Source organism: Panthera tigris, chromosome E2 (assembly GCF_018350195.1).
Source record: "Panthera tigris isolate Pti1 chromosome E2, P.tigris_Pti1_mat1.1, whole genome shotgun sequence".
In the NCBI taxonomy this organism is placed as follows: domain Eukaryota; kingdom Metazoa; phylum Chordata; class Mammalia; order Carnivora; family Felidae; genus Panthera; species Panthera tigris.
In genome coordinates this window covers 34,776,295-35,353,010 of record NC_056674.1, presented here as the reverse complement: position 1 = coordinate 35,353,010, position 576,716 = coordinate 34,776,295, and the positions used below count along the sequence as shown (strand labels likewise).

The 576,716-nt window shown below is 43.1% G+C and overlaps 9 protein-coding genes, 4 long non-coding RNA genes, 3 other non-coding genes and 1 pseudogene across 44 annotated transcripts; 12 read left to right on the top strand and 5 right to left on the bottom strand.

Moving 5' to 3' along the window:
• Positions 1–81,366: 81,366 nt before the first annotated feature.
• On the top strand, positions 81,367–104,563 carry GOT2 (glutamic-oxaloacetic transaminase 2). 2 transcript variants are annotated; one of them, XM_042969333.1, is made up of 10 exons: positions 81,367–81,560; positions 92,745–92,901; positions 94,536–94,664; positions 95,658–95,717; positions 96,527–96,688; positions 96,913–97,017; positions 98,114–98,264; positions 98,706–98,871; positions 102,600–102,750; positions 103,344–104,563. In XM_042969333.1, exons 1-10 carry the CDS (start codon positions 81,472–81,474, stop codon positions 103,464–103,466), a joined length of 1,293 nt encoding a protein of 430 aa, XP_042825267.1. In that variant the 5' UTR covers positions 81,367–81,471; the 3' UTR covers positions 103,467–104,563. The 2 variants fall into 2 exon arrangements, with proteins under 2 accessions (XP_042825267.1, XP_042825268.1); XM_042969334.1 differs by lacking the exon at positions 81,367–81,560 and adding an exon at positions 81,948–82,370.
• Positions 104,564–109,416: 4,853 nt separating this feature from the next.
• SLC38A7 (solute carrier family 38 member 7) lies at positions 109,417–122,097 on the top strand. 6 transcript variants are annotated; one of them, XR_006211831.1, is made up of 13 exons: positions 109,417–109,496; positions 110,070–110,203; positions 110,478–110,574; positions 111,354–111,757; positions 112,403–112,601; positions 112,838–112,982; positions 113,986–114,084; positions 114,663–114,720; positions 114,938–115,052; positions 116,409–116,556; positions 116,966–117,165; positions 117,495–118,073; positions 120,134–120,178. XR_006211831.1 is itself a non-coding variant. In XM_042969244.1 (12 exons), exons 3-12 carry the CDS (start codon positions 111,488–111,490, stop codon positions 120,234–120,236), a joined length of 1,392 nt encoding a protein of 463 aa, XP_042825178.1. In that variant the 5' UTR covers positions 109,517–110,203; positions 110,478–110,574; positions 111,354–111,487; the 3' UTR covers positions 120,237–122,097. The 6 variants fall into 6 exon arrangements, 2 of the variants coding, with proteins under 2 accessions (XP_042825178.1, XP_042825177.1); XR_006211830.1 differs by lacking the exon at positions 109,417–109,496 and having other exon boundaries at positions 109,517–110,203; XR_006211832.1 differs by lacking the exons at positions 109,417–109,496; positions 120,134–120,178 and having other exon boundaries at positions 109,517–110,203; positions 117,495–117,904; positions 118,019–118,073.
• Positions 122,098–140,239: 18,142 nt separating this feature from the next.
• On the bottom strand, positions 140,240–156,830 carry LOC107180384. 2 transcript variants are annotated; one of them, XR_006211933.1, is made up of 4 exons: positions 156,484–156,830; positions 153,779–154,049; positions 150,213–150,400; positions 140,240–140,494 (listed from the first exon to the last, which is right to left on the bottom strand). It is a non-coding gene; the product is annotated as an uncharacterized LOC107180384 (long non-coding RNA). The 2 variants fall into 2 exon arrangements; XR_001511149.2 differs by lacking the exon at positions 153,779–154,049.
• On the top strand, positions 140,787–145,299 carry LOC122234162. Its single transcript, XR_006211934.1, has 3 exons — positions 140,787–141,041; positions 141,260–141,341; positions 145,042–145,299. It is a non-coding gene; the product is annotated as an uncharacterized LOC122234162 (long non-coding RNA).
• CNOT1 (CCR4-NOT transcription complex subunit 1) lies at positions 156,412–258,183 on the top strand. 8 transcript variants are annotated; one of them, XM_042969608.1, is made up of 49 exons: positions 156,412–156,513; positions 182,327–182,602; positions 200,776–200,883; positions 201,699–201,797; positions 202,168–202,236; positions 202,324–202,378; positions 203,093–203,296; positions 204,367–204,535; positions 207,464–207,590; positions 207,738–207,848; positions 210,775–210,945; positions 211,364–211,491; positions 214,105–214,345; positions 215,890–216,009; positions 216,776–216,898; positions 217,109–217,260; positions 223,317–223,467; positions 224,661–224,862; positions 225,842–225,988; positions 227,383–227,507; positions 227,943–228,229; positions 229,264–229,342; positions 231,279–231,509; positions 231,823–231,963; positions 232,892–233,071; positions 234,608–234,724; positions 235,061–235,171; positions 235,491–235,568; positions 235,754–235,931; positions 236,787–236,917; positions 239,016–239,312; positions 239,985–240,125; positions 240,220–240,324; positions 241,076–241,195; positions 242,355–242,546; positions 243,333–243,475; positions 243,925–244,033; positions 244,136–244,305; positions 244,942–245,194; positions 247,405–247,653; positions 248,831–248,994; positions 249,189–249,306; positions 250,731–250,832; positions 253,629–253,802; positions 254,602–254,751; positions 255,694–255,874; positions 256,482–256,614; positions 257,553–257,687; positions 257,841–258,183. In XM_042969608.1, exons 2-49 carry the CDS (start codon positions 182,501–182,503, stop codon positions 257,917–257,919), a joined length of 7,152 nt encoding a protein of 2,383 aa, XP_042825542.1. In that variant the 5' UTR covers positions 156,412–156,513; positions 182,327–182,500; the 3' UTR covers positions 257,920–258,183. The 8 variants fall into 8 exon arrangements, with proteins under 8 accessions (XP_042825542.1, XP_042825543.1, XP_007090294.1 ...); XM_007090232.3 differs by lacking the exon at positions 156,412–156,513 and adding an exon at positions 156,985–157,069 and having other exon boundaries at positions 225,845–225,988; positions 244,942–245,173; XM_015541135.2 differs by lacking the exon at positions 156,412–156,513 and adding an exon at positions 156,985–157,069 and having other exon boundaries at positions 225,845–225,988.
• LOC122234443 lies at positions 174,945–175,051 on the top strand. Its single transcript, XR_006212231.1, has one exon. It is a non-coding gene; the product is annotated as a U6 spliceosomal RNA (small nuclear RNA).
• On the top strand, positions 223,769–223,904 carry LOC122234409. The gene has a single exon (XR_006212204.1). It is a non-coding gene; the product is annotated as a small nucleolar RNA SNORA50 (small nucleolar RNA).
• On the top strand, positions 233,725–233,862 carry LOC122234408. Its single transcript, XR_006212203.1, has one exon. It is a non-coding gene; the product is annotated as a small nucleolar RNA SNORA46 (small nucleolar RNA).
• A 187-nt stretch (positions 258,184–258,370) lies between the features above and the next one.
• On the bottom strand, positions 258,371–263,668 carry SETD6 (SET domain containing 6, protein lysine methyltransferase). The gene is made up of 9 exons (XM_042969611.1): positions 263,588–263,668; positions 263,255–263,353; positions 263,037–263,181; positions 262,817–262,958; positions 262,487–262,681; positions 262,236–262,356; positions 260,618–260,798; positions 260,301–260,443; positions 258,371–260,149 (listed from the first exon to the last, which is right to left on the bottom strand). The coding sequence occupies exons 1-9, from the start codon at positions 263,612–263,614 to the stop codon at positions 259,844–259,846; spliced, it is 1,359 nt and encodes a 452-aa protein (XP_042825545.1). The 5' UTR covers positions 263,615–263,668; the 3' UTR covers positions 258,371–259,843.
• Positions 263,669–264,829: 1,161 nt separating this feature from the next.
• NDRG4 (NDRG family member 4) lies at positions 264,830–344,639 on the bottom strand. 6 transcript variants are annotated; one of them, XM_042968756.1, is made up of 17 exons: positions 308,241–308,355; positions 294,410–294,555; positions 287,898–287,992; positions 283,120–283,164; positions 275,491–275,596; positions 275,149–275,269; positions 275,002–275,064; positions 274,826–274,886; positions 272,064–272,150; positions 271,928–271,984; positions 271,511–271,614; positions 270,575–270,631; positions 270,446–270,497; positions 269,668–269,715; positions 269,439–269,474; positions 269,279–269,330; positions 264,830–266,961 (listed from the first exon to the last, which is right to left on the bottom strand). In XM_042968756.1, exons 3-17 carry the CDS (start codon positions 287,967–287,969, stop codon positions 266,807–266,809), a joined length of 1,116 nt encoding a protein of 371 aa, XP_042824690.1. In that variant the 5' UTR covers positions 287,970–287,992; positions 294,410–294,555; positions 308,241–308,355; the 3' UTR covers positions 264,830–266,806. The 6 variants fall into 6 exon arrangements, with proteins under 6 accessions (XP_042824690.1, XP_042824688.1, XP_042824687.1 ...); XM_042968754.1 differs by lacking the exons at positions 294,410–294,555; positions 308,241–308,355 and adding an exon at positions 344,516–344,639; XM_042968753.1 differs by lacking the exons at positions 294,410–294,555; positions 308,241–308,355 and adding an exon at positions 309,101–309,171.
• Positions 344,640–351,931: 7,292 nt separating this feature from the next.
• Positions 351,932–352,487, top strand: LOC122234349. Its single transcript, XR_006212119.1, has 3 exons — positions 351,932–352,016; positions 352,219–352,329; positions 352,428–352,487. It is a non-coding gene; the product is annotated as an uncharacterized LOC122234349 (long non-coding RNA).
• Positions 352,488–362,719: 10,232 nt separating this feature from the next.
• On the bottom strand, positions 362,720–455,067 carry GINS3 (GINS complex subunit 3). Of its 5 annotated transcripts, XM_042970743.1 has the most exons (9): positions 454,551–455,067; positions 420,354–420,445; positions 418,438–418,643; positions 417,620–417,869; positions 413,481–413,553; positions 373,504–373,593; positions 370,558–371,024; positions 366,076–366,309; positions 362,720–364,189 (listed from the first exon to the last, which is right to left on the bottom strand). In XM_042970743.1, exons 7-9 carry the CDS (start codon positions 370,741–370,743, stop codon positions 363,959–363,961), a joined length of 651 nt encoding a protein of 216 aa, XP_042826677.1. In that variant the 5' UTR covers positions 370,744–371,024; positions 373,504–373,593; positions 413,481–413,553; positions 417,620–417,869; positions 418,438–418,643; positions 420,354–420,445; positions 454,551–455,067; the 3' UTR covers positions 362,720–363,958. The 5 variants fall into 5 exon arrangements, with proteins under 5 accessions (XP_042826677.1, XP_042826676.1, XP_042826679.1 ...); XM_042970742.1 differs by having other exon boundaries at positions 417,620–418,643; XM_042970745.1 differs by lacking the exons at positions 417,620–417,869; positions 418,438–418,643.
• Positions 378,631–378,731, top strand: LOC122234460 (annotated as a pseudogene).
• Positions 455,068–455,944: 877 nt separating the features above from the next.
• Positions 455,945–469,711, top strand: PRSS54 (serine protease 54). Its single transcript, XM_007090223.3, is given in 6 exon segments — positions 455,945–455,983; positions 455,985–456,033; positions 459,229–459,400; positions 464,947–465,205; positions 465,796–465,927; positions 468,930–469,711. Coding segments are annotated over 6 exon segments (1,188 nt in total). The 5' UTR covers positions 455,945–455,947; the 3' UTR covers positions 469,470–469,711.
• A 156-nt stretch (positions 469,712–469,867) lies between these two features.
• CCDC113 (coiled-coil domain containing 113) lies at positions 469,868–497,455 on the bottom strand. 2 transcript variants are annotated; one of them, XM_007090222.3, is made up of 9 exons: positions 497,256–497,454; positions 495,574–495,700; positions 494,438–494,599; positions 490,835–490,990; positions 489,971–490,051; positions 487,340–487,495; positions 482,486–482,593; positions 470,964–471,119; positions 469,868–470,014 (listed from the first exon to the last, which is right to left on the bottom strand). In XM_007090222.3, exons 1-9 carry the CDS (start codon positions 497,354–497,356, stop codon positions 469,928–469,930), a joined length of 1,134 nt encoding a protein of 377 aa, XP_007090284.1. In that variant the 5' UTR covers positions 497,357–497,454; the 3' UTR covers positions 469,868–469,927. The 2 variants fall into 2 exon arrangements, with proteins under 2 accessions (XP_007090284.1, XP_042826670.1); XM_042970736.1 differs by lacking the exon at positions 469,868–470,014 and adding an exon at positions 470,149–470,235 and having other exon boundaries at positions 497,256–497,455.
• A 48-nt stretch (positions 497,456–497,503) lies between these two features.
• On the top strand, positions 497,504–516,163 carry LOC122234395. 2 transcript variants are annotated; one of them, XR_006212187.1, is made up of 5 exons: positions 497,504–497,592; positions 509,356–509,451; positions 512,894–513,004; positions 514,557–514,647; positions 515,527–516,163. It is a non-coding gene; the product is annotated as an uncharacterized LOC122234395 (long non-coding RNA). The 2 variants fall into 2 exon arrangements; XR_006212188.1 differs by having other exon boundaries at positions 514,543–514,647.
• An 18,967-nt stretch (positions 516,164–535,130) lies between these two features.
• CSNK2A2 (casein kinase 2 alpha 2) lies at positions 535,131–575,851 on the top strand. 4 transcript variants are annotated; one of them, XM_042970738.1, is made up of 12 exons: positions 535,131–535,269; positions 536,076–536,187; positions 544,991–545,092; positions 547,898–547,948; positions 557,814–557,873; positions 562,951–563,034; positions 563,828–563,938; positions 564,199–564,300; positions 564,821–564,921; positions 565,725–565,873; positions 567,529–567,622; positions 573,326–575,851. In XM_042970738.1, the coding sequence occupies exons 1-11, from the start codon at positions 535,166–535,168 to the stop codon at positions 567,603–567,605; spliced, it is 1,053 nt and encodes a 350-aa protein (XP_042826672.1). In that variant the 5' UTR covers positions 535,131–535,165; the 3' UTR covers positions 567,606–567,622; positions 573,326–575,851. The 4 variants fall into 4 exon arrangements, with proteins under 4 accessions (XP_042826672.1, XP_042826674.1, XP_042826675.1 ...); XM_042970740.1 differs by lacking the exon at positions 573,326–575,851 and adding an exon at positions 568,780–571,774; XM_042970741.1 differs by lacking the exon at positions 544,991–545,092.
• Positions 575,852–576,716: the final 865 nt, after the last annotated feature.

Genomic DNA, 576,716 nt, shown 5'->3' with positions numbered 1-576,716 from the left:
AAAGGTCTTTGAAGGGGTAGGAAATACAGATCTAGACACAGAAGTCTAATCCATTTTCCAAGGCTCCACACAGACACTGCCCTTATGTAAAACTTTCTTAGATCTCCCCTTGACAATCTCAGCACTCTCGTCTGACTTTTAGAACCAGCTCTTTCACTTCCAAAAAAAGAGCAAGGCCAAGCCTGGTAGAAGAGTTTTGATTTCACTGCTTCCTGCAATCTCAGTTTATTAAAACCTTTTCCATGAGCTCGGGAGATATTTTTAATCAGAAATCTTCTTTTCTGAGATTCAGACACCTGAGTTCCAGATCTGTCTTTGACATTCACTTAAAGTGTGACTTTTCCTCCTCTGGATATGTGAAACAAATCCCCTTCCAGATATTATGGTCCACGTCCACGGTCCTGAGGGCAACATGGGCTTTTACCACACTAGCGCATCACAGGGCATATATCCCAATAATGAGTTTATTTCGAGATTCATAATCAGTACACTTTAACAAAGTATTTTTCTAAGTAGTCCCCTGAGCAAGACACCAACAGTCTCTCTGTCTCAGTGTCTCTCTATAAAGTGGACATGATAGAACATGATGAGGTTGAAATGTGAACAGCATTTCTCCAAACAAACCAGCTACCCAGTGATGTCAAATTATCTACACCAACTGTTTGAAGACACTCCTAAGAAGTCAATTAAGGCAATGTTCAGAGACAGAAATTCTAAAAATAGTGACACTTTGCTAGAGAAGATATCTTTAGCAAAAAAAATAAAAAATAAAAACGAGGAATGCTTGTCACATCTGTGAATGTTGGCATGTATTTCAAGCTTTTGCATATTTAGTAATTGTTTTTTAGGATTACTGCTGTTGTAGATTATTAAAAGGAGTGTAAGCATTTAAACAAGGGGCAAAATGATGTCAGCATTATATTCCACAATTGCTAAAAGTTCTAGTATTTTGGAGGTCCTTTAAAAAAAACACTGGAGAGTTACTTATGACTGCCCCCAGGCTTATTCTATTTTTCTACCAACACTCCAAAACACTCCCTCACTATAATCCAGAGTCACAGTGAGTACAGATATAAAGCCAAAATTTACATCTCAGACTTTGATCACTAAGTAAATTTTTCATCATTCAATTCTCTGTTAAATATTGCACCATTAATTATATTCTGAAGTGTCATAGTTCACTAGTTTTTTTTTTTTTGAGGGACAGTGAAAACTCCTATATTTGAAAAGAAGAAAAGGAAAGAAATATTTGTGCATATTTGTGTATGACTCTAAATAACTGGAATCACCTGAGAATATTCCAGATGCTATTATAACTCTAGAAGAAATAATTATGCCTAAAACAATCCAGGTTCAATCACACAAACACACACTCTTAATATATCTAAATCAATGAAGCAAATGGATGAAGAGGAAGGAGGGTAGACTTTAAAATGGAGCAGACCTTGGGGCGCCTGGGTGGCTCAGTCGGTTGAGCAGCCGGCTTCGGCTCAGGTCATGATCTCACAGTCCTTGAGTTCGAGCCCCGCATCGGGCTCTGGGCTGACCGCTCAGAGCCTGGAGCCTGCTTCCGATTCTGTGTTTCCCTCTCTCTGACCCTCCCCTGTTCATGCTCTGTCTCTCTCTGTCTCAAAAATAAATAAACGTTAAAAAAAAAAATTTAAAAATGGAGCAGACCTTAACTGGAATTCTGACCTGCCACCCACTTAATATGACTAAAAGTCCTGTTTCTAGCATAATGCTGCCTACATTTAAATCTTTATTCTGTTATTTGTAAGCTATTCTGCTATTTATGACTTTGGACAAATTATTCTACCTCTCTCTGTCTTCTAGCACCCCATCATAAAATAGGGGCAAAAATAGTGCCTATCTCACAAGGCTATTCTGAGACTCAAGATACAACATATGCAAAGAGCTTGGGAGGGAGGGGGTGCCTCACATATAATTAGAACTCAATTAAATACTAGTTAGTATAATCATTATTTTTGTCACCATTATTATTAACTAGTTACATGACCCTATGCAAGTTACTACTCTCCCTATGCCTCAGTTTTTCCCTCTCTAAAATAGGTATAATGATATTGCTATAAGAATTAAATGAGGGGCACCTGGGTGGCTCAGTCAGTTGGGCATCCAACTTTGGCTCAGGTCATGATCTCGCAGTTTGTGGGTTCGAGCCCCGTGTCAGGCTCTGTGCTAACAGCTCAGAGCCAGGATCCTGCTTCGGATTCTGTGTCTCCTCTCTCTGCCACTCCCCCGCTCACACTGGGGGTCTCTCTCTCTCTCTCTCTGTCTCTGTCTCTGTCTCTCTCTGTCTCTCTCAAAAATAAATAAACATTAAAAAAATTAGGAATTAAATGAGACAGTGGATGGGAAGTCATTTGGGACAATATCCAGATAAGGAGGCCCTAGTTCAGTCATGAGGTAAAATGTTAACTGAGTGTCCCAAGTTTAATGGTCACTAGTCAAGAAATGCCACACACTTTGAAGCAGCCAAAGGTGGTAAGGCCTGGGGTGGTAGCCAGTTTTATTTATTGTCAAGGTCAGCACATTCATCAACTCTCCTCATTAAAATTTGCCAATTAATGAGTAGTGGCATACTCCTTAGCAAAGGTCAGCAGCAACCTAAGCAAACTTATCAAAAATTCAAAGAGGTACAGAGTTTGGGAAAAGTTCATTCTTCCCTTAATTAACGGATCTAATTACAATCCTGACATAACAAAATGCAAAATGCGCTCTTCAAAAGACACCGAGTCAAAGGTTTAACAGCCCAGATAACCTTCTCCTTTGGTACAGGCTGACCCAAATGTAAGGGAGGGAGGAGGAGGAAATCTTAGCATACAGTCAACAGGGTTGATGAAACGGCTTTTCAAGAAAGTTAAAGCTTAGTAGCACATCAGAATCCCCAGAGCAACAAAGGAATTGGAAGGAAATAAAAATGCTCTACATCCTAGGATGTGGGCGAACATAGAGTTAAGGTTTTCACTAATCTCTCTTCTTAGCAGACGTCAAAGCATTTATTTGGTGACCTTTCCTGACTAGTTATGAACAGCACTTTTAGCAGCCCAGAAAGTCTGGGTCTGTAATTGTTGCCTCATTTAGATAAAATCTAAAGTACAATAAGATAGAATGGATATGCTGTACTTACTAAATTGTTTCTGAAAGAGCAGGTCCAGAATTTTAAACCAGCTGCCATTAACCAATGGCCTAGAGGAAAGGGAGCCTGACCTCCAGCTCATCCACTCAGAGAACCACAGTCCTAGAGGGTAAGCTCGGTCTGTCACAAGACAGGCGATCAGCTTCATAGGACACTTCAAAAACTGGCAACTTCAAGTTGCAAATCTTTGCATGAAGATGGATAGGAGCCATAAGTTTTAGTGCTTCTCAACAGTTTCAAGGGTGTTGAAAACGTTTAGACAGGAAGAGGGTTTTCCACTCATAGTGACTCAAAAAAAACTCTTCAGGAGTTTTTGAGTGAGAAGCACACATCATAGAATATTTAGTAATCTGGAAGGAGACACTGATGCCAAAGAGGAGAAATGTGACTTGTCTAAGCTCAACAGAAAGATGATAGTAGAGAAGTCTGCAGCCCACCCTTGGCAGGGTCAGATGTGGTATTTCCACTCATTTAATCTTTTCTTTATCCAACAAATATTTATTAAGCATCTTTCATCTGTTGGGTCTTGCTTGGTCACCACGATATGGTTGAGTATCCAAAGCAGACGTGACCTTATCCCTCATGAAGCTCGTATGCTAGTAGAGGAAGACAGACAATGAACCAATAAGTTGGAGTGCCTGGGTGGCTCAATCAGTTGAGCCAGGTCATGATCTCGTGGTCTGTGAGTTCGAGCCCCACGTCGGGCTCTGTGCTGAGAGCTCAGAGCCTGGAGCCTGTTTCAGATTCTATGTCTCCCTCTCTCTCTCTGCCCCTCCCTCACTCATGCTCTGTCTCTCTCTCTCTCTCTCTGTCAAGAATAAATACATAAAAAAATTTTTTAATAAACCAATAAGTAAATAAGCAAGAAAAATGCTTCTAGTACTAGAGGGACAGAGAATTAAAATAGAGGGACATGAGAGTGACTGGGTGGCTATTTGGTTGAAATGGCCAGAGAAGCTCTCGCTCAGAGGGGACATTTCAGCTAAGACCTGAGTAACACAGAGGCCCATCTAAGTAAAGACGAAAGACAAGAGGATAAAAGCAGGAGAGAATAATTGTTACAAAGGCCCAAGAGTGCTTAAAAACATCAAGAAGACCAACGTGTCTAGAACCAAGAGAATGAGGAGGAGAGTGGTATTAGATGACACAGGGCAGCAGGCCATGGGTAGGTATATAGAACTTTGCATGTCCATGATAGGGTGTGTGAATTTTGTTACAAGTGCAATAGAATCCACTGGAAGGTTTTAAGCAGAGAAATGCTCTGAACTCCCTTAAAAAAGATCATCCCAGTATACATGTACAGACTGAATTAAGGGGGCAGGGGGCAATGCAGGGTCCAGCAAAAAGGTTACAGAAGGTGACGAGGTAAGGGATGGGGGGGGGGGGGCGGGTGGTGTCAGTGGATACGGAGGCAGGGTCAATGGAACTTGCGTAGGAATTCATTAAAGGTGGGAAGAGGTGAGACAAGAGAGGAGAGGAGCACCACTGGTGCGTTTGAGGCAAGAGCAATGGCTAGAGTGGTGATTGATGGTTGTTATTGGGTGAGTAAAACAGGCCATGGGAAAGAAGGAAAGGGCATGTGAAGATTAGAAATAGTTCTTTTTGGCTAAGTGAAATTAGTCACAGAAAGACAAATATATGATTTCACTCATACGAGGACTTTAAGATACAAAACAGATGAACATAAGAGAAGGGAAGCAAAAATAATATAAAAACAGGGAGGGGGACAAAACATAAGAGACTCTTAAATATAGAGAACAGAGGGTTACTGGAGGGGTTGGGGGGGGATGGGCTAAATGGGTAAGGGGCATTAAGGAATATACTCCTGAAATTATTGTTGCACTATATGCTAACTTGGATGTAAATTTTAAAAAAATAAATTAAATTTTAAAAAATTTTTAAAAGGAAATAGTTCTTTTTGGGGGCACCTCAGTGGCTCAGTCAGTTAAGCATCCCACTTCAGCTCAGGTCATGATCTCGCAGTTGGTGAGTTCAAGCCCCACATCGAGCTCTGTGCTGACAGCTCAGAGCCTAGAGCCTGCTTTGGATTCTGTGTCTCCCTTTCTCTCTACCCCTTGCGCTCTCTCTCTCTCTCTCTCTTCTGTGTCTCCCTCTCTCTCTACCCCTTGCTCGCTCACTCTCTCTCTCAAAAATAAACATTAAAAAAAAAGAAAGAAAGAAATAGTTCTTTTTGGCCAAATTTGAAATGCCTATTGGACACCCATGTGAGATATCGACTTGATAACTAGATACAGAAATATACAAACCTGGGATTCTGGGAAGATGTTTAGGATTGAGGCATTAAATTGGCCGACCTTCCTTAGAAATGCTACTAAAAGTCACAAGACTGGATGAGGTCACCCAGGCAAAAGGGGGACTTTTTCCAAAGGAGCAGTCTACCCGGCTCCTTTCCAGGAGGAGCTCTGGGCTTCCCTCTCTCACAGCAGCTCTTTGAGGGTCCTTGAAAACAACAAAGGAAGGGAGGCAACTCTCAGCATCCTTGGACGCATCATGTTTGGAGCTGGTGCCTCTTCCCTGTAATCAAAAGGCCCTCAGAGGTGAGATACGAAGACGCACACTTTCTGTGATGTGCTGCAGAGTGAACCCTGGTCCCTCACTCAAGTCCTTCATAAAGAAAAAGAAAAAAAATCAATCCGCTTGCACAAAACTGTTGAGTTTTACTTACTGTGCACATAAGGAGGAAAAAAGCAGCAGCAGCAGCAGCCGCAGCGATCAGAGGCACTCTCCTCTGAGAGCCTGGTGTGAGGCTGCCCCCTCGTGTCCACCAACGCTTATCAGCTACTCAGCAACCCAAAATCAATTTCTTAAAGCTGCAGCACACACGGATGCCTTTATCTCCTTTTAACTTTGTTTCTTAAATAAGCGCCATGTCCTAGAAATCAATCCCATGAGTCCCCATTACAGGAACATATATAAGGAAATGAGAAAGCTCCACATGACTTTAACTATGGAAACATCAAAAGATGGGCTTTTTAAAAACACATCTTTCCCTATTGAACAAGGCATAATTCTCAAGTAATGATATTGATGGCTTAACAGATACAGATGCCTGATGATCCTTTAAGATACCACTAGAGGTGACACGGGGTCTGATTAAATAATGGCTAGATTTGGGTTCCTCTGAAAGCAGAGCCTGAGACAAGAGTTGAGTGCAGATGATTTCAGAGGCAGGAGTATGGAAGGGTGAGAATAAAATAGAGAAGGAGGGAAAAAGAGGGATGGATTATTGAGCTATTTACTTCTGAGTCAACTAGAGCTCAACACCACTGGGGAACTTCTGAGAGCCCCTACTGAAAGCACCTCAGAGTTGTCCACCTGATGGGCAGAAGTCTGGTGCATATTTCAACCAACCCTCACTCCCCATTGGTGAAGGGATTGCTCTCTTGCATCCCTTGGCTGACCCTATAAGAAGGTGACTGTCCCTCACAGGCTTTAGAAAAACTCCTAAGGCTTAAGAAGGGATAGGGACAGGCACAGGAACTGCCAACTTCAGCTGAGCTGAAAAAGATGAGTTGAGGGAAGAAAATGAAAACATGAATTTGAAAAGATACATGCACCCCTATTTCTATTGCAACAATAACTTTAATAGCCAAGATATGAAAGCAACCCAAGTGTCCATTAATAGAGGAGTGGATAAAGATGTGGTATATATACATACAATGGAATATTACACTGCCATAAAAAAGTAAGATCTTGCCATTTGTGACAACATGGATGGACCTAGAGGGTGTAATGCTAAGTGAAATAAGTCAGTCAGAGAAAGACAAATGCCATTCGATTTTACTCATATGTGGAATCTAAAAGACAAAACAAATAAGTAAAAAGCAGAAATAGGGGTGCCTGTGTTACTTAGTTAAGCGTCCGACTTCAGCTCAGGTCATGATCTCACAGTTCATGAGTTCAAGCCCTGCATTGGGTTCTCTGCTGTCACCACAGAGTCCACTTCACATCATCTGTCTCCCTCTCTCTCTGCTCCTCCCCAACACATGCACACACTCTCTCCCTCTTTCAAAAATAAACATTAAAAAAAATTTTTTAAGCAGTAGACCCATAAATACAGAAAACAAACTGATGGTTGCCAGAGGGAAGGGGTATGGGGAGGATGGGCAAAATGAGTGAAAGGGATCAGGAGGTACAGGCTTCCAGTTATAAAATGAAAAAGTCACAAGAATAAAAGGCAGTACATGAATATAGTCAATGATATTATAATAGCAATGTATGGTGACAGACGGTAACTACATCTGTGATGAGCACAGCATAAGGTATAGAGAAGTTGAATCACTATGTTGCACACCTGAAATTAACATAACATTGTGTGTCAAATATACTCAAATAAAAAAAAAAATTAATGAGTTGAGGGGATGTGGCCTGGGCACGACAGGGATCTGTGTCATCTAGGAAGAATCTCATCCTGAATAATTTAGAGAAGGCTTGTTCTATAGAGGACAGGGTACCACATTCACCATTTGTTAGCTGTGTGAACTTTGGCAAACTTCTTTTCCCTCCAAACCTCAATTTCCTCATCCACAAAGTAATCATGATAGTAATAATTAAGTGCTCTTCGAAATAATAAATGTGTTAACACGTGAGGTGCTCGATGCAAGGAGAAAAACACATTAAGTTGCTACAGTATCATTAATAAAATAATAATTAAAAGAGTGATATCTCAATTTGCCTTCTAGGTCTCCAATTTTGGTACACATTTATTGACCCCATTTAGGTCCTGCTTTTCCTTAGTAGCTTTGGTTTATTCAGACACGAGCTAGTTGCCTCGGCTTGTTTCCTTTCTCCTTCTTCCCGCTTCCTTCCTAGCAAATACTTACTGAACCCTAATTGTGCTTCCAACATTGTGCTCACCTTACTCTATAATTTTGTTTTGTTTCTCAGACTATATGCAGCATTCTTATCTGAAGTAATGGAAATTCACTGTTTGCATAAATACTGCCTGAAAATAACCCATGTCCCACACCATACAAATACTTTAAAGTTTTGCCAGGCCACACAGGAAATAGAACAAATAGACTGAAATTCGCATCTAAATGAGCATTGTTCCTCTGAAAGTAGTTACCTTGCAAAGTTTCACCACCCACCCCTCTCCCTCCTCCACTCTGTGCATGCATTTAGGGAACAATACAGAGTTGGCATATTATTTATAATGTATTAGAGGACAAAAAAATAATTTTTGTTTTGTTTTTAGGCATGTGCAACAATACAGACAAGTACATAACACTAATGCCCACATTTTATTCTTCTTTTACAACCCCACCCCCAACCTAACCTAGTAACCTTCATGGAGTAAGTATGTGTTAGCTATTTATTCATCCATTTATCAAATATTTTAAGCACTCACTATAAGCTAATTGATGTATTAAGAGCTGAGGAAGGACACAAAGGTAATTAAAATATGATTTATGATCTCCAGACCACTATGATCTAACAGAGAAGATGATATTAAATGTCTCTACAAAAGGACCTAAGAAGAGTTTTATGGATGAAGTTGAATTGAAAAGTGAGTAGGATTTAATAGACAAAAAATATGAAAGAAAGAATGTACCGCTTATAGCATAAATAACACAAGCTAAAGCACAGAGTCAAGAAATATTTCTACACATCCTAGAATAAGAATATGCAGTATAATAAAAACGTATAGTATTTATCAGCAAATAACAGAAGAATACATTGGAAAAAACTCAGACCAACTAAATAGCTAAATATTGTGGATAGGGATCTGCTTATCATCGAGTACAACTGCCAGGGCATTGCTAGAGGAAGATTTACACTTTATTACTTACCAGAGGAAGTTTGCTTTGTCGTAGAGGAGACATTGTCCAGAACAGTGATTTCTAACATTTAGACCACAAGTTCATAAGGAGAGCTGTCTAGACAGTAACATAGTATGTGAATCTTTACTCATAAAATGTAGTCCATAGATTAAATGAATGTTTTGCACACACTTTAACAATTAAGATGAGATTTTTAATAAACAAAACAATTCACTTAAAAGTTAATTTTTTTTCAATTGGTGGAGATATAATACCACCATGTTAGCACTAAAAAGAGATCTAGAGACAGCCAAACAAACAAAAAAAAAGATCTCCCCAGACAAGTAATTGGGGACAAGGGAACTAATGCCTCAAAGTTCCTTTTTATTCAACTTTAACGATAACCACTGTTCTTGGAGAATAAATGGAAGGAATATGAATTGGAAGCTGGGGGACCAGTTAGGTGACTATAACAGTGATTTAGGTAAGAGATAATGAATGTCTGACAATGATACCAGAAAGGGTAAAGAGGAAGCAGATTGAGAGAATATACATTAGTAAAATTTTAAAAGGACTATATGAACAGGATCAATTGAATGAGAAAATGAGTTATAAGTTGAGAGTATCTCCTAAATTTCTAATGTGGACAAGTGAGTGAACTGCATATTTTTCCTGCATGTGTTTGCATGTCCGCATGTATTGAGAGGTAAGGAGTAGTTGCAAATGATGAGTTCAGGTTTCTTGAATTGAGGAGTATTTGGAATATCCAAAAGAAACCAATTTAGTACAATTGACCATCAACAGGTCCTACTGACAGCTGTGATATTTTAGATTCAAGCAGGACCTTTCTAGCACTTGTAAAAACAAAGTTTGAATTTTTAGAAAAGGGAGAGTTGTTTCCCTCCATAAATCTGAGTAAAAAGTTCTCACTATGTCAATTCACTGAGTTTTACTACCAACTCACTCTCGTCTCCTCGAGGTAGGCACTGTGTCTTACTCATCTCTGTACCATTAGAAGCTAGAATTTGTACCTGGCCTGAAGGAAGCATCCAGGATATATTTGTTAAATTAACTAATTAATTAAGGTTTGACTAAATATCTGCCTTATTCCCCAGAGCCTACAGGACTACTGGAAAGGAATTCAAGCCTGTAAATTGAGCTCCTTGGGAACAAGGAAGGAGGAAGAAAGAGCTAGAAAAACTATCTTTTCAATCTCAAAAAAGCAGGTGACGTCTCCAGAAGACAGCCAGTTGTTTCCACCTACACACATTACCTGCCCACTTTACCTCTCATATCGAGTCTTAGACCAAAGATGAGTACTTGCTTTGAAGAGGGAGAAGGAAAGAGAGAAAAACTACCATAGCTCCCACTAGCTTTTGAACTTATTAGTTCCAGGCATTTATGAGATCTAATTTTATATTCTTTTACTAGTCTTCCACCATTCTCTGTTTTAATTTAGCCAAGCTTGAAGGGTATTCACTCCTTGAAACCAAATGGTTATTGAATTTAGCACACAGTGGGTGCTTATTTAAAGCCAATAAAAACAAAGGAAGAATGGAAGGAAATGAGGACAGAAAGATCCTTCACAAAGGCTGGCTTTCATTTATGAAACTTTGTAAGCCCAATGAATGTTGGCGTTTTTTCCCCCAAAGCACTCAAGTATTCCACAGAGAAGTTCACTTGGTTCCAAACCTGAAGACCAGCAACAACATTTGAAAAGGTAAAGATGGCCCAAATTTGGGACTGGTGACACATCTGTTCCTAAAGGGTGACCCAGTCACTGGGGAATTAAATCTGATATGAGAAAATGTAAAGGACATGAGCTGGCTACTCAATTCTAGCCACAGCCTAGTGATGTTTGGGGGACGTAGAAAAGAAAGATAGTAGAGAGCAAAAACTGAATGCTGAATTAGGTATATAAGGATTTGAAATGAGCCTGCAGAATGAGTAGATTCATATAGTCCATGGAATAGATCACTTGGAACACTCTACTAAGACAATGGTATAACCCCAGAGATATCTAAACATGAGGTTAAAACTCACTTCCCATTTTTACTTCCATTAGTAAAAAATGAAGCTTGAGAATTTGAAAAATATCCATCACCAAAGAATTCTCTGGAGGAGTTGGAAAATCACCTGCCTCCAGCTGGTACTTTGCTCTGTTAATGATTTGTATGTATGTGAACAAAAGGTTCAGTGCTCCTATTCATTACCTAAAAAATGATTAATCTCCTTCTCCACCATAGAATTAAGAAATCAAGAGGTAGATCACCTTAAGCCTTCTCTGTATCACAGATAGCAGTAATAAGTATCATTCCTTGTACATTCACCACTTTTTCTGCTACCATTCTGTACATCCACACATTACAATGAGACGAGATGAAATTTACATTCATCTTGTTTTTGCTCAAATCCTGGAGGTAGAAATGGTAGGGCACAAACTTTATAAGGCAGTGCACATGTGTGGGTAACCATACCCTTCATTTCACCATCAGAATGGCCCCTTCTCCCTACCTTCTCCTATATTATTCCCTGAACATACATTTCACCTATATTTGCCATGGAATCTTCAAAGTGTCTACAGCCTTTTTTTAAAATACCATTAGGCTATCTATCTTGCCTGTGGGTGGGGTCTTAACTTTAATAGCCACCAGTCTTGCAATTCACTCTCCTATTTATGACCTCTACTCTAAACTGTAATGTGGGTTTTCCCTATTTTCATTGCCCTGCGCAATATCTCAGCAAATATAACATTGCTCTTGGAGCACTAATATTTCAATTGCCAACATGAAGGGCTCTCTGGAAAGTTTACCTCACGTTATGTAAGTTGAATAGAATTTAAAACAAATAGGACATTCAATAATATAATTTCTGGGGTGCCTGGGTGGCTCAGTCGGTTAGGCGTCCGACTTCGGCTCAGGTCATGATCTCACGGTTTGTGAGTTCAGACCCCGCATCGGGCTCTGTGCTGACAGCTCAGAGCCTGGAGCCTGCTTTGGATTCTGTGTGTGTCTCTCTCTCTGCCCCTCCCCTGCTCATGCTCTGTCTCTCTCTATCTTTCAATAATGAATAAACGACAAAAATTTTTTAAAAAATAAAAATTAAAAAATAATATAATTTCTGTTGCTCCGAACATTGTTTATGTAAGTCATTGTGTTCAGGACTTATTACATTCAGCACTTGTAATGACTTAGATGGAGATGTAAAAGGAATTCAACCTTGCAAAGGACATGAAAATAGGAAGAAAAAAACTATTGAGTAAAGTACAATAAGCAACTATCTATTAACTATTATTAAGGTGCTTTCTACTTAAATCACACCATTTTATCATAAAACACACATATAGCATAGCTATGGTTATTATCATAGCTGTTTCATAGAGGAAGTATTAAGCCTTATGATATCTAAGGCACAGGTGAAAATCCATTGCCACTGAGGGAAGGGAACAGAAAAAAATCTACTCCTGGAGAAGAAGCAGAAACATATGTTGGACAAAGACCATTAGGGATCACCTCTAGCTGCAGGGGAGACAGAATTCCTCAAAGACTCCATCCCCAAGACCCAGGACAGAGTGCTCATCTAATACTAAGGCTTACATAGAACAACAGAAAATGTGACCCTTCCTCTGCTCCCACCACCAGGCTAACAAGCATCAAGTAATAATAGTAATCTATTACTGGAGAGAGACAACAGAAAAGACCTAAAGCTGATGGTTGAGCACATATTAAGAAAAACCCTCTGACAAATCAGCCACTATCTTAAATACAAAGAAAAGCTAGAGGAATGTGAAACCTATGATGAGGATGTTACAGGTTGAATTGTTTCCCCCTAAAAATATAAGTCAGAATCCTAAGCCTCAGTACTTCAGAATATACCTTTGTTTGGAGATAGAGCTTTGTTTTAACAGAGCTAGTCAAGTTAAAATCAGGTCCTTAGAGTGAACCCTAATCCAATATGACTAGTGTTCTTATAAAAGGAGAAATCTGGGCACAGAGACAGACATTCATAAAGAAGAAGATGTGATGTGGCACATTAGAGAAGATGGCCATGTACAAGCCGAAGAGAAAGGTCTGAGGCAGAACCTCCCCTCACAGCCCTCAGGAGGAACCAACACTTACAACACCAGGACTTCTAGCCTCCAGACTTGTGAGACAATAAATTTCTTGCTCAAGCCATGCAGTTTGTGGTACATTGTTATGGTAGCCCTAGCAAATAGAAGGTAACCACAGAAAAAAATAAATCCTAAACCCAACTTAACTCCTGACTAGACTGAATCAATCACTTTACTAAAGATCTAGCAAAAGAAAAGGTAGGTCAATCTCCAAATATGAAAAGTCTTTCCTTAAGTTTCTACAAGTCCTAAAAATGTCTGGCTTTCAGCCAAAAACTACTAGGCATACAAAAAAAAAAAGGATGGAAGGAAAAAAAACACTATCAAGAGACAAAATAATCAGAATCAGACTCATATATGACACTGATGTTAAAACTAAAAGGAAATTTTAAATAATTACAATTAATATGTTAAAAGCTATAGTGGGAAAAGTGGATAGCATGCAAGATCATGATTTCAACAGAAAGACAGAAATTATAAGAAAGAGTTAGATGGAAATGTTAGAAATGAGGATCACAGAAATAGAGATGAAGAATGCCTTCAACAAGCTAATCACTAAATGTGATATAACTAAAGAAAAATGTCAGTGAATTTCAATTAGGTCAATACAAAGAGGAAAAATAGGACTGGAGTACTCAAGAGCTGTGGAACAAAAAATCCCAAATGATGTAATAATACTGTCAATGAAATCCCAGAAAAATATTCCACTTCTTTTCTAGGAGAAGAAAGAAAGAATAGGAAGAAAAAAATACTCAAAGAATTAATGATAAAGAATATCCCAAAATTAATGATGGACACCTCTGGTTTGGCAGAATATATACTAAGCCAAGCACCAAGCATATCTATATATACATATCATATTCAAACTTCTGAAAAGGAAAGACATAGAGCAAATATTAGAAGGCAGATACAAGGGAAAGACACATTACATAGGGAGGACCAAAAATGAGAATTAGAGCAAACTTCCTGTCAAAAAACAATGTAAGACAGAAGACAATAGAGCAAGATTTTTAAAGGTACTTAGGGAAAACCACCAACCCAGAATTCTATATCCAGTGAAAATATCTTTCAAAAATGAAGGAAAAATAAAGGCTTTCCAAGGGGGAAAAAAAATTATTATCAGCAGATTTGCACAATAAGAAATTTTAAAGAAAGTTACTCAAGCAAAAAGAATATGACACCAGACATAAACTTGGATCTACACAAAGAAATGAAGAGTCCTGGATACTGAATGAATAAAAGGAAATATAAGATTTTTTTTATTTAATTGCTCTAAATGAACACCAACTGCTTAAAGCAAAAATAATAGCAATATATAATAGCATGTCAAAGTAACGTTTGACAACAATAATACAAAGAATGGAAAGAAGGTTTGGGAATATAATACTGAAAGATTTTATACTACACATGAAGCAGTATAATATTACTTAAAAGTGGATTCTGATTAATTAAAGACATTGCACTAGTCTTTTCATTCTGCCAAAACAAAATACCACATAGACCTGTTGGCTTAAACAACAGAAACGTATTTCTCACAGTTCTAGAAGCTCTGAAGTCCAAGATCAAGGTGCTGCCCAATTTGATTTCTGGTGAGGACTCTCTTCCCAGAGTAGATAGTTGCTGTGTTCTCACATGGCAGAGAGAGAAAAATGAGCTCTCTAGTGTCTCTTATTATAAAGACACTAATCTTATCAGATCAGTGCCTCACCCTCTTGGCCTCACCTAACCCTAATTGCCTCCCAAAGGATCCATCTGAGGCTTCAAGATAACAATAGGAGGGAAGGAGAGCACTCAGTCCATAGCATGTACACTGTAGACTCTAGAGCAGTCACTTAAAATTATTTTTAAAGGTATAAACAATACACTAATAGTGTAGACAATTGGAAACAAAAAAATAATTAACCCAAAAGAAGCCAGAAAAGTAAAAGACAAAGAAACAATGAACAGATAGAATAGAAAACTAGCAATATGGTAGATTTTAATCCAACCACATAAGTAACTACATTAAAGCAAACAGTCTAAACTTACTAATTATAAAACAAACCATAATTTGGGATTAAAAATCAAAAACCAATAATATGCCATGTATAAGAAACCAACTACACATATAAAGATACAGGCAGATTAAATATTTTAAAAAGGATAAAATATATATCATGAAATAATAATCAAAAGAAAGCTTGAGTTTCTATATAAAGATTATACCCTTCAAAACAAAAGATACTCCCAGATATTAAAAGGCCACATAATTGTAAAAGAATCAATTCTGCAAGAAGACCTCACAATGCTGAATGTGTATGCACTTAACACAGCTTCGAAACACATGAAGGAAAATATGACAGAACTAGAAGACAAAAGGAGAAAACTCCACTATTTATAATTGTGCATTTCAATACTCTAGTCTCAGTAATTAAAAGAATAGGTAGACAGCAAATTAATAAATATATAGAAGACCTGCACAACACAATCAACCAACATGATATAATTGACACTTATAGAACACTCCACCCAACCACAGTAGATACACATTCCTTTTAAGTATACATAAAACATTCACAAAGATAAATCATATTCTAGGCCACAAAACAGTATATACTAACAAATTTTAAAGGGTTGATATTATATAAAATATTTTTTCTAACCATAATGTAATGAAAGGCAAATCACTACCAGAAAGATGTTTGGAAAATTCTCCAATGTTGAGAAAATAACACAATCCTAAATAATTTGTGGGTCAAAGAAAAAATTAGAATATATTTTGAGCTAAGTTAAAATTAAAATGCAATACCAATATTTGTGAGATACAGCTAAAGAAATACTCAGAAGAAAATCTATACCATAGAACACCCATATTCCCAAAAACAAACAAATAAAAAAGTCTCAAATCAATGACTTCAGCTTCCATCTAGCAAGAAAGAAAGAAAGGAAGGAAGGAAGGAAGGAAGAAAGAAAGGAAATAAAATTCCAAGCAAACAGAAGAAAGGAAATAACAGAGATTAGGTCAAAATTCAAAACTGTTTTTAATTTTTTAATGTTTATTTGTTTATTTATGAGAGAAAGGGAGAGAGGGTGTGCAAGCAGGGAAGGGGCAGGACAGAAAGAGAGAGAACTTCTCTGTCAGCGCAGACCCAGACATGGGGTGTGATCTCATAACTGTGAGACCATGACCTGAGCCAAAATCAACAGCCAGATGCTCAACTGGCTGTGCCACCTTCAAAAAAAATTTTTTACCACTCCAATTCAACACTGTACTGAAAATCCCAGCCAATGTAATAAGACAAGAAAAATTAATAAGAATACAGACTGGAAAGGACAAAATAGAATTCTTTTTCACAGATGACAAAGCTGTTTACATAGATAAGTCCAAGAATTTGTAAAATAAAAAAAAATTAATAGAATAAGTGAATTTATCAGGGTTACATGATACAAAGTCAACATATAAATATTGATTGCATTACTGTATTTTAGCAGTACTGAACATTTAATTTTGCAAAAAAAATCATTTACAATCACAGAAAAGACACTTAAAGATAAAATTTATTAACTAAATATATGCTTAAAAATACAAACCATTGATTAAATAAATCAAAAATATCTGGATAAATGGATACATACACCATGTAAACAGATTGGAAGATTCAATATTGTTAAGAAGTCATCTTTCCCAAACAGATGTATAGATTCAACACAATAAAAATCCAATGAGAAACTTTTATAAAAGCTGATTCTTTAAATTGGATGTAAATACAAAGGTATCAGAATAGCCACAACAATTTTTGAAAATAAGAACAAAGTGGGACTCATATTACTTGGTTTCAAGATCACTGTAAAGCTACAATAGTCAAGACAATGTGATACTGAAGAAAAAGAATAGATACATAGATCAATGGAAAAGAATAAAAAGCCGAGAAATATATTTTGCATATGTAGTCAATTGCTTTTAGACAAAGGTGCAAAGGTAAGTCAATGGAGAAATCATAGTCATTACAACAATTGGTTGATATAAAAAATAGGTATCAATACAAAAAAAAGAACCTAGATCCATTCATTGCTCCTTATACAAAAATTAACTCAAATTGGATCATAGGCCTTAATATAAAGTACAAAACTATAAAATGTCTAGAAAACATAGAAGAAAAATCTTTGTGACCTAGGGTTAAGCAAAGATTTCTTAGATATGATACCAAATGCCCGATCCACAAAAGAACAAATCAATAAATTTTATTTTATCAAAGTTAAGAACTTCTGCTCTTCAACAAGATTAAGGGAGTAAAAAGACCCATAGGCTGGGAGAAAATATTTTCAAATCACATATCTGACAGAGAACTTGTATTCAGAATTCACAAAGAATCTTCCAAATGTAATAAGAAAACAAACAGAACATGAAAAGAAATGGGAAAAAGATTTTAGCAGACACTTCAGCAAAGAAAATGCACAGACCAAATAAAAATCACGTGCAAATATTCTTAACATTATTGATCATTAAATGCAAATCAAAACCATAATGAGATACTACCCTACACCCATTAGAACGGCTAAAAAATAAAAAAAAAAATTTTAAAAACTAACAATACCAAGAGTTGGTAAGAATGTATAGCAACTAGAACTGTCATATATTGCTGGCAAAAATTTCAAATGGGACTGCCAGTTTGGAAAACAGTTCAGCAGTTTCTTATAGAGATAGAGATAGAAATAGAGATGGAGAGATACATAGATATGCTATCAGACAACACAGCAATCCCACTTACAGTTATTTACATAAGTGAAATGAAAACCTATGTTCACACAAAAACCTGTACACATTTGCATCAGTTTTCATCATCTCTGCCCAACCCAAATGTCCCTCGACTGAGGAATGGCTGAACAAACTCATATTCCACACAATGACACACTGCTCAGCAATTTTTTAAAAAGAACTGATACATGCAATAATGTGGATTTATCTGAAATGCATTATGCTAAGGGAAAGAAGCCAGAGTCAGATTATTACATACTATAAGATTCCATTTATTTAATATTCTTACAAAAACATTGTAGGGACAGAAAACAGATGAATTGTTGCCAATAGAGAAAGGGATTGACAAAAAGGAGCACAAGGGAATTGGGGGAGGGGGTGATTAAACTGTTTTATATCTTGGTTGTAGTAGTGGTTACAACTATATACATTTGTCAACACAGAACTGTAATACTATAAAAAGTGGATTTTACTGTATGTAAATAGTAACATTTTTTAATGGAAAATGTTATTGTCATGTAGTAACAAATGATTAAAACAAACCACAGAAATTTTTAAACTCTTGAAATTATAAAGAAAATATCTACAATACATAGAGTACTTACTAGCTGGAAAATCCTCTACAAAATTCTCTCTAATCCTTACAGGAACCCTTCAAATATTTACCATTACCCCTACTACCAGATTAAGAAACTGATCTTCAAAAAAATAGAAGGACCCCCTAGTAAGTTACAGAGCAAAACCCCAAATCCAAATCTTGGTTCAAAATCCAAAATAATTTATTGCATCCAAAAGAAAATGTGCCTCCACTTTCATTATCAAAAGATCAGCTCATATTAACTTCAATTAAGACCTAAAAGTTTTACTTAGCTATAGGCTCATATTGAGCCAACCTTGTGCTGTTGGATAGTAAGCTAGATAAATGAAGTTCTGCACCACTTAGACATCTAGAATACAATGCCCACATCTGGGGGAGTGAAGTACATCCTAAGAGTGATACCTACTATAGAAAATGATTGAGGGGCGCCTGGGTGGCTCGGTCGGTTGAGCGTCCGACTTCGGCTCAGGTCATCATCTCACAGTCCGTGAGTTCGAGCCCCGCGTCAGGCTCTGTGCTGACAGCTCAGAGCCTGGAGCCTGCTTCACATTCTGTGTCTCCCTCTCTCTCTGCCCCTCCCCTGTTCATGCTCTGTCTCCCTCTGTCTCAAAAATAAATAAACGTTAAAAAAAATTTAAAAAAAATGATTGAAAAGAAACAAAACGTTTGAACTTGTTGAAAAGAAATATGTCACAGATGATAGTCTCTCTGTTTTCCTTAGTTTTCTATAGTTTCAGAAACCATAACAAGGATAAGTGGGTGGTGGTTTTAAGAAGCATATTTTGCACTCATGTTGCAATTGCATAATTTTCTCATAAACATGCAATATAGAACAAATTGAGAACAAGGTGACAGTCCCATTTCTCAAGGTATTCAAGAAACGACTGCAAAGGGGCACCTGGGCAGCTCAGTCAGTTAAGCATCTGACTCTTGATTTTGGATCAAGTCATGATCTCATGATTTATGGGATCAAGCCCTGCATCAGTCTCTGCACTGACAGCATGGAGCCTGCTTGGGATTCTATCTACCTCTCTCTTTGCCCACCCCTGCTCTCTCCCTCTCTTTCTCAGAAGAAAGAAGAAAAGAAAGAAAGAGAAAGAAAGAAAGAAGAAAGAAAAAGAAAGAGAGAGGGAGAGGGAGAGGGAGAGGGAGAGGGAGAGGGAGAGGAAGAGGGAGAGGGAGAGGGAGAGGGAGAGGGAGAGGGAGAGGGAGAGGGAGAGGGAGAGGGAGAGGGAGAAAGAAAGAAAGAAAGAAAGAAAGAAAGAAAGAGAAAGAGAAAGAAAGAAAGAAAGAAAGAAAGAAAGAAAGAAAGAAAGAAAGAAAGAAAGAAAGAAAGAAAGAAAGAAAGAAAAACAGACAGACAGACTGCATGGCCAAAAACCAAACATGCTGGGGAGAAGCCAGATGTCTAAGTTTCAGAAAAGATAGAGCCAGATGACCTCAAGTTTACCTTCCAATTCTAATTTCACTGTTCTTTGGGTAAGTCTCTATACCAGGTTCTAATGTTACTGAGTTTGTGGTGAAACATATTAGTACTTTTTAGAATTCACTCTAAACATATTTTCTCTTAGTAATATTAGAAGATAATTTTAATTCTTATTTAGAAAAAAAAAGAGAACTGTATCTAAACAACTTCAAGCAGGAGCCATGTATCCATCTGTAATCTATTTCCAAGAAAAGTGAGTCCTACCGTCTCTCAAAAATACTCTCCAGCAGGTTCTAATCATGATGTTCCAAATTTCTTTCCTAGGGTAACCTGAAATGCATCGTGATGTTTCTCATGCATGTGCCTGCTCCTTTGAATTCAGACGGCTAAAAGAGACTGAAATAGTAGTTCTGAGAACTAAAGCATGACCCCCCAAAAGTTACCCAGACCTTCTCATCACCAAAGCCTATCAATGTAGAATGAAAGAATTGCCATTGGGTCACATGTCAGAAATCAGGCCAATCAAGTCAACATCAGCGCTTGATAAGAAAATCAGAATTCTATGAAAATCTAAGGCCAGGGCCAGCATAAGCTGATGGAGAAGTAAGGTCCTAGGGATCTAGGGAGAAAGAAGAGGCAAAAAAGAAAGAGCCTTAGTAGGCACTGTACTACTATGAGCACTGTTTCTGTTAAACCTTAGAACAAGCATATGAAGTAGGTAATCACATCTCTATTTGACAGATGGCTACTGAGGCCTAAAAGATCAATTAACAATCCTAAAGCCACACAGGTGATAAACAATAGTCACATTTTACCAAGGTCTGCCTGATCCTAAAGCCCAGGCCTCTAGTATGTCAGCTGTTAACTCAGGGTGATTTTGCTTCCCTCTCCCCCACCCAGAGGACATTTAACAATGACTGGAGAAATTTTTGGTTGTCACAACTGGAGGCAGAGAGAATGCTGCTTACATCTAGTGCATGGAGGCACGGGATGCCACTAAACATCCTTCAAGGGGCAGGACAGCCTCCCACAAAAGAGAATTATCCAGCACAGAATGTCAACAGTATCAAGCTTAAGCAATCCTGCGTTAGGCCATGGGAGCCATGGCAGAAAAGTTTCAGGCACTTCATTGAGGCCTCTTTCCATAATCTTGGTCTTGGCGTCATGCCTTCCCCACTATTAAAGACATAACCTGGGATCACCATGTGTCTGATTTCTGCCCTTTGGAAAATAGGAGGTTGGGGTGTTACAGAGGACATTTTTTAAAAACACAGGATAACTGCTGAATTGAAAGAGAGATTTTGGAAAGTCTGACCCCAGTTCAAGGAGACAATACACAGAGCCCATAACTGCAGCATCAAGCAGCATGAAGCCCTGAGTCCCTGGGGCAGGGCAGGCATGGGGATGGGAATTATGTCCCCATTATCCACAAAGTGAACATTTTCCTAACAATAATGCAGTGATTTCAGAAGCAATTTTAAAAATAAGAATCTCTCCCCCAAACTCTGGAGCTTTTCTGATTTTTGTCAGCAACAAAGAATCCAGCTTCCAAAAGCAGGCTGCATCTCTGAATATTAAAACTCCCACCTTGGGAAATTTTTTAAGCCTTCAGACAAACCCCTTTTAAAGTTATAAATGAAAGTCACTCAACAGACTATAGTGCTCATGGGCCCCTTTTATCTACTGAAGAAAGACAACACAGTGAAAACTTAGGAGCCGGAGACCAAATTACTGACCTTGAATCACCTTCCACACCACATCTGGCCCAACCAAGATAGGGGATTAAAAGCTTTAACTAGTAGCAACAGCAAATGATGTAATTTGATGATATAAAGAAATCCATCAAGGGAGAATAAACGGCTAGATGGTATTATTCATAGAGTTTAGAGTTTTAAAAGAGGCTAAATTTGCCTTCAGCTAAGTCCTTTCACACTAAAAATCAACCATTCCACTTTCCCCTCCTGCCCAGAGAACAAGCAATTCCATGACCAAAGAACTGGTCCACTGGAGCTTGGACTGTCTTAATGGGTTTATTATTTATCTGCCTAGAGCTGCATGGGTGAGCCCCTACATCACTCCCCCCCCCCAGCTTTATTGCTCTGATTTCCCTTTTTTATGATGGTTACTATTATGCCACACTGATACCTATTCATCCACATCTTCAGTATGAGTTCCTATGTTCCTCCACCCCAGCTGCATTTCCTATGCAAGCCAACTATGAAACTTTCTGAACTGCAACCAAATCCAAGCTTCAAGGGTCTAATGCCCAAAACTTTGCCACAGCAAAAATGCACCACAGCACTTCGTGGCATTTTCCCTGGGATTCACAAATTGCTATCTTTATGCTCAAATCTCCTTCTCTCTGCCTTACTTTCTCCCTGACCACCAGCATTAATTATCCTTTCTCAGGCACTCATGATATACCGGGCACTATACTAGGTGTTTTACAAATACAGTTTTACTCAGTCCTTGCAGCAACCCATGAGATAAGTGTCATTATCTCTTTGTTACAGGTGAAAAAACTAAGGCTGGAGAGTTTTAGTAACTTGCAAAAGGTAACACAAAAAGTAAGTGGCAGGTTTATCCCTAAGGCTATCTGACTCAAAAAAACGTTTTTACTACAGCATACAAGATTTGTGAGTGAAAACACTAAAAAATGTTAATGTTATTTATTGCTAAAATATAAGGTGATGGTTAATTTTATGTCTTTCTTAATTATTGTCTATATTTTTTCAGTATTTAAAATTGGGCATAGAAGATACAGTAACAGAGACTGGATTCACTCTTAGATCTAAAAAAACAAATGAAATATATGAACCAAAAGTTCTCAAGACACTGGACGCTAGGAAACAAAGGTAGTGGTCCCTGACAGATGAGAAACAATTAAGGTTTGCCTCAGTGCACTCTCTTAAGAGTGTCCAGTCCTTGGCACATGGCAAGGAAACCATGCAGCACATGACAGACTTGCTGAGCTGAAAACACAAATCTAAGAGTTCAGTGAAACCAAAATGCCTGCAGTTCCCAGCATAAAGTACCAGTGAGGAAGGCAGTATACAGAAGGAGAACTCCAGACATCTTTAGAGGGTACTCTTCAAGTATATACTGAACACTGATCAGTGCATATGTGTGAGGAAACTACCTGGATCATGTAAAAAAAACATCTAAAAAATATTAAAGTATCCAGGTTCAAAAAGAGCTGGGAGTACTACCTATTCTTACCAACCAGACTAGAAAACCACATGACTCAAAGGTCATGGGGTAAAGTACAGAGTCTTGCCTCATAATGGAAAATAATTATCCCTGGACAGTTCTGCTCAAGTTCCACCTAATATTTCCTAAAAGCAATACCCAAAAGCATCAAACTACTTCCAAGTAACTTGAATGTGTCCCAGAACAAAGCTCAAAAATATTTATAAGGATACAAAAATATCAATCCCTTGGTAAGGTAAAAATCACAATATCTGGCATCCAATCAGAAAACTAAAAGACAGGAGCACCTGGTGGCTCAGTTGGTTGAGTGTCCGACTTTGGCTCAGGTCATGAACTTCGTGTTGGGCTCTGTGTTGACAGCTCAGACCCTGGAGCCTGTTTCAGATTCTGTGTCTCCCTCTCTCTCTGCCCCTCCCCACTCACATTCTGTGTGTATGTCTCTCAAAAATAAACAAATATTAAAAATAAAAATTAAAAAAAATTAACATACATGTCAGAATGGCTAAAATTAACAATACAGGAAACAACAAATTCTGGCAAGGATGTGGAAAAAGGGAAACCACCTTACACTGTTGGTAGGAATGCAAACTTGTGCAACCACTCCAGAAAACAGTATGGAAATTCCTCAAAAAGTTAAAAATAGGGGCGCCTGGGTGGCTCAGTCAGTTGAGCGGCCGACTTCGGCTCAGGTCATGATCTTGCGGTCTGTGAGTTCGAGCCCCACGTCAGGCTCTGTACTGACAGCCTGGAGCCTGTTTCGGATTCTGTGTCTCCCTCTCTCTGACCCTCCCCCGTTCATGCTCTGTCTCTCTCTGTCTCAAAAATAAACGTTAAAAAAAATTAAAAATTAAAAATTAAAAAATTAAAAAATTTTTAAAAAGTTAAAAATAGAACTACCCTATAATCCAGCCACTGCACTACTAGGTATTAACCCAAGAATACAAAAATACAGATTTTAAAAGGCACATACACCCCAATATTTATAGTAGCACTATAAACAATAACCAAAGTATGGAAAGAGCCCAAATGCCCATCGATGGATGAATGGATAAAGAAGATGTGGTGTATACACACACACACACACACACACACACACACACACACACACAATGGAGTATTACTCAGCAATCAAAAAGAATGAAATCTTGCCATTTGCAACTACGTGGATGGAACTGGAGGGTATTATGCTAAGTGAAATTAGTCAGTCAGAGAAAGACAAATATCATATGACTTCACTCATATGAGGATTTTAAGAGACAAGGCAGAAATGGTGTGAAAACAGGAAGGGGGACAAAACATAAGAGACTCATAAATATGGAGAACAAACAGAGGGTTGCTGGAGGGAGTGTGGGGGGGGATGGGCTAGGAGGGTAAGGGGCATTGGGGAATCTACTCCTGAAATCATTGTTATGCTCTATGCTAACTAACTTGGATGTAAATTAAAAAATAAAAATAAAAGTAAAAAGATACAGCACATTAAGGGGTGCCTGGATGGCTCAGTCGGGTAAGCGTCCAACTTTGGCTCATGTCATGATCTCACAGCTCGTGGGTTCAGGCCCCACGTTGGGCTCTGTGCTGACAGTCGAGAGCCTGGAGCCTGCATTGGATTCTATGCCTCCCTCACTCTCTGCTCCTTCCCCACTTGTGCTCTGTCTCTCTCAAAAATAAATAAATATTTAAAAACATGTTTTTTTAAGACATAGCATATTAAATATTCAATATATACCACTGAGGGGAAAAAAGAATCCAATATAATTAAAAGAGCAGCCATGATATATGGAACAATTTCAAACAGCCTATATGAGTAGATAGGGTCCTAAAATGAAGAGATAGGGATAAAAAATATTTGAAGAAAATTTTCCAAATGTGATGAAAACTATAAACATACATATCAAAGATCAAATGAATCCCAAGCACAAGAAATAAAAAAGAAAACTATACAAAGGCACACCATAATCAAATTGTTCACACAAGTAGTAAAGGGAAAACCTTCAATTCAGCCAGAAGAAAAAAAGACATGTAGAAAAAAACAAAGATAATAATGACAGATTTTTTGCTGGAAACAATACAAGAGAGAAAATGGAGCAATTCATAAAGTACTGGGGGGAAAAAAACATTGTCATAATAGAATTCTATACCTAGCAAAAATATCTTCCTAAATGAAAGAAAAGCAACATGGATGAGCCTTGCAAACATTATGCTAAGTAAAAGAAGCCAGTGACAAAAGTCCACATATATTAGTTTATTCTATGAAATGTCCAAAACAGGCAAAACTTTACAGACAGTAAATTAATGGGGGCTTAGAGCTGGGGCATGGAGACAGAAGGGAGTAATAAGTAAAGGAATAGGATTTTTTTTTAGGTAATAAAAATATTCTAAAATCAACTGTGGTAATGGTTGCACAACTCTGAATGAAACAAAAACCACTGAATTGTACGCTTTAATTGGTACATGTATGTGAATTTCATCTCAATAAGCTGTTTATAAAATGAAAGGAGAAATTTTAAATTTTTCAGGAATACAAAAGCTAAAAAAGTCATCACCTGCAGACCCATACAACATGTTAAAAGAAGTCCTTTAGGTTGAAGGAAAATGATACTACAATTTGGATACTACATTTAGAAATATGAATCTACACAAAGGAATATAAAGAACACCAGAAATGGTAACTGCAAAAGTAATGATTTGTTCTTATTATTTATATAAATCTATCTAAAAGATAAGTGACTACTGAAACAAAATTATTAACAATGTATTATAGATTTATTATACTTACATATACATAAAGTGTATGATAATAAAAATATAAATTCTGGGAGTGGAGAATGGAAATGTACTACTGTAAGGTTCTTACCTTATACTTGAAGTGATGTAATATCATTTGACAGTAAATTGTTTTGGTTTAAGAGAAGCCAAGATGGCGGAATAGCACGGAAGTTTTTTTGCATCTCACATCCATGAAATACAGCCAGATCAACACTAAATTATCCTACACACCTAGAAAACTAATTTGAGGATTAACACAACAATCTGCACAACCTGAACTACAGAACTCAGCAGGTACATGCTGCAAAGAGGTGAACAGGGGGAAAGAGAAGCCTCCGAGGGCAGGGAGCTGTTTTTGCTTGCAGAGAAAGAACAGAGACAGGGAGAGAGTACAGGAAAAGCACCCACACACGCACAAAGCACCTGGAGAAAAAGTGGAAAAGTGGAAACAGCTGCAGGGACTGAACTAAAAAGGGAGAAAGAAGAAAGGAGAGGGTTTAAATTCCATGAAGACTCTATAAACAGGGGAAGTGCAGAATCTGAAACTCTGCAGCTCCATACCTAGTGGTGCTCTGGTGGGAAGGGCAAATCCCCAGGAGCAGAGAGGGAGGGGTCCTCAGCCCACATGGGGAGAGGCAGTTCGCCTGCTGGGAGGACATTTGGTAGAGGTTGTGTGGCCCCTCCACAGGCAAAGGTCTCAGCAGACCCCAAAGAACAAACACATTTGCTGGTGCTGGAACAAGGTTGTTAAGGGTGAAACCTGGTGCCAGATGTGTGTTGTGATTTTCCATAATCCCTGAAACACTGCTGCTACACGATTGTGTGAACATTCTCTGGGGTGTGCTGGCACCCAGCTGCAGTCTCTGGGCATCAGCAGCAGCATGGTCCCACGAACATTCCTGGGTGCGGCAGCCACCAGGCTGTTGCTTGGTGACACCCTCCCCCAGAAGGTCTGAGCAGGTCAAAGCTGCAGTCTCAGAAGTGAGGGATTGGGAAACGCAGTCACATCTGAGGTAAAACTCAGGAAGGAGGGGCTGCCTGGCAACCTGACAGCTTGGTCACAGACAGTAAAAGCGGGGAGTGGACGGAAGCCAGAGACAAAGGATGGGTGTGCAAACGCTGATCCAGGAGGACAGAGTTCTGATACTAGAGACTGGGTAGTTGGATGACACCATTTTCAACACTCCCACACATGCGCATACACACCTACAAGCACCACAGTACTCTACCCCAAAAAGCTAAGCAGCACCATCCAGTGGATAACAGAGCTGTTACACTAAGCCCCACCCAAATGGGCCAACCTGGCTCTTCAAGAACACCACAAGTCTCTCCACCTGCTTAGTTTACAGACTACAAACTGTTTCACAGTTTGACTTCTAGGAGAAAACGATGTAATTTCAATCGTATTTCAGTCTGCTTGCAGGTCCATATATTCAATTTTCTTTTTTTTGTTGTTCCTTTTCTTTTTCTTGAATACAGAAATAGAAAAAATTTATTTTTATTTTCAATTATTATTAAAAATATTTCTTTAATTTTTTCTATGATTCTTTTTACTTTTTTGTAAATTTTTCAAATCTATATTACTTCCATCATTTCATTTTATCCTATTTCAATTTATTCATTTTTTTTGAATTTTCAAAAGTTTTCTTTTTTCTTTGATTTTTTCTTTTTTCTTTTTTTTGTTTTATTTTTCTCTAACCAACAAGCTCCTTTCAACAACCAGACGAAAACACACCTAGGATCTAGCATCATTTATTTAATAATCTGTGTGTGTGTATATGTTGCTTTTAATTTTTTAATTTTAATTTTTTTACCTTATTAATTCCTATTTTTCCTTCAAAATGATGAAACAAAAGAATTCACCCCAAAAGAAAGAGCAGGAAGAAATGACAGCCAGGGACTTAACCAACACAGATACAAGCAAGATGTCTGAACCAGAATTTAGAATCACGATAATAAGAATACTAGCTGGAGTTGAAAATAGATTAGAATACTTTTCTGTGGAGATACAAGAAGTAAAAGCTAGTCAGGATTAAATAAAAAATGCTATAACTGAGCTGCAATCTCATTGGATGCCATGGCGGCAAGGATGGATGAGGCAGAGCAATGAACCAGTGATACAGAGGACAAACTTATGGAATATAATGAAGCAGGAAAAAAAGAGGGAGACTAAGGCAAAAGAGCACAATTTAAGAATTAGAGAAATCAGTGATTCATTAAAAAGGAACAACATCAGAATCATAGGGGTTCCAAGATGAAGAAAGAGAGAAAGGGGTAGAAGGGTTATGTGAACAAATCACAGTGGAAAACTTTCCTAACCTGGGGAAAGACAAACATCAAAATCCAGGAAGCACAGAGGACTCCCATTAGATTCAATAAAAACCAGGGTGCTGAGTGGCTCAGTCAGTTAAGCGTCCGACTTCAGCTCAGGTCATGATCTTGCAGTCTGTGAGTTCAAGCCCCGTGTCGGGCCCTGTGCTGACAGCTCAGAGCCTAGAGACTGCTTCAGATTCTGTGTATCCCTCTCTCTCTGTCCCTCCCCAGCTCATGCTCTGTCTCTCTCACTCTCAAAAATGAATAAATGTTAAAAAAAAAAAAAGAAAAAATTTAGATTCAATAAAAACCAACCATCAACAAGGCATATCATAGTCAAATTCACAAAATACTCAGGCAAGGAAAGAATCATGAATGCAGCAAGGGAAAAGAAGTCCTTAACCTACAATAGAAGACAGATCAGGTTTGCAGCAGACCTATCCACAGAAATTTGGCAGGCCAGAAAGGAGTGGCAGGATATAGTCAATGTGCTGAATCGGAAATATGCAGCCAAGAATTCTTTATCCAGCAAAGCTGTCATTCAAAATAGAAGGAGAGATTAAAAGATTCCCAGACAAACAAAAATTAAAGGAGTTCATGACCACTAAACCAGCCCTGCAAGAAATTTTAAGGGGAACCCACTGAGAGCAGAAAAAACAAAAAAAATACATATATATATATATATGTGTGTGTGTGTATATATATATATATATATATATATATATATATATATATATATATATCAAAAGCAACAAAGACTAGAAAGGACCAGAGAACCAGAATAAATTCATATCTTTCAGTACTCACTCTAAACTCACTCTAATCAATGGACTAAATGCTCCAATCAAAACACATAGGGTAACAGAATGGATAAGAAAATAAGATCTATCTATATGCTGTTTACAAGATACCCACTTTAGACCCAAAGACACCTTCAGATTGAAAGTAAGGGGATGGAGAACCATCTATCATGCTAATGTCATGAAAAGAAAGCCAGTGTAGCCATACTTATATGAGACAATCTAGACTTCAAAATAAAGACTATAACAAGAGATGAAGAAGGGCATTATATGATAATTAAGAGGTCTATTCACCAAGAGGACCTAACAACTGTAAACATTTATGCTCCAAACGTGAGAGCACCCAAATATATAAATCATTCATAAACATAAAGAAACTCATTGGTAATAATACCATAATAGTAGGGGACTTCAACACCCCACTTACAGCAAAGGACAGATCATCTAAACAGAAAATCAACAAGGAAACAATGGCTTTGAATGACACAATGGGCCAGATGGACTTAACAAATATATTCAGAACATTTCATTGTAAAGCAGCGGAATATACATTCTTCTCCAGTGCACATGGAACATTCTCCAGAATAGACCACATACTGGAACACAAATCAGCCCTCAACAAATACAAAAAGATCAAGATCATACTGTACATATTTTCGGATCACAATGCTACAAAACTCAAAATCAACCACGAGAAAAATTTGGAAAGGAAACAAATATTTGAAGACTAAAGAACATCCTACTAGAGAATGAATGGGCTAGCCAAGAAGTTAAAGAGAAAATTAAAAAGTATATGGAAGCCAATGAAAATGGTAACACTGCAGCCCAAAACCTCTAGGATGCAGCAAAGGCGGTCATAAAAGAAAAACACATAGCAATCCAGGCCTTCCTAAGGAAGGAAGAAAGGTCTCAGATACACAACCTAACCTTACATCTTACGAGCTGGAAAAAGAACAGCAAATAAAACCCAAAAACAGCAGAAGACAGGAAATAATAAAGATTAGAGCAGAAATCAATGCTATCAAAACCAAAAAACAAACAAACAAACAAACAGAACAGACCAATGAAGCCAGAAGCTCGTTCTTCGAAAGAATTAACAAAATTGCTAAACCCCTAGTCAGTTTGATCAAAAAGAAAAAGGAAGGACCCAAATAAAATCAAGAATGAAAGAGGAGAGACCACAACCAACACAGCAGAAATAGAAACAATAATAAGAGAATATTATGAACAATTCTATACCAATAAAATGGGCAATCTGGAAGAAATGGACAAATTCCTAGGAACATATAAACTACCAAAACTAAAACAGGAAAAAATAGAAAATTTGAATAGACCCATCACCAGTAAAGAAATTGAATTAGTAATCAAAAATCTTCCAAAAAACAAGAGTCCAGGCCCAGATGGCTTTCCTGGGGAATTCTACCAAACATTTTTTTTTTTTTAATTTTTTTTCAACGTTTTTTATTTATTTTTGGGACAGAGAGAGACAGAGCATGAACGGGGGAGGGGCAGAGAGAGAGGGAGACACAGAATCGGAAACAGGCTCCAGGCTCCGAGCCATCAGCCCAGAGCCTGACGCGGGGCTCGAACTCACGAACCGCGAGATCGTGACCTGGCTGAAGTCGGACGCTTAACCGACTGCGCCACCCAGGCGCCCCTCTACCAAACATTTAAGGAAGAGTTAATACCTATTCTCTTGAAGCTGTCCCAAAAAATAGAAATGGAAGGAAAACTTCCAAACTCTTTCTATGAAGCCAGCATTATCTTGATTCCAAAACCAGACATAGTCCCCACTAAAAAGGAGAACTATAGACCAATTTCCCTGATGAACATGGATGCAAAAATCCTCAACAAGATATTAGCCAACCAGATCCAACAATACATTAAAAAAATTATTTGCCACGACAGAGTGGGATTTATACCTGGGATGCAGGGCTGGTTCAATATCCGCAAAACAATCAATGGGATTCATCACATCAATAAAAGAAAGGACAAGAACCATATGATCCTCTCAATAGATGCAGAGAAAGCATTTGACAAAATACAGCACACTTTCTTGATAAAAACCCTCAAGACAGTAGGGATAGAAGGAACATACCTCGAGATGATAAAAGCCATATACGAGCAACCCAACGCTAATATCATCCTCAATGGGGAAAAACTGAGAGCATTCCCTCTAAGGTCAGGAACAACACAGGGATGTCCACTCTCATCATTGTTACTCAACATAGTATTGGAAGTCTTAGCCTCTGCAATCAGACAACACAAAGAGATAAAAGCATCCAAATCGGCCAGGAGGAGGTCACACTTTCACTCTTCGCAGATGACATGATACACTATATGGAAAACCCAACAAAAGATTCCACTAAAAACCTGCTAGAACTAATCCCTGAATTCAGCAAAATTGCAGGATATAAAATCAATGCACAGAAATCGGTTGCATTCCTATACACCAACAATGAAGCAACAGAAGGAGAAATCAAGGAATCTATCCCATTTACAATTGCACCAAAAACCATAAAATACTTGGAAATAAATCTAACCAAAGAGTTGAAAAATCTATACACTGAAAACTATAGAAACTTATGAAAGAAACTGAAGTAGACACAAAAAAAGGGAAAATATTCCATGCTCCTGGATAAGAAGAACAAATATTGTTAAAATGTCAATACTGCCCAAAGCAATCTACATACTCAATGCGATCCCTACCAAAGTAACAACAGCATTCTCACAGAGCTAGAACAAACAATCCTAAAATTTGTATGGAACCAGAAAAGACCCCGAATAGCCAAAGCAATCTTGAAAAAGAAAACCAAAACAGGAGGCATCACAATCCCAGACTTCAAGCTATACTACAAAGCCGTAATAATCAAGACAGTATGGTACTGGCACAAGAACAGACACTCAAATCAATGGAATAGAATACAGAACCCAGAAATGGACCCACAAACGTATGGCCAACTCATCTTTGACAAAGCAGGAAAGAACACCCAATGGAATAAAGACAGTCTCTTCAGCAAGTGGTGCCGGGAAAACTGGACAGTGACATGCAGAAGAATGAACCGGGACCACTTTCTTACACCATACACAAAAATAAACTCAAAATGGAGGAAAGACCTCAATGTAAGACAAGAAGCCATCACAATCCTTGAGGAGAAAGCAGGCAAAAACCTCTTTGATCGTGCCCTCAGCAATTTCTTACTCAACACATCTCTGGAGGCAAGGGAAATAAAAGCACAAATGAACTACTGGGACCTCATCACAATAAAAAGCTTCTGCACAGTGAAGGAAACAATCAGCAAAATAAAAGGCAACCGATGGAATGGGAGAAGATATTTGCAAACGACATATCAGATAAAGGGTTAGTATCCAAAATCTATAAAAACCTTATCAACCTCAACACCCAAAAAACAAAGAATCCAGTGAAGAAATGGACAAAAGACATGAACAGACACTTTTCCAAAGAAGACATCCAGATGGCCAACCGACACATGAAAACATGCTCAACATCACTCATCATCAGGGAAGTACAAATCAAAACCACAATGAGATACCACCTCACACCTCTCAGAATGACTAACATCGACAACTCAGGCAACAACAGACATTGGTGAGGATGCGGAGAAAAAGGATCTCTTTTGCACTGAAGGTGGGAATGCAAACTGGTGTAGCCACTCTGGAAAACAGTATGGAGGTTCCTCAAAAAATTAAAAAGAGAACTACCCTATGACCCAGAAATTGCATTACTACGTATTTATCCAGTGAATACAGGTGTGCTATTTCAAAGGGGCTCATGCACCCCAATGTTTATAGCAGCACTAGCGACAATAGCCAAAGTATGGAAAGAGCCCAAATGTCCATAGATGAATGAATGGATAAAGAAGATGTGGTATATATATATATACAATGGAGTATTACTCAGCAATCAAAAAGAATGAAATCTTGCCATTTGCAACTATGTGGATGGAACTAGAGGGTATTATGCTAAGCAAAATTAGTCAGAGAAAGACAAATATCATATGACTTCACTCATATGAGTACTTTAAGATACAAAACAGATGAACATAAGGAAAGGGGAACAAAAATAATATAAAAACAGGGAGGGGGACAAAACAGAAGAGACTCATAAATATGGAGAACAAACAGAGGGTTACTGGAGGGGTTGTGGGAGGGGGGATGGGCTAAATGGGTAAGGGGCATTAAGGAATCTACTCCTGAAATTATTGTTGCACTATATACTAACTTGGATGTAAATTAAAAAATAAATTAAATAAATCATTTTGGATTAAGATGTATACAATAAACAATAAAGTAATCACTAAAATGACACAGTGTGATAGATAATAAGTCAAAAAGGAGATAAAAATAGAAGCATAAAAAAATAATCCAAAAGAAGGCAAAAAAAGAAAGAAAACAAAGAACAGATAAGACCAAAAATAATTAGAAAAGGGACACCTGGGTGGCTCAGTCAGTTAAACATCTGTCTCTTGATTTCAGCTCAGATCATGGTTTCCTGGTTGTGACACAGAGGTCAGCGTAAGATGGGGCTCTATACTGAGTGTGGATTCTCTCTCTTAAGATTCTCTCTCTCTGTCTCTCTCCCTCTGCCACTCTCCACAACTCACATGCTCTCTCTCTCTCTCTCTAAATATTAAAAAAAATAATAAAAAATAAAAATAAATTAGCACAATGACAGGGTTAACCCCAACCAAATAAGTAATCACATTAAGTGAAAATGCTCCAAATACTCCAATTCAAGGAAGATATTCCCAACCAGAAATAGACAAACAGATCAGTAGAACAGAAGAGAGTCTAGAAGTAGACCAACAGATAAATGGAAAAATCATTTTTTTTACAAAAATACTAAGGTAAATCAATGAAGAAAATAGTCTTTCAGACAAGATCAGGCACATTCAGGGTGGTATGACCACAGACAAGAAAACAGTCTTTCAACAAATGAAGATGGAACTACTGTATATCCACATGCAAACAAAACAAAAATAATTTTGATCCATATCTCATACTATATACAATAAATTAACTCATTTTGACCTAAATATGAAACTTAAACTTACAGAAGACAACATAAGAGAAAATCTTTGTGTGACCTTGGTTTAGACGAATATTTGTTAGATACCAAAAGTACAGTCCATTAAAAAAATGATAAATTGAACTTCATGTAAATTGAAAACTCTTATTCTTCAAAAGTCACTATTAAGAGAATTAAAATGCAAATCACAAACTCAGGAAAAAATGTGCAAAGCATATATCTGATAAAGGATTTGTTTCCAGAATATATTTTTTAAAAACTCTCAGGCATCAAAAATTTTTTAAAACCCAATTTTTTTTAATGGGCAAAAGCTTTAAGCAAACTCTTCAGCAAAAAAGATACACGAATGGCAAATGAGCACATGAAAAGATGTCTAACATCATCAATCATTAAGGAAATGCACATTAAAACCACAATTATACATATCTACACGCTTTGATTTAAGGGCTTAAATTTAAAAGACTAACCATACCAAGTGTTGGCAAGGATATCGAAGAACTGAAACTCTCATACACTACTGGCCAGAATGTAAAATGGTACAATCACTTTGAAAACAGTTTGTGGTATATCCACACATGAGAATACGACAGAATAAAAAGAAAGGGATATTGATATATGCAACATGAATGAATGCCAAAGTAATCAGGTCCTGCAAAAGAAGGTAGACTAAAAAAATTTTAATGAAAAAGTTTAAAACCCATACTGTACAATTCTATTTATATAAATTCAAGAAAATGCAAACTAATATAGTGCAGGAAGCAGATCATTAGTTGCAGGGGTGGGAGGTGGGGGGCAGGATGAAGAGGGACAAGAAGAATTATAAAGGGAAATGAGAAAAACTGGGGTTATGACTGATTTTGTTCACTACCTTCATTGTGGTATTGGGTTCATAGGTATATACAGATGTCAAAATTTATATTAAATTACATACTTTAAACATGTGCCACTTATTACTACATGCAATAATTTATATAATATAAAATTTTTAATTTAATTAATAATCTATATAATTATGCCTCAATAAAATTGGGCACATGATTATTTTATAGTCATAAAGACTTAAAACATATCTTAATAAATCCAAAGAAATATCTAAAGTAGAAGGAATTTCTGGGGCACCTGGGTGGCTCAGTTGGTTAAGCATCCGACTTCGGCCCAGGTCATGATTTCACCATTCTGAGTTGGAGCCCCACATTGGGCTCTGTGCTTATAGCTCAGAGCCTGGAGCCTGCTTCGGATTCTGTGTCTCCTTCTTTCTCTGCCCCTTGTTCTCTCTCTCTCTCTCTCTCAAAAAATAAATTTAAAAAAAAAAAACATTAAAAATCAAGTAGAAGGAATTTCAGGGGCACCTGGCTGGCTCAGTCAGTGAAGCATGAGACTCAATCTCAGGCCCCACAGTGGGTGCAGAAATTACTTAAAAAATAAACCAAAGTATTTTAAAAAAATAAAGTAGAAGGAATTTCAGCTTGCTATGTTAGAGGGAGATATTTTAGAGGAAGTGGAATCTTCAGCTCCTGTAAGTTACTAAAATTTCAGCATGGCTAAAATACCTTACAGGCCGGACCACAGCTGGTGGTAATTACTTATTTATCTTGTGAATACTAACAGGAGTAAAGCTAAAATGAAAATCTACAAGAGATGTCTGGGTGGCTCAGCTGGTTAAGCTTCCAACTCTTGGTTTTGGCTCAGCTCATGATCTCACAGTTCATGAGTTCGAGCCCCACATTGGGATCTGCTCTGATGGCACAGAGTCTGCTTGGGATCCTCTCTCTCTGCCCCTCCCCTGCTTGTGCTCTCTCTCACCCTCTCTCTCAAAATAAATAAATAAGCTTTAAAAAAAATCACAAAAAGAAAAGAAAGTCTACAGAATTTCAAGAGGTTTATTTCAATCATCCATACAAGGACTCTTCTCTTAAGACCATAAAACATGGGGCGCCTGGGTGGCTCGGTCGGTTAAGCGTCCGACTTCGGCTCAGGTCATGATCTCACGGTCCGTGGGTTCGAGCCCCGCGTCGGGCTCTGTGCTGACAGCTCAGAGCCTGGAGCCTGCTTCAGATCCTGTGTCTCCCTCTCTCTGTGACCCTCCCCCGTTCATGCTCTGTCCCTCTCTGTCTCAAAAATAAATAAACGTTTAAAAAAAATTTTTTTTTTAAAAAAGACCATAAAACATAAGGCAAGGCTCCTTCAACACCAACTCACATACCTCAAACAACAACAACAACAACAAAACTGATTTCAATAGTTTCTTTGAATGTTTCTTTTCAATCACCAAGAGATTCCATCACAATCATGAGAATTCCCACAAATTATTTCAATAGGTATTGGAGTCTACTTAAAAGCTGCCATCCCAGTGAAACCTCCTGTAATCAATTTCACTCATCTTTCAGCACTTCAAGACTGTCTTCTTGGGGCGCCTGGGTGGCTCAGTCGGTTGAGCAGCCGACTTCAGCTCAGGTCATGATCTCGCGGTCTGTGAATTCGAGCCCCACGTTGGGCTCTGTGCTGACAGCTCAGAGCCTGGAGCCTGTTTCAGATTCTGTGTCTCCCGCTGTCTCTGTCCCTCCCCTGCTCATGCTCTGTCTCTCTCTCTCTCTCTCTGTCAAAAATAAATAAACATAAAAAATAAAAAAAAAAAAGACTGTCTTCTTAGCACTCAGGTTTGTAAACCAAACCACAATAACTACCAAAGATCTCTATGGCTGAATCCCTCTCTATGGCCAACTAATTGTGCACGTCACAAGAGAAACTATATGGACAGTGGGCATGGATCCATGCAAACCCTCCCCAAGACTATAGAAAAGAAGTAGACATTTAGAAATTCTACATTCTTGTTTCAAAAGTTGAGATTCTCTGGGTGGCTCAGTCGGTTAAACATCCAACTCTTAACTTCAGCTCAGGTCATGATCTCATACTTTGTGAGATCAAGCTCATGTTGGGCTCTGTGCTGACAGCTGGATCCTGGAGCCTGCTTCAGATTCAGATTCTCCCTCTCTCTCTCTCTGCCCCTCCCCCTGCTCGCATTCTGTCTCTCTCTCTCTCTCTCAAAAATAAATGAACATTAAACATTTTTTTAAATAAAAAAAGAAGTTGATATTCTCTTTTTTGGGGGGTGGGAGGGCAGGTGCAGGAGAAACATAAGTAACTGGTTATACTGATATCCTTTGGGAATAGAGTCCAGGAGTAAAGATCAGAAACGGAGCTTTAACTTATTACTATATACCTTATAGTATTTTTTTAATTGTCTAACTCTTTATGTGTACAATTCTTTTAAGTCTGCAGGGGATATCTGGGTGTTGGATTTAAGATCTATTTGTATTCATTTTTATAATCCTTTATATTAAATCTTTTTTTAGATGCACTTAGGTGGCTCAGTCAGTTAAGTGTCCAACTTCAGCTCAGGTCATGATGATCTCACCACCAGTAAGTTCAAGCCCCACATCAGTCTCTGCACTGACAGCTCAGAACCTGGAGTCAGCTTCAGATTCTGTGTCTCCCTCTCTCTCTACCCCTCCCCTGCTCGCACTCTCTCTCTCTCTCTCTCAAAAATAAATAAACATTTTTTAATGTAACAAATAAATCTTTTTTAATGTTTATTTACTTTGACAGAGAGAGCACATGGGGGAGGGGCAGAGAGAGAGGGAGAGAATCCCAAACAGGCTCCATGTTGTCAGCGCAGAGTCTGATGCAGGACTCGATCTCTTGAACCATAAGATCATGACCTAAGTCAAAATCAAGAGTCAGACCCTCAACCAACTGAGCCACCCAGGAGCCCCTTAAATCTTTTAATAAGTGTAATTTTTAATAATTTTCATTTTCCATTGTCACTGGGTCCATTCAGAACCACAAGAGAGCATAGAAATCTTTTACTCCAAGACCTTCCTTTTACACATAGAAAACCTGATGCTCAGAATAAAGAACCAGGTTCCTCAAGTCTCCACCCAGTAACTGGTATGGCAAATTCAGGATCTAAGGCCTCCTAACTTTCAATACATCCTACCAAATTTCCTTTCTGCACTTACATATTAATATTCCATAATAAACTTTTTAAAATTCTAAGAAAACCAATATTCTGGATGCCACACCTTAAAAGAAAAGGTACCAAAGTGGAAAACTCAAAGAAGTAATTGTGGGAATTTAAGAAGGCAGTTAATTAGGGATTGGAAGTTTTCTTGTGACCCCTCAATTTCTTTAAAGCAACATCATGAGGAAGGGGTGAGGAACGTGTTCTGTATGGCTCTAGAAGGAAAAACTAGGTCCCATAAAAGGAAGTCCAAGAGGACAAATGCCTGTAATCCAACTACCTGCAATGGAGTGGGGTGTGTGTGTGTGTGTGTGTGTGTGTGTGCACATGCACGCACAGTGATTTGGAGACTAACATGCCAGTTATGCTGGAGAAAGAGAGATAACCTCAATGTACACCAAAGTCTTTTCCCCTGAGGGCCTAGGCCAGGGTTCTACACACTGGGCGTTCCTAGGCACAGGCCACTGTATTGGATCATTCTTTCCCATGCCTCCTTTCATCTGGAAGACACTGCTTCATCCCCTACAAATCTCCCTATGGAATAAATGAGTTACAGTTGGCTTCACAGAAATAGAACCTTAAATCAGCAGCAATGATTACTGGGCAGTTGAACAAAGTAAAGTCACTGGGCCCCACAAACAGCCAAGGACCAGAACTTCCCAACAGAACTAGGCAAAGCTCAGAAAATGACGAGGCCTCTTTGGTGCATCCCAATCTTTCCATTCCATGACACTATCAATCTCACTGGGTTTTGGTATTTTTATTTTTCGTCTGTTTTCTTGGATTTTTTGCCCTCAGTTCAAAGTATCCCGGGGGTTCAAACAGCAACAAAGCAGCTAAAATGATCTTAGCCAACGGGTTCTGGGTCCTTAATGCAATGTTAAACAAGTACAGCCTCTAAACTTCCTTAGGGCAAGATTCACCCTTCCATGAGGAATAAAGTAAGAGGTGAAAGTGACCAGAATAAGAATTGGGCTGAACACTGAGTATGATCCCAAAAAAGGCTATTTTACCTCATTGGTAAGTTTTCTTATTTATATATATAATGGTAAAACATATACAGCATATATCTGAAAACCATGAGCATTGGCCAAAGTATCTGAACTTTGGTAAAGTGACCTGCCTTTTGAGTCCCAAGTTCACCAAGTGTAAAATGGGAACAATAATAAATTTCTGCTAATCATCTTCATATTGAGCCAGCTGCAGATACCCTTACTTAAATCATACAAAAATTCCTCAAACTCAGCATGTCTAAAGCATAGTCTTCCTTCTGTGAGCCTACACAATCTTCCAAAGTTCTCTGTTCCTCACTACATCACCACATACATAGTTATAAATCTGAGTCATACTAAATCTATCACCTTTCTTTTTCCTTACACATCCACAATAGTCCAGTTACCAAGCCCTGCCTTTTTTAAAATATTTTTTAATGTTTATTTTTGAAGGAAAGAGCGAGAAAGACAGAGTGTGAGCAGGGGAGAAGCAGAGAGAGAGGGAGACACAGAATCGGAAGCAGGCTCAAGTCTCTTAGCTGTCAGCACAGAGCCGGATGTGGGGCTTGAACCCATGAACCATGAGATCACGGCCTGAGCCAAAGTTGGATGCTCAACCGACTGAGCCACCCAGGTGCCCCGCAAGCCCTGCCTTTTAAAAGTGAGTATTATATGGGGTGCCTGGTTGGCTCAGTCAGTGGAGCACATGACTCTTGATCTTGGAGTTGTGGGTTCAAACCCACAATTCTACATTGGGTGTAGAGATTGCTTAAAAATAAAATCTTTAGGGGTGTCTGGGTGGCTCAGTCAGCTAAGTGTCTGACTCTTGATTTCAGCTCAGGTAATGATCTCACAGTCATGAGATAGAACCCTGCATCAGGCTCTGTGCTGGATGTGGAGCCTGCTTAAGATTTTCTCTCCCCCCTCCCCCTGCCCCTCTCTCTCTCTCTCTGTCTCAAAATAATAATAATAATAATAATAAAATAAATTATTTAAATAAATAAATAAATAAATAAATAAATAAATAAATATTATGCAGTTATTAAAAATAAGATTGAGGGGCACCTGGGTGGCTCAGTCAGTTGAGCGCCCGACTTCGGCTCAGGTCATGATCTCACAGTCTGTGAGTTTGAGCCCCGCATCGGGCTCTGTGCTGACAGCTCAGAGCCTGGAGCCTGTTTCGGATTCTGTGTCTCCCTCTCTTTCTGACCCTCCCCCGTTCATGCTCTGTCTCTCTCTGTCTCAAAAATAAATAAAGGTTAAAAAAAATTTTTTTTAAATAAGATTGAAAAATATTTTATGCCTTAGAATGATGCTCTAAAAGTATGTATACACATATACACACAGAGGATAAGGTAGGAGAGAGAAAAGAAGGGAGGAAGATAGAAAAAAAACCACCAATTGTTTTTAATAATCACCCAAAGGATGTTGGGAATGAAGTTGTTTTTATTTTTCTCTTTTTGCTTATTGGTACTATATAAATGTTCTACGACTATTTCAAAGGAGAAATTTGTTTTTAATTATGAGAATTAGCTAAGGAAGAGATTCCTTTGAAGAGAATACCATAACAACAAACCCTGTTGTTTCAAGACCAAATGAAGAGGCAGTGGTTAGGACACAGGCTCAGAGCCACACATCCTGGCCTGAACCCTAGCACGGCCACTTCTCATTATAGAATCTTAGATGAACTACTTATCCTCTGACTCTCAGTTTCTGCTTCTGTAAAATGGCAAAAATATCAATACTACGTGCATAGGGTCAATGTGACAAGTAAATGAATTAACACGTGTAAGAATCCCTTAAACAGAACCCATAATACAGCAACGATTTGTTAAAATGTTGCTGTTATCAGTAGTAATACTAGCACAACTGTCTTCATCATCATCATCATCATCATCATCATCATCCTCTCCATCCTAATCTAGGCCCTCAATTTCTCTCATTTGGACTGTTTCAACAACTTTCAAATTACTCTCCTGCGTCTAGTTTTGCAACATCGTAAATTCATCCCCGGTTAGTAGTAGCCAGATTGACCTTGCTAAGGACAACTCTAACCATGCCACGTTAAAAAAAAAATTTTAACGTTTATTCATTTTTGAGAGACAGAGACAGAGCGTGAGCAGGGGAGGGGCAGAGAGAGAGAGAGAGATGCAGAATCCGAAGCAGGCTCCAGGCTCTGAGGTTTCAGCACAGACCCTGATGCGGGGCTTGAACTCACAAGCCGTGAGATCACGACCTGAGCCGAAGTCGGCTGCTTAACCAACTGAGCCACCCAGGCACCCCTAACCATGTCACATTCTTTATAGAAAATATCTTATCTTAATGTGATATAGAATTACTTACCAGTTCTGCTCTGGCCCCGTCCACTCTCTTTTCCTCACCTCCAAAATATTTTACTTTGTACTTTATGGTGTGATCACTCCAAACTGCTTCCCACAAACTCTGGTGAATCACCAAATTTCCCACATACCTTCTGGCTTTGCTGATGCTATTTTCTTTATGTGGACTGTGCCACCGTTTTTTTTTCCCCTCAGATGGTTTTTACACATTCATTTGAGTTCAACATAGGTGCCATGTTCAAGAGTTTTCACTGAAGCCCCATATAATATTATTCCCTTTTTTTTTTTTTGCATAATATCAAGTGCTCTACTATGAAATGTTCTGATTGTATGATTATTTTACACACCAAACTATGGGAATTTCAAGGGCAAGAACTATGCTTATTTCTTTTTAATGTTCATTTTATTTTTGAGAGAGCCCGCGAGCAGGGGAGAGGTAGAGAGAGAAGGGGACAGAGGATCCAAAGCAGGCTCTGCACTGACAGCAGCAAGCCCGATGAGGGGTTCAAAGTCACAAACCGTGAGATTATGACCTGAGCTAAAGTCAGAGGCTCAAAAAACTGAGCCACCCAGGTACCCCAAGGACCATGTTTATTTCCAACAAATCTTTGTATACCCAAATTCTAGCTTCATACACACATTCAAACATTTGTTTAACTGAACATATCTGTGTAACAATTTCAAAAGGATTGTGGAATTAATTGAAATGGCGATTCCCTTCTTGATTTCTTCCTTTAATAAAAAGAAACAACAGCAAGAAAAATAAAATACACTAAGCACCTACAATGTGCCAACTCTGAACTAGGTACTATGGAATTAGTAATGACACCATAATATGAAAACAGTGATAAGATTCTTAGAAAATAATTATAGTGTGAAGTGACATTTGATAAAGTCCAAAGACAAGATACAAGTAGATGGTTAAAGGAATTTGCAAAGGGATAATATTCTTCGTTAAATTCAATACACCAGGATCTGTGAGACTGGACCTTTGAGGGCTTAGAGCTCCAAATGATTTCTCCCAGAGAGAAAAGCAATTGTATGGACAGTGCTCTGTGTTTTGCCCTTCTGCTTGGATTCTTTCTGTTTATTCCATAATAGCATCCAGGAGTCTCCTGCTCAGTAAGAATTCCACAGTGGCAACCAAACATGTCCTCTTTGTTGTGAGTAGAGTAAGGATGTGCTGGTAGGTTCAAAAACAATGTCAATAACCACCAAAATGGGGAAGAGATAAAGTATAATAGCAGAAATAGATGGTCAAATATCCAAAGTTAATATTTGTGGGTATCCAAACATTAATAAAACCATAAACACACACATAGAGTGTACTTTAAGCAGTTATCATAGTGCCTGAGGAAGAGGAAGCCTTGGCAATGAGTACTTATAGCTTCATCACAACAAGCCAGTGAGGTAGGGGCATTCTACAGACAAGGAAACTGAGGCTCAGAATGTTCAAAAGAACTGCTCAAAGTCACAAGGTCAGTTGTGGAGACAACATTCAAACCACTGTCTATTAGACTGCAGTCTGTGTTCTTTTCATTACACTAAGCTGTCTGTTCAGCCTGAATTCCCCTGCACATGCAATAGATTTCTCTCCTGATCAATATTACCTATTACCTTAAGCTATGCCTGGTCATTATTGATTCAAGTGTAGCTTTAAAATGCTCACCTCCCATTGGCAGAGGCCAGCCTTGCTTCAGAGGGGAAGATGATCCAAAATAAATCCATATGCTCTGTGTTTCGGTCTATTTTGTGTCTGGCCCGATTTCCTGCTGCCCAAGCCTGAATTAGTCCCATAAGCATCCTCACGTGACCACTCCAGGATGGAAGGGAAGAAACACAACACTGGGTGTTGTATATACAGGTTGAATATATACACATTCACTGAAATAACCAAAAGGGGGTATGGAAATTGGGAGATAATATTCAAAGGCCTATTCTAGCATTCCTTTACCCATTGTGTAAGATAGAAAACTGTAAAGGCATCTGAACCAGGATTTAAAGCTTTGGAACTGAGAAATCTGTTCTCTGATATGTAAAAGGGGTTATTATAAGGAGTCAAAATAACAAGCATAACTTTCCCAGTCTGATGAGGGAGCGTGGCAAAGTACAGGCTAACAGCACTCCCCACACCCCGGTGGGAGATGTGCAATATTCCTCGAACACTCCTGGCTACGCAAGAACAAAGGAAAAGGGTTTAAGTGCTTCCCATGGTGATGTGGGAAACTAAGGCAGATGAAAAATTAAATTCCCTTACTATCTATAGCCTTTCAAAGGGCCTGAAGCCAGCAGAGTGACCTCCGTCTAGGAGCTCAGCTACCTCGATGATGACACTTTGCTAGGGGCAAAAGGGAATCTTGGCTTAACATTATCCTGACCCCAGGATCCTGTAAGTCTACTTTAACAGATGAAAGTTCCTTTGGAAACTTCCTTTATCTCAACTCCCCCAAGATATATGCTTGCAATCATACTCCAAGCTTATGGCCCCCAGATAAACATCTGGAGGGTCTCATGACTGAGGTTTTACTAAACAGTAATAAATGGCATTTTCCTAATAGCAGCTGGACCCTCAAGGTCCTGGAAATCTTGCTTCCAAAATACCTTAGAGACTTACTCTATCCCTGACCTTCTCCCAACCTAAGGGTATATAATCAATTACTCATCACAACCCCAGGGCAGCTCTTCCTGCCCACAGATCCTGTCCCCATGCTTTAATAAATCACATTTTTGCACCAAAGACATTTTTATTCCGTTGGCTCTGAACCCCCCCAACATAACCCCAAAACGTCATTAAGCCCATTGTAAGATAGGTTGAAAACTGTTACTATTGTATTAGTAGTATATAGAATAAGTATTGTTTTAGCATATGAAAACAGGTAATAACAGATTGATCTGGGAAGTCCTTAATGGATTGTTTGAGCTCTTGGAAACCAGCTCCTACATGGGTCCTTTCCTTTCAGCATGGGATGTGTACCGACAACTTAGACAAATAATCAGGGGCTTGACAAAGCACATGCAGAGAGACATAGTGCAATCTCCCACTCCTCCTGGAGGGGCTACCAATCTTTTGATGAATGATGACAGTAAGCTTCGGTAATGAGGCAGAGCAACAGGAGGCGCTCCACATTAAATATTCAAATCCCAGCTGCCGTTCCCAAAGCCCCAGAATCCGCATACCCAGATCGGAAGCAAATGAAAAACAAGAGAGCAAGTAATAAGTTAACAACCCACTTCAGAAATGACTGCATTCGTTCTATTGAGCAGCTACTTAAATTGTGATGGTTCCTGCTCATTTGCCACTGTGTAATTCTAATCAGGATGAAAGTCCTTAATCATAGCAACATTACAGAAGCTTCTATCCTGAACCTGTTAAGACTCTTACAAAAGTAAATAGCACGTGCTTGCTGGCCGCTGCAAAGGGAACTGAGTTACCAGTTCACAGCTCTATCCCAGGCTCATTCCTGATGCTGCCAGGCCACATCTCTTTCCTTTGTATTGGGTTTACCCGACTACAACTTAGCCTTTCATCTACCCATGCCCTATGCCTAAAGGTCATAAATGTCCTCCCTGATGCTCTGACTCAGGTCAGCACATGTATCCTGACTCCCTGTTGTACTGGTCACTTAACTTGTCTCTATTTCGTTTTTCTTATATGTAAAGCAGTTGGTCAAGGCACAGTGCCCCATCAAGCACTTAATGCCCTGATTCAAGGCAGTACCTTTTATGAAGTTTATGAGAGAATATCAGGGGGGAAATACATGGATAGGAGATCTACAAGGCTAATGGAGCAGGCCATAAAAGTGACTGGGCTCTGTTTAGGTTTGATTGAGAGGAACAAAGAGAAGAGGAGAAAATCATAATACTGATCGACACTATCTTGCAAAATTAACTAACAGGAAAAGTGTCACGTTCCCTCATTATAAACAATGACTCACTTTTGGTCCAATTCATGCAAGTCCACGTTGGCCCTCATCAGGTCTACAGCATTGTTTGAAGTCAATTCAGTAGCCCAAAATTTAAACAACTATATAGTTCTCAAGTCTGCCCCATTTCTATTCTTTAAGTCACTATGGCTAGATATTCTATACCCACCTTTGACTCCTTCCTCAACCACCAAGCCCTTCAATATCTCTACTACCCCAAACCTCTGCTCCAACCCAGTGGTCAATAAAAAGCTCTAGACCTACATCCCCTCTCAACTAGCTCACTGAGAAAGCACTCAAAGCTTTGTTCACCCTGCCTTCAGTATATACATTTCAGGGTATCAAGTGTACCTCTGTGATTTTTAATCTTTTTAAAATAAAACTCTTATTCCAAAACAATAAAAGTCTCCCCAGTTTCCACAAAATAAAAGCCCAAATATCTCAACCAGGCCTTCAAGTATTTTCACAATCTGACCCCAAACGTCCTGCCTCCATCAGCTCTTTCTGTCTCCTTCCTTGAATTCTAGAGTCTACTTAGGCTAAACTGAATGCTGCTCCCAGTATATGCTTCTGCTTCCCCTCCTCGAACATGTGTTCATGATGTTTCCCGCCAGCAAGAAATCTCTAATCCACCAATCTGTTCATGTCTAAATCATCCTTAGTCATCTAGGTCCAATGACACCTTTTCTGATAGGTGAGATCTTTCTCTTCCTTCACCTCCACTGCCCTCTCTCGTAGTATTTATTACAGTGGAATGACTCCACACACTGAGTTCTTCACCGTTCCATGCAACTTCCTCTCATGACGCAACAACAAATCAATCTCCAAGGAGTCTAAACCCTGACTTGGCCATTTATTAGACATTTGACCTGGAGTTATTTACTTAACCTCTACCAGCCTCCATTTGCTTGCTTATAAAATGCGGATAAAAAAAGATTCCTACTTCATGGGGTTAGCTGGAGGATTTAGTGAGGTAATACACATTAGGTACTTAGCCCGCTGTCTGACATAAAAGGGCTCACTAAATTTTAGCTGTGGTTCTTATTTATTTGTATCCTTAGAAAATACTCTCAAAAGAGGACTGCCATCAATTCCTTCCCTCTCTGGGAGTGTGTGCTACTTCACCCATCAAATCTACTACCTCTCCTCTTGAGTCACAGTTGGCAGTATGACTTTCCTTATCAATGAAATGCAGCAGAAACGATGCCATGTCTGGTCCTCTCCTTTAAGAATCCTGGCAGCTTCTGCTTTCTCCCTGGTGAAGCCAGTCACCTGGGATAAGGAAACTTTGACTAGACTACTGAAGGATGAGACACCACAAAAAAAAGAGAAAGGCCACGTGGAAGAACACCAAGGCACCAGACATATGACTGAGGCAATACTGGACCTTAAGCCTAACATGCAGCTAAATAGATCTGCATGAGAGACCCTCAAAGCAAAACCACCAGATGAACTTTCCAACTGAGCCCCAGCAAACCATGGCCAACCCATGGGTTTATGGGAGATTATAAATTATTATATAGATAACTAAAACAATATCCATTCATTTTCTCTTCTACTAGACAATGAGCTCCTTAAAGGCAAGGACCATATCAAATTTATATCTATATTTCCGGTTCCTAGAGAGACAGAAATCTGAATAAATTCATATTTCAATACACCAATAGAGTAAGTAAGTGGCTAAGGCAGAGTGTTTGAACATAAAGCTGTTGAATGAATTCTTTCCTATCTCTTTATGAGGATACTGTACATGCAGAATCAAAGCCTGGGGTGGGAAAACATTAATACAAGCTGACAACCTAAGCGAGGGGACCCCACCTTTGAAAGCTTTATGCTTAACATCCTGGTTAAACAGGTCTCTTCCAAAACAGCTTGGCTTCCAATTAACTGCTAAGACAGAGGCAACCTGGGTAACCAGAGGAAGGGAAGTGGGAAACTTGGATTTAGTGCACCAGGTTGAAACTGCAGAGAGAAACAGATGGGAGATAAAATGCTCCCTGAAGTTTACATTTTCCTAACCATTCATTCAGTGATTGCTGCTCACCACCTGTCTTAGCTCTGGCAAGAGTTGTAAGTATTAAAAGAGCCTCCTTCTGTGACTACTTTAGAATGACACCAATGCACAAGGTTATACCTTGTCTAGCAGAGCCTAGCTCTGTCCCTTTAAGCTACTTGTGGCCCATCCTCACATCATAAGGCCTAAAAAGAAGTCATCTCAGTATGGAAACCAATTTGACAATAAATTTCATATATTAAATAAATAAATACATACATAGAAGTCATCTCTCTCAAAAAAAAAAAAGGGGGGGGGGTGCTGACTGGCTTAGTCAGTAGAGCATGCAACTCTTGATCTCCGGGTCATGAGTTCAGCCTCACTTTGGGTATCGAGCTTACTTAAAAAAAAAAAAAAAAGTCATCTCTTTTTCAAAAAAGCTTTGTCCTAAATCGTCACTCTCTTGCTTTGCTTTTACACCTCTTTTCTGATACAAAATCTTGCATATGTCCTATGACTCTAACTGGGTACCAGCAGTTCATAACCAAAGCTCTCTTCACTAATCACGGTATTTTACATTCTCCTGACTTTTCCTACTGCTGGGTAGTGAGGAAAAAGTAAAAATTCTCATTTAATTGGCCTGGCCACAATATCCTGTGTAAACCTTTGTAATCTCTACAATCCTTAAGCATACATATGAGATATCAAATGAGGCCCATATCTCATCTCCTGGTCAACGTTTTACATGGATCCTTTGGAAATGGGGTAGAAAGGATAACAAAGAAGATATGCCCCTCCTAATCTGAGTCGATGCTAATGAAACCTAATGTCAAATGTTCTCATCAGCTTCCACTCTTCATTTTTCATCACATAAAAAGTCACATCTTCCCCAATAATTTTTAATTCCCAAGCTACTTACATTCTCACTGCCACTCCTCCCTGCCATTCCCTGCATCTACTGAACTCTTGTTCCTATTCTTACTTATGCCATATGTTCATTTACTAAGCCTCAGATATCTTTATTACATCATCAAATATCTCTTGTGTCTTTCATAAGAGAATGTAACAAAACAAAGTTAGTACTGTCAGGACAAAAAGATCAAGTGGGGGTGACAGAAAATTTGATAGGCAATTAAATGTTGTGTAAGTTCTAGAGAAAAAGTAGAATGTCTCTAAGCACCTCATTCTGAGGGTGAGCTGGGAGGTCAGAAAAAGATTCTCAAGCAGAGGAAAACTAGAAGCAAGTGATACCTATATACTTGTACTCAAAGCGTAGCCCATGAAAATAGACAAATCCACAATTATAGTGAGAGATTTCAGTATCTCTCTCCTTCTCTCTCTCTCTCTCTCTCTCTGTCTCAATAACTGATAGAACAAGTAGACAGGAAATCAGCAAGGATATATCAAACTTGAACAATTATCAGCCAACTTGACCTAAGTGACATTTATAAAACACCCAATCAAACAACATCAGAATATATGTTTTTCTCAGATATATACAGAACAATTATCAAAAAAAAAATCCTATTCTGGGTCATAAATCAAGTCTCAATTATTTCAAAAGGACCCAACTCACACTTCATAGTGAAAGACTTGTTTGATCTCAGGGTTGTAAATTTGGCCTCCACATTGGGGTCCACACTGGGCGTGAAGCCTACTTAAAAAAAAATAATGAAAGACTTGAATATTTTCTCCCAAAGATCAATTTCATCATTTCTATTCAACACTGGAAGTTCTGGAAGTTCTGCATAGTGCAATCAAGCAAGAAAAAGCAATAAAGTGTCCAGTTGGAAAAGGAAGAAGAAATGGTCTTTATGCACAGAAGACATGATAACCCATGTGGAAAAACAGATGAAATCAACCAAGAAACTACTAGAATAGGTGAGTATAGCAAGGTTGTAGGATGTAAGATCAATATACAAAAAATCAGTTATGTTTCTATATACTAGCTACCATTGAAATTGAATTTTTTTAAATACCACTTAAAATGGTATTTAAAAAGATTACTTAGGGATAAACCAGAAAAAGATGATAAAAGACCCATAAACTGAAAATAATGAAATAATGTTGAGATAAATTAAAGGAAAATTAACTAAATAGAGAGCTAAACCTTGATCATTCATCAGAAAATGAGAGATTGTTAAGAATAAATTTTTCCCCAAACTCATTTATACGTTCAAAGCAATCTCATTCAAAATCCTGGCAGGTTTTTTTTCTAGAAGTTGATAAGTGATTCTAGAATTCATATGCAAATGTAAAGAACTTAAAATAACCAAAATAACTTAAAAAAAGAAGAAAGTTGGAGGACTAACCTACATAATTTTAAGAATTTTTTTAAAACTAAAGTAATCAAAATGGCATGGCATTGCCATAAAGATAGACAAATAGAATAGAGTCCAGAAAAAAAATCTATACATACATGAACAGCTGATATTTTTAAAAAGGCACATAGATAATATAATAACCTTATCGACAAATAGTTTCTATAAGAATTGGATACAAAACAAAAAAGGAAATAAAAGAAAAATAACTAGGACCCATACTACATACTATATACAAAAATTAACTCAAAATAGACCATAAATCTAAACATAATACCTAAAACTGGAAACCTTAGAAGGAAACATAAAATCTTTGTGACCATGGGTTAGGCAAAGATTATTTAGATATGGCACTAAAAATACAATCCATAAAAGAACTTCACCAAAATTTAAAACTTCTCCAAACAACTCTGTTAAGAGACTAAAAAGAAGCCAAGGGGAGCCTGGGTGGCTCGGTCGGTTGAGCGTCTGACTTCAGCTCAGGTCATGATCTCACAGACCGTGAATTCGAGCCCCGCGTCAGGCTCTGGGCTGATGGCTCAGAGCCTGGAGCCTGCTTCCGATTCTGTGTCTCCCTCTCTGTCTGCCCCTCCCCCGTTCATGCTCTGTCTCTCTCTGTCTCAAAAATAAACGTAAAAAAAAAAAAAAAATTTAAAAAGAAGCCAAAAGGGAGAGACATTTTTGCAAAGTATATCACTGATAAAAGATTATATCTAAAATATATTTTTGACTTGTGAAACTCAACAATAAAACAGTTTAATTTTTTTATTGAACAAATAACTTTCAATTCTAATATAAAAGCTAAAAGACAAAAGTATTACAAAATAACTATAGCTACAATAATTGGCAATAGATGCACAACATAAAATTTGTAAATTATTAGATCAGTAACATAAAATATGGGAGGATGAGATATTAAAGTATAGTTTTTGTTAACTTAAGTTGATATCAACTTAAAATAGATTGTTATATATATAGACATTTTATGTAAGCCTCATAGTAACCACAAATAAAAAACCTGTAATATTACACAAAAGATAAAAAGGAAGGAAACAAAACATATCACTACCAAAAAATCAGATCACAAAGGAAGAAACGAAGGTACTACAAAACAGAAAACAATTTAAAAAATGACAATAATAAGTCCTAACCTATCAATAATTATTTTAAATGTAAATGGCTTAAATTCAATCAATAGAGTGACTGAATGGATAAAAAAAACAAGATCCCACAAAATGCTACCTATAAGAGACTCACTTGAAACTTTTTTTTTTAATGTTTATCTATTTGAGAGAGAGAGAGAGAGAGACCACGAGTGGGGAAAGGGGCAGAGAGAGAACGGGACAGAGGATCTGTAGTGGGCTCCATACTGACAGCAGAGAGCCCAACACGGGGCTCAAACCCACAAAGTACAAAAATCATGACCTGAGCCAAAGTCGGATGCTTAATAGCCACCCCAGCACCCCAAGAGACTCACTTTAGTTTTAAGGACACACATGGAATGAAAGTGAAGGGATTAGAAAAGATACAAATGTTAACCAAAAGACAGATACTTATATCAGACAAAATAAACTTGAAGTCCAAAACTGTCATAAGAGTGGCACCTGGGTGGCTCAGTGAGGTAAGCATCTGATTCTTAATTTCGGCTCAGGTCATGATCCCACGGTTGGTGGGTTCCAGCCCCACATCGGGGCACTGTTAGTGCAGAGCCTGCTTGAGATTTTCTCTCTCCCTCTCTCTCTCTCTCCCTCTCTCTCTCTCTCTGCTCCTCTCCCACTCACTCTCTTTATCTCTTAAAATAAATAAATACATACATACATACATACATACATACATACATACAACAACAACAGCAAAAAAAAAAAAAAAAAACTCACAAGAAGAGCACTTGGGTGGCTCAGTCGGTTAAGCGTCCAACTTCAGCTCAGGTCATGATCTCGCAATTTGTGAGTTCGAGCCACACGTCAGGCTCTGCACTGACAGTTCAGAGCTTGGAGCCTGCTTCAGATTCTGTGTCTTCCTCTCTCTGCCCCTCTCCTGCTCATGCTCTGTCTCTCAAAAATAAATAAATGTTAAAAAAAAATTTTTTTAACTCACAAGAGACAAAGACCATCATATAATGATAAAAGGATCAATTCATGAAGAGGATATAACAATTGTAAATATATATGCACCCAACATCAAGGAACTTAAATATATAAAGCAAATATTAACAGAACTGAAGAGACAAATAACAATACACTAACAGTAGGGGACATCAATATCACACTTTCAACAATAGATAGGTCATCCATACAGAAAAGCAGTAAGGAAATAGCAAACTAAAACGACACTATAGATAAAATGGACCTAACAGATATATACAGAACATTCCATCCAACAGCAACAGAATACATACACATTCTTTTCAAGTGCACACGGAACATTCTCTGGTACAGATCTTTGTTAGGTCACAAAACAAGTCTTAACACACTTAAGAAGACTGAAATCATATCAAATATCTTTTCAACCCTAATGGTATGAAACTAGAAATCAATTAACAGAAGGAAAAGTTGTAAATTCATAAACATATGGAAACTAACACATTCCTGAACAACCAAAGGGTCAAAGAATAAATCAAAAGGGAAATCAAAAATGTCTTGAAACAAATGAAAATAGTCAGCTGGGTTGAATGTATTATATGTTATATATCTGTGACATATGTCTGTAAAGTCACTGTCAAGTCCATCCTCAGACAGAAAATTAGCAATGGTACATCTGCATTAAATAAAGCCTAACTTGATTGCCTTTCTCAGAAGGGCTATGGGAAGATAACATGCTTCTACTGCTGTTTCCATTCAGTTCCATTTGTGGAAACCAGGTTTCTTCCAGCTTTTAAATGATTACTTACTCTACAGAAGCAAAACAAAAAAACAAACAAACAAACAAAAAAACAGTAAGCTAACAACACTTTTAGCAAGAGCCCCTTTATTTTCCATAAAATTTTACTGAATAAAATCTAGCAAAATTTAAAAAAGAAAAAGAAAAGAAGAAACAAACAAAAAGGGAAACACAACATACCAAAACTTATGGGATGCAGCAAAGCAGCTCTAAGAAGGAAGTTCATAGCAATAAATACCTACATTAAGAAAAAAGAAACGTTTCAAATAAGCAACCTAACTTTACACCTCAAGGAACTAGAAAAAAGAAGAACAAACTAAACCTAAAGTTAGGAGAAGAAAGGAAATAATAAAGATCAGAGCAGAAGTAAGATAAATAGAGACTAGAAAAACAACAGAAAAGATTAATGAAACAAAAATCTGGTTGTTTTAAAGAAACAAAATTGTAAAACCACTAGCTAGACTAAGAAAAAAAGACTCAAATAAATAAAATTATAAATGAAAGAGGAGACATTACAACTGATATTATAGAAATGAAAAAACTCATAAGAGACTACTATGAACATGTACACACCAACAAACTGGACAACCTAGAAGAAATTAAATTCCTAGAAACATACAACCTACGAAAACATACAACCATACAAAACTGAATTATGAGAAATAGAAAATCCGAACACACCAATACATATGAGACTGAGTCAGTAATCAAAAATTTCTCAACAAAGAAAAGCCCAGGACCTGATGACTTCACTGGTAAACATTTAAAGAAGAATCAATGCCATGTCTTCTCAAGCTCTCCCAAAACATTAAGAGAGGGAACACTTTCAAACTCATTTTGCAAGGTCAGCATTACCCTGATACCAAAGCTAGACAAGGACACTACAAGAAAACTACAGGCCAATATCCCTAATGAACATAGATGCAGAAATCCTTAATAGCACATGAAAAGAATCATGCACCAAATCTAAATGGGATTTACCCCTGGATACAAGGATGTTTCACTATATGTAAATAAGGAAGTATGATACACCACATTAACAAAGTGAAGGATAAAAATCACATGATCATCTCAATAAACGCAGAAAAAGTATTAGACACAATTCAATATACATTCATGATAAAAATGCAACAAAGTGAGTACAAGAGGAACATACCTCAACATAATAAAGGCCATGTATGATAAGTCCACAGCTAATATCACACTAATTTATTTATTTATTTATTTTGAGAGACAGAGAAAGCATGTGTGCATTGAGGAGGGGCAGAGAGAGAGGAAGAGTGCTCTGAGCTGTCAGAGCAGATGTCAGGAACTGTGAGATCAAGACCTGAGCTGAAATCAAGAGTCAGATGCTTTAACCAACTGAGCCACCCAGGCACCATAACGTCACACTTAATAGTGAAAAGATAAGGGGCACCTGGGTGGCTCAGTTGGTTAAGCATCTGACTTTGGCTCAGGTCATGAACTCACGATTGGTGAGTCTGAGCTCCACATCCAGCTCCGTGCTGACAGCCCGGAGCCTGCTTCAGAGTCTGTGTCTCCCTCTCTCTCTGCTCCTCCCCTGCTTGCTCTCTCTCTCTCTCTCTCTCTCTCCCAAAAATAAAACAAAACATTAAAAAAAAATTTAAATAGTGAAAAGCTAAAAGCTTGTCCTCTATGATCAGAAACAAGACAAGGGTGCCCACTCCCACCACTCTTATTCAAAACAATACTGGGGTAAAAAAAATAGTACCGATGTCCCAGCCAGAGCAACTGGGCAAGAAAAAAAAATAATAAAAGGAATCTAAATCAAAAAGGAAGAAGAAAAACTGTCTCTATTTGCAGATAACATGATATTATATTATATGTTGATCCCTGAACAACGTAGGAGTTAGGGGCACCAAGCCTCCACAGGACCAAAATTCCAAGTATAACTCTTGACCCCCAAAACTTAACTACTAATAGCCTATTGTTGACCACAAGCCTTACTGATAACATAAACAGCCAATTAACACATACTTTATATGTTCTATGTATTATATACTGTATTCTTACAGTAAACTACAGAAAAGAAAATGTAATTAAGAAAATCATAAGGAATAGAAAATACATTTATGTATTTATCAAGAAACCCACATATAACTGACCCACACAGTGCAAGCCTACATTGTTCAAGGGTCGGTGTATAGGAAACACAAAGGACTCCACCAAAAACCTGCTAGAACTAATAAATTCAGTCAAGTTGCAGGATACAAAATCATATTCAAAAATCAGTTGCATTTTTACCCAGTGGTTTACAACCTGTGGGCCATATTTGAGTTATTAGCAGAAAAGAAGGAAGAACAAATGAAGCCTTGTTAAAATCTAATGGAGAAGATTCAATTCTCTAAAATCCCCAGAAGACCTAGAAGGGGGAGGAGGATTCTAATGTTGTCTTTAAAGCCCTTGTGTCATGCCCAGCATTTCTTTTTTTTTAAGTTCATCCCTTTATTTCAACGGGGAGAGACAGAGAGAGAAGGTGTGAGCAGGGGAGAAGGACAGAGAGAGGGAGAGAGAGAATCCACAGCAGACTCCACACTGTCAGCACAGAGCCCAACGAGGGGCTCCATCTCACAAACTGTGAGATCATGACCTGAGCTGAGATCGAGTCAGAGGCTTAACTGACTGAGCCACCAGGTGCTCCAATGCCCAGCATCTCTAAAATAAATGAACCTCTTCCTAGGGGACTGAGGGGTGATTTCAGCAGGCAAATAGGAACTGAATACCACAGGTAAATAAGGCTTGGGACTTTACAGTCTTTTGGGAAGGCAGATGGAGAGGGCGTAGGTGCTAAGAATGCTAAGAATTTCCTTCCACAGGCTCTCTGTGCAGGCAGCCAAGGCAAAAAGACCCCAGTATGCTCACTTCCAGGGCTCTCTAGCTCCTAGTCTCTCACAAACCAAGAGGAATCAAATCATGTGCCTGAACTCCCCATCTAATTGTGATAGAACCCAACTGCCCTCCCCACTGGATGGACACACACACACACACACACACACACACACACACACACACCTTCCAGTGATCACCTGCTTTTCTGACCCATCAGCTGCCCCACTCTGGAAAAGTAATAATAGTCATATTGGAATCTTGATCAGAAGTCAAGGTAGACATACATTCAGGCCACTATCACTGCCACGAAGGCTTACCAGAGGGAGAAACACAACAGAATAATATGTTGAGATATTTTATCTCTATGGTAAACTTTCCCAATTTTACTTCCTAGGACACAAGCAAGTAATTGGTCATATCACCATCGCCTCAGGAGAAAAACAACCCAAAGCAGAAATCAGAGAGATGTTGTAAATCCTCTTGATATTTTTTTCTAAATTTTAAGCCACAAGAAGAGGATTCAGAGGTATGAATACATTAGGAATATGTGGTGGGTAATTTTATGTGTTGATTTAACTGGACTTAGGGATGACCAGATATCTGGTAAAACAGTATTTCTGGGTGTGTCTTTGAGGGTGTTTTTGGAGGACATTAACATTTGAATCGGTAGAATGAGTAAAGCAGATTGTAATCCCCAATGGAGGTGGGCATCACCCGATCCATTGAGGGCCTAAATAGAATAAAAAGGTGAAGGAAGGGCAAATTTACTTTTGCTTAAACTTAAAAATTCATAGGGGCACCTGGGTGGCTGAGTCTGTTAAGTGTTTGACTTTGGCTCAGATCACCAACTTGAAGTTCATGAGTTCAAGCCCCACATTAGTCTTTGCACATGTGCAGAGCCTGCTTGGGATTCTCTCTCTCCCTCTCTCTCTTCCCTTCCCCCACTTGTGCTCGCTCTCTCTCGCATGCTCTCTCTCTCTCTCTCTCTCTCTCAAAATAAATAAATAAACTTAAAAAAAACTGTTAACAGTTGGCAACCAATGGAATGGGAGAAGATATTTGCAAATGACATACCAGACAAAGGGTTAGTATCCAAAATCTATAAATAATTTATCAACCTCAACACCCAAAAAACAAATAATCCAGTGAAGAAATGGGCAAAAGACATGAATAGACACTTCTCCAAAGAAGACATCCAGATGGCCAACTGACACATGAAAAAATGCTCAATATCACTTATCATCAGTGAAATACAAATCAAAACCACAATGATACCACCTCACACCTTTCAGAATGGCTAACATTAACTCAGGCAACAACAAATGTGGGCGAGGATGTGGAGAAAGAGGATCTCTTCTGCATTGCTGGTGGGAGTGGAAGCTGGTGCAGCCACTCTGGAAAACAGTACGGAGGTTCCTCAAAAAACTAAAAAGAGAACTACCCTATGACCCAGCAATTGCACTACCAGGTATTCATCCAAGGGATACAGGTATGCTGTTTCAAAGGGACACATGCACCCCATTGTTCACAGCAGCACTATCAACAATAGCCAAAGTATGGAAAGAGCCCAAATGTCCATCAATGGATGAATGGATAAAGAAGTTGTGGTGTATATATATACAATGCAGTATTACTTGGCAATCAAAAAGAATGAAATCTAGGGTCGCCTGGGTGGTTCAGTCAGTTAAGCATCTGACTTCGGCTCAGGTCATGATCTCACAGCTTGTGGGTTCAAGCCCCGCGTCAGGCTCTGTGCTGACAGCTCAGAGCCTGGAGCCTGCTTCTGATTCTGTCTCCCTCTCTCTCTGGCCCTCCCCGACTCATCCTCGCCCCCAAAAAAATAAAAATTCAAAAAAATATTTTTATAAAGAATGAAATCTTGCCATTTGCAACTACGTGGATGGAACTAGAGGATATTATGCCAAGCAAAATTAGTCAGAGAAAGACAAATGTCATATGACTTCACTCATATGAGGACTTTAAGACACAGAACAAATGAAAATAAGAGAAGGGAAGCAAAAATAATATAAAAACAGGGAGGGGAACAAAACATAAGAGACTCTTAAATATGGAGAACAAACAGGTTACTGGAAGGGTTGTAGGGGGAGTGGGCTAAATGGGTAAGGGGCAGTAAGGAATCCACTCCTGAAATCGTTGCACTATATACTAACTAATTTGGATGTAAATTCAAAAAATAAAATAAAATAAAAACTAACACTCATCTTCTCCTCCCCTCAGCCACTGGCAATCCTGGTTCTTGGGCCTTCAGGCTCAGGTCAGGATTTACACCACCTGCTCCCCCAGTTCTCCCCTCTGACTAGGACTGGGACTTACACCATTGGCTCTCCTTTGTCCTCAGGACTTTGGGCTCAGACTAAACTACATCACCTGCTTTCCTTGGCCTGCAGCTTGCAGACATCAGATTATGGGATGCCATATGCCTCCATAATAGTGTGAGCCAACCCCTCACAATGAATTTCGACAGAGGGGGAGAAGGGGGGGGGAGAGAGAGAGAGAGAGAGAGAGAGAGAGAGAGAGAGAGAGAGAGAGAAATCCTACTGCTTGTTTCTCCTAAGAACCCTAATACAGGCTACTTGCTTAGAAGTAGAAGAGAAGAAAAAGAAGCTTCCTCCTAGACTAGAAAAACTTTCTCTGGGCTGAGGAGCAAAGGAAAAAGTGAAAGGAGGTGGTCTGTGAGGCTAGAGTCACAGGAGCTGGAGGAGAAGGAGCCCTGTGTTCAGCAGTGATGCCCTAGAGGTTGGTCCTGCGTGGAGCATTCTGAGACTTCCACCACGAGGTGGCAGCATCAGCTCACAGATGCTACAACCGGCCGAGCCCTTCTCTGCAACATTCTGGAATATGCTTACAGAACACTAGAGGGTCCTGATCCCTTGCCTCCGTAAAGAAGGGCAGAAGGCTGATTCAGAAAACATTTCCTGATAGAGGGACAGTCATCTTCACACCTCCGCAGGTACACACATACTCCTACATTCATGCACTTGGAAAGTACTGCTACAAAAAGAAAGACAATGATGACAAAGGAGGAGAAGGAGAAGAAGAAGTAGAAGTAGAAAAAGAAAGAAAGAAAGAAAGAAAGAAAGAAAGAAAGAAAGAAAGAAAGAAAGAAAGAAAGAAAGAAAGAAAGAAAGAAAGAAAGAAAGAAAGAAAGAAAAAAAAAGAAACTACTATTACATACTACAGAGGTGTTGCTATTTTATTATTTTAGAGAGAGAAAGAGAGTGTGCATGTGAGTGGCAGAGAGGGCAGAGAGGGAAAGAGAGAATCTTAAGCAGTCCCCACGCTCAGTGCAGAGCCTGACACAGGATTCAATCCCACGACCTTGGGATCATGACCTGAGCCAAAATCAAGAGTCAGACACCTGGGGCCCCTGGGTGGCTTAGTTGGTTAAGTGTCTGAATTCAGCTCAGGTCATGATCTCATGGTTTGTGAGTTAGAGACCCTCGTTGAGTGCCACGTAGGGCTCTCTGCTGACAGCTCAAAGCCCGGAGCCTACTTCTGATTCTGTCTCCCCCTCTCTCTGCCCCACCCCTGCTTATGCTCTGTCTCTCAAAAATGAATAAACATTTTTTTAAAAAATTTTTTTAAAGAGTCAGACGCTCAACACTCAACAGACTGAGCCACCCAGGCATCCTCAGGTGTTGCTATTTTACACACACACACACACACACACACACACACACGCACACCCCACAAAAGATGTCCAAGCTGAGAAAAGACCCCTTAACTACCAAATCCCAAGGTTCAGAGGAATCATCTACCTGTTCCTTACTTCCTATTTTAAATACAGAAATCACTAGAGATGTAGCATATTAAACAACAGTTTCGGTGTCAGGATTTACTAGCCCCCAATGTCAACCAGGCAGTTGTACCTTGCACATCCAAGAACTGCAGGAAACCACAAACAAATAATTCACTGATGTTTATTGAGCACTTCCCCATGCCAGTCTCTGTGAAATAACTTTATCCTCTATTTTTACTTCAAGTAACTGATATTCAGTGCAGGTTAGTCACTTCTCCATTGTCCTACACTACCTATGACAGAAAAAAGATTCAAACCAAATTTGTCTGATTCCAAACCCCATTCTTTCTACTATTACAGCTTTTGCTACAATATAGGAGGGGGAACATGACAATATCCAGTTCTCTGAAAGGAATTCAGTGTCACAATAACACAATTTTTTCCTTCTACAAATAAAATCTAGTCGAAATAAACAAAGAATTTTGCCAAACACTAAGTAGGCACTTTCTTAACAAAGACAAGCCATAGGTAAATGGTATGGTACATGTGAATTCTCACAGGTATCATATAAAATGCAGTTTTCTGTAATCATAATAGCACCCACAATGCCTCATCACCATATAAACCTTTTTAAGTTATATGAAAATTGCCTCACTTGTTCTCAAAAATGTTAATATATAAAATAAAATAGCTGCATTTTTTCTTAATTTACATCCAAGTTAGCATATAGCACAACAGTGATTTCAGGAGTAGATTCCTTAATGCCCCTTACCCATTTAGCCCATCCCCCCTCCCACAACCCCTCCAGTAACCCTCAGTTTGTTCTCCATATTTAAGAGTCTCTTACGTTTTGTTCCCCTCCGTTTTTATATTATTTTTGTTTCCCTTCCCTTATGTTCATCTGTTTTGTCTCTTAAAGCCCTCATATGAGTGAAGTCATATAATTTTTGTCTTTCTCTGACTCATTTCACTTAGCATAATACCCTCCAGTTCCATCCGCGTAGTTGCAAATGGCAAGATTTCATTCTTTTTGATTGCCAAGTAATACTCCATTGTGTGTGTGTGTGTGTGTGTGTGTGTGTGTGTGTGTGTGTGTGTGTATACCATATCTTCTTTATCCATTCATCCATCGATGGACATTTGGGCTCTTTCCATACTTCGGCTGTTGTCAATAGTGCTGCTGTAAATATTGGGTGCATGTGTCCCTTTGAAACAGCATACCTGTATCCCTTGGATAAAAACCTAGTAGTACAATTGCTGGGTCATAGGGTAGTTCTCTTTTTAATTTTTTAAGGAACCTCCATACTGTTTTCCAGAGTGGCTGCACCAGCTTCCATTCCCACCAGCAGTGCAAAAGAGATCCTCTTTCTCCACATCCTCGTCAACATCTGTTGTTGCCTGAGTTGTTAATGTTAGCCATTCTGAAAGGTGTGAAGTTGTATCTCTTTGCAATTTTGATTTCTATTTCCCTGATGATGAGTGATGTTGAGCATTTTTTCATGTGTCAGTTGGCCATCTGGATGTCTTCTTTGGAGAAGTATCTATTCATGTCTTTTGTCCATTTCTTCACTGGATTGCTTTTTGGGTGTTGAGGTTGATAAGTTCTTTATAGATTTTGGATACTAACCATTTATCTGATAGGTCATTTGCAAATGTCTTCTCCCATTCCGTCGGTTGCCTTTTAGTTTTGCTGATTGTTTCCTTCGTTGTGCAGAAGCTTTTTATTTTGATGAGGTCCCAATAGTTCATTTTTACTTGGGTTTCCCTGGCCTCTGGAGACATGTTGAATAAGAAGTTGCTGCAGCCAAGGTCAAAGAGGTTTTTGCCTGCTTTCTCCTCGAGGATTTTGATGGCTTCCTGTCTTACATTTATGTCTTTCATCCATTTTGAGTTTATTTTTGTGTATGGTGTAAGAAAGTGGTCCAGGTTCATTCTTCTGCATGTTGCTATCCAGTTTTCCCAGCACCACTTGTTGACGAGAACATTGGATGTTCTCTCCTGCTTTGTCAAAGATTAGTTGCCCATACGTTTGTGGGTCCATTTCTGCGTTCTCTATTCTGTTCCATTGATCTGAGTGTCTGTTTTTGTGCCAGTAGCATATTGTCTTGATGATTATAGCTTGAATACAGCTTATAATACAGCTTGAAGTCAGGGATTATGACGCCTCCAGCTTTGGTTTTCTTTTTCAAGATTGCTTTGGCTATTCAGGGTCTTTTCTAGTTCCATACAAATTTTAGGATTGTTTGTTCTAGCTCTGTGAAGAGTGCTGGTGTTATTTTGATAGGTATTGCATTGAATATGTAGATTGCTTTGGGTAGTATTGACATTTTAACAATATTTGTTCTTCCTATCCAGGAGCATGGAATATTTTTCCTTTTTTGTGTGTGTCATCTTCAATTTATTTCATAAGCTTTTTACAGTTTTCATTGTATATATTTTTCACCTCTTTGGTTAGATTTATTCCTAGGTATTTTATGGTTTTTGGTGCAATTGTAAATGGGATAGATTCCCTGATTTCTCTTTCTGTTGCTTCATTCCTGGTGTACAGGAATGAAACCAATTTCTGTGTATTGATTTTATATCCTGTGATTTTGCTGAATTCATGAATCAGTTCTAGCAGGTTTTTGGTGGAATCTTTTGGGTTTTCCATATAGAGTATCATGTCATCTGTGAAGAGTGAAATTTGACCTCCTCCTGGCTGATTTGGATGCCTTTTATTTCTTTGTGTTGTCTAATTGCTGAGGCTAAGGCTTCCAATACTATGTTGAATAAATGGAGAGAGTGGACATCCCTGTCTTGTTCCTGACTTTAGGGGGAAAGCTCCCAGTTTTCCCCCATTGAAGATGATATTAACATTGGGTCTTTCATATATGGCTTGTATGATCTCAAGGTATGATCCTTCTATCTCTACTTTCTTGAGAGTTTTTATCAAGAAAGGATGCTGTATTGTGTCAAATGCTTTCTCTGCATCTATTGAAAGGATCATGTGGTTCTTCTTCTTTCTTTTATTGATGTGATGAATCACATTGAGTGTTTTGCAGATATTGAACCAGCTCTGCATCCCAGGTATAAATCCCACTTGGTCGTGGTGAATAATTTTTTTAATGTATTGTTAGATCCGGCTGGCTAATACCTTGTTGAGGATTTTTGCATCCATGTTCATCAAGGAAATTGGTCTATAGGTCTCCTTTTTAGTGGGGTCTCTGTCTGGTTTTGGAATCAAGATAATGCTGGCTTCATAGAAAGAGTTTGGAAGTTTTCCTTCCATTTCTATTTTTTGGAACAGCTTCAAGAGAATAGGTGTTAACTCTTCCTTAAATGTTTGGTAGAATTCCCTTAGAAAGCCATCTGGCCCTGGACTCTTGTTTTTTGGGGAGATTTTTGATTACTAATTTGATTTCTTTACTGGTGATGGGTCTGTTCAAATTTTCTATTTTTCCTGTTTTAGTTTTGGTAGTTTATATGTTTCTAGGAATTTGTCCATTTCTTCCAGATTGCCCATGTTATTGGTGTAGAATTGTTCATAATATTCTCTTATTGTTTCTGTTTCTGCTGTGTTGGTTGTGGTCTCTCCTCTTTCATTCTTGATTTTATTTGGGTCCTTTCCCTTTTCTTTTTGATCAAACTGGCTATGGGTTTAGCAATTTTGTTAATTCTTTCAAAGAACCAGCTTCTGGTTCATTGTTCTACTGTTTGTTTGTTCATTTGTTTTTGTTTCGATAGCCTTGATTTCTGCTCTAATCTGTATTATTTCCTGTCTTCTGCTGGTTTGGGGTTTTATTTGCTGTTCTTTTTCCAGCTCCTTAAGGTGTAAAGTTAGGTTGTATATCTGAGACTTTCTTCCTTCTTTAGGAAGGCCAGGATTGCTATATACTTCCCTCTTATGACCGCCTTTGCGGCGTCCCAGAGGTTTTTGGGCTGTGGTGTTATCATTTTCATTGGTTTCCAGGTACTTTTTAATTTCCTCTTTAACTTCTTGGTTAGCCCATTCATTCTTTAGTAGGATGTTCTTTAGTCTCCAAGTATTTGTTATCTTTCCAAATTTTTTCTTGTGGTTGATTTCGAGTTTCATAACATTGTGGTCTGAAAATATGCACAGTATAATCTCGATCTTTTTGTATTTGTTGAGGGCTGATTTGTGTCCCGGTATGTGATCTATTCTGGAGAACGTTCCATGTGCACTGGAGAAGAATGTATATTCCACTGCTTTAGGATGAAATGTTCTGAATATATCTGTTAAGTCCATCTGGTCCATTGTGTCATTCAAAGCCATTGTTTCCTTATTGATTTTGTTTGGATGATCTGTCCATTGCTGTAAGTGGGGAAATCAGCTACATTCTTAGTTTAAGATTAGATGTTACATAAATCTGGCCCTGAAGTCTTTTTTTATATACTACTGCCAGCCACGGGGCCATTACAGTCAACATATTGATGGGCTTAGGTTGCAGTAATAAAAGAATACAGTTTTAAACAATTGAAATGGTCATCACACTCTGTCTAGGACTTCTCCTGATGGTACTAAGGTCTTGTTACATTTATAGCAGGTTTTGTTTACCTGAAGAATGGCTATTGATGCCAACTTATTATGACATAAGATGAATTTTATTTTTTTTCTTTTTAATTTTTTTAATGTTTACTTATTTTTCAGAGAGAGATTGAGAGACAGAACATGAGCGGGTGAGGGGCAGAGAGAGAGGGAGACACAGAATCTGAACCAGGCTCCAGGCTCTGAGCTGTCAGCACAGAACCCAATACGGGGCTCGATCTCATAAACTGCGAGATCATAACCTGAGCCATAGTCAGATGCTTAACTGACTGAGCCACCCAGGCACCCCTAAGATTAGTTTTATTAATCAGAAAAGAGAGATTAGGACAGCCATGAGCTGAAGAAGAAATGACCTAACAGGGGGAGCATAGCACCTGTACTCAAACATACACAGCCTTTATTATCTGGCTCTGGTGATCAGATGCAGGCCTATGAACTGAAGGTACACAGCGTTTATCTCATTATAAAGAAAAGCATTGTCACACCAAGTGCTGTCCCACAAATGAAATAGATGGCCTGATCAGTGCACCAACAAATATTTGATGAACCAATGAGATCCATAAGCGGAAAATTCTTCCATATACCATGATATGCATAATGGTGTTGGAGGTAGGCTCTGTCTCTGCTGTCACAGGGCCTTCACTGTGAAAACAGAGCAGGAAAAAAAAGGGACTTATAACTATAAAACATGAAATGTTCCATAATAAAGACAGAGTGCAAAAAACCCCATCCAAGAGGCACCTGACCCTAACTCTGGGTAGTCAGAGAAGGATCCTCAGAGAATGGTTACCTAATTTGAAACCTTACAAATAGTGAATGGGAGTTAAATTTATAAAGAAAATAGAAGAGAGGTGTCTGGGTGGCTCAGCTCAGGTCATGATCTCACAGTTTGTGAGTTCAAGCCCTGCATGGGGGGCTTGGGATTCTCTCTCTCTCTCTCTCTCTCTCTCTCGCTCTCTCACTCTCTCGCTCTGTCCCCTCCCGCCCCCTGCTGTGCACTCTCTCAAATAAATACACTTTTTAAAAAAGTAGAAGAAAGAGAGGATTTTCCACTGAGGACAATTCTCCTTCCCATAGTTTTCTGTGACCTTCATAAACACCAAGAAAAATAGCCCATTGTTATCAGTTATCTACTGCTGTGTAACAAACCACTCCAATATTTTGTGGCTTAAAATAACAATCATTTGTTTGCTCATGATTCTGCATCTTGGCTGGACTCACCCATGTGTCTGCAGTCATTTGATAGCTCAACTACAAGGGACTGACCGACACTGCAGTGGCCAGGGTACCTAGGCTTTCCTCCACTAGCTCCTAACTTCTGGAAGGCCAGAAGGAGTTTCTTTACCCAGTGGTCTCAGGGCTGCATTCCAAGAGGGTAAATGAGGAAACAGACTCTTCTTTTTCACAGGAAGAGCTGCAAAACACTGTGGCTCTACTTTTCAATCTACCACAAGTGCGCTGAGAAGACACCAAGTGGAAGAAATTAGGCTAGACTCTGGAGAAGAGCTGGAGCTTGAATTCAGTCTAAAGGATGAGTAAGAGTTCACTGAGGAAAGCAGGAATGCACAGATTTATGTGGGCATATAGATGTCAGGGAGCACAGGTGACCTGTCTGGGGAAAGACACAGCAAGAGACGAACTATCTCAACATGCATTCGGCTGTTTATGTATGAGATGATCAATAAATATTTACTGTAGCCAATCAAGGACAAGATCACAAAGGCCTCTATGACAAATGTAGGAGTTTGCCCAGAGAAAATTTTTGATCAGGGGAGTTAGACAATGTGACTTTTCCTTCTACATCTGAAATGCCATTTCACAGACACAGCATAAAATGACATCCAAACTATTTTTTCCTATGGATCTGGTCAAGACTTTAATTATCTGTACTTTCTGTGGCTCTTTCTGTGTGAATTCTGAGTCCTTGTTCTGAGCACATCAATTTACTCAGGTTGGGGGAGAAAGAGAATATCCTCAGCAAGTACAATGACCCCATCAAACATGATAACCGACATTGAAACCAGAGGATGACTATTAAAGCAGATAGGAAGGCAGATAGCTAACACTTAAGCCAACACATGTGATCTCCCTCAAGCTGGATCTATACAGGACTTTTTTTCTATTCTTCCTCAATCAGTTAAAAGAAGACATCTTACTACTAAAAGGCTAGAGAAAGAAATAACTCAGATAACAATCCTACAACTAACCAACATTGGCAAAGCCAGGAGAGAGGCGACTGAGGTTGCCCAGGGTCATCCCCTAGTCGGGGGGGGAGGGGAGCAATGACAGGTAGCTGCTAAAGGATACAAAATTTCTTTGAGGAATGATGGAAAAGCTCAAAAATGTATTATAATGATAGTTATACAACTCTGTGAATATATTAAAAACCACTGAATTGTATACTTTATTAAGTTTTGTTTTTGTTTGTGTTTTTTGTAATCTCTGCATCCAATGTAGGGCTCAAACTGACGATTCCAAGATCAAGAGTCAGGTAGTATTCCAACTAAGCCAGCCAGGCACCCTGAATTGTACAGTTTAAAAGGGTAAATTAGGGGCACTGGGTAGCTCAGTCAGGTGAGTGTCCGACTTTTGATTCTGGCTCAGGTCACGATCTCACAGTCATGACATCAAGCCCCTCATGAGGCCCTGAGCTGACAGAGCAGGGCCCGCTTAGGATTCTCTCTCTCCCTCTCTATCTGCCCCTCCCCAGTTCATGCATGTGCTCTCTTTCTCTCTCTCTCTCTCTAAATAAATAAATAAACATTTTTTGGGTGGCTCAGTTGGTTAAGCATCCAAGTTCAGCTCAGGTCATGATCTCACTGCTTGTGAGTTCAAGCCCTGCATTGGGCTCTGTGCTGACAGCTCAGAGCCCGGAGCCCGCTTCGGATTCTGTGTCTCCCTCTCTCTCTGCCCCTTCCCCATGCTCACATGTGGGCTCTCTCTCTCTCTCTCTCTTTCTCTCTCAAATATAAAAACATTTAAATTTTTTAAAATAATAAATAAACATTTATTAATAAAGAAGAAAATAGGGGTGTCTGCGTGGCTCAGTTGATTGGGCGTCTGACTCTTGATCTCAGTTCAGGTCATGATCTTGCAGTTTATGGGATCAAGCCCTTCATCAGGCTCCCCACTGACAGCGTGGAGTCTACTTGGGATTCTCTCTCTCTCCCTCTTTCTCTGCCCCTCCCCTGCTCTCGTGCACTCTCTCTCTCAAAAAGAAAAAAAAAAAACTTCAGAAGGATGACTTAGTGATGAATCCACTCTACAGCAAATGTAGCCCCAGACGTGTGTGTACCTGTGGGGTTCCTTCCTATCTCAGCAAAATATAGTCAACCTGAGGCCCAGGGACATGTCTTCAGTCTTGCTAGTCTAGTACAAAATGCATTGAATCAACAAGTCTTTATTTTTCCACCTCCAAGAGACTCCACTTCTCCCCACAAAACAAAAACAAAAGGATAGTTTTTGCCAGCATTGAGGTTAACTGGATAATGTAAATTCCAAAATCAAAAGTTATTGGATTCTTGACCTGCATTTCTGCAGACGCTTCCCTTGAGTTAAACAAAGGGCACAATTAGGAAGCAGAAGACATTTATTATATTTGCTTTTGCCTTGAGAATATGTCTCCTCTTGATTTTGAAAACACTTTCTGACCACAAAAGTAGATCAGAGGGTGGTTCACAGCCAGCCTCCAAATGGCAGGATTTGCGTGAAAAGAGAGTTTCCACTTTAATTCAACTTAAATTTTTTGGAGCAGCATTATTATCATTCACATTATTCCTTAAATGTTTATTTATTTATTTTGAGAGAGAGAGAGAGAGAGAGAACATGTGCAAGACTTGGGGAGGAACAGAGAGAGAATCCCAAGCAGGATCTGTGGTATCAGCACAGATCCCAATGCGGGGCTCAGTCTCACAAATCGTGAGATCATGACCTGAGCCAAAATCAAGAGTCAGATGCTTAACCAACTGAGCCACCCAGGCGCACCTGTTTTGTTTTGTTTTGTTTTGTTTTAAATATATATCTATTTATTTTGAGAGAGAAAGAGAGAGAGAGAGCACATGCACAAGCACAGGAGGGGCAAAGAAAGAGATGCACAAAAATGAGCGAAGGCAATCATGATGACACATATCTTTGAGGGCTTTCACATACTACAGTCTCACATGATGCTCCTCCTAGACATGGTTAGGAAAGTTTTAATTATATTTATTTGCACATGAGAAAACTCAAGTTCAGAAACATCAGAATCATATAGTAGCCAGGACTTAGCTTTGGCAGAGATGGAGCTCTTAGTTCAGATGCCATTAATACAATGGATTAGTCTTCTGACGTTTTGCAAGTTTTGAAACTTTTCTGAGTTTCAGTCTCCTCAACTTTACAGTGATAATGATAATGCATCTCTCATAGGTTTGTGTGAAATACAGGAGAATTTATTCACCCACGCACACATATGCATAGACACACACAGGATGCCTGGCGCTTCAAAAAAGTTTAGAAATTGGTTATTAAACTGTGGCCTCTGGTTATTAAACTGTGGCCTCTGGATCAGACTACTTCAGTTGAAATTCCAGGCTTGTCATCTGCCAAAGTTCACAAATGTAAGAAGTCTGGCTTCTCATACCACGTTTCCTTAGCTACAAAATGGGGACAATAGTAGCAGCTGCCCCCACAAGTTTGTTGAGGAATTTAAAGACGATAAAGGCATATAAAGTTCATAATAAATAGTCAAAAAATGATGGAGATAAAAAGTATAGTGATAACAAAGGTAATTATCGTCTTAATTCTCAATTTGATCAGCGTCCATAACAGGTAAGGTAAAAGCAGTTTCCAATTCTAGGTCTTCTGACTTTAAATACTAACTTTAAATACTTCTTTCCATTACTAGGTAAGACCGCAAAGTCAAGAGCAAGGATATGAAATGTTTTCAGGTCCCAAGAAGTCTTTGGTGGCAGAAAATCATTGAGCAACGTTCAGGAAACGATAGATACTTCTAAAAAAGAGAGAAAGGAACACTTCTTAACTTAGTGAATGAGACCAATATTGTTGCCCTGATTCCAAAACTAGATAAAGACATGACAAAAAAAAAAGAAAACTAAAGATCAATTTCTTTTATGAATATAGATGTAAAAATCCTCAACTAAATACTAGCAAAGGGAACCCAACAGCATATAAAAATAATTATACACTATGACCAAGTGAGATTTATCCAAGGAATATAAGATAAGTACAAAAGACAAAAAACAATCAGTATAATATACCATATCAACAATATAAAAACAAAACCACATAACCATCTTAACAGATTCAGAAAAAGCATTTGACAAACTCCAACACCCTTTCATAATAAGAAAATAAATAAATACATAAATACATAAATAAATAAATAAATAAATAAATCTCAATAAACCAGGAATACAAGGGAACTTCCTCAACCTCATCAACAGCATCTTTGGAAAATCTACAGCTAGTGTCATACAACTTGATAAAAACACTGAACACTTTCCCCCTAAGATCAAGACAAGAATGTCCACTATTGCCCCTTCCATTCAATATTGTACAACATCATACCACAGCAATTATGCAAGGAAAAGCAATAAAGACATCCAGATCAGAAAGACAGAACAGAATCTTATACATATCTTATACCCAAAGAATCCACTAAGACACTATATGAGCTAATAAGCAAGTTCAGAAAGTTGCAGGATACAAGATCAATAGAAAAAAAGTAGCTGTATTTCTATACGCTAGCAATGAATAACCTAAAGATGAAATTAAGAGAATAATTTCACCTGTAATAGCATCAAAAAGAATAAAATACTTAAGAATAAATTTAATCTAATAAGAACAAGACTTATAGAAAAATACAAAACTTGTGAAAATTAAAGAAGATCTAAATAAGTGGGAAGAAATCCCACTTTGTGGGTCAGAAAACTTAATATTGTTCAGATAGCAATCCTCCCCAACAGATTCAGTGTAATCCCTACCAAAACCTCAGCTGGCTTCTTTGCAGCAATTGACAAGCTGATCCTAAAATTCATAAGGAAATTCAAGGGACCTAAATAGCCAAAACATCTTGAAGGAGGACTCACACTTCTTATTTTCAAAACTTACTACAAAGCTACAATAACAAAGACAGTGTGGTACTGGCATAAAGATAGACATCAAAGGAAGAAAATTAAGAGCCCAGAAACAAACCCATACATCTATGAACAACTGTTTTCCCACAATGATGCCAAAACCATTTAGTGGGGAAATGAGTCTTTTCAACAAATAATGCTGGGATATCTGGAGATGTAAAAGAATGGATTTGGGCCTCTACTCCCCACCATATACAAAAATTAATTTAAAATGGATCAAAGGCCTAAATGTAAGAGCTCACATCATGAAACTCTAAAAATAAAACACAGGGATAAATCTCTGTGACTTTGATTGGAAAATGGCCTCTTAGCTACAGCACCAAAAGTACAAGAAACAAAAGAAAAAACAGATTAGTTGGACTTCATCAAAATGTAAAATTTCTGTGCTTCAAAGGATACCATCAAGATTGTGAAAAAACAACCCACAGATTGAGAGGAAATCTTTGCAAATCACCTATCTGCTAAGGTGTAATATACAGAATATATAAAGGATTTGTATACTTCAATAATAAAAAGACAAACAACTTTTTAATTTTTTAATGTTTATTTATTTGAGAGACAGAGAGAGAGCACGAGCAGGGGGGGAGCAGAGAGAGAGAGAGAGACAGAGAATCCCAAGCCAGCTTCATGCTGTCAGCACAGAGCCCTATGTGGGGCTCTATCTCATGAATCATGAGATCATGACCTGAGCCGAAATCAAGAGTCAGACATTTAACCAACTAAGCCACCCAATGCCCCAAATAATCAACTTTTTAAATGGATAAAAGATACCTGCAAAGAACATACACAAATGGCCAAAAAGCACATGAAAAGATGCTTAACATCATTATCCAGGAAATGCACATCTAAACCACAATAAGACACTTCTTTACACCCACTTAGCCATAAGTTTTTCAAAAAGAAGAGTGGTGAGGATGTGGAAAAATTCAAACTTTCATACATTGCTGGTGGGGATATAAAATGGGAGGGCCACTGTGGAATAGTCTGGCAGTTACTCAAAATGTTAAACACAGAGTAACCATACGACCCAGCAATTCCACCCTTTCATGTACATCCAAGAGAAATGAGACATGTTCATACAAAAACTCATGCATGAATATTCACAACAGCATTATTTGTGATCGCCAAAATGTAGAAACAACCCAATGTCTATCAACTGACAGGTGGATAAACAAAATGTGGTATAACCACATAATGGACTATCATTTGGCCCTAAAAAGAAATGAGGTGCGAATGTAGGCTGCAAGATGAGTCCACTTTGAAAACATTAATAAGAAATGCCAGACACAAAAGACATGTATCGCAAGAAGGGATGAGGAGGATGACAATAGAGATGACTACTGAAGGCTTGGGGTTTCTATTTGGGATCATGAAAATGTTCTTGAATTAGATGGTGGTAACAGTTGTACCATCTTCTGAATAGGCTGAAAACAACTGAATTGTACACTTTAAAAGGGTTCATTTAGGTATGTGAGTGGCATGTGAAATTAGATCTCAATTTTAAAAAGAGAGACAATGAAAGCTGACATTAAGACCAGCACGGGAGGGCCTCCTCATGGCTAGAATGGGACCTCTCTGACTTTAAGCAGGTTTCTAGGGAAACTATATTGCAAGACCAGTGTGGTCTGGTCTTGTGCAAAATAGTGGTGCAAAAACTGTGTTGGTCCTGTGCCTGAGTTACAGAGCTCCTGCAACTGGTTGTGAATGTCAGAGAATATCTTCAACTTGGTTTTTATAGAAGGGTTTCTGCCATGATCACAAGGCACTCATATACTTTACTCCTCCCTTCTTCTGCATCATTACCTGTCAAGGTGTTCCTTTACATCTGGAGTAGAAAGTGCCTTTGCCTAGGTCCTTCACTCATTAATTTATTTATTTTCGTGGTACTTTCACTTGTGTGAAGTCAAATAGTTTGTATGTTAAGCTTCAATTCCCATATCATTGTTGGGAGACAGGTCTCCCTGGAATCCTCACTTTCTGCAGGTCTGGACCTTCTGAGCCAAAGATATGTGTGAGGGGTGCCTGGGTGGCTCAGTCGGTTGAGCATCTGACTCTTGATTTTGGCTTAAGTCATGTTCCCAGGGTCATGGGATCAAGTTCCACATCAGGCTCCACTCTCCCTGCCCCTCTCCCCTGCTTGCACTGTCTCTAAAATAAAATTTAAAAAAAAAATTTTTTTTAGGATGTTTGAATAGCAAACAGCCTTGGAAGTTAGAAATATGTTCCCTCCTGAGCTATTTTGTTATTACCTCCCCAGAGATGTCCCAGAGTGGTAAAGATAAGCCTTCTCCTCTCTCCCTGGGAGACTGGCTTACATTCCAAAATAATGAGTAATCTCTCTCTCTCTTCCCCTTCTCCAGAAGGGAAGATGGGCAGGTCATCAGTTTCCTAATTTTACGGTTCCTCTCCTGTGGGGCACCGCACTACATGTGCAGGTAACACCCAGCCCTCATTGCATTTCCCCGCAGAAACTGGAGCATGGGGAAATGCTGTTCTGGTTCCTGTTTTTTCTGTGAGGAATAAATCTGTGTCGCTGACCCAGCAGTCATATCTTCTGTCAGTGTATGTATATAAAATTGTGCCAGACTAATTCATAAGCTTGCAAGTCACGTACAATCTCAGATCTTTCACAATTTCTAACTTAACGTTTTGTAAAATTGGTAATTGCAATGCTTATCCCTTAAGAGTTTTAATCAAACCATGTGAATAATGCACTTAGTTAATTATTGGCCAGTCACTGTGCCTTATTTTATCCATTAATTTCTCTGCTAAAGACACAAAGTTAGGGATGCAGTAGAAAACAAGAAAGGGATTTGGTTCTCAGATTTCTGTCTGAAAATATGAGTTGGAGTTCTGGTTTCACCACTCACCAGTTTTATGAAGAAGGACAGATCACTTCTCTCTCAGACCTTTGTGTTCTCATCTGTGAAGTTAGAATAATGGGAAAGGTCAACATTTAAAAGATATTTTCCTAGAAACATTAGACTCATGAGATTATTCTGGGGGAGAAAAGGGTTCTGTGGACACAGAGGTCTGGGAAATCTTGCATCTAATAAATCTCCCCTAAAAATTTATAAGGCATATAGTAAAAAGTCAGAGAGCCCTGCAGAAAAGAAACCTGTTTGATTGAATTAAGCCAATGTTTCTAAAATGTCATTTGATGGCAGTACCCTTGTTTCCTCATGACAGCAAACTTCCATCGCATGGACTGTATTGTAGAAAATGCTAAACTACATGACCTAAGAGTCTTTCGAAGGTCAACAACCTTTTTCGTCTCTACTGTCATGCACCCACACCTGATGTTTCATTCTACAGTTTCAAGCTCAGGTGTGAGTGGCATTGTCTTCTTGTGGACAGGAACCACTTGTCACTCCTAAGTCACATGGTGTGGGCAACCAACAGATCTATATTTGCATAGAGCCACACCAGTAAAATACACACCCATCAGCAAATGCACAAAGAAGACAGCAACATTGGAAGTTTATACATGAGCTGCCCAGCATTCTTACTGCCACCAAACACACTTTGTTTTTCTACCATTCCTGGGAAGCAGGTAGGGCAAAAACTTTAGTAATCAGGTGGAGGGCAAAACTTGTTACCAAGAAGCCTTTTTCTGTCTTCTAAATAGCTAAATCCAGTAAGAATGATGGCCTGGAATCTGGAAACTTTGGATTTTAATTGTGTACACCATGAACTCACTCCTGGTTTGAAGTGAGTTATCTTCCGTATCAAATCATGTGTTTTTTCCATCTTGAAAGTGAGGGAGGGGGCTGGGTGGTGTCTGTCTTCTCATGCAGTTTGAGATTGTTGCTCCATTCTGAAGAAATGGCATCTAAAGGCAGCTTTCGGTCCAGCAATTCCACAGTTTGTCAGTCCAGCCTTCTGCAGCAGCCTTCTGGTCCCATGCAATATGCATTAGCCTCTTTAGCCTCCAACAAGCAAAGCTGGAGGTGGGAACAGCTTGAGCCCATCTGGGTCTTTTCAAAAAGGCTACATCATGCCTCTCGGGGTCTGTGCCCCACACTAATGTCACTCATACTCTTTGGGAAATGCTCTCTCCAGTGTTGGGGACAGGCTGTGTCCACCAAATCAATGGCTTGGCCTTCTGTGATTCTGACATTTTCTTTTCTTTAATGATTAAAAAATGTACAAAAATACTCGTTTAAGTTGTGTGAAGGAGTTTACTTCAACCTCCAAAAGCAATGAGAGCTATGCCTGGGCCTGGAAGTGGGACCAGACACGTGGCTTAGGTTAAGGCAAAAGAAGAGCTTCAAGTTTGAAGTTAAAGTTTGTTCTTATTTTGTGTGTGTGTGGCTCGGTCAGGGACTCAGCATGGCTAAAGCATAGCTTACTTGGGGGAACTACATGCTGTGAATGTGTAAATTGGCTCCTATTTCTCCAAACTGTGCTGAGGAGCTCAAATCCCCTTAACCACTGAGCACAGGGAATTTCTCCCCAGTGCAACCTCCAGCCTTGGCTTTGAGGTCACTGATTGCACCCTGTCCCTGCCCTGCCTACAGTCAGCTGAGCGAGGCCTTGGGCTTATCTGGATCCCCTCAGTCACCCTCTCAGGGCCGCACGCTTGCAGGGAGAGGAACAAGGAAGGCCTGGTTGGCTCTGACCTTACTGATCTGTGACCTGGAGCCACTCATGTGGCCTCTCGGAGCCTCAGACACTTTGTGTCCCTATAAAATGGAGCTGATAATCCTGCCATGAAAACCCCATCAGACCACTGGTGGAACATCTCCTGCTCCTCCCCAACTCGTGCTGTAATATCTGGGAGCATCTTGACTTTGTCTATCTACCTCTTCCTCTGGTATCTACCAGGCGTGACAAGTGCTGCTCCTTCATCCTGGTAACATCCTTCCTTAAATTTTACTCGTTCTTCTAGAGTCAGATCAAGTGTTTTCTCCTCCAAGTGACTTTTCTTGACATCACAGGCTGACTGTCTCTATTCTGCACTCCTCTGGCAGCGGCACCTATATTTACATTTGCTACTGAACTCAGAAAACCTGAAATCAGTTTCAACCTTTAATTAAGATGCTCAGAGACAGCCTTGTCTGAGGAAATCCTCAATGTCCTAGAGCTTGGAAAGCTTAACTTCCCAGCCTGCTGTCCCAGACCTGAGCTGCAGCTTCCAGCCCACCTATCCCTCCTGAAGGCTGGCTCCCCTCACAGCCATTTCTGTCCTAATGGAGTGTTGTACAACCTTTAGTCCACGGGTAGTAAGAAGCCAAGGACTGGTTTTCCCTCCGACATCTGTGAATGCCTTAACCCCCTTTACTCTACATTGAGTCCTAGTTTAGGTTCTTTGAGAATGAGCAGAGGAGGGGCAGAGAATCCCAAGCATGCTCTACTCTGGCAGCTCAGCCCAATGTGGGACAACGTGAGGATTAGGACCTGAGCTGAAACCCAGAGTGCACATGCTCAACCGACTAAGCCACAGGCACTCCAGTCCTATTTTAGCCCTAACATCTCCAAATGGTGAAACACTTCAATAAAATAACCATGATTTTGGAAAAAAAAAAAAAAAAAAAAAAAAACAGATGCTCAGAGACAGGGGGGCCTGGGTGGTTCAGTTGGTTGAGCGGCTGACTCTCGATCTCACAGTTCATGAGCTCAAGCCCCACATCAGGCTCTGCACTGACAGTGTGGAACCTGCTTGGAATTCTCTGTCTCCCTCTCTCTCAGTCCCTCCACCACTTGTGCACTCGCTCTCTCTCTCTGTCTCAAAATAAATAAATAAACTTTAAGACGCACAGATGCAACATATTCTTTTGTAACTGGCCTTTTTTGCAATGTCCTCCTCGGGTGGCTAACACTAGTCTAGACACATTACTGACTGTTGAGAGTGAAGGCACGTGGGGTGCAGGGGCCACCAAGACAGTACAAGGACCCAAGGGGTGTGTGTGCAGCACTGGCATTGTCTGCGACATGGGAGGAGGCCAGCACCTGCCTCTCTCCATGATAGGCAGATCCTGCAAGGCCTCTCAAGGGTTATGTGGAGGGGACTGGACTCTATCTTGAGGAACCTCTGGAGGATTTTAAGCAAGAGAGCGATATGATTGGCCATATGTTTTAGAGGTTTATGTTTATGTTTATGTTTTGGCCAATATTGGCCACTGGCTACTGTAGGGACAATGTATAGAAGGGGCAAGACTAGAGTCAAACAGTCCAGTGAGTGGCTTTTAGTGTGACCCACGAGAGGGCTGCATCTGGATGGCAAGAGGACAGTGGCTCCATTTCCTTCTTTATAATAAGGAGAAAGCTGGGGCTGAATCCCAGCTCTGCCCCTTCTTGGCTATGGACTTTGGGTGCCCACTTCACAGCACTCTGTGAGGGATAAATGAGACAATAAATGTTTTAGTAGTAGCAGTATTCCAGAAATGTCCTGGAGGTCAACTGGGGAGTATGGGAGGTGAGGGAGAGCCAGATCAACGATGACTCTTGAATTTCTGGCTTAAGGAAATGGGTAGATAAGTCAGAGATGACTCAACTATGAGCATGTCAGGTCTTGGGATAGGTAAGAGGGCCTATTTGGGATCTGTGGGTGGAATGTCGGGAGGCCCTCCTATCTCAGCCCTGGCTCTCACTCCCATGGGCAGGGCAGGGTGGATCCAACATAGGTAGCCAGAAAGGGTGGAAGTGATTGGAATCAACAACAGGCCAATTATCTGAAAGGCTAGGCCCTATCAGAGGTGCTCTGTAGGGCCCTAGGTAAGTCACTTCCCTGTCTGGGAACTGACTTCACACACACGTGAATCGGGGAGACATCCTCATCCAGCCCTGGTTTCCCCAGATACTGAAAGCTGGAAGTGCAGATGGTGATGTTGAAACACCTCCTCTGCATTCAGGGCCCCGCTCATGTGCCCCCTCCTCCACGCCACCTCTCCTGGCTCCCCAGCCAGCAACAACCACTCTTCACTCTGGGCTCCTAAAACTGCACACCCAGAGAACTTCCTTCCAAGCTATGTCTGGCCCCTGCCCACCCCACAGTACTGATCCACCACACGGCTCATTGTCGCAGGTGCTGCTCTGCCCCGCTCACTGCAGGTGGCCAGCATCGACCCAGGGATAGTCCGGAATCTGCAGCTCCTGCTGGCATGATCCTAGCCAACGGGGGAACTGGATGATTTTCCTTCTGGTGGAAAGTCTAAGTGTGAAGCAGAACAAAGACATACCCAAGGGCTGTATGACAGGGGAGCCATAGAAGGACACCATTAATAAAGTATTTTTCAATCATGTATTAAAATCCTTACAGTTCTCAGGTAGAGATGGGTAGGTGGGCTTTTCCAGAGTAATTTCACATACGCAGAAAAGTGTCTGCAGACACTCTGTGAGAAGGTGGCAGAAGTTTCCAGAGGGCCCACCAGCCAGAAACCAGGATATTCGGGGGGGGGGGGGGGAGGACTCAGGAGATGCTCCAGTACCCTGAGGAGGACCACAGTCCCCAGAAACTACTCCCCTCACCTCCTGCTAGGAGGAGGCCGATTGTGGCAGGGCAGTGCCTGGCCCCAGACATCCCCCAAGCTATTCTTCTGAGGCTTTGTGTTTCTCCTAAGGCAGGCTGGGCATAGAGGACAAGGGCTGTGAGGATACAAAAGAGCCTGGTCAGTCCAAAGAAAGAGCTACCTCCTCAAATGAGGTGGCCCTCTCACCCAGCACTATCCCTTCTCCATCCAAGGCCACTGAGGCAGCCCAGCATCCCCACCCTGGCCCAGCAGGTCTCCCCTGTCCTCCTCAGCAACAGGAGGCCACAGAGCTTCTTGTCCGATGGGCTTGAAAGCTGGCACACAACTACTCCCCACCACTCCCACATACGGAATACCCGCATGCAAACAGGCAGGTACATGGTCGTCTGCAAAGAAACACACCACTCACGTCACGTATGCACACAAATGCCAAACACAAAGTCTCACTCAAACACGATCACCCCCACATGCACACGCATGCCCTCCACAGACTTCAAAGATAGGCATGTCCATATACAGCTATACACACACACACACACACACACACACACACACACACACGAGCACTGCAAGTACTCTCCTTACAGATTTTATATACACAGTTGTGTACTAGATGCTCTGGGGTGCCGCTCAGGTCCCCGGCCCCTCTATCCACTGAAGCATCCACTTGCCCAGGCAAGGTCACTCAGCAGGGTGAGGCAAGAGGGAGTTTGAGAGGGGGAGTCGATGCACAGTACAAAAGGTAGGCCTCAATTCAAGACAACTCTTTGGGGCTGCTTCCTTCATCCTCCCAGGTGTTGATCAGAGTGCTCCCCAAAAGAGCCATGAGTCTGTGCAGAACTCTTCCTTTCTTTAAGGATCTTCAGTCCTCCGGACTGGGGGAGACTAGCACTTTTCTCCCTGCGGCCTGAAGGCTGACCTCTCCTACAGCCTGGGCCTGGAGCCCTGAGAGGATTCCTGGAAAGGCCACCAAGGGGCTGACTCAGGCAGGGAGCAGAACAAGGATCCTCTGAAATACCTGCAAGTCGTGCTGAAATAGGTACAAAGGAATCTATCCTTCATCTGTGCTTTTGATTCTAGTCTCAAACCCCAGCTGGCCGTGTGACCTTATGCAATACTTCCCTCTTCTGGCCTCAGTTTTTCCATATATATAGTAGGAAGTCTGGAGTTGGAGACACAAGCTTCCTGTGATACCTATAAAGGGCTGGCAAGGTACGGTCTAGATCTGTGCTACTCAAAATGTGGTCTACTGGCCAGCAGCACAGCCCTCAGCAGGGAGCTTATTAGAAAAGCAGAATCTCAGGTTCCTCCCAACACCTGCTGAATCAGAATCTGCATTTTAATCAAACCTCTGGGCAGTGCTGATGCACACTACAGTGTGAGAAGTACTGTCCTAAATAAGCTCTGAAAGCCCTTTCAGTTTCTAGAGTTCAATAAGTTTCTACACTCTATTGGAGTAGAGAATGTGGCGCTTTTGGTTAAGAGGAGTTATTGATTTGCCAGCAAAGCTTTTTGTCAATCCCTGGTGACCAGATAGCTCTCTGATTTCTACAACTGGAACGAGTCCTCTCTCCTGGGCCCTCCGCTGGCTCCCTCTCCTCCATCTGATCTTTGCCACGTTCTGCCTCCTATTAGCTCCTTTAAATGATGGCTAGTGTGGACCCTTTGCACTTTTATCTTTGCCCGTTCCTTTAGACTCCTGGCTGGAATGGAGACATGTGGCTACTACCTGGGATCACTGGTTGAGAGCCACACTATGGAGGGCAGAGTCACAAGCTGGAAGTACCTCGGTCCCTGAGGACTTTGTGAGGCAGAAATGCCATGCCAGCCCTGGACTACCTATTTCCAGATTTTTAAGTCATACAAGTAAATTTCATCTTGTCTAAGCCAATTATTTGGGGTCGCTATGACTTGTAGACAACCCCAGTTCTAACTGATACACTGGCCATTATTTCAGACCCCTTTTCCACCTCTCCCTGCATCTAATCACCAAACCCTTTTTATCTACCTCCTTGATATATCCCAGATCTGTAATCTTTTCTCAACCAATGCCACTTGCACTGAACTCAGACAATCAGAATTTCTTCCCTGGGTTACCGTGTCAACCTTCTTTCTACCTAGTCGCCCTACTTTGTAAGGTCTGTCCCTTCCCATCTGTCTTTCCTACCAGTAACTCAAATCAGCTGTTGTATGAGAAACTTAAATATATATATATTTTACAGAGACCAGTATAACAAAGATACACACCCAAAATGATGACCATTGTTAATATTACCTGTAATTTTTTATGAGACAAATATGACAAAGTTGTGTCATTCCCTCCACAAGGGCCTGATCCTGTACTGAACTGTATCCTTGGAGTATTTTTTCAAACTTTACATACATTTACAAATGAATATATGAAATGATTTTGTGAGTGTTAAAATTTTATCTAAGTGGTGCCATACTAACCTATAGTTCTGCAACTTGCTTTTTAATATTTTTACGGTTTATCGGTTTTGATACCCATAAATTGAGTTCGTTCATGTCAGTAGCTCTACAGCGCTCCATCATGTGAGTATAACAGCACATCTATTTACCTAGTGATGAGCAACTAGATTATTTCCTGCATTTTTCTTTCATAAACAATGCTTCACTAACATCCTTATATATGTACGAGGTCTCTAGGGTCTATAGCTGGAAGTATAATTGCTGGGTCTTAACAATAGTGATGGTTATGGGATGAAATGCATCCCCTCAAAATCTATGTTCCAATCCCAGGTACCTGTGAATGTGACTAATTTGCAAGTTGGGTCTTTGCAGATGTAATCACCTTAAGATGAAACCACTAAGGTGGGCCCTGATCCAATATGATCCGTGTCCTACAAGAAGAGAACCAGAGAGATACACACAGGGAGAGAACATCATGGGAAGACAGAGGCAGAGACCGAGTGATATGTCTACAAGTCAAGGAACTGCTTGCTGGCAGGGACTTGTGGCAACTGCCAGAAGCTGGGAGTGGCAGGGAACAGATTCCTGTCTCAGGGACTCCCTGCTGACACCTCGATTTGGGGTCTCTGGCCTCCAGAACTGTAAAACAATACATTTCTGTTGTTTTAAACCATACAGTTCGTGGTAATTTGTCAGAGCAGCTGTAAGAAGCAAATGTAGTGGTGGAATCAAAAGACTTGGCCTGTGGGAGCATAAGTTGAGGTCAGAGAGTGAGCAGATGAGTCTGAGACAGTTGGGGCTAGACTGGGAAGGGCCTACAATATGACCCTAGATAGGTATTTGGACTTATTCATTCAGGCAATGAGATGCCACAGAGGATAAATTACATCAGCAAGGGACACTGTTGGGGTTAGAGAAGTGTCAAAGAAACAGCCATTCTTTAGCCATTTCTGCAGGGGTTTGTTTGTTTGTTTGTTTGTTTGTTTTTAAAGAAGGTTCCACACCTAATGTGGGGCTTGAACCCACCACCCTGAGATCAAATGTGGCAAGTTCCACCACTGAGCCAACCAGGCGTCCAGAAATGGCCATTCTTTAGAGTGGACTTGTTTGAATCATTCAACTTCTGAGATCTTAGATTTATTCACTTTTTCCTTTAAAAGTGATTAATTCCCTTCCACACACAACTGCAGGATTTGACAAACACAAGTTTGTCATTAACAACCACAGGTTATCTCGTGCTTACTAAACCAAGCCCTGTTTTTAGACATAAGCGGCTAATCTCACTTAATCCTCACAAATACCCCACGAGACAGGCCTGTTATCTTCTACAAACAGAGATTTAAACACACACACACACACACACACACACACACACACACACACACTCTTGGGAAGAAGGTGAAGTGATACGCACTTAGCGAAATACTCAGTTGGATGTATGGCTGTAGGCAAACTACTTCAACTACACCAGCCTAAATTTTCTCATGTTTCAAACTGGCATAAAAGCAACTACCTCCACTGTCCGGTCCACGGTGATTAAACGAAAAAGGTATTCAAGCTCTTTGAACCTTAATATACGGTGTCGTCACCATTCTCCGGAACCACGTGGCCGGAGTCGGCTTGGAGGGGCGTGGTGCAGACTCGGGGGCCGCCCCGCCCACCCACCGCCCAGCCTTGGCCTCGCCGCTGCGCTCCGGCCGCCAGGGTGCGCTGTAACGCGGCTCAGACCGGCGGGCGGCCGCTCTAGCCGCCCCCGGGAAGTCGCTGTCCTTACCTTCAGAAGCAGCCCGCGCCTCCGTGTGTGCGCCCGTTGGCCCTCCGCTCCGTCCTGCAGCTACCCACTGCCTTCTCGCCGCCCACCATGGCCCTGCTGCACACCGGCCGCGTCCTGTCCGGGGTCGCCGCCGCTTTCCACCCGGGCCTCGCTGCCGCGGCTTCTGCCAGAGCCAGGTAAGCAGGACAGACGGAGACGGAGCTGGGGACAACAGGCCTGCCCAGCCGGGCTGCGGGCGCCCCCGGACATATCCCCCCTCCCCCCAGACGCAAGCACCACACACATGCTTTCTCTGACACCCCTTCGGCCTCACTGGGCGCTGAAAATTGAGCGCCGGCGCCTCAAAGTAACCCTCTCCTTTGCCCCCAGGACTGCAGGAGAACGTGTCAGCGCGTTCCCCGGGGTTAGGCAGTGTGGCCCTCTACGGCACCCGGACTTCCATTCAAGGGTGGGGGGTCACGAGACGCGGATTCGGCGCGGTGGGGGTGGGGCGGCGAGGGGAGAGCAAGCGGGGCTGAGGTGCCGGGCCCGGCCGGCCTGGCGCCCATTGGCTGCGCCGCCGAGGCTGCCTCGCACCGGTTGGCTGCGGCGCGGAGGGGCGCGGGTGCCCTTGATGGGCTGCCCTGGGGCACGGCGGGGCTCACCTATCGTGTCCGCCTTCGGGCCTAAGCAGGGTTGGCAGGGCCGCGGCGTACTGCCGGTCGTGGGCCTGGGAGTAGGAAGTACTCGAGAGGAAGGTACCCCGCCGAGGCCCTGGCTTTCCAGCCCAGCTTTCTTTTCTGCATCCCCTGACCTTGGCGGGCGGCATCCTCCCATCCGCGTTAGTGCCTATGTCGCCGGTGACCCCTTTGCTTGGAAAAGAACAGAGGTGTAGTTCACCTCCGTTTTGTTTGCCCTTAGGGGGTCTGATTGTAGAGAAGTCACCGTTCTTCCTCTCCACCTCGCTCTGCTCTCATTCAGTAAATACTTCGTCAGCTATGAGCCAGGTACTAGACCCGATGCTAATGATGGAGGCTGCGGTGAACACGCCTGACGGGGAAACAGGTGCCACTCAAAAAATTATAAATATGTCATTAAGCCCTGCGTGCTAAGTATTGCCATTAAAAAGCACGGAGTTTAAAGCGAATTAGTAATTCCTTCCTAGTGGAGACCTGAGCCAGGCGATTGATTCACTCAAGAAGGCGATTTGGGACCGGATCCTTAAGTACCACCTAATGAATCTAGTCTCCAGCCCACCTCCAGCTAGATATTGACTACAAGGAGCAAAGCCTTGGCCTCTTTTATGTGTCTTGGCCTTTCCTTTGATTGTATGCGCGTTGTCTTCAAGTCAGCAGAAGTGTGTCCTTACGGAGCCTCGCACTCTTGGCAGTACAATTTTGTCTGGGCTTTCACTGCTCCTTCTCTCCCAGATTTGGCTCCTCCTTGGCCCTATGTCAAGGTGTGCTCTTTAAGCCATGCTACCTAGTGAGCCAGAATTAGGGAGTGGTTATCATTCACGCAGCCAGTTTGGAAAGGGGTGCCTAAAACGATGGGCAAGAGAAAGTCTTTCAACATTGTAGTAACCTTAAAATAATTATTGTTTTATAAATTTGGCTGCGTGTCCTAAAGCTTACTTAAAGTGCTTGGTGAAAATCCCTATGGGTGTGACCTTTTAGTCATTCTTTGAGTTTGAGTGGCTGACTCATTTTTCTTTTCAGTCTTCTCACAATTAGAATGTACATTCCACGGGGGCAGAGACCTTACCTACTTTGTTCCCTGATATAAAGCCTTAAAATAGTTGAGTGCCTGTAGTTGAGGAGGTGCTGTTCAGGTTTAAGCAATGATACTTAATTGGGTAATAGAGCCTATAATGATCTGTTATTAATTCTGATTATTTAATTTTTTGTGAAATAACTGAAGGAGTATCACGAGACCCTTTGGAAAGGCAGTGTGTGGTAGTTGTATAATAACCAGTAGCTAGAAGATCAAAATTGTACTAATCTTTCCCATTTTTAACTCTGTGATCTTGAGCAAATTAATTAACTTCTCTTCTTATTTTAAAATAAGAATGTGGGGGCGCCTAGGTGGCTTAGTTGGTTAAGTGACCAACTCTTGATTGTGATCTCACAGTTGTGAGATCGAGCACCACAATTCAAAATAAAATAAGAATGTGAAGGAAAACATTTTTTTAACTATTCTTAAACTATATATTTTAAACTATTTTAATTTTTGTTTTTTTAGTTTTTTTAATATTTATTTTTGAAGGAGAGAGAGACAGACTGTTAGTGGGGGAGGGGCAGAGAGAGAGGGAGACACAGAATCCGAAGCAGGCTCCAGGCTCTGAGCTGTCAGCGCAGAGCCTGATGTGGGGCTTGAACTCACAGACCGCGAGATCATGACCTGAGGTGAAGTCGGACGCTCAACTGACTGAGCCACCCAGGTGCCCCTAAGCTATTTTAATTTTAAATTTTTTTTTAACGTTTATTTTATTTTTGAGACAGAGAGAGACAGAGCATGAACGGGGGAGGGTCAGAGAGAGGGAGACACAGAATCTGAAACAGGCTCCAGGCTCTGAGCTGTCAGCATAGAGCCCGACGTGGGGTTCGAACTCACGGACCGCTAGATCATGACCTGAGCTGAAGTCGGCCGCTTAACTGACTGAGCCACCCAGGCGCCCCTAACCTACTTTAATTTTAAAGCGCCAGGTAGGTTCCCAGGAAAATTACAAGACATTTGATTTAGAAAAGCTTATCTGAATAGTTTGTACCTAACATCTTTTGGTTTGTTAGCCAACATTGCTCAATGGCTGAGGTTTTTTGCACTTGTCCAAAGTACATTTGTAGGAATCACTTTGTAGGCCACAGGTTATCAGCATCAGTTTTGTCCCTAGCACTCTTGTTTTCAGCTAGTACTGTCCCTTGAAAACATCATGGTTCTTACATTGTGGGTATAGAGTCTTTACAGTTTTAAGGAAGGGAATGATGAAGGGCATAGAGGTTCTGAACATGATTACTAATGTAGAACTAATCAAATTGGGTATCCATGCTCCTGTATTTAGATTAAGATTCAATATGGTGTAGTTGCTTTTAGAATTCTTAAAAGATACACTCCAGAGGTGTCTGGGTGCCTCATATATACTGTTATGTGCTCAGAAAAAGAAAGATTCCACTCTTGATCAGATCCCTGCCAGAAGACTTGAGGCTTTGGTTTCTCAGAGAATCTCTGTACTCAATAAACTTTGTAAAGAACTTGATGAATAAGTGCTTTTCACATCATTTAATAAGAATGGCACCTCTGTCCTTGTGGCAGCAGTCCTGTCATTGTTGATTAAAGGCCTTAGAGACCAAGACATCTGTTTTGAAATGACAGTTGCTTCCTGCAGGTTTTCTATAATAGGTCTTTGACATTCAAAGTATTCCTTTCACTTACCAGTTAATGGCAGGGATATATACAGGCAGGTGGCTGCAAGCTTTCAGGGTCTAAACTGTGGGTAGGAAATAAAGGAAGTTTTCTTCAGGCCCAGGTCAGAAGTTGTTTCAAGGTATCTGTTTCTTACTATTGCTTAGGTACGGGAACAACTAAGCAGCCTACAACAATGAAAAAGAACAGAGGGGTTTTGAGTCCTGGCAGTAAAGCTAATGAGGGAGATGGATGGTAATGATAATGTCTCTCAAAACTGTAGGAAAACTAGTAGTAATTGAAAAGCAAGAGGCACCTGGGTAACTCAGTCAGTTAAGCATCTGACTCCTGGTTTTGGCTCGGGTCATGACCACATGGTTTGAGAGTTCAAGCCATGCATCAGGCTCCAAGGTGGCATGGAGCCTGCTTGGGATTCTCTGTCTCCTAGCTCTGCCCCTCGGGCATGTTCTCTGTCTCTCAAATAAATAAACATTTTAAACAAATAACTGAAAAGCAAGAAAGACCTGTATTTGGTCATAAAATTATGACCATTTCCTTCTTGAATTATCTACATACTTGCCTTGCCAGGCTCCATACTGGCACGGTAGAATAGAAGCATAGAAGGAATGATTTAGTAGCAATGATACCAGTGAACAGCAAGCACTCATCCTATTCCAGGCTCTGAGTGTTTTATATTTAATAACTCCTTTCATCCTTATAACAACTCTGTAAGGTGGGTACTGTTATGTGCTCATGTATAAGGAAGGTTGAGATGTAATTGGCTTGCCTGTGCGCACACAGTCTTGTAGGCAGCTGAGCTGTTATTTGAATCCGTGCAGTTTGCCGAGTACTGACATTACCCGAGGCAGGCTAATAAAAGTCTGGGAAATCCAAAAATGGAATAATCTACCCTTTGATAACAGAATTAACTATATGTCACAATTACAGCTATTAATACAGAGGCAGTTTCAACTTGTCAGGAGAGCATAAATTTAACTCTGTAATGCTGTGCTGAGCCATCCAGTGTGCCTCGTGGAGGAGTGAAATGAACGAGTGCTGACTGGCCACTGACTAGTTCAAGAGAATCATTTTCAGAAAAGAAATTCTGAATAATTCACTGAGCTTGTCAGCGTGGTGACCGTAGAGAACTTTCACTGTGCTGTGCTGAAACATTTGGTTGAGATTGGATAAGTGATTACTAAAGGAACTTGAGCTATTTCACCTGGGTAATTTGGAACCTTGCTTCCCTAGCTTTCACCTTTCCCTGCAGCACTCCCCCTGCCACCCCTCTGCCCCCAGCTCTTTTTCACCCTTAGCCTTTCTTACGCCTCTGCTGGGAACACCTTTTTCCTCGCCTTTTTCCTCCTCTCATCGGTAGCACTTAGCTCATGTGTCACCTCTTCCTGCAAGCCTTCTAAGCCTATACTATCTCCCCCTTTCCCAGGTTATTAGGTCCTCTCCTCGGTCTCTTAAAACTAATATTCTGTGCTCTGAGCCTGTCTTTATCGCTGAAGGTCATCCTCCGACCCCAGCCTGCCTACAGGTCACCCCACTGGGCTAATGTTGTAGATAGTCAGGGGTTGTTTTACTCTCACTGATATTCCCAGCTCTTAGCACATAGCACATTCTCAGTGATTGATTTAGACAATCATAAAGACTTTTCTGTAATCTGAATCTGTAAAGAGCTTTTTGCTAATTTATCCTGAAGAAAAGGGGTAATCTTTTTTTCAGAACAGTAATTTACCATGAGGTAAAACCTCAGTTTTGATACATTAATGCATCCTGCTGCTGAGAGTGTGTGTTAGAAACATAGATGGTGCTTCTTGGGTGCACTCTTAGAAATCTCACCGTAGTGGGGCACTGGGTGGCTCAGTTGGTTGAGCGTCCAACTTCAGCTCGGGTCATGATTTCATGGTTTGTGAGTTCAAGCCCCACGTCACCTCGCTACTGTCAGCCTGCGTGGGATCCTCTGCCCCTCCCCCACTTACACTCTCTCAAAAATAAATAAAATAGTTTTTAAAAAATCTCTCAGTAGCTAAAAAATAAAAATAAAAAATCTCTCTGTAGGTTTAGATGAAAGATAGCCTGGAAGTTTTATGTTTTCTATGTTTAGGATTCAGTTTGAGAAGGCCAGATCAAAAAAATTGTTAGGTGATATTTGGTCACTTGATTAAAATAGGATTTTGAGTATCTGAGAATTAATCATTGTTTACCTATTTAATTAAAATGAGAAAATATTGAATTAAACATACAACATGATTGTAAAGAACCTTAGTTCCTTCATATATGAGGAACTGTGTTTTGTTTTTGGACATAAGAATCAACATAAAGCATAAAGAAGTATTCTGGTAAAACACAGAATCTCCACTGTATAGGCATATAACACAGAAGGTAAAAAATAACCTTTTATATTATAAAGTCATTAATCACTGAACCAAGGAAGAATAAGCAGACTTTTAAAAAATGTTAACACATTTCTTAGCTTCTTTTCAGACTTAGTTTTTATGAATCAAGACAAAATTCACTTTGCAAGTTTTGTCCTTATATGCTCTTTCATATTTGGAACAAGCTGATACTCTAGTATAAAAGATTCTTAGTTTTAATCTCTGATACAGTAAATATTGGTAGTTATACCCCACATAAATAAAAGCTATTTCAGACTCTCAACAAGTTTTAAGAGGAAAAACAGATCCAAAGACCAAAATGTGTAAAGATCACAGCTTTAGAACCACATGACTTTTTCTTTGAAAGACTAAAACATACACAAAGTCATACTTCTCTTGTCACAGTTGATCTGAGTATAGTCTCAACCACTCATTAAAAATAACTTTTAGGGGCGCCTGGGTGGCTCAGTCAGTTGAGCGTCCGACTTTGGCTCAGGTCAAGATCTTGCGGTCCATGAGTTCGAGCCCCGCATTGGGCTCTGTGCTGACAACTCAGAGCCTGGAGCCTGCTTCGGATTCTGTGTCTCCCTCTCTCTGCCCCTCCCCCACTCATGCTGTGTGTGTCTCTGTCTCTGTCAAAAATAAATAAACATTAATTTTTTTTTTTTTTAATAACTTTTAGAGGCACCTGGGTAGCTCATTCGGTTAAGCGTCTGACTTTGGCTCAGGTCATGATTTCGCAGTCCATGAGTTCAAGCCCCATGTCAGACTCTGTGCTGACAGCTCAGAGCCTGGAGCCTGCTTTGGATTCTGTGTACCCCCCTCTCTCTGCCCCTCCCCCACTTATGCTCTGTCTCACTCTGTCTCTCAAAAATAAATGTTTAAGAAAAAAAATTTTTTTTTAATAACTTTTAGCCAGGATGCCTGGGTAGTTGGATCAGTTAAGCCTCCAACTCTTGATTTCCACTCAGGTCATGATCTCACAGTGATGATATCGAGCCCCATGTCTGGCTCACTGCAGAGCCTGCTTCAGATTCTCTATCCCTCTCTCTCCCCCACTCTTTCTCTCAAAATAAGTAAACTTTACAAAAATAACTTTTAGCCAAAGTAACTTCCATTTCACAGACAAAACTGAGGGGGCGGGCATTGATGCCAGTCCTGTGCAACCATTTTAGCAGACTAGTGGGTGCACATAGTTCAGCTTCTGTAGCCACACACATATCCCCTTTATACTTTCTTTTATATATTTTCTCTCTTTTTTTTAATGTTTGTTTATTTTTAAGAGAGAGAGACAGAGCATGAGTGAGGAACGGGCAGAGAGAGGGGGAGACACAGAATCTGAAGCACACTCCAGTCTCTGAGTTGTCGGCACAGAGCCAGACATGGGGCTGGCACTCAAGAACTGAGATCATGACCTGAGCTGAAGTCGAATGCTTAACCAACTGAGCCACCCAGGCACCCCTACGCTTTCTTGAAATGGCAACAACATGCTTACTAAAATGACCCAAAGCTATAGCCTTCTGGCCTATGTAAAAATAAGAAGTAAAAATATATGAAATTTAAATTATGTTCAGTAATAAATGTGTCTATATCCTCTCTTAGAAATTGTCTAAGAATCCAGTGATTAACCCTTTAACTCATAATTAAATTAGTCCACGATTTTAAGTTACTTAAAGGTCTTGGGAATTGTCTTCAAGCTAACACATTACAAAATACATTATTTTTCTTCTAAATACCCATAACTCCGGTCTAATGAGAAAAATATCAAATCCAATAGAGGGGTACCCTGCAATATGCCTGACCAGTACTCCCCAAAATTGTCAAGGTGATAAAAAAAAAGCAAGGAATGTCTGAAACTGTCATCACCAAGAGAAGCCTCAGGAGACATGACGAGTAAATGTAATATGGTATCCTGGGTGAAACTTTGTAACAGAAATAGGACATTTGGTAAAAACTAAAGAAATCTAAATAAATTGTGGACTTAATGTGTCGGTTCATTAATTGTAACAAAAGTACTCTAAAAATATAAAATGTTAGTAGTAAGAGGAAACTGTTGGGGGGCAAGTTGTGGGAACTCTGTACTAGCTGCTCAATTTTCTGTAAATCTAAAACCATTCTAAGAAATTTAACCTACTAATAAAAGTTAATAAAAAAGATACATAATTTTTTATTTTTTTAGTTTAAGTATAATTAACATACAGCATTATTATATTAGTTTCAGTTATGCAACATAAGGGTACAGCAATTCTATGCATTACTCAGTGTTCATCAATCTAAGTGGGCTCTTAATTAATCCCTTTTACCTGTTTTTACCCATACCCCACCCACCACCCCTCTGGAAACCATCAGTTCTCTATATTTGAGAGTCTGGTTTTTTGTTTGTCTCCGTTTATTTTGTTTCATAAATTCCACACATGTGTTAAATGATACAGTATTTGTCTTTCTGTGACTGGCTTATTTCACTTAGCATTATGCCCTCTAGATCCATCTGTGTTGTTGTAAATGACAAGACTTCATTCTTTTTTATAGCTGAGTCATATTCCGTTGTGTATGTATACTATAACTTCTCATTCATCTGTGGATGGGCACTTGAGCTGCTTCTATCTTAGCTATTATGATGATGCTGCAATAAACATAGGGGTGCATATATCTTTCGAATTAGTGTTTCTGTTTTCTTTGGGTAAATACTTCATAGTGGAATCACTGGAGCATATGGCAGTTCTATTTGTTGTGTTCTTTTTTAATTTTTTTTTAACGTTTATTTTTGAGACAGAGACAGAGCATGAACAGGGGAGGGTGAGAGAGAGAGGGAGACACAGAATCTGAAACAGACTCCAGGCTCTGAGCTGTCAGCACAGAGCCCGACGCGGGGGCTTGAACTCAGGAACCGCGAGATCATGACCTGAGCCGAAGTCGGACGCTTAACCGACTAAGCCACCCAGGCGCCCCTATGTGTTTGTTTTTTTAACTTTTGTTGTTCTTTTCTTCTTTAAGTACTCTCAACACCCAACATGGGGATCAAACTCACGACCCTCAGATCAAGAGTCACATACTCTACCCACTGAGCCAGCCATGTGTCCTCTATTTTTCACTTTTTGAGGTATCTCCATAGTCTTTTCCACAGTGGCTGCACCAGTTTGCATTCCCACCAACAGTGCATGAAGGTTCCTTTTCCTCCACATCCTAGCTGACGCTTATTTCTTGTGTCTTTGATTTTAGCCATTCTGACAGGTATGAGGTGAAAATATGTCAGAATAATTAGTTGAACACAAATTCAGATTTTTCATAATTTCAAACATTATATTAGGAATGCTTTGTGTATAGTATGAGTAAACCAATGTAAGTTTAGGAAAAACAAAGCGACATAGAATAAAATGTATGCTTGTGTCTAAATAAAAGACCTAGCTTTTTTTTTTTTTTTCCTAAGCCTCACACCCCACATGGAGCCCCATAAGGGGCTTGAACTCACAACCCTGAGATAAAGACTTCAGCTGAGATCAAGAGTCAGACACTTAACTGAGTAAGCCACTCAGGCACCCTAGAAGACATAGCTACTTTTATTATATCAGTTAAACTAGTCTCAAAGGTTTATCTCATTTATGTGAACTTGAATTTTTTCAACATTTCTGAGTTAGTTTCTTTATGAAAAAACTTTTGTCTAGCACATTTAAAGTAATAGGAATTCAGTCCCTATAACACAATCAGAACAGAGTGCCTTTGAGATTTTTATAATCCAATTTATCAGTACCCTCCAGAGCTGGAAAACATTTCACATTCAGACACTCAGAGGCAAAATAAAAAAGCCTTTCTGAATTACAGACACATAGAGATCTTATAGCTCTTTAGGTCTAAAACTTCAGCTCTTTAGGTCTGAAAGAGGCCGAGAATAAACACAAATAAAAACCTCACAATTCTGATTAAAAAAAAGAAACAAAATCACACAAACAATAAACCATATTATGTGTCATCTCTCACCCAACAGAGAATATATCTTTGCTGTCCATTTACAGAAATTACTGAATGGTCAGATCATAAAACCAGATTCACAGTCATTGCTGCCAATGAGGACTAGCTTATTGGCCATACATGGAACAGAAACAAAACCCCAAATCACTAGGGGGTGGAGAACAAGCCAGAGAAACAAGCCTCAGAAATTTAAAGCTCTGTTGCCTCGGAGTGCCAGGGTGGCTTAGTAGATTGAGTGTCAGGCTCTTAATTTCAGCTCAGGTCATGATCTAGAGTTCATGGGATCAAGCCCTGCATCAGGCTCTGCGCTGTGTGGAGCCTGCTTCTGATATTCTCTCTCTCTCTTTCTCTCTCTCTCTCTCTCTCTCTCTCTCTCTCTCTCTGCCCCTACTCTGCTCACTCGCATTCTCTCTAAATAAATAAACTTTTAAAAGAAAAACTTTAAAGTTCTATTGCCAAAAAAAAGGTTCTGTTGCCTCTTGAGATTACCTCAGGGCACTGAGGACAGATGTATACTTCCCTGGCAAAACAGTTCACCTGGCCCTGGTGGATGACCTCCCCCCCCCCCCACCACCACCACCACCCCAAAACTATTAAGGGATAATTTTTTTTACAAGATAATTTTTTAAGGTAAAATCGTGACTCTCATATAAATAAAGAATAATGACCATGGTCCAGGATTTTTTAACTTTGTAAGTAGTGAAGGAATCAGTAGGATGTTACAAGCAGTTCTTGTTGATTTTTAATTCCTAAATACCTCAAAATTCTGTCTTCCTCTCAAGCCCTACTGCCCCATCCTCATTCAGGCCCTCCTCTAACTCTCTGGCCATGTAATGAGCCAGTGCAGTGAGTGATCCTTCTGCTTCTACTCTGACCACTCTGCATTCAGTGCCCCACCTTGCTCGAAGATGGGCTCTAAAAAGGCAAGGCTATCCATGCCACTCCCCTTACCTGATCAATAACCCTAACCCTCCTCACACCCAAAGAAAACAAAACTTTAATGACTCCACATGTTCTCATTATATCCAAGATGAGACACACAGGAACCTGTATTTTTTTTTTTTAATGTTTTTATTTATTTTTGAGAGAGAGATCTAGTGAGGGATGGGCAGAGAGAGAGGGAGACATAGAATCCAAAGCAGGCTCCAGGCTCTGGGTTCTCAGCACAGAGTCCGATGCGGGGCTCGAACTCAAAAATTGTGAGATCACGACCTGAGCTGAAGTCGGACACTTACCCGACTGAGCCAGCCAGGTACCCCAGGAACCTGTATTTTTAACAAGTTCTCCAAAAGATACCCCTTAATAATTTTGAGAACAAGATAAAACCCAAGCCCCTTTGAGGGGACAGTATCACATAATACTCTTGCCCTTGTTTGCTTCTTTTGTGTCATCTTTTACCACTCTGTTTCTCATAGCCCTCTTTGCCTGGGGATTCAGGACAGGTGTGGGCTACTTTAAAAGCCTACACATGCACCCTGTCTTCCCCATCCACCTTCTCCTCCTTGCATTTGTGTTAAAGTCTTTGGTCTTCTGCATTCTTCTGCAAAGAAATGGATTTTCAGCAGATCTGAGAAGTCTCTGGCCATGGAAATCTAGCTACTATGACTGATTTCATTTTATTTCCCATTTCAGCTCCTGGTGGACCCATGTGGAGATGGGGCCCCCAGATCCCATCCTGGGAGTCACAGAAGCCTTTAAGAGAGACACCAACAGCAAAAAGATGAATCTGGGAGTTGGTGCCTACCGGGACGATAATGGAAAGCCTTATGTGCTTCCTAGTGTCCGGAAGGTGAGTTTGCCATTCATCTCCTGCCTTCTCAGGGTGGGTAAACTGGAGAGAGCTCCTAGAGAGTGGCAGAAAGAGCGCCACACTGGGAGTCGGGAGACCTGGGTTCTGGTTCTGGCACTAACTGCTTGAATCACTCAGGTTGTCTGCTGTGGTCTCCTTGGCTGTAAAAGTGACAGATTGGAACTGTGTGGTCTTTTTCAAGATTGAACTTACGTGATTTTCTACTGAAGCAGGCATCGTCTCGTATTTAATCCTGAGGGTGTACGTAAGGACGAAGAATTAAACATTGCCTTTTGGTGATAAGAATAGCCCTTTGTGGATGAGGGTTACTGTGGTTATTTTCCATTTCCTCTCATGTTGATTGCCTTAATAAAGCTCTCACACAGGCATGCTCTGTCCTTTCTTCCTACTGCACTGTAGAATAATTTGTTTCATTTTTGTTGTATTTTTATTAGTAGTTTTTCTATTGGTTATCATTATAACTTTAAATAATCCTCTTAGAACAGTTTTTTTGAAAGAAAGTATGAGTGTCCTTTCCCTCTGCACCTCCTCTGTTGATATGTGAATGCTTCTTTGTCACTTCTCAAAGTGGGGTGGTGATGCATTATTCCCCCATACAGTGAGTGAACGTTTCAAAAGAATACTTCCAGGTGAGGGTAAGGAACTCTCTAACCATCTGAGCTGCACACTATACAGCAGGCTGGCCCAGCCCTCATGAGCCACTGAAATAATAGAACATGGCCTGAATGAACCACTGGAAGAAGAAATTTCTTCCAAAAGTGTGGGAGTGTGGGTTAGGTGTCCTCTCTATGACTCTCTGAGTACAAAAAAAGGGCTCAATTGTGAGGAGAAGACCCATTGAAAACTGCTGGCTGCTGGGTCTCAGGTCATGCAGAAATTGCTCTGGTCTCAGCAAGTCAGTTTAAAGTACTCAGCAAGTATTAGCTATTTTGCAGGCTGCAACACCACCACAAGCTCTTGTACATCCTTCAAGTTGTTCCCCCATTCAGCTGAGATTCAGGAAGGTTACTAATTTGCTGAGACTCACACAGCTAAAGGGACAGCCACGCCTCCGTCTCCAAAGCATGAAGATATGTGGCTGTTACTGTTAACGCTTTGAAGTTCTGAGACTGGCGTATGCCTTGAAATACTACTTTTTTATGTATTTAGTTTGATTTTATCATCTCATATCTACTTATAAGTGTTTTAAGTGTTGCTCGTAAACCTTGTTCTTGTGCATTCCAAGAATGCCATTTTATATTAAATATTGACCAAGAGAACACTGTACCCATTCATATAAAAACCTAAACCATATAAAAAATATATATATGATTTTAAAAATTAGAAATATTTCTGTTCTACAATATAAAATATTAAGTATTCTACTTTTTTTATAGTTTGTATTTATTTTTGTGTTTTCAAGATTTTCTTTAGATTCCAGTTAACATGCAATGTAATATTAGTTTCAGATGTAGTACTTAACCCTTTTCCTTGGACAGTACTTCCAAAATAAAAACAAGGCTTTACTTCCTTTATATTGAATATATATGTTTAAGTTATAAAACATTAAATATTAATCACAGTAATTCCAGGTAAGGAGAAGAAACTAAGCGGGTGTATTTTCTCTTGTCTAGGCAGAGGCCCAGATTGCTGCAAAAAATTTGGACAAAGAATACCTGCCCATTGCAGGACTTGCTGAATTTTGTAAGGCATCTGCAGAACTAGCCCTGGGTGAGAACAATGAAGTGTTGAAAAGTAGCCGGGTAAGCAGAGCAGACTCTGGCATCCTACAGTCTGTGTTTAAATTTAACAGTTTAAACAAATGTGAACTAATTTAAACAAATAGAGATATATCACTTTGTGTGATGGTTGTTTGCAGTAACCACACTATTGCTAATATCTCTCCTTTAGACAGTAAGTTGGCACTTGTTAAATAAACGATTTCATACAACACCAATCCCAAAAATGCAGCAGTAGTCCTGAAAATGGAATCGTAATTTGATTGAAGATTTGACACTGCTCTGTGTATGCTTATGTTTGTCTTGTACTGAATATGCTTTAGAAACTTAAAAAATGAAAGGACAAACTACAGGACGGCTGGGTGGCTCAGTCGGTTAAGTGAGTGTCTGACTTCATCTCAGGTCATGATCTCACGGTTCGTGAGTTTGAGCCCCGCATCAGGCTCTGTGCTGACAGTGCAGAGCATGCTTGGGATTCTCTCTCTCCTTCTCCCCCTGCCCCTCCTCACTCAAAATAAATAAACTTTTAAAAAATAATAAAATGTAGCAATATTATTATAATGTATTGATTTGCTTTTCAAGGAGCTTTGATGTTCAGAGACACATTGAATTTTGTATAATTCTAGAACATTTTAATGTAGTGACCGTGGTATATGTATAAATTAGCCCTTATTCATGGGGAGCGAGTTTGGGTCCTGAAAGTTTCTCATATACCATATGATACTAATAGCAAGCCCTAAGGAATTAGCTTCTCCATCAGCAAAGGTGTTGGAAACTGAAGAGGTGGCTGTTTTGAGAACTCCAAGGAGAATCAATCTGTCTCTTAGCAAATGGGGAAATGAAACAATTAGTGCTGTTTTCTGGTTTGCAAATGCCCATTTGGAACATTGTCTTCAACTTCTGAAAAATGAAGGGCAATGACTACAGAGTACTGCCTCTGTGGGCTTGGCCTCAGTTCTGTGTCTGTGGGCCTCTAGCGAGTGTTGGACCTCCCTGACCGTGGTGTCTCTCCTTCAGTATGTCACCGTGCAGACCATTTCTGGAACCGGGGCCTTGAGGATTGGAGCCAGTTTTCTGGTGAGTCTGGAAACTCCTTCAGGAAAGAGCTGTAAGACAGTCTGTAAGCTGAGGAGGAGGGTGTTTTCCTATTGCATGTGTGTTTGCTGACTTCTTTCCACATAATTGGAAGATTTCCTATTCTCTGATAAATGGAGTCAGGGGTAAGGAATATGAAAGTACTTTAACTAATTTGGATTTAAGTTTAAAAAAAAGTACTTAAAAACTACAAGGAAGATATAATAATAATAAGGCACCTGGGTGGCTCAGTCAGTTAAGCATTTGACTCTTGGTTTTGCCTCTGGTCATGTTTTCACGGTTAGTGGGTTCGAGTCCTGCATCAGGCTCTCTGCTGATAGTGTGGAGCCTGCTTGGGATTCTCTCACCCTTCGTCTCTCTCTGCCCCTTCCCCGTGAACATGTTCTCTCTCTCTCTCTCTCTCTCTCTCCCTCTCTCTCTCTCTCTCTCTCAAATAATTAAAATTTAGAAATTATAATAACAATAAATATAATTTATTGAGCACATATCTGTTACTAGCAGCTTTTGTTTTAACTCAGTTAATCTTTATGAAGGAGGTTCATTTAATGCTATTTTACAAATGAAGAAAGTGAGGCCCAGAGAGGTCCCTAACTACACAGCCAGTTTCCTTGTCAGAGCCTGGATTCCAACCCAGGCAGTCTTGATGCTGAGTCATACCATCTCTCAGTCATTACTGTCTCTCAGTCATTGAGATAAACTGAAGAGAAAAATAGAGAAAAATGTCTTCCTCCATAAAATATGTCACTTTATTTTTCCTTCATTTTTCCATTCCCTTTCATCCCATTTTTTAGCAAAGATTTTTTAAGTTCAGCCGAGATGTTTATCTGCCCAAACCATCCTGGGGAAATCACACACCCATCTTCAGGGACGCTGGCATGCAGCTACACGGTTATCGATACTATGACCCCAAGACATGTGGCTTTGACTTCACAGGCGCTATAGAGGACATTTCGGTAAGTGTGGCTTGCCCTGAAGGGCAAGAGGGGTGAAGGAACAAGCTTCCTTGTGGAGATTTGATGCCTCACATCTCAGTCTCAATATCTGACTTAAAATACTGGGGATGAGCTAATTCTCAGAGCTCATATTATCTTCATTGATCAAAAATAGTGACCCTACAGCATTTCAGGTAAATTGTCTTGTTGAGGGCTGCAAAATCATCTGTTGGTTGTCTTTTTAGAAAATGCCACAGCAAAGTGTTCTTCTCCTGCATGCCTGTGCCCACAATCCCACGGGAGTGGACCCTCGCCCTGAGCAGTGGAAGGAAATAGCAACAGTGGTAAAGGTAAGGAGACTGAACTGACTGGTGACAGTTCTGTGTTCAGTAACTAGTCTTAGATGTTTGCCTTGGCAAAGTCTTAACAATGAGAATTAATTACCCTTGAGCCCACATTGTTAAGTTGTCAGGAAAGAACGTCTCATTTGCATAATTAGCAGTTCTTAATTGATGATACGTGAGCAGCTTGCAAATAATTTTTGTTCCTCAGCCTGGATGTGGGGAATTCTGATAAATCTTGTCATTGACCAGCCTGTACAGTGGGTACCCACTGGTCCCGGGATGTCTGTCGTTTGCCCTGGTCCTTGTTACTTGTTCATCTTTTGTACACTGTTTCATGTCCCCTCCTATCCTTGCCTGTTTGCTCAGCATTGCCATTACCATTCACAGCATCAGCTGTCAGAGAAGGCCCTAGTCAAAATTTTAATGGAGGAGGGGCACATTGGTGGCTCAGTGGGTAGACTGTGTAACTCATGATCTCAGAATCTAGAGCTTGAGCCCCACATTGGGGATAGAGTTTACTTAAAAAAAAATTCCAAGGGAGGAAAATATTTCTCTTGCCTTATGTCCGCGTTTTCACTTCTTTTGGTTTCCCTTTCTTTACATTCTGTCAAACCTAAGGTATAAATAAAATGAGATTGGGGTGGGGGAGGGGGGACAGAGAAAGAACATTCAGAGAGCACTTTGAAGATGAGATGGTTCTCATGAGGCCTTCCCATGATTTCTGGGTATAAGGTGAGGCTGCCAGAGTTACATTAGCCCCAGAAAAGGCTGATGCTGGTCCTGTGTCGACTGGACCACAATAATTACCCAGACTCCTGTGGGCCTGAAAAGAGCTTCCTGTTGGATCAAGCAGCTTTCTGAGAAGACTGAAATTAAGAGTCTCTTTTCTTAATGTCTTTTTGAGGGACCATATCCACCAAAGTAAAAACATATATAATGATAACCTTAACTCAAGGAAAATTAAACATCTCCAAATTTCCAGTTGGAGAGAAAACTGTGTTGACTCTATGTGAGGCAGACGTCGTCCCAATAAGCACAGGCAGCCATGTGGGTTGTCTTGAGAAGGACTCCCTAAAGCTTTGCTCTTCTCTTTCCTTCCCAGAAAAACAACCTCTTTGCATTCTTTGACATGGCCTACCAGGGCTTTGCCAGCGGTGATGGTAACAAGGACGCCTGGGCTGTACGCCACTTCATCGAACAGGGCATTAACGTTTGTCTCTGCCAATCCTATGCCAAGAACATGGGCTTGTACGGTAAGCGGAAGGCCCCAGTCTGTGATGTCTGTCCCAGTGAGATTGGAGAAGCGCTGGAAAAGGACACCACAGAGTGTCTGTGCCTGTCCATGCGTGTGTGTTACCCAGAGAGGAAAGACCAGTAACATGGATCTAACTGATCTTAGTCACATCATCTTTTGTGTCTCTGAATTCCTCCAGCAGAGAAAACTATTGTTTCTCTAAACAAGAAGTAACCGTTCCATGAGCCAAGAAGTTGGATATATTAAGAGACCTTTGAGTTCTCAGACTTTCTTTCTGTTGTCTCTAAAGTCACCATACTGGATGTTGAAAGGTTTTTATTTATAACATATTTTTGTGACGTTGCTGATGGAAGCATAACATGTAGCAAATTGAATCATGATTTGCTTCAGCATTTTAGATTGGAAAACTAGAAGACAGGATCCCTTTTTGTTTTCTCAGGTGAGCGTGTGGGAGCCTTCACTGTGGTCTGCAAAGATGCTGATGAAGCCAAAAGGGTGGAGTCACAGTTGAAGATCTTGATCCGTCCCATGTATTCCAACCCTCCAATCAACGGGGCCCGGATCGCCTCGACCATCCTAACCAGCCCTGACCTGCGAAAACAATGGTAAGAGCACACTGCCACTCCCCAGCCATCTGTCTGTCCCACCACTGATCTTTCAAAGCTCCTTTATAATCAGCAACTACTGACATACAAATATCACGCAGCCTCCATGTATGGAAGAGGGAGAAGGGAGAGAGGAGTGGGCATTTTTTTTTTAGCACTTTCAAATAAATACATTGGAGACAAATGATTGAGAAATGGCAGGGTTTTTTATTCCATTATCTCCATGCTAAGTAAACCTGCCTTCTCCTCAAATTGAGTTCAAATTGAAGTACCTTACATAGGAAAACTTTTTTAAGAACACCATATTTTTGGTTCTTAATCCTAGTAATAACTACCACCGAATCAGTATTTCTGCTTATTTTCAGTTTTTATTTTTCCTACCATCTGAATCTCTTGGCCCCTGTGCTCTTAGTGTTACTCGATCTCTTTAACCACAGTCCACATAAGACAGATATTTTGTATCATGACTCTGAACACATTACCTGTAAACATATATATAACTGACATGGTTGTCCAAACTTAATATTAGGCTTCATGTGTTATACTTAAAATTTTTTTAATGTTTATTTATTTTTACGAGGGAGAGAGAGCATGAGCAAGAGAGGGTCAGAGATGGGGGCACCTTGGTGGCTCAGTCGGTTGGGCATCCAACTTCGGCTCAGGTCATGATATCGCAGTTTGTGGGTTCAAGCCCTGCATCAGGCTCTGTGCTGACAGCTCAGAGCCTAGCGCCTGCTTTGGATTCTGTGTCTCCCTCTCTCTCCTTTTGTCTCTCTCTCTCTGTCTCAGAAATAAACATTAAAAAAATCAAAAAAAAGAAAAAAGGGTCAGAGAGAGAGGGAGACACAGAACCCAAAGCATGCTCCAGGCTCTGAGTTGTCAGCACAGAGCCTGGTGCGGGGCTCAAACCCACAAACTGAGATCATGACCTGAGCCAAAGTTGAACACCAAACCGAGTCACCCAGGCGCCCCTTTGTGTGTTATATTTTAATATTTTCTTTTTTTTTTTTTTTTAATATTTCCTGAATGCCAGTTGCATCCATCTACCTTGAATTTATGACCTACTCATGAGTCGTGACACACAATTTAGAAAAACTTTATCACCTACTAATGGGTCCTGACACAATTTAGAAAACCTTGCTCTAGATCAGAGGTTGGCAAACTTCTGTGGATCAAATCTCGTTTGTTCCCTGTTCTTGTAAAGTTTTATTGGAACACAGCCACACCCATTTTTGATGAATTACGTGTGGCTGCTTTTATGCCATATAGCAGAATTTAGTAGTTGTGACAGAGAGCAAATGGCCCACAAAACCTAACAAATTTGTAATTTAGCCCTTCATAAAAAGTTTTCCATGCTAACTGTACTGGAACTTTAAAAAAATAAAAAAATTTAAAAAGTAAAAAATAAAAAGTTTGCTAACCCCCTGCTGTATATAATTCAAAGTTAATTAACCAAGGGGCATCTGGGTGGCTCAGTCAGTTAAGTGTCCAACTCATGATTTCGGCCCAGGTCATGATCTCACAGTTTGTGGGTACAAGCCCCACATTGGGCTCTGTGCTGAAAGTGTGGAGCCTGCTTGGAATTGTCTTTCTCCCTCTGCCCCTTCCCTGCTCGTGTTTTCTCTCCCCACCCCACCAAATAAATAAACAAACTTAAAAAAAAAAAAAAAAGCCAAGATGCCCATGAACGATGTGATTTGTTATAACAAGTTTGTCCTGTGTAGCCAGTTAATTGGGGGAATCGATTCCTGAGTAGCTTCCTGAAGAGAAAAGCTAAATCTGTTGTCTGCTGTCTGCAAGGAACTTTATCTGCAACCCCCCAACTTTTCACATGACAGCTACTCTTTCTACCTTAAATTAATCCTGTGAAACATTGAAGTAAGTCTGGTTCAGGGTAGTTCTTTCAGTTCAGTAGTCCATGGAAGGCTTACCAAAATATTAACTACTTTTTAAATTCTACTTTTTTCCATTATAGCATTAACGTGTAAGTACATTTCAGAAAGTTTAGGAGAGGGAAAAAATTAACTGTAAATATAGTCACTATAACCCAGCTTTTTTCTTCACTATTTTTCATCATTGTAACATACTATATATTTTACTCCTATATATGCGTGTTGTAGGATTAGTTTCGATTTGTCTCTTAGAATTATACTAAGCTTTTTTTTTTAATGTGTGCACATCAGTACACATCGAAAGTCTGTAGTGTACAAAGATGACAAAGGTAGTATGCTGGATGAGTAAGACATTTCTACCTGTAGAGTTTATAATCCAGTGAGAAAGGTAAGTGTATGGCATTGATAAAAGAGACATGGAATAAAGGCAGATGAAAGGAGCAGCCATCGATTCTAGGGGGAAATGAGGGAGGACCTAATGAAGACAGCAGCATGCGGGCTGTGCCTTGAAGAGAAAAGGCGGCTTTTTTCCCCCCAAAGGAGATGAAGAGTAAATGAAAACCAGACAGATGTGCATGAAGAAAGGCACACATTACACGATGTGCATCAAAAGTCCCAAGTGGTTTTTTGTGGCAAAGACACTGAGTGGGAGGAGGATGGAGAAGGCAGCAAAGCTGGGAAGGTGGGAGCAGATAGATCATGGAGCATCTTCACTGGTATCTTGAGAAGTCAGAAGTTCATTCTGTGGGTAGCAGGGAGCACAGAAGGGCTTCACCAAAGTTACCCTGGATCTGGCCGTGGTCACACTCCCTGCCTTTAGCACCCCGGCCTCAAAGTAAATGGAGCTGGAGAGATGGAACCATAGGAAATGTAAACCCAGTGCCATCCCTAGAAGGGCCAGGGCTCCAGCTCCAGCCAGTAATCACTCTGCTAGTGCCGAGTTGCCAACTTGCCAACTTTTCCAAGGGAGGACAACTCCATGTTTTAGGAGCAAGTGCCCAATTGTAAATGTTTAACGAGTCACAAATGACTAGGACTCTCATTTGACTTTAATTGGCGATTGTGATCTGTTCTGTGTATGGCCTCATCGTAGGTGGTTAAAGAATGTGAACACATAAGAACTGGGGGTAAACTATAAATGTTTCCACAGTCGTCTAGTTGCTGAGAACAGATAAGAATTTCCTCTAGAACCATAGGAATAGAATGGGAAGAGGAGATTCTGAGGAAAGCAGTGATTATGTACAGAACCGAGTGAGCCATGTGGATCAGGACTCCTTTCAGCCACCCAGATAGAATTACATCTCTTCCTGGGGCCTTCAACACAGCACTGTTCTATGGGTTCTTACCTTCTCTTGCCTCGTTCCATAGTTGGTTGTTCCCAGGTTTGTTCCCAGTGTCAAGTTGTAAGATTTACAGGCAAGGACTATGTCTCAAGCCTCCCTTTCTCCCTACCACCTAGCACATGGCTTGGCACATTGTAGCCTCCCATTGCACTGTCTTAACTGCAAACGCAGGAGTGTTTCTTCCATCCATGTTAAAAATAAAGTCATAGTTTACTATTTAAAACACAACTTTTGCCCCCACATAAAGTATGGAGAACTTTAGCCTTTCTAGGTTTGAGTCGTTCTTTCATTTTTCTTAATAACTCAATTATGTTAATCATTTTAGCTGCCTAATCAAAGTAGTGTTCTAATAGAAAACAGAAGGCTATAACTAGCATATAACTCAGGATAGGACAAAGAATTGAGGCACACTAGGGGAATACTCATGTCAGCTGTGGCTTGTCTGTCAGTGCTTGTCCGGAATTGAGCTGCATCTTGGTGGGTTTTTGCACAGGTTGCAGGAAGTAAAAGGCATGGCTGACCGCATCATTAGCATGAGGACTCAGCTGGTCTCCAACCTCAAGAAGGAGGGCTCCTCCCACAACTGGCAGCACATCACTGACCAGATTGGCATGTTTTGTTTCACAGGACTAAAGCCTGAACAGGTGAGTGGAGTCCAGTTTCTCCTCAGCTGACCAACCGATGAGTCTTTGCAAAATGATGGAATTCCTCATAGATCACTTAGCTGTTCAGATTACTGTTAAAACAGTCATTTGAAGCCCTTTTAGGTAAAGGAAGAGTGTAGCGTTCATTTTGTTTTGTTCTTAGTCATTTACCTGTCTGTGTCCCCCATGAGGTTGCACACTGCTGAGGAGCAGAGCACGTTTTGATCATTTTTGTGACCACTGCTGCTTCTCTGAAGAGTTTCCCAAACCAAAAGGAGCCTGAATATTGATAGGAGACATAGCTGTTCCATAGCTGGATTCTGGATCTATCTTTCCTACAAATGCTGAAATGAGATTTGATTTTTTTTTTTTTTTTTTTTTGCCTGTCCACACCTCGGTATTCTTCATCCTACTTTAAGATAGCATTTTGTCCTTCTCTCCCTCTGCACTAGCCTACCAAATTCTGGGAATAGGGTTTAAATGAGAAAATAGAGTTTTCTGTTATTTTCCTGTTTTAACACTTGGCCACTGTGCCACACCTGGCTGGGCAAACCCCCCTGCCTGAGAGTGCTCCTGTACTCTTTTCTCTGCAGGTGGAGAGGCTGACCAAGGAATTCTCCATCTACATGACAAAGGATGGCCGCATCTCTGTGGCAGGAGTCACCTCGGGCAACGTGGGCTACCTTGCCCACGCCATTCACCAGGTCACCAAGTAATTTCCCTGCTGAGAAAGAACAAACAGCCTTCCTGTCTACAGCCTCTGCTGTTGTGAGATTCACACAGAGGAAGGAGGAGGGTGGGTGGCGGTGAGCAGGTCATTTCTTTTCAGAGACAGTACTTAACACTCAACCATTGTGTTTCTCAGAGAAGAACATGTAGTGAAATAGGGCAGAGGCATCTGTGGCTGGTGTCTGAAACTTTGTGGCTCAAAACCAAACTCCTGCTCATGCTTTAACTCCAGCTGTTCCAAGAGTTTACATGTACAAGAAAGCCCAAAAAAACCTGTCGATCATGCCATTGAAATGTTTCTGAAGCTTTAACTGGAACACCATATGGTGTTGGGGCACCTCTGCAGATCCAGCACGAGAGTAGCACCTACAAGAGGTGTTGTGGGAAGACCTCATTCTAACATTAGCAGTCAGTCCCGTGTCCTCCCGTGATTGAGCAAGCTTATCAACAGACCTTGTTCCAGAAATCATGTTTCATGAAAACCAGCAAGTCTGCTGCCATTGCAGCGAGGAAAATAAAAGATATTGTTTCCTGTCTTATTTAAGGGGGGGGAAAGTCCCTTCTTTTTAATACTTTCAGGCATTTTAATGTTCCTCTCTTCTCCCTTATCATTGCTGTTCTTTTCCTTATGCACAGAGATCTATAACTAGCCTAGATTTTCACCTTCTCTTGCTCAATTGATCATCAACCCCATCCTATAGGATTTACTTACTTGAAGAATGAAGAACACATTTTACCGTTCATCCCATACCCTCACCTTTCTCATCAGAGAATAGCAGAGAGTAAGTCACTGCACTTGATTTTCGTGTCCTCTTCAATGATGGTCTCCTGTCGAGGTGTCGCCTCTGCCCAGTTGGACCCCTCGCTTCATCCAGTGTGGTCGTGCAGTCTCTCATCTCGCATCATGAGCAGGCCATGCAGGGCAGACCAGGAAAGAGGATATCTGGGCTTTGGTTTTAACCTTTGTGTGCTGCCAGCTAGGCTCAGGCTTCACCCTCTGGAAAGAAAACCGCCATCTGCTCCGATCACGTAGACTTCTTGCAGCCTGGTTTCTCTGTTTAAAATAAAGATACTGTAGACCCAACCACTGTCTGCTATGTTATGTTTTTCTTTAATGGGAGGAAAGGGTGAGAGTGGCTCTGTGTCCCAGAAGTGTGCGGTCATGTTCAGCTGCCCATAAGCCAGTGGGTGTGTTAGCTGTTCCGAATGTAAACTGAAGCCATGTCTTTGTCTTGCCATTCGGCATGTCCAGTCCAGCGATGTTGAAAATGCAGGTATAATCCTTTAGATTTTGGGGACGTGTGGAATACCTCAAAGGAACCTATAGATAGAGCAGGGATGAAGAAGGGGGGTGGGTGGGCAGTGGTGACTAGGTGTCTACAGGAGCTAAGCAGGTAATATAAACAGTGAATGTAAATTAAAACTGATGTGAACTAGAGATGAGATCATGACTGGTAAGCAGCCTTCGTCTCGGTATTGACTGGCAGGGAAGTGACAGCACTGCAAGAACCAAAAGTTTAGGGTTGTGGGTCTTAAGTTTTTTTAATAAAATGAAAATCCTTGTTTTTATGGGAGGCCAATTGATGCTTAAAAGTTGGTAACTAATTCAATTTTTTTTTAATGATTTTTAAGCAAGATGCAAGCAATAGGTTGCCAGTGTGGGGCCTTTAGCCTGAAGTCATGTGCTCTGTCAGCAGACTTCTCGCCCTAGTGGCATCTGCTTAGCATCAGTCCTACCCAAGGCTATTCTGTCCCCTCTGCTTCGTGCTAGGAGCCATTCAAGATGGGACGGCTACTGGCCAGACAGACAGTGGAACAGGAGTCAGGCTCAGAGGCCATCCACGGTGTTCTGACAGTTGTTGGGAGGGGAAAGTGGGCTCTTGTTTCTCCTCACTCCCTGAGGGACACAGTGCATGGGGAGGTCACTCCTGACCCTTGGCTCCTCTGCTAATGGAAACACCACAGTGGTAAAAGGAAAAGTGAATGGACTGGATCACTGGATGTCTTTGGAAATATCTTTAAATAAAATGAACATTAATTGATCCATAAAGGAACTAACTGCCTAGGTTAGGAGAAACTGCTTTAAGTCTCCTTGTCTGGAGCTGAAAGGTTGAAGGTTGGCTGCCAAAACCTCAACCAAAAAGGGAACTTAACTGCCCTGCTGACTTGTTATTTTTAAACCCATGTATTACCAGCTCACCCTGGACTGGACTAAGTCCCGTTCCTCACTGAAAACAGAGCTGGGGGATGTGAACCTGATGCTTCTCTCCACTGTTCAGGCTGTTTGCTTCACCTTTTCCTGGTTTCTTAGAGTCTAAAATGTTAACGTTCTTCCACCTGATGGAGGAGATTGCCCACTCAGAATAGTCTTGCCTTTGTTCTGTTATAATTTAAGGTCTAATCGTCCCCCAAACTGGATTGATTTTTAAATTTTTTTTTTAACGTTTATTTATTTTTGAGACAGAGAGAGACAGAGCATGAACAGGGGAAGGGCAGAGAGAGAGGGAGACACAGAATCTGAAACAGGCCCCAGGCTCTGAGCTGTCAGCACAGAGCCCGACGCGGGGGTCGAACTCACGGACCGTGAGATCATGACCTGAGCCGAAGTCGGATGTTTAACCGACCGAGCCACCCAGGCGCCCCTGGATTGATTTTTAAATTATTGGTTCCCTGGTCTTATCTTTGGGCATTCTGACTCAGTATGTCTGAGATAAGGCTTGGGAATCTTTTTTTTTTTTTTAATAAAAACTTTCTAGGTGGTTCACATATAGCTGACCCAAGGACCAGTCCTTCGGTACTCTTAGACTGCTTCAAGCTTACATCTAAACAACCAAAGTCCAGGGGCACCTGGGTGGCGCAGTCAGTTAAGTGTCTGACATGGGCTCAGGTCATGATCTCACAGTTATGAGTTCAGTCCCCACATTGGGTGCTGCACTGACAGTGTGGAGCCTGCTTCAGATTTTCTCTCTCTCTCTCTCTCTCTCTCTCTCTCTCTCTCTTTCTCCTCTGCCCCTCCCTCACTTATGCTCTCCCTCTTAAAAATAAATAAATTTAAAAAAATTTTAAGGAATGAAGTGCTAATATATTCCTCAACATGGGTGAATCTTGAAAACAGTATGCTGAGTGAAAGAAGGCAAAATATATGTGATAAGAAAGTCACATATGTCAATCTCTCTCTGAGGTGGACGTTCTTTGGATGCATCTAAAAATCCTACATGTTCATTTTCTAAGGATCACTGTACAATTATGTCCACTTTTACCTTAAGTAATTTGTCTTTTAAAATTTGCTCTTTTCTAATTAAAAAAAAAAAGTTACAGGCACCTGCCTGGCTCAGTCAGTAGAGCATCCAACTCTTGATCTCAGGGTCATGAGTTCAAGCCCCACGTTGGGCATGGAACCTACTTTAAAAAAGGGGAGTTGCCTGGGTGGCTCAGTCAGTTAAGTGTGTCTGACTCTTGTTTCCTGCTCAGGTCATGATCTCAAGGTTTAAGTTGGAGCCCTGCATCGGGCTCTGCTCTGGCACCATAGAGCCTGCTTGGGATTCTCTGTCTCCCTCTTTCTCTGCTCCTCCCTCACTTGTCTCTCTCTCTCTCTCTCTCTCAAAATAAATATTTCTTTAAAAGTCACATATTCGACAAAAAGTCACAAGTGACTATTTTTATGAAATGGCAATACTGGGCAACTCCATAGAAGCACAGAGTAGGTTTGTAGTTTCCAAGGGCCTACAGGAAGGAGTAGAAAGTGACTACTAATGATTACAGAGTTGTTTTTTTTTTTTTTTTAATTTTTTTTTTTACCTTTTATTTATTTTGGAGAGACAGAGAGAGACAGAGCACGAGTGGGGGAGGGGCAGAGAGAGAGAGGGAGACACAGAATCGGAAGCAGGCTCCAGGCTCCGAGCCGTCAGCACAGAGCCCGACGCGGGGCTCGAACTCACGGACCGTGAGATCGTGACCTGAGCCGAAGTCGGACGCTTACCGACTGAGCCACCCAGGCGCCCCTGATTACAGAGTTTTTGAGAGAATGATGACAATGCTCTGAGACTGGGTAGGTTGCAAAATTCTGAACATAGCAAACACCACTGTATTGGACACTTTACAAGGGTGAATCTTGCGGTAAAATGCATAATGAAGCTCAATAAAGTTATTTGTTTCAAAAACTTGCAGGGGTGCCTGGCTGGCTCAGTTGGGAAAAGCATGGGAAGCTTGATCTCAGGGTTGAGTTCGAGAGCTGCCTGTTGAGTGTAGCAATTTCTTAAAAAACAGAACAAAACTTGCAAACAGCTCAGCTATCCTTCAGCAAGTGATTACACAAACTGGTACATACACACCACGAAATACTACTCAATAATAAGACATACACGACAACTTGGATGTGTCTCTGGGGAATTAAGTGCAGAAAACCAGTCCTAAGTTACAAACTGCTTGATTCCATTTTTTTAATTTAATTTTTTAAAATATTTATTCTTGAGACAGAGACAGAGTGTGAACAGGGGAGGGGCAGAGAGAGAGGGAGACACAGAATCCGAAACAGGCTCCAGGCTCTGAGCTGTCAGCACAGAGCCTGACATGGGACTCGAACCCATAAACCTCGAGATCATGACCTGAACTGTAGTCAGTCGTTTAACTGACTGAGCTACCCAGTGCCCCTGTTTTTGCTTTTTTAAGTCTATTCATTTAATTTGAGAGACAGCAGAAGCAAGGGGGGAGGGACAAGAGAGAGAGACTCTCAAGCAGGCTCTGCACTGTCAGCACGGAGCCCAACGCAGAGCTTGGTCTCACCAACCATGAGATCATGACCTGAGCCAAAACCAAGAGTCAGACCCTTAACCAACTGAGCCACCCAGGCACCCCCATATTATTTCTTATAGCTGCATATGAATCCACAGCGATCTCAATAAAAGTTTCAGTTAAAGATGACTTGGGTTATGTGGTATTTCCTGTGTTCCCTCATCAGTGAGGTCTTGATTCATGGACAGATACATGTAGTGGAGAGCATATTCTCATAAGACAGACCCAGGACATTGGAATGGCAAAGATTAAGTGACAACTTGAAAATGTTGCACACAACCAGGAACAGAAGCCAGGGCTCTGGACACCCATTCCCTCATTCCACAAATATTTTTTTTATATGAGTAACTAGATACCTCAGAAACTGTTTTAGCATCTAGGCCCTGAGGTTATGGCCATGAACAATACTCAGACCAGTCCTCTCACAGGAAAGATCACACAGCTCAAGTGGGTAAAAGTGGTCCCTCACTGTCAGTGAAAGAAACTCCAGGGTCACTGGTTGCAGGTCTGAGGCCAGGAGGGAGACACAGGAGGATAATGAGGCCAAATCGCTTTTGTCCAGTTCCTGGGCCTGGCAAAAACACCAAAGCTCCTAATGTTCTTCCTAAAAGGAAGGAGGAGTGTTTCGCTTTGGCTAAGAGACCAGGATTAAAACTAACAGGATAGGGAAGACTGGGTAGCTCGGGTCATGCTCTCACGGGTCTCGAGGGTTCCAGCCCCGTGTCAGGCTCTGTGCTGACAGCTCAGAGCCTAGAGCCTGCTTTGTATTCTGTGTCTCCCTCTCTCTCTGTCCCTCCCTGCTTGTGCTCTCTCTCTTTCAAAAACAAATAAACATTAAAAACATATATATATATATATATATATATATATATATATATATATATACACATATATACGTGTATATATACTTATATATGTATATATGTATATATGTATACACATATATACGTATATAGATACATATATATGTTTATAGATACATATATATAGATACATATAGATAGATAGATAGATAGATAGATAACAGGTTATGCATGGTGGTGTGGGAGCGGAGAGTGGCTCGCAGCAAATGTGTGGTTGAGGATTCAGAGGGCCGGTGCCATCCAAGCCTAAAGCCTGCAGAAAACTACAACTTCCAGCGTCTCCCGCGGCCCGCCTGAGCCCTGGCTGTCATGTGACCTCGGCTCACGTGTCTCTGCAGCCGGCTCGGGTGGGAAGCTCCTTAGGTAGGTGGTAGGAGGTGGAGGCGGTGGAGGGTGGAAGTGTTAAGTCTCGGACCCCAGCTGTCTAGAGCCCTGCCCACTCCGTGCAGGGCTCCGAAGCCCGGCGTCGTCGGTCCCCCGCCAGCCCTCAAGAGGACCGGCTTTGCCGAGGCGCCGTAGTTCGGACTGTTTCCACCTAGTGCTAGGCCTGAAGCGCCTTCCTAGCTTACCTCACAGCAGCCCACTCGCCTCGCTTGGGGCCTGGGGATCTTCCCCTCCGCGCCGGGTGCGCCCTAACCCACCTCCTAGTGCAGCCCTCCCTGCTTATTTCTGGGATCCAGCCCCAGACTGGACTGGGAACCCACTCCGGTTGGGATCTGAGAGGGCCTATTGCAATGGTTACAGCTCTGGCCTGAGCCTGTGGACATCATTTTTCTGGTTCTGCCGACTATCTGCTGTGACATTAGTCTAGCCTCTTTCCTTCCCTGGGCCTGTTCCTCTAACTGATCTGCTGCTCCATTATTGAGTTAACGTCAGAGCTGCTGACGCTCTGCTGACCAACGCAGAAACAGCTCACACTCTTCTCTCCACTGACAGCAGATTTTAGATAAAGTCTTGAAGAAGAAATTGGGGCCAGAGAGGGAAGTGAGGAAAATCAGATCCCAGGTCTTCGAGAAGGAGCTGTAAGAACAACACACCCTCTACCATAGCCCATCAGGCGGAAGGAGAAGGTAAGGTGGGGACAATGGAACCGGGGACTTCGCATGGAAGGACAGCCAAGAGATCTTGGACCAGTGCAGAGACCTCTGTGTCTGAGATGTGAGCAGGGTGGAGGAGGGGGTCTCACAGCTCTGGGAGCCCTGACTTTGCAGGGCTCTTTCTTGAGCTATGCTGGAAACCTGGGAGCCCAGAGCTCTCTGCCTCCACTACTCACAGCTTTGATTTTTTTTTTTTTTTTTTTTTTTTTTTTTTTTTTTTTTTGCTGTGTTACTGGTTGAGTAACAGGTTGCATAAGAGGAAGCCTGTGGCATCTGATCTTTCTGGACTTGGAGCCAGCAGAGAGATATTTCCTCTGGAGCTGTGTCCCTTGGTTGCATGCTTGGTGAGAGCACCCAAACTCTCTTTTTTTCCCTCTCATGAACGTATGGTTCCCATCTTTGTTCATCCATCACCAGGAGAAGCAATGAGAAGCATCCGACGACCTGGGGGTGGGCGGTGGCCTCATTAGCCATTCTAAACCCCTCAGTGTGCTGAGGGCATCAGAGAGACGCCTCTCTGATAGGCAATGGTTAGGTCAGTCACAAGGGAGAAGAGTGAGAGTTAGCCTTGAATTTTCAAGGGCTTTGAAAGCTACACAGAATTTAGACTCTGGGCTAGAGGGCAGTATGTTGGATTGTAATATATTGAAATACCCACACTTCTAGGTGAGGGCTGCGATTGCAAACCCTGTGGTGTGGAAACAGGCTGGGAGGCCAGATAAATTTAGACCCAAATCCTGCTCTGCCTTTTGCTAGCATGTGACCCTGGGTCAACGATATGATCTCTCTGAACCTTATGACCACTGTGATAAGGACTGAATGAGATAAGATATGTCCAAGATACTTCTGCCCAACAGGAGTGTAGCCTCTCCGTAGTGCTGATGTGTTAGTATTCCCCTCTCTTAGGTTTAGGACTTATTTACCTATGGGTCTCTAAGCCTGAAGCAAGCAGGCTTTACATCAGATATATTTCTGCCTCTGCCACCATACACTGTGACACCCAAATGCAGTGTTCTGCAGAGGCACACCTGGGTTTGAATGTCGGCCATATGACCTTGGGAATGTTGTTTCAGCGTTCTGTGCCCATCTCAGGATAACAGTAGTACCTGTGTTTCCCATCTAGGTTGAGAAGAGCCAGAGCTCACAGGCCTCCTAGGATAACAGCCCCAAACAGGCTAGTGCCGCCCTCCAGCTGCCCAGGGGATGTGGTTGTGAGGCAGAATCCACAGACCCCGTGGGAAGAGGGCTCCGAGGGCCATGGCCCAGGTCAGCATCAACAATGACCTTGGCGAGTGGGGTCTGAGCACGGACTCCGGGGAGCGGGCCCGTCTGCTGCAGAGTCCCTGCGTGGACACAGCCCCCAAGAGTGAAGGGGAGGCGTCTCTTGAGAGTCTGGGCAGAGGCACCACTTCCACAATTGGGGCCATCTTCATCGTCGTCAATGCCTGCCTGGGTGCAGGGCTGCTCAACTTCCCGGCGGCCTTCAGCACTGCAGGGGGCGTGGCAGCCGGCATCACACTGCAGATGGTGAGTGTGCTGGCTGTAAGGGCCAGAAATGCAGTTCAGGTGTTGGGTCTGAGCTCTTTACCTTGGAAGGGAGGCTTTGCCTCAAGGATAGTCAGTCAGTGACACAGGCTACCACTGCTCCCACCCTCACCTTTGGCAGACATTACTAACCTATCCCAGCACTCTTTCATCTGAGCCCAGGTGAGGCTGCAGAAGGCTTCCCAGCAGTTTGGACATCGACTGCGTATTTAATAATTTTGTAGTTTATGTTTAAAAAGTGGGCTCTTACCTTTTAGAACTACATGCTGGAATATTTACTGGTGAAATGATTTGATAGCTTGTATTTCCTTCAACATAATCCAGAGTGGCAGAGGGAAACAAGATGAGCCATGAGTTGATTATTTTTGAAGCTGAGTGATGGGTGCATGGTGGTTCATGATACCATTTTGTCCCTCTTGTGTGTATTTGAAATTTTCCACAAAACTTCTTCTGTTTTTAAAGAAAATCTCAACTCGGCAGCCTCCAGCAATCTGGTAAAGTTGCCTACAAGATGAGGCTTATTTACCAAACTGGCAGTAGGCATTGGCCTAGTAAATGCTGAGCAAGATCAGGCAGCCCTTTGTTGCCAGGCCTGTCCCACACCCTGTGGCTCTGTCCTGCTTGCAGGGCATGCTGGTCTTCATCATCAGCGGCCTCGTCATCCTGGCCTACTGCTCCCAGGCCAGCAATGAGAGGACCTACCAGGAGGTGGTGTGGGCTGTGTGTGGCAAACTGACAGGCGTGCTGTGTGAGGTGACCATTGCCATTTACACTTTCGGCACCTGCATCGCCTTCCTCATCATCATCGGGGACCAACAAGACAAGAGTGAGGTTCCCCCTCAGTACCTACTTCATCCCTCCCGCTCGGCCCTCGGGATCCTGGGTGGAGGAATGGGCACGAACACCTGCCCAAGGCCTAGCCTGGGTCCAGCCTTCTTCTGTGAATCCTCCCTCCTGGCTGCTGAGCCCATTAGACAGATGGAGGCCCTGAGGCTCAGCAGAGCAGGAGGGCCACAGCCTGCAGGAGCCTGGCATGACATTCCCTCCTTCCTCCCTGTGCAGTTATAGCCGTGATGGCAAAGGAGCCTGAGGGGGCCGGCAGCAGCTCCTGGTACACAGACCGAAAGTTCACTATCAGCGTCACTGCCTTCTTCTTCATCCTGCCCCTTTCCATCCCCAGAGAGATCGGCTTCCAGAAGTATGCCAGGTTCGGAGGCTCCACCCCAACCCAGGCCAGACAGAAGCTCTAATCACACACAGCTAAAGGCCCAGGCACTGCTGGAGAACCCCTCTCCTTCTGGGCAGCCAAAGTGGGCAAGGCAGCGTGGACCATGGCTCACAAGGCCACCAGCATAAGATTTCCTTTTGTGTCTGCATCAAGGGAGACAGTGGCCCTTTGCATAGTGAGAGATCCTGTTCCAAATGTCCTTGTCACAGAAGAGACAGGTGGTTATCAGGAGTGTGAAGGGAGCTTCCAGGCCAGGACCTTGGCTTTCCCAGGGAGGAGGGGATTTTTTATCATTTGGAATTGTAAAGCCTGGCCCCATCTTCCATGCAGCTTAGTATGAAGAGACAGGACTGGCTTCCTGGCTCAGGGTCTGAAAAGCTGTGTAATTCTGAGCCATTTCCTGTGATCCACAATTGGCAGGGTCACACTTGGCTGTCTCCAAGGTCCCCTTTAATGTTGACATCCCCGTATTTGAATCTTCAGCCCTTTTACCTCCAGCGGCTCCTACTTCTCAAAGGCCCTTGTAGCAGTCACCAAGTGAGGGCTGCACTGATGGAAGAAACACATATGCTTTGAAGCCCAGACCTCTAAGCCGAACCAGTGCATTTCCTAATGGTCAGAAATGTTAGTCTGGTCCCCTCTTGCGGTCCAGCTCCCTCCAAGCTGTGACTGGTTTCTCTAAAACCTATTTCTTTTTTTTTTTAAGTTTATTTATCTATAATAAATAATCTATACACCCAACGTGGGGCTCAAACTCATGACCCCAAGATCAGGAGTCACATGCTTTTCTGACTGAGCCAGCCAGGCGCCCCTCTAAAGCTTATTTCTCATGGATTTTTTTAATCTTTGTTTGGAATAATCTCCCAGTTTATTCAGTAGACACTGTGGTCACTAGAGCTGAGGGTAGATACCCCTGGGGTGCAATCAGAGAGAGGGCAGCTGGGGCTGGGGAAGAGGAAACTCAAACCATTCTTTCTGGCAGCTTCTTGAGCGTCGTGGGCACCTGGTACGTCACTGCCATCATTATCATCAAATATATCTGGCCAGATAAAGAGATGACCCCAGGGGACATCCTGACTAGGTGGGTAAGAACCCCAAGGAAGCCGCTACTTGGGCTCCAGGAAGTACTGGGTCAGACATCAAAAGGCCATACAGGTGCTCTTTTTAAAGCTCATTAGGTCACCAGAGCTTGACTTGTTGGTCATTGGAGAAAGGAGGCAAGAGTGAGAACCAACATCCAGTATCCAATATCCAACAGATAAGCCATTGTAAGACTTGGCCTCCAGTTATGGAGACTACCAGGGTAGAATTGCATATTTTTGCAACTTGTCCTTATCTGTAATTTCTGTATGAGGATGAATCTGTTTTCTCATTAAAAAAAAAAAAAAGTTTCTTGTTTTTGAAAGAAAAAGGAAAGCAACTCCAGTGCAGCAACCAGAAATTCTGGATTTTGGTCCCAGGAGGGTCTTCCAGAGTCTCAGTGTACTGACCTGTGAAATGGAGATGTGCCCTCTCCCTGTTTCCAGACTTAAGGGGGTTGAATGTGTAGAATAGTGGTTGGTGGAGGCCATGGTGAGATGAGTGAAGAGTAAGGACATGGGGCGGTTGGTGGCTCTGTGGGATTCACAAGCAGCAGACTCTTTGTGTGTTTGTCCACAGGCCAGCCTCCTGGGTAGCCGTGTTCAATGCTATGCCCACCATCTGCTTCGGATTTCAGGTGCCAGTTGCAAGGTTCCTATTATCCTCTTAGCTCACTCCCCACCCTGGGCAGGAACCCACATTATAGGGAGGATGGGGACATCCTGGGAGGAAAGACAGAGTCAGAGCACTGGGACTTGTCCTTTGTCCCTGGTGCCTTTGTCCCCAAACTGCCTCCCTCTGGAAACTGGGAAGGGGTCACTTCCCCACCATAACTGTGACCTTCACCCTAACAGTGCCACGTGAGCAGTGTGCCGGTCTTCAATAGCATGCGGCAACCCAAGGTGAAGACCTGGGGTGGGGTGGTGACAGCCGCCATGGTCATAGCCCTCGCTGTCTACATGGGCACGGGTGAGTGCTCCCCTCTGATGGCTGGGCTTGGAGTGCTCCCACTTTTCCTCTTTGTCTCCAAGTCCTCTGGCCAAGCTTTCCTGGGGACAGCCCAGCATTCCCAGCATATCAAACACTTCTGTAGGCATTGGCTTGAACCTGGGCTGCCTTGGGCCTCCTCCCCCCCAAATGAGACAGATGTATTCACCCATTCACTTGGCAGCTGTCAGTCAGTGCCTCGTGAGTGCCGGGAACTGTTCCCAGCACAGGGGATGCTGTGAAGATTGACAGACCTGGTCCTGCTCACCTGGAATTGACAGTCTAGCCAGAGAGTCTTACAAGAGTAAGGCAGGAGTCAGTAAGGACATCCAGACAGTGGGGAGTGCCACCACAACAGTGAGACAGGGAAGCTGTGAGTGGGACTAGGAGAGGTGGTGACAGCCTCCATGGTTCACAGGAGGCTCCTGTCTGAGGAGCCCCAGAGATGAGGAGCGAGCATCTGAAGGGCTGAGAGAAGAGTGTTCCAGACAGAGAGGTGGGAAATGCCAGGCCCCTGAGGCAGGGACAGACAGGGCTGTGCAGCTGGAGTGGGGTGATTTGGGGGTGGGGGGCAGGCAGGGAGGCCAGACGGACCAGAGTAGGTCCTGTTGGGCCTGAGGACTATGGGGAGCCCAAGAGGAAGCATTTCCAGCAGGGGCACATCTCGACAAAACATGGCTGCGGGCGCCATGCGGGGAATGGTTTGGATGACAAAGCAGAACAGGAAGACCAGGCTGTGATTCCTTCCACAGGTGTTATGGGGCCAGCATTGTTCTACCTCTGAAGACAAAGCCAGGAGCAAGAGGGGCAAATAGGCCAAGTCCCTGTCCTCCCGGGGCTCATGTTCTGGCTGGAGAGACACACAATGAATAAGTGTAAAAGGAAAACACACACACACACACACACACACACACACACACACATACACACACACACACACAGGAGAGTTCTGAGGAAAATAGAGCAGGGTGCTGTGAGTGAGCGCCCAAGGTCAGGGGTTATTGTGGATGGGCAGGGTGGACTCATTCTCTGAGGAGGGGACACCAGAGCTGTGACCTGAATAGTGAAGAGATAGGGGTGCGAAGGGCTGGACAGACAGAAGGTTAGTGCAGAAGTTCTGAAACAGGAACGTGCTGGGTGAGCTCAGGATGACAAAGGTGGCAGTGGGGAGGGGATGTGAGAAGTCAGGGACAAAGCCTCGGGTCCCAGCCTGACACCCTCTCAGCCTCCAGAGCTGCTCCAGCACCCTCCCCATCTGAGTTGCACCCTGGAGTAAATGGTCCATCCCCCTCACCCTCCCAGGATTGCCCCTGCCAGCCCTCTTGTCCCTGTCCTCAGGCATCTGTGGCTTCCTGACCTTTGGAGCTGCTGTGGACCCCGATGTGCTCCTATCCTACCCCTCGGAGGACATGGCTGTGGCTGTTGCCCGTGCCTTCATCATCCTGAGCGTGCTCACCTCCTACCCCATCCTGCACTTCTGTGGGCGGTGAGCCCCCTCCCCACCCCATGGGAGTGCTCCCTCTCACCAGGACTCCTCAGCACCCCTGAGAGCCCTTTGAACATAGTCCTTTGGCCTTTTGTGAGTCCTCTTAGAACCTGTAGTCAGATCCTTTCCTGAACACCTAGCCTCCGGCGTACCCAGACCCTTTCTTTTCAGGAGGACAATAGCATCAGTTCCCACGAGGTGAGCATGTCCTGGGCCAAGTCAGGCCCTAAGCACATCATATCCACCAACCCATCCAGTCCCCGTGGCAACCACAAGAGTACTGCTGGACCCATTGCACAGAACAGGAAACAGGATCAGCGCTTAGGGCCTTACCCCTAGTCTACGCACTCAGAGGTCTGGCTCTGTGAACCGGAGGTGGGGGCCTCTGAGACACTCTCTGTGTGGGCAGGGCGGTGATCGAGGGCCTGTGGCTGCGCTACCAGGGGATGCCCGTGGAGGAGGACGTGGGGCGGGAGCGGCGGCGACGCGTGCTCCAGACTCTGGTCTGGTTCCTGCTCACCCTGCTGCTGGCACTCTTCATCCCTGACATCGGCAAGGTCATCTCAGTCATCGGAGGCCTGGCTGCCTGCTTCATCTTTGTCTTCCCAGGTATGGACCTGTGCCCGCCCCCTGCACACCGCCCCCCGCCCTGCCCATGCAGTACCGGCTCCCAGGGTCTCCCGGCCTCAACTCCTCCCTTGCTTACCTGCCAGGAGAGTTACCACCAGCCCTTACTAATCACCCACCTCAGGCTCTGTGCTAACCCCTGCCCCTCCTAAAAAGAAGGGATAGATGTTATCTCCATTCTGTTGATGAGATGTGAGGAGGTTAAACAGACTCAACCATTGAGTAACAACTTTTCTGACCCAAGTCTGTCTAGGTGCACAGCCTACACTCTTAACCTTTCATTCGCTTCTCTGTTGCTGCCTGACTGTTAGGGATCCGGCTGGTTCAGCCCATTACAGCCCAGAGAGTGCCAGGGTCTGGCGGCAGCACCGGGATACAGAAGTCGGGAGACCCAAGTTTCAGACACAAGTCTGCCACCGGATCCCCAAGAAGTGCTCCCACCTGCCCAGCCATGAGTTCTGCCTGTACCCAGCTTATTTCTCTCTAGGAGACCAACTTGAAAGTCCTTGCCACTTTGCGAGGAGCAGGGCGGGGGGCCACATCTGCTCAGAAGTGCCCTGGGAAGGGCCCTCGGGGTGGTGGGGGCTACTGTTGAATCCCCTTCCGTGGCTGCCCCTTTGGCTCTGGGGCTCGCCTGCAGCCCGAGGAGAGCCTGTCAGACGCTGGCCTCTCCCGGGAGAGCAGATGCAAGGCCTCCGACTGCTCATGGAGTGGGGCAGAGGTGAAGAGTAAACACAGGCCTTTCTCCATTCACCGCTACCTCTTGGTAAAGGGGGAGGGTGGGCCTGAGTGAAGGAGCCCGCCTGAGCTCTCGGGGCCACGTCTTCTCTTCCAGGGCTGTGCCTCATTCAAGCCAAACTCTCGGAGATGGAAGAAGTCAAGCCAGCCAGGTAAAGCAGAGCCCGGGGCGTGTGGAGGTGCCACATGAGGGATGGGCTGGTGGGGGCGGGGGTGCTTAAAACGGGGAGAGATCAAGAGACCTGTGGACTTAAAAATAGCAGAAGAGTTTTTGGGGCGCCTGGGTGGCTCCGTCAGCTAAGTGTCAGACTTCAGCTCAGGTCATGATCTCACGGTTTGTGAGTTCGAGCCCCGCTTTGTGCTCTATGCTGGCAGCTCAGAGCCTGGAGCCTGCTTCAGATTCTGTGTCTCCCTCTCTCTCTGCCTCTCCCCCACTCATGCGCGTGCGCACTTTCTCTCAAAAATAAATAAACATTAAAAAATTTTAAAAACAAGACAAACCTCATACCTTTAAAAAAAAAAAAGGCTTGGGGCGCCTGGGTGGCTCAGTCGGTTAAGCGGCCAACTTCGGCTCAGGTCATGATCTCGCGGTCCGTGAGTTCAAGCCCCGGGTCAGGCTCTGTGCTGACAGCTCAGAGCCTGGAGTCTGTTTCAGATTCTGTGTCTCCCTCTCTCTCTGACCCTCCCCTGTTCATACTCTGTCTCTCTCGTTCTCAAAAATAAATAAACGTTAAAAAATTTAAAAAAAAAAAAAGGCATAAGAGTTGTCTAAATACCTAAGAAATGGGTGGCACATGCTAGCTGTGACAGTTTAAATGCTACTGAAGGACTTTAGAGAAAAAAGTGGAAGTTCCTCTTGCCCCTACAGCCCACTGCCCACCACATCCCTTCTCCTGAGAGCTCTCTGTCATCAGTATGGTCTTCTAGTTGTTTCTGTGTGTGCATACATGTCCAAATACATAGAGCTTCGCATACGTATGCACAAACACATGAAATTTTGTGTCTGGTTTGGTTTTTTCAAAAATGGCTTCATGCCAGACGCTTTTCTACCACTTGCTTCCTTTCACTTAACCATGTGTGTTAGAGATCACTCTACGTCAGCACAAGAAGATCCATCCACTTCTTCCCTTTTTTAAGGGCTGCGGAGTGTTCTAGTGTGTGAATGTGTGAATACTCTTATATATGTGCATCTTGACACACCTGTTTCGAGGATCTTACTAGGATCAATTCTTAGAAAGAAGTTGCTGGATCAAGGGGCATGCTCATTTTTACTTCTGCACATGGTTTCAAATTTCCCTCTAGAAAACCAGTTAGAGTCCTAGCAGTAGAGTGAGGGTACCCTGTTCTCCACACCCCTGCCAGTATTGTCTAGAACACCCTTTTTTTTTTAATTTTTTAATATTTATTTATTTTTGAGAGAGAGACAGACAGAGACAGAGTGTGAGCTGGGGAGGGGCAGAAAGAGAGGGAGACACAGAATCTGAGCAGGCTCCAGGCTCTGAGCTGTTAACACAGAGCCCTATGCAGGGCTTGAACCCATGAACCCACGCTTGACCAACTGAGCCACCAGGCGTCCCAGAACAGCCTTTTAAATTTGTGTTAGTCTAGTAGATGAAAAACACAATATTGTTTTAATATCTACATTTCCTTGAATAGTACAGAGGTTGAAAACAGCTTGTAAGCTTTTTTAAAAGAATTATATTTACATATTCTATATACTTCATTCTATAATGAAGTAATGTTCATTATAGAAAACTTTAAAAGTACAAGTGTAAGGAAGAAAATTTGAGTCATCCTTAATGTCAATACCCTGTTGTATCCTCTTACTGCCTTGTCACTATATTTGATATATATATTTGCAGATGTCTGCGCTTTTTTTTTGTAAATGGAATGGATCACACTCCATGTGACCTGCTTTTTCCTGAACACGTTTCCATCAGGAGGCATGCATTCTAATCCTGGTTCTGCCCTTAGCTTGCTGTGACCTGTCAATGAGCTCCATTAGGTCTTGGTCTTCTGACCCATGGACTGGATCTTACACTTGGCCCCACATACCTTTGTATGAAAAGTCATTTAGAAGTAGGAAGTGCTCTACTCACTAGAGAAATGCTATAAGTAATTACAATAATTAACACACACACACACACACACACACAAGTCTGCAAAGCCAAGGGTAGGTTGACTGACTAGGCCTCTCTCTCCTGCCTTACAGCTGGTGGGCGCTGGTCAGTTATGGTGTCCTCTTGGTCACCCTGGGAGCCTTCATCTTCGGCCAGACCACAGCCAACGCCGTCTTTGTGGATCTCTTGGCATAACCACTGCCTCCCAGGCAACACATGGCCTTTGCCACTGGACCCAGGAGCCCATCTCTTAGAGTTGTGGGGTCACCTTGAGTCCAGCATCATTCCCAACCGCTGGTAGGATGACATCTGAACATCCTTTTCCAAGAACAGTTCTGGAGTAAAATCAGGCCTCACACCTCTGGACGGCTCAGACCCAGCTCCTCCTGCTCTCCAGTCCTGGCAGTGCCAGGATGGAGGGAGGAGGTCTTGTATCACAGAAGAACCTTCTCTGTCCTTCAACTCTCGACTTCACCTCTGAAAAACATGGGTGAGGAGGATCAAAACATCTCAGAAAAAAGACCGCAGCCTGACTTTCCTTTGGAGAAAGTATGGGCAAAGGGCCACTCGACAGAGCACCCTGTCCTGAGCAGGACCTGTGCTCATTATCCCGGGACTCAGTGCCTGCTCCAGTTGGGCAGCCGTTTGGCCAGCCATGACTTCTCTGGGATCTGGCAATTTCCAAAGGTAGCACAAAAATCATACAGACGCACAGAGGTAGATAGAGTCATGCCTTGTCCACCCCCAGCCTGGGTCCAAAGTGAACCTGTAGACCTCTTTTCCGTGGCTAATTGACATCTCCCAAGACTTTGAGGCCTCACCCTCTTTCCCCAAAGCTGAGGGTCCAGGCATCCCTCTCCTCCTCCATCTCCAGACATCATCAAGTCTAATGTTTACAAACGGTGCCAGCCCGGCTCTGACCCAAAGGACAGGGGCCGTCCCGTGCCACCACGGTGCTGTGAGTACTCCTCAGTTAGCTTTCCCCTTGGCAGGAAGTCTGTTTATCTCACTCAGATTCCAGATGAGCCCCTCGTTTCTGTGGCACAGGGTGGGTAAGAGAGAAGGCTGGGAATCTTTCAAACCCACGCAGGTTGGGCCGGTCAGGGTCCAGGTGAGCCTCTCTGTTACCTTCTCTTTCAGTGACTGCTTCTCTCTGCCTGCCCTCTGCTTCCCCTCTCCCCTGGCAACCCCAGCAGGATAGCCCACAGAGAAGAAGAGCAGCCGAGTTGTCACTGACTGGGCAGCACTTGAGTGTAGTCACGCCGGTCTAGAAGTTTCCCTTCTGGTCCAGATCTTGTCTGCTCCCTCCCCCCAGCATTTCTTCAGCCCCTCCCCCAGTCTTCTAGCTCAGTCTCTCCTGCTCATGTAACACTGGGGCAGGAGTTGTGCCCAACCCTCTCGTGTCAGCTTCCTCAGCTCCACAGGCCCACCAGACCTGGCCTCAGTGACCCAACACCGAGGTCACATGTGGGTTGTACCCCAGGTGGGGTGAGGAGGGACACTCTTCTCCCATTCTCAATTCCCAGTTTTCCCTCCTTGGCTGTTCACTTTGACCAATGCCAGGCATTGAATCAGGCCTCCTCCACCTGGAACTCCTAGAATTTCCTTGGCCCTGCCTGCCCCAAACCTCTGTACGAGGGGTGAGAGGGACCCCCACCCCACAGCCCTCCACTCAGGGCAGTGAGACCACAGAAGCAGAGACTGGCCGCAGCCAGATGGGTTCTGCTCAGGTCCTGGAGTGGATGACTCACCTTTCTTCACATCCCTCAGCCCCTCAGCCCCTGGAGCCAGACCCCCTGTGCTGTTTTCTCTCCGCCCCCTGCACAGCACCAGGTCCTTCCAATGTCCATCCATGCTCAGTCAAGGGATGGGGGTGTAAGGGGAGTCCTCGCACAGAAACAGACCCATCAGGAAAAGGAGCTGGAATCTGGCCATGTGGCCTAAGCTCAGGAGCCCCCTGCCCTGCCCTCCCAGCCAGGGTATTTTACTGTTTCTTTTCTACTTGTGCACATTCATACCAGAGAGGATGGCTAATAAAAAGAGACTGTGCTGCTGAGCTCTGTGGCCTATGTCCAGTGCTGGGGACACAGTCCAGACCACTGACAGGAAGAAGGTAGGCTGGTGGAGAAGGGGTGGGGCAGGCACTTCTGGCTTCATCGTCTTTGACCCCTGTGTCAGGGATGAGTCCTGCTGTGTTCCCCTGACCAAGACGGGAACATGCGAGTGGTTCTTGGTACCTCCCCTCTCTTCCACATCCCATCAGGCCCTGCCTGCCAACCTGGGGATTTACCCTGGGCTCCTGTCCTTGGTTTAAGTCCTGCTTGTGTCTTCCCCGCTCCATGTGACCTCAGACTGGCCTCTGTGCTGCATGTCTCTTGCCAACCTCACATTTTGGGGTGAGCTTCCAACTCCTGAGCATCCACCCTCATCCTTTCAGAGGCATGTGTTGAACAGACCCTGGTTGTCCTGGTAGCGGAGCCAGGTACTGACTGCTCAGTGCTGGCAAGAAGGTAAACTCAGCAAAACAGACAGCGGCTCCACCCTCAGACCAAGTGGTCACACAAGTATCTATTTGCAAATTGTGATATGTGCCAAGAGGAGAACATATAGAATGTTCTATTGGGAGACCTGAAGCTTGTCTGGGGAGTCAGGGAAGGCTTCCTGGAGGAAGTGACATTTAAGCTGGCCCCTGAATGATGAGTAGGAATGAACTAAATGAAGAGAGGTGAGGAAACCTTTCCAGGCCATGGGAACTACGTGTGCACTTGGTGTTGGAAAAACATTGTCTGTGGGGTATCGCCTGGATGTGGGAGAGCAACAGGGATGAGACTAGAGCATTCTGGGGTGGTCTTCAGTGGCGCCCCTCTTGCCCACAGGGTAAAGTGTAACCAGCTCATCTTCCACCACACTCCCTCCCTCCCTCCTGGTGCGAGTGGGGACTCTCTCCAGGGAGAAAATACTTCTGAAGTGGCCTAGTACTTTTGAGGGCTGGAGGAGTGAGACAGCTTTGGGCCGCGCTTCACGGGAGGACTAGGGGACGAGAAGTTGAGGTTTGGTTTCACTTTCTCTGAACAAAGAGAAGGAAAGGTTACATCTATGCTAAAGGCCAAACACCAGATTCATCATTTGTTCGTTATATTCAAGACTTTGCTCGTGTCGTGTCGTCGCCATACCTGTAGGCACTTGATCACATCTCCCCGTTGCACTGTAAGCTCCATGGGAGCAAGGGCATATCTCCTGTTAAACAAAATTCAACCGAGTAAACTGGAAGATCTAATAGGCTTTATTAAGGAATTCATGAATCAAGCAGTATCCTGTCTAGCAAGTACAGAGATGCTCCAAGGAGTTGTGCAAAATGGAAGGTTTTTACAGGAAGGGAGTGGGACAAGGTGGTTATTAGCCAATGAAAAGAAAGCATTGCTTCAGGCAAAGTCACCCTCACTTAAAGGGAAGGGCAGGGGTCTTGGGTGGATTAGCTCATCTTCCTTTGGGGGATGGAGAGGGCCCAGGTGACAGATTGCCCCCTTGGTGCTGATCAGAAAATTCCTGACTGATCAGTTAAGACATTTCTGGGGAGGTTGAAACTGCAATTAAGTCTCATTTTGCTATCCTGGAGGCAAATGACTCCACCTTAGGCCTGTGGTTTTGTTTTTAACACTCCTTATCCATCTGGTGTCTTAGTCTGGAGCCTGGCCCATTGTAAGCAAGTGTCCTATAGTTGTGGAGCCAATGAATGAATAGCAAGGAACATTTGTTGAATTCTTCCTTTGTGCCCCAACTTCACCTGCATCATCCTCTCTTGATCCTTGCAACGGCTCTGGAGGGAGGCTAAGAAAGACTATCACATAGTTTGCTCAGGGACACATTGGTAATAAAATTGAAGTCCGACTGCACTCGTCATGCATGGATAAACAAGTGAGCAGAAGGCTTTCTCAGAGCCAGCCTAGTGCTTTCTGACCCCTGAAGGCAAGCTCAGGAGCCTAATACCCCCATGCTGGCACCAACACCAGATCTTGGAACCTTTGGATCATCCTCCGAGCCAATCCCTGTCAAGTACTGGGATGCCTGCTGACTAGTGGCTCTGGGCAAACTGCGTCTCCCCTCTGGGCTTCTGTTTTCCCGGCTCTAAAATTGTGGAGTGATAATCACTGACCTTATTTACCTCCCAGGGAAAAGGGGAGCCAATGTAAAGACAGCACAGGAAAAATGACAGAAGTGCTTTGTAGCCAGAAATCAACATTCACAGAATAAATATGAGAACTCGGTGTCTCCTCAAAAAACTGGGATTTCCCTACCGCTTCCTGTGAGTCAGGGTACTCTTCAAGCTTTAATACAACATACAAAATTTTTTTAAAGTTTAATTTATTTATTTTTGAGAGAGAGAGAAAGATCATGAGTAGGAGAGGGGCAGAGAGAGGGAGAGAGAGAATCCCAAGCAAGCTCCATGCTGAGCCCCAGCAGGGTTCTCAACCTCATGACTGTGAGATCATGACCTAAGCTGAAATCAAGAGTCAGATGCTTAACCAACTGAGCCACCCAGGCGCCCCTAATGTACATGCAAAAATTTTATCTCCTTAGGATACAAGTTCTGATTCAGTAGGTCTAGGGAGCCTGAAGTCTGTATTGTTAATGCTCCCAGTGTTGCCCATGCTCTGGAGCTTGGACCACACTTTGAGTAGCAGGAGACTGGTGGACGGAGCAAAGCCTTCTAGAAGCCTCAGATAGACCTGAGGTGGATCTCAGCAATGCTTCTTAACACTGTGGAAACCCAGAGAATCAGTTCACTTGTCTCAACCCTGCTTTTCTCCACTCTAAAGTAGGAGTGATGGTGCTCACCTTGTAGATGTAAATATTTCAAATCCAAGGACAAATGGCATAATAACATATGTGAAGTGCCTGGAAGCTGGCCAGGATTGTGTTGGTCATTTCCCTGTACTGGAAGGAAGGAGGGAAGCGCGTGAATGCAGTTTCTTCTTTTGGTCAATAGAGGTCACCTCTGTGTAGTTTCTTCTTGTGAAAGAGGAGACTTCAGGGGCGCCTGGGTGACTCAGCTCAGCTTCTGACTCTTGGTTTCGGCTCAGGTCATGATCCCAGGGTTGTGGAATCAAGTCCCATGTCAGACTCCGTGCTGAGTGTGGAGCTTGCTGGGGATTCTCTCTCCCTCTTCCTCTCCCTCTCCCTCTGCCTCTCCCTCTGCCCCTTTCCCCCAGCTTGCTCTATGTCTCTCTTAAAAAAAAAAAAAAAAGGAAAGAAAGAGGAGACTCCAGTCCTCTGAGTAATTTAGCTGCTGCCTAGTACCCCTGAGTGATGCCCCTATATTGGGGTCAGGACCGCAATAATCACACAAACCAATCGTGTAGGTAGATGTGCTAATGTAGATATTATAAATCCGGATTTGGTAATAATTCATTGCTATGATACAATGAAAAAAAAATCAATAGGTACAGAGGAAGGCCAGAGAGAGACATTGTAGCCAGGAAGAAGGCTGACACACTGTCCTGTGAAGGAACACTGTGTGTCCTGGGAGGGAATAGGCACAAGATTCACTAGGTCATTCTTCCATGAAAAAGGAAATTGATGTATCAAAGGAGGAGTTAAGACGATGGAATAGTAAAGGGACTTTGGGCTAGTCTCATCCCTCAAACACAGATCAACATCAAACCACCTTGAACACCTAGGAAATCTATCCGAGGATTAACAGAACAACTGTGTAATTTGAGGGAGAGAGCACAGCAGCTTCTGTTAACAAGCTGACCAACACACACCTAGGATCTAACTTCCTTCATCTTATTTTTTTATTTTTAATTCATTCTGTTGTTGTTCTTGTTGTTTTCTTCCTCCAAAATGACAAGATGGACAAATTCACCTTAAAAGAAAGAACAGGGGGTGGGGGGCTGCCTGAGTGGCTCAGTCAATTCAGCATCCAAATAACTCTTGATTTCAGCTCAGGCTATGATCTCATGGTTTGCGAGTTAAAGCCCCACATCTGGTTCTGCGCTAACAGTGATGAGCCTGCTTGAGATTCTCTCTCTCTGCCCCTCCCCTGCTCTCTCTCTCTCTCTCTCTCTCTCAAAATAAATAAATGAAATAACTTAAAATAGAAAGAAAGAAAGAAAGAAAGAAAGAAAGAAAGAAAGAAAGAAAGAAAGAAAGGAAGGAAGGAAGGAAAAGGCACTCGGGTGGCTCAGTCGGTCAAGTGTACAACTTTGGCTCAGGTCATGATCTTGCGGTTTGTGAGTTCAAGGCCTGCATCAGGCTCTGTGCTGACAGCTTGGAGCCTGGAGCCTGCTTCGGATTCTGGGTCTCCTTCTTTCTTTGATCTTCCCCTGTTCCCACTCTGTCTCTCTCAAAAATAAATAAACATTAAATTACAGTGGGAATGCAAGCTGGTGCAGCCACTCTGGAAAACAGTATGGAGGTTCTTCAAAAAACTAAAAATAGAACTGCCCTACGACTCAGCAATTGCACTACTAGGTATTTATCCAAGGGATACAGGTATGCTTTTCCAAAGGGACACATGCACCCCCATGTTTATAGCAGCACTATCAACAATAGCCAAAGTATGGGAAGAGCCCAAATGTCCATCAGTGGATGAATGGATAAAGAAGATGTGGTATATATGTATCCAATGGAGTATTACTCAGCAATCAAAAAGAAGGAAATCTTACTATTTGCAACTACATGGATGGAACTGGAAGGTGTTATGCTAAGTGAAATGAGTCAGAGAAAGACAAAAATCATATGACTTCACTCATATGAGGATTTTAAGAGACAAAACAGATGAACATAAGGGAAGGGAAACAAAAATAATGTAAAAACAGAGGGGGACAAAAGATAAGCGACTCGTAAATATGGAAAACAAACACAGGGTTACTGGAGGGGGTGTAGGATGGGGGATGGGCTAAATGGGTAAGGGGCATTAAGGAATCTACTCCTGAAATCATTGTTGCACTATATGCTAATTTGAATGTAAATTAAAAACAAATTACAGGACAGCTGGGTGACTTATTCAGTTAAGCGTCCAACTTTGGCTCAGGTCATGATCTTGCAGTTGGTGAGTTTAAGCCCTGTGCCAGGTTCTGTGCTGACAGCTCAGAGCCTGGAGCCTGCTTCTGATTCTGTGTCTCCCTCTCTCTCTGCCCCTCCCCTGCTCACGCTCTGTCTCTCTCTCTCTCTCAAAAATAAGTAAAAACTTTTTTTTTAATTTTTAAAAAAGTAAGAAAGTACAGGAGGGCACCTGGGTGGCTCAGTCAGTTAAGCATCCTTCCAACTCTTAATTTCAGCTCAGGTCATGATCTCACAGTTTGTGAGTTCAAGCTCTGCATCGGGCTTTGTACAGATAGTGGAGAGTCTGCTTGGGATTCTCGCTCTGCCTCTCTCTCTCTCTCTCTCTCTCTTTCTCTCTCAAAATAAATAAATACATAAAAAAGGACTAAAATCTAATCGAGTCAAAATGAAAAATGCTGTAACCAAGATGCAAACCCAAATAGAGGCCATAAAAATGAGGATGGACAAGGCAGATGAGCAAATTAGCGATATAGAAGATAAAATTATGGAAAATAATGAGCTGAAAAGTGAAACAAAGGTCAGGGATCATGAAGAGACTTAGGGAATTCAGCAATGTATTCAAACCTAATTACATGCATATCGTAGGAGTTCCAGAAAATGAAGAGAGAGAAAAAGAAGCAGAAGGTTTATGTGAGCAAATTATACTTGAAACCTTCCCCAGATCTGGGGAAGGACACAAACATCAAAATCCAACAAGCACAGAGAATTCCCATTAAATTCAACAAAAGCCAGCTATTGATTGCCAAGACATATCACAGTCAAATATATACAATGGAATATTACTCAGCCATCAAAGAGAATGAAATCTTGCAATTTGCAATGATGTGGTTGGGGCTAGAATGTATTATGCTAAGTAAAATAAGTGAATCAGGGAAATACAAACACCATATGGTTTCATTCCTATGTGGAATTTGAGAAACAAAACAGATGAATATATGCGAAGTTGGGGGAAGAGAAGGAAACAGATCATAAGAGACTCGTTTTTATAAAGTACTTTTTAGGGGCGCCTGGGTGGCTCAGTCAGTTAAGTGTCCAAATTTGGCTCAGGTCATGATCTCACAGTCCATGAGTTTGAGCCCCACATGGGGCTCTGTGCTGACAGCTCAGGGCCTGGAGCCTGCTTCAGACTCTGTGTCTCCCTCTCTCTCTGCTCCTCCTCTGCTCATGCTCTGTCTCTCTCTGTCTCAAAAATAAATAAAAACATTTAAAAAAATAAAAAATAAAGTATTTTTTAAATGTTTATTGATTTGAAAGAACATGTGCATGTGTATGTGAAAGGAGGGGCAGAGAGAGGGAGAGAGGGAATCCCAAGCAGGCTCTACACTGTCAGTGCTGAGCCCAACACGGGGCCCAGTCCCACAAACCACAAGATAATGACCTGAGCTGAAGTCAGCTGCTTAACCAACTGAGCCACCCAGGCACACCATTTTTTTTAATGTGGCATATCCATGCAATGCAGTATTATTCAGTCTTTTTTTTTTTTTTTTAACATATATTCATTTTTGAGAGACAGAGCCCAAGCAGGGGTAGGGTAGAGAGAGAGGGAGACACAGAATCTGAAGCAGGCTCCAGGCTCTGAGCTGTCAGCACAGAGCCTGACATGGGGCTTAAACTCACAAACTGCAGGATCATGACCTGAGCCAAAGTCGTATGCTTTACCGACTGAGCCACCCAGGCGCCCCAAGAGACTCTTAATGATAGAGAACAAACTATGGGTTGAAGGAAGGAGGTGGGTAGGAGATAGGCTAGATGGTGATGGGTACTAAGGAGGGCACTTGTGATGAACACTGGGTGTTATATATTAAGTGATGAATCACTGAATTCTACTTCTGAAACTAATATTGCACGTATGTTAACTAAAATTTAAATAATAAATATAACTAAAAAAAAAAAAAAAAAGAAAAACCCAGAACATCACAAATTAAGTTTGTGGACTTAAAAAAAAAAAGTCCAGCACGTAAGAAGGTTGGAAGTGGCCACTCCATCCTAACAACAAGTAAAAAAGCTGAACCAACTGAAAAGTCAACCACTCTCCTTAAATCTGTAGGATAAGTCCGATTACAGGTCCCTGAAAATTGAAGAGAGTGACAAGCAAGTAGGAACTGGAGCCAGGGTAGGGAAGCCCGAACTGTGATTGACGAACTGCTGGAGGCTCAGTGGGTACAAATCTGACAGATAAAAACCCCAGGGGACCTAGTCGTGGGAGGGGGCACACTTTTGTGCATTTTACCTCCCCGAGCTTTGCAGGTTCTCCTAGTAAATGTCAGAGAAAAACCCCCTCCAGTTTCCAGGAGGGGAAAGACGAAGCCCTTTTGAAATGTGCCACAGCATTCTGACCCTCACGAGACATGCCCTCGGGGGAAACTTAAAATTTAACCAGAGCCTAACCTGCTGGGATTTTATCAGAGCCTAACTGACGTAAGGGAAGGGAAATACCCAACTGCAGCCAGCTCTAGCCTTCCACGTGGAGGAAGGGAAACAGGTCAGTCCAGCTCCCTCTACTTGCCCTGTCCCATCCAGAGAGGACTGGGGAGAGAAATGAGAAGCATGTGTGAGGTTCACAGTCCAGGGGTACAGAATCACTGAAGACAGTGATTTCTTGTTTTTTAAAGTTTATTTATTCTGAGAGACAGAGAGAGGGGGAGGGAGCTGGAACACAGGAGGGGCGGAGAGAGAGAATCCCACTATCAGTGCAGAGTCTGACAAGGGGCTCAGATTCCTGAACGTGAGATCAGGACCTGAACCGAAAATCAAGAATCAGTCGCTCAACTGACTGAGCCACCCAAGTGCCCCTGAGGACTGTGATTTAATTATTGGACAATAGAATGCTTCCTTTCCTCCAACGCCTTGCCACCCCTTTATGAAAGCCTATTTACCACAGTTTCTTTTACCCAGGACACGATGTCCACTTATCAAGTAAAAATTATGAGATATATTAAAGGCCAAAAATACATTTTGAAGAAACAGAGCAAACATCAGATCTCTAGATTCAGATATGGCAAGAATGTCGGAATCACCAGACAAGGAACTTAAAGCAAGGATGATCAATATGCTGAAAGAGCTCTGGTGGATACAGTAAGCGGCACGCAAGAACACATGGACAATGTGAGCAGAACGATGAGCCAAAACAGAAATGCCGAAATGAAAAGCATTGCAAGAGACATGAAGAATGCCTTTGATGGACACACAAGTAGACCGAATACAGCTGAGGAAAGACTCTCTGAGTTTCAGGATATCTCAGTAGAAACCTCCAAAACTGAAAAGTAAATAGAAAGAAAAAAAAAAGAAAAAAGACGGGGCACCTGGGTGACTCAGTCCATTAAGCATCCAGCTTCCATTTGGCTAGGCTCATGATCTCGCAGTTGGTGGGTTCGAGCCCCGCATTGGGCTCTACACTGACTGCTGAGCCTGAAGCCTGCTTCAGATTCTGTGTCTCCCTCTCTCTCTGCCCCTTCCCCAGCTTGTGTGCTCTCTCTCTTTCTCTCTCTCTCCCTCTGTCTCTCTCTCTCCCTCTGTCTCTCTCTGTCTCTCTGTCTCTCTCTCTCAAAAACAGGGGCACCTGTGTGGCGCAGTCAGTTAAGTATCTGACTCTTGATCTCAGCTCAGGGCATGATCTCACAGTATGTGAGTTCAAGCCCTGCATGGGGCTCTGTGCTAATGGTGCAGAGCCTGCTTGGGATTCTGTCTCTCCTTCTCCCTGACTTTCCCCAGCTTGTGCTCGCTCTCTCTCTCTCTCTCTCTCTCAAAATAAATAAATAAATAAACTTTAAAAACATAAAGTAATTAACATTAAAAAAAATTTTTTTAATGAAAAGCAAAAGAAAAACAAAGAAAATCCAAGAACTATAGAACAACACAGAGGGAGTACCATATACATAACAGGAGTACCAGAAGAAGAGAGAAAGGAACAGAAAATATTTGGAAATATTTTGGAAAAGTAATGACAGAGAATTCCCCCTAAATTAATGTCACACACCAAACCACAGATGCAGGAAGTTCAGAGAACACCAAGCAGGATAAATGCCAAAAAATATGACACCTACGGGTGCCTGGCTGGCTCAGATGGTAAAGCACACTATTCCTGATGTCAAAGTTTTAAGTTTGAGCCCCACTTTGGAGGCTGATATGGCACCAATCATTTCATTTTCAAAATATAAAAAGTCAAAGATACTTTTTAAAAATTTTTTTTTAACATTCATTTATTTTTGAGACAGAGAGAGACAGAACACGAACGGGAGAGGGTCAGAGAGAGGGAGACACAGAATCTGGAACAGGCTCCAGGCTCTGAGCTGTCAGCACAGAGCCCGATGCAGGGCTCGAACTCACGGACCCCGAGATCATGACCTGAGCCGAAGTCAGCCGCTCAACCGACTGAGCCACCCAGGCGCCCCTCAAAGATAAATTTAAAAATCCTGAAAGAAGCCAAGGAAGGGGGGAGAGGGGAACACCTACAGAGAAGCAAAGATAAGAATTACATCTGACTTCTCAGAAACCATGCAAACAAGAAGAGAGTAGAATAAAATATTTTAAAGATTAAGAGAAAAAAAAAACCACCAACCTAGAATTTCTGTGTACCCTGTGAAATTATCCTTCAAAAAGGAAGGTGAAATAAAGACTTTCTGAGACAAAAATGGAAGGAATTTATTGCCAGTAGACTTGCCTTGAAATAAGTGTTAAAAGAAGTTCATTAGTGAGAAAGAAAATGAAAGCTAGAAGATATTACAATATAAAATAAGAAAAGAAAGCTGGGGCACCTAGGTGGCTCAGATGGTTAAGCATCTAACTCATGATCTTGGCTCAGGTCATGATCTCAGGGTTTGTGAGTTCGACCCCTGCATTGAGCTCTGCGCTGACAGTGCAGAGCCTGCTTAGGATTTGTCTCTCCATCTCTCTGCCCCTCCCCCAAACTCTTTCTCTTTCTCTCTCTTTCTCAACATAAATAAATAGAAAGTTTTTTTTTTAAGAATGCTTTGAAGAATAAGCAAAATAAAAGCTAACACTAAAAATCAGAACTATGAGAGCCAAATTAAAAAATCAAAACAAGAGGGGTACCTGGGTGGTTCAGTCAGTTAAGCCTCTGACTTTGGTTCAGGTCATGATCTTATGGTTTGTGAGTTTGAGTCCTGCATCGGGCCCTGCACTGACATCTCAGAGCCTGCTTTGGATTCTCTGTCTGCCTCCTCTCTGCCCCCCACCCCCACCCTCTGCTCTCTCTCTCTCTCTCTCAAAAATAAATAAATATTTTAAAAAATTAAACAAAAGTCAAAGACAGTTAAGAAACTCTCCCCAAAAGCTAAACAAAAAGCCAAAGAGATGGAAAAGAAGCAATAAAGAAGTTAGAGTTTCTGGGGTGCCTGGGCAGCTCAGTCCATTAAGCGTCCAACTTCGGCTCAGTTAATGATCTCACAGTTCGTGAGTTCAAGCCCACATCTGGCTCTCTGCTGTTAACCCAGAGCCTGCTTCAGATCCTCTGTACCCCTCTCTCTGCCCCTTCCCCATTCATTCTCTTTCTCCCCCCCTCTAAAAATAGATAAATAAACTTAAAAAAAAATGAAATTAGAGTTTTAACTCAGCTCCAACACCTGACTAACAGAGGTCCCAGAAATAGAGAACAGAGAAACTGGGTGGTGGGGTGGGGAACAAGGAAGGGAGATATTACCAAAGAGATAAGAAGATTTCCCAGGACTGAAAGATGTGAGTCTCCATATTTGTGACAGTAAATTGGAATTTTAAGAGCTGTACACTGGAAATAAAATCATAAAGGTTTTCTGAGATGGTGGGAGCCAGGAGAGCATACTTCTTAGCATAACTGCAAGCTGGAAGATAACACGTCAATGCCTTCATAACTTTCTTTTTTTTTTTTTTTAATAATGAGTCATTATTTTGGTTTTTAAAAAAAATTTTTTTTTAATGTTTATTTATTTTTGAGACAGAGAGAGACAGAGCATGAACAGGGGAGGGGCAGAGAGAGAGGGAGACACAGAATCTGAAATGGGCTCCAGGCTCTGAGCTGTCAGCACAGAGCCCAACGCGGGGCTCGAACTCACAGACCGCAAGATCATGACCCGAGCCGAAGTCGGACGCTTAACCGACTGAGCCACCCAGGCGCCCCAAGTCATTATTTTGAGAGAGAGAGAGAGAGTGCACAAGCAGGAGAGAGATGTGTTTTTTTTTTTTAATGTTCATTTATTTTCGAAGAGGGAGAGGCAGAGAGAGAGGGGGACAGAGGATCCAAAGCAAGCTCCACACTGATAGCAGAGTGCCCGATGCAGGGCTTGAACTCACAAACCATGAGACCATGACCTGAGCTGAAGTCAGATGCTCAATCAACTGAGCCACCCAGGCACCCTATGCCTTCATAATTTTCAGTGAACATTTTCTTTTCTTTTTTTCTTTTTTAACATGTATTCATTTTTTAAGAGACAGAGACAGAACATTAATGGGGGAGGGGCAGAGAGGGAGACACAGAATCTGAAACAGGCTCCAGGCTCTAAACTGTCAGCACAGAGCCCCATGCCGGGCTCGAACTCATGAACTACGAGATCATGACCGGAGCTGAAGTCAGATGCTTAACTGACTGAGCCACCCAGGTGCCCCTAAGTGAACATTTGCAACTTAAGTTTCACTATACAACCAAACTCTCAGTCAAGTGTGAGGCTAAAATAAAAATATTTACTCATAGGGTGCCTGGCTGGCTCAGTGGGAGAAGTATATGACTCTTTTTTTAATTATTTGTATTTGAAAGAGGGAGGAGAGGGGCAGAGAGAGACAGAGACAGAGGATCTGAAGCAGGCTCTGTGCTGACAGCAGAGAGGCTGGTGCAGGGCCCAAAAGTCAGACACTTAACCAACTGAATCTCCTCAGGGGCCTATATGACTCTTGATCTCAAGATTGTAAATTAGAGCCCCATTTTGGGTGTAGAGACTACATTTTATTTTATTTTATTTTTTTATATTTTATTTTTTGAGAGAGAGGGAGTGCATGTGTACACAGGCAGGGGAGGGGCAGAGGGAGAGGAGAGAGAATCTTAAGCAGGCTCCAAGCCCAGCATGGAGCCCGATGAGGGGCTAAATCTTAAGACCCTGAGATCAGGACCTGAGTCCAAATCAAGAGTCTGAGGCTTAACCAACTGAGCCACCCAGGAACCCCAAGACTATTTAAAAAAAAAAAAAAAAAAAAAGATTAGTACACAACTAATTATTTTTTTTAATTTTTTATTAATTTTCTTTATTTTTGAGAGGCCGAGACAGAGCGTGAGTGGGGGAGGGGCAGAGAAAGAGAGAGGGAGACACAGAATCTGAAACAGGATCCAGGCTCTGAGCTGTCAGCACAGAGCCCGACGCAGGGCTTGAACTCACGGACCGCGAGATCATGACCTGAGCCGAAGTCAGACACTAACCAACTGAGCCACCCAGGTACCCCTCACAACTAATTATTTTTTTTAAATATTTACAGATGGGGCAGCTGGGTGGCTCAGTCTGTTAAGCGTCCAACTTCAGCTCAGGTCGTGATCTCTGGGTTTGTGTGTGAGCCCTGCTCAGGCTCTGTGCTGACAGGTCGGCATTTAAGGTCAGTGTTTAAGAGTCTCTTACGATTTGCCTCCCTCCCTCTCTGTTTGTAACTATTTTTTTTTTTTTCCCCTTGCCTTCCCCCATGGTCTTCTGTTAAGTCTCTCAAGATCCACATATGGGTGAAAACGTATGATATCAGTCTTTCTCTGACTGACTTATTTCAGTTAGCATAATACTTTCCAGTTCCATCCACGTTGCTGCAAATGTTGTGATTTCACTCTTTCTCGTTGCCAAGTAGTATTCCTTTGTATATATAAACACATGTTCTTTATCCATTCATCAGTTGATGGACACTTGGGCTCTTTGCATAATTTGGCTATTGTTGAGAGTGCTGCTATAAACATTGGGGTATATGTGCCCCTATGCATCAACACTCCTGTATCCTTTGGATAAATTCCTAGCGGTGCTATCACTGGATCGTAGGGTAGTTCTACTTTTAATATTTTGAGGAACCTCCACACTGTTTTCCAGAGCAGCTGCACCAGTTTGCATTCCCACCAACAGCAAAAGAGGGTTCCCGTTTCTCCGCATCCTCGCCAGCATCTGTTGTTTCCTGAGTTGTTCATTTTAGACACTCTGACTGGCGTGAGGGGGTATCTCAGTGTGGTATAGATATTACTTAAAATAAATAAACAAAATCTTAAAAAAGGGGAAAAGGACTTCAGAGTGCAGGTGTAAGAAAGCTAAATCATTAGTCAATAGTTACTGCTTTTAGGTCTTTTTTTAATGTTTGTTTATTTACTTAAAGTTTATTTTTGAGGGAGAATGAGAGTAGGGAAGGGGCAGAGATAGAAGAGGACAGAGGATCTGATGTGGGCTCTGCACTGACAGCAGGGAGCCCAATGCTGGGCTTGAACTTACAAACCATGAGATCACAACCTGAGCCAAAATTGGATGCTCAACTGATTGAGTCACCCAGGTGCCCAAAACTTTTAGTTTGTAAATAAAGAAATAGCAGTATACACCAATAATCAATCAGCAGAAAAAGAAACCAAGGAATCTATCCCATTTACAATTGCATCAAAATCAATAAGATACACAGGAATAAACCTAGCCAAAGAGGTAAAAAAAAATCTGTACTCTGAAAATTATAGAACACTTATGAAAGAAATTGAAGAAGACACAAAGAAATGGGAAAATAGTCCATGCTCATGGATTGAAAGAACAAACATTGTTAAAATGCTTATACTCCCTAAAGTAATCTACACATCTAATGCAATCCCTATCAAAATACCACCAGCAGTTTTCACAGAGCTAGAACAAAAAATCCTAATATTTGTATGGAGCCACAAAAGACCCCAAATAGCCAAAGCAGTCCTGAAAAAGAAAAGCAAAACTGGAGGCATCATGATTCTGGACTTCAAGCTATATGACAAAGCTGTAGTCCTTAAGACAGTATGGCACTGGCACAAAAACAGACACACAGATCAATGGAATAGAATAGAAAACCCAGAAATGGACCCACAACAGTATGGTCAACTAATCTTCAACAAAGCAGGAAAGAATATCCAATGTAAAAAAGACAGTATCTTCAACAAATGGTGTTGGGAAAACTGGACAGCAACATGCAGAAGAATGAAACTGGACCCCTTCCTTCACCATACACAAAAATAAATTCAAGATGGGGGCACCAGGTTGGCTCAGTCAGTTAAGTGTCTGACTTCAGCTCAGGTCATGATCTCACAGTTCATGAGTTCAAGTCCTGCATGGGGTGAGCATGAGTCCCACTTAGGGTGAGTCTCATTTCTCTCTCTCTCTCTCTCTCTCTCTCTCTCTCTGCCCTCACTCACTTGTGCCCTCTCTTTCTCTCAAAAAAAAATTTTTTTAATGTTTGTTAATTTTGACAGAGACAGAGTATATGCATACACACACACGTTCAGACTCTCTCTCTCTCTCTCTTTCACACACACACACACACACGTGTGTGTGTGTGAGTGCAGAGGGGCAGAGAGAGAAGGAGAGAGAGAATTCCAAGCAGGATGTTTGCTTATTAGCACAGAACCTGATGAAGGGCTCAATCCCATGAACTGTGAGATTATGACGGGAGCCAAAATCAAGAGTCAGACACTTAACTGACTGAGCCACCCAGGTAACCCCCAAGTTTGATTTTTTTTTTAATGTTTATTTATATTTGAGAGAGAAGGAGAGTGAGTGGGGAAAAGGCAGAGAGAGAGAGAGACAGAGAGAGAGACAGAGAATCTCAAGCAGGCTCTGTGCTGATAGCACAGAGGGCTCTGTGGGGCTTGAACTCACAGACCGTGAGATCATGACCTGAGCCGAAACCAAGAGTCAGACACTTAACTGACTGACCCACCCAGGCGCCCCAGTTTGATTGTTTTTTAACTTACTATTTTTTGTTTTTTTTTTTAAAGAGAACACAAGCAGTGGAGAGGGGCAGAGGGAGAGAGAGAGAGAGAGAGAGAGAGAGAGAGAGAGAGAGAGAATATGAGTCTTAAGCAGGCTCCACACTCAGCAGTCTGATGTGGGGCTCCATCCCATGGCCCTCATGACCTGAGCCCAAATCAAGAGTCAGATGCTATGGAGCGTCTGGGGGGGCTCAGTTGGTTAAGTGACCGACTTCAGCTTGGGTCATGATCTCATGGTTTGTGGGTTCGAGCCCTGCATCGGGCTCTGTGCTGACAGCTCAGAGCCTGGAGCCTGCTTCCGATTCTGTGTCTCCCTCTCTCTGCACCTCCCCGATCGTACTCTGACTCTCAAAAAATAAATAAATATATTTTTTAAAAAAAGAGTCAGATGCTCAATGGACTAAGCCACCCAGGAGCCCTTAACTTAAAATTTATTTTTTTATGTTTATTTATTTTTTGAGAGGAGGGGAGGGGTAGAGAGAGAGGGAGACAAAGGATCCGAAGTAGGCTTTGTGCTGACAGCAGAGATCCCCATGCGTGGCTCGAATTCATGAACCATGAGATTATGACCTGAGCCAAGGTCAGATGCTTAACCAACTTAGACACCCAGATGCTCCAAAATTTTTTAAGTAAGGGAAGTAAAAGTGGAACATCTACTACAAGGCCATGTTTGAATTGTAGTTTTGTTGCTTATTATGAGGATTTAGGCAGTTACTGAGACTTGATTTGATTTGAGCCTTGATTTTCTTTTTTTTTTTAATTTTTTAACGTTTATTTATTTTTGAGAGACAGAGAGAGACAGAGTGCAAACAGGGGAGAGGCAGAGAAAGAGGGAGACACAGAATCTGAAGCAGGCTCAGACCCAGGAGCCATGAGATCATGACCTGAGCCGAAATCAAGAGTTGGACCCTTAATCAACTGAGCCACCCAGGTGCCCCGAGCTTTGTTTTCCTTATCCATATATTACAGTATTTGTTGCAACAGCGACTGCCTGGCCCCCTCCTCCATTCTTTGATAACAATACAATTTGTTAAATAATAGAAAATATGTATATTGGCTTCTGCTCCCAATTCCTAGTACAAAGTTCCTAAAATCTTTGTAATTTCCTAAGTAATAAGGGCACCAGGAACAACTTTTGTTCTAATATTTGTTGTTTTACCCTGGTTCTTGACATAGAGCTCCTAAATCCCTTGGCATTCCTGGGTGATAGGAGTGTGGTTTGTTCTATGAAGTGATTATTGGCAGGTTCCTGGGTAGCTTCAGCACAGGGGCTGGTGACCTGAAAGACCAAGCATGGCACTTTTAGCCCCACCCCCCATCCTCCAAGAGGGAGAGAAGGGTTGGAGATTGAGTTAATGATCAATTATGCCTGTATGATGAAGCATCCATAAAAACCCTAAAAGTATGTGGTTCAGAGAGCTTCTGGGTTGGTGAACACATCTACATGCCAGGAGGGTGGCACACCCCAAGTCCACAGAACAGAACCTCCTGCACTCAGGATCCTTCTGGACCTCATCCTATGTACTTTATCAGCTGTTCATCTGTACCTTTTATTATATTCTTTCTGATAAATTGGTAAACATGAACAAGTGTTTACCTCCCTTCTGTGAGGCATTCCAGGAAATTATCTCCCCCTGAGGAGGGAGAGGTGGGAACCCTGATGTATAGCTGGTCATCACATTCAAGTGGAAGGGAGTGACGCCCCATCCCTCCAAGAGATTAGTGACAGAATTTGTGGCCATCTTTATCTACCACATAATCTGCAAAATATACATAAATATTTAGCTCAAAGTATTGCAAGAATCATGTCAGATTTGTAAGAAGTGTTTTCTTTATTATTATATTATTATTATATTAAGGGATAAATAAGTGTTTCATTGTTTTCATTCTTTTAGAGTTCTTATTTTTAAATTTTTTTTATGTTTATTTATTTTTGAGACAGAGAGAGACAGAGCATGAATGGGGGAAGGTCAGAGAGAGAGAGGGAGACAGAATCTGAAGCAGGCTCCAGGCTCTGAGCTGTCAGCACAGAGCCAGACGCAGTGCTTGAACTCGCAGATAGTGAGATCATGACCTGAGCCAAGGTCGGAGGCTCAACCAACCGAGCCACCCAGGCGCCCCTTATTTTTTTATTTTTTAAGTAAGCTTTAGGCCCTAGCTGGGACTTGAATTCATGGCAACCCTGAGATGAAGAGTTGTGTGCTCTACCAACTGAATCAGCCAGGTGCCCGATTGTTGTTATCCTTTTAAAAGGTCACATTTGGCATCAGAGAGTACTTAAATTAGGATGGAATTTTTCACTTAATAGGGTTTGCCTCAAAAAGTGCCTGGCTGTCTCAGTCAATAGGAATAGGCAACTGTAGCTCTCATGGTGGTGAGTTCAAGTCCCAAAATGGGCATAGAGCTTACTTTAAAAAAAGGCGGGAGCCGGGGTGGGGGTGGTGGTAGGAGGTTTGCCTAAGAGTTGAACTGTTGTGGTCCAGGCAGAAGTGACAATGACAGATGGCCTAGACCCAACAAAAGCACTGGAGGTGGAGATCAATGGAAAGATTGGAATACATTTGTAGGATAAGGATTAAACTTTGACCTTGACCTCCCCCGACCCCACCCCACGACCCCCAGTGTTTTCATTTTTGTTTTTTTGTTTTTGTTTTTTTATTTTTTTAACATTTATTTATTTTTGAGACAGAGAGAGACAGAGCATGAACGGGAGTGGGGGGGGGGGGCGGCAGAGAGAGAGAGGGAGACACAGAATTGGAAGCAGGCTCCAGGCTCTGAGCCATCAGCCCAGAGCCCCACGCGGGGCTCGAACTCACGGACCGTGAGATCGTGACCTGAGCTGAAGTCGGACGCTTAACCGACAGAGCCACCCAGGCGCCCCTCGTTTTTGTTTTTTAAGTGTATTTATTTATTTTGAGAGAGAGAGCACAGGAGCAGAGGAGGGGCAGAAAGAGAGGGGGAGAGACAGAATGTGAAGCAGGCTCTCCACTGTCATCGCAGAGCCTGTCTCAGGCCTGGAACTCACCAACCTGTGAGATCATGAGATGAAATCAAGAATTGGTTGTTTACCCAACTGAGCTACCCAGGTTCTCCCCCCTCTCCCCCGTGTTAACCTTAATGATAAAATTGTCAGTTATTTTGCCAGCAAAATAGGTTTATTCAGGAACAATAGAGAACAAACAAGCTGTGGCAAAACCAGAGCCAAGTCTAGAGAACAAGGTTTTACAGAGGAAGGTGGAGAGTTGGGAGGCGCTGTTGTAACCTGAAAGTCCATTGGAGTAAACTGGGAGTTTGAAGTGTTGTGACTTCTCATTGGCTGAGTTGTGACTGTGTCTCATTGGCTGGGCTGTTGCTGGAGGAGGAGGAAATCTTTCTTCTTCCTGCTGGGGTGGTAAAGTATAGGTTTCCTCCTGTTGAGAATGCAAGGTCCGCCTCTTCGCGTTGAGGTCTGCAATTGAGGAGGTTGTGAGAGCTCCCCTTTCTGGCCTTATGACTCCATTTTAAATAAAGTTTCTTTATTCAGTTTCACACAGGTTTCCCCATCTGGAAATGAGGCTAATATGAATGATGTCAGCTGCTCTGAGATTCTGAATATAGTTCACTGTTAATCCTTTAGGAGGTCACATAGCCAAGTGGCTAACGGTGCAGGCCCAGAAATGGCACCAATCTGGGTTTGAATCTTGGCTCTGCCATTGACTGGCTGTGTGGCTCGGTTTCCCCATCTGTAAACTGGGAGTTCTCACAATAGTCCCTGCTTTACAGAGTTATGGTGAATAAAGGAGACAATGAATGTAAAGGGCTCAGAGCAGGCCCTGGCACACAGTGAGCACTCCACTGAGGTTAGACATCATCACTGTTACCATCAGGAGGGAGCTTCTTAGCATTTAGTTGTCTTTTCTGGTTGCAGGGCTTTGGAGCGGAAACAGAAGGAGCAACTACCAGCTGAACAATGACACTCTGCTAGTTTGGTTACTACCACTGCCTCACCGGCAGCAGTAAGTCCTATCTCCTTCCCGTCCTTGGCACATGTACCTCTGAGGCAGGTTGCTTTCTGCCATGTGTAGGCCAGAGGTAAGCAATGCCACCAGGCAGGCCAGTTTAGACTGATCAGGGATAATTAATACAGCAGGAAATGGAGTGACTGCCACATGGATGGAGGTGAGCCCCCGGGGCCCTGCCCTCACAGCCTGACTCTCCGGCTCTCTGCTTACAGCCTCTGGACTCCCCTCAACACCAGACTCTGAGAGGACACCTGCAAAATCTTCTACAACACAGAGGACAATGGCTTCAATGAGGTGAGTCACCCCTCTCCTCAGTGAGGGCTGTAGAGAGGGCAACTCTCTCCTCTTCAGCTGGCAGAGAGCAAAGGAAAAAGAGGAGCTCATAACCCCAATGCAGTGTCCTTACACTCTCTCTCTCTCTCTCTCTCTCTCTCTCACGCACACACACACACACACTCCCAATTCTATTTACAGCAATTCTGTGAGGCAAGCAGATAGGTGAGGCCACATTTTGTTTTAAAAAATCTTATTTTGGGGGCACCTGGGTGATTCAGTCGGTTGATCCTGAGACTTTGGGTCAAGTCATGATCTCACAGTTCATGAGTTTGAGCCCCACATCAGGCTCTGTGCTGACAGCACCCAGCCTGCTTGGGATTCTCTCTCACCCTTTTTCTCTGCCCCTCCCCTGCTTGTTCTCTGTCTCTCTCTCTCTCCTCTCCCGCTCCCTCTCAAAATAAATAAACATTTAAAAATAAATAATAAAAAATCTTATTTTGGGAGGGTGGGGAAAATGGATGAAGGTGGACAAAAAGTAAAAATTTTCAATTATAAGATGAGTAAGTTTTAGGGATATAATATACAGCATGGTGACTACAGTTAATACTGTCTTGTATATTTGAAAGCTTCCAGTGGAGTAAATCTTAAAAGTTCTCACCATAAGAAAAAAAATATTTGTTAACTATGTGAGGTAATTAGTTGTTAACTAAACTTGTGGTAATCATTCCACAATATTTATTTATTTAAAAATTGTTTAGTTTATTTTTTTAAAGTAGGCTCCACACCCATCATGGGGCTCAAACTCACAACCCCAGGATCAAGAGTCACATGTTCCTCAGACTAAGCCAGCCAGGTGCTGCTTTCTTTTTGCTTTTTATTTTTTGAGAGAGAAAGAGCACAAGCAGGGGAGGGGCAGAGAGAGAATCCCAAGCAGGATCCATGCTGTCAGTGCAGAGCTCAACCACAACCTGAGCTGATACTGAGTCAGATGCTTATCTAACTGAGCCACCCAGACACCCCTCTTTTTGCTTTTTAAATTGCAAAGGCAATATATTGTCCTTATTAAGAATTCAAACAAGGGGGGCCTGGGTGGCTCAGTTGGTTAAGCATCAGACTTTTGCTCAGGTCATGATCTTGCAGCCCATGAGTTCAAGCCCCATGTCGGGCTCTGTGCTGACAGCTCAGAGCCTGGAGTCTGTTTTAGATTGTGTGTCTCCATCTCTCTCTGCTCCTCCCCCACTCATGCTCTCTCTTTGTCTCTCAAAAATGAATAAATATTTTAAAAATATTAAAAAAAAGAATTGAAACAATACAAAAGTTTGATGTACTCCAGATTTAATTTTATTATTGTTTAGAATTTGCATTATTATGCCCATCTTGTAGACATGAAAACAAACTACCCTAAGGCTGTCCAGGCAGTAGGAAGCAGAGTGTGAACTAGAATTCAGTTTTTTGTGTCTAAGGGCAGGGTTGTTCAGGCTGTACAGCCCCTGTCATGAGGACCCTGCCCCCTATCCTGGGCTAATCAGGAAGAAACTTACAAAGACCATGACAAAACACTCAACAGGCAGGCCCTGATCCACATCAGAGATAACATTCATTCCGTTGGGTGAGATAGGACTGTCCTCAATTTCCCCTGCAGTATATACCACCACCCCACACCTGTCTCTCCCACCTAACAGGGTGTGCATATCTAAATACAAATAAGTAAGAGTCTAGAGGTAACTCTGAATTGACTCTGATTTCATTAGGAAAGTGATTCACGGGGGCACCTGGGTGGCTCAGTCTGCCGAGCATCGGACTCTCTCTCTCCCTCTCCCTCTCTCAAATAAAACACACACACACACACACACTCACACACACACACACACACAAAACATTAAAAAAAAAAAAAAGAAGAAAGAAAGTGATTTATGCAAACTACAGCACTCTGATTTTTCTTTTTTTAAGTAGGCTTTACATCCAACATGGGGTTTGAACTCACAACCCTGAGATCAAGAGTCACATGCTCTGCTGACTGAGCCAGCTGGTTCCCCAGTGCTGTATGATTTTTTTAAACAAAATAAGCAGCAGGAGATCTCACCAGGAATGGTAACAACTCAGAGGAGATGGCTGCCTCACCGCAGTGTTTCTGCCTCTGCTTCCTGTGCTGGTGCTGGGCCCTTGGGGTTCTGATTTACCATTGCAGGAACCCAAAAATCCGAAGTACCTCGCATCTTCATCTATTTTGTTTATTTTTACCTTTTATTTATTCACAATTTCATTTGACCATTGACAAAGGATTATTGTATACAGGGAGCTGTTGCAGGTCACCAAATTTTGGTTTTCAAACAAGAATTAACACTTCAGGAGCATTTACCGGGTACTCTAGCTCAGATTTCTGCCAAGAAGTTTGGCAGCCATTCAGCCTTGCAAAGTTCCTGCTGCGCATGCCCAGGTGGAAATAGGTGGCAAGTTATAAGGAGTGACAATAGGCGGGAGAAGAGGACCAGAGAGCCTTTGCCTCTGTCTGAATGAGCCAAATTTTAAAAAATAAATTGTGGGGGCACCTGGGCGGCTCAGTCAGTAAACGTCCAACTCTTAACTTCGCCTCCAGTCATGATCTCACATTCCTGGGTTCCAGCCTCGCATGGACTCTGTGCTGATGGTGCGGAGCCTGCTTGGGATTCTGTCTCCCTCTCTCTGGCCTTCCTGCTTGCTCTCTCTCTCTCTCTCTCTCTCTCTGAAAAAAAAAAAAAATAAACTTAAAAAAAAATAGGGCACCTGGGTGGCTGAGTCAGTTAAGGGTCCGACTTTGGCTGAGGTCATGGTCTCAGAGTATGTAGGTTTGAGCCCTGTGTCGGGCTCTGTGCTGTGTCTCCCTCTCTCTCTGCCCATCCCTGGCTCGCACTCTGTCTCTCAAAAATAAATAAATGTTAAAAAATGTTTAAATCATACATACATACATAAATAGTGAACTCTGGCCCCTAGATCAGAATAGAGCCCACTGGCTTGTCCGAGCTGGCTGGTACTTCGTAACCATCTTCCTGGGGAAAGGTTGTAGCGGTACCTGCAGCTTCATGCAGGTGTTCCCCAGGGGCAGCTCCAAGAGGCCGGAGGGCACAAGCTCAGGTCTCACATGCCCTACTGGAAGTTTTCATCATGTTGGGTGTCAATGTAATTAGACCTTGTGCCAGAAGTATAGTATATTGTGATTAAACCCTTAATCCTGGAAAGATCTTGGACTGATTCCTCTCTGCTGGTCCTGGAGGTTTATGGCATGATTCAGGGCATTGGCTTCAACACCCTCAACCTCTAGTCACCCTGCCGGGGGCGGGGAGGGGGGGCACGGAGGATGGCACAAGGCTACCAGGGGCATTATGCTGGCAACACACACAAGCAACCTCTTCTGAAGGTACCAGTTCCACATGGCCACCCCAGTAAGTGGTTGGTCAGTGGGGTGCGAGACAGTGAGAGCCATGCCTTGCGGTCTGGATATCGTTATTATAGGCATTGCTTTTCTCCACCTCTGCAACTAGTCCAGTCCACCATCATCTGTTGCCTGGACTATTATAATATCCTTCTAATTTGGTGATTCTGAAGTCACTGCCTCAGCCTCTCCAGTCAACTTAGTAGTCTTTAAGTTTTAGCAAGCACCTTTAGCCCATGTGATTGGTTAACTTTCTTTGCATATCTAAGTATAAGGTTATATCTATAACCTTTCTTTGTATATCTATAGATCATGCGTTGTTTCCTCGAAAGACTTGGAACAAACCCTCTTGCACAACACCAGGACACAACCTCTGAATACAGAGATAACATCCGTAGCTGGCACCACTGAGTGTGCATGTGGTCAAGGAGTGTCACCGACCACTGTGGTTCCCTTTTACTGATTAACTGCCCTGAAGTTCCTTTAAAAATCTTTGGGCCAGGCAGAAACCTCAGAGTTGATTTTTGGACAAGAGTCCACTTTCTCCCCAGGTGCCTGGCCTCCTGAATAAAGCTCCTATTCGTTGCCAATCAAAATTCTTCTCTTGAGTATTGGCTTTTTGAGCGAAGGGCCACCCAACTTGGGCTTTTTGGTTGCAAATTTCTGCTGCCACCCTTGTTTTCCTGTAGTCTCCTGTCCTTGCAATCATCTTTTACTCTCTCTTTTTTTTTAAGGTTATTTATTTATTTGGGGGGGGGGCAAGAGCAGGGGAGAGGCAGAGAGACATGGGGCTCAAACTCACGAACCGTGATATCAAGACCTGAGCTGAAGTTGAACGCTTAACCGACTGAGCCACCCAAGGACCCCTGCAACAGTCTTTTAAAACTCGTCATCCTCAGCTCAAAATCCTCTATGGCTTCTCTTCTTACTAGAGGAAAGCCGAGGTCCTCACCTTGAATAACAGGCCCCACAGTCCTATTTCTCTGTGACCTCCTGTTCTACCACCCTCCTCCTCCCTGTCCACCACCTCAGCTCTGCTTCATTTTCACCTACAGACTCAGCAGATGTCAGCCTCAGGGTCTATGTGCTTCCTGGTCCCTGGCCTGGAACCCTTTGCCACTAGATGCCTGCATGGCTTCCTCCCTCAGCTCCTCAGGTCTCTGCTCAGATCCTAGTCAGAGATCTCCTCAAACAAAAATAAGTGCCCACCTCTTTGTCACTCCAGCAACTTGTTCTGCTTCATTACTTGTCACAGCACTTTGAATGCCTAGTGTGCTTGCTTGATTTATTGTTTATATATGTATGTATGTATTTATTATTGTTTATCCCCCTGTCCCTCCCTGTTTTGTTTTTAATTTTTTTTTCATGTTTATTTATTTTTGAGGGGCACCTGGGTGGCTCAGTCAGTTAAGTGGCTGACTTTGGCTCAGGTCATGATCTCACGGTTTGTGGGTTCAAGCCCCACGTCGGGTTCTGTGCTGGCAGTGCAGAACTGCTTGGGACTCTCTCTCTGCCCCTCCCCTGCTCATGCTCTTTCTCTCTCTCCCCCTCTCAAGATAAATAAATAAAACTTTTTAAAAAAGTTAAAAAAAAAAGAAAAGAAATGGATCAGGGGTATAAAGCATAGAAAAAGTTTGTGGGATTCCAAACAAAAAGAACATCTCTATGGGATTCACTGAGTCTGGGGGGACTGGGCGTGGAATAATGGAATGGAGGGAGGGAATATCTGAGGCTCTCTACCACATAACCCCTTCCTACACTTAACACTCGCTGCCTCCAGCCTCCGAATGGTCCCATCCCTGGGGTGCCTGAGTGCATCCATGCCCCATCCTGTACTTGCAGCCAAACCAGAATTACCTGAGGCAGGGACTCACTCCGTGCCTGGGGACTGTGCAGGTGAACCCGAGGAGATCCAGCAGCCACCGGTAAAGTCACTACAGCGAGGCTGTGACCCCACAGTCAGGGAGAGACAGGCCAGAGACCACGGGGATTAAATGTAGGGCAGGATGTTTGCACACTGTTACAATCCCAGCACCAGCACCTGTACAGTGTCAGGAACACTGTAAGTACTCAAATATTTGTTGAAAGAAGCAATGGTTGAGGGAGAGGCAGCTATTCGATTGGAAGCAGAGGACATGGAAGTGAGGGCCCTAGGGTCCAGGAAGAGGATGTGGGATAGAACTGTCATCCTGGGGGAGCAGGTAGGCCCATATCTAGGAGCAGTTTTTGGCTAATTTAAAAGAGCCCCCAGGGAGTCCCAGTTCCTAGCTCTTCTCCCCTCAGCTCCCAGGTTAGGTCTCAGTACCAGAGGCAGCATGTGACGGGGCCCATTCTGCTGTAAGTTGTGGGAAAATGACCTTTGTGCCCTTTTGTCTACACGGGGGGACAGTAACCTGGCCTGCAATTTCCTGGGTGGGGAGAGGTTTGTGGAGGCCCTGAAGTAGCAGGTGAGGAATCCTGGGTCAGAGTGGAGTGCTGAGGTCCTTTGTTCTTCCGGAAATCAGCAGCCTGGGAATGAGGGGCTTCCAGTACCCCTCCAAAATGGGGGCTGCCCCCCCCCCCCCATACATTCTGCCTGGGAGAAGAACCGTCAGGTAGGCAGGGTGGGAGAGATCAAAGGCCAAAAATTTCTTCCTTCCTTTTGGAAACAAAGAAGGAGACCTTGTCCCTCGAGCTATCTAAAAAGCTATCTAAAACCCAAGGAGAGATAACTTCTTTCCAAAAGAAGTTCATTAGCATTTAAATATGCACCAATCTCTCCATCTTAAAAAAACAAAACAGAACAAAAACCTCTCCTCTCCCTTCCAGCTACATCTCCCACTCAGATCTGGCTTCTCCCCCCCTCATTCCACAGAAATGGCTCTCTCCAAGGTCACCATCAGCCCTGTCACACAGCCTGAGGCCTTGTCAATCCCTTCCTTGCTGGACTGCACCAAAACACAGAGTCTCTCAGTGCTCTGGCTTCTGTGATTCTGTGACCTCGCTTAGCCTCTACTCGTCCTCATCCTCTTGGGCTGGGCTGTCCCGAGGCTCTTCCCTCCTTAACTGTGAATGGAGGCACCTCTTCTCGGGACCTTGAGGCCTCTGCTCTCCGAAGTTTCCCCCACAGCAGCCCTTCTGCCCGAGACTTCAGTCCCCATCAGCAGTCTGTCTCCCAGCTCCTTGTCCTGCAGCCTTAGCCCAGGGGTCTCTCAATCTCTCCTCTTGGGTGATTCACAGGCACCTTGAACCCACCATTACTCCTCCATTGTTCCTGCTTTGTGGGGGTGAGTCACCTGGGGCAGACTTAACTTTTTCCTCCCTCACCTTTCATAGGTAGGTTGCCAAAGCCCCACACTTTTATCTCCCTTCCCTCTGGTGGCCTCACTTCCCTCTGATGCTCTACCCAGAGTCCCCCCCCCCCCCCCCCCCCCCCCCCCCCCCCCGCTTGGGGTAGCTTCCTGGTTAGCCTCCTATTAACTTCTCTGGCTGGGCACCCGCCCTTTCTCCTTGGTACAGTCAATGTGACCTTAAAACAATGCACATATTAGTATGTCACCTGTTCTACCCCACCCTTGAAAGGTTTCCAGAGCCCTTAAGGATAAAGGGCTGAGGAAGGCTGCTCTAGCAGGTCTCCAGCTACTTCTCTCAACTCCAGCTCTCCTGGCCTTTCAATTCCTCAAAGATGTCCACAGACGCCAGTGTCATCTCTGTAAGGCTCGGGTCTTTGTTGGGATGCAAACTCTCTCTGCCACTCTATCCAGAGAACTCCTACTCCTTCCACATCCTTAGAGAATGCTTGAATGCCTACACTGGGTTCTAGACTCCCCAAAGCTTCCTGTGCTTCCCCATTTATTAACATTTATTATACTTGTAATTCTTTGTTTGACAGTTGGCTTCTCTGCTAGCCTGCGAGCAACATCAGCCAGCACCTGAAGGGCCTGTACTCTTCTGAGCTACAATCTAGGGCATGGTGGATGTCTAAGCAATGGTTATTTGTGGAAGAAATGAAAGTTCTGCCCTTGTGATGGAGGGGCAGTCGCTGTAGAGCTGGGAGAGTTACTGGCTCATAAGTACCTGATGCTCTAGCCAGAAATACCCTCAGAGCTGGTAGCTGTGAGAGGAAACCCAAATAGGGGTCGGTTGGTCTGAGGGTTACTTTAAGGAAGAGCCTCTTTGCAGAGGCTAAAGAAAACACAGTTGCTGAGTGACCCACTTCTTTGGTCTCCTAGATAGTGAGCCACTACCTGATACTGGAACAAAAAGGCTGCTGGCTTCTGTAAAGAATATGAGATCTCATTCCTCAGAATCAAGGTGGGGCCACCCAACTCCTAACCAGTGTCTCACCAGAACCTGCACAGGGGAGGTGACTCAGGACTCAATCTGGGCTAGGTCCTCCTGGGGGTAGGGAGGGAAGCTCTTCACCCTTCAACGAGTGAAGGGTGCCAAATGGGACCCAGCCAGAAAGAACCAAGTTCCTGGCTTGAGACCCCAGGACTTGTTCTGGACTTAAAGACAGCTGTGGTTTGGGGACCTGAGAAAAGTGGATGCAGTTAGAAGCCCCATAGCTTGGAGAATATAATTAGGAAGACTGAGGTTAGGGTCATAAAGTCCCCATTCAAATACCACCTTCCCCAAGAAGCCCCCAGACATCTCCAGTGATCTCCCCTGTCTCTCTATCCAGGCCTCTATAGCATAAGAAAAAAAAAAAAAGTTAGTACTTTTTCTGCTAAAAAAAAAAAAAAAAAAGTTAATATAAAACTTCAACTCTGGAGCAGTGCTTTTCAAAGTTTAAAACATATCAGAATCACTAGGAGGGTAGCCTGGTGGGCTCTAGCCCCAGGGTGTTGGATTCTGTAGATCTGGGCTAGAGTGTAAAGGAGTGTGTTTTGGGGGGCACCTGGGTGCCTCGGTCAGCTGAGCGTCGAGAGCGTCTTGATTTCAGCTCAGGTCATGATCCCAGGGTCATGGGATTGAGCCCCTCATTGGGCTCTGCACTGAGTGTAGAGCCTGCTTAAGATTCTCTTTCTCTCTCCCTCTCCCCCTGCCCCCTGCTCATACACACACACACACACTCTCTCTCTCTCTTTCTAATGTAAGAATAATAATAAATCTTAAAAAAAGGGGGGGGGGGAGGGGGTGCCTGGGTGGCTCAGTTTGTTGAGCATCCAACTTTGGCTCAGGTCATGATCTCGCAGTTTGAGCCCCATGTCAGGCTCTGTGCTGACAGCTCAGAACCTGGACCCTGCTTTGGATTCTTTGTCTCCCTCTCTGTCTGCCCCTCCTCTGCTCACTCTCTGTCTCTCAAAAATATAAACATTAAAAAAAAAAAAAAAGAATGTGTATTTCTTACAAGTTCCATGATGGAGTTGCTGCTGCTGCTGAGGGAACTCCATTGTGAGAACCATTGCTCTACAGAAACGTACTAGCCAGATAACTGGTACTAATGATTTGACCTTTCTTTTCAAAGGGCTCAGGTGTCCTAGTGCTCCAATACCAACCTGTTCAGGCTCTGGAGATGTTCAAAAGCTTCCTGAAGAATTGTGATCTTCCTCATGTGTGGGTTAGGTTCCCCAAAGGCTGGGTCTTCCCGTACACCCAATCTGCTTCTCTTGAGGTGCCTCCCCTTCCAAGCACTCTCACTGCCCTTCTCCAAAGCTCTATGCTGCTATCGCCAAAGTAGTGAAATCTGGGAAGAGGAAAAGGGGGAAGACAAAAAAGGTCTACGTGAGGAGGATGGACAAGTAGGCTGCTCCTGGAATTCTCCAGAAGCTGCCGGGTTCCAGTGAAGGTTCTGCCTCTAATTTGCTACTTGACCTTAATAGAGACACTAAGCTCTTCTGAGTCTCTATTTTCGCATCTGCAAAGTGACAGGAAACTTTCTCTGGCTCATATCCTGACTCCTAGAGCTGATGGGAGGGATCAAATTCTTGCCAGCGATTTAGAAAAAATAAACCTTAACACAAGTTGCATTTTGAGAGGCTTTCTTACTTAAAGGTAACTTTGAAAGCCATTTTTCTACACCTCTACTTACCCCCCCTCCCCTTTTGAACAGATGTATCTATTTGTCTATTGTCTATATCGAGATAGCAGGATTAGATGTTGTATATGATCAACAGCCTATTAAAAAGAAGTGATTCTCTGGAGTTGACTCTCTTCAAGAGTTTTTTAAGGGCACCTGGGTAACTCAATGAGTTAAGCATCCTACTTCAGCTCAGGTCATGATCTTACCTTTCAGAGTTCAAGCCCCACATTGGGCTCTGTGCTGGCAGCTCAGAGCCTGGAGCCTGCTTTGGATTCTGTGTCTCCCTCTCTCTCTACCCCTTGCTCTCTCTCTCTCTCTCAAAAGTAAATAAACTTCAGGAAAAAAAAGTAAAAAAATAAAAGAGCCATTCATTCACTTATTTATTCCATATTTATAGGGCACCTACTATGAGCCCATCACCATGCTGAGGCAGATAGCTAAAAATTAAACAGCCTAAAATGCAGGTAAACATATGGCCATCCCAAAGTGATGATATCGGGAGGTGGGGCCTTTAGGAAATGATTAGGTCATGAGGGTGGAGCACTTACGAATGAGATTTGTGCCCTTATAAAAGGGATCCCAGAGAGTTCCCTTGCCTCTGCCACCATACAAGGTTACATCAAAAAGATGGCCATCTAGGAGCACCTGGCTGTATTTGGAAGAGGTTAAATTTCTGATGCACTTATGCCCTAGAGAGGGAAGTATGGAGTGCTGAAAAGGAGTTTGGAGGGCAATCCCCAATTTATTGCCCACCCCTTCTCCTGTTCAGGACACGGTTCAAGTTTACATCTCTAAGGTCTCTGAAATGATCACAGAGATAAATGTTAGGTAAAAAAAAATGTTAAGTCTACCTGAAACCATTATGACACTGTATGTTAACTAACTTGGATTTAAAAAAAAAATTTCTTTAAAGCAATTATAAATATGAAAAAAGAATGTTAAGTCTACATTGGGGCTCAGATAGTGCCCTGAGAAGTCTGTAATACAAAATGAACTATCTGCCAAGGCAGGCGCCCAGATGGGTGAAGGAAAGAGTTTGAGCTAAAAGTCCAGCATACAGACAACCACTTCAATCATTAGGTCTGTAATCAGAGAGGACACAGAAAATTAGAGCAGAGTCACAGACTTTGTCCAGCTCAGAGTTCTATCAGTAGTCCTAAGTTTCACTCATCTGCCTGGACCCCAGGCATATTTCTTAGACCTGCCCTAATTTGTGTGCAAGCATCCATTTAGATAATTCTAAAGTATCCATGAACCAGAGGCCATGCTGTGTGGCCTTTCTTGTTCCTTCCGAGCTTCTTACGTGTTCTCTCATGAAAAGAGACAGGGGACTAACAGCCTTAAATTAAGTCAGAAGCTCCTACACAGTCCTAGAACAAATTTCCTGTTAAGGATAGGATCTAGTAATTCAAATGCAAACTCAACTGGAAAACACCAAACACACAGCAGTATTTTCAGGACCTGTATCACTAATTTATAACACCCTATCAGATTATATATATATATATATATATATATATATTTTTTTTTTTTTTTGGTTTGGAAACTATCTGGTTGCTGATGGGCCATTGAACATTACAGCTGGGAGGTTACCTGGGCAGGGGTTTTTCCAAACAACGACTAAGAGCATGGTGCCTGAGAATATGAGCCCTGAAACCAGACAGGTTGGGTTTCAACACTTGCTCTGCCATTGACTAGGTATGTGACCTCCAGCGAGTGACTCAGCTTCTCTAAGCCTTGGTTTTATGATCTGTAACATGGGGTAAATAACTCAATCTGTACCTCACAGGGTCCTGAGGTGTGGATGGGATAAAGCATGTAAAGTTGTATTTTTAGAATATATTGGCTGATCAAAGAAACCTATGCACACATAAGAATTCCAGCACCCCACAGTAGGTCCTTGGCTTCTTAGAAGTCAAAAGTGCACAACCAGGGAGCCATGTAATCTTGCCCGATATCCTCAGAGTAGTGAAGAAGGAAAGAACTGGTCCAGGGAAGGGAATGACCCTCCCAAGGTTACACAGAAAGTTAGGGGTACAGCCTGGTTTAGGACTTGAGTTTCAGAACTTCTCAGTGAGTTTTTTGCAGTGTGCTTCCCTGGACACACTGCCCTCAGGGTAGAGCCACCAAAGTGATACCAAAGCATGGGTGCTTAGGGAGTCAGGAGCTTTGCTGCTAGGCAGTGGTGATGGGCTGGAAGGAGATCAGAACCTAGGGTTGGGCTGTCAGGGAGCTGCTCTGGATAGGACAGAGAATCCTAAGGTAGTCAACAGTACTGTAAATTGAATTTACTGAACCATCTGATAAATGGCACCGAAAAAGGGGAACGTGAAGTAGTAAGTCTTGTATTTCTGCTTGCTTTTTTGTTGTTGTTGTTGTTCACCCTTCTTCCAAGCACCTAAACATATATAGTTCGCACAGATCTTTTTTTTTTTTTTAATCTTTTTTTTATTTTTAGAGACAGAGAGAGACATAGCCTGAGCGAGGGAGGGGCAGAGAGAGAGGGAGACACAGAATCTGAGGCAGGCTCCAGGCTCTGAGATGTCAGCACAGAGCCCGATGTGGGGCTGGAACTCACGAGAACTCAAGAAACTGAGATCATGACCCGCCACTTAACTGACTGAACCACCCAGGTGCCCCACAGATCTAAAAGTCTCAAAGTCCTTTGTCTTCTAGGTACATTTGCCTCAACTGATTGCAACCCAATTCAGTAAGGCTTTTGTTTCCTGAGACTTAGGTTTCCTCCTCCAGGCTATTTTGGGAAACAATTAAAAGAGTTTGTAAAATTCTTCCAGAGCTTGGGATGCACAATTAATTGGGGGGTGAAGGATCAGAAGAAGAAGGCTGAGGAAAGAGGCCAGGTGAGTAATTAACAGCTGGCTGAAGTGTTCTGTTTCTAAATACGTTTTGAACCCTAGGACACGTAATTGCTGAGTGATTTAGTGAATCTTTTGTGAAGGTCTCTAGTAAAATAGTTTGGGCATGATTTCCTACTATGTTTTTCAGTAAAATGAAAAAGTACACCAGGTGAATCTCCTTTACCTTTTACAGTTGGTAAACATTCTATAAGGTCTCTCTGCTTCTAGTAGGGATGGAAGCCACCCAGAATTCTTGACAACACACAGTTGAAGGACTTTGATCTCCAGGCTATTGTGTGAATCCTGCAGGTAGTTGACTAAGTCCTCAAGGCAGGTCAGGTCCTCAGGAGTGGTATTGATGTGTTATTTCCAGGGTAGGGACTGCAGTGGGCTTTAAGAATGTCCTGGAACAGTCTCAGTATTAAGTAGCAAGTCATTTTTCTGGCAGAGACAGGCTGAAGCGGGGAAAGGCAACTCAGTTTTCTGTCAACTTATCTTATTTTAGGAGATCTATGTTTGAGGCCTGAACTAGTTGTAGAATTACAGAGTTAACCTTAGATAGTTGACCTTTATGGCTATCAGTCTCTTTTCTAAAAAAGAAAAAATGTAAATTATACAAAAAGACATGAATACATCTGCTTTGTAAACAGTTCAAATAGTGTGGTGATGTAGAGAATAAAAAGCAAAAGTTCCCTTTACCCTTCTTCATTTTACTTCCCTCCCCAGGGATAACCACTAGTGTCAGTTTGGTAGGGACGTATATCTTTCCAAGCCCCCCCCCCCATGTTTATTTATTTATTTTGAAAGAGAGAGAGAGCGAGCCCAAGCAGGTGAGGGGGAGAGGGAGAGGAGGGAGGGAATCCAACGTGGGGCTTGATCTTAGGAACCATGAGATCATGACCTGAGCAGGTATCAAGAGTCAGATGCTCAACCGACTGAGCCACCCAGACGCAGCTCCAAGCCTTTTATGCATTCAGTTATATGTAAATATAGACAGTTATTTTTTTCCTACACAGATGGTAACGTAATGATTATGCTATTGTTTTTTCTATTGTACACCTTTTTAAATTTAACAATAAATCTTGAGGGGCTCCTGGTGGCTCAGCTGGTTGAGCATCTGACTTCGGCTCAGGTGATGATCTTCGCATCATGAGTTCGACCCCCACATTAGGCTCTGTGCTGATAGCTTAGAGCCTGCTTTTGATTCTGTGTCTCACTCTTTCCCTGCCCCTGCCCCACTCATGCTCTGTCTTTCTCTAAAAAATAAACATTAAAAAAATTAAAAAAAAAAAAACAGTAAATCTTGGAATCATTTCATTGAAGTACATATAGATTTGCCTCATTCTTTTCAAAAACTAAATAGTATTCCATTGTATGAATGTAGCATACATTTATTTAACCCGTTCTCTATTGTTTCCAATTTTGAGAGGCCCCATAAACAATGTGTCAGTGAATTTTTATACACTCATATCCTTACAAATTTGCAATGTTCACCTGTGGAATAAATTCCTAGACATGGAATTACTGGGTCAGTGGGCTTATGCGCTTTCAATTTTGATAAACTTGGCTAAAATGCTATCCACAGATGTTTTAGCAATTTTATACAGCAACGCTGTATACAAAGATTTATTCCTCATCCTTGATATGTTTGAGGGGTCTTTTACCACTAAGATTATGATGTTATAAGTCTATTTCTCTGTCTCCTGATTTTTCAGCATTCATTTGTTTGTGTGTCTACCATGTGCTAGGTACTGTGCTAGGTGCTGGGAATACAGCAATAAACGAGACTGAAACAGCCCTTGCCCTAGCTTCATGTGGGGTTCCTGGATTTCATACAGTTGCTTGAAAACATAAGACAATGAATAAATGTTTGGTAAAAGAGTTGGCCTCCAACCAAGGAAAGGCAGATGTCAAAAAGTATTTTTAGGACATTATGTTAAGTGAAAGAAACCAATCACAAAAAGACAAATACTGCATGATTCCACCTATAAAAGATATCTAAAGTAGTCAAACTCTTAGAAAGTACAATGGTGGTTGTCAGGGACTGGAGGGAGGAAATTGGGAGTTGTTCAACTGGTATACAATTTCAGTTTTACAAAATGAAAAAGTTCTAGAGATCAGTTGTATGACAATGGGCATATATTTAACACTACTGTACAGAACATTAAAAAAATGGTTAAGATGATAAATTTTATGTGAAGTGTTTTTTATCACGATTTTAAAAAAGGTATTTTTAGACACAAAGGGTAGTATGAAAACAGATGGCTAGGAGACAAGCTACTGAGTCTAGCCTAGGAGGGAGTGATGAGGATAGGTATTTTTTCCAAAGCGAAAACCAACCAGTCAACACTTCCTTCCCGGTCCTTCTACTTTTGTCTGGGAATAGGTGACTATAAAGTCTTATAGTCTGCTGTAGATAAATCGCAGCAAAATATAGGTTTCTATGCTTTTTCTCCGGAGAGCCTTTCTGATAGGTATCCTTTCTGATACCCATTACAGGGAATAAGCTAAAAAGAGAACCTTAGCTTCCTATGTCTCTGTAAGAGATCTCTTCTTCAATAGGCAGAACTACATAGAAGACAAAGTTCTGATGAAAGTGAAGCAAATTAGGACCAAATAGGAGACTACATTCTCCAGCACACACTGCTCTCTTGGGACGCAGTCAGTGACGGAAAAAGACGCGATACTTTTGCGACAGGAATGGGGCGCGCGGATGAGGGACGACTACATATCCCAGAAAGCAAAGCGCCATCACTCGTTACAGTCTGGCTTGTTTCTTGCTAGTTGGCGTTCTCAGCCAAAGGAACGCGAGGGGAGGGGAACGTCGCCCCGCAGCGTACCGGACTTGACACTTGGAAAGAGAACGGAGAGTGGGGGAAAGTGCTTTACCGTAACTCAAAGTAGTTCCCGCGCAGGGAGGTGAGGGTTTGTGGGCCCCCTCCCTTATTTATTGTTTCTCGGAGGCAATCCCAGGCCCTTATTGGTGGAAGACCTCGAGGGCAGGTGGGAAGTCCATGAAGCCCCAAATCGAAGTTATCTGCGTCTCTCCATTGGTCTTCCTCTCGAGCGCAGGCGCGAGAGCGCCGACTCCAGTCCCCAGGGACGGGTGAGCGGCAATTGGCCAAAACCCGCGAAGTAGGAGTCCGGATTGGTAGTTGCTAGCAGGAGCCTGGTTTCTTCCTTGACTTCTGCAAGTGATAGTGTGTGATTGGTTTAAATCCGCGGGCACCTCACGGCGATTGGGCGGGAGCCACGGGCTGGGTACGATCATTGGCTGGTGCTGGGTCCATCCCTCCTCGGGCGGGCAGCGAATGATGAAATGGGAACGGGGAGGGGAAAGGCCGCGACGTGAGCGCGCGACCTCCGGCGCCATTTTGTAGAGAAACAAGCGGAGTTAACCGAAGAGGGGGTCGAGGAGAGCCGGAGTCGGGGACTCAGGAGTTTCCTGTGTCCAGCGCTGCCGGAGCCGCCTGAGGTGAGGTGGGCCGGGGTCAGGGGGCTGGGGCCGGCTGGCAGTGTCAGCTACGGACCGCGAGTGCCGGTGGGCGAAGGAACGGGGTGGTCCAGGGGCCATTGGGAGCGTTTCCCGGAGCTCCGCGGAGTGAGGGGCAGTCGGGACGGGGAAGTGGCGAGGCGGGAGAGGGCGGGCTCTTCCCACGACTCGCGTACTCTTTGGGCTCTGAAGAGAAAAGGCCGGGGCTGAAGGCTTCCCGGAGCGCAGGGCAGAGCGCCGGGTGAGACCCGGGGTGGTCCCCGGCCCGGGCCTGGAGGCTCTTGAGGGCGGCGGTGGCGGCAATTCGGACGGCTGGGCCTCGCTTCGCGCGGGCTGCACCCTCCTCAGCCCCCGCGAGCTCCTCAACTGCCCCTTTCTCTCGGGGCTTCCGGACGGGTGCAGTGGGCTTCGGCCCCCGAGGCCTAGTTCCAGAGGCGAGGGTGCGTGTTTGGAGTAGTTGGTAGGCTCCTGCTTCTTTCTGGTCGACCCGGAGCTGGCAGTCCCACTCCCGGTGCCCCCGGCACGTTGTCAAACCCCTGGTGTTTCGGGTGTCCGCCGGTGGGAGGGGCAGGCGGGAGCGAGCACTTCCTCATTACTTCTCGCCACAGGTTTTGTTCCACTCGCGCGCTGGGGCGCTCCGACTTTCTCCGAAGTCGGCCCTCCTTCACTGGGGCCGCTGTCTGTGCCGTAGTGGCGGCTTCTGCTCTCCCGTGGGAAGTGCCCCCCTAGTGAGCCGACGGCTCGGAGGCCTCGCGGCTGGGGAGGGATTGCCTTCCTCCAGGTTTTGCAGAGGTTGCTTAAGGCCGCACACGAAATACTTACTCAGTTACTCGTTACCAGTCCCGCTGCAGAATTCACCCACCTGGCCTCACACAGATAATTACCCCCCGCCAGGAGTAAGATTTGTACTTTACAAAAAGGAGATGCCTGATAGTGGACTTGGAAATGCTGCGTTTAAAATAAACTTGGAGAAGTAAACTTTTCCCCTCAAGCCACTCAATCTAACGTCACATTTCTTAGGACTCCAATAAAAAGCCTGTTTTCTTACTGTAAGCTGCGTAACGATCCTTAGTTTCTCTCCTTATTTCTGTGTAATTCTGTTGCCTTGGGAGATTGATTTTAACAGCCAATAATTGCGTACTTTGACGGGGATTCTGAACAATGCTCTCGTGATGATCCGTTTGGTAGGAACAGGGATACTTAGATGAAAAAAGTGAGAGGACAAGTAAAAAATTAGAAAGCAGGTCAAACAGATTAAGAACAAACCTGTTTTTGTAGAGATCTTCAGTAATCTGTTAGTAAATCTGTGACTCGGGTCGACATTCCTACCTTTCCACAGATTGACAGCATAGTGTTTTAACTATTAATAAAATATACGGTAACAGTTTAAATAATCTTGTTTTAGGACACAGCAAATCGTTACCTTGTCTAAGTAGAAAATGAGCTGATGATACATAAAGTTTTAGGCATCTAGTTGTACTTTTACTGAAATGGAAGCACGTTGATAAAACTTGTTGAGAGTTGAGACCGTTGGTCCCTTTTCAACAAGTGTGGGTCCCAAGTCCTTCATCGGAATCAAGGCACAAAGACTTGACCATTCATCACTGAAAGCATTTCCGTTTTTTGCCTAAGATTGTAACCTTAGAAGTCTTAAGGCAGGGTTTTGTGGCTTCACGGAGGAACTGAACTGAAATGCTCTTGGTTCCTAACTCAGCTGGATTAGTTTCTAGCTTAGTTTTTTCTCTCTAGTCTCTAACTTTATATTGGGCGTTTAAATCCCAGTCCCGTCACCATGGACTCTTGTCAGGCTAAGTGCTGTGGCATCCCTTGAACTTTGGGTTGTGTCATTTAAAAACCAAACTACTGTGTGAGGACAGGAGACGAGATGCTTACTGTCTCTTCAAGACATGCGTAAAGACTAATCTCATATTCATCCTTGCATGTTGGGTTTTCCAAGTAGGTTTTTGGTTAGATTCTGACTTACTTATGAAAAGCTTTCTTTTTAACCAGCCTGAATTGATGAACTTGAATTTTTATTTCATTCCATGAGGTAAGAAATGTTTGGTACTCAATGCTGTGGAAGGTAATTTGTCCATAATAATTTTAATTGAATGCTCACACATTGTTTAAGACACTAATTTTTGGTAAGATGTTTCTGCCTCTCAAATGAACAAAAATAATTGCCATTTTGAAATGCAATATTTTATGATCTTGGTATACTTTATTAAAGTACAAAACTAACTTTCAAGTCATTTAAAGATATTAGCTGAAGCACTTCTTAAATGGCCCTGTGACCAAACTGAGTTTCCTGCTGGGACCTTTCAAAATGGTATCCCACTGAGTCTTATTTTAAGACCTTATATATAGAAAAATCCTACAGTTCCTTTTCTCTTTGCTCACAATTTTTGGGAAGCATGTTTCAAAGCTAAAATGGGCTCAAAGCCTTTAGCACTCTCTATATACACACTATTTTAATGTACATTTCACTCATACATTTGTAAGGATGTAGCAAAGCAAATAAAACCAGTTCACTGAAAAGCACTGTTTGAAAAGTCAGTAATTAGAAGTGTAGACTTAATCTGAAACCCTGTGCTGAGATTTGAAGGAAATGCAGCCTTTGGAAGTGTAGAGTATAGGTTTAAGAAATGCATTTTGTCTTTAATGCTGGAAAGCTCTGCATAAACCTCCAGGATAAAATGTCTTGGTTAATGTTGTTAACAGTTGTCAGGAGGAAATTCCTAATATGTTGAATGCGGTGTTAAACAGTTTTCAAGAGAGGTTTTTTTGTGTGTAATGAATGTGTTGTTGAACTGATTACGTAAAATATAAAAAGGAATGACGTTATGTTTCGAAAGACATCATCTTACTGTTCTTAATCCTCATCAAGAGCTCAGCATTTTCCCTTTCAGGTAATTAGTTTCAAAGTTTGTCACCTTGGAGTTATAGCTCATGATTTTGAAATGTAATGTTTAAAGTTTTTATGTACACTAATCATAAGAATAGTTATCCCTTTGTTTCAGACCTTTTCTCTCTCTCTCTGTCTCTCTTCTCTACCCCCAACATAGGGCTTGAACTCATGACCCCGAGATCAAGAGTCCCATGCTCTAGCAACTGAGCCAGCCAGGCATCATCCCCTTTTGTCTTTTTTGCACTAGCTTTCTAACTAATCTCCACTATTTTTGCCCTATGGTTTGTTTATTATTTATTTATTTTTATTACATAAGTAGTATGTAAGTACATTCTGGGTGTAAATGATTCCAGGAATATTGTTAATTCTTACACCCAAATTGCCTCCTAAATCATTGGTTTGAAAATAGCCATCCTCTGCTCAAAGTCCTTCAAATCCCTTGGCCTAGAGCTGTGTAACTGTTGATCCCTCCCTACCTGTGGCATCCTATTACTGTCTTATGCTATAGTCAAAAGACTGTTACACAGCGGTTCCTGAATGTATCTTTGCCCCTTTTATCTGGAATCTCATTGTTTGTATCTACCGAAACATCCATCATTTCAGTTCAGACATAAGTATACTGTCTATAAATCTTTCCTGTGATTTTCCTAAGCAAAATTGATTTCTTCTATACCTTTTGGCCAGTTTCACTTACCTATGGCATACACTGTTTTGCTTTGTAATAAGTTTTTCTGCCTCATTTTATAGTGGGTAAGGAATCTCCGCTTTCTCACAAAAACATGTAATTGCCCTGAATTGTAATTGAAAAATGTTTCATTTGTTACACTTGGGAAGATTTATAGAGGATTTTTTTTTGGACTGTATACTTATAATCCTGTTGACATCTTTTAGATGGTTAAACTTGGAAAGCTGGTCATACAGAATTAAGGTATCATCCTTTAGGAAATTGAAGCTGAGGAAAGTAAGGTGACTTAGTTTAAGGTCAGACCAGGTTTTTCTACTCTACCCTAGTGTTCATTTTGTATTTTCACACTCGGCTTGAATTCAGTACAAGGAAAAGAAAGGCCTGTGAACTTATTCATCAAAAAAGTGAGCATCATCTATGTGGTCAGCCATTTGTTTTTTTGAAAGAATGTTTGTCATCTTACAGTTAAAATCTCTGCAGGTTGATTGGTAGTTCAGGGTTTCACTTTCATTGAGTGGATTGGAGTTTAGCACATCACACTATGTCTATTAATAATAACTCTGTAGAATCAGGAGCTCCTGGGGTGGCTCAGTTGGTTAGGCATCCGACTCTTGGTTTCTGCTAAGGTCATGATCTTATGGGTAAGTTTGAGGCCCACATTGGTCTCTGTGCTGACAGCAGAGAGCTAGCTTGGGATTCTCATCCTTACTCTCTCCCTTCCCTCTGCTTGTGTGTGCGTGCGCATGCTCTCTCTCTCACAATAGATAAACTTAAAAAAATACTAATTCTATAGAATTAAACTGTTTCTTAGGTAATTAATTATCAAGGGAAAATTTTCCTTTACTCCTAATATGTGATTTCCCCCCATTTTATTGACCTGATTGACACACAATAGTGTTTTCTTAAATTTATTTAATATTTTTATTTTTATAAAAAATTGTTTTAAATGTTTATTTTTGAGAGAGAGAGAGAGAGAGAGAGCGCATGAGTGTGGGAGGAGCAGAGAGAGAGGGAGACACAGAATCTGAAGCAGGCTCCAGGCTCAGAGCTGTCAGCACAGAGCCCGACGCGGGGCTCGAACCCACGAACCGTGAGATATGACCTGAGCTGAACTCAGACCTTAACCAGTTAAACCACCCAGGTGCCCCTTTTATTTTTTTTTTTTTAATTTTATTTTTTTTTTAATTTTATTTTTTAAAATTTACATCCAAATTAGTTAGCATACAGTGCAACAATGATTTCAGGAGTGGATTCCTTAGTGCCTCTTCCCATTTAGCCCATCCCCCCCCCCCCACAATCCCTCCAGTAACCCTCATTTTGTTCTCCATATTTGTGAGTCTCTTGTTTTGTCCCCCTCCCTGTTTTTATATTACTTTTGTTTCCCTTCCCTTATGTTTACCTGTTTTGTCTCTTAAAGCCCTCATGTGAGTGAAGTCATATGATTTTTGTCTTTCTCTGACTCATTTCACTTAGCATAATACCCTCCAGTTCCATCCACGTAGTTGCAAATGGCAAGATTTCATTCTTTTTTATTGCTGAGTAATACTCCATTGTATGTATATACCACACCTTCTTTATCCATTCATCCATCGATGGGCATTTGGGCTCTTTCCATACTTTGGCTATTGTGGATAGTGCTGCTATAAACATGGGGGTGCATGTGTCCCTTCGAAACAGCACACCTATATCTTTTGGATAAATACCTAGTAGTGCAGTTGCTGGGTCGTAGGGTAGTTCTATTGTTAGGTTTTTGAGGAACCTCCATACTGTTTTCCAGAGTGGCTGCACCAGCTTGCATTCCCACAATCATGTAAGTTTTATAGGTAGAGTGTATAGGTTTTATATGTAGAGTGTAATGACTTGATACACATATATTGTGAGATACCACCAGTGTGTATTTGGATGAGATTTTCTTAGTTGTGATTAAAGCAAATACAGATTTTTTTCCCCAGCAAGTTTTTGGAGGATGAGACACAGGATTTGAGTTTTTCTTCTCTTCAGTGTAAAAATAGAAAACTGTAGTGTGACAAACAGGTGGTCTTTTCTGTTGGAGTTATTGTGTGATTAATATTTAACCTCAGTGTAAATTAACTTGCACTTCTGTTAAGACCTCTGAAGGATGGGGAAGGACTGAGGTTTTACAATGTTCTTCAGCACTGTAAATTGAATTCTAACAAATATGTGTATTTGTTAGAACAAATATGTTCTCTTGGTGTAGTTACATTTTTAAAGTAGCTCCATGAAGGATTCTCAGTTATCTTTTAGTAATTGAGTATATTATACACTATATTGCTTTATAGTTTTGCAGTTAACTTCTGGGAAGATGCTTCTGAATATTTAGTTGATTCCAAGTCAAAAACTTGATTCCTTTCTGACTTTGGAGTAGGCATACTTTTCTAGTTCTCCACTTTATCAGTTTTTTAAAAATAGGGATTTATTGGGGGTGCCTGGCTGGCTCAGTCTGTAGAGCATGGGTCTCTTGGTCTCGGGGTCATGAGTTCAAGCCCTACATTGGGTGAAGAGCTTACTTACAAAAAAAAAAAAAAAAAGATTTATTTGCTAACACTAACAGTATTTCAAACTATGCTGATGTATGGATTGGATTAAGTTTTGTAAAATTCTGAAAATATCCACAAGAGGCTGTTAAATGTTCTTTAACATCTTTAAGATTCTATTGAATTGAGTAAAAATTGCTTGTGTAAAGTGGCATGGTTAGGAAGCAAGTTAGCTCATGTCCCATTTGTTATTATTTCATACCTATTTACTATTTGTTGACCATTATGCCTTTGGATATTTCCTTATCCCTTGTCAGCTGGGTTCTAAAAAACAAGTTTTATACTAGGCTTTTTTGACCTCAGTAATACATAATTTTGGGATGTTCATGATTGGATTATTTACACTTGGTTTTTACTCTTTAGTTTGGGTAATGGAGAGTTAAGTCTACCATGTATATGCCCACTGTTAAGAATATTCCCCTTTCCTAAAGCAGATGGCTGGCTCAGTTGGTAGAGCCTGTGACACTTGATCTTGGGGTCATGAGTTCAAGCCCCACGTTGGGTGTAGAGATTACTTAAAAAGAAAAATCTATCATCTGTATATAAAGAAATAGAAAAGTAATGTTAACAAAAAAGGGGTCCCTGGCTGGCTCAGTTGGAGGAATGTGTGACTCTTGGTCTCTCAAGGTTGTAGGTTCAAGCACCATGTTGGGTGTAGAGATAACTTAAAATCTTAAAAAAGAGGGGCACCTGAGTGGCTCAGTTGGTTAAGCGGCGGACTTCAGCTCAGGTCATGATCTCAATGTTTGTGAGTTCGAGCCCCATGTCAGGCTCTGTGCTGACAACTCGGAGCCTGCTTCAAATTCTGTGTCTCCCTCTCTGCGCCTCCCCCACTCACGCTCTCAAAAATAAATAAACGTTAAAAAAAAATCTTAAAAAAGAATTTTCCCCTTCCCTTTTCAAACAGACAAATATGCCAAAGATTACAGAAGTTGAGATCGTGTATCTAAATGTAAAATGTAGAAATTACATGAAAGTATTTAGTCACTCCTGTATCAGTAAGCCCTCAAGTTCTCTGGCAACCACAAAACATTGGTATGATATCTTGATATACTTAGTTTTGGCATATTTGTATATAGCTTTGTAGAGTTCTTCTGTGTTGAGTTTCAGTGACTAATGGTCTCTTAATGTGCTATTATTATCTACCTCGCTTCTATCCTTGCTTCTCAGTTCATCATCTAGAATAATTCTTGTATTTTAAAAGTCATATCATGTTGTCCTGTTCAGGACCATCCGTTGATTCTCCATTTGTCTTTCATAAAAGCCAGAGTCCTTTAATTACCTATAGAATTTAACTCTGCTCTATACCTACTCATGTGTTCTCCATTTCCCCCTAACTTATCACCCCTGTCCCCCCAGTTGGTTTTCTTCAACTACACTTGACCTCCTTGCTTTGCCTTACAGATGCCACGCAGTCTCTTAGGAAGCCTGTGCACCAACTGATTGATCCTTCTGCCTGGAACATTCTCTCAGATATGTGCATGGCTGAACCCCTCAGCTCCTTTTAAGTCTGCTCAAAGACTTCTTTCTCAATAAGGCTCACTCTGACCACCGTCAGAAAACTTAAATTGCATCCCTCCTGTCCTCTGGCTCACTTTTACCCTGATGTTTTTTCTTTTTCTATAGTACTTAGCATCTCCTAACATGTTTTATAATTTCTAATGATTACTATTTCTCACCTCCAGTGGGAATGCAGGCATATGTGTATGTCTCTTCACGGATGTATCTTAAATACCTGACACATAGTCAGTACTCAACAAATAGTTGGCTGAGTTAGTGCATATAGTGCATAAACTGTTTCTCTGATAAGTTGTGGTAGCCACTTCATGAAAACGATACACTATTTCTTATCATCTGATGAATTTAAGTTGTGCTTTGCTTTGTGTTAACTTTGTGGAAAGCCTTACCTGAGGTGTTCACATCTAGGGCTCACCTTATGGAAAGTGGATGCAAAAGCCATTTTCTCAGCAAGGGCACTGTTGGTGTTTGGGCAGGATAATTCTTTGTTGGTGGTGCTGTCCTTTGTGTGATGTTTATTTCATCTCTCATTCTCATTGTGTGCTAGTGGCTCTCCCACTCAAGCATTTAAGGGGCGCCTGGGTGGCTCAGTTGGTTGAACGGCCGACTTCAGCTCAGGTCATGATCTCGCGGTCTGTGGGTTCGAGCCCTGCGTCGGGCTCTGCTGACAGCTCGGAGCCTGGAGCCTGTTTCGGATTCTGTGTCTCCCTCTCTCTCTGCCCCTCCCATAATCACTCTCTGTCTCTCTGTCTCTCAGAAATAAATAAATGTTAAAAAAAAAAATTTAAGCTTTTCAGAATGTTTTAGCAGGTGCGCTTGGCTGGTTCAGTCGGTTGAATGTTGGCTGGTTTCAGTTCAGGTCATGATCCCAGGGTCCTGGGATTGAGCCCTGCTTTGGCCTCTGTATTGAGTGAGGAGCCTGTTTGAGATTCATTCACTCTCTCTGCCCCTCTCCCCTGCCTCCCCCCGCCCCAATATAAAAATTAAAAAGAAAACAAAAACTTTTGGAGATTACATTGCTTTCTAGTTTATTCCAGTAAATACCCTCTTGAGGTTCAGATTTGTTGTCAGGATTATTTTATTTAATTTAGAGCCAATTATTATTGGTGTAAATCACAAGTTACTTTAATTTCACAGTGGCACATATGAGAAGACTGCGTAAAGAGAAGGAATAACAGATTTCACTGATTATAAAACAAATTTTCAACATTTTAACATCTCTGAAATTGGGATGCATCTTGTCCTAAGAAAAATACTATCAAGTAAACTTTTTTAGTGATACATAATGTAAAGATGCTTCTACAGTTAAAGACAAACCAACGTGAAATGAGATTGTGGAAAATTATCTCCATTTCATGGGTGATGAAGGTGGAAGAACTTTGCCAAACTTGGGCTACATTTTCCTTTTTGTTAGGCCTAGTCAAATTATATTTTAGGGTCCTAGAAATTAATATTGGTATTGTATTTTTCAGAGTTCTGGAATGTTTTCAGTGCCCTCAAAGCTGATTGGTTGGGAGTGATGGTGAGGAAGAGCTATGGAATAAAACCCAAGGCATGTCTACGGGAGCCTGATATAAATGATAATACACATGAAACAATAGTGAACAGTTTGATTAAATTAAAAAATTTTAATGTTTATTTTAGAGAGAGAAAGAGAGCATAGGAAGGGGAGGGGCTGAGGGAGAGGGAGACACAGAATCCAAAGCAGGCTGCAAGCTTGGAGCTGTCAGCACAGAGCCTGATGCGGGGCTCGAACCCACAAACCGTGAGATCATGACCTGAGCCAGAGTCAGTCGGACGCTTAACTGATTGAGCCACCCATGCGCCCCTAATTTTATAGTGCATCATACATATTGAAGGGGAGAGAAGGTAGATTAGCCTGTAGATGATCTGAAGTGGCTTGGGAGGTTTTGGAGGGGCTGGGGCTTGAAGTAGACCCTGGTCTTATTACCTGATGCATTGTCCACTTTATGGAGGCATCTTGGCCTACCTTCTGGTAGTCACTAACTTTCCCCTTGAAGGTTATCAATGATCAGTTAGTTGCTATTTCTGATAATTTATAATTTCTATATAGTTTTGGTATACTGCCAGCTATACCTTTTAAAATCTTTCCCCCATGGGGGCACCTGGGTGGCTCAGTTGGTTCAGTTGGTCCAACTCTTGATTTCAGCTCATATCCCGTGGGATTGAGCCTCGTGTCTGGCTCTGTGCTGACAGTGCGGAGCTTGCTTGGGATTCTCTTTCTCCCTCTCTCTCTGCCCCTCCCCATGTGCTCTATCTCTCTCAAAATAAATAAACCTAAAAAAAAAATCTTCCCCCCCCCCCCATGATTTCTGCAGACTATAGGTATATTAGTTATCAATTACTGCATGACAAAATACCTCTGAATTTAGCTATTTAACCTTTCTTGTTCTTTATTTCTAAGGCACAGCTTGGCTAGGTGCTTCTGGCTCAGTGTCTTTCACAGAGTTCCAATGCAAGTATTAACGGGCTGCAGTCATCTCAAGGCTGAAGGGTGGAGAGATCTTACAAGCTCACTCACGTGGCATTTGTCTGGCTTCAAATTCTTGCTGTTGGTTTGGAGACATCAGTTGCTTGCCACATATGTCTTTTCCATACTCACAGCATGGCAGCTTGCTTAGAGCATAGGCTCAGAGAGAGGTAAACAAGACAAAAGTCAGTCTTTTTTCTAACGTACACTTGGAAATGACTATTTCCTTCTTTTGAAGCTACACTTAAGGTCCATCCCACTCATAAGGGGAGGGGATTACATAAGGATAGACATTTTAGGGATTGTTGGGGTTGTTTTAGAGGCTGTCTGCCACAATGGACATTTGGTGAAGGTTCATCCTTAAGGCTCTCTTTAGGGATGCTGTTTGTAGGTTTTACTTATTACCACTAAGTAGAGGACTTTGCTTGGTTTCTGATATTATGCATTCTAAGTTTTTTCCACTTCTCAGGCTACTCTTCATTTCCTTTCTTGAGTTCCTCTTTATCCACCCTGAAATACTAAGCTTCCTTAGGATTCTCTCTAGACGCTCTTATTTTCATTCTGTAGTTCTGTCCTGTCTTTTTTTTTTTTTTTTTTATATGTTGATGACTCCCAGATCTATTATTTGTAGCTCACCCTTGCTATGTTGCAGGCTATAATTCATAGTCCTGTCCAAATTCTTCATTTTCTTTCTTGCCATGTATTCTCTTAGTTGTTTCATGTCAGGAGTAAGTGGAATCCAGGTGCTTAGTGGAAATATATTTGCTCCTTTTCCTTCACTTGTCTTGCTTATTCACAGTTTCAGAGAGTCCTTGCAGTTCTCTCTTGAATGCATTCACTTTGCTTTCCCTATAATCTTTTGTTGTTGTTTATTTTTGAGAGATGAGAGAACGTGTGCTTGAGCAGGGCAGGGGTAGGGGGTGGGGAACAGAGGATCTGAAGCAGGCTCTGTGCTGACAGCAGACAGCTCGATGCGCGGCTCAAACTGAAGCTGTGAGATCATGGCCCGAGCTGAAATCAAGAGTCGGATGCTTAACCAACTGAGCCACCTAGGCGCCCCTCCCTCTTATCAAATTTCCTTGTGACCTCCTCTTTCTCAGTATTTTGCATTGTCAAGAGTAGCTTCTAAAAATGTTTACCAGATCATGCCGTCTGTTAGTATGCAAAGCAGGTTAACGTAATAAACAACCCCAAGATATCAGTGGCTTAACAGAGTAGACATTTATACTCCGATAACTTTCCTCAGATAACTTTCATTGAGTGTTCATTAGGTTGCCTTCTGTGTGGTAATTCAGGAACCCAGGCTCCTTCCATCTTGTGGCATTGTTTTTCTCTAGAGGGAGTCCTCTTTGTTTAGCTGGCAGATGGTGATAAAACCAGAGGGTCATGAGTATGAGGTTTTATGGACAAGGTCCAGAAGTGGCTGGTATCATTTTTGGCCTGCGTTTTATTGGCTAGAACTTAGAATCTTGGCCACACCTATGCAAGAGAGGCTGAGAAATGTAGTCTAGCTGTTTAGCCAGGGAGAGGAAACAGATTTGGTAAGCATCTACCTGGTCTCTCCTACTCCCTTATTCCCTAAAATATACTTAAACCAATTCATGTAGCTTCTAGGATCATCTTTATGATAAAATCTAGAAGTCTGAGATGGGTTCTATACATAAAAGAGAAGAAAGCCACAAAATGGGTCTTAGTTACCTCCAGAAGACATTTCATTTTGGCCACTGTCAGGGTTAGTGTGTGGGGATTGTATTTAGGACCGTGATTTATTACAGCAAAAGGATACAAAGCATAATCAGCAAAGGGAAAAGGCATATGAGGTGAAGTCTGAGGAAACTGGACTCATGCTTCCAAGCTGAACCTCTCCCAGTGCCTTTCCCAGTAGAGTCACATCAGACACACTTAATTCCTTCAACAAGGAATTGTGACAACACATATGTGCAAAATGTTGCCCAGCAGCGAAGCTCCTTAGAGACACAGTGCCTAGGATTGTTATAGGCACCTTCTGCCTGTCACCCATTAAAATTCCAGGTTCCTGGAGGGAAGGTAGGTGTTAAACATGAACCACATTTTTTGGTACAGTTTAGTCACAGTGGGGATTAGTTTTCCCCAAATCCAGGTTCTCACACTAGCCACGGGCCAACCTGGCATGTCTTTCTAAGGATAGCAGTCGCAGGCCTTCTATGTTAACTCTTTTCTGTTCAGTAAGTGAGGTGAATGGTCTCCATCAAAAGGGATTTTGTATAGAGAATATGCAAAATTGGAATATGCAAAATTTTGTTGGCCTAATATTTTGTCTTTGAAAATTACATTTGTATTTCAGTAGGGAAAAAAAGTTCAATTCCCTTCTTATCTCCTTTCATCTAATTTTTCAGATAGTTATTTTTGTATCATTCTGGATACTCTACATATAAGGACATATATATACACAATGCGGTTCTGAAACTTGCTTTCCTCCCAATAGATAGTATTCCTTTTTATGATTTACTTAACCATTGCACTTTTAGGGGGATATTTAGGCCTTTTTCACTTGATACGTTTTTAAAGAGTTGTTCATTTCCTGGATGAAAAAGGAATGGATTAAAGATGATTCGGCGGGGGGGGGGGGGGGGGGGGGGGATGATTCCTGAGTATTGAGTACAGAATTGGGGATTAAGTGGTCTAAAACTCTTACTATTCATCCTAAAGGTTGGAGATACTCCTATCAGGAACTGTTTGTTTTGGGACTTGGTATTAAAACACTTATTTAGACTCTTAATGATTTTGAAGGTGCAATACAAGGATTTTTGTTCATTTTTAAATCCTCTTACCTCTACTGCCCAATTCTTTAAAGTTCTGTTAAATACTGTCTTTAAAATTCTATTAGCAGTTGACATTTAAACTATTCTTCAGCTATAAACTTGGGATAATACCTTCCTCAAAGAGTTACCAGGTTTAAATAAACTAATATACATAAAATGCTTAGAACAATTCTGTTTAAGTGTTGTGATTGTACTGGGATAAGTTATCCTATTTTGTACATAGTAATTATATTTAAGAATTTAATAAGTAAACCATTTTGGATGAATGGATTGGAACTGTGTACTATAAATCTAGAATCTCTGCCTCTTGGAGGAGTATTAAAGATTGCTGTGGCCTTTTGCCTCATTGCATCTGAGAGAGCAAAATGGGTCACCAACAGCTGTACTGGAGCCATCTGAGGAAATTTGGCCAGGGGTCTCATTCTTGCTGCATTTTTGGAACCAGCAGGGTCTGACCCAGAAATGCACTCTCAGTATGTGCTGCCAGTATTTCCGTCAGTCCGTGAAGGATATAGGCTTCATTAAGTTACATTAAGTGAACTTCCTTGAATGGGTCATCCAAGATACCTCCCTTAACTGCAGATACTCAGGATACCTACCTTAATGCAACTCATTGTACATAAAATAAAAACACTTCAATTAAAAATAAGTAGGGGCACATGGGTGGCTCAGTCAGTTGAGCTTTGACTCATGATTTTGGCTCAGGTCATGAGCCCAGGGTTGTGGGATGGCATCCCACGTTGAGCTCTGTGCTGAGCTTAAAGGCTGCTTGAGATTCCCTCTCTCCCCCTTTCTGTCCCTCCCCTTGTGTGTGTGCTTACTCTCTAAAATAAAAAAAAAATTTTTTAATTTAAAAAATAAATTGGGATGAGTATTTTGAGTCAGTGATTTTGTTGGTTTTAAAGTCCTAATAGAAAATAATGAGCTCTCCCTTTTAAGGAAACCAAGGGGGAAAGTGGGGCATCTGGGAAAATTGGTATTGGTTGTTTCTGAATGCTAGAATAAGATACCTTCCCCGATTTATATGGGTCATTAGGAGTTTGCAACATTGGCCAGTATGGTAACCACTATCCACATGAGGCTATTTAAATTTATACTAAGATTAATTAAAATTAGATAAAATTAGGGGTGCCTGGGTGACTCAGACAGTTAAGCATCTGACTCTTGGTTTCAGTTCAGGTCATGGTCTCATGGTTTTGTGAGTTCAAGCCCTGCGCTGGGCTCTGTACTAACAGTGTGGAGCCTGCTTGGGATTCTCTCTCCTCCCTCTGCCCCTCCCCCACTCATGTTGTCTCTGTCTCTCTCTCTTTAATTTTATGTTTAATTTTTTAAAATTTACATCCAAATTAATTAGCATATAGTGAAACAATGATTTCAGTAGATTCCTTAATGCCCCTTACCCATTTAGCCCATCCCCCCTCCTACAACCCCTGCACTAACCTTCAGTTTGTTCTCCATATTTAAGAGTCTCTTATGTTTTGTCCCCCTCCCTGTTTTTATATTATTTTTACTTCCCTTCCCTTATGTTCATCTGTTTTGTATCCTAAAGTCCTCATATGAATGAAGTCATATGATATTTGTCTTTCTCTGACTAATTTCACTTAGCATAATACCCTCTTGTTCCATCCACATAGTTGCAAATGGCAAGATTTCATTCTTTTTGATTGCCGAGTAATACTCCATTGTATATATATACCACATCTTTATCCATTCATCCATCGATGGACATTTGGGCTCTTTCCATACTTTGGCTGTTGTTGATAGTGGCTTCTTTTTTTTTTTTTTTTTAATTTTTTTTTTTTTAACGTTTTATTTATTTTTGAGACAGAGAGAGACAGAGCATGAACGGGGGAGGGGCGCAGAGAGAGGGAGACACAGAATCGGAAGCAGGCTCCAGGCTCTGAGCCATCAGCCCAGAGCCCGATGCGGGGCTCGAACTCACGGACCACGAGATCGTGACCTGAGCCGAAGTCGGACGCTTAACCGACTGAGCCACCCAGGCGCCCCAGTGGCTTCTTTTTTTAATGTTTGTTTTTGAGAAAGAGCGTGAATGGGGGAGGGGCAGAGAGAGAGGGAGGCACAATTTGAAGCAGGCTTCAGACTCCATGGTGTCCAGTACAGAGCCTGACATAGGGCTTGAACCCACAAACCCTGAGATTTTTGACCTGAGCGGGAGTCAGACCCTTAACCCACTGAGCCACCCAGATGCCCCAGGCCTATTTGGCTTCTTAAAGTACCTGTTGATATTTAATCCTAGAGCAAGTTAGGTCATACTACCAAGATTGCTAGCATCAGTCAGTGCAGTGGGAGACCAAATTGCCTTTACAGAGATGTCTTTGGCCGAACTGGTAGAAGTTGAGGGGAGAAAAAGGAATAGATGTGAAGGGCTTTCCTTGTCACTTAGTAGAGATTGCATTAAAGTTTGGTAAACTTTCTAAAAACGTTTCCCAAAGCTATTAGTAAGTTTAGTGGTTCTCAACTTTTAAAATGCATAAGAATCGCCTGCAGAGTATGTTTAAAATACAATGTTGTTCTGTATTCTTTTTATTTTTTTAATGTTTAGTTTATTTTTGAGAGAGACACACAGAATCCAAAGCAGGCTCCAGCCTCCTAGCTGTCAGCACAGAGTCTGATGTGGGGCTCAAACCCACAAACTGTGAGATGATGACCTGAGCCGGTAACTCACTAAGCCACTCAGGTGCCCCTGTACTCTTTCCTTGAGGATTTTGATTATCTTGATGTAGGGTGGTGCTTAGGAGTCAGCGGTTTTTTATTTCTTTTTTAACGTTTATTTATTTTTGAGACAGAGAGAGACAGAGCATGAACTGGGGAGGGTCAGAGAGAGGGAGACACAGAATCTGAAACAGGCTCTCAGCACAGAGCCCGACGCAGGGCTTGAACTCACGGACCGCGAGATCATGACCTGAGCCGAAGTCGGCGGCTTAACCGACTGAGCCACCCAGGCGCCCCTATTTCTTTTTTCAATATTTATTTTTGAGAGAGAGAGAGACCAACCGAGCATGAGCGGGGGAGGGGCAGAGAGAGAGGGAGACCCAGATCTGAAGCAGGCTCCAGGCTGTGAGCTGTCAGCACAGAGCCTGATGCAGGGCTCAAACTCAAGAGCCATGAGATCATGGGGTGCCTGGGTGGCTCAGTTGGTTAAGTGTCCAACTTCAGCAGGTCATGATCCTGTGGTCCATGGGTTCAAGCCCTGCATCGGGCTCTGTTGCTGACAGTTCAGGTCCTGGAGCCTGCTTCAGATTCTGTGTCTCCCTCTCTCTCTGCTCCTTCCCCACTCACGCTGTTTCTGTCTCTCAAAGTTGAATAAATGTTTAAAAAAAAAAAAAAAAAGCCATGAGATTGTGACCTGAGCTGAAATCAAGAGTTGGACACTTAACTGACTGAGCCACCCAGGTGCCTCAGGGGTGTGTGTGTGTGTGTGTGTGTGTGTTTTAAGTAATCTCTATACCCAATGTGGGTCTGGAACATGTGACCCCAAGATCAAAAGTCATACGTTTTTCTGACTAAGACATCCAGGTGCCCTTCATCTGCCAGTTCTTATGCACATTTTTTCCCCCATAATTGTTTTAGTGTAAAAATCTGTATTTATTCCATTAAGCCCCTTGTGGTATATATATAGCACCTAAGCTATGTCCATGGCATAAAGTTAGGCTCAAGTGTTTGAATTAATAAGAGTGCCATCTTTAGCAAATGAAGATATTTATAAAGTATATTGGAATAAACTGGAAGGAGATCATTTTGGACATTTTATATAATCCTCATAAGGAACGATAATAGTTTTTCCATTAAAAGTATTTTAGGGGCACTTGGGTGGCTCATTCAGTTAAATGTCTGACTCTTGATTTCAGTTTAGGTTATAATCTTAAGGTTCATCAGTTCGGGCCCAGAGTCGGGCTCTGTGCTGGCTGGGGGGGACCTGTTTGTGATTCTCTCTCCCTCTTTCTCTGCCCCTCCCTTGCTTGCTTGCTCTTTCTCTCAAAATAAATAAAGTTAAAAAAATATTTTCAAAGCTTAATGAATTTGAGCTTGTTTCTGCAATCAGATTTATGTTGGTGTTTATGCTTCAAAGCCTACATAACATTTGAATCTTCACATTATTGACAGTCACCGTCAAAGAGAGATCTCATTTGCGTGAATAAAGTTGATACATTTAAAAACATTTTTAGAGTCATTCAAAGATTTAGAATTGAAATATTTAAATTTTTTTTTTAATGTTTGTTTATTTTTGAGACAGAGAGAGACAGAGCATGAACGGGGGAGGGTCAGAGAGAGAGGGAGACACAGAATCTGAAGCAGGCTCCAGGCTCTGAGCTGTCAGCACAGAGCCTGACGCGGGGCTCGAACTCACGGACCGTGAGATCATGACCCGAGCCGAAGTCGGATGCTTAACCGACTGAGCCACCCATGCGCCGCTATTTTTTTTTTTTTTAAAGAGTAACTTGTTTTTTTTTTTTATAACAGTTTATTTTGAGAGAGCACTGAACAGGGAAGCGGGGGGGGGGGGGGGGGGCGCAGAGAGAAAGAGAATCCCAAGTAGGCTCTGCACTGTCAGCGTGCAGCCTGAAGTGGGAGAGAGATCATGACCTGAGTCAAAATCAAGAGTCAGACACTTAACTGACTGAGCCACCCAGGCACCCCATCATCCCCATTTTTTAAAAAAAAATTATTTATTTTGAGAGAGAGAACAAGCCGGGGAGGGGCAGAGACAGAGGGGGACAGAGAATCTGAAGCGGGTTCTGTGGTGACAGCAGAAAGGTCGATGCAGGGCTTGAACTCATGAACCCTGAGATCACGACCTGAGCTGAAGTTGGATGCTTAACCTGACTCAGCCACCCAGGCGCCGTATCATCACCCCCAGTTTTATTAAAAATTTCACCTGTGCTTCCTACAGCAGCACATACACTAGACTTGATACGATACAGAGAAGATTAACATGGCCCCTGCACGAGGATGACACACAAATTCATGCAGTGTTCCATATTTTTTCCATCATGTCTCAAAGTAAAGTCTTTAAGAAAGAAAAGAAAATCACATGTACAGAGAAATTAATAGTACAGTGAACAGCCAGTAACTTCTTCCTAGATTCAGCAATTAACATCTTACCATAATTCTCTGTTATTCATATATATATATTTTTATTGGAGTACAGTTGACACACCGTTACATCAGTTTCAGGTGCACAACATAGTGATTTGACAACACCATATGTTATTCTGTGCTCGCCACAAGTGTTGCTACCATCTGTCATTATACAACATTATTGCCATACCACTGACTATATTCTCTATGATATACCTTTCATTTTTGTGATTTATTCTATAACTGGAATCCTGTACATCCACTCCCCTTCACCCATTTTTCCCATCTCTATTCATATATTTATACTGAACTGTTTTATCTCAAATACTTGAGCATGCATCTCCTGCAAATTAAGACATTCTTGCATAGCCAAAGTACACCTAAAATTATTAAGTACTTTTATAATATCCAATTAATTAAAAAACTTTGCCTCAATATCTTTTATTTATTTAAAATTTTTAAACATTTATTTATTATTGAGAAACAGAGACAGAGTATGAACATGGGAGGGGCAGAGAAGAAGGGGAGACACAGAATCTGAAGCAGGCTCCAGGCTCTGAGTTGTCAGCACAGAGCCTGACGTGGGCTCGAAACCATGAGATCATGACCTGAGCTGAAGTCAGACGCTTAGCCGACTGAGCCACCCAGGTGCCCCTGCCTCAATATCTTGTATAAGTTTTTGTTTTGTTTTTTTATTTTATTTTTTAAATTTTGCACTTGAGAGAGCACACTCACACAGTGGGGGAAGGGGAGAGGGAGGGGTGGGTGAGAATCTTAAACAGGTTCCATGCGCAGGTCTCCATCTCACAACCCTGGGATCAGGACCTGAACCAAAATCAAGATTTGGACACTGAACTAACTGAGCTATCCAGGTGCCTCTTATTAATATTTTGAGGAATTTTCATACTGTTCTCCATAGTGGTGGAATCACTTTACATTCCCACCAGCAGTTCACAAGAGTTCCCTTTTCTCCATATCCTCTCCAGCACTTATCTCTTCTTGTCGCTAGCTGTTCTTAATGGTGTGAGATGATATTTTATTCTGATTTTGATATGCTTTTCTCTGATGAGTAGTGATGTTGAGCCACCTTTGCAGATACCTGTTCGCTATTTTGATGTAATCCTTGGGAAAATGTTCAGTTCCTCTGCTTATTTTTTAATTGGATCGTTTGTACTTTTTTAATATCTTTACTGAGTTGTTTGAATTTTTATTTTTGAAGTTTATTTTGAGAGAGAGAGAGAGAAAGAGAATGCACAGCTGATAAGGGGCAGAGGGAAGGAGAGACAATCCCAAACAGGCTCTAAGCCATCAGCACAGAGCCTAGGGCAGAGATCAAACTTGGAAACTGTGAGATCGGGACCTGAGCCTAGATCAAGAGTTGGAAGGAATCCCAACCAACTGAGTTACTCAGGTGTCCCTGTATGAGTTCTTATGTTAACCCTTTATCTGGTACATGTTTTGCAAATGTTCTCTCTAATTTTGTAGGTTGCCTTTTCATTTTGTTGTTTGTTTTGTTGTGCAGAAGCTTTTAATTTTGATGTCGCATTTGTTGATTCTTTTTCTTTTGTTGTTTGTACTTTTTGGTGTGATATCCAAAAACATCATTGCCAAGATCAGCACTGAAGAGCTTATTTTGTATGTTTTCTTTGTGGTATCAGGTCTTCTGTTTAAGTCTTTAATCCATTTTGAGTTAATTTTTGTGAGTGTGTAAGATAGAGGTCCACTTCCATTTTTTTGTATGTAAGCTTTCCAGTTTTCCCAGCAGCATTTGTTGAAGAGACTGTCCTTTCCCCATTGGTTGTTCTTGTCCCCCTTATCAGATATTAGTAAGCTGTATATACAAGGGTTTAGTTCTAGGCTCTCTGTTCTTTTCATCTTTGTGTCTATTTTTATGCTATACTGTTCTAATTACTGTAGGTTTGTAGTATAGTTGAAAATCAAGAACTGTGATGCCTCTGGTTTTTTTGTTCTTTCTCATGATTGTTTGGCTCTTGAGGGTCTTTTATGGTTCCATACCAATTTTAGGACTTTTTTTTTTTTTTTTTTCCTATTTATGTGAAAAATGCCATTGGGACTTTCATAGGGTTTGTGTTGAGTCTAGGTGGCTTTGGGTGGCATGGGCAGTCTAAGAGTATTAACTCTTCTAATCCATGAACACAGTGTCCTTCCACTTGTTTGTGTCATCTTTAATTTTTTTTTCAACACTGTCTTGTAGTTTCCATTGTATACTCTAGGGCTTTCATTAAACTCCATTAGGAAATGATGATTTTTAAAAAGCGTTTCTTCTGATAATTCCATTTGAAATATAGTATTTCAGGCCTTTAAGCTTTTTTTTTTTAAGTTTGCCTATTTTATTGATTTTTTTTGTTTTAAATGTTTATTTATTTTTGAGAGAAAGACAGAGCATGAGCAGTGGAGGGGCAGAGAGAGAGAGATAGAGGGAGACACAATCTGATACAGGCTCCAGGCTGTGAGCTTTCAGCGCAGAGCCTAACGCAGGGCTCGAACTCAGGAATGGTGAGATCGTAACCTAGGCCAAAGTTGGACGCTTAACCTACTGAGCCATCCAGGTGCCCCACGGCCTTTAAACTTTTATGTTTACCAGATTTTTTTGCACTGAATTTGGATTCCTGTTATTTGCTTTGCCCAATAATGTAAAAATAGTTTAAACTTTTTTATTAAAATGTTTTTAATGTTTATCTTCAAGAGGGAGGGAAAGAGATAGAGAGAGGGACACTGTGAGTGGAGGAGGGAGGAGGGGCAGAGAGAGAGGGAGACACAGAATCTGAAGCAAGCTCCAGACTCAACAGGCTGTCAGCACAGAGCCCGATATGGGGCTTGAACCCATTAACTGTGAGATCATGACCTGAACCAAAGTAGGACACTTAACTGACTGAGCTATCCAGGCACCCTGTAAACTTAAAAAAAAAAAAAAAAAAAAAAAAAAAATGTTTATTTACTTATTTTAGAGAGAGAGTGAGTGAGTGAGTGGGGGAAAGTCAGAGAAAAGAGGGAGACATAGAATCCCAAGCAGGCTTTGCACCATCAGCGCAGATCCTGACGTGGGGCTTGAATCCATGAACTGGGAGATCATGACCTGAGCTGAAGTCAACTAACTGAGCCACCCAGGTACCCAAAGTTTAAACTTTTTAATGAAATACTCTTGCTAACAGTAAACATGAGTCAAATTTCTTTGATTTCTTTTGGTCCTAAAAAATAGGGGTACTTTGGTGGTTCAGTTGGTTGAGTGTTCAACTCTTGGTTTTGGCTCAGGTTATGATCCCAGGGTTGTGGGATAGAGCCCTGCATCAGGCTCTGTGCTGAGCATGGACCCAACTTAAGATACTTGCCCCTCCCCCCACCCCTTCAAATAAGAAATAATACACACACACCCACACACCACTCTGCATTGTCCATCAAGGATGTACAGCATCTGTGTTCAGTAATTATTTGAAATAATTTGTTTTCATTGTGTCTTATGTAATCAGTTTGACACTCAGGTTTATTTCTGTTTGTATTTGGTTGTGTTTTTTCCTCAGGAAAATTTTTTTTTAATGTTTATTTATTTTTGAGAGAGAGAGACAGAGTGAGAGCAGGGGAGGGACAGAGAGGAGGAGACACAGAAGCAGGCTCCAGGCTCCGAGCTGTCAGCACTGAGTCGCGGAGTGGGTCTTGAACTCACAAACTGAGATTGTGACCTAAGCTGAAGTCGGATGCTTAACCAGACTGAGGCGCCCCTGATTGTAGTTTTTTTCTTAATTAAATTTCAAACGTGGAAGATAATCACGTGATTCAAAAGTCAAAAACATACAAAAAGGTATACTTGCTGAGTTTTCAGTCTGATTTGTATTCCTTCTACCCTTTTCTCACTCCTTATGGGTAACCATTTTGATTAGTTTGTGGCTTATCTTTCCTGTATATTTTTTGCAAAAAGCCAACTCTATATATGTCCACATATTAGAAGCAAAAAGTAGCATATATAGAAATAACAGTTTATTTTCTTATTAAAAAAATTTTTTTTAATGTTTATTACTATTATTTTGTGTGTGAGAAAGACAGTGCGAGTGGGGTAGAGGCAGAGAGAGGGAGAGACAGAATCTGAAGCGGGCTCTAAGCTGCCAGCACAGAGCCTGACATGGGGCTCAAACTCACAAACCTGATCATGACCTGAGCTGAAGTCAGATGCCTAACTGACTGAGCCACCCAGGTGCCCCTAGAAATAAGAGTTTAAAGGCTAGAATACTATATACATTGTCCAAGATATTTATTCGGTCACCAACTCCTAGCCATTCCTTTGCTATGACAGCTATTGCTGCACTGAATAATACTGTACATGTTGTATGTATGAAGGTCTGTAGATTTCTAGAAGGACTCTTTATTTAGGACTTAAACTTTTTTTTTTTTTAAGAGAGTGAGAGCGAGCGCACAAACTGGGGAGGGGCAGAGGGGAGAGACAGAATCCCAAGCAGCTTCCCGTGCTGTCAGCACAGAGACTGATGCAGGACCTGAACTCATGAACTGTGAGATCATGACTTGAGCCCAGACCAAGAGTTGGACGCTTAACTGACTGTGCCACCTAGGCGCCCCTCGGGGTCTTTTTGTAAATGGAATTTTAAGTGAAATCCTGTCTGTAACCACTATGGTTAAGGCCTTATTTTCTCTGCATTCTCTGCACATAGGAACGTAGATGTCTTTATTTAAAAGATGCAATCTTGCTGTTCATAGTTCCGAAGCTTTTCACTCAGTGTCATGGGTATTCTTTTATGTTAACACTTAGAAGATTAACTGTAATCCACAGTGCTTGGTATTCCTTAGATTGGATGCACAAGAAACAATTTGTAGTGTTCAAGGAGGAGGAGTCAGCAAAAGAGACTGAGAAGGAGAGACGAGTGAAAGTACATTTTAGAAACAAAGTAATGTTTGGAGGGACGGGTCAGGTTTTTTTTCTTTCTTTTTTTTTTTTTTTAAAGATTTTTGCCAGCTAGGGTGATCACATGTCTTGGTTTACACCTGTTGTCTGGTTTAACTGGTTACACCCTTTACTTTCAGAAGTGTTTTGGTTTGGTTAATAAATTATGTTGTCATTCTAATCTAATATAAGGGATTGGAATCGGTCATAAATGCATTAACTTGTTCATATAATGAAGATTGGGTTTTTGAAACTTGGATTACACCAGTGTTTTATTGTATAGCAGTCTTTAGATGTTAACGTGAAAAAGTTGTACCCTTTACCATGAGGCTTTTATCAGAAGAGATGGTGTAGTCAAAGTACCAAAACCTCAGTCTTATTAGAGGAATTCTGAGAAGGTCATTCAGTATTTGTTTTGCTGTACCATATCATAAGTAAAATAAAATTTGTGCTGTCCCATGGGTAAAATAATAACTGAAACAGGCTGGGGTGCCTTGGTGGCTCAGTCACTTAGACGTCCAGCTCTTGATTCAACTCAGGCCATGATCTCACACTTGACGAGATCAAGCCCTGTGTGGTGCTCTGTTGACAGCACTTAGCCTGCTTGGGATTTTCTCTCTCCTTTTTTCTCTGCCCCTCCCCTGCTCTCTGTCTCTGTAAATAAATAAACATTAAAACACTTAAAAAAAAACAGGCTGCCATAGTATCTGTTCCATGGTAAAGTTATTCTGTTCCTTTGTATCAGCCTTTTAAAAAAAATGTTTATTATTTTGAGAGGGAAGAAGAGAGCACACAAGTAGGGGAGGGGCTGAGAGAGAGGAAGAGAGAGAATCCCAAACAGGCTCTGGGCTGTTAGGGTGGAGCCCAATGTGGGGCACCATGTGGGGCTTGAACTCACGAACTGAAGTGAATGGTGAGATCATGACCTGAGCCGAAATCAAGAGTTGGACGCTTAACAGACTGAGCCACCCAGCGCCCCTAATCTTTGTGAATTCTCTATATCTTACCTGGTGAGTTCTGATTGTAATAAAATTAAGAGCCGATTTTATAGAACATGAAGCTTTGCATAAGTTCAGCTCCTTGTATTGAAAGATTTTTGTATTTCAGCAGCAGTACTTGGTGAATGCTTAAGAAGAACGTGTGGGGGCAGCTGGGTGGTTCAGTCAGTTAAGTGTCTTGACTCTTGATTTTGCCTCAGGTCAAAATCTCAGTTTGAGATAGAGCTCTGTGTTGGGCTCTGTGCTGCCAGTGTGGAGCATGCTCAGAATTCTCTCTCCCTCTCTCCCTCCCCTGCTTGCACACTCTCTTTCACAATAAATATTAAAAGAAGCTTATGTGTTTTTTGTTTTTTGTTTTTGTCATACAGAATAGTTCCTCTGACTCAGCTTGTGGTTGGAATTAAACTGATAAGCATCCTGTGATTTTAGCTATACTGCTGCTTTGGGCTTTCCTTTCTAGATTTTCCTAATAAAATTTTCAACACTGTGAGAAGGAATTTGGGTTATGGAGTCCTTATTTGCCTTTAAGACAACCATTCAAATACCTAAAACATAGATCCTAAGGTACAACTTTAAGACCAAACCATCTGATTCTGTAGCAGTCTATAAGGAGTAAAGTTAATAAATGGGGTCTTGTAAATAGGTTGTAGATAGTGTGGGAAGAGAGACTGAAAATGTCAGATGAGTGTTCCTTTCCATCTATCCTAATTTTAAGTACGTTCCTGCTGTTCCTAAGGGTATAGTATAAATAATCATTTTGAAGTAGATAAAATAGAAATCTCAGATATTATAGGTTGTCTCGCTAAACAAACTTTTGGGGGGGGGTTTCTTTTTCTATTGGCCCTAAGTTTCAAACTTGGCATTGTCTATAAATAGTGTTTGAGACATTTTAATTTTGTTTTTCCTAAGTCCTTAGTGGTATTTCAGGTATTAAGATGGAGAGATGATGGTTGTTTAACTCCTTTTTCCCTAAAAATAAAAACTAATTTGGGGGCACCTGTGGGTGGCTCAGTCGGTTAAGTGTCCAACTTTGGGTCATGATCTCAGGTCATGATCTCACCGTTTGTGGGTTTGAGCCCCGCGTCGGGCTCTGTGCTGACAGCTCAGAGCCTGGAGCCTGCTTTGGATTCTGTGTCTCCCTCTCTGTCTCTGCCCCTCCCCTGCTCACACTCTGTCTGTCTCTGTCTCTCAAAAATAAATAAATGTAAAAAACAAAAAAACTATTTGAAAATCTGAAGTGTTTTCTTCTTTTTTTTTTTTTTTTTATAACACAGGTGCCATGTTTCAGAACAGAGTAATACCCCTGGTAAAGAAGAACTGAAGACACTGCACAGACATCAGATATAGGCTAATTACAAAGAAAGCATTAACCTGCCTCTGAGGTGACTAAAGGGGAATAATGGTGATTTTGCGCCGGGCTCGGCCGCCTGCTTCCGCCCCAACCAGCAATGAATCTTGACTCGCTCTCGCTGGCCTTGTCTCAAATCAGCTACCTGGTGGACAATTTAACCAAGAAAAACTACCGAGCCAGCCAGCAGGAAATACAGCATGTAAGTAAACTTAGAAAACAAGTACCAGTAAAGGAATGAGTATGTAGTGGAAAGAAGGTTCTCTGCAGCTTTAATACATAAAAGAGATTTATCCCAGTCCTTTTTTTGAGGAGTCACAGATTTTAATTTTTCTATACAACTTATGAAATATTTTGGCCTACTCCCCATCTTTTCTAGCTACAGTTTGAAATTGAGGTATACTTTACAAAATGTAAAACTCACCCTTTTAAAATGTGCCATTTGGTAGTTTCCAGTAATTCACAAAATTACTTAATTATCACCATCTTTGAAAATATCTTCTTCATCTTTGAAAGAAATGCTTGACACTGTGAGCAGTTGCTCTTCCATTTCCTCCTCTCTCCAGCCGCTGGCAAGCACTAATCTTTCTGCTTTTATGGATTTGCCTTTCTGGACATTTCATATAAATGCAGTCTTACCAGATGTGGCCTTTTGTGTCTGCCTTCTTTCACTTATCACAGTACTTTCAAGTTTCATCCATGTTGGAGCCAGTGTCAGTACTTCATTCCTTTTTATGAATAATAATAATACTGTGTTAATATTATTCATAATAATGAACAATAGTCAATTCTATGAATAGTCCTCATTTTGTTCATCCATCCATCGAATATATTTAAATTTGTTTCCATTTTGTGGCTTTTGAGTAGTGTTGGCTTTCAGTTTTTGGGTGGATATTTGTTTTTAATTTTTTTGTAAGTTTATATATTTTGAGAGAGAGAGAGAGAGAGAGAGACAGACAGCGTGAGTCTGGAAGGGTCAGGATGAGAGGAGAGGAGAGAGAGAATCCCAAGCAGGCTCTGCGCTGTCAGCTTGGAGGATGATGTGGGGCCCGAACTCCTGAAACCATGAGATCATGACCTGAGCCGAAACCAAGAGTTGGATGATTAACTGACTGAACCATCCAGGTGCCCCTGTTTTAAATATTTAGTATATACTAAATAATGGAATTTCTAGGTCATGTGGTAACTCTAAATATCTGAAGAACTGCCAGACTATTTTCTAGAGCACTGGACCACTTTTCAGTTCTACAAGCAATGTAGAAGGGTTCCAATTTTCCCTCCTCTTTACTAACACTATTCCCATTATAGGGAGTGTAAACAGGTATCTCATTTTGGTAATATAGATGATGTCGAACATCTTTCATGTGCTTATTTGTGTATCTTTGGAGAAATGTCATTTCAAATTCTTTGCCCCTCTCCCCCCCGCCCAGGTTTTGCCTTTGACTGCCGATTTTAAAAAGCTATTGTTTTCAAGTACAGGTTTGACTTATAGAGCATTTCATTCAATCTTTTTGAAAGTTATATAGTATACCTTTGTTTCAATGATGGTACCCCCTTCGCATCAATAAATCAAATGGCACTATACTTAGAATTGTATATATTGTTAAAATAAAACATACTAGTTGTGTGACAATAGGTAACTTCTCTGAACCTTATTTTCCTCACCTGCAAAATAAGAATAAAAATAAAATCTGCCTGACATCCTTGTTAGGATTAAATGCAATAAGTGGAGCACCTAATATGGTTCCTGTCGTAAGCATTATTTTTAAAAATGCTAATTCTCCTCTGCATAATAAATTACAGTTATTATATAAGTTAAGTAGTACACTAGTACAAGTTTGTAAATGAAGTAGGTGCCTAATTATTTGAGCTAAATCTAAGAATTAAGAATTGGATATGGAAACTTTTTTCTCTTTTGTTTTTGGAGTGTGTGTGTAGAAATCGTGGTTTGTTTGTTTTTAAAGTAGATTAATATAAGGGCACCTGTGTGGCTCAGTCAGTTAAACGTCCGACTTTAGCTCAGGTCATGATCTTGTGGTCCGTGGGTTCAAGCTCCGTGTTGGGCTCTGTGCCGACAACTCAGAGCTTGGAGCCTGCTTCAGATTCTGTGTCTCCCTCTTCTCTGCCCCTTCCACACTCTGTCTCCCTCTCAAAAATAAATAAACATCAAAAAAAAGTGAAAAAGAAAATAGTAAAATACTTCTCATCCTTTTTTATATGGTGGTGTATGATAGTGTTCTACATCTTGGTTTTTTTTTTTTTAATTTACCAGTCTCTTTTAGAAATTATTTCTTAATCCAAACATGAAAAGTTTCTTCATCCTTTTAAAAGGCTGTATAGGAAACCATCGTATTGATGAATTGTAATTTATTTCACTATTGAGGTACATATAGGTTTGGTGTGTGTGTGTGTGTGTGTGTGTGTGTGTGTGTGTGTGTATATCCATCCTATCGACAATGCTGTTATAAGATTGTTTTTTACGTGTGTGTTAGTTGATTTGTAGGATAAATTCTTAGAAATTCAAGCTTGGGCAACTCTTCTACTTAGTTTTGTTTTTTTTTCCCCTTTCATTTTTTTTATGTTTATTTATTTTTGAGACAGAAACAGAGCCTGAGTGGAAGAGGGGCAGAGAGAGAGGGAGACACAGAATCTGAAGCAGGCTCCAGGCTCTGAGCTTTCAGCACAGAGCTTGACACAGGGCTCAAACCCACGAACCATGAGATCATGACCTGAACCGAAGTCGGACGCTTAACCGACTGAACCACCCAGGCACCCCTTCTACTTAGTTTTCTAATGGAAAGCTCAGTTCTTGGAATTACTCAGTTCCTATTTGCTTTTTTTTCTTTTCATGTAGTATTTCAGTGTATGTAGTACACTGAAATACCAGCACATTTGTATGCTTACAGGACTTAATGCATTTGATGCTACTTTGATGAATTAACGGTGCTTAAGTTCATTTTTCTAATACCTTCACAGGTCCTTCTAGTACAGAACAAAATTCAAGCTTCTCAGTCTGAGTTTCAGGACCCTTTATGTCATTCTAAATCCTGAAATTCTCATCTTTGAAGAATCCAATCTAATAACACTTCATCAGTGAAGACTTAACCCCTTTTTTCTTTTATTTGGATTAATTCTTTAGGATAAATTCTGAAAGCTGTGCTGGTCTGTGACCTAAGAATTTGATGGAACTACTATTTAAGCATCTGCTGTGTACCATGTGTTATTTATTTTTTTAGTCATTTTTTAAAAGTTTACTTAGAGAAAGCTCCAATGGGAGAAGGGCATAGAGGAGAGATTCTCTTGTGATTTGATGTGGGGCTCGAACTCACAAACTGTAAGATCATGACTTGAGCTGAAGTCGGATACTAGATTGAGCCACCCAGGTGTCCCTAGTCAACTTTTTATTGAAGTAATATGTATATACAGAGCGGTTCACAAATCATAAATATGCAGATGAGGGGTGCCTGGATGGCTTAGCCGGTTAAGGGTCCCGCTCTTGATAACGGCCCAGGTCAAGATCTCATGGTTAGTGAGATCGAGCCAAGCATCTGAGATTGAGCCCTGTGTTGTGCTCTGCACTGACCGTTTGGAGCCTGCTTGAGATTCTCTCTCTGCCGCTCCCCTGCTTGCACACTCTCTCTCTTAATAAATAAACTTAAGAAAAAAAAAAGACACAGGGGTACCTCAGTGGCTAAGTTGGTTAAGCATCTAGCTTTGGCTCAGAGCGTGATTTCAAGGTTTTTGAGTTCAGGCCTCGCATTGGCCTTGCACTAGTGGTGTGAAGCCTCCTTGTGATTCTCTCTCTCTGTCTCTTTCTCTCTCTGTCCCTTCCCCACTGGTGTACTCTCTCAAAATAAGTAAATTTAAATTTTTTAAAAAATTAAAGAAAAGTAGACGAATATTCATAAAATGAATATAAATCTGCATAACCATGCAGATCAAGAAAAATGGTAACATCTCAGAAGCCTCTTTTTAAGGTACTGAACATATCATTTATGACCCAGCAGTTCACTTCTATGTATACAATAAAACAAACTCATGTGCATGTTCATCAGAAAACATGTATTGCAATAGCCATGCTGGAAATAACCCAATCGTCTGTCAGTAGCAGTGAGATTATTACATGAAACAACATTGATCTTACGGTGTTGTGTGAAAAATGGTAAGCATTATGTCAGTTCACTCGTTGTTTGTGCATACTCCGTTCTGTTACCATTTCTTCCTAGCAACTGTTCAAACACTTGTAATGGTGCAGGTATTATTTTTGATGTGATTTTATGTCAGTTTTCACCTTCTCCTCATAGTCATGCAGGGTAGGTATTACTCTCTTTACACGGAGTTTCAAAGACATTATTATTTTGCCCACTGGTACTTTCCCTGAAAATGGTGGCAAATGTGATTTGAATCCACAACATTCCTATGATGGATCTCATTCTGCATGGAAGACAAAGAAGTAGGAGATAATTAGACTGGATTGGAAGGTCTTCTAGTTCAAAGTTTGGCTGTCCCAGACAGCCCCTACTCTAAAATATCTTTCACTGTGTTCTCAGTGTGACCTTTGTAAAATGTATAGCTGTGGTCTCTTTGTTGTTTTAAAATCTTTAGTCTGTCTCTGTCCTATCCAGTTAGAAACTCAGACTCCTAGGCTTGGCCTGTGTTGCTCTTCTCTGGAAGCACGTAAGAGGTAGTTTGGAATGCAAGTTACTTACAAGGTTTCTACACCTGTAGTGGAGGGAGACCAATTGGAAACAGAATTGGGCAGAAGGAGAACTGTGGTGGAAATGTTGGCAAACTGTGTGGGAAGTTTGGGAACAGATCTCAAAGTTGTCCCACGGTGTGCCCAGATGGCCAGGCCTTTATATCCCTTATGTTATCTCTTAATATATGAGAGCTAACCTTAGGCAGAGCTGTCCCATGCAGCCGAGACAAACTCTGAGGGACCTGACTGCCAGCGTGAGTGCAACTTCCTTGAAGTAGGGAATCTGATGGTGCAGTGTGTCACTTCACCCCAGCAAGGCTCTGCCTGAACTGGTCAGCTTAATACTATACTATAATTGGTTTGATTATCTTGCCTACTCTCAAGACCTTGAGTTGTGGAACTATTCTCTAGTTTTTATCTTTATACCTATAAATGCAATCGGGATGAAAGAAGGAATAAATTATTTAGTGATTGGTTTTTTAAAGAAGATTAGATTATTTTTTAAAATTCATTTTATTGGAGCGTCTGGGTGGCTCAGTTGGTTAAGTGTCCGACTTTGGCTCAGCTCATGATCTCACGGTTTGTGGGTTTGAGCCCCATGTCAGGCTCTGTGTTGATAGCTCAGAGCCTGGATCCTGCTTTGGATTGTGTCTCCCTCTCTTTCTGCCCCTTACCCACTCACACTCTGTCTCTCTGTCTTTAAAAAGTTAATTTAAAAAATTAAAAAAACAAAATTCATTTTGTTTATTTTTTTAAGTTTATGTATTTTGAGAGAGAGACAGCAGGAGTGGGGGAAGGGCGGAGAGAGAGAGAGGGAGACGGAGGATCCCAAGCAGGCTCTGTGATGCCAGCGCAGAGTCCGACAGAATTCACCCAACTTTGAGATCTTGACCTGAGCCTAAAACAAGAGGCTGAAACTCATCCAACTGACCCACCCAGGTGCTCCTCCTCCTTTGTTTGTTTATTTATTTTGAGAGAGAGACAGTGCAAGTGGGGATATTTTCTCTTTTCTTTTTTCTTTTCTCTTTTCTTTTCTTTTGAGAGAGGGAGCAGTGGGGGTGGGCAGAGAGGAAGAATCTTAAGCAGGCTCCACGTCCATCGTGGAGCCAGACATGGGGCTCAATCTCCTGACGGTGAGATCATGACCTGAACAGAAATCAAGAGTTGGACAGTCAGCCGACTGAGCCACCCTGGTGCCCCTTAAAAGATTGTGGGGCTCAAACTCACAACCTTGAGATCAGGAGTCGCAGGCTCCACCAGAATGAGCCAGCTAGGTGCCCCACTAATTAATTTTGAAGATAAATGTTAGAATGGTTGGCCTAATGACTGAGGTTTTCACAATGTCTACAAATTTTTCTCAGACAAGTAAATTTTGTGTCTTCAATAGTATTTTTGCAGGGAGTGCCTCTCTCCCTCTGCCCCTTCCCTGCTTGCGTACGCTCTCTCAAAATTGATAAACTTAAATAGTATCTTTACAGACAGCCTCCTTCTGTTATTTCAGAATGATTAGTAATTTAGAACTGATGTGGAAGCAGCATTCTAATTTTTGGTTCTTGATTGCTTTTGGTGATTGGTAAAGGCTTATTGTATTCTTGGATGCTTAGTATATTTTACACTTGCTGTGTTGTGGCTTAGTCTGAGCAGCCTTAATAGCTTGACTAGGATTGTTTTCCCTTTGTTGTTTCTCCTGGGGACAAGCGGATAAAGGATTGTTCATTGAATTTATTAGATATATGGGTTCACTAGATGTGTAAACTAACTAGTACTACCATTTTATAGATGAGAAAACAGGATTGGAGTTTGTCTCATCAGTCAGGATGTATGATATTCTTTAAAGATTAACCCTTGTAGTTCTTTCCTTTAAATTCATCATTGTTGGGACGTGTGGGTGGCTTAGTTGGTTAAGGTTGGACTCTTGGTCCTGATTTCACACTTCATGAAATCGAACCCCATGTTGGGCTCTGTGCTGACTATGTGGGGCCTGCTTGGGATTCCATCTCCCCCTCCCTCTCTACCACTGCCCTGCTTGTGTGCTCTCTCTCTCAAAAACAAACAAAAAACCATAAAGGTAATCATTGTCGTTATGTGAAAGAAATTATATAAGTAAAATAGAAAAAAATACACTAATTTTTTTAATTTCTCAGCTTAACGTTTCTGAATATTTCACTTTTGTTTTTGGGTTAAAAATACTGATGCTATAAAAATATTTTATGCCTTCGGGTGCCTGGCTGACTCAGTTGGGGAACATGTGATTCTTGATCTTGGGGTTGTGAGTTTGAGCCCCATGTGGGGTGTAGAGATTATATAAGTAAAAATTTAAAAAAGTATTTTGTATCGTGTCCTTTAAGATCTAGAGTTTCTGTAAATATAATTTAAAAATTGTATTAAAATTTCAAGTGTACTTTTAATATGTGATATAAAATAGATTTTAAAATTTATTAAGTGAATGAAACTTACACCAAGAGTTTTATTAAAGATAATCTCAAGCGCAAGAGTAGAACAGTATAATATAATCTTCCCAAATCTATCATCCTTATTTTAAGTCATGACTAATCTTGTTTCAGGCTTTTTTTTTTTTTTTTTTTAATTTTTTTTGAGAGAGAGAGAGAGAGAGCACACGTGGGGGAGGAGCAGAAAGAGAGGGAGAGCGAGGACCCCAAGCAGGCTTCTCACTGTCAGTCCAGAGCCTGACGAGGTGATAGGTGCCACGAACTGTGGCATCATGCATGACCTGAGCTGAAATCAAGAGTTGGACACCCTACCAACTGAGCCACCTAGGCGCCCCCATTCTTCGGTTTTAAAACTTGTCTCATACATAATTTTATTTATATATTAATTTAAACCAAACCATAATGCCACTGTCATATCTTTTAAAAAAAAAAAGCATAATTTCTAAATGTAATATCCAGTTAACACTCACATTTCCTGTTTGCCTCATCTAAAAAATCTCATATAACACGTGGGTTTGAATTAGGATCCAATAAAATAAACATTTGTTCAATTGGCCCTCATTAAAGATCTTTTAAAATCTTTGGTTTTCCGGGGTGCCTGGGTGGCTTAGTCAGTTAAACATCAACTTTGGCTCAGGTCATGATCTCACAGTTCCTGAACCCACAGCATTGGGCTCTCTATTGTCAGCGCAGAGCCTGCTTCGGATTCTCTGTCCCCCTCCCCACTTCTTAAATAAATAAAAACTTTAAATCAGATTGTCTTATAGCTACCCAGTGTGAGTTTTGCTGATTATAGCTCCAGGGTGATGTTTAACATGTTCTTTTGTCTCTTGTATTTCCTGTAAATCAGTAAATTTAGAAGCTTAACAGATTAGGTTTTTTCTTCCCTTAAAACAGTTTTAAAGGTAGTAGTATATACTTTTCATCAGGAGGTTTGCAGTGTCTGGTTGCCTCTATTTTTGTGATTTTTAGTAGACTTTGTTCATTGATTAGATTCATTTGTTCAGGATTGCAAAATGATGGTACTCTTGTTATGCATTCTTGAAATAGTTCTGTAAAAAGAAACTTGCTGTTACCAACTCTATGGTTATCTGAGGTACAGTTTATAAAAGAAGGGCAAGATTAATGTTTGATTCTGTGTTTATTTGCAAGTTTTCAAAGTGACTCGTTTCCTGGCTTTTGAACATGACTGTGAATATGAGTTTTAAAAAAAAATTTTTTTAATGTTTGTTTATTTTTGAAAGACAGAGTCAGAGCACAGGCAGGGCATGAACACAGAGAGAGGGAGACACAGAATCTAAAGCAGGCTCTAGTCTCCGAGCTGTCAGCACAGAGCCTGATGTGGGGCTCAAACTCAAGAACTGCAAGATCATGACCCAAGCCGAAGTTGGACGTGTAACCAACTGAGCCATCCAGGCACCCCAAATAGGAGGGTTTTTTTAGCATTCTTAAGAACTCTTTTTTATTTGGGGGGTTGGGGGTGGGGGGAGGAAGAGCATGCAAGCGCATGTGAGTACGGGAGAGGGGCAGAGGGAGAGAATCCCAAGCAGGCTCTTTGCTGAGTGCAGAGTCCCAACGTGGGGCTTGATCTCACTACACTGGGATCATGACTTGAGCCGAAGTTGTATGCTCAACTAACTAAGCCACCCAGGCACCCCAGGAGCTCATATATTTTTAACTTTTGATGTATATGTTTTAGTATTAAAAATTTTTTTATTAACATTTTTTTTTTTCAACTTTTTTTTTTTTTTTTTTTTTGGGACAGAGAGAGACAGAGCATGAATGGGGGAGGGGCAGAGAGAGAGGGAGACACAGAATCGGAAACAGGCTCCAGGCTCCGAGCCATCAGCCCAGAGCCTGACGCGGGGCTCGAACTCACGGACCGTGAGATCGTGACCTGGCTGAAGTCGGATGCTTAACCAACTGCGCCACCCAGGCGCCCCAACATTTTTTAAATTTATTTTTGAGAGACAGAGCACGAGTGGGGGAGGGGCAGAGAGAGGGAGACCCAGAATCCGAAGCAGGCTCCATGCTTCAATCTGTCAGCACAGAGCCCAGTGCAAGCAGCTGATGATTGCTGAAGGTTGAGGTGGCTGTAGCAATTTCTTAACATTGATTGACTCTTCTTTTCATGGATGATTTCTCTGTAGCATGTGATGCTGTTTGGTAGTATTTAATTTGCAGTAGAATGTGTTTCAAAATTGTGGAGTCAGTCCTCTCAAGCCCTGCCTGCCACTGCTTTACTAAGTTGGTAAGTTGATAGTTGATAAACAAACTTCGTTGTCATTACAACAATCTTCACAGCATCTTCACCAGGAGTAAATTCCATCTCAAGTAACCACTTTGCTCATTTAAAAGAATCAACTCTTCATCTGTTAAAGTTTTTTTTTCTTAGAGAGAGAGAGAGCGAGCAAGCGAGCAAGCTGGGGAAGGGCAGAGGGGGAGAGAATCTTTTTTTTTTTTTTTTAAATGTTTTTTTTAATCTTTGTTTATTGAGAGAGAGAGAGAGACAGTGCAGGCAGGGGAGGGACAGAGAGAAGGAGGGAGACACAGAATCTGAAGCAGGCTACAGACTCTGAGCTGTCAGCATAGAGCCTGACACAGGGCTCGAACCCACGAACAGTGAGATCATGACCTGAGCTGAAATCAAGAGTTGAACACCTAACTGACTGAGCCACCCAGCCGCCCCTCATCTGTTAAAATTTTATCATGAGATTACAGTAATTCAGTTATATCTTCAGGCCGCACTTCCAGTTCTGGTTCTTGTGCTGTTTCTAGCACATCTGTAGTTACTTCTTCCACTGAAGTCTTGAACCCCTTAAAGTCATCTCCACGGACTGGAATCAACTTCTGTAACTCTTGTTACTTTTGATATTTTGACCTTTTCCCCATGATCACGAATGCTCTTCTTGGATGGCATCTAGAATGCTAATTCCCTTCCAGAAGGTTTTCAGTTTACTTTGCCCAGATCCATCATCAAGGATTATCATTATCTGTGGTGGCTGTAGCTTAACAAAATGTACTTCTTAAATAGTAAGACTTGAAAATCTGAAGGACTTCTGGGGCACTTGGGTGGCTCGGTCAGTTAAGCATTGGACTTCGGCTCAGGCCATGAACTTGCTTTCGTGAGTTTGAGCCCTGCATCAGGCTCTGTGCTGACAGCTCAGAGCCTGGAGCCTGTTTGGATTCTTTGTCTCCCTCTTTCTCTGCCCTTCCCCTGCTCGCACTCTGTCTGTCTCTCTCTCAAAAATAAAGATTAAAAAAAAAAAAAAAAGTCTAATAAAGGACTCTTTGATCCATGGGGCTGCGGAATGGATGTTGTGTTAGCAGACCTGAAAACAACAATAATCTCCTTGTATATCTCCACCAGAGCTCTTGGGTGACCAGGTGCATTGTCAGTGATCAGTAATCTTTTGAAAGGAGTCTTTCTTTCTGAACATTAGGTCTCAACAGTGGTTTTAAAATACTCAGCAAATCATGTTGTAAACAGATGTACTGTCCTGTAGGCTTTGTTCCATTTTTAGAGCACAGGAGGGTCAATTTAGCATAATTTGTAAGGACCCTAGGAGTTTTGGAATGGTCAGTGAGTGTTGGGTTCACCTTAAAAGTCGCCTGCTGCATTTGGCCTTAAGAGAGTCAGCTTGTCTTTTGAAGCTTTGAAGTCAGGCATTGACTTCTCTCTAGCTGTGGAAGTCCTAAATGGCGTTTTCTTCTTCTTTTTAATGTTTGTTTATTTTTGAGAGAGAGATAGAGGGAGGGAGGGAAAACACAAGTGGGGGAGGGGCAGAGATAGAGGGAGACACAGAATCCGAAGCAGGCTTCAGGCTCTGAGCTGTCAGCACAGAGCCCGACACGGGACTCAAACCCATGGACGGCGAGAACATGACGGCAAGATCATGACATGAGCTAAAGTCAGGACATTTCACCAACTGAGCCACCATGTGTCCCTGGCGTTTTCTTCTAATATTCTGTTTCATCTACATTGAAAAGTCTTTTGCTTAATGTAGCTGCCTTCGTTATCTGGCCAGATCTTCTGGATGACTTGCTGCAGCTTCTACATCAGCCTTTGCTTCACCTTGTGCTTTTATATTAGGGAGATGGCTTCTTTCCTTAAACTCCATGAACCAACCTCTGCTAACTTACCGCTTTTTTTCTGCAGCTTCCTCGCCTCTCTCAGGCTTTATAGAATTGAAGAAAAGTTGGGGCCTTGATCTGAATTAGGCTTTGGCTTAAGGGAATATTATGGCTGGTTTGATCTTCTGTCCAGGCCATGACAACTTCTTCTTTACCAGCAAGAAGATTCTTCTGCTTTCTTATCATTCATGTGTTCACTGGAGTAACACTTGTAATGTCCTACAAGAAACTTCCTTTTTTAGTATTTACAACTTGGCTAACTTACGCACAAGAGGACTGGCTTTTGGCCTGTTTGGACTTTGAATGTGCCTTCCTTAACTAACCTTAATCATATCTATCTTTTGATTTCAAGTGAGATATGTTTGACTCTTCCTTTCATTTGAACACTTAGGAGGACATTGTAGGATTATTAATTGGTCTAATTTCAATATTGTTTTATCTCAGGTAACAGGAGGGAAAGAAGGTGGGGGAGCAGCTGGTTGCTGTAGTAGTCAGAACACATACATTTGTTATGTTTGCTGCCTTCTATGGATGTAGTGCTTGGTGCCCCCAAACAATTACAGTAGTAACATCACTGATCACAGATCATCATAAGAAATACAATAATGGGAAAATTTGAAATATTGTGAGAATTACCAAAATGTGACACAGAAACAAGAATGAGCAAATGTTATTGGAAAAATAGCTTTGATACACAGTTGCAATAAACCTTCAATCTGAAAAACAAAAAAATATATCTTAAAATTGCTGTAGTGCAATAAAATGAAGTATGGCTATGTATCTTAGTAGAGATGTACCATCAAATTAACATTTTAAAGTTATTTAGAATAGTTCTTGATATAGTTACACCACCAACTGGGTATAGTATTGGATTCATTGTTTTCATATTACTTTCAATATTTAAGGAATATCTTTTACTTAATTAAAGTTTGCTTGGTAATGATGTAAAGTTTTTGTTCCCAAAGTTAAATATGTAAAACAACTTTTATTTAAAGAGCAATTTAATCTTACTAGAAATATATTATATATTGAAATGGATTCAGTTCTTGCTGCCTGTCCTTTTACTACAGTTTCTACATTCCCCCCAAATCTTCTATTTTCATTCATTTCTGTTTTGGCTGTAGATCATGGTCAGATTTGTTTCATTTAGAACTTGGGTGCTATTAATGGAGTTCTTTCATGCTTGAGAATGTTCTCATTTTTATTTAAAGTCCAGTTATAACTAATATGAAATTATTTCTTTAAGTTTATTATTTATTTTGAGAGAGAGTGTAAGTGGGGGAGGAGCAGAGAGAGGAATGAGAGAATGCCAAGCAGGCTCTGCACACTCAGCACAGAGCCTGACTCAGGACTCGAACCCATGAACTGTGAGACCATGACCTGAGCCAAAATCAAGAGTTGGATGCTCAACCGACTGAGCCACTTAGGTGCCCCTAAATATGAGATTCTTGAGTCAAGATTACCCCTGGTTTTATAAATATTGCTCCCCATTATTTTTTCCGCAACATGTAATGCCAAAGGTTCCCTGTCTTTCCTTGTTTCTCTCCTTCCTCATGCATTTTATTTTAGATAACTAACTTCCTACCAATATCTACTCCTAACCTCAGTATCCCTGTGAATTTTCTTTTAGAGTTCATTAACTTTATGTATATGCTGTAGCATTGGTTATTCTGCATCAGCCTTTCTTGTGCTGTGGTATACCTTTCAGTCTTCCCATTCAGATCTTTATTTGTTTCATGGATATTTTTGTTGCTTTCTTTGATTTTTTTTTTTTCCCATGTGGATTGTACTAGATTTTATGTGGATTGAAATAGATTGTTAGGTGATTACCTTTTCTGAAGGTTTTGCTTTTAAGACATTTTTGCTTTAAGACATAATTTGCTTTTAAGACATTTTTTTTATCTATATATATTTTTATCTAAACATTTGTTTATTTTTGAGAGAGAGAGAGAGAGCATGAGCAGGGGAAGGGCAGAGAGAGAGAGGGAGAGACAGGTCCGAAGCATGTTCCAGGCTCTGAGCTGTCCGCACAGAGCCCTGGGCTCGAACTCATGAACCGTTAAGATCGTGACCTGAGACTTTTGACCTGAGTCAAAAGTCGGATGCTTAGCTGACTGAGCCACCCAGGTGCCCTTGCTTGTTTTTAAATTTTTATTTTTATTTTTATTTTGAGGGAGAAAGAACAGGCAGGGGAGGGGCAGTGAGAGAGGAAAAGAGAGAATCCTAAGCAGCCTTAATTTTCTTAAATATGCAAGCTTGCTTTCATTTCCTTCTGTTCTCCTGTCTTTGAGCCAGTCTTTTGCCTTTTTCAGGACTTTTCCCCTTCAAAAATTAAAGCAGTTCTTAGAATTTCTTTGGTAGTATGAAATACTGTTTACTGAACTCTTCTGTATATTTGGGCAAGTCCTTTCAAATGTATGTTCTCCAACTGTCTTGTTTGTTTCTTTGGTCTGTTTATTTTACAGTTTCTTCCAGATAGGTGTCATGCTGAGTCTCTGGATTTTTGCTCATATTTGAATTAACCCAATTATTTACTCACTTGTAAACAATCTTGGGGATGCTTGAGGGCTGGGAAGTATGTTGGGGGTAGTCTGCCATTTGTTTTCAAATTCAGTAATGGTTGCCACTGCCACAGCCTCCTCTTTATTCTGCTTCACCAGCATTCTCCTTTGGCTAGATGGTTTGCTCTAGACATTGAAAGTAGCATCTTGAATTTGGTTGTTTCCTCAGCTCTAGCTCCTTTGTCATTCTGCAGTATGTTGATCTGGGTTTCTAAATGGATAGTCTCTTTTCTTTCATGGCTCAGCTGGCCCCTGGTTCCTCAATTGAACAAACAAAGGATATAGGTTTTGGAACATTTATCAGTCCCAAACATTTTTACTTGTGGATTTATCAGTCCCTAATAGAAATCTACATTTGGCCTGTCATTTGAGGTGCTAAAAATGAGCTGTCTTCCATATCTCTCTGGATCAGTTCTTTCAAGAGTATGTTTTATTGAAAATGGAAATTAGGAAGTTTTTTGTTATTCGGAAAAAAGTGCTCATAGTTCCACCATCTTTGAGTTAGGACTTTGAAAGTTTTGTCCTTAAAATTAATGATTTTCATTAGAATTAACCCTGATTACTTGCTGCATGTTTTTTTCTTGTTCTTTTCAATACATTAAACTGTTTCAAATACATGCACTATTTTTTTAATAAAGTAACCCAAAGTATATTACAGATAATAACCTGTATATATAATTTTAAGAATTAAAATTGTTTAACAAGTGTAAGAAACACAAAGAGGCTCCATTATTTGTATAAAACATATTACAATGTAAAAACTGTAATTGTTATATAGAGAGTTACTGCCTTCAGTTTAAATTTAAAAAATCTGGTACTTAATAACTGTAGAATCTTGGGCATATTTTGGACCTTTGAGGTCATTTGTAGGTTAGGTTTTGTATATTTATATAAATCTTTTTGATCTTGTGTGAAAATCTGTATCCATATATAAATATATAAAATCTGTTTGTACAACAGCTATGGTTGAAGACACAATTCATCAGATAATTGCTGCTTTATCAGTATTCCACCAAAAGAAGAATAAGTATTAGTAAAGAAGGATTTTTGTTGTTTTGGACTATGAAAGTTACTTGACTACCTTGTAAGATTACTCATAGCATTTGTGGACAACCTTCATTAGTCATTTTCTTATACTTACAATGAGCTAAAATAAATGGGGCTCTTTCTGTATAAGATGTATTATTTCATGTAATTACCCTTCATACAATTATGTCTTTAATCCTCCTCCATATGTTCTCTAGGGCAGATAGTGCCCCATTTCTCTGACCATTTCACATGATTTTCTGGATCTCTACCATCATAAATGCATTATTTGTTAATGTTCCTCTTAATACGTGACTTCTAAATGAGAATATGTTGTTCTAGCCGCAGATCAGATCATTATAGAAGTATTATGGCATGCCTTTGGTATAGTTAATTTATTTTTAATGTAGCCTACAGATTTTATCAGATTGTAATGTAGTTACTTAACTAAAACTTTGAATTATTTTATTGGCCCCACTCGTGTACAGTGGGTGGAATGGTTTGATTTCTTTTTTTTTTTTAAGGGAGGGGGTGAGAGGGAGACAGAGGGAGGGAAATCTGGGGAGGGGCAGGGAGAGGAGAGAGAGAACCCCAAGCAGGGATCCCAGCACTGTCAATGCAGAGCCCGACACAGGGCTCAATCTCACGAACTGTGAGATCATGATCTGAGCCAAAAATCAAGAGTCAGACACTTAACCAACCGATTGGGTCAGCCAGGTGCCCCGGAAGGTTTGAATTTTAAGTAAAAATGCATAGGACTTGGTCTTGGGGGATCAATAAAATCTTGCCATAACATCTTTGTAATCCAAGATCATGTCTTTACAATACCACTTTATGTTTTTTATTAAAGCCTTTTAAAGAAACTTTACTTTTTTAACATGAAATTTATTGTCAAATTCGTTTCCCTATGAAAGAATTTTTAGAGAGCATGAGTGAAGGAGAGGGGCAGAGGGAGAGGCAGAGAGAGAATCTTAGGCAGGCTCCATGCTCTGTGATCATGACCTGAGCTGATGTCAGGAGTCGGGATGCTCAACTGACTGAGCCACTGAGGTGCCCCAAAATATCACTTCAGGTTTTAGAAGAAAAAAGTGGCTTCTAATGAAGGGCACCATGGTATCACAGAGTGAATATTCCATACACCTAGCAGCTATAAAAACATACCTTCTGATCCTACTACTCTCCAGCAAGTTATGTGTGACATTTGTCCCTTTTTGTTGCAACCTTGATTTTCTTAAAAAACAAATCTGTATTTGTAATGACATGATATTGTTTGTCTATATATACTGAGGGTGGTTGTTAAGATTGAATGGCTGTAATAGAAGCTATAAAATTGTATTGTAGAAATAAATGTAAATGGTTAGAAGGGAGCTTCGTAAAATTCTGCTTATTCTAGTTAAAACAAAAAGTTAAATTTGTTTTTTTGGGTTTTGTTGGCTGTGATGACAGTCTAGTGGAATGTCTTCCATCTTTTAGATTGATGTAACAGTACCAGATAAGTCACTAGGTTCAAGAATCATGATCTAGTCTCCTGACTCCCTCTGGCTTTTTTTTTTCTTTTTTGTTATTAAATGCATTTGCATATAGTTTACGTTTTGCCTCAAATGCTCTTTCCTCCAGCTCTATGTGTGGTTTTTGTCACTTCAATATTTTAAGTCTGTTTATATGTTAAATCTTTAGAGAAGGCCTTTCTTTCTCAGGCACCACTCGCCCCTCCTATCAATATCACAACACCTTGTTTTGTTTTTTATATGACAGTTTATCAGAAAAATTTCATAACTTTTTCCCCCTGTGCAAATGTACTCCATGAGAGCTACAGAACCTGCTGGTCTCGTCTCCTGCTGTATTTGCTGTACCTTGAATAGTATCTAGCATGTATTCAGATTTTTGTTAAACCAGATATTCTTGTTCCTCTGAGCAAGAGCTCCATTTGGTTGGAGCATAGATAGATTTATTTCTAGTTAATTTGAATTGGCCCTTTAAGATAATGTTTTCAGCATTCCAGGGGATAGTAAAAAATAATCTCTGCCTTTATAGGACTTAAGGAACTGTAAGAACCCACAAACCCAGTACATTGTGAGTAGGGCCACAATAACTTTTAGACATGGAGAAGTTCTTGATTATCTGATTTTATTGATTTTATCTTGAAGATGTATGTGGGACAGTGTAAAAATTGGTCTTATTTAGCTTCCTGTATTTTCTGACTGGGGAAAACAAACTGAAATAAGTTAACTCAGCCAGCTACCACATAATTATGATACAGTACAAAGAGCATAGGATTTGGAGTTGGAGTATGAATCCAGATTTCTCAACTCATCGACTATGTAACTTGACGCTCAAGTTGTCTAAGTGTTCAACTCTTCATCTATAAAATTACAGTAAATTTTGGCAGAGTTGTTGAAGATTAAACCAAGGAAGCTCAGTACTGTACTTAGCCTAAAGTGCAAGTGTTATTTATAATATTTTTAAAAAGCATTTAATAAGAGAATCATTACTCACTCTGTACTTAAAATGCACTAAGTTCTTTTCTAGACTAGATGCAAAGAGGTGAGTATAACTGCACAAATTCCCTGTTCTCGTACAACTTAAAGTCTAGTGGGGACATAGAAAATAAACATAAATTATCAGGTGATTTTAAGTGCTATAGTGAAAAGTAATTCAGGGTGAAGGGGAGATTGTGGGGCAGGTCATGTAGTTATGAAAGGAACTGATAGAACAGGCCGTGTTAGCATTCTGAAGCTTTCTAATTAGAATAGCAGTAACATTGGTAAATTTGAGAAACAGCACAAAACTAATAGAGCCCAGGGGCAGCATCTAAATAAAGTACTGAAGTCAGACTGTTTTTTTTAGGGCCTTGCCTTGTAGGTTATTGTAATGAGTTACAGTTGTCTTAAATTTCAGGTTACGTATTTAGGGTACAAATAATGCACAGAAAAAGTGATACTCTTATAGCTCCAGTTTGTTACAAAATTGTTGCCTTACAACTTCAAAAAAAACCAACCACTTAATATTCTTACTACATGTCATTTATGTTACTTGGTGTTTTGGTTTAGATGTTGACCAAAGTGCACACAGTTTTATATACATGGACTGGTTAGTTTCTTGTTTTTTTTTTTTTTTCCCTGCCAGTGACTGTAGGAAACATTAAAAAAACCTTTAATTATAAAATATGGGTACCTCTATTTCATTAATTCCAATAACTCTTATTCAACATGAAAAATTAATATTGAGATTTGCCTAGAGACTTTTTTAATCCTCTTAAAAATATTTATTCATTTTTGGGAGAGAGAGCGTGAGTGGGGGAGGATCAGAGAGAGAGGAAGGACAGAGGATCCGAAGTGGGCTCTGCACGGACAGCAGTGAACCCAATGCAGGGCTCGAACTGATGAACTGTGAGATCATGACCTGAGCTGAAGTCAGACATTCAACCCCCTGAGCCACTCAGGCACCCCAAGTTTTTCAATCCTCCTTAATGTTGACTATAAATTCATATTTTTGGTCTTTTTAGATTGTGAATCGGCACGGTCCTGAGGCAGACAGGCATTTATTACGCTGCCTATTTTCGCATGTGGATTTCAGTGGCGATGGTAAAAGCAGTGGCAAAGATTTTCATCAGGTATTGGGGCTTACAGAGCTTATGTTTACTTAGATCTAATTGTTCAGCAAATTGCATTTTGGGCATAGTGTGTGTATTAAGTGACATACACAAATCATCCAGAGGTAATCTCAGCTGAATGGCTAAAAGGTATTGGGACTTGTCCTTTTTTTTCCCTTTCCTTCTCCTTCCTGACTACAGAGCTTTACAACTACCTAGTTCAGGCTTAGAGTGCTGGGGATCAGGCCTGCCTGAAGGAAGTAGGAATGAGGGGGGGAATACTGCTTGACAAGTAAGTAAGGCAGAGAGAGAGGCTCTTTTTCTTAAAACAAAAAAAACAAAAACTTTTTTTTAATGTTTATTCATTTTTGAGAGAGAGGAGCACGAGCAGGGGAGGGGCAGAGAGAGGGAGACACAATTAGAAGCAGGCTCCAGGCTCTGAGCTGTTAGCATGGAGCTCAACTCGGCGCTCATGATCTGTGAGATCACATCCTGAGCTGAAGTTGGACAAGTAACTGACTGAGCCACCCAGGTGCCCCAGGACTGTCTTTTTCTAGATTGAGTTTCTTTGGCTTGATTTTCAATCTGGTAATAGTCTGTCATGATGTTATTCCTTATAGATACCTTGTCGTTGGACTCTATTTTGTAGAAATGTTGGTTTAACACTTGCTGCTAACAGACTCTACGAGTTTAAATGTGATTTTAAAGAGCTGATTTGATAATGTAGAAACAATATCCAATATTGGATTACACTTCACTGTTCTGAGCATCTCTGCATCTGTTTGTGAAGAAGATGAATGTTAATGCTAATGAAAATTCACTTTCTATTTTTAAAGACTCAGTTTCTGATTCAGGAGTGTGCGTCGCTGATTACAAAGCCAAATTTTATCTCGACGCTGTCCTATGCCATTGATAATCCATTGCACTATCAGAAGGTTGGTATTGCTTTTATCTTTAGTAGTCCTAAGGATGTGACTTTCTGAAAAGACCTTAAATCTTGATATTATAAAGACACGTTGTAATTTAAAAATCTCAGTAGTTACTTTAGGGTTTTTTAGTTTTCTAACAAAATCAAGATGGTTCGTTTGATCATAAATAGAACCTTAACTAAAACCAGATCATGCAAAGGCTTGTTTGTCAGTCTAGGACTTGGTGTATTCTTTCTAGCAACACTACAGAATTATGTCAGTCCTGTGTAGCACCATATTTGGGTGAATACATGCTTTTATAAACTTACTGAAAATCCTAAGTTTGTCTTGTTTTTTAAGTTCTTCTTGTTTTGAAATAAAGTTTGGTTTGTTTCAGAGTTTAAAGCCTGCACCCCACTTATTTGCCCAGCTGAGTAAAGTTCTCAAATTAAGCAAAGTACAAGAGGTATGTGATTTAAAAAGAGATACATGCAAAATTGGAATTAAAAACAGCCAGTCGACTCTTTGATCAATCTAACCCTTCTTGTTTCAGGTAATTTTTGGCCTTGCCCTCTTGAATTCTTCCAGTTCTGATCTTAGAGGTTTTGGTAAGTTCTTTTTTCTTAGAGATCCTGTAGTGAAGTTATTTCTTTAAAATCCATGAGTTTTTGAATCTTGAGGCACCATAGTTTAGATTTAGAGAGTAAGATAATCTAAGATTATTTTCTTTTGGCCTCTCTTATGAATGTGTGTATGCATAGTAAAACCTAATATAATATAAAACTTACCTTCATAAACATTTAAAAATTTTTTAAATTTTTTTAAATTAAAAAAATGTTTATTTTGAGAGAGAATATGAGTGGGGGAGAGGGTGGAGACAGTGAATCCCAAGCAGTCTCCATGCTGTCAGTGCAGAGGCCGACGTGGGGCTCCCATCTCAGACTGCAAGATCACAACCTGGGCTGATATGAAGAGTTGGGTGCTTAACTGACTGAGCCACCCAGGCACCCCCTTCTTCATAACCATTTTTAAATGTATAGTTCAGTAATACTTATATTCACATTGTTGTGTAATAGATGTCTGGAATTCTTTGTTTTGCAAAACTGATACACTATACCCACCGAATAGCTCACCATTTCCCCCTCCTACCAGCCCCCAGCAGTTGGTCTCTTATTTTATACTTGCCACCTAGAACTGTGAAAATATTAGAGGGTGAAGGGTGAGTTGGTGAATAAGAGTGATGGTCATCTGTGTTCTGATGTGGCTCTTTACCCATTGTGGTGTTAAAGTAACTTGTGATTTTTGGTTTACCTGACTTTTAGCTGCCCAGTTTATCAAACAGAAGCTTCCTGATCTTCTGCGTTCTTACATTGACGCAGACGTCAGTGGAAATCAAGAAGGTGGCTTCCAAGATATAGCAATAGAGGTCCTACATCTCCTCCTCTCCCATCTCCTCTTTGGGCAGAAGGGAGCCTTTGGAGTTGGACAGGAACAAATAGACGCTTTTCTTAAGACGCTGCGCAGAGGTAAAGGAGTGTCTGTTGCCTACAAAAGATGATTTCGTGACAAGGATTTTAGAATATAAGTGAAGACCATGATTTATCTATAAGTTGGTAATTTTTTAAGGAAGTAAATTGTAATTTTAAATATGAAAGTTAAAGCCTCATAGGAAAGGTATAAAATGAACATAACTGTAGTAATATTGTTATGTAGATACAGTCTCGGTTAAGACTTGGTATATTTCCATGTAGTCTTTTTTCTCCCTTAGGGTGATGGAGACTACACTGTGGTGCCATGTTCTTTTTACTTAAGAAAATTGGTCATTCTTGATATACCCACTTTGCCTATCTGGCTATTTGAAATGCTATGCTAAGAGAACTCTTGGCTTCTATTGTTGCCATTCTTCTTTTCTCCGATCTTTCTTTTAGAGATATAAGTAGTCTTTTTGAAACAAATCTTTTTTTTTTAATATTTTTTTAAAAGCTGATTTATTTATTTTTGAGAGAAGGGGTGGCAGAGACAGAATCCCAAGCAGGCTCAACGCTACCAACATGAAGCCTGATGTGGGGCTCAAACTCCGTGAGATCACCACTTTTAACTGACTGAGCCACCCAGGCATCCCTAAAACAAGTCTTGATGATAAACTAACCACTGTCCATTTCCACTGTTACTTTGCTTTCTGATGTTTAAATACCTGAATTTTAAACTGCATTAACTTTCTCAGTGATGAGTTTTCTTATCAATGAAACAAATAGACAATGATATTTCAATGGTCTCTGATGCTTTCTTTGTATGAGAAGTGATAGTTAATCTTGTGAAATTTTAAAGTAATATTTAGGATGTGAATTGGCCACCAGATATTGGGATCCTAGCATAAAAACTTAACAAATATACTTGAGCAATTTTTGTGATGAGCAAACATTCAAATTTTGGAGTCGGTGTTAAAGTTGTAACTTGGGCTAGCTGGATTGGAAAAAACTGAATAACCTTTGAACATGAACTTGTGGAAGATTCAGATTTGGGGGCTTTTAAAGACAGTAAATGAGAATAGTTTGTTTCTCATCAGTTTAGCAATTACAATCTTTTCCTCCTTCAGATTTTCCTCAGGAACGCTGTCCCGTGGTGCTTGCACCACTTTTATACCCTGAAAAACGGGACATTCTAATGGACAGGATCCTGCCTGATTCCGGAGGGGTAGCTAAAACCATGATGGAGAGTTCCTTGGCTGATTTCATGCAGGAAGTAGGCTATGGCTTTTGTGCAAGGTTGGTAGTAAGATACACTAAACTTCTGTTTACTCTTGTGCCAAATATGATGTAATTATTTAAGGCAAGTTGCTAACATTACTTAATGTGCTATTATCTTTGCCTCTTAAGAATTTTACTTCCAAATTTAATCTTCCACATATAGGCATACCTCGTTTTGCTGTGCTTCACTTTGTTGTGCTTTGCAGATACTGCACTTTTTACAAATTGAAGGTTTGTGGCAACCCTGTGTTGAGGAAGTCTGTTGGCACTATTTTTCCAATAACGTGCTTACTTTGTGTCTCTGTCACATTTTGATAATTTCTCACAGTATTTCAAAGTGTTTCATACTGTATTTATTATGGTTATCTATAACTCAACCAAAAGCTCAGGTGATGATTAGCAATTTTCAGTAAAAAGTATTTTTTTAATTAAGGTATGTACATTTTGTTTAGACCTAATGCTGTTGCACACTTGATAGACTACAGTATAGTGTAAACATACATGCTGGGAAATCAAAAAATTCATTTGGCTTTATTGCAGTGGTCTGGAATTGAATCTACAAAATCTCCGAGATATGCCTCTACTAGTTTTGGTGACAGCTGTAAATATCATGGTGGCTAAATTTCTATCTCTTTCTCTATCTCTAGTTTCCCAAATTTAGAAATCATAGGTTCCTAGCCTGGTTGCTAGGATAGACATTTTTAGCTTTTGGGGGAGAGAGATCATTGAGGCAAGTGTTTATGGAAATTGTATCATTTCCTACCTCATGAGTTTAACTTTCTCTTCCCTCCCTGAACCTTCAAATCCCCACTGTACCTTCCTTTTCTACAACCTTCCTTTTCTCCCTGTTTTATAGCCTCCTCTTGAATGTTTTTCTCACTTGTGAAGGGCCCCAAAGGAGATAGTTTCACCCTTTTGGTAGCACTCAGGACTTGATAAAGTGGATTGTCATTATTTTCCTGAGAGGAATTAAAGATATTAATATGCTTTGCTTTTACTTTAAATGTAGCTTTTAATTTTTTTTTTTTAATGTTTGTTTATTTTTGAGAGCGAGAGAGTATGAACAGGGGTGGGGCAGAGACAGCAGGGGAGGGACACAGGATCTGAAGCAGGCTCTTTGCTAATAGCAGTGAGCCTTGTGCAGGGTTTGAACTCATGAACCGTGAGATCATGCCCTGAAACCAAAGTTGGATGCTCAACTGACTGAGCCACCCTTGTGCCCCAGCTTTTAATGTTTTAAAAACTCTTCATACAAACCAAACCTACATTTATTTTTGAAAATGTGTTTGTGGGTATGTGTATGTGCCTGGCATAAAACTTTTTTAGTTAAACTTCAAGGTGTAAAGTAGCAAAGTTAGGGTACATTTTCAAGGCCATGTTCATACCAGAATAATCAAACTCACCTTGAGTATCAGTATTTTATTTTATTTTAAAACTTTATTTAAGTAATCTCTACACCTAACATGGAGCTCAAACTCATGACCCTGAGATTAATAAGAATCCTGTGCTTTCCTGAATGAGCCAGCTAGGTCCCCTGTGTTATTAGTATTTTATATTTATGTATGTATGTATTTCTAGAAGTTTGTTTATTTCGGGAGAGACAGTACAAGTTGGGGAGGGAGAAAGAGAATCCAGGCAGGCTCTGCACCGTCAGCACAGAGCCTGATGTGTGGGACTCGAACCCACAAACCATGAGGTCATGATCTAAGCCAAAACCAAGAGTTGGGCACTTAACCAACTGAGCCACCCAGGCAGCCCCTCCCCCACACCGAGTATCAGCATTTTTAAAAAATTTTTTTAACGATTATTTATTTTTTGAGAGACAGAGAGCATTAGCAGGGGAGGGGTAGAGAGAGAGGGAGTCACAGATTCCAAAGCGGGCTCCAGGCTCCGTGCTGTCAGCACAGAGTCCGACGTGGGGCTCGAACCCATGAACTGCGAGACCATGACCTGAGCCGATGTTGGACGCTTAACCCACTGAGCCCACCAAGCCCACCCAGGCACCGCTCGAGTATCAGTATTTTATTTATTTTTTTATTTAAAAAAAAATTTTTTTTAACGTTTATTTATTTTTGAGACAGAGCATGAATGGGGGGAGGGTCAGAGAGAGAGGGAGACACAGAATCCGAAGCAGGCTCCAGGCTCCGAGCTGCCAGCACAGAGCCCGACGCGGGGGTTGAATTCATGGACCGCGAGATCACGACCTGAGCCAAAGTCGGCCTCCCAACCGACTGAGCCACCCAGGCGCCCCTCGAGTATCAGTATTTTAAAGAGTAACTTGATTCATGTTGAAGATGGAAGAAGTTAATTTTATTTGTCTTTGTGAAAAATAATCATTACTCTTGGCTCATACTTTATTCCACTGATTTTTTTTTTTTTATGTTTATTTTGAGAGAGAGCTTGCGAGCAGGAATGTGGCAGAGAGAAAGAGGGAGAGAGAATCTCAAGCAGGCTCCACATTGTCAGTGCACAGTTGGACATGCGGCTCCATTTCATGAATGTGAGATCATGACCTGAGCCAAAATCACAAGTCAGACGCTTAAATGACTGAGCCACCAAGGCGCCCCTCTTCCACTGATCTTTTAAACTTCTGCCATTTTCCTTTTTCTCTCTAGGTTTACTGAGAAATAGTTGATATCCATCACTGTACAAGTTTAAGCATATAGCCTGATGGTTTTGATTTACATACGTTACGAAATGGTTGCCATGATAGATTCAGCTCATATCTACCTTGTAATATAGATACAGCAAAAAGGAAAGAAAGCTTTCCCATTTTCTTAGTTACATAGGTGGTTTTTATATTCCTAGCTATATAAAAGTAACATGGAACCAAGCTGGTATTAGTAAAAGTCTAAGGATTTCACTTAAGGATTATTTTATATTAGCATTTCTTATCTTTGGTATGAAGGGTGGAAACATTTTTCTGAAGTTTATTTTCTGTTTCAGTATTGAAGAATGTCGCAATATAATCATGCAGTTTGGTGTCCGGGAGGTTACAGCTGCCCAGGTTGCCAGGGTTTTGGGAATGATGGCTCGAACTCATTCAGGATTGACAGATGGAATTCCATTACAGGTAAGTGTAGAAGTCAACTATTATACAATTTGAATTAATATCCTGCCCTCTTTATTTATTAAATTACAGTATGATTGATTGTTCTACCAACCAGAGCTGAACACATTAAGTAGTTGGTTTTGTTTAATTCAAATTTTACTTGTACAGAGTATCTCTGCTCCTGGCAGTGGGATCTGGAGTGATGGAAAAGATAAAAGTGACGGAGCACAGGCACACACGTGGAATGTAGAAGTCTTGATTGATGTTCTCAAAGAACTGGTGAGTACATGTAATCATGATTTTATACTCATTATGTTAATATGATGTAGCCCAAAGAAAGCAAACTGTAACAAATAAAATTCTGCTGAATAAGCCATAGTGTTTTGGTGTTCCTGACTTCATTGGCTCCAAAGTAATGAAGTGTCCAAGATGATTATGTACTGGAGATAGTTTATAATCAAATACCAGTTTTGTTCATTAGGAGTTGTTGCTGCGCAGTTCTCAGTGATACTACTGAGGTGATTTGGTAGAGTCCTGGTGTGGTTAGTTTGGAGGGACAGCTTTATTTCATAGTAATAATTGTATAAAGAATTACCAAGAAAGGAGGCCTTCTGAAAATTTTCTGGGAAGTGCAACAGAAATCTTGCTATCTTTTTTTGTGGTGGGTAAGGATAATAAAAATCCGTACTTCCCTTAACGACTTTCACTTCTAGAATATCCACAAACTAAATAATTGGCCCCCAGATAAAGTACTTCTCCTAAAATATTAAAATGCTTAAATAAAATATGTAGGAATGAAACTTGGAAATTTTGAAAGGGAGTGATGAAATTTAGTCATTGGGAGAATAGTGCAGTCAAGGTGTAATATCTTTAGTCTCATTCATAAAATGTCAAGGAACAAAATATAACATTAAAGACTACATATACATACTTATAACATTCTTTGTGTCAGGTCATTTAGCTATCCTAAGCCTCCGTTTTAATTTTCCATGTTTGTAACTTATAGATAGAGTTGGGTTACGGTTGTCTGTATTACCTTACTATTAACATTATGGATCTTTAAATTTTTCTTAGTAGTAGGTGGAGTCACAGTGTTCAGACCTATTTTCCTTTAGTAATAGGATAAAATAATACTTGATCATGGCAGAAAATTTGGAAAATGAAAAGCAAAATACAGCCATAGTTTCATCATGTACAGATACACTAGTTACTGTTGCTTTTATTCTGTGGTTGTTATGCAAAAGTGAAGAACATGCCCTTTTCACTCAGTAGTTTCATTATTGTACTTTATTACCCTATTGAAAATATATTGCCCTACTGAAAATAATTTCTCTTTAAAAATTGCAGACAAGGACAGTATTTTCATGTTATCTGAACCTATTTTCTGTTTTCAGAGACTGTAAAAGGCTATAAAATGGAGTGCCTACACTGTGGGTTTGAACACTTGAGTTAGTAACCTGTTTTCTTCCTTCTTCTTTTTTCTTTTCATATATTAGGGTTTTTTGTACTTTAAAAAAAATGTACATTAAATTTTTTTTTTAATTTAACATTTATTTTTGAGAGAGCGAGCATGAGTAGGGCGGGGGTGGGGGGGGAGAAACAGGCTCCGTGCTTTTAGCATAAACCCGATGTGGGGCTTGACCTCAAAAACTATGAGATCATGACCTGAGTCGAAGTTGGATGCTTAACCAACTGAACCACCCAGGTGCCCATTCTGTACATTTTTTGTAGACAGGAGCAGGAAACCATTTCAGATACATTTTGGGTCAATGATTTTTTTTCTCCATTGCTCACCAACGAGTGGAAGAAACCACAGGGGATTCTTACAGTTTTACCAAACTAGCCTGTGGATTTACCAAATTCATCTCTATGATAAGGCTATTTAATAGTACATTAATGGTTCTGTTCTGTCACAGTCATTGAAGCAAATTTTAGAAAGAAAAACAATCTTATTTTCTCAGTGCTCTTGTTGGCTTGGATTGAGTACTTAATTTGAAGTTTGTGTTTGTACCGTTGCTTTTTTCTTAAGTGTATTTATTTAGAGAGAGAGAATAAGTTAGTTGGGAGAGAGGCAGAGAGAGAGGAGAGAGACAATCCCAAGTAGTTTCCGTGCTGTTGGTGCAGAGCCCCACGCAAGGCTTGATAACCACGAACTTTGAGATCATGACCTGAGCTGAAGTCAAGATTCGGACCCTCAAATGATTGAGCCCCCCAGGCGTCCCTGTACTGTTACTTTTATAACAAGCAAGCATTAATGTCTTCATGACTTGAAAGGGGTCACCTTGGAGCAAAACTAAACTGACCATGATGCTTTGAAGAGTTTTAAATACAAAGCCTCTTTCTTCTTAAGCATAAAAATAAACTTAGTACTTTGTGCAGAGTGGTAAATTATCTTCCATAAACTAGTTAACTTTGCTTTGTGTTTTCTTAAGGAGTCTCATACTGATTTTTTTTGAGTACCTTTTCATAGAACGTTTTTTCAATGGAATTTTCAATCATTTTGACATAAAGAATTTAAACCACTTTTCCTGATAACAATTGGTATACTTTCTGGGGAGATCTTTAGTTAATTAAGAATGGTGTTTGGGGAGGGGCACCTGGGTAGCTCAGTTGGGTAAGCATCCAACTCTTCATCTTGGCTCATGCCATGATCTCATAGTTTGTGAGCTTGAGTCACGTGGGCTCTGTGTGGATGGCATGGAACCTTGCTTGGGTTTCTCTCTCCCTCACTCTCTGCCCTTCCCAAGCTGGCCCTGTCTCTCTCTGTGTCTCAAAAGATAAACTTAAAAATTCCTTTTTAAAAATAATGGTATTTGGGATAATTGATTTACCTTTGCTACTTTGTTCCAAGTTAGTAGAATCTTGGCTTAAAACCGAGTCATTGATTTAAGAGTTTTGCCAGACTGGGATGGGAGTGTTAGTTGAACTAAGTATGGGAAGAGAGAGTTCCCTTTTACATACTCCCATAGTCAGAAATATGTCATGAGCTGAAAGGTTGGAGTGCCTCACTAGAAAAGCTGGTTTATTTTGAATATGAAGTATTTACTTTTCTAAGTCTCTAGAAATGCCAGATAATGATTATTTTGAGTTTATAATTAGAACATTTTAATTTAATTTCAGATTTAATTTGGCTCTTTGGATAAAGCATAAAAATGTTTACAGTTTTTGTTCATTCTTTCGATTTTGAAATGTTTTTCTGTTTTAGAACCCGAGTTTGAATTTCAAGGAAGTAACTTACGAACTGGACCATCCTGGATTTCAAATTCGTGATAGTAAAGGACTTCATAATGTGGTTTATGGCATTCAGAGGGGTCTAGGAATGGAAGTGTTCCCAGTCGACCTCATATATAGACCTTGGAAACATGCAGAAGGCCAGGTGAGCTGATGGTGTGTAGCTTTGGAAGAGGAAGCACATAATGACTTATTCCTTATGTAGTGCCATCTGTCCATTGATTAAAACATTCTTTTAAAATAGAATTTGTTTTGTGTAGTTCAGAATAGCAGAGACTGTCAGTTTTGGAATGATTATTATCTTGGTTTATTGTAGTTTAGTACTAATCAAACTAAGTGAAGCAAACCATTTCCCCAACTATTTGTCTCCAACACCATTTTATCTCATACCTTTCATCTGTTTGAATTGTCTGTGGCTTCAAAAGAGCAGAAAGTTAATGTTTTAAAGGGAAATTGTCATTCTAGTAACCTTAAGATTGAGATTAGCTGAATGAAAATGTTTCAGATTTTCATAGCATTTGCAGTCATTTATGGTGGTAAGGACTTTTTTCCTCTTGTTCCAGCTCTCTTTTATTCAGCATTCCCTTATAAATCCAGAGATCTTCTGTTTTGCTGACTATCCCTGTCATACGGTTGCCACCGATATTCTGAAAGCACCACCAGAGGATGACAATCGAGAAATTGCCACATGGTAAACACTCTCCTCTAGCGTTTCTTGAAAGGATAACTTGTGCTTTTTTGCAGTAGAAAATTAATAGGGAGCAACTACATAGTTAAAAGGTTTTACTGAAACAGTATTTTTAGTGAGCCGACTTTAAATTTTTAGATGGGTGTTAATGGATAAAAATCTAATTTTAGTCCCATTGTCACTAGATAGTTACATTTTTTCCTCTCTAAGGTCTGCCACTGGGTATTCTCTGAAACTGTCAAATATTGGAAAAGAGGTTTGTACTTCTCCTTTAGATTAGATCCTTTTCTTCTGCCTACAGATTTACTTGCTTTCTTTCCTTTGTAAGTAGCTCAAGATGGCCAAACCATCCATTCTAATCCTTTCAGCTAAATTACCTAGTTTATTTGAGTTCCAATTCCTAATTTCTGAGGGAGAATCAGACTTTGGCCCAGTACATTTCTCCTGGAACTCAAGTCACTCCTCTCTAGGAATATGAGGTAAGGATGGTGAAAGTACTTCCATTACTGTTGAAATACACACACACACACACACACACACACACACACACACACACACTACACACTACACACTACACACTACACATACTCTCTCCCTCTCTCCCTCTCTCCCTCTCCCCCCCTCCCCCCCCCTTCTCTCAAACACTCTAACACACTCTAACACACTTACTCAACAGAGGGGACATGGGCTTGATTGCTCCCTAAAGGTACTACTTTATGTTTCTTATCTCTTCTTCCTAACTCAAGTTTTCTGAGATCCTTTTCTGACACGGAACAGATGATTCTCTGCATTTTGGGGGCTATGGGTGGGTTTTTTAGGGCAGTTTAAAGCCCTTTTGATATTTCCAGTTCTTCTAAAGTCAAGAAGAGATGATAAACTTTTCCTGTGAAGATTTAGTTAACATCTGGGTTTTCTGACCATATAGTCTCCTGTAGCAAGTACTTAATAAGCTCTTTATTGTAGCACAGTATAAATACAGATGTAGCTCTCTCAGAAAACATTTCGTGAAATAGGCAGTGGGTGAGGTTGGTCTGTGGATGCAGTTTGCTGATCCCTCTTCTGAAAGATTGACCCCAAGCAGTAGTTTGTTCTAAAATGTGTCCTTGGGGCGCCTGGATGGCTCAGTTGGTTGAGCATACAACCTTGATTTTGGCTTGGATCATGATCTCATGGTTTGTGAGTTTGAGCCCTGTATCGGGCTCTGTGCTGAATGCACGGAGCCTGGTTGGGATTCTCTCTTTGTCTCAAAAATAATGAATCTTAAAAAAAAAAGAAAGTGTATCCTTTTCCCAGGTGCTAGCAAAATTGTATCTGTAGGCTTGATTTTTTTTTTTTTTGTTAAGTCTAATGTATATAGCAGTGTTTATTTTGTGAAACTAAAATGTCATATTAAATTTAACAGCTCCTTAACATAGCTGTACATTCAAGTCTGTCTCAAAATTGTCTTTTAACAGTTTGTATGAGTAAGAGTCCAGACAGGGTTCATATAGTTTATTCTGTAAGTCTTCCTTTTCTCACTCTTCTTTTTTAAAATAATAACTTTTAGGGGTGACTGGGATGCTTAGTTGAGTGTCTGACTTTGGCTCAGGACATGATCTCATGGTTTGTGAGTTCGAGCCCTGCTTTGGGCTTGCTGGTGTCAGTGCTGAGGCTGTGTTTGGATCCTCTGCCTCCCCGTACTCTCTCTCAGAAATAAACTTTAGAAATAAATAAAACTTTTGCCATTGATTGATGAAGTAATCGGATCATTTCTCCTTTAGAATACCCCATAGTATGGGGTATATGTTTCCTGATGGCATTTAGTTTGATCTCTGTCTCCATAGTTTTCATGCACTATGGGTAGAGTAAAATTTTGATGTTTGATTAAAGTCAACCACTTTCATGGGACACCTGGGTGGCTCAGTCGGTTAAGCAGCCGACTTCGGCTCAGGTCACGATCTCATGGTCCGTGAGTTCGAGCTCCGCGTCGGGCTCTGTGCTGACAGCTCAGAGCCTGGAGCCTGCTTCGGATTCCTTGTCTCCCTCTCTCTCTGCTCCTCCCCCATTCATGCTCTGTCTCTCTCTGTCTCAAAAATAAATAAATGTTTAAAAAAAAAAAATAAAGTCAACCACTTTCAGCTTCTTGGGGCAAGAATAATGCATATGGGATGTGTGGACCTCTGAACTTGGGTGATATCAGGGGGCACTGAAGTTATACCTTTTCATTATCAAAGTAAGTGTCCAGCTGTATTTTTGTGTAAAATTTTTCAGTGTATAAATTAGGTCAATGTTTGTATTTTCCATTTTTGAGCATTTCTAAACTCTGTGATGTTGTTTGCTTCTATTTTACACGCTAATCACAAAAATCTTCAATGATACCTCCTTGATAAGAAGGATCCATGATTATGTCAGTGGTCTGTAGTGTTGCCTCTCCACTTACTGTCAACTTGGAGTATCTCTGAAATTAGTGTGATATACTAGTATATAATTTTAATATGAACACTATTTAAATATTTTTCAAATATTAATAGATGACCCCTCAGTTTTGTCATGATAGTTGGTATGACTTATTTGGAAAATGGATTTTTGTATACTTATGTTTTCATTGACAGAGTATCTTACTTCCATTCTTGTTAGGAAGAGCTTGGATTTGATTGAATCTCTTCTGAGGCTTGCAGAGGTGGGGCAATATGAGCAAGTTAAACAGCTCTTCAGCTTCCCTATTAAACACTGTCCAGACATGCTGGTATTGGCCTTACTACAGATCAACACCTCTTGGCACACCTTGCGCCATGAGCTCATCTCCACTCTGATGCCAATTTTCCTCGGAAACCATCCTAACTCTGCTATTATTTTGCACTATGCGTGGCATGGGCAGGTAAGACATGAATATTTCTTTGTCTTAATATTTGACATTCTGTGGAAGATGTTCAAACTAAATTGTCAATCTTGAATATGACACTTTGGAAAAGTTGCACTTTCATGAAGCCTATTTTATCTTTTAGCATCATGTGGGTGTTAAAGTATAAAACTTTAAAGAATAAGAAGGCAGTTAAAAAATCAATATCATGAAAGCTCCACACTACTAGGGCACCACTATGATTTGGTAACAGTAATGAGCTTAATTATTTATCGTGGAAGCAGAAGGTACTCCTGTCACTTTTTAACTGTAAATGGGAGAAGATCACAGGTCAATTTGACATCTTCTATTTTATCCAAATTCAGCATCTAAATTTTATTTTAGTTTCTGCTGCAATGACTTTTAAGTCCTGTGCTGCTTTCCTTCCCTAATTTGTAACATGTAAATATTTTCTTGTCCATTGCACCTCCCCCTGCTCCCACTAGCCTGTATTTTTAATAATAACAAATGGAGAAGCTTAGGCGGGTAGAAAAGCAGTCATCAACTACTTTACATCAAGTTTCTTTTCTGGCTGGTTGTTTTTTTGTTTTTGTTTTTTTTCCTTTAACCATTTTTATTCTCAGTGTAGTTTACATTATACATAAGTGCTTTTAAAACATTAAACTCTTATTTATAAATGAAAAATGTTAGCTTTAGTTCCATGCTGTCAGTCAGCCCTCCATTTCTAGGGACTCAACTTACATGGTAAACTTAGAGTTGACAGAATGTTTAGCAGCCATTTACAAGGTTTGCTGCCCAGACCTTTTTAGGTCTTTCTCACCACATCTATAAGGTGCAAAGGGCAGGTAGAAAGGAGCTGCGTCTCCTCACTTCTTGTTGAATACTTGTTTCACCTGAACCTGCTGTTGCCTCAAGACAGTTACTGGAAAGTGATTTAGATACAGTGCTAGCAATTGCCTTGCCATTGCTTCCATGAGATTCGATTGCTAAACTACGACTGTTGGTTTCATTCAGCTGCAAAACTTTAGATCAGTTCTCAAAGCTAGGATGTTTTCTGGACAAAAAGGAAATTGAATAATCACCAAAAAAAAAAAAAAAAAGGAACATTCTTATTTGTTAAAATAGGTAGATTTAGAATGTACAAGTACCATTCCCAGAAATACTGATTGAACACTACACTGTGCAGCATGAGAAATGATTACCTTAAACTACTTTTTTAAATCTATAGACTAGTAATTTATAACTTAGTAAGGAATTAAACAAATTTCATGTGCCCTCATGTTCACACCATAATCTGTTTGAAAATGTATTGGCCTATGTTTTATAGGAGAAGTACATTTATTGAATGACTATATGACCCAAGGTTTAGGAACAGGCTTTCATTTGGAAGATGTGGAAATAACTTGACTTTCCTATAAAGAATGTCACTGCAGTCACTGCTTGAGGCTTGAACTGATGCACCTCAATTTTTTGTAAATATAACAAGTAAAATTAGCTGGGCATTCATGTTAGTGCCTGTGAAAACGTTTAGCATTATTGATATGTAACCCCTGTTTTCTTAGGGACAGTCTCCCTCAATCCGCCAACTTATCATGCATGCAATGGCAGAATGGTACATGCGAGGGGAGCAGTATGACCAGGCCAAATTGTCTCGAATACTTGATGTGGCCCAGGACTTGAAGGTGAGCTCGGAGGGACAGGCTGACATTTTTATTTATTAATGAAAAAACAGACTTTTTATGTTATCTAGATACCTTAGGGATAATCAAATATAACTAGCTCTTAGGTAGCTTATGTTGAGCTTTATAGTTTTGCTTTGTAAGTAGACAGGGATTGGAACAGTGGTTTTGGAAACGTAAGAAATGTTTTCATTGTTTACATTTGACTGAATTTTGTTTGGTCTTCTATGGTAGTTGCAAGGCTATTTTAAAGCAAGTGATAACTGGCCTCAGATGTAGATCTGTGAGATATAATTTGTGGAGAAACTGGTTGGGTTTTACACCTTTTGCAGATTTCATTAACATTAATGGAATCTTTTCACAAATAGTCTCTGATTCTTGATGTCTTTGACCAGTAGGTGCATAGTACTGATATTGCAGTTGTGCTTAGGTTAGAATAAGCCCAACTTTAGATTTTTAAAAACGGAGTAAGGATACTTTTTCATGCATCGTATGCTCTGATTTAGGCTTAGTTATTTTAAGAAACACAGGGTAAAGTTATTTTGGAGGTCAAGTCATATGCCCACCTTTGAAATGTGATCTTATTTTAAGTAAGAACTAAATCAGCACTGAATTGTAGTAAGCTTTAAAAAAAATATGACCAAGAAAATATTAGCAATGTTTTGTTTAGACTTGTTTGTGAAAATAAAAGCAGGAAACAAAATAGGACAGAGTGATAGAAAGATACTTAATTGCTTGACTTACAGTTTCTGATATTCTTTTGCTTTAGGCCTTGTCAATGCTGCTAAATGGTACTCCATTTGCCTTTGTTATTGACCTTGCTGCACTTGCTTCGCGTCGTGAATACCTCAAACTTGACAAGTGGCTCACAGATAAAATTCGAGAGCATGGAGTAAGCAGGATTTGTCCCATTTGTTACTTCTCTTAAATTTTGATGCCTAAAATAGCTAAATAAACAACCTTTTTAAATGGCAGTGGAATGTTATATTGTGGATTTTAGTCATACTGTCTTTAATAGTCTTTAATCTGAAAGCAGTTTATCTTAAATCTGAAAGCAATTAAGATCAATATCTGATACACCAAGAAACTTTATATTTTCCAGGAGCCTTTTATCCAGGCATGTATGACTTTTTTAAAGAGACGGTGCCCTTCTATTTTGGGTGGACTTGCCCCAGAGAAAGATCAGCCCAAAAGTGCTCAACTTCCTCCAGAAACTCTGGCAACAATGTTGGCCTGTTTACAAGCTTGTGCAGGGTAAGAAGAGCATGCTTAAATATGACTGTTTAGTACTGGAATTAGATTATGAATAACTTGTTTTGGAAAATAAGGGTTGAATGAGTGTAAGTGACAGCAGTTTAGATAATCCAGTGGTTTTAAGTTTAGAGTACAATACTCAAAATACATATTCTTTCCATTTGAATGGATTTTTTTTTTTTTTTTTTTTTTTGTATATGATGTGAGGTGGGGTCCAGTTTCATTGTTTTGCATAGGAAGTTCAGTCATCCCAATACCATTTGAAGAGACTGGTCTTTCTTTTAAATGGTCTTTTGGAAAATAAGTTGCCCATAATGTATGGGTTTTATTTCTGGATTCTTTGTTCTGTATATGTCTATCCTTATGCCAGTACCATAGGTTTTCAGTGAGATTTGAAATTGGGAAATACGAGTCCTCCAACTTTGTTCTTTTTTTAGTATTGTTTTGGCTGTTCTGGGTCCCTTGCATTCCCATGTGAATTTTAGGATCAGCTTGTTGATTTTTGCGAAGTTATGAAGAAGCCCACTGGGATAATGTTGAATCTTTACATCATTTTGGGGGAATATTGCCATCTTAAAATACTAAGTATTTCGATTCATGAATCTGAGATGGTTTTAGGTCTTTAATTCCTTTCAGGAATGTTTTCATTTTCAGTGTTTAAGTCTTACACTTGTTTTATTGTATTTATTGTTAAATATTTTGTACAAGGCATGTCATATGCAAATAGAATTTTATTTCTTCCTTTTCCATCTTTTTCTTGCTTATTTTCTCTAGTGTAAACCTCAGTCTAATGTTGAATAGAAATGGCAAGAGCAGACATTCTTGTCTTGTTCTTGAATTTATAAGGAAAGTATTCCTTATTCACCATCAAGTGTGATGTTAGCTGTGGGTTTCCGTAGATACCATTCCAGTTGAGGTTTCCTTACCTTTACTTCTAGTTAGTAGCCTGTTTTATCATTAAGGTGTTTTGTCAGATACTTTGGTCTACCTTTCTTGAGAAGATCTTGTTTTTGTTTTTTATTCTGTTGTAGTATATTAATAGAAATTTGGATGTTAAAAAATACTGCATTCCTGGGATAAATTTCACTTCAGTCTTTGTGTATGTATACTTTTTATATGCTGCTGAATTCAATTTGCTAGTATTTGGTGAGCATTTTTGTATCTATATTCCTAAGGGATATTGTTTTGTAGTTTTCTTGTGTTGTTTTTGTCTGGTTTTGATTATCAGGGTAATCTTGGATTCATACAATGAATTGGTAAAGTGTTCTTAACTCTTAATTTTTGTGAGAAAGATTGGTAACAGTTCTTTAGATGTTTCATAGAATTTAGCAGTGAATCCATCTGGTGTTAGGCTTTTTCTTGTGGTAGTTTTTAATTACTAATTCAATATCTTGTTATGTATCTCTGCATATTTTCTTTTTTTTCCCCCCTTGGATCAATGTTAGCAGTTTATGAATTTGTCCATTTCACCTAGGTTATCTCACTTGTTGGCATACCGTTCTTACATACTATATCTTTATCATCTTCATTTCTCTAAGGTTGGTAGTAATAGTCCTGTCTTTCACTTCCTGGTTTTAGTATTTGAATCTCTTCTCCCTTTTCCCCCACCCATTTCTTGTCATTTTGGATAAACGTATGTCAAGTTTGTTGACCTTTTCAGAGAAGCAACTTTTTGTTTTGTTTTTCTCTTGTTTTTCTACTTTCCATTTCATTTATTCCAACTGTCAACTTTATTATTTTCCTTCCTTATTTTGAATTTGGTTTGAACATTTTAAACCTGATTAAGGTGGAAAGTTTGGTTTTTCATTTGAGATTGTTCCTGTTTAATTGGGGTGTTTATGGCTTTGAATTTCCACCTATGAAATGCTTTAAGTTTGGTATTGTGTGTTTTCATTTTCACCTGAAAGTATTTTGTAATTTCCTGCGACCCATAAGAATAGGTTGTTTAATTTTTACGTGTTTGGGAATTACCTGGCTTTATTTTGTTACTGATTTTTTTTTTTTAAGTTATTTTGAGAGATAGAGAACAAGGGGGGGGGGGCAGAGAGAGAGATGGAGACACAGAATCTGAAGTAGGCTCCAGGCTCTGAGATGTCCGCACAGAACCCTATGCGGGGCTTGAACTTGTGAACCTTGAGATCATGACCTGAGCCAAGTTGGACCCTTAGTGAGCCACCCAGACACCCCTCAGATTTTATTTTTAAGTAATCTCTTTACCCAATGTGGGGCTCTAACTCACAACCCTGAGATCAGGAGTCTCATGCTTTACCAACTGACCAGTGAGGTGCCCTTGTAGTAGTCTTTTTTTGTCATGTTTGGCCGCTGAAGTTTCTGGGTAGCCTTGTGGTCAGCTAAGTCAATTACTTGACAACTTGTTAACCTTAATTTTCTTCTTAGAGCCTAAATGTCAACTTCAAGTGAGAGCTTGGTTCTTTTTAGGTCTTTCAGGGGAATATTACAGATTTAGGTATTGGCAGCACTCTACACATGTGTGAGGACTTCTTGGTTCCCTGGGAAAATGAGTGTTTTTCACAGTTCTATCCATGGGAATTTTATTCCCAAATTTTCCTTTTAAGCTTTTTGGGTAACCTATTGTTTGCTCAGACTGTTAACTTCTATCCCAGGGAGCCAGAAAATTAAAACAATTACCTTTAAATATTTCCTTCAGATACCTCAAGAGGAAAACGCTATTTGCATTTGGCCAGCTATTAAGTCAGATAAAGATAATCTTGCCATTGTGGTCTCACAGGGAATCCTCTGGTGAAATAATGGCAATTCTCTAAGAATGAGGCTTTGCAGATGCCTCAAGCCACTTCCGAGCCCTCTCCTATGGCTGTCAGGCTGCTGGTTTTCTCTGAGATTGTAAACTATTAGTTCTCAAGGCAGCTGTGCAGCTTGAGGGGGCTGGGAATAAAGTAATTTAAGATTGCAGAAAGCTTTTATTACCAAGGTTTAGTTTTCTTTCTAGAGTAAAAATTCCTGCATTGTTGTAAGCTGTTAGTCTCCAGTGTTTTGATAAAGTTGATTGTGACAATTTTTGCCACTTTTTTAAGTTACTTTTATAGGGGAGAGAATATATGGAGGTCTTTACTACACCGTTTTTTGCTTATGTACTATGTATTTTTTTTGTAAGTTCTGAAGTATAATAAACAGGTGTGAGTCTATTCTGCAGCTTCAACTGTAACATTTTTGAAGCTGTCTTTCTTTGTCTTCCTCTCCAGTCCTGTTTTCTTCCGTCTCCCACACAGATCTTGAATTTTATTTTGCCTTGCCTTATTTTTAAAAAATTTACACATGTATATCCCTAACTCAGTGTACTCAATCAAGGAATATTTTGCTTCCTTAGAGTCATAAGACAGTGTTATTGATTGTTACAACCAGAGACAAGTGTGCTGTTGGCACCTCCTGGGTAAAGGCCAGGGATGCTGGTAAACATTTTACAGTGCACAATAGAAACAACACAACAAAGTCCAAAGTGCTAATAGTACAACATTTGAGAAACCCTGCTAAGTTCTTAATGTTCTAAAATTTAAAGTCTAGAGTTTTGACTCTTACATTTATATATTTTAATCTACCTGAAATTAAATAATCATAAATTGAATACTGTAAATTTAAGGGCATATTGAAATTGGATAAAATGGTTTTTTGTGTGTGTGTGTGTAGGGAGGTAGTTTACCTGACTTGGATTTCAGTTTCTTTTGTTGATTAAAAGTACCTGTTTTCTTGAAGAATTTAATGAAATAATTCATGTAAAGTTTTTAGAATCGTTACTGATAAAAAAATAAATGCCAAAGAAGGAAAGTTCTTCCAATTAATAAATAAGTAATTATGATGGAGTTACAAAATTTAGTGGATGCTGAAAGTAGTGAGTGAATGTTTCAGGAGCAGGGCAGTCAGCTAGTTATAGAGTGTCTCCCCACAAATTAACAAAGGGAAAAGTAGTAATGTTTTATTGAGAAAACTGGCAAATGCCACATTAATTCTTTGATCAAAGTGATCACCAGCTCTCTGTATAATATGCCTCATAATAAAACATGAAGGGCACCTGGCTAGCTCATTCAGTAGAGCATGCGACTCTTGATTTCAAGTTTGTTAGTTTGAACCCCATGTTGGGCATAGAATTACTTGAAAAAATAATGCACTGAGAAGAATACGATGTAACTACTGTGGTAGTCCTGCCATAAATGTATCTAAAATATCAGACAAACTCAAAGTAAGGGACGTTGTATAAAATACATATTTAAAAAAAAAATCAACTTGAAGAAGGCAAATAACAGCTGATGAATTTTTTCCAGTTTAAAGAAATTAGGGTTGCCTGGGTGGCTCAGTCGGTTAAGTGTTCGACTTCGGCTCAGGTAATGATCTCACAGTTTGTGAGTTTGAGCCCTGCATTGGGGTTGCTGTTGTCAGCTCGGAGCCTGGTGTCTGCTTCAGATTCTGTGTTTCCCTCTCTCTCTGCCTCTCCCATGCTTGCATGCATGCATGCATGCACGCACGCTCGCTCATGCGCGTGCACACTCGCACTCGCGCGCTCTCTCTCTCTCTCTCTCTCTCTCTCTAACATAAACATTAAAAAAATGAAAGAAACTAAAGAGGTGACAGCTCAGTGCAGTGTATTGGATCATGATTCAAGGGTAAAGTACCAGTGAAGTACATAATTGGAACAACTCATATAATTTTTTTTACATTTTTTTTTTAATCTTTACTTTTTCAGAGAGCGAGAGACAAGAGTGTGAGTGGGGGAGGGGCACAGAGAGAGGGAGACACAGTATCCGAAGCGGGCTCCAGGCTCTGAGCTGTCAGCACAGAGCCGGACGTGGGGCTCGAACTCACGAACTGTGAGATCATGACCTGAGCTGAAGTTGGATGCCTAACCGACTATGCCACCCAGGCACCCCAACAATTGATATAATTGTAACATGGCCTGTTTAATTTTATCTGCGTTAAATTTTCTTATTTTTATTATTTCACGTGGTTGTGTAAGAAAATGTCCTTGTTCTTAGGAAATACATAGTGAAGTATTTAGGAATAAAAGATATGTGATGTATCTAACCTTAAAAACTTCATGGAGGAGACAGTAGAAAGAATGGCTAAACAAATAGGGCAAAATGTAACTAACTAGTGGGTGAAGCATTTATGGGAGTTTCTTATAATATTAGTTAGCCTCTTCTAAGTTTGAAATTGTGTGAAATATAAGAAAGTTTTTCCAGAATAATATGGAATATTTTAATTAACCATATTTTATCAATCTAATATACCCAGCTTTTAATATTTTAAAATCTGAAAGGATTCATGTCATTAGCTATCTCTGAATTTGAAATCTTAACTATTGGCATCAAGAAGTAAAAGTAGTCACATTTAGAAAAAGAAAACATAAAACTACATTAAATGGGTTGCCTGGGTTGACTCCATTAAGTCTCTAACTCTTGGTTTTGGCTCAGGTTATGATCTCATGGTTTCTGAGTTGGAGCCCCTTTGTAGGGCCCCACCCCAGTGCAAGGGGCTTGATTAGGACTCTCTCCTCCTCTTTCTGCCCTTCCCACGCACACATGTATGCTTTCTCTCTCAAAAAATAAACTTAAAAAAAAAAAAACATTTAAAAGTTATTAGTTGCACTGTACACAAGGTTTAGTTTCAGAGGTATATATTAGATATCTTTGGGGCACCTGGGTGGCTTAGTTGGTTAAGTGTCCAAATCTTGATTTGACCTCAGGTCATGATCCCAAGGTCATCAGATCAAGTCCCACATCAGGTTCCATGATGAGCATGGAGCCTGCTTAGGATTCTCTCTCCTCCCCCCCCTCCATCCCTCTTCCCCACTTGTGCATGTGCACTCTATCTCTAAAATAGAATTAAAAAAAAAAAAAGTAATTAAAGATCTCCAAGAGAGAGCTGTGCTCAGAAAATCCTAGTGATTAGTGATGGATACAAAGACGTGGGGTGTGGTGGAAATGTAGCCATATGTTCTAGCAGGTTTTCTTTATTAGAAAATCAGGTTTGTTTATATAGGTGTTCCAAGGAGTAGCAAGTGATATTTTTCACTCTTCTGTCTTTAGGAGTGTTTCTCAGGAGTTATCAGAAACCATCCTCACCATGGTAGCCAATTGCAGTAATGTTATGAATAAAGCCAGACAGCCACCACCTGGAGTTATGCCAAAAGGACGTCCTCCTAGTGCTAGCAGCTTAGATGCCATTTCTCCTGTTCAGGTAAGTGAATGCTACAACTGGTATGTCTGCATTTGTTCATAGACTTGGAATAGAATAAACTTCTACATCATTAGTAATCTACTCAAAGGAAAATTTGTCTGACTTTATTACCTTTTAGACACCTGCATGTCTAGCATCCACTGTTACATTTTAAAGGAGATCTATAAATAGGCAACGTAGTTGAGGATAGACTTTAATCATTAAATAGAACCTGTCTCTGAGAGGAAAGAGACCAGACAGCTTCTTTAGGTAAATGGTAAGGGCTTCTTTTTAAAATAAGAATAACTTAGACTTGAGAAATAAGCACTGCCTTTGAACCTGATGTGTCTTGTTTGTAGCTTCACGGGCCAAGCAACAGTGCTAGAGCATAAGGACTTGTTATAACTGGGGCTCTTCAGCTCTCAACTGAACTGCTCTTTTAAAAACAAGGTACATTTAAGTTACTCCCTGACACCAACCACCCCCCTTCTCTCTGGGAGCAACATACTCCACTTCTGTTTTCATCTGCATTGATTGGCAGATTGGGGTTTAAGAAAAAAAGAATGTTTAGTAATTCTTCAATGGCCGCTTTATAAAAGGCATTTATGTACCATTTCTGTAGTCATAAAGGTCTGAAATAATGCCACGAACCAAGGAGCTCGGAAGTGCAGTTTTTAGATACTTTAAAAGATGTTGTGGTGAATAGCATACCTTGTTTTTTGTTTGCTTTAAATTAGAGCTGATCTCCTCCAGCCCTTAAGATCCTCAAATTTTGAGTAGATTTATTTGTTTTGAGTGGAAGATTTATTTCTAATTGCTAAGCTTTTATTGTGTTGGAAGTTAAATAATGTAGTTGGAGAGATTGTTTCTGTTGTGAAGGGGCTTGTTGGAAATTTTAAAGACCTAATGTAACAGTTGTCCTGTGTGTTTAGTGCTATGGCTGCAGGGCAGTTCGTCTTAAACATTAACTCTTTAAGTTCCTTATCCCTCACATTATGGCTCTGGTACTTCGGCGGAGGCTAATAACTCTTTAAACCTTCTCTATGATATAGTAAGAACAATGTCTGGCACACTTGACTTGATGTCGGGATTTAGTTATGATTGCTTGGGGTTTTGTAATTTATTAAGCATATGAAGAGCTAAAGATTTCTTGTGTCATAAATCTGCATGTGCTTGAAGTATGTTTAATACATTTTTATAATGTTTTTCTTTAGATTGACCCTCTTGGTGGAATGGCATCTCTTAGTATAGGTGGTTCAGCTGCCCCTCACACCCAGAGTATGCAGGGTTTTCCTCCAAATTTGGGTTCTGCATTCAGTACCCCTCAGTCACCAGCAAAAGCATTTCCACCCCTTTCAACCCCAAACCAGACAACTGCATTCAGTGGTATTGGAGGACTTTCATCACAGCTTCCAGGTAAGTGGGGTGGCGGATGGAAGTGCAGATCATTTGTAAGTTTCATTGTGCTTTAGTGTGTAGTAAGGTGTTTGGAGTCATTGTGATAAAATGAAAGCTGTTTAAATTGTGAAGGTTACTTCAACCTTCACAGCTGGGAAGAAAAAACTATACTATTACAATATTAATTCATTCACATTGTAAGGATCCTGTATTACCAAATGATAGTATAAACAGTAACAAGTGTGCTAATCACATATTCTGCAAGCTTTATAAATTACAGTTAGTATAATAAAAAAAATCTTTTATGTATGAGATTCAGGTATATGTTCTGCTTCATTCTACCTCACCTACCTTGACAGTGATGGTAAATCCCTTTTCAGTTTTTTCCAGATTATTTTAGCTTTGAACTTTTCTGTTGAAGTAATGGTCACATCCCACCCCCACCCCTCACCCCCACCTCTGTAATTTGTTTGTCTTAAGGTATCTGCATTTTGACTCTGTAACCTAATTAACACTGCTGTTATGTGGTTCTAGCCCTGATTGTTGATTTAAGTCAGAGTTACTTCGGTAAAAGCTTCTTAGCAAAGTCCTAACTTAAGTTCTGTTTGCTAGAGTTGAGGAATAGGGAAGGCCTCCTGGCTCATGTTAACTGGAATATAGTAGCAAGAAATTGATTTTCAGTCATCGGGAGAAGCAAGCCAGTTCCCCTTTACTTTTACTACCTTATGTATCATACCACATATGAGAATGTACAGTTAAGGATTTGTGTATTAATATCTTATTAAGAATATAAATACATGAATAATTCTAAAAGCTGAAGAAATTCTGGCATTGTCCATTTTTATCTCTTTATTCGTTCAGTTTCTCTGTAAAATTAAATAGACATTGTGAGGGAATTAAGAAAGACCCGGACTTTTAAAATAAGAACCTGTATCTCTGATGTAAATTCAAGAATATGAATAATGATAAGACTTCTGGCTGCCTTCCTTCTTTCTAGTAGGTGGTCTTGGCACAGGCAGCCTGACTGGTATAGGAACTGGGGCTCTTGGACTCCCTGCAGTGAATAACGACCCTTTTGTACAGAGGAAACTGGGCACCTCTGGACTGAACCAGCCTACATTCCAGCAGAGTAAGATGAAACCTTGTAAGTGGTAGTGTTGTCTGTGATTGTGAAGTATGACTGATGCACATAAAGCTTTTTAGATTTCCAATTTGTTCTTCCTAGATTTATGGACAGCCCAGAGTTATGTGGACAAAAACGTTGACTTCTTTTAATATATTGTTAGTAGGGCCATATGTTGATGTGCCTTCTATATCAGTGGGAATTAATTTATGAACTTGATTTATTAAAATAAGAAACTGAGGTATCACTCCACCTTTGATCGGATTGCTAGAACAGTATGATGGTTAATAAGAAGTAGCATCCTTTAGGATCATTAGTCTACAAGTAAGAAATACAGTAAAAAGAAGACTTAGCAGTTTAAATATATGTATATAAATATTATATTTATTATAAATATGTGTTGGTGGTGTGGTGGTCTTCGTTTTTGGTTTTGTTTTTTTAAACAAATCAAGAGCAGCCATGAGAATTTCAGATTCTTCTTTCAGGTTGGTAGTTTATAAAGCAGTTTATTTTAAGATTAAAGCTTTATGATCTATATAGCATTATATATAATAAATATCACCATATATATGATGTAACTTGGAAAACAGCTTTTAAAGTTTTACCTCCTTAGTAAGGTAATTTTCAAAGTCAGAAGTCTTCTTTGTAAATACATAAGTATCATTTACTTATAAATACCCATCTCATTGGGACTAAATAGGCATTGTACAGGATTTGAAATTATACCAGTTGACTTGAAAATGTTAGTGTGAAAGGCTTGTCTGAATGTTAATGTTTTGTAGCATGCTTTGTGTTTATATCAGTGTGTCATGCACATGCATTGATAATTCCTAGATGTCATTTTTTAAACAATAAAACATTTTAAAAATGTTTATTTTTTTGAGAGAGTTGGGAGAGAGCGAATGCAAATGGGGGAGGGGGAGAGAGAGAGGGGGAGAGAAAGAATCCCGAGGAGGCTTTGTGTTGTAAGCGCACAGCCCCACATGGGGCTCGATCACATGAACTTGGGATATAGTGACCTGAGCTAAAACCAAGAAGTCGAATGCTTAACCGATTGAGCCACCAAGGTGCCCCAGATGTCACTTTTATTAAAAAGTAGTAAAAGACTTGTTAACGTCAAGTGAGGTGGTATTAAGGGTAAGTGCATTGTGAATTTGAATGTAGTGGACTTTCACAGGTTGATAAAGCCTGATGAAGAAAATACTAAGGTAGAACTAGAGTTGTAAGGCAATTTTGTTAAAATCTTTTTTATGTAGTTAAAATACTTGAATACTGAACCTTGGCCACTTAATAATTTCTTCAATTTTCTCCCTTAAAATGAAAACTATATTATTCTCTTTGGCTTTCTGTGTGTCTCATGGGGAAGTGGGGAAAGAGCTTAAATGCCCAGTGGGTTGCCTTTCTGTTTGTTACAGCGGACTTGTCTCAGGTGTGGCCAGAGGCAAATCAGCACTTTAGTAAAGAGATAGATGATGAAGCAAACAGCTATTTTCAGAGAATATATAATCATCCACCACATCCAACTATGTCTGTTGATGAGGTGAGTGTCTAGGATGTTCCTATACGTTATGGTTTATGTAAATCTTAAATAAATGCCCTTTTCAAAGAGTTTGGAAATTCAGCTGATCGTGTTATGATATGTCTGTGTACCATTTCAGATCTTAACATTCATCTCAAGCTCAAGTGTTTTGTTAAATGCTTTGCCTGACGGTTCTTTTTGAAAATATTTTAAGTATATTTATTTTTTCTACACCTGACACAGGGCTATAACCCCCCTGTGGGGGAGGTCATGACCCCCAAATCAAGAGTCGCATGCTCTTCCAACTGAGGCAGACAGGCGCCCTCCTCCCCTGCTTTAAAAAAAAGATTTTATTTTTAAATTATATTATTCTTTTTAACAATTCTTTGAGAACTCTTTGAAGAATGCTTTTCATAATAGTTTCCTTTATGAATGTTTTTGTCTTGTTTTTCCTAGGTATTAGAAATGTTACAGAGGTTTAAAGACTCTACCATAAAGAGGGAACGAGAAGTATTTAACTGTATGTTGAGGAACTTATTTGAAGAATATCGGTTTTTCCCCCAATACCCTGATAAAGAGTTACATATAACTGCCTGCTTGTTTGGTGGGATAATCGAAAAAGGACTGGTCACTTACATGGCACTAGGTCTGGCCCTGCGATATGTTCTTGAAGCCTTACGCAAGCCTTTTGGATCCAAAATGTATTATTTTGGGATTGCTGCACTAGATAGATTTAAAAATAGGTGAGTGAATAGGTTTCCTATGAAGCATCTCTTTTTTAGTGTAAGAAATAATAACTATCATATACAACCTAGTTCTTGCCATGCCCCATCATTATATATATCTTAACAGTATAAAGTTGAAGAGGAAGAAGTGAAAACAATTCATTACAGTTATGAAATAAATGGTAGGAAAAGTATAAACTGAAATACTTTTTTGTTGATTATTGAGGGCTAAGTCATTGTTTTATATTACAGTTCTTTGAATTTGACAAAATTTATACAGTTATGTAACTACTGTCACAATCAAGATACTGAATATTTGTATCACTCCCAAGCAATTCTCTTGTTTTGCCTTTGTACAAGTTCACCTTCCCCCATCTTTGACCCCTGGCAGTCACTAATCTGCTTTCTCTCTAGTTTTTCCGGTACACGGTGTGTGTGAGTCTAACTTGTTACAATTACTACCCATCTTTTGAAATTAATCTGTATTACTGCATGTTTCAGTACTTGTTCCTTGTCATAGCTGGATGCTATTCCATTGTATGGATTAACTCTGAATTGTTTCTCCATTTTTTGGTTAACATTTGGAGTTGTTCTGGGTAGCAGTTTTAGTGGCTCATTGTAATTGTAACTGAAAATAGGACCTTTAAAAAAGATACTGTTTCCTTTTTCTTTTTTTTTTTTTTAAGTTTATTTATTTATTTTGAGAGAGAGAGAGAGAGAGGATCTGAAGTGGGCTCTGCACTGACCACAGTGAATCCAAAGTGGGGCTTGAACTCCCGAACCCTGAGATCATGACCTGAACCAAAGTCAGATGCTTAATTGACTGAGCTACACAGGTGCCCCATAGATACTGTTTTCTGATGTAAAAAGAGTGAAATTCATCAATATTTCTCTCTACTTCTGTGTTCTTTGGCATTCTCTTCAAATAAGGTGTTTCCAAGGTAGAATGAGGACAGTGGCTTAGACTAGCATTTGGAAAAAAATTTGTTAATTGTGCTGCTTCTGTTCTTACATGAAAAGAATGAATGAATGAATGAATATTTTATTGGCAGATTGAAGGACTATCCCCAGTATTGTCAGCACTTGGCTTCTATCAGTCACTTTATGCAATTTCCACATCATTTACAGGAGGTAAGTGTGTCTGATACCTCAAATCTGTCTAATTGTTGGAGAGTTTATTTTAATTTGATTTTGGGTTTGCTGGGACTGGCATTGAGATTTCTTAATGATTGGCATGTTATAAGCATACATATTTTTGGTGCTCATTAGGCAGCTTGATAGGTCATGAAAAAAAATGTCATTCTCGGATTATCTTTTCTAAGCAGTGGTTTTGCTTCATTTAATGAAAGGCTTTTATCAGGTACTTAAGCCTGATAATGCTGTTGAAGTATAGACATCTTTTACTATTATTAAGAATTCCTGCCTGATTCTATAAAGTATTTGGAGTGGGAATCTTGGATAAAAATAAATAAAGATGTTCCTTTGATCTAAATGTTAATGTGAGCCAGAGCTGTTTCATATAAGACTAAGACAAGTGTTTCTTGAAACTACAGCCTGCTTGTGGCACCTGGCTGCTTCATTCAGTAGAGCATGTGACTCTTGCTCTCTGGATTGTGAGTTCAAGCTCCATGTTAGGTGTAGAGATTGCTTTAAAAAAAAAAAAAAAAAATACAGCCTTCTTAACTACCTGCTTAGAGTCCTTTCATATACTTGTTTAAAAGGAGAGAGGTAGTCCTTGAGGAAATGGACCTAGAGATTATAGTTTTAAGCCATTTTACATGATTTGTCAACTATTGTTTTAGTAAGTGATTTTAGGTTAATTGGCTAATATTATTCATACCTTTGTCTTGGCTTTAGTCAAAGTCTACTCCCAGAGAACAAGAAAATTGATTAATTTTTATTGTTATTTTACATGAAGCTGAAAAATGGCTTTATAACATCATATTTTAAGGAATCAGATCAGAATTTGAACCTACTTTTAATTTTTGTTAGAATTTAGTCCAGTGTTTTCTACCTCGTGCTGCTGGGTTTGTTTGTAGGAGGCCAGGGTTTTTGTGTTGGCTTAACCTAGGAGACCTATGGAGTGACAGGTGTGAGTGTTACTTATTCATCTGAGGGGGATGGGAGAATATGCCAGTATTGTAATACTGAAAACTATACAGGAAAGCAGAGTTTTGTAAAGCTAAGATGAGAAGTCAGAGGCTTACCACAGTAAAATGTGTTTGGAATTCAGAGGTGGGAATATAGACCTTAGGTAAGTGGAGACCAGGAGAGGGGCATGGGCATGATCACAGAAAACAGTGGTCCCCACCACCCCTTGTAACAAGACAGCGAGAGAGAGAGAGAGAGAGAGAGAGGTAATTGTTTTCATTTGTGTACTTTAAGACGCTATACTTTATTCAGAGACTGTCTTACTTGAAAATCTCCTTTTTTGAATAAAGTTATCATATACCTAGATAGTAGTTTTTGTTTTGTTCAGGCATGGACCGCTGGAAATAGGATCAGGATCCCTATGTCAGTTTGCTAATTTGTATGGAGAAAGGTCAAATGGTCTGAAATGGAAAAAAAAGTTTGCTGTCTTACTTATTACCTTCTAGAACTGACTTGCCTTTCTACAGTGTGTTTGTTTTGTAGTGATAGCTTTGCTGAGAGATAATTCACATTACCATGTATTTTTTAGGCCTTAGATTTCTCATCAGTGTTCATTAAAAGAGATCAGTTTATTGTACAAATTTAAAAATGTTAAGGTTTATATATATTAAGGGATTTACGGAGGTATATATGCAAGCATTGGTGGGTGTTTTGAACGTTGTTTTGCTAGACTAGTTCTCATAAATTTTTTAAGACACATTAATATTTTACTTCCTAAAGAGCCCCTGGTATCCACTTACATATATTACGTATAGAAATATGGACCAAAATGGGGCAAGGAGTAAGGGTTATAGATGAGCCAGAAGAGTCTTCTGAAATGATTTTTCCCTTGCTAGAAGTCAGGGGAGTATAATTCAGAATTTTCAGTTTTTGTTAAGAACTCTTTTAATGTGTTTCCATCTCCCTACCCCTATAGTATATTGAGTATGGACAGCAGTCTAGAGATCCTCCTGTGAAAATGCAGGGCTCTATCACAACCCCTGGAAGTATTGCACTGGCTCAGGCCCAGGCTCAGGCCCAGGTTCCAGCAAAAGCTCCCCTTGCTGGTCAGGTTAGCACGATGGTAACCACCTCAACAACCACCACTGTTGCTAAAACGGTTACAGTCACCAGGCCAACCGGAGTCAGCTTTAAGAAAGATGTGCCAGTAAGTAGATCTTTTTTCTTTTCTCGGATTTGTTATGTTGTAAATGTATCTAGGAGTGAGCATGTGTTTTAATTTTATTATAAACAGCACATGCCTAGTAAAGTATAAAGATGAACATTTCTCCCTTTGTATCTCCCCCAGATTTCCCAGAGGCAGGCACTATTAACAGTTCAACATGTATTCTTGCCAACAGTTCCAATGCACAGCCATATATACCATGTATATGTTTTATATTAAATATGTATACATTTTCCCCTGGGATTTGTCAAACAGGTATTTCAGTTCATTTATTTTATGTACTTTGTGTTTTTAGCCTTCTATTAATACTACAAATATAGATACGTTGCTTGTGGCCACAGATCAAACTGAGAGAATTGTAGAGCCCCCAGAAAATATCCAAGAGAAAATTGCTTTTATCTTCAATAATCTCTCACAGTCGAATATGACACAAAAGGTGAGCACGATATAATAGTTTATATATCATTGCGAATGCTATCTATTTTATCCCTAGTGGGTTGGGGGATTTCTGCACCTTTTTAAATACTCAGTTTACTTTAAAGATTTAAAGATTGAAGTAATAGAATCAAAGCAAAGGGAATACAGATATACAATTAGTGGCTGTGGTTTTTGTAGCCATTAAATAGTACTAGTTTTGTGGTGAGTTTTACAGGCTTTTGAAGTAAACTACACGATCTCATCATGATGGAACATGTCATTTGTACCTCATCACAACTCATGTCCTCCCAGAGACCATTCAGAGCTATTATTAGGTGCTTAGTAACTGAGGTAGACCTTGTGCAGAGCATAAGAAGAGATTCTTCTCTTTCAAGATTATATAATAACGCATTGGAAATGCCTGTTTTAGCCTGTAAGATTAGCCTAAACAAGTAGGTTTTGAGATATTATGTATGTACCATCTTTCAAAATCCCACCAGAATTGATTATGAGTAAAATAAGTCTTTAGTGTCCTTTTGGAAGAGAAATTTCAAACTTTAGAGATGATTCCTGGAGATAGAAATTTAGGAAAATATGGTTCTGGTGTTAAGTCTGTTAACAGTAGGCTGTACATTAGCAATATATGCAAGTTTGATCAAATTGAGAGTTGGGTAAGGTGAGGGTGAGGGACTTAAAGTTGAAAGGAACCATAGATGTTTTAGTCGTAGTCACCCACAGTTTGAGAGATGATTGACTTTGTACTAACAAGAATTTAATATATTATACTTCATAGCATATGTCTCATGTGGGGGGAGATGAAACATGGGGCTTTAGCATCTAATTTTGCAAGGAGCCACATGGTATAGGATTATTTACATAGAAGAAACACAAAGCTGTATTTTATCATCTTTTAACCGTGTACTTCCTGTGTCATATTGATTGGCTAGGTTGAAGAACTAAAGGAAACTGTGAAGGAAGAATTTATGCCTTGGGTTTCACAATACCTGGTTATGAAGAGAGTCAGTATTGAGCCAAACTTTCACAGTCTCTATTCAAACTTCCTTGACACGCTGAAGAACCCTGAATTTAATAAGATGGTTCTGAATGAGACCTACAGAAACATCAAAGTAAAATTTAGTTCTTCTATTCCTTTTCATTACTGTTTTGAATTTGGAAATACTTGATTGTACAAGCAAAATTTTGGGGGGAGGTATTTATTGGCTGTTTTTTCTCTAAGTTATCTAGGGTTTGTTTCAGATACGGAACTAAATTTCACGAAGAATTTCATGAAGATCTACTCTATACTGTTTACTTTGAAAGTAGCTATACTATTCTAAATTTGTTTTCATCATTTCATGCATGGTTTTAATTCTTGGTCCTCTGTTTATGTTTTCAACTTGCTTTTAATTTGTAATATGCTCTTAGCTCTAGTCCCTCACTTTTGTTTTTTTTTTTAAATAGTCTTCTAGAAATCTATTGTATGGATGTTTATTGCTAATGGATATTTAGGTTGTTAATAACTTTAACTGTTACAAAGACAATGCTCCAGTAAGTCTTTTATGTCTTCTAAAGTGCCACATATCTTTAGACTCTCGACTTATTTGTAGGATAGCTGTTTTAAGGATTCTTAGCAGTTTAGAGTCAAAGTTTTCCTAATGTGCTAACGCTTGTTTCATGAAATTAGGTATTTTATTTCTCAGGAGGAATAACATTTCAAGAAAACCTATCATATAGCTGTAATCATTCTTTGATGAATGATTTGGGCATTGGCTTAGGAACCAGCACTATATTTAAACCTGTGGATGGAAATTTTTCCCATTCCTGGTTATGCTGTAGTGCAAAATAATTCCTGGCTCTTTGAGTTGCACAGCTGACTTTGTGCCATTCTGCTGTTGATCTGTAGAGTTAAGGAACATAACTATACTCACTTTTTGTTTTTTGTTTTTTGTTTTTTTTTAATCTGATGGCAATGATGATTGGAATATAAAAGTTTCTACATATTCTGGAGCAAAATTTCAAGATTCTTTTAAACAAATTTAAATTACAACTTTAAATTTATAGCCATAAATTAAGAAGTAATATGTAGTAGATGGATGTATATGCTTGCCCCAAAACACACTCATGTGATGTTTCTGTCCCCCTTAGGAAAGTAAGAACTACAGAATTAATGAAATAGATAGGTAATTAAATCTAGATTTAAATCCAGAAATTTTAAAGGAAGCACTTTAGCATTATTATAATGTATTTCAGAAAGTTATTTTAGTTCTCTCTAGAGATACATAGTGACCTGGATAATACTAAAAGGTTGTAGTAGATACTGCGATCTTGGTTACATTTCTTCATATGCTTGTTGTCTTGAAGGCCTTAGAACCGTAGCTTTAATCATCATTTGAATTGAATTTTGCTCTTCAAAATAGATTTGCATTTGGGTGCCTGCTTCAAACCTAGCTAAAAATTTCAGTTTTAAAATACTTTTCTGTAGGACTATACATGACCCCTTAACCTTGTATAGTTACACTCTAATAATATGGAGTAGATCTACTTTGGGGTATGTTCTCAGAATTGACGTCTTGTTTTTAATGTTGGATGAAAGGGAATTCTCAAACATTCAGTTGAGAATTTTTTCTTAAACTTATTTTCTATATTTCTTAATCCTATACCAGGTGCTCCTGACCTCTGATAAAGCTGCAGCCAATTTTTCAGATCGTTCTTTGCTGAAGAATTTGGGACATTGGCTAGGAATGATCACATTAGCTAAAAATAAACCCATCTTACACACTGTGAGTTCAAGCCAGAGGTTCATGTAAAAATTGAGAATGTTCATATAGCATATTATGTCTAAAAGTCTTGACTGTATTTGGAACTGTTTTAATGATTTTGGGTGTTTGTAAGAGTTTAGCCCATGTTTTGAATCTGTAATTGCATGCTCATGATTCTGTATTGTTGAGCACAATAAAAGCCAGTAAGGTCTGGTTGTCACCCTTTTTTTGTAAGGCAAGGGTCATATTATATTGATTCCTGATTTGGGAATGAGTTTGCAAAATACCTTTCTTTGGTGCTTTGTGAGGGGTTTTGAAGTATATTCCCAGCTTTTAAAAATATTTTTCTTATTCTAGGACTTGGATGTAAAATCTTTGCTGCTAGAGGCTTATGTTAAAGGACAACAAGAGTTGCTCTATGTAGTGCCCTTTGTTGCCAAAGTCTTAGAATCTAGCATTCGCAGTGTGGTGAGTAGATTTTAATATTTTATTGATGGTTAATCTGTAAGAGTTAGTCTGTTTCAGCAAAAGGGTACGAGATTATATCCTTAGTTCTGAATATAGAGCTAGTTCAGTCTTTCTCAGGGAAACTCGGATTTCCAATGTGAGAGATTAAGGTAGCATCATTTAATAACTCTAATTTTAATGGATGTTTTTGGGTTTTGATGGTTTTCTAAATTATGATATAGATTATTATGGGCACACAGGTATAAGTGCCTAAGTATTTTAAATAATGCGAATTAAAGAATGATTTGGGGACCAATTTAACATAATAGCTTTTCTTTAGGTTTTTAGGCCACCCAACCCCTGGACGATGGCAATTATGAATGTATTGGCAGAGCTACATCAGGAACATGACTTAAAGGTACATTTGTTGCTGCTTTATCCTTTGAAACTTCCTTAATCCTTCACATTATTAAAATTTACAGGAAAGGCGGAGAATTGCGGGGGGGGGGGGAAGAAGCACTGTAACAATTGGATGAGAATAGTATATATCGTGAATAAAACTACATTTTTGTTTTCAAAATTCCAATAATTTGAATTATGCAGTTAAACTTGAAGTTTGAGATTGAGGTCCTCTGCAAGAACCTTGCATTAGACATCAATGAGCTAAAACCTGGAAACCTCCTAAAGGATAAAGATCGCCTAAAGAACTTAGATGAGCAACTCTCTGCTCCAAAGAAAGATGTCAAGCAGCCAGAAGAGCTCCCTCCCATCACAACCACAAGTAAGTGTGATAATTAGCCTTCTGCTTTACCAGAATTTTCTTAAATGGTACATCTTTATGCATGTAGCAAGTTCTAATTTTCCACGTAATGTGTTGAAATTTTGTATACTTTTTGGTGAGCCATCTGAATTATTAAGGAAAAGTTAGTAATGTCTAGGTATTGTCTTCAGTTCCAGAATTCATCTGGGTAATTCTTAATGGTATTCTTAACTAAGTATCATTAATCCTATCCCAACTAAGCCGGCTGATTCTTTAGAGTGTTTGAGATCAGAAAGAACTGCATGGCACGGTGGGCCTGTGTTACTCCTCACATGGTAGCCAGACTACCAGCTAGACCTGCCCAGGGGGCGGATTATTATACGTGGATCATAGATTGGAAATGTGGGGGCTATAGAAGTATTGAATGAAAGATTAGGAGGTGTGTAAGAATAAACCAGCTTGTCATTCTGTCTCATTCGTCAGTAGCTAAGAATCCCCAACTGTAACCAGAGAACAGACTAGATGGGAAAGAGACGTCTATAATGAAGAGTTATCAACAAGTCTTGGGCTTGCTGATAACAAGTCTTGGGCTTGTAGCATGTCCTCACAGTTGATTTCTTTGCAACTGCAAAGGGTATTTTGCAGGGGTATTGTCACTGACATAGCTTTACATACTTTGTTCAAATCTCTGTATTAAAACAATAGAAATTTTTTTGTTATAATTTAGGGTGGAAAAATGAGACCTATGCCATTCTCACCCCCCACTCCCACCCCCAAGAGACTAATCCAGTTAAAGACTGCCTAATGCCTTGATTTTGTAGCAAAGTCAAGAAATGTGCTTTTTATTAGCTCTTATTTTATCTCTTTAACATTCAGCAACTTCTACAACACCAGCTACCAGTACCACTTGTACAGCCACAGTTCCACCACAGCCACAGTACAGCTACCACGACATCAATGTCTATTCCCTTGCAGGCCTGGCACCACACATTACCTTAAATCCAACAGTAAGTAACAACTGCTCCATCCCCCAGTTCCTACTTTATGACAAGGTAAATGGGTCACCTTCCTTTTCTTTTTCTCCTTCCTTCTGGGTTCCTAGATCTTAGAGGATTTTGTACAGAAAGGAGGGATTGGCAACTGCTTGCTGTATAGTACAGCTGGGATTTTTTCCTACTCTAAAAATATAGTCATTGTGACTGGAAATCACCTATGTTGGTTACTCATATCTAAACCCTGTGGTATTAATCAGCTGGCGATATAATCACAATGGCCAAGATTACCTTACACAGGCCAAAAGATCCTTAGTATTCCATAGTTTTTTGCTGTTTATTTTCATTATCATGCGACCCTTAGCCCTTGCATTAAGCCGTTTCTTTTGGTAGATAGCTAGAACTGAGCTGATTCCTGTGTGTATGTGTAAAGTCTCCAAGCCAGGATCTAAAAGTGGGACTTAATACTTTCAGTTACATTTCTATATTCCAGAAGGAAGTTTGGTCTGAAGTCATATAAAATGCCAATAGTTACAGGTATTTTACTCTGTGTATTGAGAGTGATGATTATCTTCTTTTAGTCTACTTAACACTTGTTCAGAATCAGATACTGGAATATTCATGGTGTTTGGTTTTTAGAAACTGCCCATGTTCACAAATACAGGAATAACATTAATACATTGAGCTTTTTTATTTAAAGGACACAAAGGGATTTAAAAAAGATCATTTTAGGGACGCCTGGGTGGCTCAGTTGGTTAAGCATCTGACTTTGGCTCAGGTCATGATCTCATGGTTTGTGATTTCACTCCCCTCATTGGGCTCTGTGCTGACTGCTCAGAGCCTGGGCCCTGCTTCGGATTCTGTCTCTCCCTCTCTCTCTCCTCTCCCCTGCTTACGCTGTGTCTATCTCTCAAAAATAAGTAAACATTAAAAAATTAAACTTTTTTTTTTCCCCACCGTTTATTTATTTATTTTTGGGACAGAGAGAGACAGAGCATGAACGGGGGAGGGGCAGAGAGAGAGGGAGACACAGAATCGGAAACAGGCTCCAGGCTCTGAGCCATCAGCCCAGAGCCTGACGCGGGGCTCGAACTCACGGACCGCGAGATCGTGACCTGGCTGAAGTCGGACGCTTAACCGACTGCGCCACCCAGGCGCCCCAAAAATTAAAAAATCTTAACCTAGGTCTCCCTCCTGTACCCCCATGGCATGTAATTTTTTGTGGGGTGGGGGGGAGCCCTTAGATTTAGAAATTGTGATTCCCCTTTATAACACTGTCAGTAATCTGAATATTTTTATGTATCCATCATGAGTATTTTAGAAGTTTCTCACAAATTCATTGAGTTAAAGAGATCAAGTGAGTATTAGGGCATACCAGAGATAAAAGATTAGAAACAGTCATTCAAGTGAAGCAAAGTGGCTTCAATGTATGATAATGTAAATGTTTGCTATTCTGGAGAATTATTTGTAGTAATGTTTCTGTAGAAATCCTTTTCTCTGTTAACCTGATTCTTTTTGCATTTATTTCTCCACGCAACTATAGAAGCTACATTTTTTTTTTTATTTAAAAAAAGTTTTTTAAATGTTTTTATTTCTTTTTGAGACATAGAGCATGAGCAGGGGAGGGGCAGAGAGAGAGGGAGACACAGAATCTGAAGCAGGCTCCAGGCCCTGAGCTGTCAGCACAGAGCCCAACGTGGGGCTTGAATCCACAGACTGTGAGATCCTGACTGAGCTGAAGTCAGACGCTCAACCGACTGAGCGACTGAGCGACCCAGGCGCCCCGAAGCTACTTTCTTTGAGAGTACTTAAGCTACAGATTTTAACTAAGCACATAATGGATTCTGCAATAAAAAATTTGCACATCAAACTTTTAGAATTTTTAAAAACGCAAAGACCTATTTATTATCACATATCATAAGGTATAACGAATAGTACTCTCTCTGTAGACTAGCTTCTATTTCCTGAGCTTTTCATTGGTTAATTTAAAGTAGAAATTGGTAGTTAATGGTTAACTTTGAAGTCATTTCCAAAATCACAGGTGTGATGACTGATGTAATTTGGGTTGTCTTACTTAAACAAGCTGTTGACTTAACTTGTTTCCCCCACCTAGATTCCCTTGTTTCAGGCTCATCCACAGTTGAAGCAGTGTGTGCGCCAGGCAATTGAACGGGCTGTCCAGGAGCTGGTCCATCCTGTAGTGGATCGATCAATTAAGATTGCTATGACTACTTGTGAGCAAATAGTCAGGAAGGATTTTGCCCTGGATTCTGAGGAATCTCGAATGCGAATAGCAGCTCATCACATGATGCGGAATTTAACAGCTGGAATGGCTATGATTACCTGCAGGGAACCTTTGCTTATGAGCATATCTACCAACCTGAAAAACAGTTTTGCCTCAGCCCTTCGTGTAGGTTGATTATTTTCTTGGTGGAATACATAATTTCTTATGCGTGCCTGAGTTTCTTTTTCTTTGCATGTCATCACATTTGATGTCTTTCCTCCTGTTGAATTGTAAATGCTGTGAGGTGAAGCCTCATGTTTTTTTGCTCACTATTGTATCCTCAACACAGTGTTTTGCAGATAGTAGATATCCAAATATTTATTGGTTTAAAGACATGAAGGGTTTAAAAATACATAAGTTAACAATATTGTTTCTGGTAATTAAGAATTTAGATTAAAGCACTTGCAGTAGGTCAGTGGAAAACTGTGTAAAGTGACTTTGTGTACACACACAATTACACTCTTTCCTCAGGTTAACTCATTTGCTAATTTTGGGTCTTACATGCCATGGTTAATGATGCCTCCCCCACCGCCTTTTTTTTTTTTTAACTGCTTTACTGTTTCCATATTGTTCACTGTCTTCATAACAACCTGAAAACAAAGTGTTTTGGTTGAGTAGTATTTTCATCTTACAGATGAAGATGATTTTAGGCTATTTTGTGGTCACAGCTAGTAAGTCATAAATAGAGTCAGAACTTTAAAAATTTGTATAAGCATTGCATCTCCTATTATCTGTCTTATCTATCTATCTACAGAAAACTTTAAATTCTTTTCTTTCTTTCTCTTCCCCTTCCAAAAGACTGCATCGCCACAACAGAGGGAAATGATGGATCAGGCAGCTGCTCAGTTAGCTCAGGACAATTGTGAATTAGCTTGCTGTTTTATTCAGAAGACTGCAGTAGAAAAAGCAGGTCCTGAGATGGACAAGAGATTAGCAACTGTAAGTGTTTAGCCTTTGCCATTTAAGTATTTTTTTTTTTCTGTTTAAGAAAATGCCTCATAACAAGAACCTCAGTGACTTTTTTTATTTGCAGGAATTTGAACTGAGAAAACATGCTAGGCAAGAAGGTCGCAGGTACTGTGATCCTGTTGTGTTAACATATCAAGCTGAGCGGATGCCAGAGCAAATCAGGCTGAAAGTAAGAATTGGGGGCATTGTCTCTCCCTACCCGTCTTTGTTTTCTTTCTGTTTATGTTGCTTAAACTCCTCACCAGGACTTAGACAGTGGGGTTACATGTTGTTTCTGAGACAATATCCCACCCTCAGTAGCGTATCACTTGTAGGCTACCTGTGGAGAAGGCATAAAGATATCTTAGATGGGGTCACTGGGCTGGTTCAGTTGGTAGAGAATACAATTCTTGATCTAAGGGTCATGAGTTCAAGCCCCACATGGGGTGTAGAGATTACTTAAACAATTTTAAAAAAGAAAAGTTACCTTAGATGCATGCACTTGCCAGTTGTCGCATCCCTATGTAAAGAGTTCATGTGCCTGTTAGTTTTTGTGTTTCACAACTTGGTCTTGCCTTCTAGTACTTCTGTTTTAATTATTAACTACTTATTAGTGAGAAGATGCAAGAAATCTGATCACTGTTACCAGCTCCATTAGAGAATTTCACTTTGTGTGTTCCTATTTGAGGTATTTTTCCCTAGAAAAACTCAAATGAATTTTTAAACAAAGGGGACTTTTGACAGGATTCAGGAAAATGGGAAACACTGTGAGTTGTGTGCACACACATACATGTGCAATTACGCTATTATATGTTGTAGTGACTCCTGTGTGCCTTCTCCAGAATCCCTGTGTGTACTTCCATGCAAACTTTCCACTTTCAAAGAACTTTGCTTCGATTCTGTGAAGAGGATCCTGTCAAAATAGGTTTTCTTCTTTCCAGGTTGGTGGTGTGGACCCAAAGCAGCTGGCTGTTTATGAAGAGTTTGCACGCAATGTGCCTGGCTTCTTGCCCACAAATGATTTAAGTCAGCCTACAGGATTTTTAGCCCAACCCATGAAGGTAAACTGTTCCTTGGATTAAATTGAATGTTTTACATTTTAATTTGAATGTTTTTATCAAATCTATCTCTTGCTTCCTGAGAGTTTAAGTTAAAGGGGGGAAAATTACCCCACGGTTGATGAGTATAGTTATTCTTTGTATTAGATCAGGATGGCACACAGAGGAACTTTTTTATTTTTTTTAAATCCATGAGGTTGATTTTCATGTTTTGGCCTAATTAAAGGAATTTACATGGTGACCCCATCACTTTGCCTATGTTTTGTAAAAAGAGTTTCTAAAATTTTGATATAATTATTTACAGAAAAGTTGGGAGATGTAGGGGGAAACATTTTGCCCCTGAACCATTTGAATATAAGATGCTGACCCTGGTGTCCCAATCACTTTCAAATACTTTGGTCTGTGTTATCTACAAAGACATTCTCCTGTGTGACCATAGTACAGCTATTGAAATCAGGACGTTAATACTGATACATTAATACCTAATCCTGAGACATCATTCAGATTTTATGAAGTGTCCTAGTATCATCTGTTTATAGTTAAAAGGACCTATTTCAGAATCACACATTTTTAGTTAGTTATGTTTTTAAAGTTTCCTCCAGGTCAGTCTAGTATAGCACCTTACCTTTTCCTCATCTTTCATGACCTTGACACTTTTGCAGACTACAGGCTAGTTATTTTCTAGAATGTCCTGATTTGGATTTGTTCAGTATGTTCTCAGGAATAGATTCAAATAGTGCATCTTTGATATATTTATCACAGAAATGATGCTGTGTTATTATTCTGTTAGGCTTTGACAGCTGGACTGGGTACTATATTTTCTGTGGTTTGATTACCTACTTTCCTAGGCTATATCCTGTCCCATTATCTGTCTTGTTTTCTTTGATTACTTGATTATGTTGATGTCTGTCAGGCCTTCCATAGTCAAGTGAAGTACCCCTTCCCGCATCCCTGCCTTGCACTGCCCCACCTCATGTCATTAAGATTGAATAGTTTAGGAAAGGCAATGGAAGAGCCGCCCCTCTATTTTAATTGGGTGGGGGGGGGGTGGGAATCAAGGGTGTAAACATACTAAAATACTTTTTAATTGCTGCATGTGCCAGTGAAAAATCTGAAAAATTTTTGCTTATCTCTTTTTTGGTTCTTTCCTTCTCTCAAACAGCAAGCTTGGGCAACAGATGATGTAGCTCAGATTTATGATAAGTGCATTACAGAACTGGAGCAGCACCTACATGCCATCCCACCAACTTTGGCCATGAATCCTCAAGCTCAGGCTCTTAGAAGTCTTTTGGAGGTTGTAGTATTATCTCGAAACTCTCGGGATGCCATAGCTGCTCTTGGATTGCTCCAGAAGGTTAGTTCTTTTTTAACTTTGTTAGGGAGCAGGGGATGGGCAGAGAGAGGGAGTGAGAGAATTCTAACCAGGCCCCACCCTATCAGCACAGAGCCAACATGGGGGCTCAATCCCATGAACCGTGAGAGCATGACCTGAGCCGAAGTCAACAGTCAGATAGATGCTTAACTGACTCAGCCACCCAGGTGCTCCATTAAATGTTATTTTTAAGAAGAAACTATGTTTGTAAGTCTAGTGACCTGCACCATCGCCTACTTAAGTTAGCTTCAGATTTTAAAATTAAGATAAAACAAATTTTGTTTGGTAAAAACTGGGTTTTTCCCAGAACAGAATGTAGTCATGGCACTTACCAACGGCGAAGTGGGAAAATCTTTTTTTATTACAATTTTTTGAAAACACAGTTATTTAAGAAACTTTAAAAGACAGCACTTTAGATTTGGAGGGAAAGGTTGATCCACGTAGGTGGGTTATGTGGGAGGGTTGTTACGGACCATTGGATTTTGACTGTGTAGGGACAGTGGGACTTTTTATATGAAGAACACATGTGAATATAAATTAGAATTGAGAGAGAGAGAGAGAGAGAGAGAGAGAGAGAGAGTGTGTGTGTGTGTGTGTGTGTGTGTGTGTTAAGTGTGTGTGTGAAAAGGGTTTTGGTGAGTGGAGACATTGTTAACTCGAGGCTCCAGAAGATACATTGTAATTTCTGTTAAGGTTTGGTTTTTGGCTCTGAAAGTTGGGCTGAATACTATATTTTCCATGTTTGTGAATACTGTTTTTCTTCCGTAGGCAGTAGAGGGTTTACTAGATGCCACAAGTGGTGCTGATGCTGACCTATTGCTGCGCTACAGGGAGTGTCATCTTTTGGTCTTAAAAGCTCTTCAGGATGGCCGGGCATATGGGTCTCCATGGTGTAACAAACAGATCACAAGGTCAGTATCCATCTTAAACAAGTACTGTTTATTAGACTGCTTTCTAAGATACATGGCCCTTTTCATGTCCAGAGGTTTCCTTTTTTTCTAGAAGGCAAATGGGACTTTGACGAATATACAAAACCAGTACTTTGCTTTGGGGAATAAATTGCAGATCATTGGTTTTAAAAGATTTCAATGATTTCTTGGCAGTGGTGTTCACATATAAATATTTCAGTGTCTTAAGTGGAATGCTTTGTTTTCTAGGCTTTGAAAGAAAAGCTTGAGTTTTAACACTGTGCTGTCTGTTCTGCTTCATTATTGGCTATTTTGAATTTTGGGTACTGATTTGCATTTGGTTCTCAAAGCATCCTTAATTTGGAACAAATTACCACTGAATAAAATAGGATCTTTATTTTACCTGTTACAATATGGTTAAGCCTATATGAGTAAAGAAACACTTTTTCTAGGTGCCTAATTGAATGTCGGGATGAATATAAATACAATGTTGAAGCAGTGGAGTTGCTAATTCGCAATCATTTGGTTAATATGCAGCAGTATGATCTTCACCTAGCACAGGTATGGAAGGAATTTTCTTAAACAGAAAAAGGGCTCTGGTAGCTGGGAAGTGTGTTTGCCATAAGTGTTGTCTATCTTACGTTGTGCTTTCTGTGTTGCCAGTCAATGGAGAATGGTTTAAACTACATGGCCGTGGCATTTGCTATGCAGTTGGTAAAAATCCTGCTGGTGGATGAAAGGAGTGTTGCTCATGTTACTGAGGCAGATCTGTTCCACACCATTGAAACTCTCATGAGGATTAATGCTCACTCCAGAGGCAATGCTCCAGAAGGGTGAGGATGGTGATGGGATCTTTGTGTGTTGAGTCTAAGAATGAGCTTTAGAAATGAATGTGCAGATTTACTAACATTACCTATTAGAACTGCTGTACAACATGTGGGAAGCTTTAGTGAGGCCTAATATTGTCCCTTGAAGTATGAGAGCTTAACTAACCGCCAAGCCACCTTACTGTAGAGCAAGCAGTACATACAGTACTAGACTTGGTGTCAGGAGTCCTGTGTTAAAGCCCTGGCACTTTAAATTTTGATTTTAGGCAAGTTGACTTACCCCCCCCCCCCCCCAAGCCTTTTCTTGAATAAAATAGAAATAGTATCTCAGAGAATTGTTGAGATTAAGATAAATAACAAACCATGGCACATGGTAGGCGCACAGAGTGTTTGTTAACTGTGCACATCAGCTCCATCTCAACAGGCATCATTTTTTTGGGGTCAAGAAGTGGCTTAACTGAGGTCAGTCAGTCATTTGCATATTATGTGGTCATGAGTAAACAGGAAGAGACCAAAGATAGCTTTGCTTAAATATGGAAATCACTGTTGTGGTTTCTATTAAATAAGCAGATTGTCCAACTGTATGTCTGTGAAATCACAACCATGAGTAGACTGATTTTCGCTCTGGATTTATTGTACTAGATTGCCCCAGCTGATGGAAGTAGTGCGATCCAACTATGAAGCAATGATTGATCGTGCTCATGGAGGCCCTAACTTTATGATGCATTCTGGGATCTCTCAAGCCTCAGAGTATGATGATCCTCCAGGCCTGAGGGAGAAGGCAGAGTATCTTCTGAGGGAATGGGTGAATCTCTACCATTCAGCAGCAGCTGGCCGTGACAGTACCAAAGCTTTCTCTGCGTTTGTTGGACAGGTAGAGCTTTTGGAAAGAAAGGTGCTTTTTATTCAACATAAGTAGGGTGTGATGCCTCCAATATTTAAGCTCAGTATTATGTACCTGTGGTCAGACAGTTACCTCCATACTCATGTAAACCAAAATGTCAGCATCGTTACTCTGTTAAATTGATAAAGCCTATTTCATTCCTTATCTTTGGACACTAAGCAGTAAATTCAGCATTTCACGTCCCCTTTAGTTCTATTTATCCCACTTCAGTAGTCATAGCTACAAAATACAGTGGATCAGATAATGAATAATGAAATTGCCACATGTATGTAGTAATTTTACTAGCTTGATAATCAATAGTGAGGGAATTTGGGGCTAATAAGTAATATTCTCATAATAGCCCATGTTTTTAAAAATAAGAAAATGCAACAAAATCTTAAATATTTAAATGGTAGAGCCTTTTATTATATTTTCTAAACTAAGTAGCTTATCTGCCTGTAATTGGTTAACATGGTTTTTTGGGAAATAGTTTCTATTTATTTTCATGTGATTTTATCTAAATTGGACTTTGAGTTAAAGTGTTAGGAAACCATTTCCTAGAAAAGAATATTTGAACAGGATGAGTAAACAACGATGTAGGAAGAGAGCGATAGTACCATTTTAGCATTCTGTTTTTTATTATTACTGGCTGTTTTCAACCACTGTAAGGGATTCATACTCAGTAGCCAGTTTGTCCTGATCATACTACTTAATTGCCAGAGTGGTGCTTTTGCTGAACTGGCCTTAGAATTCCTTTAGTAGAACTATTGTAATGTTTATTCAGGGAGAGATACTAGCTTATCTGCTTATTTCTGCAGATTGACCATTATATTTTTTAAACTGAGACCAAAGCATAGGCGTGCAACCAAAGAAAGATTGCAATTAGATCTATTATCAAATAAATGACAGTGGATTATGGAAGAGCGGATTAGAATTTTAAAGTTGTTAAAAATTGGATTTACTGTTCAAGATGAATGTTAACTGGGTAAATAAATCATACTAAGTAGGTCTCTACCTTAAAAGAATTCTAAAATACACCTTATTGCAAAGCTGTTGTTGAATATTTACAGTTTGATTTTCTGATTTGGATGGAAGAACTTTGAATCAGTTGGTTTTTTTGTGATCATCAAAATTTCATGGGTATGGATGTGGCGCTTGTCTCAGCTCTTCCTCCTGGCTTATTTACTCTTGTTTCTTCTCTCTGTTTGAAAAAGATACTGTATTTATACTTTTTATTCTCTTTTGCATCCTTTTGAGAATTCTTTCTTCCTTGACCTCCTTGATAACAGCAGTCTGTCTTTGTTACCTCCCCCTGGTAGTTTCTCAGATTTCAATGTACAAAAGTCCCTTTGCTGACCTTCTGTCTTGCCTAGGGTACATAAGTTTCAATTCAGTTATTTTACTGCTTATCAAGGGACAGTGAAATTGTTTTTAAGTTTCCAAGATATCGGTCAAGTTTCCATTTTGGGCTTGGTTTCTTTAAGCACTGACCTCCTTCTCCCTCTGCACCCTTAACACCTCTTATACTGCCTTCTTCTTTTGTACTAGCCAAATAACTTCTCTGCTTCACTTCCAAATCATATGTCATAGAATTTGTTCTTTATCCTTTGTTTTGAAGAAATTCATTCTGTCCGTGTTATTTTAAACTTAATTTACGTCAAAATAAACTCAATTTACATTTAAGTAGCCAGGTATGATCTGTGGCTATTTTCTTTGGTACCTACTTATTGTGCAAATTATTACTTGACTTTTCATGTTGCAGCTAGTTGGAGTTTAAAAATATTGTTACTGGTTAAGTCATTCGGGAGAAGTTATCTTAAATTCTGTGAAAAAGTAAAATATACATAATTTAATCTCTTACTTGGGGGAATTATGAATTGGTTAGAATGTCTAACTATGACTTAGTAGGTTACTAAAAGTTGGTTCGTTTGCCTAGTTAATTTTTCCACTTTACTTGGCTGTGGACTGTTAACTCAAAATTGCCATGTTTCTATTTCTTTCTCAATTTCCATCATTTCTGTTCTCCATTAAACTTAAAACTAAGGAATTCTGTCATCCGTCCTTAATGGAGAAATCATTTTCATGACCCCTGTTTTTACAAAAAGTAAGAAGTAGAAATGTGACAAGGAGTAAATGGGAGAATACCTCCTAAATATGAAAATTAAAAAATTATTTGTGTGTATTATATCTCACTGTGTTTTATATTTTTATTCCTTTGGTAGATGCACCAGCAAGGAATCCTGAAGACTGATGACCTCATAACAAGGTTCTTTCGTCTGTGTACTGAAATGTGTGTAGAAATCAGTTACCGTGCTCAGGCAGAGCAGCAGCACAATCCTGCTGCTAATCCCACCATGATCCGAGCCAAGTGCTATCACAACCTGGATGCCTTTGTCCGCCTCATTGCACTGCTAGTGAAGCACTCAGGGGAGGCCACCAACACTGTCACAAAGATTAATCTGCTGAACAAGGTCTGAAATTCTCTCTTGCCTTAGTCTTGATACACTTGAAGCCTGCATCAGTGGTTCTTAGGGCCCAATCCCTTCCCCAAAACATTTTGTAATAGCCCTTTTTCTGTCCTGAAATTAAATTCATAGATAGTATTATAAACATAGTCATTAAATATTAGAAGAGTGTAGTGTCTGAACTAAAAGTCCACCCCTCCTCCCCCTCCAACCACCACAAGGTATTTCAGTATGTTAATGTTTGGTAATGACTATACTGGAAGATATTTAGATAATACAGAATTTTGGGCTATGCGCAGAATCACCCTGAATGGGGTGGCTCGACCTGTCCACTGATAACAGATTAGCACCTCAAATACCAGGAGTGACATTGTAGTTGATTGTTTTCTTCACAGGAACAAAATGGTTTTCTTTTGACATCTATAGAATTCCTGGAAGTTTCAGTATTAAAACTGCAAAAACGAACTTAGAGTTTGGTCTTGGGTAATTACAAGTAGGTTGCCCTGTCCCTCACTCTTCAGTGGGAAAATCCAGTGGAATGCAGGATGGTTCTTTGTGTTTTTAAATTTATTTATTTATTTATTTTGAGACAGAGCACTCAAGCTGGGGAAGGGCAGAGAGACAGAATCCCAGTCAGGCTCCATGCTGTCAGCCCAGCCCATTGTGGGGCTCTGTCCCACAAACCATGAGATCATGACCTGAGCCAAAATCAAGAGAGGCTTGACTGTTGCTGAGCTGCCCAGGCACTTCCAGTTCTTTGTGTATGTGAGACATTTCTGCAGCCTGAAAGCTTCCCTGGCTTTCCATCTATTAAATGCCAAGAGAAGTATAAACCATTTTGCTTCTTGTCAGCTTTACTCACATCAGACCAGAAAAATTAGGTTGTTACATTGTATTAACATGATGGAATACGATGTACCATGTTCCTTTCTAAAGCTTACAAAAAAACCAGTATTTGTGGAGAGTATGTTTCTGGCCTAAGATCATTGAAATTCAAAGAAAACAAAATTCTGCGGGCCACATCAGTGTATGGCCCTTTTGGGTGCCAGCATATAATTTTGTATTCAAATGATATGTGTCCTTTAATGTGGGACTTAAGAATACAAGGTAAAAAAACTTGTCTGATGAGTGGTAAGTGAATTATTTTTATGATGTACAGGCTCGTAATCTGTGTGCTCTGTAGGTTCTTGGTATAGTCGTGGGAGTTCTCCTGCAGGATCACGATGTCCGGCAAAGTGAATTTCAGCAGCTTCCTTACCATCGAATTTTTATCATGCTGCTCTTGGAACTCAATGCACCTGAGCATGTATTGGAAACCATTAATTTCCAGACACTTACAGCTTTCTGGTGAGTATTGTTGGATTTAATAGAGATTTCCCATTAAGGATTGCTATTTTGTTGGTAAAATTTGAGAAGTAGTATTCTTGTGGATTTGAGGCATGTTGATTTGTAATACATCTTGAATGTTACTTACTTATATTGATGTGGTATTCACCATATTTAACTTGGACCTTCTTCTGACTAAGGTTTTCTTCTTTCAGCAATACATTCCACATCTTGAGGCCTACCAAAGCCCCTGGCTTTGTGTATGCCTGGCTTGAACTGATCTCCCATCGGATATTTATTGCAAGAATGCTGGCACATACGCCACAGCAGAAGGTGTGGCTGCAGTTTATCTCCTACAGATGAAGACTGTAACTACTTGGAGCTTATTATTAGCACTTTTAGTCATTTAGTAATAATTTTACTTATTCCAGGTTTAGTCGAGAATAATTTCATGTGGAGTAAAGTTTTGGAGAGAGGTTTAACAAGTACTTGACTGCCTCTGCCTAGAAGCCATTCCTCGGTGATTAGGGTATTGCTTTTCCAAGTGTCTTGTGAGCCATCTGTGTTAATTTCTTAAGGACTTTTTTAGAAAAGCTGAAACCTTGGAGCACCTTTGTAGACTTATATATAAAACTTCGAATAATGGAGTTCTAGAACCCGCCAGTTTTACAGGTTCTCACCTTAAATGCTAAAGACTCTCACACTCAAGGGTGAAGACTGCTGGCCTGTATTTGAAGAAATTAGGATCAAGTTTTAGTAAAGAGTTTTATTTTTTTAATTTTTATTATTTTTAAATGTTTATTTTTGAGAGACTGAGTGTGTGTGTGTGAGCAGGGGAGGGGCAGAGAGAGAGGGAGACACAGAATCCAAATCAGGCTCCAGGCTCTGAGCTGTCAGTGCAGAGCCCGATGCAGGGCTCAAACTCCCAAATTGTGAGATCATGACCTAAGGTGAAGTAGGACACTTAAATGACTGAGACATCCAGGTGCCCCCTTTAGTAAAGAGTTTTTAAAGTGTAATTGCAATAAACATAGTTAACATGAGAGGTTTCTCTCCCATCTTGCAATTAAATGGCAAATGAATATGGTAGAACATATCCTTGATTGGCCTTTCAGAAGAAAATATGACTAATGTGCTTGGCAAAAAAGAAAGTGAGCTAATCCTTAAATGGAGTGTATATTGTTTGATATTCCAGGAGGAGAAACACAATAACATTGAATAAAATTGCCCCCAAATAAACATACTTAGTAAAATTGGGAGTTGGTGACAGGTTCAGCCATGTTTGGCTGAAAAATAGAGGATTTATAGTGTGAACTTTTTATAAACTGGATCAAATTATTTGACAGGAGTTGGGAGTGGGGAAAGAAATGGTTTGAGACCTAGGACTTAATTAAAACAAGGAACTTAAAAATAAATAAATACAGGAAGGAAGGAAGAAAACAGACCTCTGTCAGTTTCTTAGTTGACTGTTTTGTGTTGTGTCTGAAATTTTCTCCAGGTTTACTACTCCTCTTCAAATTTTGCTTACAGGCACAAGGACCCATACATCCTAGAATTCTGGAGCCATTTTGTTTTAAATATTTCTCACTGTTTCTGTAATTATCCTTACTCCTTTTTAATGGCAGTCTTCAAGAGACTTATTTATGTCAGTATTCTCTAGTTATATTAGTCTGAAGAAGATAGTAAACAAGTCAACTTTTTGGTGGTAGAACAGCAACTGAGTAGAATTACGACTCATGTACATTTCTTTCTTTCAGGGATGGCCTATGTATGCACAGCTACTGATTGATTTATTCAAATATTTAGCGCCTTTCCTTAGAAATGTGGAACTCACCAAACCTATGCAAATCCTCTATAAGGTAATTAATCTAGAGTTACAAATTAAAATAAAATTTAAAAATACTTACACACTCTCAACTGGGAATGTGAGGCCTAATATTTTTTATTAAGCTTTTAAAGTATAATATATATTCAGAAAAGTGCAAAAGTCAAATGTTCTTGTATAACCAGCACCTGAACAGGGTATTCCATGTGTTCAGCTTTAGTAGATACTACTACTTTTATAAAATACACATAGCTGTTAATTGACACACCAGCATGTGCCTGGTATTTACTGTTTTGTGTTAGCCATTTTGGCAGTTGTGCAGTGGGATCTCACTGTGGATTTAGTTTGGATTTCCTTGATTTTTTTTTTTTTTTTTTTTTTTAATGAATAGCTTGGCCATTTGGATATCCTTTTGTGATGCTCCTCTTCGAGTTTTTTGCTCGTATTTCTACTAGATATCTGTTTTCTTTTTATAGGACTGCTTCATACATTCTGGATATAAGCCCTTTGTTTAATATATATTCAAACATTTCCTATTCTTGTGGCTTTTTTACTCCCTTAAAAGTAGGGTGTCTTTTGAGGAATGGAAACTTTAATGTAGTCAGAATTACCAAGTTTTTACTTTCATCTCATGTAAGAAATCTTTTTTTTTTTTTTTTGTATCTGATGTAAGAAATCTTTGGCAGTCCCAAGTCGCATTCTCTTCTGTGTGTGCTCTGTTCACTGCCCAAGAAGCCGTATAATTCTGGCTTTTACGCTTAGGAGGTATGACCTATCTGAGAGTTATTTTTGTGTATGGTAAGATTCGTTTCCTCCTCTTTCCTTATATCCCCACCCCAATAAATAGTGTACAGCTTTTCAGTACCATTCTTTATTCCCTATTGAATTGCTTGGGCACCTATGTCAAAATAATTGACCATTTGTGTATGGGTGTCTCTCTAGTTCATCTGTTTTGTGTTCTTAGGGCAGTATAAAACTGTCTTGAGTTGTAAGACTTATATATAAAACCAGAGTAATCAAGCAAAGTGATTCCTCTTCAACTTTGCTCTCTTTTAAGATTATTTTGGCTATTTTGTGTCATTTGCCGTTGCATAAAACTACACAGTCATCTTCACTTCTAAAAGCTGGCTGGGATTTAGATTGAGATTGCAGTGAATCTCTAGATCATTTTGGAGAGAATAGACATCTTAATAATATTAAGCTTTCAATCCTGAACATGAATATTTCTATTTAGTTAGGTCTTTAATTTTACTATGCAGTGCTTTGTAGTTTTTAGAATAGAGCTTTTCAACCTCTTTCTTTAGACTTATGCGTATACATTTTGTGGGTTTTTTGGTGACATTGTAAAATGTCTTTAAACTTTTTCATACTTGGTAACAATGTATAGAAACAAACTGATTTTTGTATATTGGCCTTGCATCCAGCTACCTTGCAAAATTTACATTTTCTGGGAGTTTATGAGTGTCTTTTGTGGGGAGAAGTGTATTCTGTATTCGTTCCATCAAAATGTAACTTTGGGTTTGTGTTTTACTTTTTCTTGCCAGTAACTCCCAGGAAAGTGTTGAATAGAAGAGAGTGATAATGACATGTTTGTCTCATTAATGATCCTAAGGAAAGCTTTTAGTTATTCACCATTAAGTATAATGTTTTTATAAATCTACAGTTTTGTTTTGCAGATACCATTATCTGAATAAGGAAATGCCCTCTATTCATAATTTGTTGAGTTTTTAAATCATTAAATAGGTATGGAGTCATATTGAATGCCTTTTTGCATTCAAGATAATGTAAAAAATCTTTTTTCTGTTAATATTATAACTCCATTAATTTTAAAATGTTTAAACTGCCATTGCATTTTGAATCATTTGGTCATGATATATCACTGTTATTTCTATTTCTGATATTTAGGATTTTTGTGTGACTTTTCACATCAAATTTTGGTGTCAAGATTATGCTAATCTCATTGAAAAAGTTGGGAAAAGTTCTCTTTAAAAATTTAAAAAAAAAAACAAAGTTTGGGGGAGCTCTTATTCATTGATTTTAGAGATGCTGGGGGTGGGGGGAGAGCCACAAGGGTGGGGAGGGGCAGAGAGAGGGGGACAGAGGATCCCAAGTGGGCTCTGTACTGAACAGCTGCGAGCCCGATGCGGGCCTGAAACTCACGAACCATGATATTATGGCCTGAGCTGAAACCAAGAGCTTAACCAACTGAACCACCCAGGCACCCCTATTCAGATTTTATTTTGATTGGGGTTTTGGCAAGTTGGTTTTTAAAGTAGTTTATTTTATCTGAATTGTCAAATTTATTAGCATATAACTGGGGGCCATTCTCTTAAACTGTTATGTCTGTAGGATCTGTAGTGATGGTCCCATTTCATTCTTGCTATTAATATTTTTTCCATTAGGGTTTATCAATTTTATTAATCTTTTCAAACAGCCAATTTTGGTTCACGCTCCTTTAATACTTTTTAAACATGTAATTGATTTTGGCTTTTTTACATTCTTGGTTTTCATAAATTATGTTTTTTCAGCTTCTGGTTAGCCTATGTCTTTTTTTTTTTTTTTTTTTTTTTTGCTAGCCTCCCTCTTCTAGTATACAGCATTTAAGGTATTAAGTCCTCAAAATTAGATTTTGGTAATTTCCAGATGTACATGTATATATTTTGGTAAATCACTTGTGACACAGTTTTTTATTAAAGCCTGTAATTTGTTAGTGAAGCATACTTTATACTTTTATCATGTTTACTTGAGTTAACATTCATGATAGTATAAATGTTACTCCAACTTTCCAACTTAATATGAAAACAATGTTTTTCTCATTTTTTAAAAATAGGGCACTTTGAGAGTGCTGCTGGTTCTTTTGCATGATTTCCCTGAGTTCCTTTGTGATTATCATTATGGATTCTGTGATGTGATCCCACCTAATTGTATTCAGCTAAGAAATCTCATCCTGAGTGCCTTCCCAAGAAACATGAGGCTCCCAGACCCATTCACTCCTAATCTGAAGGTAAAGTTCTAAACATTTCAAGGAAAAACAAGGTTACGTCTTAGTATTTCAGTCCTTTTCTCTGGTTGTAGACTTATTTAATCTGTCTTTCCCCAGCATAAACCACATATAAGTTATTTGTTAGATGAGGATGCTCTTTGGGGGTAGGGGGCAATCATGTTATTAAGCCTGCTGAATATTGGTTTACAGTTTTGCCTAGCTGCTGTTTTCAGTTAATTTTGATAGTAAGTTAATTTTTGCAGAACGTCAACCAAGGTTTTGGGCCAGTCACTTGCTGGGTGGCCCTGACTGCACAGAATTTCAGAACAGACGTTTATAATACCTGTATTCCACAGGTATTTTTTGTGTGTCACCCTGATGCAGCTACTGTAATTCTTATGTATTTTGTATTCTTTTTCTTTCACATGCATTTTTTTTTTAAAGTAACAAGTATGATGTTCTTTTCTTCTGAGGCATCTTTTCAAAGACTAGGGCTCTTGGTGAGTGAGCAATATCTCCTCTGTACCCTTACTTTGAAACCCAAGTCCAGAAAAAAAATAACTAGTGCTACACATTATTAGGCTTGTTCACAGAAGGTACCTATCCTGACTTAATTTAGAAAGATGATTTACTACAGAATGAGAGATTCCTACCTTTTATAGATTTTTAATTACAGATTAATAAAAAGTGGCAGCTCTTTGTAAGATCTTACATTGTATAGTTTTAGAAAAACAATCCTACTACTTTTTAGCACAGATGGAATTTGCTGTTAACTCCTACATATGCTTCTGGTTTTGATTATTGTATCTATCTGTGGCAGGTGGATATGTTAAGTGAAATTAACATTGCACCTCGGATTCTTACCAATTTTACTGGAGTGATGCCACCTCAGTTCAAAAAGGATTTGGATTCCTATCTTAAAACTCGATCACCGGTCACTTTTCTGTCTGATTTGCGCAGCAACCTACAGGTTAATTGGTTTGACTTAAATTTTCAGCTGTGTCTGTGAGTGGTCTATTTGGGAGTCAACCAGATTTAAAAATTTCTCATGGTTGGATGAGATTCACTGAATTATGCATTTTACTGGTTCATCTTAATGATACAAAGCCTTAGAAGAGGCAACCAGGGGAACAGGCTGATTTTCTGTACGAATACATGGCTGATAATGGTTCCCTTTCAGTACTCCCAAGATGATTATTGTTTTTAATGTTTGTTTATTTTGAGAGACAGACACAGAGCATGAGGGGGAGGGAGACAGGGAGGGAGGAAAGGGAGACACAGAATCCAAAGCAGGCTCCAGGCTCTGTGAACGGTCAGCACAGAGCCCAACGTGGGTCCTGAACCCACGAACCATGAGATCATGGCCCAAACCAAAGTTGGACACTCAACCAGCTGAGCCACCCAGGCTCCTCCCACACCCCATGATTGTTCTTAATAAGGTGATTCTGTCTTAGTTTGCTGTTTTAGAAAAGGACTTGAAATCGTGTGGTCTTTCCACACCAGAGTACCACTTTTCCCTTTCTCTAGATTATTTTTTTCTTCAAGATTTTAAGAACGCACCATACCCAACATGGGGCTTGAATTCACAACCCTGTGATCAGGAGTCACACACTCCACCAACTGAGCCAGCCAGGCGCCCCTCCCAATATTTTTTTATCATTGAGATAATAGACTGACTTTATAAACTGTACTTTTTTGCTGGCACCTGTTAAAGCTTTGCCTTCTTGTTACTGACACAACCACCCATAGACAGCTGTGTCATTTGTTCAGCAACCTCACAAAGTCAAGTAATTTCTAAAAGTTAGATCCCAAAGAACAGAGAGCAGTTCAGCTTTTCTATGAAGGCGTAAAAAGGGTTTAGAAATAGTGAGTCCTCTATGAAAATAAGGAGTTTTCTGTTTTGTTCATTTAGGTATCCAATGAACCTGGCAATCGTTACAACCTCCAGCTCATCAATGCACTGGTGCTCTATGTAGGGACTCAGGCCATTGCACACATCCACAACAAGGGTAGCACGCCATCAATGAGCACGATCACCCACTCGGCTCACATGGACATCTTCCAGAACCTGGCTGTGGACTTGGACACTGAAGGTGAGTGAAACTAGCCAATTCTCAGAGTTAAGTTCTCTGTATTGTTTGCCACAGTCTGGTCATAGAAATACTTTGTCATAATAGGCATATAATATTTTGTTAGTCTGTTTATGGCCCTGGCTATTTTCTTTTTTTGGGTGGTGGGGAAACTCTTGCCGTGAGTGTATAGTGGAGTTTTCCAGAGGCTACAGGAAACAATACTGGAGCAGACTGAACACAGGATTAGAAGAATCCAGCTGTCTTCTATTAAATGACATTAAATAGATCTGTGAAATCCAGCTGTCTCCTATTAAATGACATTAAATAGATCTGTGAAATTAGGGATATTCTTCCCTGATTTTTTTTTGGGGGGGGGATGCTTTTATTAACATGTATTAATATGCAGGGTATCTGTTTTTAAATATTTCTAAAAATTGTAATGTGGAAAATAAAAAAAATATATCTCCCAGAAGTGGAAACACTGGGGACCTGAGAACCACTGGTTGAAACTAAAGGACACGGGAAAGGCCAGGATCCCAAATCCAAACCCTAGCCACTCAGAATGATGTCTTTTTGCCTTGGCCTCTCAGAGCAAGTCTTTAATAAAGTTTGTTTTCTGAATTTCTAGGTCGATATCTCTTCTTGAATGCAATTGCAAATCAGCTGCGGTACCCAAATAGCCACACTCACTACTTCAGCTGCACCATGCTGTACCTTTTTGCAGAGGCCAACACTGAAGCTATCCAAGAACAGATTACAAGGTAAGGGAGAAGTTTTTTGGATGATTCTCAATGGTTGCCTCTTCCCCTTAACTTATGCATCGAGTGTGTTTTCTGTGCACTGTTCGTTGAGATCTTTGTGTCCATTTAAAACATCTTTTACATGTGGGATATGGGATACAGTAGTGAACAAAATGTACATTGATTCCTACCCTGGTAATTAGTCTGATGGACACAGAATTACAAGTAGAGAATTGCAAATCATAATCATTGCTAAAATAAAAAGGTTTTGACAAAAGGTATAGGTATCTTGATTGAAAATCAAGTTTCTCTCAGATGGTAGCGATAACATTTTTATCCAGAGTCCAGAATTCATAGGCCTATTAAAAGGCATTTTGTTAAAGAGTTTGGGCTTTTTCCTTCATCCTCTAGGTTGAAAGGTTTGAAGGAGAAATAGAGGATTGTACTTGGCATTTTCCTAATGATAAACTACACCAGAGATTAGGCAATGGGTGGATTCTGGTGAGAGAGATACACATTTTTAAAACTGGACCAGACTTTAAAAACTTGCCCCTTCACTTAATAGTTTGTGTATTAGATACAGTATCTCATTAAATAATATCCTTGATCATTTTCACACATACCCAGGTAGTATTAGAATTCATTTCTTTTCACTGGTTGTGCATTCCTTAAGTAGCTTTCTGTGAGCCATGTAATCTGATACTATTATCCTTTAACTTAGAAAACCTAGATTTGTATCCTGCCTCTTCCAGTTAGTGAGCCTAGAAGACTAATTCGGAATCCACCTGCATTAACTGCGATGTATCGTTTAGACCTTAATCCACCTGTCTTCAGTAAAGCTAGTAACTTTTGCATGTAGTTTAGTAATCAAGGAGAAAAGATAGGAATAAAGGTAAAGAAGAAGTGTTCATAAATTTCTAGGTTTCTCTGTGCATTAACTCATCTTTTCTTCCCTTCAGGGTTCTCTTGGAACGGTTGATTGTAAATAGGCCACATCCTTGGGGTCTTCTTATTACCTTCATTGAGCTGATTAAAAATCCAGCGTTTAAGTTCTGGAACCATGAATTTGTACACTGTGCCCCAGAAATTGAAAAGTGAGTTCAAAGTGATTTGTCTCAGAATGAAACAGATGATGGCTCTAGCTAGGGTGGGTGATTAAGAGGGTAATAATAGCCAGAGCTAATGTGACACAAGGGATTGCCAGGCCTCAAGTTTTATGACAAACTTGTGATTGTCTCTATTTTCAGGTTATTCCAGTCGGTTGCACAGTGCTGCATGGGACAGAAGCAGGCTCAGCAAGTAATGGAAGGGACAGGTGCCAGTTAGATGGAACTGCATCTCTGCTGTAAATGCGTCAGCCTGGAGGTCCCACTGCACCAAGTTCATAAACTGGCTGAAGAATCCTTTCAGCTCTTCCTGACTTTCCCAGCCCTTTGGTTCTCGGGTACCTGCCCCAATTACTGTTTGGGTCAGCTTCCTGTGTATGTGGGCACGTTCCAAAGTTTAAATGCATTTTTTTGACTCTTGGCCAAAATTTAGAAGATGCTGTGAATATCATTTTGAACTTGTGTAAATATATGAAAGAGAAAACTTTTGTCTGGAACTTCTTGGGTTTGTGCAAAATGTGTCCAAGGCAAGTAGATAAACTTGGTACCTGCCCAGCTTGTAACTGAAAAGGCTGCTGATGCCATCCACTTGTCTGGGGACAGAACAATACAGCTCCATGTCTTCTGACATTCCTGGTGTCCCAAAGAATAGCAAAAAAAGCCAGTTTAAATATTGTGTAACTTATTTTTTTAATGTGGACAGGGGACCTTGAAAATCACCAAGTTGTTAAAAATGTGTACGTGCTACTATTTGGTATGCTTAGGGGACATGGGAAGAGCTCACAATTGAGATCCCATGGGTTTTTGTTTTGCCTCTTCCCCACATCTAAAGCTGACTGCTGGGAGAGCATCATTTTCTCATTTCTACTGGAGAACCTGCCCCCTTAGGCCCTGCAAGATGCAGTCAGCTCTTTTTATAACGTAAAACCGGACCAGGCCTAAAAGTGCCCCTTTCGTTCTTCTGATCCTTGTAAATTGTGGGAAAGGGAACTAATAGTGTATGAATTGCCCTTCCCCGTTATCCCAGTAAATAGCCCTATATAGGCTATGTTGAACAACAACAAAGTCAAAAGGACCAATACAGCCCCTTTTGTAAGCATTTTGAATGTTTTGTAAATGTATTGGTCCACGTGTTGTATTTTGTAGCCTTTTTAGTTCCTGGGCTCTAGCTCCCATTACTTGTATGTGTATGCATACTGTAGTCAAAACATTAAAGTCATGACACACACATGACTCCACTGTGCCTTTCTCAGTAGTAGCAGCAGCCAGTGCTGGTGGTGAGGAAAGTGGACAACCCAGCCTCGCAGAGCCTGTTGCCAATGGGAAACCTCACTTCTTGCTGCATGGTAGATCATTTACATGAATCTGGCATCTTTAAACAAGCAAGGAAGTGAATTTTGTAGTGTTTCAGCAGTAGAAAAATCATTGGATCAGGTTTCTATGGTTAAATAATTACAAAACATTTTTCATACCCTTTGTCCCCATGGAGTTTTGATAATATATCACATATACCTACTCGTTTTAAAAAGTTTTAAAAATTTACACTATTTAAAATAAAATATACCTTAATAACTCAAGTTTTATGGCCACAGAGGACAAAAAGTTCAAGACTCAACAGCAGAAATCTTAATGGGGCTTGAATGTCATTGGTGGCTTAGGGTTTCTTCCCTTACCGGTGGGCTGTGCCATGTAGAGGAAACTTCAGGCTCCTGAGGAAGTACAGTAGTTGTTGAGTGCCAGTGCCATATCATACCCTCTAACAGAAAATGAAGTCTTGGAGTGGGGGGATGCTTGCTCAAAACAGACCCAGGTCTACCTTCAAAGTCCACGTTGTTATTAAATGCTAGACTACAATAGGAACCTATTACTATCACATTTCTTCTAACCTTTGGTTCAGACTGAGAACAAAACAGCTATAAAATTCACTGATCTTAGTAACAGCAATCTGCAAGTCTGCTGTACCCAGTCCTTAAACAGGTCACCCTTATCTCAGTTACCCCTAGCACACCACCTTTGTTACTTTTCCTGTTGGTATTTATTAAAGGAAAAGCAAAAGACCCAGATTTTCCTTTTTTTCAAGCATCAATGAATGCGAGCTTAGAATAAAGTTCTTGTGGATGGTCTTTCAGGCAACAGGGAACCTGCTAACTTGTCAGTTCCAACAACTGGTGTAAGATCATCTTCTGACCATAGCGAACCTGCAAGGCCTGCTGTTCCCTCGAGCTGAGTTTGGTGTAGACCTCCTTGTTACTTAGTAAATCTTGTTCAGATTTTAAGTCTGTGGCATAGGTTTGCAGGGTCAACAAAACACTGTCCCGAAGCAGCTGTCTCCATGATGCTTTCAGCCTGGGGATATTTGTGACTGTCAAGCTCTCCTCTTCCCTTTTATCATCTCCCCATCCATCCTGGTCTTTAAACTCTCTGAACTCCTCAGCAGGCATGCATAGTACCTAGAAGCAATCATTGGGCCCTTTAATTTTGAATCGCTGAATTTAGAGAAAAGCCAGACCTATCTTGGCAGCATTTAAGTGTCCTCTCCCTCCATCCCACCTTTCCTCTTTCATGTAGTTCCAAGTATTTCATCTATTCTCAGCCCTTTACCTTGAGTGTGGTGGTCAGTTCCTCTTCAGTGAGCACCTCCTCCCACCCAATTACAAAGGCTCCCTCTTCCCCTACCATCTCCAGTTTGCATAAGAAATCCCAGCGTTCATACAGTAGGAGCCTTTCAGCTTCAACTTTTGTTCCTGTAGGTAGAAAAGCAATGTTGTGTAAGTCTCCATATACCCACCAGTTCATTTCTTCTTCCATCTACCCCACCCAGTCTACCAAAAAAGGGGCAACTGCTATTTAAGAGCACTTGGGGTGGGGACAGAGACACGTCCATCAGTGTAGTGTGCAAGACTTAATCCGACACTCACCCAGTAATGCTGCTTCACGAACTGTCACCATCTGAATGTCAGCTGTGTCATCCGTGTTGTCGGGATATGGTTCAACAAAACCATACATATGAATGAGTTGCCAATTAGCCATTTGTCCATAAGTGTTGAAAATTTCATGGCCTTTAGGAATGGGCTGAGTGGCCACCATCCGAAGACAATTCTGGGGTGGAAGGGAGAAGCTGGGACTAAGCCCTTCCCTGGCCAACCCACGAAGATAATTTCTATTTTAGGAAAAGCCTCCGGTGGGTGCAGTTCAGCAATGGGACTGATGATACACCTTCCAACATTCTACCTTTTTAGTTCCTGTTAAGATCCTGTACAGGCATACCTCAGATTGTCCAGGTTCAGTTCCAGAGCACCACAAAAGAGCAAATAATGTTAAAAGACAAAAAACCAAACACAAAAGCCAACTTAAATAAATTTTATGGCTTCCCACTGCATATAAAAGTGATGTTTATGGGGTGCCTGGGTGGCTCAACTAGTTAAGCGTCTGACTTTGGCTCAGGTCGTGACCTCACCTCATGGTTCGTGCATTTGAGGCCCAAGTTGGGCTTTGCACTTACAGTGTGGAGCCTGCCATGGATTCTGTGTCTCCCTCTCTACCCCTCCGCAGCTCACGTACTCTCTCTCAAAAATAAACATACGTTTAAAAGATTTTTAATAAAGCTTATGCCATACTGTAGTCTATTAAGTGTTCAACAGTATTACATCCTAAAGAACAGAAAAATGGGCTTTTCTTGCTAAAAAAAATGCTAATCACTGTCTGAGCTTTCAGTGAGTTGTAACTGCTGGGATGAGATCACCAGAACAAATACAGCAGCAATGGAAAACTTTGAAATCCTGCAATTCTTGCAGTTACAATTCTTCCAAAAGTATGACACACAGACATGAAGCAAGTACTGTTAAAAAAGCGGCACTGACGGACTTGCTCAACACAGGGTTGCCACAGACGTTCAACCTGTAAATGCAGTATCTGAAATATAATAGAACAAGGTATGCCCGTACAGTAGGATGAAAGGGGTAAAAGTCGCTGGGTTTTAAAAATGAACAATTAAACCAAGATCAAAGTAGAAATGGCAGATAGAGGCAAAAATTAAAAAATAGCCATTTCCTAAATTTTGATTCCATAAACTTGGATCTGATCTTGCAACTTTCCACATAGCAAATGGAATTGATATACCCTTGGTATCAAGTTAGATTTGACCTATGGCCATTCCCCTTTCCTCCCTCTTCTTTCCCCAAAGTAGTGACAGTATATCTGACCCAGGCTGCTGTCCACTGGGCCCCAACACGATCTTGGTTCACTGGCACTGCACAGAGGAGCCAACCAACCTCTAGCACCAAGTAAATGGCAGTAGCTTATTACAGAACTAACCACAACTTTCTCTGCGAGTTTTGAAGTTTTGTGTTCTACTTCGTTGGAATACGCAAACTCAAAGTACGTAACAGAAGAACTTCACCTACACATTTTTAGCATGAGGAGAATGGAGCCCACCGAGCCCAACTGTCAGGGCAGCATCAACGACCAGCACTGGTTTGAATCAAATGCCTGATCATCAGTGCACATAATAACAATAACTGAGAGGGATCCACTCACTGGAGAGTATTCTAGATTGGCATTATGATTGGCTAAGTGGTTTAGTATGTCTGCAGCAGGCACCATCAAAGGGGAGTTTGGCTCCTTTTCATCCTCCTCTTCCTCCAGTGGTTCCTGAAAGCTGCCACAGAGAGAACTTTGCTAAAGCCCAGGGTAGGGTGAGAGACTGGGGTGTGGTTCACTGTTCTTTCCCCTCTCATCCCTCAACTGAGATCTAAAGAAAGGAGTCCTTCAAGGTTCGGCTCACTGACCTGTACGCCATCACAAGAGCCACGAGCTGGTGGTAGAGTTCCAGGGAGCGAACCCTGGGGCTGAAAAGATCCGGGTGGGCTTCCATGAACGGCAATACGATGGAATAGTATTCGCTGCGGATGTTGGCCAAGTCCTTCTCCACCGCCTCGGGTACGCCCGTGCCCTGCAGCAATCGCCGGCGCTCCTCCTCAGGCCTGCGGTGACACCCCAGCCAGGCTCCCTTCACACACCCTACCGGGACTAGCGCTCGTGGCCCGGTCCCCGGGCCAGGGAGGAGCGAGCCGCGAGGCTACGGGGCCGGTGCTCCCCGCCCCCACCAAGGCTCTCACCAGAACATCGGGTGCTCCAAGCGGCCTAGCTCCGGCCACATCGCAAAGTAAGGGCTCCAGGGCGAGGCCGGGGCCTGCAGCTCGTGCAGCAGCGCCAGCAGCAGCGGCACCCAGCCCGACTGGCTCTGCAGCGCGCCTCGCTCTGAGAGAGACACAGAGGTGAGAGCACCGGCGCGGCCCCGCGGCACGCCTCCCGGTCGCACCCCGCCGGCGCACCCACCTCGCTCCAGCAGGCCGCCGATGGAGCAGGTGTGCTGCGACAGGAGCGCGGCCCGCGGCACGGCAAACAGCAGCTCCCCGGGCTGCACGCTCTCCCGGGCCACCATGCCGTAGCCGGCCACCGTGCCCTGCCGGCTCACCGCCACCTGAGCAGGGGGAGCGGTGGGTCAGAGCTGGACTGCGCCCCAGCCGCGCCCGCCCGCACCCCCGCCTCCTCACCTTGGGACTCAGCTCCAGCCCCACCCGCCGGCACCAGCTCAGGAAGCCGGCCACAGGGTCCGGGTCCGGGTCCGCGTCGCCTCCCACAGGCCCCGCCACCTGAAACGAGCCAGCGCGGTGGAGACGGTTCGCCCAGGAGAACGCGCGGGAAGCGGGAAGGCATCGCAGCGTGCGCGCGGAGAAAAGTTCGCTCTGGGTGGGGGAGGGGACGAGGAGGGCGGCCAGCGACCTGCTCTAGGGAACCGCAGGGACGGGCGGGACCGCACTGCGGGCGGGGTAGGGGCGAGCCGCAAGGGAGACGGGCAGGCCCCGCTCCGGCCCCCCGTAACTTACCCGCCGGCGCTTTGCCCTGGTCGCCATGGCGGAGGGCGCGCGGCCCTGCCGCTCAGAAGCTCCGCGCTAGCGCTTCCGGCGTCCGGGAAAAGGCCTCTCGGGGGCGGGGCCACAGGCCCCGCCCCGGCGCCACGTGACGCTCGCCCCCTGATCCACGCGGAGGAAGAGTGGGGATTTGCACCTGGTCAAATCATTCTTCCTGAGGACATCCTGTGGCGCCCAAGTGTCCCCAGTTGGGTTTAAGTCGGGTCCGATAAGGCGTGTCTCTGTGGAGACCCTCGAGCCTGGTTCTGAGCCAGCCACAACTCTCTCCTTCGGTCTCTATGAGCTGAGACATTTCGGAATAGAAGTCCGGGTAAAGAACAAAACTCCCGTTTTCCCGGTACCAACCAAGGCTGTCAGCGCACCCAGGTGGGCGACCAGCCTGCCTTCCTGATCTCGAGTCTCCGTTAGCTACGGTCATCTAACCGTTTTACACAGAGCAGGTTGTCAATGTGCGTGCGTGCGTTTCGGAGTGTGGTGGGTCAGGTTGTGTGTGTTTCCGAGGAGCAGGGGGAGGGTTCCCAGAAGTAGAATAACCCGCCTTTGCCCGCACTCGCTAGTATATCCGTTTGTCATCATTTGCATAGCACATGGTGGGTTTTATTTTTATTTAGATGCTTCTTTATTAGTTGACACATAGCAGGTATGCAATTATGTATTTATTGAGTAAATGAGTGAATGAGTCCGAAATGGTGGTTAAAACCTGGGAAAGTAGCATGCTGTTAAGTAAATGAAGCATTGAATCGAGAGTGTTTTGAAGCCAAACAATGCCAAAGCCAGTTCTCAGCTTTACGATATTATTAGGGTAAATTCCTTCTCCTGAGGCTCCGTTTCCTCAGCTGTGAAACTAATATCTACCGTATGGAATTAATGTAAGAATTGACAAGATAATGAATGTGATCAGAACAGGAAATAGGTGGGGCACATGGCTGGATCAAAGTCGGTAGAGCAGACGACTCTGAATCTTGGGATCTGATTTCAGGGTCCTGAGTTCAAGCCCCAGGGTGGGGGTAGAGTTAAAAAAGAAAAAAGAACCAGAAATAGAAACATGGATGGACACTCCTACATATGCAACCCCATCTAAACCTCAAGAAGCACCAGCCTCAATGCTGCCTTCTCACGAGCTTCCTATGATGGGCCTGGTGTCACCACACTCAAATTCTTCTTAGTTTATTAGTTTTCCAGACACTTAACTCTTAATACTTTGACAAGGGTTTTTATTTGTTTTACATTTTGTCGTCTCAAAGTTTCATGACATCAGCCACCAGAATACACAAAATTAGGTTCTTTGCTTTATATAGACAGGAAAATAATAAACTCCATTAAAAGTTCACTTTGACCAAAGAGACAACCTCCGATGGAAAACCACACGCAGGAAGACCCAATATACATATATATATATATAATGTATAGATATTTATAGATATCTTATCTGAAAGAAGAAAAAAAAATCCAAGATTTGCAGCGCTATCTACAGTTAAGAGGGATTAATTCTACCAGCTTTTCAAACAGTCACATTTGATATTCAAAGGAAGCACGTGAGTGAATAGAACTGGGGACAGACTAACACTCCACCAGGCTCTAGAGCAGTCTAGTAATGGCTTAAGATTCTAGAAGGGGGTGATATGTGCAGAAATGTGGATGCAGGTGTCCTCTCAGCCTCAGAGCACCCCACACGCAACTGTCCCCTCCCCAGCACTGCCTTTATCATTGCTCTTTTACTTGTTTTAGAGTTTGTGGCAATTGATTTAGGCTCCAAGACAAGTGGCTCCTGTTTCTGGGCCAGGAGATTCTCCCTGATGGTGCAGGTGGGTGGGATGTGTGTGGCTCAGTCCTGGGCTTCAGGTGAAAGGAGGGGACTGGGGTACCTGGAGAGCCTTTCTCCTCTGCCTGGACCTTGTTCTCTTTAGGAACCTCCACCTCCCACCCCAGGACCCAGCAAGCCCCAGCCCAAGCCACTCCAACAGTCCTGAGATGGTGATGTGGGCCTGCAGAAGTCTCACTACCTTAGACCATTTCTTTCCAGATAAAATCTCTTCTTGCTTAGTGATGCCCACATAAAATGTTGGCATAGCTTGACCAGAACTCTCCCTAACAACACCATGTTTCTGGTGGCCTTGGACACACTGCTGCTGATTGGGTTGTCCTCCATGGAACCTGGGGACAAAAGAGGGGGTCTGCTGGGAATCTCAGCCACCACTGTCTCTAGTCACATACTGGCTCCTGAAGGCAGACACCGTGAAGTTCTCAGGGGTGCATCCGACCTTCATGGGCTATCCCAGCATTTAAGTTCAGCCCCCAAGTCAGGTCCCTATGGAGATACAGGATCAGGTGACTTTCTACCTCAGGGCCTTGGCTCAGACATGGGACAGGGCCACGAGATGGTGGAGTGTGTGGGCTGGGACAGTCTGTGGGGTTCCTGCCTGTAAGGTCCTCCGTGTTTGGTCTTCCTGGGGCAGAGAAACCCTGTTCAGCCCCTGCCTGCCTGTCTGCCTGGGCCTACATCACCAGGCTAGCCCAGAGAGCACCAGGAAAACTGCTGCCTGGTCAGAGCGCCCCCTTGTGGCTATGGTTCAGATGATTGTCACATGTGCAAAAGACAGAAACAGATGTGCTTGGTGGGGGAGATGGGGAGAAAGGGGCCTGCAGAGCTCCAGGGCCCCTACCTCCTAGTGCTCCCCTGTGCTGTCTCCTGTCACCCCGGTGCCTGAGCTGGACCCCATGCTCCTGCTGTCCCAGCACACCACCTCAAAACCCCATCCCATCATCAAACCTGCCCTGTCCATGGGGGTCATCCCATGCTTTCTTCAGTCCAGGATATTACCCTGGATCCTGCCCAGAGAAGGAGTTGCACTCTTTCCTTAGCAGATCCCCTTCCTCCCTGAGCCCCGCCCAGACCGTGGGGAGTTGGAAGAGGGGCCTAAGTCAGCCAAGTTAACAAGGTGAGTGAGGTGGGGGTGGGGGTGGGGAGGAGCGAGCCTCTCAAACCATCTGGAGACCGTTCTGCTGCAGCATCTAGGATGAATCCCCTCACGTTTTTAACAAAAGAGAAGTGAACCCATTTCCTCCCCCGGCCTTCACAAAAATAAACTAAAGGGAAAATGAGCCGGCGCGAGGATGCCAGTGGGACGTCGATGCGGGCGGGGGCAGGTGGGCATCTCTGCCAGGCTAGGGGCTTCAACAGGACACCTCCATGGTGTGGTTGACCTGGCCCAGCCCCTCGCTGCTCTCCGAGTGGGTGCAGGCCTGCGGGCGGCTGCCATCCACCGAACCGGCACTGGTGAGCGACGCGGTACGAGAGCGGGCGAGGCGGGTCATGCTGGCCGAGGGCACTGTGGGCAGAGATGGGAACGGGCATGAGGACTGGCAGGGGGGTCTGGGTGCCAGCAGGCAGGAGAAGGGTTGACACAAGCAAAGCGGCAAGACCCATTTTTCCAATGGCACAGAGGCCCCTCCCAAGCCAGGGCTCTGGCACCTACTCCATCAAGCCGGAGGCATGCAGCACCAGCGAGTGAATGAGCCAAAGAGGGGGGGACCGGGCACCCCGCAGAGGCCAGCGGGACCCAGCTCACAACAGCTGGCCAGAGCTATGGCCAGAATGGGGTCACTGCCCGGGTACCCCTGAGCTGTTACAGGGACGGGACAGAATTCCAGCGATGCCCCCGCCTCAAGAGGATGATGGGACAGGGGAGTGGGACTACTTCCGTGAAGAAGGACTAGGTGTGGTGGCCACAAACTGCCCTAAATCCAATTTCCGTCCTTAGTTGGAGTTTCACGAGCAAGACGCTCAGGGGCAAACTCCACCTCCCTGAACTCAGCTGGCCATTGGTCCAGCTGGGGCATGGTCAGACACCCTTGCACCCAGGGCCAGGCCTAGGCTTTACCTCTGAGAGGCTCTGGTTCCAAATGCCTGAGCTCTGAAAGCCACGTGGCCCATGGCCACCCAGAAGCCAGACCACTCTGAACCCCAGCCAATCTAGAGCCCTGACATGGGACGCAGCCCACTAGGCCCAGGATCTGTGAAAAAGCACGACTCTTTTGGGCTTTAGGAGGCGAGCGGGACACAAGAAAGTTCCAAACCACAGCAAGATGAGGCCCGGCCGCAGCGCTGCACAGAGGAAAGAGCAGGGGGTCCTGGGGTGGGGATCCATGCATCAGGGGAGGGGCCACAGGGCTACCTGCTCCTCCACTCAGCCTTCGGTCCTTCAAGTATGCAACTAAGAGAGAAGACAGAGCCAGAGGGGTGGGGCAGGGTGGGGGGAGACACAGAACACGGGTGAAGAGCGTGATCCGGCAAGGCCAGGGTGTTGCGAGGGTCAGGAGAGAAGACAACAGGACAGGAACAGAGCGGGCTGGGGCAGGGCCAGAGCTTTAGGAAGCCCCCTCCTGCTCACCCACTGAAGCAGCAGCCCTGGAGGGAGCCCTGATCCCACAGTGGAGGCACTCATCCTGCGTCTCCAGCCTGGGCTGTGACCCTGAGGGGCTCTTGGTGACAGGGCTAGTGCCAGCACCCTCACCCTTCTTCCGGGCCCCAGTTCCCCCATGTACAGAATGGGGAGGCCTGCACAACCTCCTAAATCCTGCCCAGCTCTCAGGCTGCCTGGTGGCATTTTGCCTGGGGTCCTGAGAACATGTCCCAGCCCAATAAGCTTTGCTGGTCTACCCATCCCACAGATGCTCACGGGGCAGGCCCTGGGCTCAGGCCCAGCCACAGAGCTCCTGCTGTGGTTCGCTGTTGGCTTTGGCCTCTCTTTGCCCTACATCCCCACAAGAGGCTGGCAGGCTCCTGGGGGGCCAGAGGGATTTCCACTCCTGGCTGGGCCCCCAGTTTTCCCCCACGGGCCTGTCCTTCTAAGGAGGCACAAGCTCCAGAGGGTAAAGTCCAGGGGGGAAACAAATTCAGGGAGAAGAGTTTTGCTTCCAGCAGGAGAGCCAGGTATATGGGGGAAAGGGGAGGAATCAAGGAGATAAAAAGGGTGTGTGCATGTGCACGTGTATGTGATTTAGAGGTGCCCATGAGCAGTCTGGGGATACCATCCCTGCACAAGGGGCAGTCTGGAGAGGGGAGGAGAGTGGGCATAGCCACCCCTTGGCCCCTACTCCCTTGGGGTCTTCATATACGCAACCCCCAGCTTTGGCTGCCTTGTCTCTCTCCTAAAACCCAGGTGGCCTCACTTGCCTTCCTCACGCCCTAGATTCCAAGACCACTCTAATGTCCCTTGCACCATCCCACCACGTGTGACAAAAGCCCTTCTCAGGTGCCATAGGCCTGGCGGGGAGCTGGTGGTGTATATGACTCACCTGTAGGCAGGCTTTCTGGGCAGGACTCAGCCCTGGGCTCTCGTCCCCCAGGGCTGGAGGAAGAGCCTTACCGCTCCAATGCTGCCAGGAGAGCACTGTCCCAAAGCCCCTCCAAGAGCAGAGGAGAGCCAGACACAGCCTAGGATCATCTACTTACAACGCAGGTGGAGATGCCCTAGAGGGTCCCCCGTCATGTGGGGAGCATGTGGGGAGTGGCACAGCATGTGGGCCCTGAGAACACAGAGCTCATATGCCCACAGGCTTAGTGCCACCTGCCACCGGGTGCCAAACCCACTTTGCTGCCTGCCCACCGGTCTCTAGGGCGGGGGCAGGGGGAGGTATACTTACTGTAGCCCATGCCTTGCAGGAAATATTTGAAAGCCTCAGTCAGCTTCCCTGGCTGCAGGACAGAGAGACAGTACATGCTTTGACTGGCTGCCTGGGATTAGGGGGAAAGGAGGCTTCTCCCACTTAGGCCAGGTAAGGGAAGGAGGGCCAAGAGTCTCACCTGTGTGACTTGGGGGAGCCCCCCAGAATCTGCCATCTGCAGGGAAGAGAAGGGGGTGAGCTGAGCGGGGGCCACCCCACACCCTGCCCAAGCCTCGTATACCTAAACAGGCTGCGCTGACCCGACACGCTGTCCTGCTCCCGCCCTGGATGGGACCCCAGGCAGGCCCCTCCCTGAGGCTGGGCCCTTGGCTGAGGAGCTGGCCTATGGCTGGGGAAGAAGGCCTCACCTTCAGGAAGGTCGTGGTGGTTGGATCCAGTTTGGAGTTGCACTCCACCTAGGGACAAGGTCAGCAGAGTAAGGCAGCCCCAGCCCCCGGGGTATCAGGGGAGCCCCTGCCCCAGTTGCTAAGGCAGGTTCTATTCCCAGAGCTGAGAGGCTCTACTCGTGAGAAGGGTGTGCAGGGGGCAGACACGGGCTGGCACCGGGGCCCTGGCTGAGGCTGCCCCACGCCTGCCAGGCTGCCTTCTGAAAGTCAGGCCCCTGCAGATCAGGAAGCAGCGCCCCAAGGGACCTGAGATCCTTGGACTCCACTCATAACTGCTGGCCACGCGATGTCCTCACGGGGAGCCAGGGCCACCTTGGTGGCAGTGGCGGGCAAAGTGCCAGGGACCGCGGGTTCAGGCGGTGAGGTGAGGGAGGGTCAAGGCTCAGCAGGAGACTGAGGCCCCTACCCGAGTCCCCATGGCCACAGCAGCACACACCGCATTCCTCCAGGCCCTCAAGCACAGGGAGGGTGTGCTAGTTTCTGTCACACGGGGGGCTACCCTGGTACTCCTCACCCCAGGGACAGGGTGGCCATCAGGTGGTCTGGCCCCAGCTCCCTCCCGTCTCCACGCCTCCCTCACTCGAAGGGTGGGATTGTGCCAGGTGGTGATGCATCATGGCAAGATGGTGGGAGGTGGGGTGAGAAATCCAGCATCCAGTGCCTGGCCCTGCCAGCCAAAGGCCAGCGATCTCCGTACTCCCGCCTCCCACCCCCAGTCAGGACGCTGTCCCTCACTCACCACACCGTCCTCAGCAGGCGCGTTATCCCCGACCACCAGCATCACGGGGCAGCTGCAGACACAGAGGACAAGGGCTGTCTGGCCTGGGCGTGGTAGGCAGGGACAGGCTGGGGGGTGAGGGGCACTCACCGGAGTGTCTTGGCATTGGGTACTGTTCCAGGCCGGTTAATGTCCAGGTCTCTGCGGCTGCAGGGAGAGGCAGAGGTGGGCATCTCAGAACTGGATCTGAGGGGGTTGTGTGCCCCAGGCCTGCCCCTGTTGTATTCCAGCCTTACCTCATCCTCCCACAATGGCAATTATGACCCAGCATCCCGGGCTGGTCCCAGAGTTGGGGTTTACGGTTATTGAGTTGTCTCGACTATGGAAAAGGCTCTAAGAGATCCCAGTTAGGGGTAAACAGGGAGGCAGGGACCTGCTCTGCACAAACGGGTCTTCAGGCCATGCCTCATACGTAACTTCTTCTCAGACCCTGCAATTCATGCCAGGTGGGCCCTGAAATTTGGCTCTCCCTCCCCCTTGAAGCACTCTGACATGCACCACCACCTGTGCGTGGGATTCCTGGGTCGTAGAGGAAGGCAGGGCCTAGCTTCTCATTCTCCACTGTTCCTCCAGCACCATGCACACGGCAGGTGCTTAATAAATATTTGTACGAGAAAAAGAAAGGAGGGAAGGCCAGTGGGCTCTAAGGAGCACAGCTTGAAAACCATGGAGTTCATCCAACCCCCCGTCCCCCTCCTACAGATGTCAGCCCTGAGGTTCAGGCTGGGGGCATTAGGGATGCTGCCCAGCTTCCCCCACTGCTCCTGGCCAGCCAGCAATGCCCTGGGGGAAAAGGCGTGGAAGAGCCCAGAAACCAGAGCTGGAAGCCCTACCCTACCCTCTGTCCTTCGAGGGGTGTGACCTTGGGCAAGAAGTAACTCTTTTCTTCTTGGTACAAGTTGTTCATCTACAAGCTTGGGAGAGCACGTCTCCTGCCTGCCTCCTTCCGTGATTGGTTGTACCGAGGGGACAGAGGGGGCACTCTTTGGCCTGGTGCTGCGGAGCTGGGCCCCAGGCTGCCCGCACCTGTTGTACATGTTCCAGAAGAGCTGCAGGTTGGCCTGGTTCACCACGTTCCCGATCTGCTGCCGGTAGCTCTGCACCAGCTCTGTGTTGCTCACCAGCTCCTCCTGGGCCCACGGGATAGATGGGGGAGGTGCACGGAGGGGAGCGACAGACAGGGGTGTGGTCTCAGACGGGCACAGGTGTCCCAGACAGAACCACCCTCGCCCCATTCCCAGCAAGTGAGGGAGGAGGCCTCCCACGTCTGTCTCAGGTGAGTAGAGTGAGACAGGTCAGATGCCTCATGACCCCAACCCAGATCCCCTCCTGGTAGAAGCCCCAGGCGCCCCTGGGAGTAGGCAGAACCAGGCCCTCCAGAGGCTCCCAGGGACCCCCAGTTCAGCCACCACTGCTGCTCCTGTGGGGGCCCCACCCCCTTACCTGGCTGAAGAGGTGGGATAGCACCGTGTCAGGTAAAGTGCTGGTCAGGCCGGAGAGCTGTGGGCCGGGGTGGAGGCCAGTGTGAGTGCCGCCCCTCACCACCACCACCCCCGTCTGCTAGGTGGACCATGCTCACCTTGGTGGCCGCCCAGTCGATCCAGCCTTTGCCGTTGGGGTCAATGTTCATCAGCACCAGCCCCTCCACCAGGTCGGGGAAGATAAGCTGCCATGAGAGGAAGACAGAGCTTGGGAGGCTGGCTAGTATGTAGGGAGCCCCAGCCTTCCCACCCGGCAAACGGGCTGTAAGATGCTGACTCTGCCTATCTCACAGGTGGTTGGGAGGGGCCGAGGAGGAGGAGGACGTGCTCTGGAAGGGCTTTGAGGAGCCACAGATGCCTCCACTGGCTACAGATGGAAACCTGCCTGCCCCCACCCCACCCCTTCTGGCTGCCTCTGCTCACCCTCTACTCCATTCGGCACCTTTCAGTATTCTTTGATTGGTTTCGAATCTATGCCTATGTCACTGTTTTCCACCCCTTTTAACAGGTCTTTGAATCTGTTTGATCTGTTGTAAAACTGAGGATTAAACATCCGCAATAAAACCTTTTGTTTAGGGGCACCTGGATGGCTCAGTTGGTTAAGCCTCTGACTGTGGCTCGGGTCATGATCTCATGGTCCCTGGGTTTGAGCCTCACATCAGGCTCTGTGCAGACAGCTGTCTCCCTCTCTCTCTGCCCCTCCCCCACTCACGCTGTCTCTCAAAAATAAAAAAATAAGACATTAAAAAAAATAAAAATTAAAAAATAAAACACTTTGTTTCTTTGCTTTCATAGAAAAAGAAGCTCTAGTGAAGAAACTGACCTTTCCAAAGCCTGTTTTGTGTTTGATGGTAAAAGAAATTCAAATGATCTGTTCAGGTGTTTGCCCACATTTAGGGGAAAATGGTCATATACATACGACTTTACTATCCTGTCAAGTTTATCTGGGGTGACAGGGAATATATATACATATATACTATAAGTATAGTTATATATACTATATATGGTAATATATATAACTATATATATAGTTTTATATATACTACTATATTACTATATATACAGTTTTATATATAGTTATAACGATATAGTTATATATATATATTATATATATATTATATATATATAATATATATATATATATCTACTTGTTAGTAGTTAAGTGCTGAAATCCATACTGGAGTTGAAAATTCCTGGTCTTTTCTTTTGAAAAAAGAAACACTTTGAATCCTGAAAATTAAGTTTTTGTTTTTAGAGATGAAAAGCTTGTGGGCTCCTACCCAACACAATGTTTCTGAAATGCAACTTCCTTTAAACCTTCCAAACTTAATGTAAGTGTAATTTTTGGTTAAGAAAGGACTTGTGTTTCAGGCAGCAACCTCTTTGACCTTGGCCATAGCAACTTTTTACTAGACACGTTTCCAGAGGTGAGGGAAACAAAAGCAAAAATGAACTACTGGGACTTCATCATGATAAAAAGCTTCTGCACGGAGAAGGAAACAACTAACAAAACTAAAAGGCAGCCTATGGAATGGGAGAAGATATTTGCAAATGACATCTCTGATAAAGGGTTAGTATCCAAAATCTATAAAGAACTTGTCAAACTCAACACCCAAAAAATAAATAATCCAGTTAAGAAATGGGCAGAAGACATGAACAGACATTTTTCCAAAGAAGACATCCAGATGCTAACAGACACATGAAAAGATGCTCAACATCACTCATAATCATGGAAATAAAAATCAAAACCACGATGAGATACCACCTCACACCTGTTAGAATGGCTAAAATTAACAACACAGGAAACAACAAATGTTGGCAAGGATGTGGAGAAAGGGGAACCCTCTTACACTGCTGGTGGGAATGCAAACTGGTACAGCCACTCTGGAAAACAGTATGGAGGTTCCTCAGAGAGTTAAAAATAGAACTACCCTAGGATCCAGCAATTGCACTACTAGGTATTTACCCAAAGGATGCAAAAACACAGATTCAAAGGGGCACATGCACACCAATATTTATAGTAGCACTATCCACAGTAGTCAAGCTATGGAAAAGCCCAAATGTCCATTGACTGGACATGGATAAAGAAGATGTGGTATACGTACACAATGGAACATACTCAGCCATCAAAAAGAAAGAAATCTTGCCATGCAATGACATGGATGGAACTAGAAGGTATTATGCTAAGTGAAATAAGCCAGTCAGAGAAAGACAAATAGCATATGATTTCACTCATATGTGGAATTTAAGACACAAAACAGATGAACATAGGGGAAGGAAAAAAAGAGGGAAGGAAACCATAAGAGGCTTAACGATAGAGAACAAATAGGTTGATGGAGGGAGGTGGGCGGGGGATGGGCTAGATGGCGGATGGGTATTAAGGAGGGCATTTGTGATGAGCACTGGGTGTTGTATGTAAGTGATGAATCACTAAATTCTACACTTGGAACCAATTTTATCATCTATGTTAACTAACTAGAATTTAAATAAAAACTTGAAAAGAGGGGAAAAAAAGCCTTATGTTTAAATATCACCCTAATTACTGAATGAGTGATTAGGATAATCCTTACTTAGTGGCTAGAGCAGTTAGTTGTATGGTTTGCCGCTAAAAGAAACTTTGGCTGTGGATAATGGTAAGCAAGTAATAGTCTAGTCTTTTGAGGAAATGTATGGAAAAAGTAATCTCCCTCTTTTTTTATTTCCTTGCGTGAATAAAAGAAAACAAAGGGCTTTTCTGAGTGAAGAGGAAGTGGGGGGAGGGGAAGGAGAAGGAAGAAAGAGCAAATGTTCCTATGGTTGAAGGGTGGCCCCCTCCAGGAGACATCAGCCCCGGGGTGGGGGTGGAAGTAAGGAGACTCACTGCAAACTTGGCCAGCACATAAGCTCCGGCTCCTACTCCGATGCCAATCACGTACTTGAACCTGGTGGAAAGTGTGGCTGGTCACTCCAGGGCTCGGGGAGCTACTTCCCATGATTGCCATCAGGTGACTCTGATGGCCCCCCCAGCACAGGGACAGGGTAAGGGCAGAGACTCACCCAAAGTGCTGTACCACGCTGGGGAGCATGGCGGCCAGCTGCTCCATTGAGGGGAACTGGTACCTGCAGGCAGAGCAGGAGGTCAGGGCCAGGTGCTGCCTGGGGCACAGAGCTGGGAAACCTGGAGGGGGGCTCCCCGGTACCTACCCCTGGGGAAACTGTGACGCCCCCACCTGCTGACCAGGGGCATCCACGTGGCACACCACAAAGTGCTTGGTGATCTCCTGCATGTCCTCAAAGTTGAAGAAGGTGTTGAAGCACAGCTTGTCTGCAAAGACACACCTCTCAGCTGTGGCTCAGCAAAGGGGTAGGGAGGCCTGTGGCCCTGAGAGGGAGGGCAAGGCAGAGGTGGTCAGCCTCGTGGCCCAGCAGTGACACCAAGGCCCAAATGGCTAAGGGCACCAAGCTGAGGGTGAGTGGGGATCTCCGGGGCCCTGTGGGGAAGGAGGGGAGGCAGAGGAAGGCAGGATGAGGCTGGGGTGCACTCACGATTGAGGCCCACATCGTGGTAGGTGAGGATGGCCGGGCGGTTCCCTTTGGGGGAGCCCCGGATCACCACGTGCAGAAGGCCGTAAGGCGTCTCGATGTCATGTTCCTGGAGGGGAAACGGTACCAGACACTCTGGGCAGCCCTCACTGCGGCTCATGGGCAGCCTGGGGGCTGTTGGGCCTGTGGTGGGGCCTCCATCTCCCAACAGGGGGGCATCTCATTCTCATCACCCCAAGCAGCCCCCAGGGAGAACAGAGCAGACGGAGCACTCCTTCCCAGAGGCGTCTGGCACAGGGACAGCATGAGCCAGTCTGCACGGGGAAGTTCTGCAGACTGGTGGGGTGGGCAGCCAGTGCCCAGGCCCTGCTGCCCTTAGCCCTGCAGAGTCCAGAGAAGCTCGTTTTCTCTGTCTCTCTACAGCCCCTCCAGGACAGTTCTGCCACCCTGGCCTGAGTCGCGACCTCACCATGTTCCTCTTCCATTCAGAAGGTGAATGGCCTCAACAGCCCTGCTTAGAATCTGCAGTAACCTTCCCCTTTCAGCCAAGCCCAGCCTCCAACCCCTGCACCTGACCCTGGCTCCCACCTCCACACTCTTACTCATGCTGTTCCTTCCACCTCGAATGCCCCTCCCCCAGATCCCCAAGGCCTCCCTTCCAACAGGGCATGGTTAGATGTGCACTCCCACCCCAAAGGCCTTCTTCCAGTGACCACTGTAGGATCCTCCTGTGTTCATGCCCTTGGTTTTGTGGCTTGGGGTTATTAGTCCTTCAGGAAACAGGTGCTGGATGATGTAGGTTCAAGACCTCCTCTGTCCCTTACTGTGTGACTCTGAACAGGGTATATACCACTTCTCTGTGCCTCAGCCACCTCTTCCCACGCATCTCACGGGGACCCAATGAGAACGGAAGAAGCTGATGTCTGTGGAGCATGTAGCACTTGCAGAAAAGGAGGCTGAAGTGCTCAGGCGTCCCTGAGCCTTAGGGAGGTGCCCTGCTGGCTGGTCCCTCTGCCAACTAGTCACTTTGGGCCACTCGAAGGACAGACTCTAAGAGGATCTGTCAGAGCTGAATTAACAGCCTTGCCCCGCACCAAGGGGATCCCTGTGAGTTGTCCCTTTGAGTTGGAGGCGAAGCTAAGGTCAAGGGCAGGAAAGGGACAACATGTGTGCCAGGTGCCATGCATGTTATGCATGCCTTTGCCCCTTTTACAGATGGAGGATGCTTAGGTTCAGAGAGATACCATGTTCCTGCCCCTGAGAGAAAAGGGGAGACTCAGGAGGCAGGAGACAGCTTCCTGGGGCCTGGTGTTCTTGGGTCAGGCCTCAGAGGACCACTGTTCAGGCCTGTGTCTCCAGTGGGGAATGACAAGGTGATGTAAACCCTATGGCCAAAGGCCACACCCTGGGAGCCACAATTCTGCTGTGAGGCCTTGTTAAAGAAACCTGATGTCCTCTTAGTGGTCCCAGGTCCACCACAGCCTCCCCACATCCTAGGGCTGTCCTCCCTCAGGGCCATGAAAACAAGGAACATTTCCTGCTCACTGACTCTGACCAGCCACTTCTCATGTGTCTTCTCATTTACTCCTCACAGGGACCCAAGCCCCAGAGGAGCAAACTGAAGTTTGGAAAGGAGAAATAACTTTCCCAAGGTCAAGTCCAGAGAAGGTACAGCAGGCCTTGCCAGGTGCCAGCCTCAGAGATCAGGGGTATGCAGTCAAGGCTCCACCCAATAGATTTGCAAGCAGGCAGTTTTCCAGAGCTGCCTGGCCCTGCTTGGTGGCCGTGGGGGGTGGGGTGGGGGGCAGGGAGGTATGCAGCATCCTCCACAGTCTCTTAGCTCTGAAGAGTAGGGGTTGGGGCAGGAGGGATGCACAGTGCTATGGAGGGAGGGTGGGGAAAGACTGGGAGGGTTGTGGGCAGGAGGGGCGCCCATCGTACAAAAGCTGCAATGCGCTTCCTGCGGGTGTGAAGGGCAGGTCCATGTGGGGTCGGCTCTAGCCCTGCCGGGTTCAAGTCTGGGCCCAGGGTGGCAATCTTCCACCCTCAGACCACCACCACCTCAGACTTCCACCCTCTGACTGCGCGTGAGGGGTGTCTACCCGCCCCCCAGCCCTGGTGTGACCGCAGCAACACCATCACCGGTGCCTGGGCAATGCTCTCCCCGCTAAGGCTTAACTCCCCGGGTGGGATGGGCTGTGGAGGGCAATGGCCCGGTTGCTGGGCCTCTGCGGCCCAATGACTTGGCTGAACCCTCCCCCGCCAATCCAGGAGCTCAGACCCAGCTCAGCCAGATGGAAGCCCAGTGTCCCCGCTCCTCCGGGTCCTGCACAAGAGGGGTGATCCAAGGGCCGCGGCCGGACCCACTAGGAGCCCCCAGCCCTCAGGGCCGAGCGCTCCCATTGGCTCCTGGTGACGTCAGAGCCCCCGCCTCCAGGTGGGCGCCCGCGAGGCACAGCTGCCGCAGCAGCAAGGGAGGGGGCTCTGACGTCCTCTCTCTGCCATCCGACTCCTCTCTCCTGTGACCTTGAGGACTGGAGGGGGGTGCTTCCAGCCGGGTTTCAGCACACGGAGGGGGTGAAGGGCTGGGGGAGGGGCTAGTACAATTCATTCCATCAAACTGCATCAGGGATTCGGCTCCCCGGGTGCAGACCCGGGGTAGGCGCTGACGTTGCTGCCTGGGTGCAGGGCACCCGGTGGTCTGTGGCACCTTCAGGGCAGGCCAGGCGTGGGGGGTGTAGTAGGTGTGCTCCTGCTTCTCCCTCCTGGAGGAAGGACAGCACCCCTGGGCACTGCTGCCCTGACCCCCGCCCCGCAGGCTCATGGCTCCAGCGTTGGCCTCCCCCACCCACCAAGTAAGACCCGCGACCCCCTCCTCGAGCTCTCCCCCGCAGGGACCTGGGCCTGAAGGCTCGGGTAGCACCTCCCCCAGACCTCCCCGCCTCAGCCCGACTGGCGCGGCAGTTCCCTGGGGACCACGGAGGCGCTGCAAGCAACTCCTAAGGAAGGAAGAGGCTGTCTGTCCTTCGATTGTCACTTCAGTGAGGCGATCCGAACAACCAAGACAACCCTCGCAGGATCAGAAAGGTGGAGACCCCGACACGTGCAGTGAACACAGCCTGCCCCAGGGCTGAGATGGTCACAGGCGCGAGGCAGACGCCCACCGGGCACCTGCCAGACGGAGGACACACCGCCAGGGGGATGTGCACGCGCTGGCACACCGGTCCACCCAGGCTTGCGGACAGGTCACAGCCCTTCCCCACAGACGCTGACTAGCAGCTAAACCCTAACTAACCCCTGATGCAGGCCAGGGTCACCAGGGAGACTAGAAACTGCTGGCCTTGCCTCAGTGACTCCCAAGGTGAGGCGACTGAAGGCAGATCCGCCGCCAGGGGCAGAGGGATGTCCCGTCCTCCCTGCCCACCTGGCCGCCCCCAGAGCCCTCACTCACCCCATCCCAGCACTCCGGCATCTTGCCGAGCGAGAAGGCGATCCGCCTCTACCAGGAAGGGCAAACAAAGGCCTGAGTCACCACGGTCCAAAGGGAGGGGGCAGTGAGAAGGGGAGACGGCGACGCTGTGATGGGGCGCCGCTCCCGGGCCATTTATAAGCAGAGGCTCGTGGCCTAGGCCGGCCCCGCCTCCCTGCGGGGTTTCTGCGCAGCCACACGCTCCCCCCGCCCCCAGCCCCCGCTTCCAGATTGGCTGTCGGGAGACAAACCTGACTCTGATTGGCTTCCGAAGTCCTCTCTCACCGGCTCCTGCTCCTCCCCCTGCTCCTCCCGCCCCCAGCAACACATCATCCTCGATGGTCCCTAGCCCCTACCTCCCGCCCCCCCACCTCCCGCGCGGGCACACACCAACAGCTGCAGCTGCACGAGGGGTCCTGGGAAGATGAGAGAAGAGACCACACATACAGGTGTGCCCTGTGTCAGGTACACAGGAGCTCTCATGAACACGGACACTAACGCGGGGCAGGGGAGGCCACACAGGCATGCCCAAGGCGGCCCCGCCCTTGTCCCATTCCCAGGGCGGCGGGGAGGGCCTGAGATGGCCCCGAGCCCAATCTCCGCGTCAGAAAGGTCTGGATGACTTAACCTTGAAGGGACGGGGAAGTGACTGGCTGTCTGGGGCAACCTTCCTTCGTGACCCTGTTCCAGGGAATGCTCCTTCTCCACTCCCCAGGTTCTCCCCTCAGGTAGCCCTCATTCTGCCCACATGCACGCCTAGCACCTGCCCACAGTGCTGAAATGGGGGTTCTGGGCGCAGGGAGCCTGGGCAGATTGCAGAACCAGCAGGTATGGTGGGGACGCACCAGTCTTGCCCTCCCCACCCCCACCCTGCAGCAAGGGGCTGCCACCCCCACCCTGCAGCAAGGGGCTGGAGGCTACCAGGGAGAGGAGGGACTGGGGTCAGCCTGTCAAAGTGGACACGCCCACCTCCTGCAGACCCACCCACAACCAGTGTGGGGCTTGGCTCCCAGGTGGGGGGGGGGGGGGCGCCAGGATGCAGAGGCCATCTCAGGCTCTCTGCCCGGTCCTGAACAGCAAGGACTTGGGTGGAGAGCTGGTTAGAGTCCTGCAAGTAGAGGAAACTGGGAAGGAGGAGGCAGAAGAGAGGAAATAGGTCAGGGAGGTGAGCAGAGGAGAGAGCCCAAGGACTGAGGCGGCAGGAACCACACAGAGAAGGAGGGTGCTAGGCGCCTGTGCCCCCATTTTGTCTCTTTGATGAAGGAGCATGGACAGCCCTGCGTGCTGTCTGGCAGCACTGAGGGAAGGGGGTCACCTCCCCATCTCTGGTGCCCAGTGACCTGGTCAACACCTGCCATATGTGCTATTCCTGGCCACATCCTCTGTCTGGAGCGCACCAACGACTTTCCCTGCCCCATCTCTGACCTCTTGCCAGGATATGGAGCACGGTGTCCCACGGCCCCGCACCTACTAGCCATGTTCCCTGTTCCCTGCGGCCACTTTGGCACAGCCACGCCCCCTGCCCTGTCCACAAAATGCTCCTACCTGCTCCTCAAAGGGGGCAAGGGGTATCCTCCCACCCTTTCTGCCACTAAACCCCTGCTCTTCCATGGTTGCCTTCTAACTTTATGCCCAGTCCAGCCTCTGACCTCTGAGTGGCCACCCTTGGACCCAGCTGAGAAGCTGATCCTGGATACTGCCCACTCCAATCCATGGCCCGATTTCTGCTCGGCTCACTGCCTTCAAATCCATAGACTTGAGTTCAAGTCCCGGCTCCCCCACCCACTAGCTGGGTAACCTTGGGTAAGGATTTTTAATTTCTCAGCCTCCTCAACTGTAGAACAGGAACCATGCTTTCCTGAAGAGTTGCTACCAAGACAAGAAAGAGCTGCATGAGGGGCTCTAGACCTGAGCCCATGCCTGCCCAGGCCCTGACAGGGGAGACATCGGGCAATCCGTGTGCCTCTCCAAACTGGGAATTGGCCCCTTCCCTGGAGGTTGTGCAGTTGTGGCTGGACGAGGCAGGCTCAGGTCCTACCAGCCAAATCTAGGCTCCGGTCATATCTCTGCCACTTCTCTGCTGTGTGACCCTGGGGAAGTCAGTCAACCTCTCTGAGCCTCCACATCTGTAAATGGGAGAATAGCTGTGCTGTCTGCATGAGTGGCTGCAAGAATAACACACAGTCCTCACACACCTGTGGAAAATGATGAGAAAACTAAAGCACAGAGAAGTCAAGTGTCCCAAACAGCTAGTAAACATGGAGCTTACCAGCACCTTAGCACTCCGGGCCTGAGGTCACATTTTTGAGTAGCAAATGCTTACTAGCCTATCTCCCACTTGCCAGTCTCTGTCAAATGCCTTACAGGTGCTACCTTATTTTATCCTCTTAACAGCCACTTTATAGATGAGGAAAATGAAGCACAGAGAATTTCTGTAACCTGCCCAACGTCACACAGAACCAGGAACCACACTCGGGTAGTCTGCCTCTGACTCCATGCTGTGGTGGCCATAGCCACAGTTCTCTCAGCATCTGAGTGCTGGGCCTTGGGCATCATTCCCTACAAACACGTGGGGAGGTCCGAGCTCTGTCCTCACTGTACAAATGAGGCAGTGACGTGTGTTGGAGGTCACATGGCTCATAAGTGGCAGGGCCAGGCCCTGGACCCAGGTCTGTCTGGCTCTTGTTTGTCTTGCCTCCCCCACTGGCTGGGTCCATTGAGGCAAGGAATCAAAGGGGATAAAATCCCTGCCAGGCCTTGGCCCAGATAACGGTCATCCGTCCTCTCAGCTGCTCGTCTAAAAAAAAAAAAAAAAAAAAAAAAAAAAAAAAAAAAAAAAAAAAAAAAAAAAAAAAAAGGCAGCCTCTGTGCAGCCTCCACGTGGTGCAACTGGAGACAGCAAGGTGCCTTTTAGCACATGCTGCCCTTTACCAGGCAGAGGGTCCCTGGCACTGCCAGCAGTAGCCCTGGGCTGGGCCTGGTACACAAGGACTGAGCTGCAAAGGACCCCAGGACTCCCTTCTCTCCTTTCAAAACCTCCAGGGTGTGTTTTGGGGGCTGGTAGTCAGCACCTGGTCTGGCAGGTCCCACTTGGTGTCAGGCAGGGGCTGAGGGCTGTCCATCCACACATTCTTGCCTTCATTTGAGCAGGGAGGACGAGAAGTCCCCCTTGAGGTACCGGTACTGATCTCCAGCTGGGCCTGGGCCATCTCCTGGCCACGTCCCTCCTTTCTCTCCTCACGGGCTCCTGTTTGTTCCCCAGACCCCATCCTGCCCTCAGCTCCAGAGCCCTTTGTGTTTGAACTGATGCTCCCCAGGGATCAGAGCACATGCATTGTTCTGAAGCCTCCTCTGGTGTCCTTGAAGGGACACAGGGCCTGATGCACAGGCCTGGGATCTGGATCCTTGCTGCAGCACTGTGCATGAGGGGGCGCAGCTTGCAGGCCACCCTACTTCTTCTGTCACCCTGCATCCAGACCAGGAGGCTGGGGCTATCCTGGGGCTCTGAGACCAAACCAAATTGAAGTCAGGCGGGGCCAGGGCGGTGGCCTGGGGGCTAGTTCCATCTAGCCAGGAGGAAGGGCCTAGAAGGATCTGATTTTGTTCAGCAGGTTTTGATGGCCAGCAGGGCCCTGGAACCCACTGAGGTTCCCCATTGTGTCTTCCATCGGATGTTTTCCAAGACCCGGAAATAAATGGCCATGATGGGACTCAGAGAGAAACGGCTGGCTAAGTGAGCGAACTCATCGCGCAGAGGAATAAAAACAAAGAACAATTTCAATTTTCACGGGGAATCTGGCATCAAACTAAAGAGGACACGGTTGTCCCGGCAACAGCTTCCATGGAAACAGGAGCTATTTCAGAGCACCAACCTCACTGGAGAGTTTCCTCACTGGAGGAAAGTGCTGATTCAGATGACAGCATCCCATCTCTATCCTCACTCTCCCCAGGCCTCACCCCTGCTTCAGTCCCATTCAGGGAAAGAGCGGCACGTCTCCACTGGGCAGAGGGCAGATAAACCTGCTGTGAACAGGCGGGTGGTCCTGGAGGCTGCAAGGTGCCCGCACAGAAGGGCTGTGACCCTCCTCTGGGGCCGGGCTGGGCAAGGTAAGGTGCCAACCAGCTGTCAGGCCCCTACCTTGGCAGTTTGAGCTGAGACCTACCTTCCAGTCTGTGTCCACCGCCAAGAGGAAGGTGTCGGAGTTCTCCTAAGGGGAGGCAAACAGAGAGGTGGCATGTTAGGTCCTGGCTGGCCCAGGGGGACCACAGGGTCTCAGCCTTGAGCAGACTCACTAGCTGTTCCCCAGTCCATCTTACTGTTAACAAAAGTGATGCAGGGCCTCCCAGGCATCAGGCCAGTAAGTGCCTGATGGACAAGGCTACAAGCAGCGACTCATCCTATGAATTCTACCTATTTATTTAAAATGTGAAGATTCCCTTGGGGCGCCTGGGTGTCTCAGTCGGTTGGGCGTCCGACTTCGGCTCAGGTCATGATCTCACGGTCCGTGAGTTCGAGCCTCGCATTGGGCTCTGTGCTGACAGCTCAGACCTTGGGGCCTGTTTCAGATTCTGTGTCTCCCTCTCTCTGTGACCCTCCCCCGTTCATGCTCTGTCTCTCTCTGTCTCAAAAATAAATAAACGTAAAAAAAAAATAATAAAATGTGAAGATTCCCATCTTACAGGTAGGAAGAGTGAGGCTTAGAGAGGCTGAATCACACAGCTATTAAATGGTGGGATCTCTGATGAAGCCAAATCTTTACCGTTTGTCACTTTGTCCTGCTTCCCCCCACAGATGGTTTTCAAGGTCATTGGGACATGGCAGCACACCCATTTTAGGGATGGGGAAGTTGGGGCCCATGCAGTGAGGGAGGAACTCATGGGCTTTACTAAGCTGCACAGAGGCTCTGCTGGGCCTGTGCTTGCTCCCACCTTTCCAGACGTGCCTGCTCTGTGCTCTCAAAGCACAGAGGTCTCCTGTTTTCAGGCTCATTTACCCCAAACGGTATGAGTCTCTGGTGCCTGTCCCTTGCACTGGGCTGTAAGTGCCATGAAGGCAGGACTGTGTCTGACTCTGCTCCTACCAGAAAGCCTGTAATGGAATGGGCTTCCCCAATCCAAACAGATTTGGAAGAACGAGTCTGACTTTGCAAACGAGGGGAACTGAGCTCAGAAGCACCCATTGTTGGCAAGGCACAGAGAGGCAGAGTGCAAGAGGGCTAGAACCCTATATGTCTGTGTGGCCAGGTTCTCCCCAATGCCACCTACCAGCCCTCAGACACTCGTCTTCTGTGGGTTCTGGTCTAGGGAAGGAAACCTCATGAGGACGAGGGGAGGACCAGCACATTTCCAGGAAAACCAGAGATCCTGGGTCTCTGCCTTGCTTTCGACTGTGTCTGTCTAGAAACCTCTCCTCCCCTCTGCTCAGCTATGACAAACAGGACAGGCCACCTTGCTTCTAAGCCTGTGTCTGCGAGGATTCAAGAGAAGCACGGTGTTAGCTGTCACTCTGTCCTTTATACTTCTGCACTTGAGTTTGTATGCTGCACATGCTCCCTATGGCTCTACTGAATAAATACACGGATAAATGAGACAATCAGATGAGGACGGGGATGTTATCAGAGGACGGCAACCCAAGGGGTGGGCAACTAAGTACAAGAAAGAAAATGACCCTAAATCACAGGAGTAAAAAGAATGAAAACCAGCAATTCGGGTGTTTTACTCTCAAAATAAGGAAAAGTTGAGCCACCTGCTGTGTGGCAGTTGGGGCGGTGGGGGCGGTGGAGAGAACAAGATGGCACTAGAGGGCCTCACACCCAAGGAGGAGAGCCAGGTCTCCTGCAGCTCGAACTGTATCAGACACAATGGCTGTCCTCTGGCTTCACCTTCTGGCTCCTCCAGGGCCAGGAGGGTTCTGCCTGGGGGAGGGGTGGAGAGCATGGAGGTTGGTCAGGCCACTCCCAGAGCCTCCCGGAGAGGATGGTGGTCTCAGGAGGGGGATGAGGCTGGTTACTGATGAATCCTCTCACTGGAAGATCACCCCCAAGTGGGAAAGAGATGTGAGAGATTTTTATACCTGGGAATCCTAAGGGCACAGTTATCTCAGAGAAGGGAACAGTTTTGTTAAAAACAAGATCAGCACAAGGGATGAGGCAGATAATGGCAGGGTGTGCTGTGTGCTCTCAGGGTACTGGGGGTCCCCAGGAGGTGGGAAAGGACCCCAAACCAAGCAACAGCAGGAATAATACAAGGCAATCCAGAGACCCTGGGAGGTCCTGGAGGTGCAGGAACAGTGGGAGGAAGGCAGGTGGGAGGAGGCCCAGGAGCACCTGTGGGGAGGATGGGGATGCAGGCACAGGGAGAAGGGGCAACAGTTCTCCCACAGAGCCCTGGACACCTGGCGGCCGAGTCTTCAGAGGTGAGCAAACCTGAAACAGTGAGAGATGGCGGGTAGAGATGTGGAAACATTGACTCCTCCCTGGACTCAAGACCTTGCACCTAGCAGGTTGCAGGTTTAAAAAGTGAGGGGACAGAGGAGCACCTGGGTGGCTCAGTCGGTTAAGCGTCCGACTTCGGCTCAGGTCATGATCTCACAGTTCGTGGGTTTGAGCCCCACGTCGGGCTCTGTGCTGACAGCTCGGAGCCTGGAGCCTGCTTCCAGATTCTGTGTCTCCTTCTCTCTCTGCCCCTCCCCTGCTTGTACTCTGTCTCTCAAATATATCTTGAGAAAAAGAAAAAAGTGAGGGGACAGACCCCTTCCCACACCGCAGCTACAAAAGGCGAATCAGCGGAAGAGAAAGCCAGAGCCAGAATAGCTCTGGAAGGCAAAGAGTGAGGCCACTAGAATCCACAATGGCCACGCTGGGAGCACATAGGTGTTTGGGGCTTTTAACGTGCCTTTGGTAAAAGCAGACGTGACCAGGTCCACGGCATGGGGCTTGTGCCAACCCGAGAGAGAGAAAGAGAGAGAGAGAGAAAGAGAGAGAGAGAGAAAGAGAGAGAGAGAGAGAGGGAGAGAGAAACTGAGCTGGGGACTTGAGGCCTCCACACAGGGCTGAGATGCAGACCCTTGTGCAGGGCGAGCACGTCACAGTGGCAAACTCTGGTCCAGGTCCAGGTGGGATGAAGTGAGGGACAGCAGATGCAGCAGACAGACAGAAAGCAGAGCCAGGCTGCTGGTCAAAGGAGCCATGCTTGCCGAGTCAGGGCGGGAGGGCCAGCGAAGGCTGGGCCGGGCTGGCAGGGGAGGAGTGTGGGGGCATGTCTTGGGGTGCTGAGGTGAGGGTGGAAGGACAGGCACGGAGGCGTGAGGCTGTCGTGCCCTCAGTTCTACGTGCCGACCACAGACCTACACCTGGTACCAGCAGGCAGACCTCCGTGCGGCCGCTCTCTGATCCCACACCTCAGCCCTTGTGATGGGGTCCAGGGGTCCCCAAGGGCACCATCCGCCCACCAAGCCTCACAAGCAGGCTGGTCTCTGCTCGCATGAGTTGAAAGGGATTGTGAGGAGGAGAGGCTTTTTCAAGAAGTTTGGAGAAACTTCCTTCTGAGAAGCATCTCAGTCTGTGATGACCCAACCCTCTTCGCTGAGAGCCTACACTGTGCAAGGCTCGGTTAGGCACCAGGGAGACCAGAAATCAAACAGACAGGATCTGGTCGTCAATATCAGACCCCGTGTCAGACAAAGCCCCTTGGAGGAGGGGGCATTTGATCAGAGCCTGAATAAAATGAGGGGAAGTTCGGGGCTAGGTACCTCAGGCGGAGGAAGCAGCTGGGAACATGATTGGCTAGTACAAGGAAGAGTGGTGGGCCTGGCGGCAGCAGAAGAGGAAGGAAGCGGGGAGCCTGGGGGGCGGGTGCACGCCTCATCCTGGGCCTGGGAAGGATGGTGGCGGTAGCTCCGAGCAGGTGGCAGCCACTGACCAGCTTCAAGCAGAAAGTGACATGATGTGCTTTAGAAGGTTGTAGGGTAAGGAGAGCACTGGGGAGAGGCCGCCAGACAGGAGATGAGGGGGCCTGGAAGAGGGAGGCAGGACAGCTAGGATGGGTGCAGCTCACCAGCCACCCCCTGACCATTCCTGGGAGCTGCCCCCACATACTCAGGTTTTGTCAGTTAACTCAAGGTTCTGTCTTGAAGATAACGGGCAGGACCTGAGCCTCATGTGGTTGGGCCCCGGAGCCCCAGCCAGCCACTCTGTCCCAACAGGAGGCCCCCAGTGGCGCTTGGGCTCCCCTCCCGGCTGGAGGCTGTGAAAGGGCAGGGTGGAGACCGGAGTGGTGGGGTTTCCGGGACTGAGCTCTTGGCTTCCCCACCTGTAAGAGGAGGAGTGGGAAGTACAACCAGCAGAGACCTGGGGTCCTGACATGCCAGGATTCTACAAGCAGTGGACCCTCAGCTGTTCCTTGCAGGGAGGGGGAGGGAGGCTGTGCTAGGTGTCACCAGGACATGGGGTAGAAACAACTCTGGAATCTAATGTCTGGTGCCCCAGTGGGAGCCCTCTGGACACAAACACCTCGACAGCCTCAGTCCTACTGCTCCCGACGGCTCTGTTGGTAATATCTGCCCTCGTCCCTCGGAGGCTTGTGAGGAAAGACACAGAAGGCCGCAGGTGAGGAAAGGCCCTGGCACTCCCCAGTGGGTACGTCCTGGGGCTCCAGGGCCTCTCAGAACTGAGGATTGAGTATGGCCTCATTCCCCAATAGCTATGCGACCTTGGCCAAGTGACTTAACTTCCTGTGCCTCAGTTTTCTCATCACTGAAATGGGAATAACTCTCCCAAACAGCCTCCCAGCCCCAAAGACTGCCAAAGCCGCCAGGCCTGCGGCTCCCCGTGGGCGGTCGGAGGGCTCCTTGCCATCAGCAAGACTGGAGGGAGGGCACGAGTTTTCCTTCTTGGCCACGAGGTGGCGCCCTCCGCCCCAGGACCGCGAAGGGGCGACTCACCAGCTCAGCGGTGTCCTGGCCCCGGAGAAGTGGCTTCTCCTCGGGGAATCGCAGCTCCTGCAGCCCGGCCATGGTCACGTCGTGGAGCAGGAGCCCTAGGGAGGGAGGGAGGGAGAAAGGGCGGACGAGGATGAGGGTTGGGCCCTGATGCTTAATCTCCCCCCTTGCGGAGGGGGGCAGCACAAGCCCAGGCCAGGCAGGGGCACAGGGCTCCGCACGGACTGCCCCATCCTCCCTGCATCTCGCAGTGCTTCATGGGGTAGCAAGGCTTCATCTGCAAAGAGCCGCCTGTTTGGCTCAGAAGACGTCATTATATTACTTGCTCTTAAAAATTAAAGCATGTTTAGAAAGAAAGAAAAGAGAAAAGGCACCACAGGATGATTCCTAAAACAATTTCAAGGAAAATTCTGCATTTATTGAGATGCAGGGGGATGGGTGTGGGGAGGCCACATGCAGGGGCAGATGCAGACAGAAGCCCCCTCTGGTTGGAAGTGGACAGCGGGGTCCCGGAAGGGACGGGGAGGAACAGAACCCAGGGTTGTCCTGGGGGCCTGGGAAGAAAAGCCTGGCCCCCCAGTGTGGCAGGCAGTGTGCAGTGAAAGAGGGGGCGCCAGTCTTCATGTGCCAGCAGCAGGGAGGGATGGCCACTCAACCCACAGCCACATGATAGGTCCCAGGCCCTAACAGCTGAGTGTTCCTGGGAGACCCTGGGGTTCTAAACCTCAGGGAAGGGTTACATGTGCACATGTGTGTATACATGCACGCCTGTGTGTATATTTGGAGGTGGTGGTGGTGGGGGCGTCGGAGACAATCTGTCCAGCTTGGCACAGCCATTCCTACTTGGATTTCATGATGTCATAGATTAGAATGCAGTAACAGAAAAACTAGCTGAGGACGTGAACTGGAAATCCAGAAAAGAATTAAGATTGACCAATAAATACACGAGAAAATATTAAAGCTCACTAGAAGTCAAAGACATTCAAGTTAAAGCAAGATACTCCCCCCCCCCCCCCCCCGCCAGAACTGGCATTTCTCTTGCACGGCTTGTGGGTGCATAAATTGTTACATCTTTCTGGAGGACATTTTTGCAGAATGAATTAAAGTAATTTAAAAGGTTCATATTCTTGGACTCCGCAGTCCTCTCCCTGGAAGAAATTTCCTAAGGAAACCAGAGAGGGCACCTAATGATTTATCTGTAAGAATGCTCACCACAGTGCCTTTTATAATAATAATAATAAACTAGAAAAAGCTAAATGTCCATGAATAGGGCATTCCACAGACTGCAGGTCAATCACTTGTAAACGATTATGTAATAACATGGGGAAATGCTTGTGTCATAATAAATGGAAAAAGAAGGTAGAAAACATGCAGTATCCTTGAGATTATAAAATAGGAATAGTTCCACAGAGAAGCCGGAAAGGATGTACATATAAAGCTTATAGGCATTATTCCTAGGTGGAGGACTGAAAAACTAGAGTTTACCATCTGAAATCTAGAAAAGCCAACACTTTTAAAAGGCTATATGCAGATAATCAGCAGTGCCTTATTCTCCCAAGCATTTCATGGCTTACAAAGGACTTCTTGTGCGGTTTGATTTTACCCTCAAGGGAAGGGAGATGAAGAAACCAAGGCTAAGAGAGGCTCCATGGCATGCCCAGATAGGGCCAGGCCTGGAAAGGGGGTCTTTGAGTCCCTGCTTTAGTCCAGTGTTCATTCAGTCCTCCCATTCATTCACACCCCTCCCCCCCCCCATTCTCTTTAGGTCACTCGTAAAATTGTTCTAAATGTTTATTTTTGAGAGAGAGAGAGAGAAAGAGAGCACGGGAGGGGCAGAGAAAGAGAGGGAGACAGAGAATATGAAGCAGGCCCCACGCTGTCAGTGCAGAGTCTCATGTGGGGCTTGAACTCACGAACCCCAAACCGTGAGCTCATGACCTCAGCCAAAGTCAGACACTCAACCGACTAAGCCATCCAGGTGGCCCTCTATTTTGGTCACCTTAAGGGTGAAGCCCTCAGACTTTCCTTTCCATCCTGAAGGCTGACAATCCCACTAGCTGGTTGGTCAGAAGACACATCCCACCCCATCCTTTCCCAGATGGAAGGCCCAGTGACTATGGAGTCTGCACTGTGGTTGTGTGGGGCCCAAGGGCACAGGGCCTCAGATGGGACCTACTCCCGTGGCAGACTGTCATGAGACCAGGCGGCAGCTCCAGACCTTCCCTGGGCTTCCTTCCCTCCTGTTAGAAGCAGGAAGCATCAGTCCTCCAGAGTGTTATCAAGATGCCTTGTGATAGCATGGGGATCCCCACCTGAGTCTAGTTTGGGGTTTAGATGTGCTGAGGTTGGGCTGGGAGCTGATGGCCACCCAGGCCTCATGGGAAGCTAATGGAGAGGGGCAGGGCCCCCACCATCACCCCCCAGGGAAGAAGCCCAGCAGGGAGGTCCCTGCCTACTCAGGCCCCCAGGTCCCTGCACCTCTGAGCCATGCTGGAGCTCTCTGTTCCCAGTGGTTTCCGGGGAAACCAGCTAACACAATGCAGATGGGCTGTATTTTTAGAAAGGCATCCTCTCCCCTCCCCCTTTCTCTTCCATCCTTTCTGATGTGTGCATTCATCCATCCATCTGGGTGGGGAGCTGAAAGAAGGGCCCCCACCTTGGAAAACTCTTCCCCCATTAGGACTTTTTTAGCTGCTAGTCTCCTTGAATAGCCAACTCGATTAAACGCCTTGGCAGCACTGGGGCGTCCCCACCCTCACCCAAGCCTGTTATGAAACCACTGTGGAGACCATCCTCCCCAAGGATGGTGCTATGAAAAGGGCTGAGAGTGGGCAGTGCAGGGACAGATGGCCTGTGATCGAGGGGGTGGTGGGGAAGGGGGATGGAGAGAAACCTTATAATTCAGAGAGCTGGGAGTGTCTCAGCCCATGGAAAACAGGCAGCCCAGGGCCCAGCAGGTGGTGATGTGGGGCTTCAGAACAGAGACATTCCCACAGGGTGCTGGCTTAGAAGCTTTTTCATAAGAAAGTTATGGTTAAAAAAAAAAAAAGGCAGCTAGATGATAAGTTAAAGGAAAATGAAATTCCTTATCAAATCAACACAGTGTATACCTTAAACGTAGATAAAGTTAATATCAATTATATATCAGAAAAGTTGGGTGGCTGGCGGGGGGCACCTGGGTGGCTCAAGTCAGTTAAGTGTCTGACTCCTGATTTTGGCTCAGGTCACAATCTCACGGTCTGTGGGTTTGAGCCCCACATTAGGTTCTGTGCTGGCTGGCAGTGTGGAGCCTGCTTGGGATTCTCTCTTTCTCCCTCTCTCTCTGCCCCTCCCCCACTTGCACACTGGCTCTCTCTCTCAAAAAATTAATAAATAAACTTTAAAAAGAAAAGAAAAGCTGGGCAGGGAGGGGAAGAGACATTCCTATCGACCTCCCACAAAGAAGCCGCGGTCATATCTGCAAGGAGATAGGTGGCACAGGGCAGAGTTGGGTGGGCGACCCCAGGGGTCTGGGAAGCAACAGTGATGGCTCTTTTCACCCTGCCCTTTTTTCTCCCTTTTGATCCCTGATTCTAGCATGTTAGATCCATATAAGCCTGGGATTATTCTAACTCTCCAAATTCTCGGTGCTGAGGCCTGGAGTCACTGGAACCATGGCCGGTATTTCTTCCCTGTCACTCACTTTATTTTGGGCAAAACCACTAAAAGGATGCTTCTCTGCAAACTGGGGGCATGAGCTTTCCTTTGCCCACCTCAGAGGTGCATCAGAGACAATGGATACAAAAATGCCTTTTAAATGGAAGATTTTGGTACCCATCTGGATGGGACAAATAGAATTTAGCAAAGGTGATTGATCAGGGTCTTGCTTAACTTCCTCCTTGTGCATAAGGCAACTCTGGGTTCTTTTCCTGCTGTCTTTTGCTGGATTCACACGTGCTGGCAGGAAGGTTACACGGATGTTTGCAGTAGGGGAAATGGACACATGGCCTCTCTGACCAGGTGACAGAGTCACATCACAGGGCAAACGGGAGCTGGGAGCAGCGGCAGGGATGTGCGTGGATGTGGGTGCGTGGATGTGGGTGCGTGGATGTGGGTGATTCTTGACGAGGACCTGCATTTCTTTTAAATTACTTTCGGTTCCTGGTTTGTGCTCCTCCCTCCCTCCCTCCCTCCCTCCCTCCCTCCCTTCCTTCCTTCCTAGAAAGAAGAAATCTTTTTTTAATGTTTATTTATATATTTTTGAGAGACAGAACACGAGTGGGTGAGGGGCAGAGAGAGAGGGAGACACAGAATCTGAAGCAGGCTCCAGGGTCTGAGCTGTCAGCACCGAGTCCAACACAGGGCTCGAACTCATGGACTGCAAGATCATGACCTGAGCCAACGTCAGACACTTAACTGACTGAGCCACCCAGGCATCCCTGGTTTGTGCTTCTTTAAATATGATTCTATGCTGAGGTCTGGGCCATGTAAACCCTCAGATGTGTTAGTGTTAAAAATACAGAGGCACCCGGGTGGCTCAGTCAGTTAAGTGTCTGACTCCTGATTTCTGCTCATGTCGTGATCTTGAGGTTGTGGGATCAAGCCCTGCATCGGGCTCTGAGCTGACAGCACAGGACCTGCTGGGGATTCTCTCTTTCTCTCTCTCTCTCTGCCCCTAGCCCTCTCAAAATAAATAAATAAACTTAAAAATATATATAAGTGATTACTATGGTCATTCCTGAAACTATTCAATAAATACACCAATTAAATTGCTCAGTAGTAGTTACATATCCTAACAGAGCAATCGCTGAATGGAAGCACTGCTCAGACAGTGGTAGGGATGTCTGGAAATCTACTGCGGGGATTTTTGTTGTCTTAGCAACTGGGTAGGGGACTCCTACTAGTATTTAGTGCCCAGGGCCCAGAGGTGAGAAAGGTGCTGGGCAGGGAGAGTGCTGCATAGTGAAGAGCCCTTCCCCACACCAAAACACCCATCCCTGTCTCACTGAGCAACACAGGAACCAAAGTGGAAGAAAGGCAAGACATAAACAGAGTGAAGTTAGTTTATGCGGGAGAAAACCATACATGTGATCCAGACCTTGTGGGGCAGGGAGAAACTGAACCCCAAGAGAAAAGAGGCAGGACTGTGCAATGGTTTATCACCTCAAGAGTAAGAGGGCCTCTGGCAGATCATGGTCAAGGTCATGGTCCAAGGTGCCATGTGGATGCTGTGCCCCTAAAAGTCCTGGTTGTAAGGTCCTGTTATTAGAGGAAAGGCCACAAGCAAATGAAATAGGCTGCAACAGGAGCAGGGTCAAACTGGTACTGGCCCGCTCCACCCGGCGGAGGGGTCTGTGCCACAGATAAAGAAAGACAAGGCGGGAGGGCATGTGACTCATGTCCAAGCCTGTGCACCCAAACACCTTTCCACCCCCGCATGGCCAGCACCATGGTTTGAAAAGAATCCCCAGAAACTGGGACCCCAGAAATGAGGAACTCAATTTCCAAATGCACTAAGTAGGGGTTTGGAGCCTTAACATTAGCTCGCCCCTTCTATCCCTCTCCCTGTCCCTATCCTGACCTCAAAAGGCTGGGACAGCACTGGGGGTGGAGCCGGGATGGGGACTGGACCTTCCCTCGGCATCCCCATTTCACAGATGAGAAAAAAAAATGAAGGTGCAAGGCGGGAGTGATGGTGCAGCCCTCCCCTCCCCCCATGGCAAATCCCAGAAGGGAACCCAGAGCCGTGCTCTAAAATCCACACTCCAGGGGCGCCTGCGATTAAGTGATTTCGGCTCAGGTCATGATCTCACTGCTGTGGGATGGATCCCCTGCGTCAGGCTCTGTGCTTGGTGTGGAGCCTGCTTGGGATTCTCTCTTTCCCTCTCTCTCTCTGTCCCTCTCCCCCACTTGTGTGCTCTCTCAAAAAATAAAATAAAACAAAATAAAAAAAATTGCTTAAAAAAAAACCCCACACTCCATGTGTATTCTGCCTCCTACACTAGATACCCAACAGGAGGCTACGGGGGATATGACTTTTTTTCTGGTCCAGCCTCCACTTCCTCTCTCTAGTTATGGCCCCTTGATTCATGCTCAACCTGAACTAGACCAGTTCTCCTGATTTTCCTGATTTAGGCCTATGAATTCCCATCTCCCCACAACCACCGCCAGCCTGACAACACACACACACACACATTCACTCACTCACCCTTCCAGCACATTCCACCGTGCTTAAGGCAGCCATGTGGGGATCCTGACCCTTACAGCTAATGGCCCCAGCTGACCCCGTGAGCCCATTCTACCCACAGGAAGCAAGTGCCTTTGTTCATGCTGCTCCCTCCACCCAGAACGCCCTTCCCCATTGCATCCCTACATCATAACGAAACGGATCATTAGTATTTTCTGCTGGCACTTAGTATTTTTTTGTTGAATGAGATGAATGAGTGAATGATTCTTCTCTTAGACTTCAAAGTACCAAAAGATTGATGGCATTCAGTGTCGGTGAGGTTGTGGGGAAGCGGTAGAGTTTCACCTACCGTTGGCTGGACTGCAGAGGTTCCACTTTATTTGGAGGGCAACTCGGTAGTTTGTAAAAATGCAAAGGCCTGTCAACTCTCCAATTGTCTTGAGGTCTCTATCCCGATAGCAGGACACACCATGAGGCAGTGTGTGCAAAGAGGCACTGTTTGGAAGAGTAAAATAAGTGGAAACAACCCAAATGAATGTCAGGAGAATGGAACATCTACACCTGGAGCACCACAAGGTACCTACCTAATTGTGTTTGAAAACACTATTTTATTTACTTTTTATTTTTTTAGAGAGACGGAGAGAGAGCACACGAGGTGGGGGGGGGGAGAGGGGCAGATGTAGAGAGAATCTTAAGCAGGCTGTGTGCATGGATGCGGGGCTTGATCTCACAACCCCGGATGACCCTGGGATCAGGACCTGGGCTGAAATCGAGTCGGCTCAACCTACTGATCAGTTAAATCTGTAGAATGCCCCTCAGTTTGGGTTTGTCTGTTGTTTTCTTTCTTTTTTAATGTTCATTTATTTTTGAGAGAGAGCACGTGCGGGAGAGGGACAGGAAGAGAGGCGGGCAGAGGACTCGAGGTGAGCTGAGTGCTGACAGCAGAGAGCCTGATGTGGGGCTCGAACTCACAAACCACAAGTTGGTGACCTGAGCTGAAAATAGACACTTAACCGACTGAGCCACACATGTGCCCTGGTTTGTCTGTTTTCTTCTTTATGATTAGACAGAGGTTATGCATTTTTGGCAGGAATAGAAGAGATGCCACGCGCCCTTCTCACCACACCCTATCAGGAAGTAGGGGCAGTCAGTCTGTCTTATTGCTAGGGACACTGACCTTGATCACTTGACTAAGGTGGTGTCTGCAGGTTTCTCCAGTGTAAAGTTATTATTTTTTCTCTTTATAATTAAGAAGTATCTTGTGGGAAGATATTTTGAGATTATGCAACTTCCTGTTTCTCGTCATATGTTCCCCACTAACCGTAGCAACCATTGACGACTTCTGCCTACAGTCGTTATTGTGTTTTCTTAATGACACTTTTCTATTTCCACCGTCCCTTCTACATTTATTAATTGGAGTTCTTCTGTAAGAAAGAGCTGTCCTTTCTCCTCCAATTGCTTATTTATCCAATTACTTATTTACATTACTATGGACTTATGCATAGTTATTCTAGTCTATGGGTTATAACCCAATCATCATTTCATTGTTTACACCGGGTCAGATTTGGTCATTGGGGGTTCCTCCAAGCTGGGTCCTCTGAGTTGAGTTCTTTTACCACACACCCATTACGTTTTGAGTAGTTTAAAGTTTTCTGGTTCCTTATGATGTTCTAAACTCATCTCATATTTTCTCTGCCTGAATCCTGGAATCAACCATTCCTCCAGAGAGCCCAGTTTCTTCATATTGCAGAATGCTATTTAGAAACCAAGATTTGGAGACACCTGGCTGGTTCAGTCGGTGGACCACGTGACTCTTTGACCACGGGGTTGTGAGTTCAAACCCCACACTGGGTGTAGAAATTGCTTAAAAATAAAAACTTAAAAAAAAAAAAAAAAGAAAACCAAGATTTGGGCACTAGTGTGCTCATTGCCACTGGGGTTCCATTGTTCCAGGCTGTCTTAACAAGCAGAGTTAGGATATGTAGGTAAGTATGCTAACACACTCTTGTACATCTAGCCATCTGTGTGTATGTAGAAATCTGAAATTAAGGGGCACCTGGGTGGCTCAGTCGGTTAAGAGTTCAACTCTTGGTTTCGGCTCAGATCATGATTTCACAGTTCGTGAGTTCATGCCCCGCGTCGGGCTCTCTTCCGACAGTGCAGAGCCTGCTTGGGATTCTCTGTCTCCGTCTCTGTCTGCCCCTCCCCACTTGCATTCTCTCTCAAAACAAATTAACTTAAAAAATAAATAAATAGATGAAATGAAATATATACTGACACCTTTAATTCTATTTTTAAAATAAATTTTTCATTAATTAATTTTTTTTTTAAGTAGGATCCACACCCAACGTGGGGCTTGAAGTCATGTCCCTGAGATTAACATTCACATGCTCCACCGACAAAGCCAGCCACGCACCCCAACACAACAGTTTTTTTCTACTTCTCCCCCTTTCTTTGTTATTTTTTCTGCCATAATAAGAAACCTGGCTCTCACTATCCATAATAGTTTCACTTATTTGTTCATTACTGGTATATACACACAAAGTAATTTCAGAACTGCTACTCACATAATGAGTTCTTTCTCTTCAGAACTTTTGTACTTACTTTAGCTAGTTTTTTGTACTTTACCCTTTTATTTTATTATGAAAAAAATGTTTAATCTTTATTTTTGAGAGAGAGAGAGAGAAAGAGAGCACGAGGGCGGGGGGAGGGGCAGCGAGAGAGGGAGACACAGAATCCAAAGCAGGCTCCAGGCTCTGGGCTGTAAGCCCAGAGCCCGATGTGGGGCTCGAACTCATGAACAGAGAGATCCTGACCTGAGCTGAAGTCAGACACTCAACTGACTGAGCCACCGAGGCACCCCTGTACTTCGCTCTTTTAGACCCAGATTTTTAAGAGCATCTATCACTCTTGTAAATTAAAAAGGAAACTACACGTGAAATAAATGGTTTAAAGTCTTCCTAAAACTTCTCCGCATCCAGGGTCGATGTCCCTGAGTCACTGTCTTGAAATTGTGGTTGCCTGCGTGCTTATCCTCTGACATCAGGAATGCTGGTGGTGTGGCATTTCCCACTGGGGCTCTGCTGCTGTCTCCAGGATTTCCCTCCCCACCACAGATTCTGAGGTGCACAAGACAGCGAGGACAGCACCGCTGAGCCCGTCTCCCCAACACAGCCTCTTTAGACATGAGAGGGTACAAAAAAGATGTGTGTCTCAGAGTTGCCATAACACAGCTCTTTCATAAAATTTCCTTCTATGGAGGCTGAGCACCAATGTGGGAGCTCTGTTTCTTTGCACAACATGGCCCCAAGAATTAAACACAGACCAAGGAGAGACACAACTAGAACCCCAATAACATTCCATGTGGGCAGCTACTGTAAGGAACCAGTAAAAGTGCCACTGTAGCAAGGACTGTTAATCGTCCCCCAATATCTGTTCTCTCCTTCTTCCTTAATAATAGATCCCTACAGGGGCGCCTGGGTGGCGCAGTCGGTTAAGCGTCCGACTTCAGCCAGGTCACGATCTCGCGGTCCGTGAGTTCGAGCCCCGCGTCAGGCTCTGGGCTGATGGCTCGGAGCCTGGAGCCTGTTTCCGATTCTGTGTCTCCCTCTCTCTCTGCCCCTCCCCCGTTCATGCTCTGTCTCTCTCTGTCCCAAAAATAAATAAAAACGTTGAAAAAAAAAAAATTAAAAAAAAAAAAAATAATAGATCCCTACATTTTTAAGTCTCTATCTATCTATCTACCCATCTATTTAAAGTAAGCTCTACGCCCAAAGTGGGGCTTGAACTCATGATCCTGAGATCAAGAGCCACATGCGCTACCAACTGAGCCAGCCAGGCACCCCTGGATCCCTACATTTTATTTTATTTTAATTAATTTATTTATTTTTGAAAGAGAGTGGGGAGGGGTGGAAGGAGAGGGAGAGAGAATCTCAAGCAGACCCCCCTCTCGGCACAGAGTCTGACACAGGGCTTGATCTCTTGATCATGAGGGCAAGACCTGAGCTAAAATCAAGAGTCTGATTCTCAACTGACTGAGCCACCCAGGCACCCCTAGATCCCTACGTTTTAGACAGGCAGGTGGATAATGGCAATAAAACTTATTAATGACCATGTGACAACATTCTTCCAGTAAGATGTAAATGGAAGCATGTGACTTTAAAGGGAGGAGACATGCTATTCTTTAATCCATCTTCCTTCCTGCCGGCTGGAATATAGATGTGCAGGTGGGGGCCTGAACAGCCATTTTGTTTATTTATTTATTTATTTTTGAGAGAGAGAGAGGGAGAGAGAGACAGAGTGTGAGCGGGGGAGGGGCAGAGGGAGAGGGAGACACTGAATGTGAAGCAGACTCTAGGCTCCGAGCTGTCAGCATAGAGCCTGATGCAGGGTTTGAACTCGAGAACCACGAGGTCATGACCCGAGCCAAAGTCAGATGCTTAACCTCCTGAGCCACCCAGGTGCCCCTGAACAGCCATTTTGGGCCCTGGGGCAGGATACTAAGGAGTCTAGGTACCTGAGAATCATGAAGCCATGATTCGGGATGGCCTATCTTCAGACTCTGTTTATAAAGAAGGGAAGTACACTTTTATCTTGTTTAATCTATTAGTGTCTTGGGGTTTTCTGTCCCATACTGTTGAAATGAATCTAAATGTGGGGCATTTTTCTTGGAGGCCCACCCTAACATGCTGAAGAGGCAGAAAGCCAAGGGAAAGGAAAGGGCTTGCCCAAGGGAAACCAGGGGAATGCCAGAGCTCGGCCAGAACTTGCAGCTTCCTCTCTCCAGTGGGCAGTATACTCCATGAAGCAATGCTCTCCGCTAGCTCTTCAACGGAGCCAGCCCCTTCTCACTCAGCCCTCACAGGTGCACAGTAACCTTGCTGATATGGGTAACCGTGACCTACCTAAAAAGTTGAAAAGCCCACTGTGGCAGTTTAATTTTTTTTATTTTTTGCTACAGATTCTCAAGTTTCTTTAACACTGGTGCTTCAGTTCAGCTGTGTATCTGCCTCATTTGGCAGATTTCCCAGAAACAAAGATATACTTGTCCTGGATCTGTATGCAAGATCCGAAGAGGTAAGCTAAGGCAGCAAGCCTCGTCCAGCTCAGGAGTCTGCAATATGGTCCGAATTAGAGAATAGGAGGGAGCAACTTTCTTACGGGGTATTTTTTCACAGGAAGCCCCTGCGAAATCCTAACGTATTCGTGTTTTCGGGAACAACATTCACCTAGGAGAGAAGGACTCACACCAAGCAACTCCCAGAGTCTTCCTGCTTCAAACACAATGTCTACAGAAGGGAGCCCTGTGTCAGGACTCACTCAACACCCAGGTCTTTCCTACTTGTAATGGCACCTGGTTTCCTTTTATGAAACATTACCTGCCCCCCTCCCCCCCCATTCCCAATCCATGTGGTTCAGGCAGAGATAACCACACTCCCAGGCGTGGCCAGGTGGCTCAGGCGAAAATCCATTCATTCATTCATTCACTCACTAGATACTGACTGAGCACCTACTACGTACCAGGCACTGTTCCAGGCACCAAAGACAAGATACTATTATAGACAAAATGTCCTTCCTTTGTGGAACTTTCTAGGGGAGGAGATAAACATCAACAAGTCTGAGTTAATCTATGGTGTGTCAGACATGCCAAGGTCAATAGAGGAAGCAGTGTCAGAGAAGGGGGTAGACAGCCTGAAACAGGGCGCACGGAGGTGAGGGAGAGGGCTCTGGGGACGTGCAGAAGCACTGAGGCCAGAGAGAAGGGCAGAGGCTGTGAGGCAGGCATTTGTCTGGGACGTTCAGGGGAGCTGGGGAGTGGGTGGGTGGGGAAGGACCTGGGGACAAAGACGTAAGGGCAGGAGCATCAGATCATGTTGTGCCTTGAAGGTTGTTAGGAAAACTCTGGTTTTCCTCCGAGTGAGTTGTGCTGGAGGGTTCTGAGCAGAGGGGTGATGTGAGAGGATTTCCATCTTAAAGACTCCCTCCACCTGCTCTGGGGGGAACAGACGTGGGGGCTGGAATAGGGAGAACAGTTGCAATGACCTGGAAGAGACCTGACGGCCAGTGGAGGTGGAGAAGCACTCAGGTTCTGGTGTGTCCTGATGGCAGAACCAGTGGGAGCTGTCGGCCATCAATGTGGGGCATGAGGGAGGGAAGAGAGTCAAGCATGACTTGGGTTTTGCTCTGAGCCATTGTGAGGAGAGAGCTGGGAAGCTCTCTCAAGGCAGGTTTAGCCTTGAGCAGACAGAGAAGCCAATGGCCGGGCTGCTGACATCACCACAGAGGCAGTGCCCAAACTCGTGAGACCGGATGGGGCCAGCCAGGGGGTGAGTGAGGACAGAGGTATCCAGGGCTGGAGCCCAGAGAAAGGAGAGGAGGGGAAAGCAGCGGCAAGGTGGGAGTGAGTGAGTGGAAACCAGGGGGACACAGCACAGGGCGTGGCCTCGGAGGGTGCAGGGAGGGCCTCGGGCTCCCGTCAGGACCAGGCCTTTGCTGGCATCCTTGGGGACGCTCTTCGCTGGGGTTATGGGGAGGATGGTCTGTGAGCCAGGAGCCAACTCGCCATCGAGAGGCAGGACCTGACAGAACCAAAACAACCCAAAGACCCGAACAGGTAGGAGTGGGGGAGAGAGAGACAGAGTCCGGTGGCCCCGTGTGCCCTACATCCATATGCCACAGTTGCCCCACAGTGTCCTTTTTTGTCACCCTAGGCTCAGTTTCTGCAATCAGGAGACCTAACAGAAGGTCCGAGGTCTTTTCTTCCACTTGGCCCAGCACCCACCCATCCACCCTGCAATCACATAGGGGCAGCCAGGTCTGGGTGTGGGGTCAGAGGGCTCATGGGCTGGAGGGCAGGACTTGCCCACCACACCCAAAAGGCAACATCACAGTCCACTCGAGCTGCCTAGGGCTTTTCCAACCCGGAACATCTCAGGGCCTGCAGTCCTCCTGGATGACCACTTCGGATCACGAGGGACCTCGGGGCCACCCCCGACCACTACGCCCTCCACCCTGACCAAGTGGGCCGAGTTCTCAGTGAATACTCTGGAGCTGGCCTGGGCTTTGGGAGCAGTGAGCTCAGAGCTCTTACTCTCAGCACGAGGAAAGGCAGGTGTATGGCTCAGGGTGGGGCGGACAGGATTCTCCAGGGAACTTGATGGAGAGTCAGCAGCTTCCCCGTTCCACCCCCAGGCCCCTGGGCCCCAACAGGACATCTCTCCTCCTAAATACCAGCATGGAAAAGACCGCTAAAAGCCACTTCTGGCACCCACAAGCCTGGCCCCTGGAGTAGGCTGTCAGGAAACTGTCTCAGGTACACAGAATATGATCCTGGCTACAAACCTCAGACGTGGCTATGGAATGCCCACCCCCACCCCTGTGTAGGGAGATGACATCCCAGAAATATGCCCTGCGTCCTGTCCAAGGAGGCTGGGGTCCCCCCACCTCACCTGCCTAAGACAGGGCGCACCACCAGGCACGCAGCATCTGTCCTGCCACGCCTCTCCCAAAAGGTGAACTGGAAAAGCACCTAAGTCCTCAGAAGTGTTTGTTATGGGGCTTGTAATCGTTCTGGCTGGAATGTACGTTTCATCTGTGGCTTGGGGTTTCAGGCGCTGGAGGATGAATGCAACGAGAGCTCCTCTGTCACCACACGGAGACCAGCTTTGCGTCCATGCTCCTGTGACGCTCTCCTACTCAGAAAACAGCATCGCAGGGCTCTCAGTTGACCCTCAAGATTACCCTGTGTAGGGCGCCTGGGTGGCTCAGTTTTATGAGCATCCGACTTCGGCTCAGGTCATGATCTCACAGTCTGTGAGTTCGAGCCCTGCGACAGGCTCTGTGCTGACAGCTTGGAGCCCGGAGCCTGCTTCAGATTCTGTGTCTCCCTCTCTCTCTGTGCCTCCCCCACTCGTGCTCGTGCTTGCTCTCTCTCTCTGAATAAATAAATAAACAAAACATTTAAAAAAAGAAAAGAAAAAAAAAAAAGACTACCCTGTGGACTCAGCCAGGTTCAGCCTGAGGTCACTTGGCCAGGGCAGGTCAGATCCAGCTTTCTAGACTCCAACCCCACAGTCTGACCACCACCCTGTGCTGCCGGCCGGCGCAGGGGCTGAGGCCCTGGGTCTGATGTGCACACCCCAGGACTGGTTTTCCTGGGTGTCACAAATCACCACAACCTCAGCGGCTTCAAACAAGGCCTATCGTTGTCTCATCACCTTGGAGGTCAGAAGTCCAAACTCCATGGCACTGGGCGGCAGTGAAGGTTTTGGCAGGACCACTCTTCCTTCCTACGCAGATCCGAGGGGAGAATCTCTTCTCTTGCACTTTCCAGGTTTAGAACTGTGCTCCTTGCACTGCTTGGCTCCTGGCCGGTCCTCCATCATTAAGGCCAGCGGTGTGGAGAAAGTCAAGCATCTTGATGCAGGGCATTCCATTGCCTTCTCCCAGGCTCTGTGGTCAAGTATCCTTCTGCCTCCCCCCTCGTAAGGATACATGTGCTTGCATTCAGGGCCCCCCTGGCTAATCCAGGACAAAGACCCCATCTCACGTGCCTTACCTTAATCATACCTGCAGTCTCTTGTCATCTAACACTTCTAGGTTCTAGTGCTTAGGGTCTGAATATCTTTGGGAGTCGTTATTCAGCCTAGTGCACACACATGCCCCCATGGTCTTGCAGCCCTACGTTTGTCAGAATTGTTCACTGTGCCTCTGAACACTTCCTCTTCCCTATGGAAAGCCAACTTCAACATCCACTGCTCTGCCCTCAAGCTTTCCAAGAACACACCGCTTCCAAAGCACTGGGCTTCGGCTCTTCCTCAGGGCTCCCGCCGGCTCGATTTCATCAGAACCCCAGCACTCAGCACTTCTCTGCGTCTGTTCCTTTTTAGTTTTTAAAAACTGAACTTGAATTTCATGTAACACACATTCACTGAGAAAAGTCAGAGAAGCAGAAGAGCAAACAGAAGTAAAAAGCACATACAATCCTACTCATCGGAGGAAACCACTGTTAAGATTTCTACTTAGGTTCTTTCATCTTTTTTCACTGCTGATCTACATACTGAAAAAGGCTTTTTTCTTTCTGAAAACAAAAAAAAAACCAGTTTTGAGACATACTTTTGGACTCTGGAGCCAGATATCCTGGTTCACATTCCAGCTAGCCACTTAACATCTGTGTGACCTTCAGAAAGTTACTTAACTTCTCTGTGCCTTAGTATGCCTTATCTATAAAAAGGAGGAAATAATAGCGGGTCCCTCCTAGGGTTGTTGGGATGAGTTAATACATAGAAAGCACTCAGAACTGTGCCTGGCACACAGCAAATGCCACACAAGTGTGATGTCACCTCTTATTATTACATGTATAAGGGAGTGTCTGTCCGGATGAGTAAATAACCTGTGATGGCATAATTTGCAGCTGTTGGGGTTCCCTAGTATGATGGCACCCGCATTTATTTAACGTTCTCTGCTGTTAGGCATTCAGATTGCTCCAGTTTTTTTTTTTTTTCTATAAACAACTATGGGATAAACACCCTTGAACAAACACCTCTGCACACATCTTTATTTGTTCCTAAAAATTCAACTGCTGAGTCACAGATCACACATATTTTTAAACTTCTGATACAGCATTGCCAACCTGCCCTTCATAAAAGCTGCGCCAGTTGCCCTCCGCACGGACAGTGGGGACAGCACGCCTGTCTCGGCACGCCCCACCCTCACCTGTGGCTGGGGGCCCACCTGCGTACCCCTCCCCTCTTCAGACCACGCCCCCTCATTTGCATGCCCCGCCCGCACTGCAGCACACCGGTGAAGCAGTGGAGTTTGCTGAAATGGATGAACTGGAAATGAAGATTTGAGATCCTATTTTCAGCCTGCTGGGATAAATCTGTGCTTCTCGTTTTCCCCCACATGTAAAATGTGGGTCAACACACCTGCCAAGAATCAAACACTATTTAAAGGTAGTCTATGAAATTGTGTGGGACTACATATTCCATGCATTCAAATGACACCAAAATTCCAGACAGAACAGGCAAAAAGTTTTGCTTTTTAATCACACATTGAGTGTATTTTTAAAACATTTCCAACATCCAACATCAGGGCTCCCAAGGGACCATATCAGAGCCCCAAATCTGCCACTTTAGAGCTCCCTCAGGACTCCAAACCATCTTGGAGACATATTGTTTGAGTGCAAATGCACATAAGCCATCACTTTCCTGTTTCCAAGTAGACTAATGTCCCACTTTCCCACATCATACTAAGAAATAAAAAAACACTCAGCTACAAAAGGCACCAAGAGTCTGTGCTCCGAAGACTGCAGCAAGCTTGCGTGGGCACATGGGGGGCCATGTGCTGGGGTCCTCCCAGTGCTACTGAGGTAGGGCCCTTATTCCCATTTTACTGATCAGGAGACAGAGGCTCAGAGTAATTACAAATTTGCTCAGGAGCTGAGAAACAGAGAGGAGACCGTTCTGGTTCCCAAATCCCTGCCCTCCTTACACTGCAAGACTCAGAGTCTGGAAAATGCTGGCTGCCATATGCATCAGTTACCTGTGAAACTTCCTAGAACAGCCCCTACCACCTGCTTCTTCTCCCTGCAACAAAAAGACATGCTCCGACTGGGCACAACAACTCATGGACATCCTTCCAGCCCCACAGGTGAGGGGCACCCGGCCTTCCCCACCTGATGTCAGAGCTGTGATGTCAGGCCAGTAGGGCCCAACTCTAGGTGTCATGCCCCATTTGTCCCACATGACGGGAAACTGAGGTCTCAGCAGAGTCCCCCAGGAGCACATTGCAGGGAGATCTGGATTGTGTGGAGAAGCCAGAGAAGGAACTGGAACATTTCAGAAGAGGAGCAAAGGGGAAGGGGGAGACCCTAGGACACTGAGGAGGTAGTTGGGGACAAAAGCCCTACAACTGCGATTTGCTGACTGTCTGCCTGACACTGCACTCAGCACTGACACACACTCTCACAGCTAATTGCTGAAGCACACAACCAGGTAGGTACCATGATGATCCCATTTTACAGATGGGAAAAAGAAGTGCACAGCTTGAAGACTGGCCTGAAGCCGGGCAGTTAGAACACACGGGATGGCTCAGGACCCAGGTTTGAAACTGAGCTCCACCTTTCCCCAGCTGCATGAAGAAGTGACTAACCTCACTGGGAGAAGGGGCATGATGAATAAAGGGGAGAATGTGAAAACTGTATACAGCTACAGAAGTAGGATTTTAGCAAAGAGGTTCAATGGAACAATTCACCAATGCTGACGCAGGGGGCAGGGAGTTACGGGCCTCTAAGGAATCCTCCCAGAGACACAACTGAGCCTGGACTCAAACAACGATTGAGCATTTGCTATATGCCACCACAATCTACTTGGAACGACACTGACATTGACCTGCTCGTCATCCAGCAGGGGAGACAGGTCAGAATCTCACAGATGCATGTGAGCAGGGATAAGGTGGGGTTAGGGCAGAGCCAAACTCTCTAGTGGCCAACCAGCCAGGGTAGGTGGAAGTTCTCCATGACGAGGAACTTTCCAGAAGGGAGATGAAGCCCAAGAGGTGCCCACCAGGGCTAGCCCCCTCACCCGTGCTATCTCAGTGAGCCTCATGCCAACTCTCAGAGGGAGGGGTCAACAGTTTCATCTCTAAGAGGAGAAAACTGAAGCCAGAGAGGTTAAGCAAGCTGTCTGAAATCACATAGATGGTCAGCAGAAGGGCTGGGATTTGAACCCTTATCTGTGGGACAAGGAGGAGGACAGGATGGAGTTGGGAGGAAGGTCACAAAGACCACCAGGCAGAGGCTAAAGGGATGCACCGTCTCCCAGGTGCATCCCTTTAGCCTGGTGAGAGGTGCAAGGGGGGGGGGGGCTGTGACCCACGACAGTGCCCTAGGGGCTCCTGTTCCAGCCTGGCCAGGGGCTTAGAGAGTCCACCAGAACCAGGTAAGCCTGTCTGGTGAGGGAGGCGGGTCCCTGACCCCTGTACCCAGGAGATAAGGGCGCATTGCCCTGGGACCCCAAAGCTGCACCCCCATTGGAGCCCCCATGAATGCCTCCCAAGAGCATTCTTCCTCCAGGGCCTTCTGGGGCCAAAGAGGAGAAGGGGAGGATCCAGAAGTTCTGCCCTGTGAGCAGGGCTCCCAACACCCACAGGGCTGTAAAAACTTTCCCTCAAGGGCATTAACTAGTGCAGTGGCCTTGAAGTCAGGTGGGCCAGCCCGCCTCAAGTGAGCTCTACAAGGAAAAGCTGGTAAGGGATTGGAGGGAGGGTCAGCCCCACGGCTCATCCAACTAAGACCTGGCACTTCTGAGCACCTGGCCAGGTTTTCCAGGGCTTCGGAACAGCCCCCTCTTCCTTGTTTGTGAGCTTGCCAGGAGCCAAGAGACAGCAGCTGCAGGTAACTTAACTCTCACTCACAGCCTGAAACCTCACCAGACCTCCTCGCAGCTCCAGGCCCTCCAGCCTCTGCACCACTCACAGGGCCTATATGTAAGCTGGCCCCTCCCTCCATTAGCCTGCGATGCCACCTCTCTCTCCATTAATAGAAATTCTGTCTTTTAGGGTCCAGCTCAAACACTGCCATGTGTTCAAATCTCTCTGCTCCCCTCCAGCGCCCTCAGACTCCAACCTGTTTCCTGAACGCACCCCCACGCTGCTGCCCGCTTCCCTGTCTTGTAACACAGTTCCTGTGCTCTGTTCTCTGGCACCAGACAGTAAGGTCCTTGAGGTCAGAAACCAAAGTCTTCCAGGTGCCCGACTCCACACATGGCCCCAGGATACACTGTTTGAGCACCTTCACCGCCCAGGCCCGGGGGAGATGGTGGCCCTGGGTGTTTCCCTTTCCTAGCCCCCTTCCACCTGCCCGAGTCTCTCCACACAACCTCAGGAGTGGGAGAGCTCTCCCACCTTTCAGACACTGGGTCTCCTGTCCTTGCTCTTTCCTCCCCCACTCCTGGGCATACCCAGTGTCCTCTGCTGATCTCCGGCCACAGCACCCTGGATGTGGTTTCCAGCAGGGTGTCTGGCCGCTTCTCCAGAGGAGCCTCAAGGCTGAGAGCCCCCAGTCAGCAGGGTCCCATCTGGTTGCCCACTTCACAGACCACTTGGCCTCTACTCCCAGCAAGAAACTTCTAGGGAGAGGCGCTCAGATTGTTACGGGGAGCAGGAAATACAAGGCCTATGGCAGGGGTCCTGTTGGGAGCCCAGGGAGCTCCTTCTTTACTGGGGGACGGCGACACTGACTGGAGGGCAAGGGCGCTGAAATCCCTTCCGATGGCCTGGCTACAGCTCAGCCAGTCGGAGACTCCAAGGGGCCGCTCCCCTGACCCGCGCTCCCTCCTGCGGGACGCCAACACCGCGGACTGGAGCAGGGCCGGGCGGGACACAGCCCCACGTCCTCTCTCGGAGCGGTGCTCCGCGCAGGAACAGAGAGCGCACAAGCTCGAAATTCGCTAGCATCCGCACCCCCTCCTCCAGCTCGAACCCGAGCCGCCCCAAACCCCGGCCAGCGCGCCGGTCTCCCGCTCCAACTCGGAAAGTAGCGGGCGGCGAGGGCCGCGCCCAGGGAAGGCGGAGGAGAAGGGCCGGCGGTACCTGTCAGCAGTTCGATCTTGTGTCCCAGCACCTTCATCTCCGCGCTGCGGCGTCGGGGAGCGAGCTCGGCCGAGCCGGGAGAGGAGCACGGGAGGCGAGGAGCGAAGCAGCAGGAGAGCCAGGAGCCTGGCAGGCGGAGCTGCCGGGAACCAGGAGCGCTCTCGCCGCCCCCCTCGCCGTTCTCCCCCCCTCCAAAACCGGTTAAAAAAATCCACCAATTGCACGACCGCGCACCCCTAAAAGGCGCGCGCCGCCACCTGGTCGGGGTGATCTCCGGGAGGCGGAGGGAGCGCGCGGGCTGGGTGCGGGTGACACTCCCGGCGGCGGCGGCGGGAGGGGGGCCCCGGCGCCTGTCGCCCGAACAAAGAGGCCTTGCCGCCCGCGCCTCCCCCACCGCGACGCCCGGGGAGGTCCCCGCGTCCGGCTGGGAGGGGGTACCGCCCTCGTAAGCCAAATGTGGCCCCAGAGAGAGGGCGCGCGGTTCGCCGAGTCTCGGGTCGCGAGGGGAGGCGGAGCAGGGGTGGCGGGCTGGCCGCAGCCGCAACGGCGGGGGGAGACGGGGAGAAAGACCGAGGGCGCCGCCGACTCACCGAGGGTGATGTGAACGAGACAGACGCGCAGGCGGGGAGCCGGGCCTCGGCGCCGCCGTCGCCAACGCGCGGGTGCAGGTGCGGGCAGCCGGGAGCCCCTCCACCTCGCTGCCGCTGCCGGGGGCGGAGGCTGGGCTGGGGGCGGCGCGCCGCGGGGGGCGTGCCCACGTGGGTGTGGTGGGCGTGGGCGCTCCGCCGGCCGGCTGGGCCCGGCAGGGTGGCTGCAGCGGAGAAGTCCCGGGCGCTCGGCTTCCCCCTCCGGCCACGGCGGGAGCGCCCGGCCGGTGGATGGGCCGGCGGGCGAGCGGACGCCGCGGCACGCGAGCCTAGCCGAGACTCCCTGTGGACCCGCACGCTTCTCGCCTCTCGCAGGCGTCCGGGGAAAAGGTCAACCGCGTTCGACCTGGCGGGGTGCGGCGGAAGGCCCCTACCCTCCCGCGCCCCCTGCAGCCGCGCGGCGTCGGGTTCCCGGGGAGGGGGCGGCCTCTGCCTCCCTCTTTGTTCAGATTCCCGAGGGGAACCCCAGCGGTTGGGGACAGCGGCCTCCTCCGCCCCCGCCGCTCGCCCCCGCCCCACCCCGCCGCCGCCAGGGACCTGTTCGGGAAAAGCCCAGGGGGGTCGGAAAGAACCAGGTGCTCACGGGCCCTTGAAACCCCGTCCAGTTTTCAGACCCCCAGGGTTTCCTTGGGAACTGGTGGGGGAGTAATGGTCTCCAGACAAAGGTGTTCTGGGCCGTCAGGGTCCCGCCCAGAGTGTCCCTGCTTTCAATTCACCCTTCATCATCTGAGCGGGAAGGGGATCTGGCACACCCTTGTGTTGCTCAGGCTCTCTCTGGTCTGGCTCAGGGACGTTGCTCTCACCTGTCACCCCAAATGAAGCAGCGCTAAAGTCCCTAGATGGAGTCCTGTAGGGAGAAATCTGATGACCTGGAAAAATTTACTTGGGCAAGACAGTTCAAAACAGTGCTTCCGGAGACGAGTTCTATTGAGGGCCTGCCAGTGACCTTGGTCAGGGATCTGCCTCTCCCAGATTCCAGCCTGTTTTGTGCAGAGTGAATGAGTTGGACCAGTCATCTGAGAGGTCCCACTGGGTGGGAGTTCAGGTGGATCCTGCAGCACCCCCTCCCCTTTGTCTGGGCTGGTTTGTGGTAAGGTTCTGGCTGTCCCTTAGCTCCAGGCTGTGGCGGAGGCTGCCATGCCATTGAATGAACTGATTCACTGGTCTTGAGGAAGCTAGTAAGATTTGGTGGCCCCAGATGGGGTGCGTGCTCCTGCTCGGGGTACAGTATATAAACCACATGGGAGGTAGCAAGCTTGGCTTCTCCTTACAGCTCTGGGGCTCACCTTGGGGAAGTCCCTTTCACTTTCCACTTTTGTAAAAGGGATGGGGGAGGCCAGTGGTGACAGAGTGAACCTCTGTGTCCAAAACATCCAGGAGACTGTGGTTCTTACGTGTACACGTCTGGAGTCAGTCCTCAAGAGCACAGGCTGGTTCTACAATTTCCCAGCTGTGTGAGGTCCAGCAAGTTACTCACCCTCCCTGAGCCTCCATGCCATACCCTGAAATTGGGATGATGACCCCTCAGAGGGTTCTTGTAAGAATTAAATGACGGAACATAAAGAAAATGCTTAGCATAGTGTCAGACACATGGTTTAAGTGTTCACTAAATAGTTGCTATTGTTATTGATGATTAAATTGTTATGCCTGTGTTAGGGATTCAGGCTTCCCTGAGTTCTACCCTTTTCAATAAGGTCTGTCTGATGACAGACCTAGTCATAGAACAAAACTAATGGTTGGTTTTCTAGTAACGTAGTTCATGAGGCCTAGCCTGTTCTGAATTCCCGGGGGGGGGGGGGGGGAGGGGAATACAGGCCCCAGGAGGATGTTAGGGCTGCCAAACAAAAGCTTTGACACTGTGACATGTCTGTGTGCAGAATGGCATCTACGATGGCCTGGAACTGATGTGCACAATCCACGAGGCTCAGATAATTCCCAAACCCCAAGTGAGCATTCGGGGGGGTTAGGTTGCAGATTTGAACCTGTGAAAGTGGACACTTAATAGCTGGTGAAGGAATGTAAGAACACCCACCCCCCACCCCTGAGGATGGGGGGGCTTTTGCACCCAGCACAGGTGCTTAGGGAATAAGCAGGCAGAGGGGGCCCTTGCCCCTTCTGGAGGAGACGGTCAGTCATGCCAGGAAGAGGAGTCCCTGCTGAGTCAGCAGAAGAACAAGTTCTCAGTCCCTTCTGCTCCTAGGCTCTCTTCATCTTTAACACCCGCGCAGGAGGCATGATGTTTGAGGACAGGCCGGATGTCAGGGCTTTGAACAGAGGAAAACGGAGCACGGCAGAGGGCCAAGCTGTTGGCTGGAACTGGGGGTCTCTAAAAGGCACCCCAGCCTGGCTCCTAATTACCTGAAAGATGCTGCCTAAGTCGCTGCCTTTGCTGGACTTCCCCTTTGCCGTTTGTCAAATGGGCAGGAGCCTGTCCCACACCACCATTGGAGATGAGACGCAGCCTTTCTGAAGACCTCTCTGAGCCTTCGTTTGCCCCTCTGGAAGTTCAGGCTAATGCAGCAGCCTGGCAGTTGCAGGAAATAGAGACCGACTCTGGCTAGCTTAAGCGAAAAAGGGCTTTGTTACAAGGAGGGCGGGCAGCTCTCTGGGTCTCAGGATCTGGGCCCAACACTGCAGCGCTGGTCTGGTGTCAAAACCACCACAGACGCTGTAGCCCGCGCCAGGGGCAAGGACACGGGACACTGCCATGCCTCGGGACCACGGCTGCCTCTGAAGTCTGAGTTGCTGCTGCTGCTGCCGAGTCCTGGCCAGGATGGACTCTGTGTGCCCTTGGCTCCCTCCCTCGTGCCACTAGCTTCTCATTCACAGTCAAGAACGGGCGTGTCTGATTGGAGGTGCCCGGGTCGGGTACTCTGCCAAAGCTGCAAGGGAGGCTGGGAAAAGATGTGTTCAGTTCCTCTAGGAGGAGGTGGGCTCTGTCTCGTAGGAAGGGCGACTCAGATGCTGGTGGTCAAAACGGTGGCAGTGCCCACAGCAGTGGGCTCGTGAAGCTGCTCTGAGATGCGCACGAGGGCACTGACCTTGGAGCCTGGTGTGGAACGCACCACCCCTGGTCACTGAGATTCCCAGCCAGCTGCAAGTCTACAGTGTCGACGGGTGGTGCTCCTGCAGATTCCAGTCTTTGATTTTTCAGCAGGTGAAAGACAAAAGGACCTTGAAAACAGTATGGCTTTCTGCCCTTCCAGATGCAGAGGAAGCTCGGGTCCCGTTGCCAGGAGGACAGGTGACTGGGTTTTTCCATTGTGGTGATGAATTGGGCTGAGTCACCATTCCTCTCCGGGCCCCTCGTGACCATGACTGGAGCGAGTATGAAGAACTAGCAGGTGGGGTTGGAGGTGCAGACGGGCCTGGGGCCACGGAAGCTTGCTCTCCTAGCAGGGGAAGGTGAGGCAGGGACCGTCCCCCACTCCCCACGCACTAGTCATGAGTTACAGGGCCTCAGGGAGAGAAGAGTGGATCCTTTTTCTTCTGTTAAAGGATTGGTTGAGTGCCTCTTTGGTGCCAAACCTCGTGTTGTGGGGTGCACTGGAGAACCAGAGTTGATGAGGGCATTGATTGACCTTGCTAAGGTTTTTGCACTAAAGGAGGAAACCAGCTCAGAATTCCATAATCTAGGTACTGGGCAGGCTGGTAAAATGTGTAATTGAAGTTACCATGCAGTAGGGTGGGGCCCTGGAGGGGTCAGCAAGGGCTTCCTGGAGGAAGAGGCATCTGAGCCTGCAGAGAGATGGAAAATCAGCAGATGGAGATGAGAAAGTGGGTGATGGGGGAAGATACCATCCAACCATCATACACTGGGTCAGCCAGGCCTTTTGCAAAGCTCAGGGGGGCACAGAGCTAAACACAAGGCAGCCGTGCCCCTGCCAGGAGCTCCTAAATGGAAGTGGAGAACGCCATGCGTGTGTGTATGAGCAGATGGTAAAGAAGCTGGATCAATGAAGTGGGCAAGGGTGAGCTTCTGGCCTCAGCCTGGCTCTGGAATTTCACCAGGCACCAGGTTAGCTGCTTTCCACTCCTGGGCCACCCTGGACCACTTGCTGGCAATGTTGCCACCCCCTTTCTCCCATGTGTGCAAAGACCCTCTCCTGCGGGGCCAGCCCTTGCTCTCCAGGCAACTCCAGACGCCCTACCATCTCCTCCCCCCTCCCACAAGGCAGCAGAATCCCCTCCAGGTCCCTTTGAAAATGACCCTCCACCTCCCCTGAAAGTTTTACCAGACACACGGAGCCAAGTTTGTGCAGAGTCAAGACAAGGGATGGATCTGGTAATATTTTTTTAAGAATTCCAATAGTCATATATAATTAATGCAGAAAACTTGTAAGATACAGAAGGAAAAAATAAAAATTTCTCATAATTCCATTGTCTAAAGATTACCAGCGTTAAGGTGTTAACATTCTGGGGGTATATCCTTCAGCACTTTATGTGTGTGTGTGTGTGTGTGTGTGTGTGTGTGTTTCCCCCCAAAGAATCATACTGCACATATTTTTGGTGATCTTTTTTCCACTTGCTGGTATATCATGAACATTTACCCTGATAAAAGTTATTCTTCTACAATGTGATCACATTAGCCGCACTGTCTTTATTGTGTGAATGCTTCATTATTTTCTTGGCCAGTCTCACCTGCCAGGCATTCCAAGTTTTCATTATTGGAAACAATATCGCAAGCGGTCCACCCAAAGACGCTGCTTTGCCCACATCTCTTGGATGACCTCCTAAGACCACTCTGCAGCCTCCCTTTGCCTGGCTGTTTGGTCTCTGACTTCTGTCAGTGCCAGCTCATCCATCCTCAGAAAGAGGCCAATGCCTGCTTCAAAGCCCTGATTGTCTTTGCACCTATGCAGGTGCTTGGGGGACTCCTGGGGAAGGAGTGAAGTGGCTTCCAGGACTCAGCTTCCCCATGGAGCCAATATCATTTTAAAGCCTGAGGTCTGGATCTCGTAGTTGTACGATGTTGCCGTCGGGGAGCACTGAGTGAAGGGCACACAGGACCTTTTCTTTGCAACTTCCTGTACTTGTTTGCAACTTCCTATAAATCTATAACCATTTCAAATAGCAAGCTAAGAAAAAGAAAACAACTGAGGCAGGTCTGAGGGTAAGCTATCTTGCCTGTCTCTGGAACTAAAGATTTTATGTCCAAACTTTGGGACAAGGACCAGAGCTAAGTTTGGCTTAGCTGAACTTGCCTCAGTTTTCCCCAAAGGGTGGGAATTGTTCTACAGAAAGGCAGTCCTGTGGAGGGAGGAGGGTGGCCCTCCAGGCTGTCCTCTATCCTAACTCTCCTGCTGGCTCTGGCATGTGCTACCCGGCTCCAGCGGTGGGGAGGGAGACCCGAGGGGCAGGAATAAGGTACAGCTTCCCCTGGGGGCTCCAGGGAGCTCCCAGGTACACAGAAATCTGGCAGGAAGCAGACAAAAGCTGACATTCTCTCTCTGGAGGACAGCAAAGCCATTTTCCTTCCCAAACAGGACACATGTGTCTGGAATGTCTGGAGGAGCCTCTGTCCGAAAGTTCTGGGGAGAAACAGCCCCTTTTCTGCAGTGTCGTTGTCCCAGGCCGACCCAAGCTTGAGCTAGACTGAGCATGTGCCGCTCCGGGGAGGACTTGGCCCGGTGGCCACCACCTGGGGGGCCGCTCTCCCCTCTCCAGGCCACAGTGTCCCCGCAGAGACACCAGTACCACAACGACAGGGTTAGGTCGAATCAGAAGTTCCGACCAGATTTCCAGATACTAGAAACCGAGGCCGGTTCAGCTAAGCCAAACTTAGCATCCTTGAAGATGCTGTGTCAGGGGTCCCCAAGGCCACCCTCAAGCTCAGTGATTTGCTAGGAGAACTCACAGTGCTCTCAGAAAAGCCAACGCCCTCCCAGTGACTTTATTTTAATGAAAAGACATAGAGCAAACTCAGTAAAGAGAAAAGATGCACGAGCAGAGGCCAGAGACGCCAAGCACAGGCTTCCAGGCGCACCTCCCACCCGCGGCGGGTGGAGTCACATGGGGACACGCTGAATTCTTCCAGCACCAACGTACCAACCAGCGGCGCTCACCTGAGACCTGGTGTCTTGTTTGTACTGGGTGTCAGTCGTGTAAGAATACATCAGCAGTGTCGCTGCCTTAGCTCAGTCCCCAGGCCCCGCGAGGTCCACTGATACAGCGTGGCCTGGGCCTCAGGCATTCCAAAAGAAGCATTCTCCATAGGTCCTATTGTTACTGCCAACTATCTGGCCAAACTGATACAGTGTGGCCCAAGGCCTCAGACATAACAGAAGCTGCTAATTGGCAGGATCTTCCAAAGGCTCAGAGGTTATCTCCCAGGAGAGGTCAAGGGCCCGTCCTTTCTTTGTAAAGTGCGGGATTTAAGCAACCTAAGCCTGCTGAGTTAAACCCCTATTGCACCGACGCCAGTCATTTATTCTGCCACATGTCCACACAAGCCATCATCTATTATCAACCTGATTTCATAAAAGAAAGGAAGTTTAACTTCAAGGTAGGCTGACTATCATGATTTGATACGGCTCAGTGCTCCCCAAGAGAAAACAGTTGGCCCAATTCTGCTGGGTTTGAAGGTGCAGTAAGGGGCCAGGAGCCACTGCCATATACCGGGAACCTTCCACGTGCATTTTTCTTTTGGTCCGTTCAGCTGTGTCCCCAGGTAAGGAACGGATGAGCTGAGAGGCTCCCTCTGGCTCCTATACTGGCTCTAAATCGGAGGTCCCTGCTCTTGGGAAAGGCCAGGCCCTGCTGAGGGGGGGAGGGCACAGTCTAGGGCCCTCCTGTAAGCGTCCAAGCCACTGTGTCTTTTTGTTCTCTTGGGCCTGCTGCTATTGCAACTCATCCTGGGACCCTGGCCCCTTCCCTGGCCTTCACCCCGGGGTCTGGTCCCCTAAGTCAAGTCTAGGGCAGACCAGCTATCCTTCAAAGGCTCTGCCTCATCCCGTTTTCCTCTGTCCAGCCTCCGTGCATGGAGCTGAGCCATCAAAGCCTAGGCTGCTGGCCTGTGTGGCCTTCCTGATGAGGAGTCAGACAACCCTGGGCTCTACCATCTAATACCTCCATGAACTCAGTCAAGTTTCCTAAACTTAAAGAGTTTCCAGGGTGCGTGGGTGGCTCAGTCGGTTAAGCCTCCGACTTCGACTCAGGTCATGATCTCGCAGTTTGGGAGTTCGGGCCCCGCGTCGGCCTCTGTGCTGACAGCTCAGAGCCTGAAGCCTCCTTCGCATTCTGTGTGCGTGTGCGCGTCTCTCTCTCTCTGCCCCTCCCCCATCTCAAAAACAAAGTAAAACATTAAAAAAAATTTGATAAAAAAAAAGTTTCCTCCCTTCTCAAATGGGTCTAATGATAAAGCTGTGAGGAGTTAGGGAGCTGATAACTGAAGAGGCCCCAGCCCAGGGCTCGGCACCTGGTCAGGGCCCATTGGTTAGTGGCTGTTAGGACAATGAATTTTGTGGCTCCAGGCACAAAGCGTGGGGCCAGTGGGATCCTTATGATGAGGGAAGTAGGGACAGTGACACATGCAGCCACCTTGGAGCTGGATGCTGAGAAGCCAGGGGCTCCCTAGGGCTTCTGGGCCTCTGGGGAGAAGCACAACTCATATACATACACAGAAGAAAAAGACCTGGTATGGTGTCAGGGTATCATGAGGATTGAGGGGCCTGTTCACCACAGGGCCTTTGCACGTGCATCCTCTCTACCTGGGGACCCTTCCTTTCACTTCCTACACTTCCCCTGGCTAATCCTGCTTATCCTTGGGGTGTCAATTTAGATCTCACCTGATTTACTGACTCCCTGACTCCCCTCCTCTGTGTGCCCATCATGCCACATGCTTAATAAAATCCCAGTATTAATAGTCTACCGTTTATTATGCCCTTACTGTGTGCCACACATAGTGCTGCTATCTCGTTTGATTCTCCCCCATTTGGAGAGAGAGCTGCCACTTTATGTTTCTGAGATCAGACAAGATCCAGCGTGTTCAGGGTGGCACGGCATATTTTTCTGATTTTACAGATAAAGAAACAGGTTTAGAGGAGCAAAGTAATTGGCTCCACCACCTTCCCTTAACCCTGTAAAGTAGTGTCTGTGTGCAGGTCCCTCTCCACCCTGTACTATGAGCTGCCTGAGGGCTGGACTGTGTCTCGTTGGCCGTTCAGCCTCAGCATCCGGCGCCGGGCCTCGTACTCAGGATGGACCCCTCCACCAGTATTTGCTGAAGAACTAAGTGAGTGGGGGCTTATAAAGTACCCGCACGGCGCTGGGCTCACCACATGCTGGGACCTGCGGCAGGCAGAATCGTGCCTCCCCCCAGATATGTCTGCGTCCTAATCCCCGGAACCTGTGAACGTGACACGTTACTTGGCAGAGGAGAATGAAGGCAGCAGATGGAATGAAGGTTGCTCATCAGCTGACTGTAACCCAGGGAGATTATTCTGCATTTCTGGGTGGGCCCAGTGTAAATGCAAGGGTCCTTAAAAGTGGAAGAGAGGCAGGAGAGAGCCAGAGAGGGTTGTAGGAGAAGGACATGGCTTGCCAGCATTGCTGCTTTTGAAGATGAAGGCCATGGGCCAGGAAAAGCAGATGGTCTCCAGAAGCTGGAAGAAGCAAGGAAGTGGATTCTCCCTGAGAGGCTCCAAAAGGAAGGCAGCCTTGAGGACTCCTTGATTTTAGCCCCATGAGACCCATTCCAGATTTCAGACCTCGAGCTCCACGAGAAAATAAATTTATGTGGCATTAAGCCGCTAAGGCAGTCATTGTTCACAGCGGCAATCAAAACCCAGCGCAGGGCCTCCCGATGCCGAGGACCACACCTAGTGGTCACTTATTAAATGACCGTTGAATGGAATTGGATTATTACTGTAAGCACGCCACTTTCTATCAGTAAAGACACCAGATAAAAGTGCTTTTTTATTACATCAGAGGTCTCATTGGGAAGTCTTAAGTCTCAAGGTGGGTTAGAGTTTGATCCTGAGACAAAGCCATTGGCTCAGCAGGCTGGGTGGGGTGGGGCCACAGACGGGACACGAGTGGCCTTCTAGGGGAACAGGGCCACTGGGTGGCAAGTGAGCACCGATGCTGGGCGGGAAGAACCAGCATCCTGGACCACCCACTGCCGTCTCTGGGCACTGCACCTGCTGCCTCCATAATCCTCAGGGACACCACACACCGCTGGGCAGGGTCCTGTGCACCCCCCCGCCCCCCCCCCCCCACACACACTCACATCAGCTCAGCAGCCCTGTCTTACTTAGTCATCTCCAGTCACTATCATAAAATATTGCAAACTGGGTGTCTTGTCTACACATCTGGAGGCTGGAGGTCTGAGCAGGGTGCCAGCCTGGTCAGGGTCTGGTGAGGGCCTCTCCAGGGTTGCAGAGAGCTGTTTGCTCATGTGGTAGAAAGCAGAGAGCTCTCTGGGGTCCCTTTTATAAGGGCACTAACCCCGCTTATGAGGACTCCACCCTCATGACCTCACCACCTCCCAAAGGCCCCACCTCCTAATACCATCACCTTGGGGATTAGAATTTACACATGCATGGAGGGCGGGTACACAGTCTGTAACAAGCTCTGCGTGCGAGGGCTGCGCCGGTGCCAGTGGGCCAGAGGAGGGAACAGCCAGCCCTTGCACACTTCACGGTGCTGGGCACGGTTCCATGTGCTGAGTATCCTTAACCCCTTCTGTCCTCCAATAGCTCCATGTAGTGGGTGCTATCATTAGGTCCATTTCACAGATTAGGAAGCTGAGGCCTGGAAGGTAAAGTCACCTGCCCACTCCACAGCCAGTAATTGGGACTGAACAAAGGCAGTGGGGCTTCAGAGTCTCTTCTTACCCACTGCGATCCTCTGCCTCTCTAGGCGGTATAATGACTAAAAGCAGTAACGCCACCTCACACTGGGAGGAGACCTTCCTGTTCACACACATTCTCTCGCCATCCTCCCAGCGGCTGCTCATTATGATTAGCGCCCCCGGCTTACATTTTGGGAAACAGAGATCACGAGAAGGAGGCACCCAGCCATTCAAGGCCAGGGTGGGATTCCTTCCCCTGTCTCCTGACTCCAAGTCCAGAATCTTTCTTCCACCAGCTGCCCCCTTCCTTATCCTGATGCATAATTTATGGCCTATTACTCACCTCCTGCAGGCGCCCAGATGCTGCCTGCCAGAGCTGTGACCTCACTGTGTCCCCTGGAGAGGACCAAGGGCAACTCTTTTCCTCATCCTCGCTCTCTTCTCTCCCTTCCCCCATGCAGTTTCTCTGGGTCTCAGCAGGATCCTGGTGTGTGGCACAGCCCGTCCCCTCTTCCCACCCACGAGAACCACCTTGTGAGCAGTTTCCTCTCTGCCAAGCCAGCCGACACTTTCGGCAAGCTCCCAGCCTCTGAGCAAAGCAGCTGCAGCCGCTGAGTCCAAACTCACCATCCCCCCCAGCTTGGCCAGGGGACGTGCACTGGCGGCTGGTGTGTTATATATGGGGCGGGGGGAGAAAGCACTCACAGTTGAACACGTTTGAGTCACTTCTTCTGGTGTCGCAGAAAGTGCAATGAGCAAGGATCATTTTCCTCTTCCTTCTCACTGTCGGGACCTGGAAGAGGTGCTCAGGTCTAGGGTTAAGGTTGGGGGCAAGACCCTTCAAGGCCGCTGGAGCCCAGTTTGGAGCCTGTGACATGAAGCAAGTTGCTTCATTTCTCTGCACACAATTTTCCTCAGGAACTACTTCACTGGATCCTTACAGGGTTAAAAGAGACAGTGCCTGTAAAGCAATCAGTGGAGAGTCTAAGGGGCAGCAGATGTTGATCAGTGCCTTTTGACGAGGCACCACACCAATGCCTCCCTGTAGCAAGGAAGGAGGGGTTTGGATCTCAAACTCTTGGGAGGAAGGGCACCTGGAAGAACAGAGGAGCCAAGGGTTCCACAGGCCAAATGGTTGGCATCTAGACAGCAGCAAGGCTACCTTTATCTCAGTTTCCGCATCTGTAAAATGGGCAATAGCCAAATTTAGCAGTGGCTAAACATCCTGGCTTGCACCACGGAATTCTGGAAAATGAATTAGCACATAAAACCAGGGAGGAGGCATCTCTGTTTTTTCCTCCCCACTTTTTTTTTTTTTAATTTGAGAGAAAGAGAGAGAGAGAATGAACATGAGCAGGGGAGAGGGGTAGAGGAAGAGAGACAGAAAAAATCTTAAGCAGACTCCACACTCAGTGCAGAACCTGATGCAGGGCTTGATCCCACGACCCTGGGATCATGACCTGAGCCGAAATCAGGAATCAGACACTCAACCGACTGAGCCACCCAGGTGTCCCACCCCCACTTTATTTTCAATAAAGATTTTATTTTTATTTTTTTAAAGTTTTATTTATTTAAGTAATCTTTATACCCAACGTGGGGCTTGAACTCACGACCCTGAGATCAAGAGTCGTTTGCTCTTCCCATTGAGCCAGACAGGTGTTCCGAAATTTTATTTTTTTTTAAGTAATTTCTATACCCAACATGGGACTCAAACTCACAACCATGAGCTCCACCAGCTGAGCCAGCCAGACACCCCTCTCCTCTCTCCACTTTTGAGCTCAACACTTCCAGGTCCTGAGTGACTGGTTGAAGGTTCTCACAATCATCTGGAGATGCCGTGACCCACACAGCCCCTGCTCTGACCCTGGGATCCTGGTTAGAAGGGACTAGGGACACGAAAGTATCTGTGTCTTTAATCAGCTTCCACGGTGATTCCAAAGCAGGTGGCCCATTGTGAGAAATTAGAGACCAAGCACTCTGCTGGAGATTGTGCCAGATGCCTCTCGAAGGAGTCCTAGACTTCCAGAGTCCTGTCTCCCAGGCTCCTTTTCCTCCTAAGACTCTGAAGATGGAAGGAATGGGCTTCCCCAAACCTCACCACCTCCCACTTCCTCTGAAGGAAGAAGATACAGAATCCAGTGCTGGATTCTGTATCTTGGTCAGTTTCTTTAAAAAATTTTTAAAGAATTTTTTTAATTTTTTTAATGTTGGGGCACCTGGGTGGCTCAGTCGGTGGAGCGTCTGACTTTGGCTCAGGTCATGATTTCACAGCTTCTGAGTTCAAGCCCCACATCGGGCTCTGTGTTGACAGCTCAGAGCCTGGAGTCTGCTTCAGAGTCTGTGTCCCTCTCTCTCTCTCTGCCCCTCCCTTGCTCATGCTCTGTCTGTCTGTCTCTCTCAAGAATAAAAAAAACATTTAAAAACATTAACAAAATTTTTTTAATATTTTTTTTTAATTTTTTTTTTTTTTAACGTTTATTTATTTTTGAGACAGAGAGAGACAGAGCATGAACTGGGGAGGGGCAGAGAGAGAGGGAGACACAGAATCGGAAGCAGGCTCCAGGCTCTGAGCCATCAGCCCAGAGCCCGACGCGGGGCTCGAACTCACAGACCGCGAGATCGTGACCTGAGCTGAAGTCGAACGCTTAACCGACTGAGCCACCCAGGCGCCCCTAATGTTTATTTTTGAGAGAGCGCGAGCAGGGGAGGGGCAGAGAGAGTGGAAGACACAGAATCCGAAGCAGGCTCCAGGCTCTGAGCTGTCAGCACAGAGCCCAATGAGGGGGCCCGAATTCACAAACCGTGAGATCATGACCTGAGCCGAAGTCAGACGCTCCACTGACTGAGCCACCCAGGCGCCCCAATTTCTAATCATCTAACTGGTTTTGGACCCAGGACAATAGACATTTGTTTTGCAGATGCCCCTCTCCAGAGGCACAGGAGAGAGAGTGGAGCTAGATTTATAAGCAAGGTCTCCCACAGGAGGAAGGAAACACAAGCTGGAGAGACTGCCTGCTGGCAATAAGGCAACTGAGGTGTCTGTGTGGCCAATATCCGGGGAGTCCCAAGTGTGAGCATCCTCATCGTTGCCTTGGTACCTGGTGCGGCCAGTGGGTGCTTGGTAAACACTGTGGGTGGAGGGGTGTACACATGTACCTGGACACCTCCTGGTCCTACAGGTCTGCTTATTCCAGATATGAGAGACGGCAGTGTTGTCCATTAAGTGTTATCTCCCCTCCTCTCCCTCTTCAGGAGAGTGTAACTTCCTGCCCCTGCTGACCTCAGGCTTGGCTATGTGATTTGCTTTGGTCAATGCAATGTCAGAAGACGTCACATGTGTGCTTTTGATATTGAGTTGGCTCTTGATCTCCTGGCTGTTGACTTGGAAAGGACACACACTGGGTAGCAGCCTCCTACAGAGCCCGGGTCCAGAATAAGACGCAGGGAGTAGGTCTGGCAAGGTCCTGGGGACAGGAGCTGCACCAGCCTATCTACAGTCCCCTGAGCAAGAAGACCCACAAACACTTGTGGTTGTAAGTCCCTGGATTTGGGGGATGGTTGTTATCCGGCAGTGCTGCAGCAAGAGCTGGCTGGTTCGCCAGGATCAGTCTGTTTTCTCAGGGGCTTTGCCTGCGTTAAATCTCACTGCATGATTTCTTGCCTATAGTGAATCAGCAAGAGTCTAGTTCTAAGGTCCCAGGTCATTTTAATGACCTTCATGGTGCTTGGTCCCTTTCTTCTCCGGAATCAGCTGTGAGCCTCCTGGACGCATGCCTGTCCTTCTTCCATCTCATTTGTCATGGGAGCAATCACAGTTGTCACCTGCAAGCCTTGAATGTTGACCACAGACTGCTAATCCATCTGAAATGTTCTCTATGCCTGTCACCACTATCCTACGAAGTAGGAATCTAGATTATCCCTATTTTATACATGGGAGAACCAAGGCTTGGGGAAGTTAAGACACTGGCTGGCAATCGTACCGCTGAAGTGGTGGAAAAAAGACTGGCCCAGATCTCCCAGCCCCTGCTTTTTTTTTTTTTTTAATGTTTATTTATTTATTGAGAAAGAGAGCAGGGGAGGGGGCAGGGAGACAGAGGGAGAGAGAGAATCCCAAGCCGGCCCTGTGCCGTCAGCACGGAACGTGACCCAGGGCTTGATCCCACGAATTGAACTGGGTCAAACCGAACTGTGAAGGCATGACCTCAGCCGACATCAAGAGTTGGACAGACGCTTAACCAAGTGAGCCACCCAGGCATCTCTCCCAGCCTGTGCTTTAAGCATTCTTTCCAAGAGCCTCCTGGTATGGGGAGAAATGCCTGGTTTCCTAGCACAGCCCCTCCCGGAGCCCTCTTCCACACGCCCCTTCACCAGGGCCACCTTCCAGTTTGCAATCCTGTAGCCACTTCCCACTTGCAGGGAATGTACTCAGTTCCTGCCTCCGGGAGTTAATTATTTCCAAAAAGACATTTGGAAACTCAGCTCTGCCATGTCTAATGTGTTCCCTTTTGCTAATTTAATAGTTCTGTTTTTCAAATACGAGTGTGCTTTAAAATTTGTTCATTGGGCTATTTGTCATTTTATTACCCTCGGGATATTTTTCCACTCTTGCCGTCTGTCCTTTGAACTCATGCTCCCACAGCCTTGCAGACTTCAGAGCTGGGACCTAGGTTTTGTGATCGGGGTCCGTTCACTAAGGGTAAGGCCTCAGCTGTCTGTGCTCAGGCTTAGCAACCAGACAGGACAGTTTGAAATCATAAAAAATAAAAAGTATCGGATTGTTTTTAAAAGAGGCAGCTTGGGTTCTTACTGGTGCATTTGGTTTGCCAAATGCTAACAGTGGTTATTTTTAGGTGGATTTTAGGGAGTTTTAGGGAGTTTTTAGTTTCTTTTTTATGTGGCTCTAATTTTCTTCTTTATGTGTCTCTTATCTGTTTCACTCCCCATTTTTTAAATTTAAAAAATTTTTTTTATTTCTGAGAGACAGAGTATGAGTGGGGGAGGGGCAGAGGGAGAAGGAGACACAGAATCCCAAGCAGGCTCCAGGCTCTGAGCTCTCAGCACACAGCCTGACACAGGGCTTGAAATCACAAGCCATGAGATGGTGACCTGAGCTGAAGTCGGTTGCTTAACTGAATGAGCCACCCAGATGCCCCTTCCCATTGTTTTTAATTTATAAAAAGATGTATAATTTCAAGAATAAAACAAGAAAAAGTTACTACCATTAAAAATAATGTGCACCAGATCCTTAAGGAATCTGGTCCTTCAGGCAGACCATCAAGGCAAGTCTGGCTTTTATGAATTTGTTAAATAAACTTTTATGAACTTGTTAAAGCCAGTCAGAGCAGCAGAAAGTGAGAACTCTGCTTAAAAAGAAAAAAACAGACCCAGCAACAGCACTGCTAGGAATTTACCCAAGGGATACAGGAGGGCTGATGCATAGGGGCACTTGTACCCCAATGTTTATAGCAGCACTTTCAACAATAGCCAAATTATGGAAAGAGCCTAAATGTCCATCAACTGATGAATGGATAAAGAAATTGTGGTTTATATATACAATGGAATACTCCTTGGCAATGAGAAAGTATGAAATATGGCCTTTTGTAGCAACGTGGATAGAACTGAAGGGTATTATACTAAGTGAAATAAGTCAGAGAGAGAAAGACAGATACCATATGTTTTCACTCTTATGTGGATCCTGAGAAACTTCACAGAAGACCATGGGGGAGGGGAAGGGGGAAAAAAAAAGTTACAGAGAGGGAAGGAGGCAAACCATAAGAGACTCTTAAAAACTGAGAATACACTGAGGGTTGATGGGGGGCGGAAGGGAGGGGAAAATGGGCGATGGGCATTGAGGAGGGCACCTGTTGGGATGAACACTGGTGTTGTATGGAAACCAATTTGACAATAAATTTCATATTAAAAAAATAAACTAAAAAGAAAAAGAAAAAAACAAGAGGCGCCTGGGTGGTTCAGTTGGTTGAGCGTCCTCCTCTTGATTTCTGCTCATGTCATGATCCCACAGTCATGGGATCAAGCCCCAAGTTGGGGCTCCATGCTCAGCAAGAAATCTGCTTAAGATTCTCTCTCTCTTTCCCTCTGCCCCTCCCCAACTCATGCTAAAATAAAAGAGAGAGCAAAAACAAGATCCAGGCTAACAATTATATTCACTAAATAATTTTAATATATTTTTTAAGTGGAATGGAACTTGAGTTTTAAAATGTTAACTTCGTTTGTCAGACCTTAGAAACTGCTTTTCTTTACCACTCTAGAATGGATCTGTTTCTGTATCTCTTTCGTTCAACAGATATGGAGTTTTTCCCAGGGCCAGGCAATGTTCTAGGCTCACAGGATTCAGGAAGGAATGGGGATGGGTCCCAAGCCTGGAGCAGGTCCTAGTCTGGGAGACACAGTTATGCCAACAGCACCAGGTTGGGTACATGCTCTGGGAGGGCCCTGGGAAAGCCCAGAAGAGGTAGTCCTTTTCTCTGCCTGAGAAAATCACAGAAGGTATCAAAGAGGAGGTAAATGACACTTAGGAGGAGAAGTGGGAAGACACACAGGCAAATGGAAGAGAATGTGCAGAGCGACCCCAGCATGTGAGGGGGCGGCAGGAAAGCTAGAGTTGTCTTCACGAAATAGCCACTTGCTGACTGTGACCGCAAATTAGGGTACAGGATAATGTGTTTGGATGCACTGGTTGGATGGTGAAGGGCCTGGATGATGGACTAAGAACCCTTTTGGAATGGCTTCTCAAAGGCTGTGAAGGTCCACATGGGAGACAGAAACCACACCAGTGCTTTGAACAGAAAGAATTTAATGAGAAGAATCACCTAGGTGTATCTATCCATCCTTCTATCCACCCATCCATCTCATTTAGTTTTTTAATGTTTCTTTTTGAGAGAGAGAAAGAGAGAGAGAGCACATAAGTGGGGGGTGGACAGAAAGAGAGGGGACTGAGGATCCAAAATGGGCTCTGCACTGACAGCACAGAGCCTGATGAGGGGCTTGAACTCACTAACCGTGAGGTCATGACCTGAGTTGAAGTCGGATGCTCAGCTGACCAAGCCATTCAGGTGCCCCATCTTATTTCTTTAATGTATTTCAAGGTAAATTGTGGGCATCAGTGCAATCCCCTTAAACACCTCAGCATGCATGCCATTAAACTTCAGTTTTTTCCGGGTTTTTCTTTTAATTTAAACTTTATAATGAAATACAAAAATTTGAAGCATATGTCTGCTGAAGTTTGACAGACACATACACTTGTGTAACCCAAATTCCTGTCAAAATAGGAGACGTTACCATCACCCTAGAAAATTCCTTCGTGCCCAGCCTCAGGCAATCCCTGTCTCCATCTCCCAGAGACAACCACTGTTCTGATTTTTTTCCGCCATAAATTAGTTGAGGCTTCTGAAACACAGTGCCATTGAGATTTGGGTCCAAATAATTATTTGTTATTAGAGGTTGTCCTATGCATTATCCAGTCTATCCCAGACCCTCAGATCATTGGAACAGATTCCTTTTCCTTTGGCTTCTTCCATTTAACATAATGCTTTTGAGATTCACCGACGTCGTTTTGTGTGACACTGTGCCTCTGATTGCTGAGCAGTATTCCACTGCCTGGCTACATGACATTTCATCTACTCTCCTGTTGATGGACACTTGGGCCATTTCCAGTTTGGGGGTTATTAGGAAGAAAGCTGCTATAAACATTCTTGTACAATTTTTTTTTTTTTTTTTTTTTTGGTGAGCATATGTTTTCATTTCTTTTGGCTATATAGCTACAAGGAATTGCTGAGTCATAGAGTAGGTATATAATTAGGTTTTTAAGACACTGCATTTGGTTTTCCTGAGTGGTCGTACCATTTCACATTCCTGCAAACAAGTTATCATAGTGGTACCGGCTCCACGTCCTTGCCAACATTTGGTCTTGCCAGTCTTTTGAATTTTAGCCTTTCTGGGGCGAGGGTTAACTCTTCCTTGTGGTTTGAATGTGCGTTACCCTGATGAATAACGACGCTGAGCACCTGTACTGTTGGCCATTAGCGTATCTTCTTTTGCAAAGGCTCCATTCAAATCTTTTGCTTCGTTCATATTGGATTGTCTGTTGCAGAGTTGAGGCACTATTCCTGCGTGCCTGAAGAGAGGGGCCACAGTGAGCGGGCCTCGGACTGAGCTGAGTGGTGAGAGGTCCTGAGGGCCTCCTAGCATCCTGTTGAAGCCCAGTGCACCCTAGGCCAGGGGAGGCTTTGTTCTGTTTCACCTCTGACCCCTCCCCGCTTCCCATAGTCCCCGCTCCTCCTATTCCCACCCCCCACTACCCCCAGCACCATGTGCCTCCCTGGAGACCAGTGAGCTGACCCTTGTCAGCTTCATGTGCCTTCATCATGGGCCAGATTGTGTCCTCCCCAAAGTTCATGCTGAAGTCCTAATCCGCAGGACCTCAGAATGTGACTGTCTTTAGAGAAGAGTCTTTAAAGAAGTGATTAACTTAAATGAGGTCATTAGAGTGGGCTGAAATCCAGTCAGAGTGGTGTCCTTATAAGAGGACATGTGGGGGCGCCTGGGTGGCTCAGTCGGTTGAGCATTCGACTTCAGCTCAGGTCATGATCTCACACTCCACGAGTTCAAGCCCCGCATTGGGCTCTGTGCTGACAGCTCAGAGCCTGGAGTCCGCTTCAGATTTTGTGTCTCCCCCTCTTTCTACCCCTCCCCCCTCCTCATGCTCTGTCTCTGTCTCAAAAATAAATAAAAACATTTAAAAATTTCAAAAAAAAAAAAAAGAGGACATGTGGACACAGGAGGACGATGGTGTGGGGACACAGGGAGAAGGCAGCCATTTATAAGCCAAGGGGAGAGGCCTCAGAAGAAACCAAATTTACAGACGTCTTGATCTCAGATGTCTCCAGAACGGAGAGAAAATAAATCTCGGTTGTTTAAGCTCCCCCGGTCTGTGGTTCTTGTCACCGCAGCTCTAGCCCACTGATACAGCCTCACTGGACAGCAGCCAGGCTCTGCCACCCTGGTCCACCCTGATAGGCACCAACTGCTCTCAGGGCGTTCGCCTCCTCAACAGAATCAAGCCTCCCCACCTTGAACACGTGAGAGCTGAATAATGGTCCTTCTTATTTTATGATTAAGCCTTTGATCCATCTATTCTACTTTCTACATCCCTCTTGGAGTGAGCCGGATCCAGGGGGAGGGGCTTCCTGGGTGGGGCAGGCAGGTGGCTTCCATCCCGTACCCCCCAGCCTCAGAGCTACCCAGGCGGCTTTGTCTCAGGATGCTCTCAGGCAAGTTCATGGTCTTCCTGCTTCCACTTCCCCACCAGTGAGGTAGGATTAAGAGTACAGCCAACCTGGAAGGAGGCTGAGACAAGGCCGAGCAACTCTGGCTCGTGGCCCTAGACGGTAATTGGCCAGCTTACTGCCTGCACCACCTCCTAGAATAGGCAGTGCAGCCCCAGGTGGGGGTCCCTGTCGTCAGCCTCCTGGTCCAAGTGAGGAAACCCACAGTCAGAGAACTTGAGGGACTTGGGGCAGAAATTCAAAGTTTAGGGGAAAAAAAATCTTTGTAAAAAGCTGTGCCATGTCACCCCACATGCTCTCTTTGCTCCCGAGAATACCAGGGAAAAATTAAGCCTAGAAGAATGTTCGAGTTTTAACTCCATAGGCAAAAGAAACCAAGCCAGAATCAGAGGAGGCACAGTTTCCTGCAGCAAGAGGAGAGATTCCCCATGAGCGAGAATGACCCTGGGGGAGCGGATGCCCTGGGACAGGGGCAAAACCAAGGCTGGTGGCCCCAGGCCTTTTGCAACTCAGAGATGTGCTTATTCATGCAATGTTTACTTTTTTAAAAAAGTAATTGCCAACATTTAAAAATCAGTGATTTTTTTTCATTCCCTCTCTTTCACACACATGCAGAGTTTAGGTATCAGGCTTCACCTGAATGCTCAGAAGATGGTGTAATCCCGGGTAATCCTCACTGGCTGCGGCTAAAAGCAGCTGGCCTTTGTGGGGCATAAGTCCCACAGCCCCACCCTTACTGTCCTTGGCTCATTGCCCTCACTGATGTCGCCTGCCTGTTCCTCCAAGGCACTGGGTTTGGGATCTCTGACTCTCAGGTGTTAAGGCTGCCTTTCTCATCTGGGCTTTTCTCAGACAGGATTCTCAGTCTGACAGCTTAAGTAAGACTCAGGGGGCCTGTGAATTCGGATGCACATATTAACCATGTATTCTTGGTGTTTTTACTATCTGGGGACTTGCTGAGCCTAGAGAGACTGCCCCTCCCAGGGCTAACCCCTAGAGATGATGTCGAGCCTGTGAGTACATCTTTTAATCTAAAACCATCTAAATCTAAAACCCATACCCCAACCACCTCTTTGTACTCTGGGCCACTATTCCCACTCCTTGATTTCTCCATGGGCCTGGATGACAGGAGAGACAGCTCCTAGGCCTCAGAGCCCTTGGAATGATTCAAACTAGCCAATCGTAAGCCCGCGTATCCTGCCTCACTGCTTCCTTGCACGGAAACCACAATAAAGGCTCCTGCCCACATTTCCGCCCCTGCTCCCTCTGCCTCCTGACTGGCTCCAGTGCCTTCCCGTTCCGCCCCTCCTCTTGAGATCTGTAACAAATGTACCCCAGCCAACGGCAATCATCTCTTCATCTTTTGGCTTTACCCAAATAATAAAATCTGTATTTTTACAACAACAAGCCCAAAAGGTTACACTTTTCTTTTCACTAAACTCTGCATGCACCTTATTGTAGGTCACAGACCACAGTAGTCTCAGCAATAGACATCAGATATTTTTCATATCACACTATGGTTGCTGTCAACAATTTGAAATATTGTGTTCCTTACTACTTTGAAATTAGGGTAGTTAATAAGTATGTAGCAAGATGGGGAGCTTCACAGGAGGGTTCTGAGCAACCCAGTCTGGACTCCGAGCCCCAGCCAGCCTCCGGTGAACCAAGGACCAAAACCTAAAGGAAAGAGGGAGGTGATGGTCCCAGAGGGCAGCCCAGAGGGGCAGCAGGATAGGTCACTAGTGGTCTAGTGGCCTTTTGCCTAGGAGGTCCCAAGCCACGGATTTGCCGTGCCCTCCATTTCTGTGTTTCTGTGTCCCAACAGCCCAAGACAAGCACATCTTATGACATCCAAGATGTACAAGTTGGTTTCAAGCGGCAGTAAATCTCATGGGAAGTCATTCCTTTCGGTGCTGATTATACCAAGACAAAGTGTCTGTCTGCTTCTGGAGGTCTTTAACACCTCTCCAGCTCATTAATCCTTCTTAACAGAGAGGCTGGCCTAGGCTTAGAATTATTGCATCTGTGTTGTACATGTACTTGCCATAGTATATTTAAGTTTTAAAAAGTGGGTTACTTGAAATAAAATTGGTGGCAGGCAAATGTGGCAAAAATCTGAATGACAAATTTGAGACCCACCATGTCAAGTGATGTCCCAAGGTCGTTTGAGGTCTCAGGAAATTCCCTGTATAATAACCATCTCCCATACTCTGCTCTTCTGTGAGGTCTGCTTACTCATTCATTCATTCATTCTTGACTGTGGAAATATCAGTTTATTAAGCAGCTAGGGGAGCCAGGCCCCATTAGTTGACAGAGATCTAGCAGCTTCCTGCCCGTCCCATCTGGAGATGGAATTCTTCCTGCCGCTTTGCCAGCCTCTACCCAGAAACGTGCCTTTCCTTGTTCCTCTCTTGATCTAAGAATCCCATTCCTGGGGACGCCTGGGTGGCTCAGTCGGTTAAATGTCTGACTTCGGCTCAGGTCATGATCTTGTGGTTTTTTAAGTTCGAGCTCCACATCGGGCTCTATGCTGACAGCTCAGAGCCTAGAGCCTGGAGCCTGCTTTGGATTCTGTCTCCTCCCCTATTCACATTCTGTCTCTCTCAAAAGTAAACATTTAAAAATTCTTTTAAGTAAAAAAATAATAATAAAGAATCCTGTTCCTGGAGGAGTTGAATGCATTGATCCTGGGGCCAGTGAGCCTGCCTGGATATTGGCCATCCCCTGCCTGGGAGGTTGAAGGTACTCATGGAGCAACCAGTCTGCCTGTGAGTCACCCTCAAAACAGAGGGGGGAAAGGTCAGGATTTATCTGGTATCCACAAAGCCACTTAGGTGAGCAGCTTTTCTGTCTACATCAGATATTCTCTGATGCCGTCACCAACCTGCCCCTTATCAATAGTCCCTCACTAACCTTGAGTCGTCGAGTACAACCTGGAATACCGTGGTCTCGTTTGTACTCCAATTTTAGAAACCTGCCACTGCTCTGGGTATGTGTATTAGAACAGAAAGTTGACGGGCTTATAATAAATAATTTAAAAGAAGCCATCAATTTGCTCGTGTTGCTGGGAAGTGTGGGGACCCAGCTAGTTCAGGCACGGCTAACCCATGGACTCAAAAGCCATCAGGCCTTGGTTCCTCATCTGTGGTTCTTGCTTCTCCCGTGTCTGATTTACTTTGGGGTTTTGTTTAGTGGCCAGATGGACACAGAAGTCCTGGTCCCTACTTCCTCTCTGGCTTCAGGTCCAGCAGGAACTCATGCGTGCCTAGGGGTGCGTCCCGGGCTCTGACTTGTGTGCATCATGGCAGGGGGAGTGAGAGGCATTGACAGGCATGGGCTGAGGAGGGGCCTGTGCGCTTCCCCTGGAACGGGGCTCACAATCAGCTTCTCTGGGACCATGTGAGTCAAAGGGGTGGTTTCTCAGAGGACGATAAGGGTAGAGGTAGGAGGGCAGATGGAGAATGAATGTTGACAGAAAACAACAGATGTTCTTGGCTTCTCAGGGATGCCAAGTAGAGGAGCTAGGCTTGGCCCAGGACTGTTGATCCCAGAGCCTGACCTCCGTGCCTCCATGGTCTGGGTCCCGTCTGTACCCCAGAGCCCCTCCCTTCCCCCACCGCCTGTGCCTGGCACACAGCAGCCACTTAATACCTGTGTGGGGAGTGAATTTCCTGTTGCGGTGCTCTGCTCTCCTGTATGGTGAGAGACCCTGTCTCTCGGGACGCCACTGCCTGGTTTCTCACGCTCGAGAAATTGGGTCCTGTCCTATGGGTGAGCCCCTTCCAATCTCCCCTCTTCTTTTGCAGCAAAGCTTCGTCAGAAGTGAAACAGCAGGAAAGAATCCAGCCTACTGTGTTATGGACACACACAGCCAGCAGGTTCTGGACATCCCTCAGACTTGGGTGGAGTGGGAAGGGGCTGCAGGCTGCGGTAAAGCCTTGGGAGCCATGCAGTGGGCTTCCCCTGGAGGAGGGCATCTAAGAACAGTGACCTGGCACCGATCCCCATCAGCTCAGGGCTGTGCCCAGAGAGTCGGGTGCTCAGTTCTGACCGCAGACAGGCAATGCGGTGCTGGTCACCCACCCTAGGGAAACACGGACAGCGCTTACAGCTCCGAATGCAGCCCTGAACCTAATGGCAGAAATGAACCAGGGACCGTGGATGTGCACCCTGTCACCGTGCTTGGGGCCGTGCCACCTTAGCTCAGGCCACCGTAACAAAGTACCAGAGACTGGGTGGCTTAAACAGAAATTTATGGTCTGCCACTTAAAACATTTTTTTTTAATGTTTTATTTATTTTTGAAAGGCAGCGCAAGTGAGGGAGAGGCAGAGAAAGAGGGAGATACAGAATCTGAAGCAGGCTCCAGGCTCTGAGCTGTCAGCACAGAGCCCGATGCGGGGCTTGAACACATGAACTGGGGGCTTAGGACCTGAACTGAAGTTTGGACGCTTAACCGACTGAGCCACCCAGGCGTCCCTGATCTGCCACTTTTGGAGGCCAGAAGTCTAAGATCAAGGTACTGAGAAGGTGGGTTTCATTCTGAGACTTCTCCACTTGGCACAGTGGCCATCTTCCCGCTGCAGGCTCACAGGACCTCTTCTTTTAATGCATGTAAAGAGGCAGGGATGAGGGAGGCAAAGAGAGAGGCAACCTCTTTTATTAGGGTGCTAATCTCATCATGAGGGCCCCAGCCTCACGGCCTCCTCAAAACCTAATTACCTCCCAAAGACCCCATCTCCAAATGCCATCATACTGTGGGTTCACCCTTCAGCATATCAAGTTAGGGGATACTTTCAGTCTGGGACACAGTCTCAGTTCCTCCATTCCCATTGACCAGGCTCACCTGCACAGCACCCTATACTATCTTACAGAGGAGGGTGCTAAAACCTGGAGGGGAGAGTGAGGGGCCCAGATCTCAGAGTCTGTGCTGGTAGAGCCAGGATTTGAACCTGGGCTCACCTGGCTCCAAGCCCACACATGGGGGCTCAACAACATGGAGTTGCTGGGCTCTGCAGTCCCCTAGGGACAAGAAATCTACACCAGTTGTCATGGTCTTCTCTTCCCGCCCTGATCACGGTCTGAAATTCACTTAAGTGCTCACTTTTTGAGTACTTGTCCCTCCCCATGGACTGTGAGCTCCATGAGGCCAAGGAGCTCATCTGCTGTGTTCAACACTAGCTCCAACAGAGTAGGAAACCAATCCACAGTCATTAGATGATTACGTAATGGCCAAATCATTGAACTTGGGTTTTGTCACTCCTAATTCAGTGTTTTTCCACCTTCTTATATTCTGGAAGGGAAATGAATGAAAGAATCTGCTATCAGTATAGGACTCCTGGGTGGCTCAGTTGGTTGAGCCTCCGACTTCGGCTCAGGTCATGATCTCACGGTTCGTGGGGTTGAGCCCTGTGTCAGGCTCTGCAGCCTGAAGCCTGCTTCAGATTCCGTCTCTGTCTCTCTCTGCCCCTGCCCCACCCATGGTCTGTCTCTCTCTCGGTCTTTCAAAAATAAATAAAATCTTAAAAAAAAAGAAAAAAAAAAGGAATCTCATATCAGGCTTGCCCTGAGGAAGTTTATATTCTAGTAGAATATAATGATTATATAATTCAACACACTTACCATGTACTAGATACTGGTCTAGTTCCAGCTACTAACCCTCCTTTCTCTATCTCCTGTGGAGCTTCAGGACCACATTAGGAGATGGGGACTGTTATGATCCCTATCGACAGAGGAGGGACTGAGCCTGAGGATCACAGACTTGCTTGCTCTTCCTGGCCAGGTCAGCTGCAGGCTCAAGGGCATGAATGACAGTAAGAGAAAAGCCCTATGAAGGAGTCCCTGTCCCATTCATTTCTGTGGCTCAGAACAGAGCCTAGTGCATGCCTGGCTGGCTCCCACTTAGCGTGTGATAGATGAATGAACATTCGATGGATTGGAATGGATGTAGAAACCAAGAAGTTACTATGATGGCAGGTGGAGGGAATGCCTATGAGTTGGTATAGCCCTTTCTACAGCCACTTTGGTAAAGTAGCAGAGGATTTCTCCTTCTTCGCTATAGGCTGCCTGAGCCCCAAACTCTGGGAAGTTCTTGGTACATTTGTGTACTGGTTGGGGGTATGGTGCGGCTCCAGAGTGAAAGCAGGGATGAGGGTGAGTGGAGTCAGGGGCCAGAGTCTTGCCAGCCTGGCTCACTTGCCTGAGGTCACAAGGCCAACACTACAGAAGAACCAGGACTTGAACCTGGAGAAGATTCTAAAGCCCTGATCCTCATCTACCCTTGCCTCACAATAGACACAACCAGAAGCCTCTGGCAGCACAGTAATAATGGAAACTCATTTATTTGTAATCTCCTGCTTATGGCCCACTGGGAGGGCCACTATGAAGTCCTAGGGGTGGGGAAATGAGAGTGTCCACCATTCTTAGGCCAAATGGAGAAAAGCACAAGGCTAGGAAAGCATGTTAGGCTTTCCTGTGAAGCTTTCCCATATAAATCACATCTTAGGCCCTCAAGTTGAGCCTTTTTTTTTTTTTTATAGAGGCTTTTACCTACTATATTATTATGTTGCCTCTATTAGCTTCCTTCCTCTGAGATTTAAGGGGCCAGATTTACCTGCTCTTTCCTTTCTCTGAAAGTACATGGAATTGAAATGGCAACAAAGAGCCAGTCAGTAGTGTGATGTGAGACACATCACCTATTTAGACAACATGAAGTTTAGGAGGAATCAAAGGTGAGTCATGCCCCAAAGTCAGAAAAACAGACCAAGGATTCAAGAACAAGACAGAAGAGACGTGAAGGGAGAAGTTTCAGGTGTTCGGTTCATTTCCAGCATAATGAGCATAGCTTAACGTGAGATGCCCAAACGTGCTGCTCAAATCTAGCACAATGCTTATTTTGCTCCAGTCAGCAGGGTCTGCAGAGATGGGTCATTCGGGGGTTGATATTTTGAGAAGTACATAGATACCTTAAATTTATCTGGAAGGCAGGGCCCGAGTTGGAAACCATAAGTACATAAAAGATGATAAATGGAGCTTATCTTTTAAACCAGAAATTTTAGGTCTCCTATTGAATTATTTTCTCATCACTGCTCTAACCAATTACTGAAAACTAGGCTGCTTGAAATAATACATATTAAGAGGACTCTGGAAAAATGGTGGAGTAGAAATCATCAGAAGTAGGTTTTCCTACCTAGGCAACAATTGCATTGGTAGAATCTGTCAGATATATTTTGGAACTCTGGAGTCTACTGAAGGCTTGTAACTTCCAGGGGAAAGGTTCAGACAGCTAAATTGCAGTTAATTTGGTTGGTTTCAGCTCTGAGCTCAGAAGTACCCATTCCCTGTCCCCATGGTAGATCATTGTGCCCATATCCCTGGAACAGCTTACATAAGCTTCCAGGGGCCAGAGTGGGCGAAAAAGGACCTCGTTCTCCAAATATCAGAGACCTGTGCTCTGATTGCTGATTATTGCCTTTGATCACAGAAGTATAGACAAAGGGGCAGGGAGCCATTGTTGTGCCCCCCCCCCCCCCCCCCCCGTTGCTGCAACCCCTCTCCCTCCAGCTGAAGTGACTTCCAAGGGATTTAAAGGCCCAGGATGCTTCCTCTCCACTCCCCTTCATTTTTACCTTTTTCTAGTTTAGGAGACATACATTAAGACTAGGACATTGTATTCTTCAGGGTTCTCCAAAGAAAAAGAACCAATATATTATATGTAGATATTATAAATCTCCTATATATGTGTGTATATAGGAATTAGTTCATGCTACGGAGGTTGAGAAGTCCAATGATCTCTATCTGCAAACTGGAGAAGGAGGAAAGCCACTGGTATAATTCAGTCTGAGGCTGAGGCCCTAAGAACCAGGGGGGTGAGGGGCTGCTGGTGTGAGTACTGGAGTGGAAAGTCCCAAGAACCAGAAGGTCTAAGATCTGAGGGCAGGAGGAGATAGACATCTCAGCTCAAGAAGAACAATGATTTGCTGTTCTACTGCCTATTTGTTTTATTTGGATCCTCAATGGATTGGACGATACCCGCCTACATGGGTGAAGGCAGAACTTTACTCAGTTCTCCTGATCTTCTAGTCTCTTTTGGAAACACCCTCACAAACAGACCCAGAAATAACACATACCGTTATTATTTGGGCATCCCTGACTATAGTCAAGTTTACATGTAGAATTAACCCATCACAGACACTGAAAGCAACTGCATATTTGGGGGAAAATGGCAAATGATCATGCAAGCCCAAGGAAAGGCTAAAATAAGAGCCAGGACCTTAACTTTATACCTTAGGGCTGGTCCTTGGCACAGAGACAGGATAAATATATATTTTAATGTTTATCCATTTTTGAGAGAGAGAGAGAGAGAGAGAGAGCACACGCAGGAGAGGGACAAAGAGAGGGGTACAGAGGATCTGAAGTGGGCTCTGCACTGAGAGCAGAAAGCCCGATGTGGGTCTCAAACTCATGAACTGGGATATCATGAGCAGAAGTTGGACACTCAACCGACTGAGCCACCCAGGTGCCGCAGTCTATAAAGATTTTTTTTTTAAGTTATAAACAAAATTTAAAGAACAAAGCAAATCCCCAACAAGCCCTGGGAAGCAGGGGGAATCTGATCTTCACATTTACAATATAATTAAATTCAAGTATCCATGGGCACCTGACTGACTCAGTCAGTAGAGCATGTGATTCTTGATGTCAGGGTCATGGGTTCAAGCCCCATGTTGAATGTGGAGCCTACTTAATTAAAAAAAAATCGGGGGTTCCTGGGTGGTGCAGTCAGTGGAAGGTCCGACTCTTAGTTTTGGCTCAGGTCACAATCCCACAGTTTGTGAGTTCGAGCCCCACATCAGGTTCTGCTCTGATGGTGTGGAGCCTACTTGGGATTCCATCTCTCCTTCTCTCTGTCCCTCTCCTGCTTTTGCTCTCTCAAAAATAAATAGAAACTTTAAGAATTCAAAATATGCAGTTTTTCCCAAAAAATTTACAAAGCTTACAAAGAAATAAAAAGTACAGTCCATCCAAAGGGAAAAAGTAAATCAACACAGTCTCTTACAATGACCTAATGGCAAATATACTAAACAACTCTTTTTTTTTTTTAATTTTTTTTAACGTTTTATTTTATTTTTGAGACAGGGAGAGACAGCATGAACAGGGGAGGGTCAGAGAGAGAGGGAGGCACAGAATCTGAAGCAGGCTCCAGGCTCCGAGCTGTCAGCACAGAGCCTGACGCGGGGCTCGAACTCACGGACTGCGAGATCATGACCTGAGCCGAAGTCGGATGCTTAACCGACTGAGCCACCCAGGCGCCTCCTAAACAACAGTCTTAAAACACTTTAAAAAGAACAGTCTTAAAGATGCCAAAAGAAATTGAGCTGAAAAGAACAATAATTGAGGTGAAAAATTCACTAGAGGGATTCAAAGACAGATTTGAGCTGGCAGAAGAATCCGGAATAATCTTGAATATAGGACAAAGGAAATGACAGAGTCTGAGGAAACCAAAGAAAAGAGAATGAGGAAAAGTGAACAGAGACTGAGGAACCTGTGGGATACCATGAAGTATACAACATACACTTTTTGGGAGTCCCAGAAGGAGGGAAGAGCCAGTGTGGAAAGGAGGAAAAGAATGGAAATTGGGAGAAAAAGAATGGAAATTGAGAGAAAAAGAATGGAAACTGGGGGAGGCCAGAGAGAACATGTGAAGAAATAGTGGATGGAAACTTAACAAATTTTATGAAACACATGAATATAAACCTCCAAGAAGCTCCACAAATGAAGTAAAATGAATTCAAAGAAACCCACACAACACATATCAACCATCAAAAGACAAACTCGCAAAAGCAGCAGGAGAGAGAAGCTACTCGTCATGTACAAGGGATCCGTAATAAGATTATCAGCAGATTTCTCCTCAAAAATTTTTGGAGGCCAGAGTACAGTGAGCAGATATATTTAAAGGGCTAAAAGAAAACACTGTCAACCAAGAGTCCTGTAACTAACAAAACTGTCCTTCAAAAGTGAGGGAGAATGAAGACATCTCCAGCTAACAAAAGTGGAAGGAGTCTGTGACTAGATGTGTCTTGCCAAAAATGCTCAGGGGATTCCTACAGGGTGAAAAGAAGGAACACTCAACAGGAACTTGAAGCCAAATGAAGAAACAAAGATCTCAATAAAGGTAAATACATGGTCGATTATAAAAGCTAATATTATTGTAACCATGGCTTGTAACTCCACTTTTTTTTTCTGCATAATTTAAGAGACTAATGCATTAAAAATCATTAGTTTACATTTTTGGGTATATAATGTATAAAGGTATATTTTTGTGATAACAGCAAGGGTGGAGCTGTAAAGGAGCAGAGTTTTTTTGTATAAATTCAAATTAAAGAACTTTAGGATATCAAGTGTAATGCCCATGGTGACCACAAGGGAAATAGTCATACACAAAAGGAAATTAGGAATTAAAAAATAAATAAAAAGTCAACTAATACAAACACAAAGGAAGACTGTGATGAGGGACAAATGAGGGACAAAAAAAAAAAAAAAAAAAAAAGCCCTAAGTTGTATAGAAAACAAAATGACAAAAGTCCCTCCTTACCAATAGTTACTTTTAAATAGTCAAAAGACCTAGATTGGCAAAAATGGATAAACACACATGACCCAACTATATGCTGTCTGCAAGAGACTCACTTTAGATTTAAAGACACAAATAGATCTGAAGAATGGGAAAAGGTATTCCATGCAAATAGAAGGCAAAAGAGAAGATGGTTATCTTACTATCAGACAAAAAGGTCTTTCAATCAAAAATGGCTACCAGAAACAAAGAAGGACATTATATATTAAAAGCTGGAATACAACAAGAAAATTTAACAGTTGTAAACATTTACATATCTAATGACGATCCAAATATATAAGGCAAAACCAAACAGAATTGAAGACAGAAACACAGTTCTATAGTAATAGTTGGAGACTTTAATACACCAATCTCAGTAAGGGATACAGCAACCAGACAGAAGGAAATAGACACAATAAACCAACTAGATCTGACAGACAGAACACTCTACTCACCAACAGCAGCATACACATTCTTCTCAAGTACACAGGGATTTTTCAGGATAGACTATACGTTAGGCCACAAAAATTAAGTCTCAAAAAAAAAAAAAATTAAGTATTAGTAGATTTAAAAAGAACTCCTACTTTCTCCAAATACAATGGGATGAAATCAGAAATTGGTAACGGAAGGAAAACAGGAAAATTCACAAGTATGTGGATCATAAACAAACACATTCGTAAATAACCAATGGATCAAAGAAATTACGAGAGAAGTTAGGAAATACTTAAATATGAAAACAAAACAAAACAACAACATGACAAAACGAATGCAGCAAAAATAGTCGTAAAGGAAAATTCATAGCTATACACACTTGAACAAGAAAGATCTCAAATCAAGAACCTAACTCTACAACTTAAGGAACTAGAAAAAGAACTAAATCCAAAGCTAGCTGAAGGAAGCAAATAATCAAGATTAGAGCAGAAAAACAGGAGATTGACAAGAGAAAGGGGTGGCTCGCCTCGCTCAGTGGCTCAGTCGATAGAGCATGTGACTTAATCTTGTGGTTATAAGTTTGATCTCTATGTGAGTGTAGAGATTACTTAAAAAAATTAAAATCTTTTTTTTTAATTTTATTTAATGTTTTTATTTATTTTTGAGACAGAGGGAGACAAAGCATGAACGGGGGAGGGGCAGAGAGAGAGGGAGACACAGAATCTGAAACAGGCTCCAGGCTCTGAGCTGTCAGCACAGAGCCCGACGCGGGGCTCGAACTCACAGACCGCGAGATCATAACCTGAGCCGAAGTCAGACGCTTAACCAACTGAGCTACCCAGGTGCCCCCCCCCAAAAATTAAAATCTTAAAAAAAAAAATAGGGGCACCCGGGTGGTTCAGTCAGTTCAGTGTCCAGCTTTGGCTCAGGTCATGATCCTGTGGTTTGGGAGTTCAAGCCCCGGGTTGGGCTCTGTGTTGACAGCTCAGTGCCTGGAACCTGCTTCTGATTCTAGGTCGGTCGGTCTCTCTCTCTCTCTCTCTCTCTCTCTCCCCCTTCCCCCTAACCCCCTGTCCCTTGCTCATGCTCTGTTTCTCTCTCTCAAAAATAAACATTAAAAAAAATTTAAAGAAAATAGAAAAATAGAGGGGAGGGGAAGTCAATAAAACCAAAAATTGGTTCTTTGACCAACAAAATTGATAAAATTCTAGCTAGATGGACTAAGAAAAAGAGAGAAGGCAAATTACTAAAATCAGAACTAAAAGGAGGGATGTTACTACAGATTTTATAGAAATAAAGAGGCCTCAGAGAGCACTATGAACAATTGTATGCCAAGAAGTTGGAAAACCTAGATGAAATGGACAAATTCCTAGAAACATAAATCTACCAAGACTAAATCATGAAAAAATAGAAAATCTGAACAGACATGTAACTAGTAAGGAGACTAAATCAGTAATCAAAAATTTCCCCAAAGAGGGGTGCCTGGGTGGCTCAGTTGGTTGAGCATCTGACTTTGATTCAGCTCATGATCTCATGGTTCGTGAGTTCGAGCCCCGCATTGGGCCCTGAGCTGACAGCTCGGAGCCTGGAGCCTGCTTTGGATTCTGTGTCTCCCTCTCTCTCTGCACCTCCTCTTCTCATGCTCTGTTTCTCAAAAATAAATAAACGTCAAAAAAAAATTAAAAAACATTTCCCCAAAGAAGAGCCTGGCCCTGATGGTTTAAGTGAATTCTACCAAACAATTAAAGAAACAGAAGTCTTCCTCAAGCTTCTCCAAAAAACTGAAGAGAAGGGACTATTTCTTAAGTCATTCTATTAGGCCAGCATTACCCTGATACTGAAGACAGAGACACTACAAACAAATAAACAGACAAAAAACAAAAACAAAAAAACCCAAAACCAAAACTACAGACCAATTGCCCTTATGAACATTGATGGAAAAATCCTCAACAAAATACTCACAAGCTGAATTCAGCATATTAAGAGGATTATACCCCCTGACTAAGTGGGATTTACTCCCCTAGTGCAAGAATGGTTCAACATACAAAAATTGACCAGTGTAATACAGCACATTAACAGAACGAAGGGGAAAAAACCCACATGACTTCCTCAATCACTGCTGAAGAAGCATTTGACAAAATTCAACACTGCTTCATGATAAAAACACTTAAACAGAAGGAAACTACCTCAAAATAATAAAAGCCATGTAAGCAAAACCCACAGCCAAACATCATACTCAACGGTAGAAGACTAAAGCTTTTCCTCTAAGATCAGGAACAAGACAAAGATGCCTGTTCTCACTACTTCTATTCAATGCAGTACTCAGAGTTCTGGTAAGAGGTATTAGGCAAGAAAAAGAAATAAAGGGCATCCAAACTGGAAAGAAAAAAGATCTCCATTCACAGATAATAGGACCTTACATGTAAGAAACACCAAAGACTGCATAAGAAAAAAAAAAAAACTGTTAGAAGTAATAAATGAACTCAGCAAAGTAGCAGGATACAAAGTCAATGCATAAAAATCAGTTGCATTTCTATACACTAGCAGTGAACGGTCTGAAAAGGAAATTAGGAAAATTTTATTTATAACAGCATCCAAAAGAGTACAATACCTAGGAATTAATGAAGGAGGTGAAAGATTTGTACAACGAAAACTACAAAACATCACTGAAAAAATTTAAAGGAGACATAGAAGTAAACACATCCCATGTTCATGGATTAAAATACATAATACTGTTTTTTTTGTTTTTTTGTTTTTTTATTTTACATAATACTGTTTTAAAATACATAATACTCTTTAGCGGTTAATACTACCTAGTGTGATCTGCGGAGTCATTGCAATCCATCAAAATCCCAACGATGCTTCTGCAGAGATAGAAAATCCTATTTTAAGATTCACATGAAATCTTAAGAAACCTGGAATAGCTAAAACAATATTGAAAAAGATCAAACCTGGAGGACTCACACTTTGTGATTTCAAAACTTACCACAAAGCTACAGTAAGCAAAACAGCATGGCATTAGCATAAAGACAGGGCCAAGTGAATAGAACAGAACAAGGGAATAGAACAGAAAATCCAGAAATAAACCCTCACATATATACTCAAAGTATTTTTTTTAACATTATTTTTGAGAGGGAGATAGAGAGAACGCACATACTCATGAATAGGGGAGGAGCAGAAACAGAGAGGGAGACAAAGGATTCAAAGCAGGCTCTGCGCTGTCAGCACAGAGCCCAGACAGCACAAAGCCCAATGCAGGGCTTGAACTCACAAATCATGAGATCATGACCTGAGCCCAAGTCAGACACTTAACTGACCGAGCTACCCAGGAGCTGCTATGGTCAGAAGATTTTTTTTTTTTTAATGTTTATTTATTTTTGAAAGAGAGAGAGAGAGAGAGAGAGAGAGAGAGAGAGAGAGAGAGAGACAGAGCGTGAGTGGGGGAGGGGCAGAGAGAGGGAGATACAGAATCCGAAGCAGGCTCCAGGCTCCGAGCTGTCAGCACAGAGCCTGATGCGGGGCTCAAACTCACAAACCGTGAGATCATGACCTGAGCTGAAGCCAGACGCTCAACCAACTGAGCCACCCAGGTGCCCCGGTCAGAAGATTTTTGACAAGGGTGCCAAGACTATTTAATTTGAAAAGGATAATTTTTTTCTAACAAATGGTGCTGGGAAAACTGGATGTCCACATGCAAAAGAATGAAGGTGGGCCCTTACCTAATATTACATACAAAAATTAACTCAAAATGAATCAAAGATCTAAATATAGGATCTAAGACTCTTAGAAGAAAACCATAGGACAAAAGCTTCAGGACATTGAATTTGGATAGGACACCAAAAGTATAATCAACAAAAGGAAAAGTAGGTCAATTGAACTTCATTTTTGTGCATCAAAAGACACCATCAACAGAATAGAAAGGCAACCCATATAATGGGAGAAACTGCTTGCAAATCATATATATGATTAAGTATTAATATCTAGAATATATAGAGAACTAAAACAACAAGAAACAATCTGATTTTAAAATGGGCCAAGGGCTCGAACCGACATTTCTCCAAAGATGATGCCGGTTTCCCCCACTACCTGGAAGCAGAGGGTTCCTATGAAACTTTTCTCAAGCCAAAATGTTGTGAAGCGAAAAAGCAGTTATCATTAATTTATATGGAAAAGTTTTGAGCCTTCCCAGACTCAAAATAATACCCCCCGTAGGCTTTTGTGATGCTTTAGGACACATCTTGCTAACGGATGCACAAAGTAAATGGAGATAAAGCACAGACGCTCAGAGACACAGTTCAAAGCTCTGTCAGCTTGATGCTGAGTGTGGTTCCCGGGGAAGGAGCTTGGCGGGACCACTAGCTGTTCAGACCGCACGCTGTCTCCATAAAGGCTCACGGCAAAACAAATGCGGAGCGCTATTTCTGCTTTTTGCCTTTTAACAAAAGCGAAAATCCTCTTCAGATTTCATTCGCTTAGGCAGAACAGGTCTTTCGCAAAAGAAAAATGGCACAGCATGGAACTCTTGAAAAGCAGGGGATACTTGTACACAGCCAACAAGCACATGAAAAGATGCGCAACAATTACTACTCATGAGGGAGATGCTAATCAAATGGGGTATCTGATTCCATCCCACATCCATTAGATGGCTCCTATCAAAACCAGAAAACATCAAGAGTCGGGAAAGATGTGGAGAAATTGGCTGGTGGGAATGTAGAATGGCATAGTCACTATTGTTAACAGTATGAAGGTTCCTCAAAACATTTACGTTAAAATTACCATATGACCCAGCAATTCCACTTCTGATGTACACCCAAAAGAATTGAAAGCAGTGTCTCAAAGAGGTGTTTGTAGACCCAAGTTCATGGCAGCATTATTCACAAGCACTAAAACATAGAAGCAACCCCAATGTCCGTTGACAGATGAGTGGATGATTTTAAAACTTAAAAAAAAATTTTTTTAAACAGCACAGCAATGAGAAGAATCCACAACTAGCAAAGTCTGTAGAATATCTGTGGAAAGGAGCTACCTTTTCTGAACTGTTTTAATGAAATCTTCTATAGAGTTTTACATACTAGTTTTTGACCATTAAGAGCACAGAATTTCTCATGTATGTTTGTGTCTCCAGTGGCTAGTGTAACCCCTAAGATTTACCCACTTGTTTCTGAAAAGTCTACATCAAATCAAGTTAGCTTTGATCTAGCCCACTTATATTTAAAAAAACAAACAAAAAACCCCCTAAAAACAGACTTGATTTCCTTCAGAAATCTGTTATAAACACTTCTGTTAAATTTTAAAAAGAATGTTTTAAGTTTATTTATTTTGAGAGACAGAGAGAGTGGAGGAGGGGCAGAGAGAATCCCAGGCAGGCTCCGTGCTGTTAGCACAGAGCCCCATCTGGGGCTCGAACTTACGAACCGTGAGATCACGACCTGAGCTGAAACCAAGAGTAGGATGCCCAACCGACTGAGCCACCCAGGCACCCCTCTTTTGTTAAATTTAAACATCACAAGTTAGATAAAATTGTCACTGATTTTTTTCATGGGTATCTTTTACATTGTCAGCTGATTCCAATTCGTTGTTATGTTGTCAGCTGGATTTCTGCTTGGAATCAGCTGCCACCTCTTGGTGTCTCAGCTAAGAATGACTATCTCAGTCCCCCCTGGAAATCCACCACCACACAATGAAATATTATTCAGCCTTAAAGAGGAGGGAAATTCTGACACCTGCTAAAACATGGATGAAATCTGAAGACACTAAGAGAAAGAAGTCAGCCCCCAAAAGACAAATACTGTATGATTCCACTACATGAGAATCTTAGAGTAGTAAAATCAGAGAGACAGAAAGTGAAATCTTGGTTGGCAGTGGGGAGGGGGGAAGGGGGAGTCACTGATAGATACGGAGTTTCTGTTTTGCAAGTAAAAGAGTTATGAGATGGACAGTCTTGATGGCTGCCTAACGTTATGAATATTTAATGCCACTAAACGGTTTACTTAAACATGGTTAAGACAAGTAGATTTTACATGACATGTATTTTACCAGAAGAAAAAAGTTTGAAAAAAAAAATCCACAAACGGATTCTCTTACAGTTCTGGAGGTGAGAAGTCTTAAATAGGCTGGCAAAGCGGCGTTCCTTCTGCAGGCTCTAGAGGAGAACCGTTTCCCTGCCTTTTCCGGCTTCTAGAGGCTTCTGTGTTCTCTGGTTTGTGGCCTCCTTCTGGCAAGAGCACTCCTCTGACCCCTGCTTCCTCACACACCCCCTGCTGTAACTCCTCCTACAAGGAGCCCTGTGATTATATGGGGCCCACCTGCTAATCCAGGAGAGGCGCCCCGTCCTAGGAGTCGTCACTCATCACACCTGCAAGTCCTTCGCCACGTAACAAAACAGATTCCCAGGTTCTGAGGATCAGGGCGTGGGCATATTTGGGAGGCTATTATTCTGTCGGCCACAATTGTCTGCAGAACCTTCCACAGGAGTGCGTGAAGGCAGAGGAGCAAGGACTTCAAACAAAACAGAGAGACAGCCAGATGTCTGGCAACAGGTTTCTGGTTAAACAACAGCTCAGACATTCTGTAGGACAGTACGCAGCCATAAAAGGAATGAACTAGATGACGTGGAAGGATGTCCGTGGTGTATATTTGAGAGAGACAGATTTCAGAAATTCAAAATTCATTTGTTCCACAAATATTTTCAATGTTTACCATGTGCCAGGAACTGGGAACACAACAGGTCAATTAGACAGGAGGAGTTTACAGTCCCTTTCCATACGAGAATGACATACCAAAATGCGGGTGTGCATGAAAAAAAAAAATCTGGAAAGTAAACACTAAATTGTTAACAGTGAGCAACTCGGGAGAGGAAAAGCAGCAAGTTTTCTCTGTTTATTTGGATGAGGGAGGGAAGGAAAGGAGAGAATGGGGGAAAAAAAAAGAAAGCAAAAGGAAGGAGGGAAAGAAAGGCAGAGCAAAAGAACAACCTGATTCGTGTTAACTTGGAGAAGGGAAGGCACGTGGGGCACTGAGCCAAGTATCTAGCGGAGCAGAGCGTCCCTCCCTCCCCCAGCGGGAACTGGCAGCTCCCGCGGATACAATTCTTCACAGCCCTCCTATGGCACCCGGCCCTGTGCCTGTCCGCGGCAGGTGATCAGTGACATATCGTCGACAAGCCAAGTCACAAAGGGGAGCACCAGTAAAGGTGTAGATGAAGCCTAAACAGGACAAGCGAACAACCTGCCAGGGTTCATCTTTGACCCCCTATGGCAACAGGCACCTCCACCGAGCCTCAGCTCCATACCAAGATTCGTCTTCCCCCATTTGTAACTGTTTCAGCTCAGCCCCTGGGATTTTCTAGTTTATTCAAAGCAGGGGCTCTGCAGTTCAAAGAACTGGGTGGAAAGTCAAGGTCACTATTTCAGCCATGGTGGTCTCCATGATGAACTTGTGGTGTGCTATTTTTTGCCCTGAACTGTAGCCTCCGAGCTGGCCTTTCTGCTTTCTGCATGTGTGTCTGGGGCTGGTGTTTTGCGGGGTGCAGGGAAAACGGGGGTGGGGGGTGAGGCCTGGGGTCCAGGGGCCCGTGTTCCCCTGGGAAATACTGTTTCAAAATCACACACCTGGCAAACGGGCTGTCCGGGAACTCAGCCCAGGAACAAACAAAACAAGCTTGTGTCTCTTCATTTTACTCTTGGTTCTCACTGTTCTAGGAAAAAGGCACTGGACTGGAGTATCTGAGACAGTCACATGTTTTACTCGGAAAACAAGGAACCTCCGATTTTCGTGGGGGAACAGTGAGAATTATCACTTCCCTTTAGTGCTCTAAAGCATAGCCTGAAACAAGGAAAACCTCATTTCAGTGTGTTGTGTCTCTTGGAACACCTTCCTCACCCTTCTTAGACATGTAGTTGCATAAAAGTAAAACTGCTCCCAAAACGGAGTTGGGTTCAGCCTGCCCAGCCCTCTGAGACATGTCCCTGCCTGCTTACAGCCCTGTCCTGTCTCCTCCCAGGTCCCCCTAATGCACTTCCTGGCACCTTCCTGCCCCAGGCCCTTTGAACTAGCTATGCCCTCTGCCTGGAACACTCCTGTCCCAGATGTCCTCATATTTGTGTCTTTCCTTTAAGTCTCTGCTCCAGTGTCATCTTTTCAGGGAGCTTCCCTGACCACCCCCTTTAGAATTGCAACTCCTAACCCTGCTTAATTTTTCTCCATAGTACTTGTCACTTGCAGATAGATCACTTCCTTATTATGCTTATTATCTACCCTTTTTTAATGTTAAACCCCATGAGGGCAGGGAATTTTGTCTGTTTGCTAACCATTGTAAACCCAGTCATAGAATAATTATTGAATCTGAATCTTTATAGAGGAGTTTTGCATTATGTATCTCAAATCTTATAAATATGTTAGTGATCCCACCCAGCTAGTCCACACCTAGAAATTTATCCCTGGGAAGTAATCACAGATGTGTGCAAAGATATAGTTAGACATGTTGCAAAAGCAAAACACTGGAAATAATAAGAGCTGACATTTAATTAGCACTTATCATGTGCTAGACCCTGTTCTAAACATTTTACACGTATGAACTCTTGAAACCTCTATAACCAACTTGTTATTGTCTGGATCTTACAAGCCAGGAACCAGGCAGAGGGACTGAGATATAAGAAATACAGCCATGATTTATATGGTGTGTCTGACTCAAGACCATACTCTTAACTACTCTATGGGTTAAATGAGCTATGCTCCACCCATATTGAGGCAGTCAATGCAACCATTTAAAAGGATGGTGTTGAGGCACCTGGGGGGCTCAGATGGTTAGGCACTCAGGTCATGATCCCAGTATTGTGAGATCTAGTCCCGTGTTGGGACCGATGCTGAGCATGGAACCTGCTTCCGATTCTCTCTCTCTCCCTCTGTGCCCCTCCCCAACTCTCAAGCACACTCTCTCTCTCTGTCAAAGAAAAAAAAAAAGAGGGAGAAAACATTTTTAAATTAAATGATGGTGTAGACAAAGTATTTTTTGGTGGGGAGAGGATGAAATTATATACAAATTATGTATTCATACACATTGTAGGGAAGAAAACGGCTTTACCAGATTCTCAAAAATGTTCAAGAACCAGGGTTGTAGAATAATTTTTCCACATACATAGATTCATGTGAATATATCTTACACATGGCTTGTCAATATTGTTTTTAACACAGTCTTTAAAAAAATTCTTTTTAGCTTCCTTCCTTCCGCATAAGCTTTTCTTTTCTTGCTCCCTAGCCATGTTAACAAGCTCGAATGTCACCAAGGAAGAATCTTAAATAACTGGGAAAGATCTCTGTGATATATAGTTAACTGCAAAAGGAAGGTTTCTAAAAAAGGTGTACATTATGACCACATTTTTGTAAAAATTCGTGGGTACATATATGCACGGTAAAAGGACTCAAATAGATTATATGTTAACGGTTGTCATTTCTGGGTAATGGAATTATGAGTGATTTGATTTTTTTTTAACATTTATTCATTTTTGAGAGACAGAGGCAGAGTGTGAGTGGGGGAGGGGTAGAGAGAGAGGGAGACACAGAATCTGAGGCAGGCTCCAAGCTGTTAGCACAAAGCCTGATGTGGGGCTTGGACCCACGACCTGTGAGACCATGACCTGAGCCGAGGTCAGGCGCTCAACCGACTGAGTTGCCCAGGTGCCCCAGAATTACGAGTGATTTAAAATTTCTGGTTTTGTTTGTTTTCTTTACAGTTTTTGTAAGAACATGAATTATTTTTGTAATTAAGAATTATTTAACATCCCCAAAGGCAAGGGAATTAAAAGCAAAAGTGAATTACTGGGACCTTATGAAGATAAAAAGCTTCTGCACAGCAAAGGAAACAACCAACAAAACTAAAAGGCAACCAACGGAATGGGAAAAGATATTTGCAAATGACATATCGGACAAAGGGCTAGTATCTAAAATCTATAAAGAGCTCACCAAACTCCACACCCGAAAAACAAATAACCCAGTGAAGAAATGGGCAGAAAACATGAATAGACACTTCTCTAAAGAAGACATCCGGATGGCCAACAGGCACATGAAAAGATGTTCAACGTCGCTCCTTATCAGGGAAATACAAATCAAAACCACACTCAGATATCACCTCACGCCAGTCAGAGTGGCCAAAATGAACAAATCAGGAGACTATAGATGCTGGAGAGGATGTGGAGAAATGGGAACCCTCTTGCACTGTTGGTGGGAATGCAAATTGGTGCAGCCGCTCTGGAAAGCAGTGTGGAGGTTCCTTAGAAAATTAAAAATAGACCTACCCTATGACCCAGCAATAGCACTGCTAGGAATTTACCCAAGGGATACAGGAGTACTGATGCATAGGGGCACTTGTACCCCAATGTTTATAGCAGCACTCTCAACAATAGCCAAATGATGGAAAGAGCCTAAATGTCCATCAACTGATGAATGGATAAAGAAATTGTGGTTTATATACACAATGGAATGCTACGTGGCAATGAGAAAGAATGAAATATGGCCTTTTGTAGCAACGTGGATGGAACTGGAGAGTGTGATGCTAAGTGAAATAAGCCATACAGAGAAAGACAGATACCATATGGTTTCACTCTTACGTAGATCCTGAGAAACTTAACAGAAACCCATGGGGGAGGGGAAGGAGAAAAAAAAAAAAAGAGGTTAGAGTGGGAGAGAGCCAAAGCATAAGAGACTCTTAAAAACTGAGAACAAACTGAGGGTTGATGGGGGGCGGGAAGGCGGGGAGGGTGGGTGATGGGTATTTGAGGAGGGCACCTTTTGGGATGAGCACTGGGTGTTGTATGGAAACCAATTTGACAATAAATTTCATATATTAAAAAAAAAAAAAAAAGATAGTGTTTGGGAATCAGGGGAGGCAGTGCACCGGTGGAAAGGTAGGATTAACACATAGAGTTGATAGCACAAATAAAGCTTCCTTATCCTTACAAAAAAAAAAAAAGAAGAATTATTTATTTATTTAATGTTTATTTTTGAGAGAGAGAGAGAGAGAGAGAAAGCAGGAGCTGGGGAAAGGCAGAGAGAGAGAGGGGACAAAGGATCCAAAGCGGGCTCTGTGCTGACAGCAGAGAGACTAACTTGGAGTTCGAACTCACGAACCATGAGATCATGCCCTGAGCCGAAGTCGGATGCTTCACCGACTGAGCCATCCAGCTTCCCCAAGACTTTTATTTTTAAAGAAAAAGACAGCTTTGGGGAAGATAATTGGGCAGTAGGTATCAAAATTTCAGTGTGCAAACCCTTTGATCTAGCAATTCTACGTCCAGGAATGGGCTCTATAGAAATCTTTGCATGGGAGTCTGGATTCAGGTCCATTGACAGTCACTGCAATGTTGTGAAAATCTCTAAAAAGCCTAAAACCTTAATTGAAGGTGAGTGGCTCAATAAAACATGGTATCTTCATACTAGAAAAACCACGCAGCTGTAGAAAAGAAAAAAAAAAAAAAAAAAGCCCAAGTAGATAGATCCCTGCCAAGACACGGTGCTAGGTCAAAAGGGAAGTAGCAGAACGGGATGTAGAATGAGGTCCAACGTACAACGAGGACGTGCACAAGAGTGTCAGGGCGCTGACACTGGAAGAAAGCCACCTGTTTGCTGAAGGTGGGTGTCTCCAGGAAGGCACCGGGAGCTGGGCTTGGGGGTGTAGGAGGTGATGGAGGAGGGGACCTTATGTTTTGTTCTGGATGGTTTGACTCTTTCACAAGTCTGTATACGCATGAACACGTATTATTTATGTAATCAACTAAAAAGCACACAAACTATGAAATTGTTTTAAAGTAAAAAAGCCTCCGAACTCCAAAACGCCCCACCATTGACTGCTCGAGGGCTCCATTTCCAAGCTGACAGGAAGTTTCGGGAAGGGCCTTGGATCTTGGTTACTCTCAGGACTAGAAACAGGCTCAGTCACCGGCAAGGGGTGAATGGTTTTATAAAAGGTGGGACAGCCCTCCATACAGGCTTGTGCCCCAGGCAAGAACAGTGATGGTGGGGACCTGGGGCAGCGTGGAAGCCAAGTGACAAAAGTCAAGTGGGACACTGCACAGCCAGGTGGAACACACACATGCCAGGGGAAAGGGAGGAGGGCCAAGGCGGCTTTGTTAGCCACAAGGGATCATATTATCTTGGTCCAAACCTGTTTCCTCCTGGGGCTTTCTAGAACCCAAAGGGTTATCCCGTGGACTCCACTGGTCTCTCCCTCCCCCCAGTCATTGGTCACCACACCCTCTTCACTTATTCTCTGTCCCCCCAGCTGCTCCTCTGGCCCCAGGCACCTTCACCTCTCACTCCATTATCACAGTGGCCTCCTGACTGTGTCTTCTGGTCTCCACAGCCCTCCCTCCCTCCAGGTGTTCCTGCCTCCCTGGGGCCCGGCAGCCAGAATGGTTTTCAACCTTTGCAAAGGTAACTCAGGCCACTTCCCTCTTTCCCCGTTGCTTCTATAATTGTACCTTCGCCCTGGTCTCCAAGGCCCTGTGTGGCCTCACTTTTGACCGTCTGTACAAGCGCCTCTCTGCCCATCTCTTCATCACTGCGTTCCAGCCTCACCGGGGTTCCCGGTCTCCCCCACCAGCCAGCATAGTTGGAGGTCTTGTGCTGGGCGCTACCCTAAGCACATTACACACAACCCATTTAGTGTTCCTCAAAACCCTACAGGGTAAGTAGGACTATGAGCCCATTTTACAGAGGAGGAAAGTGAGGCGCCGAGGTGAGGACCTGCCCCCAAGTTGGGCAGCAAAAAAACCGGCAGAGCAGGGATTTGAACCTAGGCAGCCTGAGCCCAGAACCGCGTCCCTTCACTAGTAAATGGCCCTGCCCCGAACCACGAATGAGATAAAAACCGATCCCTTACTTACTTTGTGAAGACTTGAATTGGCTGGAGGAGCAGCCGGACTTTGCACCTGCTGGTGCTGGTGGCACAGCCCACGGGACCCCCGCCCAAGCTTCCACCGTCTGAGGGACATGACTGGACCTGCGTTTGCCTGAATCTGTGATAGAACAGACCACACAGTTCTGCTGTTTTGTTGACTCTGAAGGTACTGATTCCATGAACTCAGTTCCTTTCTGTAACTCTCCACAGGGTCTGGCTGCCCGAGGGGGACCCAGCAGAGCTTCTGTTTGCAAAACTAGGGGGCCCAACGCCTATTTGGGTGCTATTTTTATTAAAACCCCATTAACTTGTTTCTATCAGAGCAATTAAGGTGTCAAGCCCTGATGTTCTGCATGGCTGTGGAGGAGGAGTTTTTTTTAAGTGAAGCTGTTTTGTTTGTAGGCAGAGAACTTTTTCTTTTCTTTAATTTTTTTAAGTTTATTTATTTTTGAGGGAGAGAGAGAGGGAGCGTGGGTGAAGGGCAGAGAAAAAGAATCCCACGCAGGCTCCGCTCTCTCAGTGCAGAGCCTGACGCAGGGCTCGAACTCGAGAACTGTGAGATCATGCACTGAGCCGAATCCGGTCAGATGCTTAACTGACTGAGCCACCCAGGCGCCCTCCAGGACTTTCTTTTCTAAAGGCGACCCAAAGTCTCAGGCTTGTTCTTAGCCCCGAGGTTTATTTTCTTAGCAGGTAATCTGGCAGCATCTTCCATAGCTGGTCTTGAGTTAACTGGGGTTGAAGATAACGTCATTTCCCTTCTGTGTGCGGGGGAGGGGGTTGTGGATGTGCGCGCTCGCTGGGGCTTGCGGGCCTGATTTTTGTAACTTGAAACCTGTTTAAAGGCTTCCAACCAGCTGCAGCCCACGGTAATTCCTTTTACACCTTATAAAAGTTTAAGCACCGCCCCGCGGCCCCAGGAGGCCGAGTGTGAAGTTTCACTTGGCAGCGCTGTGGAGATGCATTTCTGTCACTACCTTTGCACCTTGAAATCAACTACACCCACGTGAGCCGGCCCTGTCCTCATTCCACACGGGGTGGGTGTGGGTGTGGGTGTGGCCTGCGGTTGCACTGCGCTCCCCATGCTTCTGCATCTTAACACAGGAGCACCTTCTGGAATTGGACGGCCTGCAATTTGACCATTCAATACATGAGCATTTCCTGGGTACAGTGTTCTGTGCTTTGTGTTTTGGGGGATTCGGTGGGTCCGGGTGGGGTCTGAGAGTTTGTATTTGTAATGCATTCAGGTGGTGCTGATGCTCTTGACCAGGGACTACACTTTGAGAACCAGGCTTTTGGATTTTGCTTACGTGTCACTCCTCCGATGCAGGAACACATACGCACCCTGATTTGGGAGGGCGCTCCTGCCCTAGGTTCTTGGGCAATCTCTATGGCCTCTCCTGGACTCCTGAATGTGATGGACATTATAATGTCCCCGCCCCCCCCCCCCCCCCCCACTTCCTACCTATCAGCTCCATGCACAGGGTGGTGATCTGTTGTATTTACCTTTCAAAGGATCTGGCCCCTGCTTCCTACCCCTGCCTTCCCCCTACTTCCCTTTCCGTCATTCTCCTTCTTGCCCTCCATGTCCCTGTCACCCAGGACTGCTTTCCTTCCTCAGGATAGGCCAAGCTACAGACCTCACCCTTTCCTGCCCCAGGACCTTGGCACTTGCTACAGGCACTGCCTGGAACATTCTTCTCTGGGCTCTTCACTTGGCAGGCTCCTCCTCATCCTTCCTCAGAGAGGCCTTTCATGAATATACATTTCAAGAAGGTCCATCCCACTATTCCCCTTCACATGCCCCTGAATTCACATGACAGATTTTGTCACAATAAGATGTAACCCTAAGCAGGACGGGTCACCATTCCACTCTCCAGTGTAGACCCAGCACCCAGCACTGGCCCAGAGCAGACCCTCATCAGAGGAGGGAATGAATGGGGTTTCTGCTCTCAGCGAAAACACAGTGGAAGAGGCCAGAAACCAGCCAGTCATGCCCCACAGGCTCTTCTTTCTGCAAACCCCCCTTCCACCAGGCTGACCAGGCAGCACTTTGTTTTGAGCGAGGAGTTGGGGCAGGAACGGAGGGCAGGGGAGTTTTAGGAACAGCCAGAGTTGCAGATTAGACACGTATAATCAAATCCAGAGAGCTGCACTGTGTTCCATCAATTGAGATACCAGATTAAGCAGGCCCAGGGCCCCTGGGGCAAGATGCCACGCAAAATATCTTTTCAAAAATAGCAGCTTGCAATCTCAGGAATGAGCATGAATTGTCAAAGACGCGAGCAGTGTTTCGAAACAGAAAGAGGAGTCCTATTTATATTGCAGATAGTGGTTGTCTGACATAGGCATATCTTGGGCCAATTTCCCCAGAGGAGACGCTCCGGAGCCGTGGCGTGGGGATGTGTGTTGGAAGGGCCAGAGCCGAAGAACGAGACAGCAGAACGAGACAGCGGGCGTGGGCCGGCAGGAGGGCTGTCCAGGGCTCCTACTCACTGAGGAGACAGCAGAGCAGTTAGAGTTCAATGCTCAGAATCAGCTGGGCCTGGGGGCGAGCCCTGGGCTCAGCACTTTTGCTGTGTGACAATGAGCCATCACTTAACCTCACTGAGCCGCTTTCTCAGGAAAATGAGGGGAAATAGCAATTTATCCCTCAGGGTTGTGGTGAAGAGTAAATGAGATAATGCTCACAAAGCCGGTGTCACCGAGCCTGACACAGATTAAGTGCTCAATAAATGACAGCTACCATTAGCTACAGCATTTAAAAATTTTTAAAAATTTCTTAATTGCAGTAAAAAATATATAACATAAAATTCACCATCGGGGCGCCTGGGTGGCTCAGTCGGTTGAGCGTCCGACTTTGGTTCAGGTCATGATCTTGCTGTCCGTGAGTTCGAGCCCCGCGTCGGGCTCTGTGCTGACAGCTCAGAGCCTGGAGCCTGTTTCAGATTCTGTGTCTCCCTCTCTCTCGGACCCTCCTCCGTTCATACTCTGTCTCTCTCTGTCTCAAAAAGAAATAAACGTTAAAAAATTTTAAAAAAATTTCACCATCTTAACCACTTTTAAGTGTATAGTTCAATAGTGTTATGTATATTCACACTGTTGTAAACAGATCTCTAGAACTTAAAAAAAATTTTTTTAATGTTTATTTATTTTTGAGAGAGACAGTGGGGGTAGGGGGAGAGGGGCAGAGAGAGGGAGACACAGAATCCAAAATAGGCTCTAGGCTCTGAGCTATCAGCACAGAGCCCGATGTAGGGCTTGAATTCACAAACCATGAGATCCTGACCTGAGCTGAATGAAGTCGGACACTTAAGTGACTGAGCCACCCAGGTGCCCTTCTAGAACTTTTTTTTTAATGTTTATTTATTTTGTGGGGGGGAGGGGCAGAGAGAGGGGGACAGAAGATCCGACAGCAGATGATACGGGGCTTAAACTCATGAACCGTGAGATCATGATCTGAGCTGCAGTTGAACACTTAACTGACTGAGCAACCCAGGCACCCCCAGATCTCTGGAATTTTTTAATCTTGTAAAACTGAAACTCTGTGCCCTCGAACAACTCCCCATTCCTTCTCCCCCAAGCCCCTGGCAACCACCGTTGTACTTTCTAAGAGTCTGACTACTTTAGATGCCTCAAGTATTTGTCTGTCTGTGACTGGCTTATTTCACTTACCACAGTGTCCTCAAGGTTTATCCAGAATTCCCCTCAGAATTCCCCTCATTTTTAAGGATGAATAATATTCCACTGTATGCATATACCACATTTTGTTTATCTGTCCATCCATAGCTGGACACTTGGGCTGTTTCTAGCTCTCGGCTATTGTGAACAATACTGCAGTGAACATGAGTATGCAAAGATCTCCTTGAAATCCTGCGTTCAATTCTTTGGGGTATATGCCCAGAAGTAGGATTGTTGGATTGGATCATGTGGTGATTCCATTTTTAATTTTTTGAGGAAACTTCAAACTGTTTTCCACGGTGGCGACACCATTTTTATATCCACAGCAACAGTGCACAAGATCAGAGTTCCAATTTCTCCACATCCTTGACAGCACATGTTATTTTCTAGTTTTTGTTTGTTTGTTTCTTTGTTTTCGGATCGTGGCCATCCCAATGAGTGTGAGGTGATACCTCACTGTGGTTTTGATTAGCATCTCCCTAATGATTAGTGATGTTGAGCATCTTTTCATATGCTTGGTGGCCATTTGTATGTCATCTTTAGAAAAATGTTTATGCAGTCCGTTGCCCAATTTTTGATTGGGTTGATTTACTTTTGAGTCGTAGGAGTGGGTTATATATTCTGAATGTTATATCAGATACATGATTTTCAAATATTTTCTCCCATCCTATGTCTTCCTATTCACGCTGGTGATGCTTTCCTTTGATGTACAGAAGTGCTCGATGTCTGATATAGTCCTATTTGTCCATTTTCGCTTCTGTTGCCTGGACTTTTGGTGTCAGATTCAAGAAATCATTACCAAATCCAATGTCATGAAGATTTTCCCTATGTTTTTATTCCTACAAGTTTTATAGTTTTAGGTCTTATGTTTAGATTTTTAATCCACTTTGAGTTAAATTTTGTACATGGTGTTAGGTAAGGGTCCAGCTTCATTCTTCTGTAGGAACACTTTTATACTGAGGAATTCTATCACCTCTTTGTGCCTATTCTCCCTTCTATCAAAAAAAAGTAGGTTAAGAAATTTTCTATTCATGAAAAGATACAACAAAGAAAATTACAAGACAAGCCACAAACTGGGAGATTCTTTGCAACACAGATCACTGATGAAGGATTAATATCCAGAAGAGTCCTATAGATCAGTAAGAAGACAGACAACCCCGTGGCAAAATAGGCAAGACACATGAAAAGACATTTCATAGAGGAGAAGGCATGAACGGCCAGTGAACATATATAAAGAGAAATCAACCTCATTAGTGCTGAGCAAAATGCAAATCAGCATCACAGTGAGTTATCATTTTATACCCATTAAATGCGCAAAGGTTAAGAACTCTAATAATAAGGACTCTTAAACATAGCTGATCGAAGAGCAAGTCGGTACCTTTTGGCACTATCCTGTGACATTGAGCACTCACAGAGCCTACAAGCCAGCACTTTCACTCTTAGGTGAAACTCACTCCAGTGAAACCCTCAAATAAATGACCCAGATGTGTCGTAGAGCATGCACAGTGACAATGTTTGTAATAGAAAAAAAGACAGGATGCGAGCCAGATGCCCAGTGATGAGAAGGCTTATGAAAATTCTGGCATGTTCCCCCAGTAGGATACCGTTCAGCAGTAAAAGGAACTCCAATAGTGTGGTTGAAAATTCAAACATAAACTGAATAAAAGAGGCAAGATACATGCAGCATGGTATTTTACAAAGTTCAAAACCAAACCAAAATACTATATTCACTAGATATATACAGCGAGGGGGTAGTAAACACAAATTCCAGGATAGTGGTTACTCTGGGGTGGTCACTCCTCCATGCAGGAGAAACCTAGAAGCATTGATTATGGTCTAGACCTTAAATGAGTGGACGTTCATAGGTGTTCATGTTGTAATACTTCATAATCTAAAGAAAGGGCACATATATTCTTTTATATGTATTTACATGTGAATATAACATGATAAAAAGTATTTCTGGGGTGCCTGGGTGGCTCAGCTGGTTGAGCAAAGGACTCTGGCTCAGGTCATGATCTCACAGTTCGTGAGTTCGAGCCCTGCATCGGACGGTCTGCTGTCAGGCGGAACCCGCTTGGCATCCTCTGCTCCCCCCCATCTCTTTGCATCTCCCCTGCTGTGCTGTCTCTCAAAAATAAATAAGTTAAAAAATAAATAAATAAAAAGTGTTTTTTTACAGGGACACCTGGCTGGCTCAGTCAATAAAGCATGTGACTCTTGATCTCAGGGTTGTGAGATGGAGCCCCACATTGAGCACGGAGACTACTTAAACAAACAAACAAAAAAACAGAAGTATTTTTTACAGCCTGTACTAGTTACTAGTTGGTCCTCATGGGCCCCTTCCGCTGTAAGCTACTGCATCGCAGCTACTAGTTTAGGGAGATCTGATAGGAAACACTCCATTATTCCATCACCTACTTATTTGGGAAAGAATTTGGAGAAAGCAGATGTGTCACTGCCTTTGAGGCCTCCAAAACAAATTCTGGGCACAAAACCAGACTGGAGGTTGGAGACTGGTAAAAGACCAGGAGAGGCCCCCCCCCCCCCCCCCCGGGGCAGGAGGAAAGACCCACCTCCCCCACCACCCCCAGGACTGTGAGAACTGTTTAGCCCGCGCCTTCCTGCACTTTGGTCCAAGTCAGAGGATGAGTGGGTCATCAGGCAGCCATCTACCAACCATTACATTTCTAGAAAGAAACGGATGGGATCCCACTAAAGAAAGGGGTCTCAAGGAGAATACTATCAACAAGTCACCCCTACATTAGTTCTCTTTTTTTTGGCTTCCCCAAGTTAATGATCATCTCTGGAGCCTGAAGACATAGCCTCTTTCCTGAGAGATCTGTCCTGGTGCAAGTCCCCACAGAACCTTGTCACACAGCTCGTGGATGACATCAAAGGAGGGGGGTATGCTTCAGCTGTAATTAAGCAAGGCAATACAGTCATCTCTATTTAACTCAGCTACACACTGTCCTCTTGACAAATACAAATACATAACCTGACACATTTTTTCCTATGGTTTGTTTTACTTGCAGTGGCAGAAAAGCCTTTTAAAATCACAACTGCCTTGGGGCGCCTGGGTGGCTCAGTTGGTTAAGAGTCCCACTCTTGGTTTGGCTCAAGTCATGATCTCATGGTTTGAGTGCAGAGCCTGCTCGGGATTCTCTCCCTCAATCTCTCTCTCTCTCTCTCTCTCTGCCCCTTCCCCACTTGCGCTGTCTTTGTCTCTCTCAAAAAATAAACTTAAAAAATTAAAAAAAAATCACAACAGTCTATGGAGATAGCAGTCTTTCAAAATGGAGTGAGATTTTCAACTTTTATTAATGTCTTTTAAAAATTCCTTAGGGGCTCCTGGGTGGCTCAGTCGGTTGAGTGTCTGACTTCGGCTCAGGTCATGATCTCACAGCTCGTGAGTTTGAGCCCCGTGTCGGGCTCTGTGCTGACAGCTGAGCCTGGAGCCTGCTTTGGATTCTGTGCCTCTCTCTCTCTCTCTCTTTCTCTCTCTGCCCCTCCCCCACTTGCGCTTGCTTGCTCTCTCTCAAAGATAAACATTAAAAAAAATTTTTTTAAATAAAAATTCCTTAAAAATTGGAGAACTTAATTTTCCTCGCCAGCCATACACAAACATGATGCATCATGTTATATGGACAGCTCCCCCTAAAAATCTTTGAAATGATGTAGACAGTCAGCCCGTAACATCCTCTGAAATGTTGGTCAAGGTCTGGGCTGGCTCAAAACCTGAGAAAACCTTTCCTGGACTTCTCGGTTATTTGAAAAGAGGCACATTACTTAATATTTACCTGGAGTCTTGGGGGCACCTGTGCGGCTCAGTTTAAGCGTCAGACTCTTGGTTTCAGCTCAGATCATGAACTCGTGGTTTCATGAGTTTGAGCCCCACGTCAGGCTCTTCGCTGGCAGCATGGATCCTGCTTGGGATTCTTTCTCTCTCCCTCTCTCTCTCTGCCGCTCCCACACTTGCACTGTCTCTGTCTCTCTCAGAGAAAAGCAATTTATCTGGAATCTTGGATAAAGAAGTGAACATGAAATGCTAAGTTAGAGAGTAACAGTGTCTTTTGAGTTTTTTCAATGTTTTGCTCCAGAGCCAAAGCCAAGTCCTCTTGTTCCCATTAAGATAAGACCACCCTCTGGAACAACCGTTCATCTCTCCCGTCCGATGACTGACAAATGCCTACTTTTAGTCCTGGTTTCTGTCACCAGTCTTCAAGCATCAACACGTATCTTTGCCACTTTCGCTTCAATAAATCTCTCCTCCCTGCTCTGACCTGTCTCCCTGGTTACATTTGAATCCGTATTCCTTAGCTGCTCATTTGGTTTTCTACACCCAAAGAAAAGAAACTGTCCTCGGGGAAGAATTTCCATTGCACAAAGGGAGTCACTGACATTGTGTAGGAACCAAATAAACTGTCTCAAGGGTGACACGGGAGCAGAGAATGTCACAAAGACTTAAAACTCTGGGCTTTCTTTTTTTTTTTTTTTTTAAATTGGCCTTAGGTGGGAGAGGTTTGCAAGGATTAGCTGGTTCTGTGCCTTCCCATTATGGATTCTGAAACACTAGCAGTTCCCAGGCACTATTTTCAGAGCTGTCCTGACACTTGTTAATAATGTTGGTGTATAAAGCTGTGCTCCTTTTAAACTCCTTTAGAAACAAAGAAAATTAGCTAGTATGTGCCAGAAGGGAAAGGGGAGAAAATCCTGTTCTTGCTGTCAGAGAGAGAATGCTAAAAGCTGTAAGTAAAACTAAAGAGGCCTTTTCCCATCAGATTCAAATATTGGGGAGTGAAGTTTTCAGGTGAAAAGCAAATACTCCGCCTTCTTGATGAACTTACTGGCAGCTTGCTCCTGGACAGGGCCTAACATGCCCCTAGTTGGGCCCAGTTACCTACATCAATGCAAGGAAACATTTCTAATAAGATAAACTCCTGAAATTAACATAGGGAAGACTGATGTTTTTTGGCTTTCAAAAATGATTGCCCCCTAAATGCAACATAGGATTTTAAATTGCATTCTGGAACAGGAAAAGGACATTAATGGAAAATCTGGTGAAATCTCAAGAAAACCAATGGTTTAGTTAACAGAGTTTAATAAATGTACCATGGTTATGTAAGATGCTGGGGAAAGCTGTGTGAAGGATATCGGGCAACTTTCTATACTAGCTTTACGACTGTTGTGTAAATCTAGAACTACTCCCAAATAAAAGGGTTTAATGAAATGATGCCCCTTTAGTTGACTTGTCTCTGATCTCTGAAGAGCTGACACACAAAGGAGACCTCTGGCTTCTGGGGACAGCCTCCTCTGTACCTTCCCTTAGACTACAGCACGGGCAACCAGAGAGCATACTGGGAAGGGGAATGCTGGTGTCCTAAGTGAGGCTGTGAGACAAGTAAGCAGTGTCTCAAAAATGAGCTCAAACAGAAGCAGGCTGGGCCTGTCACCTTTGTTAATCATCTGCTCTTAGTAGGCGAGGCTTACCCTTGATGCATATCCATTTTATTCACTATTCATTAAGGATGAGGGAGTTTATTGTTCATTCAAAATAGTGACATCAAGAGTTAGCAAGAGAACTCCAAATTCAGACACTTTTCTTTAGGTATGGGGTACTGAATTGTCTTTTAGAAATTATTTGTGTGTATCCGATATAAAAAAATTTGTTTATTTTACCCATACTAGATAAGGACTGTAAAATTAAGGTTCTTAGAGTTAAGTATCTATCCTACCTTTGTTCAACAAAGTTACTAAAGGATACGTTTTTGTCTCTTTTTTTAATGTTTATTTTTGAGAGATTGAGAGAGAGAGCGCACTCGCGCAAGCAGAGGGGCAGAGAGGGGGACAGAGGATCTGAGGCAGGCTCGGCGTTGACAGAGTAGCTTCAGTGCAGTGAGCCAGATGTAGGGCTCAAACCCACGAACCACGAGATCATGACCTGAGCCAAAGTCAGAGCCTCAACTGACTGAGCCACATAGGTGCCCCTAGATTTTTCTCTTAAACACAGATATCCACTTTCAGAAACACACATACAGCCTCTGCGTAGTTATTTGCTTTTGCTAAGATGTGTAAAATATTATATTTGTATTTAAGCATTACTGTTTCAAGCATAAAGATGAAAACGCCCTTCTGGGGTTTCTTGAAGGATAGTGGAACAGAAGAGAACACATTTGCTCATTCAAAATAGTGATATCCTGAGTTAGCAACAGAACTCCAAATTCAGACTCTTTTCTTTAGGTTTGGGGTATGGAATTGTCTTTAAGAAATTATTTCTGTGTGTATCCAATATCTGTGTATACCAGATCACTGGGATTAAGTGATCTTTTTAACAAAAGGATGGTGGAGTGGCCTTTTTCTTGGAGGGTTTTGAGCTGCAAGTGAACAAGATGGGATTTATTTTTGAATAAGACCATTCTGGCTACTGTGGAGCTAAGCCTTAAGATGGGGGGCGAGGAGGGTGGCTGCAGGGAGGCAGTAGGGAGGCAACCACAACCATCCAGGCAAGACTGGAGGTGGGGAAGAGGTTGGTCAGATTCTGCAGGTGATTTGAAGGCAGACCCAAAAGCGGTAAGTAAGGGAGGGCCAGGAAGGCACCCAGGTTTTTGTCCTGTGTAATAGGGAGGGATGATGATGTCAGAAACGGAGAAGAGAAAAATTATAGGAGGAGCAGACTGAGTCAGATTAGCTCAGTTTCAGCCATGTTAGGTCAGATGTTGACACAGCAAGGTCAAGTGGGTGGCTGGATACAAATCTACAGTTGGAGGGAGGGATCTGAGCTGGAGATCAGACTTGCGGTAGTCAACAGCACACAGATGGTATTTAAAGCTTGAGATGGGACGAGATGCCCGCCGAAGTGGGAATGGCGAGGAGAGACCCAAGGACTGAGCCTAGGGCTGTCTCAAGTTCAGAGGTCGAGGAGAGCAGGAGGAACGGACCCAGGAGACCAAGACTTGCCCCACTTCTCTGACAGCCCAGGTCATCCCAGGGAGAAACCTGAAAATGATGATGTCTTTGTAAGTCATGAAGTCCAGAGTGACCTGGTAACAGAGCCTTAAGGGGAAAGGGCACACGTATCCCCCCCTTGATTTTAAGAGCAATTTGGTACTTGAGTTGTTTGTTGACTCATCTGGAAAAATTCACCTCTTTGAAGGGACCAAAGAGTGATCCAAAAGCCTGATTTGGGGAGGATTGCAGGGGGACAGGGGTAGTAATGGACAGGCTTGAAGGCAGACTTGTAACTGGAAATAGGATTCAAAAGCTACTTGTAATCTGTTCAAAATTTAAAACAGAATGAATTCTGCACATTGCATACCCACGTATTCCTGGCATGTGGCTCCTGTGCATTTTTTTTCCCCCAATAAGAGAAAAAAATGGCAGCAGCCTGAGGACTGACTTTAAACACAAAGCTATCTGTGAAAACAGTGAATCCCAAAACTGAATAATATACTTTTCTCACTCTATGAATCATCTCTGGGGCCCTGGCTAGATGTAAATGCTGTGCTCGCCACGAGGTCCTACCTTTCTGGGACCCATCTCGTTCCTACAGGGAATGTAGCTCATACTCTTGAGTCTGGTGCAAACAAAAGAGCAGCCACGGAAACACGGATTTAGTTGGGCATTGTTGTTGAATACGATCACAGACAAAATTCTCTGATAGCCCTGTCTGATTGTCTGTAGTACTCGAGTTACAGAAATAGTTACTTGTACAGAATGTATTCATGTGCTAAGTGGGTCATTTATTTAGCACCAAAATCAAATTATAAAAACATCGGTTCCATCTTAAAACATGCATTTCAAAAGCTGTTCTGGCATTCCAAGTTTGCATCGAGACATCTGCACAATCTGAATACCCAAACCCCTCTATGATTTCTAATGACAAAGACCATTCTCAGTCGTTATGGGAAGCTGGTGTGGAGACAACTGCCCGTCAGATGGTGTCCCCCAGGGAACGATGTTTCTTACTCAGCCCGAGGTTTCTGCCTTGATCTCCAGGAAGAGTTTTGAGCTTGCTTAAACATGCTTAAACACATTCTTGGTAAACGGTCAGGAATCCTCTAGGTCATAATGCCGCAAAATTGACCAAAGAGGAAGAACATGGTCAAGGTCTCCTGCCACTTACATTTGCCATGTTCAGCTTCTCAAACAGGGCTCTTCCTAACCAGCAATCCTAAAGTCCAGCTTTCAAAATAAGACGGCTTGGTTAACATCCTTTAATCACTACTATGCAGCTCCAAATGACTCCATGACAGCTTTTCTAGGGAGGGAATGGATTGCTGGGCGGGTGGCTCTAAAGATCTCAAGGCGAAAGACAAGCTCAGGTTAACCATTTCCCCTCCAGGCCGACCAGAGTTTTGTGAAGCCCCGTCCCCAAAGCCCTGACTGCAGAGGAGAACAATGCTTTCTCTTTAGTAAAAGCCCTACCATTCATCTGTCTTATCATTTTCCTTCTTTATTCTTGGCAACTGTTTCTGGAAATTGGGGTGACTCCTCGCAGGCAGGACGCAGGAGACATTCACAAGTAAGGCCAGCATCCTGGAGGTGCTGTCCTCGGAGCAGCCATAAGGAAGATGCAGCAGTTAAGTTCAAGAGAACATTTGTGGGCAGATGGCCCATTTGTACCTGTCCTTTGGAGCAGCGAAAGTGGACATCGGAGGGTGTCACACTCCCGGATACAAGGGATCCCAGTTCCAATTGCATTATGATGCACGTGGTAACTGTATTTTACAAAAGACTTTGGTTTCTCCCCGGCTATGGGTCAGCAGGGTGGGAGAGTCTTATAAGCCATACAGGCCAGGGACTTCCTGCACCACGTCCTTTCCCAAACAGATGGCATCGCTCCCGACACTGTTGTGGGAAATAAGCCATGACATGGCCCTTTACAAGGTCAACGAGGCTCTATCAAGGACACACGGAGCAGTAACTCCACAAGGAGCAATTCTGTGTTCTTCTGACCTTCAGTCTTCCATATCCGTGAATTTTCTCTTCTTATAGTTCTGAACGAGGTTGGAAGCTGTGATCTGAGAAGCCTGCCCCTTCTCCCAACACTGAAAGTCATTCAGTCCTTTCTGCCCTGTTTGAAATAAGCCCCTCTCCATCTCGTCCAGCCTGGCTACCAATGCTGAAGTGTCTTCATTGTAAGTGTTCTGGGAGGAGTCCATAATGCGGCGGAAACGTCCAATGAATGTCTGAAGGAGAAGGAATGAGTGAGAAAAATCAGATCCATTTTTCCCTGAACATTTAAATGTCATGAAGGGCAAAAGTTTGGTCTAGGACTCAGTCAGAAGGAGCTCTCAGGTGACTTTATCACTCGAGGAAGTGATTTCACATTGCCATGCCTCAATTTCCTCATCTGTGAAATGGACGGTTATGAATATCCAACAGGTTGTTATGGTAGCCAATGAAGGAATACATGTAGGACATCTAGCAACTGGCTGGCAAGAGTAATCTGCTCAAAAAGCGCTACCCATTAATTTGAGCCCTGCATTAGGTTCTGCGCTGACAGTGCGGAGCCTGCTTGGGATTCTCTCTCTTCCTCTCTTTCTGCCCCTCCGCACACCCCACCAAAAACATTAAAAAAATTAAAAAAAAAAAAAAAAAAAGGGTTACCTATTATTATTACTAACAAAGGCCACAATAATGTACTGTGACACACACAGATAAGTTTGGACCAGAAAAGACTCCTAATCTAATTGAGTGCATTTTATATCTTTTTCAGTGTGAGAGCAGGATAGAGACACAAATGACTGAGGGTTGTCATTTTACCACAGGGCCCTGAGACCAAGCCACAAGCCCCTGCCTCAGTTTCTTCAATTGCCTCATGGAGTTATCACCTTACCGATGGGCAACTTTATAGAACTTGAAAGCAGTGATGGAAAAAGAAAAGATATAACTCACTAACAAAGGGCACTGTTCCAATTCAAGGACATGTCCTGGAGACACTGTAAGACAAATAAATGGACTTTCCCCATTTTTAGCTTTCTGCTCAAAAGAGTTTCATAAGCTCAAACTGTCTCTAGTCTATGTATTGATTTCTTTATCTCAGTGGATGGCAACAATGTTTTTCTTTACTATTTACATCAAAAACCATTCCAGCACATGTTAGGCCAAACAACCCTTGAGCCTGATGGAGGGTGTCTATATAGTCCAGGGAGGAAACGTGTCTTCAGCTGAAGTTCTTATAAAGCTAGAAATGAGGAAGTAAAATAAGAGGTAGAAAGGGTAGCTTCTCCTAATATTAGCAAAAAAAAAAAAAAAAAAAAAACCAATTATGGGGGTGCCTGGGTGGTTCAGTCAGTTAAGTATCTGACTTTGGCTCAGGTCATGATCTCACGGTTTGTGGGTTCAAGCCCTACATCGGTCTCTGTGCTGACAGCTCAGCGCCTGGAGCCTGCTTCGGATTCTGTGTCTCCCTCTCTCTCTGCCCCTCCTCCGTTCAGGCTCTGTCTCTCTCAAAAATAAATAAACATAAAAAAAGTAATAATTATGAGACGTTTAAACAAGGTTATGTCGTAAAGGATGGTAATATGGGTATAACATTGTTTTGTCCGTGGAAAACAACAGTAATAGCTACCATTTGTTAAATGGCACCACCTAATCTCACTACGATGCAATAATTTTGGCACTATTGTTATCTCCATTTAACAGGTGAAAAATGAAAGCCTATAGAGGTCACGCAGTTCGTACATGGCAGAGCCATGGTTTAGCCCCAGAGCAAGGGACAGGAACAAATAACACATGTACTCCTGACGGGAGCCCTGAGACCAGTCTTGGGGCTGGGCCGGGCTGGCGTATTTAAGTGCCTGTCACCTATAGTCAACCATCATCTCTCTTATTTCCAGGCCTTCCTGTGGCCCCAACTCTTAACAAACAAATATGAAGAGCTGCAGACAAGTCATTTTTTTTAAGTCATTTTTAAGTAAATATATAATCGGCAAATGCAGTCTAACTGTAGGCCGCTGTGGGATAACTAATAAACTGAGCGTACACATGATACACTTCCCTGGGTAAGGGTGGAGGCTGGTGGCTCCTAAGGCGTGTGTGGTGCCATAGGGTTTTCACATCAATTACTTGCCTGCAGGAGAGACTGGGAGATGTCTGCATTCTCTGGACTGTCAAAATGCAGGAGTTGGGAGCCAAACCCATAGAAATGCGGCCCCAGTTTGTGGAGGTCCACCACGTTGGCATCGGCGCTGAACACGGTCCTCCAACCTTGCTGGTAGATCTTGGGAAGGTCCACAGAAAGGATCCGCCGCTTGTGGTCAAAAAGTCCCTTTGCCAGCCACAGGGGGAGTTCGAGCTTTGAGCCCTGCATCACACAGGAATGTAGGTTTTAAAAGCAAATAGCGTAATAAATGTGTGTGGCAATACACAGAAATACAGGTTGCCCGAGCAGGCATCTGCTGCCTGTTCTGTTTGGGGGCGTGGCTCCCAAAAGCAGAAGAAGGTTGTGACTTGAAGAGATGAACTGCATGGGCTGAAGTTTTACATCATAATGGAATGGTGAGAACAACGGTTTTTGTTCAACAGAAGCACAGTACGGAACAAAAATGTGGTACAAAGGGGAAGTTTTCTAACTCACATAAATAAAAACTTCCAATTGCAGATACTTCAGAAGTATAATAAATATTTCTGGGGGCGCCTGGGTGGCTCAGTCGGTTGAGCATCTGACTCCGGCTCAGGTCATGATCTTGTGGCTCGATGAGTTCAAGCCCCGCGTCAGGCTCTGTGCTGGCAGCACACAGCCTGGAGCCTCCTTCAGGTCCTGTGTCTCCGTCTCTCTCTGCCCCTCCTCCGCTCACACTCTCTCTCTCTCTCTCAAAAATCAATGAACATTAGAAAAATACAAAAATAAGCATTTCTGCTTTCTTTAAATATTCCATACCTGTTCCTCATACGCACTCACTGGAGGCCTACTACGCACTAAGCACCACCAGGTGCTGGGCGATATATGGAAAAACAGCATCAGCCTGAGCTCAGGCCACAGCCCCTCTCCATCCCACTTCACAGCTTCAGAGAGGACAGTAAAGACACACATGTCTCTATATTTTTAAAGCCTTAACAGAACTGGAAAATACAATGAGGTGGCCATGACAGACCAGAAATGAAGAGAAATATCAAAAAAAAAAAAAAAAAAAGGCCAAATATAACTGAGTTGAAGGCATCTGCAGACAGAAAGTGTGCAGAAAGTTAACACAGCAACCCTCAGACCGCCCTCCTTAGAGGGGCCTGCCTGCAGAGTTGATCCTTGGTGGGTGTCCTGGAACTTGGGTTTCAGGAGGGTTCCCACTCTTCTCAGAGTGGATAGGAGTGCCTCACTGTGCTTATGCAGTTTGCACAAACAATGTGGCTTATGCTGAATACCTGCTTTCCTCCTGGGAGTCTGGAATCTTGGAATGTGTTCGGTAGAATGCCTGTGTAACTAGCCCTCAGTACGACCATGGGTACTGAGTCTCTAATGAGCTCCCAGGTACACATATTTCACCCATGCTGTCATAATGCGTTACTGGATATTCCAGTGCATCCTGTGCGACTTCGCCCGGATGGACGGGGCTCTGGGAAGCTTGTGTCCAGCTTCCTGCAAACTTCATCACACACACCCTTTTTCCCTTTGCTGTTTTTGCTCTGTATCCTTTTACTGTATTAAAATTTAAACATTAGTATGACTAGATGCTGAGTTCTGTGAGTTCTCTTAGTGAATCATCAAACCTGGGGCGGGTCTTGGGGACCCCTTGAACAAACCGAAATGGAAAGTTTATCACTAGAAGACACAGACTAAGGAAATCTTGAAGGGAGAATGAAAATGATCCCAGAAAGAAATATGGAAACGCAGGACACAAACTAAATAGTAGGAAGGAAAAAAACCCCACAAATATATCAATAATTACATTAAATGTAAACAAATTAAATACAACTGAAAAACTGTCAAACTGAAAAAAACCAAAACCTAACCATACGCTGCTTAAAAGACACATATTTGAAGTATAAAGACACAGAAAGGTTGAAAAAAATGCCATAAAAATAGTAATCAAAAGAGAGAAGCAGACTAGAGATAAAACGGACATTTGACAATAATAAAAGGGTCATTATATCCACAAGAAAAAGACAGGTACCTGTCTAAACTGAGAGAAGTAAAAGGAGAACTGGTGAATCTATAGGCATAGTGGAAAACTTTGGTCTATCTCTCTAGATAAATGAGGAGCAGGAAAAAAAAAATCAGTAGGAATATAGAAGATCTCAGCAAAGCAAACAGCAAACTTGACCTAACTTCCAGTATTTACCACACACCGTGACTTCAGAATACACATCTGGCCAAGTGAATATGGAATGGTTAAGTTGATCTTATGCTGCAGTATAAAGCAAGCGTTAACTTACAAAAGACTGAAATCATTCAGGCTATGTTCTCTGACCCTGGTGGAAAGAATTAAGCTAGAAATCAAAATCAAAAAAGATGAAGAGCTAAATCCTAATATACGTGGAACTAAGCACTGTAACCCATGAGTCAAAGAAGAACTCACAATAGAAACTAGAAATTATTTTGAACACATGGCTATGAAAATAAAATACAACAAATCAAAACTTGTGGAACGCACTGAAGCTGTGCTCAGAGGAAATGTATAGCTAAAAACATGCATAAGGGAAGGTTGAAAAATCAATGACCTGGGTACCCAGCTCGAACTGCACAGGCAGGGTTGGGGGGAGTGGGGGTAACAACAGAAAATTAAGTCCAAAGAAGGTAGAAGGAAAGAATTAATAACTTAACGACCTAGAAAACAACAGTACAAAAGAGGAAACTGACAGAGCCCTAAGTTAGTTCTTTTAAAAGAACTAACTAATACAATTGATCAATTCCTAGCAAGACTAACGAAGAAAGGGAGCATAATTTCTCCATATCAAGAATAAAAACCAAGACATCAATATAAATCCTACAGATGTAAAAAAGATAGTAAAAGGATATTTTGAACATTACACCACTACCTTTGAAAATTCAGATGAAATTGTCAAATTCCTAGAGGAGAAAACAATGTACCAAGAGTAACACAGGAAGAAAATAGCAAGTCTGAATACTCGTTTATCTCTGAATGACATTAAATGTTGTCATTACAAAGCTTCCCGCACAAATCTCCCACAAAGAATTCCAAATACTTTATGTAGACACTCTACCCTCAAATAAGTAGAGTATAAGTCCTATTCCTTAAGTGAGGCTGTGCTAATGACTCCTTCCCAAAGAGAACAGTATGGAAAGGTGGAAAAAGGAGTAACTTCATAGTGAAGAATCCTGACAAACACTACGCCAGCCGGGTGTTCGAGGTTCTTATCAATGTGATAAGTCATGCTAACAGTATGTGCCCTTGATATGATGTGACCTCTGTGATCCTCCTCAAAACCTATCACTGCAGTCTAACCACAAGGAAAAGTTCAGACAGGGTGCCTGGGTGGCTCAGTCCGTTAAGCATCGGACTTCCACTCAGGTCACGATCTCACGGTTCATGAATTTTAGCCCTGCATCAGGCTTCCCGCTAACAGCGTAAAGCCTGCTTGGGATTTTCTCTCTCTCTGCCCCTCCTCTGCTTGTGCTGTCTCAAAATAAATAAGTAAATAAACTTAAAAACAACAACAACACATCAGACAAATCCCAACTGAGGGACATTCTACAGATTACCTGATCAGCACTCCACAGAACCATCATGGTCCTCAAAAACAAGGAAAGTCTAATAAACTGTCACAGCCAAGAGCAGCCTAATTAGATATGATACTAAATGCAATGTGGTAAACTGGATGGACATTAGGGGGAAGGAAGGCAATATGAATAAAGTACCGGCAGTGCATCTCTGTTTACCAATGTGTAAGAGGACAAAAATCCTTACCTGTTATAATGAAAAGTCAATAAACAATGTCTTAATTTTTTTTAATCAAGAAAATAAGCTTAAGACTATTATTATTTAAAAACACAGGGGTAAATCTTGAGGATACTATTTTTATTTTCTTTTTAGTGAGAGAGAGCAGGCGAGCAGGGGAGAGGGGCAGAAGGAGAGAGAATCCCAAGCAGGTTCCACGCTCAGCTTGGAGCCCAATTTGGGCCTTGATCCCATGAGACTGGGATCACGACCTGAGCCAAAATCGAGAGCCCGAGCCTCAGCTGACTGAGCCACCCAGGCGTCCCTTTAACTATTTAAAAAGTGGACAGACCAGTGATCAGAAACCCCGATCCTTAAGTAGTCAGTAGTAACCAATCCTTAAGCTTTCAACATATGGGAAGGCGGGGGGGGGGGGGGGGGGGGGGAAGACACTGCTCACTTTGGGCAGTTTCAAAAATGAAACCAGCGGCCTGACGACCTAAGATAAATTTAGTTTCACACTGGGGGCGAAGGCTAAAAAAACACTTCAGAAAACTGAGACCTGAGACCCGCCGATACAACTCCTTAAAGCGTAGGGCCGGGCTTCCCCCTAAAACGACAAATCCCGCGGGGCAGCGCGCCCGCGATGCGGAGCCCAAGGCCGCGAGGCACACTGGGAATTGTAGTCTTTCTCGGGGGATCTGTCCCTAAAGGCTTACCTGAGGAATCGTGTGGTCAGTCTCGGCACCTCCGCTCCGCTCCAGGAAGAAAGCCCCGAGGCGAGGCATGGGGGTCTCTGTGCGCACCGGGAGCTTCTCGTGGGACATCAGGATGTCGTCCAGCGACAGAAAGTTCTCCTCAGGCCCGAGTGCACCCGACTCCACCCGGAAATAAGCGTCGGACATGGCGGCGGCGGCGGCTTCAACTTCTCCGCTTCCACTCGTGTGAGGCTAGGAGTCCGGGATGTAAAAAGCAGGAGAAAGCGGAGGCAGGCCCGGGTTGTGAAGGGTAAGGAGGTCGCTGCGACAGCTAGCCGGAATTGAAATTTTTCCCGCGCCGGGGACGCGCCAGACTGGAGCAGTCGATCCAGGCAGGTCGGCCCAGGCAGAAGCAATAGACAGTCTGCGGACTTGGTCCCACGTGATCAGGGGCGGGGTGCATTTGGAACCGCGCTCGAGATTTCCACCTGCAGGGTGTAAGCTGGATGTGGGCACCTTAGCAAGGAGCTGGAAATGCCCGTTGAAGTTGCTGGATGCATCTGTACTAGATTGTGTTCATGTGGCCCTTTATATATTTATATGAAATTAAAAACGCTTTGCAACACGTTTGGGGGCTTATATAAAAAGACATTACTGTGGCCTCTGTCTCAGGCCTGATCAAGTCTGACCTGTTTACTGTAGTTTTGTCACTGTATCTGTTAATCTTCGTGCTTGAAAGAAACATGAAAACAAAACCTCCAGCACTAGCCCCAGATAGTTATGGACTATTTGTAGTATTTGGCGTTGATAAGGGAAGGAAGAGGAGGAGCACTAGACTACCCCTGGCTCCCAAAGGTCCTGAGTTTACTTCAGGGCCTTACCATCGACTGGCAATCTCCTTTCGTGGCTCTTAATTTAAATCCTTAAAAGAGGAAATCTAATTGGCTCAGTTTGTCTTTTTGAACAAGGTCACAACAGTCATACGTTGCCAGCCACCCTATAGATTGGATGGGTGCCTGTTGCTTGTGTAGTTGTGGGAGAGGGGTAGGGAAGGGATCATGGTTATGGGAAAATTAATGAAGAGAAACCTCACTAGAATGGAGTCGGGAGGTCAGCAGGGGTAGCTCTCATGCCCTTACCACTCTTTGTTAATTGCAAATCCAACAGGGAAAGAGGGAACTTGCACCCGGATACAAATTTACCACCTGGGCAAGAGGAAGAAAGGCTTTCCTCCAAAGGTCCAGCCATGAGAAGCCACTATACTTTGAACTCCTACTATTTTACTCCAGTGAATTTCTTGTTCTAACAGTCTTCCCAACTCCCCTACCTCCTCTGTAGAAGAACCAACTCTCCTTTGTTCTCTGGACTTGTCTATGGTTTTGCTGTAGTTTTCTTGCCCTGGATGGCAATTCTCTGCTATTCCTGGATAAACCTATTTTTGCTAGTAAAGTAACTGGCAGTTTTATTTTTAATATAAACAGTTACATGTTACCAGATTTGGGGGTGCTATTCAATCATGGCTATGAGTGGTGGAGAGTGTTGAGAAATACGGTGTAGAACTTCATACAGAAGGGTCTTTTCTGGGGTTACAGCTATAAGCAAAGGGTTCATGGGAAGGAGATGTGTATCAGTCCATCTTTCTTATTCCCTGCTTTTTAGGATACTGTGACATCTATCCCTTGTAGGGTGGGCTAACTCCAAGAGTAACAAACAACTTGCCTGTGAACACACCTTACATTAACCAAACAATCGAAAGCCTATACCCCCAACCACCTCCTTTAACTCTCACACACCAAGCCAACAGTTACCCTGCCTTAAATCACCCCGGGGCCAAATACTGGATAATGAGAGACCACCCTTATAGCCCAGAGTCCACTAACATTCAAAGTACCCCATCCTAAGCTCACTCAAATTTGCCTACTATGCCTCACCCTTTCCTTCTCACAGAAACCACAATAGAAGCTCTGGGTCATGTTCTCCTCTCCTTTTGCTTCCTTACTGACCCTGTGCGGCTTTGGATGGAACGATGTACTTCCTTCTCTTGGGAACTGGGAGCAATAAGACTTCTTTCGATGGCACTGACCACTCTGTCATTACTCAGTCACCCTTACAAATGAAATCCTGGTGTAATCAAAACAAGAGGCCATGGGGGAATCAGGGCCAAACTGTGGAAAGCCTTGGGTGCTAATGAGTTGAGGCTATTCCACAGGAAATAGGAGAAGAAAATGTAAGATTTTTTTTTTTATTAGAATGTGATAACATAAATCTGAGCTTTAAGAAGAGAATTCTGGTAGTGGGGAGAAGAAGGGAGAGATTAGATGCAGGGAGGCCAGTTTGGAAGCTGTTCAGTGGGCAATTCCTAGCAACTAATTGGAAAGAGAAAGTGAAGGGTAGAGAGAGGTCAAAGATGATTTAAGTTTTTTACCTGGTTGACCAGGTGGATGGAGATGTCACTAACAGATAGATATACAGAGCACAGGAATATGGGCACTTTGGGGTAAAAGATGAGTTTGGTCTGGTACTCATGGAGTCCAGGAGCCACTAGACAGGTCTGCAGCTCTGTGGAGACACCAGTCTTGAACCTTTAGTTAGGCATCTATGGAGAGGCGGTTGCAGGAGAGTCCTTTCCTTTATCATATTTGAAATGTTCAGTTTGCTGCACTATCCAGTATAAAAGTAAACATAAATCATAGTCAAAATTTATATTTTGTTGAAATGGCTGTAGGGTCTGGATACAGTCAGGAATAGAAATGTGTTCATTTGTCTAATTGAAGGCAGTGAGGGTACTTTACTGACAAGGTGCAGTAAAGCTGTTTTTTATGTTGAAACAGTTAAGATGGATCCTTAATAACATCGGTGCCAAGAAAGGCATTATTTTTGTGCAGAGACCATTGGCTCTAAACCTAAACACCACAGCTATTTTAATAGTAAAGTAACAGGCCAGTGTTTAAGATAAAATCAGATTACCTTGTTTTTCTTCTGTGATGTCTTGGCTCACCATGAAACTTATTCACTGCTTGTATACTTTTGCTCTCTTTAATCCGCCCTCTTCTTGAACTCCCGAGTGAGCCAGAAAAAGTGAAATTAAAGTTTGAGCTTCTGATGCTAAACAATTGCATTAATTCATCTGACAAAAGTGGTACATAATTTATCCAGTATAGACCTGTTTGTAGCCTAAATTTTAAGAGCCAGGAATGTTCCTTTTCTCATGAAATCTTGGGTTCCTTACCACCCAGCCAATCAATCTATGTACCAGAATTGCACTAGACAGAATTTCAGCATATTTATGATATTCAGAGTGTGTTCAGTATGTTTACAAAATATAGAACTTCAGGATTCCAAAGGTGTCTGCTGGATCCCTGAAAAAAAAAAACACTAATTTTCCCAGTGCAGTTATTTAAAGATTGCAGCACTGTGGTACACACACAGACTTCAGATAGGCAAAACCACAAAACAGCTTTAAATCTGTTCTTTTGAATACTGGTGCTTTCTAAATTTCTTCCACTGAGTGGGGAGGCTGTGATGTAAGTGACAGAACTCCAGATCCGGGGGATGGGGGAGGATCTTTGGGGGAAGGAAAAAAAAAACAAACCAAAAAACCAGAAATGTGTTGGACTCCATCCTTCCAGTTGCTTCCTAGGCCAAAAGTTTTAGGGTTTTTCTTGATTCCCCTCCCCTTACCTTCTATAACTGTTCCATCACCAAATGTTCGCTCTGCCTTCATAATATTTTATTTTTTTTATGTTTACTTTTGAGAGAGAGAGAGAGCGCGAGTGAGCGAGCGAGCATGAGCGGGGGAGGGGCAGAGAGCGAGGGAGACACAGAATCCGAAGCAGGCTCCAGGCTCTGAGCTGTCAGCACAGAGCCCCACATGGGGCTCGAACCCATGAACTGCAAGATCATGACCTGAGCCGAAGTCAGACGCTTACCCGACTGAGCTACCCAGGTGCCCCCGCCTTCATCATATTTCCAGAATTTGATTATTTCTCATCACTGTGGTCCAAACCAACATCTCTTACTTGGACTTTTGTAATAGCTTCCCGTCCAGTCTTGCTTCAGCCCACGACCTCCTTATCGTTCTTTGAGAGCCCCAGACACTCATTTCTTAGGGCCTTGCACTGTCTGTTCCCACTTCCTGGATTGCCTTTCTGTTGGATTTCCGCATGGGTGGTCCCTTTAGGTCTTTATTCAAGAGTCATCTTCTCATTCAGGCCTTCCCTCACTGCCCTATCCAAAATTTTAGCCCTCCCCAACTGACAGCTGATATCCCCCTCCTTTTTTTCCCTCAGCATTTATCACTCTCTTATGTACTATTTGTTTTACCTTTTTAACTTGTTTATTGTCTGTCACCCCTACTTGAATATTAGCTTCATGAAGACAGGGATTCTTTTTGGTGTATTTTTTCATGACTCTATCCCCACTACCTTGTGCATGTCAGGCACTTCCTAAATATTTGCTGAATGAATTAGTGGTTCTTTACTTATAGCAGTGATATTATTTTCCTTTAAAACATTAACCAAAAAGCAATTTCAAGTAAATAATAGTACGAGTGGTGTGCACATATTACAACAGTCACAAAGGGTAGTAGTGAAACACTGAAAACACTGAATTAAAGTGGTACAAAATGGGGGTGCCTGGGTGGCCTAGTTGGTTAAGCATCTAACTTGGGCTCAGGTCATGATCTCACAGTTCATGGGTTCAAGGCCCACGTCGGGCTCTGTGCTGACAGCTCAGAGCCTGGCCCCTGCTTTAGGTTCTGTGTCTCCCCCTCTCTCTGCCCCTCCCTGCTCATGCTTGCTCTCACTTGCTCTCTCTCTCTCAAAAATAAATAAACATTAAAAAAAAAATGAAGTGGTACGAAATAGTTTGCCAACGTACAGGCTAGGTCACATAATCTTCTAGAGCCGTGAACTTGTCATTGATAATACTCTGAAGAAAACTCACTGATTGGGCTCCACTAATTTAAAGTTGTTGAAGTTTTGGTAGAATTATACTGAATTTGGCAACTCTTTCTGCCCATGGATCCTGTTCCCATGCTTTCATAAAAACACCTTTTTGCACTGGGGGAAAAAAAAAAGAACTATACTGAATTTTACCTTCCCACCCACTGTAAATATGGAATGTTTAAGCAAAAGGAGCGAACAGGATGTAAAATGGCTTAGTCCCCTACCCACAGAACATTTTCAGCAGCCATTTATATTCAGCTGCTGTGTTCCTTCCAGAATCCAACAGGCCTGGGTAGAGTGCCACTTGCACCACTTCAGTTGGCTTTGTGACCTCGGGGGGAGTTATCTGTCTGAAGCTTAGCTTCTGCACCTATAAAATGGGGACAATAATGGTAGGAGTGTAACAAAGGGGCCAATATAGGCAGAGCTCTTAGCTCAGGGCCTGACCCATACATAGCAAGGGCTCAATAAATCTCCTTTTTACCATCACTATTCAGATACGTTAATTCACTGCTGTGTCCTCCGCACCTCAAATAATACCTGGCATGTAGCAAGCACTCCGTGAACATTTGTGAAATAAACATCATCATTCATTATTATCGTTGTCGATCTAGGCTTGGCCACACTTGCCACCCCCACCCCCCAACAATTCGCGTTTCCAAATGGACTTGAAGGTGATAGATCAGTATTCTTCAACTTTTCCCTGCAAAGATTCAGATAGAACTTATTTCTTCTGAATTCAAATGATTAAAGTGGGTTTTTTTTTTGTATTTTAAAATTACAGTACTATGTTTGAAATTTTATTATGTAAGGTTAATGGATTTAAATCACTGGAGTTCATTTTTACATAATTTAAATGTTCTTTTGGTTGAGCTATTTCTTGAGGACTGCTCCAAAACGCCTTCAATGAGATCAAAATAAATTGATAGGCATAATGCAACCTTATGTGTGGGTAGTGCCGATTTTAGATTCTTCCCACAGTCTTCAGCAGTACGAGGAGATTGTAAACCCATCTCATATATCCAGAGAGATTCAGTGTATGCATCGCCCTCATAAACTTGGCAAAGGAGCAGCGATCACATCATTATAGTCGAGGTACTTGTTTGATCCAACTTTTCTTTTTCTGTGTTCCCAGCTCCATAAAAATACCCCTTCTTCACACTCCTATATTTTCATCTTCTTTTTTGGGTAGTCTTTATTTATTTTAATCCATGATCTGATAGCCAGAGCTTCCCTCAGTCCGAGGTGGGCGGAGTGGCAAGTAAATTCATTAGTTTGAGAAGAGTATGGGGGAAGAAGAGGGATCATTTATTCATCAAGATGCTCAGATGCCTATTAGGTGCCCCGGGGCTCCCTGTGTGGACATGAAGAAGAATACGATGGGTTGCTGCCCAGTGGAGGAAATAGTAACATGAGGTGATAAAAGCTCGGATAGAGCCGTGTCTGATGTGTTCCGGAAGCTCAGAACGAGTGGTGACTTCCCACCTGGACAGAATAGGGGTTTACAAAGGCTTTATAGAGAAAGGTGCAGAAGAATGGGGCCTTTGGGTGTGAAGAGGACTTTTTCAGCAGGTCCACAAATGTGGGGGCGGGAGGGGAGGAGTCATTCCAGACCCAAGCATCCACTGTGAGCAAAGAGGTGGGACTGTCAAAGTTCGAGATGAAATTTCTCTCCTTCAAACCGGCCCCTCCTTCTGCCTCCTGTATGCCAGTTAATGGCTGCACTATTCACCTGATTACCTGTATCTATCTGGCAGGTAACAGGAAAATTCAGTTCAAAATGGCTTCAACAACAGGGGATTTCTAGATGCGATAACTGGAGAGTCCAGGACTTCATGGTCAGTTGATTCAGCAGCCCAAAGGTGTCTCTGGGGATCTAACTTTGTTTTGCTGCGCACATGGTCGGCTCTAGTCTATGGCTCATCCACGGGGGTCACTAGATGTTTGCCAGCTAATCTGGGTCTACGGGATTCCTTGGTCTTTTCCGGGGGTAGGGAAGGGAGAGCATTCAGTCTCAGCCTTCCAGTAGAGAGTTCTGACATTCACCCTTACTGGCAAGTTTAGACCACATGCTCACTCCTGAACCAAAACGATAGCCAGAGCAATGGAATGTGTTAATTAATGTAAGTCAGTCAAAGCCCACCACCAATGTTATGATAGGGTGAGCTTCACCAAAGCATGTGGGCTGCACAATGGGAAGGATTGGGGGTCAATTCTGGAGTGACGGTCTGGGTATTTTTAGGACGGGGAAAGCTGGGTAGAAAACAAATAAATGTCCACTACAATCACTACCCAGTTAGGAACGTGGGAGAATTCAGTATTGCTTCCCTCTCACTTCCCTATGTCCAACTGGTCAATACACACTGCTGATTCTACCTTCTTCTTCTTCTTCAATGTTTTATTTATTTTTGAGACAATGCAAGCAGGGGAGGGGCAGAGAGAGGGGAAGAGAGGATCCAAAGCAGGCTCTGCACTGACAGCGGTGAACCCGATGTGGGACTCGAACTCACCAACTGTGAGATCATGACCTGAACCAAAGTTGGACACACAACCTACCAAGCCATCCAGGGGCCCCTGCTAATTCTACCTTCTTATCATTCTTTTGTCTTTTTATCATTCTTTTGTCTGTCCATTCTTTTGCCTCTGTTTGAGCACTCATCATCTTTCACCCATACTCTTAAAATCCCTCCTGACTGGGTTTTCTCTGTCTCTGCTGTCTCCTTGCTCCAAAGTTCCTTTGTACTTGTCTTGCAGTGATCTTCCTGTTATTCCCCAGCTTACAACCCAAATCACCCCCGTGGGTTAAATAATAAACTCTGAACTCCTTGGTAAGTCTTAAATGGCTTCCAAGAACTGTGTTATTAGCTTGCCAGGGCCACCATAACAAAATACTGCAGACTGGTAGCTAAACAACAGAACATTTTCTCATAGTTCTTCAGGCTGAAAGTCTAAGATCAAGGTGTTAGCAGGGATGGTTTCTCCTGAGGCCCCTCTCTCCTTGGCTTGCAGATGGCCACCCTTTTGCCATGGCCTCACATGGCCTTTCCTCTGTGCACGCACATCCTTGGGTCGCTTCCTCTTACAAGGACACCAGTACTATTGGATCAGGACCCCACCCTTAGGACCTCATTTAACCTTAAAGGCCAGGGCTTGCTTGCATAGCACAGAGTAAAACTGGAAGGAAGTCAGAAAGATTAGCACGGACCCTGCACATGGATGACGTGAATTTGTGAAGCATTCCATAGTTCTCATAGGACCGCCCCACAGGTTACATGCTAATCACAAAGAGGAAAATGAACTCTTACAATGGAGAGATCTACTTGTCACCACTATATGGAAGTGATCAAGCCTAGCACACTAACGTGGGGCAGCCTCTGTGCCTGTAAGACGTCATGCGGTCTGTGTGCTGACTCAGTTATGATTCCAACCTGAATCCAATCAAGCCTCCAGACTTCACAGGAAATATGGGAATTGGGGGGGAGGGGAGTGGTGAGAAAGAGTTAAATGACAACAAGAGGAAACACGTAGATAAAATCAGAATTATAGGCCATTCTACAAGGGCACCACTAATAAAACACTGTTTGGGGGAATCTGGTACCTGACTGTAAGACATATTTTTTATATCCTCAGACAGACAAGATGGTGCTTCATAATCCACTCAGGTGTACAAAACGCTCTCTAAGACTCTCAAGGGCATGCTTTATAGCTCCTTTCAGCTAGACAGCATGCTTCTGATACAGGTATACCTCGTTTCATTGTGCTTTACAGAGATTGCGTTTTTTTAAATTATGTTTTAAATTTTTTCTTTTTGCAAATTGAAGGTTTGTGGCAACTCTGCATAGAACAAGGCTATTGGTGCCATTTTCCCAACAGCATTTGCGCAGTTCACATCTCTGTGTCACATAATGGTCATTATCACAACATTTCAAAAGTTTTCATTATTATTATATTTATATATAATATATTATATATATTATATATTTAATAATATATTTATATATAATATTATTATATTTGTTACGGTGACCTGTGATCAGTGAGTATGACTTGCTGAGAACTCAGATGACAGCATTTTTTGGCAATATTTTTAAATTAAGGTGGTACAGTTTTTTTTTTTTGACAGTACTATTGCACATTTAATGGACTACAGTATAGTGTAAATGTGAATTTTATATGCACTGCGAAACCAAAAAATCCATTTGACTCGCTCTCTTGGCGTGGTCTGGAACGGAACCTGTAGTACCTCTGAGGTATGCTGGTACTCCTTAGGATGTAGTCCAACAGAAGCTTCACAAGGAGCCCAGGGTGAGCAAAGGCCTAACTCAAAGGGCCTGATCCTCATGTCCTAATGGGATGAGATTTTGCAGAAGTCTTGGAAAAGGGTGTGTGTATTTTGCAAGTGAGAGAAAAGCAAATAATTTGTGGCTGGAGGGCACAAAGGTCTCATGGCAATTTTTAAGACATAGCTTCAAATTCTTTAAATCTGGATGGGCTCTGTGACTAGTTCGGACAATCCAGCATGGAGGACATGACGCTGTGTGATTTCTGAAGCTAGGTCATAAAAAGTAATGCAGCCTCTGTCTTGTTTACCTAAATACGTGCTCCCAGATTGATGGGCCATTAGATCAGAACCTGAGCACCCTGAGGCCACCATGCTAGACAGACTACATGGACATGCTCTCGTGGGCGATCCCAGCTGAGCTCAGCCTTCCTGCCATCCCAACCAAGGTGCTCTGCAGACATGACAGTGAAGCCAACTTGGCCCCTGTGCCTAGTCCATCTGCCACCTGAATACCAGCAAGCGATTTCTGTCAGAGTTCTGTGAAACAACAATTGTCTGACTGGCCCCTGCCTGAATTCATAATTCACAAAATCGGGAGATACAAATAGTTGTTTTTAGGGCTCCTGGCTGGTTCAGTCTGTAGAGCATGCAACTCTTGATCTCAGGGTTGTGAGTTCAAGCCCCACGTTGGGTATAGAGATTACTTAAAAATAAGATCTTTTAAAAATTTAAAAGAGAAATAGTTGTTTCAAGCTACTGAACTTATAGAATATTTAAAAAAGTTGTATGTGGACAGCTTTGGCTCTTCAAAAAGTCATTGTCATGTAGCGGGGAAAGATGGGTATGTTTGAAGGGCTCTAGCAGCCAAATGCAATAAGTCATCCCTGATGGCACACACTTTGGGGACAACTGGGGAGACATGAACATGGACTACTAGATAATAGTTTTAGGAAATTATTGTTAATTTTGTTAGATACAATAGTGGTATTGTGGTTATGTAGAAAAATGTCTTTATTTCTAGGAGATAATTCCTGAAGTAATTATAGATCAAGTATCATTATGATTGCAATCTACTATACAATGCATCAGCAAAACAATCACACACACACGCACACAGGGAATATAGCAAAAGGTTAACAATTGCTTGAATCTAGGTACTAGATATATGGTTGGTTGTTCATTATACAACCCTTTTAACTTTTCTGTAAGTGAAAATTCTGTAATAAAAAGCTGAGAAAAAATATCAGGGAAAACTAACTTAGGAATCCGAGTACGTGGCAGAATAATTAGCACAGGTAGGTATTCAGTAAATGTTGGATGAAGTACTTAGGATTGTCAAATTCATCGAGACAGCAAGTCAAATGGTGGTAGCCAGGGGCTGAGGGGAGGGGAGAATGGGGAGTTAATGTTTAATGGGGACAGAGTTTCAATTTGGAAAGATAAAAAAAGTTCTAGAGATGGATGGTGGTGGTGGTACAACAGTGTGAATGTACTTAATGCCACTGACTGTACTATTTATTTGAGAGAGAGCATGCATGGGCGGGGGGAGGAAAGGGAGAGAGAGAGAGAAAGAGGGAGAGGGAGAAGGAGAAGGAGAGGGAGAGGGAGAGGAAGAAAGAATCTCAAGCAGGCTCCATGCTCAGCACGACATGGGGCTCAATCCCACAACCCTGGGATCGTGATCTGAGTGGAAATCAAGAGTCAGATGCTCAACCAACTGAGCCACTCAGGGCCCCCCCACTGACTGTACTCTTAAAAATGGTTAAAATGGAAAAAAAATGGTTAAAATGGTAAAATTTATGTTATATATTATTTACCACAATTTGAATAAAAAATTTCAATGTTGGATGAACAATGGCTACCCCAGCCCTAATTTCTGGAAACTGGAAATATTTTCCATGGCAAGTGGGAATTCAGAAGGCCAATGGAATTCAGGTTGTCAATCAACTGACCTCGAGATAGGGAGCTTAAGCTGGATGATTCGGGTCAACCCAGTGTAGTGACCAGGATCTTTATAAGGGATAGAGGCAGGCCACAGAGGGAGTCAGAGACTGGAAGATGTTGCTCTGCAGGCTCTGAAGATGGAAGAGGGGGTGATGAGCAAAGGACCACAGAAGGTGGACACACAAGTCAACATATTCTCAGCCTTCAGAAGTAACAAGGCCCTGCTGACATCTTGGCTTTAACCTTGTGGGATGCATTTAAGACCTATGACCTCCAGAACTGAAACACAACAGACTTGAGTGGTTGTGAGCCGCTAAGTTTGCAGTAGTTTGTTACAGCAGCAATAGGAAACCCATACAAATGGCAAGGACAGGTTAGAAGGAATTTTGATGTACAACCACATTTGGTCTTTATTCCTATGAAATATTTTAGACACACCAAAAAGTCATACCTATCTGATTGCCTGTATATCCAGGCTTGCACAACAGGGAAAGAGTAAGCAATTAAAATGCAAATCTGATCATTTTCTCTTTAAAACCATCAGGAGTGCCTGGGTGGCTCAGCTGGTTAAGTGTCCAACTTCGGCTCAGGTCATGATCTCACGGCTTGTGAGTTCAAGCCCCGCATCAGGCTCTGTGCTGACAGCTCAGAGTCTGGAGCCTGCTTTGAATTCTGTGTCTCCCTGTCTCTCTGTCCCTCCCCAGCTCACTCTTTCTCTCTCTCTCAAAAATAAATAAACATTAAAAAAAACCCCAAAAACAACCATCAATAGTTCCTATAGCCTGTAGTAGAAAGCTTAAATCTTTGTTTCTAACTGGGCCCTTGCTTGCAGTTTTGGCGTAATCCTCTGCCTGGCCCTCTAGAAATGCTGAATTTCTGGCATTCTCCTCACTCCCTGAGCTTGTTTGCTCACACCTCAATGCCTTTGCCCATGCTGTTCCCTCTGCTTAGACTGCCATTCCTCCCCTCGGCATCTGGCTAGAATTCACTCCTCCTTTACTTCTTAACTCAGCTCAAAGCCTTCTCTAACCTCCAGATGCAGCCTAGCTGCTTTTTTTATCTGCACTATAGAGCATCCATGGGAGACAGTGATACCTACTGTATTACAAAATTTATTTGGACCCTGCTGCTAGACCGCACATTCCTTGAAGACAGGGGCTTTATTCATTGGCATCTACTATTTGCTGGAGGGTCTCAGCTAATGCTCCCTCCATATACATGGAAGAAATGTGTAATGACCCCTTAGTTGTTTTAAAAATACAGTCTGGAGGGGTGCCTGGGTGGCTCAGTTGGTTAAGGACCTGACTTCGGCTCAGGTCATGATCTCACGGTTTGTGAGTTCAAGTGCTGCATGGGGCTCTGTACTGACAGTTCAGAGCCTGGAGTTTGTTTCAAATTCTATGTCTCTCTCTCTCTCTACACCTCCCCTATCCCCCTCAAAAAAAGGAACAAACATTAAAAAAAATTTTTTTTAAATACAGGCTGGAGAATTGGCTTAAAAAATATATAGTGATATTATCTGACCTTGATATATAAAGAGATTGTGTAGTACTCTTCTGTTTTTGGAAAGTCACCTTTCAGTTGTATAAATTTGATTTCATTTTAAGCAAAGTCTAGAGAGAGAGAGAGAGAGCATATGCAAGCTGGGAAGGGACACAAAGAGGGAGAGAGAGAATCCCAAGCAGGCTCCACGCTGCCAGCACAGAGCCCGAGTGGGGCTCAAACTCAGGACCCATGAGATCATGACTTGAGCCGAAGTCAAGAGTCAGACACTTAACCGACTGAGCCACCGAGGTGCCCCTAAGCAAAGTTTAAACTCATCTTAAAAATCAGCAGCTATGACAACAAAATCCTTTTTTTATCTATCAGATTGGCAAAGATTTTATTTTTTTTTCTTTTTTCTTTCTTTTTTTTTTACACATTGGCAAAGATTTTAAAAATTTGAGAAGACAGGTGTGCCTGGGCGACTCACTTGGTTAAGCATCTGACGCTTAGTTTTGTCTCAGGTCATGATCTCACGGTTCATGAGTTCGAGCCCCAAGTCAAGTCCTGAATTGGGCTCCTCGCTGACAGTGTGGAGCCTACTTGGGATTCTCTCTCTCCCTCTCTCTCTGCTTCTCCCCCACTTACACTCTTGCTCTCTCTCAAAATATAAAAACTTAAAAAAAATATTTTTGAGAAGACCTTGTGTTGAGTATGACTGTAAATTGGTTCAACCCCTTGGGAGAGCAATTCAGCCACTCTCAAGATACAAAGTGAACATATTTTTGATGCAATAATTCTATTTCTATAATTTTTTTTCCTGCAATTTCCTGTGCATGTATGAAAAGATATGTACAAGGACACTTATTGAAGCATTGTTCTTAATAGCAATATATTAGAATCAAGTAAAAGCCTACTGATAGGACACTGGCAAAATAAATTAGGGCAATTTTACTATGGAACACTCTGAAACCATGAACAAGAACAAGGAAGTTCCATGTTACTAATGGATAGAATATCCAACTTATATTCTTTTTTATTTAAAAAAGTTTTTTAAGTTTATTTATCTATTGAGAGAGAGAGAGAGAGAGAAGGCAGGGAAGGGCAGAGAGAAAAATCCCAAGCAGGCGAGAGAGAGAGAGAGAGAGGGAGAAGGCAGGGAAGGGCAGAGAGAAAAATCCCAAGCAGGCTCTGAACCATCAGCGCAGAGCTCAGTGCAGGGCCCAAACCCACGGACTGCAAGACCATGACCTCAGCAGAAATCAAGAGTCAGACGCCCAACCAACTGAGCCACCCAGGCACCCCAAGTTATATTCTTTTTTAAAAACCATTGATGATTTTTTTGATAAAGATAATGCCACTTGATAAAGAATGGAAGCCAAAGGTATACCTCTGAAACCATGAACTTTATTTAAAAAAAAATTTTTTTTAATGTTTATTTATTTTTGAGACAGAGAGAGAGACAGAGCATGAACGGGGGAGGGTCAGAGAGAGGGAGACACAGAATCTGAAACAGGCTCCAGGCTCTGAGCTGTCAGCACAGAGCCCGACGCGGGGCTCAAACCCATGGACAGTGAGATCATGACCTGAGCCGAAGTCGGACGCTTAGCCGACTGAGCCACCCAGGCGCCCCTGAAACCATGAACTTTAAACTGTATTTACTTAGCACTGATTTTAGGTGAGAGATTAAGTAAAATTAGTGATGTAAGCCAAATGATGCAGGAATCAAATCCAGCGTGCATAATGCTCTTGATAGCATCAAAAGAATTAAGAAATTCTTTGAAGAAAACCAATGATTATGTTAATCAAACACTGGTCACTGATGCTACACAAATTGCAGAACCTCTTGATTTTGACACCAACTTTTCCCCATTAGAAAAAAATAAAAAGGGGGTGCCCGGGTGGCTCAGTCGGTTGAGCGTCCGACTTCGGCCCAGGTCATGATCTCACGGTTCGGGAGTTTGAGCCCCGCGTTGGGCTCTGTGCTGACAGCTCGGAGCCTGGAGCCTGCTTCGGATTCTGTGTCTTCCTCTCTCTCTGCCCCATCCCCACTCATGCTCTGTCTCTCTCTGTCTTAAAAATAAATAAAATATTTTTAAAAATTAAAAAAAAAGAAAAAAGAAAAAGGAGGAAAATCGTCAACTGAAAAATCTCATTACCTGGAAGTTACATTATTAAGAAACAACAACAACTCTGTAAGAAGGCAAGAAAAAGAAATAGAAAACATACAGTTTAGCAAGGAAGAAATAAGACTCCCTATTTGCAGAAAAAATAATGACAACACCAAATGCTGGTGAGGATGCACAGAAATTGGGTTGCCGGTGGGAGTGTAAAATGGTTAAAAGTTTGGCAATTTCTTTAAACTTAAACATACAATTACCATATGGCCCAGCAATTATACTCTTGGGCATCCATCCAAGAGAAATTAAAACTTACACTGACACAATATCTTCTGCATGAAGGTTCATAGCGGTTCGATTCCTAAGAGCCCTAAACTGAAAACAAGCCAGATGTCCTCCAACAGGTTAATGGTTAAATAAACGGTGGTACATTCATACCAGAGGATATTGCTCAGCAAGAAAAAGGAATGAACTACTGATACATGCAACCATTTAGATGGAGCTCCAGGAAATTATGCTTGGAGGGAAAGAACCAGTACCAAAAGGTTACTTACCGTATGTTTCCACTTATGTAACATTTTTAAAAAGACAAAATTTCAGCAATGGAGAATAGATTTGTGTGTGTTTGCCAGAAGTTCAGGACAAGGGTGAAGAGGGAGGGAGTCGAGCATGGTTATAAGAGGGCCACACGGGAGATGCTTGTGGTGATGGAGTTGTCCTGTGTCTTGACTGTGGCCATGAATATATGAATCTGCACGTGTGATAAAATCGTGTAGAGCTGAATACACATAAAGCAGTACAAGGAAAAGTAGGCTAATCTAAAGTGTGTGGATGGAATGTATCAATGTCAATATCGTGGTTGTTGATAGTGTAGAACAGTTTTGCAAGATGGTACCACTGGGGAGAACTTGGTAAAGGATACATGGATCTCTCTGCATTACTTCTTATAATTGCATGTGCATCTACAACTATCTTTAAAAAGCTCAATTTAAAAAAAAGCAAGATAGAGGGGCACCTGGGTGGCTCAGTTGGTTAAATGTCCCACTCTTGGTTTCAGCTCAGGTCATGATCTTACGGTTCTTGAGTTGGAGCCCAGTATTGGGTTCCAAGCTCGCAGCGTGGAGCCTGCTTGCGATTCTCGCTTTCTTTCTCTCTCGCTCTCAAAATAAATACCTAAAATAAACTTTAAAAAGAGCAAGATGCAGAACAATGTGCATAGCATGCTACTGTTTTTGTAAAAATGGGGGCTCTCAATTTATAGATACGCTTGTCTTTGCATAGACTATTTCTGGAAAGATAGTCATAAAAATGGTAACTGGTTTCTTCTAGGAAGGACAAACGGGAACTGAAGGTCAGGGGAGAAGAGAGACTTACTGTTCACTGTAGAGTCTTTTGCACAGTTTGACATTTTAAACCTGTGCATGTATTACTTTTACATTAAAAACTACAAGGAATTTAAAAATAAAGCAAGTTTGAATATTAAATATATACTTTTGTAGTGAAAGCAAAGATGAACATGTATCAACCACCATTTTACGTATTATACAGATGGGCCCCTTTTAATGGGGGAAATAAGGACTTTTTAAAAAAATTAATTAATTAATTAATTAAAAAATTTACATCCAAGTTAGTATTGCAACATGATTTCAGGGGTAGATTCCTTAATGCCCCTTACCCATTTAGCCCATCCCCCCTCCCGCAACCCCTCCAGTAACCCTCTGTTCTCTATATTGAAGAGTCTCTTCTGTTTTGTCCCCCTCCCTGTTTTCATATTATTTTTGCTTCCCTTCCCTTACGTTCACCTGTTTTGTATCTTAAAGTCCTCATATGAGTGAAGTCATATGATTTTTGTCTTTCTCTAATTTCACTTAGCATAATACCCTCTGGTTCTTTCCACATAGTTGCAAATGGCAAGATTTCATTCTTTTTGACTGCTGAGTAACACTCCATTGTCTATATATACCACATCTTCTCTATCCATTCATCTGTTGATGGACATTTGGGCTCTTTCCATACTTTGGCTATTGTTGATAGTGCGGCTATAAACATTGGGGTGCATGTGCCCCTTCAAAACAGCACACCTGTATCCCTTGGATAAATACCTAGTAGTGCAATTGCTGGGTTGTTAAGGTACTTCTCTTTTTAATTTTTTGAGAAATCCTCGTCAACATCTGTTGTTGCCTGAGTTGTTAATGTTAGCCATTCTGACAGGTGTGAGGTGGTATCTCATTGTGGTTTTGATTTGTATTTCCCTGATGATGAGTGATGTTGAGTATTTTTTCATGTGTCGGTTGGCCATCTGGATGTCTTCTTTGGAGAAGTGTCTATTCATGCCTTTTGCCCATTTCTTCAATGGATTATTTGTTTTTTGGGTGTTGAGTTTGATACGTTCTTTATAGATTTTGGATACTAACCCTTTCTCTGATATGTCATTTGCAAATATCTTCTCCCATTCTGTCGGTTGCCTTTTAGTTTTGATGATTGTTTCCTTCACTGTGCAGAAGCTTTTTATTTTGATGAGGTCCCAGTAGTTCATTTTTGCTTTTGTTTCCCTTGCCTCCAGAGACATGTTGAGTAAGAAGTTGCTGCAGCCGAGGTCAAAGAGGTTTTTGATGGCTTCCTGTCTTACATTTAGGTCTCTCATCCATTTTGAGTTTATTTTTGTGTATGGTGTAAGAAAGTGGCCCAGGTTCATTTTTCTGCATGTCGCTGTCCAGTTTTCCCAGCACCACTTGCTGAAGAGACTGTCTTTATTGCATTGGATATTCTCTCCTGCTTTGTCAAATATTAGTTGGCCATATGTTTGTGGGTCCATTTCTGTGTTCTCTATTCTGTTCCATTGATCTGAGTGTCTGTTTTTGTGCCAGTACCATACTGTCTTGATGATTACAGCTTTGTAATACAGCTTGAAGTTTGGGATTGTGATGCCTCCTGCTTTGGTTTTCTTCTTCAAGATTGCTTTGGCTACTCGGGGTCTTTTCTGGTTCCATACAAATTTTAGGGTTGTTTGTTCTAGCTCTGTGAAGAATGCTGGTGTTATTTTGCTAGAGATTGTAGGAAATAAGGACGTTTATTGGGAGGAGGGGGCATGCTCCAGCAGCACGTACCTTTGCGAGAAGGCCACTGGTGTCTCCTAATTTGTAAGTTCAGAGTGGGAGTGGGGTCACTGCACCCCCCATACTGACAAACCACCGTTTGCCAACATTCTGCTGCTGGCTGTAAAGACTTCACTTTAAGCCACCATGGTTCAGCCCCAGGGGAAGCTTTTATCCTCTGAAATATCATTATACATAACTTAACATTTAAAATCAATCATCACTCCCAGCTACGTAGGTGTTCTTATGTATTAACATGTTGAGTTGGAACGTGTGCTGAAGGTGAAGAAGGCCCACGCTTCCCGAAGGAACCAGCAACGCCCCTCTGATGATTCTGATCCCTTGTAGTGAAGCTACTTATGGCTGTTTGATCCTTAGAAATAAGACCAGGTGTCTGTTTACTCAGTTTACAATGATCAATACCACATCATCACTACTGAGTTCTTTTAATTTTTTTTTATCACTGATTATGTTCACCTAATATTTTGGTGAAACCTGTTTTCAGGAGATAAAGGTTTCTATTTATCGACAACAGAAAAATCAGCTGAACAGTCTGTAAAAATATGCTAACAAAATCCTGCATCCCACACTACCTGTAGACAAAAAGCCAATATTGCACAGATGAAATTTAAAATGTGAGATTTATGGGCACCTGGGTGGCTCAGTCAGTTGAGCGTCCATCTCTTGATTTTGGCTCAGGTCATGATCCGAGGGTTGTGGGAACAAGCCCCATGTCTGGCTCATGCTGAGTATAGAGCCTGCTTGGCATTCTCTCTCTCTCCCCCCACCCCTGTCCCTCTTCCTCTCTCCCCCCTCTCTCTTTCTAAAATAAATTGAAAAAATAAAAAATAAAATGTTAGATGTAAAGTATAAATGTATGATTTCATTGCATGACGAGCAGATCAAATACTTATTTCTTGGAAACTTCTCTTTCCCTTCCCCCATCTCCAATGCCATCAAAGATCTAAAATATTTCAGACCTGAAAGATGCTCAAATCTGTCAGTGTTTAACAGGTGGGGAACCAATGCAAATAGAACATTACACCTCCCCAAAACCTACTGTTCCTGTTCTTACCACACAACAAGCTGCATTACAGACCGTGAAAAACAGAAGCTCTTGTTGGTTATACTGACAGTAATACCAAAGAACATGTTTAATGTCAGAAAATGAGCATTCAGTTTTCACACTGCACAACCAATGCCCTGGGAAAAAATATATATAGAAAAGTGATGGCTTTGACAGCTCCTTAAGAAAGAATGCACAAAAACACAAGGGAAGAAACCAACCTCAGATTTACTGAAAATGCATGGTTTTAGTAGTTTCTTGTTAATGGAAAACCCTCTTATCTTCATGAGAATTAGATCTTTGATGCGCTTTATTTGTAAATAAGGCCATGTTTAAGTAAAACCAAATCCTCTGGTAAGAATGTGTAAGAGAAAGTTATCTCCATCGTCCCCTTTGGACACGGATTCTGTCATGGAGGCCTGGACACTCCACTGGAGGCCTCTGAGAGCCACCCCTGTCTAGCCTGCTCAGTCCTCCGAGGCTGTGTGGGAGGGGCCACCTTTCCTAGAAGACCAAAATCATGTTCTGAGCCAACAGAGCACCACTAGTGGTGATATTCCCACTTGCTTGTGCTGAGGTCCTGGCTTCCAGTGTGCTACCTGGGTTCCTGTCTAGGGTGGGTTCATGTCCCAGTTCATCTGGGAGTGAGAGGTTTCTTGGGACACAGGACATTTTTTTAAATTTATTTAATTAATTTTTTAAGTTTACATCCAAGTTAGTTAGCATATAGTGCAACAATGATTTCAGGAGTAGATTCCTTAATGCCCCTTACCCATTTAGCCCATCCCCCCCCTCCAGTAACCCTCTGTTTGTCCTCCATATTTAAGAGTCTCTTATATTTTGTCCCCCTCCCTGTTTTCATATTATTTTTGATTCCCTTCCCTTATGTTCATCTGTTCTTTCTTAAAGTCCTCATATGAGTGAACTCATATGATATTTGTCTTTCTCTGACTTATTTCGCTTAGCATAATACCCTCTAGTTTCATCCACATAGTTGCGAATGGCAAGATTTCATTCTTTTTGACTGCTGAGTAATACTCCACTGTATGTATATACCACATCTTTATCCATTCATCCATCGATGGACATTTGGGCTCTTTCCATACTTTGGCTATTGTTGATAGTGCTGCTGTAAACATTGGGGTATATGTGCCCCTTCAAAAGAGCACACATGTATCCCTTGGATAAATACCTAGTAGTGCAAATGCTGGGTCATTAGGGTAGTTCTCTTTTTAATTTTTTGAGGAACCTCCATACTGTCTTCCAGAGTGGCTGCACCAGTTTGCATTCCCACCAGCAGTGCAAAAGAGATTTTCTTTCTCTGCATCCTCGCCGGGACACAGGACTTTTAGTCGTAAAACTAAATACTAAAGACTAACAACTTAAACATAAGACTGGAAACTGTAAATCTCCTAGAAGAAAACATGAGGGAAAGCTTCATGACTTTGGTCTTGGCAACGATTTCATGATATGACATCAAAAACTTGGGCAACGAAAGCAAAAATAGACAAGTAGGGCAACATCAAACTGAAAAGCTTCTGCACAGCAAAGGAAACAATCCACAGAAGGGAATGGCAAGCCAAGGGATGGGACAAAATATTTGCAAACCACAGGAGAACCACAATGGGACACCACCTCACACCTGTTAGAATGGCCCTTATCAAAAAAACCAAAAGGTAACAAGTGTTGGCAAGGATGAGGAAAAATTGGAACCCTCGCACACTGTTGGCTAGAGTACAAAATGGTGCAGCTGCTATGGAAAACTGTATGGAGGTTCCTCAAAAAATTAAAAATAGAACTACCATATGATCCAGCAATTCTACTGCTGGGTATATATCCAAAAGAATTTAAATCAGGATCTTGAAGATACAATCTGCAATCCCATGTTCACTGCAGCATTATTCATGACAGCCAAGATACGGAAACAACCCAAATGTTCATCAACAGATAAATGTACAGAGAAAGCGAGGTATGTACATGCAATGGAATATTATTCAGCCTTTAAAAAGGAAGAAAAGCCTACATTTTTCAACAACATGGATGGACCTGGGAGACTTTATGCTAAGTGAAATAAGTCATCACAGGACAAATACTACATGATTCCACTTAGGTGAGTATATAAAATAGTCAAACTTATAACATTTATTTATTTTTGAGACAGAGAGAGACAGAGCATGAACGGGGGAGGGTCAGAGAGAGGGAGACACAGAGTCTGAAACAGGCTCCAGGCTCTGAGTTGTCAGCACAGAGCCCGACGCGGGGCTCGAACCCACGGACCGTGAGATCATGACCTGAGCCGAAGTCGGCCGCTTAACCGACTGAGCCACCCAGGCGCCCCATAGTCAAACTTATAGAAGCAATAAATAGCATGGTGGTTGTCAGGGAATAGGGGGATGGGATTATAGGAAGTTTTTGTTCAATGGGTATAAAGTTACAGTTATACAAGATGAGAAAGTTCTAGAGATTATACAACAGTGTGCCTGTAGTCAACAATATGGTGTTATACACTTAAAAAGTAAAGAGGGTAGATCTTGTGTTGAATATTCTTTTTTAAATTTTTTAATGTTTTTTAAAATTTATTTTTGAGAGAGAGCACAAGTTGGGGAGGGCAGAGAGAGAGAGAGGGAGACACAGAATCCGAAGCAGACTCCAGGCTCTGAGCTGTCAGCACAGCCCAACGCGGGGCTCAAACTCACGAACTGTGATATCATGCCCTGAGCTGAAGTTGGATGCTTAACTGACTGAGCTACCCAGGCACCCCCTTTATGTTTTTTATTTTTGTCGTGTTGAATATTCTTAATACACACATGTACACACACAGAAAAGCAATGGGACACAAGGAAGGGGTTGGAGGTGATAGATATGTTTATTTCCCTGCCTGTGGTGGAGATGATATCATAGATGTACTCATATATCCTAACTCATTAAAATGTATGCATTAAATACCAGTGATTCTTTGTGTATCAGTTATACCTCAATAAAGCTGTAAAAAAGGAGGTAAGATATATAATTTTTAGGAAGGCCCTTTGGCCAGTGCCCTGCAGCAGATCTGTATAATCTTGATGCTTTTGATATGGAAATCTGCTTAACGCTAAAATATAAGATGAAATGAAATCTTCAGTCCCTATTTTTTTTATGTTTATTTATTTTTGAGAGAGAGACAGACAGACAGAGCACGAGAAGGGAAGGGGCAGAGAGAGAGGGAGACACAGAATCCCAGGCAGGCTCTAGGCTCCGAGCTGTCAGCACAAAGCCCAGTGAGGGGCTGGAACCCATGAACCGTGAGACAGTGACCTGAGCTGAAGTCAGACGCTTAACCGAATGAGCCACCCGGTGCTCCTTCAGTCCCTATTTTAAGATGAAAATACTAGAGTTTCTTTTAAAAAGTCAGTCCCATTCACAATGGCCAAAAGGTGGAAGCAACCCACGTATTCATCGAGAAAATAAATGCATAAACAAAATGTAGTAGGTCATAAAATGGAACACTTTCAGCCTTCAAAAGGAATAAAATTCTGACACCTGTTACAACATGGATGAACTTTAAGGACGTTATACCGAATGAAATAAGCCACACACAAAAGAGCATATACTGTATGACCCACTTTCATGCAGTACCTAGAGTAGTCAGATTTAGAGAGATGGAAAGCAGGATGGTGAATGCCAGGGGTTTGAGGACTGAGGAGTTGTTGAATGGGTGCGGAGTTTCTGTTAGGGAAGATGAAAACGTTCTGAAGATGGATGGCGGTGACGGATGCACAACAACGTGAATGTACTTGACACTGCTGTATCACCTACTGTATGCATCGTATACAGAATGTATCTAATGCCACCGTACACATAAACTGGTTAACATGGTAAATTCTCTTATGTATATTTTACCACCATAAATTTTTTTTTTTAAGTTAGAAAAGAAAACTGAGCCAGGGCTAGGCAGACTGGGACGGTGGGCCATCCCTGTCTTGCACCCTTGTGCTTTTCCCCTCCACACCTCTGCCATATAGTAAGTGCATTTTGATTCACCTGCTCACTCAAACCACGGTCCCATAGGCAGAGGATTCCTGGTCTCAGCCCTTATTGTCTGAAAGGGCAGGTTTGGAAATACCAGATCCCACTTTTCTCTAGTCCAGGATATAGCCGACTGGATGGGTTGACCCTTGGTCCAAACACAGCAAGACTCATGGTGTGTTTTGAAAAGATGAGCTGGACCAGTCAGATTCCTCCCTTGATTATTTTCATTAATGGACACAAAATGCAGATGCAGTTAGTACTGGACTCTGCAGAAGAGAAATAGAGAAACAGAGTACGGCAAGAAAGGTCTAAGAGAGACCCTTCCTTGAGGTTTGCTGAGTCAGCCTTCTTTAGATTGCCAGCGGACTCTATTCTCATGATGCCTTCTTCTACTTGAGCTACTTGGACAGGATTTCTTCTCCCAATTTCCCAAAAGTGAGTGGAACTCACTGAGAAGCCTTCTGTAGTCAGAATCACTTGATAAAATTGGATTTTATCAGCATAATTATAACAAAAGTAAGCCTGGGAAACTCACATAGCCTAGGGCAGTGGTTTTCAACATGGGGTGATTTTGCTTCTCAGGGGATATTTGCTAATCTTGAGACACATTTCTGGTTGTCAGAACAGGAGGGAGAAAGTGGATAGGTGCACGGGCTTCTAGTGGGTGCAGGCCAGGTATCTGCTAAAGATCCTGCAACGTACAGGACGGTGGACCACAACAAGGAATTACCTGTCTCAAAATGTCAACAGTGATGAGTTTGAAAACTCTGCTGGAGAGGAATGAAGCTTTTAAAAAATAAGCACAATCTATTCAGACCCTAATTTCCTAACTTGAAATCATTTAAAAGTATTTCCAGCCTCCAAGACAGAGGCAATGGAGGACATGAGTCATTCTTGCTGGTTCAGAATCTATTCACTATTGATTTGTCCTTAGGGAACCACCCTTCCCCGCTCTCAGTCCAGGTAGTTTCTGTGAGGTTGACCCGAATGGCCACAGATCTCAGGCTGGCCAATCAGAATATCATTACCCTCCCTGCCCACCCCCCCATCTTCAGCACTGATGGAGGTGAAGAGAGGGGTATGTGACCAAAACAGACCAATCCTGGGACCAGGAGCATGCTCTTCCAGTGGAGGATGCTGGGAAGGTAACTGAATTGCTGGCCACCTGGAGGGGAGCACCTGGCTAGCTGGGAGCCCTCAGAGACAAGTGAGCTGTGAGATGGGGTGAGGCACTAGGTCTGGCTATGCCCAAGCCACCCCCTGCAGTTTTCAGTGGTGTGAGCTGGTATATCACAATTTTACTTAAGGTACTTGAAGTTGGGCTTCTCTCACTTGATATTCAGAGAGAGAGTGGCTCAGACAATATCTCTACCATAGGTTTGGCAGAGCATAGGAAAGACTCCTATGGTAACATGTAGAGTGTATGTGTGTGTGTGTCTATGCAAAATTATATAATATAGATACTATTGGGGCAGCTGGGTGGCTCAGTTGGTTAAGCTTCCAACTCTTGACTTCACAGTCATAAGATTGAACCCCGTATCGGGCTGTGTGCTGATGCTGTGCAGCCAGCTTGGGATTCTGTCTCTCCCTCTGCCTCTCTCCTGTGCTCTCTAAACAAACAAACAAACAAACAAACAAACATTCAAAAATAGGTATATACTATTTGGAGTCTTGCTTTATTGTTTTCCCTAGCTCCCTTTTTCTCTGCCTGTTCTTGCTCTCTCTCTCTCTCTAATAAACATTAAAAAATATATATATATTAAAATATATATAATATAATATTATATATATTATATAATATAATATTATATATATATATACATATATATATAAAGCAAGACTCCAAATAGTGTCCATATATATATATATATATAGTGTCCATATATATATATATATAGTGTCCATATATATATGGACACTATTTGGAGTCTTGCTTTATTTTTTCTCCCCAACAGGAGATCTATATACTTACTTCCACCCTACCTATTTTAGTCCCTGTTGGTTTCCTCCCAATAACCTCTCCTCTCCCAGCTGAATTCAGTCATTATTGGCCTCAGCCCTTTCTGTCTGTGGTTCCCTTCATACCAGTGCCTACCTGCTGGGCCCAGTGAACTAAAAGTCAGCTCATGCTTACTGACTACTACTAGGTGCCACACACAGTGCCAAGCACTGCATACACATGACCTCATTGGATGTGCATAAAAACCCTCCGTGTAGGGACTATTACTCTCCTCATTTTACATATAGGAATTTGCTTAACACCTCACAGTTCATAAGAAGTTGACTTAGGATTCAAACTCAAGTTGGTCGGTTCCTACTGGTTATGCTCTTAACCGCTACTCCACATTGCCATCTAGTTATTTACAAAGATTAATTACTGGGGTGCCTGGGTGGCTCAGTCAGTTAAGCGTCTGACTCTCAATTTTGGCTCGGGTTATGATCTCACGGTTTGTGAGTTCGGGCCCTGCATCAGGCTCTGCGCTGACTGCTTGGAGCCTGCTTGGGATTATCTGTCTTCTCTCTCTCTGTTCCTCCCCCACTTGCTCTTTATCTCTCCGTCTCAAAAAATAAATAAACATTAAAATTAAAAAAAAAGATTACTTGAGCCAGGAAAAAACAGTCTATGGAATCGAATCAATACATTTTTGAGACATTTTGTCCTACAGAGACTTAGATGTGAAGAAAGTTACAACTTTTTTGTGTCTGTGAACTGGTGTTCATAATCTCAAGGCATTTTCCAATCAAATACAGGTTCACAATATTTCCACAAAAGGAAATGTAACTTTCATAGTTCTGGTCTGATCTGCCAGCTGTATGCCACTGTGCAAGCTTTTAAATCACTGTTTAACAATACATAGGCAATGCTTAGTAATACATGGTGGCAAGTGGCTCCGTGTCTGCATTTCTGAGTCACGGCCAGATACCCATAAAGCCAAGTGACATATGCTCTAATGGGGTCTGACTCACTTATATAAGCTCATTAACTTGACAGGGCTTGATTTCATAAAATTGAAGAGGACTCTCCAAACTTTTATTTTTTTTTTCAAATTTATATATAACAATAATAGGAGTTCAAAATTATCCCTATAGCCTCATGTGACTTTGGTTTAGTCATTGCTTAACTGCTCTCTTTTTGTCTCGGGTGAAATTTCTCAAAAGTGCAGCATACCATACCAGGTGCCAACCATTGGCTCCCCAGTCACTTCTCTATGCCTTGCGGCCCAGTTCTCTGGCTTCTGTTCCCTCCATGTCACTGAACTTACCCACCATCTCCTAGATCCAATTGACCCTTTACAGATCTTACCTGGCTTCGCTTCTCGGCAGCATACTATTTGCCACTCCAGTCTTCTTCACATTCTCTCTCTTCTTTTTTTATTTTTTTAATTTTTTTTTAACATGTATTTATTTTTGAGAGACAGAGAGAGACAGAGCATGAGTGGGAGAGGGGCAGAGAGAGAGAAGGAGACACAGAATCTGAAGCAGCCTGCAGGCTCTGAGCAAGCTGTCAGCACAGAGCCTGATGCGGGGCTCGAACCCACAAACTATGAGATCACGACCTGAGCCAAAGTCGGATGCTCAACCGACTGAGCCACCCAGGTGCCCCTACATTCTGTCTCTTCTTGATTTCAAGACAGCATGCTCCCTTGGTACTTCCCTTGCCTTTCAGCACTAATATTTAGTCTCTCTTCCTGGCTGCATTTTTCCTCCTCTCTTTCATAGAGATATTCTGTCCTTACTCCCCTGTCTCTAGTCTAAGCACCATCTTCCACAAATATATCCTCTATGCCACTGCCCTGGAAACCTCTCTAATGGAAACTGAGTAAATCTTGGCGTCTCCCAATGCCCATCTCAGCTTGGTGAGGCATTCAAAGAAACACACCCCAGTAAATTAAAAACACTTCTGATGTTCTCTTTTACATCTTAAAGAACATCCAGAGAGGTCTTATTTTTAATCCTAGACACTGCCTCCCCAAATCTTCTTTCCCTATTATGCAGCTATTTAAAGAGTAAGGTAAATTTATATGCAGTAGCCTGGTAAGCTAAAATTATTAGTATACTCTTAAATTAAAAAAAAAAACTCACAAGTTACAAAGATGTAGGCTAAAGTTCCATCTATGTTTCCAAAAGGTATATGTGAGTATATATAGGGAAAAGTTCAGCATGAAATGCACAAAACAGTAGGTGGTGACTTCAGGGCAAAGTGATGGTAGAGGGAGTGAGGAAGATTAGAAGAATGGAGGTTTTTAGACACACACACACACACACACACACACACACATTATGGATCATTTACACTATTTTGTGTTAATATTTTTAAAAAATTCTCTGAGATACTAGAAGCTTTCCTACTAAGATCCAGAACAATGCAAGAATATCCCCCCTCATTACTCCTTTTTAGCATTATACTGGATATGCTAGCTAATGCAACAAGGCAAGAAAACTAGATAAAAGGGAAGAAAGAAATAAAATGGTCTCCATTTGCAGCTGACACGATTGTCTATGTAGAAAATCTGAGGGGTGCCTGGGTGGTTCAGTTGGTCAAGTGTCTAACTCTTGATTTTGGCTCAGGTCACAATCTCATAGTTGTGAGATCAAGCCCCATGTCAGGCTCTGTGTTGGGCATGGAGCCTGCTTAAGATTCTCTCCCATTTTTATAAGTAATTCATTCACTACTTGTTGAATACATATTATGTAAGCAAACAAACAAACAAACAAAAATAAGATTCTCTGTCTCCCTCTTCCTCTACCTCTCCCTTGCTCTGTCTGGCACAAATGCACCCACTCTCTCAGATAGATAGATAGATAATAAAATGTTTAGAAAATCTGAAATATTACCCCCCAAAACTCCTGGAGCTAATAAGCAATTATCATAAGATTACAGGATACAAGACTAATATACAACAGTCAATTGCTTTCCTATATATCAGCAATGAACGAGTGGAATTCAAAATTGAAAACACAACACCATTTGCATTACCAACTCCAAAAATTAAATACTTAGGTGTAAATCAGGCAAAATATGTATAAGATCAATATAAGAAAAACTACAAAACTCTGATGAAAGGAATCAAAAAAGAACTAAATCAGTGGAGAGATATTCCATGTTCATGGATAGGAAGACTCAATATTGTCAAGATGTCAGTTATTCCCAACTTGACCTGTACTTTCAATGTAATACCAATTAAAAATCCTGGCAAGTTATTTTCTGGATATTGATAAAACTGATTCTAAAGTTTTTATGGGCAGGCAAAAGACTTATAATAGCAAACACAGTATTGAAGGAGAGGAACAAAGTCAGAGGACTGACACTGCTTGATTTCCAGACCTACTATGAAGCTAAAGTAATAAAAACAGTTTGATATTGGCAAAAAAAAAAAAAAAAAAGATCGATGGAATAGAATAGGGAGTCCAGAAATAGACCCACATAAAGATATTCAGTTAATCTTTGACAAAGGAGCAAAGACAAGACAATGAAGCAAAGATAGCCTTTTCAATGGATGGTGCTGGGACAAGTAGACATCCACATGCAAAAAATATGAATCAAGACACAGGCCTTACACCCTTTACAAAAATTAACTTAAGATGGATCACAAACCTAAATGCAAAATGCACAACTATAAAACTCCTAGCAGATAGGAGAAAAGTCTAGATGACCTTGGGCACGGTGATGATGTTTTGGGATACAACAACAAAGGCATGATCCATGAAAGAAAGAATTGATAAACTGAATCTTATTAAAGTAAAAAACAACTGCCCTGCAAAAGACATGAGAATTAGAAGACAAGCCACAGACTGGGAGGAAATATTTTCAAAAGACAAAGACTGGTATCCAAAATATTTAAGAACTCTTAAAACTAGGCAATAAGGCAAAACAACCCAATTTAAAAATAGGCCAAACACCTGACATTTCACCAAAGAAGATACATAAATGGCAAATAAGCATATGAAAAGATGCTCCACATCATACATCGTCAAAAAATGCAAACTAAAATCACAATAACACACCACACACAGCTAATGTAAAAAACTACAAACACCACCAAATGCTGGCAAGGATGTGGAACAATAGGAACTGTCATTCATTGCTGGTGGGAATACAAAATGGTGCAGCTACTTTGGAAGACAGTTTAGCAGTTTCTTATAAAACTTAACATACTCTTACCATATGATCCAGCAATCACACTCTTTGGTATTTACCCAAAAGAGCTGAAAACTTATGTCCACACAAAAACCTGCATGCAAGTCTTTATCTCAGCTTTATTCATAACTGCTAAAAATCTGGAAGCAACCAAGATGTATTTTAGGAGGGGAATGGATTAACTGTGGTACAGCAGACAAAGGAATATTGTTCAGAGCTAAAATAAAAAAAATATGGCTATCAAGTCATAAAAAGACATGGATGAATCTTAAATGCACAGTACCAAGTGAAAGAAGCCAATTGGAAAGCTGTATACTGTATGATTCCAACTATATGACATTTTAGAAAAGGCAGAACTATGGAGACAATAAAAGGATCAGTGGTTGCCAGGGGCTCGAGGAAGGGAAGGATGGATCGGTGGAGCACAGAGGATTTTTAGGGCAATTAAACTACTCTGTATGATATTATAATACTTAATACGTGTCATTATATGTTTGTCCTAACCCACAGGATGTACAACACCGAGAATGAAACCTAATGCAAACTATAGACTCTGGGTGATAATGATGTGTCAGTGTAGGTTCATCAGTTATAACAAATGTATCACTCTGGTTCAGGATTTTGATAAGTGGGGAGGTTGTGCATGTGTCGGAGCAAGTGGTATGATAAATACCTGTACCTTCCATTTGATTTTGCTGTGAATCTAAAACTGTTCTAAAATATAAAGTTATTTAAAAAAAAAATCCCTGTGTATCGTTTGTATCGTTCTCTACACCTCCCCCCCGCCCCCCCGCCTTTTTCCTTCTTTTGCCTCTCTTCTTCTGGTCTTTGTAAGTAAACTGCACATCTGTAGACCTTACCGCTCCATTCCTCTGATCTGGAGCATCAGCCCCAGAATGGGACGAGGGAGTGGGAAGGGAAGTGGGGACGTTTCTTCCTTAACATTGTTGCCCTGGTAAAACCAAAGTATTGCTCCCTGCTTTAAAGTCCTCCGGTGGTCACAGGAGAATGCTCATGACATTCAAGACTCCCCTTGACCTTGCCCTTCTCTGCTGAACTTTTCTTTGGACCATGCTGCCATTATGCCTGGCTCTCAGAGCATCTCCTCCCAACTTCTATGTAAACTTTTACATGCTTTCCTCACTCAGTGGGGGAGCTTGAGGAGTCGGGGATTCAATCTATCCTGTCTACATCTCTTTGGTGCCCAACGCAGTCACTGGAACACAGTACAGGGACGTTCTAAGGACAAGAGCAAACATGTGTTGAGTGCCTACTGTATATGTGGGCTTTAAACTAGGTTAACATGGTACCAGTCCCCCCCCAGTCCTCCTCTCTTAAAAAACAACTCTGCCCTGGTCATGCAGAGGGAATAGCCAGGGGTGATCGCTTTCTACATCAAGAAACCCTACTCCTGAACCACAGACGCCCAAACCAGGGATGAGGAGCTGGCTCCACGTAGAGAGGATAGCAGCCTGTGTTGGGCCCAACTGAAGAAGCCCCGCCCAATCGAGGGTGGGTGCAATTAGCTGTGCAATCAGATTCTCCCCTGGGAACTTCAGCTGGGACCTACAAGAGGAGGAGACTTGTAGCAAAAGCAGGAGCTGAAAAGATGCACAGGAAGAGATCATCAGGCACTGATTGCCAGGAATAAAGAGAAACTATAGAGGAAAGGAGGCGACACAGGGTAGGGCGGGGACTGGGAGTGGCAGTGACCTGAGCAAGAGAGCAGGGAGGGGACTCTGGGGATGAAGAAACACCCACAGCAGAGGGCTGGCAAAAGAATCCGGTCCTTTGAGATGGGCTGTAGTCTTTCTACTGCAAAGGACATCAGTGTCCATCAGTCCAGTTGGTGGCTGCTTCTGTGAGCTACTGCAGGGGTAGTGCCTGGCTGAGTGTCCAGTCTTACCCTTCGCTGAAGCCTTCAGGAGTTGCCCCCAATTACCTGCCTGCATCTGTGTTCTTCTAGAGCCTAGCTGATAGGGATGCTCTATACTACCACCTGGGTTAATTACAAGAACATGGAGACCCCGAGGGGTGAAGTGACCGCCCCCACAACCCCAAAGTGGTGGAGCTAAGCTGTGGACTCAGGTTCATTGACTCCAGAATTAGTGGTGGTGCAGCTCTATCCAGGCATTCCAATGTCTAATGCCTCCATTGATAAGGCAATGAATAAAGATGACTCAATTCTAATTCTCTTCCCAGGCTATGCAATGCAGACTCTTATTCAACACAAGCTTCGTTTTTTGTAAGTCATATGTTTCCCTTTACGAAAGCTGGTAACTCTTCATTAATCTTCCTAATGACTGTTCCAGATGGTGTCCCGAGCTCTGTGGGTATGTAACCTGCTCAGTTTCAATTTGGTAACGGTGATAACAAGAGGGAACTAGGAAAGAGAACACTACATCATAATTATGGTGGTTGAATATTGGAATATTCAGTTATTGCTTTGTCTGCCCTGAACCTTCCTTTCCCACTCTTTTCTGGAACTGGCTTCTCTGCCCACTCCAGCCATATGGTTTGGATGAAAGCTGGCCATGACAGATTCCCCATCCCTGGCTAGAGTTAATTGGGTCAGGGATGGGTATGCAATCTTTCCTTCTCTCCTGCATCCTGGGAAAATCATGCTGCCCCCATTCTGCCCACCTCTAGTTGGTTCACACATGGGCATTTCCAAAGCCAGGTCAGTCAGAGCCTTCTCTGAGTTTATCAATCTGGGATAAACTAAGAAGGATGTTTACATGTGTGGAAAAGGTTGACTCTCTCTCCCCCACAGATGAGGTGAACTCTATAATTTTTTTATTGTGGTAAAATACACATGATATGAAGTTTACCACCTTAATCACTTTAAGTATACAGTTCAGTAGTGTTAAGTGCACACATTGCTGTGTAACTAATCTCCAGAACTCTTCCCATTTTGCGAAATGGAAACTCTTGTGCCCATTAAACCATAACTTCCCACCTCCCCTCTCCCTCAACTCCTGGCAACCACCCTTGTCCTTTCTGTCTCTGTGTATTTGACTATGCTAGCCACCTGGCAAGAGTGGAATCACATACACGCTACCGTATTGTAGTTGTTGATTATGCCAAAAGAATGATTTAAAGAAAAGGACCTTTACTGAGTTGAAATTGCTTACAGTTTATAAACACCCTAAATATATTATAGTCTGATTATTTAACCACTGTTGGATTATCAGCCAGATTTTACTGTTTGGAATTTCCCAAGTGAGCCACGGTAGACAGCTTCTTCATTAATCTTCATCATGACTGCACCAGATGGCGTCCAAGCCTTGTGGGTATGTAACCGGCTCGGTTTCAACTTGGTGACAGTTCTGTTGCAGCGGCTGAAGTGGTCCTCCACCGGAAGGGGGGATTTCCCCCCAAAGGGACATCTGGCAATGTCTGGATTTTTGGTTGTCACAACTGGGGATGGGTGCTCCTGGTATCTGGTGGGTAGAGGCTGGGAATGCTGGAAAGCATCCTCCGATGCACAGGACAGCCCTCCACAACAAGGAATTATCTGGCCCCCAATGTCCATAGTATTGGAGTTAAGAAATCCTCATCTACACAGCGGTAGCATTTCCCTGCTCCACGCTGACTGTAATTTTCCAATCAAGGAATCAGAGTGAACATAACGGAATGGAAAAGTGCCTCCTTTCCCTAAAGGAGATCTAGGAAGGTTCTAACAGCTTCACTCTACTACCAGAAAATATTTCTGAACAGTATGTTAAAAAAAAAAAGTTTCCCGTTTAATGGTTCCAAAACTTGACCTTACATGATGCTTTAATAAACTCTTCCTACATCTTACATGTTTGGCATTTCATAGCGGAAACCATAAATTGTACCAGTATTCTAGCTTTTTGGAGAAGGGATGGTCAGGACCCCTTTTAGTTATTGAGAAAAAGCACCATCAGAGAGATGCCTGGGTGGCTCAGTTGTTTAAGCATCTGACTCTGGATTTCGGCTCAGGTCATGATCTCACGGTTTGTGAGTTGGAGCCTTGCCCTCGGGCCTCATGCTAACAGTGCGTTGCCTGCTTGGGATTCTCCCTCCCTCTCGCTTTCTCCCATCCAAGTACTAACCAGGCCCGACCCTTCTTAGCTTCCGAGATCAGACGAGATCGGGCGCGTTCAGGGTGGTATGGCCGTAGACATACAACAACGCTTTCAAAATAAATAAACTTACCAAAAAAGAAAAAAAAAAAAAAGCACTTTCACATTCTTGACTCTCAGGTGGTCTGGAAGATGGATATAATCCACAAATTTATTTGCTTGCAGCAAATATCTCCATGTTAGCACTACCACATAGCAATGAATCTGAAATATATAGGACCCAGGAAACCCTGTCTAGTTGGCAGCCGACATCCTATGATAGAAATCCTCAAAATTCCAAGCAAGGGTATTACTCTGATTTCTTGAGGGCAAAAGAGGAAATAAAACCAGGAATTTCAGACATTATCTAAGAGTTCTAATTCAGAAGTAATCAAGACTAGCCTCCAGAATCTAGGGGATCATGACTCAGTGAATCCCTGAGTTTGAGTTAGATGCCTTGTGATGTAGTGAATTTCCCCATATGATGATGTTAGGGATCTTGTACCAAGTTACTCAGTGACCATCTTGTCAGTTAGGATTCTTGTTATTTTCAGTTTCAGAAGACCCAAGTCCAACTGGGAATATATTGACATAACTGAGGAGTCCTGGGGGAGCTGGGTTCGGGACCTTAAAGGGATGTGCTCAGACCTCCACCTCTTGGTCTATTGGCTCTGTTCTCTTTGGGTGTTGGCTTCATTCCCAGGCTTCCTACTGAGGCAAGTTGTCTTTGGTTCCACCCTCCCACCCTCAAGTTCAGCAGGAAAAGAGAAGGAACTCCCATAACTCCCCTAAAACTCCACCCAAAGCCACAAGGCCCCTACTGGGCATGTGCCATCCTCCAGTCTGGCTCCTGCTTTGGTGGGGAGGGTGAGGTCAAGTGTAACCAAGCACAGGATAGAGGGTAGGGAGGGGCGGCCCTAGGAGCAAATTTGCTATTATCAGCAGGGGAGAAGTTGATGCTGGGCCATCAAGAGAGCAAATGACCACCACTAGTGTGAAAACATATATAACCAGTCATGAAACAGAGCAAAACAGGGGCACCTGGGTGGCTCAGTCGGTTGAGCGTCCAACTCTCGGTTTCGGCCCAGGTTATGATCTCATGGTTTCATGAGGTCAAGCCCCACATCTGGCTCTGTGCTCTGTACATAGGATTCTCTCTCTCCCTTTCTCTGACCCTCCCCTACTTGTGCTGTCTCTGTCTCTCTCAAAATAAATAAACTAATAATTTTTTTTTTTAATTTCAAAGTGTGTGTATGGTAGTTTTCCTGGTCGTCCTTAGCAATATTTCTGTGACTCAGTGAAGGCAAGTACAGCTATTCGCCCATCCTGGGGGAGGAAACTCAAGCCCTACCTGGCGTGTGTGATGTCCTTGGTCACCCCAGGGCAGTGACCTGACTAGAAACCATATCTGGTGCCTCTGACATTGCTTTCTACTCATTCTGAGGTGCTCTGTTTATAGACCATTACGTGGAATTTTTTTTTTTAATTAAAAAAATTTTAGGGCACCTGGGTGGCTCAGTGAATTAAGCCTCCAACTTCGGCTCAGATCATGATCTTGCAGTTTGTGAGTTTGAGCCCCAAGTTGGGCTCTGTGCTGACAGCTCAGAGCCTGGAGCCTGCTTCAGATTCTGTGTCTCCCTCTATCTCTGTTCCTTCTTTGCTTGCACTCTGTCTCTCTCTCTCTCTTTCAAAAATAAAGATTAAAAAAAGATTAAAAAAATTTTTTTAGTAGCAATGGCTAAGTTTCTGCTTCAGGTAGGTGAAAGAATATATCACAGACACTTAGAGCGCTTTTGGAAATCATTTTATGTCCAGAGTTGGGGCTAGAAGAGCTCGGAGAATGTGATGAACATGTAAACAGTATGTACTGCACTTTCAGATCATCTGTGAAATCAGAAACGTCTCGGTAAATCACAGAAACCCTAGAATCTTTCAAGAGATGCTCGCCCCCTGCCCTTGGTTTTCGTTTCAGCTGTCCTTCAAGGGCAGGACTCTCAGGAGAGGTTGCCTGGACCCAGAGGGCACTGAGGTTTGTGGAAGGGAACAGCCACTAAGTCACCACCCTGGAGGTAACTGTTTGCCTTGCATTGTTTTAGGGGTTAAAATCTGAAAGGGGCCCGGTGGATCGTGCCTTTGTGATTTATTTGGTGGTGCTCAGAAAATTTCTTGCGTCTGTTTCTAAATTTAGAGCTAGCAGCTGTCACTGCTTTGTTCTAACAAGTCGGTAAATTTCCATTCCCCTGGCTTATTCGTATCCCCTTTATATATCGCCACTCATTTTGCTAAAACTTCTAACTTGGTCTTATCACTTTTTTTAGCCCCAAGGAAGGATATGGATGTCATATATTCTATCACTATTTCTGTAACTTAGTCACTGCTTAAAAAAGAAAGGTTGTCTCTTTCAGACCTAAAGTATCACCTCTATTTCACCTGCATACACTCAATATGTATAATAAAAACATTGTTACATTATTTGATAGATGGAGTTTTATCACCTCATGTTTTACACGCTGTGACCTTCAATGCTTCTTTATCTTCATAGTAGGAAGGTTGCTTTTTGCTTTTTATTTGTTCATTTATTTTTTAGGATTCCCTGGGTGCTACTAGAATTCCTTGGAGGTGTTTCAAAGGTGGTGCCATAACTTTATTTTTCTATTTTAATTTTGCAGTGTCTGAGATTTGCTTCAAAATAATCCACATGGTGTGGGACTCAGTCGGAAGAGCATGTGACTTTAAATCTTGGGGTCCTGAGTTTGAGCCCACATTGGGTATAGAGATTACATACATACATACATACATACATACATACATACATACATAAACTCTAAAAAAATAATAATAATAACAACCCAGATGGTAGAGAAGGGGATACGGGCCAATAAAACAAGACTGGCTGTGGAAACTGTTGAAGAGGCTGGTGAGAACATGGTGGTTCATTATACTACTCTCTACACTTAAAAAAATTTTTTTTTAATGTTTTATTTATTTTTGAGACAGAGAGAGACAGAGCACCAGTGGGGGAGGGGCAGAGAGAGAGGGAGACACAGAATCCGAAGCAGGATCCAGGCTCCCAGCTGTCAGCACAGAGCCCCATGTGGGGCTCAAACTGATGAATGGTGAATCATGGCCTGAGCTGAAGTCGATGCTTAACCGACTAAGCCACCCAGGCGCCCCTCTACTCTCTATACTTTTATGTATGTTTGACATTTTCATAGTAAAGTTCTTTAAAATTTTGCAAAAATATGATTTCTAATTATTTCTAATAATCTGCCTTTTAATAAAGACAATGCTGATAATACAAAGATTGCCACCTATAGGTGGCAAATATATTACACTTCCTTTTCTTTGACTTGGATAGGTCACAACATCAAAGAGATAGGAAAAATTTATTATAATCGTCATCTCCAACCTAGTAAGTGATAACTCTAAAATGTTACTGCCATTCTAACATTAAACAACTCAGGCAACAACAGATGTTGGTGAGGATGTGGAGAAAGAGGATCTCTTTTGCATTGCTGGTGGGAATGGAAGCTGGTGCAGCCACTCTGGGAAACAGTATGGAGGTTCCTCAAAAAACTAAAAAGAGAACTACCCTATGACCCAGCAATTGCACTACTAGGTATTTATCCACGGGGTACAGGTGTGCTGTTTCAAAGGGACACGTGCACCCCAATGTTTCTAGCAGCACTATCAACAACAGCCAAAGTATGGAAAGACCCCAAATGTCCCTCGATGGATGAATGGATAAAGAAGATGTGGTATATACATACAATGGAGTATTACTCGGCAATCAAAAAGAATGAAATCTTGCCATTTGCAACTACGTGGATGGAACTGGAGGGTATTATGCTCAGTGAAATTAGTCAGTTAGAGAAAGACAAAAATCATAGGACTTCACTCATACGAGGGCTTTAAGAGACACAACAGATGAACATAAGGGAAGGGAAACAATATAAAGGGAAGGGAAAATAATATAAAAACAGGGAGGGGGAAAAACAAAAGAGACTCACAAATATGGAGAACAAACTGAGGGTTCCTGGAGGGGTTGTGGGAGGGGGGATGGGCTGAATGGGGAAGGGGCACTAAGGAATCTACTCCTGAAATCATTGTTGCACTATATGCTAATTTGGATGTAAATTAAAAAAATAAAACAAGCTAAAATAAAAAAATTTATAATCACCCTAAGAAAATGGAAAATGCAAATAAAAAATAAAAATATCCAAAAAATAAAAAATAAATAAAATGTTACTGCCATTATTATTATTTTACCAAAACTCCTCACTCCATTTGTGTGAGGTACAACTCACACAAATTTTATTTTATGACAATCTCTCAATTTTATGTATCAGTAAGACTATTGTTTGAAAAAGGTCAACCTACATTTTAATATAAAGACTCGGGATTTTTAAAAGTTTGAAAATCCCAAACCAGAATATAATTAAGAATGTATATTTGACACTTCAAATGTGTTTGGTGATTTGAGAATGAGTCTATATTTTAAGTTCTCATGTCTATATGAGCTTGCTCTTTTCATGTGAGCTCATAGAAAAGTTTTCAAATTGGGGGAAAATGTAGAAGAAACTTTTAAAAATCTGATAGAGTAGACATAGGTAACTTTATGGACACCATAAATGAGTTGCAAAGATAAATACTTTTGGGGTCAGGCAGAATGTTCTGGAAATCATACTTGAAGCTTTTGATAGTCCTGATACTAGGGTAAGCACCAAGTTGCCATCAAAGCATAATTCAAGCCTCTCTTCCTCTCCTGTGATTAGTCACATGTTCACGTAATCACCCTTTGTTTTCTGAGGTATAAATTTTATTCTACGTCTTTGTTGTATGTATGTTTTTCAGATAAAATTTATAATATTTGGCCAGTTAAAACTCCAAGAGTAACAATTTTTTTCTGAGACTCCTGACATTTCCCCCTCATTAATTATGTCTGTGGGACCGTGTCTGTACCCTTCTGCTTCTTACAGGTATTCTGAGAAGGACAGAGACTCACCCAGCAATGAAAACCTCTACCATGTTTTTATTGTAACCAAACCTACTGTAAGCCAAACCTATTGATTAACAGAGGACACGTATGTTCACATCTTGCAGGAAAACCTTGTAAGCAGCTGACTCTGGCTCTCATATTACCTATTCAGGCACAACACAGACATAACATTCAAACATTCCTAGTAATGGCCACACAACCCCTAATCAAAACGATACTTACTCATTCAATTCACCTGTTATTTTAAGAGAATGAAAAAATGACACTCCCCACTTTAGGATGATGTCCAGTTCTAATATTTTAGGCTTAGAAACCATTTTGGGGGACTGCACTGCACTCTAAAATTGTTAGTTTGTTCTTGGATAAGACACTAAAAGTATAGACAGAAATAAAAATAAACTATACTATATCAAAATTAAAAACTTTTGTGCATCAGAGGATATCGTCAAGAGTGAAAAGGCAACCCATGAAATGGGAGAAAATATTTGCAAATCATACATATCCAGATTACTGAAACAACTTCTACAACTCAACAACAAAAAACCCAAATAACTTGATTTCAAAATGGGCAGAGGGGCGCCTGTGTGGCTCAGTTAGCTGAGCATCTGACTTCTGCCCATGTCACGATCTCACGGTTCGTGGGTGTGAGCCCTGCTAATGCAGGGCCCTGCTCTGTGCTGACAGCTCAGAGCCTGGAGCTTGCTTCACACTCTGTGCGTCTCTCTCTCTCTCTGTCCCTCCCCCAACTTGTGCGCATGCTCTCTCTCTCAAAAATAAATAAATAAACATTTTAAAAAATAAATAAAATGGGCAGGGGGGGCACCTGGGTGGCTCAGTCGGTTAAACATCCAACTCTTGATCTCGGGATTTCGAGTTCTACTGAAAATAAAAAAAAAATAATAAAATGGGCAGAGAAGGAATAGACATTTCTCCAAAGAAGATATAAAAATGGCCATTTAGGGGCACGTGGGTGGCTCAGTCAGTTAAACATCCAACTTTGGCACAGGTCATGATTTCTCAGTTCATGAGTTCGAGCTCTGCGTCGGACTCTGTGCTGACCGCTCAGAGCCTGGAGCCTGCTTTGGATTCTGTGTCTCCCTCTCTCTCTGCCCGTCCTCTGCTCACACTGTGTCTCTCTTTCTCTCTCTCTCAAAAATAAACACTAAAAATTAAAAAAAAATAAATTAAAATGGCCATTTAGTACAACAAAAGATGCTCAACATCACTAATCACTAGAGAAATGCAAATCAAAACCACCATAAGACACAACTTCACTCTCATTAGGATGACCATTATAAACAAAGACATAAACAACAGAAAACAACAAGCGTTGGCAAGGATGTGGAGAAATTGGAACCCTAGTGTCCTGCCAGTAGGAGTGTAAAATGACATAGCCACTATGGAAAAGAGTATGGAAGTTCTTCAAAAAATTAAAAATGGAATTACCATATGATCCAGCAATTACATCTCTGGGTGTATACCTGAATAAATTAAAAACAAGGACTGGGATAGATATTTGTACCTCCATATTCACACCAGCATTAATCACAACAGCCAAGAGGTGGAAGCAACCCAATCCATCCTAATCTGTCCACTGGTGGAGGGATGAATAAACAAAATGTGACATAAACATACAAATGGGATAGTACTCAGCCTTAAAAAGAAAGGAAATCCTGACATTACTACCGTGTGGATGAAAGACGTCATACTAAGTCAAACAAGCCAGTCACAAAAATATAAAAACTGTACCATTCCACTAACATAAACCACTAAATTAGTCAAATTTATAGAGACACAAGAAGTAGAATGGTGCTTACCAGGAGCTGGGGAGGGAGGAATATAGGGAGTTATTTTTTGATGCGTACAGAGTATCAGGTCTGTAAGATGAGAAAAGTTCTGGACATAAGTGTATAGCGACATGAATGTACTCAATACCACTGGACCATACACTTAAACATGGTTAAGATGATATCTTTTATGTTATGTAAAGTTCACAATGAAAAATAAAGTCCATCAGCTAAAAAACTATTTTGAATAAAATTTGAAAATTAAAAACGTGTTATGTTGTCAAAAAAGGAATTTCTTTTTTTGAAATTTTAAAAATTATATTTATTTATTTTTGAGAGACAGAGCACAAGTAGGGGAGGGGCAGAGAGAGGAGACAGAATCCGAGGCGGGCTCCAGGCTCTGAGCTGTCAGCACAGAGCCCGACGTGAGGCTTGAACTCACCAACCGTGAGATCATGGCCTGAGCTGAAGTTGGACGCTAACGGACTGAGCCACCCAGGTGCCCCACAAAAGGAATAATTTCTGAGAGAGAACTTAAAAAATAAAATGCTATCTAAAAGCATCATGTAGATTCTTACCAGTGCTGAAGCTGTTCTTTTCAATAGTCTTTGGAATTTGTCTATGGGCCTAGCACGGTACCATGTACTGACTTGGATATCATAGCACAGGAAACATTAGCCTGACCTTTGAGGACAACCTTGCTGGGAAAATTAAATGTTGTATATGAACTAAGAAACAGGAAAAGGCTGTATGTGACGAGATATCCAATGAGTGTCACAGAGAAAAAGTTTAAGAGAGAAGAGGAAAACTTCCAGGAGGCCTGGTCACAGGGAGAAAAAGGGCTAAAAGTCAGAGGTAAGAAAAATCCTGCCATTGCTTTGAATTTTTCAATCCAGGCTTCAATTCAGAGCCATCCCTATTCAATCAAACAAGGAATACTTATTGGACATCAAGTGCGAGTAGAGAGGGAATTATAGACTTTATAGAAATGAATATAACACGTTCTCTACCCTCAAAAAGGTTAGACTCTAATAAAAAAGCCAGGGTATTTATGCAAATTATTATTTTTTAAAATGTCTTTTATTAATCAGATTATAGCCATAAAAAAAACCCCCACAGAATATTCTGCAAATTCACCATTCCTGTGGTTTTCACATCACGGGAACTAAGTTCTGTCAGTGGCCCAGAGAGAACTTTCTGGGGACTTGGTCATGAGATGTTCCAAGGCAATTTCCTACATGCACAGTCGCACCAGGTTGGTCTTAGGCACTTGGGATGCAAAGGAAAAAACTCCTAACCAGACATCAGATCTGCTGCTTCTATCCCAGCTGTGTAAGTCAAGGTGACCCAGGCAAGTCACTAGCCCCGCTTCTGTAAACGAGGGAGCTGGTCTGAGTTCTGTCCTTTCCAAGGACAGGCTTCCTTGTCAGGGGCAAAACAGAAAGACAGTCACTGTGGTTTTCCTTGAGACAACAAAATGGAGCTCAAAGTTAGGGGAAAGGCAAAAGCAGGAGAGAAGGCTCCCCCAAGCAGTGGGGAGTAGCCCCATCCTGCCAGCGAGGTGGAAACAGAATTCTCTTGCAGGAGAAAGGTTTGAGTGAGACAAGCACACACTTCATCCCAGTGTTTCTACTTGCTCAATGCTTACTCCTAACTCCATGGACATCATACAATTGCATTTCCAGGTGAGCTTCCGGAAAAACTCATCTGTGCTCTGAGTAGCGATGCCTGTTTTCATCTTCCCAAACAAATGAGTTTGGAATACCTCTAATGTGTGTAAATCCAAAAGGGTTGTGTGTTGATCACCTTTTATTTATTTTTAATTTTTTTAAATGTTTATTTATTTTTGAGAGACAGAGTGTGAGCAGGGGAGGGACAGAGAGACAGATACAGAATCCAAAGCAGGCTCCAGGCTCCGAGCTGCAAGCACAGAGCCCCATGTGGGGCTCGAACCCATGAACCGCGAGATCATGACCTGAGCCAAAGTCGGTGCTAAACTGACTGAGCCACCCAGGCTCCCATGATGATCTTTTAAAAATGAATTTTGATGGGAATGCAAGCTGGTACAGCCACTCTGGAAAACAGTATGGAGGTTCCTCAAAAAATTAAAAATCGAACTACCCTATAACCCAGCAATTGCACTACTAGGCATTTATCCATGGGGTACAGGTGTGCTGTTTTGAAGGGACACATGCACCCCAATGTTTATAGCGGCACTGTCAACAATAGCCAAAGTATGGAAAGAGCCCAAATGTCCGTCGATGGCTGAATGGATAAAGAAAATGTGGTATATATATACAATGGAGTATTACTCAGCAATCAAAAAGAATGAAATCTTGCCATTTGCAACTACGTGGATGGAACTGGAGGGTATTATGCTCAGCGAAATTAGTCAGAGAAAGACAAAAATCATAGGACTTCACTCATATGAGGGCTTTAAGAGACAAAACAGATGAACATAAGGGAAGGGAAACAAAAATAATATAAAAACAGGGAGGGGGACAAAATAGAAGAGACTCCTAATATGGAGAACAAACTGAGGGTTCCTGGAGGGGTTGTGGGAGGGGGGATGGGCTGAATGGGGAAGGGGCACTAAGGAATCTACTCCTGAAATCATTGTTGCACTATATGCTAACTCATTGGGATATAAATTTTAAAAAATAAAAAATTAAATTAAAAAAATAAAGATTACATGAAAAGAAAAAAAAACGAATTTTGATTACAGTTTTCTCCTTTGAGGCTTGGATTTTTTGAGCTTTCATTTACAATTCCAGTTTACAAGCAGTGACTTTTATCTATTCAAATTGACCAAAACGGGGTTTAAACACCACTTCTGTAAAGAGCTTTGTCTTTGCCGATCTCGAAGCGTCATCCCCTTCTGCCTCTCTGTGCCACTTGACATCCTGGGTCTTCATGAAATTACTGGTTTTTAAGTGGGTTTTGTTTGTTTTGAGAGCAGCAGAGAATTTCTATCAAATAGCACCTTACCTTTGATCTCCAACACAAAAACAAGTACCCTTCTCCGTCTCCTGGGTTCACACCCTGTCCCGTCCATGAGATTCTGCAAGGGAAACCGAAAAGCAGCTGAAACCCCAAGTTTTGGTGAAGCAGAAATAATGTTCTAAATGCTGCCACCCAGTGAGGGTGACAGTGGCAGACAGACATTTTCCTGCAAGGCCAGTCAGCCTGTTCAGACTCTATTTTGAGAATTCATTTAAAAGAAAGTCCGGGAGCGCCTGGGTGGTTGTCCGTTAAGCGTCGGGCTTCGGCTCAGGTCATGATCTCACAGGTTGTGGGTTCAAGCCTTGCGTTGGGCTATGGGCTCTGTGTGGATAGCTCAGAGCCTGGAGCCTGCTTTGGATTCTGTGTGTGAGACAGATTCTGTGTGTGTCTCTCTCTCTTCTCCTCCCCCACTCATGCTCACACTGTCTCTCTCAAAAATAAACGTTAACATTAAAAAAAAATAAATAAGTGGAAGGAAGGAAGGAATGAGGGAAGGAGAGAAGGAGGGAAGGAAGGAAGAAGGTAGGAAGGAAGTTGAGATACTAAACTACCTTGGAAAATGAGGCAGATGAAAAGGCCATCTGACATTAATGGAAAAAAAAAACAAAACCCAACCCACCAAGATTGTAATTCAAGTTTTAATTAGTTGAATAATACATTTTCAGAAAGTTGACAAAAGCAAGCAATTCTGTTTCTTTTTTTAAAGCAGTTCCTCCTAAAAGCAGTCATGAGAAAGCAGAGAAAGCACGTTTGCTTCTGACACTTTCTTTTGCTATTGCAAATACCAGCTGTGCCAAGGAGTCCTCAGCCGAGAAACCTTTTCAGTTAACTTGGCCTGAGTGCCGCATCTAGCTGCCCGGTTGAGAAACCGCGAAGGTAGAATGTCGCGGGCAAGATCGCCGCCTGCCGGCCTAAATGATCACCGCACGAAAGTGCCAGAGTGGCATTTGGTTGGCCAGGCGGCCTGCGGATGGAAATGTTTAACTGTGCGAGTTCCCTGGCTCGACTTTCTTGGACGATGGATGGGTGATAATATGTGTGTGGTCACCTCAGGAAAGAATGAGAGCCCAGAACTTACCCACGTGAGGAAAGAGTGTTCCCATTTCTGCTGCCACTCTCTTGGAATCCTCTTAGCCTCTGGAACAACTTGTGTTGCCCAAAATGAATGATGTTTTACAAGCTTACCTTGTGGAATAGAAGCTCTAGAAAGATGCAACTTTATGGATTTATTAGTTATTACATTTGAAAGAGCAATCTAAGATCAAGTGGGATGTCATTGGCGATCAATTTCAGCCAGCACAACTCGTACCCAGCACGGTGCTGAGTGTTGTGAACTAGGGATGTTCCCCGGGTCCTTTGCCTCCTACAGACCGTACAGTCTAGCACTTAGCTTACATCACGTTCTATTTTTTAAGCACGCCCAGTAGATATCCTTTTTAGATCCTTCTTACCGCTCTGAGTGGGTGCAGCATCTGTGCCGATCAGTAGGTCATTCCTTTCCCAAAATACACTTTTTGAGAGAATATCCATCATTTAGAACCACATACTTTGAAGTCAAACAGATCTAGGTTTGCATCCCAGATCCATTACTTAATAGCTGTGTGACCTTGGGCAAGTTGATTAACCTCTCTGGGCCTCAAGCTCCTCCTCTTTATGATTTTTTTAAGATTTTATTTTTGGGGCACCTGGGTGGCTCAGTTGGTTAAGTATCCAGCTTCACTCAGGTCATGATCTCATGGTTCTTGAGTTTGAGCCCCGTGTCAGGCTCTATGCTGACATCTTGGAACCTGCTTCGGATTCTGTGTCCCCCTCTCTCTCTCTCTCTCTGCCCCTCCCCCATTCATGCTGTCTCTCCCTCAGAAATAAAATAACCATTAAAAAATTTTTTTTAAATACAGATTTTATTTCTAAGTAATCTCTACACCCAACATGGGGCTTGAACCCACAACCTGAGCTCAAGAGCTGCACACTCTACCGACAGAGCCAGCCAGGCTGCCCCATCCTCATCTTTAAAATGTGGATAATAAATTCTACCTCACATGGTCACTGTGAGGATTAAATGAGATAACATGTGCTGATGCATCGAGCAGGGTTTGACCCATACTAAAAGTAAAATGCCAGAAGTATTTCTACATTTAGATTAAATGTATTAAAGTGGTTTTGCTTTCTGACTTATGGAATGGGACTTAGGTGACACAAGAGCATTGTCAAATTTTTGTATTTCTCAAGCTCTTTGGAGCCACCTTGACCCCTCATACTGAGGCAAACAAGTCTGCTTCCCTAGCTGTCGGGGGAGGAAGGTGGCCGTCTTACCCCTGCTGGAGCTCACACCAGGTATGTTTGTGAGTAGTCCCACAGACCCCACGATGTCCCTGAATTTGACACTGGTGCCAGGATCCATACTATTTGGGTTTATCTAAGAAACTGGAACCCACGCACTTCAATTTTTTTGAAGCTGGAGAAGTGCCTTTTGAAAGTGGTCAGTTTTCTGTATCTGGAGTTTGATCAGTTTTAGGGCGGCTTCCTTTGCTTGGGGAAAATCTCCAGGATGGGCCTTTTAGTGACACAAATATGAACAACTCTTGGTGACAACTGTGTGGTCACCTGATAGCGAAATACCGATGCTTCACACTGGGATGTCCTGTGAATGTGACTGGTGGAGGTGTCTCTGACCTAATATGTCCTTACGGAGTCAGAGGGCTTTGGGCTGTAAAGATCAATCAAGACTGCACCATCGGTAAACGTGATGATTTGTTCTTGGGGGATAGGAGTGCCCAAGAATCTCCCACAGGAGATCAGGAGCAGGGGCTCGCCCAGGCAGGAAGGATGAGCAGCTTCTGGGCCTCACCTGGAGGGATCCCCAGAGGAACCAGCCCAGACTGCTGGGCTGGGGCAGGGAGGGACCTCCCTCGGAGGGGAAGGGGTTGTTCCTGCACTTAATGAGGCGCACGTTGGCCATTGGCCGAGGCACTCCTGACGCTGACAGGTAGGCTGGCCTGTCGACGCAGAGGAAGGAGATGCCAAGGCAGAGAGAGGGCCAGGAAGAGAGATTCCTTAAGTGGCGAAATTAGACTGTCCAGAGCAAGGCCTGGGAATCTATTCAACTGGTGTTCCAAATTAGTGACTTACAACCTTGGCTGCATGTTAGTATCTTCAGGGAGCTTTCAAAAACTACAGACATCCAGGGGTACCTGGGTGGCTCAGTTGGTTGAGTGTCTGACTCATGATTTTGGCTCAGGTTGTGATCTCACGGTTTGTGAGATTGAGCCCTGTGTTGGGCTGCATGCGGGCAGCACGGAGCCTTCTTGGGATTCTCTCTTACTCCCTCCCTCTCTGCCCCTCCTCTGCTTGAGTGCTTTCTCACACTCTCTCTCTTTCAAAATAATAAACTTAAAAAAACAAAAAACAACTACATATGTCCAGTATATACCCAAAAGGACTGAAAATAGATGTTAAACATTTGTGTACGAATGTTCATAGCACTATTCACAGTAGCCAAAAGGTGGAAACAAGCCACATGTCCAGCGATAGATGAGTGGGTAAACAAATTGTGCAATATCCGTATGATGGACTATTATCTTGCCTTAAAAAGGAATAAGGTATTGACACATGCCCCAACACGGCTGAACTTTGAAAGCATTATGCTAAGTGATAGAAGGCAGATACAAAGGTCCCATTTTGTAGGATTCCTTTTATGTAAAATATCCAGAGTAGTTAAATCCATAGAGATAGAAAGCAGATTTATGGTTGCCAGGGGTTGGGGTAAGAGTGAAATGGGGAGTGACTGGTTAACGCATACAGGTTTTATTTTAGGGCGACAAATGTGTTTTGGAACCAAATAGAGGCGGTGAATGTGAATGTACTAAATGCCACTGAACTGTTTGCTTTAAAATGGTTAATTCTATGTTATGTGAATTTCACCTTAATAAAAAAATTACGACATTTATAAAACATACAAGTGCCCAGGCCCCACTGCGGACTAGTTAGACCAGGGCCTCTGGACTTGGGGCCAGAGGTGGACACGCTTAGAAGCTCCGAGGTGGTTCCAGGTGCATCCCAGGCTGAGAACCCCACTCACAGGGGATTTGCTGCTATCTCTCAGAAGTGTAGCACTCGGCTCATACCTGGTCCATCTCCATGTCTCCAGTCAGGTGTCCCCTCCTTCGGAAAGCTGTCTTCAAGGATGCTCCCTCCTCCTGCTCTGCCAGGCTAGGTGACTTAGGTGACAGTCTCCTTCCCCTGAAAGCCCATGGCTTCTTCCAGAGCATCTCTCGCACCTGGTTGCCAGACTCCGAGCTTTCTGAGGGAGGACCAGGCCTTCTTTCTGACTTGGTTTCCCCAGGGCCTAGCCCAGGGTTTGGCACAGAGGGGAGCCTAGAAACATGGAGCGAATAAGTGAACAGATGAGTAGTGGGTGAGTGAACGGGAGCCTGGCTCACCTGCATCTTGTTCCCCCCCCCCACCACTGAGCTTGCCCAGAGCTTTCCCAGCACAACAGCTGAAGGGTCCTTTGGGAGGGCTTTAGTTCCTCCTACAGGTGTATTCCTGCAAAGTTGAGTAGCTTCGGTGCTGGCGGCTGAAGCTGTTTCCACCTGAATTGTCAGGAAGCGAGCTTCTCGAGCTTCTCGTGCTCTGCATGTTGGAACCACCTGGGGAGCCAAGGCCCCTCAGCATCTGACTCAGCCGGTCTAGGGTGGGACCAGGGAGGTCACAGAGGTTTCTCAAAGCCCCCAGATGATTCTCATGTGCAGCCAATATCACAAACCACCGCATGAATGCTTGATTGCTGCATTCTTGAATCATTTTCTTCCTAAAATCCCAGATCGTTCAGAAAATGACCATCATGTTCCCTTACTTGGAAACAAGAGGATGTTTAGCACAAGCATGGCAGATGCCTTGAATTTGCTCTCGAATTCAATGCCATTTCTTTGAGTGTTATTACCTTCAGGGTCAGACAGCCTGTGGGGGCGATGATTTGTCCCTCGTCCACTGGCTGCGCCGGGCGGTCCCGAGGGGCAAGCGAAGAGGCTGGGTGGCAGCCAGCGAGGCAATCGCTCACTCTGTCCATGTCCACGTGGTTTTAATGCTGCTGAAGTGAGAAGGCTCCCAGGACTTGAAGAGGCTGCAGGATTATCTTCCCTCCCTCATCTGTAAACAGAGAGAGAGCAGGGGGAAGACAGCCTCATGACCTGATATTCCAGACCTCTCCCCTTCCCTCGGCATAGTCTATGGAAATGCAACAGTACATTCCGTAATTACAATGAAAAACGGTTTTTCACTCCATGTGTTCGTTTTGTTAGAATTATCGTACTTTTCTGTTGAAGAAACAAAATGCCTACACTCCTTGTTTTTGTTAAATAAGCTTAAATATTTGTTGTTCGGGGTGCTATTTCGCTGCTGGTGTTTGTTGTTTCTCTTAATATAATGTGACAAAAAATAACTCACTTAAATATGCATGACTAAGTCTTAGGTATGATCCTGATCAATGACTTCACAAATGCTGGTTTGGATTTTTAAAATTAGTATTGTGCTAGAGTACACAAAATATAAACTTGACCGTTCTAAAGCACGAATCTGCGGCGTTCAATAGATTCACAGTGTCATGCAACCAGCTGGCTCCATCTAGTTAGAAGCACTGCATTTCAGAGATTTCTTATCACCCCTGCACCCGTCAAGAGGTCACCCCCCCCCCATTCCCTCTATCCAGAATAGACAAATCCAGAGACAGAAGAAAGCAGAATTGTGGCTGTCAGGTGCTGGAGTGGGAGTTCCTGGGGACAAATGGAGAGTGACTGCCAAAGGGCATATTTTTTTTTAATGGTAATGAAAATATTCTAAAATTGATTGTGGTTGTGGGTGCATGAGTCTGTGAATATGCTAAAAGCCACTGAATTTAAAATTTTAGGTGGATGCATTGGATGGTATGTGAATTATATTTAAGAAAAAAACCAACAAAACACTAATGTCTAATTTACTGAGCTTTGACTAAGCCTTGGACTTGGGGTATTTATTGGTTTGCCTCTTTGAGTATTTTCCTAGACTAGAGCTTTGACTCTGGGGAGTTTAATAAAATGGCCAGCTCTCTCAGGGAACTCCCAAAGCAAAAACCACATTCCTTCTCCCTGTTTCTTGGGAAAACTAGGCTGCCTGCTGTAGTTTAGATTTCTTTATTATTCAGTAAGGAGCGTGGCAAGACTACCCATTTTCCTCTGAGCGTAGCTCTATCCATGGGTTTTGAAGGTGGTGTTTTCATCAGCATTATTTCCCCAAAAGTCTATACATTTATTTTTTGTCCAAGGGTAGTTTGATAGAAAATGCTGACATCCTCAAATGGTTGATGTTCTGCGTCTACTTTTTTATTTCTAGGTTTATTGTGTTGTGATCAGAGAATGTGATTTGTACTATTCCTAATTTGTTATATATAATGGATTTTCCTTCGTGTTCATTTTTCTTTCTTTTTTTAGAGAGAGTGTGTGTATGAGCGGGGGCAGGGGGAGAAAGAGAGAGAGAAAGAATCCCAAGCAGGCCCCATGTTAAGTGCAGAGCCCAATGTGGGACACAATCGCGTGGTCCTGGGATCATGACCTGAGCCGAAATCAGGAGTCAGATGCTCAACCGACTGATCCACCCAGGTACCCCTGGGTTCATTTTTATATAACTTTTTCCATTCATACTTGAAAAGAAGTCTACTCTTTTCAAGGGATACAGTTGAGAATATTAGTGACTGGTTATATTGTTATTTTAGTTTATTGATAAGCACATATATTATTAATAATCATGTTAATAAAATTTTTATAGTATAAAATACCATAATTATTTAAGTAATTAACTATATTATTGTTACTATAATTGTCTTACCTTTTTGCACTATCTAGTCCAGCAAGGATTGAAATAAGCAGGTGAAAGTCCACCAGCACTGTTGTATTTCTGCTGGTTTTGCTTGGTTATTCCTGTAATTTGTCGATACGTAAGAAACAGGAGACTAAAATGAGGTACCTCTTCTCAGCTTTCACTGAGGACCCAAAGTGAGGTGAGACAACACAGCAGATGCCAGCAACCCCACCTCCTCCACGAGGGGCAGGATGGCCTGAGCAGGACGTGCTAAGAGGCTATAAAAATGTAAAGTGTAAGAACTACACTTCAATTAATCTTACAATTAGGAAGAAATGAGGCAAAGCATAAAAATAATTTAGGTGATAGAATGTTATGCCACTGTTAAAATATTAACATATTCAAAATATTTCAATGAATAATGATGTGGCAGAAAGATCATAACATACTATTAATTCTGATTTTATAAAATACATGCATATATAGAAAAAAGGAAGGGCGCCTGGGTGACTCAGCGGTTACACGTCTGCCTCTTGATCAGGTCGTGATCTCACCGTTTGTGAATTTGAGACCCATGTCGGGCTCTGAGCTGACAGTGTGGAGCCTGCTTGGGATTCTCTCCCTCTCTCTGCCCCTCCCCTGGTCTTGCTCTCTCTCTCTCAAAAATAAATAAACTGCAAAAAAAAAAAAAAATAGGAAAGAAATACCCCAATTGAGATTTCAGATACTTTTTCTTCTTGACATTTGTCTGGATTTTAGAAATTTCTTACAATAAATATTGGTTTCTTTTGAAATCATTTTTGTGATGAGGAAAAAGAAACAGTTAAAAAATAGTTAAAAATGCCTAAGTAATCACCTTCCTGTGCTAGCTACCTTTACTCTTCAACTGAAGACCAATACATGAGTGAAAAGCAATGGATTTGGGGGTGATCTTCCTCTTACACAAGGTCCCAGAGGAGGCCGGGGGCCACTGACCTGGCTTCACTAGCCGGCAGTTTGAATAGCAGATTCTGTTGCTCATTTTCCCAGTAAATGGGCAGAATATCTCTAGAGGATGCGTCAAGTTCTCCCCTTTCTCATACACTTATTTGGGGCTGGTGCTGGGACTCATGCAGTAGTTCCAGTTTTATGTTTAATCACGGCTCTGAAATTCAGTTGCCATAGATACAGAGGACCAGGATGATGTCTGATGTCACCGTTGCCATTTGCCTCATGAGCTGGTTAAAACTGACCTTTAAAATTTAAGCTTAATTACCTTTGCTGCCAAAAGCGGCCCCCAGGGAATACGCCGTAATGAATTCATATTTTGACAATCACTTCCTTCTTTCCTCATCATTAAAACTTATTTTCTGGTCTGCCACTGAATCCACACTAGGCCTCTCTGAATTCCACATTTTCCAAATCCATATGAGGCAAAATTCCTTATCTGCACCCTAACTTCTCCCTGGAGAGGAGGGCCTAGATCCAGGAAGAAGGTGGCCTTGTTCCTTCTTTCAACCTTCTACTCTTCCTTTCACTGGGGTCACTTGGCAGGAGCAAAGGAGGGGGAGGGATTATCCAAAGCACACTCCACTCCAACCCTTCCCGTCTCTCTCACTCAACACAGCAATGTCTTGTTCTATAGATGCTCCGGAAAACACCTCTATAATGAAGCTTGCTGTGGTTTGAGTTTTTTAAAGTGTTCTTACCAATTATGGAAAGTATCAGCCATGCTCTCACGCTGCATGCCCATATGCACAGTTGCAAAGGCCACAACCCATAGCTTCAGCTGGTCCACACACAGATGAACACACATTTTCAGTTATTCATTCTTTGAACAAATGTCCTAGAAATTCAGGATCCAGCAATGAACAAAACAGACCAGGAAACCAGTCTCCTGGAGCTACTTTGAATGGAGGAGGCTGAAATGAAACTGATACCCTCAGAAGCAACTCTACAGTCCCTCTGATGTCAAGTGCTGCGAGGGAAGCATACAGGGTGCCATGAGAGCCTATTTCTCCTCTGTGGGGTGGGGTAGGGGAGGGGGCAAAGTCTCCCTGTGGCATTTAAACTAAGACCTGAACATCGGCAATCCAGATTTTCTGTATAAGAGATGATTCAGGACAGTACTCAGGTTAAAGAAAATGATAATTGCTCATGTCAGAAAAGGGGAGGTGATGAATAAGGCTCCTCCAAACGCTCCTTTATCACCAATAGTGGACACGGTAATTGACGTAGTCAAAGGGAGTAAGTGCAAAGGTCCTGAGGTCAGTCTCCTAGTGGGGCATTCCAATAAAAGGTCTAAACACAAATTATTGTTATAAATAAGTGGTTCTCAAACTTTTTGGTCTCAGAACCCTTTACTCTATGAGAATTATTAGGGACTCCAAAGAGCTTTTGGTCATATAGAGTATATCTACCAAAAATAAACTACCTATTAGAAATTAAAACAAAATTCAAAAACTATTATTTAAATTTTAATTCTTTAAAAAATAATAGACTGGGGCGCCTGGGTGGCTCAGTCAGTTAAGCTTCTGACTTTGGCTCAGATCATGATCTTGTAGTTCACGAGTTTGAGCCTGGCATCAGGCTCTGCATTGACAGTGCAGAGCCTGCTTGGGATATTCTCTCTCTCTCTCTCTCTCTCTCTCTCTCTCTCTCTCCCTCTGTCTCTCTCTGTCTCTCCTTGAACTTTTGTGCGACCTTTCTGTCTCAAAATAAATAAATAAACTTAAAAAAATAATAAACCAATTATGAAAAAGTAGGATATCTTAATGGTATTTTTAGATAATTGTAAGGATCCTTCTTTATTACTATACCCAAACTCGATCACAGAGTTTATCTGTAAAGGTTACAGTGTTTGGGTGCCTAGGTGGCTCAATCCATTAAGTGTCTGACATTTGATCTCAGCTCAGGTCTTGATCTCAGGGTCATAGTTTCAAGCTCCACATCATGGCCAGTGTGGAGTCTACTTAAAAAAATAAAAGGTTAGGGGCGCCTGGGTGGCTCAGTCAGTTGAGCGGCCGACTTCGGCTCAGGTCACGATCTCGCGGTCCGTGAGTTCGAGCCCCGCGTCAGGCTCTGTGCTGACAGCTCGGAGCCTGGAGCCTGTTTCGGATTCTGTGTCTCCCTCTCTCTGACCCTCCCCCACTGGTGCTCTGTCTCTCTCTGTCTCAAAAATAAATAAACGTTAAAAAAAATTTTTTTTTTAAATAAATAAAAGGTTAACTGCAGTGTGGAATCTGAAACCCTATCAATGAATTATTTTACTTTGTTATGTTAAAATCCATTGGTCCAACTTACTCTTTGAATGCATCTTTACCCATGCATGATTTTGTAAAATCATGTTTAAGTCATTTAGAAAATTTTGGTTCAGGGGCGCCTGGGTGGCTCAGTCAGTTAAGCATCTGACTTCGGCTCAGGTCATGATCTCACGGTTCGTGGGTTCGAGCCCCGCGTCGGGCCCTGTGCTGACAGCTCAGAGCCTGGAGCCTGTTTCGGATTCTGTGTCTCCCTCTCTCTCTGCCCCTCCCCCACTCACGCTCTGTCTTTCTCTCTGTCTCAAAAATAAATAAACATTAAAAAAAGAAATAAAAATTAAAAAAAAAATTTTTTGTTCATTGACCAAATTGTACAGATTTTCCAAATTTTTTCATTATATAAAATTTAAAAACCATGTATGTTAATATCACTGCCAAATCTCTTTTAAGTATTAGAAGGCTGTCTATCTCACTGCAGCCAATACAGGTTTTCCAAATGTTAATTTCACCTAAAAGCTCAAATTTTATCATTGCCCATAGATATTTCCATTGTTTTCCTTGACAGCCTCCCTTCATTCATTTTCAAGAAGATGTCTGCCAAACACTCAAGTCTGCATAATCATAGTTTGCAAATCATTCTTTCAAGTAAAAGTGATGTCACCTAATGAATAAACGGCCTAGTTAGGCTGGCAATTCTATCACAACATGCTTTTCCTCTACATAACCAATGTCTTTTTAGATCTGCAGAAGAAATGTTTTCTGCTTATTTCCTAGTTCATCATGAAGAATCTTAAAAAAAAACAAACAAAAAACCATGTACTCAAAGGTCCAGATTTAATAAAATTAATAACGTAAATGGCTTCATCAAAGACATTACCAAGTGAAAATGGTGCCCCCTCCCCCATGAGTGTGTGATGGTGAAGAAACAGGCCAAGTTTGTGTTTAGATCTCTTTTACTGTGTTAGCTTCGAAATCTATCTCAAATCCAACCACTTCTCTCTTTAACCTACTTTTCCCTGCCTGGTCTGAGCTGTTCCAGCAGCTCCCTAACTGGAGTCACGCTGCCACACTGGTGGCATGCTGGGCCACTACCGCAGCCCCCCCTCCCCAACCCCCCCAGCAGCCTCTTTCCCTGGCTGCCCTCCAGAACAGCACACACGCCCCGTCGCGCCTGCTTCATGTTTTCTTCCTGGCACTCCCCATGGACATTGTATTTTTCTGTATGCGGTTTTACTTATTTTTCCTTTTACTACCTAAAGGTGAGCTCAGCAGGCGGGGACTTTATTCGGTTCATGCAACTAGGGCTGTGTCCAGCACATAGCAGCTGCTGAATGAACATTTGTTGAGCTAAGAAGTGAAATCTCAGAGATGCCCATGCCCAATTCTGCCTAACTAAACACCCCAAAGACTTGTCTTTCCTTCTCTTCCTCTCTCCCTCCCTGCCTTGTGTTTTTGGGCCAGGCCCTCTGCTCCACCTTGGGAATATAAAGGCAGACAAAACACAGTCTCTGCCTTCAGGAATCTCACATTTCCATGCAGAGCACACACACATCCACAAATGATTCTCAAGTGGCTCTGCAGATGGGGGCCCAGGACTTGTAGTGGCAGAGACCTGGGTTCAGACCCTCAGTCTTAACCCTTCTGAGCCCCAGTTTCCTCATCTGTAAAATGGCAATAATAGTACCTGCTGTTCACATGGGTGGTGAGAATCAAATGGGCTAAAAATATAATGACATATCTCACATATTACTAATAGATGTTTTAAGTAGTGAAGGTGGAATTTGAGTCTTAAGGACTATATATTAAAAATATATACAGAGTTCACCAGAGTTGGGGACAGGGAGTGGCGGCAGTGTGTGTGTGTGTGTGGGTCTTCCTGGAAGCATTGCTGACATGGGGAGATTTGGTGAGGTGGGTATCCGGAGCTGGGAGTGATGGGATGAGGCTAGAGAGGTTGGCAGAAGCCTAATGGCAGAGGAGTTTGTAGCCTTGCTGGGGGCTTCTTGCCTGTGGGCAGGGAGGGGAGACCTAACCAAAGCACCGCTTATGATGATTGGTAGCATGGTGCTGGATGGATGGCGGAGGCAGGGAGACCACTGAGACCGCAGGATCCATAGGAGATAGTGGGGGGGGGGGTGGTTGGGGGCAGGCTAGGAGACTGGGAGTGAGCCTGCATTGGGGGCGACTTTGAATGCCATGGGGCAGACTTGGGCCATAATTACGACCCTCTTCTTGCTTTTTGTCCCAACTGTCAGGTGAGGTATTTGTTGCCCCCAAGTTGCCTGTCCCTCCCGTCTGTCTCAATAAGGTGATGTGGATGAATCCAGGATGTTAATTTCTGCAATGAGGCAGAATATCTTAACAGCCAGGCTGACACTCTCCTAAATTGTTTTGTTTTATAGAAAGGGACATTTGGAGTCCTTCCTTAATTAGTTAATTGGCTGGTTTAGATACATCACATTTTGTTCCAAAAAAAGATCTTCTTGTTCTAACTCTTACTCAGTAAGCGTTTACTGGCCGATAAATGTTAAAGATATGATGTATTTTTTGGAGTACAATAATCTTTGTTAATTATTTATAATAGAATGTTTTAAAAATTAACTCTGCTCCTTTGATCTCCACGGAAGGGCTGGAAATCCAGTGCATCCTGTAGTGGATAAATGTCCCTTACTATATAAAGGTAACCGTGCTTATTCAAAAGAAAGTACACAATTAAATGAAGCTCAAAGCAAAATCTTCCTACTCACCAGCATCCTCACCTTCCTAAGCTACTCCTCAGGGGTGTGGATGTGGTCTGTTAGACATTTTCTAACCAAAACCAGGGGCACCTGGGTGGCTCAGTCGGTTAAGCCTCTGACTGCAGCTCAGGTCATGCATGATCTAATGGTTTGTGAGTTCGAGCCCCACATCAGGCTCGCTGCTGTCAGCACACAGCCCACTCTGGATCCTCTGCCCCTCCCCCACCTGCACTGTCTCTCAGTCTCTCTCAAAATAAATAAATAAACTTTAAAAAAGAATTAAAAAACCAAAACCAGAAATGAGCTCATGCTCTATACCCTGTTTTGTAACTTGCTTTTCTCCTTCAACAATAGATGGCCACGGCCTTTTGAGGGGTCCAGGCATTGACTTGCACGCCCTTCTATGTACTGGCTGAAGAGTCCTGTCCACGCAGAATTTGTTCTTAAAGGCATCGGTGGCCTTGAGCACCACCATCTCTATCAGAAAAAGCAGACTTCGAAGAGGTCAATACAATTTTCAAGGGATCCTTGAAAAAAAGTTTTTGTAAATCGCCAGCCTGTGGCTGGATGCCATGGGCCTCAGACTCCTGGAAACTGCAAATGTCCCCCAGCAGCAAGAGGGTCGTGGGCAGATCCGGACCAGCAGCAGAGAGCAGTAGATGATGGGGGCAAGATATACGGCTGTGTTGCTGGGTAAGATTCCTGCTGTAGGGGATCCCAGAGCCCCAGCAAAGCGTGTTGTGGTCCCATTTTCCACTTCCTCTGGGGTTTTGGTCATTGAGAATAAGAAATATGACAAGTTGGGGCGCCTGGGTGGCGCAGTCGGTTAAGCATCTGACTTCAGCCAGGTCACGATCTCACGGTCCGTGAGTTCGAGCCCCGCGTCAGGCTCTGGGCTGATGGCTCGGAGCCTGGAGCCTGTTTCCGATTCTGTGTCTCCCTCTCTCTCTGACCCTCCCCCGTTCATGCTCTGTCTCTCTCTGTCCCAAAAATAAATAAAAAACGTTGAAAAAAAATAAAAAAAAAAAAGAAATATGACAAGTTGATTTATTTTATGAGGAAAAGTTCCTCCCAGGAAAACAAATCGTTGACATGCACTCAGCATAGTCAGGCAATGATGTTTCTTTAGTGTAATGGGCTAGCTCTATAAAACACAAAGAAAATCCTTTATGCTTGCATATAAAGACCTGTACAAAAATAGTTTCTGCTGGATTATTTGTTAATATTTTAAAAATTGGGCATAATTCCAATGTCCATCAGCAGGAGTATGAATAAATAAATCGAGGCAGGGTTGCTAGAGGGGAGGTGGGTGGGAGGATGGGCCAAATGGGTGATGGGTATTAAGAGGAGCATGGGATGCACACTGGGTGTTATATGTAAGTGATGAATTGGGGTGCCTGGGTGGCTCAGTAGGTTAAGCGTATGACTCTTGATTTCGGCTCAGGTCACGATCTCACAGTCCATGACTTCGAGCCCTGCATCCAGCTCTGTGCTAACAGTGTGGAGCCTGCTTGGGATTCTCTTTCTCTCTCTCTCTGCCCCTCCCTCGCTTGCTCTCTCTCTCTCTCTCTCTCAAAATAAATAAAAAGTAAACTTAAAAAAATTTTAATAAAAAAATAAGTGATGAATCACTGGGTTCTACTCCTGAAACCAATACTGCACTGTATATTAATTAACTTCAATTTAGATAAATAAATTTTTAAAAATGCGAAGTTACAAAAGTTAAATGAATTATAATTTTAACTGCGTTTTAAAGATAGTACATGTGAAATTATTAAGTCCGGATAATCAATAAACTCAAATGCATACATAGGAAAAAAAATAAATAAATTGAGGCACATTCATAGGCTAGACCACTTGACAGCAATTCAAATGAATGGACTAAAACTTATTATTTTTATTTATTTATTTACTTACTTATTTATAATATAATTTATTGTCAAATTGGTTTCCATGCAACACCCAGTGCTCATCCCAACAACTGCTCTCCTCAATGCCCATCACCCACTTTCCCTTCTCCCCCAACCCCCATCAAACCTCAATCTGTTCTCTGTATTTGAGAGTCTCTTATGGTTTGCCTCCCTCCCTCTCTGTAACTTTTTTCCCCTTCCCCTCCCCCATGGTCTTCTGTTAAGTTTCTCAAGATTTACATATGAGTGAAAACATATGGTATCTGTCTTTCTCTGCCTGACTTATTTCACTCACCATAATACCCTCCAGTTCCATCCACATTGATGCAAATGGCCAGATTTCATTCTTGCTCATTGCCAAGTAGTATTCTATTGTATACATAAACCACATCTTTATCCATCCTTCAGTTGATGGACATTTAGGCTCTTTCCATCATTTGACTATTGTTGAAAGTGCTGCTACAAACATTGGGGTACATATGCCCCTATGCATAGCACTCCTGTATCCCTTGGGTAAATTCCTAGCAGTGCTACTGCTGGATCATAGGGTAGTCCTATTTTTAATTTTTTGAGGAACCTCCACACTGTTTTCCAGAGCAGCTGCACCAGTTTGCATTCCCACCAACAGTGCAAGAGGGTTCCTGTTTCTCCACATCCTCACCAGCATCTATAGTCTCTTTATTTGTCCATTTTGGCCACTTTGAATGGCATGAGGTGGTACCTCAGTGTGGCTTTGATTTGTATTTCCCTCATGATGAGTGACATTGAACATCGTTTCATGTGCCTGTTGTCCATCTGGATGTTTTCTTTGGAGAAGTGTCTGTTCATGTCTTCTGCCCATTTCTTCACTGGATTATTTTTTTCTCAGGTGTGGAGTTTGGTGAGTTCTTTAATAGATTTTAGATACTAGCCCTTTATCTGATATATCATTTGCAAATGTCATTTCCCATCCCATTGGTTGCCTTTTAGTTTTGTTGACTGCTTCCTTTGCAGTGCAGAAGCTTTTTATCTTTTTTTTTTTAAACGTTTATTTATTTTTGAGACAGAGAGAGACAGAGCATGAACGGGGGAGGGTCAGAGAGAGAGAGGGAGACACATAATTGGAAACAGGCTCCAGGCTCTGAGCTGTCAGCACAGAGCCTGATGCGGGGCTTGAACTCACGAACCATGAGATCATGACCTGAGCCGAAGTTGGATGCTTAACCAACTGAGCCACCCAGGCACCCCCAGAAGCTTTTTATCTTGATGAGGTCCCAATAGTTCATTTTTGCTTTTAATTCCCTTGCCTTTGGAGATGTGTTGAATAAGAAATTGCTGTAGCTGAGATCAAAGAGGTTGTTTCCTGCTTTCTCCTCTAAGGTTTTGATGGTTTCCTGTCTCACATTCAGGTCTTTCATCCATTTTGAGTTTATTTTTATGTATGGTGTAAGAAAGTGGTCTAGTTTCATTCTTCTGCATGTTGCTGTCCAGTTCTCCCAGCACCATTTGTTAAAGAGACTTTTTTCCATTGGATACTCTTTCCTGCTTTGTCAAATATTAGTTGGCCACACATTTGTGGGTCCAATTCTGGGTTCTCTGTTCTAGTCCATTGTTTTTGTGCCAATACCATACTGTGTTGAAGTGGGCAAATTCCTAAACACCCACACACTACCAAAACTCAAATGTGAAGAAATAGAAAATTTGAACAGACCCATTACTAGTGAAGAAATTGAATCCTTTATCAAAAATCTCCCAACAAATAAGACCAGATGGCTTCCCTGAGGAATTTTACCAGACATTTAAATTTTTTTTTAATGTTTATTTACTTTTGAGAGGGAGAGAGAGAGAGACAGAGCACGTGCAGGGGAGGAGCAGAGAGAGAGGGAGACAAAGAATCTGAAGTAGGCGCCAGGCTCTGAGCTGTCAGCACAGAGCCAGATGCGGGTCTCAAACTCACTAACTGTGAGGTCATGACCTGACCCAAAATTGGATGCTTAGCCGTCTGAGTCACCTAGGCGCCCCTCTACCAGACATTTAAAACAGAGTTAATACCTATCCTTCTCAAGCTGTTCCAAAAAAAGAAATGGAAGGAAAACTTCTGGACTCATTCTATGAAGCCAGCATTACTTTGATTCCCAAACCAGACAGAGATCCAGCAAAACAAAAAACAAAAAACAAAAAACAAAAAAACAAAAAAAAAGAACTACAGGCCAATATCCCTGATGAATATGGATGCAAAAATTCTCAACAAGATACTAGCAAATCTAATTCAACAGCAAGCATATAAAAAAGAATTATTCACCATCATCAAGTGGGATTCATTCCTGGGTTGCAGGGCCATTTCAACATTCTCAAATCAATCAATGTGATACATCACATTAATAAAAGAAAGGATAAGAACTATATGATCCTGTCAATAGATGCAGAGAAAGCATTTGACAAAATACAGCATCATTTCTTAATAAAAACCCTCAAGAAAGTCAGGATAGAAAGAACATACTTAAACATCATAAAAGCCATTTATGAAAAGCCCACAGCTAATATCATCCTCAATGGGGAAAAACTGAGAGCTTTCCCCCTGAGATCAGGAACACAACAAGGATGTCCACTCTCACCACTGTTGTTTAACATAGTGTTGGAAGTCCCAGCATCAGCAATCAGACAACAAAATGAAATAAAATGCATCCAAACTGGCAAAGAAGGAAGTCAAACTTTCAATTTTCGCAGACGACATGACACTCTACATGGAAAACCCAAAAGACTCCACCAAAAGTCTGCTAGAACTGATACATGAATTCAGCAAAGTCGCAGGGTACAAAATCAACATACAGAAATCAGTTGCATTTTTATATACCAATAATGAAACAACAGAAAGAGAAATAAAGAAATTGATCCCATTTACAATCACACCAAGAACCATAAAATACCTAGGAATAAACCTAACCAAAGATGTAAAAGATCTGTATGCTGAGAACTATAGAAAGCTTACGAAGGAAATTGGAGATGATATAAAGAAATGGAAAAACATTCCGTGCTGATGGATTGGAAGAATAAATATTGTTAAAATGTCAATACTACCCAAAGCAGTCTACACATTCAATGCGATCCCAATCAAAATTGCACCAGCATTCTTCTCAAAGCTAGAACAAACAATCCTAAAATTTGTATGGAACCACAAAAGACCCTGAATAGCCAAAGTAATATTGAAGAAGAAAACCAAAGCAGGAGGCATCACAATCCCAGACTTTAGCCTCTACTACAAAGCTGGACTAGATCTTAAAATCATGTTGAGTGAAAGAGCAAGCAGCAGAATGTTAGGTATGGTGTGAGACTTTCAAAAACACACAGAATGTTGCACATTGTTTATGGATGTGTGTGATCTGTAAGAAAGTGTAAAAAAAAAACCACCAGAGGTCATGGTGCTGACCTTGGGGAGGCAGATGTGGAAGACACTGCCTGCCGGGACCACATCAGGTCCTTCACCTGCACCTGTGATGTTAATTCCTTTTTTGATTAAAAAAAACACGTAACACAATTTACCATCTTAACCATCTCTAAGTGACCAGTTCAGTCATGGTAAGTATATTCACACTGTCGTGAAATAACAAATCTCCAGAATGTTTTCATTTTACAAAATTGAAACCAAACCCATAAACAGTAACTCCCCACCCCCCACCCCTGGCAACCACTATTCTATTTACTTCTGCAAATTTGACTACTCTAGTCACCTCATATAAATGGAATCATACCGCCATTATCTTATTATGACTGGTTTGTTTCATTTAATGCCATGTCCTCAAGATTCATCCATGTGGTAGCACGCATGATAGTTTTTTGCCTTTTTAAGGCTGAATAATATTCCATTTACAACATATTCTTGACTATTTATCTGTTGATGGATTTGGGGCTGTGTCTACCTCTTGGCTCTTGTGCATAGTGCAGCCATACACATGGGTATGCAAATATCTCTTCAGACCTTGCTTTCAATTCTTTTGATGTATTCTCAGACATGCGATTGCTGGGTCGTATGGTAGTTCTATTTTTAATTTTTTTGAGAAGCATCTATACTGTTTTCTACAGCAGCTGTACCATTTTACATTCTCAACAACAGTGCACAAGGGTTCCGATTGTTCCACAACCTGGCTAACACTTGCTGTTTTGTTTGTTGTTGTTGTTATCATTTATAGCAGCCATCCGAATGGGTGCAAGGTGATAACTCACTGTGGCTTCGGTTTGCTTTTGCCTAATGATTTAATAGTAATCATTTTTACGTGGCTGTTATCCATTTGTATATTGTCTTTGGAGAAATGTCTGTGCAGCCCTTTGCTCATTTTTAAGTCAGGTTACTTGATTTTTTGTTGTTGAGTTATAGGAGCTCTTTATACATTCTGGATATTAACCCTTTATCAGATATATGATTTGCTAACATCTTTACCCATTCCACAGGTTACCTTTCACTCTGTTGATTGTATTAATTTCTTTTTAAGAAGGCACAAATATGAAAAAGATGAACTTTTGCTCATGAGTCCTTGTTATATTACTCTTTATGCTTTCATTAAAAAAATTTTTTTTTTTATTTTTGAGAGAGAGAAAGAGAGAGAGGGAGCATGCAAGCAGGGGAAGGGCAGAGGGAGAAAGAGAGAGAATGTTAGGCAGGCTCCATGCTCAGCACAGAGCCCAACATGGGGCTCAATCTCACAACTCTGGGATCATGACCTGAGCAGAAATCAAGAGCTGAACATTCAACTGAATGCACTATCAAGGCACCCCGTATTTAAAATATTTTTAAAATTAAAAAAGAAAAGGTTGGGGCGCCTGGGTGGCTCAGTCAGTTAAGCATCCGACCTCGGCTCAGGTCATGATATCACGGTTTGTGGGTTCGAGCCCCACGTCGGGCTCTGTGCTGACATCAAGCTTGGAGACTGCTTCGGATTCTGTGTCTCCCCTTCTCTGCCTCTCCCCCTCTCTCACTCTGTCTGTCTCCCAAGGGTAAATAAATGTTAAAAGATTAAAAAAAAAAAGGTGGTGGGAAGGCTTGAAGGTCAGACAGGTCTGGGCTAAAGTCTTGGCTTAAATTACTTATCTCCCGAGTCTATTTCCTCATTTATAAAATGGAGACAATAAAACTCACCAACCAGGAGTATTGTAAGAATTAAAATAATATACTTAAACCCTAGCAGATTGCCCTGCTGTCCAATAAATGGTGATTATGACTTCACTGATGCTTGAGGCAGAAGCTGTCTTAGGTCACTTCCCTCCCTCCTGTAAGATTGAACCACCCTACCACCTTATACTTTTCCCTTTCTGCTTTTTTTTTTTCTCCTCTTCTCTTCTATTCCTCTCCTGCTTCCACTGTATATCCCTAACTTCTTCCCTCCTTGTTTTCCTTTATCCCAAAGTTCCGCACTCAGGCTTCCCATAATGAGGCAGGCTGGTGTAGGATAATAGGGAGTGGTGGGTCCTGTGACAGTCTGGGGCATGGCTGGTATGCAGGAGCAGTCACCCCCGAGCTCCAGGCTGCCATGCTGGAATGTGGGCCCAATGTTACCAGATATTTGGGTAGGGAGGATTTTGGGAAAAAGTCAGAAATCCATATTCTTATGGGAAATCTTTGAATTTTTTATTGTTGGAAATATTCTAAATTTTATTTATCACTATGGAGTTCAAACTGAATTCTTAAGTGGGCCAGATCTAATCTGCAGAGTGTCAGCCTCTGAGAGGTGAAGGAACCACATACATGGTGCTGGTCAGGGCAGGAAAGGAGTGGGAATGGGTCTCTGTGTATGTGAGTATGTGTGTCTCTATCTATGCACCTGTGTATGTATGTGCACATGTGTGTCTGCACCTACATGTGTATGTAGATGTGTGCACTTGAATCTGTACATGCACAGGTACAGGTGCCCATGTGGATGTGTATATGTGTCCCCATATCTATGTGCCTGCATGTGTATGTGTACATGTGCATACATGTGCATGCGTGTGTATGTGTATTTTACTGCCATTTCCAGTGCTAAGTAATGAGAAAGGAGTTGGTCACCCTGGATTATCTGGTAACTGCTGGAGCATTGGTTGTATGAGACCTGGGCCATTAAACTTCTGTCACGTGGGGTCATTACCTTTTCTCTTGGAGACCCAAAGGTGCATCAGAGACCCTAAAGTGGTCTGGAAGGTCTCTAGGCCCAACATTCAAATTAAGCCCAAACATCCTAGTTTCTTCCTGCCCTACAAATCTTTAAAGACTGTGTGCACTCAAACTCATGCCTGCCTTGGACTTTTCTGTCCTTCTGAGTGATAGACAAGATTTTCTGTCATATAGATTGCAAGCTGGCAGTCACTGACGGGACCTGGCCATGGCTACCTCCTTTAAACAGGCTCCTTGCTCCCCAGTCACCCCAGTTCCTACTGCTCTGGATCCATCTCTACTCCAATGCTGACAAGTATGAGCGACATTTTATCATCACACCTGTCATGCTCTTGTCTCACAATAGTGTGAAGTAGTTTTTGTACCCAAGTCTCTATCAAAAATTAGGGAAGGGAAGATCAGTGGACAAGGTAATGTGTTTCATAAAGAATATGAGGGCACATTTCTTTGTGGAAGTGAAGAATATTCCTTTGTGCTTAATAAGTAAATAAAGTGCATCTGTATTAGAAAGATGAAACTTAAGATTTCATTATCAAATAGATCATAGTAAGAACTATAATCAGCATCTATAAAAGATGAGTGCTGCTCTCAACAATAGCCAAATTATGGAAAGAGCCTAAATGTCCATCAACTGATGAATGGATAAAAAAATTGTGGTTTATATACACAATAGAGTACTACGTGGCAATGAAAAAGAATAAAATATGGCCCTTTGTAGCAACATGGATGAAACTGGAGAGTGTGATGCTAAGTGAAATAAGCCATACAGAGAAAGACAGATACCATATGTTTTCACTCTTATGTGGATCCTGAGAAACTTCTCAGAAACCCATGGGGGAGGGGAAGGAAAAAAAAAAAAAGAAGAGGTTAGAGTGGAAGAGAGCCAAAGCATAAGAGACTCTTAAAAACTGAGAACAAACTGAGAGTTGATGGGGGTGGGAGGGAGGGGAGGGTGGGTGATGGGTATTGAGGAGGGCACCTTTTGGGATGAGCACTGGGTGTTGTATGGAAACCAATTTGACAATAAACTTCATATATTGAAAAAAAAAAAGATGAGTGCTGGAGAATTAATAAAAATAAAAAGCTGGGGTGCCTGAGTGGCTCAGTCAGTTAAGTGTCCGACTTCCACTCAGGTCATGATCTCATGGTTCGTGGGTTCGGGCCCCATGTTGGGCTCTGTGCTGACAGCTCAGAACCTGGAGCCTACTTCAGATTCTGTGTCTCCCTCTCTCTCTGCCCCTCCCCTGCTCGCACTCTGTCTCTCTCTCTCTCTCTCTCTCTCTTTCTCTCTCTCTCAAAAAAATAAATAAATAAAATAAACATTAAAAAAATTTTTTTAAATAAAAAGGATTAAGGGCACCTGGGTGGGTCACTCAGTTAAGTGTCCGACTCTTGATCTCAGCTCAGGTCTTTTAATTTTTTAATGTTTGTTTATTTATTTTGAGAGAGATTGGGGGAGAGAGAGAGCGAGCACATGCGCTCGTGTGCAAGTAGGGTGGGGCAGAGAGAGAGGGAGAAAGAGAATCCCAAGCAAACTCTGAGCTATCAACGTGGAGCCCGACGCAGGGCTCAATCTCATGAACTGTGAGATAATGGTCTGAGCCAAAATCAAGACCCAGACGCTTGACGGACTGACCCACCCAGGCATCCCTCGGCTCAGGTCTTGATCTCAGGATTTTAAGTTCAAGCCCTCCATGCTTGGCACGAAGTCTACTTAAAAAAAATAAAAATAATGAATAAAAAAAGGATTAAAATTTCAAAAAGGTTTGATTTTGAATGTAAGTAATAACTGTTGTATAACTGCTGTATAACATGTGTTATCCAGTTACAGATTTCAGGGGGGGGAATAACATTGCTCTTCAGTGAGTACAGTTATTATTGTCGAAGAGATCTTCGTAGGCAATAGTCATTCAATCAGACATGTGATAATAACTCTTAGACATAAAAGATACTCCAAGCCGTAGGCCAATGGAGTGGTCAAGTTTTCCTGGGTCAGAAGCAGCAGAAACTGCCTCTGACTCTTACGCAGTGAAGAGGTTTGCTGGTGGGCTGTGAGCTACCACAGAAGAGCCGGGTCTCAGGGAGGACAGGACAGGGAGGAGCCCTCAATATAGCAGCAGGACCAGTAGGGCCTGCTGTTGGCCTGGCTTGGAGGCTCCAGCTGTTTTGGTTTCTCTGTCCTTTGGCTCCAGACTCAAATTCCAGGGACGGGAGGGTCTACTGGGCCTGGCTAAGGTCACAGGTCCACTCCTGGGCCCGCGGGAATAGCAGGCCTATGTGGTGTTACAGCTCCAATTTGCAAAAATGAGGGTTTAGTTAAAAGAGGTTCCATGAAATATAAATACAGCGGTGAAAAATAGAAGCATAAATACTGTAACTCAAGAAAAAGAGCGGCTAGGATTCAAGTGTGATTCACTTATTCTGGGATAAATGATTCAGAGCGTATGGTGAGTTCAAGTAAGCAGCCAAAAATCTAAGTGAATAAAACCAAACAACGGCAACAAAACAATTCAAAAGTGAAACAGGAAGTACAACAATGACTACCTGGAAATTATACTTTCCTCTACTGTGAATCTATTTGTCCAGTTTCTAATGTGTGGTTTGTCATAAAGCTCAGTCCCCTTTGGCTTTGAGCATCACTGCAGACTAGGTGGTCTGAAGAGGCTTCTCATTGCAAAACAGTGCAGGGGACACACCCTCTGAGTTATCTTTGCTCTTACAAACTAGAGGAGAATATTCCAAGAAAAGTGAGCTGAGGCCAGAGCTCTCAACAGCTGGGAGACGATGGGTTGCCTTCAGGTAGGGGCTTCGGTAGTACAGCTGTTTAAATACTGAATCAGTGGAGAGGGTGGGAAGCCACACCACAGTCCCTGATAGCGATGCCCTCTGGTGACTAGAGACAGAAGTAAACTCTGGAAGAATGTCTAATCTAGACCCACAGGACAGCCATTGATAAAGAAAAAGAAACTGACAATCATTACGCAGGCACGTGAGAAGGCAAGCCGCTTTGTGTGGACATTAGCAGACAAGGGGCACCTGGGTGGTTCAGTCAGTTAAGTGTCCAACTTGGTTTTGGCTCAGGTCATGATCTCATGGTTTGCGGGTTCAAGCCCTGCATCGGGCTCCATGCTGACAACACAGGGACTTGTTTGGGACTCTCTCTTTCCCTCTCTCTCTGCCCCTCCCGGGCTCTCTCTCTGTCTCTCTCTCTTGAAATAAATAAATAAACTTAAAGGAAAAAAAGAAGTTAGCAGACAAAGGGGTACCTGGGTAACTCAGTAGGTTAAGCAACAACTCTTGATTTTGGCTCAGGTCATGATCTCGTAGTTTGTGAATTTGAGCCCCACTGATAGTATAAAGCCTACTTGGGATTCTCTCTCTCCTCCTTGCTGCCTCTTCCCTGCTTATGCTCGCTCTCTTTCTGTCTCTCTCTCTCAAAAAAAAAAAAAAACAAAAAACAAACATTAAAAAAAAAAAGTAGTAGACAAAGCAAAGAGCATATTTAGAGTTCCCTCACCTCTGAAATAGAAGATCTTGAAACCATCAGATATTAAATGTACAACACATATATATGAAATATTTAGGATGAAGAAATAAAGGATATAGTGACTAAGATACCACCAGAAACAGAGAAACTTTGAAAAATGGATCTTCTAGAAATAAAACTATTTCTTTGTTGAATTTTAAAAAAAGAACCTCCAGAAGATAGTTGAACAGTAAATTAGACAATGAAGAGGGAATTAGTAAACTGGAGGGTATAGCCACAATAATCACCAAGAATGTAACACAGAGTGACTAAGAGATAGCGAGATGAAACCAAGGAGCTTGGGAAGATGGCAGAGAAGGACCCTGAGCTCACCTCTTCCCATGGACACATCAAGGCCACAACTACATTTGGACCAACACACTCAGAAAACCTCAAGACTAGCGAAACAGCTTTAGCAGGGCACAGCTAAAGATATAGAGAGAAAACCACATTGAGAAAGGCAGGAAGGGCAGAGACATGGTTGGAACCAAACCACTGTGTGGTGGCCCACAAGTGGGAGGGACATCAAGGATGCCCCTGGAGGAGTGGGGATCAGGCCCCACATTGGGCATCCACCACCTTGGGGATCTGTACCAGGAAGATGAACCTCCATAATATCTGGCTTTGAAACTCAGTGGGGCTTAGCTTTGGGAGAGCTGGAAGTCTATAGGAAATTGGGACTCTGCTCTTAAAATGCCAATGCACTATATCACTTGGTCTGAGACCCAGCACAGAGGCAGCATTTTGAAAAGTGGCTGGGTTATACATGAAGGAGATTCACTGACTACTGTTAGGGCACATGCCAGAGGGGCAGGGATCTGCAGGAACTTTCTCCAGGAACAGAATTGCTGCCAAGCACCATTTTATTTGTCCTCTTTTGGCCTAGCTTGCCTGACACTGGCAGGGGTCAGTTCTAACACTCTCAATCTACTTGGCTAAAACCACTTGCCCCACCCTAGCATTCCCCTATGGACTCACCCCACCCAACCCACTCACCTTGGTGGGCACGTCTCCAAAGTGCCTCTGTTCGGCCACACCTGGCAGGATGCCTCAGTTGGGACCAGCACCCTTTCAAAGCAAGTCTTGCCCTAGGGAGGGGGATGGCAGCACATCCACAACAGCTGTGGCCAGGCCTCTCCACCAGCTGCACCAGGGGCCAGCCTTGTCCACCAGTGTAGCTGCAGTAGTTACAGCCCAGGCACAACAGGACGGCACACACAGCCCACACAAGGGATACCCCTGGAGCAACTGAATCTGGTAACCAGGGGTGATTGTGCTACTGGGTCCCACAGGATGCTGTCTATATAACGCCACTCCTTTTTTTTTTTTAAATGTTTATTTATTTTTGAGACAATGCGAGAGACAGAGTGCAAGCAGTGGAGGGGCAGACAGAGGGAGACACAGAATCTGAAGCGGGCTCCAGGCTCTGAGCTGTCAGCCCAGAGCCCGGCATGGGTCTTGAACTCATGAACTGCGAGATCATGACCTGGGCTGAAGTCAGATGCTTAACCAACTGAGCCACTCAGGCGCCCCTACAACGCCACTACTTTTAAGATCAAAAGATGTAGCTGAGCTACCTAACACATAGAAACAAACAGAGATCTAGACAAAATGAGGAGACAGAGGAATATGTTCTAAATAAAAGAACAAGACAAAACCTCAGAAAAAGAATTAAATGAAGATAAGAAATTCACCTGATAAAGAGTTCAAAATTATGGTCATAAAAATGCTCACTGGATTTGAGAGAGAAGTGGATGAACTCAATATGAACTTCAACAAAGAGAAAATATTAGAAGGAACCAATTCAGAACTGGAGAATACAATAACTTGAATGAAAAAAACACTAGGGGGAATCAACAACAGATAAGAGGATGCAGAATAGATCAGTGATCTGGAAGGCAGGGTAGTAGAACTCATCCAAGCTGAATAGCAAAAAGAAAAAAAAAGAATTTTTTAAAGAATGAGGATAGGTTAAGAGACCTCTAAGACATCCATAAGTGTACTAACATTCACATTATAGGAGTCCCAGAAGGAGAAAAGAGAGAGTAAGGGGCAGAAGACTTACTTGAAGAAAAAATAGCTGAACATTTCCCTAACCTGGGGAAGGAAACAGACATCTAAGTCCAGAAAGCACAGAGAGCTCCAAACAAGATGCACCCAAGGAGGTCCATACCAATACACAAAATAACTACAATGTCAAAAATTAAAGATAAAGAAAGAATCTTAAAAGCAGCAAGAAAAAAAAAAGCAACTAGTTACAAACAAGAGAAACTCCATAACTATATCAACTGATTTTTCAGCAGAAATTTTGAGGGCCAGAAAGGAATGACATGATACATTCAAAGTACTTAAAGGAAAAGACCTACAACCAAGAATACTGTACCCAGTACTCTATATTTTTTGAGACAGAGAGAGCGTGAGTAGGGGAGAGGGGCAGAAGGAGAGAGAGAGAATCTTAAGTAGGTCCATGCTCAGTGCAGAGCCCATTGCAGGCTTCGATCCCACAACCCTGGGATCATGACCTGAGCTGAAATCAAGAGTCAGACGCTCAACCCACTGAGCCACCCAGGCACCCTGGATACCATTTTTAACATAAGAAGAAATAGAGTTTCTCAGACAAACATAAATTAAAGGATTTTATCACCACTCAACTGACCTTACAAGAAATGTTAAAGGGACTTCTTTAATCAGAAAGAGAAGGCCATAACTAGAAGTAAGAAAATTATGAAAGGAAAAAGTGTCACTGGTAAAAGCAAATATAAAGAAAGTAAAGGTAGTAGATAAATCACTTACTAAGCTATTATGAAGCCTAAAAGACAGACGTAGTAAAATCAATTATATCTACAATAATTAGTTAAAGGATTGAAAAAAAGATATAAAATATGATGTCACGTACATAAAACATGGAGGGGGAGTAAAAATGTAGTGCTCTTAGAATGTGTTCAAACTTAAGTGACCATCAACCTAAAATAGACTGCTATATACAAAGGATGTTCACATGAATCTCATGGAACTACAAACCAAAAATCTATAATAGCTACACAAAAAATAAAGAGAAAGGAATGTAAGCATAAAGGTAAAGAAAGTCATTAAATCACAAAGGAAGGGGCGCCTGGGTGGCGCAGTCGGTTAAGCGTCCGACTTCAGCCAGGTCACGATCTCGCGGTCCGTGAGTTCGAGCCCCGCGTCAGGCTCTGGGCTGATGGCTCGGAGCCTGGAGCCTGTTTCCGATTCTGTGTCTCCCTCTCTCTCTGACCCTCCCCCGTTCATGCTCTGTCTCTCTCTGTCCCAAAAATAAATAAAAAACGTTGAAAAAAAAAATCACAAGGGAAAAGAGCAACAGAAGAAGAAAGGAACATAGAACTACAAAAACAACCAGAAAACAATTAAAAAATGGCAATAAGTATATCCCTATCAATAATTACTTTAAATGTGAATGGACTAAATGCTTCAATCAAAAGACATAGGGTGACTGAATGGACTAAAAAAAAGATACATCCATATGTTGCCTAGAAGAGACTCACTTCAGACCTAAAACACATACAGACTGAAAGTGAAGGGATGAAAAAAGATATTCCATGCAAATGAAGCAAAAGGAAAACTGGGGTAACAATACTTATATCAGATGAAATAGACTTTAAAAGAAAGACTGTAACAAGGGACAAAGAAGGGCATTACATAATGATACAAGAATCAATCTAACAAGAAGATAAAACAATTATTAGTATATATGCAATCCACCATAGGAGCACCTAAATATATAAAGCAAATATGAACAGACATAAAGGGAGAAATTGACAGTAATATAATAACAGGAGAATTTAACATACCACTTAAATCAATAGATAGATCATCCAGACAGAAACTCAATGAGGAAATTGAACGATACACTAATGAGATGGACTTAACAGATATACACAGAACATTTCATCCAAAAACAGCAGGATACACATGCTTTTCAAGGGCCCATGGAACATTATCCAGGATAGGTCACATGTTAGGCCACAAAACAAGTCCCAGTAAATTTAATAAGACTGAATTCATATCAAGCATCTTTTCTGACCCCAACAGTATGAAACTAGAAATTAGTTACAAGAAAAAAATGGAAAAACCCACAAACATGTAGAAGCTAAACAATATGCTCCTCAACAATGAATGGGTCAATGAAGAAATCAAAGAGGAAATAATAAACAACTGGGGACAAATGAAATTGGAAACATACTGGTTCAAAACCTTTGGGGTGCAGCAAAAGCAGTTCTAAGAAGGAAATTTATACAATACAGGCCTTCCTCAAGAAATAAGAAAAATCTCAAATAAGCTATCTAAACTTAAACATAAAGAAACTAGAAAAAGAGGAACAAAAAAAGTCCAAAGCTAATAAAAGGAAGGAAATAATAAAGATCAGAATGGAAATAAATGAAATAAAGACTAAAAAGGCAAAGAAAAGGTCAATGAAACTAAGAGTTTGTTCTTTGAAAAAGTAAACAGAATTGATAAATCTTTAGCCAAACTCATCAAGAAAAAAAGAGAGAACACTCAAACAAAATCAGAAATGAAACAGAAGTTACAACCGACATCACATAAATAGAAAAGACTACTATGAAAAATTATACACCAACAAAGTGGACAACCTAGAATAAATGGATACATTCCTAGAAACATACAATCTTCTAAGACTGAATCAGAAAGAAATAGGAAATCTGAACACACCAATTACTAGTAATGAAATTGACTCTGTAATTAAAAAACAAAAAAACAAAAAAACAAAAAAACCTCCCAACAAACAAAAGTCAAGGACCAGATGGCTTCACAGGTGAATTCTACCAAACATTTAAAGAAGAGTTAATACCTATCCTTCTCAAACTATTCCAAAACATGAAAGAGGAAGGAATGCTTCCAATTTCATTCTACAAGGCCAGAATTACCTTGATACAAAAACAAGACAAAGATACTGCAAAAAGAAAAATTACAGGCAAATATCCCTGATGAAAACAGATGCAAAAATCCTCAACAAAATATTATCAAACTAAATCCAACAATACGTTGAAAAGATCACTAACTATGATCAAGCAGGATTTATTCCAGGGATGTAAGGGCTCAATATCCACAAATCAACCAATGTGATACACCACATTAACAAAATGAAGGAGAAAAATCATAATAATCTCAATAGATGCAGAAAAAGCATTAGGCAAAATTCAAACTCCATTCATGATAAAAACTCTCAACAAAGTGAATATACAAGGAACACACCTCAACATAATAAAGGCCATATATGACAAACCAACAACTAACACCATACTCAATGGTGAAAACCTGAGAGTTTTCACTGTAAATTCAGGAATAAGACAAGGATATCCAGTTTTGCCACTTTTATTCAACATAGTACTGGAAGTCCTAGCCACAGAAATCAGACAAGTAAAAGAAAATAAAGACATCCAAATTAGTAAGGAAGAAATAAAACCATCACTATTTGCTTATGACATGACACTATATATAGAAAACTCTAAAAATTCTACCAAAAACCTATTAGATTAATTAAATTAATTCAGTCAAGTTGAAGGATATGAAGATTAATATACAGAAATCTGTTGCATTTCTATACACTAATAACTTGCAGAAAAAGAAATCAACAAAATAATCCCACTTAAAATTACATCTAAAAGAATAAAATACCTAGGAATAAGTTTAGACAAGGAGGTAAAAGATTTATATTCTGAAAATTATTGGACACTGATGAAAGGAAATTGAGGTTTCTACAAATAAATGGAAAGATATACCATAATCATGGATTGGAAGAATTAATATTATTAAAATGTCCATACTTCCCAAAGCAATCTACAGATTCAATGCAATCTCTATCAAAATACCATAGTATTTTTCACAGAACTAGAACAAATAATCCTAAAATTTGTATGGAACCACAAAAGACCCCCAAAAGCCAAAGCAATCTTGAGAAATAAGAACAAAGCTGGAGGTTTCACAATCCCAGATTTCAAACTATACTACAAAGCTATTGTAATCAAAACTGATACTGGCACAAAAACAGACACATAGATCAATGGAATAGAATAGAAAGTCCAGAAATAAACCCATGCTTACATGGTCAATTAATCTATGAAAAGGTATACAAAAATATACAACAGGAAAAAGATAGTCTCTTCAATAAATGGTGTTAGAAAAACTGGAAAGTTACATGTAAAAGCATAAAATTGGACTACATTCTTACATCATTTACAAAAATAAACTCAAAATGGACTAAAGACCTAAATATGAGACCTGAAACCACAAAACTCCTAAAAGAAAAGATAGGACATTGGTCTTAGTATTTTTTTGGCTCTGTCTCCTCTGGCAAGTGCAACAGAAGCAAAAATGAACAATTGCGATTACATTAAACTAAAAAGCTTTTGCACAGCAAAGGAGACCATCAATAAAATTAAAAGGCAAATGAATGGGAGATGTTTGCAAATGATATGGGTAAGAGATTATTACCCAAAATACATGAAAAACTGATACAACTCAACACCAAAAAATCCCAAATACTCTAATTTAAAAATGGGTAGTGAACCTGAATGGACATTTTCCCAAAGAAAACATACAGATTGCCAAAAGACACATGAACAAATCTCAACATCACTTAATAATCAGGCAAATGCAAATAAAAACCACAATTACATCATCCCATGCCTGTCAGAATGGCTAGAATCAAAAAGGCAAGAAATGACAATGTTGGTGATGATATGGAGAATAGACAACACTCATGCACTGTTGGTGGGAATGTAAATTGGTGCAGCCACTGTGGGAAACAGTTTGGAGGTTTTTTTTTTAAGTTTATGTATTTATTTGAGAGAGACAGAGACAGTACAAGTGGGGGAGGGGCAGAGACAGAGGGAGAGAAAGAGAATCCCAAGAAGCTCTGCACTGCCTGTGCAGAGCTCGACGTGGGGCTTGAACCCACGAAACCATGAGATCATGACCTGAGCCAAAACCAAGAGTCAGATGCTTAACCGACTGAGCCACCAGGGGCCCTAGTATGGAGGTTCTTTAAAAACCTAAAAATAAAGGGGTGCCTGGGTGGCTCAGTTGGTTAAGCATCTGACTCTTGGTTTTGGCTCAGGTCATGATCTCACGGTGGTAAGAGTAAGCCCCATGTCAGGCTCCACGCTGCTTGGGATTCTCTGTCTTCCTCCCTCTCTGTCTCTCCCTACCCCTCTCAAAAAATAAAAATGAAAATGTTTAAAAAAACAACTAAAAATAGAAATACCATACAATCCATTAATTCCACTGCTGAGTATTTACCTGGTGAAACTGAAAACATTAATTTAAACAGATATATACATCCCTATGTTCATTGTGGCATTATTTACAATAGCCAAAACATGGAAGCAACCTAAGTGTCCACTGGTGTAAAAAGAATGAAATCTTGCCATTTGTGACAACATGAATGGACTTAAAGGGGAATTATGTTAAGTGAAATAAGTCAGACAAGACAAATACCATATTATTTCACCTATCTGTAGAATCTAAGAAACAAAACATATGAACAAAAAAGCCAGAAACAGACTCAGGTGAAATAGGTGAAGGGAATTAAGAGTACACTTAGAGTGATGAGCACTAAGTAATGCATAGACTTGTTGAGTCACCGTGCTATACACTGAAACTAATATAATATTGTATGTCAACATACACATGAACATTCATTCATAAATAAATAAATAAATAAATAAGTAAAGTCTATGTTCAAGTGAAGAAAAAAATGAAAGCAATAATAAGAGATATGAAAGATAGAATGAGAAAGTCTAATACATCTATTTGGAATCCCAAAGATAAAGCATAGAGAGCCTAAAGAAAAAGCAGTATTTGGAAAGATAATGTCTAAGTTCCAGAATCTATAAGAAAATATAAATATACAAAATCAGGGAGCATAACACCCTAACAAGAATAAATAAAAATAAATTTACTTCAATTCACTTTAATGAAACCATAGTACACCAGAAACAAAAGTCTTAAAATGGGCGAGAGAGAAAGAATATCTTTTATAAAGAAACACGATTAGATAAAGGGTAGACTTTTTCAAGACAATGGAATCCAGGAAACAGGAAAAGAACATCTTCAGATAAACGAGAGGAAGTAATTCTCCACATCGAACTGTGTATCATTAAAACAATTTTCCAAGAAAAATGATGCAAAAAAAAAAAAAAAGAGAGAGAGAGAGAGACATTTACAGGGTAACATAAACTGAGAACATGTGCCATCAAGATATCTGTACTAAAGAAACTTCTAAAGTGTTTAAAGGAAGATGATAAAACAATTCCAAATAGATCAATAATCCCTATAAATATAATAGGAGTATATTTGCCAATCAAAAAGACAGTGTCAGTTTAGATTCTTTTAAAACTAATCCAGCTGTGTATTGTTTATAAGAAATATATATAAAGCATAAGGATACAGAAAGTTCAAAAGTAAAAAAGCATGGAAAAGGAAATATCTACAAATAATAAGCAGACATAGTTATTTTCATATCAGGTAAGTTTTAAGACAAAAGGTATTTTTAAGGATAGAAATCATATAGTTGATCCACATTATTCATGGATCCCATATTGCAAATTTGCCTACTCATTAAAATTTATTTTAACTCTAAAATCAATACTTGCAGATCTTTGTAGTCATTTGCAGACAGGCAGAATGGCCAAAAAAATTGAGTCATTCAATGCACACGTTCCCAGCTGAGGTTGAACAAGGTGACACTCTGCATTCTTGCTTCAGCACATCCTATAACCAAATGTCCTTTTTGCCATCTACATAATGCCACATCTTTAGCATTTTTGTGCTTTTCATTGGTGATTTTGCTGTTTAAAATGTTCCCCAGCCATACTGCTCAAGTGCAGTCTAGTGTTCCTACACACAAGAATGCAGTGATGTGCCTTATGGAGAAAATATACATATCATATAAGCTTCATTCAGGTATGAGTTACAGTGTTGTTGGCCATGAGTTCAATGTTCATGAATCAACAACATATATTAAATGAGACGCCTTTAGACAGAAGCACATGTAAAATGAGATTATGTATTGATAAAAATGTTATGACCAGAAACTCATAGGAACCTAACCCTGTATGTTCTCTAGGAACAATGGTTCAGTATTTGTTAAGTCAGTGTTTGCCACACTTTAAAGAACATAATTACATAGAATAATGATAATCAACTATAGATCAACTTACCAGGAAGATATGGCAATTCTAAATTTATATATCTAATAAAATAGCCTCAAAACATATAAGGCAAAAATTGCTATAACTTTAGGGAGAAATTGTTAAATTCACCATTATAACAGGAGGCACCTTTCTTCTTTTTTTAAAAAAAGTTTTCCTTTATTTATTTTGAGAGATAGCATAATCAGGAAGGGACAGAGAGAGAGGGAGAGAATGTCAAGCAGGCTCCACATTGTCAGTGCAGAGCCGGATGCAGGGCTCAATCTTAAGAACTGTGAGATCATGACCTGAGCAGAAATGAAAAGTCAGATGCTTAACTGACTGAGCCACCCAGGTGCCCCAGGAGTCACCTTTCTTAATCACTGATAGGTCAAGCAGACAAAAAATCAAGAAGATACAGAAGATAAGAATAGAACAATAAACAAGCTTAAGGTTAATTGATAGGTATAGACACTATACATTTTCCTGAAGCAAACATGGAACAGTTAGAAAATTTCTTATTACATACTAGGCCACAAAGAAATTTGCGGAGGGTTTGAAGAATCAGTATTACACAGATATCCTCTAACCAATTGGGTTAGAAGTGGGTATTAAAAGTTAAATAAAACTAGTTACACACTTGGAAATTTAAAAACACACTTCTAAATAGTTCAAGAGTAAAACACATCATAATGGAAATGTAAAAATAATTAGAACTGAATGATAAGGAAGGACCAATATATCAAAACTTAAGTCTTGCCAAGAAAGTGAAACTTAACAGGAATTAATGGCTTTAAAGGTTTATTTTAGAAAAGAGAGGGAAAAATTAATGAGCTAAATGTCCAGTTTAAATTTTAGAAAAAGAACACAAAATAGACCCAGATAAAGTAGAAGAAACAGATAATATAAAGGCAGAGAATAATAACTAGAAAATAATGACACAAAGTAATAAAGCAGTACTAGTACTGGTAATAAAAAAAAAAAAGCTACTAGTAATAAACTGTAAGATAAAGTTACAAAGATACAAAAGCCAACCAACCAAACAAAAAACAAAACAAAGGATGATCAACAAAGACAAAAGTTTATCCTGAAAATACAAATTGGAACTCTGGAGAAACTGAAAAGAATAGAGGCATAAGTAAACAATACTGGGAATGAAAAAAAGAATGTTAAATTTTAAAATGGAGATTTTCAGAGATAGTACTATAATCCCTATGCCAATACATTTGAAAATGAAATGGAAAAGTTCCTAGAAAAACAATGACCAAATCTGCCTCAAGATAAACAGTGGATAGTCTTAGAAACACTAAAAATAAAAATAAATTAAGCAGCTGTTAGAAATTTCCCCACAAAATAACCACCAGGCCCAGATAGTTTTCAGATGAGTTTTGCAAACATTCAGATAACAGACCATTTCCATCTCCCCAACTAATGCCACAAGGCCAGTAAAACTAATAAGGAACATACAAGAGAAGAAAATTATAAGCCAATCTAATTCACAAACATTGATACCAAAACCCCTATACCAAACAGTAATGAATAGTGGTATATAAGATGATAAAACATTAATCCCTGAAATTCAAGAGTAGCTTAATTTGAGAAACTCTGTTAGTTTCATTAATCATGTTCACAAATTAAAGAAGAACCATGATTATCTTAATGCCAAAAAAATCATTTGACAAAATTCAACCCCAAGTTTTGATTAAAACAAACAAAAAAACCCGTAGAAATAGAAGGGGATTCCTTAACCTAATTAAGGAAATCTAGTTAGCAATCTAGATCATATATTATTCTATGTGAGAAAGTGTTGGAAACCTTCCCTTAGACCAAGACAAGGATGCCCGCTTTTACGGATCCTATTCAACATTATACTGGAGGTCTTAGCCAGGGCTGTAAGACAGGAAAAAGAAATAAAAGTCATAAAAAAATCTGTCATTATTTTTTTTTTAATTTTTAATGTTTATTTTTGAGAGACAGAGAGAGAGACAGAGCGTGAGCAGGGGAGAGGCAGACAGAGAGGGAAACACAGAATCCGTAGCAGGCTCCAGGCTCTGAGCTGTCAGCACAGAGCCCGAGGTGGGGCTTGAACTCATTAGCCGTGAGATCATGACCTGAGCTGAAGTCAGACACTTAACTGACTGAGCCACCCAGGCGCCCCAACACTGTCATTATTAACAGGTGATAGGATTCTTCACATAGAAAACCCAAAAGATTCTAACAATAATTTTTTACAAATTCTAAGTGGTTTAGTAAGAAATTGTTAAAAAGCATAATAAAAGAAGACATCATTTAATTGCAACCAAAAAGTATAAGATGCTTAGGAATAAATTCTATCAAAAGATGTACAAGACCTTTATGGGGCAGATCATAAAATTATATTGAAAAATCTTAAAGGCGACCTAATTAAATTGAGAGACACATTATGCTCATGGATAAGAAGAGTCAATAATATATAGATGTTAATGTAGTCACGAATTGAACTATTGATATAATGCAATTCTAATCCAAATCTTTGAAGGCTTTGTTTGTTTGTTTTTGGTGGCAGTGCCAAGTTGATTCTAAACTACATAAAAGTACAAAGGCCAAGGATAGTTAAGACATTCCTAAAGAAAAAGAATTATGTGGGACCACTTGCCTTAGTAAACAGTAAGACTTTGCAAAGCTGTGACACCTGAGATTGCATGGAATTGGCACAAGGAAATAGATAAGTTAACCAGTGTGACAGGAGAGAGATCTCAGAACAGTCCCAGGCACATGTATGTCCCAGCTCATGCTGGAGACCTGTGGACAAATGAAGCTATCCATGTGGGAAAGAGTGGACCCATACCATGCACACACAAAAAATTCCAGATTGAGGTGAGGACTTATGTGTCAAAACAAAACTTTTTTTTTAAATTTTTAAAAAATGTTTCTATTTATTTTTGAGACAGAGGGAGACAGAGCAGGAGCAAGGGAGGGGCAGAGAGAGAGGCAGACACAGAATCTGAAGCAGGCTCCAGGCTCTGAGCCATCAACACAGAGCCCGACGCAGGGCTCTAACTTACGGAGTGTGAGACGGTGACCTGAGCTGAAGTCAGACGCTCAACACCCTGAGCCACCCAGGCACCCCCCATAACAAAACGTTAAAGATTTAAGAAGATAATATAGTAGAATAGATCACTGATGTGGATCTAGAGAAAGGTTTCTTTTTTCTTTAAAAAAAATTTTTTTTAACGTTTATTCATTTTTTAGAGACAGAGAGAGACAGAGCATGAGCGGGGGTGTAGCAGGGAGAAAGGGAGACACAGAATCTGAAGCAGGCTCCAGGCTCCGAGCTGTCAGCACAGAGCCCAATGTGGGGCTTGAACTCACGAACTGTGAGATCACGACCTGAGCTGAAGTCAGATGCTTTACCCGACTGAGCCAACCAGGCACCCCTAGAGAAAGGTTTCTTAAACAAGACACAAAACAGCCCTAACAATATAATATTAATACATTTGACATCATTAAAACTAAAATTAAGACCTCTGTTTATATGAAAACATCATAAAGAAATTAAAATAGAAAACACAGGCCAGAAATTGGTAGAAGATATTCACAATACACATAGTGAACAACATTCAGAATGTATTAAGAATTCCTTCATCTCAGTAAGAAATTAAAATAGAAAACACAGGCCAGAAATTGGTAGAAGATATTCACAATACACATAGTGAACAACATTCAGAATGTATTAAGAATTCCTTCATCTCAGTAAGAAATTAAAATAGAAAACACAGGCCAGAAATTGGTAGAAGATATTCACAATACACATAGTGAACAACATTCAGAATGTATTAAGAATTCCTTCATCTCAGTAAGAAAAAGGCAAGCAACCCAACAGGAAAAAAAGGACAAACGACATAAACATTAACTCGAGCAGGTGACAAATACGTGAGAAAACTTATCTTTAACCTTACTAGTAATTAGGGAAACACAATTTAGCAATGAGGTATCATTTTATATCCATTAGACTAACCAAAAATTAAGGCTGACAGTAATAAGTGTCGGAGAGGACATTCATGAGTCAGCAGGATCACCTTACATTGCTGGTAGGAATGTAAATTGGTTCAACCATCTTGGAAAACAATTTAGCATTACCTTTAGAGTGAAGTATATCTTAACACATTCTCTGACCTAGCAATCCTATTCCTAAGTACACACACTCTAGAGAACCTTTAGCAGTAGTTTAGGCATACATATCTATGGATAAACTTGTTAAACAAAGAGCAAGAATGAAAGAGAGGGTTGAACATGGAGGTAGGCACAAGATAATGGTAATGTTTTAGCTCTTGTGTTGTAAGTAAGCTCTTGTGTTGTAAGATGATATGAAGAAATAAATTTCCTAGATGTTTCTTTTAAACTGAATAACTTAAAATGGAATTTTTTTCATTGGGGAAATTTATATTAATAAATATAGCTATATGTGGTACAAATGTTCATTATCAGCCAATTCAAAGATTATTGATTGGGTAATTTGACTTTCAGGGGGCAATGGCTAATGAAATGCATTTCATTTAGATAAAGATTGAAAAACTCTTGCACACAAGCTCTTTAGGAGTCAAGAATATGATAAGCATGACATTTTGTTTTAAACACTTTTAGGAAAATAAAAACATTCTATGGATGATCTATCTAAGGAAAAACCTGTAAGTCCAACGTAGATATCTGATGATAATGAAACCATTAAAACATTTTTGTCATTTTCAATGAAGCATGATTACCTCTTTGGTAAGTAAGCTATAAATATATATTTTTTCCAGAATGAGGGCATTATAATGCTTTCCAAGAAATTCCTGAATGTTTTTTGCTAAGTGGAGAAGATATCTAAATGGCAAAAACCTGATTCAGACTTGTACTCTTCAGAGTAGATGTGATACCACAGCTGAGAAGCTTTCAGTGAGTGTCGATAGTAACGAAAAGCAATTCAAAGAAAATGTAGTATGAACTATTGACAAAATTCCTGTTCAGAGGACTCTGTAAGATGTTGCATCAGTATCAAAGTCATAGTATGCAGTGCACAATAACTATGATATATTTGGACTAGCAGACATTTTACTCAACAGTTCAACAAACCATTGATCAGTAGCAGGCAACTTGGAAAACGTATGACACCTTAATGAAGCAGTACTTGATTTTTTTTTTTGTTCTGTTAATTGCATCCAAGAAGAGATTTTGAAATGCAGTAAAGCTTATTGGCATGTTTAAACATCCTTTTCCAAAACTGAAACAGAACACGAAGAAATATTTTCCAGAGGGAAAAGCAACTAAGTGATTTAGAAATTCAACCATCACTATCCCCCAGGATGAAATTTTCAAACTCCTCAGGAGAAATTTTCAACACTCCAGGTTTCAAGCACGATGGCCCATGAGTAACTGAGAGCAGTCATCAGCAGAGTGAAAAAAATCTCTCCATGATTTTGGAGTCCACAGTCAATCTGAATAACCAGAACTATCTGCCAGTTTCGAGAACTTGCTGCAATTTCAGATGTCTATTTATTTATTTATTTATTTATTTATTTATTTATTTATTTATTTTGGTGGGAATGCAAATTGGTGCAGCCACTCTGGAAAGCAGTGTGGAGGTTCCTCAGAAAATTAAAAATAGACCTACCCTATGACCCAGCAGTACCACTACCAGGAATTTACCCAAGGGATACAGGAGTACTGATGCATAGGGGCACTTGTACCCCAATGTTTATAGCAGCACTCTCAACAATAGCCAAATTATGGAAAGAGCCTAAATGTCCATCAACTGATGAATGGATAAAGAAATTGTGGTTTATGTACACAATGGAATACTACGTGGCAATGAGAAAGAATGAAATATGGCCCTTTGTAGCAACGTGGATGGAACTGGAGAGTGTGATGCTAAGTGAAATAAGCCATACAGAGAAAGACAGATACCATATGGTTTCACTCTTATGTGGATCCTGAGAAACTTAACAGAAACCCATGGGGGAGGGGAAGGAAAAAGAAAAAAAGAGGTTAGAGTGGGAGAGAGCCAAAGCATAAGAGACTGTTAAAAACTGAGAACAAACTGAGGGTTGATGGGGGGTGGGAGGGAGGGGAGGGTGGGTGATGGGTATTGAGGAGGGCACCTTTTGGGATGAGCACTGGGTGTTGTATGGAAACCAATTTGACAATAAATTTCATATATTAAAAAAAAATAGGCTATACAACTTAAAAAAAAAATCAGATGTCCTTTAACTGAGAGTTAGGATTTTCTAACTTAATAAAAATAAAGAGTAAAAATAGAAAGTGACCCGCTGAGAAACTACATATGTTTCATGCTGTCACAATCCTGGATATGTAGCCCTTGGTGTAAAGTTGCAAATGAATTTCCTCTCCAAGATATAAAACTATTATTACCATTGTTATTATTAACCTGAAAGAATTAAATAATTATTTACAAAATCGTGATGGTTCCTTTAAAAGTTACCAAAAGCTGATGGTCTGCATTAAGTAACCCAGAGAGGCTGAAGATTTGAGGCCTTCTGTTCACAATGTCTCCTGGGCCCCTGGCAGGATTCTGAGCCTTTCTTAGTATTATAAAGTTATGCTAGATCGTTCCTGTTAAGAGTGGGTGTTTCTGGTGGTCTCCCCGTGGCTTCTTTTCATGTAGGAATTAAAGAGGAATTGGAGAGAGTTAGGGTCTTGTGCATTACCCTCAGAATCCCCACTTTTTCTTTCTTTCTTTTTTTTTTTTTTAGGTAGGCTCCATGCCCAGCATGGAACCCAGTGTGGGGCTTGAACTCATGACCCTGAGATCAAGACCTGAACTGAGATCAAGAGTCAGATGGTTAACCAAGTGAGCCACCCAGGCATCCCCCCCCCGCCCCCAGCATCCCCACTTTTAAAGAGCAACTCCTGGCTTTGCGCTAATCAGCACTTCTGCTTTGGTACTTTATCAGGCAGCACAGGGTCCAGCCTGAGAAATGCCAACTTGGGCATGGCTCACCACCCTAGAGTTGGAAGGATCTGGGCTCGAGTCCTGCCCCTGCTACTTTCCAGATGTGCTTCCCAGTGACTTTCCTCACTCTGAGCCACCACGTTCCCATCGGGAAAGCTCAAGTAATTCCTTCATCTTGGCTGGGTGATTGTGAATTGTGAACGAGAAAATACACGTGAAAATGTTTTGACGCTGACGATGTCAAATTGACATCGCGAACAGACTGAAGGATCAACTCCCATTTCTCCCACTGCCAAAAATCTTTCCCATTCTGTTCTCCCAGCAGAAGCCAATGCCTGCTCAGTGTTAAAGGTGATGGATGATTGTGAGGCACATAGGACATCAGGGGAATCTCGAGGGGAAGGAAATGGCGACTCCTTTCTGAGTCACCCTTTACTTTCTATCCAGTGATCTTTCCTTCCATCAGCCATTCATCTACCCATCCAATAAATATCTTTCATGCGACTGAGCCAGCAGCCTGTGAGCACTCTGATTCTATCTAATGAAACGTTGTCAACACTTCTCTTACCACAATGTTGTCAACAGCTCTCTTGAGTCCTGCCATTTGTGCTGAAACCAAAGCTGCTAACAGTGGCTGGAGTGCAGCTCCCATCTGACCCTATGGTTTGGCAGAGCCGACAGTCTGGTGGCTTCGCTGGGACCGTCAAGCCAAAGGGCTAGGGAAAACTGGGCTCCAGGAAACCACACTGAGAATGTAAGAATGCTTATGGGGATTGGAAAAACCAGACTCAGTTTAGTCGTGGGCTTCCTCCATCCAGTCTGACAAAGTTGTGTAGACACAGGGCGGGTGCTGAGGAAGTAGACAGACCACGGCTGCAATGGGACAGGGCTTTGTGATCTAGCAAAAGGGATGTCTTCTTGGCCAGACTTGGGGAAAGCCAGGCTTCCAGAATAGCCTTGCCAAGTTTAGGAAACAGGCAGGCTTTTCATCCTGGCTCCTCCTAGGTCTCCATGTCTAGACATTTGCTTGGTGATACCATGGTAACTGTGATGCCACAATGGAACATTCTTCCCAAGGTGGTAGAAGGAATCCCTCTGTTGAGCTCTGCTGTGTAAGGTCAGAGTGAGTTCATTTCTCCTTTGGCAGTAGCAGTTCACAGAAGACTCTGAGAGCCATCCTGACAACAAGAAACATCCAGTGTCATGAGCGGAACATGGTGACTGAGAACGGCTATTGTGCACAGTTTGAGGCAAGAGTGGGGCTGATGGTATGGTGGGTGGGGAGACACGTGTGGGCTTTGAACTCAGACCCCAGTTCAAACTCCAGCTCTACCACTTGGCAGCTGTGTGACCTGGGGCAGGTTTCTGTGTGTGAATGTCAGTTTCTGAATCTGTAAAATGGGGACAGTGATACTGTCTGCCTTGTCCGGTTATTGCACAAATTAACAGAGCTACAAACTGGGCGGTTATGATGTAAAAGTATAAGTGGTCAGCAGTGAAAAGAAATCCCAGCATCATTTAAGCCAGCTGAGTGTGGCAGGATGGGCAAAGCCAGGGGTGGGCTTGCAGTAAACCCTGCTCTTACTTTCAGCAGCATTTTATGGCTACAGAGTTAAGAAAGGCGTCGGATTCCATGAGTCAAAAACCAACCCTCTTCTGAGACCCAACTCTCTGGGAAGCCTGGGGACCCTGGCTGGATCGAGGAGAAAACTGACACACAGGGGCTGCCTCCTCTCTGTGGGCCATCTTCCCAATCCTAACAATATCGGTGCTGGGCAGCTGGTCCCTGAGCCCTTCACTGGACGGAACCAAGCAATTGGGACGTGACAGGTCTGTTTCCCACGTTTTGGAGGCTTTGTCAGGGGAAAGGAAAGAGGCAGGGCCTCTGACGCGGTGGGGGGATTGCCGCTTTACGGAGGAGAGGAAAAGCCTGTGCCTTTGGATATTGTGTTTTCACAGCTGCCCATGGTGCCTGCTGCAGTTCACTTTGGGGATGGCAGAGATGAGACGGATGCTCTTAGTACTGCTCTATGTCTCCCACTCTTCTGCCAGTGAGTGTGCTTCTCTTTTCCATGACAATGTCAGCAGCTTGTGTGACATGGCAGGGGGACCTGTCCAGGAATCCTGTACATGGCCCTTAATGTCCAGAGAGGGACTCAGGGGGAAGAGGACTGGCAGTGCTCTGCTCGGACAGCAGGTGTTGGCGGTGGGAATCAGGCAAAGAAAGGGAACATGGGCCGTGGATGCAGGAAACTGGCTTCAGCAGTCTGATGGCAGAGCTGATCCTCGGATGAGAGTGCCATTAGGAAAGTAAGCCTCAGACTATGGAAAAGCCCACTCAGAAACCCCACCAGGCACCACCAGGTGGGAGATGTCCTCCCCATGCCCAGGTGGAGGCCTATGGTGTATCTGGTGTACTCAGAAACCAGGCCCTCCCCTTGTTTCTACCTAAGCATTGTGGTTTCAAATAAATCTTTTATCATTAACCCCCCAAGTATCATTAAACTGATGGTTCCTGGTCCCAGGAGCAAGAAGGTACCTTGGAGCCTGCTTGGGACTCAGTCCTTCCCTGACCTCCAGGTCATCCAGAACTAAGATTCCATCCTAGGAAGGGGCAGGTTGAGAGGGGACAGCAAGCTCTGTTCCATCTAGCTGCCACCCTAGCTGGCTCTGTCCAATCTTCCTGGAGTTAGACGGGAGACACGACAGAGCTTCTAACACCACCACAGCACACACCAAAGGGAGAACCCCCTACTTTCCTAGCCTACTCCACCTCCTTGCAGCCCCAGAGAGACCAAGGGATACCCACAAAACAGAAAGGGTCTCTCCTCCCTCTTAAATAGCTTCAGGCAAACATTTCATCTTTAGCTCAGATTTCCTCCTTATATCCTGGACCTTCCAAGGGTTTTATAAACTAGCCAACTAGAGCTTTGAGAAAGCAAAAGTCATCACCTACCTGTAGGTTCTTGTTGATTTGGGTAACAATGGTTAATGCCTTGTTCACTATAGATTGCCAACGTCCCATGAATTGAATAAATGGCTGATAACAGAGCCACCAATTATCTGACCAATAGTTGGCTGGTGGTGCCCACCATGTGACACCTATCATCCAGGACCACCAATTTATTTTTTTTAAGTTTATTTTGAGAGAGAGAGAAAGCATGAGTTGGGGAGGAGCAGAGAGAGAGGAAGAGAGAATTGCAAGCAGGCTCTGCACTGTAAGCGCAGAGCCTGATGCGGGGCTTGAACTCACAAACCGTGAGATCGTGACTTGAGCCCAAATAAAGAGTTGGACGCTTAACCGACTGAGTGACCCAGGCGCCCCAAGGACCACTGATTTAGAAACATGTACTAGGTACTTGTGGTTTGGGATTTATAAATAGCAACCAGAGTAGTGGCTTACGTTAAAAAAAAAAAAAAAAAAAAAGGAATCATCCATTAGCATTATCAGTCATGAAGATACAGTTTGCAAAGCACCTTCCCATAATCTCACCTTACATGATCTTTATGACTCCAAGAGGTGTGTTACCCCATATTTCAAAAGAGGAAACTAAGGTCCAGAGAGGTAAAGTGGCTTTTCCCAGGTCTCACGGCACAGGGGCCAACAGTATCTGGGACACTGCATCCAGAACCTTCCCAAAACACTAGTAGGTCTCAAAGCTGAATACACATTAGAAACTACCTGGGGAGGCTTTTTAAAATGCCAGTGCCCAGGTCCTGTCCCTAAGGGGACAGCAGTTGGATGGCCAGCAGGTGGATGAAATGTGCAGCTAGGTTGAGAATCCCTGCCCTCCACTCTGAGTACTGAGGATGAGATAGGCACCCCTGGCCATGAGGACTGTCAGGACAGGGAGGGAGTCAGCAGCCACAGAGAGCAAAACACCCCATGTGTACGCCATCCCATAATGTTGCCTGCAAAGTAGGAGGCTCAGCTCACTCAGTCTGGGGCTTTGAGTTTCAAGGGTCCTTCCTGCTCTATCATTCTTACACTTTCCATGATTCTATGAATAAGGACTTATTTTTCAGTACAGAGCAATGCAGCATCTTGGGTGAAACCAGGACAGGCAGGGGGAGAATGTTTATTTAAAACATTAGTCAACATTTTACTCTCATTTGAAACAAATGTCCAGACCCAAGAGACTGCCCAATTGGAGGCAACTCACTTGAGGGCCTGGAAAGGCAAAGGCCAAGCAGGCCTGAATGGGCCAGAATCAGCCTCAACCTGGTGGGACCTTTTAACCCCTTGATGACTGGACTTCAGGGAGTGATTGGTAAAGCAAAATGCTTTTGTTCATTCACCAAATGATTTACTGAGCACTTACTATGCACTATACTAGCCCATAGGGATACACTGGCAAGCAAAACAAACACGGGGGAGCCACACATGCCAAACTGCCCAGGCAGGGAAAAGCAAGGGCAAATTTGAGAATGTGAAATGTGGCTGGAACAGAGACTGTGAGGGGTTGAAGGTGTATGGAGTTTGAAATCCAGCCCTGTACCTACCAGCTGTGTAACCTGGACAAGTTCTTACCAGCTGTAAAACTCCATTCTCTCAGCCACACGTGGAGAATGACAACGTCCACCTCCGCATCTGTTGGAGGAGTTACATGAAGTAGTACATATCAGCAGTGCTCCAACTTTTTGACACTCTTAAAAATTATGGAGGGCCCCCAAGTAACTTTTGCTGTGAAGCTATATCTTTCCATATTTACTATATTAGAAATTAAAAACTGGGAAATTTTTAAAACACAAGAATATACAGGTTCACACACGCTGGTAGCCGTCACAGTGATGACATCATGTAGCCTCTGGAAAATTCCACTGCACAAGAATGAGAGAATGAGGGTGAGAAAGCAAACACTGTCTTAGTATTCTTATGAAAAAAGTTTTAACCTGTTTTAACCAGTTTTAATCTGAGGACTTCCAGAGGTCCCAGACCACGCTTTGAGAACCGCTTTCCGATACTGCCTCGAGTGCACTGCCAAGTGCCCAATAGAGGAGAGGGATTATCGGTAGCCTAAGGGGTTATTTTTAGATTCAATGATGCCATCAAGCATCTTTTATGGAGAAAATGACCCGCCAGGAAAAGAAATGTGGGTAGTGGAGTTCGTGGTGACCAAGATGGAGAGCCAGGAGGAGTGGGGAACCAGCAGGAGAGGTGGTCTTGAGGTGTGACACAGTGGTGGTGGCCACAGGCCGCCAACTCCTTGCCCCAACAGTGAGGCCCCCACACACCCTCTCTGCAGGTTGTGGCATCCAGAAAACCAGTGTTGTGGAAACTTCCGAGGAGGGTTTGGTCAAAGACCAGGAATTCCCGTGGGTGGTGTCGCTGCAGGATTCCCAGTACACTCACCTGGCTTTTGGCAGCATCCTCAGTGAGTTCTGGATCATCAGCATCGCATCTGCCTTGCAGAACAGGCCAGTACCCGTGCTTTGGGGCCTACACAGCCCCCTGGGGTGGAGGTGAAGGGACCCTTTCCGGCTCAGCCTGGGGAGACCTGGAAGGTAGATTCCTGGTGACAGGGCAACAGGGCTTTTTACTGGCTTGGCACTTGCCCTGCCATGACTCTTGGGGTCCTGGAATCACCAGTTGCCAAAGTCATGCTGTCCAGTGTGTTCTCTGCTGTGGGGACTGCACACCCACAAGGTGAAATGATTGTTCCTCCATCCTCCATGGGAAGGACATCTGTTCCCATTTTACTGCAACACAGGCACTGACCCCTGGTACTAGAGGTACTAGAGGTCTTTACTCTAAGCTTGTTAAGTGAATTGTTAGGAGCCCGTACCTTAAAACACTTAACCTTGAACCTTACAACGTGACTGCCACAAATATATGTGCATAGAGAAAAGACTTGAAGGAAATATGCAAACGCTTTACAAGCACTTATCTCTGAATGCTCAGAATGCACCCGATTTCTGTTTTCTTCTTTGAACTTCTTTGTATTCTCCAAATTCTATGTGGTAAATTTATACATTCTTGTAAACCAGGAAAAAAAAAACACCTCAAATGTTATTAAAGGAATAATTTTTTTGTAAAACATTTTACTTTTTGACCCAAAGATTTCACTTTTGAGAGTGGACATTAATGAAATAATTTCAACCACTGGAAAAGTTTTATGCACAAAAGTTTTATGCACAAAAGTTTTATGTTATTCATAGGGTGGTTAAACACACACAAAACACTCGAAATGTAATGTCCAATTATCATGGATAAATACATTATGGTTACTCATTCATATATGTATAGCATATAATATATAGTATATAAATAATATATATAATTATTATATATCTCTATATATACTATTTATATGCCATACACACACACACACACACACACACACACATACAGAGTATGGGGGAAGAGATTATAATTACTATAATTGCCCAAATAAGTAATAGTATAAACACTTGGTAGAATATGGCGGAGATGCTGAATTTTTAAACCTATAACTTATATTTTTATTTGAAAATAGTTTTTATTTATTTATTTATTTATTTATTTATTTATTTATTTATTTACTTATTTATTTATATTTTAGAGAGAGAGAGAGCACCAGTTGGGGAGAGGGGCAGAGGGAGAGAGTAAGAGACAGAATCTTAATTAAGCAGCTTCCATGCTCAGCATGAAGCCTGATATGGGGCTCCATCCCACGACCCTGGGATCATGAGACCTGAGCTAAAATCAAGAGGCGGACACTCAATGGACTGAGCCACCCAGAAACCCCTGAAAATGCATGCATTTAAATTAAAATACATGTACACAGTATAATGTTCAGAAGGAACCAAAAGATTCCCTGGCCTTCAGACACTACTAACTTCCTCCCTTAAACCATATTCTACCATCAGTTTCTTAAATATTCTTCCTTAATTACTCAATGCACTTATGGATATCTATATATCTATAGGTCTAGATATATTGATTCTTGTATCTATTGACAGAGACAGATTTTTCCTTCCCCCTTGTATTAATCTGCTAGGACTGCCCTGACAAAATACTACACACAGGGTGACTTAGACAACAGAAATTTATTTCTCACCTTTCGGAAGCCAGAAGTCCAAGATCAAGGTGTCGGCAGGACTGGTTTCTTCTGAGGACTCTCTCTTTGGCTTGGAGATGGCTGCCTTCTTGCAGTGTCCTCACATGGCCTTTCCTCAGGGTGTGCACTTCTGATGTCTCTTCCTCCTCTCGCAAGGACGCTAGTCCTGTTGGGTTAGGGCCCTACCCTTAAGACCTCATTTAATCTTAATAACATCCTTAAAGGCCCTGTGTCCAAATACAGCCACACCTGGGGCTAGGACTTCATCAACAAATTTGGCACAACACAATTCAGTCTATAACAGCCCCTGATACAACTGATAGTGTACCAGACACAGCATTACACTCAGCTTTTTCACTCTTTTTCACTCCCATATTTATCAGCTGCACAGTATCCCAAGATGGATCTACCATAAATACACAGTCCTCTGATAGTGGAAATTTGGGTTGCTTCTGATCTTTTCCTAGTGCCAAAAATTGCTGCAAGTAGATATATTTGTCCATATATTATTGCACACATGTGCAATACACTGTAGCATGAATAACCCAGGAGTGGACAGATTGGACTGAATCTTGGCACTAGCCTTCCAGAGAGATTTGGCTTTCCAGGTAGCGTTTTCATTATTGTTATTTCCTATCTGGTCTATCTATTTTGGTTTTGATTTTCCCTTTGCCTCAGGGTTTTTTTAAAGACAGAGTTTTCAAATACACAGGGTGTTTTGTTTGTTTTCTGCCCTTATTTTGTTTTGAATTATACTACATGATGATTAGATCTGTTTAGGAATTTGTTGGGGTTGCCCTTGCAGTCTACTATATGTGAGTCACGTGAATGTTTCCCACAGTTAAAATTCAAAGTTCATTCTCTGTCTCTGGTGGACAATTTAATATATAAAATTGGGGGAGGGAATCTCTTTGCTTTGTCCTAGGTTGACAGAGATGAGTTAAAATCTATCATGAACAAGCTTTGGCTCTTTCTCCTATTTCCTGGAGTATTTCCTTTATGAACATTATGTCACATGCTGCAGATGCTTATGACTACAAGGTCTTCGCCATAGACTTAATTCTTTTTCGTCATTAAGAGCCTCTCTGTCTTACTTCATGTTCTTCTGCTCTAAATTGATGTTCTAAATGAAACTCCTGCTTCTTGTTTTCATTTTAGTTTATGTTTTCTGCTTTTGTGGCTTCTTGTTTTTCTTTTCATTATGTGGCCTTTGTTTTGAATGTCTCTTCTGACAAATTTGGAAAGTTTGAGTTTTTGTTCTGGTGTTCACCTTAGAGTTATAATTTCAAGGAAGACAGCAACATCCTTTGTTTCTTTCTGCACTGTCCTCTTTATTATTATTTTCTTTTAATGTTTACTTTTGAGAGAGAGACAGACCGCGACTGGGGAGGGTCAGAGAGAGAGCAAGATGCAGGATTCAAAGCAGGCTCCAGGCTCTGCACTGTCAGCACAGAGCCCAATACGGGGCTCGAAGTCACAAACCCTTAGTTTGTGACCTAAACCAAAGTCGGAGGCTTAAGCAACTGAGCCACCCAGGTGCCCCTGGACTGTTCTCTTTAGACTACTGTGGATAGTGCCAAAAGTCCTATCTTTTTACTTCTTCCCTCCTTCTCCTCCACCACACAATTTTAATAGATAAGTGCTTTAATGTTTACCTTGATTCACATACATATTTGCACATCCTTATTATTTTACATATTAGCTGTAAATAATATGTTTGGATTCCTTTAAAAGATGAGGAAACTGACATATATACCTACCTTCCAACCTTCTTTATAGCTTTAGTTACACCATCTGATTACTGACAGAGTTTACATTTTGACTCTAACCCAAACTCTAAAAAGGCTTTTAGTCCAATGTTATAATGAACTCCACACTTACTGACAGTCCTTTTGCTGGATTTTCTCCATTCAACACTGCTGGATTTTCTCCATTCAACACTAGAATTGGCTAAAATTTGTCTCCAAGTATGTCGTTTCTTAAAGGGCTCCCAAGAACCATATTTCCTTGGGTTTTGGATATTAACAAATGTGCTGTCCTTAAGCCTGAATGACAACTTAAGTGTAGAATTCATGGATCATGCCTTCTTTCTTTTGGAGACTTAATAGGCATTACCACTGCACACCCACCCCCACCCCCACCCCCACAACTGCCATGGTTTCTGGTGTTAAATCTTGCTGCAGAGAAGTATGAAGCCATTCTGATTTTTTCCTCTCTAGGTACATGATCATCCCAGTGCACCTGAGAGAGGTCTGGTTACACCTATTATCCTAGTGTCCTGCTGCAAGCATCCCCTTTCACTCTCTCAAGTTCCATGGGTTAGGCAATAAATTACATGGCCAAACTTAAGATGACTTAATCTGGTTTTGTCTGGATGCCTAAGGATTCCTCCTTTGTCATTGAAGTGCATCAACTTTACTAGCTATGCGGCATCTCTTCCATTTCTACTCTCTACTCTCTTCTACCCTTCTGGGTCCCAGGAGGCTGACTTGTGTGGGTTACACCAATGGTACTCTTACCTTCTGGGTTCCAGTTGGGTTTGGCCAAGGGGAGTACTGGCAAGAGTTCAGAGGAAGTGGGGAGGGCAAGGGTAGGGTCCTTATTCCCCAGAGGGGTACTGTAGACTGGCTGCCTCCTCCAGCCAAGTGACCCACTGCCCACAGCTCTGACCACTCCCTCCCCCCTCTAGTACCCAAAGGCACACTGGCACCCTGTTGTTATCTGAGCAGGAAGCTGCATTTGCCACGTGACACCCAGGTACTGAAATATTCTCTGTGATTTCCCTACATCCTTCCAAGACCATTGTAAAGAATCCCCAACTTACTTAAACTTTCCCCAACTTACCTTGAGAGTGCCATCTGTTTCTTGTTGGGAGCTGACAAGGCTATGTCTCCATGTTGATCATTCTATATCGCTTTTTCCCTAGGGTGTGGAGTACACTTCCAAACTGTAGAGCGAAGGCTTATTTCCAGAAAACGTTCTTAAATTGGATCCTGAAATCTTTTTTCTGTCTTATTTGGGTTACTTTCTTTGTGATCTGCTGGCTCTCCATTGACTGCCATATTTGTCATTCTCCTCTCTCACCTTTAAAAATCTTTGTTAATGTCCATTTCATTCTGGTCACTTTTCTCAGTCCTCCACCCTGTGCCCTTTAACGTATTTTCTGTTCTCTCTATTCTCCTTTATGCAGCTTCCAATTTGGCCTTTATTTTGGTACTTGTTTTGTTTTCTTTCTATCTCTTTGCTGAGAAGCATGTTTGACCAGCTTTTCCTGACTTTGTGGGAGTAGGTACCATCTAGAATGCCCTGCGCTTCTGCCGTCCTTTACTGCTATTGTCAGCCCTTCCTCTAATTCTGAGGTTTGGATTCTCTAGTGTCTTTTCATTTTATGGTGTTTTTCAGCATTTGTTTCTCATTTCTGTAGTCCCTTGGGTGGTCCCCAAGGGGAGAAAGGGAAAACAACCAAATGAACTCCATCACTATTATAATTGGAATTTCTCTCAAGAGTATTTACAGAGTATGTAATATGAAAAGATGTTTCTTTTAAAATGTTAAGTGCTAAAATCAACAGTCAAGGTTACATCTTTGGTGTAACTATGACTATCAAAAAAAAAAAAAACCAAAAAACTATGGAAAAAGCATGAAAAAAAGATAGTCATAACAGATTATCTTTGGGTGGTGGGACAAATGACATTAAGGTAGAGGAATTCCCAAGATGCTATGGGCTCACAAAGGAGGACACGAGTCTAGGAGTTCAGAAAAGATTTCCTGGGGACTGGGTCCAAAGGGGTAAGTAAAAACTAGCCCAGGAAAAATCAATTGGATGAGTGTTCCAACCCATCCCCAAAAGAGTAAATATGAAAAGGAAAGTGTGAAGCTTCCATGGTGCCTTGGCTTCTAAAGATTCCCTTGCTTTTTCTCTAGGAAGGACATCATTGTCATAGTTGGTATAGCTAAGATGGATGCCAAAGTGATTGCTCATGAAGAGTATCCAGTCAACACCATCATCATCCATGAGGATTTTGATAATGAGACCATGAACAATAACATAGCCCTCCTGAAGACAGACACAGCGATGCGGTTCAGCAACCTGGTCCGACCCATCTGCTTTCTTGGCAGAAAGCTGCATATGCCACCAGCCTTGCAGAACTGCTGGGTGGCAGGATGGAATCCCACATCTGCAGTTAATGCCTTCCTTCTCCTAGAGGAGGCTGTGTGTGTGCGAGCAGTGGGGGTGACTTGGATGAACTGTTCTAGGGTTTAGCTTCATATCTCCCATTGCTCAAGATTCTAGAGTTGGGCTGGAACCCTCATGTAATCAGTCAAGATTCCTAATGCTTGCCCTTTCTGTGGCCATTCTTACATTTGGTCCCTTTTCTTTTAGCTCTACACCCAAATTAGAAGTACATAGTCAGCAAACAGCTTGAAGGGAGTGCAAAGCCTGAAGGGAGAGGTCAGGGGACATTATTCCCTGAACAGGAGCTGATTGCCCTCTTGACCAAGCCATCCTTCTTTTCTTTTATTCTTGGGAAGTGAACAAGGAAATGTATTCTCTGTAGATGTGGAAGAAGGATGAATATGTTCTCTATTTTTACATTCAAGTTCAAAACAAAGGTAGTGTTCAGAAAAACTCAGACACCGTTTCTGATTTCTATGAGAACAGGGGGTTTATCAGAATATTCTCCACTCATTCCCATCTGGATACATGAGATGTAGTTAACATAGACAATGTCTTCTCATTAATAATTCTTGGCTTTCTGTTGCATGGTCCAGACAGGAAATCACATGACAATGAGTATCCTGAGGAAAATCTCCGTGAAAGACATCAACATGTGTCCCTTACACAAACTCAAGAAAACAGGATGTGGCAATCACATAGAGCAGGAAACCGATGCTGTCTGTTTGGTAAGAACATGATGGAGTAAAAGCTAAAGGCTGAGAGTAAGCAGTGGTCACTTCAAGGGAATCTCGGGACTCTCCCTCATTGCACAGTGAACTCCTTGAGGGACTGACAGGGACTGTCACTTGGGATCCATGGCTGTCTCCGGGGTGAACGGTACTTGGCAGATAGCAGATATTCAATAAAAATCTACCGAGTGGAGTAAACAGTCACCATTTTCAATGTGACATGATTAAGCACGTCTAAGTCATAGATGGTTTTTCACTGGCTAAAAGTTTGCAAGTGAGTCCAAACCATGTGTACTTTGAGCCTGTCTACAGGGTGGGGTCAAACCATGTATACTTTGAGCATGTTTACAGGGTGGGGTCACTGTATTCAGCTTCTATGGAATCTAGACTCTGATGCTATTGCTCATCAGTTATTGATTTGTTTTTTGTTTTTCTGTAAGAAGCCCTGCCCTCCAATCGGATGAGGGCTGTACAGATGTGGCTATCCTACTACCTCAGCAAAATGTGAGGAATTGACAAGTCCCTGGTCCAGGCTCCCTCATGTCCACACCAGAGAAGGTGGGGCTTACAGGGATCACACAGTTAATAAATGTTATAATAAGGATGAGAACCCAGGTCTACCAGGTGTCCAGGCGGTTTCTCTCCTCTACTCCAAAATTTCTACACTCTACTATTTCTAATCTCTACTCTCCTTCAAAGTAACTTTCAGGATTCCCAGATGGGGAAATTTTTTTTCCCCAGATGATCTAGGGAAAGTATTTTAGAGAAAGGGGGAAGAGTACATATATGTGGACAATTCTTCCTAAAAGTAATTTTATTGCAAATGCATGAAGGACTGCCTTTCATTATACAATGTTTGCCCTTCCAAAGTTGGTCCAACATTTATTGAGTGTCTACTTTGTACTGGACTCTGGCAGGTGGAAGACTAACAACTTTTTAAGTTAGATAACTGAGGTATTCCCTCAATCCAGCACCATATTTCATCAAATCTAAGATGCTATCAGTTGTGGAATGTGCCATTATTGTATGGAATACCAAGGGAGAGAAAATGCTGCCAGTTAAACTCTGATATCAACCAATTAAAAGACACATATCATTCCAAAGATGTTAATTTTTTTAAGTTTATTTATTTTGAGAGAGTGAGAGTGTGAGCGAGGGAGGGACAGAGAGACAGGGAGACAGAGAATCCTGAGCAGGCTCCGTGCTGACAGCACAGAAGTGGGGGCTAGATCCCACGAACTGTGAGATCATAACCTGAGCCGAAATCAAGAGTTGGAGGCTTAACCAACTGAGCCACCCAGGTGCCCCAAAAGATAATAATTTTTCAAGAGCATCTTAGATTCAATGGGATATGGTAAGCTGCTTCTACTCTAAATGATCATCTCTTCAAACCTACCTGCAAAGTTTAGACTGGTTTTTACCTGTAGCACACCTGCAGTCAGTTCTTTGTTTTTGAACTGTGCTAGCAAACTGGCTCAGACAAATAAATGGTGACTTGTCTACCTGGGATGCTTTCTTCTCTCGGACATGTGTTCTAGTGTCCAGAAGTCCTCAAAGCCATATTTCAGATATATAGAATAAACCACCCAAGTCCAGTATCTGCCTAGTGGGTCCCCAGAAACCCAACAAAAGCAGAATCACTCTGAACCCACCCCCCTCCTTTCCCCACAACTGTCAGGGCTTTTGTTCAATGTTAAGGTTAAGGATCACACAATAAAAGAGCCCCTTTAAGCTGGGGCTGCTCCCCTAGGAGATGAGGTGGGGCTGCTCCAGAGGAGCACCTGGTACTTCTTCTCTCAGCTGCTTGGGCTTCAGAAGTTGGGCCCCACACGTTATGAGGAAGAGGAAAAGCCATGTATTCTACACCTGGGCAGAGTGGCAACTTGCAAAACCACGCAATAGCCAGGGAGGTCTCCATACAATCATTCATTCATCAAACTACTTGTTCTAAATTGCACTATTTTTCTTCCTCCAGCTATGGAACCACAGTTAAAGCAAACTGGGGTTGGAACTGGTGACAGAAGGGAAGACCATGCCATGCTTGGCTGGACAGCCTCTCTGCCCCAGGCAGACATGATAGGGTGCAGATGTGAGCCCATTCAACAGTCGTAGCAGAGCCAGCCAGCCCTTGGGATGAAATCTCTGCCCTCTGCTCCATGGCAGCACAGGGCAGCAAGAGTACCATGTGCTGGCCCAGTCCTTCTGCATAGGCGGGCCACGTGGGCCGAAGGGGCTGGTCAGCCTTTGAATGACAACCCTTCTTGGGGCAAGATGGACCACGGGTTTGGAGTGGGGTCAGGTATTACCTTAAGAGGAGGCTTGGGGCTGGGGCAGTTAAAGTAAATTATACCTAGTAGTTGCCTTATTGCTCTTCTCCTATTTCTCAACTTTTCACATAAAATGATGGCCTTTTATATTACCAGGATAATAGTAGCTAATTCTTTGAGTGTGTACTGTGTGCCAGGCACTGTTAGGGTTCTGCACTTTACTCAGAGAGAAGTAGGTGACTCTCCGGGGTCACACATCTAGGTAAGCGTGCCAAGCTTCTCATCACTCCCTTAAAAGGAGGTAAGGTGTGTGTGGTAGAATCCCTGAGTCCCAGAGGAAGGCTGAGAGCACGGGCAGGGCTGGCGAGCAGGTGTGCTGACAGGCAGCTGCCAGGTGGAAAAGCCGGGAACCCAGCCTGGTCAACATTGGAGGAATGAGGAACCAAGAGAGAGTGAGGATTTAGTCAAAGGGACATGAAAATGAAATGCGAACCAGGAAGCTAAAGGCAAATGGCAGAAGCCTGCAAATACTCTGCATGATAAAAAGAAAATCCATCTTGTTGGAATTCGTGGCGGTGGCTGCCTAGATCGGAAATAGTATCCTATAATTTACCCCCTCTCAAGTGAGAACCAATATAAAACATTTCTAGAACAAACGGTAAATTGCACAAGGATATATTTAAAAAGAAAATGAGTTTTCTTAGACCTGAAGCCTTCTGTCCTTTGTCACAGGGGGACCCTGGAAACCCCATGATGTGCCAGCTACAGCAACAGAATCTGTGGGTGCTGAGAGGAGTCTTGTCCCACGGGGGTGAGAAATGCCCTGGCTTTTTACTGTACCTCAAGGTGGAAGACTATGGCGACTGGATTATGTCCAAGACTAAGAAAACCAGCCATCCGCTGTCTGCCTTCCACCACTGGGAGAATTTGCTGCCTTCACTCAGCTACAAAGAACATTTCACCGTTACACAGAGAAAACATTCCGGGCTGGGCCAAGGTGGATGGTCCCCAGCACACGTGCAAGGACAAAAAAAGGCCGACGTATATTCATTGCCAGCAAACAGCTCTAGAAAGAGCCCAGACATTGGGAGGAAAGGGTTAAGGGAATTAGGCAGGACTTCTGTTGTGGACACACAACCCATGTACTATGATTATTATGGCGGGGACTCTGGGGAGGGTAGAGGGCCTATTTCAGGTCAGAACAGGTTACATCAGCCCCAAGAAATTACCTTGTTTTTCTTTGTGCTTGTTTTCTTTTGCAATGGTATCTAGTCTAAGAGCTAACCCTCCCAACTGAGGAGTAAGCTCAGAATGCTGAGTGCTGGGCAGTCACATTCTGTTTTGCTGTCTGTTTAATGGTGATTGTTCTTGCTAGCTGCACACCTGGGCTGCCATGGACAGGCCCAGGGTGCACACTGGGCTGGCTCTCCCTCCTCTGTCCTACTCCCACATGCGGGAAGGTCACTTTCATTTGTGCTTGTGAACTAAATGTGGGCTAACAAGTGTCAAACCATTAGAGTGCCCTGTGGTTCTTTCAGTGTTAACCGTTCCAGGGGCCAGGCTGTGAAAACACTCCCCACGGGCAAATGTGGCCTGGGGAGTGCCTGCCAGCGTGGCTGGAGAGTCGGGGACACCAAGCAGCACAGGGAACAGTGAGAGGACCCCTTGACTGGAAAGGAGCTGATTACTTTAATGGATCACTCTGGTCTGCAGCTGTGGCCTCCCTCTGGCTACTTCCCAGGGGGACAAATTGCCTGCAAATGCTCATTGGTGGTTTTCATTTTATTCCAAGCCTTGCGGTAGCCTTTTAAGGTCATCTGCAAAGAGGAAAAAGAGGGTGAGGGGAGAAGGTCACTTGGGAAAAAGCAATTGTGATTTTTCAGAACACAACCTGCATCCAGCCCTGTGGTGAGGCAGGTGACTCTGTGTGGAAGAGTCAGCCAGTCTGGAAGAATCTTCTAAAGAGCTGGTTTCTGTTTAGTGAAGTGAGAAGCTGCAGGTTCCTGCCGTGCTTCTCTGCTACTTCTCAGCTCCAAATCTGAAAGGCCCAAGTTTGGATCCTAATTCACCCTCTGCCACCAAGTGACCACGGGAAAGGCAGGACAAAGTACTGTGGGAACCGGAGCCTGGGTCTGGATGTGAAAACGCCAGGCTTCCCAAGTGACCTGACCGGGTTTTTAAGCTACTCTACTGATGTCTCAAGTGTTCTCAGTCTGCAAGTGGGCCTGTGGCAGACCTGGGGCTTTCTTTTTCCGCACTTTGTTTTGCATTTTGTTTCCCATTTCTCCCTGGCGCTTACCAGGAGCAAGGGTGCTCTGAGCACACCTATCTCAGGAAAAGGCTGCGGGGTTCTCAAAACAAAGACCCAGGGCAACTATGTAAATGCGTGGAATCGGGTTCTGAGTGATATTAAAAATCCATTATCTCATTTAAAAAAAAAAAAACTGGCTTCTCCATGTATAAAGTAGCAATCACTACATCACCAATGGTGGGGGAAGGGATTCAGAAGCTTCCAGAATTCATTAAGAAAAGAAGCAACTAAAAACAATATTACTACAGAGTCTCTTTCTGTCCCTAACACTGAAAAGGGAACTTACCAAAAGGAAAGGGCATCCTTCATTTCCCTTAGAGACTTAAGTGACTGCTGAGATCTCTCACAGACATTACCTGTCCAAACACCTGTACTCTTAGCTTGAAAAATGAAACCCTCGACAAAAACGTGAAGGACATGAAAGGCTGCGTGTCTTGGGGTTCTCGGAGACTTACCTCTGCAATCTCCACTTTCCTTTCCCACATCTTGATGGTCTTCTCCAGGTCCCCAGTTAGGATTTTCTCCCGCACGTACACCATCACCTGCGGCACTTGGAACTCAGCCAGCTGTCTGCGGAGTCTCTTGTTCACGGCCTCAGCCTTGGCCCGGTCCTGGGTTGGGAAGGACCAATTAAACCAGGGATCCCTGGCAGTTCTGGCTTACTGACCCTGGCATCTCTCCCCAGTTTCAATGTAGTTCTCAAAATAATGTTGAAATTTTCAAAGGAGTGGGGAAAATTGCGAGATTCTGATTCTGGTTATTCTTATTATTTTTTACAACTGGTGATGTTTTTCATCTAGTTCAGAAACACTAAGTGCAGTCTAAAACAGTGTTTTTTCCCTGCCTCTCTTCCTTCATTAAGGAATATGTTTTCATTTTTAGGTTTGGTGGGGTTTTGGGGGGAAAACTATGTATTTAAGTACACTTTGATTTAATCAGTCTCAACTCTCCTTTCTGTAAAATATACATAACATAAAGTTGCCCATTTTAACCATTTTTAAGTGTGCAGTTCTGTGGCATTCAGTATATTCACACTGTTGTATGAGCTTCACCACCATCTGTCTCCAGAACTTTCTTCATCTTGCAAAATTAAACCTCTGTACTCATGAAATGATGACTACCCATGACTACTTCCCCCAAGCCCCGGCAACTGCCAGTCTACTTTCTGTCTCTATGAATTTGATTACTCAGGTACCTATATAAGGGCAATCACACAACATTTGTCCTTTTGTGACTGGCTTCTTTCACTTAGTACAATATCTTCAGTGTTAATCCATGTTGTAGTAGATGCAGAATTTCCCACCCATTTAAGGCTGAATTATGTTCCATTGTATGTATACACTACATTTTGCTTCTCCATTCATCTGTCCATGAACTTTTGGGTGGCTTCCATCCGTGGACTATCATGGACAATGCTGCTATGAACATGGGTGGCCAACCATCTGTTCAAGTTCATGCTTCCAATTATACTGGTTATATACCCAGAAGAAGAACTGCTGGATCAATAGTTACTCAATTTTTTGAGGAATCTCTGTCTTTTTAAATTTTATTTTATTTTTTTTAATGTTTGTTTATTTTTGAGAGAGAGACAGAGTGTGAACGGGAGAGGGGCAGAGAGAGAGGGAGACACAGAATCCGAAGCAGGCTCCAGGTTCTGAGCTGTCAGCACAGAGCCCAACACGGGGCTCGAATTCACGAACTGTGAGACCATGACCATGAGAAGTCGGACACCAAACCAACTGAGTCACCCAGGTACCCCTTAAATTTTATTTTTGAAATTATCATACAGTAAAATTAACTAGTGTTTTTTTTTTAATGTTTATTTTTGAGACAGAGAGGGACAGAGCATGAACGGGGGAGGGTCAGAGAGAATGGGAGACACAGAATCTGAAGCAGGCTCCAGGCTCTGAGCTGTCAGCACAGAGCCCGACGTGGGGCTCGAACTCACAGACCGTGAGATCATGACCTGAGCCGAAGTCGGAAGCTCAACTGACTGAGCCACCCAGGTGCCCCTGGTGTTTTTCTTTTAATTGAGTGGATTCTTTGAATCAGCAATGTTCTTTTATTGTTTTAACAACTGTTTTGAATAGGTAAAACAATTCAAATGGTATAAAAATACAGAGTGACCATCTCCCGTCCTACCCTCTCCCTGGCCACACAGTTCCTTTCCCAGAAGTATGCACTATTTTTAGGTTTTGTGCATTCTTCTAGAGATCTACATTCATATAAACATATATATCTCCCTTTTTTGCACAAAGAATAGCCAGTGCTATTCACTTTTACTCCTCCAACTTTATTTCACTTAGTAAATATTGAAGACCTTTCTGTATCAGCGCAGAAAAAAACTGACTCATTCTTTTTAACAGCTGCATCATTTTCCATTGTATAGAAGCCCTCTCAAACAAGTCACTTAGTTCCTCAATCTCTTGCTGTTACCATAAACAATCCTGTGATTACTAATCTTCCCGGTATGGTCATACTCTAAATACACAAGTACATAAGTAGGATGAACTACTGAAAGTGAAATTGTCTGTTCCGAGGTGGCAATTTTGCCCCCAGGAGACATTTGGCAATGTCTGGATGTATTCCTGGTTGTCACAACTCAGGAAGTGCTACTGGCACCTAGTAGGTAGAGGCCAGATATGCTACTAAACACCTTCCAGGGCATAGGACGGCCTCCAGAAGGAATTATCTGATCTAAAATATCAGTGGTGTCCAGGTGGAGAAGCCCTGCTATGAACATATGTGTATGTTTGGTAAAGAGTGCTAAATTGCCTTCTAGAGCAATCAAGCCAATTTTGCCTCTGCAGCAGTGTTTGAGACTGCCTGTGTTTTCTCCGTTCTCTCAACACAGTCTTACCGAATTTTTTATCTTTGTTAATCTAGGAGAGGGGAAATGGTATCTCATTATGGCTTTATTTTGCATTCCTTATGAGTGAGGTAGAACATCTTTCATATAAGATTTTTTGCTTTTCTGTAAACTGTTTAAATCTTTTGTCCATTTTTTAAAATGTTTTTGTTAGAGTTTTCTTAATTTGTAAAAGATATTTAAGTTTTAAGAAAATTAACTCCCTGTGATATAAGTCAACACATTTTTCTAGATATTTATTTTTTGGCTTTGCATATGATGGTTTTTGTTACACTGGAAAAACTTCATTTTTATGTAACTGACTTTATTGATTTTATGTTTCTGGGTCTTATACCTCAAAAATCCTCCCAATTCCAAGAGTATAATAAAAAACGTTCCCACTGTTAAGTTTAGGACTTTTAATGTTTTTATCATTTATACTTAAATCTCTGATACATCTGGATTAATTTCACAACTTTTGTTTTTTCCTAAATGGCTACCTCACCATCCCAAATCATTTATTGAGTAATCTGGTTGTGCCTCACTGTGAAGATATCTTTATCATAAACTAGATGCATCATATAAAAACTTTATCAGATACTTGATAATATATATGACATATATGTGATCTGTAATGGGGCTCATCATAGACATATTTTTTCTTTGAACTTCTAGTTTATTCATGAGCTTGTTTTTAATACTGTAATTTCATATCATGTTTCAGTATATGGTAGGGCTAGTCCACTCATTTACTTAAGAATTTGGGGGATATTCTTATTTAATCTTCCAAAATTTTGGAGCCAATATATTTAAGTCCTTTAAAAAAAAAATCTCCTTGGGACTATAGATGCTGGAGAGGATGTGGAGAAACGGGAACCCTCTTGCACTGTTGGTGGGAATGCAAATTGGTGCAGCCGCTCTGGAAAGCAGTGTGGAGGTTCCTCAGAAAATTAAAAATAGACCTACCCTATGACCCAGCAATAGCACTGCTAGGAATTTATCCAAGGGATACAGGAGTACTGATGCATAGGGGCACTTGTACCCCAATGTTTATAGCAGCACTCTCAACAATAGCCGAATGATGGAAAGAGCCTAAATGTCCATCAACTGATGAATGGATAAAGAAATTGTGGTTTATATACACAATGGAATACTACGTGGCAATGAGAAAAAATGAAATATGGCCTTTTGTAGCAACGTGGATGGAACTGGAGAGTGTCATGCTAAGTGAAATAAGCCATACAGAGAAAGACAGATACCATATGGTTTCACTCTTATGTGGATCCTGAGAAACTTAACAGAAACCCATGGGGGAGGGGAAGGAAAAAAAAAAAAAGAGGTTAGAGCGGGAGAGAGCCAAAGCATAAGAGACTGTTAAAAACTGAGAACAAACTGAGGGTTGATGGGGGGTGGGAGGAAGGGGAGGGTGGGTGATGGGTATTGAGGAGGGCACCTTTTGGGATGAGCACTGGGTGTTGTATGGAAACCAATTTGACAGTAAATTTCATATATTAAAAAAATAAATAAATAAATAAATAAATAAATAAAGTAAAAATTGTTTCAACAAGAAAAAAAAAAAAAATCTCCTTGGGGCACCTGAGTGGCTGAGTCAGTTAAGCATCCAACTTAGGCTCAGGTCATGATCTCATGGTTTGTGAGTTCGAGCCCCACATCAGGCTCTGTGCTGACACAGGCTCTGTGTCTCCTCCTCCTCTCTCTGCCCCTCCCATGCTCATGCTCTGTCTCTGTCTCTCAATAATAAATAAATGTTAAAAAATTTTAAAAATAATAAAAATTAAAATTAAAAAATCTCCTTGTTATTTTAATTGAATACCATGATTTCACAGATCAATTCAAACAGAGCTAACATTTTTATAATGTTGAATCTTCCTAGCCTAGCATTGTCTTTTAATTCCTTGCTTCACAAAGTACATCACCTGGGAAGTGGGTAAAAATGAAGACCCTTAGGCCTACCCAATCAGAATCTGCATTTTAACAAGATCCCCAGGTGGTTGGTTTGCACCTTCCAGTTTGAGAAGCACTGTTTTCATTCACTCTGAAGCAAATCAATAAAAGCATTTTTTAATTAACTTGTCAGAATGCCATAAAACTTGTCAAGAGCATTCAGTGAATATGTGCTATGTCTAGCATATATCTGTGGGGACATCTAAACAGGTACCTAGACATTCTTGTGAGGACAATGATTAAAGAATACCTAAGATAACGTGTAATGAAGGAGCAAGAACCAAGGCATTAAAAACAAGTTCTACTGCCTCAAGGAAGGTGCTGAGAAGACCGGGAACTGCAGTCCCTACCTAGCACTTCACTTGTAGAGCAGGGGTGTCACCACAAGACAGGCAGGCCACTGTTCCCACCCCTAGGTCTTAGCAGCAATACAGAAGTTTTGCTCATGGGGAGAGACCGTAAAATAGAGAGCTCCAGAGTGCTGCCTGGAGGGACTGACTGAATTTGGAACAAAGTGTGGGGAGTTCATGCCTAAGTACTTTCTGGAAAACAATGGAGATCTTTGGGGTGAGCAATTAGGAGGCAGCTGGAAGTTCTATGATAATAGTACCAACAAACAATAGACCAGCTGGATGTTTAACAGAACCAGGTAAGGAGACCATTAAGAAACTTCATGGGATTGGAGCAAACCTCAAAGACTGCCAAAGAGGTCCCTGCAAAGGGGACTGACTTTGACTTGATCAGAATGTGCAGCAATTAATGTCCCAGAGGGTTGGTGAAATCAACAGAGCAATCAGCTAGTAATTAATGGAGGCTAACAGCTGGGTATGATACCAATAGAAGCAGACCAGCCAGATGCTTAGCTGGAAGATGAAGGAAAGAGCCAAAGAGAACTCGGCTGAAACACCAGTCATTCCTGGTTGTCAGGGACACTTATCCACAATCAAGGCTTTCTCCTTTAAGGAGCAACACCAGAGGCTATCAATAGCAAGAGAAATAGACTATAACATCTATTTCTAATAGTCAAGCCAAATCACTAAATGAGCAAAAGGTGGGTGGAATTAGTATCCAGCATTGCTATAATATTATCTAAAATGTCCAGTTTTCATCAAAAACTACAAGATGGGGATGCCTGGGTGGCTCAGTCGGTTAAGTGTCAGACTCTTGATTTCAGCTCAGGTCATGCATGATCTCACAGTCTGTGGGATCGAGCCCTGCATATGGCTCTGTGCTCAAAGAGTGGAGCTTAATTAGGATTCTCTCTCACCCTCACTCTGCCCCTCCCCACCATTTCTCTAAAAATAAATACCTAAGCTTTTTTTAAAAAAATTACAAGATAGGCAAAGAAACAGGGAAGTGCGACTCACAAAGGGAAAAAAGCAGGCAACATAAACCACCTTTGAGGGAGTCCAGATGGTGGACTTAGCAGACAAAGTCTTCAAAACAGTTATTATCAATATGTTCAAAGAACCAAGGCAACCATTTTTCTTAATTTAGAGAGAGAGTGTGCAAGTGGGGAAGAGGAGTGGAGGGAGAGAGAGAATCTTAAGCAGAGCTCTATCCCATGACCCTGGGATCTTGAGCTGAAATCAAGAGTCAGACCTCAACTGACAGAGCCATCCAGGCACCCCAAGGCAATCGTTTTTAAAGAATTAAGGGAATATATGATGCTAATGTTTCATCAAATAGAGAATATTTATAGAGAGGTAGAAATTATTTTTTCAAAAAACAAATGAAAAATTTGGAATATTTTCAACATAGTAACTGAAATGAAATATTCACTGGAGGAGATCACAGATTTAAGCCAGCAGAACAAACAATTAGAGATTAGAGATCATGAAATAGGAAAAGCACAGAGGAGGGGCACATGGGTGGCTCAGTCGGTTAAGTAAAATCTGACTCTTGATTTTGGCTCGGGTTATGATCTCACAGTTAATGGGTTTGAGACCCCATCAGGCTCCATGCTGACAGTGTGGAGCCTGCTTAGGATTCTGTCTCCCTCTCTCTCTTCCCCTTCCCTGCTCTCTATCTCTCTCTCTTAAAATAAATAAATAAACATTTAAAATATTGAAACAAAAGAAAAAGGAAAAAGAAGAAAAATTAAATCACAGAGAAATGTGAGACACCATTAAATGTACCAGCATACATGTAATGGAAATTTTAGAAGGAGGGGAGGAAGAGAAAGGAAAAAATATTCAAGGAAACAATGGTTTTCCATCATTTCCATTTTCCAATAATGGAAAACTTCCAAAATTTGATGAAAAATATTTTTATGAAAAATATTAAGCTACATATCGAAGAAGCTCAACAAACTCTGAGTAACAAATTGGAAAGAAATCCATACCCAGACACATCATACCCAAAATGTTGAATGACAAGGCAAAGAGAAAATAGTGAAAGCAGCAAGGAAACACAAGTAATCACATACAAAGGAAACCAAATAACAGCAATAGCTGACTTCTCATCAGAAATACTGGAAGCCAGAAGGCAGCAGGATAACATATTCTAAGGGCTGAATGAAAAAAAACTGTCAAACAAGAATCTCCTATCCTGCAAAACTATCTCTAAAAATGAAAGCAAGCAATGAGCACACTCAGATCTTGGTTTCTAATGCTATTCTCAAGAGGAACCTGGACTCCTTGGAGAAATGGCTAATTATAGCCATTCTGCTGAAGCAGAAAATATATGAGATGAGTCTCAAGCATTTTCTAGTGCCAGAAAAGAAAAAGTGCTAAGACACCCACCCACCCACACACACACACACACGCACACATGCACACACAGGGATATGTCAAAGGTATATAGGCCAACTGAAAGAGCTCCCAATGGCCAAGGTGAAACAATGTGAGTAATAAAACAAATAATATTAGATTATAACCCAACATATAAAATTAATATCCATGGTCCCTTTGACAGCACATATGCTAAAATTAACATCCATGAATTGATACTGATATACATAAATGATTAAAAAAATAAATGGAGGAGAATAGACTAATCTCCCAGACAGATGATCCAAATAGTTTATAACTCCCCACTTCTTCAGTGTGGGCTACACATTGTAACATCCTTCCAAAGAATATGGTCTGAATATTAGAGGAAAGAGTAACTGTATAGTGGATAATCCCACAGAATATTACAGCAGCCAGATGATCAAAGTTGACATCAGTAGTGATAAGTCATGTTGACAGTATGCTCCTTTGATAGGATGTGATGAAAATGGCACTTCACCTCTCTGATCTTCCTCCCAAAAACCATTTAACCTCAGTCTAATCATAGGAAAGACAGCAGACAAATCCTAACAGAGGAACAGTCAACAAAATACTTGACCACTTCACAAACTTTCAAGGTCATCAACAATAAGCAAAGCCTGAGAAACTGTCAAAGCCAAGAAAAACCTAAGGAGACGTGACACTGAATGTAATGTGTTATCCTGGATGGGATCCTGGAACAGAAAAGGACATCAGATAAAAAGGATATATGAATAATATTAATTATAAGTATTAATCATAAGGCATTGATAATGGTTTATCATTTTTAATAAATATTCTACTGTAAGATGTTAATAATAGGGGAAAATGGGTATGAGATACTTGGGAACTCTGCACTCTTCACAGTTTTCTAAAACAGTCCTAAAGTAAATTTTATTTTCTTAAGATGAAAAATAGACATTCCCAGATAAACACACACCAAAGAGAATTTGTTGCTAGCAGACCCCCCCTTACAAGATATACTAGAGGAAGTTCTTCGGGCTGAAAACAAATGACACCAGAAAGTAACTTAAATCCATGTGAAGAAAACACATAGCACAAGTAATGGTAATTGTGTAAGTAATTATAAACGACAGTATAATGACATATTCTCCTCTCTTAATGGATTTAAAAAGCAATTCATAAAGCAGTATGTATATAGTTCTATTGTGGGCTGGTAACATAAAAATGTACCATATTTGATAAAGACAGCACAAAGGCAGGGTGAACAAAGCTATATTTGAGTAAGGAAATAGCACAAGATGGTAACTTGAATCCACAGGAAGAGATGGAGAGAAGCACACTATGGTAAACAGGAAGGCTAATACAACAAACTCCAGGAACATACTTCATCTCCTTTCTTCTGGCAGCTTTTAGACCCCTTCCTCACATTTACAAGATTAACTCAAAATGTATTATAAACCTAAATGTAAGACCTATAAAACTCACAACAGAAGACATAGGCCTGAAGCTTCATGATAGTAAGTAATGGTTTTATTTTATTTTATTTTATTTTATTTTATTTTATTTTATTTTATTTTTCAGAGAGAAAAAGCGTGCATGCACATGGGGAGAGGCAGAAGGAGAGGGAATCTTAAGAGGTCCAGCAGGGCTCGATCTCACGATCCTGAGATCATGACCTGAGCCAAAATCAAGAGTCAGACACTTAATCGACTAAGCCACCCAGGCAACCCAAGTAATGGTTTCTTAGATATGACACTGAGCTCAAATGCAAAAGAAAAAAATAGATAAATTAGAGCTCACCAAAATTAAAAACTGTAAACAGTACCATCAAGAGAGTAAAAAGGAAACCTACAGAACAGGAGAAAATATTTGCAAGTCATATATCTGACAAGTTATTTGAATCCAGAATACATAAAGAATTCCTATAATTCAATTATAAAAAGACAGATAACTCAATTAAAAACTTATTCAGGGGCTAAGGGCTTGAATAGATATTTCTCAAAAAAGACACATGGCCAATAAGCAAAAGAAGGGAAACTCCATGTTAATAGTCATTAGGGAAATTCAAATCAAAACCACAATGAGGTATCACTTCACATCCACTTAGGACAGCTATTAGAAAACAAACAAAAAACCCTGGAAAGTAACAAGTATTGGTGAAGATGTACAGAAATTAGAACCCTCATGTGTTGGTGAAATGTTGGTAAAATGGTACAACCCCTTTCTTTTTTTTTTTTTTTAACGTTTATTTTTGAGACAGAGCAAGACAGAGCATGAACGGGGGGAGGGTCAGAGAGAGAGGGAGACACAGAATCCGAAGCAGGCTCCAGGCTCTGAGCTGTCAGCACAGAGCCCGACGCAGGGCTCAAACCCACGGACGGTGAGATCATGACCTGAGCCGAAGTCAGACGCTTAACTGACTGAGCCACCCAGGAGCCCCAAGTGCAGCCCCTTTCAAAACAGTTTTGCAGTTTCTCTAAATGTAAAAATGTCACCATATTTAAGTCACAATTCTACTTTTACCTCTATGTCCGAGAGAAGAGGAAACATACATTTACACAATACTTGTACGCAAAAGTTCATAGCAGCATTATTCGTAATAGCCAAAAACAACCCATGGGAAACAACCCTTTAACTGCTGAATGGATAAAACGTGGTCTACATCCATACAAGGAAATATTATTTAGCCATGAAAAGAAACAAAGTACTGACACATACTACAACATGAATCTTGAAAATATTGTTGAATAAGCCAGTCATGAAAGACCACATACTATATGATCTCTTTTCAGTGGAGTGTCCAAGGGCACCTGGGTGGCTCGGTCGGTTGAGCATCCGACTTTGGCTCAGGTCGTGATCTCGTGGTTCATGGGTTCAAGCCCAGAGTCAAGCCCTGTGCTGACAGCTCAGAGCCTGGAGCCTGCTTCGGATTCTGTGTCTCCCTCTCTCTCTGCCCCTCCCCTGCTCACACTCTCTCTGTCTCTTTCTCTCAAAAATATAAACAAATACATACATACATACATACATGCATACATACATACATACATACATACACACACAAATAGAGTGCCCAGAACAGGCAAATTCACAGAGACAGAAAGTAGACTAGTGTTCATCTAGGGCTGGAGGGCAGGAGTGAGGTGAAGTGGGGAATGGACAAGGATTTCTAATGGGTACAGAGTTTCTTTCTAGGGTGACAAAAATGTTCTCAAATATTATGCTGATGGTTACACCATTCTGCGAATATACTACAAACCATTAAAATGTGTGCTTTAAATGAGTGAATTATATAGTACATGAATTAAAACCCAATACAGCTGTTAAAAAAAAAAGGTAACAAGAAAACTAAAATATACTAAGCAGTGAAAGCCAGGCTTGTAAAAACCGATGCTATGTTTTACTTATAATCTAATAAATGTCCACCCAAACAAATAAATACCACAGAAATTCTGCATGGAGAGAGCACACAGACTACTCCTTGAACTTTGTTACCGGCCACTCTGTACCGAGATGGGTTTTTTTGCAGGTGTTGGTTCTCCATCAAGGAAACAACGTGGATGCCATGACAAAACTGAGTCGGCTGTAGTCATCCTGTGGCTTTTCAGCTATCATAGACAGGTTTGGGGCCACACATACTGCTGGGGACACTTATCCCATTCAAGACAAGGTCACTAATAACCGTATAAGTTATGAGGCTGACAAAGCATTGCTATCCTGGTTCTAATGGATCACCACAAGGGTTGTGACATCTATTTCACAGATGTGGAAACTGAGGCCTGTCTAATTAAAAGGCATGTTCAAAGCTAGAAACTGGCAACACCAAAGCTGATGCTCTTTCCCCCATCTTTCCAAAAAAGTCCTCTGAGTCACATCCTGCGTGTATTTAACTTGCCAAAATTCAACTGTATGCGCTCAGCAAAATAGTGAGAGTGTTAACTCACAATGTAGATGTAAGGGGCTCACATCTTTTCACACTGTGACCATCATCCCAGCATCCTCTATACCGAGTAAAAACTACATGTTTAAAGAACTTTCTCTCCTTTACACAGAACACTATATTTTGGCATGTGTACTTTTTCTCATACCGATTTTTACACGCATTCTACACTTTTTGTGAGGTTGTATACAAAACACTTTGAATATGATACTTTATGGGTCACTTAAGGAATTCTCGAGTGTTATCTGGACTCTACATGATTTCTAGACTGATTCATGCTTTCTACATGATTTTTGACTCTAGACCCTAACCTAGCAATAAAATGCCAACACTACTGGGCTGTGAGTTCCTGGTGCCATTTCTTCTTTTCGATGGCCCTGAGCTCTTTTGACTTACGGTCTAGGCTTTTCTAGACAAAAACCAAGGTGGCTTGGGTCTTGGTGTGCACTGGCTCATGCCCTTGTAGACAGAAGGAGACAAACACCAGAAACAGCACATTTTGCCCTCTCCTACCTCCTCTGCTTGCAGGGTTTCGCTTTCAATTTTCTCAAGTAACTCATTTCTCAGCAAGATCTCCTTGTCCAGATGGATGGACATTTCCGTTGATCGCTGTAGCTTGCTCTGAAATATAACAACACCGCAAGTCTTTAGCAAAGATGATCGCTCAGGACTACAGGACATGTATTAAGCAGGACAATACGAGACTGTCCAGGAACTTGGGCCTGCCCTTCTCACAGCCGCCCATATCTTTAGAATGCTGGCACCCAGACGGGAGGGGGAGGTGAAGACCTGCAGAGTGGCCAGACACACCAGGATCCAAACCCTGCCCCACCATTTACTAAAAGAAACCTTGGGCAAGTCCTGGAACCTCTCTAAACACGGTCGCCTCACAGGGCTGTAGGGAGAGGCTTAAGGGAGATAAACATGGCAGAGTGCTGAGCATGGTGCCTGACACATGGAGACACTCACACAAACAGCTGCCATTACTAGATGAAGAGAGAGAGATACTCCCCCCGAGGTAGGTGCCATTATCCCACTTTATAGGTGAAAGAACTGACTCCTAAGAGGGTGAAACAAATTTGCCCAAGGTCGTAGAGACAAGAGGTTAACCAGGGTCTGAACCCATGGGCTCCATGGGCTCCACCCGTCTCCAATGCCTGTCCGAGCTGGGCCTGCTGGCATCATCAACTCCTGCACGAGCTGCCCTGCAGCTTCCCATCATCACCTGCGGCTACCTTTCACCAGCTCCCCCCAGGCCCCTGCTTCTCAGATTTGCCTCCGTTGCACCTTTGTCTCCCAGCAGGAGTCAGCCTGGAGTAGTTGGGACACACTCTACTGGGCTGAAGAGTGGGCCAAGGGACAGAATCCAGTGACTCTGAGGGGATCGCTCAAGTTCTGAGACTCCGCTTACCCAGCACCAGGCACTGGCCAGCAGAACAACCTAGGCCATGCCGCCCAGAGGCCGGCTTGGGGGCTACATGGAGGTGTAAGAAACAAAGTAAAACTGCAACTGTGCTGAGCCCTAAGAAGGGGAGGACAGCGGTCGAGTTTCCCTGGGGGATAGGATGCTGGAAAGTGAGCTGAAGGGTTATATCAAGCGTGTCTAGGTAAGAGGGGAGGGAAGAACATGCCGAGCTAAGGAAAAGCCTGGGAGAGGAGGGTGCTGGGGCATTATGCCCAAAGTATCAAATCTTAGACCTGGCAATAAAGCCTAGAGCCATGTGCCTGGGGGACTCAGGGCACTGGGGGCCACCACCCTCCTTGTTCCTCTTCTCGCCAGACCTCCCTTCTCTAAGGCTCATTTCCTGCTCCACCTCCTGCATGTAGTTCTCTGCCTAGGAAAGTGCCATGGGTCAGAGACCAGACTGAGGGGGTGGGCTGTGGGGCAGTGGGGGGGCAGCGTAGGACTTCACTGCAAACCAGCAGGTCACAGGGGAGAGGAGAGCAGAGGGAAGGCACTAACCCCGCAGTGCAGAGAGACAGGGCAGGAAAGGAAGGACCGCAAGGGCACCTGTAAGGCAGTCCCTGGCTCCGGTGGGGCAGGGCCCTCAAGGTGTGAGGACAGCAATTTGTGATGCTGAGCGGGACACCGGTCACTTAAGGTGGCTACTTCTAAAAAGGTACATCTGCTCTCTCTTGCTGTGTAACAAATCATCACAAATTTTGTGGCATAAAACAACACCCTTTTATCACCTCAGTTTCTATAGGACAGAGTCCAGGCACAGTGTGGCTCGATTCTCTGCCCAGGTAGGGTCCCGTGGGGCTGAAATCAAGACGTTGGCCAGGGCTGGCTCTCATCTGGGGTCCTCTTTCAAGCTCACAGACCGTTTGCAGAATGCATCTCCTCGAAGTTGTAAGACTAAGGTCTCTGTTTTTATCCTGGCGGCCACAAGGTCCCTCTATATTTAAGCCAGCCATGGAGAACTTCTTGCTTAGAGAATTCCCTCCAGTGCTTCAAATCTCTGACTTCCTCTTACAGACAAAACTCTCTGCTTTCAAAGGGCTCATATGATTAGGTCAGGTCCACCCAATAATCTCCCTATCTTAAGGTCAACTATGCCATATTATATTATGTAATCATATAACAAAACAGAACCTAATAATAGAATCTATCACACCCACAGCCTTGGGGATTGTACAGGGTGCATACACCAGTGGGTGGGGAGTCTTGGGGGACATCTTGGAATTCTACTGACCACAAGGCACTAGTTTACATGGAGATCACTAGTTTATAGTCAATTAGGAATGACACATCACAGCTGTCATCATACGCTTATATTCTACTAGATTCTACCAGGGAGAGCTTGACGGCATAAAGTCAGAGAAAAAGGTGCCCCTTTGGCTGAGGCTCATGGACCAAACTCACAGAAGAGGCCGTGTCTGTTTCCTTCACATCTATACCCTCAGCACTTAGCCTGGTGCCCGGCATGCCACAGGTCCTTGGTATGTTTGGTAACAGTTATTCTGCATATGAGCTGCTGAAGTGAACACCTGGTAATAGCTATTTTCGTGTTTTCACAAGGTCTTACACTTGGGTGTTTGATATTTATATGAAAGTGGTCTCTCCTGCCACCACCATCCCCCCAACCCACCATCCTCTAAACACACACCTGAATTGCTAGCAGCTCCTTTGACAATGCTGGCTAAGCACTTGCTTTGGCCAGGCACTGTCCTCGGTGCTAGGAACATGGCGCAGACCAGCCAGAGCTCTATCCTGGTGGTGAGTCGCAAAAATCTGTCTCTGAGAGGTGAGGCACCATACCCATGGTCCCTAGTGGAATACCCCTTCAAACTCAGGTGAGGTAGGACTCCAAAACTCAACAGTTGTTCTGCCTCCATTTCCCCTAGGAGACCTAACAACTGAGACATGGAAAAAATGAGCCGGCTCCTCCCTCAACCTGTCACTGAGTCCACTGTAGGATTCCTGTAGCACCTCCTCCCAAGCTCCACCATCTGCTTACTATTATTTGAAACAGGCCTGCAGGAATGATGGCCTCTAGGGTTCTGACCAGAATAGTTCCCATCCCACTCACTGTGGCCTGTGGTGCTGCTGCATGGGTACGGCCAACAATCTGTCCTCTGCATTGACACTTGTCCTAAAGAGCTCAGGCCCTGGACCTGGAAGTTTCATTTTATAGACCAGTAGCTCCACTCCAAACCCCTAGCTTTTCTACACAAGACCAGACAGGCTCTGTGCTACTTAAGTTGATTCCACGGGATAAGATCAAGATCCAATGTGATGCAACCACGTACTACCCAGCTTTCTAGCCAGTGAGGGCCTGGGAGTCATGGGGATTGGCTTCATCTTGAAATAACAGTGATCAGATAAGCTAACTACTGATGAGATAAGATCAAAATGGATGATCTATTACAGATGGATGACACATGAGTTTCAAAATGCCAGCACAATGCTGTCTACATGCTTTATGCCAGGGAGAAGCAGTTGGGTTAGGTGGGACACGTACCGGACTAGGAGTCCCAGCCCTGTCACAAACTTGTTGCTTGAACCTGGCAATCATTTTCTCTTTGGGCCTCAAGGTTTTCATTTGTAAAAGGAAAATGTTGGACAAACTTAACAGTCTGATCTAAACATCTCCAAATTTACATTTTAAAATGACACTGTGTGGGCCAAATGAAGACCACCTGTGAGTTACCTGAAGCCTGTAGCCACCAGGGTCACCAGGGCACTAGGCTAGGGGTCAGCAGCCTTGCTCTGTAAAAGCTGGATAGCAAATATTTATTTATTTATTTTAATTTTTTTAATTTAAATTTTATTTTATTTTAGAGAGAGCGTGAGTGGGGGAGAGGGGCAGAAGGGGAGAGAGAGAATCTTAAGCAGGCTCCATGCTCAGTGAGAAACTTGACATGGGGCTTGATCCCACAACCCTGGGATCATGACCTGAGCCAAAATCAGGTCAAACACTCAACTGATGGAGGCACCCAGGTGCCCCAGATAGCAAATATTTAACCTTTGCAGGCCAAGAGGCAAAATTGAGGAGATTATGTAATTACTTATATTAACAAAAGAAAAAACAAATTTCTACAAATGTTTTATTGATGAAATTTAAAATATAATAAGTACATTTTGGAATAGAGGTCTACTAATGAGTAGAATGGAATTTCTGGAGGAGAAACTAATTTTACTTAATTGGGTTTCAAAGATGGTGTTGTCTATAACATCAGTTATAGATGTTCTTCTGTAAAAACCATTCTTTGCTCACAGGCCAGTGGGCAGGATACACTGGCCCAGTTAGCTGACTGCTGCATGAGACAATTGTTAGCAGGGTGACTGGACAGTCACCTGGACAGGGATGGCTGGACAGTGACTGGACAGGGATGGCTACATCCCTGCTTAATTATTAATAGTACCTCTTTCTCTCCCAAAAGGGTTCTGTGGGGATGAGGAATTATTTATTAGTTTTGTGATTTTTAGCTAAGAGAGTTTTCTTCTGGAGGGTTTTAAGTAGGGAAGTGCTTATTACAGGCTTAAGTTAAACAGGGCCCTAAAAGCGGTTAGTTCTCAAAACTCACTGTACATATAAATCATCTGGGGCATTAAAAACAAAAACCAAAACGCATGGCCCTCACCCTCACCCCTTAACTCAATTGGCCAGGATTGGACTAGGGTGTTTGTACATTTTTAAAAAAAAAACAAAAGCTGTCTGAGTGGTTCCAATGCACAGCTAGGGTTGTGGGAATATTCGAGTTTTTTAGGAGAAACGGCTTGTCAAGAGAAATCAGGGAGCAACAGTAAATGGAGGACATCCAAGCCTTTTGTAAAACTGCAGGGGTGTCTGGGAACCTCACTGTGGCTGGCAAGGTGGGTGTGGGAGGCCTCAGGGACCTGTGCATCAGGGAGGACCTTACTTTGTATGCATTGAGTCTCTGCAGGGTGTTTCCAGATGCCAGCTTTAGCTGGATCAGTTCTTGATTCTTTGCTTCAATGGTCTCTAAAAACTGAGCATTCTCGATCTTCAGCTGCTGAAAATCAACGTCATGGAGGGCCTCGCCCACCTCTTCCTTCTACAGCTCAGAAAGAAGAAAAAAACGACATGAGGTTGTGAGTTCTAAATATGACTCACATCTTGTAATTATGGATGAAATTCTGAAAATTGGCCATCATTTAGTCATTCAACAAACACAGGCTGGGGATCTGCTTGGTGCCAGGACTGGAACAAGGCACTAGGGTAGAGATTTGAATAAATACAATACTCCCTGTCCTCAAGGAACACACATTCAACCAGGGTTCACAAACAGGTTACTGTGTGGTATAGTGGGAGGGGCAGGGGGCACACAGAAGGCCCTCAGCCAGGCCAGGGAAGAATGGAAGCCTGGGTCAGTAAGGGCTTCCCACAAGAGGTAGTACCTAAACAGTGCTATGAAGGAAAAGTAGGAAGGAGACCATATAAAAGTTGTTTTTAACCTGGAAAACCCAGGACCAGCAGCCCATAAATTCCCTTCCTGTGTTCATGTGACATTTTTGTACTGTGGTTGTATCAGGGAGGGTTCCCTCCCTGACCTGGCCCACCTTACCTGCCTCACCAGGTCTAGGCCATCTTATGTTTGTGGCAGGTGAGAGCCAAATTCGGGAACTGTTCCTCACCCCCACACTCTACTCACACTCTACTACCTCCTAGAAGGCTTCTTCCCTTTCCCTCAAAACAACAAGAACAATTTCCTGAAGCCCCAGTAATGACCCATCCTTCAGCTCAAATACTCCCAAACCATCTTCCACACCAGGAAAATTCCCCCTGTGGCTCCTCGGTCCCTACTGCTGTTACCTCTGGATACCAGTTACACATGAAGCCTTTTCCTACCATCCCCACTCCCTGCTAATCTGTGAGCTCCCGAGGGCAGGACCACCTCAGGGTCAGTCCTGTGTGGCAGTGGCTTTTAGGCTAAAAGCCATCCATGCCCTCCCTCTCTCACATGTCAATCCGTCTTCCAGGATGCCTGGGCCTGCACAAAGCCTGGAGTACCAGAATCGTTTCTGGAGGCAGCTCCTCTCTATTTTCGGCACTGCAGCCAGGGCCAGATTTTTTCTTACACTCATCTCAAATATCCTTCAATGATACCGCCACTCCAGCCCTCACTCCCCACTGGGGACCTCCAGAACAGTGTGTTCTCTCCTTCCCACAGTTGCCTGCACACTTGGAGACAGCAGCTGGCCCTCCCGGTTCTTCTTGGGTCCTCCTCTGTTCCCCTTGCTCTCCGGCTCCCTCTCCTGGATGGGCTCTAGATGACCAGTTCTTCCAAGTGTGCAGCTCTCCCCGAGACGCACTGCTCCAGGTCCGGGCTGCTCAGAACGAGAGGAGCAAGCCCACCGCTTTCTCCGTGGAGCCCTGTGGTTCTCTGGGTGCCCCCCAGGCCACAGCATCACCTCCAGCTGGGCTGACTTTATCAGGGACTCAAGGGCTAAGCCATGTGGTGTCGGTGCAGTTATCTTAGGGGATCAAAATGGAGGATCTTAAATTTGTCTTCAGTCACTTTGTGCTGTTAAAGATGTCCCAGCTTGTTGTCTTTTGGGATCCCAAGTCAATCAGGCAAGAGTTCCAGACACGTTAATTCTCCTGTACAACTTCGTGTCATTGTCAGTGGTCACCTCTAATGCACATGCCATCAGTGCCCATATTCAAGTTAGTTAAAAATATATTGAGCTAGGAGAGGATGGAGCCATGGAATCACATTCTAGAGGCCCCATGCGGGTCTGCCTTACTGCCTTTAATCAGGAGCCTGTAGAGTCTGTCGCAAAGACACCCAAAGCACACTGTACCTGTGCCGCCCAGCCACGTTCCCCAAAAGGGTCAACAAGTATGTCATGAGGGTCTTTCAAGCTCAAGGCAACTATGTCTATGGATCTGCCAGCACAGTAACTGTATGAGTCCACTATTACCGCTGTAACAAATCACCACAAACATAGTGGCTTAAAACAAAAATCCATTATATTCTAGCTCAAGAGGACAGAAATCCAAAATGGTTGTTTGGGCTGAAATCAAGGTGCTGGCAGAGCCGCACTCCTTCTTGAGGCCCTTGAGGAAAATCTGTTTCCTTGCCTGCTCCAGCTTTTAGAGGCTGCCTGCACTCTTTTGTTCATGACCACTTCCTCTACCTTAAAAGTTCATCACTCTGATCTCTGCTTCCGTTAACACATCTCTCTCTCCTGTCTTCCTCTTACAAGGACCTTTGTGATTATACTGGACCTACTCAGATAACCCAAGATAATCTCCCTCTGAGTCAAGGGGAGATTATTTTAAGAAAATCTCAAGATCCTTGTCTTAATCACATCTGCAAAATCTTTTTGCCACGTGAGGTAACAGATTCACAGATTCCAGGGACTAGGACATGATCATCTTTGGGAACACATTACAGTGATACATCACAGCAACAAGGAAGGAAGGTGGGAAGGAAGGTGGGAAGGAAGGAAAGAAGGAAGGAAGAGAGAAGGAAGCGGGGGAGAGAGAGAGAGAGGAAGGGAGGAAGGAAGGAAGAGCCACATACCTGCCTCAATTGTGAAAGCATCTTTTTCCTCTGCACTTTGAGAGAAACATTTTTCAAACATAATTTATCCTTCATATTATCCTAAAAAATACAAATAAACTTTAATCCATGTCTCTTCTTCTGCCCTGTTGGTTTGAAAAGTTGGTAGGTTTGGGGCTGCAAACCAAACACCAAACCTAACATTCAGTCACTTATTTTTAGGTCTTCTTACCCCCACTGGCATGGCTGTAGCACTTCACTCATGACCAAGAAGCAGAGGTAACTGGGTCTGTGCCATGCAAATTTTCTATTGCTTTTAAATTCAAGATAATTTGGGTATATCGTTTGGGTACAGGGGCCATTCCTGACCAAAATGATTTTATGATTCTTTGGTCTCTTATTCTCTTGGTAGTTTATATAATTTTTATCACTTATAACACATCAAGGATAATAACCCTACATATGTCCAGGATCCTAAGCTTGACATGCTACAAGAGCTTTGAAAGTGAAGGAACATAATTTTATGTCTCCTTATAAATAATGGAACTTGAAGAGCTTGAGATTTATGCAGTCACCTGACTAGATAGGTTCTCATCACCTATCTCTACAAAACATATCAGATCTTGAAACAAATAGTAACAATAAAAAAGAAAAAAACAGTCTGAGATATTATTAATATTCATCCTGCCTGATTGATTTTAGCCTTGATAAACTTGCATTTTAAGACACACAGTGGTAGTGATGCAATAAATCTACATATGTGGACAGCATTTATGGTCTTATGATGGAACAAATGGAGTGGGGTTGCTTCCCATGGATCATTCTAATGTCATCATCTGATGAATCTATTCTCCCTTGCTAAGCCCCAGCCTCCTGTCAACTCACCCTCCGGCGGTTCATGTCCTCAATGTACTTCATCACTTTCTGAGTGGCCAAAATACTCCCTTTCTTCTTGGATATAGTTTTTAGAACATCTTTTTTAAACTCATGCACTGCTCTGCAGACTTCAACCCATCTCATTTCAGCTTCCTCAATGATTGCCTGGAGGAGTCAGAACAAAGAAAGAACAGTTCCCAAAAATCCTCAAGGATATCTCCCTCTAAGGAAACCTAGGTTCCCAGACCTCTTTGCATCCTAACACGTTTCTTCTTAAACTTAGGAAGATATCTGTAAGATACAAATTTGACAATATCAATGTTATTATTAAAAAGCAGGCCTTTGGGGCACCTGGGTGCCTCAGTTGGTTAAGCACAGACGCCCCAGTGTCTCTCTCTCTTAAAAATAAACAAACATTAAAAAAAAAGCCATAAAAAAGGGGGTATCCATAAAAAGGGAGTGGACAAACAAAAACAGTGCCTCTGGTATCTCTGTACATATATATTTCCATATCTGAAATATTATTTATTCATTAAAAATTATAACATTAATATAATGTGATAGGATAGGATATAAAAAACATCTGGAAGGATATACACCAAAACATTAGCCATAGTCACATCTGGAGAGATGGATTACTAGGGAGACAAATGCTCTTTTTTTTTTTTAATGTTTTTATTTATTTTTGAGACCGAGAGAGAGAGAGAGACAGAGCATGAGCAAGGGAGGGACAGAGAGAGAGAGGGAGACACAGAATCTGAAGCAGGCTCCAGGCTCTGAGCTGTCAGCACAGAGCTTGACGTGGGGCTCGAACTCATGCAGTGTGAGATCATGACCTGAGCTGAGGTCGGCCGCTCAACAAAATGAGCCACCCAGGTGCCCCGGGAGACAAACACCCTTACCATACACTTCTGTAACGGTAATTTGAAAATTTGAAAAAAGACATTATAAATGAATATATGTATTGACACGGAAAGACAGTAAGTGCAAAATACAGTTTATAAAATAATATGACACTTTTTATAAAGAAATTCATATATGCCTAGAAAATAATCTAAACTCTAGGAGAAAAACACAAGAGTCAACACTAATTACCTCCAGGTGGTAACACTGTGGATGGTTACAAATGTTCTTTTAGCTTACCTATACATTCAAATTTTGCTACAATACAGACATTATCTTTAAATAAGAAAACACAAACACATAAAAACACATTATTTGAAAGAATAAAAGGGTATCTGTAGCTGCAGAGCAAATCATCTTAGTTCAGGTTTTGACCTTGGGCACCAAGAAGCAAAAGCATCTTCCTTCACTGGCCATCCCCTTCCCTCCCCGTCATCTTCACATGCCAGAACTCAATCCACCTTCAATGCCACTTTCAACATGTCACTCTCTTGCTCAGCCATCCTTACTGGGGTCATGCTTTCTAAGACATCAAAGATAAAGCCCCCTGCCTGGATTCCAAGGTCTCACCGCCCTACTCAGGCCCGATTTCCTCATACATCCCCCAAAGCAGCCTCTTCTGTAATCACACTAGTCCCCTCGATGTTTTGAACTTGCCATGTTAATTCCCACCTCCAAGTCCTAGCTCATGTCATTCACCTTACCTAGGGTACCCTTCTTTTCCTATTCCTGTTCTCTATTCCTCATCATTCTTCAAGGCCATGCCAAGCCCTGGGTATAGTCCCATCTCCTCGAAAAAGTCTTCTTTGGCCACTCAAGCCCACATTAGCATGTTAAAATTCAACAATGCATGTTTGGAAAGAGAGAGGAGAGTGGGAGGAGGGCAAGAGGAAGGGAGAGAGCGAGGAAAGGATAGGTCTATGTGGTACAGATGATTCCATCAATAAAGGCATGAGTCTACTGATCTGTCCCTCTGGAGGCAATGAATGTGAGTCTTTGTGTGCCCACATTTAGAAACAGAAAAATGTGGGGCACCTGGTTGGCTCAGTCAGTTAAGCATCTGACTTCCACTCAGGTCATGATCTCACAATTTGTGAGTTCGAGCCCTGCCTTGGGTGACCTCGAGCACTGCTTTGGGTGAGCATGAGCCCTGCTTCAGGTGAGCCCTGCTTCTCTCTCTCTCCTTGTGGGATTCTGTCTCCCTCTCTCTCTGCCCTTCACTTACTTGTACCCTCTCTCTCTAAAAAAAAAAAAAAAAGAAAGAAAAGAAAAAGGAAAAGAAAAGAAAAATTTGGGGCACCTAGGTGGCTCATCAGTTAAGTGTCTGACTCTTGATTTAGGTTCAACTCATGATCTCATGGTTGTAAGATCAAGCCCCGTATCAGGCTCTCTGTGCTGGGCATGGAGCCTGCTTGGGATTCTCTCTCTTCCTCTTCCTCTGCCCACATGCACACATGTATGCTTTCTCTCAAAAAAATAAAAATAGGGGCAGCTGGGTGGCTCAGTCGGTTAAGCATCTGACTCTTGATTTCATCTGACTCTTGAGTTCATGAGTTCAAGTCCTGCATAGGGCTCTGCACTGATGGTGTGGAGGCTGTTTGGGATTCTCTCTCTCCCTCTCTCTCTCTGACCCTTTCCCACTTGTGCCCTCTCTCTCCCTCTCTCTCTCAAAATAAATAAATAAGCTTTTTAAACTGTTTCAAAATAAATAAGTAAAAATAAATGTTTAAAAATTTCTAAGAATGGAAAAATAGAAAAATTTAGAAATAGAGCAGAAATATCTCTTCTTCATACAATATTGCTCTCTAATGCAAGCCAACAACTACATCCCATGGGCAACTGAACTAACAGTGATGTTTCTTCTCTGGAGGCAAACTGCCATTTTGGTCTCCAAGAAGACATGGACCATGGTCATGTATGCTACACACAGAAGGTGACTGAAAGGATTTTTCATCCAATCCATTGACTTAAACCTCAAAATCCTTATATTATTAAGGAATTACTATATATTTTAATGGTATTTATGGTTATTATGGTTATTTTTTAAAAGGATCCATATCTTAGAGATACATACTTAAATATCCATAAGTAAATGAAGCAATAGGTATTATCACTTCACAATAGGCCCAATAGGCCACAATAGGCCACAATAGGCACAATAGGCCCAGTCGCCTGTCATGAGAGGGGAGTTGGTAGGGATATGGAGGAAACAAGGGTGACCATATGTTGATGACTGTTGCATGTGGCTGTTGAGTACATTATGCTAGTCTCTCTACATGTGTGCATTTTTAAAATTTTCCATTTTGGGGCGCCTGGGTGGCTCGGTCAGTTGACTGTCTGACTTCGGCTCAGGTCATGATCTCATAGTTCGTGAGTTCAAGCCCCACATCGGGCTCTGTGCAGACAGCTCAGAGCCTAGAGCCTGCTTCAGAATCTGTGTCCACCTCTCTCTCTGCCCCTCCCCCATTGGCACTCTGTCTCTCTCTCTCTCTCAAAAATAAATAAACATTAAAAAAATATTTTTTAAGTTTAAAATTTGTTGTCTCCTTAGGCAAGCGATAAATTCCTTGAAAGTAGGCCTTAAAATTGTGTTCTCCTACTTGTGTTTCTTTGAAAATAACAAAAGTTATATGAACATACTATGGGTACTACTCGATGAAGTGGAACTGGGGAGCCCAGGTAGGATGGGCTACAGAGGAAAAGGTATACCTCATGGTGCTGCAGATCTCGTTCAGCATTTGCTCTCATGTGCCTTATTTCATCCTTCATGTCATCCAGCTCCTTTAGTACAAGCTCGCATTTTTGGTCGTAACTGAGGCCTATCGCACGGTCCACACCTACGCGGGATTTGGATCTGTACCTGCCTCGTAACTGTAATACAGGAAAAACAGAGCCATTGTCAAGTAGGAACTGATGCTCAAGCTGGGCATCAAAATGACCACTCAAATTGGCTAGAAATTACTCCAAATGACAGCCAGGGAGAACAATCTCAATGTGAAAGGATTCGGGATATTAGGCCTGAGGTGATGTTTGTTTGCCAAGCCAACCCAAGGCCCTCTGCTAAATAATTCAAAGGCCTCTGTGTGATAATGAACTGAAATATGAATAAGGGAAAGTGTCTTGAGGGTGGAAAGACTGTGAACCTGCTATAGACTAGCATTCAAGTCAGTGTCAGGGGAAGCCCCAGAGTTCAGTGCTTCCTAAACTGAACACGGAGGAGAAATTACATCTGGGGGCGCAGTATTCAGCAAAAGAACCAAACAGACAAAAATATTTTGATTTCCTACACACTGAAGCCAAAGGTAACCGGCAGACGGCCCAGGGAACGTGTGGCCCCAAAGGTGAGATTGTTTGGCCCTTTCAAAAGATCTACATACAGTTTTAAATTTTCAAAGTTAATTACCCACGTTTGAAAAGCAGGAGATTCCACCAAAATAATCTAGATTCCCAGCCTCTCTTGTAAAATCAGCTGCTCTGGCCAAACCAGGCCACCTGACTGGACCTTTTAGACAAGGGAGGAACTCTCTCGTGCCCACGCAGACGCACTTCCCTCCTATAGGTGGCTAGATGGGGCTCGTAAACATTTGAGCCCCCCAAGTTAAGAGAATTATTTCAAACAAAGTTACTCTGGGAGAGTCAGTCCACTATTAATTGAACCTGATTCTCTTCACACTCACTTGAAAGAGAAACCCTGGGAAGGAAGGACCAAAAGTAGAACTGGGAGAAAATCATACGCAACTTGGCCAAAGAGGGCACGCCAAAGGCAGATACACAGATACCACTTGCATCGAAAGGGACAAACAGAAGAAAATAATTCTCAGGTCTCCTGTGCAAATTCTGCGTACCTGTGCAAATTCTGCTCCTGTGATTTTAATTTCTGATAAGCGTGGATGTCGCTGATCCCTGGGCTCCAGTTTATTATAATATTTCTCAAACATCTCTGTCTCAGTTTTGAGAGCAGAGTTTCCATAACTGCAAGACAGAGGGTATGTGAGTAAGTTCTACCGATGAGAGTTTAAACCCTAAATCACTAGCATTTAACTTACTAGCTACACAGGACCTTTTGAGAGATACTTAACTTCTTGGTGCCTCAATTTCCCCATCTGTAAAATGGGAATATTAACAGCACTCATTATTTAAGGTTGCAATAAGGAATGCAAAACCTTTAGAACAGTGCCTGGTACCTGATAAGTGCTATTTAAGTATTTGGGTTTTGTTTTTTTTTTTTAATCTGCTTAATGCGGGGTGCCTGGGTGGTTCAGTCGGTTAAGCATCTGACTCTTGATTTTGCCTCAGGTCAGATCACACAGTTCATGCAATCGAGGCCCACATCGGGCTCTGTGCTGACAGTGCACAGGCTGCTTGAGATTCTCTCTCTTCCTCTCTCTCCCTCACTCTCAAAAAATAAATAAATAAATATGAAAAAATTTTAATCTGCCTAATGAGCCACAAAATTGAGAACAGGGATTATGGTGAAACTGTTGCTGAGATGAAGCTACAAATTCACCTTCAAGTATCTTCTAACCCATTTGTAAAGTTCCTTCTGAATTACTACAGGTGTGAAGTTACTATACATCCACAGTCTTCAGATGTTCCCTTTGGCTTATACTTCTCAGTTTTCTATTTTAATATTTATTTATTTTTGAGAGAGAGAGAGAGAGAGCACAAGCAGGGGGCAGAGACAGAGAGGGAGACACAGAATTGGAAGCAGGCTCCAGGCTCTGAGCTGTCAGCACGGAGCCCAATGTGGGGTTCAGACCCACAAACCATGAGATCATGACCCGAGCTGAAGCCAGATGCTTAACCAACTGAGCCACCCAGGCGCCCCTGTTTCTCAGCTTTTATTTCCAGCACTCAAGAGATGGAAGTATCCACAAGAGGTTTATTATTATAAATGGTGGAAAACCTGTGAACAGGTGGTTCTTGAGCAATTAAGGATGACAAACCTAGTTTATCCTGTATACATCAAGCTTATGACCTTTTTAACTTCTTCATATATGCAACATACAGGTTTTATGTGTGTGTGTGCATCTATCTATCTATCTATACATATGTATGAACAGCTTTAGGTATTTTCATATATTACTGAGCGAATTCCTATGGGCTGAATTTTAAGATTAAAAGAAAAGGCTCATTGGAAAGCCCCAGAAATCAAAGTGCCTTTTTTCTTTCAGCATGTCACGTTCCCAGGTAGGCTGTGGAGTGGCACCTGAGTCTGAATCCCAGCATCACCACCGACTTGCTGCCTGATGTCAGCAAAGTGGCTAAACCCGTTTCCTTGCCCGCTTCCTAGGGTTACTGTGCCATTATAGAAGGCCATACGTGCCAAATAGTCTGCACGTAACAAGCATTCAAAAACAAGCATCCAAAAAGTGGTAGCTATTAGTAATATTCCCTCAGTTCTGACCTACACTATTTATAGACAAAGAAGTAACATCTGTTCAGCTGCTAGAACAGGATATGCTGTGAGACCAAGAAGTTGTACAATTGACCTCTGAACTCCCAGAAGCCAGCCGGCCGGCCGTACCTGAGCTCTTCCACCAGCCCACACAGCTGGATAATAGGCAGCTCGTTCTCCTCTCCCCCCTGTAACTCGGTGGCAGGGGTCTCCGAGTCCTCATCACTCATCACTCTGCCCAAGTGGCCCTTGTCAGTGCTCAGTGAGGCCAAGAGCGCCGTGTGCGAGCGGCAGAGTGACGCGCGGGCTGCGACCTCCAGAGTGCGTTGCCGGAGCGACCGGACGCGTGCGTGCGGGGCGGGACTTCCACAGGCCCCGCCCAGCGCCCCTCCGCCCATCTTCCCGCGGACCAGAGCGCAGTCACCTACTTCCTCAACAATCGTTCATAACGCGCTGATAATAGCAGGTACTGTTTGCGCGGCGCTTACTATGCCCTTGGCACCATGTGAAGCATAGTTTGTGAAAATCCTTGCAACAACCTTGTAATCTTACCTATTATTCTGTTTATTCTCCAAATAGAGGAAACACCCAGAAAGTTCACTCGGTTTGTCAGCTTCTTCCTTCCCCCTACCTCACTGTGAGTCCTCTGCTCTGTTCACCATCTGATGCTTCATACATACTAACTGCAGTTTCTCTCAGATACCTATATCCTGCATTCCTAGAAGAAAAAAACCTGACTATTAACTGGTATAAACTCAAGAGACATCTCTAAATAGGCACTGAACACCTATTATGTATCCTGGGGGAATGTATGGAGCAGGCAATTCCAGTTCTTGCTTCTGGTTAAATGAGAGGGAAAGAACCCTCAAACCAGCTCTTGCAAATGCAGTGAGGATAGCAATAATGTCGCGCTTCAAACATTTTCATACTCATCATCTCATTTAATCCTCAGAACAGTTTTATGAGATGGGTATTACTGTCTTCATTTTACAGATCGGGAACTGAGCAACAGAGTAGCTTTGATGAGTTGTCCGTGGTCACAGAGGAATGGAATCAATCTCTGGCAGAACACAAAGCTCATGCTGTCAACTTCTACATTGTGTGTGTGTCATGGCAAGGATAGGCAAGGCAGCAGGGTAGCTACCTGTCTGTTCCCACTGGGATGGAAGAGGGCAGAGGGCAGAATAGGCAAACTCCTCCTCTGAGGTGGGGGTGGATGTGGTTAGAAAACAAGTTGTGATAAATGCTTGGAGTGGAAGTCAGCTGCCTTCCCCCACCGAGGGACATGCCTTAGCATCAACATGTAGTCACTAAACTCCAAAGAAAGGCTTTTGTGTTTGGGGTAAGGTGCACAAATTTTGGGCCAGAGTTGAATTACTGGAGATGACAGTAGAGAGGCTGAGCCCTGCCATCACCTTCTTCTCTCTACTGGTAGACCTCTCTGCACTCTAGAAGCAATGCAGACCACATTTAGAAATACTTAATATTGGGGAGCCTGGGTGGCTCAGTCGGTTAAATGACCAACTTTGGCTTAGGTCATGATCTTGAAGTCCATGAGTTTGAGCCCCATATCGGGCTATGCCCTGACAGCGTGAAGCCTATTTTGGATTCTCTCTCCCCACCTCTCTCTGCCCTTCCCACACTTGCACTCTCTCTCTCAAAAATAAATAAATAAACATTTCTTTAAAAAAAGCAATACTTAACATGCTCGTATGTCAGGTGATACAAATGGAGGCCAGTCCCAGGAGGGCCTGGAGCAAGAAAGGACTCTGCAGCAGGTCCACACTATGATACAAACGGCCCCATCAGTTGTGTTACATGATAGAGCAGATCCTATGGTGTTGGAGGTATCAGTGGTGGGAAAAGATGCAGTGTGAAGCTTAAAGCAATATCCAGTGGAAGAACCACAATGCAGAACCTGGGATTTTGGAAAAAGACCACATCAGGGAATTTCATGCCCTCTGAGAAACAGCTTCTGGCCTGTTACTAGACCCTGGTAGGGACGGGATGCTTAACCATGCATGCATTCAACCCTGCTTATCATGACCTGGGTTCTGTTGGACCCACTGAATCATAAAGTTGGACAGGCCCAGCTTCAGCTCATTGTAAAATGGAAATGTTCCATCCAGGATGGAGTCCCAGCAGGACCAGAGAGCATGAGTAAGCTTCATGAGCAGGAAGCCCAGAGCCACTTGTCATCAACCACACTTGCACCAGTACCCCCACTCCAGTTCACACTCATGACCATATTAGGGGAGGGGACACGGTCATATCAGCTAAAAGAGGAGGCAAAGCCTGAGCTTGGTTTAGAGATGGGCTGATTTGGAATGTGGGTACAAGCCAAAAAAAAAAAAAAAATGGACGGTGGCTGCATTACAACCACATTCGTGGGAAGCCTTGAAAGACAGTAGAACAGGAAAATCTTTTCAAGGGGCAGACCTGTGAGTGGTGGACCTGGCCATCTATTTTGTATGGAAGGAGAAGTGATCTCAGATGAGAAGTGGTTACAGGGACTCATTAATGGGCAACTTTGGCGTAGGGACTCGCCACCAGCCTGGCTGAAATGTTGTTAGATGCTATAGTCTGAGAAGCTTCCTCTCCAGACTTCTCTCTCTTCTTTCTCAAATGTGAGACCTGTGTTGTGGTCTGAACACTCTCCCTGTCTACTCCTGCTTCGTCTCCTTTGTCTATCACAGACATTTCCCCCATTAAATAAATCCCTTCATGTCTAATTCCATCTTGGCTTAGAGGACCTGAACTCACACAAATAATAAATTTCAATCTTAAATATATGATTCAAATTTAGTAGCACAGTACATGTATGAACTAAAATCTGTGCTTACCAAACAAAAATACCTTGCTGTTCTCACTCTGTTTCACTGCATTGCAGTTTTTAATTGTGGTCACAAAAAAACCAAACACCCAACATAAAATTTAACATCTCAACCATTTCTAAGTATAAAGTTCAGTGGTGTCTGGTAGATTCACATTGCTGTGCAACCAGTCTCCAGAGCTTTTTTATGTTGCAAAACTGAAACTCTGTACCCATTAAACAATAGCTCTCCATTGCCCCCGCCCCCACCCCTGCCCCCACCCCTGCCAACCACCTTTCTATTTTCTGTCTCCATGAATTTGATTGCTTTAAATTCCTCACATAAACTCAGTCATACAGTATTTGTCTTTTTGTGACTGGCTTTTTCACTTAACATAATGTTCTCAAGGCTCATTCATACACAGCACGTGTCAGAGCTTCCTTCCTATTTAAGGCTGAATAATATTCCATTGTATGTACACACCAATTTTTGCTTATCCACTCATCTGTCTGTCAATGGACACTTGGGTTGTTTTCGTCAGTGCTTTAAATTTTAAACGCAAATAAAAATTCCAAAACTTATTAGGTAGTATTCTGTCCGATATTTATGTATGTGCAGTGTATTGTAGGTCAATTATAACTTAATAAAGCTGTAAAACAAGGAAGCGAACAAACACGCTCTCTTCTCTATCCCAGCCTTGTACATCAGAGCACCTACTCAGTAGCTACACTTGGATGTGTAGTGAGCATGTCAAAATTAACACATCGCTTTTTCTCCTCCCTCCAGATCTGCTTTTTACCCATTCTTTTCCATCTCAGTAACTGGCATCTCCATCCTCCTAGGGACTCAGGCCAAAAAACTGGGAGTAATCCCTTACTAACCCTTGACTCTCCTCTTTTTCTCACGCCTGCATTGGATCTGTGAGCAGATCCCACTGGCTCTGCATTCAGATTAAATCTGGAACTCTTCTTATTACTATGACCACCCCTGTCCAAGCTACCATCATCTTTTGCCTGAATTATTGTGGTTTACCCCTCACTTTGCAATTTATTTCATGTCACTTACACCCCCCAATAAAACCTGGGGGTGGGGGGAAAACACTACCTATTCACCAAATTTTCACCCCTTTTGTACTTTACCTCCTTCAGGTCTTTGCTTAAATTAGTATCTTTGCAATAAGCCTTCCTTAATCATCTAGGTAAAATTGAACCTCATTCCTACCCCCTCCCCCCGACCCTTGGTATTCTCTGTTTTATTTTTCCCATAATGCTTATCTTAAGTAAATTGTTATATATTTTACTTATTCATTTGTTTATCTGCCTTTCCTCCCCAGCCCCACCCGACCCCCACCAACTAAAATATAAGCTCCACGAGGACAGGGAATTTGTTTTGCACACGGATTTATCCCTAGTAGCCAAAACAGATGCCCCACAGATATTTGTTAAATAAATGCAAGAATGTGGGGCATCTGGGTGGCTCAGTCAATTGAGCATCCAACTCTTGATTTCAGCTCAGGCCATGATCCTAGGATCGTGGGACTGAGCCCTGCGTAGGGCTGCATGATGAGTCTGGAGCCTGCTTAAGACTCTCTCTCTCTCTCTCTCTCTCTCTCTCTCTCTCTCTCTGCCCCTCTCCCCAGCTCACACACTCTCTCTTTCTCAAATTAAAAAAAAAACATATATATTAAAAAATAATAATAATAAATGCAAGAATGTGAAGGCAGGGCTATGAGGAATTTAAGAGCTCAGGTTCTGGGATCGAACAGACTCAAGTTGGAATCTGAGCACAGTCACTCTTTTGTTGTATGAGTGACTCTGGAGAAGTCCCTCATCACCTCTGTCCCAAAGTCTCTTTCTCCAGAGAAAGGTGAACAAATGGGATAAATGGACAGCTGGGAAGATTCACTAAGGCAGGAGGAGGTATAGAAGAGAGGTGGCAGGAGATGTCATTTTTGGTCTAGTTCTGACACTGCATTGCCACTGTCTTCACTCCTACCTGGAGAGGGACAGTAAACCTTGGGGACCAGCATGGAGGCCATTGAGCTAGCACCAAGCTGAGAATTTCCAGACACTAGGGAGGAAAGCTAAGTCAACTGGTCATGCCTCCCTCTTCTGGGCTTAAGTCAGAGGTTGAATCCTCCTCTGAGGTGGCTGGTAAGGAAGGAAAGGTGGAGACTGTTTGCAAAGATAATCTTCCATGCACTGCCCCCTTTGACCTCCTTCCATTTATAATCCAGAATCCAGCCTTGCCTGTAAGATGACAATGCGTTCCTCTCCCCAGGGTGGGTGGGTGTAGCTGGTATCAGAAAGTATTTGCTTCTTCACAAGAGCACAGCCAGCCTCAGTCGTCTGACTGCCAACTTCACTGGCTCTCCCTGCACACCCACATCCCCACCCCACCCCCAACATCTATGCCCTTCGAAAATTAAGACACATAATCTCCACTTTATCACATCCCTTGTGAGCACCAGTTATCTGGACAGCTTGTTTTCAGAGAACATAAATTACTAGATTCAATGATCTTTCAAGAAGACCTCCTTCTTCTTGGCCCCTATTGAGTCCTGGCAATTTAGCAAGCAAAATTCGTTGGTTTTGAAATAAGAACTGAGGATACAAAGGGTGGAGTGAGTACATTCAGGCTTCCTGCTCATGGCCAAAGAGTTCACACGAATACAGCCCACCATCACACCAACTTCTCACCTGTGCTGCTTGTTGATTCTCCTCTTGCCCCCTTCACATCACCACCCCTCCATCTTTGGGCTAGTGTGTCTCACACTCCAGCAACCTGATCCCTCGCTCCTCTATGCCCTAGGAGTCTAGTGACCAGGGGCTCCATTTCCCAGGATCCCTTGCCGGCTGACTTCTGGCTGGCTTCAGCCAATGAGAGACACCCACAGGAGACCGGAGGGCGGGAAGAGAGAGCGTCCAGGGGATTTGTTCGCTGCTGCCTTCCTGCTTTGGCACCACAGTCCTGGTGGGGCATAACCCCTCTGTGACCACACTCCTGTCTGGCATCCTTTCACTCATAGCACCAGCCCCCAACAGACACTGGTTTCGCCATCCCTCCCCTTCCCTTCATACCTAGAATGCTGCTGGTCCCTGGATACCTCATCATCCTTGTTGATTCCTTTAGCTCTGCCCATGTAAGGATAAATAGTCCCTTGACTAAGGTCTATTCGGTTGAACTGAGTGGAATTCTGTTTCCTGCAGGACCCTGACTAATAAATACATCTGGACTCCACCTACCTGAAGAGTTCATCTCAGCTCCAAAAACAATCCGCCCAGTAGCCAGAGAAATTTGCTGTGCATATATCCTTGGGAGAGACTACTGTTGCATATGAAGTCACTCAAAACTGTAGTCCATCAGTTCCTTTTCTAAGAGTCAGGCTTTGTTAGGGAGATGTTACTAGGTACCTAAAAGAAGTGGGAAAGGGAGTGAATTAGAGGTGGGGGTGTCAGGAGCAGAGTGTTTTAGTTGTCTAGGGTTCCAGGCTGGTTTGGCTACTGGCCACTTAACTTGAATAAGTCACTCAGTGTTTTTGTCCCTCGATTTCCACCTTTGTAAAATGAAGATGACATATTTTAAGTGACTACCCTATGCATCTTACAAGTTTACTATCAGGCTGAAATGAGATGGCGTAAGAGAAAGTAATAGTTTGGAAAGCATGACACCATGATGGGTGCCCAGGACCTCCTCCATCTGGAAGGAGTCACTACCCCAGTTTGACAACAATCTGCAGTAGATTATTAAGTGAAAAACTGACTCAGCTTGCAGGCCTTAATAATAGTGATGATAATAGGCATTATTATTTCTTAATATATTTATTACCAATTAGGTAATATCATTATTGCTTAATGAAAACACTTATAACAACTATTGTTTCAGTTACTATTTATTGATTGCTAGCTATGTGCCAGACATTGTGCTAAGCACGTTCTACACATTCTCTCATTGCATCAGTTTGATGGTTCTGTGAGATACAGGTACCTTCTTAACCCCCATTTTACTTGTGAGGAAACATATTCAGAGAAATTAAGCAACTTTCCCCAAATTACTTAGGTATTCTGGGGCTGAAATTCAAATCCAGGTTCATCCAACTTTTCTCTGTCCTCTCATTATATCCGCCTGTTAGAGCAGTAGTTCTCAGTGGGGGATGGGGGGACAAAATAGCACCCCCAGGGGGAAGTTTGGCAGTGTCTGGAGATATTTTTGTTTATTTTAACTCTGTTAAAATGTTATTGGCATCTAGAGAACAGAAACCAGTGGTAGCGCTTGTTCCCCAGGGCTGTCATAACAAATTACCACACACAGGTGGCTGGAAACAACAAGACTTTATTGTCTCATGATTCTGGAGGCTAGGAGTCCAAAATCAAGGTATTAGCAAGGCCATAGTCCTTCTGAAGGCTCTAGAGAACAATCCTTCCTAGGCTGTGGTGTCTTGTAGTTCTATCACAATCCTTCCTTGGCTTGTAACTCTTTCACTCCAGTCTGCCTCTGTCTTCACATGGCCTTCTTCCTTGTATCTTCTACCTTGTATCTTCCTTGTATCTCCTTTTCTTATGAGAACACTAGTCATCAGATTCATGGCCCACCCTAAATCCAAGATGATTTCATCTCAACATCCTTAACTAATTACATCTGCAAAGATCCTTAATTCAAACAAGGTCACATTCTGAGGTTCTAGGTGGACACGAATTTGAGGAGACAGTATTCAGCCCACTAACCCTTCGATGCACAGGACAGCCCCTCACAACAAAGAATTATCTGGCCTCAAATTACAATAGTGCTGAGGTTGAGAAACCCTGCTTTAGAGGGAGACATTTCTTGTCTGAGAAGTGAGAAGAACGTGCCTCTGTTAATCCACACAGCTACAAACAGAAAGAGTCTCAGAGCACCTTAAAGTCCGGAGGTCACCCTCTCCTTCCACTTTTCTGAACCACTTCTTCTTCTGATAGCCTCCAGTATCTCCATGTGGATGCTGCCCCCTGCCTGGCATTCATACAGCACTTTGCGTTTTGATTTAAGAATGATACGGTCAGATCCACCCAAAGTGTTAAGCTTCAAATAGTATTAAGCTTCAAAAGAAATGCCTGCCTTCTTCTTTCACAAATGGGAAGATGCTCAAAAATCAGAGAAAGGAACTCGAGCTTGTGGGCAAGTGACTATTTGCAAGTTATGGGCGAGGGACCAGCCCTGCGAAGTGGATCATCTGATGGCTGCCAGGGCACTTTCCTCCATTCTTTCAAGAAATATTTGTTGAGCACCTACTGTGTGCTTAGCCCTGAGGATGCAGTAGTGAGCAGCAAGGCTGGTGTGCCTGCTCACGTGAACCATCCAGTCTGATATGAACACTTATAATCCAGTGTGATAAGTGCTATAAGAGGGAAATGCAAGGTGCTTAGATTTCAAGTGGTCATAAAGGGTTTTCTGGAGCAAGTGAAGTCTAAGCTGAGATTTAGAGACTGAGTAAGATTCAGATGCGGGTGGGTCAGGCTAATTAGTCCAAAGTCAACCACAATTTTAGCCCCTAAGCAAAGACCAAGGGAAGAGTAGCATTGGGAGAGGAGAGAGCTTGTGCAAAGGCCCAGAGGGGAGAATGAGCATGTTTAGGGAACTGAAGGAAGGCCAGTCTATGCTTCACCCCCACAGAACAAAGCAGAGAAGGTTATTGCTAAGGTCCACCTTCTGGTTTTCCCCCTTGCCTTCTGAGGGCTCCCTTTGACTTCCCTTTCCAATTTGAGCTGTTATTAGATGCTTTCTCTTGGTGTCCATGTTGAGCACAATTCCCTTCTCAGTTTCAGGGACCCCCATCTAGGTCTGATCCCCTGGCCAGGACAAAAGGCCTTTGATCTTATCCAGAAGCAAAAGGGGACATCAGGCATGACCAGACATCTTTGGTATCTTACAAAATGTGTAGAAATTGCTTTTGTCCCAGCCAGGGTGAGGCAGAGGCAGAAAGTCCTGGGAAAGCATCAGAGCTGGGGCAAGTTCACTCCCAAGGTAGCCCCCACTTTGGAAATCAGAATCAGAGGCACATAGCTGAGGCCCAGGACAGTCAACATCACTGTGCTTCCTGCTCTCTCTGGATCATGGAGGAGCAAAAGTGTTAAGAGCCTGGACTCTGGAGCTAATGACCTGAGTTCAAACCCAGCCCCAGACCATTCCTAGTTGTGTGACTTGAAGTAAGTCAACTCATTTCTCTTTATATTAGTGCTGCCCCCTAGAGCAGTGTGTGTGTGTGTGTGTGCACGTGTGTGTGTGTGTGCATGCAACTGAGGGGGTCATGAGAGAACTCCTGTAAGAGTTCACGGGACTTGACACCCAAAAAGTACCCAGGCCTTTGGCCTTATTTTTTTTCTCATCTTTCACCATGAACCCAGGCCCACCCTCCTCTTTCATCCAGTTTCCAGGGAAGCTCCCTAGGCTAAGATGAATGAAGCAGGAAATGGAAAAAGAAAATAGTCCTTCCATTAGGGTATTCACTTTTTTAAAAAATTCCGGTATAATTAACACACAGCATTATATTAGTTTCAGATGTACAATATCATGATTCAACAATTCTATGCATTACTAAGTGCTCATCATGATAATGAGTGTGATCTTAATCCCCTTCCCCTATTTCACCCCTTCCCCCACTCACCTCCCCTCTGGAAACTACTAGTTTGTTCTCTATAGGTAAGGGTCTGTTCTTTTGTTTTTCTCTTTTTTGTGTGTGCTTGTTTATTTTCTTTCTTAAATTCCATTTATGAATGAAATCACATGGTATTTTTCTTTCTCCAATGGACTTATTTCATTTAGCATTATACCCTCTAAATCCATCCATGTTGTTGCAAATGGCAAGATTTCATTATTTTTTATGGCTGAGTAATATTCCACTATATATATATACATACGTGTGTGTGTGTGTATATATATATATATGTATATATATATGTATCACATCTTTTTTATTTATCTTCATCTATCAGTGGACACTTGGGTTGCTTCTATAATTTGGCTATTGTAAGTAATGTTGCAATAAACATCAGGGTACATATATCTTTTCAAATTAGTGTTTGTCTACTGGATCACTTTTTTTTAAGTAAAGTTTTTATTAAAGAGTATCATACAGGAAGCTGTGCACAAACCATAAATGCACAGCTTGACAAAATTTCAAAAACTGAACACACTTGTGTCACCAACACATGGCTGAAGAAACAGAGCATTACCAGCACCCCCGCAGGCCCTCCCAATACTCCTTAACTGTCACCACCACCTTGTAGAGTAACCATGACCCTGACTTCTGAAGCAGACATAAGTGTTGCCTCTTTCCCTATTTATACAAATGAAATCATGCAGCCCATGTGCTCTTTTGTGTCTGACTTCCTTCACTCACCATCATGTTGATGGGAGTCATCTACATTGATGTGGGTAATCAGAGATCGTTCATTCTCATGGCTATACAGTGTTTCACTCTGTTTGTCCATTCCACTGTTGATGAGCTTTTGGGGAGTTTCCAGTATGAGACTATTGTAATAAGTGCTACTCTGAACGTTCCAGTAAATGTCTTCTGGTGAACATACGTATACATTTCTGTCACATATACACTTAGGAGTGCAATTGCTAGCTAGTAGATACTGTCAAACAGCTTTCCAGAGTGATGATAGCAGGTGTTCACTTTTTAAATTTTTTTTCAACATTTATTTATTTTTGAGACAGAGAGAGGCAGAGCATGAACAGGGGAGGGGCAGAGAGAGAGGGAGACACAGAATCTGAAACAGGCTCCAGGCTCCAAGCTGTCAGCACAGAGCCTGACGCGGGGCTCGAACTCACGGACCGTGAGATCATGACCTGAGCCGAAGTCGGACGCTTAACCGACCAAGCCACCCAGGCGCCCCATGGTGTTCACTTTTTAAAACAATCTGTGACATGGGGCACTATGACCTCCTTCCAGACACACACACATTTAGGAAACATGGGTCTGTGCCAGGCACTGAATGAGCTATCAGAAGGCCACCGTGGAAGTGCCATGGGCTAGTCCTGGCCCTGTGCGCCCTGAAATCTGTCTCCTCTTCATCCCTCTCCCTTTCTCCTTCCCCTTGAATGCGTTGTGAGGGGAGGGCAGGGGTAACCTAGGGAGACTTTCAAGCTACATTCCCCAGGCTCCTGTGTCAGCTGGTGGGCCCTGGATGGAGCTCAGCAGACAGGAGAAAGGAAAAAAACTGGGGATGGGGGCTTTCTCGCTCTCTCTGTCTGGTTGTGGCTGCGTCTCTTCCATGGCTCCAGCTACCACAAGACAGGCCTGTTGTGGTTCCGGCTTCCTCAGGTGACCCTGGCCTTTGGGCTCCAGTGACGTCACCTGCTTCCTTGCCCCTCCAGCTGACAGGTAGCCGTGACTTTTTACACTTGGTGTGTCATAGTCCTCCCCCCTCTTCCACCACCTATGCATCCAATCAATTCCCTGTAATCATACCGTTTTTAGATGCTTTAGAATGATTTCCTTTTCCAGGTTGGACCCTGACTGACCCTGGCAGAGACCTCCAGGGTAAAATGACAAGTCTTATTCACCAAGCCCATTGCGCTGATGGTAGCAGATGAGACATGTAGGTGGGGGGTGGCCATTGCCCCTAGGTTGCCTGGGTAGTCATCAGGACTTTCATCAGATAGGGGCAGCTGCTCCTCCCGGAGCAAGGAGCAGTGTTGGCATGCCCACCTCAGTGTCCTGCTAGCCAAGGCCACTCCTTCCAGGGCATCCCTCTGTCTGGTTCTATGGAACGGAGGTCTGTGGCTGGTCTCAGCATGAGCTGCCCGTGGTGGCTGTTTGCCTTTGTGGGGAGTAGCCTCAGAGTGAAGAATGGCATCTTAGATTTCATGGTGATCCTCGCGCCTTATGCACAGTAAATACTAATAATTCACACATGAGCATTTACTATGTGCAGGCATGATTCCGAGCACTTGACAGGTCTTAGTAAGACATGTTATTACGATCCCATTTTACTGATAGAAATTGAAGCATAGGAGCTAAAGTAACTGATACTCCACTGATGTTTATTGATGACAATAGCATCAATAATTAGTGTGGCAGAGTGCTTAAAAACACTGGCCTTGGTGGATGCCTGGGTGGCTCAGTCGGTTAACTGTCTGACTCTTGATTTCAGCTCAGGTAATGATTTCATGGTTCATGAGATCAAACCCCCACAGCATCAGGCTCTGTGCTGACAGCACTGAACCTGCTTGAGATTCTCTCTCTCCTCTCTCTGCCCCTCCCCAACTTTTGCATGCACACATGTGCATGTGCTCTCTCTCTCTCTCTAAAAAATAAATAAACTTTAAAAAGAAACAAAAAAACCTCACTGGCCTTGGATTTCAAAAGACGATGGTTTGAATCTAGATTCTGCCCCTTGCTTATTTGTGATTTTCCTCTGTTTCCTTTTCAGTAAAACAAGACTAATGATGCCCACCTCCCCTGATTCCTGAGCAGATCAAATAATGAGTGAGCATCAGTGGTAGTAGAGCTTGCAAAATTCAAACATGTATGTTTATGTATACATATGATATATAATGCAAAATTATACTTTATTGTGTATATGCTACAATTCAGGGTTTTGCAATCGTATGCTTATTTATGATTAGTAACTGCCTGTAAACAAGTTATGATCTTCAGATTTAACAAGCCAATGATTAACTTATTTTATCTGATAAAATAATATATATAATGAATTTGCCTATGTTATCCCAGACACTAGCCTCAGATCATAAATTACCCCTTTTGGGATCACATTAATAATCCCAATCCAAGAGGTGTATTTTTAATACTGTGCTATCTAAAATTTTTTATTTTGAAATAATTTCAGTTGCAAAATATAATAAAAAATTGTCAGACACGTTTTACACAGATTTTCTACATTCCCCATAGGTTAATATTTTACATTTGCTTTATCATTCTCTCTTTATACATATATATATATATATACACACATATATATACATATATATGTGTATATATATATGTGTGTGTGTATATATATATATATATATAGGATGTTCATCTGTATCCCTTACCCAAATGTTTCCTTTTTTCTTAAACATTTGAGAGTAGTTGCAGATCTGATGTGCCCCTTTATCCCTAAATACTTCAGTGTGAAATTTCCTAAAAGCAAGAACATTTTCTCATAAGATTATGAAAATCAAGACATAAACATTGATTTAATATTGATATCTAACATAGAGATCTAACCTAAATTTTCTCAGTTGTCCCACTAATGCCTTTTATACCAAAATAACAACATGAATTTTTCTGGTCCAGAATTGCATTAAGTGGCCACATGTATTTAGTTTCCTTCGATCTGAAACAGTATCTTAGTCTTTGTCTTTCCTGACCTTGACATTTGTAAGGAATAAAGGCCGGTTAGTTTGAACAGCGCTCCACAATTTGGGTTTGTCGTACGTTACGTTGTGATTGCATTGCAGTTCTGCATCTTGGGCAAGAGTATCACAGAAGCGATGTGTCATTCTCAGGGCAACTTGTCAGGAGGCATTTGATAATATCATCTGGCTTTAACTTTGATCACTTGGTTAAGGTGGTGCCTGCCAAGTTTCTCTGCTATAAAATTAGTGTTTTTCCCTTTGTTGTTTATAAGTATCTTGTAGGGAGATACTTTAAGTCTATATAAATATCCTGTTTCCCATCAGACCTCACCCACCAGTTTTAGTATTCTTGGTAACTCTTGCCTAGATAGATTGTTACTATGACAGCTGCCAAATGGTGATTTTTCTAAATCCACCATTCCTTTTATGTCTATTAGTCTGGATTCTACTTTATTTACTTACATCAATATGGACTCATGGATTCTTATTTTATTCTAGGAGTTGTAATCCCTTACTGTCATTCTTTGATTTGATGCTTAAATTACACCAACTTTGGCCAGCCAATGGGAACTCCTTAAAGCTGGCTACTTTGTCCTTTTGACATGTTTCCACCATTTTGTGTGTGTTTTCTTACTTTCTGGAAAACTAGATGTTCGTATATATTTCCCTTACTCAAATCTGGAATCAGCCATTTCTTCAAACAACCCTAGTTTATTTTAGTGGAGAATTTAAACCTTAACTTTAAAAAATGATGAAGGAAAGGAAGAAGGAAGAGGTGGAAGAGAAGGTGAAATGCCCAAAAGGGGGCAGGGAGGTTTACAAATATTATAGCATATGTTTTGAGTGTTTACATTTAACAAATCAATTGTTTTATTTATTTTTTAAATGATTTTAAATTCTTTTTTAAAAATGTTTATTTATTTATTTTTGAGGTGGGGGGCGGGGGCAGAGAGAGAGAGGGAGAGATTGAATCCCAAGCAGTCTCTACGCTGCCAGCTGTGGGGCTTGAACTCACCGACGGTGAGTGAGATCATGACCTGAGTCAAGATCAAGAGTCGGATGCTTAACCAACTGAGCCACCCAGGTGTCCCCAAATCAATAGTTTTAAAACCAAAAGTATGATGCAAATATAATTGTGCTCCTCATAAGATAGTTATACCAAAAGTCTGCTTTTGAGGTTCTCCTGAATGTGGGTCCAAATCATCTCCCTGCCTCCCCAGCACACTCCATAATGCCCTATGCCAATAGTGCTTAAATGGGGAGGGGGAGGGAAATCCACAACGTGATGGTGAATCTCAGGGAGCTCAGGTCTTTCTTCTCAGAATTGACCTCAGCCCCCAACCCCTAGAGCGACTGTGCTAATATCTGTTTTATATATGAATAGATTGGGATTTTACTCAGTTTTATTTGAGGAAGCTTTAGGGCAGTGGGGCGGGAAAGGTGGTTAAGGCGAGCCAGGCTATTTGATTTCAAATCCTAGCTCTGGTGAGTGACTTAACTGCTCTAGGCCTCAGTTTCGTCATCTGTCAAATGGGGATGTTTTGCCCCCAGAGCCTTTTGGAGAGGGTGACACTGATATATGTCAAGCACAGGGAGCAGCAGCTGGCATGTGAGAGTTTTGTGCTGGTGTCCTGACTTCTGAATGAGGCCGCTGCCTTTAGAGACGTCTTTCCAGTCTACATGCATCGCTAAAATTGGGCCCTCAGGATTCCACCTGCCCTCAAGGATTGGCGCCCACAAACTACAAATCATGGGCCACTCCAGCCCATCTTCATTCCTGGTCACCTGCAGGCACCTGTGCCCCAGACACCTTTCATTCACCTTTCACCTTTCACCTGTGTCACTCAGGACCCTTTCCAGTGCAAGTGACAGAATCCTGACTCCTACCAGGTTACACAAAGTAAGGACCCATCGTCTCCAAGGGTCCTTTCTCGACCTTTAGGCACGGCTGGATCCAGGGATACAATTACTCCACCAACCCCCTCAATCTCTTCTGGACTCAGTTTTCCTCTGTATTGGCTTCACTTTTATGGGGCAGCAAGATGACCAATGGCCCCAGCCTCACATCCTACCAGCTGAGCGACCCCAGAAAAGAGAATGTCTTTCCTAGTAGCTTTAGCAAAGGTCCTAAGGGCTGATGCCTATTGGCTTGTTTGGGTTACGTGCTGTGCTAGGTCTCTCCTATTTGCCCCTCCATGGCTTCTCTCCACCTCTGTGCCTTGGGAGCCCAACCCATGCAGATCACAAAAACAGACACTCTTGCCTTCTGGGTTTAGGTTGTGCTCAGCAAATGGGAGGCACATGTAAGAGACTGGAGGATAGGAAGAGGTTACCGTCAGGGTGTGGATTTTGCCCCTCTTTCCCTCCCAAGTTGCTATGAACTGTTTGTGTCCACTGAAGGTCCCATCTCCTGCCAAGGGACATTTTCCATATGACACCATTCCTCGTGGACCCAGTAATCAATTATTCCCTCTCCTTACCTCTCTAGTTTGGGAGGGATGATGGCTCCTAGCCATTGGAGGTCCCCGAGTACCACACCAGTTGTTGTTGGCTTCCCTGCATCCTGCCTTCACCTTTGTAAAAGACCCGTCATTATACTTTCCTCAGGGACCCTGCTGAATGTGTCACCTGCGTCCTGCTGATGCATATGCTCACCTCTGGAGCACAGGTGAGGTCTTAAGTGACCACAAAAGAAGGACCAGACAGAGTAACAAAGAGGTGAGTGTCAGAGTGCTTTGTCAACCCCAATGCATGGGACCATGGTGGGGGTGTCAGGCTGGAAAGCCAGGGTCCCTCTTGGTCCTAGTTTCATCCTCCTTCCTCTGAGTTTCACTGAGTGACAGGGTGAGAAAGAGAACTAGATGTGGAGTCCAGGGCCAACCACCCCCTCCCTCTTATATGTCCCACTATGTGTGACCTGAACAAGGGACTCCAATTCTCTGAGCCTCTCTTAAGCAAAGAAATCTTACCTGCCTCCCCCACAAGGCTGCTAGCAGAATTGGATAAAATTGGCTAGGGGGAGGGATGGCTGATTTCTGGAGTTCTCTATCTACTGTGTGTTGTGGGGCCTCAGGACTTTGGGGGCCCTCAGAGGCATCGCTTTCCTTCCCATCGTGGTTCCATTTGTTTCCATCTTGACCACAGAATATCTCAGCTCTCTGTCAGCCACTTTCTACATGATCTTAGAGATAATCTCCTGCACGCCCATACCCCTGTCACCAGCAATGCTACGAAAGTCAAGAGTGATAACATCTGTTTGTGGTCTCTCTCTGCCACCCTACCAGCAGGAGACTGTAATCTCCTTGAAGGCAGGGACACCGTGTTTTGTCCACTGTCATATGCCCACATCTAGGAGAAACCAGCACAGATCAAGTGCTCAGGAAGTACATGTTGAAGGAACAGAGGCAAACAGTCATAGAGAAAGACCAACTGTTGTTGTGTTACTCCTGTATGTTAAAAAGCAAAATAAAGAAGCATAAAAAGAGGGTTATAAGAATTGCCCACATGGCCAGCCTATGGTAACACCTATATAACAGGCTTGTTGTAAGACTGACATGAGATTGTGCATGTAGGGCACTTGGCGCCCTGCCCAGCCAAGGGCAAGAGTGCCATCAATGCTGGGTAGATGCAGAAGCAGTGACCCATTCAGGGACGGAGCTTGTCTGAGGGGCCCTCTGCTCCTGCTAGCCTAGCTGCAGCTGCTTAGCTAACATTGGATCCCAAGCAGGGAAACCATTGTCTCAGGACAGTGTCTTGTGTCTTAAGGAGGGACGCTGTGGCAGACCAAAAAGCAAAGAGGACCTGTGGCGTTGGCTGAAAGATACTGCACTCAGTTACTAACTTGTCCTTCAGATAAGTGGTCTCATATTTTAAGATTTCAGTCTTCTCATCTGGAAAATGGGGATATTTACACTCAGTTCTTTACCTTATGGGTGGTCCTGAGGGCCAAATAAGAAAATGGCTATACTTAAAAGCTTTTTTTAATAAAAGGTCCCTAACGAAGCTCAACGGATGATTAAAAGCATTTGCTGTCTCCAAACCGCCCCCCACACACCCATAGGCCCAAGGGTGCTTAGATCCCCATTTTCAAAACTCATCCCTAGTCCCCTTCCACCCCTCCTCTTCTGCCTTTGCTCTAATCAATGGATCTTGATTGATCAATGAACAGCCCCACCCCTCCAATCCAGGCTGGCTCCCAGATAGCTTTGTGTAAAGGCCTGGATTAAAATGGTCCCTGTTTCTACTGATTTGGAAAGAACTCCTCCTTTAGGATTGTTGAGACAGGACGCTCTGTGGGCTCCAGCCCCAACGGCAGCTCACGTGGAAGAAGAGGAGAGATCCATCTCCACCCCTCCTGAAAAGTGAGTCACCCTGTCAACATGCCCTTCTGATGTCACAGCTGGTTCTACCAGATCCCTCTGGAGCTGGGCCTCACCCCTGCCAAGATGGAACCTTCACTCTCCTCCTTTGTCAAAAGCAGGAAACACTTGCCTGACAGAACTACCGGGACCCCAGAGCCCCATTCTATTGAAAAGTCTGTCATACTATCATGGTTTTTGTCAAACAATTATTACTGAATGACAGGAAAGAGAAAACTTTCCCTTCCTCTCTGCCCTCCATCTCAATCCATGCCCTAGAATAATCCATTATTAATAGCTTAGTGTGGAACATTCCAGATTCTGTATAATGCATATTCAATTTTCTTTATTAGGACTATATTATTTTTAGAGTAGTTTTAGGTTCACAGCAAAATTGAAGGGAAGGTATAGAGATTCACCATATACTTCTTGCCCCCCCCCCCCCCCCCCCGCCAACATGCACAGCCTCCTCCATTACCAACATCCCCCTCCAGGGTGGCACATTTGTTATAGCTGATTAGCCAACATTTACATATCATAATCACCCAAAGTCCATAGTTTACATTACAGTTCACTCTTGGTGGTGGACATTCTATGGGTTTGGACAAATGTACAGTGACATGTATCCATTATTCTGGTACCATGTATTCTCACTGCTCTAAGAATCCTCTGCACTCTGCCTATTCACCCCCTCTCTTCGCACCCAACCCCTGGCAGCCACTGATCCTTTTACTGTCTCTATCATTTTGCCTTTTCCAGAATGTCATATAGCTGGTATTATATACAGTGTGTAGCCTTTTCATACAGGCTTCTTTCACTTACTAATCTGCATACAAAGTTCTTCCATGTTTTTGCATGGCTTGATGGCCCGTTTCTTTTCAGCCCTGAAAGATACTCCATTGTCTGGAAGGACCACCATTTATCCACCCGCCTACTGAAGGATGCCTTGGTTGCTCCCAAGCTTTGGCAATTATGAATAAAGCTGCTACAAATATCCATGTACAGGTTTGGGTGTGGATATAAACTTTCAGCTCCCTTGGGTAAATATCAAGGAGTGTGATTGCTGGATCACACGGTAAGAACAGGCTTAGTTTTGTAAGAAATAGTCAAACTGTCTTCCAAAGTGGCTTTCCCATTCCGTATTCCTGCTAGCAATGAATGAGTTTCCTGTCGCCCCACATCATCTGCAGCATTTGGTGCTGTCAGTGTTCCAGAATTTGGCCTCTCTAAAATGTGGGTAATGGTATCTCATTGTTGTTTTAATTTTCCTTTCCCTGATGGTATATTACGTGGAACAACTTTTATGTTTGTTTACCGCCTAAATATCTTCTTTGGTGAGGTATCTGTGAAGATCTTTGACCCATTTTCTAATTGGGATGTTTGTTTTCTTATTGTTGAGTTTTAGGTGTTCTTTCTATATTTAGTGCCTTGTATAATAGTGCCTTATCAAATATGCCTTTTGCAAATATTTTCTCCCAATCTGTGGCTTGTCTTCTCAGTTTCTTGATGAATGTTCAGTTTTAAAAATTTAATCTAATTTTACAAGTAATACAAAAATTTATTTTCTGTGGGGGAAAAACAATGAAACGGTACAAAATCTGCCTTGATTTTTATCCTCTGAGTCCACTCTCACCACAGCCCACGGGTTATGCCTGTTATCTCTTCTGAGTGTATTCTTCCCCATCCTGCTCTATGTGTTTTTAATTGCACATGTTTCTATTTCCGTGGGGAATAAATAGCTCTATTTTGCGTGCATGTGGTTTACATAAATGTTGGCATATCACACCTATTGTTTGCCAACTCTGGTCATACTGTCTTGAAAATTCATCTGTGTTAGGATGTATACAGCTACCTCATTCTAAGCATAGCATTGTGTTCCATTAAATGAATGTATTACAATGTATTTAGCTTTTCCCTGCTGGTGGATGCTTAGGTTGCTCCTGATGTTTTCTTCTGTCCCTTTATAAAAACAATCTTTTAAAATTTTGGTCAAATTCATGCATATTCATGGTATTAAAAAATCAAATAATATTGTAAGGTTTCTAGCAAATGTTAGTAATGCAACACACACACACACACACACACACACACACACACACACACACACCCCTGAGTCCTGCTCCTCAGAAAGTTACTATTCTTTCAGCTGTTTCTCCTGGCATTTACCTCTGTATTTCTGAATAAGATGTAAGATGTTTATATGCTCTTTCTTTCTTTCTTTCTTTCTTTCTTTTTCTTTCTTTCTTTTTTTTTAGAGAGGCGGGGAGGGCAATAGAGAGGGGAAGAGAATCTTAGACAAGCTCCATGCCCAGTGCAGGACCCTATGAAGGGCTCGATCTCACAACCATGAGATCATGACCTGAGCCAAAATCAAGAGTCAGGTGCTTAACTGACTAAGCCACCCAGGCACCCTGTGCTATTTCTTGGTTTATCAATCCAAGGCATGATCTACTGCCTTCCTATTGAGGTAGCTTTATACACACCATTCCCATGCACTTGCCTCCCCTCTCCCCATTCTTCCTATATAATTGCATGACAATTTTCTGGTTAAGTCAGTATTCTTGGGGCACCTGGATGGCTCAGTTGGTTGAGCATCCAACTTCGGCTCAGGTCATGATCTCACGGTTCACGAGTTTAAGCCTCACGTCGGGTTCTGTGCTGACAGCTCAGAGCCTGAAGCCTGCTTCGGATTCTGTGTCTCCCTCTCTCTCTGCCCCCCCCCCACCCCACCTCGCTCATGCTGTCTCTCTCAAAAATAAATAAACATTAAAAAAAATTTTTTAATCAGTATTCTCTGTTTACATCAGTGCGATCTTTTATTTTTTCCTGCCAAGCGGTGGTTCTTAACTTTAACTGTCCCCAGGGAGCTTTTAAATCACCCAGGGAGCTTTTAAATAACCCTGAAGCCCAGCCTGAACCCCAGATCAATTAAGTCAGGTTATCTTCAACTTTTTCCTTGTCAGCTTTCCATTGAATGTTTTACTTCTGCTCTTACACTTTTAATTTACAATAACTCTTTCTTGTTTTCTGATTGCTTCTTGCAGCAAACATTGTTGGCATAGGCCCTTGGCATTCACCCTTGAGTGCTGCCCACAGCTGCTTACTACACATAGCTATGCAGCTCTGCCCAAGAGCTATTTTCTTCCAACCAGCATCCTCAGCCTGAGTGCAGGACAAGCTGGAGGTTACTCCGCACTGGAGGCAGTTAGTGGACCCTCGTGCACTGGCTGGGATACCTCTGAGGCATGTTCTATACCAGCTCCTGGGGTTCTCCAGAAATATCAAGCTCCAGGCGCCCACAGTAGTAGCTGGCTAGGGTAACACACCTTTTGTTGGCTTCCTTCCCTTCCCTGCCTCACCTCCCAACTCCTTGACCCACATTTCCTAGGATCACCTGCCAAAAATCCATTGCACTGGAATCATCATCTCAGAAATGGGCATTTGGGAAAACCCAAACCCAAACACTCTTTTTTTTTTTTTCTTTTTAAATAGAATCTTATTTGTGTTTCATGGATGTGATACCTCATTATCTCTCTGTGGGTATTAATTATAGTGAGTCCTAACATCTGTTTAAAAAGTTTCATTCCTGGGGCACCTGGGTGGCTCAGTCATTTGAGCATCCGACTTCGGCCCAGGTCATGATCTCACGGATCATGAGTTCGAGCCCCACATCAGGCTGTCTGCTGTCGGCATGGAGCCCACTTTCCATCCTCTGTTCCCAGCTCTCTTTGCCCCTCCCCCACTTGCATGTGTGTGCTCTCTCTCTCTCTCAAAACTAAATCAACATTTAAATAAAGACACATATAAAATAAAATAAAATGAAGAAAAGGAAAGAAAAAGCTTCACTCCTGCCTTGGCCCATAATTATCTACTGTTTACTTTTCTGGGGTTTCTCCAATTTCCCACTATGATGAGGACACGTGCCTGACTGGCGGCATCCTGAGAGCCAGGGGGCAGGAGGAGCAGGGTTCTCCCTGGTCAGTACAGACTTTCACATAACATCCCTGGTTTTAGTGTAGTGTCTCTCCTGCCTTCCGCTGTGCCTAGTGTCCTTAGGTCCGGAGCCTCCCTCGTTCCATTTTTCTGTAGAACAAACTTCTGCCAGGGTCAGGAGGGGGTAACTTATTGGCTGCCCTAGATCTGAAAGGGGCCTTTGGTGGTTCTTCCAGTTATAACTGATAGGTAAGAAATCACCCAAAACTAATCAAAACAACAATATTCTTTCTTTTTTTTTTTTTAATCTCTCATGGTTTCTGTGGCTGAAGAATTTTTGGAAAGGCTCAGAATGGGTATTTCTGGCTTGGGATCTCTCATGCGGTTGCAGCCAGAAGGTGACTGAAGCTTGGAATAGCAGGGGCCGGGCACCTACTGCCCTGTCTCTCTCCGTCTCTCTGTCTCTCTCAATCTCTCTCTCTCTTTTTCTGTCTCTCTCATCACAGGGCCACTCCGTGGGGTTCTTCCATATGGGCTTCCTCACACCATGGTGGTCTCAGCACAGTCACACTGCTTAAGTTTCCAGCCCAGAGTCCCAGCTTCAGACATTACAGTGTCACTGCCCCCGCACTCTGTTGTTACAAGCAAGTCACAAGCCTGCCCCAGTCAAGGGGAGGGGACACAGACCTCACCTCTCAACAGGCGGGGTGTCACAGTCACGCTGTGGAACACAGGTGCAACGGGAGATACTTTTGTGGCCCTCTCGGGAAAGTACAACCTGCCACAGTGGTCTCACTGCTTCTCACGCAGGGTCCTAGCCATGCTTCTGTTGGCAACCCCTCTCAACCTCCCACTCGTCACTCTGACTCAATTCCTGGCAGTTTTGGTCCATGAATCTTCCTGCCTCTTGGGAGGCCCCCATGCACAGATGTGCAAGCTGGGCAGTGCGTCTAGCCTAAGGGCTAGCGGATGGCCCCACGGCTTGCTGCCACCCTCTTCTGCAGACATTTTCAGCTCTACTAACGCATCTCCTGTCCACCTCCCCAAATTGGTCAACACCTCTCATCTGCTATTCCTCTCTTTCATGTTCTTTTTGGCTCTTTTGTGAGCTAATAACTTTTTGGTTCATTTGCTCTGGTTTTGGTATGGCTTTGGGGAGGGGGCAAAGGAAAATCTATATCCTCAATCTATCATTTTTTTTAAGTTTATTGATTTTGAGAGAGAGAGCAAGCGGGGGAGGGGCGGAGAGAGAGAGAGACAGAATCCCATTCGGGCTCTGTACTGTCAGCACAGAGCCCAACGCGGGGCTCCAACTCACAAACCATGAGATCATGACCTGAGCCAAGCTCAAGATTGGATGCTTAACCGACTAAGCCACCCACGCACCCCTATTATTTTTTAAAGTAGGCTTCATGCCCAGCATGGAGTCCAACATGGGCCCTGAACCCACAACCTTGAGCTGAGATCAAGAATTGGATGCTCAACCCACTAAGCCACCCAGGTACCCCTCAATCTATTATTTTAACGAAAAATGCCATGTTTCCATATTTTCCCCTAATAGAAATCACTGCAATAATGCCTCAATATGCACATAAGCAAGTGTTAATACCTCTTTGTAGAGTTTACTTTTACAAAAATGGACCATACTATAATTGTTGGGTAATTTGCATTTCTCACTTAATATATTCTGGACATCTTTTAATGTCAATATATATAGATCTGCCTCGTTCTATATAATAGCTGTGTAGTGTTCCATGGAAGGAACAGGAATTCTATCCCACAGGAGAGGAAAGGGGGGAAATGTACCTATCCCTCACTCTTTATGCCAGAGGGACAGGATGACTCCCCAAAGGAGTGCCCCAAGGTCAGAGGCAGGATGTGGTGGGTGGGGATGAGGTGTACAGAGCTTTAACCATATCCTTGACTCCACGTGCATGTACATAATTATCATTACAGCATGCACACTTCAGAGTCTGTTTTTTTTCCCCTTGGCTTTATTGCTAAAAACCAGGATTTCTCAATTTGGGCACTAATTGAGAAATTTGGATTAGATAATTCTCTGTTGTGGGGCTGTCCTGTGCATTACAGGATGTTCAGTGACATCCCTGGCCTCTACCCACTAGATACCTAACACCACCTCCCCACATTGTGATGGCCAAAAATGTCTCCGGACTTTGCCTAATGTCCCCCAGGACAAGATCACTCCCAGTTGAAAACCACTGCTATAAACTGATCTAAAGTCCTCTTGGCAGCCTGTAACCCGGTTAGCTGGCTCTTCTCCCTTTGCTTTTCTTACAACTAGTTACCTAGGTTTTTCTAGGAGAGGATATATAGTCCCTACATGCCATTCCCTGAGTGTCCAGGTAGGGTTAACTCCTTTCCTTTTTTTTTTTTTTTTTGTTTATTTATTTATTTTAAGAGAGAGCACGCCAGGGAAGGGCGGAGAGAGAGAGAAGAGAGAGAGAATCCCAAGCAGACTCCACTCTGTCAGCACAGAGCCTGACTGGGGGCTCAATCTCATGAACTGTGAGATTAGGACCTGAGCCGAAATCAAGAGTTGGATGCTTAACAGACTGAGCCACTCAGGAGCCCTGGGTTAATTTTTCTTACTGGCAGGTTTCCCACCCCCCCCCCTCAAGTTTATTTGCTGCTATCCTTAGAAATAATTTTGAGAAATTTCCAAATGTAATACATATTTATTGTTGAAAATTGAAAAATACAGAAAAGCACAAGGAAGAGAATTAAAATCTTCCCTCTGGACCCCTTCCATAATCACTGACAACATAATTTTGGTGATTATTTTGACAGCCTTCTAGTCTTTTTCTCTCTCTTCCTCTGTATAGATTGTATGTCTGTCTACATACCTATGTGTGTGCATAAATTTTTAAGCAAAACCCCCTGTTAAGAAAATATGATTAACATTGTAACATGTCTTCTTGCTTTAAGTACCCGGAGTCCTTTGTAATGTCTCCTTATTTGTGCATCCAGAGGGCTCTGCCTTACTGCTCAGGTTCTGATCGCACTGATAAAGAGGTCACTTGCCTGTACCATTGTTGAAATACAGCAAATGACCTCTGTTCCCTGTCAAAGTATAACTTAAAGAACATTACAAACATGGCATTCCTACAACCGAGCACACACCCCAGATACATTTAACTTGTTAATGAGGGAATCAGCAGGATGGTAAAAACCAGTCCAAAGAAGAAGTGGAGGAAAAGAGGTTATACAATCCATCAGGAAAGGCATACTAAAATCAGCATGCTAGGTTAGAGGCAAAACTGACTCATATCCTACAGGGTAATAAAACTGTAACCTTTTAGGTTATCATTTTTGTAGACAAAAATCATTTGTATCTCTACCAAATAAAATTCTATACAACCTTATAGAATCAGGGCCCCAGGCAAAAGGAAAGTTCAAATCAAACAGAGGTTCAAATCAAACAGAGGGATTAGATAACAAAATAATCCTGGGGTGGTCTGTTACGCAGTGTTTCAGTCTGCAATGAAAGGATGTGCACTTCTCCTTTTGCCTCATTTCAAGTTTGGAATCTCTTTTCTTTTCTTTTCTTTTCTTTTTTTTCTTTTCTTTTCTTTTCTTTTCTTTTCTTTTCTTTTCTTTTCTTTTCTTTTCTTTTCTTTTCTTTTCTTTTCTTAAGATTTTATTTTTAAGCAACCTCAACACCCAGCATGGGGCTTGAATTCCCAACCCCGAGATCAAGAGTTGTACGTTCTTCTGACTGAGCCAGGCAGGCACCCTGGGATAATTTTTCTTAATATCCCTTCTTTTCTCTGGTTCCCCAGACAAATTCTATGCAAGATTTCCCTGAGGCAAAGTGGCCATGGTTTCTGCGGTCCCCTGGGCATCCCTCATCTTCCTCCCTTTTAACCTGCATTCTAAACAGGTGAGATCAGTCCCCAGGGACCTGGGTATTTCCAATTAGTCACTGTACCTGGCCAGATATAACTCACATACCACACATTTATTTGAAGTGTACAATCCCATAATTTCTGGTATATTCAAGAGTTGTGCAATCAATTTTGGAACATTTTATTCACCCCAAAAAGAAATCCTATAGCCATTAGCAGTCACTCCCCATTTCCTGCCAGCCCCTAGCAACCAGTGATCTACATTCTATCTCTATGTATTAGTCTTTCCTGGACTATATTTTCTACAAATGGAATCATACAACATGTGGGTCTTTTGTGTCTAGTTTCTTTCATTTAGCCCAATATTTTCAAGGTCCATGCATGCTGTAGCATGCCTCAGTACCTCATGCCTTTTTATTGCTAAATAATATGCCATTGGATAGATATACTACATTTTAATCAGTCGATGAACATACAAGTTGTTTCCATTTTTGTCTATTGTGAAAAATACTGCTGTAAACCTTAGTTATAAGTTTTTGTGAGAACATATGTTTTCATTTTTATTGCGTATATACCCAGGAATGGAATTTCTTAGTCATAAGATAACTTATACCTCACCTTTATAGAAGCCGCCAAGCTGTTCTCCAAAGTGACTTTGTCATTTTACATTCCTACCCTCAGCGTAGGAGGGTTCCAGTTTCTCCACGTCCCTGTCAACACTTGTTATTATCTGCCTTTTTGATTATAGCCGTCCTAGTAGGTGTGAAGGGGTATCATTGTGCTTTTGTGGTCTTGCTTTTTTTTTTTTTAAGTTTATTTATGTAATTTGAGAAAGAGAGAGAAAGGAAGACAGAGAACCCCAAGCAGGCTCTGTGCAGAGCTGGACGCTGGGCTGGATCCCACAAACTATGAGATCATGACCTGAGCAGAAATCAAGAGTCAGACACTTAACTGAACCACCCAGGTGCCCCTGTGGCCTTGCTTTTTAAACTAGTCTTGCACAGAAAACAAATTCGCACACAATCAAGGAAACAAGCACAGTGTCCTCAAGGTTCTAAGCCTCTACTAGTGGGATGAGTCTGATGGATGAGTAAAGACTGTCCCGCTGAACCATCCTATGGAGCTGGCTCCCAAAGGGGCAGGACGTCTATATCAAACCCTACCCACCCAGGAGAGAGCATATAGAATGCATGATCTTCTGCCCAAACATGGGTCGCAGTATCCTTCTGGTAAAAGGGAGGCGGTAGATGCCCAGGATTGTTGTGTGAGGTGAAAGAAAGGAAAAATGCAGGCTAGGCCTGGGCCAGGCCCCTTCAACAATATCCCCAACTCTGCAAGGGTCATTTGTGTGCTGGTGGGAATCAAATGACCTCCTTCACTACTGTCAGTCACACTATCAGGGTTACTGGCACATCCCCAAACTAAGTAAATATGTTGCCGCCTTTTGAAAATGTGAATACCTCCGGGAGGGGTAGGCATCTTGCAAGAAGTCAGTAGCTGGTTGTGAATTAGCTTATCAGATGCCGCCTCACACCCTGATGAGACAGGGCTTGGAGGAAGTGGGAGTTTTGACTCCCCAGACAGGGGAGGGGAGGAGTGGGAGGGAGCTGTGGTGGAAAATGGGTGACTCTGCAAGAGAAGTGACATTCCAGGCGGTGTGGGGGGGGGGGGGGGGAAGGAGCGGTGCAGAATTGGATAGATGGGGGGGAAGGAGCCTGCTGGGAAAAGAGTTCACCTTCATTCATCAATGATGAACAAAGACTGTGATTAGTTCATTGCATGCCACACGTGCTAAGTGCATTGTGCACAGTTTTTGCTTTATTCATTTAATGAGCACTCACAGAGCCCCATGTACTGTCACCCATCTCTCACAGGCCACATCTCACAGATCCTGTTGGCTTCCCCTAGAAAATGATTCCCCAATCTGACCATTTCTCACCACCTCCCCGGCCACCCACCTCCTGTGTTGTACTGCAAATCTCCCGTAGGTCTCCCTGCTTCTGCGTTTGCAGTCAGAGCAATCCTTTACGAGACAACGTCCCTCCTGAATTTGAAATGCTCCAGTGGCTTCCTGTCTTTGTCACTATAAAAACCAAAGTCCTTGCAATGGTGTACAAGATGCTGCCTGAACTGCCTACCCTCTCTTACCTGACATCACCTGTCGGCCGGCTCAGCCACAGGGATCCGGCTGCTCCTCAGACATCTGCTCAGGGCCACTGCAATGACTTCAGTGTTCTGCCTAGAATACTGTTCTCCCAGAACCTGCCTGGCTTGTGCCCTCATTTCCTTGAGTCTCAGCTTAAATGTCACCTCCTCAACAGACCTTTCTTAGCACTCTCTCCTCCATCTAAAAGAACCCTGCATGTGCCAGATTGCTCACTGTCAGAAAAGAGGGTTACAAATATAGAAAGGGAGAAGGCTAGAATGAATTCTATGGTGATAGATTGGAATCAGAGAGATGGAGTGAACTCATGGTTTTCAATAGATACAGATATATATAGAAATAAATGCAGATGGAAATGGGGTGTGTGTGTGTGTGTGTGTGTGTGTGTGTGTGTGTGAACATACACATATTCTCTAGCTCAGTCCACTGGAGAAGGCCTGGGAGCAACACTCCAATAACAGCGAGCACACCTTATGCCCAGATCTTGACTTGTAAATATTATTCTCCATTAAAAGGAATCAGGACCCCTTGGAGAAATGGTTGATTCCAGGCCTGGGGCAGGAAAAGTACATGAAAAGCCTGGAACATTCTTTGTGCCAAAAAAATAAGAAAGTGCTCAAAGGCTAGTGTAACACATCAAAAGGATACAGGAACTAGCTTGAAGGGTTTCCCAGTTGCCAATAAAGGACAGTTTGAATGCTGAAATAACTAATGACAACAATTGATTATAACTCACTGAATAAAATAGGAATCCACGAGTCCCTACCAACAAATAAATACAAAAGTTTGATGAGGACCAGGATAATGACACAGTTTTCAAAATATCTCCCCATAAAGTACATATTTCTTTAAAAAGGTAAAAAGAATCACTTAACGGTGCAGAAATCTGGCAGATGCTACCTTGGTAGTCAAGTGATTGAGGTTGATACTTCAAGTAATAGGACAAACAGAAATTGTCCATCATCTGATACGGTGCAGTGAGAAGTACACGGCATTATTTCTGTGATTATATATGTATTTTTCTGTGATAGAGATTACTTCTGTGATTACACATATATATATATATTTTTTAATGTTTATTTATTTATTTTGAGAGGAGAGAGAGAGAGAGAGCACTCACCCTCTCCGTGGTGTCAGCACAAAACCTGACATGGGGCTCGATCTCACAAACCATGAGATCATGACCTGAGCAGAAATCAAGAGTCGGACCCTTAACTGACTGAGCTACCCAGGTGCCCTGCTGTATACATGTATCAAATCACTGTATCATATACCTGAAACTAAGACTCAGTATATCTAGATTTAAAAGAAACATAACAGCTAAATGGCTCTGTGTTTCTGGAGAGGATGTTTTGGCTCTAAAGGACACTACTGGGGCAAATGGCAAAATTAGAATGGGGTCTATGAATTATGGTGTTGGCAGGATAACACAATTATTGCTCTAATTAGGATGAGTCCCTGCTTGACTCCACAATGGTTTCACCACTGCCACAGATGTCTAGTGTGCTTGCAGCCAAGACCACCTTACCCCAACCATCTCTGCCACTGTCACCTGTATTCCCTCCTCCATGTTCTCAGTGAAGTGATTGATCCCCACCTTAGGGGTGTGGAGTTTGGATGTTTTTCTTGGGCTTGGATTGTGCTTTCTGGGGCTGGCAGTTCATCTACCAGGACTTCTGTCGTCCTCTGTGCTCCCATGGGTCAATTTGCTGCCACGCTCACACATTCATAGGGACCTGGGCTTCCCAGGTTGTCTTCCAGTCGGACAGGAAGACTTCTGCAAGCACCCAGAAATGATGCATTTCCTAAAACAAAACATAGAGCTTGCAGGTGCAACATCTTTTGGTTTCATTGTTGTTGTTGTCGTTGTTTGGTGTTTTTTTATTCCTCGGTATAGCAGCTAGTATCTATTGGGGGAAATAAAATGCAGGATACCAGAGTGTATGTATATATTTAGCAGATAAGTTCTCAGGCCTGTGACAAATGCATAGGAAAAGAACTGGAAGGAAATACATTAAGTGCCTTTGAGTCTTTTATATTCAGAAAAAAAAAACAAAAACAAAACAATGTTTACAGGCTGTTGACTATCCTAGCCCTTCCCCCAACAACTTGTGGGTTAATGAGGGTTTTTCACCAGTTGGGAAGGGGTAGAGAGTAGGGCAGTAGGGTCTTAAATTGTTTGTAACCAAGGAGTCCACAGGGAATGCTGGAGTCTCAAGTCTGGGAGTCTTTAAGGCTCCAGACAGGTGAATAAAATATGTTAATTAGGCTCCCACTGGCTGCACTCAGGCTTAGAATATTTTTTTATTTTTTTATTTTTTTAAAATTTTTTTTCAACGTTTTTTATTTATTTTTGGGACAGAGAGAGACAGAGCATGAACGGGGGAGGGGCAGAGAGAGAGGGAGACACAGAATCGGAAACAGGCTCCGGGCTCCGGGCCATCAGCCCAGAGCCCGACGCGGGGCTCGAACTCACGGACCGCGAGATCGTGACCTGGCTGAAGTCGGACGCTTAACCGACTGCGCCACCCAGGCGCCCCAAGAATATTTTTTTATATTTTTAAAAAAGTTTATTTATTTTGAGAGAGAAGGCATGCACACAAGTGAGGAAAAGGGGCAAAGGGAGAGAGAGGGAGAGAGAGAGAGCAGTCTCCATGCCCAGCATCTGGCCGATTTGGGGTGCAGTCCCACAAACTGTGAGATCATGACCTGAGCCGAAATCAAGAGTTGGACACTTACCCGAGTAAGCTACCCAGGCACCCTGGGTTCAGAACCTTCTAAACAGATATCCCAAGCTGAGGAAGGATGGGGGCTGGAACATAAGGGGAAAAGCCCAAAATCCGGAGATTCCTTCATATTCTTTGCTTCCAACAATCAGAGCAGCTGGTCCTTCTGGAGAGCAAACTTTCCTACCTTAAAATAACACCACCTGCAAAGTGATAAGCAAATATCTGTGATTTCTAGGGGTGATAGACTCTCAGGTACAGCTCACGTGCTTTGTTATTTTTGTTTTTGAGCGTTTGCTACATCCATAATGGAAGGAAATGCTAACTTTCATTTAGAGGTTTGTGAATAAAGATGTAATTATTTCCATCCAAGTTTATGAACATATTCAGTCCTGAGCCACACCCAGGTCAAGGGTCCTGAGTTTTCACACAGGGAGTCTGATGGCCCAGAAGTTACTCCAGCAAAGGACCTGAAGAAAGCCCAAGGAGGAGATGACACAGGCTTAAATCAGGGCAAAGGCTATGGACACCCAGATGGGAGGCTACAAGTAAGCTGCCGTCTAGACGGAAAACCACCTGGTTTGGTGATGGAGGGGGCATGAAAGATGATGGTGATTCTGGACAATTTGGAAGAGCAGTTAGGAAGAGATGAATGTTTGCAAAGTACAATGGCCTCACCATGGGTGTTGTACCTGCTACTATAGAGTTTAGCCCATTTCCCTCCAAATGCCTACTGCAAACTTGCAGAGTGGGCATGGTACCCAGATAAGTACCATGTACCCTCCAAAATGCCCCCTCCCCCATCACCTGCAACTCCAGGATTAAGGACCCATTGTGCAAGACCTCTTAGTCTGACCTTCCTTAAAATGCAAATCCCTTCTAGAGAGCTGTTATTCACATTTTAGCCCCAAAGAGTTTATCCATCCTTCCCTGAGAGTATTAGGAGAATTGGAGTTCACTGAGCTTCCAGGAATAGCTGGAATTGAGGGATGGGGGCTAAAAGTGTGCCCCCTTTCCCAGTCAGGCAACGCTGAATAAAAGGGGACCTCATTGACGCACCAGCCAAATATTTCTGTTTCTATCACTTCTAGCCTGGGCAGGCTGTTCCCCAGCCCTCCTGTCCCCTCACAGGCACTTTCTGGGTGAAGGGCAGAGTGGGTCACACTTTAAGAATAATTAAGAAAAAAAATCAAAAAGTGATAGCCCTAAGCAAGTGGTATATAAATGTACTCAGGTGAAGTGCAGTCAGTGGGAGCCTAATTAACATATTCTATTCACCTGTCTGGAGCCTTAAAGACCCCCAGACTTGAGAATCCAGCATTCCCTGTGGACTCCTTGGTTACAAACAATTTAAGACCCTACTGCCCTACTCTCTACCCCTTCCCGACTGGTGAAAAACCCCCATTAACCCACAAGTTGTTGAAGGGAAGGGCTAGGATAGTCAACAGCCTGTAAACATTGGTTATTTTTTTCTGAATATAAAAGAGGGGCACCTGGGTGGCTCAGTTGGTTAAGCGACCAACTCTTGATTTTGCAAAGGTCATGATCTCACAATTGTCAGATCAAGCCCCATGCTGAGCTCTGTGCCGAGCATGGAGCCTACTTAGGATTCTCTCTCCTGTTCTGCCACTCCCTTGACTTGCATGCACGGGCACACTCTGTCTTTCAAAATAAATAAATAAACTTAAAAAAAAAAAGACTCTAAGGCACTTAATGTATTTCCTTCCAGTTATTTTCCTATGCATTCAGTACGTGCCTGTGAACTTACCTGCTAAATACATATACATTCTGGTTTCCTGCTTTGAAACTAAGCAAAACAATACACAAGAATGTGGGTTGTATTATGTGTCCTGACGGCAAAGGGCCTGGCAGGATACATACCAAACTGTGGGAATGTGGAAGGAAAAGAAGGGCAACTTTCACTCCTTGCCCCTCGGATCTCTGCGTTTCTTGGGAAATGTTTAGTAACTCTATACTACTGAATGAGTTTCCTATTGCCGCTGCAACAAATCACCACAAATTTAGTGGCATAAAACAACACAGATTTATGCTCTTGTAGTTAAGAGCTCAGAAGCCCAACACGGGTCTCCTTGGACTAAAATCAAGGTGTTGACAGGGCTAGCTGAATTCCTCCTGGAGGCTCTAGATGAGATTTCGTTTCTTTGGCTTTTCCCAGCATCCAGAGGCTGCCCACAATCCTTGGCCCGTGGCCCCCTTCCTTCTTTCAGGCAATCACACTATTCTCTGCTTCCATCCCCACATGTACTTCCCAGACTCTCCTACCTCCGTCTTCCTCTTATAAGGACCCTTACAACATTAAGCACACCTGGACGTAATCCAGGATGATCTCCTCTCCTGCATTTAGTCACATCTGCAAAGTCTCTTTTCCCAGATAAGGTAACATATTCACATATTCACAGGCTACAGAGATTAGGAAGCAGATATCTTTGGGGAACAAGGTTGGGAAGGTGGTGTTATTCTGTGTACTGCAATTATTCATGTAACTTAAAAAAATACTTATTAAAAATCTCATATAATAAAAATTTTCTCATCACTAAAAGTTCAGGATAATCATAATTTTTAGTTATGCCTAATGTTGAATTGTAGGGATACACTACAATTTATTTAACTGTTCCTGTAATTTGGGATATTTAGGTTGTTTTATTTTTCACGATTAAAGGTGATTTTCATGACAAACATCTTTGGGTCTTTTGGGAGGGGGTATATAGAATTAGAAAGGGATTGCAGAAATGGAGTTGGTGGTCAGAAAGGCCTTAGTTCAAATCCAGACTCTGCCTCAATTACCCACGTCTTTAGAGTCTTAGTTTCCTTAACTGCAAAAACAGGATCGTTACAACTCCAGTCTCAGGATTTTTTAACAGTTTTCTTGAGATACATTTCACTTACCATATGATTCACCCATTTAAAGTATAAATTGGGGGCGCCTGGGTGGCTCAGCTGGTCAAGTGTCCAACTGTGCTGTCAGCTCAGAGCCTGGAGCCTGCTTCGGATTCTGTGTCTCCCTCTGTCTCTGCCCCCACCCCACTCACTCTCTGTCTCTCTCTTTTTCTCAAAAATAAGTAAGCATTAAAAAAATTTTTTTAAGTATAAATTCAATGGGTTTTAGCCTCAGGGTTTTTGCAGGATTCAGTGATATTGAACACACAAATTGTCACCACTCTTAATAATTCTTTGCTCATAATTTACATTATTTCTTTAAGCTAAGTTCTTAGAATCAGCCATATAAGATAAAAGCCTATATGGGGGCACCTGGGTGGCTCAGTCAGTTAAGTATCCAACTCTTGATTTCAGCTCAGGTCATGATCTCATGGTTTGTGGAATCGAGCCCTGCGTCGGGCACTGAGCATGGAGCCTGCTTGGGATTCTCTCTCTCCCTCTCTCTCTCTGCCCCTCCCCTGCTCAAATTCTCTGTCTCTCAAAATAAATAAACATTAAAAAATAAGCCTATTAATCTCTCAAATGTTTTAGAAATAGACTTTGTGAAGATAGAAGGTGTTCTGAGGTCTTTAAATTTTTGTGGTGTGTGTGTGTGTGTGTGTGTGTGTGTGTATAGAATTTGGAAGCATAAGAGTTGGTATGAAATTGTTGGGCTATTTGACCCAAGATGCTGTCTTTCATTCCCCCTTGTGTAACCCTGAATCGTACTCAACCCCAAACCCACACCCACAGGGTAAGTAGAAGAAGACGATTCTGGTTCACTGTAACCTAACCCTGCAGAGCCATCCACCTGTACCTCTTCATATCCAAGGGAGACTCAATCCAGTGAGGACTGCATTTTACTAACCTCAATTGCCAATCTTAATTCACACCAAGGACACTGTATGGTGGGCTGGCAGGAAGTCTCCACCAATGCCATGGGGAGCCCAATCTACCCACCAAAAAATCATAAAAACATACTCTGTGTGGCCGTGGAAGTATAGGCTGCATGTTTCAGGGCTGAGTTAGTGAAGCGTCAGCCAAATCCAGGAGTGTGTTGCACCAGAGCGATGTGTGGGTGAACCCTCAGCATCCTGGCAGGTGTGAGAGCAGGTTACGTGAGATGGGTGTGGGTTAGGTGATGAGGGATGAGAGGAAGGTGCAGGGAGGGTGTGTGGGGTCAGAGGTAGGAGGGGGTGGAGGCAACGAATGGGGCCCCTGCAGGGGTTGGACCTAGTAGTCAGACCAGTGGTTTGGAACCATTTTTGGGTCACAGCCTCCTTTGAGAATCTGGTGGATGCTAAGGAAAGAATACACAAACATACACACATACACACAAACACGCAGTGACCCACACATTTTGCCTAGCATGTCAGGGGTTCCTGGAACCCAGGAAGCTTGTCCAAGGGCTAAGGATTTTTTCCCCATTTATTTATTATTATTTTTAAATGTTTTTTTTTTTTTTGAGAGAGAGAGAGAGAGAGAGAGAGAGTGCGAGTAGGGGAGAGACAGGAGAGAGAGAGAGAGAGACCCAGAATCCAAAGCAGGCTCCAGGCTCTGAGCTATCAGCACAGAGCCCGACGCCAGGCTTGAGCTCACCAACTGTGAGATCATGACCTGAGCCAAAGTTGGATGCTTAACCAACTGAGCCATCCCGGTGCCCCTCCAAGGGCTCAGGATTAAAAACCTCTGGCCTAGACTGATTCACAGGGACTTGTCAGGAAAAAAATCAAAATGCTGTGTTAAGAGCTTGAGGACGTTTGTGTCTTCTTGTGTGAAAGACATTTAGAGAGGTTTGCAGGTTTTAGACTCAAATTCCAAAGTCCACTTACTCCATAAATGCTTTACGTATCTTCTTCCAGTTTTTGTTTTGAAAATTTTCAAATCCACAGAAAAGTTGCAAGCTCATGTGGTCTTCAACCATATTCTACAACTGTCAACATTTCTGCTTAATTGCTCCCCTCTCCCCACGAATGCTTGTGCTCTTGGGAACCCAGGTTTTTCTGGAGAACCATCTGAGAATAAGTTGCAGATGGTATGACACTTCATCCTTAAACACTTGGCATGCAACTCCTGAGATCAAGAGACTCTCTTGTATAACCACAATATAATCCTCACACTCATAAAATTTAACACTGATGCAGTACCATTATGTAATGTACATCCTATATTCAAATAGCCTCAGAAGTCCCATTCCTTAGGGTCCTTTTTGCTGTATTCTTTCTCCTTCCCTCCTCCCCTTCCCCTGCCTTCCCTCCTTTCCTTCCTACCTTTTTCATTTGGGATCAAACCCAGAATTACATACTTCATTTAGTTATATCTCTCAGGCTCCTGTAATCAAGAACTACTCCAGAGTTTTGTTTTGTATTGTCTTCTCTTGTGACACTCATATTTCTGAAGAGATCCAGGCTTAGCTGTTTCGCAAAATGTTCCCAGTTGGGATTTGTCTGATTGTGTCCTCATAATTAGATTCAAGTCAAGCATTTGGGGCAGATGCCATGTCCCTGCTTGGTGCCTCACATCACAGGGTCAGTCGGTCCCTTATTGATGATGTTAAATTTGACTGGTAGTTAAAGCAGTGACCTCCACTTTGTAATTAGTAAGTGATCTGTGGGGTACCGCTGTATCTGCTGAAAGCCTCTAAATGTGGCAAATGCTGGGTGAGCCAGTGGTGACCATAGAGACTTAGCCTTTGCTCTCATGCTGTTTTTACAGTGGAGGAGACAGAATTACAATTACAAAATATGCAGTTTTCTGAAGGATAGGGTGCTAAGATAGAGAAGTATCAACCCTACCATTTAAAGTGAAAGTGAACTCAAAGGGGCACCTGGCTGGCAGGCTCAATCCATAGAGCATGTGACTCTTGATCTAGGGGTTGTGAGTTCAAGCCCCCATTGGGCATAGAACTTACTTAAAAAAAAAAAAACAGAGTACAGATTTAAATTTAAAAATCCATTAAAAATCCATTAAAAAAAATCTTTTTAAAAAGATTTTAAAAAAACCCTGAACTTAAAGAGAGGTTGGGAAAAATGACAGAGTAGAACTTTGAGCTCACCCTGTCCCACATTTACAACTTGATATAATCCACATCCAATTAAATAAAGTGAACTTAAAGGTGAGACCGGAGGAGGAGAAAGAAGGCAGACATGGGAAGGTGGGGGTGGAGGAGGTAGAGGCAGCCCCGGCCAAAGAGCGAAAGGAACCAAAACCCGGGTATGTGGTGGTTATCAGGGAGGGAAAAGTGATAGGAGAAAGGCTCTGGGTCTGCTAATAATGATACTGAGCACTTAGTAACTGCTACACACTGTTCTAAGGGTTTTATATGGTTTACCTTGTCTAAGTCTGTCCATAGCCCTGTGAAGGCCATTATTGGTTTTATGCTGTAAAATCTGTATACAGCACAGAGAGATTAAGTTATTGGCCCAAGGTCACCCAGTGTGTAAGAAGCACAGCTGGGATTCAACCTGGATGGATCCGACTCCACAGTCAAGAAGGAGAAGCAGGGTCTTACCTAGAAAGCAATATAGAAAAGGATTGGAGTCCCAGCAACCTGGGGCCCCGTGGGAAGTGCTGTTGATACAGAGTGTGGAAATGGGAAAGCAAGACAAAAGAAAGGCCCAGAAGATCAAAGAGAGAAGTGTGTTAAGGACTAAAAGGCAACATAATAAAATAGGACAAAGTTTGGTTGGCCACCTCACCCTCAATCCATGCCCAGCCCCTGGCCTGTCCCTTCAGGCAGGACTCACTATTCTGCTCTCTGTCCTCCCCAAAACAGGACATTTACATTGTCTCAAAGTATTTCCCCACAAATTGCTTATTAATTATAAAGGGAAAAACAGGAACTTTGCAGCAAGGAACCTGGCCCACTCCAGCCTAACCAAGTGACAGAAGTGAGCATTCAGAGGGTTTTTAGGGAAGACTCTGGAAGGGAATCTGGGAGAAAGTGTAAAAGAAGGGTTTTGTCAGGAAGGCCCTGGTTGAACAGAGAAGGGGAAATCTTGAGGCTGAGGAATACATGGGTGACAGAGCAGGGTCCACTGGAGAAACAGGGGATGTCTCTGGGAGGGAGGGAGAAACGTTGAGGTGGGGGATGTTCTCCTTGTTAAGAGTGATTTGATGGGGACGGTTTGGTTAACAGGAGGGTCAGAACGGGGCGGATAAACTCTGGATGACTAGAAGGTGGAGAGCTAGGGGTAGGGGGTCTCCAGGACAGTCCTGAAAGGGCACACGAGGGGCAAGGCCCGAAGGCAGCGGTCGGTGGGTGGGGGAGACCTGGCGGCCAGCGCAGCACGCCACACCTAGGACTGGCAGCTTTGAGAGCGGGTTCGGGGCGGCGGGCAGGCGGGCAGGGGCGGGGGCGGCGGGCGGGCAGGGGCGGGGCTGGGGGAGGGATCGGCACCGCCCGGCCGGTCCCCCCGCGCTGCAGGGGGCGCTGTGAGGCTGGGCGGCCCCGGGCCGGGCGGCGGCCGCTCCTAGTGAGCGCGGCCCCTTTTCCGGGTTTCCTCCTCCTCCTCCTCCTCCTTCTCCTCCTCCTCCTCCTCCTTCTTCGCCGCCGCCGCCGCCGCTACCCCTTTCCCGGCCGGCGGCCGCCGCTGCTGGTGCCGCCGCTGCCGCCGCCGCTTCGGGGCCGCGAGCCGAGCGGAGGCCGCCGCGGAGCGCGAGCGCCGCCCGCCCCGCCGCCTCGCCGGCCGCTCCAGGGCCCGGCCGGCTCGGCCGGAGCCCCCCGCGCCCCCAGCCCGCCCGCCCCCGCGGGCCTGGCGTGGCCTCCGGCAGCCGCTCTCTTCCTCCTCCTCCGGCGCCCCGCGGCCCGCCGCCTCCTCCGCCCGCCGCCCCGCGCCCCCCGCCGCGCCGCCGCCGCCCTCTGCGCCCCGCGGCGCCCCCCGGTCCCGCCCGCCATGCCCGGCCCGGCCGCGGGCAGCAGGGCCCGGGTCTACGCCGAGGTGAACAGCCTGAGGAGCCGCGAGTACTGGGACTATGAGGCTCACGTCCCGAGCTGGGGGTAAAGCCGCTGCCGCCGCCCCCCATCCTCGCCCGGCCGCCCCCCCCGCCCCCGGCGCAAACCGCACTCGCCCCCCACCCCGCGGTCTGCCTCCCCCGCCGCCCAGCCGCTGGCCGGCGCTTTCTCGGGGCCTGGGGTGGTAGACAGACCCCCCCCCCACCCCCCCGCCGCACACATCCCCGGGTCCCTCTCCCCCCTTCTCCCCCCCTTGCGCACCCCACTCTCCCCCTTACCCCAAGAAATGCTTTCTTACTGAGAAGTGTAGGGTCCAGGGACCGGAGCCTGGTGGTAATGAGGGAACAGCCCTTCCTCCTTACACTTTTGGGTTTCTATTTGGGGTGGGCAGTCAGCAGCTGTCCTCTGGAGCTATTAAAATTCTCTGCCTTTTTAGTTTTTTGAAATGAGGCTGGGTGGGAGGAAACCTTTTAAAGACATCCACATTCTCAAAGCAGGCGCTGGCTACCTTTGGGATGTGAAGTATAATGCAGTTGCTGTGGAGCCCCAGGCAGAGGGGCACCCTCTGAGCCTCCAGGATAGATCCTTTGCTCACCCTTCTAGATTGGCCCAGAGCCGTGCCTTCCTACCTTGGCTCCCCAAGTTGTGACGGACCAATTAGGTTAGGAGCTGTGCGCAGTGAGAGGAGCCAAGTTTATGTTGTGGCTTTCATTTAGGGAATGAGTTGTGTCCTGATGTATGGATGCTTCCAATGCTTGATTAATGGAAACGGCTGGATGGGGGTGTAGAGTGGGCATAGGCTTGGTTAATCCCAAGTCTTGGCATTTATGTGTCACTCTTGCCTTTCACAGTAATCAAGATGATTACCAACTGGTTCGAAAACTTGGTCGGGGAAAGTATAGTGAAGTATTTGAGGCCATTAACATCACCAACAATGAGAGAGTGGTTGTAAAAATTCTCAAGGTGAGTGTCTTTTGAGTGACATTAAAATTTTTCCTCACTGGTTAGGATATAAACTCCCCCACATTCTAGAATGAGCAGTGCAAACTCTGGTTTTACATCTGTTCTGTCTGATGTCCCTTCCCTACTCACTCTCCCACCCATTTTCCTGTGAACTTTGAAGAAAGTATGTGGACCTGTTTCAAACCTAAGGATGATAGTTCAGGAACATCTTTGTTCCAAAATGTCATTTTGGGCTCCCAAAGTGAGAATTCCAAAGGGGCTCCACTTGAAATAGGTATTCAGAAGAAAGAAAAGCTTTTTCATAAAGAATCCATTGATCCAAGGGTTCCTTGAGCAGTGAGTTTGTTACCCTTGATGCTCGGATTACTCCAGAAAAAAAGTTGGGAAAAATGAGAGCAGCTCCAAAGATGAGTTTGAAGCGGATGTCTTTTGGCAATGCACATTTGTCAGGTGGGGTGGATACAGTGAGTCAGTAGTGCCTGGAAGGTTCATTGTTGCTTATCAAATAGTAAAGGTGAAATTGGGAGCAGTAAAAGAGTACATGCTAAAATTATAATTGGACCAAAACAATCTTAGTGTCTGGTTTAGTAGCCTAAGTTGGATAAAGACCTTTTGTCGTCTCTTGGGTGAAGACATGATTTTAATGAGCATGAGGAGTGGCTAAATTCTTTTTCAGATAACTGGTTAGATAGTTTTAATAATGTTTTATAGGGTGTACTAAAGAAGCCTTAGATTCTGTAGAGGGTCCTCATCATTGCCAGATCGTTTAATGTGTTGCACGTCATTTAGCAAAATACTGAAAAGAGTGATTAATACAAGCACTTTTGCATATACAAGATTTCCAATGTGGCCATTTTGCAGCTGTGAATAAGGACATGGGATTGAAAAGCTGTTTTTGTGTCTTAAGGCCAGAGTTAGGGCAGCTGTGTCCCTGTTTAGCATGAGGGGTCAGGCTTACATGGTCTGAAAATCCCTTTTCAGGAAAGTGATCAGCTCTGTTTCTCAGTACCATCTGAGCCTAATGATGAAGAGGCAGAGTTGTAGTAGAGAGAAATAGGGAAAGTTGTCTGTGCCATCAGAAACGCTATGGGTGAGAAGTGAGGAATTGATACTGAAGATGTGGAGTTTGACCCCCCCTCTTCCCCAAATGTGAATTGGACCTGAAAAGCCACGTGGTCTTTCTTATTATTTTTTTTTCCTTCCTTTACAAGCATAAATATTTAAAGAAATGTTCCCTTCAAAGAAGTTGCCTGGGGAGGCCATACACTTTTTTCCTTTATGCATAAGCATAAATGTTTTTAACATAAGCTGCTTAAAGTCTTTCCGGGAAGTAAGCAAGGAATTAGGAATATTCCTCTGCTGTGCCTTTGGAAGAATGAACGGACTCCAGAACAATTTGAGAAAAATAATAACTTTTGTGCGATAGTATTTTTAGAATAAGTGTGTAACTTCCTGTGGTGTCTTTTTCGAAGGAATGGCCTTTAGGTAAATACAAAAGTGGCAGTGCGTTCATGCGAGAGAGAATCACATGATTCTTGAGTCGTCCTTCTACAGAACTTCATAGCATCGGTTGCTGGAGAGTTTTTCCTCTAAAGATTCACAGGATATGTTTAGGGAACCCAACATGTAAGGTGAAGGTTATTTTTACAGACAAGAAAACTTGCCTGCTACCACGATGTTGAAAAGACCCTTAGCCAGAACTCTTTCCTATTTTTCTGCTCATTTTAGTGTTGGTTGGTAAGATCTTAATGTTGAGCACAGAATAAGTTCCAGTGTTTGGGAATAAGATTTGGGAGGCTCCTTTGATGCTCTAGCTAATGAAGTATTTCTTGTATCTTTTCCATACAAGTTCTTTTCAGGGTGCAGCCTGAACTACCTCTTTCCCACTGGTGCCTACGACACCCAGTTCTTTCTTTTTTTTCAAAGCCCTGTGGCATTTCTATCCAGATTTTGTTCTATCTGAAGGATGGGGTAAGGAACTACTAATTGTACTGTGCTTTTCTTGTTTTCACAGGCTGAATTAAAGTAGATTAAAAGTATTGTGTTTTAAAAAGAACAAGGTCTTTATCCAAAGTGGTGCACCCCTATTCAGATAAGTTATGACTGATAATCTGCTGTTACGGTGTTTGGTCATCGGAAATTAGGTTCCGGACAGAGTGCCAGCTGCTCATAATTTGGAGGAATCTAGAAAAAAGTTGTGCTTCATGAAAGGCCTACTCTATTTCAGCTGCAGGAAGGAACTTAGAAGTGTACACGCAGTGACTGAGATACAGGGTACTTTCCCTGAGGACGGGGCTGTCTTCCTTTTTGGTTGATAACATTTTCCTTCAGTTCTGTCCAACATATGAGAATGGTCAGATGAACGACCACAGAGGAATTCTACCGTTTAATTTGCATTGGTAGATTCTTTCGTAGTTTTTGACCAGAACATATTGGAGCTCTTTAGAGGTTTTAGGAATTTAGAAGTTGGTGAGCAAAATTTCACTGTCTATCTTGAAGTGAAATTCTGAGGTTGAAATCTTAAAACGCTCCAATCAACAGGCGGGCTAAATCTTTTTTGACAGAAATTGTTTTGAGGGGAAGGGAGGAGGGTGGATGGGAAGAGTTGACCTAGAAGGGTAAGAAAGCCGCTTCAGTGCTGACAGTTTCATCTTCTGATTCTGAAAAATCCATTTCTCAGTTCATTTGTAGGACCTCTTAGGAAGGTATACACAGAAATAAAAGCATTTGGCCCTTTTGGACAGCTTGTAGCATTTTGTGAGCACCACCTGTGTCTGGATTTCAGCCCTTCTTGGGATCCTTCAAAATAAAACTTTCGTAAATAGAAGTTAAGAGCAATACCAGTTGTAAACAAACGCGGCGTTTTGAACTCATGCTGTACTCAGTTGGAAATTCTCGTATAAGAGAGTAAGTTGGCAGTTTCTTGATGGTCTTATTTACGAAGAGGGGCAAATCCATGTTTTCCCCAGAGGTTAATCCTCAAGATTAAAACGACGACGGTAACGCAAATTTATCTTTGAAGTGTTCCTAGCGTATTTGTAGACGTTGTGAAACTCGTGTGCTATGAGGAGGTAGTGTTAAAGCAAGGATGGGAGGGCTGTCCCTGACACATCTTGTTGGTTACTTCATAGCAAGCGGGTGACCGTGTGGGTTACATGGCAGTGCCGTCTGCTCCGTGCTGGTGCCTGGCTTTCTCTTTTGTTTCTGCTTTCTCTGCTGGTAGGTTTCACCCTCCGTGTCCTTTGTTAGGCAAATGTACCAAGACATCATCTTCCTGAAGCAGGACATTGGTATTAGTTTAATCTAAGGTTGTTGTGATTTTGAGTCCCACCAATGTCATGGTGTAAAAGTAGTTAAAACAATATTATTAACATGGTACTAAACCCCAGAAATAATATAAATTTTAAAAATGATGTGAACTAATCTGTACTGTTCCTAACGAGGTTGTAGGGTCAGGGATTGAATTTGCAGTGAAACAGAATCATGAAATGTGGGAGCAGAGAAACCTTAGAACCCAAACCCTTTTGAGAGAGAAACTGAGACCCGGAGAGAGCATGAAGTTTGCTCAGGGTCACAGCGTGGAGCGCTAGGGTCCTCTGTTCCTGTCATGGAGTCTTGTAGATGTGAGGAGCAGTTAGGACAGTGGCTAATTATTTCTTGATGTGTTGAACTGTCCTGGAAGGATGGATGGACACTCACTAAAAGTCAGGTGTGGTTTCTAATGATTTGGGGGAGTTATTCCTCCGGAAGGAAATGCTAGACTTTGATGGGTTGCTGGATGGAGTGTGGAATAGCCCAGAGAGCTTTGGGACCCGGACAGGGGTTCTCTGGTTTGTAACTGCAGCTGGGTGTTAGATGCGTAACTGAAATGTTACTTTGCTCTCTTGGTTGGAAGCCACAATAATCAGTGTTTTTACACATTTTTAACCCCTACAGTTCCAGGTCTCATCATGACGACTTGCCAGGTTAGGGGGCCACCAGCTTTATCCCTCTAATACATTGGGGTTTATTGGAGGGTGAGCCGTGTGTAAAAAGAATATCTTGTTATAGAGTACCCATTTGCATGTGTAGAGCGTGGCTCTGGATAGTTTCTAGAGCCTGATTTTAGGATCTGCCACCTTATGATCAGGGTGGTATAGTGTTAAGTGCTGTGTAAATGAAGGTCAGAAGACTTGGATTCCAGAACCAGCTTCTTCATTTATACCCACTTGACTCTGTTTTCTTATCTAGAAGATGGATATACCTTTCTTGTATAAATCACAGTGTTCTTGGGAGAATTAAATGAGATATGGATAGGTGGGTAGGTAGACAGCAGTGGTTTAGTAATCTGCAAAGTGCTTCTTTCCTGAAAGTGGCCCTGGGAGTAGACTACCTGCATTCAGATACTCGTTCCCGACACTCAGATGCTCTGTGACCTTGAGCAGTTATTCAGACTCTGCCTCAGTGTCTTCATGTAAAATTGCACCAGTAGTTCTCATCTCAGGATACTACTAAAAGTGGATTAAATGTGCTTAAAACAGTGCCTGGCACTTAGCAATAAAGTATAGGTCCAATAATAATATTTCACTTGGGCCGCATGAATGATTTTGAAGGGCAAAATCAAAAGTAGGAAGGACTATACCAGTCTCTTGGTGAGATTCAAAAGGCCTGCTGTATGCCTTGCTTTTTTAAATCGACAAAAACAAAAATCCTGAGAATAAACAGTCTTGGGGAATCGATAATGTAATTGGAAAGGTGGGACTTGAAAGGAAGAATTGCTGTGAAGAAACAACGTTGCTCAGATGCTGTTTATATTTGGGTCAATTGCAGTGGATTTGAGAGATGCTCCCAAGGTAGTAAAATAAATGCTGTCATCTGGGCTGCACTTTCTTCTTTACCCTGTCCTGCATCCCTGGCAACCGTTGTTCATTGTGATTGTTTATTGAGGGTGGTGAAATTAATAGCTAAGTTGTGGCTGTGGCACTGGAATAAAAGTAATTCCAGATTTGGAAGTGCTGAGCTATCTTTTCACCTGTCTTGAATTTATTAATTCAGTTGTGCCTAGAAAGAAATTAAAATGGGACTTTGCCTGTTGACATTTGCTGGGATTTTTCGAGGTCCTAATTCTTAGGCCCTTTGTATGTGTTATTTTGCAAATTGAATCACTGTCAGGTGCTAGTAGTTGAAATCATGCTCAGATCTGACTTTTTAAAAATCAGCTTTGCTAAATAGGACAGATTACTGACTTTATTAACTTTTGACTTTCCAAGCGGCTCATCACTAAATTTGTCTTTTAAGTTTCTCAAGTTGGTCAATAGAGAGAGAGAGAAGTATCTTACTCTTGGATCACATTGAACAAGGTTTTCCTGAATAGCCGGCACTCTCCACCATATGGTCAGAAATCTTGGGGAAAGTTTCTTTCTTCCATCCTCTCTTTCTTTCTGTTTTTTCCCTCTCTCCTTCCCTTTCCTTCCTTTCCTTTCCTGAGCTCATGCACAGAAAAATTTCAAATTGAGTTTTTTTCCTTTTACACATTCTTTCTAGGCGTGTGCCAACATTCATTTATTATTGAAACTTGATTTAATACTTTAATTGCTTTTTCTTTTCTTTTTTTCTTTTTTTTTTTTTTTTTACCTTTTTGCCATTTTTATCTACTAGACTTTGAGTAAAAAAAATTGGTGTGGGGATCAGGAAACAGCTATAATCTGATTCATTTTGAATCTTTGAAACAGATATTCTCTGACTTGGAATAAATGAACCTTAGGTGGGAGACACTTTGTCTAGCAGGATGAAATGATGAGACTGTTATGGAGGTGTATGTATTTTCTCCGCATCATGTAACTGTGGGTGGATGAGTACAAACACTGGACTGCATGGTCAGAGCATTCTAATTTCTGTAAAATCCATGATCTATTTTCCATAGGATGCCAACGGTCTTCCTTTATAAATTCTAACTTTGTCTCCCGAATTCTGTTTATAGAATTAAAATGATCACTTTCATTCCCTGGGAGCTTGTTGGTTTTTTTAGCTTCTGGAGCATCTCCCAGGTTCAGAAGAGTAAGCTTGAGGCTAAAGAGAGTTACCTATAGCCTGGTTCCTGTAGAGAATAGATGTCTGCACTTTGGAGGGGAGTGTCCTGAGCTGTCGGTCACTTTCCTTTCTTATAATCTCTTCGTCTTTTGTCAGGATCTGAGGACTTTAGGTGCTGTGTGAGTCCATTGTGCCACTTCAGAATTGCCCTGCTGTCCTATCTCTAGGTGAGGAAGTTGTTGGACAGGTGACAGTTGGGCAGCAAAATATGCTTCAGGGCACCTAGGTGGCTCAGTCAGTTGAGAGTCCAACTCTTGATTTCAGCTCAGGTCATGATCCCAGGGTTGTGGGCCCCTCGTCCGGCTCTGTGCTGAGAGCATGGACCCTGCTTAGGAGTCTCTCTTTCCCTCCCTCTGACCCTCCCCCCACCCCCCAAATAAAATTAAAATAATTTTTAAAAAATGCTTCACTTGCTCTGTAAGTTACCTTAGGACATAATGAAAAGATCCCTTGGTCTCAGCTGCATTGTCCAGGAAGTGTGCCTGCTTGACCTGTTGCTGAATAATAGAGCAAAGCAAGGCTTTACATGGGGCATTGTCATGAGGCAACTTATTTAATGGGTTCCTCCTGTACGAATTGACTGTTAGGCAGAGAGGAAGGTTTTTGGTGTGTCCAGATTTCTGGCTGTGGGGTATTTTTTCCTCTGTTACCATCCACAGATCTGTAACTGCTTTCCAGGAGTGGGTGACAACTCTAGAATTTTCTTACATTGAATGTAATGGTAGCATTGGCTGAATTTATAAATATAATTGCTAGCTTTTATTTTTCTTTTAACTTTTTGACAATTTTAGACTTAAAAGTTGCAAGAATTCCCATGTATCTTTCACTCAGATTTCTTAAATGTTAATATTTGCTTTTGCTTTTTTTATATATGTAAACATATGTGTATACGTATGTATATACACACATGATTATGTGCTTGAGAGTAAATTGCAGTGATGCTTATTTTATTATGCATTTCCTAAAGACAGAGACAATTCTTAAATAACCCACAGTGCTATGATCAAAAAATCAGCAATTCACATTGATACAGTGCTGTTAGCTAACTTACAGCCTCTGTTCTTATTTGCCAGTTGTCCATATCATGTTCTTTATAGTAAAAGAAAATCCCAGGTCATGTGTTACATTCGGTTGTCATATCTTTTAAATCTGGAACAGTTGTTCAGTCTGTTTCATGACGTTGACAGTTTTGAAACTTACTTATTTTGTAGTATGTCCTTCTCTGGCTATTCTCTGATCAAGTTGTACTTCATGTTTGAGTGCTTTATTTTCCCAAAGTATTGAGCTCCCTAATGAAAAAGGGAATGAATAAGATCCCTTAGTGGAAGTAGGAGAGACACAGTGGCCAGTTCTACTCCACTGGGAACCCTAACAAAGTGGAGCGGACGTGATTGTGGCAGCTGGCTTGGAAGAATACTGTTAGATTCCAGTCTCTCCGTCAAGCACCCTGTTAGAGGTGATGCAGGTGCTCTGTGTTTCATAATCTCCTGCTGTTTTGTTATGTGTTCAAAGCTGTAGCTTAGTGACCAACAAAAGATGACAGTTTCTCTGGCATATGTATTATCTCTCCCTGCCCCCACCACCCCATACATGCAGGCATTTAAAATCTTATTTCATTGCAAACCCATTTGACTCTGCCTTTGCTTTCATAGTAGTGTCTCCGTGATAGAATACTCCTCTTCCTTAGTTCCCTTTCACTCATAGCCACATTTGAGAAATGAGAGCGCAGTGGCCAGGAGTGAGGCCTGCAGAGTCACTGTCTAGATCTGAGTCCCGCCCTTACTCTTCCCTGTTAGCTGTGGGACCTTGGACAAATGGCTCAGCCAGGCTGAGTCCACAACATAGGCATTTTGTGACTTATTACTAACTAAAAGCGTGAAAAGAGTAAATCTCCCATTTATTGAGTACTTACTACGTGCCAGTGTTCTAAGTACTTTATAAAACATAATTGGTTGTGATGTGTCACTTTTTCCAGAACTACTTTCATTCTTCAAATTCTTTAAGACAAGAAATAACACATGTAATGCTAGTGTTTCTAATTGAGATCTTTAATTTTTCTGTCCAGCAGATGGAAAGGTTAGCAGGTAGAAGTTTCCAATCAGTACTATATCAGAGATCAGTGTTCTCCTTTGCTGATCCGTCATCTTTTTTTAGGAATGGGATCTGTTGGGTAGTTTTACTGGCTTTGTGCTGATTTCAGATTTTAGATGTTGAGGAAATGGGAGTGGCAACAGGAAATGGGAGCCAGCAGCTGGGAAACAAGTTTGTAACTTGATGTCAGTGACCTGGTCTTCACTCGTGGAAGACAAAATTACACGGAACTCATTGGTAGAGCAGGTGTCTCACCATTTTGTTTCAGTTTTTCCATTTGTGAGCGCATGATATACAGCTGTTCAGAACTATAATGTGTTCCATTTGGCAGTTATCTAGAAAGCATTTTATTTTTAAAGTATGACATGGGTGTTCAAAATTTGTAAGTGCCCTAAATGTAGCTGCTTAAAGATCTGACACATATGCCATATGAGTCTGTATTTAACTTAGTCTTAAATGTTCTTAAGGGCAGGCCCCGTTTTATCTTGATATTTATTTCTTTTCTAATTTAGACATACTCGTTTACATAACACCATGGTGTGCAAGATAGTGCAGCATCCACTTGATTAGCTGACATTGCTTTAAAATTTTATTTATTAACTTCAAAAGGAATCTCACTTCCGATTACTCTTGTGTATTTAAGCCAGTGAAGAAAAAGAAGATAAAACGAGAGGTTAAGATTCTGGAGAACCTTCGTGGTGGAACAAATATCATTAAGCTGATTGACACTGTGAAGGACCCTGTGGTAGGTGCCTGATGGTGGGGGGAGAAGGAGAAAGTGTGTGTGTGTGTGTGTGTGTGTGTGTGTGTGTGTGTGTGTCACACAGAACATCAAAATAATGAGAAACGTCATTACATAGTGGGAATGATCATGTTTTTCTTTACTACTGAATAATTTTGAAAACGAGAAAAAATCATGATGGCCCAGTGATAAAGTAGCCACCACCACTTTTAGGGAACCTAAAAGTGTGTATAGAAAAATCCCTGGCCCAGGTTTATTACCTCCTCCTGATTCAGCCCACAGATGTTCGCTGAATGTCTTCTTTAAGTGCCTACTTTTCTTCCGATTTTGAAAGCTTATTACCACCAATTAGCATTGTTGTACTTCACAATGTCAGCGTGACATTTGAAAATCTGGGTTTGGAGAAGGAAATACCGAATGTCTCCATGCGGACACCTGGCCCGGAGAGCTGGACAGATCACAGCCCCGCAGCCCCTTTGAGGAAGGCACCTTGCTGCTTCTCATACTAAGCTTTAATTCAGCATCCGCCACTGGGGCTCACATTGTACGTGCTGATACAACTAAACTATTTCTGTTAAATATACTTACTTTGTAGCCATTTTAGATGTACTGGTGTTTAATTTTGTTTTCACTTCTTGAGAAGTAGCTTAACCCTAAGTGTTTATGATTAGCTAGAGTTTTTATGTTCCACTTCCCGCCCCATTTCTGTTCTTCACCTGTTCTGCCTCACCTGTTTTCCTGTCCTCCCAGGATAGCTTTCTGTTTGAGAGGTAGGTCTTTGCTTCTGTCTGATGAAGACATAAAGAAACAATGTGCTGGGGTGCCTGGGTGGCTCAGTTGGTTAAGCAGCTGCCTTCGGCTCAGGTCACGTCATGGTCTCACAGTTTGTGAGTTCAAGCCCCATGTCAGGCGCTCTTCTGTCTGCGCAGAGCCTGCCTCAGATCCTGTGCCCCTCCCCTGCTCTCTCGCTCTCTGTCTCAAAAATAAATAAGTAAACTTAAAAAAAAGAAAGAAAGAAATGATGTGCCAACGTGCATTGAGTGCTTGCTGTGTGCAGACACCATTCTGTACGAAGCCATTCAATCCTCACAAGTTGAAGCACATGCCATCACGGGCCACAGTGTTACTTGCACAGATAAGAAAACCAAAGGCTACAGGGGTTCAGTGATTTGCTCAAGATTCCCCAGTGTTATTAAACTGAAGAGTAAGGAAAATTTTTCTTCTTGGACCCTCAAAAGACTCAGAAGAATGGTTGTCTGCTAGAATCTAATTGGCATTAAAAGTATATCCCAGGGGTGCCTGGGTGGCTCAGTCGGTTGAGTGTCTGCCTTTGGCTCAGGTCATGATCTCACGGCTCGTGGGTTTGAGCCCCGTGTCGGGCTCTGTGCTGACAGCTCGGAGCCTGGAGCCTGCTTCGGATTCTGTGTCTCCCTCTCTCTCTGACCCTCCCCCACTTGTGCTCTGTCTCTCTCTATCAAAAATAAATAAAAAAAAAGTATATCCCAGCCTGATCAGCTCAGATTGATTTTATAATGACTCACTCTAAAATCCATAGTCTTTGAAAACGGCCTGCAGTGTGAGCCAGTATGTATTACTGTTACACCAGGAGCATCTTCATTTTGCTTCTTCTTCTTTTTTTTTTTTTTTTAAAGTTAGTGATATTTATCTTACTGTTTTTGTAATTTGTTGTCTGAGGCATGTGTGTGTTTTATGTAATATGTAACACAAATCAAGGTGGATGAAAATCAACAGGGAGCCCTCCTCCCCAGACCTGTAGGGAAATGGGCTTGCTCCCAGGCAGTAAAGAGATCTGGTGGTCTTGATGAAACCCTGTCATCCTTGGGCTATTGAGGAAACCTTTGCCTATGGCTGCCGGGGTTGCTTGTTCTGACAAAGGCTTGTGTGCATGTACTGTGGCCTGTCTCCTAGGTAACTTCCACCTGCTTCCTTGAGCAAAACTTCCTGGCCATAGAGATTTCCAAGGTGACTTTCTTCCTGTAACCCTTTAAGCCTCTGCTTTTCTCCCAGTTTGAAAGCTTATTACTGCTAGTTAGCATTATTTTACCGTAAGTAAACCTGACGTTTGAGAAATCTATTTACACAAGGAAATATTGGATATTATGTACTCATTGCATTAACGATTATAGTGCTTTAGAAATACTTGGTTATGCATGAATTTTGGGGGGAACATATCTACTTTGTACAGTCAGACATTCTCCGGTGGTCTCTAGCCAAGGCAGTAATTTCACATTATAGCTTGCTGATAATCATAGATAGTTGCCTTTTGGATCCTGAAAAGGCCTATGATAGATTCCCAAGACGTATGATAATTCTGTAAAATGCATCTGGGTTGCTAAACCAAGATGAAAACATGTCACTCCTTTTGTGGTTGGCAGACTGGAACACTGCAGAGTGTAAATCTTCACATGATGTGCCAGGCCCACTGACAGGTTGGTCAGAGGATTAAAAAAAAAAAAAAAGCAACTTACGAAAAATGTCAACCATTTACAAAAGTAGAGTGAATAATATAATGGACCGCCCTGCGCACATCACTCAACTTTAGCAGTGCCTCAGCTTGTGGCCAACTTTGCTTCATCTGCCTGCCACCCACTTTCCCACCACCCACCGTCCCCACTTATTTTGAAGCAAATTCCAGACACACAGTCTCAGGATACTTTCTTAAAAGGCTCTCCCTGATGAGTAAATCCCTCTTTCATTTAAGTGGGATTTGGGGATGGATGGGTATGACAGAAGCAAAGTACATTTATTGTTTGAATACTTATAAGGCATTACTATTCTCTCTTGCAGTCAAAGACGCCGGCTTTGGTATTTGAATATATCAATAATACAGATTTTAAGGTGCGTATATGCTTTTTCTTTCTGGCATGGGGGTGAGGGGGGGGGTGGGGAGGTGGCGATAAATACTGTTGATACTTCAGAACACGAGGGGTTCAGGAAAAGTCATGGTGAGATTGGGAATTAACAAATTGGATTCCTTATAGCAGGAGTACAGGATGCAGAAAGTGGGTGGGGTTCTTGCATTTGGTGAAATTACTCATCACCCTTTGCCTTGCTTACTCTGAGAGTAGCTGCTAGTCTAAGCTAATGCCTCATCTATAATACTCCTGTTTTAGACAACATAGTTTTGGGTAGATACTTGATTTGCATAGGAATCTTCCGTTGCTGATAAGTCATAAACAGATATAGGGCTTACATAAAAAGAAGCAACACATGGGATTCAAGCTGTCAGAGTGTGTGTGTTCATGTACACTGTATACAAAGCAAATGACACAAAAAAGCTAGTTAAGAGACACTGTGCTTTAGAAAAACCTTATCTTGGGTTATTTACATTTCTTGTATTTATAATGCAAATTAATTTAGACTTGAAGTGTAATTCCAAAAGCATGGTTTTAAGCTGGTTTTTCATGAGTTTGTTTTTGTTATTATTCAAACACTGAAGCCTTAACTTCTGCCAAGGTTTTTGGGGCCAAACATTCTGGTCACGGTAGAACATAATATGAAAACCAATATAAAAACAAAATAGTGGCATTGATTTTGAGAGGTGTTTGGAGAACTTTTAGGTGATTTATCATTCACTGTCAGTGAATGAAAGGGTTGTGGTTTTATTGTGATGGAAGTTAGGGGCAAAACCAAATCAGCAGTTGAAAGATGCTGGTATTAGGAGTGAAGCTTGTGGGTGAAAATAAAAGAGCTTTATCTCACATTTAATTTTTCTTAGGTAATCACTCTAAAACAACTTTCAGGGTTAATTTGTGGAAAATAAGTAAAAGTGGCTATTACAACTGATAAAACAATAAGCAGGTTTTATATACAGTGTAGCTTTTCCATATGTAACAAGTTCCCTTGTTAATGTGACTCTTCAATTTTTTTTTGTTAATTCTTTAATTTAGAAAGAGCCTCTAATGTGACTCCCTAAGGGTGAAATCAATAGTGAACTCATAAAAGTAGGATGTATGGGGCACCTGGGTGGCTCAGTTGGTTAAGCATCCAACTCTTGATCTCAGCTCAGGTCTGGATCTCAGGGTCATGAGTTCAAGCCCCACATTGGGCTCCTACTGGGTGGGAAGACTACTTTTAAAAAAAAAAAAAAAAAAAAAAAAAAGGAGGGCTACATTTTCCATTAGCGTAGCAGTGCTTAGCTGCTAAAGTAGTACTCTGCTGATCCACAAAGCCAATCACACTTTTGCCATTGAATGACCCAAGTTTATCAAGGTGTACGTATATGAGTGGGAATGTGTATGCATTTCTTAATGAAACCAAACATTTTCCTAAATACAAAAGTTTGAAATCTGGTCTTAATGAAACTTCATAGCAAAATGCCTAAGTTAAATGCTTCTGCTTCCTTGATAAGTTTTTACCAATTGGCTAGCCATACATATAAAAATTTCACTTCATCATTTTGTGTTTCTTGAATTGATGCCTGCTCTGTTGATTTAACAGCAGAAATTTTTAACTCCCTGGAGAAATCTTATTTCGTTTACATCTCAACTCTCAAAGAGATGTTTTAATGGCACACATTCTCTAGGAGCTTCCTTTAAAGAGATCGTAGAAGATTAATGTTATTTGAGGCTTGCATATCTGAAAACATTTCTGTTTTATGTTTCCAATTAATGTACTTGCCATGGCATAGAATTCTGGGTTGTAATTAATAATTTTCTCAGTTTTGAAGAGCTTTTTCCCTTATCAGCCCTGAAGCCATTCTGGTTTCACCTTATGTGATCTGGTTTTGGTTTTGGTTTTTCCTTTGGAAAGCTTTTAGGATTTTCTCTTCAGCCGCAGTCTGTGAAATTTCACAAAGATGTTCCTTCGAATGGGTCACTTTTATCTTTTGTTCTGTGCACTTGCTGGGCTTTTTCAATCTAGAAACTCATGTCCTTTCATTTTAGAACAATATTTTTAACATTCTTTGATTTTCTTCTCTTCTTTGTTCTCACTTTCTAGAACTCATTCGAACGTTAGACTTTATTTCTTAGCTCTGTTCTGTTCTCTGAACTTTTAAAAGTAGTATCCTGTTCTTTTATGTAATATCTTCTATTTTCTCACTGAGAATATGTGGGCTTTCTCCCCCCCTCCCCCTCCCCCGCCCGCATGATGTTTTCTTCTTCATACTCTTTCTCAGTTTTTCTTTCAGATTCCTTTTTTTGTGCATTCTTGGTTTTTGTCTGTTATAGTTGTCTGAAATGGCACAGACTTTGTCTACTCCTGTTTTAGAGGACTGAAATTACTGATGACGGCTTGTCAACTCCTGTCTTGAGGTAGCGAACCTGGCCACGGGCATCTCAGCCTCCAATGAAGGAGAGCTCTGGGAAAGTTCTGTAGACTTTCACGTAATTCCCTCATTTTTGGTGTGGTGTTTTAAACTTGTTTTCCTGTTTTCAGCTGAATCTGTTTACTCTCTTTCCTTGGTACCTGGGGTCACTGATTCCTGAGCCTTTCTGTAAGTTCTTTCATGTGAGGTGGTTTGTTTCCGGATCCCCTCCACTTTGGGCAGAAGTTCAGCTTCTTTGGTCTGCTGAGTCAGTTGGACATTTTTTTTTCTAGCTTCGAAATGTTGTCATCTCTTCCATTTTCTTAGTTGTGAGTGAATCCCCCCTCCCCCACCAAAAGCCCCATTCCTTTTACTGTTAATTTAGAGGAGCTTCAGGAAGAAGTATAGGGAGGATGTATTTGGTCTGCCGTGTTAAACTGGAGGTCCAGTGAATGTTCAAGCCCTGCCGTTTTAGTCTACTTAGAAGATCACCAAGCAGCAGGTAGCAGAGGTGTATTTCGGAAGAACAGATCATGATGAGACAGTCATTGTCTTTTCCGGGTGGTAGGACAGACCACAGATAGAGAAATCAGTTAGTTTAATGTCCTTTTTATTTTGTCATGTATCTGTCTTAATTCTAAAAGCTTGGTTTTTTTTTTTTTTTCATTTTACTGTTAAGTGTATTAATAACTGGACTTAAGGTATCACCCAGGGGAGTTGGTCCCTGGTTTAGCATCCCAGGTGAATCAACAGGGATACAACCTGCAGCCTGTTGTTTTCAGTATTTTTTGTTAACACATTGATAATAAACTTTTATCTATAATTTCCTTTTATTGCAAACTCTGATTTTGGCTTCAGGATTATACTGACTTCATAAAATAAGTTGGGTAGTGTTTCCTTTCTAGTCTCTGAAAGTTTATATGAAATAAGGGTTATCTAAGTAGATGTCTTTTTGGGAGGGAAGGGAAGACTTTGAACTACACTTTTCCTTTTTACTTATTTATTTTTAAAGCTTATTTATTTTAAGAGCACAAGTTGGGGAGGGGCAGAGAGAGAGAAGAGTTGGACTCTCAAATGACTGAGCTACCCAGGCACCCCAATAATATTTATTATAAAAGTTGACCACTTTCCGTTTTATTTACATAAAGTTAATAGAATTTTCCTAGGGCTTAAAGACTGTAATGTGTTTGTAATTATGTTTTCCTTTACATTTTTGACATTATTTTTGCTTTTTCTCTTTTTTTAAAAAAGTATCAGTGTTGCTACAGAGGTCTTACTAATATTTTCATGGAACTGGCTTTTGGTTTTGCTCAAATGTTTTTGTTTTTTCTACTTCATTGTTTCTGCTCCTATCTCAATTCTTTCTTTCTTTTTCCCTTCTTTGCTGCTTTTCTTTCTTGGGTTTTTATGGTTTTCCCCCTAACTTCTTTTTTTTTTTTTTTTAATTTTTTTTTTTTAACGTTTGTTTATTTTTGAGACCGAGAGAGACAGAGCATGAACAGGGGAGGGGCAGAGAGAGGGAGACACAGAATCGGAAACAGGCTTCAGGCTCTGAGCTGTCAGCACAGAGCCCGACGCGGGGCTCGAACTCACGGACCGTGAGATCATGACCTGAGCCGAAGTCGGCCGCTTAACCGACCGAGCCACCCAGGCGCCCCTCCCCCTAACTTCTTGAGTTGAAGTCCGCTCATTTCATTTGTTTCTTTCTTGATTTGTGGTGAGTGGGCTTTACGTGTGTGCCGCCCCAGGCACCACCTTAGCTGCTGCATGCTGTGATCATGGAGCTCATTTCCATGTAGTTTTCAGATTAGAAGTACAAAGTACTTGTGGATTTGAGTTTTTCTCCCCAAACTTTGTACTTGGAAAAATTTTAAACCTACTAAAAATCGGAAGGAGTGGTCAGTTAATGCCCTCATGTTATTCCCCTAGATTCACCGGTTGTTAATATTTGCCACATTTGTGGGCGTCTGAGCGCCTGTCAGTTGAGCTTCGGACTCTGATTATGGCTTAGGTCTTGATCCCAGGTTCGTGGGATCGAGCCCAGTGTTCAGCCCTGTGCTGAACATGGAGCCTGCTTAAGATTCTCTCTCTTTCTCCCTCTGCCTCTTTCCACTGCTGGAGTGCTCCTTTCTCTAAACAAACAAAAACCACCTGGGGGGGAAAAAACACTTAAAAAAACTAAAAATATTTGCCACATTTGATGTTTTCTCCCCCCCCCCCCCCCCCCCCCCCGCCCTTTATCTCTTTACTGAAATCCTCTTAAAGTAAATTGCAAGCATCATGATACTTCACTTCTAGATATGCTAGCACTGGAACTAGGCAGGACCTTTTTCCTACATGACAGTACTGTTAGTACAGTTAAGAAATTTAATATCTATGCAATAATGCCATCTAACACACAGTACAGAGTCCCTATTCAGAAGTTTCCCAGTAATTAATTATCCTAAGAATGCCCTTCATAGCTGTATGTTTGTGAATATGATGGAGGAACCACTTGTTTTTTTCAAAAAAATTATTCTTTTATTGTTGATTTATAATTTGGCTATCTTTAGGTCCAGAGGAACATGACCTACATAATGTTGGTTTTTGGAATTTCTTGATGATTGCTTTGTGACTTTAGTACATGGCCATTTTTTTATATCAAGTTTGTTAATTTAGTTCAGATCTTCTATGGTCTTATTCATTTTCCCCTTGATACTTCGTTTTATGAAAGAGCTGGTTTGGTTGATTTCTCCTTGAAATCCTCAGTTATGCTTCATATGTGTCAAAGTGATAATAAAAGATACATAGTGACACTTAAGAAAAAAGAATTTCCAAACAAAGGAATAGGAAAGGCCAGTTTCTAAAAGTGGAATGAACAGTTACAGAACACTCCCAAACTCACCATTTTCTCCAGAAAGTTAAAGTACCATTTGTATAAGAAAAAGTTTCTGTTGAGACCTGCTTCTCAGCTTTCTATGCCTTTGGAAGAGTATAAATAAAAACGAATAAAAGGGCACCTGGGTGGCTCAGTTGGTTAAGCGTCTGATTCTTGATTTCAGCCCAGGTCATGATCTCATGGTTCATGATTTCGAGCCCCACATCAGGCTCTGCACTCAGCACAGAGCCTCCTTGGGAATCTGTCTCTTTCTCTCTCTCTGCCCTTCCCCTATTGGCGCTCTCTCAAAATAGAATAAAAATAAACTTTAAAAAAACGAGTATGCATTTTAAGCAAAATCTATCATTTGGACATTTTAAAGATTGATAAGGCCCCCTGAATCGGCTGCCTTTTTTTTTTTTTTAATTTTTTTTTTTTTTACGTTTATTTATTTTTGAGACAGAGAGAGACAGAGCATGAACAGGGGAGGGGCAGAGAGAGAGGGAGACACAGGAAACAGGCTCCAGGCTCTGAGCTGTCAGCACAGAGCCCGACGCGGGGCTCGAACTCACGGACCGTGAGATCATGACCTGAGCCGAAGTCGGCCGCTTAACCGACCGAGCCACCCAGGTGCCCCCTTTTTTTTTAATTTATATCCAAGTTAATTAGCATTGCAACAATGATTTCAGGGGTAGATTCCTTAATGCCCCTTACCCATTTAGCCCATCCCCCCTCCCACAATCCCTCCAGTAACCCTCTGTTTGTTCTCTATATTTAAGAGTCTCTTATGTTTTGGCCCCCTCCCTCTTAAAGTCCTCATATGAGTGAAGTCATATTTGTCTTTCTCTGACTAATTTCGTTTACCATAATACCCTCTAGTTCCATCCACGTAGTTGCAAATGGCAAGATTTCATTCTTTTTGGTTAATAGACTGCATTTGAAAAGGAAGCAGACCTATTTTGCTCTGTAGAGAATTTCTAAGTCACTCCCATAGAGATGGGCCTTCACTAGCTGATATCTTGAGGCCTTGTTAATGCTGTTAGAGTTTGATACAGAGATCTTCTTTATAAGACATTTTCAGGTCATTAGTCATAACTTTGATTTGCTTGATCAATGATTTGTCCTGCTTCCTTAAATTTCTGAAAATATTAACCTTGGTTTTTATTCTGGATCTTGGGGTTGCACATTGATGCCAAAACAGGTGACAACTGCATTAAGCACCTTTCACTTTATATCCCACTCCCCCTGCTTTTTCTTCTCCCTACATGGGGACCCCTGGGATTTCTGGATACAGACCAAGTGAGGTGTGTATGTGAGGGAATCTGCCAGCTGTGTGTGCAGCGTGAGTTTGCTGTGTTGCTGATTCCCACCTGTGACTAGGAACCTTCCTAAAGTGTGTAGTCATCCTAAATGACAGTCACTGGGGATGGGGAACCTCGTCATGATACACCTGAGCTATACCCGCAGTCCAAGGACCTATGGGTATATAGCAAAAGTGAGGCCCACATGGCCATTCCTTTCTGGGAGGTTGTTCTAAACCCAAGGAGATTTGGAGTCTGTTAATCAAATTGCCTTTTATTTTTTTTTTCCATTGTCCTCCTCAGACCTTCGCAGGTTAATGAAAAGTCCTAGGAAATTTCCACCTTTAGCCCTTTGGGTAGTCCTCAGATAGCCCTGATTTCTAAGAAAATGCCTGTGTTTGAAGCTTTGGAACCAATGTAGGATTGGTGAATAGTCTTCCTCAGCATCTTTGTAATCTTCTGAGAAGCATAGGCCTGCTTTGTTTTTGATAAGTCACTTATTTTATAAAAGTATAAGCAAAGCTAACTTCCTGCTGACAATTTGCCATTGCACACAGCTGGGTAAGAAGAATGGAGGAAAAGTGTGGCTCATGTGAACTTTCCCTTTATAATTTGTCATAGACTCTTTGGACTTGTATTTCCTGGGAAACCATTTTAATTTTGTTCCACCGGTGAACATCATCGAAGACAAATGTTCATCAACTGCCTTCTGGGTACAGGCTGAGAACCACCATTCATGGGGTGGGGTGTATACAGGGTATGCTATTCCACTGTTCGGTTATCTTAGCACTTAGACTGTGGACCAGGTTGTACAGTGGCTTCTTGCATATTTGCGGGAGGGAGAGCAAAGAAGTTGAGTCACCAAGTTGGTGACTACCACCGGCCCCAGAACCCGTTTTTCCCTACCAATGTATGCACCTGATATGTGAGGGCGCTGTCATGAGACTTGAGGTGTGGGCCGAGGGGAGCAGCCTCTTGGTGCTCACAGCCAGGTTAGAGAACCTTAGGTCACTGCTAGTATCTGAGTAAGGAGCATCAACTCCGGGGACGCTGCTGCTGTCACTGTCCTCTGAACACCCTAGCGGACATTAAGTAGCACGGGTTCAGAGAAGGAAGGGACCACTGTTAGCTTTGTAGAGACTAGATGGGATGGGCTTACTTATAGGCCAGGGGAGAGGGGCGGGATGTTAGAGATTTGGGAGGAGGTGGGGACACTGGAGAAGGAAGAATGGAGGAGGCAACCAGGTTTATTTGGTCTGAAATGGAGACAGAGCTGTGAAAGTTGGTCAGAGCCAGACTGTGGACCCTACTGAGTCCTAAATTTTAGGCCCAGGTGGTAAAATGTAACATGTAGTTGGGTCTCCTCCTATCCTGAGCTCCTGAGAAATGAGAGTAAATGTCGGCCTGTCATTCAGGACTCTGTAATGTATTAGGCCTAATACATTCATTCATCTAGTGGTTTTTGTATTACATAAAATTGATATTGGTTGGAGTAGCTAGAAGTACTATGTTGGCGGTCCAAGGACATTTATTATTATTATGCCTTATACCATTTGCACAGATGCTTGGTATAGATACCACGTGATACAAGAGGAATGCCTTCCACAGACAAAAATCCAAATGATAAAATAGCCCGTATTTGTTTTCTGGAAATAAAATATTCCAGCCCCCTCTGAGGGTTAGAAAATGCTCGCTTCACTTTCACAGTCTATTTATTGACATGAGGTTCAACTTGGTGTGTCTCTGGGAGGGATCTCCTTAATTCTCGAAGGAGGAGCTGATTTGACACCCAAAGAGATAGTATCTTTAGCCTGTGTCCATCCATACTGGTGCTGGGACGCTGCCTGCAAAGTCTTCCCTGCCGTGTGGAGCTGGGGGACAACAGAACGCTTGAGTGTTTAGCTCCTGAGCAGAAGTGGTGGCGTGTTGGTGCCATGTGCCGGATGCTTTCCTTCCCACCCCAGGTTAGTTTCCAGTAGCGGAGCAGCTCCCAGTGCCGCGGGTGTCCCGGTCCGTGTGTCCTCATTCCCTGTGCTGCGCTGAGCCAGCTGCTCCCGGAGACTGATGAAGTCAAATATTCTTGCCAAGCTGGGGGGGAGAATTACTCTCACTTATTAACAGGGAAAAACAAGTCCTGGTGTTCTTAGATGTTAAATTTGATTCTTGGCAGATTGTTTTTCTTAATCTTTTTGAACAAGGGTTATATTTACGTGGATCTAAAACTATAAAATGGTATGTGATTAAAAGTCTTATTTCCCTGAGCCCCAGCAGTCCATCCCCCACATGCATACATGTGAAACCATGTTTTATTAAGGTCTTCATATCATTCTTATGAATGCAAACAAATAAGGATGTGTAGTTTGGCTTTCCCCTCTTCCACAGACATGGTATATAGGCTTGTCACTGCTCGTTAGAGAGTTTCCCTCCATTGCCTGAGTCTTCCAATAAAGAAACAATAAGTTTAATAAAGGTGCACTGATTAGTTTTATAGATAGTGCTGCTTTGGACTGATGGGGAAAGAGCTCTGCTTGGAATTGATTACCAGAAATAATAGTATAGTTTCTGATGAGGTTCTGTGATGACTCTAATGAACCTGGATGTATAAATGCTACTGTCTCCTAGAAATTGAAATTTTGAAAAAACTCAGAGTGGGTGTTCCTTTGGATTATTGGTAATGAGAACTCTTTCCTGTGTCCTTTTTGCCTGGAGTCATTTTCACTTCCTGTCACTCTTCTTTTTTTTCCTCCAGCATCTCACTCCCCTGCTCCTCTCCTAAGCCTCTTACCATCTCCAAGGGCTATCGCAGTCACTTTCCTCCTGTTTCTGTGAGCAGATACACTCATGAGATGTACTTACTGTGTTGCCACTTGCCACATGGGCTGATGAAATTCTTCAAGTCCTGCTCTCCACTTAGTTCTCTACAGCACACTGTACTGCTATGCTATGCTTGAAGTGTAGTAAGAATATGAGGACAGTTGGACAACTTGGACTTCGTTTCCGTAATAATGTAATTGTGGGTGTTGAAATCCTGGAGCATTAAACAAGTTTTTAAAAGATCCATGTTGGCTTGAATGTTTCCCTTGGAATTCCTTTTTTTTTCCTCCCCTTAACAAGAGACTGAAGTATTAGACCCTCATCTTTGGTCTTTGTCCCCATTTGTTCCAGATCAGATGGTAAAAATTCCTGGGATTCTTTAGGGACTTAAGTACTAAGTTTATAGAGAATGGTGACCAATGTTTGGGATGACAAGATATGATGAGACTAAATTAACTTTCTGTTTTCTGAAATCTGTTTCAGCAACTATACCAGATCCTGACAGACTTTGATATCCGGTTTTATATGTATGAGCTGCTTAAGGTAAGTGACATTCATAATAAGCAGTGGATTTTTTCAGGTGTATCCGTTAAAAGCGAAGTTTTTGGGGGGACAAAGAGATCTCAGACTCTTTCTTGATACTTAGAGAATTTAGTGAAGTGGGAGTTTTCTTGTTGTTTTTTAACTTACACTGAGATCTCTGTTGCAGGATCTTTACATAGAAACTTTCTCAGTGGAACTGAGAAAGATGGCCAAGTCAAGAGATACTAGGGACATTATACCAGAAATCAGAACCTCCTTCATAGCTTTTATTGGCCCTTGGGTTTTCTTTTTGCTGCTTAATTAATACTATTGGTTTTCACTGTATAACAAATCACCCCAAACTTAATGATTTTTTAAAAAATTGTTTATTATTTCTCACAATTCTGTGGGTTAGCTGGATGAGTCTTTTGGTCTGGGTCACCTTGACTAGAGCACATTGGTCCAGGATGGCCTCGTTCACATATCTGGGATGGCAGCTGGAATACCTCAAGGCTTGTCCTCCAGGGGTTTAGTCTAGGCTGCTTCTTCCCATGGTGGTCTCTGGCTTCTTAATAGCATGAGAGGGCAAAGTTTGATGTGTAAGCACTTCTCAGGCTTCTGCTTGTGTAAATGTCTACTAAATGCCCTGTTGGCCAAAGCAAGTCATGGGCCAGGCCTGGGTTCAAAGGGTGGAGAGGTAGACTATTTGATGGGAAGAGCATTGAAGTCACAGTGTGGAGGGAATGCGTACTGGGATGGTAGGCATTTTCGGCCTTCTTTATCTTGCCATCTCTCATAATCCCCTTCCCAACCTACTCTTTGGCCCTGACTAACCTTGACGTGCAAGAAGAGGTGATGGATGGTCCGTCTTTCTAGGAGACTTAGTAATCCCAAGATGGAAATTCTGAAACACTAATGGTTGGTGGAGGAATGTTTTTTTGGTTTGTTTGTTTGTTTTAGTTTTTTTAGTCTAGGTAAACACTTAGGTAAAGAATTCTAAAAAGCTTTGTAAAATGGGATAGACGAATGGTTCCTAAGTTGTTTGGGGTCATGGATCACTAGGAAAACGTATAAAACCTCTCCAAAATGCCTGTATACATATACAGTATTACCTAAAGTCTTATGGGGGTTGTGGGTCTCAATTCAAGACCTCTGAAAGAGATGACTGAGTTACTGGCATTATTGAAGAAAATTGCCAAGATTGAGTTTTGATGGGATTGCGAACAGTTGCTTGAACAAAATCCCAAATTAAGGCGAGGCTTTAGGGAGTGGGACTTTGAAGAACTGGCTGTGGGAAGTGAATGTGTTTTCTTATAAGCACTTGCGCAAACCACTTGTCATTGGTACCAAGGTGGTGGACTTAGGTGGATCACTCTTACAACTGATGGGTCTTTCTTTTATCAGTAAGGTCAGAAACATGTGAGGGTAGAGCTGGGTTTATCACACCTCTCTCCATGTCCTCTCCAGACCAGAACGAAGGCCTTGGTGGGAAGAGGTTTGCAGTGTTGTGGTCTTATGAGCTCTCAGGCTTAGCTCCTTTCCTGGAGGCCCTTTCCAGAGAACCCCATGCATTCACCCTATGAGAGCTATAATCCAAATCTGTCACTTGGTTATTTTGTTTAAGTAAGGGGTTAAGATTTTTGTGGTTTTCACTTAGTGCACACCAAAGGTGAAGATTTATAACCCAGCACAATTGTCCTTAGATCGGGTGAAGACATCCCAGTGGCACAGGTCTTCGCAGGCTGGTCATTCAGGTGGTTCTCTGTGTCTGATGTCCCTAGCAACTAGGCAGTAAGGGCTTGCTTTCTGTTAATGTGGCACACAAGCCCAGATGAAGCTTGAAAAATGTCTTTCATGCTTCATGGTCAGATAATATCAGATTCTAAACTGAAATAACTTCCCCAAGGAATCTAAAAGCATGTCAGTAACTCCACAGGGAGTCTGACCAGTGAAGTTGGCAAAAGAATTAATTCTCTTACTGTACTTGTTCAACTTTTGCTTTCCTCAGATATTTCTCACATCCCAGGTATTATGATCCTAATTAGTTCATTCCTTTGGGTGAAGACCAGGCAAAATAACAGAATCAACACTTGCTAAATTTTCTCTTCCGGTAAAAAAAAAAAAAATGGGGATAGGGTAGGGGAAATATGTAGCTTCTCCCAAAAATGTAGAAGAAACTGAGGCTGAGGGCTATTGAGTCGTTGCTGGGTACACTGTCTGGTCTCCTGATTCGGATCCAGGGAGGTCTGTCCTCAGGAGCCCTGGTTTCATAAAACATTGCCACAAAGCCACTGTGGAATCTTGCTACAACTGTTGTTGTGAAACAAAACAAAGAAAAAAATTAAATTGAAGTAGAAGCACCATAAATGAACAATTCTTAAGTGTGCAGGTTTTTGGATTTCACATAAGTAAAACCTTCACCCAGATATATGTGGTACTATGCTGTCCATTATAGTAGCTGTTGCCCACAGGTAGCTACTTAAATTTTCATTTCAATTTAAAGTTCCTTTGCTTAATCACAGTAGCCACATTTCGTTTATTCAGTAGCCTCATGTGGCTAGTAGCTGCCATATTGGACAGTGCAGATATTTAGAATATTTCTGTCATTGCAGAAAGTTCTGTTGGACAGGGCTGGTCAAGAATATTATGAGTACACCAAAAGGTCTCATGTGTCCCTTCTCTTCAGGATCCCCTCCTCTACCACCAAGTTTAGTTTTGCCTGTTTTAAACCTACGTATAAGAAACATCATACCCTGTGTCTGGGGAAAAGCAAGATTTTCTTGTTCCCAGAATACCAATCCTAGGGATCATTTTCTGACTTACGCATTCTCTCCTATGTAAAAATGCCTGGTCCAGTGGTTCTCAACCAAGTCAATTTGGCGATATGTGGAACCACTTTTGGTTGTCACGGTTTGGAGGAGTGCTACTGGCATCTGGTCGGAAGAGGCCAGGGAGCCTCGTAAACATCCTGCCGTGCACAGGACTGCTCCCCACAACCGGGAATTCCCCGGTCCAACACGTCAGTGGTGCTGAGGTTGAGAAACCCTTATTTTGTCCCGAGGAAAACTACCAAGAGCACTCAGTGCCAAGCACATAGTAGGTACCACAAGATGATGGCTGCAAGTATTGTTACCCAGGGAATAACATTTGAGTGGGCTGCAGTGCTTTTTGAGACCAGCCGAAGTGCCCAATTTGAAATTTATGGAAATAGATACTATGTTAGAAAAGGAGATTTAGAGCAAATTTTTGCATTCTTGAACACCAAAAACAAACTGCCTGAAGAAAAAACGGGCAAAAGATTTGAATCAACATTTGTCCAAAGAAAATAGAGGATGACCAGTAACACCTGAAATGTTCAACTTTGATGACTCATTAAGAAAATACAATTCGAATCCACAATGAGATCCCACTTCAAACCTGTCAGAATGGTCGTAATTACAAAGATGAACCAATGACCAGCATTGGCGAGGATGTGGAGAAAGAAGCCTTCATACGTCATTGATGGGAATGTAGAATGGAGCAGGCATTTTGGAAGACATTTAGGACATTCTTGAAAAGTCTGATGTAAACTAACATACAGCACAGCACATCCACCCCTAGAATCTGCATAAAAGAAATGAAAGCCTATGCCCTCTCAAAGACCTGTGCATGAATGTTCATAATAGCTAACAACTGGAAACAGCTCTGATGTCCATCAACTAGTGCGTCCGCACAGTGGAATACTACTCAGCAAGAAGAAAGTAACGGATGAATCTCAGCAACATGCTGAGCGAAAGAAGATAGACAAAGTGCTGTATGTTGTATTTTTCACTTAATGAACGTCCAGAAAAGACAAATCCATGGTAACAGCAGGTTTGTGGTTAAGGCTGAGGTAGGGGGCAAATGGGAAATGGGATTGATCACAGGCAAGCTAAAGGGAAATTCTTGGGAAGATGGTAAAGACTGGATTATGATGATAGTTGTACAACTCTATAAACGTGCTAAAAAAAAAAAAAAAGTATTGTACACTTAAAAATCTTACCTGCATATCATTCATCTTTTAGGAAGCAATATCCTCCCTTAGAGTAGAAATATAACGTAGTAATATCCTTCCTTAGAGTAAAAATGTAATGTTTTTTTTTTTAATTTTTAAAATGCTGATTATTTATTTTTGAGAGAGAGAATGAGACAGAGCATGAGTGGGGGAGAGCAGACAGAACCCAAAGCAGGCTCCAGGCTCCGAGCAGTCAGCACAGAGCCCAATGCAGGGCTTGAACTCATGAACCATGAGATCATCATCTGAGTCGAAGTCGGACACTTAGCCGACTGAGCCACCCAGGCACCCCCAGAATATAATTCTTAAAGGCCAACTGGCTCAGGGATTGTTTTTAAATTATTTTTTTAATGTTTATTTTTGAGAGAGAGAGAGAGTGCTAGCGAACAAGTGGGGAAGGGGCAGAGAGAGAAGGAGACACAATTTGAAGCAGGCTCCAGGCTCTGAGCTGTTAGCACAGAGCCCGACACGGGGCTTAAACCCACAAACCTTAAGATCATGACCTGAGCAGAAGTCGACGCTTAACCAACTGAGCCACCCAGGCACCCCTCGGGGATTATTTTTGAAGGAAAATACTAATACTAGAATACTTGTTAATCTCAAAAATCCACATGGGGCACTTGTCTAAAACATAAGCCATGTTGAACAATACGTTTAGATACCATTCTTCGTGTCCACAGGGACTCTTGGCATGGCATTTGAACCCCCTATGAGAAGTGACTCTAGTGGGTTTCCCAGATCTGTTTTTAAACCCATTGAACTAGACTAACAGGCTGATGTATGATTTCTGAGTCTAGGTGGCTGGTAAAGTGTTACCAACTACAAGTAGGAGGAGTGTCCAAAGTGTGTCTGTCTCCTTTTTAACATAGCCCCCTTTCCACCAGCTGCCAGCATAGTGGGCAGAGAGCAAGGGATATCTTCTGAGCGTGTTTATTCTCATCTGTTACAGACAGTAAGCTGCACTTTAGGAGATACTCAAGTCAAGCTATCACAAATAAGAATATGCTTGCATTGGGAATTGGTAGACGGTTTGCTTATTTTTCTCTGTGCTTTCTTATCTAATAGGCTCTGGATTACTGCCACAGCAAGGGAATCATGCACAGGGATGTGAAACCTCACAATGTCATGATAGATCATCAACAGAAAAAGGTACCGTTGCAGCCAGGCAGCAACAAGTCTTTCCTCGGAAGGCTTACGGCCGAACAAAATGCTGGCCAGTACTGAGGTGGTACTGGAGACCTATGCTGTTTTCTTTGGCGGGCTTCTGTTACTTCTTAGTCTCCAGGGCTGCTTTCCACTTTGCATAAGTATAGTACACAAGGAAAGTAGACAGCTGAACCTAACTATAGTCCCTTGTTTATTTTGGTCATGGTTTTCTGGAGGACCCTGCAAAGAAACTACAGCTGATGGTTTCTACTTCATTTAATGACCCTCAGACCAATCTGCCTGGCCTCAAAAGTACACTTGGGTCCCTCCTTATTTTGATATTCAATTCTGGTTGTCCCTGATAGATGAGTAAATGAATCAGTTACTTAGATTAATGAGAAGCTGGAGCAGTGCTTTGATCCTGGACTGGGGTTGTATGTCCCCTACCCTTTCCCTTGTGGCTGGAACTTATAATGGAAGCTATTAATGATGGGGGAATGTGTTATACATGGAAGTGCTATGGAGACAGAAAGAAAAGCTTAAGTTTTATTGATCTAAAGAGAATGAGAAGCCCAGGATAATTTAAATTTTCAAAAAGAAAAAGCAAATAGGATTTTGAGTGCTCTGCTCTAGAAATGACCTCTTCCACAGTTGCTGAAAGTGTAATTTTTGCCAGTGCACTTGACGTTTTTTATGTGGCCCACGTAATTGTTAGCCAGTGTGATGGGGCCTTGTTCCAAGGCACAGGAGTCTAGAACTACATGCTTTACATGTTTGATTTCTGTCATGTTTGTAGCTGCGACTGATAGACTGGGGCCTGGCAGAGTTCTACCACCCTGCTCAGGAGTACAATGTCCGTGTAGCCTCGAGGTACTTCAAGGGCCCGGAGCTCCTCGTGGACTATCAGGTAAAACTGTTAGCCAAGCACCTGTGCATTCGGGGTGTATTGCCTTAGTGCTTCTCCCCGTTTGCTGTTTATTTAGCAGTTTGGATATATTGAAAACCCCACCCAAAGTGATAATTTCAAATTTTTCTCAATGACTTTTTTTTTTTTTTTTGCTTCGAATTGTAAAATATGTGCAAAGGTCACCCTGAAGACTAGAAATTCAGATCTGAAAAATGCGTTTGTAACACCCTTCCCTGACAGGCCAACCTTATTTTCCTCAGATGTATGATTACAGCTTGGACATGTGGAGTTTGGGCTGTATGTTAGCAAGCATGATCTTTCGAAAGGAGCCCTTCTTCCATGGACAGGACAACTACGACCAGGTGAGCAAACACTAACTAGCCCCTCCCTGTGTAGGGGCAGAAGCCGAGAAAATGGAGTACTTTGACAGGGGTGATACCCTTGAGCCACTAAATATCGTTGAGTGTCTGCACATAAGTTTTCCTTCAGGGTAAAGAATTTCATGAAATTTTGTCTGTGGTTACCAGGTCCCCAAACATAACAGATAAAGTGACATTATGCCCAACTTCCAGAGTGAGTCTGTGAAGTCACGCACTCCTTGTCTAAATAAAACTAGATTCTAGTCCTTAGGTGATGCCTCTTGTAATCGTCAGCTTCTAGATTATTGTCATAAGTTGTTACCATTTTAAAGGCAGTTTGGAAATTTGCTTTCTGTGAACATCGTGTCCTTGTGTCTGCCTCCTGTCAGCCCCTGGCTCCAGTCTGTATCTGGTGTCTGGAGGTAGAGTGATGTGGAAGTCCCCTAATTCCTTGGGATAGCACCTCACAGGCTTGCAGTGAGCCCGGTGCTCAGTGATTTGGTCAGTTTGTTTTGTGTTTCAGCTTGTTCGCATTGCCAAGGTTCTGGGTACAGATGAGCTGTATGGCTATCTGAAGAAGTATCACATAGACCTAGATCCGCACTTCAACGATATCCTGGGACAGTAAGTAAGAGAGAGGGAGAGAGAAAGAGGGTTTTACCCCATTTCAAAAGTGGGAGTGTTGGCTGAAATCGCTGGCTGATCCTAGCAGAATTGAAACACACTTCTTTATTCCCATGTGTATTTTTTTTAACTTGTTTTTTGAGAGTATTTGGGCAGTGTTTACATGTGTCTTTCGGTTATTGTACTTCTTCAAGAGATAGTCTGTCAATCAGTAAAAAATTGAAGACAAAATCCTGTTACAGAAACCAGCTTTCTGGTACAGCATGTGCTTATTTTAGAAAGCTGTGCTTCTTCTAGGAGTAAGACTGTTACAGTTTTTCTTGTTCGGTGTAATGGATTTTCCACAAGATAGCAAATTTGAAAGCATATTTTCAGGTACAGTGGAATAGTGTTGAAAAGTAAATGTGTTGACAATATTCAAACAGTGGTTTATGGAACCTCTATGTTTCTGAGGCTAGCTCTCTAAATATTTCTGCTGAACAACAAAAATAACTCCCATCACCTCTGTGCCTCACCAAAATTGACTAAAAGCCTAAGGCATAAAAAGTGATCTAGAAAGGTGCCACAAACTAAATCAGATGTAGAAGTTAGAGCTAATTTTATTTATCAGTCATAGAGCACAGTTTTTATTTTAGGATGCTGCGAGTGTATTTGTGCGGGGGTGGGGCAGGTACCAGCGAGAAGGAGGTTTCACAAGCTTGGAATCAGTGCATTATTCTAAGATTTTGTTGGCTTTAGCCCTAATGCATCAGGATCCTTGTTGAATTTAATCTCAGAATACTATTGCTTCCCTTTTTTCTCAGACATTCACGGAAACGCTGGGAAAACTTTATCCATAGTGAGAACAGACATCTCGTCAGCCCCGAGGCCCTAGATCTTCTGGACAAACTTCTGCGATACGACCATCAGCAGAGACTGACTGCCAAAGAGGCCATGGAGCACCCGTACTTCTGTGAGTCTCCAGGGACTGTTTTCAGGGGCATAACTTACTAAAGGAAAAATACTTCTCTTCATCTTTGAGATCAGTCAAGAGAATTCTAGGTATTTGTATTGAATCGTCCTTAGAATTTGGCCTCATTAGTTCTAGACCGTTGAGACAACTTTGCAGTTGCTCTGCAGAGGGGTTGCTTGTTCACTGCCTTAGCTCCCTCGAGTCCAGGAGGGACCATTCCCTGTGGCCCTGAGCTTATAGATCACAAGTATCTAAAATTTGTTTTCAAGTGTATATATTTGTATGGAAACCTAACCAAAGGTATTCTTCTCTTCAAAAACCAAGTAGTTAGTTAAAAGTGATAAGGTGACTGTAGTGTATTTTCAAAGAAGGAAATGAGTTAAATAAACAAAAGGAATTTGAGGAAAGGAAAGCAGGTATGGAAGGACTGCACTAAAATCTCACCTGCATTAAAGAATTTTTAGGTCTCGCTTCAAAGTGTGTATGTATTCAGTGCATGTGGTTGCTTATCGTCTGCATGCATACAGGCCTCCCCACCCCCCACTGATAAAGATGTCTCCAACAAACTTTCCCCTTAATTGTTGGCAACGTGAGATGATTTAGTCCAGGCACAGGGGAGACTGGGGATGAAGGTTACAGGACCCGTCTCTGTTCACTCTCTGAATTGAGAAGAAAACCTTCAGCCTGTCTGTTGCTTGGCCAGTATGCTGTCTTCCCTCCCTCCTCCCCTCCTCCCCCTAAGATTAAACAAATCTTACCTGAAGAAAATAAATCTTGAACCTCTTGGCCTGTAAGCATTAGTAGACAGCAAATTGGAAAGGTTTTACCCTTTGGTCTTCTAGACCTCAGACAAGTGCAACTCAGATGTCCTCTTTCCAGTTTCTGGCACAGGAAGCCGTTTTTACCCTTTGAGTTAAATTGAACTAAGAATTCCAGTGTTTTATAGTAAGTAATTTGTGATTTATTTGCTTTTCTGAATACACATCTTTTGTAAGAAAAAAAAAATGTTTCAAATGACTGTTGCTTAAAATTGATAGGTCTTCTAATGGCTCTTTCATTCTCCCTTTGCTCCAGAGTACTCATTAGCACACATGATTTGAAGAAATTGGGGGTTGGATATGACAGTATTCAGGGAAAAGAACACATAAGAAAATAAGTAGTAATTTTGAACAGTGGGAAGTTAGTGAGTCTGGGCCTCTGTTTTCCATGGGCCTCAGAGATTGAACTTGCCTTCTGAGGGAAGTGTTAAGAGTTGACTCTAAGAGCAAATTCCCCTGATTATTTTTCAGTGTCTGATTTTTCTATAACCTTAGATCTGTAATTTGTTTTTATTTTTTAATTTTTGAAAAAGTTTATTAGTGCAGGGAGAGGGAGAGGGAGAGAGAGAATCCTAAGCAGGCTCCACACTGTCAGTGCAGAGCCCAATATGGGGCTCAGACTCACGAAACTGAGCTCATGACGTGAGCCGAAACCAAGAGTCAGACGCTTAACCATCTGAGCCACCCAGGCGCCCCTAGTTCTGTGATTTCCGTTGCCCTTCTGACTCTGTCTTCCCTGTCATTCTGTCTATCTCACCGTGGAAGGGTTTTGTCATGATGGTGTCTTCCACACCTACCGGCCCTGATTCAGCTGACTTCTGTCCCGTTTCCTTGCAGACCCCGTGGTGAAGGAGCAGTCCCAACCTTGTGCAGACAACGCTGTGCTTTCCAGTGGCCTCACGGCAGCCCGGTGAAGTCTGGAAGGCGACGGGTAATGCGGCATTGATGCTTGCCAATAAAATCAACCAACCAAACACAAATCTTGAAGGAAACTACAATGTGATAAAAAGAAGTTCTAGTCATTCCTTCTAAATGCAAAGAAGAGTAAAGACCTAAATGTCAAAAAGAAAGAAAGAAATTCCCCAGTACTAGTTACTACAGGGAGCCGCCATTCTGGCAGTGTGACGATGCACATAGTTCAGGATCTGAGGGAACACTCCCTTTGGAATGCATGGGAGATGAGAGACTCGGAGTTGTTGTGCATTTGCGTTTATTTAACAGGAGACCGCTGTTGAATTAACCTGTTCAGTCAACAAGCTCTGAATATCTGACTTCCTATCTATTCCACTGTGGTCTGGGTTTCCTTTGGTGAGATTCAGGCTCAAGTTTTAGCAAAATGTCAGCAGTCTATACTGACACACCAGCCTCATTTACGAAAAGGAGATATTAAAACAGTGACAGTATTTTTTTTTTTAAGCTCTTTTACAAATTCATGTTTTATGTATTTTTTTATGACATGAGCTCTCTAGGAAATGTACCTCATCCCTGCAGTTTTCTTCTAAGTGTATTCATTTGGGAGCAAACTGCAGTCACTCTCACAAGGGTCCCCTTTGCTGTCAGAAGGCATCACTTTAAACCTTGTGACGCTGTGTCCAGGGCCGTCTGTCTCCTCAAAAGTTCGATGCAAAGTGCATAACTTGGAGCTCACTGTAACCTTTGTTGATTTGCCTAACCATAAAACCTTGTTGCTGTTTTTCTGTGTAGCCTTTTTTTTCCTTTTGCAGCCTTGTAAGGAAAGCCTCACCATTTCCAGCACATACATCCGTGTGTGTGTGTGTGTGTGTGTGTGTGTGCGTGCGTGCGCCTATTTTAACACACCTCTCTGAAAGAGACTTTTTGGTCACAACCATAGTGAAAGCTGGAAAGTCAGTCTTCAGGCAGGCTGGGGAGGGAGAGAAACATCCTATTAGAATGTATTTAGGAAAGACCTGCTGGGTCAGAAAAATGTATTCTCCCCAACCCCCCTTTTTGCCTCGTTTTATCCTCATGAGAAACAGTTTCCCTCTGTAATCAGGGTAACCTGCGTTTTTAAGCTCTGAGAGGTACCACGTGAATGTGATGGCAAAGCTGAGTCTTTCTCACTTGCAGGGACAGGTTGTGTGCAAGGCCAGCCCACTCCCAGGGATGAGCAGAGCATCATGCGAGGGGCTTGGTGAGGATTTGGAGCACATAGAGCAAGTGTCAACGCTTGGGACCCATGGCACTAGCCTTCATGTTAGCAAAGGAAGCTAGATTCTGCTTTAAAAAGTAAAAAATGTAGGGCTGATGTCATTTTGGGGACTTGTCACCAGTATGCTTTGCAGGCAGTCCCCCCTCACCCCAGCTACAGAGCCATGCCACAGCTGTGGGAACTTGACAGCTAGGCCAGAGCTGGAGGTGTCTACCCACATCATACTTTAGGATTTCTTTATTAACTATTTAATAATGCCATACGTTTTTATAAGGTTAGATTGATTGTTTGAAAACCTCTGTTTACATTCCATATTCCAATAAAATCATATTGGTATTGGTAGCAGGTCCTATTTCTACATGTAGATTCTGTTTTTGTTGTTTGGTCGGTGGGGATTTGAAATGCAAATAAAACTCTTACTAGAGTTGAGCTCACGGATTACAACTTAAAAGTAAGACCCCAAAGCCAGGAAATGCATTCAGTTAAGGTTCTCATGCCGATACTACCTGTCTGTGTTGCACATTCTGTATATTGACGAGTCCATTTGTTCAGCCTGAAAAGCCAAGCCAAGACATGAGCTCTCAGCTGGACCTGTATTGGCACATCAGGCAGCAGAAGCCTTCTGATGTGCCCCTCTAGGCAGCACTGTTGGTGATTATCAGGGAGATGTGCCACTGTGTCTTTTTTGCGCCCCCTACTTCTCTCCCCTTTTCGTCACCCATTCTCTCCCCTTCCACTTTTTTTTTTTTTTAAGTTGTCTGTCTGGACCAGGCAGGGAGAGCATACTGGAGAGTCTTGGTGAAGTAGCAACTCCATTTTTTCCGTTGGGTTCCCCAGAGGCATTGAAAGCATCTGGAGGAGTACAGTCAGGTGATGTGCTCCAGCCTCTCTCCGTTGATGATTTAGTAGATGCAAACACAATAACTTGCCTGTCTTGTGGCTCTGACACAGGAATCGTTCTTCCTTTTCGTGTATGCTTTACTTTTCCACCACCTATGCTCTTCACTTCTCTTCATGCCTTAGCATCGCTGAGTTTCAAATGCCTGCCCCTTTCTGAGTCTGGTCTTGACACTTAGCTGGCTGGCTGACTGTAGGTGGTTCTTTCCCAAACTGAAGTGAGTCCAGTCCAGACGTTTTCTCTTCTTTCCCATCTCCATAGCCATTCTGTGTCCCGATGTACCTAGCTCCTTCAAGATTTCAGAATGCTTACCTGGGTTAGGAGATGGTCATGGAGAGTTCAGGGTGTGGGGGGCAGGGAAGGGGAGAGAGGGGGCGGGGAGAGAGAGAGAGTGTGTGTGTGAGTCTGTTCTTCTATTTAGACTAAGCCAAGGTAGATTTGCCCACCCACTATCCTTTTTGATCAGCATGTTATTTCTTAAATTCATCTCAGTAATTTTTATTAGGCATTTTTTTTGCTTTGTTACCTTATAACAGGTTAAAAGTGCCTATGATAAGGACTTAGTTATTTCCTAAAGAAAAGCAAAAAATGTGGGGAACAGGGTAGTGTTACACTATCATCTCAGGTACTGCCTGTGTTCGACAACATAGGCCTGGTATGGTGAGAACAGAAAGTTCCTATGCCAAATACAGATTGGTCTGATTGACCGCAAGTGAGCATAAGCGCGAGGCTTTGCTTCAGCTGACGAGTCCCATGGCGAGAGCAGAACTGATGGAACGCCAAGTGATATTTTCATCTGCAGTTTGCTTGCTGTTCACTCTCCCCTGGATCGTATCAGCTGCCTGCTCTTGTCCTGTCCCTGTGGGAGGTGACTGGGTGGGAGAAGCCAAGTGGACAGTGCAGACAAGCGTTCTTGGGTCTTCTCACCAATTAGAGCAGTGCCAGTGGTGGCTCTTGGAGGCGCCTAAACACCGGCTGCTGCACCAGGCCTGACAGACATTCTCTAGCGCATCATTGCTCACAGGGCTCAAAGCTAGTGTGTTCCCTTGCAGAGAAGGAAGGGACTCCGACTGCTTGGATGGAGGAGACAGAAGAGCTTGTAATCCTGAGGGGGCTCAGCAAGGAGGTGGTTAAAGGAAAGGGAACCAGTAAGAAAAACAGTCAAGGGGTAGGTCTTGAGGAGGGAACATGACTTCTTCAGAGAGTCAGGCGTACCACCTTCATGACGTGGAATGCGCCCTGAGATGGGCACTGCCCCCTGGAGTGGTTCCAGCGCCGCTGAAAGGTGGCGCCCTCAGACAGCTGCTGAGTCCCCGAGAGAGCTGGCGGCCGTGGTCTCGGTCCGCACCTACTCAGGGAAATGACTTAGGTTCTCCCAGGTGCTGCATTGAGGATGGAAGCAAAACTATTTGGGAACACAAGCAGCAATTGGAAGAATTTTTATATATGCATTGAAGTGGTTCTAAGCCCACTTAGCAGTTTCCCTTAATGCCAGTTCAGACTGAGCGATTTGTTTAGAAACCTGTGTTCCTGCATGGGCACTCGCAGGAAAAAGCAAACTTCCCTCCTGCAGATAATAGGGGTAAGCTGGAGTTAAGTTCATTGAAATAGAAACCCTTCTAAAAGCAAAAGCAGGGTGCACAGGAGCACACGAGGAGCCAGAGGTTTTCAGTGAGCTTAATAAGTCTAAGGTGGCATAACATCCTGCTTCTAAAAATTAACCCCAGGGTGGGAATGGGGGAGGGGAGGTGGCAGTGAAACATCTGGCAGAGAAAACCAGTAATAACAAACACTTTTGAGCTCTATGGATGTGTTCATGGAAACGACGACAAGCAGGTGTTGTGGAGGCTGGGGAAAGTGATGTGATGGGTTATACAGCTGATGCCATGAGTACTTTTGTGTAGAGACTCAACAATGTGCTACAAATGTGATACTTAATCCTGAACTGCATGTATTGGGGATTGTTTGAAAAAAAAAAAAAACTTTCGTTGAATCAATAAATTAACAGTTTTGCACTTGCTGGCTTTTCTTGCTGTAAATGGTGACTAAGAGGTTGGGACAGAAATCTGGACACCCTGTGGAAAGCTTGGATAAATCTTCAAGAACCGTGGAGCCAACTATTTCCTTCTGTTTGCAGAACAGCAACACTGCCTGGGTTGTGATCCCTTCCAAATGATCACTTCAGACACACTTGGCCACCTCTTTGTATCACTGGATGACTGATGTCTGATTGATGTGCTGCTGCCCTTAGAGGAAAGACAAGTGTCATGTGAAACCTTGTTTTCAAAAATAAAAATGTTGATAACCACCAGATTCCCAAGCGGGAGACAAGCCACTGCTATGAGGCCCTTAAACTTGTATTTCCTGTCTCTTGGGGGAGAGGAGGGGTGCACCTTGAACTGGAAAGATGTGTGTATGGGGGTTGCAGTTCATCACCACCTTCGTGTGGAGCTTTCCTTTATCAAGAGAGGTGGGACTAGAGTGGTGTCATGTGGGGCTTGTGCTGTTTCTTGGTACTTGCTCCAGAATCCCTCTCCTAGGCACCTACTTCTGGGATTGGCCCATTTTATTGCACAACTTTAACCTTTGTGGCTGAGTGTTCTGCGTTTATGAAAACCTCTCCCCGCGCCCATTCCTTGCACCAAGAGCGGGCACACGCTATTGTGTGTCTGCATTTGGCAGATGGTGGTGTCTTTAATTAGTGTGCTTCTCACTGATGGAACCCTCAGTGGCGCTGGACGCTTGGAAATCAGTTGCTGAAGTGCTTAAAGGCAAATAGTCCTTTCTTTCTTGAACCTCATGCACCATGCGGCCTTTCTCAAGAAAGGCCTTTCTTCCTTTACCCAGAGGAAGTTTTCATGAAGCTATATTTCTGTGACAGCTTCCCAGGGGCACAGTCCTTTTCTCTCGTAGTGCCGATCTGTGAGACATTGCTTCTAGAATTCTGCTGCTGGCATATCACCACCCACTTCACTGTGCTGGACATGGAAGGGAAAATGGGGTTTTTAGGCCATGCCTCACAGCTGCTCCCAGGGGAGAGTTAAAAATATTTGAGCTCCCTTTTTGCTCTTTGTTTATTAGTGGACTGGGCACTTTCCTGGTATAAATACAGTCCTCTGATTATTAGTCCCAAGACATCCTCGGTAAACGGGGTCAAGGCTGATGGGGACCCAGCGTTGGACTGTTGAGCCTGTCACTCAGCTTGCTCAGAACAGTCAAGAGGCCTCGGTGCTCCTAAATCTGCACTCTGAACCCAAGAGGCAGGGAGGAGACTCGGGCACACATGCTGTGTCCGGAGCTTTCCCCTCTTCCTCCCAGGAGCCTGCACCCGAAACCGCCTCTGCTAGTGGTGATCACGAGAGGAAGGAAGAGGGTATTACTCGAAACCCGAGACTGTAGAGTTAGTTCTTACCAGGTTTTCCACACAGTGGCGTGGGAGAGTCAAGCTTGCACACTGTTCCCAGCACTCTTCGAGAGAAGGAAGCCACAGGCAAGTGGAGGCCTGTCCTCACTCCGGGTCAGATTGATTAATGTCGTCTTTCCCCTCCTCCCATCTCTTTCCCCAGGTCTGTTGCGGTTCCTCCCACTTTTCCATAAGCAGAACAAGAACCAAATCAAACGTCTTAACGTGTGTAGAGCGCGATCACGTTCCGTGAGCAGACACAAAATGGTGGCAGGTTTGGCGAGCACGAACCAGACCAACCGAAGGGCAGCCCGCCACCGTATTTCAAACCTCACTTCTGAATGTAAAAGGTTCACACGCCTTTGGCTTCCTGTTGACTTCCTCCTGACCCAGAAAGCATGGGAAATGTGAAGGGTATGCAAAATGGTTGTTGGTTACTGTTGCTCTCCCGTGCCCCTTGACTCGGCCTGTGGCCACCTGTTTTTCCAGCAGACCACGTTAACTAGCCAACCACAGACTCCACAGTGGGGAACGGGGGCAATATATGGCATGACGGGCAGTTACATATTATAATTTTAAAAGTATATATTATTGAATAAAAGGTTTTAAAAGAAACGTATGGAGAGTTTTCAGTGTGGAAGGGGCCATTAACCAAGACCCGTGGCCACAGAGGACTGAGTGAAAAAGAAGAGCAGGTTCTAGCCAGAGGAAAAGAGGGGGAGTCCCAGAGGTGAGGAGGGCCGTTTTTAAGGACACTGTTGACCAGGGATGAGAAGTTGAACAGGTATGGTGAACTAATCCTGGGAATGGGGCAAACCACAGGTGACTCTAGTAGCCTGGGTGAGCCAGGAAAGCCATGTTTTGCCTTGACCCTTCCTTCTAATCCAATGACTAGGCGGTAAACATCCTTTCTAGTGACCTCCAGAAGATGCCTTAGCCCCTTCTTTGCTTTCCTTTTGCTGGTGTCTCCATAGTTCATTCCACTTCCCCATTTTGCCCCTCTTCCCCATGGTCCCTTCTGAAAAAGCATCTTAGCTTGGAGGCTGGTAGAGTCTGCTGTCCTCCAGCAGGCAAGGGTCAGGGGTCTCAGGGCCAGATCCGAGGGCTGCTTCTGGTGGCATTTGGAAGCTCCCGCGAGCTGGAGGAAAAGCGGCCCACTCCGCTGTGAGAGAGGGTGCAGTGGAAGCACCAGTTGTATTTGTTGAGTGAAAACAAAGGAAACCTGCTTTACACATGAGCCTTCCCTGGCTCCCTCAGGCCTGCCCTCTGAGGATAGCTGTGCCATGGGGAGGTGAAGGCAGCCATAACTGGGTGGCCGGCCAGCTTGGCCTCTGGCTGTGGCCTGCGTCCTCCCACAGCCTGTAGAGAGCAGGAGCAACGGGCAAACCCCGATACCCAGGCGGCTCAGGGGTGCCCACTATTCACACAAGCCACTTGTTCCCACAACATTCCTTCTTCTGTCTTTGCTGCTTGTCCTGCACAGGTGACTGTGGGAACGCAGGTGTGGACACTCACAGTTTCTGAAGCAATTGTGGGGGGAAAGCAAAGAGGCCCCTCAGGGTCACCACGGCGTCACAGTGGCCCCTGGAGCAGCTTCTGTCGTATCCAAGCAGTTCCACAGGTGTGGGAGCCCGAGACAGTGCCTGCCCCCCCCCGGCCCCCGGACACCAGCGAGGAGGGCCCGCAGGCCCACCGCCAGCAGACTTTGTAAGGCCGACAGGACATCGAGTGGATGGACTTGGGACTTTTCCAGCACCATCACTGGCTTGGTCTTCTCAAGCAGGCACTCTCATGCCGCGGCCCTTTTGACTCGAGGCTCTGCAGATTTCTCTTGGTCTCCCAGGTCTCTGGGACAGCATCTCAATACCTCATTATAACGAGCACGTCCCCAAAGCTCCTGAGGACACGGTGCTTTGTGTGCACATGTTTATCTACATAGCACGTTACCTCCGTGGTGACCCACTGGCATTTGAGGGCCTTCCCAGACCAGAAGGGGCTCTTCGGAGTAGATACAGTTGATTGACTTGGGAATTCTTAGATGCCACGCAGAACTCAAATGTTAGCTCCCCATTTTTCTTCCCAGGGTGCTCTCTAACTTCCCAGTGGGAAAGTCTTGTTTTCTGGAAACCCCTCAAGCATATCAGATGTTTCTTTTTTGTGGATGATTACTGTTGGGCGGAAGAGAGGTTGTAGAATGAAGGGAAAGGAGGAATTTTTGCTTAGGCTTTTTTGACCTTGAGAGAAGGGGACAAGGGACCTGCTTACCCAAAAACAGTCTATAAAGCTCATACACAAAGTGCTTGGCAATGCACAACATCAGTTCACATCTTTCAATGGCCCTGCTTATATTTGGATTGTTTAAAGTAACATTTATTTATTCTGATTACCAAAGTAATATATGCTCATGGTAAGAAATTCTGAAAGCCTCCCCTTACCACATGCCGCGCGCCCACACACACACACTCTACTCTTTCCTCCCTTGGAGGTAACCATAGTTAATTTTGGCATATATCTTGTAATTTACTAACATTTAAAAATCAACGATTTTTATTTTTACAGAAATGTAATCAAACCACACATTCTCTCTTTTTTGCAACTTGTGCTTTCGCTTAGTTGTGACAGTTTTACTGTTAGCATGTATAGACCTACCTCACCCCTTTTTGTGGCTGCATGGGGTTCCATTGTGTGATGTACCACAGTTGAAGCAATCCCTTCCTGATGAGAGACTTTTACCAGTACTGTTACCAGTATTGCCGCAATGAACAAATCTGCGCGTACATTTTTACACGGTATGTTTGTGAGGTAAGATCTTAAAAAGGAAAAACTGTGCTGTATGTTTTGTTTTAGAAAGGGCACTGCTATGATTCAGAGGAAGCAGTCTTCTCTTCCCTTCTCTCACTGGTTTAGGTTGGAACTGGGATGCCTTTAGTCATGGAATTCTTGTGAGGCTCTGTTAGGCACTGGGACATGATGCCCAGAGTCTTTGCGCTTTCCAGGGAAACAGGAATGTTTGAGACCTGAAAAAAAGAAAAGGTGTTGGCGCTAACATAAGAAAGTTATGAAATAAAAAACTAATAAATGTAATTACATGTCTTTCCAACCCTCTGAGCTTCATTGTCATTTGCTTTAAAAAAATATTTTTCTTGGGGTGCCTGGGTGGCTCAGTCGGTTGAGCATCCTACTCTTGGTTTTGGCTCAAGTCATGATCCCAGGGTTGTGGAATCAAGCCCAGCACATCAGGCTCCACACTCAGCATGGATTCTCAATGTCTCTCTCTCTCTCTCTCCCCCTCTGCCCTTCTTCCCCACTCGTGTTCTCTCATGCTTTTTAATACAAAAAATTTTTTTTAATATTTTTTTCTTGATGCCTGGGTGGCTCTGCCAGTTAAGTGGCCGACCAGCTCGGGACATGATCTCACGGTTCATGAGTTCGAGCCTCGCATCAGCTCAGTGCTGACAGCCTAGAGCCTGCTTCGGATTCTGTGTCTCCCTCTCTCTCTTCCCCTCCCCTGCTCATGCTCTGTCTCTCAAAACTGAATAAACATGGGGAAAAAA

What these genes read in the sequence shown, in the direction of transcription:
- GOT2 (XM_042969333.1), top strand. Translation starts at nt 81,472, where the DNA reads ATGGCCCTGCTGCACACCGGCCGCGTCCTGTCCGGGGTCGCCGCCGCT. An exon ending in GCGGCTTCTGCCAGAGCCAG is followed by an intron (nt 81,561 to 92,744) that starts GTAAGCAGGACA and finishes TTCCCATTTCAG; the next exon opens with CTCCTGGTGGACCCATGTGG. An exon ending in AAGTGTTGAAAAGTAGCCGG is followed by an intron (nt 94,665 to 95,657) that starts GTAAGCAGAGCA and finishes TCTCTCCTTCAG; the next exon opens with TATGTCACCGTGCAGACCAT.
- SLC38A7 (XM_042969243.1), top strand. Translation starts at nt 111,488, where the DNA reads ATGGCCCAGGTCAGCATCAACAATGACCTTGGCGAGTGGGGTCTGAGC. An exon ending in CCGGCATCACACTGCAGATG is followed by an intron (nt 111,758 to 112,402) that starts GTGAGTGTGCTG and finishes TCCTGCTTGCAG; the next exon opens with GGCATGCTGGTCTTCATCAT. An exon ending in CGCTGTCTACATGGGCACGG is followed by an intron (nt 115,053 to 116,408) that starts GTGAGTGCTCCC and finishes CCCTGTCCTCAG; the next exon opens with GCATCTGTGGCTTCCTGACC.
- CNOT1 (XM_042969608.1), top strand. Translation starts at nt 182,501, where the DNA reads ATGAATCTTGACTCGCTCTCGCTGGCCTTGTCTCAAATCAGCTACCTG. An exon ending in ATAAACCCATCTTACACACT is followed by an intron (nt 234,725 to 235,060) that starts GTGAGTTCAAGC and finishes TTCTTATTCTAG; the next exon opens with GACTTGGATGTAAAATCTTT. An exon ending in TGTAACAAACAGATCACAAG is followed by an intron (nt 243,476 to 243,924) that starts GTCAGTATCCAT and finishes CACTTTTTCTAG; the next exon opens with GTGCCTAATTGAATGTCGGG.
- SETD6 (XM_042969611.1), bottom strand. Translation starts at nt 263,614, where the DNA reads ATGGCGACCAGGGCAAAGCGCCGGCGG. An exon ending in TCGTGAAGCAGCATTACTGG is followed by an intron (nt 260,444 to 260,617) that starts GTGAGTGTCGGA and finishes TTCTACCTACAG; the next exon opens with GAACAAAAGTTGAAGCTGAA. An exon ending in AACTGACCACCACACTCAAG is followed by an intron (nt 260,150 to 260,300) that starts GTAAAGGGCTGA and finishes GATTGCTTCTAG; the next exon opens with GTACTATGCATGCCTGCTGA.
- NDRG4 (XM_042968752.1), bottom strand. Translation starts at nt 307,687, where the DNA reads ATGAAGGTGCTGGGACACAAGATCGAACTGCTGACAG. An exon ending in AGCGTGGTACAGCACTTTGG is followed by an intron (nt 274,887 to 275,001) that starts GTGAGTCTCTGC and finishes ACTTTCCACCAG; the next exon opens with GTTCAAGTACGTGATTGGCA. An exon ending in GGCTCCCCCAAGTCACACAG is followed by an intron (nt 269,331 to 269,438) that starts GTGAGACTCTTG and finishes TCTGTCCTGCAG; the next exon opens with CCAGGGAAGCTGACTGAGGC.
- GINS3 (XM_042970742.1), bottom strand. Translation starts at nt 370,743, where the DNA reads ATGTCCGACGCTTATTTCCGGGTGGAGTCGGGTGCACTCGGGCCTGAG. An exon ending in CTGACCACACGATTCCTCAG is followed by an intron (nt 366,310 to 370,557) that starts GTAAGCCTTTAG and finishes TGTGTGATGCAG; the next exon opens with GGCTCAAAGCTCGAACTCCC. An exon ending in TCTCCCAGTCTCTCCTGCAG is followed by an intron (nt 364,190 to 366,075) that starts GCAAGTAATTGA and finishes CTTCTCCTTCAG; the next exon opens with ACATTCATTGGACGTTTCCG.
- CCDC113 (XM_007090222.3), bottom strand. Translation starts at nt 497,356, where the DNA reads ATGAGTGATGAGGACTCGGAGACCCCTGCCACCGAGTTACAGGGGGGA. An exon ending in GGGCTGGTGGAAGAGCTCAG is followed by an intron (nt 495,701 to 497,255) that starts GTACGGCCGGCC and finishes TCTGTCTTGCAG; the next exon opens with TTATGGAAACTCTGCTCTCA. An exon ending in AAACCCTGCAAGCAGAGGAG is followed by an intron (nt 471,120 to 482,485) that starts GTAGGAGAGGGC and finishes TTCCCAACCCAG; the next exon opens with GACCGGGCCAAGGCTGAGGC.
- CSNK2A2 (XM_042970738.1), top strand. Translation starts at nt 535,166, where the DNA reads ATGCCCGGCCCGGCCGCGGGCAGCAGGGCCCGGGTCTACGCCGAGGTG. An exon ending in TCAATAATACAGATTTTAAG is followed by an intron (nt 547,949 to 557,813) that starts GTGCGTATATGC and finishes AATCTGTTTCAG; the next exon opens with CAACTATACCAGATCCTGAC. An exon ending in ATATGTATGAGCTGCTTAAG is followed by an intron (nt 557,874 to 562,950) that starts GTAAGTGACATT and finishes CTTATCTAATAG; the next exon opens with GCTCTGGATTACTGCCACAG.